Source organism: Vulpes lagopus, chromosome 4 (genome assembly GCF_018345385.1).
Source record: "Vulpes lagopus strain Blue_001 chromosome 4, ASM1834538v1, whole genome shotgun sequence".
NCBI classification, from domain to species: Eukaryota; Metazoa; Chordata; class Mammalia; order Carnivora; family Canidae; genus Vulpes; species Vulpes lagopus.
The window spans coordinates 90,201,865-90,778,580 of record NC_054827.1 but is presented as its reverse complement, the minus strand read 5'-3'; the positions used below and the strand labels follow the sequence as shown (position 1 = coordinate 90,778,580).

The 576,716-nt window shown below is 41.7% G+C and overlaps 4 protein-coding genes, 1 non-coding gene and 3 pseudogenes across 6 annotated transcripts; 3 read left to right on the top strand and 5 right to left on the bottom strand.

The window, feature by feature from the left end:
* Positions 1-20,337: 20,337 nt before the first annotated feature.
* On the bottom strand, positions 20,338-58,087 carry POC5 (POC5 centriolar protein). 2 transcript variants are annotated; one of them, XM_041753483.1, is made up of 12 exons: positions 57,965-58,087; positions 54,745-54,840; positions 46,604-46,745; positions 44,061-44,147; positions 41,422-41,627; positions 39,861-40,037; positions 37,117-37,221; positions 35,338-35,517; positions 32,722-32,875; positions 30,294-30,571; positions 23,546-23,722; positions 20,338-20,909 (listed from the first exon to the last, which is right to left on the bottom strand). In XM_041753483.1, exons 2-12 carry the CDS (start codon positions 54,826-54,828, stop codon positions 20,766-20,768), a joined length of 1,734 nt encoding a protein of 577 aa, XP_041609417.1. In that variant the 5' UTR covers positions 54,829-54,840; positions 57,965-58,087; the 3' UTR covers positions 20,338-20,765. The 2 variants fall into 2 exon arrangements, with proteins under 2 accessions (XP_041609417.1, XP_041609418.1); XM_041753484.1 differs by having other exon boundaries at positions 44,061-44,144.
* On the bottom strand, positions 32,908-34,421 carry LOC121489980 (annotated as a pseudogene).
* On the bottom strand, positions 46,118-46,222 carry LOC121490333. Its single transcript, XR_005987638.1, has one exon. It is a non-coding gene; the product is annotated as a U6 spliceosomal RNA (small nuclear RNA).
* A 6,399-nt stretch (positions 58,088-64,486) lies between the features above and the next one.
* On the top strand, positions 64,487-65,580 carry LOC121488815 (annotated as a pseudogene).
* Positions 65,581-197,205: 131,625 nt separating this feature from the next.
* LOC121489614 (ribonucleoside-diphosphate reductase subunit M2-like) lies at positions 197,206-198,891 on the bottom strand. The gene has a single exon (XM_041752847.1). It carries the CDS (start codon positions 198,889-198,891, stop codon positions 197,713-197,715), a length of 1,179 nt encoding a protein of 392 aa, XP_041608781.1. The 3' UTR covers positions 197,206-197,712.
* Positions 198,892-335,839: 136,948 nt separating this feature from the next.
* SV2C (synaptic vesicle glycoprotein 2C) lies at positions 335,840-555,174 on the top strand. The gene is made up of 13 exons (XM_041753202.1): positions 335,840-335,946; positions 395,014-395,689; positions 446,069-446,249; positions 460,448-460,599; positions 519,309-519,442; positions 519,890-519,979; positions 523,270-523,380; positions 523,815-523,903; positions 527,719-527,877; positions 530,021-530,154; positions 532,303-532,506; positions 532,979-533,138; positions 549,130-555,174. Exons 2-13 carry the CDS (start codon positions 395,113-395,115, stop codon positions 549,311-549,313), a joined length of 2,175 nt encoding a protein of 724 aa, XP_041609136.1. The 5' UTR covers positions 335,840-335,946; positions 395,014-395,112; the 3' UTR covers positions 549,314-555,174.
* On the top strand, positions 375,182-376,984 carry LOC121488814 (annotated as a pseudogene).
* On the bottom strand, positions 408,851-410,667 carry LOC121489830 (eukaryotic translation initiation factor 4 gamma 2-like). The gene has a single exon (XM_041753203.1). It carries the CDS (start codon positions 410,650-410,652, stop codon positions 409,606-409,608), a length of 1,047 nt encoding a protein of 348 aa, XP_041609137.1. The 5' UTR covers positions 410,653-410,667; the 3' UTR covers positions 408,851-409,605.
* Positions 555,175-576,716: the final 21,542 nt, after the last annotated feature.

The following is a 576,716-nucleotide window of genomic DNA, read 5'->3' as shown; positions in this document are numbered from 1 at the left end:
TCTAAGCAGTCTTGGAAGCAAACTCCTCTATCAGTAAAGAAGGTTTGGGTGTGCATCTGTCACATGTACACTTATGATTTAATTAATACATCACAAAACATATACCAGAAATATACATTTTAAAAATTCAAGGTAAAAAATAAATATAAATAGTAGTTCTTGTATTTTTTCCACACTGAAATGATTATTTTGGAGATATAATTTTCTTTGTGGTCCTATGAATATATATTTTTATTGGCTGCTCAGAGTTCATTTGACTATTTTTCAGCTCTTGGACATTTATTTCCTTTATTTCATTTTTCTTTTCTTAGAAGTAATGCTGTCATGAACCTTTTGTATAAAAACTGTAGTCTGAATTCCTATTTCCTTTGGGTATATTCTTAGAAGTAGGATTGTTGGGTCAAAGGTATAAATGTGTTAGACTCCTGATATATTAAAGATGTGCATTTTTTCCTTCACATATTTTTGCTAATGCTTTTCCCACTGTGGTTTGCCATTTGGCATCTCTTTTCCTGGAAAACGAGAAGGCATATTATGAGGATAAATTCTTCTGTAACAGACGGCTGTCCCAGGGACTCAGGTAAAGCAGCCTGGAAACAGTTTTTCCGGCTCATTGGGATGAAAACATTGGTTCCATGTTTTTGCATTCCTCTTAACATGATTGTTCATATCTAATTAGCTACAAGTAAAACCTTCTGAACTTAACCTAATGCATTTGTTAAGCAGAATAATGCCCAAGGGGGGGAAATGGTTAGGGGATGGGAGGGAATTCTGCATTTCTTCCCAGTATTTTTAGGAAAGAGTATTCATGAGGAGGGAGAGATATTCACATATTGTATGATACCAGTTTTTTCTTTTTGTGTTTTGGCCTAAACTAAGCTCTAAGCTCTTACTTTGTCCTACTAGCATTTATCATAATGAGTTTCAGGAAACCTAATTACTGTTTTTATTACTGTTTGTTTTTTTTTTAAATGACACACATCAGCTTAAATCAGTTTTAAACATGAAAGCTGTACTTGGTACAAATGTGTACCATTTGTATCTGTGTATCTGTTTTTGTATATTTTATACTGCATTATGAGTATTTTGTGATTGTCTTGCTCACTAGGTTATTCCCTTCTTGTGGGCAGAGTTTGTACTATTCATCTTTTCAATCCCAATGCCTTTGCCCAACGGGCAATCAGAGTCTAATAAATGTTTACTGGATAAATTAATAAAGATTAGGAATATAAATGGTGGCTGGAAAGCCTGAAAGGAGGCAGCATGACAGGAGAGGTAAGGGTGCAGGCTTTGGAGCCAAACAGCTGAATTTGCATCCCAGCTTTGTCACTTTTCAGGTAAGCCTTAGCTTCCTTATCTGTAAAATGGGGTAATACTAATCCTGACCTCACAGAGTTGTGCATTTAACTATGCTATGGCATATAGTCTTGGCAATATAAGTTGGCATAGAGATGCTCAATAAATGCTATCCATTAAGGGTAATGCATAAAAGGTATAGAGAAAGTATGCTGTTTCTCAAGAAATTTCATTCTATGCCAAAGGACAATTCATTTAAATTTTTTGCCCTTTTTTTAGAACGGAGAAACACCGTTCTTTCTGGCTGTTAAAGGAGGCCATAAAGAGTGCAGCAAAGTGCTTCTGGCAGCAGGAAGTGATGTCAACATTCCAAATAAAGTATGTGGCCCATGGCGTGTTCGCTCACTTAGTGGAGGCAGATTCAGAATGTTCTTTGGGCAATCTAGTCCTGAACTGATCCACTCACTAACCTTTTGTAGGATTAATATTCATAATTTGCTTTATTTGAGGTAAGAATTAATGATTTACCTCTAAAATTCCCCTAAGTATCGTCTCCTTGAAAGCATTGCCCTTCTTCCTATTTATTGGGGAAGGAATAATTGAAAACAAGGGCAAAAGGATCAGATAGTTGTTATTACTTCTCACATATAGAGACATTCTCATTCTACCTTGTTTTCTCCCTAACAACCGTCCATGCCTGGCTTACACACAGTAAATGCTGAAAAAAAGCATTATTGTGTAAAAACCCAAGAGATCAGTCTGGGGCTTGAAGAAGACACGATGGTGTGTTCTAATAAATATAGAATGCTTTTGTGTTTAGACATGGTGCTAAGGTGTTTTATCCCTTATCTTCATTTCTTGAGGATGCATATTTAGAAAAGTTAAAGAACTCATTCAGGTTTATCCGACTAGTCAGTAGCAATGGTAAGGATTCAGACCATTGTGATGGTCTTGCCTTTCAGGTGCTTTTACTTTCTTTTTCTATTTTTCTGAATAATTTTACATTACTGTGAAAATACCAAAAAATGTGAATAGCACTAAAGGGTATATTCCAACTACATATCTTAATTTCACCTCCTCAGAACTAATGTGATTAATAGTTGATTTAATCTAACAGGAATTTTCCATGCATTTATATGGACAGTGTGAAGCACACACATGGGTAAGTACTGACACCACATAAATGGTAGTGGACCTGCTGGACTACATGGACCTGCTGCTCTACACCTTGGTGGGGTTTTTTGTTTGTTTTTTAAGTGCCAGTATATCTTAGAGCTTTCTCCATATCAGCACCATGTACAGGCAAACCTTAAAAGATATTGTGGATTTGGTTCCAGACCATTGTAAAGAGTATTGAAATAAAGTGAAATTAATTTTTTGGTTTCCCAGGGCATATAAAAGTTATGTTTACACTATACTGTGGTCTGTTAAGTATGCAATAGCATTATGCTCCCCCCCCCCAAAAAAAAAACAATGTACATACCTTAATTAAGAAATACTTTATTGCTGAAAAAGGCTAACCATCCTCTAAGCTTTCAGTAAGTCATAATCTTTTCACTGGCAGAGGGTCCAGCCTTGATGGTGGCTGCCGACTGGTCAGGATGATGGTTGCTGAAGGTTGAGGTGGTTGTCACAGTTTCTTAAAATGAGGCAGCAGTGAAGTTTGTTACCTTGACTCTTCCTTTTGTGAACCATTTCTCTGTAGTATGGATGCTGGTTGGCATTTTAACTCACAGTAGAACTTAATTAAAAATTGGAACCAGGGATGCCTGGGTGGCTCAGCGGTTGAGCGTCTGCCTTAGGCCCAGGGTGTGATCCTGGAGACCGGGGTTCGAGTCCCACGTCAGGCTCCCGCATGGAGCCTGCTTCTCCCTCTGCCTGTGTCTCTGCCTCTCTCTCTCTCTCTCTCTCATGAATAAATAAATAAAATATGTAAAAAAAAAATTGGAATCAGAGTCTTCTCAAACCCTGCCACTACTTTATCAACTAAATTTATTCAGTATTCAAAGTCCTTTGTTGTTTCAGTAATCTTTTCTTGTTTTGTTTTTTTTGTTTCAGTAATCTTTATAGCAGCTTCACCGGGAGTAGTTTCCATCTCAAGAAGCCACTTTCTTTGCTCATCTGTAAGAAGCAACTCCCCATCTCTTAGTTTTATCACAATATGGCAACTATTAAGTCCATTGTCAGGCTCCACTTCTCATTCTATTTCTCTTACTATTTCTACCACATCTGCAGTTACTTCCTCCACTTCCTCCACTTCCTCCATATATATATATGTGTGTGTGTGTGTGTGTAAGATCTGTGCAGTGCAATAAAGCAAATCAATAAAACAAGGTATGTCTGTAGAAACAATCCCTTTTCAAAAGGTACAAAGGTAAACACTAGGATCTGTAATAAAGTCTCAAACTGGTAATGTTTTATACTCTTGTATTCTGCTGATAGAAGTGTACATTTGTACAATGCTTTTGAAAAGCAATTTGTCCCTTTCCTTTCACCCAGGCTTGAAAAAATTCTGTTAAGGGAATACTCTTAAAAAGGGAAAAATAAAAAAATTTTTTAAAAAAAAGGGAAAAATCTACATGGATTAGGATAGATAATCAAGTTACTTCCAATAGCAAATACAACCTATCCGTGCCATGAATTCTAGGAGAAAGCCAAATAAAAGTTTGGTGTACCTTTTTCTTAAAAAAGAAAATTAAAATTAAAAATATTACTGATAAATACTAAATATACTACAATATAAAAATGTTCATGATAGAACAGTAATAGAAAAAAAACTATTTGTATGCACATCTTCACTGTCTAAAACTTATATATGCATGGACAAGATTGTGAGAGAGAGCAGAAAATAAAGATACTGGTGAGTTGATTCCCGCTGGAGTTGCAGCTTATTTATGCAGTAAATGAACACCACGTTAAGAATTCATGGGGCCCACGAAATACCCCGGTATAGAGAGCTGTGCTGGTTTTCAAGTGTTCACAGGTGCCTCCCTGCCCCCAGTCTACAGACAGCCTGGAGTTCCTGCAAAGCCTCCCTCATTTTCAGGGTCCTGCTGGGCTCAACTCCTTCGGCTAACTCCATTGTTCAATGCACCCTCCCCCCCTCCTGTACCATTCTCTTTAGGCTCCCGAGAGGTTTTGGTTCGTGATGACTTTCACATGCTCATAATCTCCCCACCCAACTAGGACTGCAGACACTGCGTTGTCCTTATCCTTACAGCCTCGGCCTCATCTAGGCAGCCTGGAAATTGTCCTGAGTCCATTTTCCAGCTTTTACATTTTCTTGAGTTTTCCCCTGCATTCCTTGCACACTTTCTGGATCAATAGCCTCAGCTCCCACTGATTGTTCATACCTGTCTCCGCCTAACCCGGTGAAGACCTGGGGGGAACAGGGAGTGTGCAACAAGAAGCCAGCAGTATGGACACGTTACTGTGGGGACGTGTTAGGCTTATTGTGCTCTTCCATCTGTAGGTGATTGCTGTATTTGATCTCAGAAATGCTTCACCTCTTGACAGTGATTAGTCTTTCTGCCTAGGAGACTGGTTTTGTGCCCCAACACGCACAAAGGGAAGGGGTAAAGGACTGGGCCATTTCTGGGAAGGTAATTGGAGATTATGGATTTAGCTGACAGCAGAGGCTTCCACCATTTGTGTTGGATGTTATGCTGTCCAGAGTTTGGGCAGTAGGTTTCCTTCAGGGTCATACTAAATGCTGCTGCTCTGGTGAAGACTTTTGTATGCCCAACAACTTATTTTTGAAGGCCTTGCCCTTACATCTTATCAAACATATTTAAATGCCCCAATATTAAAAAATTTTTTTTGCTGTAAATTATTTTTAAAGGTTTTTTATTAGTGCTTTGATAATCATTTGGCCATGATAAAGTCCCCTAATATATGATGAACTCTGGTTTCTTAGAACTCTGCGTATACTTGAGAATTTGAAAAGGCGAAAAAATTTAACCTATAAATTGTTTACAAATGTAATGAATATTTTATGACTATTACATTTAACAACCAATGAGATATGAATATGTCAATTAAACATTCACTTAAATTTCACGGTTTTCTTTTGGTATCTTGAAATCAATAATTTTTTTTGGTAAAGGTTTTTTCTTTTTTAAGATTTTATTTATTTATTCATGAGCGACACAGAGAGAAAGAGAGAGGCAGAGACACAGGCAGAGGGAGAAGCAGGCTCCATGCAGGGAGCCCGACCTGGGACTCGATCCCTGGTCTCCAAGATCACACCCTGGGCCTAAGGCAGACGCTCAACCGCTGAGCCACCAGGAGGGAACTGCCCTGGTAAAGGTTTTAAGCATTTCTTTGGCTCTTAAAAAATTCTGTAGCCCTACACATAGTGCCTATAATGCCTCTGGGTAAAATGCCAGAGTCCCACAGCTCTTCGTACTACTTCTTGGCTTTGGGTTCTTCACAAGCTTGTTTCTGATTCAGATTTTTCTCATTGGGGGCACTTGTTACCATTCTGATCTCAGTCCCAATGTCACCCTATCCCAGAGGATTTTCTTGATCACTCACCAGAAAGTAGCCATCCAGTTCTCCTGATTTACTTTGTGTTGTTGCACTTGGTACTAGCTGCTATTACTCTACTAACATCTAGTTCTAGTAAATGGATTTATTCTCAGTCTACAGATTTACTCATCTGTCTGCCAAGCTATAGGTCAACTGATGGTCACGTCTACTGCAGTGTAATATGGGAGATCTTGTTTACCATCATAGCTACCCGCTATCTAAAATAGTGCCTAGCACATAATAAGTGTTTAATTTTTGTGTTTGTGTGTGGAGTAACATGATAATTTATTACTGTATACATTTACTAGCTCATTTATCCTCCCAATATTACTATGGCTTGAGGAAAAGAGGTAGGAGGGTACAGTCAACAGAATAAAGCCCCCTCACTCCAAGGATGTCCACATCCTAATCCTTGGAACCTGTGGGTAAGTGATGCTACAGGGCAGACCAGGATTTAGCTTGCACACAGTATTCAGGTTGCTAATCATCTGAGCTTAAGATGAGATTGTCCTCAATTATCCAGTTGGACCCAATGTCATTACAAGGGTGTTTCAAAGTGGAAGAGGAAGGCAGGTGAGGAGGTCAGAATGATGCAAGGTGAGAAGGCCTTCGCGCACCCTTACTGGCCATGAGCCACAGGGTGTGAGCAGCTTCCACAACCCGGAAAGGTTAAAGTGGATTTTCCCAAGAGCCTCCAGAAAGGCCTTTATATTAGACGGGTGAGATGCATTTCAGACTTCAGACTTCTAGAATTGTAACATAATTCATGCGTATCATTTAAGCCTCTGAGCTTGTAGCAATTTGTTATTAGCCGCAATAAAGACTAATATAGGGAGTTACATCCTTTTGTACCCATGAAGACCAAGAAGCCTGTACTTGAGAGGCCACTTACCCAGGGTCATAGACATTTGGTAGCAGCTCAAGCTGGCGTCCGGGTGGTCGCGTGTACGGGTCCTGTCGGCCTCTTAGCGTTGCTCCCGGGCCTGCCCACTCCGTGCGTGGCTGGGACCGCCGCGAGCTGCGGTCGTTTGCGGCTCTGGGGCTTGGGCTCGGCTACGAGGGTCCCCTCCGGGTCTGTTAGGGGTCGCGGTTGGACGTCAGCCGGGACTTCGGTCATTTGAAAGCTCCAACGCGCTGGGTGTGCCTCGGGCCCGCCCGCCCGGGTTCACCGGCCGCGCAGAGGCGGCCTGGCCGGGGCGCTCTCCTCCAGACCCCGCTGGCCCCCCGGAGCGGAGGGCGCGGTGCGCACGGCCCGGAGAGGCGCGTCCTGCGGCGGGGATGGGGACGCGGCCCGCGGGGGGACTTGCGGGGTGCGGGGGGAGCCTCGGCCGGTCCGCCTCGTGCTTCTTAGGAACAGGAAACAGGGAGGTGCCTCGGGTTTGCCTGAGGCGTGTGTTACCCACGACTCTACTCTTACGGGAAGTAACCAGGAGGCCCTCAAAATACCCCCAAACGTGTTGGATTTTCTTTTCTAAATAGTCCTCCTCCGTCACCGCATTCGCTGCTGGGTGATGAGGCCCCCGCCCGCCTCCCGCGGCTCCGCGCAGCGTCTGGCGCGCGGCCCCCAGGATGGCCGCACGGACCCCGCCCCCGGGGCCGTGGCTCCGTCCGCCCGTCCGCCCGTCCGTCCGCCGCCGCCCCCGGGGCCGTGGCTCCGCCCGCCCGTCCGTCCGCCGCCGCCCCCGGGGCCGTGGCTCCGTCCGCCCGTCCGCCCGTCCGCCCGCCGCCGCCCCCGGGGCCGTGGCTCCGTCCGCCCGTCCGCCCGTCCGTCCGCCGCCGCCCCCGGGGCCGTGGCTCCGCCCGCCCGTCCGCCCGTCCGCCCGTCCGTCCGCCGCCGCCCCCGGGGCCGTGGCTCCGTCCGCCCGTCCGCCCGCCGCCGCCCCCGGGGCCGTGGCTCCGTCCGCCCGCCCATCCGCCCGCCGCCCCCGGGGCCGTGGCTCCGCCCGGGAAGCCGAGCACCGGGGGCTTCGACCCTGGTGCCGTGGGCTGGCCACGGGGGGGGGGGGCTCCCCACGGGCCCTGCGCGCGGAGTTCACGCGGGAGGAGCCCTTTCTGCTTTTGGAGACTGAGTCTAATTTTGAGAAATAAAACCCAAGGGATGAGTTTTAGAAAGTCATTAAAGTCCCTGAACTAAATGACTTCTTTGTGTTTTAAATGCCGAGGCCTGCCGCGACGGGCCCGCTGGGGTGCGCGGGTGCCCCCGCCGCGCGCGAGGGGTCCAGGGAGGGCCCACGCGGCTCCTCGGGCGGAGCGCTCGCTGCCCCTCCTCCGAGTCCTCCTGCTTTCCTCGGGAAGCGCCGCCCTCTCCACATCCCGCAAGTGCTTTGAACCACTCTCTTTTTCCTCCAGAGCTCTCTTCACAATTTGTATATTTATATTGTGACTTAAAAAAAATCAGTATCTCCTTACCCCACTCGTTTTGAAGATTCCTGAGAATGGGCCGTGTTTGCCACTGAATCCCCACCTCCTGAAAAGGGCCCGCCCCCAGCAGGTGTTCGGCGTCTAGTTCAGGAACACGTGAGGGGGACGGGTGGGACCCGACTGCTAGTGAGCAGGTTTGCTGCACGACCTCGGGGTGGAGACAACGGCGAACACCTGCGATGGGCCCGTACGAGCTCAGCAGGGCACGTCTGCCGAAGGAGCTGCCCTTGCTGTGAATGATGAAGTCAGAATCTTTTGGATTGGAAAATGTTTCTCGGGATCCCTGGGTGGCTCAGTGGGTTTAGCGCCTGCCTTCAGCCCGGGGCATGATCCTGGAAGTCCCAGGATCGAGTCCCACGTCAGGCTCCCTGCATGGAGCCTGTGTCTCTGCCTCTCTCTGTTTCTTTTTTTTTCTTTTTTTTTAATTTTTTTAATTTATTTATGATAGTCACAGAGAGAGAGAGAGAGAGAGAGAGAGGCAGAGACACAGGCAGAGGGAGAAGGCAGGCCCCATGCACCGGGAACCTGACGTGGGATTCGATCCGGGGTCTCCAGGATCGCGCCCTGGGCCAAAGGCAGGCGCCAAACCGCTGCGCCACCCAGGGATCCCTCTCTGTGTGTTTCTTATGAATAAATAAAATCTTTAAAAAAAAAAAAAAGAAAAGAAAATGTTTCTCTGCAGCAGAGGAGGCCCCTGTCGCCTTCGCCGTTGGCAGCGACCGCATCTCGGTGGGAAGCCCCTTGGGTGCCCAGCATCAGCTGAGCCGGGTACGTGGGAACTGGATGTACTCAGTGCACGATGGGATTAGGGGTGGTTCTGAACAAGTTCAAGTTGCCCTAAAAATTTCCAGGCGGAACGCACTCCCACTCGTACACACTGTTGTGCCCAAGATTGCGAATCCGAGAAACCACCGAGGAGCCGACACCTATGGAAACACACGAGGGTTTATTTACAAGCTCGAGCCTGGGTCCAAGTATACCCGACACAGCGGAGCAGGGACTTGGACCCCGAGACTAAGAGGTGTAGCAGCTTTATAGGGGCCAGTGGCCAATGGGATACACAGAAAGTTGCACAATCATGTCGGTCCACACGCAGGTGGCCAATTGAATTACATCTTACCCTATAGTATCCATTTCAGTGGCCTATTTGGTCAGAATTGGCACGCAGTTTGGCGCCAAAACTGCGGGCACAAAGCAGGGTTACATTGTTATGAGCCGATTTCCGATTAGGGTGTGCCCAGCGGGTGGGCAGCGCCTTAAGCAATAAGCAGGTCATGTGGGGGTCATACGGGAGGTGGCGGGTGTAGCACAAAATGGAATCAGTCCTGCTCTGCTTGTCCAGGGGTAGGGGATTTTTGTTAAATTTCCTGGGTCCCACACACATGCTGTTCAGACACACACCTGGGGCTCCGCTAGCGCATTGTTGACCCCCTCGCCTTGAGCAGGCCCAGCAGCTCCCATAGAGGAGCAGCGCTCCAGGGCCTACAGGGCCCTGCGCCCGGGGCCATGCCCTCAGCGTAACATGCAGTGGCTGGTGGCCCTTTGCGGCAGCAGGAAGCTTGGTTTCTCCACTGGAGACTGCACATGTGTCTTCCCTTTACCCAAAGGCAAGAGACCTCTTGGATCAAAAAAAAAAAAAAGAAAAGAATCGCCACGAATCCAATCCCCGACTGGAGTGAGGGCCCCGTGAAGGCAAACCGCGGGCGCGCTGGGGCGGGGGCGCGGGGATCACAGCCGGCTCCAGGCCAGGCCGGGGACAAGGGGGACACGCTGCTGCGGGAGCCCCCCAGAGCCTCTGCCGGACGGGCCCTGCGGCGCCCGCCCCACCCCGGGCCTCAGTTTCCACCCCCGGGGAGCCTGGCGCGCCTGGGCCCCCGCAGCCCCTCGGTGCCGGGGGATCGGAGACTCCTGCGGCCTCCCGGCCTCCACACTCGGAGCGCGGGGACACCCTGCGCTGGCGGACACGTGTGTGTCCGAGTGTTTTAACACCCCAGGTATTTCCTCATGGGCACAACCTTTGCTTCACGCCCAGAACTCACGGGATGATTTCATCACCAGACGCTGGATCCCCCGGGGAGATTGTAAGACCGCCCCCTGCTCACAGGGGTTCATAGGTGCCCACAGGGGCTCACAGGGGCTCACAGGTGCCCACAGGGGCTCACAGGGGCCCACAGGTACCCACACGTGCTCACAGGGGCCCACAGGTGCCCACAGGGGCTCACAGGTGCCCACAGGTACTCACAGGGGCCCACAGGGGCTCACAGTGGCCCACGGGTGCCCCCGGGTGCTGACAGATGCCCACAGGGGCTCACAGGTGCTCACAGGGCCCACAGGGGCTCACAGGGGCCCACAGGTGCTCACAGGGGCCCACAGGTGCTGTCAGGTGCCCACAGGGGCTCACAGGGGCCCACAGGTGCTGTCAGGTGCCCCCAGGTGCTCACAGGGCCCACAGGTGCTCACAGGGGCCAACAGGGGCTCATAGGGGCTCACAGGTGCGCACAGGTGCAGGCTCGCTCACCTCAGCTTCCTGGCGTCTTGCCGGCGCCCAGCTTGTAACCGAAGGAAAACATCAATAAGCTAAAAACGTACCTTTGTTTCTGATGGCCCCTGAGAAAGACACTCTTGTTGACATTTTTGTTCGTTCCCCACCCTCGAGGCTCCCGGCGCCCGGGTCGGTGGAATCTTAGGGCGGCGTGAGGTTTTGCAGGAGGCAGCGGTGGCTCCGGAGTCCTTGGGCCCGTGGCCCTCGCAGGCCAGCCCTGCTCCACGGGGACAGCGCCAGGCTCCTCGCGGCCGCTCCTGTGACCCTGGGCAAGTCGCCTCCTGTGTCTGGTTCAAGACTTGGTGGCTTGGGTCAGACCATAAACGACATATTTCTTTGAAACACTGTGGCCCTCTTGATAAGAAATTCTTACCCCGGAAAGGAATTTAACCATTTTCAATGTACAGTTCAGCAGCATTAAGTCCATCCCCATCACCCTGCAACCGTGGTCACCATTCATCTCCAGAACTTGTCCATCTTTCCAAACTCCAAGTGTGTACTCACGAGACACCAACTCCTCATTCTCCCCTCCCCGCAGCTCCTGGGAACCACCACTCTACTTCCTGTGTCTGTGGACCTGAGTACTCTGCTACCTCTATTAAAAATCATTTTTAATGGTTGCCGACTAAGCCAACATGTGAATATATCATGATTTCTTAAATTTTTATTTATTTATGATAGTCACACAGAGAGAGAGAGAGAGAGGCAGAGACATAGGCAGAGGGGGAAGCAGGCCCCATGCACCAGGAGCCCGACGTGGGATTTGATCCCAGGTCTACCAGGATCGCACCCTGGGTCAAAGGCAGGCGCCAGACTGCTGCGCCACCCAGGGATCCCTATCATGATTTATCAAATGAGTCTCTTTGTGAAGCATGTAACCTCTTTTCAGCTTTTCACTGTTAAAAATACCATTGCGGTGCATGTCCCCTGTACCTGTTCAAAAATGTGATCTTGGGGCACCTGGGTGGTTTAGTCAGTTAAGCACTCTGCCTGTGGCTCAGGCCATGATCCCAGGGTTGTGGATCAAGCCCCTCATCAAGCTCCCTACCCAGCGGAGGGAGCATGTTTCTCCCTCTCCCTCTGCCCCTCTCCCACCCATGTGCTCTCTCTTTTTCTCTCTCTCAAGAGAGAATGTGTGTGAATAAATAAAATATTTTTAAAAAACAAAATGAATTAAAAAAAAAGTGATCTTAGTCTATTTTCCCTTATGCTCATATGGGACACCTTGACTTTCCCTGTGTCTTTTTTTTTTTTTTTTTTTTTTATGATTGTCACACAGAGAGAGAGAGAGAGAGAGAGAGAGAGAGAGGCAGAGATATAGGCAGAGAGAGAAGCAGGCTCCATGCACCGGGAGCCCAATGTGGGATTTGATCCCGGGTCTCCAGGATCTCGCCCTGGGCCAAAGGCAGGCACCAAACCGCTGTGCCACCCAGGGATCCATCCCTGTGTCTTTTTATTATGCAAGTGTTGTCCCTTCCTTAATGTGCTTAGATTACATTTTTAAAAAGGATTTTATTTATTTATTCATGAGAGGCACACAGAGAGACAGGGACCCAGGCAGAGGGAGAAGCAGGCGCTCTGCTGGGAGCCCGAGGTAGGACTGGATCCCGGGGCTCGGGGGTCATGCCCTTGGCCGAAGGCAGACGCTCAACTGCTGACCCACCTGGGCGGCCCTAGATTTCATTTCTGAAATTTTTCATGGCACAGGCAGCAGACTCCTTTGCATGTTGCTGCTGGTCTTGGCAACGTGGAACTGGTGGAAATCTTGTGAAGGCAGGCTGTGACCTGAAGGTCGTTGATAAGGTCGGTTCGTGGGCTTCACTGTGTTGGGCTGAGCTGCAGCGAGGCACTCCCCGCGGGCTGTGAGCCTGGAGCAGGAGCCCTCGCGGGCCCCTTGGGAGATGGACACACGCTAGAGAAACCTCGGGTCCTGGCAGTCAGTAAAACATCCTGATTTTGACCGAGGTATGTAGGTATTTTACTCTAAATGATCAAATATGTATGTTTTTAAAGATTTTACATAGACATAGGCAGAGGGAGAGGCAGGCTCCATGCAGGGAGCCCGACGTGGGACCCATCCAAGGTCTCCAGGATCAGGCCTTGGGCCGAAGGCGGCACTAAACCACTGAGCCACCCGGGCTGCCCCTCAAATATGTATTTTTTTAAAATTAGAATTACTTCTTAATCTTTGGGAAAGATTATAAATTCACTTGATCCCAAAACTAAAAAACATAATCAGTAAAAGTTCTATAGTAAAAATGTCCCACCCACCTCTGACCCTATTTGTCCGGTTCCTACACTACTCTTGCCATGTGGATCTATTGTCATAAATTTCTCTGTTCTTTCCAGTTTCTTTACGCATAAACAAGCGAACATAAATATATTCTTATTACATTCCTTATAATTACTGCCCTGCATTTTGCTTTGTTTCCTTTAAGTATATAAAGTGGAAACTGTTCCATATTAGTTCAAGGAGTTTCCTCATTCTTTTTTATATGGTTGCAGGTGGGCTGTGGTATGGATCTATCCTCATTTGTTTAGTTCTCAGCCAGTAGGCGCTGAAATTGTTCCAAGGTTTTGCTATTGTGAACAGAGCTGCAGTGAACAAACATAAATGTGTCTAAGCTTGTTCTGACTTAAAAATTCTTCAATTGTAAAATAAACACAAAATTTATCATCTTAACCATTTTTAAGTGTACAGCCCGGTGGTTGTTAAGTCCCTTCACACTGTTATGCAACCAGTTTCCAGGACTTTTCCCGGCTTGCAAAACCGAGGCTCTGAAGGCCCCGGCTTCCCCCTCGGTGCGCAGCCCCTGGCGCCGTCCTGCAGGTCGGACCTTGGTGCCTGGCTGCTCTCACCGCCGCTTACCCGCGGGCAGCCGCATGGGGCCCACAGGGTCGTCCTGGCATCTGGGGGCGGGCCCTGGGTGCCTTGCACCTCTGCTCATTGCAGGCACCTGCTGCAGCGGGCCCGGCCCACCTGGGTGCCTTCCCGGGGGCGGGGGGCCCTGCCCGGGTGGCGGGCTCGGGGGCTGCAGCACAGCCCGGTTCTCGGCGACCCCCTGGTGCCACCGCGGCCCGCGCTCCGCGCCTGGTCCTGGGTCGGGCTCGCGCGCCTCACGTCGTGGGCTGGAGGCAGAGGAGGCTTTGCCGTCCTCCACGTGCGGGCCTTAACCGCACCATAGGCAGGGACGACCGCCCACCGCGGGCAGCCTGGGGCACCGGGATGCTAAGGCGGCGATGCCACCCATGGTGTCCCCACGGGGCCTACCCCTGCACCCCCGTCCTTGACCTCTGGCCCCGGGTGACGTCACCCACGGTCTCCCCGGGGGTACTCCCACCTGGCGCCCCTCCCCTCCCTGACCTCTGGCCCCGGTGACGTCACCCATGGTGTCCCCGCGGGGACTCCCCTCCCGCGCCCCCCCACCCCTGGCCCCGGTGACGTCACCCATGATCTTCCCGCGGGTACTCCCCCCCGGCCCCCCCTCCGGCCCTGTCGTGCCCTCCGCGTCCCAGTTCCCCCACGTGCTCTCCGACCTGCGTTGGCCTCCCCGCGGGTACGGAGCCCCCGGGCTGGTGCGAGCCGGGATCCGCGGGACCCCAGCCCCTCGCCGTCCGGGCCCCGGGCCTGGCACAGGCTCGCCCCGCCGTGTCGTCAAGAGGAAGCACCGTTTCTGCTCCCACGACCCCGATGCCAAGGGCGCGCGGCTGCGACCGTGGATCCACGTGCGGGTGGGACAAAGGGGCCCGGGCCTGGGGTCCGTGGGACGTTCCCCGAGGCCCGTCCTCTTGGCGCGAGGCCCCGAGGCCGCCTCCTCCCCTCGGGCGGGATCTGCGTCCCGGGAGGCCCCTCAGCTTCCACTCGGCGTCCTTGCATCCTGGCTGGGGGGGCCAGTAGGCTGGCGCCAGGATTCAGGTCCTGCATCCACTCGAGAAGCCCCGGTGCATATTTGGTGGAATTTATAATCGGGTTGGCGTGATGACAGCAACACTCACAATCCAAACACAATCCAGGGTACCGGTGCTGGCACTAAGGAACCAAGCCCCGTGGGCTTTTTTTTTTTTTTTTTTTTTTTAATGAGAGAGAGAGAGAGAGAGAGAGAGAGGCAGAGACACAGGCAGAGGGAGAAGCAGGCTCCATGCACCGGGAGCCCGACGTGGGACTCGATCCCAGGTCTCCAGGATGGAGCCCTGGGCCAAAGGCAGGCGCCAAACCGCTGCACCACCCAGGGATACCCCCGTGGGCTTTTTAAGCAGAGGAGTGACACGTCGATGGTGATGGTGAAGAATCAGCTTGGCAAGGGCAAGATCAGGAAAGGCCAGGATTCACCTACAGGTACATTCTTTATGGGGACGTTTTGCACTCCCTGAAACACCTGATTCTCTAACAGTCTGTCCACCAGGCTTTGTCCCCAGAGCTTGGGCCCTCCTTTTGTGGCACCCCCCTGCTCCCACACACCCTGGCTGAAAGTAGGAGCCTGGGGATCCCTGGGTGGCACAGCGGTTTGGCGCCTGCCTTTGGCCCAGGGCGCAATCCTGGAGACCTGGGATCGAATCCCACGTCGGGCTCCCGGTGCATGGAGCCTGCTTCTCCCTCTGCCTGTGTCTCTGCCTCTCTCTCTCTCTGTGTGACTATCATAAATAAATAAAAATTTAAAAAAAAATGAAAGTAGGAGCCTGTTCTGTTTGTAAATGTGAACCTCTGTTGCCAGAGACCCATCTCAGCACTTCCGCCCGACATCTCTCAGGGGTTAGGGATCCAGCGAGTATTTGCCCAGAGAAGAATCCTGGCCCTGGGATGCGAACTTCCATCAGAAACTGGAGGGGCGAGATGGCACACGTTCGCTGCTCGTAGTGTGGTTAATAGACAGCAGCAGCAGCAGCTGGGTGTGTATGAGAAGCGCAGATCCCAACCCCAGACTGAGTGGGACTCGCACTGGAACAGGATCCCCAGTTGAAACACGCATCTGCCGTGTGGGACACGGCACAGCGGGGCCGCTTGAGCCATGGAGGAGAGTTGCACACCTCAGCAGTTGTTCCCTGCTGTTGGGCAGGGACCCCTTGCTTGATGCCTTATCTGCGCCTCTGGTCTGTGTGAAGCACAGAAGGTGCATGGCACGTGCTGGAGGGAATCCAAACTCTGGTCACCCTAGAGAACTTCCAGGGAGGGGAACTGGAAGGGCTTTCATTCGCTGGGCTTCCTGTCCAACGGCCCTCAGAAGAGGAATGAATCACAACCACAGTCATACAGAAAATTCAGTTAGAATTAAGATCACAATAAAAGAGGCCTCAGCACGTGGTGTCTCACCTCTGACTGTATGTACTTGGCACAGGAAAGGGAGGTTTCCGTGAACACGGCCCAGGGCTCTGCTCATCTGGCTGCACGGGACCCTGATGACACCGGGCGCTCCAGCCAAGCTTCTGTATGAAGAGCTGGTCTGCGCACGTTTCCCAGAACTAGCCGGTGAGTTAGTTTCAAAATAGAAGCTCCTTCTCCCTCAAAATGGTGGGGAGACAGTGAGCAGAACAATACTGTCCATTAACAGCAACAGCCCAGTTTGGGGAGACCTACTGCTCCTGAAGAATATGCAGCTCCTGGGGAGGGATTATCAGTGGATGCTCCTCCAGGGAGGATTATCAGTAGATGCTCCTCTGGGCAGGGACTACCAGTAGATGCTCCTCTGGGCAGGGATTATCAGTAGATGCTCCTCTGGGATTATCAGTAGATGCTCCTCTGGGATTATCAGTAGATGCTCCTGGGGGAGGGATTATCAGTAGATGCTCCTCTGGGATTATCAGTAGATGCTCCTGGGGGAGGGATTATCAGTAGATGCTGATCCCGGGTGAGCCTCTGTGTTCTCGGCGTCACTCTCCTATTGGGCGTTTGACAAAGTGGAGGAGCATTTCTGTTGCTGTGTATTCGAGGCAGGGGGTGGAAGGGTTGTGTGGGGCGTGGGGAAGCAGAGAGCGCAGGAATCTTAAGGTTTTAGGAGAGTTTCCACAACTAAGCGTGGTCCTGCAGGTCCTGCTCACAATGCCGTTACCCCCTCTGGGGAAACCTGCCAGTCAGTGTATTCAAAAGCAGGATCTCTAGGTGAAGAGAAAAGAGCAGACAGGCTTTTACTCTGGCAGCTTGGGTTTCTAAGAACTGCTTGCCAAGGACTGCATCGCCAGGGAAGGTGCTTTCAAGACCTATCGATAGATTAGGGCTGGGGAACGCTCCTGTAAGGATGGCCATTCAAGCAGAGTGTAGGCACATCTGCTGTTGCCTGAATCACACTCCGCAAGACTCAGTGTCAGGCGTGGTAGGTACAGGGATGACGTCTCCTCCCATGACCTTGTCCTCGAGCACTGGGATTGTTCCCTCAACTTTAAATTTCCTGGTTTCTAGAAAAGAGGGAGAATTCTCAGGGGAGACTAAGTGGCAGTCCCCCGAAGTGGTGCAGGATGTGCTTGGGCGAAGACCATGGGCCTGGGCCTCAACGCCAGTGCTAGCCTCACTGGGCCGGTGCTCTACTTTACGAACTAGAAAATGGTCTACGTCGAAGGGTTGTTGTGGGATTACGTGAGTCATAGTACCTGGCATGTAGCAAGCGCTTAATAAATGTTACCTATTAATAATAAATGTTATCCTGTTTTTTCCAGAAAAGATCTGTCAATTCAAAAATGAAACGGACTCGAGGTCCAAGAAATGTGCAGTTTCATAAACGCATAAAGAAATTGTATTTGATTTTCCACTCTGCACTTTTACAATTCAGTTCATTAATGCCGTAAAATTCCAGTAGCAGGGTGGACTCCCAACTATGAAGATGGTGATGACGGAAGCTCTACCAGATGGAAAGACGGTATTAGTATTTGCCAATTACTGAAATGGAAGGTCAATTTTTTTTTGACTTACAGCCAATGGTATGATTTTTGCATTTCTGCCATTTTTTATAAGGTTTATTTTATTTTTCTATTTTTTAAAATTTATTTATGATAGTCACACAGAGAGAGAGAGAGAGAGAGAGGCAGAGACATAGGCAGAGGGAGAAGCAGGCTCCATGCACCGGGAGCCCGATGTGGGATTCGATTCCGGGTCTCCAGGATCGCACCCTGGGCCAAAGTCAGGCGCCAAACCACTGTGCCACCCAGGGATTCCTGCATTTCTGCCATTTGATGCAACATATGTGATAGCATAATCTAGGTTTTACACTGTTTGTTTTTTAAATGATGGTAGGGGCAGCATCCTAGGATATGAAAAAACCAAAGGATTTAGAATACATAGACATGGTTTTACTCATGGTTTTGCCACTATTAACTGTGAGCCTTTGGGCATACTAATATTCAAGCTCTCAGATCTTCAATTTCCTTCCTTACAGAGGAGTGTCTCTCCCACAGGAGCAGAGATGAAGGTTGAGTGCCTGGGAAATGCCTACTCTCATGTCCAGAGCCCAGAGTATTGAAATCATCCACTGTTCATTATTTCCCTCCAGTGAGAGAACTACCTTTAGAAATGGATAGTTACTCTTGGCTTTAAATAACACCTATAAGTAGTATATTGCTTAGACAAGACCAGAAGTGTATACCAATGTTGTTTCTTTTTAATCTCTTAGTTATGTAATTACATGTCATTTTTATTTTCTTTGTACTTTTTGGTACTTTCCAGGGTTTTTTTTTTGACAATCAGCATGCAGTATGTTTATAATCTGAGAAAGTTGTGAAATAAACATGATATCAAGTATCAATGTATATCAGTTTCTGTGCACCTATTCATTATAATTTAAGGCTCTCCATTCTCAAATTCTGACTCTAATTCTATAAAGCCAGAGATAAAAGTCTTGAGCAATAGGAGTCCAGTTATCCTATCATAAATTTAGTTTTACATCTCTGTCTCATGCTCATTGTAAATGGCCCCCTTACTTTTATGAATGTTTAAAATAAGTAGTATGTTCACACGAGTCCAAAAAGTTTTTAGAGGGAAGCCCGAGTGGCCCAGCGGTTGAGCGCCTGCCCTCGGCCCAGGGTGGGATCCTGGGGTCCCAGGATCGAGTCCCACATCAGGCTCCCTGTGTGGGGCCTGCTTCCCCCTCTGCCTGTGTCTCTGCCTCTCTTTCTGTGTCTCTCGTGAATAAAGAAATAGAATCTTAAAAAAAAGAAAACGTTTTTAAGAAAAGTATTCAGTGAAAAATCTAGTCCCCATCTGTTTTTCAATATGAATATGGCTGGTTTCCACTGACCATGCTACTTACTCCCTCTTCTAAAATCTGGGTAACCTCTTAATGCAGAAGCAAACAAACAGAATACATACTCTTCCTGTAGGAGTGTTTTAACTGTGGAGTTTAACTTAGGTTAACACTATTTGGTTCTGCCTTGGACAATATACTTAAAGCTTAAAAAGATGCTTATGGTACTCTTAATTACAATATTCATAATATGCCCTTTCGTTTGTCCATACAGTAATGGCTTAGATACTGAAAACCACTCCCAGTTGTCATCTAGGTTCCTCAAAAAGCAGAGCCTGAGATTAAAGTCTATGAGTAGCTCCTTTTTCAGGGGTGCAAATCCAAGGAAGCAAGAGTGAGTTGAGGAAGCAAGGAGAGCCCAGACCGGGGTAAAATACCAAACTGGCAACCATTTGGTATTAAGCATAACTGTTTATATGACTTTTAGAGGTACTCTATTCTGACAGATGCAATGGACACTTCAGGGCAGTTCATACAGGGAAGAAAGGAAGGACTGATCTGTTACCACAACTGGGTGTTAATTCTGGGCTGCGTAGGAGTAGGTGCCAAGTGGAGCCTACAGTCTCCTGTGCGTCTCAGAGTGCACGGCACAGTCATAGAGAAGAGTGTGGCTGTGGATGGGTAGCACAAGAAGTGCTGTTGGTTTGCGTTTGTTGAAACTGATGAGGAGCTGTTTGCCACAGTGGTAGCTGGGCAATTCAGAATAAGGATGTAATACGCTAATTCTCTCATTCTTTACTTCAGAAAAGCCTTAGTGTGCCCTCCAGAAAATGGGATGTCTATCTCACATTTATTCTCTGTTCTATTACAACAGAACACAGTAAGAAAAACTATTTCCTATAATAAAGTTAGAGCATAGATCATGTTCAAAGTCAAAGAGGCTTCTAATTAAGTCCATCCAGTTCTGCTAAAGATATGAAAATTGAGGCTCCGGACAAATCCTTTAGAATTTGTTTTTATGTAACCCAGAGTACTGGGTGAGATAGGAGGGGAAGGTAGATGTCACTGTTTCACAGATGGGATCCTATTATTCACGAAATTAAATGTCTGGCCCAAGATAACCCAGTCAGCTAGCAATAAAACCATGAGAAGCCTGGTCCTGCTTTCCTCAGTCACTTTTACCCAGATGGCTTCCTCCTATTGGCCAGCCTCTGAAAAGTCTCTGCCAGGCCCAGAAGGTTTGCTGAGTTGCCCAGTGCTATACCCACCCCCATTTAACATTAACATTATTCATAGGTCTCACCAATTCTCATTTTTAATTTTAACAGTCTTAGGAAAATGAAAACTAATATTAATATATTAATAATCACAAAGACTTTGTGATACAGTATCATCATAACTCTTTATTTTTAAAATAAAAATACCTTAATTAAATCTGTTTAAAATAATTTTTTTAGTAAAGTTCTCAAAATTTACTTAGTAACACTGGAAATGATTTAGCCTTTTGGAAATAACATTGAGAAAACAGGATTTATACACTTTTATGGTATACTCAGGGACAGGCTGAACTTACTAAACAAATTAAGTCGCTTTTTAAAAAAGTTTTACTTAATTGCTTAAATTAAAAAAATAACATTAAAATAAGCCTACATATAGTTACAAAGGATGGTATGACTTGAGTCTCTTGTAATTTTGAAAAGATGAACATGATGTATCCATGGTGTTCTAAGAATATGAAATTTTAAAAGCTAGAGACTTCAAATCCTTGGTAAAACCAGAAGAATTAAAAGATCTCAATGTGCATATTCATTTTAGTCAACCACTTTTATGGAGTGAATGCTTGTGAGAGACTGGGTGTGAGTTGACCTGGTTCCGAGGGACCGAGAAGCTGAGGTACTACTTTCAGGATGAATTGTCCGGGGATATTTTGCTGCAGCAGCTTGAGGAATGGTTTGCTGAAAAAGTTAAAAGTCTACTTTAACAATCCCGTAAGATTACACACATTAAGTGCCATTTCATTATATATAATTTAACCAAACAAACATTTGTTAAGCATCCAGTAGACAGAGGCAGTAAGCTAGGAAGGCAGCCATTAGAACAATTAAGCTGTGGTCCTTAATCCGTAAGTTAGACTCGTGCTCAATACTCAGTATAGAGCTACCTTGCAGAGGGTCACATAAGGAGCCGTGGGAGTCACTCCACAGAGAGGATTCCAGGGGAATCCTGAAATGTCCACAGAGGCCAAGTACAGAAAGGGACTTTATGGTGTCTGGAAGAAGGGTCAGCCCCAAGCCCTCCCTCCATTCTGGTCAGTTTTCTCCTCCCTGTATCTGTGAACACACGGGGTTCAACCTCAGGGAACAAGGGGGAAGCTCTGAGGAATCCTGCCTGGTCCTTGCTTCAAAGAAAGAGTACGTGTCTCCTACCTCAGCCTGGCTCACCTGGGAGCTGACTAAACCTTTTATGATCATACAAGCGAAGGTATTTCCAGCAGTCTGGTGCTCCTCAGCATGGATTACAACTTTCTATACAAATAACTGGATGCTGGGGACACACACTGAGAGGAGGATACCCATGCCACGTCAGAGCTCTGGGGAACATCTGGGACGTGAGCATCGAAGCCTCAGTCAGGGTACAACCGACTTCACCTACATATGTAATACGTGCAAGTACACTTACAGGTAACTGTACTTGTAACTGGATAAGCATTAGAGGTGGGGAGATCTTCCAACTAGTAAGAAACTAGTTGCCAACCACCTAATCCGACCCTGTTCAGAGAGCGATTTCTCCTTGGGGACCTGGGCTACAGGAAATGGAGAAACAGATTCACCCTACCACTGCTTTCATGATCTACAAAAATATGGCCGAGAATGAAGGAGCACAGGGAACAAGCAATTATCCAGCAGATGGGGCTAACGTGTCAGAAATCCATGGTTTGTTAGGAACAGCTGTTTCCAGTAGTTACAGCTCCCGATTCTGGGGATAGACGGAGAGTACAGAGGACTGCTCTAGCTGTCTGTCATACAGTCCCACTTAGGGAATAACGGAAGCAGTTGACGGCTGTCTTGTTCACAACCAGTTGCTGGAGAAGTGTTATAGACAATCAGCAAAGGGCAGCTGGGGAGGGAAGCCTCAGAGGAGTTGTCTTTTATTTCTTTGTTTTTTTTTCCTCGTAGAATACAAATTCCTATCATTACTACAAAAACAAAAGGCTGCCTAAATTAAAAGTAAGCATATATGTATGGTCTCTTTATGCCTTCATCATCTTACAAATGGATAGTCCCTTCTCTATACACATATGTGCTGACAAAAATAGAAATTAGCTCATTTCTTATTTCTGATAACTAATCTCACATATTCAAACATATGTCGAGAAGTCACCTAAGGACTTCAGAGTCTCTGCAACCTCTGAAGGCTGATACTCCTCCACCCTCCATATCCCCCATCTGGACTTGGTGCCTCTGTGTCCGTCTTCCACTTTCATTTCCTGTGGCCATTCTTTACCTGAGGCTAAGTTTAAACAATCTCTTCAGCTTCTCTTAATCATCTAGCAACCATCTAGTGCCCAGAAAGAAAAGGATGCAAAATCATTTCACATATATTTTTGCTAATATTTTGACACAGTAAGCAGACAGGAATGTTGTCTAACATTGAAAATTTATGTACGGAGCATTCTCTTTTAAAATCAATTCTTGTTTCTCTTTAAGGATGTGATCTTATAACTTTCAAAAAAAATCATTTTGAGAAAATTGTTGATTCATATGCATTGTTAAGAAATAATACAGCAGTATCCCATGTACCTTACTCTAGTAATTTTCAAGTTCAATATGCTTATGATGTTACAATTTATAAAATACCTTTTAAAAAAATATATATCTCATTCAATTTTTACATTATCTCATTTAATCCTGAATCCAGAAAATAACTGTAGGAGTGAAGTACTCTTAACATTCCCATTTTACGCAAGAGGAAATGGAAGCTCAAATCTTTTACTATATAAAAGTAATTCGTATATAATCACAAAGGCAGTAAATAGCAAAACTGAGGCATTAACTCAGGCTTTTTTATTTTTGCTTAAATTCCAGGCATTTTCTCTTATTTCACGTGAATTAATTACAACCTGAATTTCTTTTTTTCCGAACTACAAATATGCTGACAGTTGTACTGAAAAAAGAGGAAGAAGACTTAAAAAGAGCAAAAATTAAAGACTATAAAACTATAGGGAAGTGTTTCTTGTAATTAAATACCCGCTGCATGAGTAGCAGATAATGAGTAAACAGTTTTTGTCTCTTTAAATTAACGAGAAATCATGTATAGGTTTCTTTTGGTCACCAACATAGTGGATTACTTTTTGGGTTGATAATTTTTACACTGTTGAGAAGAAATATTTCTGAAATCAATTTCCTAAAAGAGCAAAGGTAGATTTAGAGCAGGTTTGGCAAAGGAGAAGTTTTATAAAGATGATCAGAGTAAAAGGCAGAATAAGAATCATCATAAATTTTCATCTTCTCCTCAACATGTAATTTGTTTATTAGTCTATGAACTCTGAGGAAAAAGATTTTTTGACAAACGTCATCAAATATGTACTTACCACGGTGACTGGATGATGTTTCTCCACAACAACTGAGCTCATGGGAGGAGAAACTCCCATTATAGCTAAGCCACTGCTAATTCTGTTTTTTGAGGCAAAATCACATCTCCCTGTGATCCGGGCTGTAATTGTTCTTCCAGCTTTCTGTTGTGCAGATGTCACAACTCTGGGCACATACTACAAAGCCAAAGAAATAACCAGATGGTAGAAAATCCATGGCAAAACATAGTACTGTTGCTTCTGTAACTTATGAGGAAAATACACAGGCATTAAAAACTAATTGTAGGGACACCTGGGTGGCTCAGTGGTTGGGCGTCTGCCTTTGGCCCAGGGCGTGACCCCGGGGTCCCGGGATCAAGTCCTGAATCGGGACTCGTCCCTGTGGGGCGCCTGCTTCTCCCTCTGCCTCTCTCTCTCTCTCTGTGTCTCTCATGAATAAATAAATAATATCTTTAAAAATAAAAATTAATTATATATTTAATCAACTTTAACACGGAAAAAAATAAATGAGACAAAAAGCCAGACATAGAACCAAGCACCCCAAAACACCCCCTTAATCTTGGGTGTACCCACCATTTTATAGACTTTTAAAAAACTCTTTATTTTGAAATAAATACAGATTCATAGTAAGTTGCAAAGATAATACAGAGAGGTCCTTTGTATTCCTCACCTGGTTTCCTGCCATGATTACATCTTACCTAAGTACAGAATTATGATGTCAAAGCCATCATGTGTACAATGCCTTGGCTAACAGATCTATGTCATTTGAACACATCTACATTCCTGTAACTATCACTGTAATCAAGACACGAACTATTCTAGCACCACAAAGGTCCCCCTCTTGTGACCCTTTAGAATCATATCCATTTCCCTTCCTCAACTGCCCCTAACCTTGGCAACCATTATGCTGTTTTATGAACGCTTTTGATCCTTATGTATAATTAATATTATACACATGCTTTTCATTAGACATGCTTGTGTGCTCTTTTTTCCTATTGCTTTGTTAATTTTTTTTTTTTTTAAGATTTTATTTATTCATGAGAGACACAGAGAGAGAGTCAGAGACGCAGGCAGAGGGAAAAGCAGGCTCCATGCAGGGAGCCCGGCGTGGGACTTGATCCCGGGTCTCCAGGATCACACCCTAGGCTGAAGGCAGCCACTGAGGCACCCGGGCTGCCCGTTAATATATTTTCTCATGAATACAGAGACCTCCTATAATTTTCAATGAGAGGTTTTAATACCAACAAAGTACAGTTTATCTAACTCAGTTCTTTTCCTATTATAGGAAACAAATTTTTGTAAATGAAGATTCCTTTTCTTTTGAAAGCTATTTCTGTAGAATATTTCGCAAAAATGAGATGACCGTATCAAAAGGTAATGTCAGCTTTTATAGCTTTTGTTACTGCTGGATAATATTCCAGAAAGGTTCTATCAGGAATAACATATATATTTGATTTAATTTGTGGTTTCTTATTAATGTTTCATACTTACAGTTCATTTTGTCAACTATCCATGTTCTTTAATTACTTGCCAGGAATGGGTATTGTTCTCAAAAATGTTCAATGGCTCCTAATGAATGTTTAAGGGCTCCGGAACAGATACTCATCTCATAGTATTTTTCCTATTTCGTTTTATTTGTTTTATTTTTCATGCACATAAATTTAAAAAATTATCGCTAATTTTGTCATTAATTTCTTCCATAATTGAATCAACCAGCCTGCTTTGGACAGCTGGGATAATTATACTCTTCTAACGTTTATTTATTTGGGTTTAATTTATTAAAACATTTACAATTTCAGTGTGACTTATGAATCTAATTTTCCCTCTAATCATAATTTTTCCAAAAGCATTATGAAATAGTGATCTTTGTCCATCTGAGGTATCATTGAGTTCTTTACATATCTGCATCTAGCTACAGATAGTCATCAGCTATATACTGAAGGATGATGATAATGGGTTCCATAAGAAATGTCTCTGGGAAAATTAAAATGATAGAATATTGATGTGTTGGGAGGACTCTAGGAAAACAGCGCTCAGTGAGGTTTTGTAAATCATTACAGAGTTTGGATTTGAGACTTAATTATAGTTGCACAGAAAATCAAGCAGAGACATAAAATAAAGGAATCAATTCCAAGAAAAAAAAAAGTTGTACCAGAAAGGAAATGTAAGCATAGTATACATTTGTAGCTTAGCTATATTTACATATCATAAATTTAACTTAATGCAAAGATGGAATATCTGTATCTAAATATGTAAAGTGGAGGAGCACCTGGGTGGCTCAATCGGTTAAATGTCTGACTCTTGATTTTGGCCCTGGTCATGATCTCAGGGTCACGAGATGGATTGCCATGTAGGGTTTTGTGCTGAGCGTAGGCCTGCTTAAGATTATCTCTCTCCCTCTCATCCTGCCCGTGAGCTCTCACTCACACACACACACAGTGGATGGGGGAGGGGAAGGAATCAGGTGGTATCAAAAGGCCAAATTCTTTCATCCATAACAGGAAACAGATAATGTCTGAAATTGATGCATGTGGAAATAATGATATGAGCATATTTAGGGAAAAAAGGTAAATAGAAAAAACAGCTAGTAGAATTTAAGGAAAGAGATTTGGAGGACTATTTCTCACTATAATACTTGTAGAAATTATTTGGTTATTTAAACTACATTTTTATGGATCTTATGAATTCAAGGAACCAAAATGCAGATCCTAAGATGTTTACAAATATATATTTGTAGACTGAATTCATGCTTCTGACCTTCGGGAAACTTTATTCTATTTCTTATTAAATATAAAGTATAAAAAAAGATTTTATGAACTGCCGAAGAGCCTTAAAAAACATTTTAAAATGTAAAATATAAAATTAATTGCTGGTAAGAGTATTTTTATGAAAAATTAAAAACTGAAGTACAATTGAGCTGGTAACCTTATTTCTGCCCAGTCACATTTAAGGGGTATAAACACTCCCAATCATAACAGCTGTTCTTACTTGGAGGATGAAGGAGTGAAAGAAAAACTAAGTAAGTTTTGACTAGGAGATGTGTGGAATAAGAAAATTTAGAGTAGCTGGGAAAATGCTCATGGCTGAAACCTTCACTCAGCCAGTTGAGAATTGCTTTAAAATGTCTTCAGGGGATCCCTGGGTGGTGCAGTGGTTTGGCACCTGCCTTTGGCCCAGGGCGCGATCTTGGAGACCCGGGATCGAATCCCACGTCGGGCTCCCTGCATGGAGCCTGCTTCTCCCTCTGCCTGTGTCTCCGCCTCTCTCTCTCTCCCTCTCTCTCTGTGACTATCATAAATAAATAAAATCTTAAAAAAAAATAAAATAAAATGCCTTCAGTAAGGGGCACCTGGGTGGTCAGTTAAGCCTCTGTCTTTGGCTGGGTCAAGATCCCAAGGTTCTGGGACGCAGCTCCACATGGGGCTCTCCACTCAGTGGGGAGTCTGCTTCTCCCTCTACCTCTGACCCTCCTCCCCCCCTCAGCTCTCTTTCTCTCTCATTCTGTCTCAAATAAATAAAATATTTTTTAAAATAAAATAAAATGCCTTCAGTAAGATGAAAATACATACTCCAGTAAAGGAAAAAAAAAAGACTTTAAAAAGAAACCTTTATATATTTCTCTGAATTAAATAGTTGTCTTAAATGGACTTGCATGTTTATCAAGTCCTCTTTTGGTTTTCAAATGGTATATTCTATCATCAGATTGCATTGCAAGTTTTGTTAGATTCTTGCTTTACTTGACAAAGACTGAAATGGGAAATTACAGAAAAATAATCCACTGAGTGTAGCTTGTATAAGAGAAGGCTTAATTACAACCTGTAAACCCATACTCAATTTGGCTCCACATTAAAAAGTAGCAAATTAATACACACTTTTGTTTGAGCATAAAATAATGTGTAAGATATACATAATTTTTAAAAATTTCCTGCTTTGCCTGACTTTTTAACTAAATGACCACTTACTGGTCCCAGTCATGTTGAATCTCATTAAATTTATCAGCTTAATTGACTTGGAAAAAATGCTATAAAAACGGAAATTCTAGCTTTTTATACCCTATCAATAAAAACAACAAAATCAAAAGGATTCAGAAAGAAAAGGGAAATGACATATTTTTAAAACTCAGTATTTGTATCTTAATATTTGACAGAGACAAAACCTGATTATTGGTTAAGAAACAGGGCACTGTGAGCAAACGGTCAAAAGTCTGAATACCAGTTCTATTACTTCTTATATCCACAGGCAAGTTACTCACTCCCTCTCTCTAAACCTCAGTTTCCATTTATAAAATGAGGAAAGCTGTCCTAGGTGCCTAATGATACCCTCTCACTTTCCATTCAGATGAACAGGAAAGTTAAGAGGGAATCTTTACTGAAGAGCTTAAAAATCCAACTCTCAATTGTTGAAGTGTCAAAAGAATAAAGTGTCACCTATTGTCCAACCTTGTGAACTGCAATGTATTTGCTTGTATAACTGCCTGATGTTTTCTTTGAAAAGTGCTTTCCTACCATGAAATTCTGGTATTTTATTTAACAGAGTGAGGGTATCTGCAGAAAGTAAATAATTTTACAGGCGAAGGGGTTATTTTACTAGGATTACTAGGATTATCTTATACTCCTTTCTCCAGTTGTTTCCCAGGCTCTGTGGTTTATTCTCTGTACACACCTCCTACTAAGTCTGGAAAAAGTTTTTTGAATGTTCATAGGAAGACTCTGTGATTAAAATGAAAAGAAAGATAAGCAGGCCTAGCTCAGAGATCTCTCCTTTCCCACTTCCAACACTCATGGTTTCACATTAGGTAACTTATCCAACTAATGTACTTGTTTTTAAAAAGAACCATAATAACAAAAGTAGGAAACAAGACACATTTGAGGTGAATCTGAATCTGAGTTCTGTAATTATATACGGAAGGAAGAACACCAGCATTACACTGACAGAGTGATTTACTTCTGATTTTCTTCTCCCCCTAACTGTAAAGGCTGTATTTATGGAACAAAAATTGAATGTGTATCTATTAATGAAGAAGGAAGGCTGGAAGGGCTCTCTATACAATATTGTATTTTTCAGGTTTCAAAGACTTCAAGATTATCTCAGATGATCAAATTGTTTCAAGAAATAACAAGTAGAGGGGATCCCTGGGTGGCTCAGCAGTTTAGCACCTGCCTTCGGCCCAGGGTGTGATCCTGGAGACCTGGGATTGGGTCCCACATTGGGCTCCCTGCACGGAGCCTGCTTCTCCCTCTGCCTGTATCTCTGCCTCTCTCTCCCTCTCTGTGTATCTCATGAATGAATGGACGAAATCTTAAAAAAAAAAAAAAAAAAAGAACAAGTAGGTGTAAGCATATTCATGCATTCTGTTCTTCTGTGCATGTTCAGGTTTATATATAAATGTACAGATGTACAAATGGTGTAGTCGTATTTGAAGGGAATTCTGAAAAATCTAGGTCTATGTATTTTATCTGAATATGCAACAAAAGACAAACCAGAAATTTAAACAAACACTCAGTGTTTACTTAAATGAGATCATCTGTATAGGATCACACTTGAAAATGTGTAATCATGAAAAATAAACACAGTTGAACATATGCAGAGTTGAATTTTAGTCTTATTTCAAAATCAAAAATTTCCCTTAACAGCTTTATTTTTTTAACCTCTTTGAATCAAGAGCAAAAATGATAAATAGTAGATCTCAACATATTTCTCCCTGAAGTTAGCTTTCAAAGGCAGAAATTCACGTGAGCTGGAACACCCAGGATGATCAGTTGTCTGGCTGACTCAGTGCCTTCCTTCGCTGCAGAGAGTGGTCCGGGGCAGTGGCACCTGGTGACGGTCAGCCAGGGAAACCGTAAGACACAGAACCCATTCCGCCATCCTCTGTCCTCTCAGTGGTTGGGGTTGGGGAGGAGAGGGACACAAGCAAATCCCAATCCTCACAGGAGCTTTATAAAACTACACGTGCCTTTGTGCCTAAGCCAAGCCAGAGCAGGGAAGGTTACAGTGTTGTTAAAAAACAGCCCTGCATAAGTGAGCCCGGTGGGTAAGTTTGGACTGAATCCTTACTCCCTTTGCTTGAGAACCACGGTTTGAAGAATACAGGATTAACAAGAAGCCCAGGAGTCAGAACCCTGACATGCTTTGTCTATAACTCTTCTAAATTAGCTTGATGAATTCCCCTTCAGGCAAGTTCTCACACAGATACTCCGTCCCCATTCAATCATTCTAGCTCTACGTATTTCTCTTGAAAGTAGCTCAGTGACTAGGAAAAACTACTCCCATCTTTATTCTAATGTTTTTCCAAATGAAAACCTAACCAAATCAAGATGGAGTAATTACAGAGTTGTGTTAATGATAGATCTGCATCCAGGAAAAGGGAAAGTTGTAATTGAATACAAAATGTACAAAAGAGCCATTAATCTTCTAAGCCCTTGAAAATACCCACTAGGGTTCCCTTAAAAATAAAAAAGTCCATCAACTCTTTCTCAAATTTATTTTTCCTGAATAGTTCTTGAAAAATGGGAAATGAGAAAGTTATTTCTGTTTAATTATCACTACTATATTTGAACTTTCAAATATTATTTTCATTTTAAGTTGTTTTAGCCACTTCACATATTAAATATTTTCTGTAGCTTGGTCTAAATATCATTAAGACTTTTCCTCCATTAGAAAATATATTCTAAGTTAAAAATACCCAATATACAAGCAAGGTTTGAGCCCCTTTCCCCACGAGAGCACCTGTATTAACTGTACTAACCATTTCTTCTGGTGCAGCAGTAGCTGTAGGTCCAGCGCCAAGAGCTGCAGAAACGGGAGGGTGAGTAGAGGAAGCGGAAGCAGGCCCAGCAGAAGAGATGGAAGCAGCAGAGGGAAAAGCAGCAGTGCTGGCTGCTCCCATGGCTGCTGGCGGTGGGGATGGCGGCAGTGCAACCACTGAGGGCATCGGAGGGGCCAGAGGATCCAAATGAGCAGAATGTTCTTTTCCTTGAATGCCAGGGCCATACTCTTCCTTTTTATTATTTGTGAAGTCTATCCCTACAAATTACAAATTCATCAAAATTCTTCCAAGCTAAAGTTAGTCTTATGTCCCCCAACAATGAAACTACATAATAGCTAAAATTTGGTTCTAAAGAAAATGTAGAAACTTGTCACGTACTGCATACAATGTTTAGCTAATATAGTTTGTCATTACTAACTGATTAACGTCCGCATTAACTATTAGAAACTTCAGACCATTTCCTTCAATATGTGAACACTAATGAAGAACTGCTTGTATGTAAAAGATAAAAATAAGTATCTATTCAGCTAGGATGTCAGCTGAGTAAAGTGTATTACCAAAAAAGTCATTATAATAATTTGGTCACATTAAGTCTAAGGATTTATGTTCTTTTACATAATTTCATACAACTGTCCTGATCCATGGTCTGGTATTTAGATCTGTAGAATTCTTTTCTGCTATCACTATACCCTCTCATTTCTATCTAATGCTCCTATTCAAACAAAAATCAATGTATTTTAAACTTGATTTTTCAGCAAACCATAATAAATCAGTATGTAACCCTAAAATTTTTACCTTTAACACTGTAAAATATAAAGCACAAAGTAAGGTATATTTGCATACTTAACTGACTTCAGTGACACACTATATAGTAACCTTCTCTCAAAAATGAACCTTACCCTTAGATCAGAGTGAGTAACACCGGCTTCTAGATGCTGGAGCAAAGGGTTTCTTCAATTTTTAGATTTGAAGATTTGAATTTAGATTTGAATTCTAAAACCCCCAGTTTTAGAATTTGGTTAAAATTCCCACTTAAGACTATACCTATGTGGCACCTGACACCAGGGTGAGGGTTTGGAGATTCAGTCACTGAAACGTTTCAGAATGTCTGAACAGAGGGTGTTATACAGCCCTACGTTCAAATGGTCTCTTCCCATTGGAAATTTGGGCTTCTGTGTAAGTCCTTCTCTCAGGCTACCTTTACATAAAACAGAGTAATAGTACCTCATTAACAAAGTTTAATGAGGGACTATTAACGCATAGATCCTTTGAAATCCTTTGATGAGAGGGACTAATTCAATATAAAGCAGTGTTGACAATTAAAAGACCATTTATTGGAGAAATCAAGCACTTCTTTGGGTATTAGCAGGATAAACTAGTCTGCTCTGAGATTCTAGGATTCTAAGTTTCTAACCTGCATGTGGACCACACACCATGGTTGCTTCAGACAAAAGTTCCTTGCCTTAACGGCTACCATCCACAACACACACAATTTAAATAATAATGTTTGAAGATGTTTTAAAATGAAGGTACAACAACCACAGAAGTTATTCACTGGATTGGAACGTTAATGGTGTTACAAAATGAAACCGACTCATTGATAACTGTGAGTCTCAAATATGATTTAATATGAGGATATACTGTAAAAAATGATCATGTATTTACATAAAATTGGCTGACTTAATATCATTACTATCATCTTACATATCAAAGTATTTTTTTGTCTTTTAAAGAGCTTCTGATTATATTTCACTGCATTTCCACAAGAACCCTCTGTGAAGCTGGTAGGAAAGATTTACATTGTCTTCTTTGTTCAGAGAAGAAAGCTAAAACCCAATAAGGAAAATAGGCCTTGGTGCACATTACTGGCAAAGATTCTAGCCATGTGCTAATAATCTAAGCCCTGCTGAAGAAACACCCACATAAACCACACAGATCCCAGCTAATACATGGACTTCTCTTCTTAAAATAAATTAATTTTAGTTGAGGCCTCTCTTAAATTGGAGACAAGCAATTTTTAAAATGGGAAGCCATGACTAGATAAATCTTTAATAAACAAAATAGCCCAAGGCACTTGGCAAATTAATTAATTAATTAATTTGTACTTGAAGGCATTGAAATTATTAGTTGAAAGAGCCTTAAAATGTTTTATATTCAAAACATCATTTTAACATTGAGCCTAAACACTTAAGAGAGTTTACTTGATCAAATCTAAGATACCATAAGTAACCAAAATGGAGTGACTTTTCATGGCAGAATTGAATTGGAGATGACACCATCAAGTAAGAACTGTACCTGGATAAGACACAGTCACTGCAGAAAATTAGTACCACAGACCATAATAATCACTGAAATCTCCTCAAATCCTTTTTGAAAGTAGGGAGAGAACCTTAAATAAAATACTAACCTGTATCACCTCTGTTTTGAAATATAGTCATGGCTTCGAGATTTAATGCACACACTCCCCTCATGAAGGCTTTCTTCATGGAATCTTCAAAATGCTCTTTTTCATGCTGCATTCTTTGGATCTCAGCTTTTGCATTTTCCAAAGCTCCAGATAACTAAATAAGGAGAATTTTTAAAAAGAAAAAGATATGGGACACAAGGAAGGATGTTAATTATTAAAAAAATAGATTTACCCTGTGATGTTATTATTTTAATAAAAGGCAGGCTGTGTTTTTATTTAGACTCACAGTTAACTGACTCAAAATGACTCCAAACACAATGAAAGCATTCTACTTCACTCCATTCTGAGTCCTAGGATGGCCCTGACTAAAAGGCATGCTGCTTGGAGCCCATTCACAAGTTTAGTTTCTCAGTGAGGGCAATCTGTGACTATGTGATTGGCCAAGTAGCTATTGAGCATGGTCTCAACATCACTGGGGATTATCTTGTGTACTTGGTTAGCCAGACTCATCAAGCAGCAGCATGAGATATTGTCAGTGGATGCCTTTCCCGACAGCACATCCTCTGTATACTGCAACGCTGTGCTTAGGACATCCTAGATGTGAACTGATGCCCGTCCTACCTGCTGCAAATTGCTTGACAGTCTGTACCCTTGGTTGGGGCTAAAACAGGTCTTCAGGATCAGGTCAACTCCAATGTGTTCAGTGTCATAATATGCATATTCCACTGTCAGAGGTGTGAACATCACCCCATGGTACTCCCAGGGACACCAATTAAAGTGCTGATGTAGGCCTTGGTGCTCATGTGGCCGTTCTGGAGGCTCCTGTCCACAGTGAGGTGAATAGGGACAGGGACTTTCCTGCCGTAGTACCCCTGGATCAGCACAGGGTACTCTATAATGTCATGGCCTGTCGGGTACCAGCACAGGATGAGCTCTTCTGGAGCCTTTAATTCATACATACTCTCAGCGAATTTAATGTCAACAGATACCTCATCTTTTGACCCCTTGTGAGGCACTGAAAAGCAGCTGTTAGTGATTTCCACTGAATGCTTGTCAGCGGTTCTCAGCAGGGTCCTAATAAGGGGCAGCACCCTCGTTGCATGGTGGCTGTCCATGATGGAGGCCAAAATGGCCCGAGTGCAGCCAGACCACACAGCTGCAGGGGGAAGGGATAGGCGAGGGGCAAGGATGCCTGGGAGAGCAGGAGTGGGGCCTAGACCAGAGTCACCGTCCTAGCAGCTTTGCCATGGGGTCTACAGATGAGGCTGGAGCCAGCACTGGAGCTGGAACCAGCGCCAGAGCGGGAGCTGAGGCCAGGGCTGGAGCTGGAGTGGTGGCAGGAGTATTTGCTGGTGCTGCTGGTGTGGCCATCTTGTCAAGCTGTGAAGTTATTTTTATGTGACATACTAAAAACACTTTACCTCTTCTGCTCTGTATCTCAGTTTATTTTAAAAGGTGAATCTTATTTCTACTGTCTCCATCAACAAACCGTTTTCATTCCTAACCATAAAATCAAGGTTCAAACAAGGGGAATTTCATACCAGTCCCACCAAAGGTTGCTGATGTGTTTTAATTATACAAACAGACATGTCATTTCTTAACATAAAACTTTTTTTTTTAATTTTTATTTATTTATGATAGTCACACACACACACACACACACACACAGAGACAGAGAGACAGGCAGAGACACAGGCAGAGGGAGAAGCAGGCTCCATGCACCGGGAGCCTGATGTGGGATTCAATCCCAGGTCTCCAGGATTGCACACCCCGGGCCAAAGGCAGGCGCCAAACCGCTGCGCCACCCAGGGATCCCAACATAAAACTTTTATAGAGAATATTAAAATACCGATCTCATCTCTTCAGAAAAAAAATACCTAAGTGCACTATTAACAGAATTTTTCTTCCTTTTTTAAAAAACTGTTATCCATAGAATTCAAAGTGCAGAGGGACATCAAGCACAACACTCTTTCCCATAGACCAAATAGAAGAGACTGCATTTCTTTTGCATGTCATTTTGAATTGCAAAAATTTGTACAGTAAATCTTATTTTTAGCGTTAAGAACTTAGTTCTATAATGGAAAAAGGTTTTTCTTTTAATATTTGGCTTCAAGAGACCTACTGCATTCTTCACTATGGTTTTTATTTCATTTTGGGTCTCAAATATTTTGCCTTGGAAACAATGTTTATTAATAAAAGTCAATGGGAAAATAATTTTAATTTATATGCAACTGCTTTATATCAACCTTATCAGAATATAATTTACTTAAATTAAACATAAGGATAAACATTTTTGTTTTGGGTCTTTACTTACAGCTCAATAAAAGCCAAATGAAGCAGCAAAGGAAAGCATGCTTTCTTAGAAACATAGGATTCTATAGGTGATTTACATTTCCAAGGGAAATGGATATGCTAGAGATCCAACAGAAGTATGGAGTTCAGAGAATTATGTCTGTGGGTCCAACTTACTAGCGTTCTTTGCCAGGAAGTCTTGTTTGAATCTGTAGGGCATTAAATGGAACTGGAAAAATGGGTTACTCTGCTGAACCATAACTAACGGGTTTTTATCTTTTTAATTTTTATTAAAAGAAAGTGAAAGTATGAGAAAAAGTTTACCACAGCAACTCTGGTTTCATAATCATTGGAAAGCTGGACACAAACTTCTTCCGCTCTTGCCTGACAAGCTCTTTCCACCACATCTTTCCACTGCTTCTGTACTATGGATCGCCAGCCCTTCCAGACTTTCTTCAGTAAAGTTCTCTGGAAGTACTGGTCAGCCAGTTTACCTTCGTAGACCTAAATGAAAGTAATACGCAACCTCAAAAACACAGTGGACTAGTAAATATATTGGCAGTGATGTTAAAAACCATAATGTAACACTGTGCTAAGCAGTGTATATATGTTATCATCTAATCCTGTGTAATCACATTATTCTCATCTGCAGACAGGAGGACAGGCTTAGAGAGGTTAAATAACCTGCCCAGGTCACACAAGTAGAAATGGAAAAGCCAGCCTTGTCTCACTTCAGAACCCAAGCTCTCATCCTTATATCATCCTACATGCCACCAATCAAGTTAGGAGTAAAAAAACAAAACAAAAACAAATGAAGGAAAACTAGTAACTTGCCCATTGGAGGTAGGAACGTATAGCACCTTTTACTTGAAGGCAGGTCTAGGCGAACAACAGAGAATGGCTGCAAGGCAGAGACGGTGGTGGCTGTGGCTTCAGGTGGCCACCACTAGAAGAAAGGCTAATTTAATTTACACACTTTGCCATCATATATAGCACCAAATAGATCCAAATAGAAACCTATGCCAGCCTTCTTTTATCAATGAACTTAAAGTCTTTGGAAAAAGTAGTTCCAATTTCAATTTTCTTAAATTTAAAAAGCTATTCAAAAAACTGATGGCAGCCGCAACTATTTCAACTAATATTTAAACATAATATATTCTCATTATTTCCCTTGGCAAATAACTTTCAAAATATGGCATGCTCATTTAAGTAATTCTTTTCAATATGATTAGCATAAATTAATCTACTGGGATTAATAAAAAAAAAAAAGAAAGCACTAGAAAGTATCCTTCAAAGAGAAATCCTATTCCATGATAGTAGTAGCCTTTTCCTTAAGTATTAATCTCTTAGAAGTAAACCCACAGAGCTCACTCCATGGCTCACATGAGCATCAAATAAAACACACACACACACACACACACACACATCCATTCTGTACACTCTTGAGTCTCCATACTTTGTATTCTTGTTGGATATACATGGATTCTCACTTTTCCACTTCTGATACAATTTATTCTTCTTAGTTCATATTTGCTCTGCTACACTGATTTAGCTCTGATTTAATTAAAATAAGATGTTCAAGTATAAATTATAAACAAACTAAAAATAATTTTTAAAAAGCTATACAGATATGGCTTTTTTGGTTCTCTGAGGCAAGTCTACAATAGACATTTACACAATTTTATAATATATCAATATAGTACTTCCTCTTTATGAAAAGGATATATTCAGGCATTTCTGAAGTAGCAACAAATAAGAAGTATATATGTTAAAGATTATAAATTCTTTCTCCACATCTGACATTAAATTTGTTGAAGGGGTTCCATGAAGAGGGCATCTGTAAGTCAGGTATGATCCTTACTAACTTTATTAAGTAAGAAACCATATAAATCAGTCTATAAAATATGAGGTTTTTTTCCCCCCAAAACTATACCAAAATCAAATTCCCTTGAAATAAGAGCAATATTAAATTATAAATTCATTTTGATTTATTAGAAAACAAATCTCCCTTTGACTTTAATGAGAGCGCTAAAATGTGATCCTAAACTCTTTTGAGTTCAGAAGTCTAATATCTATCAGTTATCATTTTGTTTTTATACTTACATCCTGTCTGGATTTAACATGGCCAATTCGCCAGTGGAAGAATGTTCTCATCAACTCTATCCTTTCCTTTTGTTTGCCTATGGCATGCGACAAGCTAGAAATCACCTGAAAACGGTAATTAACCCAATTATTGCGATGTTATAATAACAGTAATTGGTAAAGTAACTTGCTTAAACATCAAAAAATGCCCTAGAGAATTCCTATATGTCACTAGTCTATTCATCCAGTTAACCTCATTATTATCTGTAAAAAGACCAAAAAACTTGACCACATGAATGTACTATGTATCAATGAATAAAGGGGAACAAAAGAGAACAGTAAGAGAAATCTTCATTATGTATCATGGTAATCCTCAAAAAGTTCACATATATGAAAATTAATATGGTCATTGACATTTAATTCAAGAAAGATAACTACACATTTGAATATTTTGCTACGTATACAGAAAGTCTTTGTTCACTAGACTTAAGGGTAGGACCGGGTTTTATTTATTTATTTATTTTTTTTTAATTTTTATTTATTTATGATAGTCACACAGAGAGCGAGAGAGAGAGAGGCAGAGACACAGGCAGAGGGAGAAGCAGGCTCCATGCACCGGGAGCCCGATGTGGGATTCGATCCCAGGTCTCCAGGATCGCGCCCTGGGCCAAAGGCAGGCGCCAAACCGCTGCGCCACCCAGGGATCCCTAGGACTGGGTTTTAAACATCTTTCTGGTCTCTAAGTACCTTTGGTACCTTGGATTAGAAGTTGTTCAATAACTGTTTAAGGATTTTCTGGATTCAACAAACTCATTAAAGCAAACAATAGTTATCCTATAATATACTTTCTCAGGTCTTCTTGTTCTTTAAAAAAAAAAATTTACAAAGGTGTTTAAATCCTAAGATGGTTATCTTCCCTTAAAAAGAACTGAATAACTAAAATACATACTTTAAATTGGCCACCTTAAAACAAAATTTAGTAAATTGGGTATATTTACTTTACTTTTTTTTTTTTTTTAAAGATTTTTAAATTTATTTATTCATGAGAGACACAGGCAGAGAGAGAAGCAGGCTCCCTGCAGGGAGCCCAATGTGGAACTTGATCCTGGAACCCTGGGACCACACCCAAAGGCAGACACCCAACCACTGAGCCCCCCAGGCGTCCCTATTCTGGCTTTTCTTTAAATTATTGTCAAAAGTGGAAAAGGGCACACATTCTAAGACATTAGTAATATTCTATTTCTCGAGCTCTATGGTGGCACACAGCTGTTCATCTTATCCATTTTCAAAAATTGGACACATGTACACTATTTTGTGTGTGATACTTTGAAATTAAAAAAACATGCATTTAAAATATTTTAAAATCTTACAACAGAATTTTGACGGGTATAGAGAAAAATGACATTAGTATCTATTGCTTCAAAAAAGAGAACTATATAAAATGTTTGATTTTATAGGATACCCTGAACATTAAATGTGTGTGTGTGTATATATATATATATACATACATATATACACACACACACACACACACATATTTTTTTAAGATTTTATTTATTGACTTGACACAGAGAGAGCATAAGCAGGGAGAGCAGCAGACAGAGGCAGAGGGAGAAATGGACTCCTGATGCAGGGCTTATTCCTAGGACCCTGGGATCATGACCTGAGCTAAAGGCAGACATTCAACCGACTGAGCCACCCAGGCACTTCAATAAATATTTTAAAAAATATATTATCTTTATTTAGTTCATTAAAACAGTGAATGCTACATCAGCAGACAAGTAGCAGAGGTGTTACCTCTGAAAGGTACCATCCTCCGGGGTGGGGTTAGGGTAGGAAGCGGAAGCAGTAGATATATTGCCCATTCTGCTTTCTTGAAGGTGCTGTTGGGAGGCACAAAATTAGCACAGATCTGAACCTTACCCTCTCATTCTTAAGAGGCTAACAGAAAATGAAATAAAAAGTATTCTCTGTGTGGGGCTCCTGAGTGGCTCAGTCTGTTAAGCGTCTTGACTCTCAATTTCAGCTCAAGTCATGATCTCAGAGTGGTGACATCAAGCCCAGAGTTGGGCTCCTCACTGGGCATGGAGCCTGCTTGAGATTCTCTCTCCCTCTCTCTCTGCCCCTCCTCCCCTTCACCTGTGTGCATGCTCTCTCTCTCTCTCAAAAAACAAATGCTCTGTGTCTATAATAAAATTAAAAAGACTTCATCAATGAATAAAGACATATCACAGATAAAATATGAGATACTTAAAATGGCCCCTAAAAACACGGTTTAAAATGTGGGTAATGCTGTTCCATGATGTTCTCTTAAGAGCAGTTCAGGAAAAAAGACGGAAGGAAAAATTAAGTGTTCTGACATTTAGCATGCACTTTTATTTTTATTTTTTAATTTTTAAAAAATATTTTATTTATTTATTTGAGAGAAACTGAGCAAGAGAGAGAACATTCCAGGACCCCAGGATCATGACCTGAGCTGAGGGAAGATGCTTAACCAACTGGGCCACCCAGGTGCCTGTAGTATGCACCTTTAAAACTTCAAGCACATTGAAGCTGATGACAAAGATGAAATGACATGACCCTGGAATGTTTAATAGGACAAATATGTCTTATTTCTGTGCATCTACCTTTTTTTTTTCCAGTTTCTGAAGCAAACTTCCCTTTGTATCATGTATGACTTGAATACATTTAAGTATTACTTGGCATTTATTACCTAGCAAGATTTTTACTGCATCTCACTTAAAAAGAAATATAAAAGTGAAGACCTCATCTTTTCTCCCAATGGAGACTTCATAGGCTTTCTGCAGCTCCTTCAAGCTGTTGATCTGGTTGCACAGTTGTTTTAAATGTGCTGCGTGTTTTTCTTTCTCTTTTTTCATTTCCATTCTGTGCCAGTCAATAAAATTAAGTCTCCATTTGCTTAGTTCAGATATGATGTTTGTCTGAAAAATAAATACACCAGCAATTAAGCAGTTTAATATTGCTTCTTAAAATTACACTGAAATTAAGAAATATTAAAAATAATCAGAACAAGCAATCAACATTAAGAGCTATTTATAAAAACCACTAATGAGAACCTTTGTAAGTTTAACCGTCACGGCTCTTCTCAGTTCATATTTGCCATATTAGGGAAATGAATTTTTTTCTTATTTTAAGTTACTCTTTATGAAACCTGGTTGTCCTTTTAAAAAAAATTCAGGTCTCCTCCACCAGTAAACAGATACTTTATTTATTCAGGACTTTAATGTTCATATTAAGATGGAAAGAAGAAATGCAAGGGTTATGGCCTAGGCTCAGCCATAGGACAGGAAGTTATTTAGATAGAGGCAGACAATGGAAACCATGGGGATTGATGCTTTCCTCCCCCACATTATTTATCACAAAGGCCACCTTACAACAAACTGTTAAGTGTGGTCCCTTTTCACCCTACTAACTACCATAAGTGAAAATACCAAATCATCATGTTATCAAAGAAACTGGGTAACAATATGATTAACTGAACGTAGAACAAATTAGATGACTACTCCAATGGACTTACACCATGACTGGAAGCATGAAACCTGTTCCAATGGGAGAAATGGTAAAAATTATACTAAAATATTATTTCTAGAATTTATGGTTTCAAATAATAGAGAAATATAAATGCCACAGAACTCTCATTAGAGTAATTTCACTGTGAAGGTGAAATCAGTTTTCTCAAACTGTTTCTCAGAAACACTGTCATTTTCTCCATTATATATTAAATAGCAAAAAACCTCTGCCATTTCTATAATACTGTTTTATTTAGAGGCCAATAATATCACCAAAATAATCAGTTTTTATAGACTTCTCAGTTACACACTATGGTTGCTTTAATAAGCAGCTATAAAATGAATATATGTTGCTAAAACTGGATGCTGTGTTTCAGACAAAAAGAGACATGATATGGTAAGGGTTCGATAAGGGTCTCTGCTACACATAGGCTGAGTCTTTAAAAACATCTGAGAAATTCAGTGGAACTGCAGAACTATTCCAGCAACTGTTGAAAAGTATGCTATTCAAAGTATGGGTCCTGAACTAGCAGTGTCAGAGCTTGTTAGAAGTGCATAACTTCAGGCCCTGGTCAAGACCAACAAGGACAAGCTGTAGCTTAAGAGGATCCCCAGATGATTTGTATGGACATTACAGACTGAGAATTGTAGATTTAAAACACCGGACTAATCTTCTCAGGAAACTAAAGACTTTTTTCACAAAATCTTTTGATTCAAAGAAAAGAACAATAGATAGTGGGATCAAGAGCAAAACTGTTGTACTACATATTAAACTGTAATTGAATAAGCAGAATACCTTAAGTCCTGAACTCCAAAGATCAAGTACATTTTCCATCTTCTGAAGGTTTTCATCAGAAATAAGAAAATCGCTCACAACAATCTCATGGACGTCTGCATGACTAGAAATAGTCCCTGGTGAGGAAGAGTCACCTAAGAGGTTAGAACTGAAAAAATCCATGACTGGGTGTGAAGGCTTCCTTGGTGATGACACTGGTGATGACCCTGGAGAGGAGGGAAAGGTGTGGTGGTCAGGCTGGAGAAAAGATAACCCAAATGTAAGGAGTTCTAATAGAGGGTAAGATGTCAGTTACCTACAGAGGTGGAGCAAAATGCAGAGAAATGACCTTTTAGTGTACTTTTTAAAGATTTTAAAATTTTATTCATGAGAGACACACAGAGAAACAGAGACACAGGCAGAGGGAGAAGCAGGCTCCTGGCAGGGAGCCCGATATGGTACTCGATCCCTGGACCTGGGATCACAACCTGAGCCAAAGGCAGACACTCAACCACTGAGCCATCCAGGCATCCCGTTATAGTGTACTTTTAAATTAAACTGAGCACAGTCTGAAATTAATACTGTAATTTCAGTATTGTCACTGATTCAGGACTAACCAGCACAAGATGCCTCCTATACTCCCTCCCCCCAAAAAGGACCTCTATCCCAAACAAGGATACTTCATATATCCAGGTCCAGCCTGAGCTAAAGTTATTCTCATCTGCATCACCATATTAACATTTACTAAGTGATGGCTATGTTCCTGTAATAGTGTTTGAAAGATGAGCTCTTGGCAGTTTGGTGCCACCTTCAGTCCAGGGTGTGATCCTGGAGACCCGGGATGGAGTGGGACTCCCTGCATGGAGCCTGCTTCTCTCTCTGCCTCTCTCTCTCTCTGTGCCTCTCATGAATAAATAAATAAAATCTTAAAAAAAAAAAAAAAAAAAAAAAGAAAGATGAGCTCTCCTATTGCTCTCCTATTATATGCCGCTAAAAGAGTCAGGCATTACTATCTCCACTTTACTGATGAGGAAACAGGTGCAGAAAGAGGCAACTAACCAAGGTCCTGGTGGTTGTATATAGGTGATTATTACTTCATGTAAAACACTGGTATGGGTTTTAACACCAGCAAAATTCAACTCTATAAGTAGAAAGAGACTAGTAGTTTAGTTGTATCAGATAATCAGCTGTAAGGCAAACTGTTAGCCTTCAACATATAGGTGAAAATATATATACATCTCTCTCTATATATATCCATATATACATAATTCCCATCCTCTGCCCATAGACATGGTGGCATGGAGGTAGGGGTGAAAGCCAGAGCCAGAAAAACTGGCATCTACCTTTAAAAAGCACAAAGTAGGAAAGGTTACTATTCTATCACAGATGCACGTTGGAATTATAGACTGTTTATCATTTCTCACCTATTTTGCTTTTCTTAGGAGGGTCCTGATAACAAGATTAAAAGGCCCCCCTGTCTTCCTTAGTGAATGAGATGAGTCAAACAAAGGTAAAGCTACTACAGGAACTTAAAAGTAAGCCAAGAATGTTTTGCAAAAAGGATAATCATTCCCTAATATATATTTTTATATAAAAAATTTATCAACAAATGGTTCAGGCTAGTCAACTATGAGACACTACCTACGTATTCTGAAGAATAAACACAAAGAATAAAGTAGAGTGACAGAGTACATGAATGTTCTCTTTCACTAACAAGAGTTGCACTTGTGGAAAAGCAAGAGGCTCTGCTTTTTAAAAAATTTTTAAACATTTATTCACCTTTTACAAAATAGAATGACCTAAATGAAGTACTTGAAATATCCCCCGGGGAGTACAGTGCCCAAGCCTTTTATTTACAAGTGAGGAAATAAAGGATAGAGGCACTCTTTATGTGGTGGCTTAAATGGCCTGCCTATACGTCATATAACATCGAGTCACAAGGCAAGCAAAGTGTCCTATTTTAATTATTTCAATCAATCTATGTCAAAGAAAAAGTTTCAATCTGGTACTAGTTTGCTTTTATAATCTCTGTAACACAAGTTAGTCTCTCCTTTCAACAAAGAAAAAGCAAACTTCAGGCTGAACCCACCACCACTAGCAGTATTCAACCAAAACTTAATAATTTTGTCTGAGTTGCTTTTTACTGACTGTTTTCTATTTATAAAAAGGGTATATTAGTTTTATGCTATAATCAGTAATGACACACACCAATTTTCCTTTTAATGAATTTAAGCTAAAAATAAATATATCTGAAGAAAACCAAAAAATGATAGAACAAGTGATATAAAGATAGGACAAAAATCATTAAGTTGGTACACAAATGCCTGAATGTTGGGAAATAATGCCCTGGTTCTTAAAAACATTTAAATTGGCCAAGCTCTCTGACATTCCATTAATTCTTTTAAAGTATTTGCCTGCTAACCTAGCAGTTTTAAGAAAGGATGCCATACACTATAATACATTAACCTGTCTTAATTGTACTATTTTGGAATTTTATGAAATTACTTTAAATAAAATTAGTTAATAGATTAGCAACAGCAACATTAAAGAATCCTGCCAATAAATAATATGGTGAAATTATTCCTCTTATTACACAAATAACATTCACCAAACCATACAATGTTATATATTAATAAAAACAAAGTAAGGCAAAGGCATACCATCTGTCTTTGAATGACTTGAAATATTCAAATCACATCCTTTCCCAACTTCCATCCTTGTTTCTCTTACTACAGGGCTATTTCCTGCTGAAAAGAATTAAAAAAAATTTTTTTTATTAAACCAAACTACTCATATCAAAGGTCTAATGACACATAGCTAATTTAAGAAGGTAACAGTGTCTACAACTTTAGAGCAAGCAAAATACAACTGCTGGGGATACAGGGACACCAAGACAAAGAACAAGAAGAAAGAAAAAGTCTGAGACTAGAAAAAGTCTTACCGTATCACTAGTTAAGCTCAAATTGACCCACCAAACAGAGCTGAAAGAGAATGCAGCCTACTGCAGCATTTAGTCCACGCTAAGAGACTAAGTGGATGACTGGCATTAGAACTTAGGAGCTACGCTAACAACACTGGTTGTTTTCCAGGGGCCTGGGGCTTTTCACTAGCTGCAATCAAACTAAAGTGACACTGGTTCCCCCAGAACAGGGACTTAGTCAATACACGGCAGAAAGAAAACAGAGGAAAACTTCACTAGAATGGCTGTGCCGGAGGCTTACATATACTCTGCCAACTTCAAAATACACCCTGCTTATACCAAGTAACAGCAAATGGGATGATAAATGCATATATTCCAATTCACGCCTATGTGTGAATTGGGATATGTAAATTCACTGCCTGCTGTGTGCTTAAGATCTCAAACCCTTTGTGGAAAAGGCAGAGTATGAATGAATGAATACTAACTTGCATGCTAGAGAAGAACAAGGGTTTTATTTATTTTTTAAGATTTTATTTATTTATTCATGAGAGACCGAGAGAGAGAGAGAGAGAGAGAGAGAGAGAGGCAGAGACACAGGCAGAGGGAGAAGCAAGCTCCATGCAGGGAGCCTGACGTGGGACTCGATCCTGGGACCCCAGGATCCCACCCTGGGGTGAAGGCGGCGCTAAACCGCTGAGCCATCCAGGCTGCCCAGAACAAGGGTTTTTTTTTTTTTTTTTTAAATTTATTTATGATAGTCACAGAGAGAGAGAGAGAGGCAGAGACACAGGCGGAGGAAGAAGCAGGCTCCATGCACCGGAAGCCCGATGTGGGATTCGATCCCGGGTCTCCAGGATCGCGCCCTGGGCCAAAGGCAGGCACCAAACCACTGCGCCACCCAGGGATCCCTAGAACAAGGGTTTTAAATTCCAATTGATGTCCCTGAAAGGCTGGCAAGCCAGGGCAAGGAAAGGACTCCCACTTTGTGTCTCTGGGAATAACAATACAGTAGGACTGCAGCCAGTGGAAAAGGAAACAAGCTTTTGGTAGAGGCACAGAGGGTGAACACATGGATTGACTATTTACATATTTTATAAGACAGTTCGCAGCACTTTGGGTTTGCTCAGTAGGAACTACAGGCTGAGGTCAGGATCATGGTCAAGATCACTATGTAAAATGAATAAATCCCAGTGTCCTATCTCTTGAGGATCAACTAAAATTTAGGCAGAAAATATTCAGTGTTAGAATGTTTCAGTGGCATGTTCTGCCCTTGATCCACTGCAGTAGGTGGACAGACGAGCAATGAAAACTCCAGGTCTGCAGAGGGAGAGGAACCAAATATCGGGGCTGCAATTTCCCAGAAACCCAAGAGCCTGCTGACTCCGATTAGGCTGCATCATGTGCCTTCAAGAAGAGATCCTCAGAGTTATGCCTATTGTTGACAACCGCCCAGGGGACCTTTCTGTGCCCTTTTAAGTAATATTTACTTAGTGAGCTGTTTGGAATCTTGCACTTTAGTGAATAAGGAATGGATAGGTGGAAGGAGTTTTACCCTCCTTTCTCCAGCTTTCATTCATCTATCATATACATTCTGGTTTGTGTTAGCTTTCAGTACTGTCACTGACATAGTCCAAAATGGGTTCACCTTTGTGGTGATTTCAAACAGTCTTCCATACTCACAGAAATGCTACCAACCATGCCCCAGCAAAGGGCAGTTATCAACAATAGGCATAACTCTAAGGATCTCTCCTTAAGAGGTTTTTTTTTGTATATTTTTTTATGGGAGTTCGATTTGCCAAAAATATGGAACACTTCACGAATTTGCGTGTCATCCTTGCGCAGGGGCCATGCTAATCTCTGTATGGTTCCAATTTTAGTATATGTGCTGCCAAAGCCGAGCACAACTTAAAAAGTTCTGAGGGCTACCTATGGACCACCTTTAATTTGGGGCCTTGGGCATTTAGTTTCCAAGGTAATCCTGGTATCTAACGATTGGAACAAGCAGAGGTGCAGTATACTCCACTGAGGAATGTACAATGACTACTGTGTTGCTTTAATTATTATTTTTCATATAAGTAGCACTCAAACAAAATTCACATAAAAATCCAGCTGTCACGTAAGAGAGAGAAACATTGAAATGGAAAAAGTTCCTCCAGATGATAGTGATACACAGGACTGACTGAGAAGAATCACTGGCGAGACATTTTCACAATCATAGGTCAATAGCATTAATGAGCTCAGTAACATCTTAAATTAAGAGATATCTTTAAAAATATACATAACCTTGATTATGAAGAATATCATCAATTACAGTAGGAACCCTAACATCTGGTACCACTTCTCCCTTAGAATGACATGGCTGTGAAGCATCTGATTCAACGTTTGGAGTCACAATGGCATAACGAAGCAGTTCTTCATATTCTTCCTATGAGAAGCCAATAACAAAGAATATATTTATTATAACACATTCAGGCAAAGAACAACAAAGACACAGTTAAACATGTTCTCTACTTCAATTCTCAAAATAGCATTCCCATGTCATAAGCAATGTGTACTCCTTAAAAACAATAAAATCCAACAAATAAACCAATCCAAGTTTCTTCCAGTGATAGTACCTTAGTACACAAATTCCTTCGGCGTGTCTGTCAATTTAGCAGTGGTGACACCAATTACCTAGTGTAGTTGCCTGAAGCCAACCAACAGCTACAAGGCAGAAGAGCCCTCCCTCAACTGGCAGCTGCTTGCAGGCCGGCAGAGACACCATTAGCCACTTCTCTGCTTTTCTGAAACTTAGTTTGAAGATGTTGCTCCCAAAGACTCCACAATAGGATAGTCTAGGGATGAAAAGTAGTTTTGACTCTGCTTACTGACAGCCACCATCCAACAACAGCCACTCAGCAACAACTCTGGGTCTCTCTTCACAGTATGAAAAGAGTATAAGGGAAATACTGGAAGAAGACAAATATTGACGATAGAGAGACCATGAATGTAAACCTGTTTCACTCTATCTGCTAGCACCTTCATAGCACATGAGAAAGGAGTGATAAAAAAGGGATTACGAAGTGTAGACCTTACAGGAATTCCCCAGGCTTAAAAAAAAAAAAAAAAAAAGAATTTCCTTCCTAGCGCAAATACTTAGCTATTTCTTTAGCCAAATCAAAAAATGTTATTTGTGAAGTAAAAAAGTATACTGGAATTTAGTCTCTATTCACAAGGTATTGGTATGATGTAACAAATATTCCTCCTAAGAAGCAGTTACTTTAAAGAGTATTGCATGGACCCACAGAATGTCTTTGCATTAAAAAAATTGGGGGGAAGATTTTCAAGAATGTTAAATGTTATTATTCCATGGGATTATTCTGTGTTAGTTTTTCTCCATAAGAAGTTTAGTTCAGATACAGAACTATCTTCTCAATAGTCCTAATTGTCTTATTATCTGGATTCATCTTCAGTATGAAGATAACCGATGCTCAAAACTACCTCTTTGAAGGGTCATAGTCAAGACCTGCTGAAGCGAACTGAGTGAATTGTCGAAATCAATGAATTATCTTTGATAAAATCATTATATGGTATATGTATTGGAAATTAGCAATTTTTACTCTTTCCCTATGATTTTCTATGAGTAAGAATATTTAACTGCCCACCACACCCAAGTTTCCAGCCATGGTTGTATCACAGTTGGCTGAAGTGTCTTCATGTTTCCCAAAGGAAACCAGTTCCTCCCTGAGAGTGAGAAGCTGTGCAGCAGCAAATGACTTCAGATCATGTTACATGCTTATCATATTACAGAGTCCTAGCACTTATTTCAAGTTTGCATCTTCTGGGTGTTTCTTGTGTGATTTTTTTTTAAATTTTTATTTATTTATGATAGTCACACAGAGAGAGAGAGAGAGAGGCAGAGACACAGGCAGAGGGAGAAGCAGGCTCCATGCACCGGGAGCCCGACGTGGGATTCGATCCCGGGTCTCCAGGATCGCGCCCTGGGCCAAAGGCAGGCGCCAAACCGCTGCGCCACCCAGGGATTCCTCTTGTGTGATTTTTATATTACGAAAAGTTTGAAGAAGCAACCAATTTTGTTGGTGATTCCACACTGAATAAAAAATTTTCTATCAATTTTTTTTATGGTTTTGATCAGTTTATTTGAAGAGGAGATACATTTTTAAGAACCTACCAATTTTTTCTTTCTTTTAAAAGATTTTATTTATTTTTTTTCATGAGAGACACAGAGAGAGAGGCAGAGACACAGGCAGAGGGAAAAGAACAACAGGCAGGGAGCCCGATGTGGGACTTGATCCCAGGACCCTGGGATCATGCCCTGAGCCACAGGCAGACGTTCCCACTTAACCACCCAGGCATCCCAAAGAAAGCTACCAATTTTTCATAATGCACAGAGAAATTGAATCACTATGGTATACACCTGAAACTAATGTAACTCTGTGTGTCAACTATACTCAAAAAAACAAAAAAGCTACCATTTTCAACCATTTATGTTAAGAATCAGAATTTTCTTAATATCATGTAGCCCAAATAAAATACAGATGCAAAAAGGTCACTTAGGCTTATCAAACTATGCTGGTCTTCTATCATTCACCAATGTCAAATCTGCATTTATAAAGGCAGCCTCATTGTTTTTGCTACCTTTGTGAGAAGTAAATGTCACAAATTTAAATTTATAACATAAATCTACACAATTATATTTCTGCTTTAACCTTTTCCTATTGGAATTTGAAGCAAAATTGTTTGAAAACAGGGTTTATGCTGGAAGCTGTTTGAAAGCTGCTGGTCTTTAGGGTAATTAAATGTAAAAAAGTGACTTGGTTTTAGTTTCAGCCTTGATCTGCATATTTAATATAGATTACTTATATACAGTAAATTTAATTACAGCAAGCTCAAATTTTTACATGTCAAGGTTAATTGCAGAAGAGAAAGAGATACTCCAAAGTGAGAATCATTAGAAAGAAAACTTAATCATCAGATTTTGGGGCACCTGGGTGACTCAGCTGGTAAAGCATCCAATTCTTGGTTTCTGCTCAGGTCATGATCTTGGGATAGTGAGATCAAGCCTGAGTAGGACTCTGCTCACGGCAGTGTTTGCTTAAGATTTCCCTCTCCCTCTCCTTTTGCCCCTCCCCCACCCTCTCTAAAATAAATATTATTATTTTTTTACTCCATCTTTTTTTAAAATTTTTATTTATTTACTTATTTATGATAGTCACACAGAGAGAGAGAGAGAGAGAGAGAGAGAGAGAGAGGCAGAGACACAGGCAGAGGGAGAAGCAGGCTCCATGCACCAGGAGCCCGACGTGGGATTTGATCCCGGGTCTCCAGGATCGCGCCCTGGGCCAAAGGCAGGCGCTAAACCGCTGCGCCACCCAGGGATCCCTAAAATAAATATTAAAAAAAAGAACCTTTCATATGGCTATAGTCAACTCCTTAGATATATCCCCTTTATGATAATAAACACATGTCTGATTTTTATTTATTTTTTAAAAGACTTTATTCATGAGAGACAGAAAAAGAGAGAGAGAGAGAGAGAGAGAGAGGGCAGAGACACAGGCAGAGGGAGAAGCGGGTTCCATGTAGGGGGCCCGATGCGGGACTCGATCCCCGGACTCCAGGATCATGCCCTGGGCTGAAGGCGGCAGTAAACCTCTGAGCTACCCAGGGATCCCCCATGTCTGATTTTTAAACTTAAGTTTCCTGACAGAAAATAAAAGTATTTCACATTATGGTTATCACTGAGGTAGGAGGCTCTTATTAGAGAAAAAGTAACTTAGAATTTCAGATACATTTCATTTTTATGTTGACAAAAATAACTACAATTCTTTAAATTTAAATATTCTTAAATTTAAAAAATAAATTCCTGAATCATATCAGTTTTCCAGTTATTACAATAAAAGGAAATACCCAGAGAGTTTGATAAATTGAAGCCCTATACAAGATAATCCACTGGTTTCCATATACTCGAATGTATGAGTCAGTCCTAACAACATATATAAAATTTCAAGGGTAATACTCTCTATGACAGAAAAGGCTAACAGTCCAGCAGCATCTGTTTTCCCTTTATTCCTTTAAGTTTCTAAGACCTCAGGGTCTGACCTGGGCAAATGACCACCCAGCAACATTTCTCAACCTCCCTTTCACAGGTATGGCCAAGAGACCTAGTCTATGGAAATGGCGTGTACAACTTCAGGGCACATCCTTGGAAAGGAAGCTGCTTGCTCCTACTCGCTCTTTCCATGGGTTAGAGCCGGCAGTGAGCTAGCACCCAATGATGCGAACCTCGTCAACACCCTAGGGCATGGCACAGCCACAGGAGAGAAGAGCCAGAGTCTTCAGGTGACCTCAGGACTCCCTACCAGCTCTGACTTACAAGAGACTGTGTATCAGCTCACGCTTTTTTTTTTTTTTAGGATTTTATTTATTTAGTATATATATAGAGAGACAGAGAGAGAGAGAGAGAGAGAGAGGAGCACAAGCTGGTGGACCAGCAGGCAGAGGGAAAGGGAGAAGCAGGCTCCCTGCTGAGCAAGGAGCCCGATGCCCTGCAGGGCTTGATCCCAGGACCCTGAGATCATGACCTGAGCAGAAGGCAGACACTTAACTGACTGAACCACCCAGGCACAACTCACTCAAGCTTTTAAACATTTTACTTAACAATTTTTACTTGGTTCCTGTTAAAGTGGCCAAAATAATACCCTATTATACTTCCCAAACAGCCAAAATAAACTTTTGACTTCGACTAAGAACACATAAAAATGTGGCTGTTACAGATTGAATGTCAGTGTCCTCCTCAAATTCATATATTGATAACCGGAATCTCCAGAGCAGCTGTATTTGGAGATGGGGCCTCTATAGTAATTAAAGTTACCTAAGGTCACAAGGGTGGGGTGCTGATAAGTCAGGATTAGTGTCCTTTTAAGGAGCGCAGAGAATTCTCTATCTGCCCATGCACACGCACTGAGGAAAAGCCATGTTGAGGACTCAGTGAGAAGGCAGCTGTCTGCAGGCCAAGAGGAGAGAGCTCACCAGAAACAGACCCTGCCAGACCTTGCTTTGGTACATCCAGCATTCAGAACTATGAGAAAATAAATTTCAGTTGTTTAAGCCACCCAGGCTACAGTGTTTTGTTATGACAGCCCAAGCCAACTAATACAGTTGGCTATCTTGTACTTATATTTTGATGTCAATTAACTTTTTAATTGGTGACAATTACAACTATATTTAGCCAAATCAGCATTGCTCAATCAGACTTAATTTATTACAACTTCTAGCCTATAACGGGAGGGGAATTAGAAGTCAGTGGCTTTAACTTGTAGCCTCCCTAATCTGACTTCTGCTCTGGATCAGAAAAGGGGGGGATGTAAAAGAGCCAGACATGTATTACAAAGTCCCCACAACAAGCACTATGACTTAGAGCAGAGGTAAGTAGGTGTATATTAACAGCATTCTATGTACATATGTTAATTTATCTTAGGTAAGACTAAAATACTAGTTATTTAAACAATTATCATACTTTCATATATGTAGATACAGGCCAAATGGGCTATTTTAAATTTAAGGATCAAAATAAATAATATTGTGTTTCTTAATTATTAAAACTAACCTGTCTTCAGGTAAATAAGAATCCTGAACTAACAACCAGAACTTGTAATTTTGCTCCCCACCAACAACAGCTGGACTGGTGTGACCCTGAACTACAGGTGAACCCATACATACCATGTAAGGTCAGGGCAGCTGGCTGGCAGTTTGGAGTTGTGCTTGGAGGGAGTTACCAGTCGGTAAGCACCACGGATGCTGCCCATCCCTCAGCATTCATCAACGAAGTTTTAGGAATCATTCACACAACTGAGACAGTGAAGAAAACTCCCTTAGAAGGAGTACTGACTTGTAAGGGGCTCTTATATTAAATGTTTAGTTTTACATATTTGTTATCTATGTAAAAGCATATAGTTATTTTTAACATGTTTTAGTATTCATATTTTGAAATGTTTCCAGGAGGGATCCCTGGGTGGCGCAGCGGTTTGGCGCCTGCCTTTGGCCCAGGGCGCGATCCTGGAGACCCGGGATCGAATCCCACATCGGGTTCCCGGTGCATGGAGCCTGCTTCTCCCTCTGCCTGTGTCTCTGCCTCTCTCCCTCTCTCTCTGTGTGACTATCATAAATAAAGAAAAATTTAAAAAAAAAAGATTAAAAAAAAAAATGAAATGTTTCCAGGAATGGAAATACAGCCAAGTTTTCAACTGTCATCAAGAACCAATAGGGTCGTAAGCTGAGGGTTACTAATAAACAGAATCTCAGGTGGGCTGACATTCTAAACAGGTAAACAGTAACACAAAATTATTTCTGGCATGTTTCTCTCAAATTCTACTCTGGAGATTTATTTTTTTTGATATAAAGCTTTGTCTCCAGGCAAAATGACAACTTGAGATCTTACAAGGTGTTTACATTTTAATATTAAAAGGATCTGAACCCAACAATGACAATGTGTGGGGTTTTGATTCCCTCACCAGCAACAAGCTATTCTTAGGCACTAGCTGAGTATCCTGCAATTCAACTCAATTCTGACACTACTGGAGACAGCATCAGGTTCCACAAAGTAAAGGCTCAGTCCTCTAAGACTTCACCTCCCCCAGCCCAAAACTCAGACACCAGGACCAAGTCCAAGTTACCCCCTGAGCTTATGACTAACCAGCTACACAGACTGGAGGTTCCAAAAATCCCTCTCCCCAGGTCTGATGAATTTGCTAGAGCAGTTCACAGAACTCAGAGAAACATTTTCCTTACCAGATCACCATTTTGTAATAGAAGGATGCAAGAGACACAGGACAAGGTATAGGGTAGAGGGGAAGAGCTTCCATGCCCTCTCCTGAAAGCCAGTCACCCAGCACCTCTATACAGCCACCAAGCTGGAAGCTCTCGGAACCCTCTCCCACTGGGTGTTTACAGAGGCTTCATGACACAGGCAAGCCTGATTAAATCATTGACTCCTGGTGGCAGAACTCAATCTCCAGCCCCTCTCCCCTTCCAGGAGCTCAGGGTGGGTGGGATAAAAAGTTCCAACCTTCTAAACCTGTGGCTAGCTCTTTAGCAACCAGCCCCAATCCTTAGGTGGGGTCCAAAAGCCACCTTGCTAGCATAACAAACACATTTATCACTCTCATTATTTAGGAAATTTCAAAGGCTTTTGAAACCATGTACACAAAATGGGGATGAAGATCGAAATATATTTCTTATTATAAATTGCAATATCACAAGTATAAATTAATCAGTTCTCTCCTGAAGCAAGTTTGAAAAAGGCCGAGATAAAAAATGCAGGAAAGCCCTGCTGCCTTCAAAGACGGCACAAGGTAGAAGTACATCCAAAGCTAGAGCAAGGAAGAAACATCTATGTCACAATTCCACACTATCTTTATCCTAGTAAATATTCACAGTATTTCCCCAATAGCTTCCCAATTTCTAAATCTGTAATTTCAATTAAAGGAAAACATATGTTTCATAAAATATCTTCCTAAAGTTTTTCTCGTATTATACACTTTCAAAAACTTACTCTATTTAGGCATAAACATACTGTCCAGCTTTTCCCCATCTTAAGTGGTACAATTCTAAAACTCAAGACATACCATGTCAGACTCTCTCATTTAAAAACTACTCTAGAAATCTGAATCCATATTTCTGATAATAAAACATGTAGCAATAAAAGAAATTTAAAACAGTTCATGTAAAAACCACACCATCTATCTGTCACCGTCCAGGTCCTGGGCAACAGAATGTGCTGAACGTTGTAGCAACAGGGACTAGAATCTAGAGTAGAACTTTAGGGAATCTAGGGCCCCAGAACAGAGTATTAATTTGCATTAAAGTGAAAGCAAAAAAAAAAAAAAAAAGTGAAAGCAACATTCAGCAGCGATGGCTACAATGAGAAAATCTCAAGGAAAAAAATGTTTCTTGGGATTTCCAGCTTCACTTGTTATGCTGTTTGAAGCTTTTGCACAGAGTATTTGAAGAGCTCATGACTGTTTTCTGAAAGGTTCAAACAATGTAAGGCATGTATGTCCCAAAGTTTGTGCAATAATTCTCGAAGTTTGATTTTATTATAATTTGACCTACATCATACGCTATAAACAAAACGTAATTATAAAATGTACGTGGTGCGAATAAGTGAAAAATGTATTTCTAGTTTTCCCTCATATTGTCACTTGTTTAAAATAAATCACAACAGGGATGCCTGGGTGACTCAGTGGTTGAGCGTCTGCCTTCGGCTCAGGTTGTGACCCCAGGATCCAGGATCCAGTCTCACATCGGGTTCCCTGCAGGGAGCCTGCTTCTCCCTCTGCCTGGGTCTCTGCCTCATGAATAAATAAATAAAATCGTTAAAAACCAAAATAAAATAAATCATGACAAACTAAGACATGTCTTCCTACCTGAAGATCTGAAGAGACAGAACTGCGCTGGTCAGAGTCTTTCTGCATAACGGGAAGTGAGCACTTCTCTTCATCTGATGACATTCTGCACAAACACTATAAAGCAATAGAAACTCACTTCAGTTTTCTTCCCTTGATATTTAAACATTTTAGTTTTCTATATACATACATCCTAACCTGTAAACAATAATCCTGTTAAAATCTTTCAACATATTGAGCACCCACCGACAAAATAAGCAGGCAAGGAAGGAAATAGTAAAAGACTCAATTCTCAGCATCAGTGAGTTTTTAATGTAGTCAAGGAGATGACACAAATATATGAAACGTTAAAGAGAAATGGAAGCCCCTCAGATACATCCACAATGGGGTCTGTTGAGAATAGACTGTGACCAATGTTCCTCAGCAATGTGTAGCAACCTGTATCCTGTTCGCTGTCCTATGATACTAAGGACATTTTTTTTTTTTTTTTTTTTTTTGGTTTTCTCTTTGAAAGTTTATTGTTATTAAAAAAAACAACCCTATACTTTTTACATTTTACATTCACCTCTCAGAACATTTAATGATACCAGTTAATGATGATATATAAAAAGCCCACCAGCTGCTTGAAATGGCTGCAAATTTTTACCATGTACTGGTATTAAAGTGGTTTGAACTCTTTGGAAAAATTGGTGTAACATTAAGTACCGAGATTTCAAATTCCCAGATTAGAAGATTTTTAAGTCAGGAGGAAATTTAGTAAAAATTCAAGGCCTTAAAAGGAAATGTTAATAGAAAAACAAAAACAAAAATACTGTAAAAAATAGGATTTCCCCCCACTCCCAAGTTAGGTTAAGAAAAAAAAAAAATGCAACCAACCCCAACCCATCCCCAATATTTCTCTTAGAAAAGTCACCCAATCCTGAACACAGGGTCTCACACACAAATACAAGTAGCTAAGATACTGAACCCAGAGAGAATGAACAATGTAGGCAAATTCTCTGCTTAAGGAAACTTACCATTTGGGAATATTATTTTAAGAAAAGCAAGACTATACAGAATGAAAGATTCTTATACACCATAGAAAAATTGTTAAAAGTCTTAACCAAAAAAATAAAACAAGTACTTTTAATAACAAGTAAATAAATTTAAAGGGCAAGTAGTAGGGAGCCCGGGAGGCTCAGTTGGGCATCTGATTTTTGATTTTGGCCCAGGTCATGATCTCATGTCCTGGGACTAAGCCCCATGTGGGCTCTGCGCTCAGTGTAGAGTCTGCTAGAGATTCTCTCTCTCTCCCCCCTTCTTTCTGCCCCTCCCGCTATTTGTTTGCACACACATGCACTCACTCTTTTAAATAAATAAATCTTAAAAAAAAAAAAAAAAGGACAAGTAGTGACTATTCAAATTCCCTGAACAGGAGTTACATGTAAAACAGTGGTGAGGAATTAAGATGAAGTTCTGTCCTCACAAACTTTAGAATCTGCAGAGATAGCCAGACACACATAGAATATGAATGACAAAATGGAAAAAAAAAAAAAGCTAGTAGACCCAAAAACAACAGCAGTACAAAGCAGGGAGTAAGGAGTAACTATTTTTCATGGGGTGGGATTATGAGGGTGAAGAAATGGGAACGGAGTCAGAGAATGTTTTAATTAAGAAGATGAACCCGGTATTGAGATCTGAAAGAGAGAGAGATGTAAGGACACGCTAGGCATTAGAGCAGCAGAAGCAAAGACACAGAGGGGCATGTGTGCCAGCCAGAAACATAAGTAGTTTGCATGGCTGAAGCAAAGGGTGCAAAGCGAGGCTTGGCTAAGGATGCAACAGGCAAGGTAAAGAGCTGCTAGAGTATGGAAGATCATTGCGTCATGTCAAAAAATGTGGGCTTCCCTCTAGAGAAGTTATTGAAATGTTTCAAAGTCATGACATGCTCAGCCTCTTCTTGTAAAGCCTCCAGGTTTCTAGCTTGGGCAATCAGATGGATAGTAGTGCCACTCACCAAGGTGAGAATCGGATAGTAGTGCCACTCACCAAGGTGAGAATCGTAGGAAGATAAGCAGGTTGGGAGGGCAGACAATGGGTTCAAAATCAGACCAGCTGGGTGTGAGGCATTGCAGTAAAGCTGTGGATACACTCTTTACAGTGCACAACAAGGACTGTGTCCACGAAGTGAATGCTGCTTTCTGGAGTTAAGGAATGAGGGAGCTCTTCTGCCCTGGAGGGACAGTAAGAGGAATCAGCAGCATAATGGGAAGTGCTGAAAAAGGGAGGGGGAAAAGATCACCCAAGAAGAGGAGTGTGAGAAAGAGTTCTTATTCTGAGGTCCATTCACCCAAATTATATGCAGTATTTTTAGTATAAATGCACATGTGTATTTATCTAGTAAGAGGATCCTCAGCTTCTAATGTGTTCAGAGGGGCCTATAGCCCTCATCAAGTTAAAGGCCTACTACTGTAATGAGATTAATAACTAGAAACACACGCACAGAAAAAACAAAACAAAACTAGAAACAGTAACATTTAAAGGCAAAGACAGGAAAGGAAGTCAGGGGAAGCTCGGATGGTTCAGCGGTTTAGCGCAGCCTTGGGCCCAGGGCGTGATCCCAGAGTCCCGGGATCGAGTCCCGCGTCGGGCTCCCTGCGTGGAGCCTGCCTGGGTCTCTGCCTTTCTCGCTCTTTCATGAATAAATAAAATATTTGAAAGAAAAGCAGAGTGGTAGAATTATCAGAAAGAAAAGCATCATAAAAACTTGGGGAAGGGCGAGGTTAGGGTCCAACCTCGCCGTTCCCCAAGTTTTTATGAAGAAAGATGAAAACTGGGGTCTCCTGAACATGGCAGGAAGGAAGTAGCTGACGTCTATCTAAGTAATTTCGGCGGAAGATGAAGCAGGTGTCCATCACAGCAGCCTGAAACATAAACGAGACCAGGACATCGAGGTGGAAAGCGCAGAGCACGGAGGTCAGGCCCCGGCGCGGGACGCGTCCGCCCCCCGCCCCGCGCGTCCGCCGCATCCAGGGGACCAGGCGTGGGTGGGGCGGGGAGGGCGCGCGGGGAGCTCCACTGGCCCTGGCCGGGTCACACTCTGAAGAAAGCGTCGGCCACGGGGGCCTCTCCCCTGCGTCTTCACGGGCCGGAACCGCCCCCCCCGCCGCCCCGCCACCGCCGGCTCCGCGGCGTAGGAGCCCCGGCGCAAACACACGCAGGCCGCGGCACCCCCCAGCCCCGCACGGCCTCCGCCACCCACCGACGCGGCTCTCCGCGAAGCCGGACGCTCCCCTCCGCGTCTCGTCCCGCGGCGCCGCCGCCACAGCAGCCGAGCAGCGGCTCCCGGCAGCAGCCCGACAGTTGCAGCCGCGGGAGGAACAAAGGACGGCGCTGTTCATTGGCCCCGAGCTTCAGCAACCTGCCGCTTGATTGGCCGCAGCCTCGGGGGCGGGGCCCCGGCCGCCGGGGACGCACCGGGCGGGGCGGGGTTCTGGAGGGAGAGCCCCGCCCCCGGCGCCGGCCGCAGCAGGGGGCAGGGCCGTGGACCGGGGAGGACCCGCGGGGGCGGGGTGTCTGGAGGGAGAGCCCGGTCCCCGGCGCCGGCCGCAGCAGGGGGCGGGGCCCTAGGCCGACGAGGACCCGCGGGGGCGGGGTGTCTGGAGGGAGAGCCCCGCCCCCGGCGCCGGCGGCAGCAGGGGGCGGGGCCGTGGGCCTATGAGGACCCACCGGGCGGGGCGGGGCCGAAGGAGAGCCCCACCCCCCGGCGCCGGCCGCAGCAGGGGGCGGGGCCCTGGGCCGACGAGGACCCGCGGGGGCGGGGTGTCTGGAGGGAGAGCCCCGCCCCCGGCGCTGGCGGCTGCAGGGGGCGGGGCCCTGGGGGAGCTCCGCCCGCGCCCGGGAGCTGAGCCGCGGGCTCTCTCCGGTCGGCCCCGGGCCCCGCTGGGTGAGAGGGCGCCCAGCTGCGCTGATGACCTCCGATGACCCCCAAAGCCCGTGCTGGCCCTTGTGCACGAGAATCCTCTTGTCCGTAATGCCCTGCCACAGGATCGTTGGAGGTGCTTTTTAAAAGTACGGGTTCCTGACACCCACCCCTCTGCTTAATTCCTTCCGTCTTAGCGCCAGGGAATCAGAATTTTTTTTTTTTTTTTTTTTATTTATGATAGTCACAGAGAGAGAGAGAGAGGCAGAGACATAGGCAGAGAGAGAAGCAGGCTCCATGCACCGGGAGCCCGATGTGGGATTCGATCCCGGGTCTCCAGGATCGCGCCCCGGGCCAAAGGCAGGCGCCAAACCGCCGTGCCACCCAGGGATCCCCCAGGGAATCAGAATTTTTAACGAGGACTACCAGTGATTCTGGTGGAAGAGTCAGCGAACCACACTGTAAGAAACTGCTGGACGGCGTGTTACTAATGACCTCAGGTCAGGCCCTTCTGGCGAAGTGACTATGAACCTTAGAATAATCGGGTCATAATTGTATCCTGGCTCTACCAGCTATTCGCTGCCACCTTGGGTAATGCTGCCCACATTAGGATCCAGGTTGCAAAGGGGGAGCCCCGTCTGGGGACCAAGTAATGAGCTCTGGCTGTTCTCAGGCTCCCTTTGTTACGGGAGGATGAGGTGTCTGCGTTTTGTTTGTTTCTGTAGATAGAAATGGCATAACCTGGGCCCGTCTACCTTCCCGTTGGCAGAGCCAGACTTCTACTTGTACAAACAATGAAGTCAGAAGAGCCAGCAGTTTCTTTGGCATGAGCTATGCTTGTGTTCCTCTCCCCCGCCCTCTCCCGTGGTTATCATAAATAGAACAAATTCCTACTAATGTATATGAATTCATACCTGGTTGAAATATGTTTTTGAATTGAAATGCAACTAATGACTCCATACACTGTAATTTTTACTGATGGACTTCCCCCTTTCTCTCCTGCCTCTTGGCTCCATGTTGCTCTTTTCTGTCTTCTCTGTCCTGGGGGGGTAGATTTTCATAGAAAAACATTGGGTAGGTCATCTCCATTCTTCTGTGAGGGCACAGAGAGAAAGAGACCAAACCTAATCTGGATATCAGGAATTTAAAACGGATTCTTTTTCCAAGATTCTGAGAGAAGGGGAGAGGGGAAGAGATGGAGAAAGAGAGAATCAAACACCTGCAAATTCATAATTAAATTGCCAGCTTGAACCTTCATAATTATTCATTCAACAAATAATAATCTAACATTCATCAGATGTAAAACATTTTGTTGGTGCTAGGAATAGAGTGGTGAACAAAATAGACACAGTCTGCCCTCTTGGGAAAAAGGACACATCAAAGAGAAACAAAAAACCCCACACATGTGAATAAAAAATTATGAATTATGTTTGAAGAGAAGGGATAGCAGGAAATGCCTGACTGAGAAAGTTCATTTAAGCTGAGACCTGAAGATGAACACGTAAAGAACTTATTTTATCTAATAAACACACATATGTTACTATGTTCTGGGCATTATATTCATTAACTCATTTAATTCTCAGATTATCTCTATGATATAGATGCTGTACCCATCCTTGTTTTAAAGATATGAAAACTGAAGCTCACAGAGTTTATGTGGCTTGCCTAGGATCACACAGCCAATAAGAACAGAACTGGTGTTCAAATGGAGGCAGTCCAGACTCCAAGTCCATGTTCTTATCATTCAGTATGCTCTGTTGGGAACTGCATGTCAGTTATGTATTGGATGGTGTCCTCCAAAAAACGATATTTAAGTCCTAATCCCTTGTACTTGTGAATATGATCTTACTTGAAAATAGGGTCTTTGCAAATATAATCGAGTTAAAATGAGGTCATTTTGGATTGGAGTAGGGCCTATCTAAAACTAGTGTCCTTTTGGAGAGAGAGATATAGGGAAGAAGATGAAGGCATTACAGAGAGTCAGACAGAAAAGTTCAGTTTTATTTTTTTATTTAAAGATTTTATTTTATTTATTCGTGAGAGACACAGAGCGAGAGAGAGAGGCAGAGACACAGGCAGAGGAGAAGCAGGCTCCATGCAGGGAGCCCGACGTGGGACTCCATCCTGGGTCTCCAGGATCATGCCCTGGGCTGCAGGAGGCGCTAAACCGCCGCACCACTGGGGCTGTCCAAAAGTTCAGTTTTAAATATGCTATTTGGAATGCCTAGAGATAGCCCAGTGCACTGTCCTTTAGGCCATTTGACATACATGTCTAGAGCCCAGAAAAGAGATCTGGACTCATAAAAAAAAAATGGGTATGCTTTGGATATAGATCTGTGGAGGACTCCAAAAAGGCTCCAGTTCTTCATATCTCCCATATCAATGTCCTTTGCCATGCCCTCTCATTAATGGCCAATGGGATTTAACAAACGTGGTGGAGGCAGAGGCTTTAAAGGCACTTGTGTGATTGACTTGGCTTATTCTTGCCCTCTTTTTTGATCATGGGGACATGCCTAGACTAGCCAGTTGGAAGATGAAAGACATGTGTATTAGACTTGAGGTGCCTTGTCATCCTGGTGGAGGCCATCCCAGATCAGTCTGTAGCCTACTGACATTCAGACAGGGGTGAAAGTCCAATAAAAAATGGTAAGACCATCAGGTAAACTTCTAGAGTCATGAGCTCAGTGAATGTTGATTGTCTAAAGCCACTGTGTTTTGGGTGGTTTGTTATGTAGATTAACTCGTAAGAGAGAACTGATAAGATGCAATTTAAAGCTAAGGAACTAGATGAGACAGCCCTGGGGGAAGCAGGGGTTGGGGAGAGTAGGCAGAGTAGAGAAGAGGGTTCAGAACCAAACCCTGGAGTCAGCTACTGGTTAAGGGCTGGTATCCTTACATGTCAATGGAGAAGCAGCAAAAGAGACTGAGAAGGAGAGGCCAGAGAAATGGGAGGAGAACCTGGAGAGGCTTCAGTAAAATGCTAGTGAAGTGGCTAATGAGTTTAATGATATGGAGGCCTTTCCGGGCCTTTAGGTGCCCTAAATTCTGAACCTCTGCTCTAATAATCTTTCATCTTCTTTTAATCATCACTGTTTTAGATTTGGCTGTTGGTGAATTTGGCTTGGATTGTTTCTATAGTTGCATGTCTTCATTTCTTCTTTCTACAACTCACGCTTCATAATGCTGACAAATCATCTTCTTAAAATAACATTGCATTGCATAACTTCTCCCTCAAAAACCTTCCATGGTGTTATATAGCATTCAAAGCTCTCCTAAATGCAGAAGATCTAGGCTGGAATCTTTAAATTGTCCATGTGCTAGGTATACAACTTCAGGGAAGTTCTGTATCTTTTATGAACATAAGCCACATCTTTTTAAAGTTGAGAAAATAATAGAACCTACCAAAACTAAATCTAAATCTGAACCTGAATCAACCCATCTATCTACCTATGAAAATTATCCCTTTTGAAGCTGGGGAGATGTCAGCCTAGTTAGATTATGTGTCCCAGTCTACTTTGCAGTTTAGTGAGGCAATTGAATATGTGTGGAAGTGGAATGTACCATTCCCTGAACTAGTTTTTAAGACTTTAGGTATGTTTTTTCTGAGCCTTTTCTTTCCCCACTGTGTTGAATGATCATGTGAAATAGAACTCCTTTGCCAGTTCTGTAATATTAAAAAAAAGTTTTTTTCCCCTTAAATACTTGTTTTTGGGGGTCAGTCTGTTACAGCCATCACTAATATAATTTCTAGGTGTGTATAGATGGATACGACACTGTTGGGAGGCAATGTATATGAAAGTATTTTTTAAATTTTTTAAAGTGAGGTAAAATAGCATAGGGTTTGGAGTCATAAAATCTGGTGTTTAACTTTTTTCCAGAAGTTAGCATCAAGTTTTATGTCTCTCTAAGGACCCCATGGGAACATTTACTATCAGTGGTGGCAAGAGTTGAAACCCGTGTCATTTTTGCTAGACCTGGGTTAGGGGATTGATTTGAAACTTGTTTCTTTTTCAGGTCATCTGTGACTCATCTTAAAACGTCTCCTGGGATCCCTGGGTGGCTCAGAGGTTTGGCGCCTGCTTGTGGCCCAGGGGGTGATCCTGGAGTCCCGGGATTGAGTCCCACATCTGGCTCCCTGCAGGGAGCCTGCTTCTCCCTCTGCCTACATCTCTGCCTCTCTCTCTCTGTGTCTCTCATGAGTAAATAAATAAAATCTTTTAAATAAAATAAATAAATAAATAAATAAATAAATAAATAAATAAATAAATATTAAGAAAAGGTCTCTTCACTCTATTTGTTTAGCTGGGACTTTAAGGGAAAGATCCTCAATCTGGGAATCTAACACAAATGACTTGTCCTAGGGTAGCAACCGTAATTTAGTCTATCACTGTGATTTTATGGAGGAGTAAATTAGATCTAGAGGAAAATAGATTTACTTTTCTTGAGTTGCACATCTGAAGAGAGAGAGAGAGAGAGAGAGAGAGAGAGAGAGAGAGAGAGAGAGGCATGTCCAGAGGAAGGGAAAGGAATAGCGGTGGAGATGGGGAGATTTGAGTCAGAGCCCTTGCCAGGGCCTCTGTCTGGGTAGAGGCTGCCATAATCTTATCTATCTTTCCACCAGACTGCCAGACTCAGATTTTCTTCCTTTCTTTTTCATCTCATCTACTCCTCAATTCAAATGTACCTAAGGCTGGACTTTGTTTCTCCAGGTCATAGGTGGTTGACATAATAATAATTTAATCTATACAGAGAGAGGAACCAGCCTCCAGAGTGCTCCTCTCCCTGTGAGTTATGAACACTGGCCTTCTGGAAACAATGTTTTGGTTTTTCTGAATCAGATAAATGACTTGATGGTGAGATTTGAGTTCCAGCAGGAAGGTGCGCAAAGAACACGGTAGATTATTTTTGGGTAAGAGGCTCACAGTGTGTGTCCCCAAATAGAACTTCTGTAGCTGAATTCATAGAACACATTTACCTGAGGCAGAGCAAAGGGAGAAAGAAAGACTGTCACTTAGCCAAGACACAGGGTGGTAGCAGGCACTACGAGCGCTGTGGTCTACAGATGTGGCACCACGGCAGTGCTGTGCAGGGGCAAGTATTTGCTGTGGAGTAAGAGCTTGTTCAGGATATTTTGATTCCCTGGATTCCACAGTTATATTTTGTTACCCAGCACTCCCTGGCTCTTTTATAGTAGAGGGGGGTTAATTTCTTGGCTTCCTCATCAGCCTTCTGTTCTTCCTAATTATAAGGACTCATCCGGGACCCTCTCCATTAGCATCCTCCAGCCATGTAAAATCTTCTTCACCTTTCATGTTTCTTTCTTTGGATAAAGCCATCTAAGTCTAGCTGTGAGAGGCAGGATTAATTAGTTTTTCAGAGAATAAGTTAGTGAGTCCCACTGATGTTTTGAATACTACACAGATGCTGTATTCTTGGGTCTTTAGGGTTTCTGAGATGGGTTTGCAGATCAGGGTAATTCAGCCCAGTGATGAGAACCTGTGCAATTGGAGGTTAGGGAAGCATATGCAAAACCGACCAGAAGCCACTGCACTTATCAGCAAATTTCATATGATTGTTTGGTAAAAGCTCCACAGGTCTACACAGGTCACCTCTCTCAGGACTCTGCAACCAAATGAGCCAACTGTGGGCCCCTTGCAATCAAGAGTTTACAGCTACAGGAGCCCCGGAGACAGAGGCTGGGCCCAGCGAGGAGCAGCAGCACTCAGGCTCCTGCTCCCACAGAACTCACAGGAAGAGTTCTCTCATAAAGACGTTTGTAGTCAGAACTTTATGCTGCATTTTTATTCAGGAAAGAAGCAGGAACAAAAGAGTGTCATTTCCTAGGAATCCAGCACTGGAGAAATGAGGAAAATTCTTCCAAGGCTGGTCTTCCATGCAGAATTGAGGAAACTATTCTGTTCAGCTGATGCAGTATGGTTTGAGGTTGATAGCACAATCATCAGAGAAGATGGAATTGATGAGCTAGCCAAATTGTATGGAGTTGAGGATACTATGTCAGAGATGACATGGCAAGCCATGGGTGGGGCATGCATTTCACGGATGCCCTCACAGAGCACTCAACTCTGATCCAGCCTGCCAGGGATCAGGTGCCATGGCTGATAGTAGCGCACCCCACCTGACCCCGGCATAAAGGAGCTAGTAAGTCGCCTGCAATAGGTTTTCCTATTATCCGGTGACTTTAGGAACATTGTAGAGCATGTTGCTTCAAAACTCAATATCCAGGGCACCTGGGTGGCTCAGTCAATTGACTGCCTCTGGCTCAGGTCATGATCCTAGGAGTCCTGGGATTGAGCCCCTGAGTCAGGCTCCCAGCTCAGGAGGGAGTCTGCTTCTCCCTCTCCCTCTGCCCCCGCCCCTGCTTATGCTCTCTGTCTCTCTCTCTCCATCTCAAATAAATAAATAATCTAAAAAAGATTTTATTTATTTATTCATGAGAGACACACAGAGAGAGGCAGAGACAGAGGCAGAGGGAGAAGCAGGCTCCCTGCAGGGAGCCTGATGTGGGACTTGATTCCAGGACTCCAGGATCACACTCTGAGCTGAAGGCAGACAGACGCTCAACCACTGAACCACTCAGGCATCCCAAGTAAATAATTTTTTTTTTTTAAAAAGCTCAATATCCCATTAACCAATGTACTGGCCAGTAAGCTGAAATTCTACTTTGATGGTAAATATGCAGGTTTTAATGAGATGCAGCCAATAGCCAAATCTGGTGGGAAAGAAGAGTTTTTAAATTTGTGAAGGAAAAATTTCATTTTAAGAAAATGGTCATGGTTAGAGATGGAGCCATAGACATGGAAGCCTGTCTTCCTGCTGGTGTTTCCATTGAGTTTGTAGGAAATGTGATCACACGACTAAAAGACAACTCGGAATGGTACAACTCGGAATGGTATATCACTGATTTTGTAGAGCTTTTGGGAGAATTCACAAAATAATATCAATTTTCATGTAGTTCATAACAACTTCAGGTTAATTTTTAAAAAATATTTTATTTATTTATTCACGAGAGAAAGAGATAGAGGCAGAGACACAGGCAGAGGGGGAAGAAGGCTCCATGCAGGGAACCCGATGTGGGACTCAATCCCAGGACTCCAGGATCATTCGCTGGGCTGAAGGCAGAAGCTTAACCGCTGAGCCACCCAGGCGTCCCAGGTTAATTTTTTAAAGTTAGAATTTGAGGGGTGCCTGACTGAGTCAGTTGGTAGCACGTGCAATTCTTGATCTCAGGATCATGAATTTAAGCCCTATGTTGGGTGTGGAACCTACTTAAAATAAATTTTTTTTAAAGTTATAGTTTGATACTATTTGCTTACAATTGTCTATTACAACGAAATGTATAGATTTGGTACTGTTTATCTGTACTTCCAAGTAAACTATGGAAAATTGCTTTTTTTTAAACTGTGGTTCCAATTTTATTATGATGATTAATTACTTGGAGAGTTTTATAATCTGAATTCTTTGTGTGTTCTCCTAGCTATATTTTCTTTAAAGCCTTTTAAAAGTATATGGAAAAAATAAATAAAATAAAATAAAAGTAGATGGTAAATTGTACACCTTCACTATTGGAAATATAGGTTAGGCAGGTTTTTGTGAACATTGCTTTTCCTTTTGGTAGGTAAATAAAAGCTTGTCCATGTATCAGAAAAAAAAAAAACCTATGCAATTCTAAATTATGGCTCTTCCCTTCTACCCTCCCTTCCCTTCTTTTTTTATTCCCTCTGTTTTCAATGGAGGGAAGGACAGAGAAGCTAGATCCAGCAACTGAAAGCAGATTTGAAATGTTATGGTAGGTAGAACTTGTTTCATCTCATTGATAGTACCATTTGTATGGATTTTTTTTCTGTTCCAGTTTGTGAGAGGTGATGCCAATCATTCCGCCTCCCATCTACAAACACATTCCAAAGTTCAGTTGTAAGTGTATTGTTTGTAAGTTGAAATGCATCTTTCTACAGAAAATTGAAGATACTGTAACTCCAAGATTAGCTCAGTTATGATTTTCTAATGGGGCTGAAACGTTGTTCACAAGCAATAAAATAAAGTAGAAAACAATACTGTTGCAATACTAGAGAGCTGGATAAGGAGGACAAATAATAGTGAATGAAAAAATTTTTTTACTGTGTTTATCTTGAATGCTGATGAGAAGGACAAAGGGTGGCATGATTGTGAAAGCAGGGCCATGCGGTGTACCCAAGAGGGGGCGAGTCGAAAGCATATTGAACACGGGACTCAATGGGGTGATGGCAGATGAGGAGACACTCAAAGCTAGTGTGAACCCCTTCTATTTTCCCGCTCTCAGATACCACGGGGGGCTGCCAAGCTCCCAGCCCCTTGTGAGCATGTGTGCCTGCTGACTTCACACAAGTTTATGGTGTAAGAGGAAATGTTAGTCTCACCTTATACAGTCTGTGTCTGCATCTTCATGGGTCTCCCATTTCCAAATCTGTTGAAAGATAGGTGAAAGGAGGTTGGGAGTCCCAGATCGTAGCCTCCATCGTGTTGCTTACCCCTCCGGGTCAGTCTTCAGTCTGATATTAGTTCCCATTATATACCCCCCTCCAATCCCTCAGGTCTTCTGAGTCCCTAGCCTGCATCAAAGTCACCTGAATCATTTACCAAAAACATGGATTGCTGGCTCCACCTTCAGCAGTTCTGACTAAGTACTCTTGGGGTTGAACCCAAGACTCTGCATTTCCAACAAGTGCCCTGCTGACTCTGGGGCTCTGTCCTGGGCCATACTTTGCCCCAGGTCAGTCCAGGTCCTCCGCTGGGAGCAGCATCTGTTGGGCCCCAGGCGTCAGCCTTCTCCACCCGCGTCACAATCGGACCTCTCTTAGGGTCTGCGCAGGCCCCTCCTAACTTCCTACGTGGTGCTCTGGAGGTTGAAGTCCATTCCTTTCCTAGGTCCCGAAGATACCTTTCCAGACTGAGGACTATGGAGCCCTGTTCAAGAGGAGACCTCTGGGGTTCTGGAGCTTGGGGGTCTCCTCTCTTCAACTCAGTTCCTCTGTTCTTCTCAGTTGCCTCTGAAGAGAGTTGCCTCTCTTCAACTCAGTTCCTCTGTTCTTCTCAGTTGCCTGCCACATATTCACCCCCAGCAGATCCACTCGCTGAAAACCCCCTAAGTAGCACCAGGTCCTGATCTGTCCTCTTGGCAAGTGGGTGTCTGATCCTGAGAGCCAGTTTGTGTCGCCTCCAATAGCTTTTAGCAGACATCTGGTCCCTGCCTCAGAGCTGCCATCGTTGAAGCTGTGAAGCGACTTCTGGGGACCCAGTGCCACAGCCTTGGCTCCCTGACCTGTAAGTTTGGATTCTTCTCATGTACTATCTCATCACTCACTATCTCATGGTGACCTTTATCCTCGGGAAACATATATTTTGCTATTAGTTTGTTACAAAATTCTGTGTCGTTAAATCATGGGACCAGGACTACATTCCCAATAAATTTAGTTTGATAATATACAGGAAATTGTGATGATTTTTCAGATTTTTTTTTTCAGTTTGAAGCTCATGCAGCCTTGGAGTAAAGCCAAAGTCTCTATAATATTTCCTTTGTTTGGTCCCTAACAACCTATCTTAAAACAAGCCTTCCCCCTGACTGCTTCCTGGTGAATCATAGGGGCTAGTTCATGCACAGTCACAGAGTGTCTTCTCAGGTCCCCAGGAAATGCCCCCTTCCCTAAGTGACCTGCTGCCAGGACCTCAAATAGCCCCAGAGACCCTGCTGATCCTGCCTAAGGTGTCTTCACCTCCCACACCCACCAAGATGGCTCTGCTCTCTCAGTCAGCTGCCAAAGGCATATTGCTGGCCACTCTGCCCTGTCAAAAATTAATGTCTCTGCTGAATGTATCGGCACCTATTGTTAGCAGATTGCTAGTGTTATGCACTGTTGATAGAGACATCGATGATAGAGCCTTGACCTGACAAAAATGTCACGGCACCAATAGGCTCTCTAAGAATGTGGGAAGGATCCCTTTATCTTTTGTCTTCTGTGTTTTTCCTGGGTTCCAAAGTAGTGCTTCTGGTGGTGCCAGTGACTAGAGAGGATTTAGTGAGAAGGACCTTCCGGCAGAGGTGGCCAGCTGTCTACCGGAATTCCATTATGTAGAATTAGTACCAAGAAGCAGCTGCCTGAGATTTTAAAAGTTTTTGAGACTCCCACCCCACCTGTGCATTCAGTGGAATCATGGAATGAGTTCACCACAGTTTCACATTCACAACTTCACAGAGCTGATGTGTATCATTTCCAGGCCAAGGAGTTTAAGGAGTAGATGTAACTCCCTTTCCTTTCTTTCTCCTTCAGCTGACTCTAAGACCCAAGGGAATGTCAGAATGTAGGATGGAAGGAACTAGAACACCTTGGACTCCTCTATAAGCAAAAATACATTCTCTGTACACTTAAAAATGATTAAAATGGTCAATTGTTAATAATAGTTTGCCACAATTTAAAAACTACATTTCTACTATTCTAAATTACTAAAAATTTGAGGCTTATGTGTACAGGAGCTAATGTTACCCTAATTAATTCTCATCTAAGTTCATTCTCATTTAGAGCTCCATTTCCCAGAAACTTATTTCAGGCCACACACAGGGTGCAGTAGAAGCAACACTCAAAATTCCTTTTTTCTTTTCACATTGGCCCTTTGTCCTTGACAAGTCTTTCTGTGGACTACTTTAATACTCCTTTAAAGACCTTTCTAGAAACAGACTCTAGTTATTATAGAGTAATAGTTAAGCTCACAGACCCCAAACACAATTTTGTTGGGTTTGAACATCACCTCTGCCCTTTACTAGCTGTGTGACCTTCGGCAAATTACTTTTAACCTCTGTGTGTGTCACTTGTGTTAACTGCAAAATCATCGGGCAATAATATTACTTATCTAGACATCCTTGTGAGGATTCCATGAGTCAAAAGATGTAGAGTACACATATCTGGCTGAAGAACAACACATCACTGTTACATTATTGATGATATTCATAGCCCTTTTAGTCACACATGTGTGAATCTTGGATAAACAATTTTAATTTGAATTGAGCTTCTTTCTACAAAATAGTAAAATGCCACATTAATAGAGATGTGATTTCCACTCTGAGAGGAAGGGCATGTCCTTACATTTTGCGGTGCTAAACTCAAAAGTACTTGAGTTATGTATCAAGCAATGTGCGAGGCCACTTCACATATTTTGCTCCTAATTGTATCAAAATTCTGCATAATTAAATCATTAGATCGGAAATACATTCACAATAGTTGGGTGGTATGTGGGGAATTGTGATAAAATGTTAACCATTATTATAGGTACAATACTGTATTATGTATTTACCTGTAAGGTATAAGAATTAATTTTTAGAATGTTATTTGCCCTTTAGAGTTTTTATTAACAAGAAAAAAAGCAAATATATAAAACCAAGTCAATTAAAAGTTATTTATCTTCTGGAAACACCAGAAAAGAATGACTTTAAAAAGTGAGTTTTTGCAAATCTCAAGTGTCATCTTTATCCACTAAGATAAATAAGATACATAATCCTGATACTATATAAAGCAAGCTCTATCATAAACCCTCTAAAAAATATGTAGATTCTAATAATTTGAAAAAAATAAAGGTTTTTTTTTAAGTTATGGGTTGATAGAATTACGTATTTAAAAAGAACTTTGTGTTGGTTATCATTTAACTTACGTGAGTCATTCTTTTCCCAGGATGTGTGGGTCGGTATTTGAAACATTTTAATGAAAATTTAAATGTCATTGGTTTATTTTCTATGACATTGTACACTCATCAAATGTGTCTAAACACATAGAATTCTAAGAACATATGCCAAAACATGTTCTTCTGCAAAATCAAATTTAAATAAGATTGCAAAATACCATGATAACCCTATATAGACTATAATTCAAATAATTGAAATCACAACTGAAGATGCTGACAGAAACATACACAGTATAAAAGCATTAAGTTTACTATGAGAATAATGAGGAGATGTAATCGATTTGGTCAATTTCTAAGAATCAAGTCACATAGATTACCCACATTTCTTTAAAAAGAGCTTTAAAAGTGAACAGATATAAATTCACTATGACCAGTGAATATATGATATATATTTATATAATGTAAATATGTAATCTAAATTATTTTAAAGTATAGGGCAGCCCGGGTGGCTCAGCGGTTTAGCACCTGCCTTCAGCCCAGGGCCTGATTCTGAAGACCTGGGATCGAGTCCCACACCAAGCTCCCTGCATGGAGCCTGCTTCTCCCTCTGCCTGTGTCTCTGCCTCTCTCTCTCTCTCATGAATAAATAAATAAAATATTAAAAAAATAAATTATTTTAAATTATAAATAATCCAGTCTTAATAAAAGTATGGAAAATATATGGGAGGGTTTTTATTTTATTTTTTTTTTTGAGGCAAAAGGGATTTGAAGAAAATTCGATGGAAATATTGCTATCCAACACTGTCATTTAGAAATTACTTTTCAAGGAAAAAAAGTTTAATTGTATTGCTAATTAAATATCTTTCACCCTCCTAATAATAAAATTCTAATCATAGGTGGCTGTGAATACTTTAAATTTTCTCTTGTACACTTTGCTGATGAAAAATAATAAGATTTTATTCATGTATTTATTTATTTATTAGCAAGTGCAGGCGTGCACGAGAGTGTACAAGAGCTGGGGGAGGAGCAAAGACAGAGAATCTCAAGCTGACTGTGTATTGGTGCGGTGGGGGTCTGTATCTCGACCCTGAGATCATGATCTGAACCCAAACCAAAAGTCGTTGCTTAACTGACTGGGCCACCCAGATGCCCCAAGACTCCTTTTTTTAAATTAGAGGTTTTATTATTTTATTATTTTTGGCATGTATTTTTTCCTCTTCCTCAGTTCCCTATTGCAGCCCATAAAATCCCAAATCTTATTCAAAGCCTATATAAAATACTACTTCCCCTAAGAAGCCCAGTTTTTCTTTTTCTTTTTCTTTTCTTTTTTTTTTTTGATTTTATTTCTTTTGATGTCTTCCCACCTCATGATCTCCATCTGCTTAACTCACATTGCATAATTCTGTGTATCTGCGGTATATCGCTGGGTCCTCTGGGCAGATTGTGCCTTCTTCCTTTTTGTGTCACCTGGGGGACCAAGCACAGGCCTATGTGCAGTGGGCCCTAAATAAATACTTGCTGAATTAAAAATGCTAAGTAATTATGGTTTTTCCAGTACTCTGTACAATAATTTGTGTTTGCTGTTGTTCCAAACCTCGGTTCACTTACGTAGGTCTGCAAATGCCTTCCGAACAAAGCTCAGCCTGCAGCATGACTCAGCAACGCAGTCTGTGTAGCTTCTACAGAATGAAAGGAAGATTCCTTCAGCCACACCAGGGGGCAGTGTGATACACATCTGCATGGCCATCAAGGCTCCTAAGCGAGGAAAAAGGATGCAGTGCTTCTGCAAAGAAAACATTTAGAAAATAATACAAAAGGGGTAATGAACTTAATTTTCTGTACTTTAATCAGACATCCCAAGATTGCCATGCTGTATATCACTGCTGCTGACAGGGAAAAGTGGAAAAAAGTTTTATTATTTGTGTTGTCAACAGGTACACAGAGAGAAATAGACGTGTATCTCGACAGACAGGAGTCCATCTTTGCACTTATATAAAGGTATAGGAAAAAAAAGGTATAGAAGTGATCATTTTGAAAGTAAATGTTGTTATATTATTGTGTAAATATGAGAATAGCTATAAAAGGCACAATTATTATTTGCAATTCAAATGGTCAGAGCATCTTACTTATCAATTAAGAGATTAATCTGATTCTCAATACATGCATTTTTTGAGTTACAAGATGGATGAATTTAGGAGCAAGTGACTGATTTGTGCAAATTTTTTTTCCATGCTTACAAATAGCATTTTTGCCTCAAAGTTGGGATTTCATCTGAAGTCCCACTGCATCTGACATATGTAGAATGAGGGACGATTGCATTATACTGCTCCCAGTGCCGTGCCGTCGTCTTCTGTGCAGTAGCACACTCCGTGCTTGTTAGGTATCATCACTTCCACATTTCAGTTGATGAGTATTTACTGGAACTGTAGGATAAAGGAAGCACTCACTAACAAAGGCAAATGTCTCCTTTAGGGCTTATTGTGGACATTTGTCATTGTGGGCATTTCTGATTGCCCAGCACCCTTTGAACACTTTTCTAATGTTTGCAAAACATCCTGTTTTATGATTCCCCGCCCCGGGGTTGAAACTGAAAACTGGCTTTCATCAATTCCCTCGCAGCAAGGGTACAGGTGTGTGGCCTAGGTTCCACCAATCAGTTGCCCTTGCATGTGGCTGACTGGGAAGTGGGCAATGGGAGGAAGGAGGCATGCGGAATCTGTTATTTGGCAAGTACAGCAACAAAAGTGTTGGGCTCTTTGGGGCGTCACTGTCAGAATTTCTGGTATCCACTCCTGAGCAGCACTCAGCACGATCTGGGCCCCATCTCCGCAAGTGGTGGTGGAGGGGCTGACCGATGACAGCAGGGGCGTTTGAGCTGTAGTGGCTTCTGCGGAGTGTTGGACATTGTTCTGGATGCTCAGCGTCCGAGCCTGGTCTTAGCTTCTGGGAACTACTTGCTGACCTTTAATTAATTCTTTTTCCTCTTCAGCCAGCCAAGGTAGCTTTTGCTGTTTGCCATTTAAAACTTTGACAGAAACAAACAATGAAAGGACATACTTTTTTTTAGACATAAATTTTGGAATAACATGTAAAAAAATGTCTCCTATTATGAATCTGGGGAAATGTTCTTATGAAAACAAGAAAGGAAGAAAGAATATAATACAATACTTATATCCTGGACCTGATTACAGATCCAATAAATGAGATAAAGCAGGGACACCTGGGTGACTCAGTGGATGAGTGTCTGCCTTTGGCTCAGGGCATGATCCTGGGGTCCTGGGATCGAGTTCCTCATCAGGTTCTCTGCAGGGATCCTGCTTTTCGCTCTGCCTATGTCTCTGCCTCTCTCTGTGTCTCTCATGAATAAATAAATAAAATATTTTAAAAAAATGAGATAAAGCAACTGCAACTGAGTGAAAATAAAGTCATTTTAATATTCATATCTTTAAGTACCTGCTTTCTATAAATAGGGGAGAGAAAATTTTAATGTTTAGAAATAGGATTATATCATGTCAGGAAACACTTAAATTTGATATCAAAGAGTAATTGAGCAAAGTACCAATCTTTTAGAAAAGCTGAATAGAAAACTGTTGTTTTTGTTTGATTAGTATCCCATTTTCCTTCAAGTTACAGAATCCTTCTTTATTCCTGGGAACCCTTGAGAGGATAAGAAATAATTCTTGAGAAGAGTGGGGCAAAAGGTTATAGCATGATAAAATTTTTGGTATCCCTGGGTGGCGCGGCAGTTTGGCGCCTGCCTTTGGCCCAGGGCGCGATCCTGGAGATCCAAGATCGAATCCCACATCGGGCTCCCGGTGCGTGGAGCCTGCTTCTCCCTCTGCCTATGTCTCTGCCTCTCTCTCTCTCTCTCTGTGACTATCATAATTAAAAAAAAAAAAACATGATAAAATTTTTATAACTTATCCCCAATTTATGAACCAGGAAGTGTGCTCTCACCAGATACTGAATTGATCAACACTTTGATCTTAGACTTCCAGCCTCCAGAACTGTTAGAAATAAATGTTTATTGTTTAAATCACCCCGTTTATGGTGCTTTGTTGTAGTATCCCCAATGGACTAAACATTCCCCCAATCTTCACCTCAACAAAACGCCGGTCTGATTTTTAAAAAATTACTATAGATGACTTTTAACTTATTCTGGAAATTCAAATAAGTGGTATCAGAGTATGTACCCTCGTCCTGGCCACTTTCACCCAGGGTTATGTTTGTGAAATTCATCCATGTTATTTTGTTTATCAGTATAATTTGTCCCCCCCCCCTTTTTTTTTTACTGAGTGCCACTGCATTTATTCACCTGTGGGTGGACATTTGGGCTGTTTCCAGTTTGAGGTGTTATTAATGTTCATATATATGTCTTTTTATGGACACGTTTTTGTTCTCTTGGGTAAATACCTAAGACTGTAGTTGCTGCTATGCATTAATTATTTTTACATATTGTTGGATTTGATTTGCTAATATTTTATTTAGGGCTTTCATGTCTCTATTCATAAGGCCAAGGGAAGTCGCCATAACTATCATTCAAAGAAGGAAACATTTAGTCCTTTACTGGGAGGTTGACAAAATACAAACCCTTTGGCTCCTTACTTGTGTCAGAGCCATTGGAGCATCAGTCCCTTAATCCTAAGCAAAGGTCAATGGAACCAGAATACATATGAACCCGATGGAATCATCCATTACAACAGGAAGAAAGGTATGAGAAATGAATAATATGGCCATGGCAATAAGGAGTCATGCTGAAATTCAGGTGCAGCAAGACTCCATTCTCATAACTCTAAGTAAACTTGCTCTGCACTCCTTCCAATCTCTCGCTTTTGGGAGTTGATGTACATATATTCTTAGGAAACCAATCCACAAGTCAATAATCTTATGATGGAAAGATAGAGACTCCCCAGAGGGGAGCTGTACATTTTTGGGGGGCTACTGATATAATTTAAAATGTCATCATGAGGCCGACTGTTTTTAGTTGTGGTGGTGTCACTACTGTACTACTGCATCCGAAGGTGGGTTCAGAAAAAGTACAGTTGCTCTGAATCCATGGAGTTACAGTTATCAACATCAGATCCAATGTCCTCTTTCTTAAGTGTGGATTGTCTTGGGAGTGTTGCTGCTTTAAAAACTGTCAGATTCCTAAAAAGTAAATATTTTTTTATGAAAGTGAAGATTTACAACGAATTTACTGCAACTTCTCTTTCCTATATACTTTAAAAATATCTGACTGAATCTTTGGCATGTACTGAAGCAATCAGTAGGTTTTTAAGAACCTTATTGTTCCAAGATGTTTCATCACAAAATTAGGAATTATGTAAAGATAATTGAGGTAAAAGACGAACATATTGTTCTCCTGACTCATTTCAGTTCTTCTGACTCATTTCAGTCCTTCCCTGACAATGAATTTTCATGAGCTGCTTGGACTATTAAGGTAAATTGATATTTTAAAGTCTGTGATTACTTGTGACAGGAGTACAACACTGGTATGCTTTTGTTTACATATTTATATTTATATGGAATATCTATGACCCAATTGTGAGTAAAATACCTCCGTTTTTAAATTGCTCATTTAGTATAATACTTGCCAAACATCACTTGAACAAATACTTAATATATGTGAAACACAAGTGCTATAAGACTTGCCTTTAAAATATTTAATTAAGATGGGACGCCTAGCTGGCTCAGCAGTTGAGTGTCTACCTTTTGCTCAGGTCGTGACCTGGGAGTCCTGGGATCCAGTTCCATGTCGGGCTCCCTGCGTGGAGCCTGCTTCTCCCTCTGCCTGTGTCTCTGCCTCTCTCTCTCTCTGTGTCTCATGTATGAATAAGTAAAATCTTTAAAAAAAATTTAATTAAGAAATGGGGGGAAGCATCTTAGATATAATATAAATAGCTTATATGACTTTGTGGGGAAAGATCTATTAGAGGAATTTTTCTGGATTCCTTTGAGAGCTGCCTTTTTCCTTTAACCAAGTAAATAATATTCTTTCAAAATGTATTGCTTGACTTCCTGCCATCTTAGGCAGAACAAATAGAATATGATCTGCACCTTCTATAGATGATAATTAATGTATGTCAGTTCACCAAGGGGTGTTGCTCCGCGGTATTAGAGTGCAGACACCAAAGGAAGAGATCAGAAAATGAAGCAGTGCAGCAGTTTGGGGCCATGTAGTAAATGATGGGGCCCTCTAGTAAATGCTTCCTGTCTCCTCTTGTTCCCCTCTCTCATACCTGTTGACTTCTAATCTATTCATTTCAACGCAGGAAGATTGAGAGTTGATACAAGAAACCAGATAACTTTAGCTATTCCCTCACTAACTTTATTTTCTATTCTTTTTACATTGTTGTTTTGGAGGGAGGGGGGGCCTAAATGCTGTCACGCAGTTATCAAGTGTATATATATGTATATATATGTATACATATATTTTTAAAGATTTTATTTATTCATGAGAGATACACAGAGAGAGGCAGAAACATAGGCCGAGGGAGAAGCACACTCCCTGCAGGGACCCTGATGTGGGACTTGATCCTAGGGGCCCGGGGTCATGACCTGAGCTGAAGGCAGATGCTCAACCACTGAGTCACTCAGGTGCCCTCAAGTGCATATTATTCATAGACCTTTTCCTCTCTTTTTTATGCCATAGGTCTTCCAGTTTGGTCAAAGAGTGACTGCTGGAAACATGGCACCTTACTGGACTAAGGTATGTGTGCTGTACAAGCTTTCAGTTTGTAAGGTAAGTATGTTCTGGGGATCTAATGTACAGCATGGTGACTGTAGTTAATAATACTGTTTTATGTATTTAAGATTTGCTACAAGATCTTAAGTGTACTCACTGCATGCACACACGCACTGTATGCACACACACATATGCACACACACAGACAAATGGTAATCCTGCGAGGTGATGGATGTATTAACCACTTAGATTGTGGTGATCATTTCACATATGTGTGTGTGTGTGTGTGTATGTATATATGTAATCACGTTGTACACCTTAAATATATACAATTCTTATTTGTCAATTATAATAAAGCTGGGAGGAAAAAAGTCCTTTGTACTAAAGTATAAAGAAAGCATTGGATGGCCCTCTCAAGACATGGCTTTAAAAATTTTTTTTTCTGTTTCTGTCTTTTCTGGGACAAAGATTCGGATAAGAGAAGTTCATCTGACAGGTGAAGGACACATGGGCAGTGAAGGCACAGACTCTGTGCCTCCGTGGGCAGCTGGCCCAGCGCAGGCTGGAGTACACCAGGGCCACTGGGAGCACCAGGCCCACCCGGAGCATCGCCACCACCGGGAGCATGGGTCCCACTGGGAGCATCGGACCCACTGGGAGAACCGAGCCCACCGGGAGCACCGGGCCCACCGGGAGCACCGAGCCCACCCGTAGAATTGAGCCCACCTGGAGCAGTGCCAGCACCAGGAGCACCGGGCCCACTGGGAGCACTGCCAGCACTGGGAGCACTGAGCCCACCGGGACCATCAGGCCCACCGGGAGCAGCGCCAGCACCAGGAGCAGCGCCAGCACCAGGAGCAGCGCCAGCACCGGGAGCACCTCCAGCACTGGGAGCACCGGGCCCACCGGGAGCACCTCCAGCACCGGGAGGACCGAGCCCACCGGGAGCAGCGCCAGCACTGGGAGCACCGGGAGCACCGGAGCGCCATTCCGCCTCAGGAGCCCGCCTCTCCCTCAGCCTGTGCCTCTGCCTCTCCGGGTCTCTCATGAATAAATACATAAAATCTAAAAAAAAAAAAATTCATTTGAGTGGAAACCAACAGGAATGTGGCAGGGCCAAGCGAAAATGGTCAGAGCGCTTTGCCACAGGCGGGAGCCGGGGAGAGACTTACAGCCTAAAGCCTAGTTGACTGTGACTGGTGGAACTGAGCTTTCAATTTTGTGACCTTCAGGCATTTATAAACTTAGATTTTGGCTTGCTTAGGAAGGCTGCCGCAGCGTTGGAGCCGCCTGTCTCAGGGCCTCCTTGTTTCATGAATCCAACAGGCTTCTTGTCTTGAAGCGGCCATGGGGAGGGGGTAAAGGTGCGGCACCTCGGTGTCCCCTGCAGCTAGACACCTGGACACAGAGGGGCCCCTGTGGCTTGTAGACTGGCATTTTGAGAACAAATTGGCAACCTAAAGAAAGAGGTAAATTGAAGGAAGCTCAAATTATCTGACATTGAGTTTATTCTGCAGCAGAGGAATTGCAATTTGAAAATATGAACTTACAGCAAGCTGTAGGTGCACCCCTTGAGGCTTTGCAGGTTTGTATTTATGGGCAAGGAGTACGAAGAAGGGGAGTCCAGCCAAGAAGCTCATTAGCTTGAAGATAGGCAGAGATTCTTGATGGATGTTCATTGCTCAGGAGTATGTTTCCGTCTTTTATAAATCAGGCATTTATGGGAAATCAGTCTCTCAGTTCTTCCAACAGCACAGGCATGAGATTCTCCATTTCATATCCTCCAGTTCCATCTTATGTTGGAATCCTTTCATAAAATCAAGATACTGTTGTGAGTTTCCCTTATACTAGTATCTAGAAACACTGGTCTGTAATGTTTCTGGAGGAAAAACTAAATTCCTATTAAGCAGATCCACATTGCCTGTCTTTTCTGATGGACTTCCTGAATGACTTATCCAGTGAATTGTCTAACGCAGCCCTCTACTTTTATAATAATTTAACTACTGCCAATTTGAATTTATTCTGTCTTGAATAGTCCGCTGTGGTGAGATGAGTGAGAGTGATTGATTTTCTAGTGTCGGTTTACTCTAATCCCTCAAATCAGACAGTTTTTAAAATTACAGAGTAATGATTCTGAAAAAGATTATGTCAAGCACTGCTTACTTATGGAAATTTTATCCTGTCTGTGTAAGATGCTCAGCGACGGGAGCAGGGAGTACAAATGAACAGGGATTCTGTATATGGCAGGAGAAAGCTCTTTTTATTGGCTGGCATTTTTTTGTGTGTGGATCCATTTCTCCTCAAATCCATTTGTCCCTAGAGGTATGTCTATAATGGAGTCTCACACATCTGCATACCCTTACAGGGTTGGCACACGTGCTAATTTTACGTGTCAACTTGACTGAGCCAAGGGGTGCCCAGATGGAACGTTAAACCTCTAAGTGTGTCTGTGAGGGTGTTTCTGGATGAGATGAGCATTTGAAAGCATACATCCAAGTGGATTGCCCTCCCCAGCATGGGTGGCCCTCATCCAATCCATTGAGGGCCTCAGGGAACAAAAATCAGAGCAAAAGAGAACTCATTCCTATCTTGGCTTCTTGCTTGAGCCAGGACATCAGTGTTCTGCCCCTGGACTGGGATTTACACTATCAACTCCTGTGGTTCTTAGGTCTGTGAGCTCAGACTGGAACACTACCACCAGCTTTCTTGGGTCTTCGCTTACAGGCAGCAGGTCATGGGACTTCTCAGCGCCCATAGTCATGTGAGCTAATTTATCATCATGAATCTGTAGTATCTCTGTGGTTATATTTCTCTGGAGAACCCTGATGAAGGCAGCATGTGACCAGGGCTGAGCCAATCTTAGTTTACTATCTGGTTGAGCACACAGAGGTAGAAACATGATCCAGCCATGGCCAACCTGTGTGTGTGTTTGTGTGTGTCTGTCTGTGTTGGGGGGGGGGGGAGAAAGAGAGAGGTAGGGGGAGAGGAAGTGGGAGAGAGAGAGAGAGAGAGAGAGCGCGGGAAGGAGAGAGATTGATTAAAGATGCTGGAAGAATGAAATTCTCTTTCTGCCTCATTTGCTAATCTGATAAGAGACCAGGCATGATTGTGACAATGCAGCCAAGTAGAGACAGGTAGTGGAGACAAAAAGTCTTAGAGACTTTAGTCCCTAGATCTGGCTGTGCTTGAGCTCAACATCAGGGCCTCTGTTTTTCTGTGAGCTAATTCCTCTTCCTTTTTTCCCTCTTTCTCTTTTGTTTAGTTTAACTTAGATTTCTAGCACCTACAGTAGAAAGAGTTCTGACTAAAACACATACTGAGAACTGGCAAGAAATTGAAGATGAAAATGAGAAAATGTACCAGGAAATTTTTTTTTGAGAAATTAGCTTGACGATTAAAAATATCCTTAAATACGATAAAAACTGATTTAAGGGCAGCCCCAGTGGCCCAGCAGTTTAGCGCCTGCCTTCAGCCTAGGATGTGATCCTGGAGACCCGGGATCAAGTCCCATGTCGTGCTCCCTGCATGGGGCCTGCTTCTCCCTCTGCCTGTGTCTCTGCCTCTCTCTTTCTCTGTGTCTCTCATGAATAAATAAAATCTTTTTAAAAAACTGATTTGGTATCAATTAATAAGATGTTTTTCTTGAAACCAGAAGATGTGCGAAATTATGTTTTCACTGGCTGTTGTATTACAACACTCCTGAGAAAGAGTGCTAATATTTATGTTTACTTGCAGAAAATTACTCCTGAATATTTTTGTTTTCTGGCATCCAGTTTCAATATGTTTGTGAAAGCTGGTGAATAAATACGTATATTCCTTTATAGTTTTAGTTCCAATGTGGAACTTTATTTCTAGGGTTAAGGGATTACAATGTGAAGTGAATCCCAAGCACAAAAAACATTTCTTGATGTGCAATATTTATGCTCTCCAGCAAATCAAATAGTACTCATAATTCTTTTGAGAAGTTGTCAGAAAGCCATGAGATTTCAGGTGATGTCTGCTTTGGAAACCTCAAAGGTTCATTATAGGGTGGTCAATCTTGTGGCAAATCCCTTTCTCTCCTGAGAAGACCTCTCGCTGCCACCGAGCCATGATCTCAGCTATAGTTGCCTTACCTTTAAAGTGACTCATAGGGGCAGCCTGGGTGGTTCAGGGATTTAGCACCACCTTCAGCCCACGTCCTGATACTGGAGACCTGGGATCAAGACCCACATCGGACTCCCTACATGAGGCCTGCTTCTCCCTCTGCCTGTGTCTCTGACTGTCTCTCTCCCTGTGTCTCTCATGAATAAATAAATAAAATCTTTTTTAAAAAAGTGACTCATAGTTGTACAGCAAAAATGAATAATCTATAGAGGGGTAGTGGGCTGGAGCCTCTCAGTGCAGATGTTCAGAGTTCCGCCCGTAACTATCCATGGAGGCACCTAGGTTGTAAATATGAGGACGGTTGCACAACGATTGACACAAATCATCTGTTCTCAAACTTTGTTTTCAGGACCCCTTAAAGATTGTTGAAAAACTTTTTTGTTTATGTGGGTTACATCTATTTATATTTACAGTATTTTTTTGTTTATGTGGGTTACATCTATTTATATTTACAGTATTACAAGTTAAATCAGGAAAATCTAAGTAGTGGGAAGCTTAAAAGCACATGGTGCAGGATATGAATTTCCAGTATTCTAATTTATATTGAAAGATTAGAGTTTGTAATTGACAGCAATTACTGTGTTCTTTCCCTTAAAGTAACTAGAATGTGAAGTGAAAATGTCCACCAATATGCAAATCCAAATAACCATACAAATAACCATACCAAGCCAGTATCTTTTTAAGACAACCTGGTGTTCTATCAAAAAGTGTCTAGTTCAGCTCACAACTTAAATACTCTCACACAGGTTGTTTTCCTTGAACAAGCCAATGCACTTTGGTATGCAGCAGAAGCACTTTATGAGGACCTCCTGTTTCAGAACATAGAATATTAAACAGGAGTATACTTAAGGGTTGAGAACTAACACTTTTTCCGTGCTTTATCCAGTGCATTCTTATGCAAAACTGGCTTTTCTTTTCTTTTCTTTTCTTTTCTTTTCTTTTCTTTTCTTTTCTTTTCTTTTCTTTTTTCTTTTTTTCTTTTCTTTTCTTTTCTTTTCTTTTCTTTTCTTTTCTTTTCTTTTCTTTTCTTAACTGCAAGCACAGGGCAACGAAGAACAGTAAATGACAATGAGAATAGTTCGGTGCCACTGCTTTGGTCAGTGCCAGCAGTTTTAGCCACGTTGTTTTTGCACCATCAGCACAAGTGACAATACAATGGAAAATGCAATTATCACCTCAATGTCATCATGAAAATCATTTTGACTTCTGGGTTCCTGGGAGGGAATTGGGAACCCCAAGGCATGGCAGAGCATACTTTGAGGATCACTGATTTAAGAAGTGCCATCATTCTGTCATTCAAAGAAAGCCTTATAAGTACCTGCTTATTGCCAGGCACTTCTGGACATGTGGGATGTGTCAGTTATTGTTATTGTCTAGCAGGGTGGGGCCAGACAGTATGACAATAGATGTGATGAATAGGTGAACTGGGAGATGCATGAGGACATGGTAAGTGCTGTGGAAACAGAAGTATGGCGAGGTAAGGGCGATCGGGAGTGTTCGAGGTGACGAGCAGCAAGTGGAAATTTTAGATTGATCTGGGAAGACTTAATTGCAAAGGTGATATGGAAGCAAAGTCTTGTCTTTTTATATTTTAATTCCAATTTAGTTAATAGTGTTATATTAGTTTTAGGTATACAATGTAGTGATTCAACACATATATAACCTGGTTTTCACACAAGTGCACCCCTTAATACCCATCAGCTATTTTCTGCATGCCCCACATACCTCCCCTCTGCTAACCACGAGCTTGTTCTCTATAGTTAAGAGTCTGTTTCTTGGTTTCTCTCTCTCTTTTTTCCCTTCTGTTCTTTTGTTTCTTAAATTCCACAGGTGAGTAAAATCCTATGGTATTTGTCTTTGACTAACTTATTTCACCAGGTTATACTCTCTAGCTCCATCCTTGTTGCAAATGGCAAGATTTCATTCTAAAAAAAGATTTTATTTATTTATTCATGAGAGACACACACAGAGAGAGGCAGAGACCCAGGCAGAGGGAGAACCAGGCTCCATGCAGGGAGCCCGACGCAGGACTCGATTCTGAGACTCCAGGATCACGCCCTGGGCCGAAGGCAGATGCTGAACTGCTGAGCCACCCGGGCTGCCCCTTCATTCTTTTTCATATCTGAATAATATTCCATTATATATGTATATCACTTGCTTCTTTATTTATCGATCAGTGGACACGGGCTGCTTCCATAGTTTATTATTGTAGATAATGCTGCTATAAACATAGGGAGACATGCATCCCTTTGAATTAGTGTTTTGTATTCTGTGGGTAAATAGCCAGCAGAGTGAGTACTGGATTGTTCTATTTTAAACATACTGTTTTCCACATTGACTGCACCAGTTTATATTCCCACCAATAATGTAAGAGGTTCCCCTTTCTCCACATCTTTACTAACACTTGTTTCTTGTTTTTGATGTTAGCCATTCTGATGAGTGTGAGGTGATATCTCATTATAGTTTTGATTTGCATTTCCATGATGATGAGTGATGTCGTGCATCTTTTCATGTGTCTCTTTGCCATCTGTATGTTTTCTTTGGAGTCATGTCTGTTCATGTCTTCTGAGCATTTTTAATTGGATTATTTGGCTTTTTTGGGTGTTGAGTTTTCAAAGTTCTTTATGTATTTTAGATACTAACCCTTTATTGGATGTATCATTTGCAAATATTTTCTCCCATTCTGTAGGTTGCCTTTTAGTTTTGTTGATGGCTTTCTTCCACTGTCTAGAAGTTTTTTATTTAGATATAGTCAAATTGTTTATTTTTTACTTTTGTTTCCCTGGTTTCAGGAGATATATCTAGAAAAATATTGCTATGGCCTATGTCAGAGGCATTACTGCTTGTGCTATCTTCTAGGATTTTTATGGTTTCAGGTCTCACATTTAGGTCTTTATTTTGAGTTTATTTTTGTATATGGTGTGAGAAAGAGGTCCAGTTTCATTCTTTTGCAGGTATCTGACTGGTTTTCCCAACATCTTTTTTTGAGGAAACTGTCTTTTCCCCATTGGATATCCTTTCCTGCTTTGCTGAAGATTAATCAACCATGTAATTGTGGGTTTATTTCTGGATTTTCTATTCTGTTCTATTGACATATGTGTGTTTTTTATGCCAGTATCATACTGTTTTGATCACTACAGCTTTGTAACGTAACTTTAAGTCTGGAATTGTGATACCCCTGGCTTGGCTTTGCTTTCTTTCTTTCTTTCTTTCTTTCTTTCTTTCTTTCTTTCTTTCTTTCTTTCTTTCTTTCTTCTTTCTTTCTTCTTTCTTTTTTTCTTTTCTTTTCTTTCTTTCTTTCTTTTTTTTTTATTAACTTTTATTGGTGTTCAATTTACCAACATACAGATTACTTATTTATTTATTCATAGACACACACACACACACACAGAGGAGGCAGAGTGGCTTTGCTTTTCTTCTTCAAAATTACTTTTGCTATTTGAGGTCTTTGGTAGTTTCACACAAATTTTAAGATTGTTTGCTCCAGTTCTAGGAAAAATGCTATTGGTATTTTGATAGAGATTACATTAAATCTATAGATTGCTGTGGGTAGTATAGACATTTTAACAATATTTGTTCTTCTAAGCTATGAGCATGGAATGTCTTTCTATTTCTTTGTGTTGTCTTACATTTCTTTCATCAGTGTTTTATAGTTTTCAGAGTATAGGTCTTTCACCTCTCTGATTAGGTTTATTCCTAGGTATCTTATTATTTTGGGTGCAATTGTAAATGGGATTGTTTTCTCAATTTCTCTTTTTGCTGCTTCATAATTAGTGTATAGAAGTGCAACAGATTTCTGTATGTTGATTTTGTATCCTGTGATGTTACTAAATTCATTTATCAATTCTAGTAGTTTTTTTTGGTGGAGTCTTTTAGGTTTTCTATGTATACTATCATGTCATCTAGAAATAGTGAAAGTGGACATCCTTGTCTTATTCTTGACCTTATAGGAAAAGCTCACAGTTTTCCCCCATTGATTATGAATGTTTGCTGTAGGTTTTTCACATATAGCCTTGATTATGTTGAGGTATGTTCCCTCTAAACCTAATTTGTTGAGGGCTTTTTATCATGAGTGGATGTTGTGCTCTGTCAAATGCTTTTGTATCTATTGAAATGATCATGTGGTTTCTATCCTTTCTTATAGGTGTGATGTATCACAGTGATTGATTTGCAGACATTGAACTAAACTTACAAGCCAGGAATAAATTCCTCTTGATCATGGTGAATGATTTTTTTAATGTATTGTTGGATTCGACTTGCTAGTATTTTGTTGAGGATTTTTGCATGTATGCTCATCAGAGATATTGGCCTGTAGTTCTCTCTTTTTTTGTGGTGTCTTTATCTGGTTTTGGTATCAGGATGATACTGGCCTCATGCAATGAATTTGGAAGTTTTCCTTTGAAGGTAAGTCTTAAAGGAGACAGGGAGTTAGCTGTCTGATTATCTGACAGAGGAGCATTTCAAACAAGGGAACAACCATATAAAATGGGAATACGCCTGGCATGGTCAAAATAGCACAAGGAAGGAGCCAGTGAGGAGGGAGTGGAGAGGTTGAATGGTAAAGTTTGAGACATGTGGTCAGAGAAAGAAGGAAGGGAGCAGATCATATAGAGAAATGGCAACCACTGAAGAAATTGTAGCAGAAGAGGGACCTGCTTTAAGCTTTAAAAATATCATTTTTGTTGCTGTAATGAGGATAGGCTATACAGAAGGAAAGAAAATGGAGATTAATTAAGAGACTTGTGCAGTGGGACACCTGGGTGGCTCAGTGGTTGAGCGTCTGCCTTCGGCTCAGGTCATGATCCCGGGTTCTGGGATCGAGTCCCACATCGGGCTCCTGCAGGGAGCCTGCTTCTCCCTCTCCCTGTGTCTCTCATGAATGAATGGATAAAATCTTAAAAAAAAAAAAGAAAAAAAGAGAGACTTATGTGGTAATCTGATGAAAGATAACAGTGTGTTGGGCCAGATGTTCAACAGTCAAGAAGAAAGAATCGGTAGAACTTGGTTTTGATACAGAGTGTAAGAGAGAAGTCAAGGTGACTTCAAAATTTTTGGTTTGAGTAACTAAAAAGATAGTATATTCATATACAAAAATTAACTCAAAATTTGCCATAGATCTAAGTATAAAATTATAAAACTTTTGGAAGAAAACATAGAAGAAAATCTTCATGACCCTTGGGTAGGCAAAGTTCTTAAACATGACACCAGAAGCATGATTCACAAAATAAAAGTTTATACATTGGAATTCATTAGAATTAAAAATTTTGCTGCATGAAAAGACCATTCAGAAAATGAAAATAAAGTGACAATATGGGGAAAATTATTCGCAAATTACATATCCCAAAAGGATGTATATGCATGTGTATACACACATACTCTCTCTCTCTCTCCTTAAATCAGGAAGAAAACAAACAAATTTGAAAATGAGAAGAAGATTTCAACAGATAATCCTGCAAAAAATGACAAAAAAGTACACGGAAATAAGCTTGACATTATTAGCCATTAGAGAAATGCAAATTAAAGCCACTGTAAGATACTACAGTGTGTGTGTTAGAATGCCTAAGGTAAAAAATACAGGCAATAGTAAGTGCTGATAAGGATGTGAAGAACTGGATCTCATTGTTGGCAGGAATGTAAAATGGCATGGCTACTCTGGAAACCAGTTTGGCAGTTTCTTTTTTGTTTTATTTTTGTTTCTAAATTTAAATTCGATTAATTCACATATGATGTATTATTAGTTTCAGAGGTAGAGGTCAGTAAGAGTGAGATTCCTCACTCTTATATAATACTGAGTGCCCATTACATCACAAGCCCTCCTTGGTGTCCATCACCCAGTTACCCCATCCCCCCTTGCCCCCACCAGGGACCCTCAGTTTGTTTCCTATGATTAAGAGTCTCTCATGGTTTGTCTCCTTCTCTGATTTCATCTTGTTTTATTTTTACCTCCCTTCCCCTATGATCCTATTTTGTTTCTCAAATTCTACATGTGAGTGAAATCCTATGATAATTGTCTTTCTCTGATTGACTTATTTTGCTTAGCCTAATACCCTCTAGTTCTATTCCCATCTTTGCAAATGGCAAGATTTCATTTTTTTTGTTGGGTGAGGAGTATTCCATTGTATATATACATACCACCTCTTCTTTATCCATTCATCTATCGATGGACATCTGGCCTCTTTCCATAGTTTGGCTATTGTGAATACAGCTGCTATAAACATTGGGGTGCAGAAAAAAGTTTGGCAGTTTCTTGTAAAGTTAAGTATCCACTTACCATTTAACCTAGTAATCCCACAATTAGATATGTATCCTACAGAAATGAAAATTTATATTCAGTGAAAACCTGTAGATGAATATCCGTAACAATTTTATTTGTAATAGGCAAAATTTAGAAATAATCCAAATGTCCTTCAACAAGTGAATGGATAAATAAACTGTAGTATTTCTATATAACTGAGTACTGCTCAGAAAAAAAAAGGACTACATGCAACAACTTGGATGGATGTGTCAGGTGTATTATATTCTGCTAAGTGAAAAAAGCACATCACAAAAGGTTACATATCATATGATTCCGGTTATATAACATTCTTGGTATGATAAAATTATAGCATTGGGGAACACATCTGTGGGTGCCAGGGGTTAGGGTTGGAGTAAGGAGGATGTGACTATTGATAGGTAGCCTGAGGGAACTTATTTGGGGTAATAATGGAACAGTTCTTTTTTTAAAAAATTTTTTATTGGAGTTCAATTTGCCAACATATAGCATAACACCTAGTGCTCATCCTGTCAAGTGCCCCGCTCAGTGCCTGTCACCCAGTCACCCCCACCCCCCGCCCACCTCCCCTTCCATCACCCCTTGTTTGTTTCCCAGAATTAGGAGTCTCTCATGTTCTGTCTCCCTTTCTGATATTTCCCACTCATTTTTTCTTCTTTTCCCTTTATTCCCTTTCACTATTTTTTATATTCCCCAAATGAATGAGACCATATAAAGTTTGTCCTTCTCCGATTGACTTAATTCACTCAGCATAATACCCTCCAGTTCCATCCACGTCGAAGCAAATGGTGGGTATTTGTCGTTTCTAATGGCTAATATCCCATTGTATACACAGACCACAGCTTCTTTATCCATCATGTGTCGATGGGCACCGAGGCTCCTTCCACAGTTTGGCTGTTGTGGACATTGTTGCTATAAACATCGGGGTGCAGGTGTCCCACGGTTTCACTGCATCTGTATCTTTGGGGTAAATCTCCAGCAGTGCAATTGCTGGGTCGTAGGGCAGGCCTATTTTTAACTCTTTGAGGAACCTCCACACAGTTTTCCAGAATGGCTGCACCAGTTCACATTCCCACCAACAGTGTAAGAGGGTTCCCCTTTCTCCACATCTTCTCCAACATTGGTTGTTTCCTGCCTTGTTAATTTTCCCCATTCTCACTGGTGTGAGGTGGGATCTCATGGTGGTTTTGATTTGTATTTCCCTGATGGCAGGTAATGCGGAGCATTTTCTCATGTGCTTGTTGGCCATGTCTATGTTTTCCTTTGTGAGATTTCTGTTCATGTCTTTTGCCCATTCATGATTGGATTGTTTGTTTCTTTGGTGTTGAGTTTAATAAGTTCTTTATAGAACTTGGTCTTTTTTTTTAAGATTTTATTTATTTATTCATGAGAGACATAGAGAGAGAGGCAGAGACACAGGCAAGGAGAAGTGGGCTCCATGCAGGGAGCTCGATGTGGGACTCGATCGCTGGACTCTAGGATCACACCCTGAGCTGAAGGCAGATGCTCAACCACTGAGCCACCCAGGCGTCCCTGGAACAACAGTTCTATGTACATTGTATCTACTGCTGGTTACAAAAATCTAAACATGTGATAATATTTCATAGAGTTATATACCAAAGTGAAAAAGAGCAAATGTTGGGGCTCCTGGGTGGCTCAGTTGATTAAGTGCCTGGCTTTGGCTCAAGTCATGATTTTGAGGTCATGGGATTGAGCTCCTTTCTAGGCTCCTTGAACCTTGAACAATTCTTGGCTCCTTTCTAGGCTCCTTGAAACACCTTGAACAATTCTTGGCTCAGAGGGAAGTCTGCTTGAGATTCTCTTTCTCCTTCTACCCCTCCCAACCACCCCCATAAATAAATAAATAAATAAATAAATAAATAAATAAATAAATAAATAAATATTTTTAAAGTGTGTGTAAAAACTAGTGAAATCCAAGTAAGGTCTATATTTATTTAATAGTATTATACCAATCATAATTATCTGCTTGTTGTAATTGTAGTATGGTTATATAAGATGTTAGTTTGTGGGGAATCTGGGAAAGGGTTCTCAGGAACTCTATAGTATTTTTGCCGATTCTCTGTGAGTCTAAAATTACTTCAAAATGAAGAGAAAAAAGATAGCATTTCCATTAACTGGGAATGAAAGAGGCTGCATATAGAGCAGATTTTAGAGGAGATGGGTTCAATTTTGGATATCCTAAATTGGAGATGTCTATTTTATATGATTATGTGTACAAATCTGGATTTGGGAGAAGAATCTGAATGAGATACACACTTGGGAAAGTGTATATCATTTAAGACCAAGAGATTGGATAAACTCATCTAGGCAGGAATATAAATCAAAAAGGGAAAGCAGAATCAGGATGGAGCCTTGCGGTACTCCACTATCAGACAACTGGAGAAAATAGAAGTCCAAGAAGGTCATAGTTTCAAGTTGTTTTATTGAAAACTCTTTGGTGCATGTGCTTGTTTGCGTGTGTGTATGTATGTGTGTGTGTGTGTGTGTGTGTGAGTGTATGTGTTTGTGTGTTTGTGGCTTGACAGAATTCTGTTCCAAGTAGGCAGTTTTACTGATAGGTTCGAACCTCTTTCAGTTATTATGGCCTTTTTCTCTGTTCTTCTGTACTTCATCAATTTCATTAAAATTTTAGCCTGTATTGGTAGGAATGCCCCTCCCTTCCTGTCGCATATTGAACTCTGGTCAATGATTTTGCAACCTGTTCTCTGAATGCCTGCTACCTCAGGGATAGTATATGGTAATCTCAATGCTTTGTGAAAAATGAGCATTAGTCCCATTAAAAGATGATGGAGCATCTGTTGTGAGACTACTTTCCTTAATGAGGAAGTAAAGACAAAACCTGATTCACATTTAGGAGAAATTTTCTCGTTATCTTCTTATTTTGTTTTCCTGATATCATGGCTCATTTATCGTCAGTCTCTGCTCTTGCCATTTTTGTCTTTGAGCAAATATTTTATCTCCTTTGTCAGTATCTCCCATTATTACTATTAAAAATTAATTCACTTAGTTAACTGTAGCTTCATGTTTAGGCAAATCACTGTAATTACTTTATATTTTTAGGAATGCAGCCTTGCTTATAAGGAAATTCTAATCTCTAATACATATGTTAGGAAACAAGAAAGGATGAAAACTAATAATCTAAACATCCATCTCAGCAAGTTGGAAGAATAGCAAACTAAACCCCCAAAAAGGAAAAAGGAAGATACAATCAAGTTAAAGGCAGAAATTAATGGAACAGAACAAACATATAGTAGAAAGGATCAACTCTCATTGATTCTGTCCCAGAAAGATTGACCAAAAAAGAGAGAAGTACAAATTACCAATATTGGGAATTAAAAATAGGATGCCACTTTAGATCCTATAGACATTAAAATATATGAGAATATTATAAAAATTCATTCCAGTGAATTAATAAATAAGTGAAATAATTTAAGTCCTAGTAAACATAATTTACCAAACTGACATCTATTTCTAACATAAATAGAAAATCTAAACAATTCTTTTACAAATTGCTTATTCATACTCTGCCCATATTTCTTTTTTTTTAAAGATGTTATTTATTTATTCATGAGAGACACAGAGACACAGAGACACAACACAGGCAGAGGGAGAAGCAGGCTCCCTGCGAGGAACCTGGTGTGGGACTCGATCCTGGGACCCTGGGATCAAGACCTGAGCCAAAGGCAGATGCTCAACGACTGAGCCACCCAGGTGCCCTCTGCTCAAATTTCTATTGAGATTTTTGTCTTTTTAAAACATTGATTGATGGAACTTCTTTAAATATAAATACATTAACTCTTTGTCATACACATTGCACATATTTCCCCCTGTGTTTTTATTTTCACATTTTATTCATGAAATACAGAAATTTGTATTATAAGTTAAATCTGTTGAACTTTTTCATTATATTTATTTTGCTTTTATGCTCACTCTATTGCTATATGGTTTCTTCTAGTTTATTTAAATTAATTCTTTAAAACTTGTGGAACTTAGTCTAGTATGTGACCTGAAGCAGGGGCTCATTTTTTTCTCTTAAACCAGTCAATCTTCTTAGCATCATTTGAAATGTAATAATTGATTTTTCTACTGGTTTGCAATGCTTCCTTGACCAAATATTAAAAATTTGTGTATGCTAGGGTTTGTTTGTTTTTAAATGTCTCTATTCATTCTTCTTTGGCATTAATTACTCTTTGAAATTTTTGTCTTTCCCTTCACACCTTCTTTCAGAAGAAATTTAGAATAATTTTGTCCCGTTAAATATTCCATGCAATTTATGTAGGTATTTTGTTAAACATAAAATGCTCTAGGGGTGAAACCTAGATATTTTATTTTATTTAACTTATTTTTTAAAAAATATTATTTATTTATTTACTTACTTGAGAGAGAGCGCGCGCGAGAACAAGCAGGGGGAGTGGCAGGCAGAGGGAGAGGGAGAAGTAAATTTCCTGCTGAGCAGAGAGCCCAATGTGGGATGTTGGACTCAATCCCAAGACCCTGGGATCATGACCTGAGCCAAAGGCAGACTCTTAACCGACTGAGCCACCCAGGTGTCCTGAGACCTAGACATTTTAATAGATATATCAAAGTGTTTAAAGGATATATTTTATACTCTGACATACATTATCTGTAAAATGGGGATAACAATACTTGATAGATTGGTTGGAGAGATGAAATAAAATGAAAATAAGATACAAAACACCTTGAACAATTCTTGGCATATAGTAGGTGATAATTAACTAAAATAACTAAAATTAGTAATTCCTATTATTCTATGCCTCTTAATAAATGATGCTTTTTTTTTTAACTGCAGCACTTTATTTTCCTCACATGATGACACGTTGCTGGGGCCTAATGTTCTCACATGACAGTAGAAAACCAAAATTTGTTGTCATCTCTTAAAGAATTGAGAGTTGTGTACAAAAACCTTACATAAATTCAAAGGATGAATAAATTTACAGTTGTAAATGCAAACTGTCTTCCAACTCAAGGCAATTAGCCATCATCCACAGTGTTCTAGCAGGTAAATGATGCCTTTTATTACCACTAGTAGTATTGGTGTTTCCTTTGTTATATGTAGAATGTCTCTCCTTTTATGTAAATCTTATATCTTTCACCAAAATTCTGATCTTTTTTTGTATCAATCACACTTTTTTAGGTTAGTTTTATTCTTAGGTATTCTATGGTTTGTATTGTTGTTTTGCACAACTTGGTTTTCTCCGATTACATCTTTTTGGTATTGATGCTTTATAGATGACTTTGAAAGTATATATTCATCTTATTTAAATTTATCTGATTTTTTTTTGCCAAAATTTGAAAAAAAGTAAGAGCTTTTCAGTTGATTCTCATATGGGCTACAAATAATGGTGTTTTTGTGTCCTTACTTCCAGTAATTAAAGTGCCACTTCTACTTTCAATTTCTTTCCTTTTTAATTGGGTTCAACAGAAGAATGATAGTAGTAGATTTTCTTATTTCAATCTTTATTTCAAATGAGAATGCCTCTAGTTTCTCACTGTAAGTTATTTTGTTGGCTGTTAATTTAGAGTAGATACTTGTAATGTTGAGAAAGCGTCCTCTTGCCAGTGTACCAGGTATGACTCTCAGGCCACAAACTCAGATGAAGAGCAACTCAAATAAATCTGTATTTGGGGGCTTCATTCTGCCAGATGGCAAGACCCTAAGCTCAGTTAGCTAGTGTTGCTCCTCTCCTTTCCCAAGAGGCTTCCATTGTGTCAGGGTGCACACAGTGGGACCTGGTGGGGGGCAGCGGGAAAGCATCTTACCCTGTGCCTCCTCTGGTCTTTTCCTCCATTTCTCTCTCCTCCCACAGTCAGCTTTGAGGCCAGGATACTAGGAGCTAGGCCATGAGGAAGAGCAAAGGTTGGGGAATTCCCTCCATTTTCTCTCTCAGAGATGTGGCAAAAGCAAGGAGTGTTCAGAGAAGTTCTGCTTGCCTTGAGCTCCCTGGTCTTCCCTTGACAGCTTGTCCTCCTATTGTAATTTCCACAACTTAGCAGCCATGAAGTGAAGCCAAAAGTGAGGTGCAGAATGTGGAGTGGTGGGAATGAGAAGGCAGATGGGCAGCAGTGGGAATGCAGGAACAAAAGGAGAGAGAAAGATGGAATGAAGGAAAGTTCCAGTAGCAAGTAGAAAGAATAGGTCTGGATCAGCATAAGTTGGCTGCTCCTACATATACGCAAATTTGCCAGCTGTTTCTAGTGAAGGACTTTCTGAATTTTAATTAGAAATAATGAAAAAGACAGTAGGCATAACCCATAAAACGTCCCTTTTCCAATTTTTTAAAAAAGATTTTGTGTATTCATGAGAGACACACACAGAGAGAGAGAGGCAGAGACACAGGCAGAGGGAGAAGCAGGCTCCACACAGGGAGCCCGACGTGGGGGTCTCCAGGATCAGGCCCTGGGCTGAAGGTGGCGCTAAACCACTGAGCCACCCAGGCTGCCCTCCAATATTTTGAAATACAAATACACACACGTTTTCAGTTTTGTATCTAGGTATGTATAAAGCTTTTACAAAGGGCAGAAAATTGAGGTAATAAAAAATGAAAATGCAAAGAACAAGATTTTGACTTATAGTTTGATTTTGGTACAACATAGCTTGAGAGACCAGAGATGAATTTTTTTTTTTTTTTTTTTTTTTTTTTGCCACAGTGTGTTTAACAAGAGAATTTTTTTTATTTCCTTGGGAAAAAAGGTCTACTCTACATTTTTTCCATTATTCTAAGAATGCAGTAGGCAGGGCAGCCAGTGGCGGGTAACTGTGATCTGTCCTGCAGCCTTCTTTCTCCAGATCACAGGTTGCCAGTTAGTCCTTAAGCTGCCTCTTTGTGCTGTTATTTTTTTCTCCGTATCTGATTCATTCTGAGTCATGGGGAGCACAGTCTTCTTGCAGCGAGGTGCACTGCGGAGAGGGCTGGCCTGCTTGTTCTGCACCATTAAATGCCTGCTTTAGGCTTCCTGTCAGAGATGGTTGGGAGAGTTACAACACAGGGAAAAGACCATGGGAGCGCCAGGCTTCTGCCTGGGAGGACTTGAATTAAGAGAAATGGGAAGAACAAAGAGTTTTCTGGGGTTTTCCTAGGAAAAAAAAGGACTAATGTGCTTGAGGGGCATCCATGTCTCTCTGTGTGTCATGCTTCTCCAGCAACCAAGGTACCATGTCACTAAGAGCATGCTCTCCTGAAGAAAGAGTCCATTTGAGCAGGTCCAGCTCCAGTTGCAGGTTGAGGTGGGGAAGTCACCCCAGTGGCAGGACAGCAGTACCCAGTGTCAAATCTCCTTGGTCATTAGTCTTCCCCAAATGCATTTACTTGTGACCTCTCAGTGAGGACTTAAGATACCATCCCAGCCGCACTGAAGGGACATGACTTTCTGGGATGCAAGAGGCTTCTGTTCATTAAGAATCTGCTGAAGCGGAGCATAGCTTGAAAAAATGTAATCTGAACAAAAGTGGCTCTGTACTCAATGAGAGTTTCTGCCAAGGAGGTAGGACAAAGGCTTATTCCTTGAGGATATTAAAAGCCACAGTAAAATGCAAGGGTGGTACACTTCTCCCTTTTCCTCTTTTCTGCACTTGATACAATTATTTTTATGTTACATTTAAAGCTTGGAGACCATGAATCAAAACCTCATTCTTTGACCTCTCTTTTGTCTCAAAACATGAAAATCCAATTGATTTGCTGTAGCAGTGGTACTTCCATTCACCAGAGACAAGAACCATACACCAATAAAATGAGAGACACATAGAAAAATTCATAGAAAAAAATTCATAGAAAAATTCATAGAAAAGTGCAATTGATTGCATTAGTGGCAAGCAATAGGAAAAAAATGTATTAGTAGTTTAGGAACCATTCTGAGCATGATTGTCTGGGTGGTTTGTACGAAGAAGAAATACTCCTACAGGACGTACATGGGGGACAACCATCTTTTCATTGACACGAGAACTTTTACTTGAGAGTCCTATGGTTATAAGTTATAAAAAAGCAAATTTGCCTCTGAAACAGCACAGCTTGCAGTAAAATTCATTTTCAGCACTTCTGAATTCAGCTCACAGAGTCTTCTTGAAGGCTTTAAGGAGGTTCAAGCTGTTCTCAAACAGTCATCACCATCCATTACACTTTGTTCCCAGTTGCATGTGATACCGTAGTTGTGAAAGAAAATTTAAAATACATGCTGGCTTTACATATGGAAAGATTATAGTTTTGCTTGTTCAAAGCATTCTCAAATATGCCATCTAGAATCTAGTATGAACAACCCAGGGCAAAGATAACATTTAGAAAGAGAGTATCAAATTAATATTCCTTTCATGCTAAAAAAAATATCTTAGGAGAAAAACACTTCTCAGGTTTGTGGCTTGGTTTACATGTGGGAAACAGAAAATTCAAGCCAATAATTTAAGCCCCAAAGGTTTACTGCAGATGCCTATGTCACTGAAGCAAAAGCATTTACCTTTTGAAAAATTAAAAAAAATTTAAGTTATCCCTTATTAGAGATTATATTGATTCCATTTACTTTTTTGATTTTCCATTTCTAATTAATGCTAACGGTATCATATAATATTTTAAGTTATGTTTGAATACAATTATTCTCTTTTTGGGTGTTGCAGATTATGGAGAAAGATCTATTTTTGAAATGATAACACTAACTTTCATACTAGTTTATCCCTTCTAACTTTAGGAAAAACTCCACATTTTCTTCCAAGAACTGGAACTTTCTAGTCATTTAGTCTTCTTTGAGATCCCTTTTTTTTCCTTCTCTGTGTAGTTGTTACGTCCTACCAACTGTTCTCTTGTAAAGCTATTCTCCATAACATCTCAGAATTTTATGTCTCTTTTAAAAAAGATTTTATTTATTTATTCATGAGAGACAGAGAGAGAGAGAGAGAGAGAAGAGAGAGAGAGGCAGAGACACAGGCAGAGGGAGAAGCAGGCTCCTCGAAGGGAGCTCGATGTGGGACTCACTCCCCGGAGCTGGGACCACACTCTGAGCCGAAGGCAGACATTCCAACCACTGAGCCACCCAGGCATCCCAAAATTTTATGTTTTTGAAGGAGGTTCTTGGAGTCCAGTTTTTTCAAAACTTTTAAAGTAGCATAAACTTTTCTGCAAATGATATCATAAGCCCTCAAACCACTACTACTATTGCTACTACTATAGCAGCTGATTTGGCTGAAGCAAGAATGGATGGGAGGGTCACATTTCTCTGTTTGGTCCATTCTTCCCAGCTTGATGTTGCCTTCAGAGATGCTTTATTTAATCCCAAGGGATCCTTAGAGTGGAAGAAACAAAGGTTCAGCGATTAAGTGGATTGTCCAAGATCATTAAGCCTGTTAGTGTAGAGCTCAGTCTAGGAGTCAAGTTAAGGTTTAGTGCCCTTTGGTTCCATTATTCCTGTCATCACTGTTCCTACCTGACACCTGCCGTAGTTTCTTTTTCTTTTTTTTTAAGATTATTTATTTATTAATTTAAGAGAGAGAGAGAGAATGCAAGTGAGGCCAAGTGGTGGGGATGGACAGAGGGAGGGGGACAAGCAAGCTCTCTGCTGAGTAGAGAGCCCAACGTGGGGCTTGATCCCAGGTCCGTAAGATCATGATCTGAGGCAAAGGCAGATGCCTAACCCACTGAGCTACCCAGGTGCCCCTACAACCTGCCTTATTGCAATATGTTCTTCATAGTCTTTGATCTCTCCTATTTTACTTCTCCATTTCCATAAGCTATTTTGTATTCTTTATATCTTTCCTTTGTGCTACAGCCTCCTGTGGCTCTCCATTACCTATAAAATCAAGGCTTAGTCTTTATGGGGTCCCTTCAGACTCTTTATTATCTGAGTTTTTTTCTTTCACTCTTCCCCAATTCAAAGCCACTGTGCTACTCTGGTTGGCTTCTTTTCTGATCCTTAAATCACTTCTAAGTCTTTCCTTATATTCTTTCTTCTATCTGGAATGCTGTCCTTCAAGACAAGATCCTTGAAACCTGTTCTGACTATACCAGTTGGGTTTTCCCTTTTGTTTTTCAAGGACTGTATTCTGTATCATTTTATTTGCCTTTTAAATTTCACACGGGTAAGAATATGTACTGTTTCATCAGTAAAAATGTAAGTTTCCTAGGACATAGACCATACTGACACCATACTGTGTGAAAGCCAGCTATATTTTGTGAGTGAATTAAATTGGACTGGGGTCATGAAAATCTAATGCTGCTCTTAATCCACACAGGGTTCCCCTGCAACATTTTGCATGAAGCTGATGATGGTTACTCCAGTTGACTCTTATCCATTTCCTTTCCTGCCATAAAAAACTATATCTAAGATTTTCTATTTGGTCACATTATGTAACTATGCCATCAGCCTAATAATCAAACAATTCTAATTGAATATAAACGGATGTCAATAATAATAATTTGTGAGTGTTTTATTACAAATACCTAACTCTATAAGTTTCCAATATATGTCTTTAAACTTGCATAGTATAATAAATATAATTCCTTTTTAGATTAATAAACATCACACCAAAAGCCATCTTTGCTCCTAGAGTAGACGCTGTCCATATATGTCTCTCATATCCAGCTGACAGACTTAGGCAGGACTCCATGCCTTATCTGTCTGTATATCTACAATTGGAATTCAGATGGCAGGGTTTTTTGAAATGAAAAATGGAGTCAGAATTGTTTAGTTATTGGTTTGACAAAGAGGGATAATTTTGCTAATTAGGTTATACAATGTGGTCTTTTTTTCCAATATACTTTTACTAATAATTTTTAAATAAAGAATGAAAGCTACAGAGTTAACTCAATTTATTGAAAGTGTGTTAACAATAGTGAGTATCTTAGTTTTCCCAACCTGTTGTAAGTATATCAGGCCAAAGAAGATACCTCTAAATGAAAGAGTAAGAGGTGTAATTAATAGTTATTTGATCAGGCTTGGCAAAGTCTTTTTATATATTCCCAGAAAGTGAGAAATTGATATCTTTAGTGATGGGTAAGAAATCTCTTCCCAATTCAAGATGATTTCCATTCCTTTGCTTTCCACAAATTTGAGGAAGATATAATTGAGTTGTCAGCTGATGGATCACAAAAATAGTATTTGAAAATATGCCTTTGAGTGGTTTTGGCATGTAAAGTGGAAGATGTTAAAAGAGTTGAATGACATTTTATAGCAAAATCGGCTCTAATACCATCTATTTATATGTTTGAATAAAGATTCTCAGAGGTCCCAAAAAACATATTAGTGTTGGTACTGAACCCAGTCTCATTATAGCAATTAATAATTATCCAGGTGGAGGAGGGGCAAGATGGCGGAGGAGTAGGGTCCCCAAGTCACCTGTCCCCACCAAATTACCTAGATAACCTTCAAATCATCCTGAAAATCTACGAATTCGGCCTGAGATTTAAAGAGAGAACAGCTGGAATGCTACAGTGAGAAGAGTTCGCGCGCTTCTATCAAGGTAGGAAGACGGGGAAAAAGAAATAAAGAAACAAAAGGCCTCCAAGGGGAGGGGCCCCGCGAGGAGCCGGGCTAAGGTCGGGGCGAGTGTCCCCAGGACAGAAGAGCCCCGTCCCGGAGGAGCAGGAGCTGCACCAACCTTCCCCGCGGAAAGGGGCTCGCAGGGAGTTGGAGCAGGAGCCCAGGAGGGGGGTGCCCTCAGGCTCCCTGGGACAGTAACAGAGGAACTGCGCCCCGGGAGAGTGTGCCGAGCTCCCTAAAGGGCTGCAGCGCGCACGGCTGGACCTGGGAGGAGCTTGGAGGGGCTCGGGCGGCAGCTACGCGGAGAGGGGGCTGCGGGCCGGGAGCGCGAATCCAAAGCGCAGGCGCCGGAGCACAGGGCGCCGGGACACTGCCCAGGATCCGGCCTCCCCCCGGTACAGGCAGAGCCCAGGAGGGCCCAGGACAGCAAGGACGCTCCTGCCCCGAGCTAAGCAGATCAGCGGCCCCGCCCCGGAGCATCCAAGCCCCTGCAGACTGAGAGCTCCGTAGTTACTGCGGGAGCTGACTTCAGGGCTCCAGAGCTGGCCGCCGCCACTGGGGTTGTTCCTCCAGGGGCCTCACAGGATAAATTACCCCCACTGAGCCTCAGAGTGGCCTCACAGGATAAACAGATGAATATTACTCACTGAGCCCTGCACCAGGCAGGGGGCAGAGCAGCTCCCCCAAGTGCTAACACCTGAAAATCAGCACAACAGGCCCCTCCCCCAGAAGACCAGCTAGACAGACCAGTTCCAGAGGAAGTCAAGGGACTTAAAGTATACAGAATCAGAAGATACTCCCCCGTGTTTTTTTGTTTTGTTTTTGTTTTTTGCTTTTTGATTTCTGTTTGCTTCCCCCACCCTTTTTTTCCTTTCTTTCTTTTTCTTTCTCTTTTTTCTTTTTTTCTTCCTTTTTTCTTTTTTCTTTTTCTCTTTTATTTCCTTCTTTCTCTCCTCTCTTTTTCTCCTTTTCCCAATACAACTTGTTTTTGGCCACTCTGCACTGAGCAAAAGGACTAGAAGGAAAACCTCACCTCAAAAGAAAGAATCAGAAACAGTCCTCTCTCCCACAGACTTACAAAATCTGGATTACAATTCAATGTCAGAAAGCCAATTCAGCAGCACTATTATAAAGCTGCTGGTGGCTCTAGACAAAAGCATAAAGGACTCAAGAGACTTCATGACTGCAGAATTTAGATCTAATCAGGAAGAAATTAAAAATCAATTGAATGAGATGCAATCCAAACTAAAAGTCCTAACGACGAGGGTTAACGAGGTGGAAGAATGAGTGAGTGACATAGAAGACAAGTTGATGGCAAAGAGGGAAACTGAGGAAAAAAGAGACAAACAATTAAAAGACCATGAAGATAGATCAAGGGAAATAAACGACAACCAAGGGAAAAACCTATGTTTAATTGGGGTTCCCGAGGGCGCCGAAAGGGACAGAGGGCCAGAATATGTATTTGAACAAATGATAGCTGAAGCTTTTCTAATCTGGGAAGGGAAACAGGCATTCAGATCCAGGAGATAGACAGATCCCCCCCTAAAATCACTAAAAACCATTCAACACCTCAACATTTAATAGTTAAGCTTGCAAATTCCGAAGATAAAGAAAATATCCTTAAAGCAGCAAGAGACAAGAAATCCCTGACTTTTATGGGGAGGAGTATTAGGGTAACAGCAGACCTCTCCACAGAGACCTGGCAGGCCAGAAAGGGCTGGCAGGATATATTCAGGGTCCTAAATGAGAAGAACATGCAGCCAAGAATACTCTATCCAGCAAGGCTCTCATTCAAACTGGAAGGAGAGATAAAGAGCTTTCAAGACAGGCAGGAACTGAAAGAATATGTGACCTCCAAACCAGCTCTGCAAGAAATTTTAAGAGGGACTCTTAAAATTCCCCTTTAAGAAGAAGTCCAGTGGAACAATCCACAAAAACAGGTACTGAATAGGTATCATGATGACACTAAACTCATATCTGTCAATAGTAACTCTGAACGTGAATGGGCTTAATGACCCCATGAAAAGGTGCAGGGTTTCAGATTGGATAAAAAAGCAGGACCCATCTATTTTCTGTCTACAGGAGATGCATTTTAGATCTAAGGACACCTACAGCCTGAAAATAAAAGGTTGGAGAACCATTTACCATTCAAATGGTCCTCAAAAGAAAGCAGGGGTAGCCATCCTTATATCAGATAAACTAAAATTTACCCCAAAGACTGTAGCGAGAGATGAAGAGGGACACTATATCATACGTAAAGGATCTACCCAACAAGAGGACTTAACAATCCTCAATATATATGCCCCGAATGTGGGAGCTGCCAAATATATCAATCAATTAATAACCAAAGTGAAGAAATACTTAGACAATAATACACTTATACTTGGTGACTTCAATCTAGCACTTTCTACACTCTATAGGTCTTCTAAGCACAACATCTCCAAAGAAACGAGAGCTTCAAATGATACACTGGACCAGATGGATTTCACAGATATCTACAGAACTTTACATCCAAACTCAACTGAATACACATTCTTCTCAAGTGCACATGGAACTTTCTCCAGAATAGACCACATACTGGGTCACAAATCAGGTCTGAACCGATACCAAAAGATTGGGATCATCCCCTGCATATTCTCGGACCATAATGCCTTGAAATTAGAACTAAATCACAACAAGAAGTTTGGAAGGACTTCAAACACGTGGAGGGTAAGGACCATCCTGCTAAAAGGCGAAAGGGTCAACCAGGAAACTAAGGAAGCGTTAAAAAGATTCATGGAAACTAATGAGAATGAAGATACAACCATTCAAAATCTTTGGGATGCAGCAAAAGCAGTCCTGAGGGGGAAATACATCGCAATACAAGCATCCATTCAAAAACTGGAAAGAACTCAAATACAAAAGCTAACCTTACACCTAAAGAAACTAGAGAAAAAACAGCAAATAGATCCTACACCCAGCAGAAGAAGAGAGTTAATTAAGATTCGAGCAGAACTCAACAAAATTGAAACCAGAAGAACTTTGGAACACATCAACAAAACCAGGAGTTGGTTCTTTGAAAGAATTAATAAGATAGATAAACCATTAGCCAGCCTTATTAAAAAGAAGAGAGAGAAGGCTCAAATTAATAAAATCCTGAATGAGAAAGGAGAGATCACTACCAACACCAAGGAAATACAAACGATTTTAAAAACATATTATGAACAGCTATATGCCAATAAATTAGGCAATCTAGAAGAAAAGGACGCATTCCTGGAAAGCCACAAACTACCAAAACTGGAACAGGAAGAAATAGAAACCCTGAGCAGGCCAATAACCAGGGAAGAAATTGAAGCAGTCATCAAAAACCTCCCAAGACACAAAAGTACAGGGCTAGATGGCTTCCCAGGGGAATTCTATCAAACGTTTAAAGAGGAAACCATACCTATTCTACTAAAGCTGGTTGGAAAGATAGAAAGAGATGGAGTACCTCCAAATTCGTTCTATGAGGCCAGCATCCCCTTAATTCCAAAACCAGACAAAGACCCCACCAAAAAGGAGAGTTACAGACCAATATCCCTGATGAACAGGGATGCAAAACTTCTCAACAAGATACTAGCCAATAGGATCCAACAGTATATGAAGAAAATTATTCACCATGACCAAGTAGGATTTATCCCCGGGACACAAGGCTGGTTCAATACTCGGAAAACAATCAATGTGATTCATCATATCAGCAATAGAAAAACCAAGAACCATATGATACTCTCATTAGATGCAGAGAAAGCATTTGACAAAATACAGCATCCATTCCTGATCAAAACTTTCAGAGTGTAGGGGTAGAGGGAACTTTCCTCGACATCTTAAAAGCCATCTACGAAAAGCCCACAGCAAATATCATTCTCAATGGGGAAGCACTGGGAGCCTTTCCCCTAAGATCAGGAACAAGACAGGGATGTCCACTCTCACCACTGCTATTCAACATAGTACTGAAAGTCCTAGCCTCAGCAATCAGACAACAAAATGACATTAAAGGCATTCAAATTGGCAAAGAAGAAGTCAAACTCTCCCTCTTTGCCGATGACATGATACTCTACATAGAAAACCCAAAAGCCTCCACCCCAAGATTGCTAGAACTCATACAGCAATTTGGTAGCGTAGCAGGATACAAAATTAATGCCCGGAAATCAGTGGCATTTCTATACACTAACAATGAGACTGAAGAAAGAGAAATTAAGGAGCCAATCCCATTTACAATTGCACCCAAAAGCAGAAGATGCCTAGGAACAAACCTAACCAAAGAGGTAAAGGATCTATACCCTAAAAACTATAGAACACTTCTGAAAGAAATAGAGGAAGACACAAAGAGATGGAAAAATATTCCATGCTCATGGATTGGCAGAATTAATATTGTGAAAATGTCAATGTTACCCAGGGCAACTTACACGTTTAATGCAATCCCTATCAAAATACCATGTACTTTCTTCAGAGAGTTAGAACATATTATTTTAAGATTTGTGTGGAATCAGAAAAGACCCCTAAGAGCCAGGGGAATTTTAAAAGAGAAAACCATAGCTGGGGGCATCACAATGCCAGATTTCCGGTTGTACTACAAAGTTGTGGTCATCAAGACAGTGTGGTACTGGCACAAAAACAGACACATAGATCAATGGAACAGAATAGAGAACCCAGAAGTGGACCCTGAACTTTATGGGCAACAATATTTGATAAAGGAGGAAAGACTATCCATTGGAAGAAAGACAGTCTCTTTCAATAAATGGTGTTGGGAAAATTGGACATCCCCATGCAGAAGAATGAAACTAGACCCCTCTCTTGCACCATACACAAAGATAAAGTCAAAGTGGATGAAAGATCTAAATGTGAGACAAGAGTCCATCAAAATCCTAGAGGAGATCACAGGCAATACCCTTTTTGAACTCAGCCACAGTAACTTCTTGCAAGATACATCCACGAAGGCAAAAGAAACAAAAGCAAAAATGAACTATTGGGACTTCATCAAGATAAGAAACTTGTGCACAGCAAAGGATACAGTCAACAAAACTAAAAGACAACCTACAGAATGGGAGAAGATATTTGCAAATGACCTATCAGATAAAGGGCTAGTATCCAAGATCTGTAAAGAACTTATTAAACTCAACACCAAAGAAAGAAACAACCCAATCATGAAATGGGCAAAAGACATGAAGAGAAATCTCACAGAGGAAGACATAGACATGGCCAACACGCACATGAGAAAATGCTCAAACCACAATGAGATTCCACCTCACACCAGTGAGAATGGGGAAAATTAACAAGGCAGGAAATCACAAATGCTGGAGAGGATGCGGAGAAAAGGCATCTTACACTGTTGGTGGGAATGTGAACTGGTGCAGCCACACTGGAAAACTGTATGGAGGTTCCTCAACGAGTTAAAAATAGACCTGCCCTACGACCCAGCAATTGCACTGTTGGGGATTTACCCCAAGATACATATGCAGTGAAACGCGGGGACCCCTGCACCCCGATGTTTCTAGCAGCAATGTCCACAATAGCCAAACTGTGGAAGGAGCCTCGGTGTCTATCGAAAGATGAATGGATAAAGAAGATGTGGTCTATGTATACAAGGGTATATTCCTCAGCCATTAGAAATGACAAATACCCACCATTTGCTTCAATGTGGATGGAACTGGTGAGTATTATGCTGAGTAAGTCAATCGGAGAAGGACAAACTTTATATGTTCTCATTCATCTGGGGAATATAAATAATAGTGAAAGGGAATATGAGGGAAGGGAGAAGTGTGTGGGAAATATCAGAAAGGGAGACAGAACATAAAGACATAAAGACTCCTAACTCTGGGAAACGAACTAGGGGTGGTGGAAGGGAAGGAGGGCTTGGGGTGGGGGTGAGTGGGTGACGGGCACTGAGGGGGGCACTTGACGGGATGAGCACTGGGTGTTATTCTGTATGTTGGCAAATTGAACACCAATAAAAAATAAATTTATTATAAAAAAATTATCCAGGAAAACATGAAATGAAAATCCTCTTCCATTCCATTAACAAAAGAATTCCCAATTTTAATATGTCTAAAATTTACAACGTATTTATATTGATGTTAATAAAGTATATATTAATAATAATTATAGTAAAAACTTAATCGAGAAGAAAAATTTTTACTTCAAAGAATGAAATGACATCAGTAAAGAATTTTCAAGTTTAAAAATATTTTCCTTGAAAATATTCTGTGGGGAAGGTGGAATGGAAAAACGGCTTCATGGAGAAAAAAAGAATGATATAAAGTTTCTAAGTCTTGAAGATTAGCTTGTTCATATATATATTTTTCAATGAATGGTATTGGGTATCAATCAATAGCTTTGGTATTTTCTTTGGGTACACTATTCCATTATTTTAAGATGTCAATATTTTATAATATACCTGAAATAAAATCCTTTATAACTGCTTAAATTTAAAATAAAAGAATTTAGATGTGACTTAACAGCATGTTCATTAACAATATGTTAATTAACAGTATGTGAATAGGTAGGTACATAGTTTCCCAAATTATTTAATTACAGGGATACATAAGCAGAATCTTGGGAACCCCTTTGACCAAGAAGTACAGTCTCTGTAGCCTTGTTTGGTGCCTCCCACTCATTTACTTCCTGCTTCTAACATATACTGATCCTTATTCAGTTCTCTGAATGCTCCTCATGGCTTCCTGCCTAGGGCCTTTTCCCCCTTTCCTATCCTCTCAGGGGCACCAATCTGCCCCAAGTACTAGCTCAACCACCCTTAACTGGATGATGTCCACTTGGTCCATCTGAACCAAGCTTCAGCGGTAGGCCTTAGAGAAGTATTCTCTAAGATTACCAAAGTTAGGTTCTCTAGAAACTCCCCTAACCCCGTAACGCCTTGATCTTTTTCTTTTTCACAATTAAGATTTTAAAATCCATGTGAATCCAATAAAAGCAGGGACTGACTCTGTCTTACTGCTGTGTTCCAAGAGAGTCCAACACAAAAGTACTTTTTTTTAAAAAAAGATTTTATTATTTGTTTATTCATGAGAGACACAGAGAGAGAGAGAGAGGCAGAGACACAGGCAAAGGGAGAAGGAGGCTCCCTGCAGGGGAACCTGATGTGAGACTTGATCCCAGGAACCCGGGATCATGACCTGAGCCAAAGGTAGACACTCAACTACTGAGCACCCAGGCATCTCACAGAAGTAGTGTTAATGAAAAAATTATTCACAAGCCTTGTTAAAGATGTTGAGGCGACTTGGTTCAGTACTACTGCAGTAGGCGTAGAGACCACTTTGACCGAATTTTGCAGTGGGGGAGAGGGTTGGATTTAATTTTGAATACCCCACGGGCAAGTGGGAATTTATAGCCGAGGAATAGGGTGGGAGTCGGTGGATGGAAAACTACTTAGAGGAAACTCAGGGATCAGGGTTTTTTTTTGCTAAACCAACCTAACAGTATTCTTACTGAAGATAGGCCAGGGTGATGGGACATGAGATATTGAGAATGAGAGGTTCTGGTTAAACTGACTAAGCAGGGTACTTGCTAAGACTGGATTTTACAAGGAAGTGTACAAATGGATCTAGGAGAAAGTTCAGGAGCCTGAGTCATGTTTGGTCAAGTAAAGACTTTGTCAGTGGGTGTATAGAAGTAATTCAGTATTTGTTAAATAGATGAATAAACAACACAATGTATCTTTAATAGCTGTATGTGGCCACAGATATTTTTGTAGAGTATTGTTATTAATTTAAAAAGGAAAGAGGGCAGCCCGGGTGACTCAGCGGTTTGGCGCCCCCTTCAGCCCAGGGCCTGATCCTGGAGACCCGGGATCGAGTCCCACATCGGGCTCCCTGCATGGAGCCTGCTTCTCCCTCTGCCTGTGTCTCTGCCTCTCTCTGTGTGTCTCTCATGAATAAATAAAAAAAATAAAATCTTAAAAAAATAAAAAAATAAAAATAAAAAATAAAAAGGAAAGATTTCTTTGTTGATGAAAGATCTCAAGGAAACCTTACAAATAGTTCCATGGATCCAATAAGATTATGTATAAGAAAGACTTTGGAGGCGTTAAAGTCAATATCCAATGTTGACTATTTTGTATAAACTCTCAGCATCAAGTGATTTCTCTGGGAAACAGTCACCAAGATGGGCTTAGATATACAGGAGATTTGTTGAGGAAAATGCCTGTGAAAGTTATAGGGGAGAGAGAGTGGAAGGAGGTGGGGAGAGCTGCAGCCTGTGAGGCAAGTCTACTACCTGAAGGAGAGGCGGAAGGACAGAGGATTTGGTAGGGAGTCTCAGGCTGTGGTGTAGTTCTAAGAATGTGTCAGCCAGATCAGTAGAGTTCTCCAGCCCAAGTCATCTGTTACAGGAGTCAAAGCCACATGATGGCCTGCACTAGTATCCCTGCCATGCACGGTCAAGTCTTGGGGCAGTCTGGAGGAAGCATGGTCTTAGTGCATACATGATGATGGATCCAGAGGGCTACAGCTGGCGCTTTTGGTCCATTCTGCTCCTGCCAACAGGAGATCTGAGTGATGAATTCTCGTGGCCACCACACACAGAAATTTGGAGGAACATCATTTGCGGTATCATATTCTAATGACCTGATACTTATCTATCGGGTCATTCTACACAGGGCTGGGGGCAGCAGGGCTTATAGTCTCTGATTTCCAGTCTGTAAAGGTAGGCCTTTAGCAAACAGTCTTCCATTGTTGGAAAAGCTCTCTGTGTTAACCATTTCCTAATTTTATAACAGTGGGAATTCCAAGGAACAGAAATAGAGCAGCTGCTAAGTGTTACCTGGCAGTAAGTTCCTCTCTGGAGATGTATGGAGACACAGGGCATAACATCTTAGCACTCAGAAAAGGCCAGAGAAGACCAGCTCCTGTGTTCTCCTCAAGGATTCATCTGTCCCCAGTAGTTATAACTGAGCTATCATTTCCATTTGCCTCTAGAGGAATTTTGTTAATGGTTCTGCTACAGTCTGTCGTTGTTGTCACCCTTGAAGTACCAATTTTGGTGATGCCATGGTATGCCATGGTGATGCCACATGGGTCAATTTGCGCTCTGCATGAGACTTCATAGACCTTGATATTAGACCCAGCTCTGTAGTCACTTCTGGAGATATATAATTATAAATCAGTCATGTAGAGCAGTAATAACTAATCACATGAAGGCCTAATATTAAAATACTATTGAGGGCTAAAAAACTTTCAAATTTGTGCTGTCTCTTTTATCTGACATTCTCTCCTTAGGGCAGCCTGATTTTGAGTGGCTACATAATTGCATGGTAGTTTGCTGGGTTTTCCTTTTTTCTTTCCTCTCTCCTGATTTTTTATATCAAACTTTTTGAAGCCCTTTATGAAGTAGAATACTGGTTAAGAAAAGCAAAAATATACATTTTCCATATATGGTAACCACCTATTTTCATTATCAAAGGAATAAAAGGGTCTCTGGTTAGGACAGGATCAGAAAAATGAGTAGAGGGGTTCAAAAGGAAACAAAAATGAAAAATACACACATACATACATATATAAAATCCATCGAAAGATGAGTGGATCAAGAAGCTGTGGTCTCTGTATACAGTGGAGTATTCCTCAGCCATCAGAAAGGACGAACACCCACCATTTGCTTCGATGCGGATGGAAATGGAGGGTATTATGCTGAGTGAAGTAAGTCAATCGGAGAAGGACAAACACTATATCTTTTCATTCATTCGGGGAATATAAAAAATAGTGAAAGGGATTAGAGGGGAAAGGAGGGAAACGAACGAGGGGCTGTGAAAAGGGAGGTGGGCGGGGGGTTGGGGTGACTGGGTGACGGGCACTGAGGAAGGCACTTGATGGGATGAGCACTGGGTGTTATGCTATATGTTGGCAAATCAAGCTCCAATAAAAATATACAAAAAATATGTAAATCCCCATAGTACCTTGCGCTTAAAAAAACAACAACACAGGATCAGAAACTTCTGATTTCTCTTTTGTTTTAGGAGTTGTCATGGTAATAGGGGGTGGAAAGAATTATGAGAGAACTAGAACCAATTATAGTATTTGAGGCTTATAAAAATCCACGTGAACATTTATTTCACTTGGGTATTGACTGATCCCTATTATGTGAAGGATGCCATCTTTCTAAAAAAGTTTCCTTCTAGCACCCACCCAGGCCTTCCAGGACTTCAGAGATTGTGGTTGATGGAGAATAGTTCTTGTATCTATAACACTTTTTGGGTTCCCCCCTGCAACATTTGGCATGAACAATAAAAACTGTAATATCTGGAGTTGTCTGAGGCTGCTTAATGGTGTCAGGCAGGAATTGGAGAAGCTTAAATGGTAAGTCCCTTTTCAGCATGCAGAAAGAACCTGTGCTTTGGAGACTAGGAGGCGCAGGCTTCTCCTCTCTGGATGGGGGGCCGTGCTGGGGTCAGGGTGGGGCACAGACCCCTCTGAGGCCCTTTTGACTTGTAGTCCTGCAACCCTGCCCTGCCTGAGCTTTGGTATAAAGCAGGTGTGAACCTGGGCCCCATGGTCTCCTGGGGCACAGGCCTGGCTCTTGGCAGGTGGCTGAGGACAGCATCGCGGTAGGGGGCTGGGCCGGACACCCAACCGTGACCAAAACCCGCTTCTGTCCCACACAGCCCCTCTGCTTCCTGTCCTCTGCCTCCCCATCTTCCTCTCTGAAGGCCACAGCCTTTCCTCTGGGCCGGCTAAGGTATAAGGGAAGCAGGAGGCCTAGAGAGGGCAAGGCGCTAGCCTCGGGGCCCGCAGCATGCCCCTGACTACCATTCAGGGCTTTCTGGACACTGCCTGCCAGCCTGGGCCACCTGCCTATGCCCTAAGGTCAGTTGGCTGGGGTGAGGGGTGGCCCCTTGGCAGCTCCTATGCCCTTCATTTGCTGGGGTTGAGTTTTGCATCCTAATTTCTGTATCGTCCTTGAGTGTTAGAACTATAATTTATTCATTTTTCTCTATGTCTGTGCCAAGAAGCCCAGGCTCTGGGCCTGCCTTCTTACCCAGGAGGCCTTGCAAGCCTGCGTGCTTGTGGGAATACCTTGTACGTGAGCTTACAGGTACTGATAAAGAGGCTCTATTTAGAGAGAGAGAGAGAGAGAGAGAGAGAGAGAGAACACATGCTAATCATCACAGCCACATTAATACTGCAGAGCTGACCAGAGGGAAGCAAAACCTTTCATGCTAATCAGTAGTGATGGTTTAATCCTCAGTGACTATGCATCAACAAGTGCATGGGCCAAGAGCGAGGGCTGTCTATGACCAGAGACAAGAGGCTGTAAAGAAACATCATAGCACAGTGGAGAAAGGGGAATGAGGCATGAGGACAATGGGACTCAATATCCTAGATATTGGTTCCTACTCACTCTAGTTAAGACAGCTCCTAAACAGTGCTCTACAGGACACCAGTTCTATGGGATGTTGAGATAGGACATACCAAAAAGAGGATTCCATGGTCAAATAAATTAGGGAAGTGCTACCTACCGTATTTTCTGAGGTTGAAATGTGTAATGTACATTAGTTATATGAAGTTATATGAAGTAAACATTCTAACTTTATTTAAACCCACTGTTTAAGCCTTTTCGAACATATATCCTAATTTTTATTTGCTCTTTTAGATATATATTATTAGCATTTCAAGGCAAGTGTGTCCTGTTGAATACAGTATGGAAATCCTGTGTTAATGGTTATTAGTTAAAGTGTGGAGCAGTGAGAATTAGATATCAGAACCCAGTAAATGGCCTTTCACGTTCTGGCATATGTGCCCAATGCTCATTGTGCATCAGGACTGTCTGGTGGAATTTGGGAAAAGAAATGCCCGTTCTACATTTCACCTGTAAGAAATCTGAATCCAGGTGATAGGGCCTTAGCATCTGTATTTAAAAAATGTTTTCCAGGTAATTCTTTTGAGCCAGCCTAACACTGTTCTATGGATTTAGAAACCATTAAATGACAGAGTTTGGGTTCTATGGATTTAGAAACCATTAAATGACAGAGTTTGGGTTCAGTTATTCCAATAAAGCTTTTGTTGCCCCTGTCAAGTCCAGGCTATATAATCCATGTAGGTAGTGTCATGTAAACTGAATATAGCCTACCTGTTGTATATTAGAGTCAAAATTCTGGAGCCCAAAGTGGACAAAATGAGGTAATTTTTTACCTTCTACAATTCTGCTTTAACAAACCTAATTTTTGTCTAAATGTGTTGTCATTTATTTTTAACTTGAAAAAAAAGTGTTATTTGAAAAAGTGTTATTTGAAGGGATTGAGTGAAGGGTTGATGAAGACAGGATAGCATAAAAAACAACCTTATAAGTGTTTAGTATGGGAGGATTTCAGCTAGGGAAGTATGGGCCAAGCTGCCCTGTTAGTATTTCAGTAGGAACAACTCTCGTTATTGAACGTGGAGTGGCAAGTAAGTCTAGAGAAACCAGGCATCCTTTAGAGGGAAATCTATTCCTACAGTCAGCTCCTGAGCATCCTCTGTAGAAGTCTGTATCATTCTCACAGTTTGGCTTGACCATTTACTTAAAGGTAGTGAAGCATGAGTGCTGATGGTTCTGATAGATTCCTTAAACTTAGAGAAGGTACAGTTCCATGGTCAAAAGCGACTGTGTCTAATAACTGTGTTGTTGCCAGTAATGATTCAGAGTAGTGATAGCTACAGTAGAGCAGGATCGGTACATTAAGAAAAATTCTAGTGAAATAAGAAATCTAGAACATTTCTGCAGTATGAACTCATTTTATCATCAAAATAATCTGAAAATTATGATTAAATATCATTTTGGTCTACTATATTGGAGAGTAATTCACATTGGTAGGCTATTCAGAGTAACCTCCAATGTAATATTTTTTTCCTTATGATCTTGTATATATGAGAATTCATTCCAAGATAACAAACCTAGATTAGAAGACCTTGAACACTATTAGATGAGAATTTTGCTTCTGAAGCAGAAATTGTAGAAGAGGAATGCAATACTTTAAAAAGTGCTTCTGAAACTTTAGTGTATGTAGTAATCACCTGGGATCTTCTTAAAATTCAGAGTCAGGCTGAGGAGGGGAGAGTTGGGGCCTGACATTGGGCATTTCCAGCAAGCTTCTGGGTGATCCGTTGCTTTCTGGACCACAGTGGTTTTCAGAAGGCTTTCCTCTTCAGGGGCATGTTTTATGATTTAGCTATCAGGTTGGTAATACATGGTATGAATTTGTGACAATATATATGTTAATCACTTTATTATGTGTGGAGACAGGGTGGACACAGGAATAATTAAATTTATATTGAGTTATTATACATTAATTTTGTTGTTACTGATGGTATAAAAGAAATTACTTTCTCTCTGTGTCTCTCGTGAATAAATCAATAAAAAATCTTAAAAAAAAAAAAAAGGGCGGCGGGCAGCCCGGATGGCTGGGCGTTTTAGCGCCGCCTTCTGCCCAGGATGTGATCCTGGGGACCCAGGATTGAGTCCCGCCTCGGGCTCCCTGCATGGAGCCTGCTTCTCCCTCTGCCTGTCTCTCTCTCTCTCTCTCTCTCTCTCTCTCTCTCTGTGCGTCTCATGAATAAATAAAGTCTTTAAAAAAAAAAAGAAATTAGTCCTATCAGACACATTCCAGATTTTTTTTCACAGTTTGCCTTTTTTCTTTGATTTTATTTAATGTCTTTATCCAGATACACATTTTAAGTTTGTATTGCCTTCTGGATTCTGTGTCATGTTTGGAAGGGCTTTCAATCCAAAATTCTACAAATATTCACCCATATTTTCTTTCAATACTTCCGTGGTTTCATCTTCTACTTTTATTAAAATTACATTTTTAGCAAATTTACTAAGTATGATGCATGTTTTAATTGTGGATATGGTAGTTTTAATTATTACTTTTTTTCCAGATTTTCCCCAAATATCTTATATCTCTATTTTTAGGTTGTTTGTTAAGTTTTCCCATTTCCCCACAAAGTATAATTTTTTGTTATTTTTAAATTGCTGTCACATTGAATTTGTAAATTCAATAGGGAGAATTGACCTCTTTATAAGTGTGAATTCCTATCTAAGAACAAAGTGTGTCTTTTTGTTTAAACAGTCTTCTTTTTTTTGTCTCTGAGTTGAGTTGAAAAATGTCCTCATTCAGGACTTTAGCGTAGTTTTTGCGGTTTGTTCCAAGGCATTTATTTTTTTATTAATATTCAAACAGGAATTAATGTTTATAAAGCACTTATGATTATTACAAATATTATTTGTACCTACGCACCCTATAGATCCTCTTTTTTCTAATTTTTTTTTCAGTTGATTCTCTTAGGTTTTCAAAATATATAATGATATAATCTTTAGGTAATAATATTGGTGGCATCTTTATTTTATTCTTGAATTTCTTTTTTTAAGATTTTATTTATTTATTCATAGAGATGCAGAGAGAGAGAGAAGTAGCAGAGACACAGGCAGAGGGAGAAGCAGGCCCCATGCAGGGAGCCTGACGTGGGACTGGATCCAGGGTCTCCAGGATCACGCCCTGGGCTGCAGGCGGCGCTAAACCGCTGCGCCACCAGGGCTGCCCTATTCTTGAAAATTTTAAAGAAGATTTTATTTATTTATTCATGAGAGACCCAGAGAGAGAGGCAGAGACACAGAAAGAGGAGGAAGCAGTCTCTGTGCAGGGAGCTCAATGCGGGACTTGAACCCAGGACCCCAGGATCACACCCTGGGCCGGAGGCAGATGCTCAACTGCTGAGCCACCCAGGCGTCCCTTATTCTTAAATTTCCTAGGAAGGTTTCTATCTTTTACCATTAAGCATGAAGGTGAATGTTGGTGGTTTATATTAATATCTATTTCACTTAAGATTTGTTTCTTTTTTTTTTTTTTTAACCAAGAAGAAACACTGAGCTTTATGAAACACTTGCTTTTCTCTTTATAATTTTTTGGGGTGCAGCCCGGGTGGCTCAGCAGTTTAGCGCCTGCCTTTGGCCCAGGGCCTGATCCTGGAGTCCCATGATCCAGTCCCACATCGGGCTCCCTGCATGGAGCCTGCTTCTCCTTCTGTCTGTGTCTCCGCCTCTCTGTGTGTCTCTTGTGAATAAATAAAATCTTTAAAAATAAAAAATAAAAAAAATAAAAAATTTGAGAATATTATTCTATTCCTTTTAGGAAAGTCTTCTTTGGGATCTCTTTGTTAGTATATTTTGCAGAGTGATAGTTCCTTAATTTTGTCCTCTGTGTCAATGACATCAAGTCACATGTTGGCTCTCCTTTGTTTTTCTCTTATGCCTATTATCCTTATGTCACTTTTGTCTCTCTCTTTTGTCTCTTCATCGCATGATTTTTCCCAAGGCTCTCTTACAGATAACTAACTTGATTCTCTCCTATTTTGATTGTGTTTCTTTTTACATTTAGCTTATGGCTAGATCCTTAATATTTTTCCTGAGATGTACAAGTTTATTCAAAAAGTTAAATTCTACTGTCTTTATTTCCTTTAATTTCTTCAGGTGTGGAGAATACCTTTAAGGGAAGGAAAGATTTGTTGTCCTGAAATTTGTTGTGTCTTGGGGTCTATCTTCTCTCCAAGTGAATTATGTATCTATTTTTTATGCTATATTCAGTTTCGTTCTTTGTTCTTCTTTTTCCTCCTTACTTTATGTACTATTATGAATAATTAAAGAATAATAAGTATTCATAAGTCATGTAAGGAAAATAAAAATAGAGATCTCAATCATCCCTTGTATCAGGTGGGAATTTGTGTATCGCTGCACCTAACCCAACTGGACTATATTTGGCTTAAACAAATAAGGACTTCACATTTTAAACCTAGAGAAGTCTAGAAATAGGCAGTTTGGGAAAGTAAGTGATGCTTCCTCCCTGTCTTCATAGCTACAGGTTGTGCAATTTTTAAACTTTATTATCACCTCCGTATTGCAAGATGACTGCGTCTACTCTAGGACCACTTTGGAATTCCAGGTATAAATAAGGGAAAAGGCAAAAGACCTTGCTGCCTAAGTGGCTCCCTTTATAGTATGTTCTTCAGAGCTGTGCACAGTGACTTGTGCTTTCATCTCATTGGCTAGAACTCTTGTCACCTAGACACTTCCAACTTTGAGGAAGACTTGGGAATGTAGTTTATCCGCTGGGCACATTGCCATCCCATTCAAAACAAGAATATTGTTGCTAGGAAAGGAGAATGGCTATCAGCAGACACCCAGCAGCCCCTGCCACTTTCCTATTCTTAGAAGTCTGCTGACAGTGATGAAACCAATATCATCTCCTTTTCTTCTTGTTCAGTGTAATACCAGTGTATGTTCGCACTCTCCAATTCATATCATCGTCCATTTGGGTAAAGACCAATTCTTACACAAATGTGGGACCTGAAGATTACGACCCTCCCAATAAGAATGAAAGTATCTGTTATCTTTCTGTGTGGAAATATTTGGGAAAAAACTAAGCTTTTTAAATTTTTCAAATTTTACCCAGTGACATTCTAACACACCTCTGTTGTTCTACTTAATGTGCACGAGTTGGTGATTGTAAATCTGATAGACGTGAGAGAGGGACAAAGGAAATGGGAATAACAAACTTTTATCGAGGATGCATACCAGCACTTCATTGTTAAATAGTACTGGTCACAACTTTACTGTATAATGCTTTGACCATAGGATATGGTTGAAAGATAAAGTAAATGTATACATGACGTTAAAGCAGTAATGTGAATAGGTTTGTTGCCAGTACTGACTGAGTAGCATGCACTAATATTTGGGAAAATGCTATGTTATTTTCCTACATAGACATCCCTTGGGAACATATGATTTTCTCACTCTAAGGATTTTTGTCTTGAAAGACACTTTAGCAGAGAGCCATTATAGACTTAAAATGTAGTAATAATGCTATTTTGTCTATTTTAAAAAGATATTTTCAAAGAATGACTTTTACAGGTTGGTTTAGGTTTTTGTAGGTCCTGAAGATTAAACAGATTCTTAGGCCTTCTTTAAGAAAAGAATACAAAATAGGTACAGACATGGAAATTAATTTAAAATGAGAGAAGATAATCAAATAATAAATTTAAAAATCTGACAAATAGGAGCAGCTGGGTGGCTCAGTCAATTGAGGGTCTGACTCTTGATTTTGGCTCAGGTTGTGATCTCAGGGTTGTGGGATTAAGCCCTGTGTCAGGCTCCTGAGCACAGTCTACTTTGTCTCTCTCCTTCTGCTCCTCCTCCCACTCTCTCTTTCTATCTCTTAAAAAAAAAAAAAAGAAAAAAGAAAAGACAAAAAGCTGACAAATATACAAGTATAAAAATCCAGAAAAGTAACATAATATTAATTAAAATACTAATTGCTTGACTTACGTTTCTAATACTTTTTAACTCCTACTGTTTTGTTTTTTTGGCTGTATAATCTTTGATCATACTCTTCATATGATAATGGTTTTGTAGTATATTTTAAGAGAGAATTTAATCTTTCCTCTAATGTAATTAATCAACATTTATTTCATAATAGTTTAGAAAAGTTTTACTACTCACTGGTAATGTCATGTAATAATTAGGGTTCTTGTTGAACTCTGGAAAAATCTCTGTTAAGTTTCTTTTTTATATGAGTGATAAAATTGCAGGACATTTAAAATTTTCTATGTAGTAACTATTCTTATGTACTTTTTAAAATAATGACATTCATATACCAGGACATCATGGATTGTCCTCATTATGTTGGCACATCATGAGTTTTGTTATGTGGCAAGAGAGAAATTCCATTTTGACTAAGCATTGACGAAAGATCTTTTACCTATTTTATGTCTGACGTTGAAAGTATTGTCCACAGACTAGCTTCTGGCTCCTTACATATCACATTGTTGTATCACTACCCACAAAATTGCCATGCTGAGCACCACAGGACGCATTCCCATCTCAGTAGGACCCCTACCTTTGTACCACTGTGTCCTAACACTGAGCTGATAGGGTGGAGTTTTGCTGGATGCTCCCTGCAGCGGGATGGCTGCCCAGAGCTTGTCTCTGTAGGAAGTGTCTCTGTGAATCACATCTTTATGCCAACTCAGATGAAATGTATCCCCCGAGCAAAATCAGACTTACCTGGATCTCCAAATGCCCGTGGCCACTCTGATATCACACAATATGATCAGAGGCACGGAGAATGAAAGGTGAGTTGGAAAGAGTCAGCCGTCTTAACCAACTGCACTGGAAGGATCTTACTTTGGCAAATCTTACAAATTTGCTGAAAGAGTAGCTATAAGACTTCTTCCCTTCTCTGGAAAGTTGTTTGCACACGTCATGTTTATTAGCAAGGCCCCTGGGGTCAGTACCCATGATGAAAATGGAAGAGAGCAGGGCTGAGCCGAAAGAGAAGGTGAGCTGCCCCTGGTGACTTTGCGACCTCTGGGGCTAGCATGGCCTTTCCAAGATGTCCAGTTTTTCATTTTAATTATTTTTGAATAAAGTACTCACATGGAAAAAAAATCAAAATAATCAAAAAGAGCAGCCATAGGCAATCCATTCTCCTACCCTTGACTCTCAGCCTCCAGCTACTTCCTCCAGAGTTAACCTATGCTACTAGTTGTGTATGTGTGCTTCCAGAGGTACCGTAACCATATAAAATCACATCCATGTTTCTATTTATTTTCTCTTCCTTTTATACAAATGGCAGCATACTCTATGCAAAATTCTTGTTTTTCTTTTAAACTTTTAGATTTAACAGAAGAGTTGCAAAAAACTTCCCGTTATGTTAACATTTTATATAACAATAATTAATTAGAACTTGCTAAATTTCTAAATACACTAGGTCAAATTTATAGGGCAAATAAGAGAAGCAACAAGGCTTGGGATAAGGAAGATGTAATTAAATAAAGCATCTAAGAAAAAGGTCTCTTATATTCTCAGACATTCCCATTCCATCAAGTCTATTAAAAAAAAAAAGTGGAGGCAGAGTTAACATTACTGATGGTTAGATTTTATGTGAACAACTATACATATGAATATGAAGCATATTTTGTCATGATTTTGCAGTGCTACCGTTAAAAAACAAAACTCAATTGCATAAATTTGAAGATCAAAGTAGCTTTATTCAATGATTAATGAATTGGGCAGGATCCCATCTAACAAGTAGAAAAGAGCCCCAACGAGCTGTTTAAAATGGAAGACTTTTATAGGCAGAAAGAGGGATAAGACAAGGAAAGAGTTTCTTGTTTCAGACAAGGTCACTTGCCTTTAGGGGAATGCTTGGGTCTAATCAGTCAGATTACCTCACTAGTGCTAACCAGGTAGTTTCTGGATACCTCACTTTACTCTGTAGTTTGGAATTTATATTGCAAATATTCCCAGTCTTCGTATCTGGAATGTTCTTAAAAGACATCTCGCCTCTCTGTCCACTATCATCAGAACTGTCACCAGCCCATCCCATGTCTCTCACTTCCACCTCTCATGCTTTACAAAGATGGTTATTTGCTCTTTAACTGTCTTGGATGGTTAACTTCCAGTTCTTCTGAGTTGCAGCTGAGGTGAGTCTCTCCCTCACCAAAGACTATTTCATTCAACCAGCATCTAGTGGAGTACTTGAAATGGAGTAGATGTTCAAAAAATTTATTTTATTCCTACTTTTACTGATGACTGATACTTCAGCCAACATCACATATCTCCATCCAGATTTCAGCTTGTTTCCTCAGGATGCATACCTAGATATAACTAACTGAGTTATGTATACTTAAGATTCTAAATATATATATATATAATAAAATGTATACATATTACAAAAATGGTATATACATATATATTGCAAATTGCTTTCTAGAAATTAGAACAATTTCTACTCACTCTTTTGATGTGATCTTTTTGCATCCTGACAAGGAAGCAATTAAATTTGGGGATTACTGTTTTCAGGCTTCCTAAATTCTACACCTTTCTTTGGAATTGATTGAAAATGTATTTTCATTCCCTTTTTATTTTTGTCTGTTGCTGGCTTATTTAAAAAAATCTCATTTCAGTGATCAGGCATTTTATTTTCATACAATTATTTATTATCTTACAGTTTTCTTATTCAGTATCACATGATCTGTGTTCTGAAAGGCAATATATTATTTTTTGCCAAAACCACAAATGATTCCCCTAAAGGTTTTTTCAGTGCCTCAAATTGAGCTGTCATCTAGTTCACTGATCCAACAAAAGAGTGATAATACATTTTATATAAATAATTTAGGAGGATTCCTCATGCCAAAACAAAAAGTACCTTTAAAAATAAACCAATATTGGGGAACCCTCTTGCACTGTTGGTGGGAATGTGAACTGGTGCAGCCACTCTGGAAAACTGTGTGGAGGTTCCTCAAAGAGTTAAAAATAGACCTGCCCTACGACCCAGCGATTGCACTGCTCGGGGTTTACCCCAAAGATACAGATGCAGTGAAACGCCGGGACACCCGCACCCCGATGTTTATAACAGCAATGTCCACAATAGCCAGACTGTGGAAGGAGCCTCGGTGTCCATCGAAAGATGATGGATAAAGAAGCTGTGATCTATGTATACAGTGGAATATTACTCAGCCATCAGAAAAGATGAGCACCCACTATTTGCTTCGACGTGGATGGAACTGGAGGGTATTATGCTGAATGAAGTGCGTCAGTCAGAGAAGGACAAACATTATATGGTCTCATTTATTTGGGAGATATAAAAATTACTGAAAGGGAATAAAGGGAAAGGAGAGAAAATATCAGTGAGGGTGACAGCACATGAGAGACTCCTAACTCTGGGAAATGAACAAGGGGAGGTGGGTAGGGGGTTGGGGTGACTGGGTGATGCGCACTGAGGGGGGCACTTGGCGGGATGAGCACTGGGTGTTATGCTATATGTTGGCAAATTGAACTCCAATAAAAAATTAAAAAAAATAAAAATAAACCAATATTAACAGTAATAAGTCAGAAAAAATATTACAGCAAATCCACAAATGATATTTCACATTTATCTTAGGCTTTATGTGTGAAAGCCATACCATATATTACAAGGAGTAAACTTTATTTTAATATCAGGTTCTTAATTCCCAATATTATATAGCAGTTGAGGGGACACAGTAAGTGAATAAGTGTTCTTTTACAGAAAATATGGCAAAAAACAATCGCCAAACAGATAAATGAAATTTTCCTCAACTGGCTAGTAAATTAATAGTACAAATTAGAATTTGAATATAGGTCTACTCAGATATGTCGAGAGGTCCAGAGATGCTGCCTTCTATGTGGTAAGCCCTCTTTCCTCACCCACTTGCCCTCCCTTTTCCCTGTCACACCTCATAGTGGTGCCCCTCTGGCTGATGGCTGCCATGCTTTGCATGGCATAGCTGACCCCTCACTGCCTCAGGAGAAAGGACAGATTTTTTTTTCTCCTTGTAGAGATGGTATTCAACTCTGATCAAACCATGGTGGCTTAAATGGATACAGATCTGTTTTTGTCACAAGACAAATTCAGAGGTGTGTAGCCTTGACTCCTTTTGTGCCACCATTCTTAGCCTGTAGGTTTATCGTCATGTTTGCCAATGGCTGCTTGCACCCCCAGATCATGTCCACAGTCTGGGCAGGAACAAGGCAGATGGGGAACAGTTGGCACTAGCTGATCATTACTTATGTAATTTTGGCCAGGCTTTGTCAAATGGCCTTATTTGATTGCTACTGAGTCTGGGGAATTTACATGTATATATTTATGTTATATATATACATGGTGGTTGGGTCCGCCAAACTGTGCTGAATTCTCAACTTCTTATCTATTTTATTGCATGGACAGGACAGGCCTTTCCCCTAAGTTCCCCAAAGTATGGTAGAGATCAGGCTATAACTTTTGAAAAATAGCTTATTTCAAATGGTTTAAGACTCCAAAGAAGCTGCAAAAATAGTAACATAGTTACTATACTTTATCCAGCTTCCCAAAATGATAATACCTTATATAAGCATAGTGTATCACCATAACCAGAAAATTGATGCTGGTACGATACCATTAACTCAGGTACAGACCATATTTGAATTTTACCAGTTTTATATGTGCTTTTTCTCTTTTTGTTGAATAGTTCTATGATATTTTATTGCATGTCTAGATTTGAGTAACCATTACCACAATAGGGATACAGGACTGTTTCATCACCACAAAGAAGCCCCCTTGTGCTACCCCTGAAGAGTCACACTCTTCCTAAACAGCTACTTCCCTGTTCTCTATCACTATAAGTTTTTTACTTGGAGAATATTATGTAAATGGAATAATAGAATATGTTGTCGTTTGAGATTGCCCTTTTTTTTTCATGTAACATATTGTCCATGAGATCCATCCAAATTTTGATTGTAGCAAAAGTTCATTCCTTCTCTGAGTATACTTCTGCTGGAAGGATATACCACATTTGTATGTTTGTTTATCCATTTACTCCATGTAGAACATTTGACTTGCTTCCAGGTTTTGATTATTGCAAATCGGGCTACTACAAACATTCATGTGGAGTTTTTTGTGAATGTAAGTTTTCATTTGTCTAGGATAAGTTCCAGGAATGCTTTTGCTGGGTTACATGTTAAAAGTATGTTTAACATTGAAAGAAATAGCCAAGCTATTTTCCAAAGGGTGTATACCATTTTTCATTCCTGTTGTTCATAATAGCCAAAAGGTTGAGACAGTTCAACCCAAATATTCACCAGTTGATGAATGGATAGCCAAAATATGGTATATCCATACTATGGAATGCGATTTGGCTATTAAAAGAAATGAAATACTGATACAAGATAATCATAGGATAAATTTAAAAATATTATGCTAAATTAAATGAGCCAGACACAAAAGACCACATTACATATGATTTTGTTTATATGAAATGTCTAGGAAAATCTAGAGAGGACAAATTGATTAGTAGGAGAAAGGGACTGGTTGCTAATTAGGCATAAAGTTTGAATTTCAGGTGAGAAAAATCTAAAAATCTGCAGTGACAGATGTACAAATTTATAAATATGTTAAAACCCATAGAATTGTACACTTAAAATAAGTGAATTTTATGGTATATAAGTTATGAATTCAGTAATGCTATTAACATTTACATGAAAATGTAAAATACTTAGAAGAGACCAAAGATCTTTTATAAACAAGAGTAAATTTAGAGGACTAGCACTATACTTAAGACATTATAGGGATCCCTGGGTGGCGCAGCGGTTTAGCGCCTGCCTTTGGCCCAGGGCACGATCCTGGAGTCCCGGGATCGAGTCCCACGTCAGGCTCCCGGTGCATGGAGCCTGCTTCTCCCTCTGCCTGTGTCTCTGCCTCTCTCTCTCTCTCTGTGTGACTATCATAAAAAAAAAAAAGACATTATAAATATGTAGTAATCAACACAGTGTGGTATTGACATACAGATAAATATATCAGTGGAATCAAATGGTAAGTTCAGAAACAGATGCACACATATACTGACACCTGATTTTTGTGACAATGGTGCACAGACAATTCTGTGAAGAAAGTATAATCTTTTCAGAAAATGGGGCTGGAGTAATTAGATATTCATATATAAAGAAGTGAACTTGAAACCTCATACAAAAGTTACTTAAATCATAGACCGAAGTGTAAAACTTTTATAAAACTTTTGAAATAAAGCATAAGAGAAAATCTTTGTGCTCTTGAGCTGAGCAAAGATTTCTTAAATATGACACTAAAACATGATTCATAAATTAAAATATTGGTAAATTGGGGAGTGCCTCAGTCGGTTAAGCAGCTGCCTGAGCTCAGGTCATGATTTCAAGGTCCTGGGATTGAGCCCTGCATTGGGAGCCTCACTTGGCGGGAAGACTGCTTTTCCCTCTCTCTTTGCCCCTCCCCCTGCTTGTGCTCTCTCTCTCAAATAAATAAAATCTTAAAAGAATAAAATAAAATATTGATAAGTTGGAATGCATCCTTAAAACCTTCTGCTTTTGAAAGACACCGTTAAGATAATGAAAAAGTGAGCTACATATAGCAAGAAACATGTTACAAATCATGTATCTGATAAAGAACTCTAGAACTCTCTATGTATCTAGAATATATAAAGAACTCTAAATCTCAATGAATCAACTTTTGAATTTAAAAAATGAGCAAACAATTTGAACAAACATTTCACCAAAGACCTATGGATGGCAAGTAAGTACATGAAAATATGCTCAACATCATTAGGGAAATGGAAATTAAATCCACAAGGAGATACAACTCTATATCTTATAGAATAGCTAAAAGGAAAAGACTGACCATACCAAGTATTGATGAGAATATGACAAGAACTCTCATACACTATTTATGGGTGTGTTAAATGGAACAATCACTTTGGAAAATGGTTTGGCAGTTTCTGAAAAATTTAAACATATTCTCACCATGTGATCCAGCCATTCCATTCCTAGATATTTACCCAAGTGAAATGAAAACATTTTTTCCATACAATGACTTGAACACAAAAGTTGATATCAGTTTAGTAGTAGTTGAGAGCTAGAAACATCCTAAATGCTTATCAACAGGTGAATGAATAAACAAAATGTGATGTATCCATGCAATGACATACTATCAGCAATTAAAAAGGAATGAACTAGGAAATCATGTGGCAACACAGATTAATCTCAAATTAGTAATGATGGGTAAAATAAACCAGACAGAAAAGGGTATATACAATGTAATTGCATTTATATAAAAGTTAGAAAAATGTAAATTATTCTATAGCGACAGAAAGCAAAATAGTGGTTGCCTGGTGTTATAGGGTGTAGGGTGGGGCAATTTAGTTGTGGGAGAGAGATTACAAAGGGACACATGGAAACTTTTTGAAGTAATGAATATGTTTACCATCTTGAAGCTAGGTTTACTTATTTGTGGGTGAGATTCTAATTGACCAACAGTGAGGAATAATACCCGCTATTTTCTCACCACTGAGAGTGCTCACAACAACAACAACAAAAATTGTATTAAATATATTTGTGCTACTCTTTTCTCCAGGGATTTGACAGTCTAAATAATTGATCAATTTGTATTCTACTTGGGAACGCCTGGGTGGCTTAGCAGTTGAGCCTCTGCCTTTGGCTCAGAGTGTGATCCTGGGGTCCTGGGATCGAGTCCCACATTGGGTTCCCTGCATGGAGCCTGCTTCGCCCTCTGCCTGTGTCTCTGCCTCTTTCTCTGTATCTCATGAATAAATAAATAAATTCTTTTTAAAAAATGTATTCTACTTTATTTTATAATCGCATTGTAGCTTCTGAATAAGGAAAGGAAAAGATTGCTTTATGGCTCACAAAAAAAAAAAAAAATCAAAACATTGATGTGCCATCAACATGTGTAACAAATGAATCACTGAGCTCCTGGCTAGGAGTTTGGATGTGTTTCTTTGGTTGTGGAATGCTAGGAAGTCATTGATGAGGACTAGATGATCATGAAATGGAAGAGGCCAAAGTCTTACTATTTAGTGTTGATTCTAATGATTAATTCTGGATAAAGCATTTTACCTTTTTGATATCAGTATCTTTTCATCAATAAAACATAAATTTCAAGACTGTCTCTAGCTTTCTGATTAAGAATTTCTTGACAGGGTTATACTTGAAATATTCTAAGGACTTAATTCAAAAAGATGGATTCATATGGCTTGGGAATACATGAAACTGCTAACAGTGGAGGTATCATAAATGATCTTTATCTTCCAGGTGTCTAGGTGGCTCAGTGGTTGAGCATCTGCCTTTGGCTCAGGACGTGATCCCAGGGTCTCGGGATGAAGTCTCACATCAGGCTCCCTGCTAGGAGCCTGCTTCTCCCTCTGCCTGTGTCTCTGCCTCTCTCTGTGTGTCTCTCATGGATAAATAAAATCTTTAAAAAAAATCTTTATTTTCTGTAATTCTTAAAATTCTACTGTAAATAGGTATTAATATTATAATTAGTAAAATTAAAAAAATAATTAGGAAAATTAATACATATAATTTAGCTGAGAAAAATGGATCCAAACCTCCTTGGATAGGCTACTTAACAGAAAAGGCTACTTAACAGATAGGCTACTTAACAGAAAAGAGTACAACGTGACTACCCGCCTGTCCTGATGCCCTCCCCTCTTCCCTTTTCTATGCTTTCCCTTTCCCCACATGCCCACCTTTATTTTGCTAGTGTGCTGAAGGCTGGCGCAGTCACGTTCTTAGCTATGGTAGGCAGAAAAATGGCTCTAGTGGAGATCCAGTTCCCAATCCCTGGAACCCATGAATGTTAGACTTTGCAGATGAAATTAAGGATTTTGAGATGGAGAGACTGTCCCAGATTATCCAGTGGGCTCTAATGTAATCACAGGTGTTCTCATAAAAGGAGGGGGCAGAGAGAGATTTGACCTCAAAAGGAGGCAGTAATGAGCAGACTAAAGCAAGATGCTACTCTGCTGTCTTTGAAGATGGAGAGGAAGGACCATGAACAAAGGAATGCAAAGGCATGCAGCTCTAGAAGCTAGAGAGGGCAAGGAAGGGCTTCTACCCTAGACCCTCTGGAGGAAGAGTGCCCTCCAATATGTTGATTTCAGCCCAGTGGAATTGATTTCAGACTTCTGACCTCCAGAACTGTAAAGCTCTATCTATGAGAATAAGTGTATGTTGCTTTGAACCCCCAGTTTATGAAGATTTGTTATGGGAACTGCAGGAAGTGAATCCCCTGGTCATATCCTGAACAAGCCATAGTGGGATCTTGGAGTCAGCAGGCCCTCAGGTCCTCTGTTGTAACAGGAGCACCCAAACACAACAAAAGCTTTCTCTTGCCAATAAAGATTAAGCTTCATGGTTTAACAGTGACTTAAAGACTTGCAACTACCTGGAAAGGAATGACACAGATGAAGGCGACTGAAGACTCCAGCCTGCTGTAATGTGAGCTGGGTACCTGTGATCCCATGCTCCTCTGCTGTGTGTTAATGTTGATCCTGGCCTAGTTTGTATGGCCTAGATAAATGTGCCGTTACAGACTAATCTGCTCTAGTTGGCAGGTTGGCAAGTATGGAGAGGTTATTAGTTCTGGGATAGTCTTCTCTAGACTATCCTAGTCTTCTTTAGAATGTCTCATTTCCTGTCAAATATTTGTTATGCTTCTCTCTCCATGCAAGACATAGGTCCATCTCTGCGCCCTTACTCACTAAGCCAGCACTGGGTCTCCGAATGCCTCTCAATACGCAGCTCCCAGTGGCTACTGCTGAATAAGGGACATGGCTCAAGCAGTGTTCTGTCCTAGTCCTAAGGGTGTGCCAGGCCTGAGAACACTGGTGACAACTCTAAGCAGACTGTATTTCTCCCACCAGACTGAGGGCCGAAATGACCTGATTTGATTTATAACTGTTTCTTTCCTTTTAAGAAATATTAATTAATAATCTCTTCTATGAATCATGAATAGCATCCATGGAAAATCATCTCAATTATGAGAAATCTCCAACTGTGAGGGCTCATTAATTGTTCTGAACTCATCAGAGAAAGAGGTGTTATAGAGATTAAAAAAAAAGATTTTTAGCTGTTTTTCTTTTAAAGTTACAAAATCTTTAATATTTGTTCTCTTTGTTGGTTAGTTTTTGCATGTTGGATATCAAATATCATTCTGTGCTGCTCTGTCTTCAGCACTTTGCTTTCAATTTCAGGTCACATCAGACAGCAATTTGGTTTTTACCTAAGGTGTCCAGGGTCCTGCTTGTGCCTCTGGATGGTCTTGAGCTCAGCTTTGCATTTTCCATCCGATTGCATCACTATCATCATTGATATTCAAGGCAATAGAATATTCATTACCTCTTCTAGGTCCCCAAGAGGCCAGTGAACAAACTCTTTGGATCTTTCTGACTGCCATAAGCCACTCTCTCTTCTTGAGATTTGAGCTTGGCAAAAGTAGCTTTTGTTCACTAGTAGGAAAGACAATTTATGAGCTAGGCCTTTAGCATATGGTCTAGCTGAGAGGGAGCAGAGTTAGCTTAACTGAATCTCTATATAATATATTTTGTACATTTTGGGGGTTCATAAGTAGTTTAAATATAAGTGTTTTTTGTCACAAGCTATGAGATGGAAATCTGAAATGTAAGCAAGCTTTATAAATTTGGAATTGATTTACTGTAAGTGGTATACTCCTAGAGGTCACCAAAGATGCTCATTTGGTTGGACAACTTTTCCTTGTGCCTACTGTTTGTATCGTCATAGCTACTATTCCAGAAAGCTGTTTAGAGTCATCCTGAGAAGTGTAGGGATCCAATAATTAAAGCTTACAGAAAAGAGAAGCTGAAATCCCAGTTTTAAGAGGAAAAAATTCTTGACAGGTTGACTGCTAGTGTTGAGGTCCCTTCTATTATTGTTCTTAAAGACCCACATTTTAGGTTGGCAGGAAAAGTGAACACACATAGTTCTGGGAGGAACACGCAAAACTAAGTGGCCATCAGTTGGTCTACTAGAAATATCTCTGAATATTTTGTTCTTGTTTTTGTTTTTTCATTTTTTTTAGGGAGAGAGAGAGAGAGAGAGAGAGAGTGTGTGTGTGTGTGTGTGTGTGTGTGTGTGTGTGTGTGCATGAGCACAGGTGGAGGTGGAGGGCAGAGGGAGAGAGAATCCTAAGCAGGCTCCATGCCCAGTGCAAAGCCCAACCTGGGGCTTGACCTAAGACCTGATATTGTGACTTGAGCCAAATTCTCTAAATTTTTCTAAAGGAATTATCACCTATTCTGCATATTCATCTAAACAAACTATGGTATATCCTATAAATTGCTAAATGGAAGCAGCTTACTTTTCTCAACAGGAAAAGAGAATCTCTTAACTCTCTAGTAACACAATTGTCTCTCTATAGTGTCTGGTTGAAGCCCATTGCCATTAGGTATTATTTTATTTCCTGCTCCAGGTTGCTGCCATTCCAAAGCATGGATCTTAACCTGTGGCATTGTTCTATGGGCTTTTGGATACGTGAAAATCAACACAGTTCTGAAAATCCCACCCTTCTTGAAGTTCATTCGTAAATCTCTATTTGTATAAATAACTTCTAGTCATTTCTGCTTTGCTGGTAAAGGGGACTATTTCTGATAAATTTCCATCTGCCCTTAAACTTCCTTCAGATTTTCTAGGCTGCATGGGGAAACTTTCATTGGCTGAAGGTTTCTTTCCTCTTCTTTGTTCATCCTTGTTTGTCCTCCTCCACCATTACTAGCTATGCTAAGGAGATGACCAATATTGAAGACTAGATTGAACAATTCTGGCGGCCATCACTTTGGGGAGTGTGAGGACCACTCTGTTCAGAGGAAAGAAGTGGATCCTTCAAATGAAGGACTGAAAGATATATTTCCGCATCACATGTAAAGCCATGGACTGGGGTCCTGAGTGTTTATACACTGAGAATAGTAGTGATTATGCTGGTAATGCTTACTGTCTTAGGTCATATTTCTCCAGATGGAGATTTATGTGTATGACAGTTTTTTAGGAAGAGCTCTTAGAAATATTACCTGTAAGGGAGTGAGGGAGGCAGGATGAGGCAGAGGAAAAAATTATAATAAAATGCATCACAACAGTCAGTTCTACTGATTCTACTTATGGCTCAGGAGCTGGGATGACCCTTCCCTTCAGAGATGTCCTGAATTGGGGCAAGGGTGCTTGGCATTAATAGTCATTATGTGCTGGTTGATTCCAGTGACACCCTATGAGAAGAGTATTATTATTGTTATTCCCATTTAACCTCTGGCAAATCAGGGCCTAGTGAAATTAAGAAATGGCTAGTATGTAGCAGACAGATTTTGAACCAAGGGCTCAGGTAAAGGGCTTGTAATTATAACAGGTCTCTGCTTGTCTTGCGTTTAGTCTCCTAGAGATAATCACTTAGTCTTTTTAGTTCCCGAACTTCCTTATATTTAAAAAGGTGTCATTAATGGTGCACCCCCCCCCCCCCATTGATAAAATGTCAGGACGTATGGGAGTAAGTCTGGATTTCTTTGCTTAGTTTTCCCAGTAGCCTTTTACAGTTAGCAGTTGGCATGGTGCTATGGCTAGAATTTGTTTGCTGTGCAGAGAAGTAAAAGAATTATACTTTTCTCTTCCCTTAAATGTAAGCACTGTCTCCACACAATTATAAAAGTTCATGGTTCACCTCTAATAAGGCATGAACCATGGAAACCAAATGTCTCCCTAATTCCCATGACAGAACTATTCTATATCAGTGAGATCCTCTATAATTGAAGGCTAACTTGTTCTTGCCATTAAATAAATTTGTTACTGGAACTCTCATGTACTGCTGGTAAGAATGCAAAATGGTACAGCCACTTTGGAAGACAGTTTGGCCGTTTTCTTACAAAGCTAAACATAGTTTTACCATATGATCAGAAATTTCACTCTTATGTATTTAAACAAATGAGTTGAAAACTTATGTCTATACAGAATCCTGCTCATGAATGTTTATAACAGCTTTATTCATAATCTCCAAAAGCTGTGTGCGACTAAAATGTTCTTCTATAGGTGAATGGATAGACTGTGGTACATTCATACAATGCAATATAATTCAATGATGAAAAGAAATGAGCTATTAAACCATAAAAAGACATGGAAGAAACTTAAGTGTATATTGCCAAGTGAAAGAAGCCAATCTGAAAAGGCTATATATTGTATGATTCCGACCATATGACATTTTGGAAAGACAAAATTGTATACAGAGAGTATCAATGGTTGCCAGGGATTTGAGGGAAGAGTGAGGGAAGAAGAATAGGGGAAGTGCAGGAGATTTTAAGGTGCTGAAACTATTTTTTAGGATACTAGAATAGTAGATACATAACATTATGCATTTGTCTAAACACATAAAAATTTACAGAATGAGTAAACCATAATGTATGAGATTTAAAAAGAATTATTTAGGGGGTCAGGGAATTCACGCATGGAATGGAGACTATGATAAGAGAATCCAGATGTATCATACTTATTTTAAACAATCTCACTCAAGTGGGTAGATCTAAGCAACTTTGGAGGGGAGAAGTTTATAAGACTAAAGGCAAAGGAAACTATATATAAGCACTGTATCCTAGTTGATAAAGGTGTGCCTCCTGGGGGTGCAGGTTAACATTTCTTTCTTTCTTTTTTTTTTAAGAAAGAAAGAGATAGAGAGGAAGGGTTGAGGAAGGGGCAGAGGAGAGGGGAAGAGAGAATCTCAAGCAGGCTCCACAACCAGGGCGGAGCTCAATGTGGGTCGCCATCTCACAACCCTGATATCTTTTTTAAAATTTAAATTCAATTAATTAACATATAATGTATTATTAATTTCAGAGGGAGAGGTCAGTGATTCATTAGTCTTATATGATTCCCAGTGCTCATTACATCACATGCCCTCCTTAATGTCCATCACTCAGTTACCCCATCCCCCCACCTCTTCCCCTCCAGCAACCCTCAGTTTGTTTCCCATGATTAAGAGTCTCTTATGGTTTGTCTTCCTCTCTGATTTCATCTTGTTTTATTTTTCCCTCTTTTCCCCATGACCCTATTTTGTTTCTTAAATTCCACATATGAGTGAAATTCTATGATAATTGTCTTTCTCTGATTGACTTATTTTACTTAGCCTAACATCCTCTAGTTCTATCCATATCATTGCAAATACAATCCTGAGATCTTTACCTGAGCTGAAATCAAGAGTTGGATGCTGAACCAAATGGGCCATCCAGGTGCCCAGGGTTCATGTTAACAATTCTGATACTGCTGTATATATATCCTGGAATTGAACAACTAAATATCTCCTATGCAGAAGAATTGCAAATAATTTAAAGGAGGGGGAAGTATAACTCCTCACTCCTTAAGTGTGGGCTCTGCATGGTGACTTCCTTCCAAAGAGCCTAGTATAGAAAGAGGAAGGAGAGAAGAGTAGAGAAAAGTAACTTTCCAGTGGAGAAACCTGACAAACACTACTTCAAGAAGATGATCAGGGTAAACCTCAGGGGCCCCAAATTATATTGATAGTATATAACTGCTTCTTTTAGAACTAGGACTTGGCTTCCAACAGTGTGCTTCTCATTAGCATCATCAGATTTACATTTCACAATTAGAATCAAAGGTGATATATGAATACTTATATCACTGTCTCAAAACTCTCGTTAGAGAGTCTTTTTCTACTTTAATATACCAGAACACCATTACACTGGCATTTTTCATGTGTAAGACACCATACACTCATAAGATAGGTTATAGGGGAACTTTCTGAGCAGTGTGGTAAATCCTTCCAGTAGCAGCTGTCACCAAAATGATGCACTGAATCTACTTCCAAAATCTCAGCCTATCTATTATTTCCTGTGTCTTGACTACAGCATCTCTTGACCAAGACAATGCTATTGTTCAAAAACTGTGCGCCCCAGTTCCCTGATATGGAATTCAGGGCAGACAGTCATTCAATGGGCAGTTGTTGAATTCAAAGTATAGAGATCTTCTTGGTGATAAAAAAGTCAGACAGTTGGTATGTCATATAAAATAGCAGAGAACACCAGCTCTTCACTGGCAAATGTGAAAAGGCTGGAGATGCATGCATGGCAGGCTACTCAAGTGTTCCAAATGATAACCCATGAGAAAAATGTGAAGGTTCCACTCTCATAGGAAGCATCTTTTACCACTTTACCAAATTTGATGTTTATCATGGCCCAACAAAAAGTCATAGCCGGACTGTCATTAACAAGTGCAGTGGAACAAACAAACTGAACAAATCCTCTACCTCTGCCAGTTCTCAGGGAAATCACATAATTAGAGACAATTCTGATGTGGCAAAATTTATCATCGGTTAATGTAGGATGCTCTCTCATGTAACAAGCAGGATCAAATCTTCTCATAATAAGGCTCTGATGTTTTTTGGTATAAAAAAACATCAAAATTATGCTATGGATTTGCCATGTGGATTTGAGGGTGCAAGTTAATCCTTACAGTGACAAGATGTGTTTAATGTTTTAGATCTTCTAAGAAAGAATGTGGTAAAAAAAAAAAAAAAGAAAGAAAGAATGTGGTAGGTAGACCCCAGAGTAGAAGATTCCTTCCACCCCTCAGTGTGCCCTTTCTCAGCCTAGAGCACGTTCCCCTCGGAGGAGCCATGGAAGTGGATTCCTGCATTCAGAATGTTCAGATGCCTCCTACTAATATAAGAAAATCTATGTTATGTTCAACCAAGAACATGTTAGTTATTGTATCCATCTTTAAGTTCACGCTTTCTGGGTGAAATCTGTTGCTCTTCTAGTTCTATTGTGATTCTGCCTCTGATGTTCTAAGGTCTGAAACTTGATTCTTGTTTTCTTACTGTATATGTAGGAAAGTCATCTATATTGACATGTGACTCTTCGCATTACTATAGGAATATGCTAAGATTTATTCATTTTTTCCATGTTTTAGTTGAAGAACATTTGAATTTTTCCTTTTTGAGCAATTATGAATAATACGATGGTAAACATTCTGTGTGTGTCTCTTTGGTCACATGTACAAGAGTTTTTCAAGGGGACGTACCTAGGAGACGAGTAGCTGAGTCGAAGTATGTGCGTCCCTAACTTTTTCTATTGTTAAATTGCCTCCCACTTTAATTCCTATCAACTGTGCGTGAGAGTTTTATTTCCTGACCTCCTCAATACTTGTTATTGGAGATGAGGAATTTTGCTTATCTAATGCGAGTGATATGGTACCACATTATATTTCTTGTTTTCCTCCTTCTGTTGTCAACTTTTTTGTAGTAGATATTGTTATTAACCCAATATTATTGAAGGGGGATCAAAGACTTAGAAAAATATATTCACAACTTCACAGCTAGTAGGGGGTAGGAAGTTAGAAACTATCCTGGAGCCATCATTTTAGCTTATGCTTCACTGTTATAATACAGACACCATGTAGGGAGTCATATTTTTCTCTTCATTCCATACTCTCCCAGCAGCCTGCCCACCCTCTGAACTTTTTTCCTTTTTATCTTTTTATCCTTTTTCTGTTTCCCTTCTCCCATCTTTTCTTTTCCTTCTCTTTCTCCCTTCTTCCTTCCTTCCTTCCATCTCTCTAGGTTATCCTTCATTGCTACTCACAAAACTGAGAAAATAAAATGGATGTGCATAACAAAATCTTGACAGATTAACTGATTTTTCTTTACAGTATGTGTGAGGGAATTACCAACCCACACATATCAAGGTTGAAAGGCAAAGAAACAAAGCTGAATGTGTTTGTGTGTATGTAATTTGGAGATAACTGTTAGCAAAAACTCTCTGGAGCAACTGCTTCTGATACACACCACTTGCCTCTTATAATTAGAACAAAATTTAAGTTTCCTTAGGAACTGAAATTATGTAGCAAATGTATAATTAGCAGTAAAATATTGAATGGAGAATTGCCCACCCTTTCATTCCTGCATCAATTTCTCTGTTAAATTTCTTTGGCATATTTTATTTTTAGCTAAAAAAGAATAACCATCTAAGCAGGTAATGTGAGGGATATGATTGTTGAATAAAATACAAGCTCAAGATAGTCTAAATCTTGCAATTGGAAGAGCAATGAAGCAAATTGGACTCAGTCACCAAAGCACAAAGTTCAGCACATTTCCAGGCCTCAGGGTTTGTTAGAAAGAAGATACAAAAAGTTAAATCAGTGTTCTTATACAGATGGTAAAGTTCTCACCCCATTGTGTTACTCTTTTTCTTATCTAAATAGCAAGTTTGTCCTCCGTGCCTACACAGGCCTTATGCATCTGTAGGATATTTTGCTTTCTGTGAAGCTGTTCAGTTTATGTAGTTGCCACCATAATAGAGAGAAAGATCCTTGACAACTGGGCACATGACTTGTTCATCTTTGACTCCTCATAGAGATTAGCACCCTGTCTTACACATAGGAGGTATACAATACATGATCTACTGATGAATTCAGTTAAGGTAATAGATGGCCTGCTTTCTAATTCTGATCCTATCTGTGAAGAACAGTATTGAATACATGATGAGCTATTACAGTTGCAATGAATCCCATCATCTCCAAAGCTACAGATTCTGGAAAACAACTATGTTAGTAGAAAAGTTAAAGTGTCCTAAGTGACATATAAGGAGTGAGGTTTTGATATGGGTTAGCAGATCATCAATAGGAACGATTCCATTTCCAGAGGTGCACATGAATACATGAAGATGAGGACTTATCCTTGAATAGGTAGATTTAATTTTGTACAAAATTTATTTCCTTTGAATTAAGACTTATAGGAGTTTTGTGGGTGAGGGATTAAAAAGAATAATCTAAAGTTTTTTCTGAAGTAAAGCATGCAAGAATTCAAGAAAAAATTTCTGAAAAGGTAGTGAGGAGTGAGACTTGCCATGTGAAGATTAGAACGTAGACACTACTATAGTTTTAAAAAACACAGTGTCACTGGGCAGGAATGGATCGAATTTGTTTATCCATTTACCTATGGACAGACATTTAGGTTGTTTCAATTTTTCATCTAATATGAATGGAGCTTCTGTGAACATTTGTGTACAATTACTTGCATGGACAAAAGGTTGGGAGTGGAATTGCTGGATCTTATGGTAAGGGTGGTTTAATCTCATAAGAGATTGTCACATTGTTTTCCAAAGTGTATGATTCTGCATCCTACCAGCAGAAAATGGATTTTTAGTTGTTCCAGGTTCTTGCCAAACTTGGTATTGTTGATATATTTTTAATTTTAATTTAATTAGCCAATATAAATTACATAATTAGTTTCAGATGTAGTGTTCAATAATTTATCAGTTGTAACACCCAGTGCTCATCACATCATGTGCCCTCCTTAATGTCCATCACCCAATTACCTCATACTCCCATCCCCCTCCCCTCTAGGAGCCCTCAGTTTGTTTCCTATAGTTAAGAGTCTCATGGTTTTTCTCCCTCTCTGATGACTTCCCATTCAGTTTCCCTCCCTTATCCTATGATCCTCTGCACTATTTTTTTACATTCCACATATGAGTGAAACCATATGATAATTGTCTTTAATTGACTTATTTGACTCAGTATAATATCTCCAGTTTCATCCACGTTGATGTAAATGGTAGTAGGTATTCATCCTTTCTGATGGCTGAGTAATATTCCATTGTATATATAATCACATCTTCTTTATCCATCATCTGTCAAAGGACATCGAGGCTCCTTCCACAGTTTGGCTATTGTGGACATTGCTGCTAGAAACATCAGGGAGCAGGTGTCCTGGCGTTCCATTGCATCTGTATCTTCGGGGTAAATCCCCAGCAGTGCAATTGCTGGGTCATAGGGTAGCTCTATTTCTAACTCTTTGAGGAACCTCCACACAGTTTTCCAGAGTGGCTGCACCAGTTCACATTCCCACCAACAGTGCAAGAGGGTTCCCCTTTGTCCACACCCTCACCAACATTTGTTGTTTCCTGTCCTGTTAATTTTCACCAATCTCACTGGTGTGAGGTGGGATCTCATTGTGGTTTTGATTTCCCTGGTGGCCAGTGATGTGGAGCATTTTTTCACGTGTCTGTTGGCCATGTGTAGGTCTTCTTTGGAGAAATGTCTGTTCATGTCTTCTGCCCATTTCTTGACTGGATTATTTGTTTCTTGGGTGTTGAGTTCAATAAGTTCCTTATAGATCTTGGATAAGCCCTTTATCTGATGTGTCATTTGCAAAGATCTTTTCCTATTCTGAGGTTGTTTTTTAGTTTTGTTGACTGTTCCTTTTCTGTGCAGAAGTTTTTATTTTGATTAAGTCCCAATAGTTCATTTTTGCTTTTGTTTTCCTTGCCTTTGGAGACATGTCTAGCAAGAAGTTGCTGCAGCTGAGGTCGAAAAAGTTGCTGCCTATGTTTTCCTCTAGGATTTTGATGAATTCCTGTCTCACATTTAGGTCTTGTCAATATTTTAAATTTTAACTGTTCTAGTAGGGGTACAGCAAATCTCAATGTAGTTTTATTTTTATTTTATTTTTTTAAAAGATTTTATTTATTTATGAGAGACATACACAGAGAGAGAGAGGCAGAGACACAGGCAGAGGGAGAAGCAGGCTCCATGCAGCGAGCTTGACATGGGACTCCATCCTGGAACTCCAGGATCATGGCCTGGGCTGAAGGTGGTGCTAAACCGCTGAGCCACCAGAGCTGCCCTCAACGTAGTTTTAGTTTGTGTTTCCCTTATGACTAATAATGTTGAGCATATTTTCTTTTCATGTGCTTATTGGCCAATTTTTACTTGGGTTCTTTGTCTTCTTATAACTGAGTTGAAGAGCTCTTTATTATTTTGGATACAAATGCTTTGTCAGCTGTGCATTATATTAGGGTTCTCCAGATAAACAGAACCAATAGATCATATATATAAGAGAAGATTTGTTACAGGAATTGGCTCACATAGTTTGGAGGCTGAGAAGTCTCTAGATCTCCCATATTCAAGACAGAGAACCAGGAAAGCTGGTAGGGTAAATCCAAATCTGAAGGAGTGAGAATCAAGACTGATGGCTTAAATCCCTATCTGAGTCCAAAAACCTAAGAACCAGGAGTTCTGATAAATGTTTCAACTCAAGTGGAGAGAAAGCAGACTAAATTCTCCTTTGTCTTTTTGTTCTTTTGGGCCCCTAAAAGGATTGGGTGATGCCCACTCACTTTGGGGTCCTCTACGAGTTCACCAATTCAAATGCTAATATTTTCTGGAAACATCCTCAGAGACACACCCAGAAATAATCTTTTATCAGCTATCTGGGCATCCCTTAGCCCAATTAAGTTGACACGAAATTAATGATCATATATATTGCAAATATTTTCTCGCAGCCTGTTCTCACAACAAACCTGTTGTTTTGTTTTCTTAATGGTGTCTTTAGAAAAACAGGAGTTTTTGATTTGATGAAGTCCTTTTTTTTCTTTAATAGTTCATTATTTTTCTGTCCTACTTAAAAATTTCTGCTAACATCAAGAGTGTAAAGATTTTCTTGTATGTTTTTCTTCTAGGAGTTTTATAACTTTTACTTTTATGTTTAAGTCTTGTCTAGTACAAGATCTATAGCTATACATTTCCCTTTAAGCTTTGTTTTAGCCTTATCCTACAAGTTCTGATATATTGTATTACTACTTGGTTTGAAATACTACTACTATAATACTAATACTACAAAGTAAGTACTACTTACTTTGTAAGTGCTTCTTTGACCTATGTATTACTAAGAAATATGTTGTTTAATCTTCAAATATTTGGGCATCTTCCTTATACTTTTCTGTTACTGATTTAACATTAAATTAATTATTAAATATTAATTTAATTTCCATGGGTTGGAGAACATACTTTATATGATTTCAGCCCTTTTGAGATTATTATCTTAGGGCCCAGTAAATAGTCTATTTTGTTGAACTGAATGTGTTTGAGAAATAATATTTTCTGGGTGGTATTGATGAAGTTTTGGAATATTCTTTTTCTGGGTGGTATTGATGAAGTTTTGGAATATAGGTGAGGTTTGGTGGAGTGAGGTCCAGAGCTGACAACCAAGAAAGAATTCTTAAGATGTCATTGGTGCAAAATGGTGGTTTTATTAAAGCCCGGGGACAGGCACTGTGGGCAAGGAGAGCTGCTGCCCTGAGCCTGGGAGGGGAGGCTGATTATATCCCTGGGAGTGGGAAGGGGTTTGAGGATAACATCCTCTCTAAGGAGTTTTGGAAGCCAGGTTTCCAGGACCTGGAGGGGCAGCTATTGTTGGGAAAAGGTCACTTACTACCATGTAATGAGACCTGAGTCATGAGACCCTACAGATCTGTATCCGTGGGCCACGTGCTTGGGGATGATTGCCAGCAAGTATCTTGGGGGGTAGAGATAAAGGAAATCTCTAAAGGAATTTTTATACGTTAAAGTTACAGGCTCCTGGGGGTCGGGCTAAGATTGCCTTTTCCCCTTAGCAAAGTCTGAACATCAAGGCACTTGAGTCCGTAGAGGAATGTCCCTCTGCCAGGTTCAAGGACTTGTCAATGTGCCACCCTGGGCTGTGCTTTGTCCTCAGCTAGCCCTGTGTTCCCCATCAGTATATTCTATATTTCTCAGTTAGGTCAAGTTGATTGTGTTTTTAGAGTCTTCATCTGTACTGATTATTTTGTATACCTGCTTTGTCAATTACTGAAAGAAAATCATTGAATTCTCCACTTGTATTTGTATATTTGTCTATTTTTCCTTAATCTCCATTATAAGGTACAAATACTAACAACGTTTCAGGGACCCAATTTCCAATGTATGGAGGGGTTGATTTCCCCCACCACATCCAATAATTCTCTACATTACACTAAGTATACCATAATTTGATTCAATTCTGACACTGTCCACCTGGAAATAGCTTCAGATTCCACAGATTAAGAGTTTAGTTTCACAAAACTGCTCCCAACCCCGAACCCACAGCTTCAGATGCCAATCACAAGTCTAGACTGTTAACCTGTGTTTCTGACTAATCAGCTACAGATTGGAAGTTCCAATGACTCTCTTCAACTCAGGATGCCAGTGCAGGTCTGGGTTGTTACCTGTACTTTTGACCAACTAGTTATTGAAGGGAAGCAGAATTTACTACCCCAAAATAAGCTTCTTTGGCATAAGGAGAATTTTGAGCTGGTTATTTTAAAGAAACATCAGACACAGGAAAAGTTCTGAAAACCGAGTAGTAGTTTACCCATTTGTAAGAAGAATGTACATTTATAGAGGAAATCTCCATATGTAAGGATGTTTCTTTCCCTCTCTGTACCAGGAAGAGGATGACTGAACTTCTAAAGCTCATCAAAGGAGAAGGCCATGACTTAAATCTGCATAACAACCATGCCCTTGTTTACTGTGCTTTTCCTGGTAACCTTCCATTACTGGACTTCCCCCCAACCTCCAACATCTTTCTTTTGTTTTTAGCCTAAAATCGTTTATGAGGTGATGGTTTGGGCTATTTCTGAAGTTACTTGGTTTTCCAGTATCCGCCTTGTATACAAGAGAAATATATGTTACTAAAGTTCTGTTTGTTTTTTCGCTGTAAATCTGTCTTTTATTATTAGGGAAAGGGAGCAGGTCTCAGCCAAGGACTTGGAAGGATAGAGGAAAAGTTATATTACTACCCATATACATTTTAAATCAGAGGTTCCCATGACCCACTCCCTGGGTTTGATTAACTTGCTAGTATGGTTTACAGAACTCAAGAAACCTATTTACTTACTAGGTTACCAGTTTATTACAAAGAATATTAAAGGATACAAATCAACAGCCAGGTGAAGAGATGACTTTTGGAAAGCACCTAAGAAGGGGGGCTGGTTGCCAGGGGAACCAATCATGAATAGAAGGTTGGAATTTTCAGTCCCACTCCCAGATTTCCAGGGAGAAGGGTCATAAGTTGAATCAGTCTCCAAAGACCAATGATTTAATCAATCATGTCCATGTAATGCAACCTCCATAAAAAGCCAAAAGGGGGGGGGGGCTGTTTACTGAGCTTCCAAGTTCAGAAACCAGAACCCTTCTATGTGCCATATTACCAGGCCCCAGACTCCATGGGAACAGAAGCTCCTTTGTTTGGGACCTTGCTCTACGTATCTCTTCACCTGGTTGTTGATTTGTATCCTTTAATATTCTTTATAATAAACTGGTAATCTAGTAAGTAAATAGGTTTCCTGAGTTCTGTAAGCCATACTAGCAAGTTAATCAAATATACCATATTTTGGGTATTCAGCTGTCAATGTTTATTTGGGTTGCTTCCACCTTTTGGCTATTATAAATAATGCCACTGTGACTAAGGGTATACAAATATCTCTTTGAGACCCTGCTTTCAATTCTTTTGGACCTATATCTGGAAGTGTAATTGCTGGCTTATATAGTATTTCTATTTTTAGTTTTTAAGGAACCACCATACTGTTTTTCATAGTGGCTGCATCATTTTACATTCTCACCAATCATGCATACACATGATTAATTTCTCCACATCCTTACCTACCCTTATTATTTGCTATAGCTGTTATTATTGTTTTTTATAGTGGCCTTTTCCCCAATGATTAATTATGTCAATCATCTTTTTATATGATTGTTGGCCATTTGTATATCTTCTTTGGAGAAAGAAGACCTTTGACTATTTTTAAATTATTTGTTTTCTGTTGTTGAATTTTAAGGAATTCTTTATATATTCTGGAAATTAATCCCTTATTAGATATATGATTTGCAATTATTTTTCTCCCATTCCTTTTCATTTTGTTAATTGTACCCTTTGATGTTAAGTTTTTTTTTTTTTTAAAAAAAGTCTTTTGGTTTGTTGATTTTTCCTTCTTTTAATAGACTTATTATTTTATGGATGTAGTATTTTCTATTATCTGATTAATATTTTAATTACAAGATTTTGCTTTGTTTTGTTTATTTCTTCTCTTTGCCTTTTCTCTTTCTTACCAGAGTTCCTTTTGTTTGTGACTCTTTTTATTGGTTTCCGTGTTAGGGTTTTCCTCACATATCTGGTAATTAGTGATTTCCCACTAATATTTAAGATTGAGATCCTAAAGTACTGAATAGAAATTCTATGTGCTTGTTGAACTGAGTACTCCAAGTTGTGTGATTTGGTGGGGAATCTAGCCCATCTTCTAAGGAGAACCTCAAATATCAATATTTATAAGTTTATTTTCTTAGGTTAGTTTCTTCAAAGAGGACCTCTCCCTCTTCCTATCTGGGGTAATAGAGAACTAGTGACAGTTTTGTGGGAGCTCAGTATGGGTTAGGGTTCGGTCTGTATAGTTCCCTTTTTTCAGCAAATCACCCCATCCCTGCACTCAGTTATGACTGGTCTTGCCCAGGTCATAGTCTCTTGATCAATTTTCTGATCTTCTGATTTCTGGTCTTCTGTTCATCTTCCTGCCTTGTCTGAATTGACTGGTGAATGCTTTGGGCAAAGGTGTCCTTTTAAAGATTTTCAACCAATTTTCTTGCTTCAGTTCAACCTAAACTGTGGACTCAGAGATATCTGGTTCATCTAATTCCTGAGAATTGCCAAAGTTCTGTAATTTACCAAGTTTTTAGACATAATTAAGTACTTCTTATTGGATGTCCTATTACAGATTTAGGTTTCATCTTTCTCTAGCCAATTAGGCTAATTCTCATTTATTGTTCTTCAATTTCCAGAATTTGTTGACATCTCTTATATGCTATAATTAGCTCCTGGTGTGTGTGTGTGTGTGTGTGTGTGTGTGTGTGTGTCTAGTTTTTAATTCCTTTTCCTCTCATTTTAGTGTGATTTCAGAGGTAATGGGGGAGAAAAACACGATTATTTTCAATCCACTAAGTTTACCCCATGAATTTATGTGTATTGTATTTTAAATTGAGAGAAAAAACCCGTGAAATAAAAAAGAAATGGTTAACAGTTAAAATTAGGCAAATTAATTTATTAGGTAGTTAATTTAACTTAAAAATAAAATATTTTATTGTTAATAGTAAGCTAATGAAGAAAAATAGAAATAGTGAATTGCTTAAGTTATTAGATATTCAGTTTTTCTCTTCTGTGGCTATTTTTGTCACAGACTATAAAAAGGGAACACATGATTTATGAGATTACAGTAATAAAAAATCTTACAATACTAAAATGAAATGCAGAATATAAATTTGTAAATATTTCTTGATCACAAATATGTAAATCTAGAATTTCAGGATTAACAATGGCTCTTTATTTTGCTTCTACTCTCAATTATAAATTGTGATTATAAATGTTACTTGCTTTTCTTTCATTGTGCTTAGAGTGTTTTAATGGCTACCATTGGTCATTTTGAGTCCATGAAAGGAGAACAGACTAGAAAAAAACGCTACATAACATTGTAAACTCTGGACTTTGAGACAGGCAAGCAACTTTAAAGCATTTCTTTGATAATTTTTCTGGATTCTGTAACTGATCATGACTTTAGATTGCCTTCCTAGTATCAGAAGGTTAGCATATTTAAACTTGTAAGCATGTCAGTTAGACCATGTTGGGAGTAGCACGTCTAGAACTGAGTATGTGGGAAGAAGGGTGTTTCCTCTCCCTTATAAATTTTGTTTAAATAGTATTAAATACCAGTGAAGGAAACTTCAAGAAATGTCCAACAGATGGGATCAATAGGATGCAGAAGGTACGACATAAAGAGGAAGAAGGATCCTGAGTGCCAGGAGGGAAAGGGTGTGGTGCTCTGAGTCAGCTAGACATCCCCACCCCTAGCTCTTAACAAAAGAGTGGCTATGGATGCATTTATGATCCCACCAACCTGGGCATAGCTAATTAGAATAGGAATTAGCTTTGGTCCAGAGCTAAACTATCATGTTTTAAGAGGCAAATTCTTTGAAACTCCTCTTTTTGAAAGATGAGGTGTAAATCCCCCCTACTTTTTGCATCTAAGCTGGACTTTGTGACCAGTTAACCAATAAGAGTATGGTGGAAATACCATGTGACTTAGAAAGCTAAATCTTAAAAGGCAATGTATTTTTCACCTGGTTTACTGAGAGAGTCACACTGGAGCTTTGAACTATCATGAAAGAATTTTATCACCTCAAGACTACCATGCTGCAATGAAGCCCAAACTAGCCCCTAGCACACAGAGAGGCCTTGAAACCTCAGAACCAACAGAGGAGCCTGGCCAGCTGCCAGTTGTTTCAGCCCTCTGGTCTACTAACTCCAGCCTTCCTCTGATGCAACTACACTGAAGACTTGAGCCACAATTCTTCAGCTGAGTACTTGTCAAATTCTTGACCCCCAGAAACAGGAGAGAAAAGAAAAGAATTTGTTGTTTTAGGCCACTGACATGTATTGTTAATGGACACAGCTATAGATAACTGACTTACAGTACCAAATATTTTCCAATTATCAATTGCTAAATCACAAACCATCCCAAAACTCAGTGGTACACAGCAAGCATTTTATTGTGCTCATAGGTGATATGGATCAAGAATTCAGACTGGGCACAGAAAGGATGGCTTGTCACTGCTCCATGATATCTGACGCATCAGCCAGACAGACTCAAAAGCTATGAGTGTTTGAATGGCTGGGGAGTGGTATTATCTGGAGGCAGATTTACTTACATGTATGCCTGGTGGTTGATGTTGGCTGGTCACTAGTACCTCAGCTGGAGCTGTCACAATACCTGCCTGGCCCTCTATGTGGCCTAGGACTTCTTCATAGCACCATAGCCAGATTCCAAGAGCAAAATGCTAGTTTCTAAAGGCCAGGTCCTGGATCTGGGCGGTGTCCCTTCTGTGTTCATATAAGCCACATCGAAGGGGAGAACACATAGACCTCCATCTGTGGGTGAGCCTCATGTCCAAGAATTTTGTATAATCCAACCCATAGGCTAGATAGTGGTCTATAACATGATTTGGCTCAAACTGATAAACTAACTGGATTAATTATTTTCCCTTTCTCCAAAATTTAAAGTAATGCAAAGGAATTATCTAATTAGAAATGAGAGGTAGAGAGGCACCTGGATAGCTAAGTTGTTGGGCTCTGCTCAGGGCATGACCTCAGGGTCCTGGGATCCAGTTCCGCATCAGGCTCCTCACAGGGCACCTGCTTCTCCCTCTGCCTGTGTCTCTGCCTCTCTCTCTATCTCTCATGAATAAATAAATAAAAGTTAAAAAAAAAGTTACAGGTAGGGAAGAAAGAATCCCATGCTGTATTTGGACAAGGCCATATGCTAACCGAGCTTACGAAGAAGCAGAAACTATGAGAAAAGAAAAAAATCTATTGAGCAGAGACAATGAAGAGGGCAGGAGAAATGAAATAAAAAAAGACTCGTGCAGCCCTGGAGAGGGACCGTGATAAGGCAGGGGGCCTCTGAAATGTGCAATTACAGTTCATTTGTTGGTTTTAACATTGGTCTTTTCTTTCTTAGGCAGCTTGTGAGGTCACACTCAATACAGTGTTCTCTATGGCAATAAGATGTAGTGAAACAAATGGGGCTGGGAAACTAGTTTCTCCTTTCCTCAGAATGTTTACTGATATGGTGGTGATAGTGAAAGCCACCATTAGAGAGAAATAACTGCGTAAAATGGTTGTTGCTGAGTAGTAAGAAAGAGCCACTCTGTGCCCTCTGAACTTGAGCATTTTAGGCTAGGAAGAGATGTGGGAAGTGGGCACAAGAAAATACTTTATTATTTCTATAGATGTATTATTTTACAATGTATTTTGAAATGGAAATGGAAAACTTAGAGATATGGTTTTATCCAACCATAGGAATTATTTTTGCAAACAGGGAATGAACAGAATGTCAAAATACATTCATTTAATAGATCTTCCTTGAAATGCTAGATACTTAATATTATCTGGTATATTGGTCTTACGTTTAGTAAATTCAGTGGCATGCTCTTCTAAAAGAAATATTTTGTTACTCAAGAAATAAGGTATTTTCCTGATACTCTTAAAATAGGGGCATTTGGATTTCATCTTACTGCTACATACTGATCTTCTCATTTAAAGCATAGTTAGGCAGTCATTAAGGTACCACTATCAAAACAGCATTGACTCCAGGAATATCATTACCTTATTAGAGGAAATAAAGAATTCTAAGTTGTGAATAATACTAATATATGTCTCTTTCTTATAGAGCTGTCCTACCAAAGACTTACTTAAGACTCTGCCAATAGAGTAGAATATTTTGAGCTCTTTTTGCTGTGACAGGATATGATGTGTAGTCGGGTCAAAGTAGGGTTGTAACTGCTGACAAAGGTCATTCTTTGAAAAACTTCTGGGCTCTTTACACATTTTTACCATGACACACTAACATTTAATCCTTATTGTAGTTATTTAACCTAATCATTGTGCCAAAGATATAATTGATCTTTCTCCTGTAGGAGGAACATAGAATAACAATGCCCCAATTTTGTATGTCTCTGTTCCATAATGACAGGCTGTCATTTTCTATAATTTACCAGAGATGATGAACAATGTGTGTAGGCTGAATGTAGTTGCTTAGTAACCACCTTTTAAAATTTTCTTAACTGTAATTGCTTCTCTGCTAGGGAAACACTGATCCAGCTAATTTACATTGAACCACTTTCTGAGCAACTCCACATATTAAACACCTCTGTGCTTTTTATTTCAAATTATTTGCCTTTTAAAATCTGTTAAGGTAACCACCTTTGTTATGATCATTATTTGTTTTTGAACAAAGTGAGGCTTTCAAATAATTATTTGTCCATTGTCATTTCCTCCACTGTTTTTTTTTTTGTGTGTGTGGTTTTCTTTGGTATCTCTTATTGTTTTTATAGAGTTGAGGATACTTTAAAAAATCATGAAAATCCCCAGTTTCACTCTGAAAGATTCTAGATTTTTTCAGATACCACCAATCTGGTTTTCTTTAATGATGTTTCAGAATTTGCACCATATGTGTGTTCTCTTGGCTTCTATTCCTGATCTACTTCTTGCTGTTTATTGAACATCTATGTTGCTATAAGAAAATGTGGAATCTGTGCAGATACCTAGCACATAAATTTGCTTTTTATAACATAAAAATATGTTTACCCATATACATTGACTTGAAGAATGAAATGATTAAAAGCTCTAATTCTGTTAAATCACTGTTGTTAGTCCTACAGGATAATATTTCAGATCCTTAATTACTGCACTATTCCCAGTCTGCCTTCTATAGCTGTCTATCTTTCCAGGAGGCAAATGCTCCTGGATTGATACAGAAATAATTCACAGCATGAACAAAGTTGACTCACTCTTTGATTCTAAGTTTGAGTTGAAGATGAGATAGAAGAGACTAGAAAGAATTTGAGGAACTGAAAGAATATCTTTATATTTCTGTCCCTAGTCTTCAAACTTTGTAAATCACACCTAAGCTAGAGGAGAGGAGAGAGTTTGGAGAGAAAACAAAGGAAATTAGAATCAACGTAGTGACTTTATTCTTTGCAGTCCATTCATGGATGTGTCTTCACCCTCTTAAATCTACCTTATGTCTCAGGATCCCAGAGAGGAAACTCTCTGACCTGGAACAACTGTCAGCCTCCAAGAGATACTCCCTGCTGCAGGCTCGCTTAGCAAAATGGGAGAATGGTACTGATGGAAACGAGTGGGCCAGCGACCCATGGATCCTGAGATCCAGTTAGGGAGCCCAGTGTGGGGACACAGAAATTAGGTAAGAGTGAGAGTTGATAGGCTGCTTGGGAGGAAGTCACCTAGCATTGTTGAGAAGACCTTCACCAAAAGAATGCTGCTTGTACTTCCTGCAGGGATGAGAAAGAGTGCAAAACTGGACCCAGATGACTGGCAGTACAGGGGACAGAGGAGGAGTTGGCAGCCAAGAGCTTTGAGCTCTGCTTGGGGAAGCACTAAATACCTTGAACTAAGAGGCCAGACAAGTTATACCCCCAACAGACACCAGCAGAGACATGACCTCAGAGAAGCAACACATAGCTTACCAGTGCTGTAAGGCTCACATATACTTCTCTGGCACTCAGTTACTACCCCATGGGCAATGATGGAAGACAGAACAACCCTCCCCCCACCCCGCCCGGGGATGAAAGAAGGCTTCATGGGGGCAGAACTTCTACCTTATCACTTCTGTATCCATAGTGTTTGGCACACAGTAGGTGTCAAATAAATAGTTGTTGAATGAATAAATTAGGGCAGAGCTCTAGGAAGGTAGCTGGCAATATTAAAGCAGATTCTACCCATAGAGTAAGTCCCAAGTGAAAGGGAAATACTTAGATCTCAGCAGGGTGAATGGAAGTGCAGGTGGTTGTAAATGACAAGTTTCAGGAGGGCAGATTTTCAGTAGAATGAGGGAAACAGAACACATCCATATTCACATGCACCCTTATGTTTACAATAGAAAAGGAACAGAAATCCATGGTCTATAGACAAAAGAATCTTGAGCTATAAAAGCATATACTCTTATGGACTACTGGTTGTGCTTTCTAACAGTGTGTGTTTGTGCAAAAGTACATGTGTGTCTGTTTCTAGTATGTCTTTCTGAATGTCTGCAGAATATTTGGACCAGATTTTTCAGTCTTACCGGATCATTTTGAATCTATTTATATCTATATCATTTATCTATCTATCATCTATCATCTATTTATCTATCATATGCAAACTAAGTATTTCTATCTGAAAAATGTAAACAGAATTTAACTACATTGCAAGTTCATTACTGATGATTAAAAGGATTTTTAAGAGCTTGTAAAGATGAAGACATTTTAGATTTTCATTTGACATTTTAAGACTACTGTTGGTTTTTAGAATACAATTAACCTTTAGACCTGGCTCATTTATAAAATGGGTAACAGACTTGACCTTGGGATAAGAGCAAAATCTTTATGGATAATTGGATTAGGACATAGTATACCTTCATTCTTTTTTCTTTTTTAAATTAAAAAAAACCTTTAAAAACTCACATTTGTAGTTTTTATTATTTTTATCATACCTGCTGAGAGTGGTGGGTAATGGTTTTCTTTCTTTTTTTTTTTTAAGATTTTATTTATTTATTCATGAGAGACACAGAGAGAGAGAGGCAGAGACACAGGCAGAGGGACAAGCAGTCGCCATGCAGGGATCCCGATGGGGGACTCAACCCTGGGACTCCGGGATCACACCCCGAGTCAAAGGCAGATGCTTAATTGCTGGGCCACCCAGGCATCCCAGGTAATGGTTTTCTAAAGGAAGACATTTTATGTTTCTAATGATTAAAGATTTAATGTCCTCGACATAGTAAATGATACTGTTTAATTCTGTTTTCCTTGAAAATTCTCATCATTTGATTTCCATAATCTTTGGCATAAGGAATACCCTACATACAAAATAGTTTGTCCAAATATTATGACATTATCATCAAGCCATAAATAAATGTTCTTTTATTTACGAGAAAAATGAAAAGGTTAATCCTTGTGTTCTTTTGAAAGTAATTATTTGAATATGTCATCATTTAATAATGTAGAATGACTGTTTCATGCTTCCTATAAAGATATTTCTCTTAGACCAGCAGTAATGAAGAGTTGACTGGAAGAAGCTAATTATAGATTCCGGCTTGAGCAGGCAGGCACTGGTCCAGTGATTCCCAGACTTTCTTATCATAAAAATCACCTGAAGAATTTGTCATACATTCTATTCCCTGGAATCTGTGAATGAGACTTTATGTGGAAAAAGGGTTTTTGCAGGTGTAACTAAGGATCTCCAGACAAGGTTATTCTGGATTATCTGAGTAGGCCCTAAGTCCAAAAATAAGTGTCCTCTGAAAGAGAAAAGACACAGAGGGAAGACAGCTATGTGAAGGCAGAAATTGGAGTTTGCAGTCATAAACTAAGGAAGACATGGAGCCACTAGAAGCTTGAGGTGGCAAAGAATGATTCTTCCCTAGAGACTTCCAAGACTTCCACCTTTATTTCTCACTTCTGGTCCCTAGAACTGTGTGAGCGAATACTTTTTGCTTGATGTAAATCATTTAGTTATTGGTAAATTGTTACAGCAACCCTAGAAAACTAGTGTAGGTGTGGACAAAGAACTTGAATTTCCTACAAGCTGTTGCTGTTGGGAAGTAGACCATGATTTGAATGGTCCTGATTTAATAGATGCTGCAAGTTTAGATGGAAAAGAAGTCAAGTCCAGGGTGTTCCATAAATCAGTTGAATACAATAAATTTAGATAATCAAACTGCCCAGGGTATCTGAAAATGAGCAAGAGTGAAACTTAGTTTGCACTTCCTTTTCCCTTTGTTATTTCCTGCTGCATGTGTGTTCTGTGCTCCCAGGCCCTGTTAACTCCTGGTTATCCTCAAATCTCAGTTTAAACTTTGTTTCCTGTAGGACGTCTGGGTGCCTCAGTGGTTGAACGTCTGCCTTCGGCTCAGGTTGTGATCCCTGGGTCCTGGGATGGAGTCCCACGTCGGGCTCCCTGCACGGAGCCTGCTTCTCCCTCTGCCTGTCTCTCTGTGTCTCTCATGAATAAATAAATAAAATCTTTTTAAAAAATAAACTTTGTTTCCTGGATAGGAACCTCTGGATGAAGTTAGCCTTTATTGTGTAACACCCCGGTAGCACTCTGTACTTCTGTGTAGGCAGCGCTGGTCACCATTGTAATGATTGCTTCAATGTCTGTCTTTCTGAAACATTGTAAAATTTTAAGGATAGAGGCCATAACAGTTTTACAGCTCTAACCCCAGTTCCTGACACAGAGTTTAACATGCAGTAGGTGTTCCATAAACATTTCTATGAGTGGAAGGTGAGCCCTGCCCTAAGATAGAATTAGAGGTTCAGAGATAACTACTCTAAAAGGAATGTTGACTGTTTCTCCACTGACTGCAGATTTTTATGAAGCAGATTCAGTAGATAAGATGTTAAAAGTGGATCAACAAATAATTATTAAGTATTTCTGTGCAGAATGATTTATTGCATTAGATGCTCTGAATCAAGTATATATATATTTTATAAATATATTCAGGCCCTGTCAGCTCCAATTGATTGACATGATCATTCTTTGTCCTCTGAGGCAAGGTTTCTGTCAATATGTATTATATACATGCCAAGAAAAAAAAGATAATACTGTCTGGAAAGTACTCATGTCTAAATTCATGTCTATCTAAATCCAAGAGGCCATATTCTTCTCATAAGACTGCATTTTAAAAAATGCAATAACTTTTTTGGGTAAATAAATAAAATAACTTGTATGGGTAGTTCTACTTCAGGCTGGAATGAGAAAACGGAATGTTGTGATTTACAAAAAGTATGTATTTGGTCATCTGAACAAACATATTATTTGGTCTTGGCCCCATGGTTCCTGGCTCACAGGTTCCAAAATCCTTGGAATTTCCTGAGTGATACGAGCAACAGGAACATTATTTTTGGTCATAATATTTGGTCTCTTGTCCTCAGTTTCTGAAATCACTTCAGAGCTGGGAAGGGCAAATGAGTGTCTTGTTATTCATAAGAAGCCTCTTCCACCACAACTGGGTTTATGTTAATGAGGTGACTTTTGGAAAGTACCTAAGCATGGGGGCAGTCGCCAGAGGAACTAACTGTATGATTAGAGTGTGGAACTTTCATTTGTTTCCTTGCCCTGTCTTCCGGGAGGAGAGAGGCACAGGAAGTTGACTTCAATCACCCATGGCCAATGATTTAATCAAGCATTAAATCACCTATGTAATGAGGCCTCCATAAAAGCCTAAAAGGATGGGCTTTGGAGAACTTCCAGTTTGGCGAATACCTGGAGATTTGGGAGAGTGGTGTGCTGGGGAGGGTATGGAAGCTCTCTGTCCTTTCCTTATACTATGCTTTATGAAATTCTTCCATCTGGCTGTTCCTGGGCTATATCCTTTTATAATAAAAATCAGTTAAATAAAATGGTCCTTGAGGTCTGTGAATCAGTCTAACCAACTAATTGAACCCAAGGAGGCAGTCATTGGAATCTCCTATTATAGCCGCTATGGTCCAGGGGACAACCTCGACTGGTCATTGGTATCTCAAAAGAGGGCAGTCTTGTTGGACTGAGTCTGGGTGCTGTCTCGGGGAATCTAATGTCACAATTGAATTGTAGGATGCCCAGCTGGCTTCTCTTCCTTCCAGTTCTAAGAGGAGTGCATTTAACCTTTTACCACTACATACGAAATTAGCGTCACATTGGAAAATACAATGTATTTTAGTAATGCAGTCATCTTGCTGTTCAAAGCTATAAAGTAGCAAATTGTATAAGCTCCCAAGATCCATTTAGTCTAGTATATAATTCTATTCTATAGTCAATAATATTTCTGCAAATATCAAATGTATTGGTTCGGTTTTTTTTAATATTTTATTTTTATTTATTAATGAGAGACACACAGAGAGAGACAGAGAGAGAGAGAGAGCAGCAGAGACACAGGCAGAGGGAGAAGCAGGCTCCATGCAGGGAGCTCGACGTGGGACTCGATCCCTGGTCTCCAGGATCACACCCCAGGCTGAAGGCGGTGCTAAACCGCTGAACCACCCGGGCTGCCTAAGCCACCTTAGGGTGGCTGCCCTCCTTTTGGTTTTTTAAGCAAAACTCTACTATCGGGTGAATTGTCATCAATCTGAAATTGTATTTGTTTAATGGGAAATAGCAATTTCCTGACTGAGTACGTTTAAGTAAGGATATGTGATTCACTCTTGTGTCACTAAAGTTCTTATTTATCAGGATGATATCCAGATTAAGTAATTAGAATTTGTCATTCTGTGTCTTTTGTCTCTTCATCCATGAAGGCACTGGTATTCTAAAAGTCTCTCTGATGTCTTTAGGAGAAAAATGAACAATTCTTTGAACTACACCTGTGACATTCATAAATTCTCTTAAGAGCAGGGTCCGAATCATCTTTAATTACTTGCCATCTCTTATAGAACTTGTGTATATTTTGCATTTGCTATATCATAAATAAATTCCCATTACTTGAGGCAGCATAATAATTTCTGCTAATGCTATTAACATATCTAAAATTAGAATAAGAATAAATTGTTAACTTCAGACTCTTTCCTTGGCTTGACAAGGAATTTAGTGCGCTTTACATTCCTCAGCCCCAAGCAACCCCCTCATACTTTTGTTGAAGATTTATTTATTTATTTGAGAGAAAGAGAGAGAGATCTCAAGGGGACTCCACGGAGTGAGCACGGAGCACACAACATAATGAATTGATATATGTATATATTGCAAGACGATCACCACAATACTTTTAGTTAACATTAGCTACCACACAGTTGCAATTTTTTTCTTGTGTTGAGAACTTTTAAGATCTGCTCTCTTGGGGATCCCTGGGTGGCGCAGCGGTTTAGCACCTGCCTTTGGCCCAGGGCGCGATCCTGGAGACCCGGGATCGAATCCCATGTCGGGCTCCCGGTGCATGGAGCCTGCTTCTCCCTCTGCCTGTGTCTCTGCCTGTCTCTCTCTCTCTCACTCTGTGACTATCATAAATAAATAAAAATTTTAAAAAAAAATTAAAAAAAAAAAAAAGATCTGCTCTCTTAGCGACTTTCAGATATACAAGATAATTAACTAGAGTCATCATGCTGTATATTACATCCAGAACTTAGTTATTTTATAACTGGCAATTTGTACCTTTTGACCCCCTTCACCCACTTTGCCCACCCCCTCCCCCACCTCTGGCAACCACCAATCTGCTGTCTGTATCTATAAGTTCAGCTTTTTTAAAAAATTAAGTTTCCACATATAAGTGAGATCATACAGTACTTGTCTTTCTCTGTCTGGTTTATTTCACTTAGCATAGTGCCCTCCAGGTCTATCCATGTTGTGGCAAATTGCAGGAGTTCCTTCTTTTTTATGGTTAAATGATATGCTGTTGCATTTTAAATGTGAGAGATGTGTATAGATTTCTCTCTCCCACACGCTTTCTTTATCCTTCCATCTGTTGATGGACACTTAGGTTGTTTCCGTGTCTTGACCATTGTAAACAATTCTGCAATGAACACAGGGGGTGCAGACGCCTTTCCAACACAGTAATTTCATTTCCTTCGGATAAATACCCAGAAGTGGAATTGCTGGATCACAATTTTTACTCTTTATGATAATGGCACAGTGCAGTACTTGGCTCTAGGAATCATGGAAGAGGGAGGGAAACAGTGCTAGTGTGCACTCGGACCATCTGTCAGCTGCTGTGGATTCTAAAATATTTAGTATTTCAGTCAATGGTCAGGGCAGACTGGGACCTTTCTCAAATATTTAGAGCTAGAGAGAATGTTGCCAGGGTGTTCTGGTAAATGTTTAACAACCAGATCTCTGAACGAAAAAGAAAAACTGATTTATAGTGTCTGCCATTTTCTTTCTTTTTTAAAAAGATTTTATTTATTTATTTGGCATTGAGAGAGAGAGAGAGCACAAGTAGGCAGAGCAGCAGGCAGTGGGAGAGGGAGGAGCAGGCTCCAGTGGGAGCCACTGAGCTGGGAGCCCGGGGCAGGGCTCAATCCTAGGACACTGGGATCATGACCTGAGCCAAAGGCAGACAGATGCTTAACCGAGCCACCCAGGAGCCCTACATTCGCCACTTTCTGAGGTCTAGATCCTCCCACTGTGGCTGATTTCAAGCTACCAGTGTTATGTTACTCAACTTGGGGTCGCAGTAGCATATCATATAGCATTTCCAACATGGAAACAACCAATAGAATCTCAAGGGCATAGGTAAAAGGAAATTGTAGCAAAATTAGGAAGGTACGGAGTTTTGAATATTTATTAGTTTTGTTTTTAGTACTGGAATGAAGAGGTAAGATCTTATTATTTGCAAATAATCTGATTATGCAGAACATTTAAGAGGTTTTTTAAACAATATTTTATTTAAGTTCAATTTGCCAACATATAGCCAACATATAGCCAACACCCAGCGCTCATCCTGTCAAGTGCCCCCCTCGGGGCCCTTCACCCAGTCACCCCACCCCCCCTGCCTCCCCTTCTGCAACCCTTTGTTTATTTCCCAGAGTTAAAGAGGTTTTGGGGGCCATTTTCCTTCACTTGTGGCTTTTTCATTTGTTCTTTTTACTTTCAGCTGCTCTGGTTCAGAGGGTTTTTATGCAACGTTTTGGTTTCACATTTTGGGGTTTGCTCAACTAGTTGGTTCTGATTTACTTTGTGACATTTATATCTGACATATTTCTAAAGGCTAACATTCTGAGAGTGAAATGATAGCTCATTACTAAACAAGACTTTGTGCCCAAACATCATTGTGAGCATATTAAACATCACTCCTTCCTACTGTTTTCCATAACCCCAAACTGTGTTTTCCTGATGATTTATCCTGCTATATCATTTGCTTACTAAAGAATCTTTAAAACATATCAAGTTTTCAATTCCCAACAAGTGACAAATTTAAATTTGGATATATCCAACTTTTTGCTCGTTATATAAAGAAAGAAGTTTATAATTAGTCCTAACCAATGTAACCTTGAATTTCCCTTTATTTTAGTTCATGTAAAATAATTTTAACATGATATTCTGTACCTCCCATTTACAGTTTCTTGCTTTATGAAAGGTAAGAGAAACAATATAGCAAATATAGTCTGTTTAATAACCTATGTTTAATAACCTATCAGATACAACTTATCTGATACCAAAAGAAAATAAAGACAAAAAAGTCTCTTCTATGAAAATTGATCCTGATTTTCTTTACCTACAGTCTCTGCCTTTTTTAGAAATAATACAAAACTAAGTTTGTTTGTTTTTTTTAACTGAGGTATAGTTGACACAATGGTATATTAGTGTTAGGTGTACTACACAGTGATTTGACAGGTCTATATGTTATGCTGTGCTCACCATAGATGCAGCCACCATCTGTCACCATATAACACTATTACAATACCATTAACTATATTCTCTGTGCTGTGCCTTTTATCTCCGTATCTTATTCATTGTATCTCCCACTCTCCTTCACCCATTTTATCTGGCCCCTCATCCTCCTCCTCCCTGGTAACCATATTTGTTCTCTGTATTTATGAGTTTGTTTCTGTTTTTTTGTGTGTGTTTGTTTATTCATTTGTTTCTCAGATCTTACATGTAACTGAAATCAAATGGTATTTGTCCTTCTCTAGCTTACTTCTAGCTTACTATTAAATAAGTATTTAATACCCTCTACATCCAAAAACTAAGGTTTTAATGACCTCTGTGATTTTCCAACCCACTGTTCGTTCAGTGCCATTCATTTATTTACAAATAGTACCTAATATGTGGCAGGCTCTAAGCACCTTCAGTGAAATCATCTCAGCTGAGGGGCAGATACAAGGCTTGATAGTTAGGATCCAAATCCCTAAGGACATGAAAATTGCCAGCCAAGGCAGATCTGTTCCATCAACTTCCCTGGCTAGGAAAACCTGGGACCTTGAAACATGGATTAGGACTGAGGACACCTGGGTGGATGTCCCTGGGGAATTTGGCTCTGTGGTCTCCCCTGAAATCTCAGAGCTTCAGGGGCAGCACATCCCTTCCTGTTGGGAGCTGTGCTTCCTCATGCAAGGGGATCCTGTTGGAGACCCTTTCAGCATGGCAGCAAGTGCTTTCCTCCCATTTCCTCTGCTGGACCAAGCAGTCCTCCCATTTCCTCTGCTGGCTACCAGGCTGACAAGTAGGTTAAATCCCAGCAGATCCCAGCCAGAGGCTTGCTGGGTCTGTTAAGGAGGAAAGAAATAACACTGTGAAGGGTCAGAGTAGGAGCATGTATTAGCAGGGCCCAGGGAAGTGCTCCTAGGAGTGATGAGGTTGCAGCCAATTCATAAAACATTTGAATATGAAAGATTTTAGAGACTAGATTTCCTGCCTTGCCACTTATGAGAGCATTAAAACAAAATCCAAACCAAAACAAACAGGAGAGTAATACGACAGATTTGTTCCCTCAAATGAGTACTTTGGCTACTGTGTGTGAGGTGGGTCAGAGGGAGACAGGACTGGAAGGAAGGAGTCCCTGTGTTAAACAGTGCTAGGACCAGACTTCAAAAACATAGCTGCTTGTTTCAAGAAATACTTGTTGCTGGAAGAGTAGATAGTGAACTAACTAAAACAGTTTGCTCATCAAGACTCATTTAAAAACCTTCTCACTGTCCCTACCCATCTAGAGCTATTATGTCATGAGCTGAGAGTTGAGAAGGGAATGGAGGCGAGGATGCACAGTCCTGGTGGTGGCAAAGTCAAAGGGAAGTCCAAGTGGGAGACATGACACCATCCTCTCGTCCCCGAGGACCCGCCCACATGGTTCCTTCCTACCTGCCTCTATGGCCATCTCTCCTGCCAGCACTCTCCTGAGAAGCTTCCTCTGGTTCCCTCGCATGAATTCCAAAGTACAGGCGTTGCTTGCGAGATTCATATCACAATCATGAGTTTTCCTTTTTTACTTAATCTGAAACAATTTTTTATTAAAACAATAAAACCTGAAAACGAGCAACCAAGAGAGCAAGTAATTGTTTTGCAAGTTTTAATTAGAAAGAAATGTCAAGTACATCTAGGTAAGTACCTCCTTAATTCTTCTCATTTCTTTGGTGACTTTATTCTTGGACCACTTTCATAATTTTTAAGAAATTCAGCCTGAATTCAGTCATTGAGTCAAAATCAGAGGACTTGTGTATTTTTAGTACCTGGTGGTGACCTTTTGTCTCAGTCAGAAGGAGTAGGTTGTACCTGCTAATGCCGGGGTGGGGTGGGGGGCACTAAATTTCTATCTCTGGCAAGTAAATTAGAAAGGTCCGTGAGGTTCCTGCTATACCCTTTCTCCGAGTTTCTCTGCATTATTGCTCTTAATTAAGAAAAGAGAACGAAAGAAAGAACAGCTTGTGAAGTTCTCTATACTAAGAGTAGAAAAAGTCCATGGTTAGTTTCCTTAAGAAGCTGGTTTTCTCTGTGTTCCTAGAGAAAAGTGATGTGGCTCTCTTTCCATTGGCATTGGTACCTCCCAAGTGCTGGCTGGAAGGGGAATGAGGAATTCCTGGATAAGAAGCTAAGGGAGCCCGGCCCAGAAGTCTGCCACTGCCCTAGAAGTCCACTTAATTGAGTGTAAAATAGTCAAACAGAAATATCAGAAACCGAGGCGGAGCATGTGAAGGAGAGGCCACAACCTGCCCTTCTGCAAGTGATGGTAGAGGTGGACTCAAGGGAAGGGGGCCTAGTATGAATCAAGGCTCTCCACCGGCAGACCGCGAAGTCAGGGGCTGAGTTCTTGGCAGGTCTTCTTTCCCATTCCTCACTTAGGAGGATTTGTGGTGGGATGGATGGTCTGGCCCAGGCTAGCAAAGTGAGGGCATGTCTCACTCACTTAGTGGGGCCAGGGCTGCTTTTGCTCCCAGCTTATAGTAAATACAGAGAGTCTCATCTGGCTCCTCAAGAAGATGAGCATGCCAAACAAAATTCAAGGCATTGATGCAGCTAATTCCTGGCTGCCCAACAAACACAGAAGCTCAGCTCCAGCCTGTGGACTGTTTTTCCTGCTGTGTCCACTCGGCTTTAGTGACCCAGGCCATTCAGTATTTATACTCTGAATGGAAAATTACGGCAGAGCCAAAGCTTTCATTTCACTTTTTTTTATCTATATCTGAAAGATTTGAACTAACATCCAAATCATCTTTGACAGAAACCATGTCAATTCCCAGAATTGAACAAGCGCAAATGCCTCATTAAATAAGCAAACAGGCAAAATATATCAGGCATATGAAAAAGCATTGCTGTTTAAAAGGAGGAGGCTATGCTGAAGAACCAGAGGTGGTGTCTTCTTATGAGCTACAATTACTATTCAAAATAGAGAGGAAACTCTCAAGTTTTTAATCTGTGATCTTAACAGGATAGAGAAGAGGTTATCAAGTCTGTAGAAATAAGCAGGTGGGGGCTGTCTGGCTGGCTCAGTTGGAAGAGGATGTAACTCTTGATTTTAGGGTCATAAGTTCAAGCCCCACATTGGGTTCAGAGATTACAAAAATAAACAAATAAAATTAAAAAAAATAAGATGGTTGTGAAGAACAGTCTGAGTTTAGAAAAGAGAGCATAGAAGAAAAATAATTGATTGCCATATTTTAAGACCTAAATGAAGATCAGATTTGCTGTTGTAGAACTTTCAATCAATGAAGTACATAATAGTTCCTAGAGTTAATCCAGGTTTCAGAGACAAGGAATAAAGACATGAAAACAATATGAAAAAAATTTAAAAGATAAGTAATGAAGGACCAAGTAAGAAGATTTAATATACTTATAATAGAACTTCTAGGCGCGCCTGGGAGGCCCAGTCAGTTGAGCATCCAACTCTTGATTTCAGCTCAGGGCATCTCAGGGTTGTGAGAGTGAACTCCATGTCGGGCTCTGCGCTGGGCACTGAGCCTGCTTAAGATTCCCTCTCTCTGGGATCCCTGGGTGGCGCAGCGGTTTGGCGCCTGCCTTTGGCCCAGGGCTTGATCCTGGAGACCTGGGATCGAATCCCACGTCGTGCTCCCAGTGCATGGAGCCTGCTTCTCCCTCTGCCTGTGTCTCTGCCTCTCTCTCTCTCTCTCTGTGACTATCATAAAAAAAAAAAAAAGATTCCCTCTCTCCCTCTCTGCCCTTCTCCCCTCTCTAACAACATCAAAAAGAATTATAGAATAAGGGACCAGAGTGGATGTAGGGAAAGAAATAATCAGGAAATAAAGAGGTCAGAAGATTTTCTGGACCTGAACAAATCAAATATTAAATGTCTTCAGATTAAAAGGGGTCAATAAATTCTGGTAAAATTAAACAAAATTGCTTAGACATATGCTGACAAGTATTTTGACTTGCAAAGATTTTTTAAAAATGTGTACATATTCAAACATTTAAGAAAAGCTTATAGAGAAAATGTACTAAACAACTGGCTACTTAGAAAAATGATTACATTATATTCCCACTTTATAACTTAGCCATGAAACAAATTCCAGATAGTTTAAATATTTAAATTTGAAAATAAAGTCATTAAAAAATTAGAAAGATATAAATGAATATATGATACAGCTCTAAGTAAGGCCTTTTAAAGCCCAGCATCAAGTCAGAAACCAGAGGAGAGCATTGATAGCTTTAGTTACCTAAGAATTAAAACTATCCATATATCAAAATTATTATGTACAAAATATGAAAGCAAATGAAAACAAAATATGTCATGGTCTATGTAACAAAAGCTAAAGAACTGGCCTAAATGAGGTTCCAATAGTAAATATTTGTTGAATATATGAATCAGTAAGTGAAAACCAAAAGCCCTCTTCTGAAACAGTAAGGCACAAAACCCTGATGGAAACACAGACAAAGGCCATGAATGGGGAGTTCATAAAAGAAATATAAATGCTTAACATACATATAAAAATTCAGGTTCATTAGTGTAAAGTCAGTCTAATTAAAATGTTACCATTTGTAAACTAATTCAACTGCAAATATTAGAAATAATCATAATATTTTAATCCCACAGAATCACACATTCTCATACCCCATGTAACAATGTAAGTTGCATACTCTTTCTGGATATCAATTTGCAAATATGGAAATATTATTTACATAATCTGGCAATGTCCAATGAAAGTCTCAAAATATTTGTATCCTTGGAAACAGCCATTTCACTTGCAGAATTTTATCCTAAGGAAAAAATTAGAAGACTACGAAATGAAACCAACTACGTATGTAACACACCATTACAAACTGTTTTTGAAGAATAGTTAATGGAAGTGAGGAAACAGTCTAAACTTGAGTAGGAAAGCAAGTGAAAACGCTACCTATAGCTGGTAACGCAACAGTACCTAACTTCCGTGATGCGCTTGCTATATCCCAAGTATCATGCTTAGTATTTTACATGAAACATCTCCTTGTGCTTCAGTGGGTGTAAGTTCTAATATTATACCCATTTTGCAGATGAGGAAGCTGTAGTTTAGAGACGTGAGGTTTAGAGACTTCTGTTTGAGAATCCATGTAACCACTATATTATAAACTCACTTTAATTTTTTTAATGCATCAATATTATATGGAAAAAGATTAGTAAAACATTCCTTAAAACGTTACTAGTGGGCAGCTCGGGTGGCTCAGCGGTTTACCGCCACCTTCAGCCCAGGGCGTGATCCTGGAGACCCGGGATCCAGTGCTGCATCCGGCTCCCTGCATGGAGCCTGCTTCTCCCCCTGCCTGTCTCTCTCTCTCTCTCTCTCTCTCTCTCTCTCTGTGTGTGTGTGTGTGTGTGTCTCTCGTGAATAAATAAAATCTTTAAAAAAAAATGTTACTAGTGAAATAGTAATTTTTAATTCCTCCTTTTATATACTTTTCTATTTCTTCCAATTAGTATGTATTGGTATTAATATCAGAGGGAAAACTTCAACAGCTTTAAAACCCCCATATTAACTGAACTCAGGCCCTAAACCACCTCCCAGGACCCACTCTTTACCCAGTTTTTAACATTTACTTTATTTAGATGTTCTTCAATGGGAATTCATGTCCATCATGGTAGTCTTGACACAATATATCAGATCATTAAGAAGCTTTTGCACCTAAACATAAACTACCCTGGCCATACATACACTATAGATGTTAAATGAGTGAGGCCAGAGAGCAGAGTTCAGATTTCCCCTTAAACATAATAGCATTTATTTCCCTTGGGTCAATAATTTATTTATAATTATTATTCAATAATCAATTATAAATTAGTTATTTTCTCAGTAAAGTGAAGAGAAAAACAGCTTTTCCTTTGTTTGCAATGCAGATTAAATGAGTTAATATATATAAAGCACAGTGACTGGCCCATGGTAAGTACTACATAGTGTTAGCTATTATTTTTATTAGTATACTTATTAAACCTTGGAAGTGGGCAGCCTGGGTGGCTCAGCAGTTTAGTGTCACCTAGGGCCCAGGGTGTGATCCTGGAGACCCGGGATCGAGTCCCACGTCGGGCTCCCTGCATGGAGCCTGCTTCTCCCTCTGCCTGTGTCTCTGCCTCTCTCTCTCTCTCTGTCTCTTATGAATAAATGAATAAAATAAATAAATAAATCTTGGAAGTAAGTGGTGTATTTTAGAAAGGCTTTCAAGAAACAGTTCTTTTAGGTCTCTTGCTGGTTTACCCTGTTAACTGGGGAATGGAATTAATTGGAGCAGTCCATTGTCTGAATGTCTTACCCAGTGGCATTTTCACAAGGGTGTCACTTCCTAGTCAGCCTGATAATTGAAGAATATGCAAGAAATTAAAAATTTTAATTAATAAAGAAGTTAATAGACACTGGGGTTCAACAAAAGTGAATTTGGGTCCTATTAAACTCTAGAAAGATAAACCTCAGTCTTAGGTGGGGAGGCAGTGCTTGAGGAGGGCAAACTGAAAAATAACACCATGAATCAATCACATTCCCCAGGTGTGAGCACAAGTTTTGAGAAACACCAAAGGGGACCACGTGAATAGACTATTTGATTGGCTTTGCAGTAGCACTAATAAATGCTTGACTTCTGCCAGCGAGGTAATTTAGGAATGATAAGTGGAAGCTGCCAACAATGCCATTTTACTTGATTGCAACATAATTGCGTTTATGTCATTGATATCAAACTGTGCATAATTAGAGACTATTTTAACTCTGATAACAAATAATACACTTTGTTTTTACATAGCTAGATAATATCCTACAGAAGCAATATCCTTATGTCATAGAATAATGGCTTAATATGCCTATTATGGAAAGACTTGCTTTTTCTGACTCTTGAGGTATTGTTCAGAGACAAGGCTGATGGCTTGATTATTTTTATTTCACAATGTAAAACTGGGTTGATATGTGCCTGTTGACTGTGTTACAAACTTATCTAAATGATGAACTTAAAACATAGTATATAGAATTCAACAGCATGCTTCATTCTAGTATGCAGACAGCCTTGGATCTTCACAGCATCGTGAGTGTCAATAGTAAGGGAAACCTTTGTGACATTTAAGACACTAAATAATACTTGAAATTGAAGGCAACAAAAGCCAGTTGACAATAAAATAAAGGCTATTTTGAGTAGCTGTAATTCATTCATGACTCAACATCTGAAAATTTTACATAACTGGTTTATCCTAGAGCTTCGACACATATACGAAATTTAGTGCTTATTGATCCAAAGTGCAGTTTGTGGTGGCTGAACAAATTCTAGAGATTACCAAGTAAAGCCTGCCATCCCCTCCTGTCTCAATTCCAGCACCATTGAGATTTTAGGCCACATAATTCTTTGTCATGTGTGGAGGTTGTCCTGTGACTTGCAGTTTGCTTAGCAGCATCCCTGGCCTCTACCCATTAGGTGACACCACAAGTTGTGACCACCAGGAATGTCTCCAGACATTGCTGCAACTCCTCGGTGCAAAATTGCCCCCAGCTGGGAGCACCGTTCAAGAGCGGTACAGCCAACCACACACGCGGTGCTTGAATTCCCACCTCAGCATCCCCAGTAAGTGTTTCTCTAGACTATTTGAAATCATCCAGGGAACTGAGTAGGTCCTGACAGAGCCCCTTGTTCTTTCTCCCTGTGAGCTGAAATCTCTCCCATTGCCTCCTCACGGCCGGTGCAAAATCCTCTGCTCCGTCCATACAAGAGCCATTTATATGTTCAAAGACAACTCTGATAATCTGAAAGGTTCTGTTCAGCTCTAAGGCCCCATCATGATTCTTTGGAATTATCCAAACTCTTTTTCAAGTAGATGGTGGCTATGTGGTATAGTTATAGGGTCCTGAGCACCACACTGTCCAAAACACTTCCCACGCCTGGCTGTCTGATGCCTGGGTCCTACAGCTAGAGCTAAAGTCCACTGATGAAAGTCCAACAGGAAATGGAGTTGGAACCTTCCTGGGAAGTGAACATACTCAGCCTTATTAGGAATTTATACTAATAGTATAACTTATATAGAAAATAGGAAATTCAGCGACAACAATCCCACAACACATGCACACATGCACGCAAGCACAGATGGAATTATCATCACTATTTAGAATTTAATGGAATTTTTTCACTCTGCTTTATTTATCTGACCTCTTAGCCTGACACGATCTTATACCATTCAGATGATGGATACCCTCAGCCCCTACACATACCACCACGATCACCACTACCTTTGTGGCAAACATACAGAATTCTCTTCTGGACTCCCTAGGATTATTTTTGAGCTGTCCTAGCTCCAAATCCTGCCCCAACAAATCCTGAATTACTTTATTATTTGTCTAAACTTACTTAAACTTTCCTGAGATATAACACAGTTACAGGAAATGTGCAGCATGATGATTTTTACAAAGTGAAAACAACAGAACCTTACATACCCTGGAAATCTCTCTCAGGCTTTCTTTTAGTTACTGTAGTCTGAGGGTAACCACTATTGTAACTTCTAAGAGCATAGATTAGTTGTGTCTGTTTTTGAACTTTATGTGAATGGTATCCTACAGTACGTGCTCTGGTCTGGCTGACTTCTTTCACAAAACAATTTGCTTATGAAATTCTTTTGTGTGTATGTTAAATGCATTCATTCTCATAGACTGCAGATTGTTCTTTATTCATCGTGCTGTTGATGGGCATTTAGGTTGTTTTCAGCCTGGGGCTACGCGAACATCACCGTGTGTCTGCTAGTGAATGCATGCATGCAGTCGTACTGCGTGTCTACTTAGAGAATGACCGTCAGGTCCTAGAGTATGGCTGTGTTCAACCCCAATAGATGCTGCCAAACGGTTTTCCTAAGTGTTGATTCCAATTTATGCTCACACCAGCAGTGCATGTCAATTTTTAAAAAAGATTTTATTGATTTATTTGACAGAGAGAGAACATAAACAGCAGAGCGGCAGGCAGTAGGAGGAGAAGCAAGCTCCCCACTGAACAGGGAGCCTGATGTGGGGCTTCATCCCAAGACCCTGGGATCATGACCTGAGCTGAAGGCAGGTGCTTAACCCACTGAGCCACCCAGGCCCCTGAAAGTCAATTTTTATAAATATAGCCATACTTGTGGATATGTGGTATGATATCTCATTGTGGTGTTAATTTACATTTCCCTTATGAGTAGTGAGGTTGAGTACCTTATTGTCCGTTTATTGACTATTTGAAAATCCTCTTTTGTAACGTGCTATTCAACTTTTTTGTTCATTTTTTTATTGGATTGTCTGTCTCCTTATTAATTTTTAGGATTTTTAAAAAGATATTTTAGATTTAAGTCCTTCACAGGATTTATGTATTGCAAATATTTTCTCCTATTTTGTGGTTTATCTTCTCCCGGTCTTAATGTTATATTTGGATAAGCAGAAGTCTTAACTTTAGTGTAGTCTCATCTTTCCTTGGGTTAAAGTTTAAGAAATCTTTGTTTTCCTTGAAGTTATTGAGATATACTTCTAAGTTATCTTCTGAAAGCTTTGTTCTTTTCATGTTTAAGTTGACAATCCACCTGGAACTGATTTTTGCCTATGGTGTGAGGTAGGAATCAAGGTCGTTTTTTTTTTATGGGACTATCCAAATGACCCAGAACCATTTATGAAAAAGGTTATCATTTCCCCAGTGTACTGCAATAGAACCTTTGCCATAATCAAGTAGTTGTGAATATGTGTGAATCCTGAGTACTTAATTCTGTCCCCCAAATTTCAGTCTACTTTTGCCTTTCTGGATTTAGTTTCTGTACTGTTTTCACAGTACTTGATTACTTGACTCTTAGCTTTCTTTAACAGAATCTGACCAACCTAGCTTTTTCACACCCCCCACATCCTTGCTTCAGGATAGATTTATCATGCTGAATGCCAAGCACATAGTAGGTTCTCAGTACATTTGTTACACAATTGATATTTTCTACTCATTCTTACTCTCTTCTTCCTTTTTTTTTTTTTTTCTTGTTTTACCTTGATTATAGATCTGGAGAAACCAACTGAAGGAAGCACAGAAGCAAAACATTCCAGATAGCAAATGAGCCCCCTTCATTATTACATAACCAAGGAGGAGAAAGTTGGCTGGTTTAGTGATAGTTGCTTTCTTTGAAACTCTAGATTTAAGGAAGTGGGTAGGAGAGCTGGTTTAATTTCAGAGTGTTGCCAGCAGACTCTCACTCCTCCAACATGCCAGCTGCTCCCTGGAGTGGGCATACGCTGTTTCTGAACATTGGAAGAACTTAGTCACTAATTCTAAAGTTGAAATCCACCCAATATTTGAATGAAGGCTAATACCTGTTTTCTATTTTAGGAGAATAAACATGTGTACACACACACGCGCGTGCGTGTGTATCTGTGCGTCTGCATGTGTGGATATAAAACAGAATGTGCCTTAAATATAAGCAATTATGATTTATGGTACTTAGCCTCCTCAACAGTAGTCATCATAGTAATTACAAGACAAAACAATAACAACAATAGTAAGTGGTGCTGTCAAGAGAATCTTCTTGCCTTTCTGCTAAAGTGTTTAAAATAAGCACGCATTATATGTCTCCTTACTACATAAAAACAACTTAAGACTGTCCCATTGCCATTCCTTCCTTTCTAAATAAACTGTACCTTCTAAAAACTGTACCTAATAACCTAGAAATTCTATTATCTAATATAGATACTAGTGATGTTGCTGATGCTGATATGCTAATAGAATTTGACATATTTTGGAGAAATGGCCAGGGACTCTAAGTTATTTATTTATTTATTTATTTATTTATTTATTATTTTTTTAAAGATTTTATTTATTTATTAGAGACACAGAGAGACAGAGAGAGAGAGAAAGAGAGGCAGAGACACAGGCAGAGGGAGAAGCAGGCTCCATGCAGGGAGCCCGACGTGGGACTCGATCCGGGGTCTCCAGGATCAGGCCCTGGACTGAAGGCTCCGCCAAACCGCCGAGCCACCAGGGCTGCCCTAAGTTTTTTATTTATATTACTTCATCTTACCTTTACAGTAGTGTATGAGGCAGTTAATATTATTTCCTACTTTTTACCCTTTTTACCCTCTTCCTACTTCCTCTGGAGTCACAGGTTAGCAAGTTGTGGAGTCAGGGCTCAGGTAAGGGCCTGCAGATTGCAGGAGTGGTTGGTTGTCAGGCCAACGCACCCTACAGCCATCAGTCATGTCCTTGCACACTGCTCTGGCAGAGGCATCCGCAGGTGGTGAGTGTCCTCTGCTCCCTGACCAGAGCGTGGGTGAATGCGGCTGCGGGAGTGCTCTGGACAAACAGCGCTGGGCCTGCCAGCCTTGCTTCTGGTTCCAGCTAGGTAGCACATTGTAGGAATTCTGACTCACTGCCTTGGGCTGCAGAATTTCTCTTGTTTTTTGCAAGGCATTCTCAACAGAGGCTTTCAGACAAGCTGTATTTATAATAATGTCTGCTCAGTGGTAAGGAAAGCTGAATTTCCCATTTGGATAACTCTGGTTGTCTGTGACAAGTTTTTCATTGTTGGACCAAGAAAAGTTAAAACTTAAATGTCACTTGGTCCCTTCCTTCCCATCTGTCTGCTTTTTCTTTCTTTCTTTCTTTCTTTCTTTCTTTCTTTCTTTCTTTCTTTCTTTCTTTCTTTCTTTCTTTCTTTCTTCCTTTCTTTCTTTCTTTCTTTCTTTCTTTCTTCTTTCTTTCTTTCTTTCTTTCTTTCTTCTTTCTTTCTTTCTTCTTTCTTTCTTTCTTTCTTTCTTTCTTTCTTTCTTTCTTTCTTTCTTTCTTCCTTTCTTTCTTCCTTCCTTTCTTTCTTTCTTTCTTTAAGTTTGGCTGCCATATTATCTGGAGCAAGGCCTAAAATGACTTTGTAGAATCCTTTCTGGCCTATAATCGTAGGAATTAATGTCAGCTTTTTGAAGACTGCTGAATCAGTAAAGGAAGTAATACTCCTTTTTTGTTTTTTTGGTTTTTTTCTTTGCTACCATTCCCTACCATGGTCCTTGTCACCATTCTTCCTGCCCTCTTACTCTTTTTTAAGCAACAGTCATGCCAGAAACACCAGTTTTCTGTTTTCATTTAAACATCAGCATGGGCTGTGTCCTCCACCCATCACACCTCAGTCTTCTTAGGCTATGCTTCTAAGGACCCTCTCCCTTGCCTTCCGCAGTGCTCTCTCTCATACCAGAGATTGGGTCTTTGAGTTCTATAACATTCTTTATACATAATATTTTTATTTTTTATGAAAATCTAATTTTTTTTAAACAGATGAAGGCCCCAAACTCTTTTTCACAAAGATAATTCATGATTAAGAGTCATTTTCATAAGGCTTGAGGTTCATAAACCAGTGTTCCTCAAATCTGAATCCCTGGAATCCCAACAGTCCACAGACATGCTCTTAGAGGATGGCAGACCGATCGGGGAGTATTTGGGTTTCCTGATGGAGATCTGCCTTGAGGTCTGCCTTGTCTCCTGTGGCACCTGCTCCTTGCTCTGTTGCGGTCTCTCTGATGATCCCGTCCTTTGCTTGTGCCCCCTCTTTCCTACAGCCTCTCCCTTCTCCTCCTGCCTTAGTCACTTTGAGTCCTCTTCCATTCCATGTGTCCTTTTCGTTTTCTGGCTCTGCCCTTCCTTCAGTTTTCTCTGCTGCCCAACCTTTCCCCTCTACTCCTGGCAGTTCCGCTTCTGTGGCTTTGAGGGTATTATTTGGCAGGAAATGCAAGAGCAGAGAAAGTCGCCTGAGCCAACAAGCGGTCTGGGTAATACAGTAGTTAAAAAAACTTTTCTTTTGGGGACACTGCACCGGAATTACACTGTAGGAACTAGAGCTCAATGTTCGTGATTCTAAATTAAATGGAAATACTTTTTTTTTCAAGATTTTATTTATTCCTGAGAGACACACAGAGAGAGAAGCAGACTCCCCACTGAGCAGGGAGCCCCAGGCGGGGCTCAATCCCGGGACCCTGTGATCATGACCTGAGCTGAAGGCAGATGCTTGACCGAGTGAGCCCCCCAGGTGCTCCTACAAAGGAAATACTTCAAATGAGTAGATCACCGTATGAAGATGAGGATTATTGCTAATGGGCTGCTGTATAAGGGGGTCACAGGATTTCTGTAGTCATACTATTTATTTGCTTAGTGAATCTTTTTGAAAAAAAAATAAAAGGTTGGATATGTGGATTATCTTATCATAAGCTCTGTAAGGTCCATCCATGTTGTTGTAAATGGCAAGATTGCAAGATCCCTTGCAAATGGCAAGATCCCTTTTTATGGCTGAGTATGGATGTATATTATATATCCATTATATACGTGTCACATCCTCTTTATCCATTCATCTACAGATGGACTCTTAGGCTGCTTCTATATCTTTGCTATTGTAAATAATGCTGCAATAAACATAGAAGTATGTATATCTTTTTGAACTAGTCCTTTTGTTTCCTTTGGGTAATTACCCAGTAGTGGAATTACTGGATCATCTGGTATTTTTATTTTGAATTTTTTTGGAGAATTTCCATACTGTTTTCCTTTGCAGCTGCACCAATTTACATTCTCACCAATAGTGCAAGAGGGCTCCCCTTTCTCCACATCCTCCACATTCTTGTCTTCTTGATACTAGCCATTCTGACAGGTGTGAGGTGATATCTCACTGTGGTTGTGATTTGCATTTTCCTGATGATGAGTGACGTTGAGCATCTTTTCCTGTGTCTGTTGGCCATCTGATTGTCTTCTTTGAAGAGATGTCTATTCAGATCCTCTGCCTCTTTTTTCCTGGGATTATTTATTTTTGGGGGTGTGGAGTTGTATGAATTCTTTATATATTTTGGATATTAACCCCTCATCAGATATGTCATTTGCAAATACCTTCTCTCATTTGTTAAGCTGCCTTTTTGTTTTGTAGATGATTTCCTTTGTTATACAAAGGATTTTTATTTTAGTGTAGTCCAAATAGTTTATTTTTGCTTTTGTATTTCTTGCCCGAGGAGACATATTTGGGAAAATGTTGCTATGGCAAATGTTAAAGAAATTACCGCCTATGTTTTCTTCTAGAGTTTTATAGTTTCGGGGCTCATATTTAGGTCCTTAATCCATTTTGAGCTTATTTTTATGGATGGTGTTAAGAAAGTGGTCTGGTTTTATTATTTGGCATGTAGCTGTCTAGTTTTCCCAGCACCATTTGTTGAAAAGAATGTCTTTTCCCTGTTGTATATTCTTGCCTCCTTTGTCATAGATTAATTGTTGATGTAAATGTGGGTTTATTTCTTAGATTTCTATTCTGTTCTATTGATCTTTATGTCTCTCTTTGTGTCAGTACCATACTGTTTCATTACTCCAGCTTTGGAGAACTACTATTTTTCTTTATTCCTATTCTCATATGATTTTTAAAATTATATACCTATATAATTGACAAAAATAAAAATTTAGTTTAAAAAGACTATGGTAACTTCCAAATATATAGTTGAAAATGAAAAGACCCACTATCTATGAAAATTATAGAGACCTTTATATGAATGCTGAAATTTTAACAGCTTCATGAGCATATATGCACATATGCATAGCACAGGCTAGGTTCCCCAAGAGCTGCCAGACAAACCTCCAAGGTTCTCTCATATTTCTACATATCTTCTATCACTTTGTTTTCTGAGCTATCTATTCGAGGATGTGTATATGACAGGCTTACAAATACAATATCTACTTCCAAGACAGAAGGCAGATTTGTTTCCTGACCAGTATAATAAATATAATAAACATAGTGTCTTCCTCTGGGGTAAAGGGTAGGCAGGTTTGGTAGTTGTCCCATTTAAAAGATTGGGGTTTCCTGTGGAAGGGGAGATGGGTGAAATAGGTGATGGGATAAAGAGCACACAACATATTGAGTCCTGTGTAACGTAAAGAGTTGATGAGTCACTATATTGCGTACTTGAAACTAATATAACACTGTGTGTTAACAACACTGGAATTAGATTTTAAAACTTCATAATAGAAAATATGGGGATTTCCTAAGCTTAGGATTCCTTAGCTGTGACATAAACCCACTGTGTGTTCTGTACCACCTGGTGGGATTTGTGGAGCAGGGGGATCATGGATTTTTTTTAAATTTTTTAAATTAATTAATTTATTTATGATAGTCAGAGAGAGAGAGAGAGAGAGAGGCAGAGACACAGGCAGAGGGAGAAGCAGGCTCCATGCACCGGGAGCCCGATGTGGGATTTGATCCCGGGTGTCCAGGATCGCGCCCTGGGCCAAAGGCAGGCGCTAAACCGCTGCGCCACCCAGGGATCCCCGGGATCATGGATTTGAAATAAAAAATGAGAGACAAGGGCTTAGGTATGATCTCAGCAATTTTTAGACACCACTTTTGAAATATCAGTGTGGATCTAACTTTAGAATATGGTGTCTATGGTGTCGTCATGCTGCAGCCAAAACAAATACCAAGAGCCTTATTTTCATTATATATAAATACCAATTCTCTGCTTAAGAGCATTCAATTAAAAAAATAGGAATAAACTTTTATTCTATCATCATTGAAAATACGATCTCATAAGTTGTGTTTGGCTATAGCAAATTCATTTCTGTTTATGTCAGCCCATTGTATAAATTTTAAGCCTGTCACAGAAGGCTCCGTTAACACTCAGAAGAGCTAAAGGGTCACTTTAGTACACTACAACCAGAGGATGGCATTGCTTTGGTCACAACCTTGGGATTCCAGTAAAAAATTCTACTCTAGGCATGGCTTACCTAAAGCTGAGCTCAGAGATTTCTTTGTTCCTTTTTAAAAATAAAACTTAGTTCAATTGCTTTTTTTTTTGTACTTGAAATAAAGTTCAAGCTCCTTACCATAACTTTCAAGGCACTGCCCCCTACTTCTTCCTGCCCCGCCCCTTAACCAACCTCATTTCGTGTCACATCCCTCCCTCATCATGAACTGCATTTGGCTACTAGGCTTTTCATTTCCCTGAGTAAGCACATTTCTTTCTCCTCTGGGTCTTCACATCTGCGGCTTCCTCAAGGTGGAAGGCCCTTCCTTCAGCTCTCACATGGCTGCCTCATTGTCATCCTTCAAATCTCGGCTTGACAGTTTAAATATCACCTCTTCCGGGTGGTCTTTTCTGTTGACTTCAGGGAAAGTGAGTCAAGCCCTATCTGTCTTGTCTTTCCTTATTACAGCAACCAGTATGTGAGCTTCAGAGGATCTACTGTAGCTTGTAATTGTTTTTCATCTGACTCTCCACTCTGTTGTGTACTCCATGGGTGTGGGGAACGTTTCTGTGTTTTGCCCTGTGCTACACTCCAAATCTTATATCTTACCTGGTGCATTACTTTGCTAGGGTTCCTGTAACAAAGTACTGGAGTACCACAAAATACTTTCATAACAAAAACTGGGTGGCTTAAAGACCAGAAGTTTATTTCCTCTGAGTGCTGGAAGCCTGAGACCAAAGTGTTGGTGGGATTGGTTTCTTCGAGGCTCTCTTTTTGGCTTGTGGATGACCATCTCCTCTCCTCTCTGTGTCTTCCCGTGGTCTTCCCTTTGTGCATATCTCTTCTTAATATCCTCTTCTTATAAACTCACCAGTCATATTGGATTCGTGCCCACCTCTTAAAGGCCTCGTTTTTTTGTTTTTTTTTTTAATTTTTTATTTATTTATGATAGTCACAGAGAGAGAGAGAGAGGCAGAGACACAGGCGGAGGGAGAAGCAGGCTCCATGCACCGGGAGCCTGATGTGGGATCGATCCCGGGTCTCCAGGATCGCGCCCTGGGCCAAAGGCAGGCGCCAAACCTCTGCGCCACCCAGGGATCCCTAAAGGCCTCGTTTTAACCATACTCATATCCTGAGGTATTAGTGGTTAGGACTTCAGCATATGACTTTTGGGGGACACAATTCAGCTTATAAAACACTGGCACATATGGTCACTGCACAAGTACACACTGAATGAATAAATGACTACCAATCACCAGAGTTCAAAGATTGTAAAACAGAAAGAACGCTTGGTGCTTATCTGAGTGTCCGGCTATAGAGAAGGTGGGTTAAGTGTTTGGATCGGCCAGTGGCATTTGTTTTCCTATAAGCTCCAAAGGTGCTTCTAATGTATAGTTTTGAGGACCATGGATCCATTCCAATCCCTCTGATTTTGAAGAAGAAAAAGGACTAGAAAATTTAGGGACTCGTCTAAGACCATATAATTAAGGAGTTACAGATTTAGTATGTAAACCAAAATGCCTGGCCTTCTATGTTCTTTTAATGCATTATCTTTAAAGAGAGCCACATTTTCCTGGCTAATGCTAAAATTATCCACAATTTCAACTTTAAATTATATACAAAAACGAAGTCAGCACTCAGGAAGTATGCCACCATTCCTTCCTTTGCCCAGGTCAATGTTTTGCAAAGTAGGTACACTTGTTCATTGGACGAGCAAGTGTTAGCGAACCTCCCCTCACATTGTAGCAAGTCTGCCTTATACATAGAGTCCAGTGATAGTCTATAGGAAGTGTGGCAGTCACCTTCATTCTCCTGGGCTATGCAGGGTGGGGAAGAGGGCTAGCCTTTGCTTTTGAGAGTATGTGGCAGCAGCCAAAAAACCTTCAGTGCTGATGCTCAACTGCATACAATCCCAAATGCCCACAATACTAATTTCTGTAATCTCCACCATTCTACCTCTGGTAGAAGAAAGAAAAAAAAAAAACAACAACAGCAAAAAGGGAGGGCATGATGACAATACCCGGATAAATATCACCAGGTCAGTCCCCTGCGTGGAGGAGGTTATGTGTGCTGTCCTCCAAACTGGGAATCTACAGAATTTGTACCTCCTTGTTTAGTCTCCTAGTGTGAGTCCCTGTGATATCTAATATGGAGAGCATAGGAATTGCCCTAAGTTAGAATGCCACTGGGCTTTAGGGTCTGCTCAGTCTGTGGGCCTATCATTGAAGTGGCTGAGAGCCTTGTATCAGTTATCAGTAGAGGTCAATGAGGATGAGGCAATGACTGACTCCTATCATGCCAAGAAAGCTTCTCCTACCATTTTGTTTCATGCTGGCCATGTGTAAATACTAAAGTCAAGACATTACTGAAATATTTTTTCCTTTTCTGAGCAACATCACTGTGTTGATGAGATGGGAGGCTGGTGGGAGATATCTCACCTTATTTGTTTTGTTTTTTTCCTTGGGCTAAGCTACATTAGATGGTGGACTGAATGTTTTGATTAGTTCTGATTCTGAGGTACTTATGCCAACCCTAAATTACAGAGTCCTAATTGTTTTCTGATATAAATCAGCAATTGGCATTGATTGTGATTAAAACCAGGGAGTCTGGGATTTTGCTTATTGATCAGATCTGAACACTCAGTGAACCTGTGGCTGCAGTAGAGAAACACAGAGATATTTAGGTCTCCTAATCCTTGCCCAACTACTATTACCTGCCATCTCAGATTTCTAAGGGAATCTGGAGTAGAACATTCTCCAGGTAAACACTCATACTTTAGTACTAGTGCTAGGAGATTTGCAAAATAGATAAAATGTTCACTTTGTTTCTAGGATTATTTCAGGAAAAGATTTAATTTATCATTATTTTGGTCCATCCAAGAACACTGATGCATAATCACTAATGTATAAGTAATTTTTAAGTTTAAAAAATACATTGAATCCACACTTTTAAAATTTTATATTTATCATCATTTAAAAAATTATTATCATTTTAAAATATCTTTGTTTCCTACAATATAATTTTGGTCTCACTTTTTTTTTGCATAATTCCTGATGAATAATCCACTTGTTGGAAACTTGAGTTATAACAGATGGTATGAAATAGAAATGTTACCTCTGTAATTTAAAATCCATTTTCTTTCATTCCAGTTTATTTTTGAGGTATCTATCTGCCTTGCAATCTCAGACTATGTAAATGTGTTTGTGACTTGGGAAAGAAATGTGCCACTGACTGGCATAATTGAATTGTAGAATAAATTTCCTTTCTTCTTTTTCATCTTTATTAGGGCTGTGTCTAGACTGTGAGCTCGCAACACCCATTTTGTATTGCAGGGATCTATCTGATGCCAGGAAGGACCAATAATAAGTCATAGGCCCAGACTGGCTTGAGCACCCTAGTCTATTAAAAACATTTTAGGACCAGATAAACCCTGACCTCCATAACTAAATGTGATCACCTGTTTCTTACTGCTTTACTTGTTTCCTAGATTCCTAAACTTTGGCCTGCATTCTCCATTGAGAACTTTTTTACTTGCATTTTGTGACATTTGGCTTTTTTGATTCATGAGACTTGTTTTTGGCCTTGTACTAGAACTCCTACATCCCTTACTTCAGAGGCTAAAGGGATCCATTTCCTCTTCACTTATTCCTGGTTTGGGCCCTGCTACATTTTATGTCATGTCAATTACTACCTTATTAATTGACCTGTTTGATGGGAAATTTTATTTATTTTTTAATTTGCTTTTATTGAAGTTCGATTTGCCAACATATAGTATAACACCCAGTGCTCATCCCATCAAGTACCCCCCTCAGTGCCCGTCACCCTGTCACCCGTTCCCCCCACCCACCTCCCCTTCCACCACCCCTTGTTCATTTCCCAGAGTTAGGAGTCTCTCATGGTTTGTGTCCCTCTCTAATTTTTCTCACTCAGTTCTTATCCTTTCCCTTACAATCCCGTTCACTATTTCTTATATTCCCTGCATGAGTGAAACCACATGATGATTGTCCTTCTCTGACTGACTTGCTTCACTCAGCATAATTACCCTCCAGTTCCATCCCAATGGGAAAATTTATAAAAGAGGCTACTCAGGTGGAATGGTGGTGAGCTATCTTGGGTAGCTGACATCTTACAGGGTTGAGTTCTGTAGACAACTGATTATTTTAAATCTACCCTGCAATGTAGTCCATCTTCCTTTTGTTCCATCCAAATAATATTTGTATTATTCTTAAATGTGCTGGTTTCTAATTGGCAGATCATATCTACTTCTATCCTGGGACATATAATGGTCTCCTTATGTGATTTAGGTAGAGTTAGATGTATAATATTTTCTTCTCTTCTAAAACAAGTCGGGAAAAAACTTGTACTTTCTTGTTGTATCTGGCAAGATAATTCTTCTCAGGGAGAGAATTGTTTAGAGAAATACCCAGATAAGCATGTCGGGTAGAAGGTGAGGCAGCAAAGGCCTAGGTGTCAGCTGATGACAGAACTAGAGGAAAGAGGGCAGACCCACATGAATGAGGAGAGAACTGTGTTTGTCATTTTCATGAGAGAAGAGGTGATGAAGAAGAGAAGGATTAAAGGATAGGTACCTGGTCTCTGAGGGGGGGAAGAAACAAAAGATAACTTAAAAAGAATTAAGGTAAGGTAAACATGAAAACTTGGGAGGGTAGGAATGACTAATAGTAATTTTAGATGATTTTTTTTGTCCCATCTGCAGTCTGCATCCCAGATATTAAAAAAAAAATTAAGAATGTATTGAGTAAGAATACATGGGTTTTTAAGCAGGTGAACTTATTCATGTTTAAGTTGATTATGTTGAGGTGCCAGATGAAGGAAAGGTTCCTGGGGTGGGGCAAAAGCACACCGGGGGGGGGGGGGGGTCTCAGATCCAATTGCCTTGGAGCAATATTGGAGTCTTGAAGGCTGGAGAGCTATATGAGATGAGGCAGTTTTACTCAGATCTCAAGGGGCTGAGGATTCCAACTGGTATTTATATTATCAGTTGGAATTATTATTATTATTAATGCCACTCATATGTGGCCTGGATATTGGATAAAAGTTTCAAGGTTCTGAGTAATAGCCTTTGGACCAAAAAGTCAAGAACCCATTGATCTATGGAAACTTTCAGTTGCCAGTTGTTTGGTATCAATTAAGGACACAGAAGATCTCCAGGGGAGACTCCTGAGGACTCATCTCTTCCTAGAAGGGGGAAAATTGGGCTCACTGCTTGTATCTCTCCTGATACTGTATTCTGTTCATTATGGAACATGTGCTATAACGATGGGATAGGAAAAGGGCACAGTGAGGATGGATCTTGGAAATCACTGGAAAAGAATGCAGAGGTTTAACTGAATCAGTCTGCTATTCAAACTCTAGATTCTGTGGGTTTGACCAGCTTCTAACAGTGAGCTTTAATTCAACAAATTTACTTCACACCTGCCATGTAAAAAACACAGTGGAAAGACTCTGGAAGTAAATAAGACAGAAGAGAGACATTCTTGCTGGAGAGACCAGAGACATCACGGAGGAGGAAAACAAGGATTTTGGATCCGTGAATGGCAACTAGGCTAGTTGAGTGTGGGAGATAAGAGAAATTGTGGGAGATAAGCCAGCAAGGGATGCAGAATTACCAACTTTAACTTTAGAATTCTATTTTCAGAGGTAAATTTTTGTTTACAACTCAGTTTCCTGCTTGTATTCTTCTTCAAAAGAGAGAAAGAGAGAGAAAAGCTGTGAATTAGCAGAGTGTTGTGGAGTAAAATCTCCTGGGGTGATTTGTTGAAGAGAGTTTATATAAGCACACATGTATTTTTTAAATTTTATTTATTTATTTTTAATTATTTTATTTTTAAAAGATTTTATTTATTTTAGACAGAGCACAAGCAGGGGGAGGGGCAGAGAAGGAGGGAGAGGGACAAGTAGACTCCTCACTGAGCACTTGAGCTCAACCTGGGGCTTGATCCCAGGACCCTGAGATCATGACCTGAGCTGAAATCAATAGTTGGATGCTTAACTCCCTGAGCCTCCCAGACACCTATGTATTTTTAAAAATTCAAAACAATTTTTAAATGGAGTATAATGGACATATAATATTATATTAGTTTCAGGTGTACTGCTTAGTAAGTTGACAATTATATATGCCACAGAATACTCAGCACAATAAGGGTAGTTATCATACAAAATTATTATAATATTATTGACTATATTACTTATGCTTTACTTTTCATCCTGTGACTTATTTATTTTATAGCTGGAAGTTCATACCTCTTAATCCCCTTCACTTCTTTCACCCATCCCCCTACCACCTTCCTGTCTGGTTCCACCACCAATTTGTTCTATACATTTACAAGTCTATTTCAATTTTGTTGTTGTTATTTTTTTATATGTTAGTTCATTTGTTTGTGTATTTTTATTTTTAGATTCCACATGTACGTTTTCTTTGCATTTGTCTTTCTCTGACTTATTTCACTTAGCATAATACCCTTTCGGTCTATTCATATTGTTGCAAATGGCAAGATATCACTCTTTTTATGGCTGAGTAATACTCCATTGTGTATATATATGGCACAACTTTATTCACCCATGGATGGATGCTTAGGTTGGTTCCATATCTTGGCTATTGTAAATAATGCTACTGTAAACATAGGGATGTGTATGTGTTTTTTTTTTAATTTTTTTAAATTTTTATTTATTTATGATAGTCACACAGAGAGAGAGAGAGAGAGAGAGAGGCAGAGACACAGGCAGAGGGAGAAGCAGGCTCCATGCACCGGGAGCCCGACGTGGGATTCGATCCCGGGTCTCCAGGATCATGCCCTGGGCCAAAGGCAGGCGCCAAACCGCTGCGCCACCCAGGGATCCCGTGTATGTGTTTTTGAATTAGTGTTTTTGTTTTGTTCAGATAGATATGTAGTGGCATTACTGGATCATATGGTATTTCTATTTTTAGTTTTTTTGTGGAATCTTCATACTATTTTCCACAGTGGCTGTGCCAATTTACATTCCCATGAACAGTGCAAGAGGGTTCCCTTTTCTCCACTTCCTTGCCAACACTTGCTATTTCTTGTCTTTTTGATTCGAGCCATTCTGACAGGTGTGAAGTGATAGCTCATTGTGGTTTTGATTTGCATTTCCCTGATGGTGAGTGATGTTGAGCATCTTTTCCTTTTCTGTTGGCCACCTATATGTCCAAAGACATATAGGGATTTTTTTAATGGGATTATTTGTTTTTTGGGGGTGTTGAGTGTATGAGTCTTTATATATTTTGCATGTTAATCCCATATTGAATATATCATTTGCAAATATCTTCTTCCATTCAGTAGGTTGCCTTTTTGTTTTGTTGATGGTTTCCTTTACTGTGCAAGTTAGGAGTTTAATGGTTTCAGGTCTTACCTTTAGGCCTTCAATCCATTTGGAGTTTATTTTTATGTATAATATAAGTAACTGGTCTAATTTCACTCTTTTGTATGTAACTGTCCAGTTTTTCCAGCATCTTTTATTGGAGAAACTGTCTTTTCCCCATTGTATATTCTTGTCTTCTTCATCATGGTTTAATTGACCGTGTAAACATGGATTTATTTCTGGACTCTCTTTTATTTTCCATTGATATATATATTTATTTTTGTGCCAGTATCATACCATTTTGATTACACACATGAATGTTTAATGCATGATTATACATTACAGTGCAAGACCAAATCTGTGTTTTTCACATTTTAAGGATGGATTTTTGATAGTTTTGATATAGTTTGATATTGTATGTTTTCAGAAGGTTAGGGAAAGATGGGTTCCCCCCCCCAATTCAGATGATTAAGTTCCTGCCTATAAAATATTTCTTTTGGCTATGGTATTTTGTTTGCTCAAAACAGGTCTTCAGAAGGCAAGGAGAGTATTGGTTCACTGTTGGGGCCCCTGGAGGTCATTCTGATCTGGATTACTTGAAATTAAGGATCTCAGAGTCTTCAGTCCTGAAAAGGAGAAACTGTGGGTAGGCTTAATTCAATGAAATACCCCAGCAAACTCTGAGCGTCTTATGACATCTTACTCTCTTGGTGCAAACTGAGTAGAACTGCCCTCTATCCAGAATGTCAAGGACAAAGTTGTCCTCTGTACATGTGAGCAGTAACATGGAACTTCAAACCCCAAAAAGTGATACATGTCTGCACATTTTAATCACTTGACTTTTTGTCTTCCTTCCAAGTTTGAGCCATCACTTCTACGACTTGGATCCTGAGAGAACATGGTTCCCATCTATCATCCTACCCCTAGGCAGACATAGTTACAGATAGAGCTAATGTCTATGATGTAAGAATCAATTTTAATAAATCTCTCTCTTAAAGTACTATTTATGGTCTGGCTATGATGAATAACTCTTTGTTACATAATGACAGTAGATCTTAGTGAGAATTATTATTCTTACAAATTCTTGAGTTGACTGGATCCTGATAGTAAATACAACATGAAGTTCACTTTTGCAAATGAAATTTTAGTCCTATTTCTTACTGGTAAGCAAGACTGATTGTAGATAATCCCATCACTTCAAATGATTATCAATAGCTGGAGGTAAGTATGCCCTGCTTCAAAATGTGTCCATGGAGTGCTGCTTTTAGCTTTAATTTAGGCTTTAGTCCTTCTGTATGATACTATAACCATGAAGAAACATGAATTCTTTTATATTAGAAAAACGTACTTTTGAATGTTCCAGGATTCTCTCATGTTGAGCATTTTTACCCTAAATTTGGCTATAAAACAAAGCAAAATGGCCTTCTACTTTTTCCTTTGCTTCCACCAGGAGCTTCTGGTAGTGATCATACGAGAACAAAGAATCTTAATATCTAATAACTTGCAAATGCCAAGCTTCTGGCTGGAGTCCTTGTCCTTATCATCTGGGGCAAATCATGTATTAATCAGTTTGATTAATACACACATTAAGAAATGAGTATCCATGTTGCCAAATAAACTAGAAAAAGAAATAAAAGCTCCTTTGGCCAGCTGCAGTGTTATTGCCTTAGATAGAATTTTAAATGGAAATCCAGATAGCTTTTGAAACTGTATAAAGAACATTTAGATCCTTGGGCTGAGGATGCTGATAAAATTTGAGGCAGAGTACGGAAGAGAGGGATAGTGGTCTCCAGACAGCCAATCCAACTTGTCTCCAGTCTCCTAGCTGACATTCTAAGGTGGCTATCTATGTTACTCAGTGAAGCTCAGAGTTCTTCAGGGTGTCCTGGATAAAGGTGATTATATGCCTACCTCCTTTATTTCTTTTCCTGATAATGCTTTGAAAACTGTAGAGCTCTATAATATAAGATACTGTTTTGTCAACTATAGTAGGTTGAATAGAGTTCCACAAATTCACATCGGTCTGGGACCTCAGCATGTGATCTTACTTGAAATTAGAGTCTTCAGAGATGTAATTAGTTAAGATAAGGTCGTAATGGATTAGGATGGGTGCTAAATCCAGTGACTGATATTCTTATGAGATGGGCACACAAGGAAGAAAGCCATATGAGGCAGAGGTTGGAGTGATGCAGCCTCATTCCAAGGTATGCCAAGGATTGCTGGCCACCACCAGAAGCTAGGTAAGAGGCAGGGAAAAGATTTTCCCTTGAAGCCTCCAGAAGGAACCAATCCTGCTGATGCCTTGGTTTCAGAGTCCTGGCATCTGGAACTGTATGAGAATAAATTTGCATTGTTTTAAGCTGTCCACTTTGTGGTAATTTGTTAAGGCAGCCCTAGGAAAATAACATACTATTCTCAGCCCCTTTTAGGATGATACCACTTTGTGTACAAGAAAACAGGAGAATACAAAAGTTGTACAAGATGCCCCCATGGATGTGCATAGGGTTTTTGTGTCTGTTTGATTTGACTGATGATGTGTCTTTTTGACCAGCTTACCTTCTTTGGTTAGAATAGGCACATGCGGCTCTGGAAGAGATACAGAGGTCATGCTTGGCTTCAGAGGAAATAATCACATATGGACAAATATGTCAGGAGTCTGCTTTAGTTGTAGGTAGCCTAAAACTCAAATCCAAATGAGATTTAAAATATGTCATTATGTTTCTCACCATCTGTTGGCTTCATTCTTTCCTGTTGTAAATGCTCTGGTCTGTGCAGGCTCTGGCCAGGTTCAAGGGCCAAGGTGGTGAGCTTCTGTGTTAAGATTGCCACACTTGATGACGCTTGCAGGCAAGTGGAGGAAGTAGATATAAACAAATACCCACATAAAACTGTGGTAAGTGCTATAAAGGAAAAGAGCCCTGACAGAGAGTAATGGGAATGACTTATCTTGGGTAGATGGGATACTTGTTATCTGGTGTTTGTGAGAGCAAAGGGCGATAACTATGCATTTGTGCAGTAATGTCAGTTAGTGGTTGTTGGTGTGGACCTGGGTTGGCCCTAAGATCCTCTTCAAACCACCATAGATTTTGAAAGGCAGGTTGTGGTTCATTTTTGTTTCTTTAATCTAATTCTGAGTAAGCAAGGAAAGAAAATAGATGAAGTAAAATATCTAAATTGTTCTAATTCAGTAGAAGTTTGCAGGAAGAGAAAACATTAAAAATGCCTTAAAGAGACCTAACCTAAGAACCGCTAGCATGGGCCTGCAGTGAGGTCTCTGAGCCCTGTTCCTGCACGTACAGCTCTGTCCCTGTTCATTCTCAACTCTTAGCAGGGCCATTGATGGGAAGGGTGGATTTAACTGTGTAATGCCCTTGGCTTCGACTAGAGAATGCCAATGTTAGTTGGGTGTGGATCAGAAAGGGAGCATGACTTTTTAAAAATAATAGCTTTGTGAGGTTTTTTCTTTCTTTCTTTTCTTTTTTTTTTTGTGTATACCATGCAATTCATCTGTTTAAAGTACACAGTTCAATGGTTTTTAGTATATTCATAGATATATGCAACTATAAGTTGACTGTAAGTTGCTTTTAAAGAATTTTCATCACCTCCAAAAGATTGCCCATTACCACTCTTTACCTCTTCTTCCAGCACTAGGCAATCTCTAACCTACTTTCTGTCCCTATAGATTTGCTTGTTCTGGACATTCCATACAGGTGGAATCATATAGCAGGTGGCCCTTTGTGCCTGGCTTCTTTCACTTAGCATGCTTTCAAAGTTCATCCACATTGTTGCATGTGTCAGAACCTCATTCCTTTTCATGGCTAAAATATATTTATTTCATAGTGTGGAGGTTCCACATTTTATTTATCTATTCATCATTTGACAGACATTTGGGTTGTTTCCAGCAGTGATTTTTATTAATTAGTTAGTTATATGTGCCATAAGAGCAAGGGTAGTGATGAATCCAAATCTGTCCCTTCGTTTTGTTACCTGTGAGTCCCTCTGGCTATAGGGTTGGGAAGAGAACTCTCACCTGACTAGTGACTCAGGGCTTGTTAGTGCATTTCAATTCTCAAGTGATTTTTCTTCCTCTCCTTCCGTGGATTATCTGGATTTGGTTATGCCAAGCACTAAGCCCTTTCTGCAATTCCCTCAGTTCCTGTTTTGTCCTCTCCTCCAACACTGTAGCTTTATCACTGCCAGTGGTTTAGATCTCACCAGCCGCTGACATACTTCAAGTGCTAGATAACCTCTCTAGCAGTGCAGAGATTTTCAGTATAATCTCATATAATAAACTCCCAGGAAGATGCCTCACCTTGTACTTAAAAGCTCCTTGACATTCAACAAGTCACTCAGTGTTAATGATTCTTATAGGCAGCATGCTTTACGATTTGCAAAAACACACTGACATATGATCCCATCTGATTCTCATTCCTGTGCTGAGAGATAAGAATGTGGCCTGTACTGTTCTCATTTGTCAGAGAAGCCCGAGGCAGCAGCAGCATTGACTCCAGAATCAAGTTTCCTGACCAATGCTCTCTTCCTCTTTCCTAAGGTCCCACAATGATTCCCCCAGTGCAACTCTGACTACAGCAAGATGTGACTGAATTGGCCTGTGAACGGCAACTTGTCCACATGTGTCAGTGTCCTGACCCTGCTCTCCCTGCTGCCTCAGCAGGAACCTTAAGAATTATCCTTCTTATTTGGAGGTAGCAGTGGCATATGTGTTCCTGTTTGCCTTTTCTCTGGTGCCACAGATGTAGTTATGTCACTTAGTCTAAAAGGGAGGTGAGCAGATCAGCGTGGTCTTGGTGACGAGCTAATTACCGTGGCTGAGCACACACACTTATTTCTGTGCACTGTGGGAGTGTGAGGACTGGGAAATGGTATGTCTGTGGGAGAGACAACAAGTGAGCTAAAGGCAGAGGAGGGAGGGTTGGCTCTTGGTGGGGTTTTGTTTGTTTCACATTATTGTGTGTGTGTGTGTGGGGGGGTGTTAAATGGTTCCTGATTTCAGTCCTTTTCCATTAAACTGCTGTTGGCACACTAGGAGAGCATGCATAGCCTGAATACATATTTTGACCTTAACTTTTCATTTCTTTTTTCCTCTAGGCCCAAGCTGCTGTTAAGTATGTTGTAGGATTTTCTCAGTGGTGTCTTGTTCATGAATAAATGTTAATTGTTCTTCTTCTGAAGTGAGGAAAAGTTGGGAACAACCTTTGTTGCCATCTTGGTGGTATGACTCTCCTAAATATGTAAACTAATTAATATGTCTCTTATTTCTTTCATTTATCTTTCTCAACTTTCCAAAACAACGGGTAAATTTGTATCTATTCCTCCATATGCCTCACAAAAGACATAAAATCACAAGAATCGTGCTACCACCACCACCACCACCACCAAGCAGCCAGAACACCAAGGAGTCTGGAGACCAGCCACAAATACAAGAATTGCCCCTGTTTGATCTAAGTGTGCTGTGCCCAGGAAACTCCACAACAGTAGGATTATGTCCCATTGTTTGTTGCTGCATTCCCAGATGGGTCCACCTAGCATGATGACTGTCAGACCAGATACTCCATAAATATTTGAGAAATGAATCAACCCATGTACTTAGTAGGCTTAACAAATATTTGGTTCTATCTTCTTTTTCTCATATTTAAAGTAATTTCATCTTCTTATGGAAATAGAAAAAAAACATATCCCTTGGCCATGAGAAATGTCAAAAAATATGAAACTATTAGAGCAAATGTAACCAGAATGTGGGATATGATCAGCTATGACTTCATTTTTGTTTTGACCTCACATCATTGCTTTAGAATTTATTCAGTGGGAGGGTCTCTATAAAAAAACTCTGGAAGACCCCAATTTTTTTCCTTTTCACGTTTAAGTAATAGCAAAGTAGAAGAAAGGAAACAAGCAGAAATAGGAATCTGTCTTAAAGTTTTCCACAGAAAATTTCTGCATAATTATTTCAGAATAAAGCCAATATACTATGCTTCATCTAAGTAGGTTTTGAGCTCTAATCTGAGATTATATTGCTCGAGGGGAAGATTGAGCCAGGTGGATTGGCTTAACTTTGAATTTGCCAAATTATTTTCCCTGTGGCAAAAGAGTACATTTGATTTAAGATATAGTGGAAGCCATGTAAGAATTCACAAAAGGCCTTGATCTGTGGCATAGTCACTCCAAACCTGGTTTTCCATGAGGCATGCTGCAACATAGGAATGGACCAGTGGGGGAGAAAAAAGTCAGGGGCTTGGGCCCAGATTAGTAATCTCTCCCAGCTTCCCAAATGATAGTGTCCTAAGAAACAGGAATAAAGTGGGTTTGGTGAGTGAAGCCCCCAGAATCTGATCTAGTGAGCAAGATATAAATCAGAAATCTCCAGAAATTGCCCATACTTGAAATCAGGTAGATAACAGTATCATTCTTCTGGATAACCCATTGCATTTTAGGGGAAAGATTTAACCTACACTGGACGGTGTAAATTAGAGCAAGGTAAGTCCCCCAGGGTTCTAGGCAGGTGAGCTTATAAAGGGCTTAAGTCTGGTAATGGAAGGTGGGAATATAACTAGAAAGCCTCGGAAGGATTTGGGATTAGGAAGACATGGGAGAAGTTTTGGGGTAGAAGGGAGCCGTGGTTCTTAAGGCTTGTGGAAACCCTAAGTTCACTACATGTAAATTGTATGTAGGATGCCAAGATTGATTCTAGACCTATCTTCAGATGGGAATGATCCCCCCGAACTTTCTGGGGACTTTCCAGGCTTTGGGATTGCAAGTAGGGTGTGTTGAAGCATAATTGGAGGAAACCAGAACTAGTGAACCATCCCTTTGCTCTGTATTTTAGAAATAGAGCTCTTATAAGTGCTAACTCTGAGCTGAACAGTTGCAAAAGATTCCTCTCAAAAAGCTAGAGTATTTGAATAGGACTTGTAGCCTATATACCATTGAAATACAAAACACAGGAGAAATCTTCTTACTCTTGTGATAAAGATTTATAGCATCTTTTGTTCTGATGAGATAACCGTTAGTGGGCTTCTGGATAGCTTCAGGATGGGTGCTGGTGACCAGAAAGACCAAGCTATACTTGGAACTCTCAGCTTGACTCCTGGGGACGGGAGAGGGATAGGGGAGTGAGTCAACAATGATCATGCCTATGTGATGAAGTCCCCACAAAAACCCCTATACTACAGGGTTCAGAGAACTTCCAGGATGGTGAACTAGGAGGTATTGGGAAGTAGAGTGCCCAGAGAGGGTATGGAAGCTACATACCCCTTCTCCGTACCATGCCCTATACATCTTGTCTACCTGACTGTTCTTGAGTTACAATCCTTGTATTAAAATTATTGAATCCATGAAGGGGGTTATGGGAGCCTCTGATTTTAGCCAGTTGGTTAGAAGTATAAAAGGCCCAATCTCTGAATTGGCATCTGAAGGAGGAGGGCAGTCTTGTGGGACTGAGCTTTTGACTTGTGCAGTCTGTACTAATTCTAGGTACTTAGTATGAGAATAAATTAAATTATAGGACAATTAATTGGTGTCTGCATAAAATTAGAGAATTGCTTGGTGTAGAAAAGCTACACATTTGGTTTCAGAAGTGTTGTGGGGAAGCTCAGGTGGCTCAGTGGTTTAGCGCCACCTTCAGCCCAGGGCCTGATCCTGGAGACCAGGGATCGAGTCCCATGTCGGGCTCCCTGCATGGAGCCTGCTTCTCCCTCTGCCTCTGTCTTTGCCTCTCTGTGTCTCTCATGAATAAATAAATAGAATCTTAAAAAAAAAAAGAAGTGTTGTGAATTGAGAAACAAGTTTTTCTTAACCTTCCAATGAAACTATTTGCACTTTTGTCCTTGTCTCAGCATCTACTAAAAAAATAGATTAAGGTTAAAATGGATTTTATTTTATTTTTTTTAATTAATTTTAAAATGGATTTTAAAAAGCCCCAGCAGACTCTTTTTACAGATATGCCTTACCGTCAACACACATACAAATAGAGAATTAAAACAAAAATAGATAATTTAGCTAAACAACTTCCAATTTATTTGTTTCTTATTCTAAATTCTTTCATTAACGTATACTTTTCAGTGCATAAACTTTTCATCTCCTTGGTTAAGTTTTTGTCTATGTATTTTATTTTTTGATGCTATTGTAAATGGGACTCTTTCTTAATTTCTTTTTTGTATAGCTTGTACTAGAAGGTAGCATGAGTATCTGATAGGCATGCATGACATTTTTATCTTCTGTGTCTAACTTCTGAAATGCTAAGGATCATACCCAGAGTGAAATGTATTTGGAATGCTATTAAGAAAGGAAAGAGGAGAGAAGTACATTAAAGGGTATTTGCTACAGAGTTGGCACTGAATCGGGCACTCTCCACATTTAATAATCTCATTGCAACCTCACATCCTTGAGAAGTAAAGACTACTTACTGCCTTTTCTACTGAACACACTACTACCAGAAGGCCAAGGAAGGTAGAGATTTTATCTTCCTTGCCCTAGTATCTAGTTCTTATCACAGAGCCTGGACATAATTCAAACCTAAAACAATATCTGGTGAATGAACAAGTGATTTTTAAAGTAGCTTGTGCTGGATCACAGAGCAAGGTCACAAGTTTACTTTCTCACAGTTCCCAGTCAACTAAACTTTGGAGTTGGTGAGATCCCATCTGGATATGAGAGCTAGTTGTAGAGAGTGTAATTTGTAGTAGTTATCTGTACAGCAGGGATCGAACCACGTCCTGCTACTCAAGGAAAAGTAACCTTCTATGGGTCACCCCACACAATACTATAAAACTTTGACACATAGAGTAAACCTAAACAAATTTCTTCTTGATGTCTCAAGAAATAAAAACAGGGGCTGTATACTCTTTTCCCGATGTTTAATGTAATTAATTTTTAGGCAGCTGAACAGAATATTAGTGGCATATTTATTGTTGTTTCAAAGACAATTTGCTCTGACTTTTTAATTAAGCAAATGTTACATTTGATGAAAGATGTAGGCTCTAGAGGGGAAAAGGCTGAGTTGGAGAAATAAGAGGAGAAACTTGCTCATCATAAAGCATTTCTAGAGCATGACACCCTTTGTGCCATTCGGTGTATTAGAAGGTGTAGGCTGTTCATTCTGAGTGGTTTTTCTCTACTTGTCACTTACCACTCATTCTTTTGCAGTTAACCCAAATTAATTGGCTCCTGAATCGTGGAATTTGGGGTACTCTTGCTGGATGGGAGGAGTGATAGATGCTTCAAGAGGAAGCAGATGTCAGAAAACAGGAGGGAGATGCCTGGGTGGCTCAGTGGTTAAGCGTCTGCCTTCAGCCCAGGGTGTGATCCTGGAGACCCAGGATCGAGTCCCGTGTCGGGGTTCCTGCAGGGAGCCTGCTTCTCTCTCTGCCTCTGTCTGTGTCTCTGCCTCCCTCTGTCTCTCTCATTAATAAATTCTTAAAAAAAAAAAAAAAAAGAAAAAGAAAACAGGAAGGAAAAAAGTTTGGTTACTCTTGAGTGGATACTGCAGGAAAAGGAACAGACACAGTTCCAAAATCCATTGTAACTGACACGTTTGTAACTGGAAACCAAATACACTTTTACAATGAATGTGTACAGTTTACAAGGTATTGGGTGTTAGAAGCAAATGTGAGATCTGATAGTCATTGCATAATGAGCTTATTTTGCCTACTTGATTCCAGGGAAGTGTCAAATTAGCAGAATCCATGATTTCTTGATTTGGTAATTTGTTTCTCTCATATCCAGCTGGGATCTCACAGACTCCAAAGCTTCGTTGAATGGTACAATAAATAAGAATGTAAGCTTGTGAGCCTAAGCCTTATCATGGAGTACTCTGTTTTGGATTGGTTCATTCTTTTCGCTCAACCTAAGAAAATAATACCAGTTAAGGGTTTGGCCTCATGATGATCCCAATTGAGGACAAAGCAGACTTGACTGCAGAGGAAAAAAATACATATTTTGGTTGTTCTTCTGGCCCGCCACCATCAGTGAGATCCAGATTTTCTATTTCTGCTCAATATAATGTTTCTCTACCTTATGCTTCTGTTTACTTGTTTGCTTCTTCTGCTTTGTGCTGAGAAGCAAAACCATTCACAGAGCTGACTACCACCGTAAGCATAACTTTATTATTTCAGGAGACTCTCTCCTAGGAAGATAAAAGTTGTAAACAACTTTATTGTTAACTGGAGTTAACTTCCTGAAAGATCCATCAACTCTTCAATAGAAGGCATCAAAAATCAGTTTGCACTCAAGACTCTTTGAACCCTTCCCTTCAAAATTTTCACCTAGCCATACACATCAATTCTAAAGTATTATATCATAATCCTGACTGACCCCACCTGAATTAAGCCACTCTTGCTCATCAAAAGGACCCACCATAAAGCAGACTTAAAAATTTCAATCAACATCCTGACTCTGCCATTTACTTTTTCTGATGTTACTAAGACTTTTGAGGTGGTATTCTCTCTCACTCAGTAGGTAAACCAAGTAGGTAAACAATAAACTCAAATTTCTTTTGTCAGCATGTTGTTTTGGTGATATTTTGAGGAGTCATCATTTAACTGTGACATTTGTGTACTGTTTTCTCTATATCTTTCTGATTCCCATTCCTTTACTCCTGCCAAATTCTATATTTTAAGCCCCAATTTACAAAAATGTAAGAGTTTTATAAGTTTTGATTAACTACTATCACCTCTGCTGGACAAAGCTGAAGTATAAGGCCTCTTTATGGACTGATGATTGGTTCAGGATTTTATTGCCTTTGGATCAAATCTCTCCCCTGGCCCACATAGTCAGATGGTAAAATATGTGGCACAACATATGGGCACACAGAAAGTTTAAGGAATCAACTTCAGACACATAAACAAACATCTATGGACAGTAAGATGTCTCCTTCTTTAGAAGAGAGCTGAGGACATAGCAGGCATTCAGAGTGGGCCTTGTAGAGCTACAGAAGAAGACAGCGTTATCTAGGAGCAGAGAACAAAGGTGTGGTACTCACATCATCGTCTAAAGATTGGCCACTTTTATCTGTTAACAGCAGTGGATCCAACCAGAAAAGATTAGAAGGTGCCAAATGTTTGAGGTTCCTCCAGCATTTTGTTTCATCAACTCATAGTGTCTATCATGTTTGTCTTAAAGATTGCTGTGAGGGTTCAATAAGGTAGTATGCAGGAGGTTATTTTTTTAAACCTCTAAGTAGAACAGTGTCAGGTGCCATTAATTATTTACGCATTCGCTTATGAAATAATCATCTAGTATTTACTATATGTCATAAATTATAGCAGGCTCCAGGCACACAAAGATAGTTGAGTTTTCTATCCCTTCAAAAAGCTCACAGTCTAGTGGAAGAAACAGAAATCATTGAAAAATAGAATGTATGTAATGATAAAGGAATGTATAAAGTTTTATAAAAATATAGATTAATAATAGATGTTTAAAATATCTGAACTTTCTAAATATTTTACTAAGCCCTATTTTGTCCTGTGAGATATGTATCATTTCCCCCACTCTTATAGATTAAATAACTGAAGGGCTAGATAATGTGGTCATGTAAATGATAGGTCTGGCACCCAAACCTAAATATTCTAACTCAAAGTCTAGTTGCGCCTCCCCCCCCCCCCCCCCCCGCCCCGTGTCAAGCTGCTTCACTTAGAATTGGAGAAGACTTGAATCAAGACTGGAAATTCAGGAGCTAATTAAAAAAAAAAAAAAGCATGTTTTGAAGAGTATTTAATGAAATAAACTGTCCATGATGTAGTATTAAATGAAAGAAAATGGGAAAAATGAGACACAAAGCACCTCAGAAAATGCAACTCCAGTATCATGAAAAATTATGACTATTTAATATGTTTTAATAGCCCTCACCTGCCTGTAGATACTAATGAGTTTACACCAATAGTAAAAACCTTTATTTACCCTAGCCCTACTTCTTTCTAGTATTATATAGAACTAATGCTCTTTATAAAACATGTTCTGAAATATATCTGGGAGTTCTGGAGGTGCAGGGTTCTTATATATGCTCATTAGCAAGGATAATCCCAGTGAGCACTGAGGCTAGAGCCCTGTACCAGGCTCATCACAGATGTACTTAAGCCATCTCTGAGCCCCAGAAACACTCCCTATCATAATCTCTAAAGGGGTCTTGAGGAAGAGGTTTCTGGGCCCCAGCGAGTCAGAGTATAATGAAATTGCTTTTATAGTTTTTATCCACAGCATCCCTCCACACCCTTATAGGGCTTAGAAACTAATTACATGGGAAAGTCCAGTACCTCATGTATGCTCCATGTAGAACCATCCATTTATCAAACAGCTAAGGGCTTTCTCACCAGATTGGGCTCATCATGGGCATTTCTTCAAGAGAGTTCCCTCCTGAAGCCTTCTCAATATTTATACAAATAAATTTCTGGAGGATAGCCCCTGAAGTTACAGAGATAAACCCCGGTTACATCTGAGTCACTCATGGACCCAAGTGCTCAAAATCTAGTTGTATTTCATTGATTAGCCCCAGAGGCCAGAATTATGGGGGTGGAGAGGGAGAGTTCCTCTTTATTATTTTCTATAGTAGGTATATTTAAAATATGAATTTTATAAACAGGAAAGATTTAAAGAAAAAAACACAACAGAGAGTAGACAATTTGAGAAGTTTATAGATTTTTGAAATAGGATGATTTATCATCCCCTGGGGTGATTTGAAATATGACCCTTCAAATGAACTGGATGACCTCTTCATCTTAGGCTTCTGTGAATCCCTTGGGTTTCATGGACTCTTTTCTTTCTTTGACTCATATCTAAGCCAAAGACAGTAGGACTCTATGAATTATTGAACATTGAAATTGTTGAAATACTGACATCAGGGATTCTTTGATTTTCAGATTATAATGGCTTCCATATCGGTCTCATCTAACTGTGTTTGATAGAAAATAGCAGTATTCACTTTAATCAAACTTATTTGTAATTTAGAAAAAGAATTATGAGCCAGGATAGCTTGACACAGATGTAAATTCTCCTCGCTGAACTTAGCCAAATTCATACTTGCTTCAAGGTTTGCAGCTATATAATAGAAGCTTCTTTCAGAGTTATTTTAGTAAATTTCAATAAAAAATTATCAAGTATAACAAAATATTCTTGGAAAGACAGGAGGGATTCATGGCATCTCACTTGACATTAAAAGAACTAATGAGCTTCGCTGCTAATAGAGAATTTTTGCTTTCTTATTTGCTTCAAAGAATGATACTCAATAATTCTTAAACACACATATTTTCCCCATTTTTGTTTTTCCTGCTGGGTGCCAGAGTTTTCTTGGCTAGTTGTGGACTCTACTGAATAGGTTGGCTCTACTTTTTATCCATATATTCTATGGATCTGGTGGCTCTGAATCCAAGGCACTTGAATAATGATGGGGACAAAATGTTCCTGAAAATATAAATATTGTATATAACCAGACATTGCCAACAAATAGAGAAAAGAAAGGCTGATGTGAGCCAGAGCAATGCATATAGGCTGTATTCCTGCCAAGTTGAATGTGTGCATAGCCAAAAGGGCCAAAATCCTTTGGTGAGCAATACTCACAGATGAGGAATAGGGCATAACGTTTTAATATATTAACTGTTTAATAAATCCTATTAGTAATTTCTTTTAATCCCTGTGGCTCTTCTCCCCTTTATACCAAACCAGAATCATCAGTTTACTCTGGGAAGGAGTATTACCAGAGAAAAAAATAATTCTCAGGTTTGAGTTTCAAAGTGGAAACTTCTAGGCTCCTTTACAGTTAGAAAACAGTTTTGAGGGGCGCCTGGGTGGCTCAGCGGTTGAGCATCTGCCTTTGGCTCAGGGAGTGATCCCAGGGTCCTGGGATCGAGTCCCGCATCAGGCTCCCGGTGGGGAGCCTGCTTCTCCTTCTGCCTATGTCTCTATGTCTCTCATGAATAAATAAATAAATAAAATCTTTTATAAAAAAAGAAACAAAAGTTTTGATTTCAAAAGGCTGAATTTTGAATATCAAAAGCTAAGATCCTGAAGGACTCAGTGCATGAAAGTTTTGCCATTAACGCATTAGATTGGAAGGAATGCATGTGGATGTCAGAGCATGTTTTTCCTGTTGGAGAGAAACTAAGGATCCTACAGTTTTGGGAGAGGAAAAGAGAATTCGAAGATAAGACAGTTCAACACCACTGAGTTTCTCTATGAGTCCTGTGCTTGAACTCCCAAGTGGAGCTGAAGCCAGGATTGAAGATCAGAGGTGTATGTGTGTTCCAAACTGTAATAGATTGGGTTTCTGACAACAGTAGGATGTGTGCTTTGCTTTCTGATTGAAGCCAGGCCAGGTGTCAAGCATCTAAAAATGCGGTAGCATCCAAAATGGTATGGGAGCAATAGAGTAGGGATGGGTGGATGGATGGACGAAGCATCCAGGCAGATGGTCTGAGAGAGCCCACAGAGCCCCTTTGGGCAGGCGTGAATAATGCTGCAAGGAATGTGGGAGTGTAGATATTTCTTCCAGATAGTGATTTCATTTTGTTAAGATATTTACCCAGAAGTAGAATTGCTGGATCATATGGTCATTCCACTATTTTTAAGTTTTTGAGAAATCTCCATACTGTTTCCCTTAATGGCTATACCAGTTTACATTTCCATCAGCAGTTCAAGGACTCCTTTTTTCCCCACATCCTCAGCAACTCTAGTTATCACTTGTCTCTTGGATCCTAATGGGTGTGAGGTGGTATCTTATTGTGGTCTTGATTTGCATTTCTTTGATGACCAGTGATGTTGAGCACCTTTTCATGTACCTATTGACAATTTTGTACCTGTCTTTGAAAAATGTTTATTCAGTTCCTTTGCCCATTTTTCATTTGGGTGATTTGTTCTTTTGCTATTCTGCTATATAAATATTTATATATTTTGGATATTAACCTTTTATTGGATATATGGTTTAAAATATTTTCTCTCATTCTGTATGTTGTCCTTTAATTAAAAATATTTAGGGGGGAGGATAGCTGGGTAGCTCAAGAGGTTTAGTGCCTGCCTTCAGCCCAGGCCGTGATCCTGGAGTCCCGGGATCAAGTCCCACATGGGGTTCCCTGCATGGAGCCTGCTTCTCTCTCTGCCTTGGTCTCTCTGTCTCTGTCTCTGTCTCTGTCTGTCTGTCTCTTTCTCTCTCTGTGTGTGTCTCTCATGAATAAATAAATAAAATCTTAAAAATTAAAAAAATAAATAAAAATAAAAAATAACTTTTAAAGGATGCCTGTGTGGCTCCGTGGTTGATCCTGGGTGTCCCAGGATCGAATGCCACATCTAGCTCCTTGCATGGAGCCTACTTCTCCCTCTATCTGTGTCTCTGTCTCGGTGTCTCTCATGAATAAATAAATAAATAAAATATTTTAAAAAATAAAAATAATTTTTTAAAAAAGATTATTTATTTACTTATTTGAGAGGGAGAGAATGAGAGAATTAGTGGGAGAGGGAGAAGCAGATTCTCCGCTAAGGAGTGAGCCTGACTCAGGGCTTCATCCTGGGACCCTGGGATCATGAGTTGAACTGAAGTCAGATGCTTAACCGACTGAGCCACCCAGGCACCCTTTCACACAAACACACACACACACACACACACACACACACACACACACACACACATATATATATATATATATGTTTTTTTTTCTCTGAAAAAGCCTTTTACTTTAATGTACACTCAATTGTTTGTTTTTGCTTTTTGTTGCCTATGCTTTTGGTGTTATATCCAAAAAATTGTTGCCAAGACCCATGTCAAGGGGCATTTTTCCCTGGGTTTTCTTCTAGGAGTTTTATGGTTTAAGGTCTTACATTTAAGTCTTTAATCTATTCGAGTTAATTTTTGTATGTGGTATAAGATAGAGACCCAGTTTCATTCTTTTGCAGGTGGATATTTAGTTTTCCCAACACCATTTATTAAAGAGATTATCCTTTCCTCATTGTGTGTCTTTGGTGCTCTTATCAAAGATTAGTTGATGAGTGGGTTTATTTCTGGGCTCTTGATTCTGTTCTATTGGTCCGTGTCGGTTTATATGCCAGTACAATACTGTCGTGATTACTAGAGCTTTGTATTGTAATGCAGTTTGAAATCTGGAAGTATGAGGCCTCCTGTTTTACTCTTCTTTCTCAGGGTTCCTTTGGTTCTTCAGGGTTTTTTATGGTTCCATATGAATTTTAGAATTGTTTTTTCTATTTCTGCGGAAAATTGCCATTGGAATTTTTTAAAAAAGATTTTATCCATTCATTCATGAGAGACAGAGAGAGAGACAGAGAGACAGAGACACAGGCAGAGGGAGAAGCAGGCTCTTTGCAGGGAGCCCGGAGCAGGGCTCCATCCCTGGGCCCGGGGTCACGCCCTGAGCTGAAGGCAGACGCTCAATCGCTAAGCCACTCAGGCGTCCCTGTCATTAGAATTGTGATAGGGGGATCCCTGGGTGGCGCAGCGGGTTTGGTGCCTGCCTTTGGCCCAGGGCGCGATCCTGGAGACCTGGGATCGAATCCTGCGTCGGGCTCCCGATGCATGGAGCCTGCTTCTCCCTCTGCCTATGTCTCTGCCTCTCTCTCTCTCTCTGTGTGACTATCATAAGTAAATAAAAATAAAAAAAAAAAAGAAAACCTTTAAAAAAAAAAGAATTGTGATAGGGATTGCATTGAATCTGCAGATCAATTTAGGTCATTTTAACAATAATTATTTTAACAGTAGAATTTTCACAATATTAATAATATCGACACTATTGTTATTAGCATTTTTAACAATATTCTTAACACAATCCATGAACATAAGATATTTTGCCATTTGTTTGCATCCTCCTCAATTTCTTGCATCAATGTTCTATAGTTTTCAGTACAAAGATCTTCACTTCCTTGATTAAATTTATTTCTAATATTTTATTTTTTTAATGCATTTGTGAACGGGATTGCTTTCTTAATTTCTGTTTCCAGTAGTTTGTTGTTAGTGTGTAGAAACACAACTGAGTTTTGTATAAAAATTTTGTACCCTGCAACTTTATTGAATTCATTTATTAGTCCTAGAAGTTTTTTTTGTTAGAATCTAGGGTTTTCTATGTATAAGATCAATGCATCCACAAACAGAGATGATTTTACTTCGTCCTTTCTCATTTGGATGCCTTGTATTTCTTTTTTCTTTTTTTTCCTAATTACTCTGGGTAGGACAGTATTGTGTTGAATATTGGGCATCCATTATCAAGGATGCCTACTCTGGGGATTCTCACTGCCTTTTCATTTTGTTGATTTCCTTTGCTGTTGAAGTACATTCCATCTATACCTAATTTGTTGGAAATTTTTATTATAAAAGGATGTTGAATATTTTCAAATGCTTTTACTGCATCTATTGAGATTATCATATAATTTTTATCCTTCATTCAGCTGATGTGGTGTATTATATTGATAGATTTGTATATATTGAACCATCCATGCATCCCAGAAATAAATCCCATTTGATCATGATGAATGATCCTTATTTTATTTTATTTTAATTCCTGTGTAGTTAACATACAGTATTATGTTAGTTTCAGGTGTACAATACGGTGATTCAGCAAGTTCTATATATACTCAGTGCTCAACAAGATAAGTGTACTTTTAGTCCTCTTCACCTATTTCACCCATCCCCCATCTACCTCCCATCTGATAACTATCAGTTTGTTCTCTATAGTTCAGAGTCTCTATCTTGGTTGTCTCTCTTTTTATTCTCTTTGCTTGTTTGCTTTATTTCTTAAATTCCACATATGAGTGAAATCATATGGTATTTGTCTTTCTCTGGCTGGCTTACTTAGCATTATACTCTCTATATCTATGCACACTGTTGCAAATGGTGAGATTTCATTCCTTTTTATGGCTATATATATGCCACTTCTTTATTCTTTATTCATTCATGTATCAGTGGACACTTGGGCTACTTGTATAATTTGACTATTGTAAATAATGCTGCAATAAACAGAAGTGCATATATCCTTTTGAATTAGTGTTCTAATATTCTTTAGGTAAATATCCAGTAGTGTGATAATTGGATCATATGGTAGTTCTATTTTTAATTTTTTTAGGAACTTCCATGTTGTTTTCTACATGATATATGATCCTTTTAATGAGCTGTTGAGTTTGGTTTGTTAATATTTTTTGAGGATTTTTGCATTTATGTTCATCAAGGATATTGATCCGTAATTTTCTTTCCTGTAGTATCCTTGTCTGACTTTGGTGTCAGACTGATGCTGGCTTCATAAAATGAGTTTGAAAGTGTTCCTTCCTGTTTAGTTTTCTTTAAAGGATTTTATTCATTTATTCATGAGACACAGAGAGAGAGAGAGAGGCAGAGACACAGGCAGAGGGAGAAGCAGCCCCGGGATCACGCCCTGGGCCAAAGGCAGCGCTAAACCACTGAGCCACTGAGGCATCCTCCCTCTTTAGTTTTCTGAACTTCTTTAAGAAGGATTGGTATTAATTCTTTAACTGGTAGAATTCACTGTGAAGCCATTGAATCCTTGGCTTTTTTTAATTGGGAAGTTTTTGATTATTAATTCAAAGTCTTTACTTTCATTATTGGTCTGTTCAGATTTTTTTCTTCATGATTCAGTCTTAGTAGGTTTTATGTTTCTAGGAATTTATCCATCTCTTCTAGGTTATCCAATTTGTTGATGTATATTGTTCATAGTGGTCTTTTAGGATAATTCGTACTTCTGTGGTATCGTTATAATGTTTCCCTTTTTATTTCTGATTTTATTTATTTGAGTCTTCCCTATTTTTTTTTTTGACATAAGAACAGCTCATTTAATCCCAGTGCAGTATTCAATTTTGAGACTGAAACGCTTGACTAAAACCTGCTTCCCTCTAAACGGCTTAGGAAACGGAATCGGAGTTGGCAAAAATTAATCTTCACGTTACACACCAACGGGGAGGCAGGATCTGAAAATCTGCTTCCGACTTCCGTCTGCACCCGACACGCGAGGCAAAAACGTTTATTCACTTTTGTGTTGCACAAGGTAAGAACCACATTATCTAGATTCACTTTAGGTAACAATAATTTAAAAGACAGCCACCGTTACAGAAAATTTTAAATTGACTATTTGACAATTTATACAATAAATGAAGAAAACTGACAAAAGAACAGGTCAGTGATCACCCAACACAAAAAGGTTAACAAATGTGGCCAAAGGATCAGTGCGTATCATCCACCACCTTCTCGTAACCTCCTGGCTGGGGTTTTTTTTTTTTTTTTTTTTTTTTTTTTTTTTTTTTTGATGGGGAGGGATAAAGCAGGGGTAACACAAAGGCAGGCTGATTCAAACTAATCCTATTAAGTATCTTATTTTATACTTCTTTCTAAAATTACTGTGTAAACAGAACATGTATTAATATAGCTCATGCAACTCTAGTTTTCTACTGCAGGTCAGGAATCCAACAAGGTAATGCTCAGATTGAGGCAAAAGCTGGAAGTAAGTGCCCTGAAGACTATCTGCTCCAATCATGAACTGCACTAACTGAGCAATTATTTCAAAATATGAACCAGATATAAAAGAACAAAAAAACAGAAAAAATATCTAATTGAAAAAACATGTAGTGGACACAAATGGATTAGGTCAACATTACCTACTTACAAATTAGACCAAATCAAAGAAAATGCTCAACTTTCCGGGGAGCCAATTTCAGTTCTGGTTGTGCCACTTAATTGGAGCAAGATCCTAAGTGGGTCAATTCGTGCAAGGATTGATTTCAAAATCAATTTACAATATTATCTCAGACCCTACAGCTAAGGATCTAAGGATCTTCTATAAGAACTCAAGGTGGGGGAAAATGTGATTTGAGAAATAAAAGGATGCTGCTCCTCGCACACCCCCAGGCGACCAGCAGTCAGCCTACATCACACTTCAAGCTCTAATGATTTAAGAATTAGAACCTCCTTTCCCCTCTTATTCCACAATACTTGACCTGGCCTCCAAAATAAAAAACACAACCTGCGTTTCTTCATGGCACCAAGTGGCTAATACCTAGGTATATGAAGGATTGACTTTAAAGTTGATTAAAGAGAACATCAATTCATTATAGAAAATTAACAGAAATAACATGCTTGATTCACACAGGTTTGACGGACTTTTTGGTTACCTAGTCAATTGCAAACTGGCTCCCATTAGTGGTCAATAGAATGCTCTGCATTTGGGCCAGAAACCAGATTAAGTTAAATCAAGCCTTTATTTCAACAGTACAAACTATGTTTATTTGTGTGTAAAGTGCCAGTTTTATATAAAAATCGGTACGTAAACTTAAAAATCTGCTTTGAAGCACAGAGGCTGACACCGCCCAAGGGCCTTAGAGTAACTGATTAATCGTGCTAGATCAGACTCACTTGAGTCCCCACACTTTTGAGACCTGACTGCCACCGAGAGCCACTGTGAAGTTAGTGGACAGCCAGCCTGCCCGCAAAAGCCAGACACGGCCAATATCTTTCATTAAGAATCCGAGTAGCTTTTTGTCTATGCTTCTTTCTGGGTGAGACGACTAGCATTAACTGATCAACAGGCTTGCTTATGAGGTAGCTACACAGTTTTAACAATACTATTAATGAACGTTATGGATGATTCATGGTGTAGCTGGTTTGATACACTTCAAGTAGCTGATTTTTTTTTTTTTTGGATGAGAAAGGGGAAAAAAAAATCAGCAAAGAGCACATCTTCATTCACTTAGAAGTCAGCATCCAAGGTAAAAGAATTCTCTGTTGGACTTGACATCACTCCCATCCTCTGATACTCGCCTACTCTCTTCTCAAAGAAGTTAGTCTTCCCTTCCAGTGAAATATTCTCCATAAAGTCAAATGGATTTTCTACTCTGAAAACCTTGCTAAAACCAAGCTCCAGCATAAGTCGGTCTGCCACGAATTCAATATACTGCTTCATTAACGTGCAATTCATCCCAATGAGCTTCACTGGCAAGGCCTCCGTGAGGAACTCCTGTTCTATCCTAACGGCATTGATAATTATTTCCTTCACCCTCTGCTCTGAAGGTTTGTGGACCAGGTGTTTGAACATCAGGCAGGCAAAGTCACAGTGTAAACCCTCATCTCTGCTAATAAGTTCATTGGAAAACGTGAGGCCAGGCATCAGGCCCCGTTTCTTGAGCCAGAATATCGACGCAAAAGAACCCGAAAAGAAGATTCCTTCCACGGCAGCAAAGGCCACAACCCGCTCTCCATAGGTAGCTTCTTTGTCCCCAATCCAACGCAAGGCCCAATCTGCCTTCTTCTTGACACAAGGCATCGTCTCGATGGCGTTGAAGAGAAATTCCCTTTCTTTGGAATCTTTAATATAAGTGTCAATGAGGAGACTATACATCTCAGAGTGGATGTTTTCCATGGCAATTTGGAAGCCATAGAAACAGCGGGCTTCGGTAATCTGAACTTCTTGGCTAAACCGCTCCACCAAGTTCTCATTTACTATGCCATCGCTCGCTGCAAAGAAAGCCAGAACATGGGATATAAAATATCTCTCCTCAGGCTTCAGGGATTCCCAGTGCTGAATGTCCTTGGAAAGATCCACCTCTTCGGCTGTGCAAAAGGAAGCCTCCGCTTTCTTATACATCTGCCAAATATCATGGTACTCGATAGGGAAGATGACAAAGCGGCGGGGGTTTTCTCTCAGCAGCGGTTCCTCCTCCGCGCTGGAGGCAAGTACCTTAGTTTTCGGCTCGCCGGGCTCCTGGAAGATCCTCCGGGCGGTCTTGCTGGCCAGCACGCGGGTGCCGAGGGCCGGGGGCGTGTTCTCCTTGTCCGCCAGGCTGAGCCCCTTGAGGGGCGAGAGCTGGAGCTGCTGCTGCTGCTGCTGGGGGTCCGCGATGCTGGCGAGCGGGACGCGGACGGAGAGCATGGCGGGGGCGGGGGCGGGGGCGCGCAGGTCCGGGGATCTTCCCTATTTTTTAATTAGTCTATCCAAAGATTTGTCAGTTTTGGTTTTCTTTTTTTTAAAAAAAAAAAGGCTCTTGGTCTCCAGGATCGCGCCCCGGGCCAAAGGCAGGCGCCAAACCGCTGCGCCACCCAGGGATCCCTTCCCGGTGCATGGAGCCTGCTTCTCCCTCTGCCTGTGTCTCTGCCTCTCTCTCTCTGTGTGTGTGACTATCATAAATAAATAAATAATTTAAAAAAAAATTTAAAAAAAAAAAAGGCTCTTGGTTTGACTCATCTTTTTTATTGCCTTTCCTGTCTCTATTTTATTTCCACTCTGATTTTTGTTATTTCTTTTTTTTTATTAGTATTTATTTATGATAGTCACAGAGAGAGAGAGAGAGGCAGAGACACAGGCAGAGGGAGAAGCAGGCTCCATGCACCGGGAGCCCGACGTGGGATTCGATCCCGAGTCTCCAGGATCGCGCCCTGGGCCAAAGGCAGGCGCTAAACCGCTGCGCCACCCAGGGATCCCTTTTCTTTTTTCTTAATGTAGGTTTTGTTGCTATAAACATCCTTTTAGAACCGATTTGTTGTATCACATAAGTTTTGTGTTTCCATTTTCTTTTGTCTCCAGATATTTTTTGGTTTTTCTTTTGTTTTTTTCTTTGACCCATTAGTTGTTCAGGAGTATGTTGTTTAATCTCTACGTATTTTGAATTTTCCAGTTTGCCATCTGTTGATTGATGTTTTTATACCATTGTAGTTGGAGGGGGTGCTTGATATGATTTCAATATTCTTAAATTTGTTAAGATTTATTTTGTGACCTACCATGATTTATCCTGGAATGTTCTCTGAGTGCTTAAGAAGAATGCCTGCTGTGCTGCTTTTAGATGGAATGTTCTGTGTGTGTGTATATATATATATATATGTAAACTCCATCTATTTTAATGTGTATTTTAAGTTCAGTACTTTGTTATTGATTTTCTGTCAGGACAATTTATTCATTGTAGAAAGTGCAGTATTGAAGTCTTCGACTTTTTTTCTATTGCTTTTTATTTCTCTCTTCAGATCTAATATGTTTAGGTGCTCAGATGTTAGATGTATAAATATTTACAATTGTTACATTCTCTCAACAAGTTGATCCCTTTATCATTGTAAATTGACCTTTTTTGTCTCTTGTTACATTTTTTAAAAGGTTTTATTTATTTATTCGTGAGACACACAGAGACAGAGGCAGAAACATAGGCAGAGGGAGAAGCAGGCTCCCCACAGGGAGCCAGATGCAGGACTCAATCCCAGGACCCTGGGGTCATGCCCTGAGCTGCTCAGCCACTGCACCTTCTTGTTACAGTTTTTGACTTAAAGTCTATTGTGTCTGATATAAATATAGCTAGCCCCACTTTTATTTGGCTTCTATTTTCATGGAGTAGCTTTGTCCATCCCTTCACTTTAAGCCTGCTTGTTTCCATAAAGCTGAAGTGAGTCTCTTATAGTTAGGCCTTTCTCTTAAATCTGTTTTACCACCTGTATCTTTTGATTGGATAATTTAATCCATCTACATTTAAAGTAAATACTGATGGGAAAGAAAATATTGATAGGAAAAATGACCTCTTATTAATTGCTTTCTGGCTACTTCATAGTTCCTTTGTTCCTTTCTTGCATTCTTCCTTTGCAAATTGACGATTTTCTGTAGTGATATGCTTTGACTCCCTTCTTTTACTCTTTTGTGTACCTACTGTAGGTTTTGCTGTATGGTTACCATGAGGCTTACATGATGCATCTCATAGTTATAACAATCTATTTTATTTTATTTTATTTATTTTATTTTATTTTATTTTAAAGATTTTATTTATTTATTCATGAGAGACACAGAGAGAGAGAGAGAGAGAAGCAGAGACACAGGCAGAGGGAGAAGCAGGCTCCATACAGGGAACTGGATGTGGGACTCGATTCCAGAACCCCAAGATCATGCCCTGGGCCAAAGGCAGGCGCCAAACCGCTGAGCCACCCAGGGATTCCCTAACAATCTATTTTAATCTGATAAAAACTTTATCTCATACAAAAACTCTACCCTTTTACTCTCCTCTATTTTGTTTCATAATTTACATCTTTTTATATTGTGTATCTATTAACAAATTTTTGTAGTTATATTTTTAAAAATATTTTTGTCTTTTAACCTTCATACTAAAGTTCAGTGATTAACTTACATTGTTAGAGTATTCTGAATTTGACTATATAATTGCCTTATCAGTGTGATTTATATTTTCATGTTTTTATATTACTAATTAGCATCTTCTCATTTCAGCTTGAAGAATTCCTTTCAGTATTTCTTGTAAGGCAGGTCTAGTGGTGGTGAACTCTCTCAGCTTTTGTTTGTCTGGGAAAGTCTTTATCTCTTCTTCATTTTTGAAGGACAACTTTACCAGTGAAAGTATTCTTCGTTGGAGTTTTTTTCTTTTAGCACTTTGAATATTTCATCTCACTCTCTCCTTGCCTGCACAATTTCTCTTGAGAAATTAAAGGGTTCACTGACATCCCTGGCCTAGTCCTGATCTAGCTGGATCCCATCCACCCACCCTGACAGTTGACTCTGTTAAGAATCCATCAGGGCCAGGGTTTAATGCCACACTGGTTTCTTCCCAGAGCACTTCAGCCTCTTGGCTTTGAATCTCTCTGCCCCTAACATGCACCTGCTCTTTCTCTGAGGGGATGCTGCTGGCTTGCTCAGTACTATCCACACTCCAAAGTCTTGATACCTCTTTCCTCTGGTACTCAGCCCAGGCCTCCTCCAGAGAAGACCCAGGAATGATTACCTAAGGTCAGGTGCGGGGAGCAGGGGCACTTACCTGGGGGAATCCTATGTGACCATAAAGCTTTCAGGAATAGCATTATGACAAATGTGAAAAGGGGATTAAGCTGCACCTATGGAATACATGAGCAATGATACATTATAAAGATGCTCTGAAACAGAAAATAGAAGAACTGGATCTTGTTCTGTAAAGGTAATGTTAACCACAAGAATTTATGAGAATTTACTATTTATGGCTAATTACCACTTGTACCAACATTTATGTATGTAGGTAACTTTTGTCCAGTTAATTTTGTTGTTTTATTGGGTTGCATCATAACACAAATAATAATGGTAATAATAACTTTTTATTTGCTGAGCTCCCTCTAAATGCCAATACCATTATATAAATGACTTTTTCTTAGTCTTATACTCTGTGTTCTTAGTCTTCAGTTATTCATTGAATATGGTCACTTATTTTTTAATTTTAAGAGAAACAAACTACATTTTATAAAATATTGCTTGGATCCTGAAGCCCTGGAGGTCCTGAGTATAGACTAATTGTATTTGTCATTGTCATTTATCAGAAATTTGCTGTCAAATTTGTATTGATCATACCAACAAAAGTAACTTTTTTTGTAGGAATTTCTCCAAATTTTTCTCAGCCTCTAGGAAAAAACAATGAAAGAAGTTTAATCAGAGCTAGTTCATAAGCATTTCCTCTTTTCTCCTCCTCTACCCCTAGTCTTTTCCCTCCTTTCTTCTCTCTCCTTCTCTCTGTCTCCCTACTAAGTCTGGCATTGGCCATTATAATAGTCACAGGTGTGGTGTGGGACATTTGGGAAGGAGGCCATCTATAAACACAAGCAGAAAGATTTCGCGCTTCTTCACATTATTCTGAGAAGAATAAATGGTACCAATTTTAAGTTTTATGATATTCTAGAAGGGCACATGTTCCTCTGTAGATATTCAGCAGTGGTACACTGGCAATTTAAGACTGAATTTAGCTCACTGGTTCTGTTAACAGAGGGAATCATCTGGAAGGTCTGTGTGACATGCTGTTTTCTGCATGGGTCAGGAATTTGTTCCACAGTGTACATGATGGCTCAAATATCAGACAATTCTGTGGAAGGTTTGTGATTCAGGGATTCCATTTCAGAATACAATTTTTGTTCACTGACCTTTATGAATAAGAAAGACACTGCAAATTGATGGTACCAAAGTTGGAAATTCATTGGCATGAGCACTGTTCTAAAAGCACATTTATAAAAAAAATAAATTAAAAAAATAAATAAATAAATAAAAATAAAAATAATAAAAATAATAAAAAAAATAAAAATAAAAAAAATAAAATAAAAGCACATTTAAAGCTTGATGGAGCTTTCAAGAAAATGTAAAAATGTGAACAGAGTTTACTTTCAAGAGAAAAACACATTTGAGAATAAAATGTTAAATATATTATGGGCCGTTTATATTAATTTGATGTCAGTTTCCTTTGGTGAAGAGTCACAATAACCAAATCCTTTTTATCATGTTCTATGAGATAGAATTCTAGTTTTAGGAATGACTGGCTAAGAGCACCACTTTGCAACTTTCCTTCCATCTCTAATCATTTCAAGGGCAGCGGGCACAGTGGAAAGGGTAAGGGATTCTAATTTATGCTCTGTCACAAATCTCCTATGTGATCATATGTCATTTAATTTAAATTGCTTTTATTCTCAGTCTTCTGATCTATTAAAATGAAATAGTTGGTTCATATATTCTCAAAAGGTTGCTTCTAACTCCAAATGTTGTGGTGCAAAGTGCCCTCATAACCACATATAGCTTTGTTCTTACTTCCGTAAACTGTAATTCATGGACTAATCTGGAGAGTTTTGTTTCAAAGAAGATGCTGGGTTTTTCAAAGATGTGGTTTTTATCACGTATTTCAGGACTAATCCGTTGTGGGTCCATTATGTTGATGTCAAATGGAAAGCTGAGGCTGCTTTAAGTATAATTTGTTGTTGAAAGAAAGCAAATTCAAAACAATGTCCCCAAATAGTCAAATTCTCTGTAATATCTTACAAAAGCCACTTAGCTGAAATGTATGTTTTGAAGAAAATTGGGTTCTTTTGCATAACCTTTAATTTTGCACATTTTCTTCCATATTGTGTCAGTGGATTTTGTATTGACAGAAGAATTTAATTCTGTCATTTTTTTTTTCTAAGTTTAAACTGAATGTGGCTTTCCAGGTTTCTTTATTTTTTTCAAGGTAAATTGGAAAAAATCTTCGAATGCTAACTTTTCCTTTTTTAGTTAACACATTGCTGCTGCTTAACACTTCCTTTTCCCAGGGCAGTGCTTGAATCAATCCCTTACAGATGAGTTTTTGAAAGGAATCCTAGCTTCAGGATATGATAACCTCCTAGGCCTCTGGGGAACCAAGCTCCATCTGGGAATGCTTGATATGCTCCCTTCTCATTCACCTAAGCCCTCACCAATTCCTTTCTTTCCTTCTTTAGTACATCCTGAATGGACCATACAATTCTCTTTATCTACGTTGCTTCCATCCTGGTCCCAGCCTTCATCATCTCTCACTTGGACAACAACCTCCTGACTTGTCTCTCTTATTTCCAAGCATATACCTTCTGGTCCAGTCTCCATTTAGCAGCTATATTGGCCATGAATGTAAAATCATGCCACTAACCTTGCTCCCATCCTTTGGAGGCTTCCTTTTGCATAGAAGTAAAATTTCGACTTTGAAGACTGTGGCTGTGGTAGACACTGTGGTGTCCTGCCCAGATTCCCCTTCAGGGAAGAATTTGTTGCCCTGGATTTCTGGCAATGCTGTTGGTAGATGCCTTCAACTGTCAGCCTTTAAGAATGGCTTCAGCTTCCTGAAGCTGCATTGCTCAAGGTCCTGCCCTTCCTGGGGTGGTCCATAGCCAATGACAGGGCCTGGAAGGGGTACAAAGGCTCGGCTGTCTTGACCCAGCTCTGGACTCCTGAGGGACCATTTTGACTCCTCCACATGGGATTAGCTGCAACTGTCATTTGGGCTTTAATCTCAGTTCCTTTCATGCTTTGCTCAATCTTGCTTACTTTCTTCCCCTCTTCTGCAGGTGTTGATCCAAAGGAAACTCTTTAATAAATATCCTGCAAACTAAACTCCACCTCAAGTGCAAGAATGGCCTATAATGCCCTGTATTATCTGATCCTTGCCTACTTCTCTAACTTTATCTATGGTACTAGTAGATACCCTGGCACACCACTCTCCAACCTACTTTCAGTTATTAGATTGTTCGTTTCTACTTAGGGTCTTTGTACCTGAAGTTTTCTTTTCAAGGAAGCTCTTCCAACTGTGTCTAATTCTTGCTTATCTGTTCTCAACCTGAATGTCGCCCCCCACAGAGAAGCCTTCCCTAGCCCTTCCCCCACCATCGCCACTAACCTAACAGTGTAAATTAGATTATTTCTCCTATTCTTAGAGTATTTTGTTATTTTCATCCATAGAATTATTTACAATGTGTGGTTATATATTCACTTGTCTGTTTATCAGTTTCTACCCACTGTATCCCTAGCACTTAACTTAATATTTGGCCCCTCGTAGATGCTCCATAATAATGACTGAATGAGTGGATGTTCTGGAGGATGCTAAGGGAAAGCCTGAATATCTCTAGCACTGTGGCCACTTCTCAAGATCACTACTCAGGGAACTAGACTGCCTTAAATACTAGGTAGGGCTACCCAGGGTAGGACCAACACCATCAATGGCCAATTGCCCAGCTGAATGTGTGATATAGGTAAGTATCTAGTGGGGAGCATGTAGTGGGGAGCCCTCTGGGCTCCTGGCCAACTGTTGCCACACTTGTCTCCTCTTATTGTCCTGTCTCTGTAACCTCCTTGCTTCTACAGCAGTTTGCTCCAGTTTTCTATGATCCTTTTATGCTTTATAGTCTCACTTTGCTTACCCTACCTTTGCTCACACCACTGTATCCAGCCCCAGTAAAAGCACCTCATTTCCCTGTACTTCATAGCCCTTTGGGGAGACCCTCTCATCAGAGTGTATATACATTCTACCTGTAAAATACAGGATCACTACGCATTCAATTCCCATTCAATCCCAACTGTTTTCTGGAGTAACTACTATTATTATCTCTATTTGCTAATGGACTAGATTGATGAAAGTGATTCACTCAAGACATTGGGATTCAAGTCCAAGTGGTCTGATTGTAGGGCCAATCCATACTCAGAATCCTCCACTACGTGACACCTGGATGGCTTAGTGGTTGAGCATCTGCCTTTGGCTCAGGATGTGATCCTGGGGTCCTGGGATTGAGTCCCGCGTCGGGCTCCCTGCATGGAGCCTGCTTCTCCCTCTGCCTGTGTCTCTGCCCCTCTCCTTGTGTCTCTCATGGATACATAAATAAAAATCATTTTAAAAAATCCTCCACTGCATTAGACTATAATTGTGTAACTGACTCTGTTGAGACCAAAGGGCCTTGCTTTATTTTCTGGTAAACTGTTTTTAATTATGCTTTGTTTTCTTTCTTTCTTTCTTTGTTTTAAAACAGAGAAATTTTGAAAAAGGAAATTAGAGGAAACTGTCTTAGAAAAATCAGTCTCATTGTGTTAGTATCTTGCTAATTTTGCTTTTGAGTCCTACTCTAGGGTGGGCAGGAGGGTCCATGGTCTTTTTGGGGCCATTTGCAATTACATACTCTGCTCTACAAGGGTGGAGAAGGTCAGGGAAGAGGCAGTGAGCACACTTTGGTTCTGATACAATGGACAGGAGCACAGTGAGCAAAACAACTATTTTTTATTTTTGCATTTTAAATTATCCTGGGTTCTTTCTCTTGTGAAGTAACTTTTGTTACACTATAGAAAAACAGCAGAAGCTTATAAAATATTGATACATAGAAATGTTACCAAGGTATTTAACTACATAGTGAATTTACTTATAAGAAATGTCCACAGGGGGGGATCCCTGGGTGGCGCAGCGGTTTGGCGCTTGTCTTTGGCCCAGGGCGCGATCCTGGAGACCCGGGATCGAATCCCACGTCAGGCTCCCGGTGCATGGAGCCTGCTTCTCCCTCTGCCTGTGTCTCTGCCTCTCTCTCTCTCTCTGTGACTTGAGTGACTTTTGATTTTAACTCAAGTCATGATTTCAGGGTCATGATCTTAGGGTCATGCAATCACATCCCATGTTGGGCTCTGGGCTTAGTGTGGAGTCTGCTTAAGATTCTCTCTCTCTCTCTCTCTGCCCCTCACTCCCCACCCTCAAATACATACATACATACATACATACATACCTACATACATATATACTTAACAAAAGAAATGTCCATAGGTATGTTATTTTTTTAATATACTGTAATAGTTTATATAATGATTTTTCTCAGACATGGTTGAAATTTCATATTTAATTTCCTGATATGAAACCATGTATTTTAAATTACATACTCAAAAGTAAATTAAATAAAACTTTAAAACTTCATTATATATTTACTCTTTGAATTATAAGAATTAAAACAACAGAAAGTGAACTTTTTTCACCCACCAGATTGGTAAAAATTTTACCAATTTTAAAATCTAAAGAGAGGTAATGTTTAATGTCTGGTATTGGTATGAGGTTAGAGGAAATGTGTTTGTTCTCTTACTGGGGTAGGAGAGGAATTTGTCTGAAAGTTGTTTCAGCAATTCCATTTCTCGGAATATACCCAGAAATACTCAGCCATGAGCTTAGAAATTGATGTACAAATCATTGCACCATAATTTTTTAAAAAGATTTTATTTATTTATTCAAGAAACAGAGAGAGAAAGGCAGAGACACAGGCAGAGGGAGAAGCAGGCTCCATGCAGGGAGCCCGACGTGGGACTAGACCCCGGGACCCCAGGATTAGGCCCTGGGCTGAAGGCGACGCTAAACTGCTGAGCCACCCAGGCTGCCCGCACCATGATTTTAAAGTGCAAAACTAGGAACAACCATCAGTAAGGAAAGAATTTAAGACTTATAAATGATTGTGAAAGCAAGTAACAAAAGAGTAAATATAGTGTTATTTTGCTTAGGTTAAAAAATAAATGGCGTTTATGTGTAGAGGCATATGAAAGAGCAGAAACATTGTTGTTAGTGTTTACCTCTGGGGAGGGGATGGGATTGGCCAGTAGGGTGAGGAAGTAGAGGAATTGTCACATTCTACAGTGTTTCTATACATTTCTCTATCATTTAGATTTCTGTATACTGATTATCCATACGTGAATTGCCTTTCTAGCTTTATAACAGAAGTAAACAATTCTTACTGTGAATCTGCAAATTCCTGTTTAGACTAATGTTTAGATTAAAATTATGACTTTTATATGCAGTGCATGTGGCATCTGAACTATGCTACATTATTGGGATACTGTTGCAATGGGACCTTAGGGTATAGTTTGTTACAAGGAACAGAAACCCATTTAAAAAACATACACAGAATGAAGGGAGTTAATTGAAAAAATGTAGGAGGATGTTAGGAAACTTATACAATCTAGAATTAAGGGAATGGGGAAGTTCAGAAGCTTCTCTCTCCATTTCTGTTTCCAGAACTCCAAGGTCTCTTACCTCTATTTCTCTTTGCACATCTGTAGTTTTCCTCTGCAGACTTTCTGCCTCTGTTGTTAGTTTTTAGTCATCCTTGGAGCCACCATTTTAGAAGCCTACCACCATTTCAGGCTGAGGAAATTTTGGAGATATGCACTTTGAATAACGACTTTGATTCTATCAGTTTACTCCATCTGACAGTTTATTTTAGAATTTGGGGATTAATTGCCAATTATTAATAGTGTTTAAAAGTTCAAACATGTATAGTCACTGGTTTTGGTTCAGGTCCTGCTACTAAAGTACAGCCAACTTTTTATATAAAAGGGCCTAGTTAGGGGCACTGGGTGGCTCCATGGTTGAGCACCTGCCTTCTGCTCAGGTCATGATCCTGGGGTCCCAGGATCGAGTCCCACATCAGGCTCCCCGCAGGGAGCCTGCTTCTCCCTCTGCCTGTGTCTCTGCCTCTCTCTCTCTCTCTCTCTCTCTAGACAACATTGAAAGCACAAAGGATACAAAGTATCTCCATGTCGCTCATGAATAAATAAATAAAATATTTTAAAAATATAAAAAGGCTTATTTAGTCAGAAATTTGTGGGCAGTGGCATATGGAGTGGAGCCAGGCAAAGCTAAAAAAATGTGCTATTTTGGCAAAGCTTGAGTTCATATGGCTAAAGGCAAACATATGTTGTGAGCAAAGAAAAGGGCTTACTGCTACTGACTAGTCTTAGTGTCCAATGATTATTTGCTCCTCATTTTGCTCTACCTTTACTAATTTACAAGAAGGAAAGTTGACGACTCACACTCCTGTTGATCCTCAATGGAACATAGTCTTTAAGGCAAGCCTATTAGGGCAGAGGTTTATGAGGGAAACTAACTGCCAGTTGGACAGTGTGACCTGAACCTAGCGATTACGCTTCCTCAACACAGGCAGTCCTCACTTTGCACAACAGTGGGGGGACCGAAAAATGAGTAGGCTGAAAGATTTTAGTAGTCAATGCAAAAATCATGACTGTTCTGTGAGCTTCTTAAAATTTTGTCAAAACATTAAAAACGCTCTTCCTGTGACATTTGTATAGGGAGATGAGAAAAGATAGTGAAACAAATATGTAATTAGTGCACTATAATTTATTACATCACAAACATTGAGAATTAAAGTGCTTTCTTTGTAAAAAAGTTATTAAATGCAGTTCAAAGAATAATTGCCTTCTTATCATAATGCATTTGATATGGAGCAAGCATCTTTTCTATGCCTTGGTGATTGTCATATCTTCTCTCGATTTGTATTGCTTCCCAACTTTGTATCCTTTGTGCTTTCAATGTTGTAGAATATTTCTGAGAGTTCATTTAAGGTAGTGTTTTGCCCATGTCACTTCCTCTGGGATACCTTCAGCCTTTTTGTCATAATCATTTTCATCATTTATGTTAATAAGTTCACCCTCACGAAGTTCCTGTGCTTGCACATCTAGTGTCTCAGACGGTGGCATTGTTGACATTCCCAAGGTCAACTCTTTTTTCTATAACACCATGTGTGTTTTATATGAATTTCACCTCTAGTACTATCACTTTTTTTTTTTTTTGCATTTTCACCTTGTTGGCCAGTTTCTTTTTCACTTTTTTGCATTTTTAAAAAGATTTTATTTATTTATTTAGTTGAGAGACAGAGCACAAGAGCACATAAGCAGGGGCGGGGAGCAGAGGGAGAGGGAGAAGTAGACTTTCCGCTGAGCAGGGAGCCTGATATGGAGCTCGATCCCAGGACCCCAGGACCCCAACCTGAGCTGAAGGCAGATGCCAAACCAACTGAACCACCCAGGCATCCCTCACTGACTCTTTTTTTTTATAAACTGTCATGTGGATTTATCATTGGGAGACAAAGAAGCAACACAACAATAGGCTTTGCTGCATATGAACTGAATAACTCATATGTCGACTTACTTCAAAGTCCACAGACAAGACATTGAAGGAGATGTGATTGATCTCTGATCCTGAGGTCCATCTATTATTTACATAGTGATTTGTGAGCTGAAGGGCTAATAACCAAGTATGTACTTTCTACAGTTGGTCACAGTTAATATACAGTAACAACTGAAATTTAAACTTGTTGTTCTGACACTGATGTTGTCTAACTAAACTGTGGAAACTGAAATTGTGCGTATTGGTACCGTGTAAGGAAAGAACTGCCTGTATTTCTCGACAGAAATGCTATGTGTGTTCACCAAAACACAGGCACAAAAATGTTCATAGTGGTACCATTCATAATATTGCTAAATTGGAAACTATCCAAATGCCCACCAGAGGTAGAATGGGTAAGTAAATTATGGCTTAGTCATAAAATGGAATACTTTATAGCAATGGGATTGAACAAATACAACTACATGAAATAACAGGGGTGAATTTCACAAAATGCCAAACAACAATAATTCCAAATATCAAAGATTATGTTGATATGATTCCATTTATATAAAGTTCAAAAACAGGCAAAACTAATCTATGGGATCAAATATAAACCTTTGGCAGAGGTAGTGTCTGGAAGGGAGTGTAGTGTGGGCTTTGAGATGCTGGTAATGGTAATGTTCTGTTTCTTTTTTTTTTTTTTTAAGATTTTATTTATTCATGAGAGATACAGAGAGAGAGAGAGAGAGGCAGAGACACAGGCAGAGAGAGAGAAGCAGGCTCCCTGCAGGAATCCCGAAGTGGGACTCAATCCTGGGTCTCCAGGATCACGCCCTGGGCCGAAGGCAGGCACCAAACTGCTGAGCCACCCAGGTGTCCCTGTTCTGTTTCTTAATCCAGGGTACTGGTTCCACAGATATTTTGCTTTGCGATAATTCAATAACCTGCATACTTCTGATCAGTGCCTTGTTTTATATGCATGTTATAGTTCAATAAAACTTATACCCAAAATGTAAAACATTTCTTCATTTCTTACAATAACTCACAGATCAAAATCTGTAATAAATTTACTCTTTTAATGTAAATTATTATGGATTCTGTGAGCTCCCCAGAGCAACCTCAACAGTACTCCTTATTTACTGGAAGTTATCACTTACTTTCTTGATTTTGAGGAAAAATAATGGAATTATAACACCAATGATGAAATGGTTCATAACTATGGGGAGGGGCAAGAGAATATGTTGTATGTACTCCTAGCATTTATCACCAGGCTATCATCAAAAAGAAAAGCTAAGAGGGCTTCCAGAGCATGAAGTGCAGAAGCATGCTTCCAGGTCCTTCCCAACTACTCTCAGGGTCAGCAGCCTCTCTACCAAATTCCCCAGCCTGAGCCCATCTCAACTGTTGAGCTTTGACACTACAGGCTTGTATATCCAGTGGACTTGAGCTAACTCCTCAAAATGGCATGGTCAAGGTTTTAAGGCAACTGCTTAGAAAATGGGCTTCTAGAGAAGTGAATGGGTCTATTGAATTCCAAACCCTTCAAGTCTTGAATAATTAATTAATTCAATAATAATTTTGTCCATTTACCAGTAACTATTGGGGTGGCTCTACACTAGCTTTTCCCATTCTTTATTTTCTCTTTCTTTTTTCCTTAGGCTAAAAAACAAACAATCAAAAAACAACAACCTATAGCCAACATTACTTTCGAGTAATTTAAAGAGCCAATTGTCCTGTAAGATCTGCTTCAAAGATCAGCAGACCTCTGACCACTGTCCTCATCTCCTATTCTGCAGAGGGAGTTACGTTCAACTTTTTAAAACTAATCCCTTTGATATTTCCTGCCGTATCTCTAAGCCACATGCTTATATGGCTACCTCCTTTCTTATGGCATTTGACGTGGTGTTCGTTGCCATAGCGTCTTGCTATATTGGGCCACTATGACAGAGTGCCACAGACTGAGCGGCTCAAACAACAGACATTTATTTCTCACAGTTCTGGAAATTGTGAAATCCAAGATCAAGGGACCTACCAGTTCAGTTCCTGGTGGAGACCCTCTTCCCATTCAGAGAGCCACCTTCTTGCTCTCTCTTCAGCAATCTCATCATGAAGACCCCACCCATATGACCTAATCCAACCTGAGTCACCTCTCAAAGCCCCCATCTTCAAATACCATAACATGAAGTGTAAAGCTTCAACATACGAATTTGCAGGGAGGAGCACAATTTCACTCCATTCCAGACATTATCTCTTGCCTTACAACTGGAAAAAAAAATGAAGATGTCTTCTTGTTTCCTCAACCTCACAACATAGTCACACCTCCCATCCCCTCATCTCCAGATATAATTGTACAGTGACTTTATCTAGTATGTCATTTAAACAAGAACCTACAAGTATCATGCTACTTAAAATAACAGTTGAGTCCCAAATCTCTTCCTTCCAACTGGACCTCTGTCCTGCTCCGGTGATCTCATATAGCGTGTACCATGTCTGTTCAGGTCTGTATGCTTTAGTCATCTGACTCTTCTACTTGGAATGTCTTTCTTCCTCTTCTTCCCCTGGATTCCTTCTTTTTTTTTTTTTTTTTTTTGAGTCTTCCACCTTTCTTTTTTTAAGATTTTATTTTTATTTATTTATTCATGACAGACAAGAGAGAGGGAAAGAGGTAGAGACACAGGCAGAGGGAGAAGCAGGCTCCACATAAGGATCCCGATGCAGGACTCGACCCAAGGACTCCAGGATCACACCCTGAGCCGAAGGCAGAAGCTCAACCACTGAGCCACCCAGGCTTCCCGAGTCTTCCATCTTTTACTTCAAGTCTGAGTTCAGCCCCATCTCTTCTAGCAAACCTTCCCTTGCCCCCCTGCCTTTCTTCCACCCAAGGTATCCAGATTGGGAATAGAACTTTAGTCTTGCAATTATCATCCCCTGTTGAAATTCTGTGTGAGAGCATCTCCACCTCAAGACTGTACCTCCCTGAAGAGAGAAACCTTGCTTTTTCGTCAGTGTGATCCTTCGGACCAGCACTATGCTTAGTACATAAGAGGTGTGCCACACGTGTTTATTTAACAAACACAGAGTGATATTTGGTGCTTTCATTCACTTGTGCCTTCAGGTTTTGCTTTTCTTACTATCTGATATCTTTGTTTTAATGGGACTAAAATTATTTCCTACCAATTAATGATCCCCTTTGTTCCCAACAAAATTTGCTGACCAAGCACAATTTGCAAAAATTGTCTTGTAGACAACAGTCTCTGTCACACTTGACTTACTTCTTAATGGATGTGTTTCTTACTTCAGAGTGTGACTGCCCTTCTGCTTGTTTGACTTGCCTTGTACCCAATCAATATGAGAGTTAGAGAAAAGGACAAATGATCCTCTTACAGCACTCCTTCATGATGAGACAACAAAATTGGAAGATTTAATAACTGACTGAATTTACATTGTGAGAGAGGCTTAATATTTTGTTACTTTATAAATGAGTGGATGACCCTTAGGTCATAAGAATCTATTTTTAGATATAATTTTATGTTTATGTTATCACTTCCCTAAGATCGTCCAGCTTCTTTTTTAATTAGCTCATTATAATCTTTCCTTCTTACTTACTTCCTTCTATTCTTTTATAGACTTTATCTTCTATTTATTTTTTTTCAAATTTTTTGGTATTTTTTTTATTGGAGTTTGATTTGCCAACATATAGTGTAACTACCCAGTGCTCATCCCATCAAGTGCCCCCCTCAGTGCCCATCACCCAGTTACCCCATCCCCCCGCCCATCTCCCCTTCTACTACCCCTTGTTTCCCAAAGTTAGAAATCTCTCATGGTTTGTCTCCCTCTCTGATTTTTCCCACTCATTTTCCCTCCTTTCCCTTTAATCCCTTTCACTATCTTTTATATTCCCCGTATGAGTGAAACCATATAATGTTTGTCCTTCTTTGATTGACTTACTTCACTCAGCATGATACCCTCCAGGTCCATCCACGTCGAAGCAAATGGTCAGAATTCGTCATTTCTAATGGCTGAGTAATACCTGCATCCCAATGTTTATAGCAGCAATGTCTACAGTAGCCAAACTGTGGAAGGAGTCTTGGTGTCCATCAAAAGATGAATAGATAAAGAAAATGTGGTCTATGTATACAATGGAATATTAGACTTCATCTTTTAGAGCAGTTTTAGGTTCACATCAAAATTGGGGGAAAGATACAGAGATTTCCCACATATTGCCTAGCCCACAAATAATGCAAGGCTTCCCTTATTATTAACATTCTCTACTATAGTGGTACATTTGTTACAGTTGAAACAAAATGCACTTTTGGTTATTCTTTTAAAAAGAAAGTTGTGTGATCTCCATTTGCCTTCTCCCTTAGCCACAAGGTTTGAATTTAAGTGTGATGGCCAGAGCTGCAGCAGCCACAATCTTTCAGTCTTAAGAGTGAAGCTATGTGCTGAGAATGGCCAAGCAATTCTCATGTGGGGTCGCCAACATTATGGAGCAGTTTCATGAGCCGAGGCTGCTTATCTCAATCAGTTATGTAACAGAGAAAAAAAATGCTATCTTGTTCAAGCTGTTGTTACCTTGGCCTTTTCTACAGCTGTTCCTAAACCTACATCCTAGCAGATACACAGTATGCATAAAATCTTACCACTCACAATTTATTCCAAGAGACTATAGCCTAATATCATCTAGATTTTCTTCTTAAAGCTCAACTACTTTTGAGAGAGAAGACATATTAAAGTGTTTTGGCCAGAAACTTCTTGACATGATTTAACTTATCAAATTTTTTTTATTCTCAGGTTGCCTGGGTGGCTCAGATAAGCATCTGCCTTCAGCTCAAGTCATGATCCCAGGGTCCTGGAATTGAGCCCCACGTCCCATGTCAGATTCCTAGCTCAGTGGGGAACCTGCTTTTCCCTCTTCCTCTGCCTGTACTTGTTCTCTCTCTCAAATAAATTAATAAAGTCTTTTAAAAACTTATTTTTTGCTCTCTGTTTTCAGGGTTCTGGATTAAAGGACGATTCTGTTGTTAATATTGGCATTATGTTATTCAAATAAGAAACCTGAGTTGGGGTAGATGATTTGGCTACATCTGCACAGGGCTGAGTCTGGAGGTGCCTATTAGCACAGCTCCAGCATTCTCTACATGAGCAAAACCATATATTAGCGTGAAAGCTAGTAAAGAATGAGGTCCTTCAGGAGCAAGGTCTAGCTAACAATTCATGAGGCCGTCGATAAAGAAGTCTAGAGTTCATGGTACTACTTGAGAAATAAAATAATTTAAATAGTTTTCAATTGGCAACTGGCTTTTAAGTGAGTACAACTGTTGATAGGCATTATTTTTATGGGATCTTACTCCCAAATGGCAAGAATATTTTCTTTCCAATAGATTTGGCCATGGGACTTAAAACAGTCATGTCATAAGAATAGATTTTTTTCCTGCTTTTCTGCATCTCCCTTTCCTCTTCCTTTTTGCAGGATGCAATATTCTTTCCTCTTGTTCCTCTACCCATATTTTAGATCTTTGATGAACCACTCCATCTGTAATGGATATGCCAAATTCCGAAATGTGAGCAACAAGGAGGTAGATGATTGACCTTGGATAAAACACTTCTCCTCTCTTGATTTCAGTTTTATTGTCCTGAATCTTTTTTTTTTATTTTTATTTATTTATGATAGTCACACACACACACACACACACACACACACACACACACACAGAGGCAGAGACATAGGCAGAGAGAGGAGCAGGCTCCATGCACCGGGAGCCCGACGTGGGACTCGATCCCGTGTCTCCAGGATCGCGCCCTGGGCCAAAGGCAGGCGCTAAACCGCTGCGCTACCCAGGGATCCCTGTCCTGAATCTTTAAATAGTCTTTTTCCCAACAGCACATTCAGGGCTTCATCTTTTTGTTAACGACTCATTTGGAGGTGCCGGTACTCATTCTGATACGTAATAAATACGTCCTCCATACCCCTTGTTATGGGCACCCTCAGCCTCTTCATATGCTCTAACAAGAGAACTTTGTATTGTTGCCAAAAGGTCTGTGGATATGGGAGAATTAGCTTCTTTGAACAGAAGTGTATCAGTGTTTTTATACATTAACAACAACAAAAAAAAGGTGGAGGACCTGAATTGTTGCAAAAAAAAAAAAAAGAAAAGAAAAAAGAAAAGAAAAGAAAGAAAGAAAGAAAGAAGAAAGAAAGAAAGAAAAAGAAAATCTGAATGTTGACTAAGAACTTGGAAAAACTGCTTATCTACTTATTCTAATGGTTTGCCTACATCTGCCTTTGTGGCTTTATGAGTGTAGTATGGCTTAGTTTATGTTGTCCTTTAGGCCTACGGGCAAATATTCTGGGAAAATGGTATTTATTTATCACGTCATTAGTAATTTCCTCATTGATATATGTATTTATATATATCAATAATATATGCATATTGATCACTCTATCTTTCCATCTATCTTAAGAGAACAAATAAATTGCTCCTTGTTGATTGGATGAAGAAGTGGTTATCATTTACCAAGTCATTAGTAATTTCTTCATTGATATATATATATATATATATATATATATATATATATTCATAGATACAGATAGCTTATGTATATTGATCACTCTATCTGTATAATCTATATATCTACCTATCTATCTTAGCAGAACATCTAAATTCCTCCTTATTGATTGGATATAGAAGTGGTTATTACTGAAATTCCTGGCCAAGGTGGAGTCTATAGACTATGATCTATCTCTTTACCAATCACAACTAAAACTCTAGGCAACAGACTTAAGGACTCCGAAAAGTAAGCAATAATATGGAAAATGGACACTGAAGTCAGAATTTGATTAACAGCATGTAAAAGGAGTTTCTTTGTTTTTGTTTTTTTTTTTTCCTTTGACTCCTGGATTTGAACTGGGGGTAGGCTGACATGTACAATTTGGTAACAAGTGGCAACAGAAAAACACTGGGAGAAATCATTTATTCAGAAGACAGGAAACGGGATGCCTGATTCCCAGACTGTTCAAAAAACTTTTTTTCCTCCTTCTGGTTCTGACTCAGGGCTAGCCTCAGACATAGCATTGCACTGCCCTCACTGCAATGAAGCCACTTTTCACCCCAAGAGAAGACAGAGTTCTGGGCTAAAGGAACTGAGAGAAGAGGCCCCTGTTTTCCAAAGAGTGTGAGGGAATCCCTTTATTTTTCTATGCTGTTTTCCTCTTTCCTTTATTCTGAAAACAGGACCAGTTATATGGAACTGTACAAGGCACAAAAGGCTAGTGCCCCATCTTTCTAGTCAAAGGAACTGGAGAAAATGGGTCACTTGAGCCAGAGTATGGGAGAAATACCTGAAAGGAAAGATTGAATATGAGGATCCCTTAATTCTCTGCACAAACCAACATTATATCCAGGCTCACCTCCAACTTTAGCATATGTAGTTGGCACATATGTTTGTAGTTTGGCACAAATAAACAACAAAGATTTCAAAAAATAAACCACCATATAAAAAAGCTGACCAGGGGGGCAGCCCCTGGAGCCCTGGGATCGAGTCCCACGTTAGGCTCCCTGTATGGAGCCTGCTTCTCCCTCTGCCTGTGTCTCTGTCTCAGGATCAGTCCCACATCTGCAGAGCAGGGAGTCAGTTTCTCCCTCTGACCCTCCCTTGATCATGCTCTTGCTCTCTCTCAAATAAATAAAATCTTAAAAAAAAATCAATAACTGAAATATATCTGGAAAATCATTAGATATTTGAAAATTAAATAAAAGATTTCTGAATAATTAATAGATCAAAGAAGATGTCACAGGGGAAATTAGAGTGTATTTTTAATAAAGTGAAGAGGAAAATAGAACACACCAAAATTTATGGGAGGTAAGGCAATGCTTAGAGGGAAAAATTATAGCATTGAATGCTTATGTTAAAAAAAAGGAAAGACATCAAGGAAAAGCCTTAGTAACAATTTAAGCTTTCATGTCAAAAAGCTAGAAAAAAAAAACATACAGAAAAATGGAAATGAAGAAGAGAAATAAAATTTACAGGCAGTGACATCGATGAAACTAAAAACTTGTTCATTGTAAAGATTAAAAACATTAATAAACTTCCATCTAAATTGATGAAGAAAAAAGAGAGAAGACACATATTACAAAAATCAGCAATGAAAGAGGAGGTATCGGGATCCCTGGGTGGCGCAGCGGTTTGGCGCCTGCCTTTGGCCCAGGCGATCCTGGAGACCCAGGATCGAATCCCACATCGGGCTCCCGGTGCATGGAGCCTGCTTCTCCCTCTGCCTGTGTCTCTGCCTCTATCTCTCTCTCTCTCTCTCTCTCTGTGACTATCATAAATAAATAAAAATTAAAAAAAAAAAAAGAGGAGGTATCACTACAGATGCTATAGATATGGAAAGAATATGAGGTGGAAGTATTGGTTTCATGTTTTTGCATATGGAAAGCCATATTTGTTAAAAAGAAATCATCAATTTTCCATTGAATTGCCTGTGCCTCTTTGTTAAAGAGCAATTAGTTATATTTACGTGTGTTAATTTTGAACTCCCTAGTCAATTCCATAGATCTATATCCTTTCAATATTTCCATGGTATCTTGATTACTATAGCTTCATAGTAAGTCTTGAAATCAGTTTTCTGAATCTTCCAATTTTGTTCTCCTTTTTTGGAATTGTTTTAACTATTCCAGGCCCTTTGCATTACCATATAAAATACAATAAAGTATTACACAGTAATAAAAATGAATGAACTACAGATACACCTAATGAAATAGATGAATCTCAAATGTATTAGCTTAAGTGGAACAGGATAGATTCAAAAGGTTAAATGTTTAGGACATGTGGGTGGCTCAGGGTTGGACAACTGCCTTCAGCTCAGGTTGTGATCCTGGGGTCCGGGATCCAGCCCTGCATCAGGCTCCTGCGAAGAGCCTGCTTCTCCCTCTGCCTATGTCTCTGCCTCTCTCTCTCTCTCTCTCTCTCTCTCTCTTTCTGTGTGTGTGTGTGTGTGTCTCTCATGAATAAATGAATAAATCTCTTTTTTAAAAAGGGTTAATGTTTTATGATTCCATTTATATGACATTTTGGAAAATCAAAACTGTAGAAACAGAGATCAGATTGGTGGTTGCCGGGATGAGGGTTTGACTACAAAGGGACAGCCTGAAGGAATCTTGGGTGGGAGGTGGGTGTTGATGGAACTGTTCTTTATATTAATTGTGCTCATAGGTCGTATTCTATCCAATTGTGAGAATTGAAGGAACTGTATAATAAAAGGAGAGAAATTTATTGTATTTTAATTAAATATAAAATTTAAAAACTACTGTTTATTACTGATCTTTTATTTTTGCATATGTTGCTCAAGATTGAAAAACCCAAGTGTGAAAATCTATTTGGCTGGATCTGGCATGGTTGGTGGCCGTGCCTTAATTTTCATAGGTGGAGAGACGCAGTCTTATATAGCTCTGGACTTCTTTAATCAGACTCCCATGAGGTTTTGTACAATTGGAATTTTCCCAAAATAGGGAGAATTGGAGGTGCCAGTGAGAGTAAAGATAAATGTCCATTAGAACATCTTAATCAGGGGCTCCTGGGTGGCTCAGTCAGTTAAGTGGCCTTCTCTTGATTTCTGCTTAGGTCATGATCTCAGAGTTCTGGGATCAAGCCCCACATGGGGCTCTGTACTCAGTGGGAATCCTGCTTGTTCCTCTCCCTCTACTCCTCCCCCTACTCATACCCTTTCTCTCTCTCTTATTAAAATCAATCAATCAATCAATCAATCTTTAAAAAAAGAATATCTGAATTATACACAGAATGAGGATCAGGAATTGTGTCTGGTTCCAACTACCTTAATCCCTCTGGGAATGGTATTGAGGAAGAGTGAAGGTCCCAAATTTTGTCTTTGAAGGTTGTTCGAAGTTTTGTCTTTGGAGTTATCACTCATTTCATTTTCTTTCTTTCTTTCTTTCTTTCTTTCTTTCTTTCTTTCTTTCTTTCTTTCTCTTTCTTTCTTTCTCTTTTTTTTTTAAATCTCACTTTGCTTTATTTTCTTTGCAGTTGCAATTTAGAACCCAGTCCCTATTATCTATTTCCTCATGCCCTGTCTTGGAAAACTCCATTCCTTTCCACATTAGAGAGGCTTCATAGTCCTAAAACTTTTCTTGTGTTCTAAAAAGTCTGGTGCCTAAGTCTCTGAATACTGAAATATTTCTTATACTCATGCTTTGCTGCATATGAAGATGGGAGGGGCAGATGAGGACATGTGCTTTGGTCTGTAGAGTGTCCTAATCCCTAGTTCCACCAGTAGCAACCACACCTCATTTCCTTTTCAGTTACCCGAGGGCAAAGTGTACCTTATTGCAACAAATATAATTTTTCTTTTCTAGTGACAAAAAAAATCTTTCTCACATGAGAAAGATATAGCCTCTTATTAACACTTTTTTGAGAACTTCTTACAAAATAATCACCCTAGGCATTATAGGGCTAAGTAACACTTGTTTCTGCCTATGTCTTGCTTTTGTTAAAAGGACCCCAAATTAGGTTCTTTATGTTTTCCAAATATTTATCAAGGGTGGGTGATCTTATTCCACCCCATAAAATGTCAGTAAAAACTATTAATTAACATAACTTGCACATTTATATAATGGTCAGTTACAGAAGCATATTTTTATAGGCACACAATCAGGAATTTCTTTTTCAAGCAGCCTTCCCAGAGGCTGTTAGGTTAAATGGCTTTATCCTGTACTTTCACAGCAGCCTTCATACACATCTGTTTCATCACTTACTGTATTATATCGGGTTCTCTCTGTGTGTTTCATCTTCCACACTAGATTGGAAGCACATGTATCATGTTCATGAGTTTTCAAAGTGTGTTCAATAAGCTGCTACTAGGTATTATGCTTTAAAATGGTTTTGTAGATACATATGATTGGAAATGATTATTAAACAGGTTTATTTACTGCAGAATCTCTCAGAAATGCTCATATATTTAAAAATGCTCACATATTCAAAAATGTTTATCGAGTACCCATTATGCCAAGCACCATCCTGGACTGTCCAATTTTACTGGCAGACATAAAAACAAGACATTGTTCTCGTAGAGCTTACATCCTGGTGGGGAAACAGATATGAGGTAAATAAACAGAGATATGATGTGTTAAGTGGTGATAGTGTTGTGAGGATAAACATAGCAGGTTGAGAAAATAGAGAGTGATAGTCTGGGGTAAGGAGGTCGGGGTGGAGGTGGTAATTATATAGGATGGTGATCAGGGAAACCTTCTTTAATAACATGACATTTGTGTAGAAACTTGGAAGATGTGAGGAGGTGAGCCACACAGATAGCTGGAGAAGGAATATTTAAGGGAAGAATAAATATATAAAAGCTGATATGAGTATGCCTGGTGTGGCCCAGACATGACAAAGAAGCTGGAGTGAATTAATCTTGGAGGAAAGTGATAGGAAAGGAGATAAAAGAGATGGGGTAGAGATAGGAGGAGGGCTGAGCAGAAAAACAGACCATATATAGTAGATCATGTGGAGGTCAACTTTGGAACCTTGGCTTTTATGTTGAGTTAGATACCAACAGATTGTTGGTGCGTGGGCAGAGGAGTGACATAACTTGGGCTGTTGACAGTAGACTGAAGGGAAGAAGAGCAAAAGTAGAGGAACAAGTTAGGAAGTTGGTGTAGCAATTTAGAAGCCAGTTAGTGATGGCTTGAACTAAGTGATAATGATGGAGATGGCGAGAGGGTGACAAATTTATGTTTCATTAGACCCAGCAGGATTTCCTGATGGGTTGGATATGGGTCTAAGAGAGAGGGGGTAGTCAATGATGAGTCCAAGATTTTATTTAACTCAAGCAACTGGAAGAATAATGTTTCCATTTATGAGATGGGGAGAACTGGGGGAGGTGAGGATTGTGGGAGAAAAGCCTGAGTCTTGAAGCCTCCTGGGCTTTGGGGCACCATTGATGTGTTTATGTGCATTGTGAATATCTAAGAGGGAATATAGTAGGCTGTACTTCCTAAATTTATTCCATTATAGAACCTGTGCTTTATCTTATGGATCTGGTGTTTCATGGCACATACCTTGGAAATAAACATAATTGAACTGAATTAAGCCAGAAGATGGTATAAAGAGAACACAGCTGAGGAATATGCCATGACCAGTGAGTTTAATAATTACTGATGTTCAAATATGCTATGATCTTCAGAAAGACCCGGCATGGAGGGGAAGAATTAGAAAGTTATTCCCCACTTTCATAAATTATAAAATGGTAAATATTATAAAGTAATATCACTGGGATGCCTGAGTGGCTCAAGACTGAACATCTGCCTTCAGCTCAGGGCGTGGTCCTGGAGTCCTGGGATTGAGTCTCACATCAGGCTCTCCTCGAGGAGCCTGCTTCTCCCTCTGCCTGTGTCTCTGCCTCTCTCTCTGTATCTTTCATGAAGAAATAAATAAAATCTTGAAAAAAAAGTAATATAACTAAGTTTTAGCACAGATATGAGAACTTCTACATTCAAAAGAATGCTACCTCTTTTGAAGTAGTCCCTTCAAATGGCTAAATACCTTTTCTAATGATATTACAATTGGCTAAAATATATTTGTAAATCACACTTGGACTATCCTTCATGGACATAGCTCTTTGAGAATCCTTAGAGATGGCAAAACATTTTCTGAGATTGGATTTTAATTTCTAAAACTGCCAAAAGTCATTCAGAGTCAAGCCAGATATAGATGGATGAATAAATTGAGAACTATTTTACTGTTAGATGTGAGTTTGGTCTGTAAGATTGAATTTCCCAATGGCTTTGAGAGACATTTTGAAGGAATTCAAAAATATTTTTTGAACAATTGTAATATCCCTGGAATAATTACATTTCTTCCATGGCATCTGCCTTCATTTAGATATATAAGCTTTGCTGTTGAAATCTCTACATTATAGTCACATGCTCAAAGTCAAATGAATGATTTTAATTAACTTAAAAATGAGGAAAAATGGTAAAGAGATGAAATTGTATTCCCACATGCTGATTCTCTTCACCCTTCCGCTCTATTTTACCCTTTCTGTTCTTGGTCTGTGTTTTTTGTTTTTGTGTGTGTGTGTGTGTTTTTAATTTTTATTTATTAATGAGAGATACAGAGAGAGAGAGAGAGAGAGAGAGGCAGAGACACAGGCAGAGGGAGAAGCAGGCTCCATGTAGGGAGCCCAACGTGGGACTCGACCCCGGGTCTCCAGGATCAGGCCCTGGGCGGAAGTCGGCGCTAAACCCCTGAGCCACCGGGGGGACCCCAGGTCTACAGTTTTGTACACAGAAATGCCACAGGACATTAAAACGGTCTTGACTGTTGTATATTGGGTATCAGCTAGTTCTGATAGTCTAGATGAGAAAAAGAAAGGGATAGGATTCTTGTCGGTGAGGGTAGAAAAAACGAGTTTGTCTCCAAGATCTATTTTAGACTAAGAAATTAATACACCAAATGGGCCTGGCCTGATGCCTGATGTTTACTCTTTTTCAATTGGGTGCAAATACGTCTGTGAATTTTTGGTGGCAAGCCAGCTGCTCTATACTCATTCTGGTTGATTAAAATGCTCTCAGTAGAGATTCTGTGCAGAATTGATCACTCTGCTTTTGCCTACTGGAAAATGGGAGCTGCCATAGCTTCTTAAGCTGAATGAAAAAATTATTCCGTTTCAGCAAAGCTCTCTTAAATCCAATGTTTCCAAAGTTTTCAAGGTTGAAGAGGCTTTCTGGGTTCTAACTCATGCCACAGAACCCCAACCTATGCTTCATGGGGAATGTTTTGGCCAAACCAGGAAGTAACAAGGTAGATTCCAGTTAAATACTCCTGGAGATCTACTGGATCATCTAGAGATGCTTCACATGCACAAGAAAAAAAAAATTGACTCTACATATAGCTCCATCCAGAAGAAGACGATGATTTGTGACGACGTATTCTGGATATGGTTATGAATTTGCCTTCCCTGATCACTGTGCTTCTGCCAATAGCAATATTTGTGAACTTACAAAAATCTTTATTCATCATTATGGTATCCCACGTGACATTTCTTTTCACCAAGGAACTCATTTTACAGCACAGGAAGTAAGGGCACAGAAAAGGTTAATTGTTACCTAATTATTATTAGATAATCATTATTATCTAATGACGGAGAGTGAACAGCCTGAACAATGACTGATGGCACTTGATGTCCAAATGGCTCTGCTCTTTTGTGACTCAAGTGGGACAAGTCTGAGTTGTGTTTTCATTCCATTTTCCAGATTTCTTGTTCTCTTCCCCACCATGGACTTGCTCCCCCCTCAAGCAAGGAAATCTTTGCAAGTGATTGGTGAGCAGTAGTAGAATTAATGAGGAATCATACTCATATAGCCCAAAGAACTCACAAGTCTTTATTATAACCTAAGGGATTTTATAAGTATAGCAGTGAAAATAGAATAAAGATTGATATCCCTACTTGCTTTAAGTGAGACTCGAGTAGAGAAAAATGAAATAACCCAGACCAAGATAATTCATCTGACATTGTTGAACTTGAATCGCTTCACTTCCTCTGACTTCTAATACACTCATTTCCCACATTTGTCATTTCCTTTCCTTCCCTGTCTTCCTTGACCCCTCCCTTCCCACTTCCCTCCTTCACTTTCTGATTTCTCCTTCATCTACCCTTAAATAGAGATTCCTCAAAGTTTTATCTCCAGCTTTCCCCAAACTGATTGATTACTTTCACTGTCATGGTTTCAAACATCTCTTGTAATAAAACCTCCCAAATTTTCAGACCTTTTAAAAAAGATTTTTAAATTATTCATTTGAAAGAGAGTATGTGTGTGAGCGAGAGCACAAGCAGGGCAGAGGGGCAGAGGGAGAGGGAGAAGCAGGCTCCCGCTGATCAGGGAGCCCAGAGGCTCAATCCCAGGACTGCAGATCATGGCCTGAGTTGAAGGCAGCTGCTTAACCAACTGAGCTACCCAGGCGCCCCTCCAGATTTCTTATCAAAACTCACTTTAAAAATAATGAAAGGGATTATAGGGGAAAAGAGGGGAACTGAGTGGGAAAAATTAGAGAGGGAGACAAACCATGAAAGACTCCTAACTCTGGGAAATGAACGAGGGGTAGTGGAAGGGGAGGTGGGTGGTTATGGGGTGACTGGGTGACGGGCACTGAGGGGACACTTGACAGGATGAGCACCGGGTGTTATGCTATACGTTGGCAAATCAAACTCCAACAACAAAAATATACAAACAAACAAAGCTCACTCTCCCTCCTAAGGTCTAATACTTCTAGGTGTATCTCTTTGTATATCACAGAGGCACCTCAAACTCAATGTATCAAATATATTTATATTATGTCCTATAAAACCTGTTTCTTTCCATGGTTCACTATCTCAGCCTCATCATAGGTGGTGGGTGCTTCAGTGCCCCCCACCCTCCATATCTCTCAACCTTACTCTTTCTTATGGGCTTAAACCAACATCAGACTTCCAGTATCTGCATCTTTGTGCTTGGGTATTTTATCCAGAAACCTGGTGTTTCCCTCATGAGCTACCAGGCTAGAAATGACGGAGAGTGAACAGCCTGAACAATGACTGATAGCACTTGATGACCAAATGGCTCTGCTCTTTTGTTACTCAAGTGGGACAAATCTGAGTTGTGTTTTCATTCCATTTTCCAGATTTCTTGTTCCCTTCCCTACCATGGACTACGCTCCAATCTCTTATGATGGAGGTTGTTTCACAATGCACTCTTTCTTGGCTACCTTTTCTTCTTTGTATCACCTCCCTAGTCCCACATCAGTGTTCCCTGAATCTCCAAATAAGTGATTTGCCTTTTAAAATTGAGATATAATTGACATATATCTTTATTAGTTATATATGGCATTTCCCCAGAACCCTAGACATGTAATAGTTTCAGATGTACAACATAATGATTCAATATGTATATATTATGAAGTGATCACCACAGTAAGTCTAGCTAACATCCATCAGCACACATAGTTACACATTTTTTTCTTATGATGAGAACTTTTAATATCTCTCTTAGTAACTTTCAAATATATAGTTCAGTATTATTAACCATGTAGTACAATTTTTTGCTTTTGAATCCATATCTCTGTGTCTGCTTCTGGGAAAATTCAAAGCAAGACCCTTGATGCCAAAATCCTAAGGAGCAGATTCCCAGAATGGAGCTTATTAATTGGTCACTCACTGGACAATAAAGAACTAACTGCTGGACATACATGTGAGCTGGCAAATAGCCTTGGCACACTAAAACATAAAAAACACCAAGATTGCCACTGGCAGTGAGCTGGGAAAAGATACAGTCAAAAGAGAGGATGCACTGCCTTATGCATTCTAGCATTTGAAAGGTATGGAGCAATATTATTTATAAGGACTGTGGAGTTACATTGGTTGTTGTTAAGTGCTACTGATGTGCTAAAAGAAAAAACAAAAACAAAAGGCTAAGTTGTTGAGCCACCAATTCAGGACAAGGTATGAAAGCAGAAATGCAAGGTTTAAAAAGCCTCTCGATATGTAGCTATTAATCTGGTGATTATCTTTTCCTCAATCTGTAATGGAAGGAAGGAATGGAGAGCATTAAGGATTCAGACCATACCCTCAGGGCCATGTTGACTCTTCTGCTCTCTGTTGTATATAGATCCAAAGGTTCTTGGATCATCTGGACATTCCATGTAACATCACACTGGTTCATCATGCTGTTGATATCACATTAATTAAATCTGAGAAGCAGAATATGGCAAGTATTCTGGTTACCCTGATAAAACATATGTCTTTGCAGATCTACCCTTCAAAGATTTAGGGGTTTATCCTATTAATGAAGTTTCGAAGGGTCCAACAAAAGGAAGTATACCTAGGCATCCCCTCCAAACTAAAAGGCAAGCCATTATACTTTGAACATCCTATCCAAATCACTGTATCTTACACAGCTCTTGGTAGGCCTCTTTGATTTGGGAATTAGGACGTCCTCTCTTGGGAGGTCTGCTCCAACCCATTTGTCTGCCTTGGAAGCCTACCAATATGGAGTAAGTCCCAAAGAAGGAGAGACTCTGCTATAGTTGAAATTGCTTCTTGAGTACATTCCTTGGTGCTACCAGTATCCTTGGTGCATTGGGGGTACAGTGTGGAGTCTCTGTGAAGCCCCAACAGGTTATTAGTAGTCTAGATTCTTAGGGTTCTGGAAACAGTGTCATGCCATCTGTAGCTGGCATGACAATTAGTCATCATTCCAAAATAAGCTACCAGAATGCCACTGAGCCCTTGTAGAAACTAAGTAAGTACATGATCTTGATCAAGTAACTATATGATCAGAAATGCCTAGCATGAACTGGGCATTGCCAGGGCCACCAAGGCATAAGGTCAAGTGGACTCAATAGAAATCTGTCATATAATGAAGTGAAACATTCAGGATTGTTCTGAGTAATTAGCAGACCCCCAAACCACATACTTTTTTTTTACATCAATGACTTTTCCTGACTCCTGTGCCAAACTAAGGGGCCATCTAATCAATCACTTATGGTAAAACAAGTAGTGGGTCACTTAGCTGGTGGGAAGCATTTCACATCCTGGACTCTGAGTCCAGAATCAGGATTCTCAAACACAGCATTGCCTTCCTTGTTCACTCTCCGCCATTAACTGAAAAACACCAATGTACAACCTGCATAACTTGTTAATGACTCATGGATACTCTGTGAAGTGGTTTGAGAAACACTGAGAATATCTAGGTGGTATACTTTTAAAAATTCAGAAAATTTGTTTTTTAAAAACCAACAGTAGCTTCTGAATTCAGACCTTAACCCATGTACCCAGCGCACTGAACAAGAGTCCTTGAATAGCATATAGTCATAAAACAATTTTATTCTTTTGCTTAAACCCACATGGTGGGCTGGTTCCTTCTTTACACAATTTCTGGTAGACCCACTTGCACATAGATAATGAATCTTCCGGTTACGCTTGGTCACACACACATACATACATGCATACAAAGCAGTTTAATCTCAGGAATTTGAAAATCCACTCGTGTGTAATAATTAGAACTCTAAACTCAAATAGAAGGTAAATCTCTTTTTCTCCCAGTTTGGTCCAATTTCCTTGCAATTGGAAAGGCAGCTGAGATGGTTTATATCCGTGCTTTGAAATTATCCTTCCCCAGTTCCTGTGCTAGAGTTTTCAAGGAGGGTCGGGGGAGACAAGGGCTTCTTTCCTGGGACTGTTGTGATCTGAGGTGACACTCTCTGGGTTTGGTGAGTGTCAAAGCTGACTCTCCATGGGCTTGGTAGATCTTCAGGACTGACTCTTTTGCAATGCATATGTGGGTTCTTTGGAGACACCTCATACCTGGCAATTTTTATCTGAAGCTCTGCAAATGTGAGGGAACTGAGCTCTCTCCAAACTGGTCACCCCACCTCTTCAACCCTCAGACTCCTGTGCCTGCTGGTTTCCTCGGGCTTCCTCCCTGCCTCTAGCAGGGAGCTCTCTTGGGTATGGTTCTCTTAAGGCAGTCTCCAAGTGGACTATAATCTGGTTCTTAGAAAACTTTCTTGCATCCTTTGCTCTGACAGACTCTGGGAATGCAGACCATTTCCACTTTGGCCACTTGTCCTTCCCATTCAGGTGAGCCATTTCCAGTCACTGCTTCTGGCCTTGGAGGTTTCTCAGGTGTAGATTTCCACTGACTTCCTAGGCCCTGGTCCTCACAGTTCTTTTTGAAGCTTCTGTCATCCTCTCCTCTAGAGGTGGAGTGTTCACAACATACCAGCACTTCTCCCCAAGGACATCTTGTCCCTGAACTTTTCACCCTTAAGCTTTCAATACTCTTGAAGTGCACATTGGAATGAAAGTTTCAGAACATTTCCTTTGCAGAGGTGAGCTGACAACAGTTCACTTTGGCAAATATGGGCCCATTTCTACCTACTTTTTTGTTCCCCACCTTTTGAGACCTCACATGAAAATTGTGACAAAGCGGTCCTTTATCAGTATTACTTTTTTTTTTTTAAAGATTTTTTAATTTATTTATCCATGAGCGACACAGAGAGAGAGAGGGAGGCAGAGACACAGGCAGAGGGAGAAGCAGGCTCCATGCAGGGAGCCCGATGTGGGACTCCATCCCGGGTCTCTAGGATCACAACCTGGGCTGAAGGCGGTGCTAAACCACTGAGCCACCCCGGTGGCCCTCAGTATTGCTTTGTATTCATTCACACTGATATTCTTTCACCAGTTGTTTATTAAACACCTGCTCTTTGTGCCATGGTAGCTATTAGTGATACAAGGGTCAGGAAGACAGGGTTTCTGATCCACAGAAGTTCAGAATTATGAACAAATTATGCCTTGAATATAGACAGGGAAGGATCTCTTTCCTAAGTTTCTAGAATTTGGCAGGGCAGAGCTGTCTGAAGAGGGGACCTGCGCTCTGTGCATGCCATCTGCCCAGAGTATCCCCTTTAGAGCTACTGTCCTTTGTCCTGTGCTCTTTCTTAGGACATCCCACATACAATCTGGAGGCAACCAACTGTCTCAGCACTTACCCTGTTTAACGTCTCATGTGCTGTTAAGTTGTTAGAACTGATAATTCCTGTCTACTTAATGCAGTAGTTTTCAATTCTTTTCACCTTTGAGGATAGAGAGCATGACAATAGTACTATAAACCGCTCCCTGAGTGATGCTGCAATGGAGCTAGGATCCGTGCTTGTTAATGAAACACACATTCTTTTAATCAAACTGCTGCTCAAGGAATTTAATCTAGCGTCTATGATCATTGGGAGAAATATCAATTATGTAAACCCAAAGAGATGGTATAATAGGCATTTCAGACAATATTACATCATTGCTACTTCGTGCGTTGCAACTTCGTACACCACTGCTTACGTCCTCACTCTTTATATATCTTCCGTCAGTCCAAAGATAGAAATACCTGATTCTGCAAATGTCCTTCTTTCCTATAGAGGGAAGAAGAAATATAAGACCAGTCCTATTCACAAAGAAATGAGAAATTGCACTAAAAATCAATACTCTTTTTAAAGACCTGCAGGATCATTATTGCTTTCTCAGACAAAATTAGCAGTCATGCTTCTACATTGCATTTTTTTTTTGCAGAGTGAATTTGCTGAAAGGACTTATGGTGAAAAATTATATTCAAGCTTAAAGTATGAAGCTTGCTTAAGAAGGGCTTCATGGGATTATAGAGTCTTTGCTAGCATGCACACCAATAATTTTAATTTCTCCTGATGCTATTTTCATATGACCTTGAAGGTCAATCAAGTAACAAACTCAGAACTCATGAGTGCTTTCTGCAACCATGTTTAGTCAAGTACCTGATGCTGTTTATTGCTCTGCTCTTTTATGGCTTTTTATAATGTTTCTCTTATTTGTTGCTCTGTTATTTATTGTGTTTATGTGTATAAATATCTCATGCATGCTTACATACATTCATTTACTTATTCCTCAAACATTTATGGAATGTTTGTATTTGAGATGCAGGAAGAGAAGGCACTTGTTCATGTCCTTCCTTGTGCTCTGACATCACTTTGCACTCATTCCCATCATAGCTGCATCCACTGAGCTATCCAAGTGGGTTGATTTGAATCCTAGGGACTCTTTTCTTGTGCCTCTTCGAAGGTTTGCTTCTAATATTTGTGGCCCAGGGCAAGAATACAAATGAAAGCCTATACTCGATGCATCTAAATATTTAAAGGTTATATATTGAGCAGTCACACCTTTAAATTAAATATACTGTCTCCTCTTGCCTTGTATATATATCTACATAATAGTTAAATTGAAAAACTGCATGTAAAGCCATGGTTTCCATATGACTGAAAGACAACTGATATCAAAGATGACTTGGTTTAATTATTTTTTGCATATCCCTGCAAAAAATTATATATATATAGTATTCTATTAAATTTATTTTTCTTGCCTTCATTTTAGCACAGTCATTGAATATATTTAGTCAGAATTTATAGATAATTTGTGTTCTATTGAAGGGAATGATCTAAAGGAATAAAAATTGAGGGTAAATGTATACAAATGTAAAGTCTAACTTGAATTTTTAAAAATGTAAATTAAGATAAGTTTGAAATAGAAATAAATTATGTTTTTCAAATTTTGAATACGTTTACATATTCATATTCATTACATTCATTCATTACATTCATCACAAAATATGATTAATAAATATAAATATTTAAAATTAATTTTAAAATCTGAAGTTTAATTTGTTTTGAAATTTTAGATATATATATAACATTAAATATCTTAAATAAACCATTTGCAATTTTAGTTTTCAAGATCCATCTAGTAGCCCATATCCAATATAAAAAATTAGTTTACATTTCCATATACATTATATTTAGTCCCACAGAAATGCTAATTTGAAAGCAATATAAATTGTTTGATATTACAAAATACTTCTTGACTCCCATATTCAACTGTTGTAAATATTATGCTAATTAAGAAGGTTGTAAATATTATGCTAATTAAGAAGGTAGGGGAGTGCAGCTAATGGCAGTTCTTTTGCTGTCAGGCTCTCAGTAAATTTCCTCTTTCACTTCTTGTTTTCAGCCCCCTTTTTATTCTTAATCTTCGTATCTACTGAATCGAAGGCTGGAGCTTCCTTGGGTATCTTCCTCCATCAAAACCCCCACAAGACTATCCATGGATAAAGCTTTCTCCACCATATTCTGCCAATCAGTCCACTTTCTTTCAGAAATTTGTTGGGATCTATAATCCATTCATTGCTCTCCTCTTAGTCTTATTACTATTTATTACTTCCTTTTTTATTCTTTCATTATCATCTTAAGTGGATTTTGGGGTGGGAAAGGGGTTAATAAATACGTGGATTCAGTGGCATAACAGCAATTTTTATAACTAGTTAAAAGAAAAAAGATAGTAGAAAAAGTATTTAAAAATCTTTATCATCCCAATAAAACCCAAAATCACAATACTCACTAGTGAGCCCAATATCATACATAAATAAAAACTCTTCTTTTTTATATTTAAGGTGACAATATTAGAGGGATATGTGCAGAGACCTGTGTTCCTATACAGATCATGAATATGCAGACACTTGTTCCTGCTTATGATCAGGAGCATACTCACTGTGAGAAGAGCAGTTCAGGGGAAGGACACTATTGGTGGCTATGAGACTGGAACTCACTGTCCACCTAATGATCACACTAATCACCTTGGCCTCAGAGACACTAGACTCTCACAAACTGAACTCATTTGCTCATTAAGCAAATACTTGAGCTTTTCAAGTGCTGGACAGAGCATTATGGAGTAAGGATGTGGAGCAAGGATTCCTCTCCTCTCGAAATCAATTTTTTTCTATTTTTTATTATGGTAAAATACACATAAGATTTCTATCTGAACCATTTTTAAGTGTACAGTTCAGTGGTGTTAAGCATATTCATATTGTTGTGCTACTATCACCTAGCATCTCTAGATGCAACTAGGGTTGCTACCATGTTTTCGTTATTGTGAATAATACTGATATGAACACTATGTACAAATATCTTATTGAGATGCTACTTTCAGTTCCTTTCACCCAGAAGTGAAATTGCTGGATCACATGGTAATTCTGCTTTAATTTTTTTGAGAAACGGCTCTATGGTTTTCCATAATGACTGTACCATTTTACATTCCTAACAAGGGTATAAACAGGTTCTAATTTCTCTACATCTTTGCCAACATTTGTAATTTTCTGTTTTTGTTCTTGTTTTTATTTAATTGAACCGTCCTTACATCCCTGGAATAAATCCCATTTGATCACAATGAATTTTTTTTTTAATGTTGGTTTGCTAATTTTTTGTTGGGATTTTTGCATCTGTGTTCATCAGGGATATTGGCCTCTGGTTTTCTTTTTGTTGTTGCGTCTTTATCTGGTTTTGATATCAGGGTAATGTAGGCCTCATAGAATGAATTTGGAAACTATCCTTTCTCTCCTATTTTTTGGAATGGTTTGAGAGGGATAGGTATTAACTCTTTTTTAAATGTTTGGTAGAGTAAGCCTGTGAAGCCATCTGGTCCTGGATTTTTGTTTGTTGGACTTTTTTGATTACTGATTTAATTTCCAACTGCTTTTTATCAGTTGGTTCAAATTTTCTATTTCTTCCTGATTCAGTTTTTGCTCTTATTTTGATAGCAGTTGCCCTACTGGATGTAAGATGGTCTTCTTGATATATTTTTACACATTTATTCTAGACTGACTTCTTGGTTTCTCCCCACTCCTCTATTGTTGCTAGGGATACAGGAAGAGCAAATACTTGAGCTTTTCAAGTGCTGGAAAATTATCTCCAATTTTCCAGAGAAACAAGAAAAATCAATTACCTGGCATAGTTTTACTTGACTGTCAAAAATGCTCACATGTAAAGGCAAAAGATTAGCATTCCCATATTAAATCCTTTCCAGCTTGTCAGCTTCATAGAGCAGTTTTAAAAAAAGGGGCTAGCACTGTCGCTGCATTGAGATTCTGAACACAACGGGCAGCTACGATAGCAAAGACCCTGTTTCAGCTACTCTCAGTCTGACTTGCTGGGGCCAAGTATTTTTGACACTATTGATTATCCGCCTTCAAGACAAATTGAGGGGGAAATTAGAGTAAAGAAGGCAGCTTTCCCAGTCTATAACTAATTAACTGAACTACCTGAGTTTTATATGATCCAGTGCTAAGTGCCCTCTGGGTTAAGTTATGACTTAGACTTGTGCTTAGACTTTCTCTTGAATATCTCATTACATCTAATACATTTGTCTGAGGTGAAAGAAACAAGTAAACTAAGGTTCCACGTGGGGAATCATGCTTTCACCAGTCAAAAAATGAAGATGGCCATACTCAAAAGATTTGTTTTTGCTATCCTACTACATTAGATGGTGGATGGAAAAAGCATACAGTCCAAAGACCCGGGTGTAGCGCCTGGGCTTTGATATTTCCCAAGATCTCATTGTCTGCACGTTTCTGAAACTCTTTAGGAAATAAATGTATGTATTTCACAGTTAACATGATTATTAAGGAACAAATGAGTAAGGTGTTTATATTATGATTCACTTAATTTTTTAAAGAAAATATCCTTTTTGGTGAGCCTCTGATTACTCAAGTGACCAAAAAGATCATGTTTCTTCAAATAAACCCATTCTTTGATGCTCCTTTCCTCATATGATAGAACATTCTTTTATTCAGAAATTACTAATGGCACACCAGCTAGTGCTAGGAACTGTTCTGGATCCTTGAAATACATAATAAACAAAGATCTCTACCCTGTAGGATCTCTGTAGCAGGAGGAAAATGACAACAAGCAATAGAAACAATAAGTAAAGTACTTAGCACATTAGAATGTCCCAAGTGCAAGGGAAAAAATTAAAAAGTCAGGGTAAGAAGCATCAGGAGGATAGACATGAGAACATGGGTGGTTGAAAGTTTAAATCAGGTAGCAGAGTAGGCATCACTGAAATGAAAGTTGATCATGGTCCTAAAGGAGGCGACCAAGTTAACCATGAGATTCTTGGAGAAGGAGTATTCCAGGAAGAGAAAACTGTTGTTGGTACAAAGGCAGAGACCTTTACATTTTAGAGATGAGGAAACTGAGATCCAGGAGGTTAGGACACTTGCCCTGGTTCACATAGTTAAAGAATGTCATAACTGGGATGCAAAGACAGTTTGTCTGGCTTCATAATTAGTGTTCTAATCTCTTTACTGTGCCATCTTGTGGGTTTATAATAAGTATCTGTTGAATGAATGAATGAATGAATGAATGAATGAATGAATGAATTACACTAGTTACAAATGACCTCTACTGATGGTTTAGTAAATGGAGTGTAGGAAGATAGGACGTAGAGTGGATTAATCATGAGGACAGATAATCTTTGTTATTTTTTAAGGGGTTTACCATGGAGACGGGGCCTTATGAAAGATGTCATTTTACTATTGTGTGCCTAGAAGCAAATACATCTGGGCAACACAACTCCATGGAGATCTGGGTTTCCTACTCCAGCAAACTCTGCAGTTAAAGTGCTTTGTCCCTGGCATAACTGGCTTAGAGGCAAAAAGAAGAAATGGGGTGTACACCACTAATGCTTCCAGAAACATTTCCTTACTACTTATCCCATTTCACTCCACCCTTCCATTCTAGATGAGTGCGACAGAGATACACACATGGCCTGGAATGAAGGAGGACAAAGTGGGTAACAGGCTGAGGAGTAATGAAACTGAAAACAGTGAATTCAAGAGCAATGTGTTTGCTGATTATAATGGAAACATAAAAAACATAGAAAATGGATGTTTGACTTTGAGTCCATTTTGCAAATGATTCTTCAGCCTATGTTAAATCAACTGCCAGACTCTTGAATCTCTTTATTGTCTAGAAATGTGCTAGTTTGAATGCTGAGCTTTCAGTGGGGTTGGTGTAAAAGTACTTGAGTGAGTTGAATCCTGGGACTTATACTGAGTTGACTCTTTAGGAGATAAATCCAAAAGTTTAACGAAAGTAATGGAAACATAAACTCCCTTATCTATAAAGACTATATTGGATTACCGCATTGATGAGCCTTTATAGATCACTTCTTGAGGGCTGAGAATAGGCAAATAGGATACATAATAAAACAGCTATGATCTCCATCTTAAAGATGTGGATTATATGGCAGCCCCAGTGGCTCAGTGGTTTAATGCCACCTGTGGCCTGGGGTGTGATCCTGGAGACCCTGGATCGAGTCCCACATCAGGCTCCCTGCATGGAGCCTGCTTCTTCCTCTGCCTGTGATTCTGCCTCTCTCTCCTCTGTGTCTTTAATGAATAAATAAATAAAATCTTAAAAAAAAGATGTGCATTACAGGTCTATTCCCTTCACTATGCTGACTGGGAGGCATGTAATATATACATGTATATTGTTTTATTGAAGTATAGTTGACACAAAATGTTACATTAGTTTCTGGTGTACAGCATAGTGGCTTGAGAAGTCTGTACCTTATGCTATGCTCAGCAAAAGTATAGGTACCATTTGTCACCATGCAACACTATTATAATACCCCTTGGTCCACCCATATTGTTGCAAATGGCAAAATCTTATTTTTATCATAGAGCAATATTCCTTCCTTTCTATATGTAATATTATATAATAATTATATATCACGTCTTTTTTTTCCATTCATCTATTGATAGACACTTGGGGGTACTTCCATATTTTGGCTATTGAAAATAGTGCTGCAATAAACATAGGGGTGCATATATCAATTTGAATTAGTGTTTTTGTTCTTTGGGGGTAAATACCCAGTAGTATTTATTGTTTGATTGCTGTGGCTAGGACTTCCACTACTATGTTGTATGAGAGTGCATATCCTTGTAGGTCCTGATTTTAGAGGAAAAGCTCTTAGTTTTTCACTAATGCATGTGATGTTAGTTGTAGGTTTTTCATGCAGGGCCTTCATTATATTGACGTATGTTCCCTCGACACCCACTTTGTTGAGAGTTTCTATTATGAACAGATGTTGAATTTTGTCAGATGCTTTTTCTGCATCTACTGAGATGATCATATGATTTTTACCCTTCATTTTGTTAAAGTGCTGTATCACACTAATTGATTTGTAGATATATCAAAACATCCTTACATGCCTGGAATAAATCCCACTTAATTGTGATGAATGATCCTTTTAATGTATTGTTGAATTCAGTGTGTGATACCACTCCCACCATCCCAACATGCTATCATTGTTCTTGTAAATCAGGTAAAAGAATCCAAAGAAAGAGAACTAGATCTCTGAGCATGGATGGGGATGTCATTTATGGTCAAGTGAGAAGAGTGGTTATTCCATTTGATGACAACCTTAGATAAGGACTTCAGCCAAGCATACATCTTTGAAGAAAAAAATGAAAGTAGCTTGGAAGCCTCTAACTTGCTTTACTAACATTTCCCCTAGTAGGCCACTCTTCAGGACAATAACAGTCAAATCATCATCATCAATGGCATCATCATCATCATTACCATGTCACTCACTGTATATTTATGCAGCTCCAGACACTATAGAAGACATTTCTCATGACCCTACAAAGCATGAAAGTTAAAAATAAAGGTAGCTTGACAGACTCCAACTTGCTTTACTAACATTTTCCCTAATAGGTCACTCTTCAGGACTGTATCAGTCCAGTCATCATCATCATGGTCCTCACTGAGTGCTTATTTTTGCCACACAACAGAGGACAATCCTCATAACTATATCTATTTATTAACTTGTGTATCTATGTATCTATCTGACATCCATATCACAAATCTATATAAGATACCCCTCTATATAAGGCACTACTATTATTGCCATTTCATAGATGAAAAGAGAGAGGCTTCTAAGAAACTTGCCAAAGTCACACAGCAGAAAAACAACAGAGGCAGGAATTCAAGCCATATAGCATGTCCCTAGGCCTCCTGCTCTTGACAACTGTGGCATCCTGCTGACTCCTATAAACTGATAGGATGTCCATTGTCACTTCATCACTTTCAACAACTTTCCTAATAGTCATTCTACTACAAAGCATGCAGGCCCTGACCCAGGTGCTTTAGTGGTGGAGCCCCTAAAGAGAAAACCACAGCACTTCCACAGTACTGTAGGGTTGGTGATTTTCAAATACAGATATGTTGTTGGAGCTTTGCTAGAACATAAAGTCAGGTAAGATTGCAAAAGTGTGCCCAGTGAGGCACTATCTGTGTGCATTTCAGTGGCTTAGAATTGATTGAATGATGTGGTCAGTGACTGCTACTCTTTAGGTCAATTTGATGTCTGCCTAAAATTAAAGGAAAGAGTGGACTTGCGAATTCAGCAACATCAGCTATATGTTTACAGACATACTTTATTTCCAATACATGTAGGGATATATATAAAACTTAGAGGCTGCTTAAGACTATTCTTAGCTTTTTCCTGCATCTCATGTTGAATACAATAATTTTGTGCACTGGGTATGAATCTCTTAAATATTCTCAGGCTCCATATAGCAGGATAGATGGTTCATAGAGGGATTAGCATCCTGAAAACTCTCCCTGTGGTTCTAAGAACTGGCAGTAGAAAGGACAATCTGGCTTCTAGGAGGAAAGCCTGTTTTAATTATGCTTTATATGCAGAACCTTGGGATGCACACATCACAGACACTATAAAATAGAGAATTGGATTGATTGGTGAGGTTCCAGGAAAAGCCTCAGAGCACAGCTGTCTTTACGCGGTGACACAACAAACTCAGAAGAGTCGAGAGCCTCCGGCAGCATCAGTCTCTCCATTCCTTACAGCCCTGCATTAAACTGTCCTGCCTGATAGACAAAGAAGGGAGAAGCTTAAATTGTGCTTCCCTGTTCTTCTAGAAGGGCTTTATATCAGTATCTGTAATCTCAAGTCATTAACTTTAAATCAACAAACACTGCAAAAGAGCTAGGATGCAAATATACTTACTGAAACAGTGCAGGAATAAGAGAGCAATGGCTCACTTGAAGAGCACATTTGAATGGCAGGTATAGCGTAATTGAGAATTTATGCAAAGAGGAAAATAGAATTGATATTTGTTTAATATTGACTTGCTTAAAAGCAGTGGATCAATGCCAAGTTGCTCTTCCTCTCTCTAATACTGTTTTTTCTTTATAGTTGTTTTGGATTTTTTCCTCTCTCTCTTGAAGGAAGAATGGCTAATCACAAAATAGGAAATGTGAAGACCATCTACTGAATACAGAGAAAGACCTATAGTTGTTGCATGCCTTACAGCCAGCAAGATAAAAAAAAATGGTTTTTAATCTCTTTATCAGCTGCTGTTAATTCATAATTTTCTCTGTAATGAGATTGGAATGAGCTGTGCAGGGAGGAGGCTGCCTGCATGACAATACCACGCTTTCAGATAGATTCTAATCTCAGTAGTTAGATTTATTTCTTCTTCTTAGGAGCTTCCGAAAGAGAACACACAACAAAACATCCCAAGCAATTGGAACAACACCATCCGTTTTTTTTGTTTTTTTTTTTTAACTTAAAATCCATTCCCAGATCCCCTTCAATGGGCATTTCTTAATGTTTGAGATAAAATTCAGTAAGTTCTTTAGGGAATAAAATTATCCTGTCTAGGAACTTAAATAAGAAAAACCATCCAGTCAATAGATACCTAGAAACTATTTGATAAAAATTCGAAATATGTTTCCAATTTAAAACTTTAGAAATAGGATACTTTTTTAATTTGGCAAAGCAACTCTTTGTCAAAACAGCAGCTATGTTGCACTCAGTGGAGAAACACGAGAAGCATTTCCATTAATTTCAGAAACAAGTCAAGGATGCTGGCTGGAAGTCATTATCATTTAACCTGATCACAGCAAATCTGAGCAAGGTAATAAAAAGGAAACAGCAGTGATAGGAATGGGTATTGGAATGCAGAAGGAAATTATTTATAGTCTAAACATACTTTGCATAAATAACAAATAGAGATTACTTACCAAACCTAAGAAAATCTACCAAAGTTATTGGAGGCTCTAGTCAATGTCTTCTGTTCTGTCATAGAGCAGCCTACTCAGAAAACAGAACCATCAAAAATGAACTCTCCTGCCAACACCCCTATCAACACACGCACAGCCCGCATGCCTGTTAAAACTGGTGTACTGCCCTTGCTTTTACCCATCATGGCCATTCCCTTCACTTGTGCACTAGCTCTTATCCTTCTCACCGAGTTAGGAACATCACTCTTGTACTTAACCCCTCTCTCTAACATTATCAGATTCACCCTCTAGTGGATCATTGCCATTAGCATTCAAATCTTCCATCTTAAAAAGCCATCCCTTGGTTTGACGGCTACTGCCCTACTGCTTTGCTCCTCTTTGTAGCAAAACTCCCTATAAGAATTTTCCTTACCCACCTTTCACACTTCTTAGCCTCCCATTACTTCTTGAACCCATGTCTATCAAACTTTTGCCCCCTACTTCTTCATTGAAATACCTCTTGCTGAGATCACCAGAGCCCCCATGTTGCTATGATGCAAGGTCAGTTCTTAGTCCTCTTCTGACTCCATCTGTCAACAGCATCAGACTCAGCTACTTTTTCCTCTTGAATTGATTTCTTCATTTAGGCTTTGTGACACCATTTCTCTTGATTTTTCCTCCTGCCCCATTGGCTGTACACTTAGCTCTTTTTGCCTGGATATTCCTCACTTCCTATCCTCTAAATATTGGAGTGTCTCAGTTCTATGAAAGAGAACTGAGGTGAGGAGGGTAGGTAAGTCCAGCCAATAATTGGTTTATGCGATTATGAGGGCTGGCGAGGCAAACTCAAAATTCATAGGACAAGCTAGTAGAAAGGCAGGCTGGGACTCTTGGGCTTGAAGTGAAGTTGGAATCTACAGGTAGGATTTTTTCTTCAGGGAAGCTTTAGTTCTACTCTTCAGGCTTTTCAAAATATTGAATCAGGCCCACCCAAATTATATAGGATAGTCTTCCTTCCTTGAAGTAAATTGATTATATACAAAATACCTTCACAGCAACACCTAGATTAGCATTTGATTAACTGGAGACTATAATCTAGATAAGTTGACACATAAAAGTGACCATCACACTCACACTCATTCTCTCTTTAAGTGACAGAACTGACACATAAACCTAAGTCAACCAAACCCCAAAGCCAGTGCCCACTTCAGGATATCATCTTATCTGATACTCCAACAGGAACCTGCCTCTTAAAATTGTCATCACTTAAAGTCCTCATTGTTACCAGGACTATGTAAATATAATTTGCTTAATCATTTTTCAGAAATGGGGAAAGGTATTTTTGCACTGGGTGGAGGTTAGACAAGAGTGCATCTCAGCCATGAAATTCAATAGTCTTTTGGTTTGGTGATACTGAAATTTGCTTAGTAGAGATCCTTAGGGAGCCCATAAAGAAGATAGAGAATGATTTATAAAGGCAATAGTGAAATAGGTACATTTATAGTACTGATAGTACTGATAAGTTTTTTTTTTGTTTTGTTTTTTTTTTTTTTTTTTTAGTACTGATAAGTTTATTGTTAGGTTTGGAAATACTATTTTTACAACACTATTTTTTTTTAAATTTTTATTTATTTATGATAGTCACAGAGAGAGAGAGAGAGAGGCAGAGACATAGGCAGAGGGAGAAGCAGGCTCCATGCACCGGGAGCCTGATGTGGGATTCGATCCCGGGTCTCCAGGATCGCGCCCTGGGCCAAAGGCAAGCGCCAAACCACTGCACCACCCAGGGATCCCTTTACAACACTATTTAAAGTATGAATCTGAAGAATCTCAGAATAAAGGGCTTATTAAGTAAATGAAAATTTGAGTCTGTCCTGTTTGTATCTCTACTTATCACTCTTGGTGAATTCATTCTAAATTAAAGAAGTTTTATAATATATGACATTTAAATAAGTAATTCTAATATTTTATTTACTGAAGCCAGTTGTGGTGTGCTGAATAATGGCATCCAAAAGATGTTCAGATACTCAATTCTTGGAACCTATGAATGTTATCTGGCAAAGAAACTTAGCATATGTGATCACTCTAGGCTCTCGAGGACAGAGTCTCCTGGGTCACCCAGGTGAACCCAGTGAAATCACAGCAGTCCTTTACAAGGTACCCAAGGGGAGGCAGTGTGATGATGTCAGTAGAGGCCTCGGTGGTGGAATTTGGGGGTAGAAGAAGAGGTCATGAGCCAAGAAACACAGGCAGCCTTTAGAGGGTGAAGAAGGCAAAGGGACCAGGTTGTCCCCTCAGTACCTTCAGAAGGAATCAGCCCTGCCCACAGCTTGCTGTTAGCCCTGTGAAACTGAATTTGGACTTTCAACCTTCAGAGCTGTGTGGAAGTAAATTTGTGTTGTTTTAAAGACACTAAGTTTGTGGTAATTTGTTAGGGCATTAATGGGAAACCAATTTATAAGTAGAGAAAGTGTTTGCTGGCTAATTGTTCTTAGCTTAACGACAGTTAAAGACAATTCTTTAATGGCAGGTGACAAATATTTTTGGTTAGCTTACACAGGTATAACCTCTTTCTCCCTAGCTGGAGATGGCCTTTGTTGGGAGGCCATTCTCTGTGAGCCTCTTGCATTTCTCCTATGTCCAAGTTTGTGTTGGAACTTGACTTGAAGAACTTGACTTTAAGGATATTTGTATAGTGAAGATTCTTGGTGAAGAGAGATAGTGTCTACTCTGAGGTACAGGGTAGAGTGATAAAGATAAGGTTCTTCTCTGGGGCATAGGTTGGGCATGTTTGCCAAACATTCCTTTCAAAGTTGGGGCCTTACTAAGCTCAGGGTCTCTCACTTGCGACACAAACCTGCCTTGTTCTCAACATTAACCTGGACCTGTAGGACTGGAGGGGTGGAAACAAGGGCAATCATGCCAACATCAAGTTCACGTTGTCGGCTGTGCTGTGTGTGATCAAATCCTTTGTCTCTGATCCAGGAGCCTTAGACCTTCTGCAGACTAATTGGTTAGCTTTCAAGTAAGGTTAAAATCTGTTCTCCCAGTTCTTGAAGGCCTCTCAGCACGAGGTAGCCATGTAGCATAGCTTTGGCTTGTGGGATGTAAGGACAAGTCTGCTGAGCATGCATCTGAAGATGCTTTCTTGAGTATCCCATCAGTCTCCTCCTTCCTTCTACCTATCATTCAGTTTTGATGCTTGAAGATGCACCATCTACCTTGTAACCACAAGGTCAAAAGCCAAAACATTAAACACAATAGAGCAAAAAATTAGAGTCTGGATGCCTGATGAAATCTTTGAACAGGAAAACCAACCATGGCTGCCTACTTCTAGATTTTTATGTGAGGAAAAGAAACTTCTGTTTGTTCTCGTGTTGAGCAGACATTGTGCTACTTGCAGCTGATGTTCTCGTGTTGAGCAGACACTGTGCTACTTGCAGCTGATTAAAAGTGAAAGATTTAGTTCTAAGAGAAATATTTTATTAGGGCTGCATTCACTTTTCCTTAAAGAAATAGTTTTGTTTTTTAAGGGATCAAAGTAATTTTTTTTTTTGAAAAATTCAAACAATATTGACAAGCATAAAAACTGACCACTGTTGCAACCCCACTACCAGAGATTATCACTAATTCGGTCTTGGTGAGACTACTTTCTTTATTAGACTGCTCAGAATGGGTTGGATCTGGGTTTAGGGTGCTTTTTAGAATCTTAACCCCATCACTTATTAGCTATGACCTCAGGCAAGTCATTTAATACTCCACGCATCAGATTTCTTTTTCTTTCTCTTTCTCTTTCTTTCTTTCTTTCTTTCTTTCTTTCTTTCTTTCTTTCTTTTTCTTTTTCTTTCTTTTTCTCTTTTTCTTTCTTTCTTTCTTTCTTTCTTTCTTTCTTTCTTTCTTTCTTTCTTTTTTAAAGATTTTATTTATTTATTCATGAGAGACACAGGCAGAGGGAGAAGCAGGCTCCGTGAGGGAACCCTGACATGCGACTCGATCCCGGGTCTCCAGTATCAGGCCCTGGGCTGAAGGCAGCACTAAGCCACTGAGCCACCCAGGCTGCCCCCAGATTTCTGATTTGTAAAATTAATATAACAAAAGTACCTACCTTTTGAGAACTACTAGATAATGTATATAAGATACTCAGAATAACGCTTTACACAGAATAAGCACACACAAAATGTAGTACAGACTTTTATCTGTGAATTCATGTGATGGATATATGTATATACACACAGGCACACACATATTTCAATCAAGTTAGAACCTTACTCTTGAGAAAGGACATTTTCAACTTTGAATGTTTGTGCATCCTGCTTCTGGGCTCCCAAGTATACCTAAACATTTACCGAGGTCAAAATGACTCAGCAAAACCTCAGAGCATGGTCTCTATTTCTGTACCGAGCAAACACTGTATAGCTCCTTCATTAAAAAAATAAAATAAGGAGCATTCCAAACATAAAGGTAAATAAAAAGGAAAAAAAAAACTGGTTCCTATAAGATTGAAGTCCTGCAGCCTTGCACATACTAAAAACTGAGTAATATCTGTAACTTTCTGGAGTGTCCTATATCATGATCATTTGGAACTCTTTATATATATATATATATATAAGATATATATATATGTGTGTGTATATATATATATATATATATATATATATATATATATAACATAGATAACCCTACACCAAATGTTTCTTCTCGGAGCACTCTCTACTCTGTGAAGATTGTCTATCCCAGGCAGCTATCCTAACTTGGGCTTCCTTTCTCTTTAAAATTTTAAAGGGTTTTATTTATTTATTTACTTATTTTTTACGATAGTCACGCAGAGAGAGAGAGAGGCAGAGACACAGGCAGAGGGAGAAGCAGGCTCCATGCACCGGGAGCCCGACGTGGGATTCGATCCTGGATCTCCAGGATCGCGCCCTGGGCCAAAGGCAGGCGCCAAACCGCTGCACCACCCAGGGATCCCTCTCTTTAAAACTTTAAAAAAGGTTTGTTCATTTTTTTTTTGTCTACATCGTACATGCCATATTGTCACTTTTTTCCAATTTAACATTATTTTGGAGATATATTTCCATGCTAATAAGTACAAACCAATATAAATCAATCACTTAAAGTGGTTGTCTGGTATTTCAATATAACAAACGCCTTTTCACTTATTCTAGCAGTCTTTCATTAATGAGAAATTGTCTTTGCTTTAAAGATTCCACTTACTCTAAACAGTCCTATATTGAACATCTTTATATGTCACTTTGCATATATGCCTTACTATTTCCTTAGAATTCTTTCTTAGAAGTTCTCAGGAGCTCAACTGATATGAAGAGACAGCTGAGCTGTCAAGTGTTGAAGTTAATTAAGGCAACAATGAGCCAAATTTTAAAGTTACAGTCAGGTTTTTACTCTTTTTCTGCAATAGTTTAAGTCAAAAACTAAAGCTGGAGGAGGCGTTGACTCACCATCTTCAGCTTTTCCCACAGAACCTGTGCTGGCTGAGGGTCTGCAGAGCAGTGCAGACATGGGCTTTGTCTCACTGTTAAGGGAGCCCTGAACAAAAGCCTCCAGCGCTTCTGTAGACTCTGGGATTGTAGGGATGGGAGAAGGACGGTCAAGAGTGGAAAAGTAGTGGGTACTAAGCCAGGGTGGGAGAAAGTGTCTTCCAGGTTTCCCCTTTCCCCGTGAGGAAGTCCTGCAAAGGCGCCTGGAGAGACCTCCACCCAGGCCTCAGAGACAGGGAGGCCTAGGGATGCAAGCACAAGGCACAGAATGTAAGTACGCATTTTGACCTGGTGGCACCTGGGATCTAGACCCCATCTCCCTCGGACAGCGAGTCACAGCTTTGCGCTGAGTCTAGCGTGGGGAGGGGCGGCCACCCTCCCCATGGGGACTGTCAGGGAAAGCCTTTGTTATCGCCCGGGGTTGGGCTTGAAAAATCACACAGAGGTTTGTTTTTTTATAAAGATTGTATTTACTTATTCCAGACAGACACACACACACAGAGGCAGAGGCGCGGGCAGAGGGAGCAGCAGGCTCCCCGCAGGGCCCTGACATGGGACTCACCCGGGGCCTGGGCAGCCCTGCGCCGAGCGAGGGCGGCGCTCCCCGCCGAGCCCCGGCAGCCCTCGCACCGGCTCGTAGGCCGGCCCGGCTTCTCCCGCACGCACGCAGGCCCCCCGCCCCGCCTCCCGCACGCAGGGCCCAACGCCTCCCGCACGCAGGGCCCAACGCCTCCCGCACGCAGCGCCCCCCGCCTCCCGCACGCAGGGCCCAACGCCTCCTGCACGCAGCGCCCCCCGCCTCCTGCACGCAGCGCCCCCCGCGTCCCGCACGCAGGGCCCAACGCCTCCCGCACGCAGGGCCCAACGCCTCCCGCACGCAGCGCCCCCCGCCTCCCGCACGCAGGGCCCAACGCCTCCCGCACGCAGCGCCCCCCGCCTCCCACACGCAGGGTCCGGCGCCTCCCGCGCAGGGTCAAACACACAGTCACCCTCGGAAACGTGAAGCTCGGTGCTCCTGCCCCGACATCACCCACAGCGAGAGCTGTTGTTCTCTTCAATCTGGGACTCTGGGACAGTCCTATAGTTAAACGCGGTTTCTCGTTGAGTCGCTGTCGTCTACTGATTACCGGGGAGTCGGAACTCCTTCGCGTTCTCTGGGGCTAGGTCCTTGTTCTAATTATTAGAGCTTTAGTTCTGGTAGAACAGGACCTGTACCAACCACTATTCTTGTTTTGCAGCTTTTTTTCTCTCTTCTCATGTGTTTATTTTTCTAGATAAATTTTAATAAAGCTTCTCTTTCCCTTAAATTTCTATTGGGATTTCAATTGGGTTTGTTATATCACTAGAAGAATTTGTGAAGAAGGGGCTGACATCTTCATAACATTGAGCTTTCCTAGCCAGGTCATGGTCTATATGTCTATTGGTTTGGGCTAGTTTTTAATGATACAGGAGCGTAAATAATTTCCTTGGTTAAGGAAGAACAATAAGATAGTTGACATAGTCTTACTATTTTGCCTAAGTGAAAGTAGACAATATCAGGACCATAAAAACCATAAAAAATGACATATCTCTGTATACACACACACACACACACACACACACACATTCCCCTTTCTGCATGGTTTTGATAAACATAAATTTCTGCTATCATGGTTTACGTAATAGTAGGAGTCTCCCACAACACAGTTCAGATTTTAGTTACCATAGTGTATTAACTATGAGTAATAGCATCAAGTGCAAATTGACTGCTAGCTTTTCAGTCTACAAATCACTATGAGAATAAGAGATCAGTAAACTAATCAGTGGCCAGTTCTTCGTTATCTGCCCACGCCTGGTCGCTGCATGTCCAACCACACTCGGCAGAGAACCTAGTGGTGCTCCCTCTTAATCGCCCAGCAATACATGCCTGGGAGGCTTCGTGACAGGGGATCCCTGAAAGAGGGCATTGGCCAATAGGGATGGAAGGGCCGCAAAAGACCAGAAGAGGCAATGCTGCAGGTGCAGTCAGGGCTGCAGGGAAATGGAGCGCCGGAGGAAATCAGCGCGGTGGGAACGTGGCCCAGCTGCCCTTCAGGAGACGCAGGTCGGCAGCCAGGGCAACAAATCACACTTCCATGAACTTCAAGTGGTTGTGACAAACTGGATCAACAGGTCTCAGAGGGAGTGGCACTGACAAAAACCTCTTGCTAAAGGAACTCGTGGAGGCATTTCAGGACATTGAAAACACACAGGATGGAATATTGAGAGCTGATCCAAACTTAAAGATTAAGGTGACCTGCCAGGCCTTGGAGAGATGCTTGCTCGAGTCGTAAATCATATGACAAGAAGAAAGTGATCACTGTTTAAGTTGCTCTAGAGGAATAGGGAAATGGAATACATTCAGTTCTTAATGTTTCTAACGCTTTTCATCAAAATGTAGGAAATTTTGCCACTTTTCTATTTCTCTGTGCATGTATTATGAAAAGCAAGAGCCTTTTTTAAAAAAGATTTATTCATTTATTTTATTGGGAGAAAGAGCATGCAGCAGGGGGAAGGGCAAAAGGAGAGGGAGAAAGAGAGAGACAGAAGCACGCTCCCTGCTGAGTGGAGCCCCATGCAGGGCTGGGCTCCATCCCATGACCCTGAGATCAGGCCCTGAGCTGAAAAAAAGAGCTGAACACTTAACTGACTGAGCACCAGGTGCCCCTATGAACAGTAAGAGCTTTTAACGCTTGGGTAATATATGTGGAAGAACAGCTTTCTCCTACTATGTAGGGAAAAACCCAGTTCTCCCCATCTAAGTTTCTTCCCTATGTGTTTTCTTTACTACTCACATAAAACACTTCAGTTTTTGGTGCTTCTGGTCACCAAACAGGTGGGGGTTTTTCTCCACACCAAGCAATTCTCAGTGCCACCAACTAGGTGTCCTGCAGCTCAACTCAACTCTAACACTGTTTACCTGGACACAGTGTCAGATCCCACAGGCTAAGGGCTAAGTCCCACAAGACTCCCCCACCCCCCACACACATACCACACTTCTGATGCCAGTCACAAGCCCAGGTTATGTTTCTGGCCAGCTGGCTATGGATCTCAGATTGCAACGACCTCCTCTTTGGGTTCAATTAATTTGCTAGAGCAGCTAACAAAACTTCGGGACACGTTATATTTACCAGTTGATTAAAGTTTATGATAAGGGATACAGATGAACAGTCAGATAAAGAGCTACGTAGAGCAAGGCCTAGGAGGGTCCCAAGTGAGGGAGCTTCTGTCCCCGTGGAGTTAGGGCGTATCACTGTCCCATTGTGGGTATGTACACCAACCTGGAAGCCCTTGGAATCTCGTACTATTTGAGTTTTATGGAGGCTTGCTCATCTAGGCATAGCCAGTTATTAAGTTAGCTTCTAACCCTTCTCCTGTCTCTGAAGGTTAGGGAATGGGGCTGAAAATTCCAAACTTCCAATCATGGCTTGGTCTTTCTGGTGACCAGTCCCCACCCAGAAACCCACCCAGAGTTGACTCAGTGGAACAAAACGTGCTCTTAGCACTCTTAGCACTTAGGAGTTTACAAGCGTTTTAGGAGCCCTGTGTCAGGGATGAGTCAAAGGCCAAATATTAGAAAAAAAGATACAGCTAGTGCTTTTATCACTTAGGAAATTATAAGGATTTCAGCAGTTCTGTGCCAGGAACAGGGAGGCAGAGACCAATATATATTTCCTGTTATACCACTGATAGCAATTTGTGAAGATCAGAGAGCAACTGTAATTTTTTCCATTAAGATCATTTTGCATGGTTTCATCCTGCACAGTCATTCTCTATGATCATGCACTGCCATGGAAAGTGAGCACAATCTGTACTAAGGAAAACAGAAGGCAGAGTGGGCAATAGTAAGTTGAGTGAAAATCCCCCAGCTCAGGGCAGATGGCAGGAAAAGGAAAGGCTGTTCACCCTGCTAAGAAAATAATACCCATGAGACTGGCACTGGCATAGAGGATGGATGTGTTACTACAGAGTTATGTGGGGACACTTCCCCCTCAAGAAGTTCCTTCCAGAAATGAAAATCACTATGACAAAGAGCTATCTGCACCACCATGTTCATTGCAGCCTTATTTACAACAGCCAGACATGGAAACAACCTACCTGTTCATCCACAGATGAATGGATAAAGAAAAGGAGTATTTATATAATGGAGTAGTAAAAAGAAGGTAAAAAGAAGGCAATCCAACCATTTGTAACAACATGAACGGACCTTGAGGGCATTATGCTAAGTGAAGTAAGCCAGCCACAGAATGACAAATACCGTAGGGTCTCACTTATATGTGCAGCCTAAAAAACAAACAAACAAACAAACAAACAAATAAACACAGAGCAAAACTGAACTCCCACTCATAAATACAGAGAACAGATTGTGACACCCAAGGCAGACGGTAGAGGAGATGGAGGAAGGTGGTCAAAAGGTACAAACTTCCAGTTGTAAGGTAAATAAATACTAGGAGTATAATATACAACATGGTGACTGTAGTGAACACTGCCGCATATGTGAAATTCACTAAGAAGTATAAATCCTAAAAGTTCTCATCATTAGGTAATTTTTCCCTTTTGTATGTATATGAGATGATGGATGTTATCTAAATTTATTGTGGAAATTATTTCACAGTGTATGTAAGTCCACTCATTATGTTGTACACCTCAAACTTGTACAGCATTGTCTGTCAATTACATCACAATAAATGTGAAAGAAAAAAAAACAGAACATTCTTCCCAATGAGTTTATTTAAATACAGTGCTTCTCTAAAGCTTTTGTTTATAAGAGTAGAAGGAATTTCTGGCCCTGATTGCCTGAGCGCAGTCCTTGCTTCCTTTCCTTCAGGAGTCAAGACTGTCCAGGTCAAAAATGTCTACTGTCTTAGTTGCGGTGTCAGGGAGGGTGATAGCTCTTATTCTAGTTCTTTCATATGAAGTCATCCTGGCCACTTAATCTTCCAGTGCCCTGACACAATGAAACCCTCTCAGCCTGATAGGTTCAAGCACATCTTTCCTGGGCTGGTAGCCAGGAATGAATTGATGTGCAGGCTTGAAAGGAGAAGGAAAGCACAAAGAATTTTTCAAGCTAAGGAAGAAAGCAGAGAAAGAAAGAAATACAGTTTCTGTCAATGGCCTTAAGTGAGGATTTTGCCTTAAAATCCCAATGATGCTCTACAACGCTGTGAGTGATTTATAAGGCCAGCAAGGACTGGCTGTGCTTAATGGGGTCATTGGATTTTAATACCTCAGATGGGACTGCTGCTATTTTTGGCCCAATAAACGAGTCTGCAGTGGTACACATGAGCACATTTTAAAAAGTAAATCACGTTTGTACTGTGATCAATTTAGAGGGAGAGAGTCCAAAGAAGAAAGCAGGACAGTGAGATGTGAGATGTAATCTTAGATGAAATGTTTAACATTCCCTCATCTCTGGGGTACAGGTACACAAAAGACAGAGGCATCTGTATTTATAGATGGTCTGACTTCAGCTCTGAGATGTAATTTAAGTAATTCAAAGACCTGTCTCATTATATATACGTCCTTGCTAAGTTCCTGGACTTCTTCCTGCCTTTATCTCGACCTCTTAAGTCTTTATGGATCTACCTTTGCTTAGCAGTATGACCTTGAGCGAAGTATCTTTTCCAGCCTCACCCTCTTCACCTGTAAAGCAAGAGGATAGAAAGAGAAATCTACAGTGTCTTTCAGTTCGATAGCTTTGCGACTCTCTAAAGCTCTTCATGAGAAATAATTTTAATTGGAGGGACAGTTTCTGTTAATAAATTAATTTTTAAATATTAATTAAACCCAGCCTTAGTCTACAGAGGATTTGAGGTGACTTTCTGTCACTTTATTTCTCTGGCTTGCATATATGGGGAAGTTCCTTTTCTTCCCAGCCCCGCACATGGTTACCTTCAACTAAACTAAGGCATAGTCTGTGGTTTCAGAGGTTTTCAAGCAATATTTTGTTTTATTTATTTATTTATTTATTTATTTATTTATTTATTTATTTATTTATTTTTAAAGATTTTATTTATTTATTCATGAGAGACACAGAGAGAGGCAGACACCTAGGCAGAGGGTGAAGTAGGCTCCCTGCAGAGAGCCCGATGTGGGACTCTATCCTAGGCCCCTGGGATTATGACCTGATCCAAAGGCAGATGCTTAACCACTAAGCCCCCCAGGTACCCCTCAAGCAATATTTTATAGTACTTCTTAGACTGATTGGCAACACAGATTAGCACATTACTTTAGGCTATTAAGATTTCCCTATAAAAATGAATGATATTAAAAATATGACATTATTCATACAATAGACAGTTAGAAATGCTATAAAGTAGTTTTGTAACAAAATATGAAGAAATAGGGCAGCGGGGGTGGCTCAGTGGTTTAACACTGCCTTCGGCCCAGGGCCTGATCCTGGAGTTCCGGGACTGAGTCCCCATCAGGCTCCCTGCATAGAGCCTGCTTTTCCCTCTGCCTGCGTCTCTCTCTCTCTCTCTCTCTCTCTCTCTCTCTCTCTCTCCATTTCTCATGAACAAATAAATAAAATCTTTTTTAAAAATGTGAAGAAATATACACACTTAGATACAATTTTATCTTTGTGCTCATTTTAAGAACATAAAGCACTGCCTATCTATCCTTTATTTTGATCTCTGATGTAGGTAAAAAACAAGTTTTGACCCATTGTAAATATCTTCTTATAATGAAAGTGAATTGATTACCTTCATAGCTTATATCTGGCTCAAACACCTAGAGGCTTTAAGAACACCTGACATTATAAGCTCATTCAGGATTTCCAAATTCTTATAAAATAATGACAAGACTCCTAAGTCCTGATTTTCCATACCACTTCCAGAAAGCATGTATGTCACAAGGAGAATAAATGCAATAATCTGTAATTCAAGTCTACAGCTATATGAGGTGACAAAAAATAATACAGTGTTCTTCAATTAATATGTAGTGGAGAAATGAAAACACAGCACAGCTAACCGGTGAGCTATGCCGAAGCAGTGAGTCGGGCAGAGACTAGCAGTAGAGGAATGAGGTCCACTCCTTCCAAAAGGATGTCTTCTAGTGAGTGGAGAAATACTAAGAACAATGTATGGCATCATGCCAGCACCTTTCATGTGTTTGCCTTGCATTTTATGCCCCCTGAAGTCATGAAAGGAGGGTACTCAACATCAGCTATGAGGCATCTTTGCTGTAAATGTTTGACCTCAATTGAATTCCAGGAAAGAGAAGAATCCAGAACACAGGATATTCTACAGACAACTGACCTGTGCTCTAAAGAGGACTCAACATCAGGAAGAACCAAGGGAAGTAGAAAGATGGTTTCAGATTAGGGGGATAATGAGACATAATAACCAAACACAGTATGGAATACTACCTGCACCTTGGATGGGTACGCAGTTACACAGGCCCCTTAGCCCACGGGAGGGGAATTGCAGTACAACTGCATGTTGTGTGATGTTACTGAATGAATGTTGGTTTTTCAGATGTGGTAATGGTGATGTGGTTGCGTAGGAGAAAGTGCTTGTTCATGAGAGATGCACATTGGAGAATTTAGGGGTGAACTGTGCTGAGGTCTGGAGTTTACTTTCAGATAGTTTGACCGAAGGGGAGTGCTTCTACATGCATGGAGGGGTGAGGTGGGTGTGATGAGGTCCTAGCAGCTGGTGGGCCTAGCAAGGGATATACTGTGGTCACCCGCTTTCTGTGGGCGTAAATTTTTCCAAAAGAAAAAGAAAAATTTGGGCAGCTTTGTTTAAGCCTTTAAGACATTTAGTTACGTCCTGCACACTTTTGGTGATGTTTCCCAGAGACCTCTCCCTCTGTGTGTTTTTATCCTCCCCATGGCACACAGAGAAGAGAAAGACAAGGGGAGCTCCTATAGCCTGCAAGTTCCCAGATGACACCATACAACTGTTAGGTCTATCTGGAGTTTCTTTGGCCTGCTGTTTCTCAAAGTGTGGGAGTCTGCATTACACCGGGCCTGCCCCAGACCTGCTGGAGCTCTAGAGGTGGGCTTTGAGAATCAGATTTTAGCAGATTTCCTGTGATTCTTTTGCACTCTTAAGTTTTCAGCCTTGACCTAGCATCTGACTCTACCCTTATCACCACCAAACCCATCCCAATGGCCATTTAGTATGAACAGCACTTAGAATTGAAAATTATTTTTAGCAGGCTATGTTAGAATTTGAAAAATAAGACATTCAGAAAGCAATAGACAGCACATCCAAAGAGGTGGTACTTTTTGATACCGTTTCATGCACTGCTCTTCCCCAGATGTGCACTGTGGCCTCTGACACAGATCTCTGACTCAAATATATTTATTTTTTAAATATTTTTTTCTTTATTTATTTATGATAGTCACACACAGAGAGAGAGAGAGAGGCAGAGACACAGGCAGAGGGAGAAGCAGGCTCCATGCGCCGGGAGCCCGAGGTGGGATTCGACCCCGGGTCTCCAGGATCGCACCCTGGGCCAAAGGCAGGCACCAAACCACTGCGCCACCCAGGGATCCCTGACTCAAATATATTTAATTCCTAAAAGAATCACAGCTTCCTTCTCTTTCTCTACCTACTATCATTCCCGCAATACAATACAATTATTCAGAACATTGACTGTCATGTTTAAATAGAACAACGGCTTTCTTAACACTGAGTTAAGATTTTAAGTTAACAAGGAAGAGGACATATTAACCTTATACCATCCACTGCAATTTGACAAAACTAGTGCCTAGAGGAGATAAGAGAAGGGACTGTTAAGCTTTGATGGGGGTTGAGAATGGACAGGCAGAAAGAACCTAGTGGAAGTGGAGAATTATGTCTGAGCTTGGTGGCACACTAAAGTTGGACCCTCATCAGCTGGGGCCATGAGAGGGTCCAGCGTTTTGAAAGAGGCCACGCTGGGACGCCTGAGTGGCTCAGCGGTGGAGTGTCTGCCTCCGGCTCAGGGGGTGGCCCCGGGATCCAGGATCAAGTCCCACATCAGGTTTCCCACAGGGAACCTGCTTCTCCCTCTGCCTGTGTCTCTGCCTCTCTCTCTCTCTTTCTCTGTGTGTGTGTCTCTCATGAATAAATACATAAAATCTTAAAAAGAAAAAATGAAAGAGTGCAGCACTTTGAGAGAGCTAAGAGGGAGGAAGGAGTGCCAAGAATGGGCCAGAGGGTCGTGTCCTGGGAAAATTTTGTACAGAATTTTGGCAAGGAATTTGAACAAACAAAAAACCCCCCACCTCTTTTCCAGTTCAGAAATGGTTCCTGTAAAAAAGAAAAGTTTTTAATACTCTAGCTCCAAGAAATTGTGTCCATAAAGACAAGGTCTTGGTTACGGACCATGGTTGTGGCTACTGAAATGTCACCCTTAGCCATTTCACTAGAATTCCTCCTGATGCAGTTCCTCTTGAGCCTCTTAGAAGAGAGCACTGCTCTCCCAACCCAATCAGGAGATTTGGGATTGAAAACTGAACAAAGAGCTAATCAAAGGTACAATACCATTTCCATAATTTCTGCTGTTCACTTAGGATAGGTGAGTTCCACTGGGAAGAAGAAGGGGAGGGAGTGACAATGGATGTGGGGTGTCTCTAGGGGTTAACAAAAGCTCTACAGTTGATTGTGGTGCTGGCTGCACAATCCTGTAAATATACTAAAAAACCAATCAGTTGTACCCTTTAAATGGGCAAATTGTATGGTATATAAATTATATCTTGGGCACCTGGGTGGCTTAGTGGTTGAGCATCTGCCTTTGCCTCAGATCATGATCCCAGGGTTCTGGGATAGATTCCCACACTTACTATTTTTTTAAAGAATACAATGTATTTCAAGAGCTATTGGATTGAAGTGAGTGGGATTGTTCATATACTATTATTATAATAATTGAATTTTCAGAAACAGAAATTCATAGGCAACCATGACTGCTAGCCTATATCCCATGCTGCTAGTTAATGTTTTAGAGAACTTAAAACCCTCTATGTTTGTTTGTTTGTGCTTGTAGGACTGGGAGAGTAATGTCTTCTGTCTAAGCCTATCACCCAAACACTTTAGGGCTTAGAGGGTGAGAGAAGGAGTTAGAACAACAACAGAATGTCACTATCAAGTATGAACCTATTGGCCTTGCAAGCCTCAGAAATTGGAGCATGTAGTAAGCAAACCTTAGTGAAAAGTGGGGGCCAGCTGGGGTATGAGGTCTGGGCAGCTGGGTCAGTATGTTCCATTTCTCAGGGCTGTGGGTGTAGAGGTGAAAGAACTGTGGGATGCCTTGGGAGAAAGCAAAGCAAAAATCGAGCAGAGTATTTAAGCGAGTTGCCCATCAGAAAAGGCCAGACCAAGAGAGAGAATTAAATGGCTCTCAAGAGAAACTACATGAGACAAGAGGGTTGAATTAGAATTGGAGGTGGGGCTAAAAGGCCATCTCAGTGGACCCATGGAGTACTGTAGGCTCCTACAGGTGGGATGAAGAGGGACAAAGAGGGGGAAGGAACTGTTAATGGCACTGCTACTCCTTGTTCCATCTCAACTCTTATGAGGGCTGGATCAAAGAATTACAGAATCTGGTAGTTCCATCCACCAACCAAGCAGTCAGCAAAACCTCTAAGGATAAGAGTGTTTATGTTTAAGGACCTCCAGAGTGGTTGCCAGGTCCATTGCAAAACTATCCTTACTACCAAAAAGTTGTGCCTTGCATCAAAATGCACAGTTGCTGCAAGGAGAACCCATTTCATACCTTGGCCGCTTATTGGCTGGGCATCAACCCGCAGCTGGTGAATGTGCGGGAAGCCATAGGCTCTCTAAGGGTTAGCCTCCTCATTTATAAAATTGGCATAATGATTGGGGCTGCCTTACAGGGTCATTATGAAGATTGAATGAGCCGGCATTTATAAAGCACACAGATTAGTCTTGGCACCGGGGGTGCATTGCTTTCAGCATCACAATCAGTCTTGCTGTTAGTGTTTGTCTTGCTCTTAGTACTATTAAGGCACATGTCCTGTGCTAATCAAAAAAGGCTCCTGTCTGACAAATAACGGTATCTGGAAGTTTCTTAATAATGCTGGTAATCAAGAAATGTAGTTATTGGCTTATTGACTGCTCACTGCGTGATAAGCCTTCTGGTGTGTTTTGTTTAGGTGATCTCTTTTTATCTGCAGGATGACCCTGTGAATAAAAAGAACCTCATTTTACACATTAGAGAATAAGCTTGGAAAATTAAGTGACTTGCTCAAGATCTCCCAACTAGGAAGTTTGGAAGTGGAACTTGAATCTAGTTCTCTGTAACTCCAATGCCTCTTCTTAGAGTGACAGCAACCACAGGGGCATGAGGTCAGTGTTTTGGTCTCACAGTAACATTGACAGCACCTTGTTAGGGCCTGAATAGTACAACCTAAATCTCAAGGTTAGGGCTGTACCAGTAATTCCTTCACTTTCCTTATAATCTGTCATAGGGTCTATAGGTTCGCCCTTAATGACTTCCAAAATCTTCTGGAAGCCTTTTGTTTTTGGTGTGTACTGGCCTTTATATTAACAAATTCTCCAAGCCAGTAGGTTTTTAAATAGTGTGGGGTTTTCTGAAGTGACCTGGGGCTGACACAGCCTCAGAGGAGGAGAAGACCAAGTAGGTGCCCTTTCCAGTCACACACCCTGTCCACTCCACTCTGAGTTGTTTCACTTTCATCTGCTTTGTACTTTAGGGTTCCACATAAGAAGATATCTTTGAAGGGAAAAACATGTTCTGCTGCTAAAAATATAAATGTTTGAAAACCAGAGCCTTAAAATAGTTTGGTAATACCTGTATTTATTTGTCTGAAAACAGATTGTTCAAACATTTTCTTTTTTAAGACTTCAGGAATAATTGTCTTGTTTCTGCTATATATACCCTTCATGGTTTCCTAGATTTGTAGTAATTTCTGCATTAGGCATGTTGATTCTTTCCAGACTAATATGCTTTCCCTCTAATAATACAATGTACTTCTATGAGGGCTCCTTACCCAGCCTTGGCTGGTCATGCATCCCATCCCATAGGCAAACTGACTCATCCGGGAATCGATATGTGGCTAAAACAACAAATTGGAATCTTTTCCTAGATCAGTATCCAAAGCAGTACTGGAAAATGAAATTATGCAGGAATGAGCAAAGCAGAGAATGGAGGAGAAAATCAGAATCCTGACGAAAAAATTGTTTGAGCTCCTGGATCCAGTTGGACCTGAAACCATGTTCATATCTGGATTCTCCCATTTTAATGAGCCAAGACTTCACCTCTTTCCTGGGTGTCTTCCAAGATTAATCCAGTTGATCTTGGTTGCTTGTATGTCTCTCTCTCTGTCATTTAAGGCTTTGCACGTTACTTGTTTGTGCACACTGAGAGTGCTATTATAAAAAAGTGTCCTTAAGTTATTCCAATTGTACACCTCATCTGTTTCCTCAACCAGGAAGCAAGCTCCTCAAGCAAGGAAGGGGCCATTGTCTCAACATTTGTAGCCTCTGAGTGAGTTTTAATGATTGAGCATTTGACTTTTCCAGAGGGTAGTAGTGCTTTTTGTTTAGGGAAATCTGAACATTTTGCCTTTTTCTTTTTAAATATATATAGAGAGACAGAGAATGCATGCAGGTGAGGGAGAGGGGAAGGGCAAAGGGAGAGGGAGGGAAAATCCTAAGCAGGCTCCATGTTCAGTGTAGAGCCCAACATGGAGCTTGATCTCACTACTCTGAGATCATGACCTGAGCCAAAATCAAGAGTCAGATGCTTACCTGACTGGGCCACCCAGGCCCTCCATTGCCTTTTAATAATACAAACAATGACAACCAGCCTTCGAAACCTCTGCCCAGTGGCCAGCTTCATGGACACATGTTGTAACCATGTCCTCAGTTCTGATCCTTACCATTTGCCTTCACATATGTACTGTTTCCATGATCTATTTTTGTCCACCAGGTCCTTTAACCTGCTTTCAGTGTGAGATGCTATATAAGAGATGAAATATTTTTGTCTTTTAGTTCCAGTGTAGTTAACGTACAGTCTTATATTAATTTCAGGTGTACAGTATAGTGATTCAACAATTCTATACATTACTCAGTGCCCATCATGATAAGTGTACTCTTTATCTTCACCTATTTCACCCATCCACTTCCTCTCTAGTAACCATCAGTTTTTTCTGTATAGTTAAGAGTCTGTTTTTTGGTTTGTATTTTTCCTTTGTTCATTTGTTTTGTTTCTTAAATTCCACCTATGAATGAAATCATACAGTATTTGTCTTTCCCTGACTTCCTTCACTTAGGATTATGCTCTCTAGATCTATCCATATTATTGCAAATGGCAAGATCTCATTCTTTCTTATGGCTGATGAATATTCCATTGTATATATACCACATGTTCTTTATCCATTCTTCCATCAGTGGACAACTGGACTGCTTCCATAATTTGGCTGTTGTAAATAATGTTGCAATAAGCATAGGGATGCATATATCATGTTTTCATATTCTGGAGGTAAATATCTAGTAGTGGAATTACTGGATCATATGGTAATTCTATTTTAAATTTTTTGACAAACCTCCATAGTGTTTTTCACAGTGGCCACACCAGTTTGTATTCCCAACAGTGCACAAGAGTTCCTTTATCTTTACAACCTTGCCAATATTTGTTGTTTCTTGTGTTTTTGATTCTAGGAATCCTGACAGGTGTGAAGTGATATCTCCTTGTGATTTTGATTTGCATTTCTCTGCATGATTAGTGATGGTGAGCATCTTTTCATGTGTCTGTTGGCCGACTCTATGTCTTTAGAGGAATGTCTGTTAATGTCTTCTGGCCATTTTTTAGCTGGATTATTTGTTTTTTGGTGTTGAGCTCTATAAATTCTTCATATGTTTTGTATGTCAACACTTTGTCACTATGCCATTTGCAAATATCTTCTGTCATTCAGAAGGTTGTCTCTTAGTTTTGTTTAATGTTTCCTTTGTTGTGCAAAAGATTTTTATTTTGACATAGTCCCAATAGTTTATTTTTGCTTTTGTTTTCCTTCTTCAGGAGACCTATCAAAAAAGGTTGCTATGAGCAAAGTCAGAGAAATTACTGCCTGACCTGTCTTTTAGGATTTTTATGGTTTTAGGTTTCACATTTAGGTCCTGAATCCATTTTGAGTTTATTTTTGTATATGATGTAACAAACTGTTCAGTTTCCTACTTTTGTGTGTAGCTGTTCAGTTTTCCCAATATGATTTGTTGAAGGGATTGTCTCTTTCTCATTACATACTCTTGTCTGTTTTGTCAAAGATTAATAGACCATATAATCATGAGTTTATTTCTGAGCTTTCTATTCTGTCCTTTTGATCACTGTGTCTGTTTTTATGCCACTACCATACCGTTTTGATTATTACAGCTTTGTAGTATAACTTGAAATCTGGGATTGTGATATCTCCGGCTTTGTTTTTCTCTTTCAAGATTACTTTGGCTATTCAAATCTAGTTCCCTACAAATTTTAGGATTGTTTGTCCTAGTTCTGTGAAAAATACTGTTGGTATTTTGATAGGGATCACATCAAATCTGTACGTAGATTGCTTTGGGTAGTAAAGACATTTTATCAATATTTGTTCTTCTAATCTATGAGCATGGAATGTCTTTCTATTTGTTTATGTTTGTTTTCAATTTCTTTCATCAGTGTTGTAGTTTCCATAATTCAGATCTTTCACTTCCTTGGTTAAGTTTATTCCCTAGGTATTTTATGATTTTTTGTATAATTGTAAATGGGATTATTTTCTTAATTTCTTTTTCTGCTCCTTCATTATTAGTATATACAAATAAAACAGATGTCTTTACATTAATTTTGTGTCCTATAAACTTGCTGAATTCATTTTTCAGTTCTAGTAGTTTTTTGGTAGAGTCTTTGGGTTTTCTGTATATAGTATCATGTCATCTACAACAGTGAAAGGTTTACTCCTTCCTTACCAATTTTGATGCCTTTTATTTATTTTTCTTGTCTGATTATTATGGCTAGGACTTGTACTATGTTGAATAAAAGTGGTAAGATTTGACATCCTTGTCTTGTTCCTGATCTTAGGGGGAAAGCTCAATTTTTCACTACTGAGTATGATGTAAACTGTGGGTTTTTCATATATGTTTCTGTTTATTGTGTTGAGGTATGTTCCCTCTAAACCTACTCTGTTGAGAGTTTTTATCATGAATGGATGCTGTACTTTTTCAAATGCTATTTCTGCATCTATTGAAATGATCATATGGTTTTTATCCTTTCTCTTGTGGATGTGATGTATCACATCTATTGATTGCAAATATTGAATCACCCTTGCATCCTAGGAATAAATTCCAGTAGATTGTGGTGAATGATTTTTTAAAATGTATTATTAAGTTTGAGTTGCTAGTATTTTTTTTTTGAGGATTTTTGCATCTATGTTCATCAGAGATATTGGCCTATACTTCTCTTTTCTCTCTCTCTCTCTCTCTCTCTCTCTCTCTCTCTCTCTTTTTGGTAGCATCTTTATCTGGTTTTGGTATCATTTAATTCTGGACTCATAGAATGAACTTGGAAGCTTTCTTTCCTCTTCTATTTTTTTTTTTTTTTTGGAATAGTTTGAGAAAAGGCATTAACTTTTAAAATGTTTGGTAGAATTTACCTGTGAAGCCATCTGGACCTGGACTTTTGTTTACTGAGAGTGTTTTGATTATTGATTCAATTTCATTGCTATGTCAAATTTTCTATTTCTTCTTGCTTCAGTTTTGGAAGGTTATATGTTTCTAGGAGTTTATCCATTTCTGGGTTTTCCAGTTTGTTGGCATATATTTTTCATAACATTCTCTCATAATCCTTTGGTTTTCTATGGCATCAGTTATTTCTCCTCTTTCATTTCTGATTCTGTTTGGGTTTTCTGCCTCTTTCTTTCTCTCTCCCTCTCTCTTTTTTTTTTTTTTTTTTGGTTTCCACTTCATTTATTTCTGTTCTAATCTTTATTGTTTTCTTCCTTCTATTGGTTTAGGGGTTTTGTTTATTTGTTTTTTTCTAGTTCATTTTGATGTAAGGTGAGATTTTTCAAGATTGTTTTTCTTGCAGTAGGCCTGTATTGTTATAAATTTCCCTCTGTAATTCATTTTTGCTGTGTTCCAAAGATTTTGGACTGTCATGTTTCATTTCTATTTGTCTCTATGTACTTTTTTTATTTCTTCTTTGATTTCTTGGTTGACCTATTCATTATTTCATGCATGTTATTTAATTTCCATGTATTTGTGCTCTTTCCAGATTTTTTCTTCTGGTTGGTTTCTAGTTTCATTGCATTGTGAGCAGAAAAGTACACAGTATAGCTTCAATCTTTTTAAATTTGTTGAGACTTGTTTTGTGGCCTAATATATGATCTATTCTGGAGAATATTCCACATCCACTTGAAAGCAATGTATATTATGCTGTTTTTGGATAGAAATTTCTGGATATATCTGTTAGATCCATATGGTCCAATGCGTCATTCAAGAAAATGCCTATGTTCTTAATTGATTTTCTGCTTAGATGATCTATCCTTTGTTAAAAATGGGATATAAAGTCCCCTATTGTGATTGTGTTACTATTGATTGCTTCCTTTATATTTCTTATTAGCTGTTTTATGTATTTGGGTGTATAAATATTTGCAATTGTTATATCCTCTTGTTGGATTGTTCCCTTTATGATTAGGTATGTCCTTCTTTGTTTCTTGTTACAATTTTTGTTTTAAAGTCTATTTTATCTTATATAAATATTGTTGCCTCAGTTTTCTTTTCATTTCCATTTGCACAATCTTGCAAATCACTTTCAATCTGTATGTGTCTTTAGGTCTGAAATGAGTGTCTTGTAGGCAAGATGGATCTTGCTTTTTAATCTGTTCCATCACCTATATCTTCTGATTGGAGTGTTTAACCCATTTATATTCAAAATAATTATTAATAGATATGTACTTACTGCCATTGTATTACTTGCTTTGTGGGTTTTCTTTGTTGTTGTTCTCTGTTTCTTTCTTCTCTTCCTCTTTACCTCATGATTTGTTGGCTTATTTAGTGATATACTTGAATTCCTTTCCCTTGACTTTTTGCATATCTATTACTGATTTTTGATTTGTGGTTTACATTAGGTTTATACATAAGATCTTATGCATATAGCAGTCTATATTAAGTTGATGGTCACCTAAATTGTTTTTTTGTTGTTGTTTTCTGATAGTCACTTGAGTTTGAACCTATTCTTTACTCCTCTCCTTCCCGCCATGTTTTAAGTATATAGTATCATACTTTATATCCTTTTATTTTGTGAATCCCTTGACTGATTTTTATAGATAGACTTATTTTTGCTGCTTTTATGCTTCCTACTTTTCTTATTTTTACTTAGGTCTTTCCTTTCCACTCAAAGAGTCCCCTTTAATATGTCTGATACAGCTGGTTTAGTAGTCATGAATTCTTTTAACTTTTGTTCATCTGGGAAGCTATTTATCTCTCCTTCTCTTTTGAATGATGGCCTTGCTGGATAGAGTATTCTAGGCTCCAGATTTCTTCCTTTCAACACTTTGCATGTATCATGTCACTTACTTCTGGCCTACAAAGTTTCTGCCAAAAAAATCAGCTGATAACCTTATAAGATTTCCCTGGTTTGTGACTTTTTTTCGTTTTTCTTGCTGCTTTTAAAATACTGTCATTTTTTGTGATTTTAATTACTACTTGTCTTGGTGTGGATCTCCTTGGCTTGATTTTGTTGGTGGATCCCTTTGCTTCCTGGATCTGGATTTCTATTTCCTTCCCCAGATTCAGGAAGTTTTCAGATATTATTTCTTCAAATAAATTTTCTGCTCCTTTTTCTCCCTCTTCTTCTAGGATCCCTATAATGCAAATGTTGCATTTGATGGAGTCACTGAGTTTTGTAACTTTATTTTTATTATTCATTATTGTTTTTCTCTCACTTGTTCAGCCTGATTGCTTTCCATTACTCTGTCCAGCAGGTCACTAGTATGTTATTCTGTTTCCTCTGGTCTACTATTTGTCCCATTTTGTGTATTTTTAATTTCAGTTGAATTCTTCCTCTCTGACTGGTTCTCTTTTATGTTTTCTATCCCTTTGTTGAGGGTCTCACTGAGGCCCTCCACTTCTTTCAAGTCCAGTGAGTATCTTTATAACCAGTAGTTTAAATTCCCTCCTTTTGATTTGGCTCTCTTGCTGTGATTTTGTCCTCTACTTTCCTTGGGACATATTCTTCTGTCTCATCATTTTGTCTAACTCTCTGTGTTTGTTTCTTTGTGTTAGAAAAGCCAATTATGTCCCCTGCTTTTGCAAGTAGTGGCCTTATGAAGAAGAGGTCCTGTAGTATCCAGCAGTGCAATGTCCCTTGTTCACCAGAGCCTGGCACTTCAGGGCTGTGTTTGCCCTATGGTTGTGGCTGAGCTGCTTTTGCCTTCAGTCCAGCTATCTGCTGGCTCTCTTTGCCTTTTGTGAGTAAGGTTTGGTCCCTGTGTTGTTAGTGAGCCAGGCTAGAGCCACCTTGGGCTTGAGTTAAGTCAGCCCAGGCATCTGCCAAAGATGCAGTAGCATAAAACTACAGGGCACTTTCCCTGTGGGATTTTTATTGGTTAATGGGGCCTACAATCAAAACACATGTCTCTCCCCACCCCAGTGCTAGGGCTGCAGTCAGATTGGTGTGAATGGTTATCTTCCCCTCTCCCAGGGCTGGAAATACTTTGTAGTGGTGCTGGCCCCTGATAAGGCTGCTTGCATGCCACCAGGCTCGTAGCACTGCTTTGGCTTGACTGTGGCCAATGGCATATTGGAGTGGACCTGCAGCTGCCCAGACAGGCCAGCCTGGCTGGAGGGGGAGTGTCTTCAGGAGAATGTGGGGGCAGGGCACACAGTTGGCAAGCTAAGAGAAGAGAGTTGGCACTCTGCTGGGTCCTGGAGGTGTCTAGGCTGGAGGGTGGGGAGAGAAAGGTGCCCGCCAGCTGCCTGCCAGCTCCCTTGTTCCTGGAGAAGTCTTTCAAAGTTCCCTGCCCCTCCATCACAGGTTCTGCGATTAGTAACCAAATCTCCCTCTTGTATACTGCAGGCAGTTTTCAAAATGCTTTTTCTATGCTGTATCTCTGCAGACTTCTTTGTTGTGCTGTATCTTTAAAGGTGAAGACTCAGTTTCTTCTCACTAACACCCCCCCCCCAACTCTCCCAGAGCTGAGCTCACTGATTTTTAAAGTTCCAGGTGTTAATCCCCACCAATTGTAGGAACTCACAGAATTAGGCCCCTCTGGTTCTTGAAGCCAAATGTTTTCCCCATACAGGTACCTCAAGCCTGAGGTGCCCAGTAAGAGGATGTTTTTCTCTCCCCTCTCCACAACTGTCCCTCCAGTGGACAGCTCTCCAAGTCCCTCTTGGTGGCCTCTTCTGTATATGTAGCCATGGACAGCATGTTCTGCCAATCTTTTGGGTCATTTTCGAGATTATTGATACTGACATGGGTGTTTTCCAGTTCTGTTGGTGGGCGGAGGCAAGCCTAAGACTTTCCCACACTGCCATCTTCCCCTCAGAATGGCTTTTGATTAAGTAATATACTTTCTTATACAATGTACAATATGAAACTGTTGATACTGTTGTTTTAGAATTGTGCATTTTCACATTTGGGAACATCTCTGATAATAGCACTCATTATCACAACTCTTCAGTAGTGAAAAGTAAGGCTCCACCCCTTGCCCTGGCATTAGGATTGCGATCTGACCCCCATCTGCCTTCCTCACTTCAGTCTCCTAATTGCTTATTCACTGGTTTTAAGAACTGGGAGTAGGGGTCACTTCCCTGGAAAGGGGCCAAATCACATCTCTGGCCTGAGGCTATAACTTAACAAAGCACACCTAGAACCCTTTATGCATGTAACTGCATGGAGATCACCGCTCTGCACTCCAGTCAAACTCTGTGACTGTTTCTCCTGTGATATTCCCCAGTTTCCAAATCTTCTGTAATTCTAGTCTCTGTGTTTGGAGTTTCTCAATTGTTACTAACCAAGTACTACTTTCTTTCTTTCTTTCTTTCTTTCTTTCTTTCTTTCTTTCTTTCTTTTCTTTCTTTCTTTCTTTCTTCCTTTCTTCCTTCCTTCCTTCCTTCCTTCCTTCCTTCCTTCTTCTTTCTTTCTTTCTTTCTTTCTTTCTTTCTTTCTTTCTTCTTTCTTTCTTTCTTCTTTCTTTCTTTCTTTCTTTCTTTCTTTCTTCTTTCTTTCTTTCTTTCAAGATTTTATTTATTCATGAAAGACACACAGAAAGAGACAGAGACACAGGCAGAAGGAAAAGCAGGCTCCATGCAGGGAGCCCGATGTGGGACTCAATCCCGGAACTCCAGGAATATGCTCTGGGCCCAAGGCAGGCACTAAACCATCGAGCCTCCCAGGCAGCCCAGTACTACCCTTTCTTATGTCATTTCTTCTTTGAAGCATTTCATTTCTTCTTTGAAGCATTTCTAATACTCCTCATCATCAACAGCAACACATATATGTCACTTACTGTGTGTGTGTGTGTGTGTGTGTATATATATGTATATATATATATATATATATATATATATATATATATATACTTACTCAATTCTCACAATAACCCTACAAGTTAATTGCTATTAGTATTCCCATTTCACAAATGAGAAAATCAAGGTACAGCAAGGTTAACTAATTTTCCCAGGGCTGCACAGCCAGTAAGTGGCAGAGAAAGGATTTGAATTTAAGCTACTTGGCTCTAGAGTCTGTGTTCTAATTTCCTATGATTACTTGAACTTCTCATGGCTCTTCTTATACACTTATATTGTCATTATCTGTGTATTCCTTCCCTTTGCTAATCTGTAAGTTCCTTGAGGATAAGGTGTAGTGAAATGTGCATAGCATTTGAAAGCAGACAGAATGAGCTTAAACATGTGATGTATGGAAATTAACTGTAATGGCACAAAGCATAAGTATTAAGAACAGTAATGTTTTGCTTTCCTTACCTTTTGTTGGCAAAAAGATTCTGTTAAGACACGTTCATTGTTCACTTCAATGTGGAATCTAAAAAATCAAACTCATAGAAACAGATTAAATTGGTCGCTGCCAGAAGCAGAGGATGGAGTGTGGAGATTGGGTGAAGGTCGTCAAAGGTACAAACTTCTAGGTATAACACAAATATGTTCTGGGGTTGTAACGTGTAATGATGACTATAGTTCACAGTGCTATATTGTATATTTGAAAGTTGCTAAGAGAGTGGGTCTGAAGAGTTCTTATCACAATAAAACTTGGAACTATGCGAAGTGACTGATGTGAACTAAACACTGTGGTAATCATTTTATAATATATACATATATCAAATCATAGTACACATCTTAAACTTATACAATGTCATATGTCAATTATATCTCAATAAAAAAAACTGAGGAGAAAGTTACAAAAAAAAAAAAAAAAAGACTGCTGTTTCATGGGATATGGGGACAGGGAACCTGCCTGGTCCAGGCCAGTGAAGGAACCTCACCAGTGGCAAAAAGGTTATCCTTTCTATTTGCTTCTTTTCAGGAAGGTTTAGGCAATCTTCTTGATTCTGGATTCTAGCAGGTTCAAGAGCTGTATGAATTTTCCCTACAGCAATAATGAAGAGAAACTGTCTTCTCTTAATCATATTCTTTTTAAAACAATATATTTTATTTATTTATTTGAGAGAAGATAGCCAGTGGGGGAGGAACAGAGGAAGAAGTAGACTCCCCACTGAGCAGGGAGCCTGATGTGGGGCTCAATCCCAGGACTCCAGGATCATGACCTGAGCCCAAGGCAGACGCTTAACCAACTGAGCCACTCAGGTATGTCTTGGTCATATTTTTACAGAATGATTAAATGGCTTCATTTTCTTCTTCTTCTTCTTCTTCTTCTTCTTCTTCTTCTTCTTCTTCTTCTTCTTCTTCTTCTTCTTCTTCTTCTTCTTCTTCTTCTTCTTCTTCTTCTTCTTCTTCTTCTTCTTCTTCTTCTTCTTCTTCTTCTTTTTTAAAGAAAGCAGACATCTGAACTCGAATGTTCCCTTAGGGCGAAGTTGTAAAGACAATAGAGACTTCCAAGGTGAGCCCTGACTGTCTCAGCAGGGAAACCTGTGAAATTCAGACAGGCTGCATCCTATATAGCTGGTGTGGGACATTACTTTGTGTTGACCTGGCCTGTTGGCTCAGAAACTGTTCAAGGAGCGTTAGAAGCCTCTGAGGATACTGAAATATTTTTAACCTCTATCTACAGAGCCAAACGAATTCCAGGAATAACACACAAAACTGAATTGGAGACCATTCTCTCAACCAGCCTAATGACTCACCGTTCCCAGCTCAAAACTTTGGAGTCATCATGGACTCTTCTATTGCACCCCATGTCCACACCATAGGAAGTCATGCTGGCTCTACCATCAATAGATGTCTAGATCTGAGTACCCTTCACCTCCTTCGCTGTTTTCACTCTGGTCCAAACCTCCATTATCTTCTACCTGAACTATTGTAGAGCCTCCTGTGAGACTCCCTTCTCCCATCTTTGTCCTCATGCAAGTTGAAGATCAGAATATGCCACCCTAAAGCATGCCACTTTGGGAGGACTACTCGAAGCTAAAGGCATTGGAGATTCAACAGATGCAGAAAGAAGTCTTCCTGGAACTTTCCTTATCTGACTAAAAGAAAAGCAGAGACTCCTGAAAGAGGACTGCCCTCAATGCCCTCTCCTGGGGATGTTTTATGACCACGTAGAAGGTGGAAAATGGGCACCCAGATGGACCTGTACAAACAAACCTTGCTAAGATAGCCCTTACCTCCCATCTCTACCATATACTACCTTCCCACAGTTTGCAACCCTGAAAAGCCTAAATAACCTTTCCCTTTGTCTTGTTATGTCTCTATGGCATATTGATCTTTGTTAAAAATGGTACATTAACTCTTAGGCTCAGCCACTTCTTTGAGTCTTCACCTTTTTCCTGTGTCTCCTAAAAATTAATATCAAGGAAAATTTGTATGCTTTTTGTCTCTTAATCTGTCTTTTGTCAGTAAAATTTGTAGGGCCAGAACCATTGAACTAAAAAAAGAGTAGAGTAGAGGAAAAAGATTTTTTTTGCTCCCCTACACAGGCCATTCTCCAGCCAGAGTGATCCTTTTAAAACTTAATTCAAATCATGTCATGTCTTTAGTCAAAACTCTGCAGTGACTCCCTATCTCACTCTGAGTGAAAGCCAACATCCTTAGGGCGGCCCATAGGCCCCATAGGATCTGGTGCCCAGACCTACCTGGCCTCCCCTCTACAACTCCTCTGTTTACCCCTTCTACCACACTAGACTCTGTGCTATTATTCAAACAGGTTTTCCACGGAAGCTTCCTTCTGCTTAGAATGTTCTTCCCCTAGAGATCTCCATGGTGCACAATCTCACCTCCTTCATATCTTTTTTCAGATGTCACCAACACAATGAGGCCCACCCTGTCCCTGCTACTAAGACGCATTCCACTCCCTGGCACTCCCAACAGCCTTGCTTTTTCTATGGGATTTATCATTTTCTAATACATTATCAAATATACTAATATATTTTTCTTATTGACTGTCTTCTCCCACTGGATTATGAACTCTACCAAGGCAGGGGTTTGATTCTGTTTTGTTTCGGTTTGTATTGCTGTATCTCTAGTACCTAGAACAGTGCCTGTTATAGAGTAGATCAGTACAGATTTGTTGAAGAGACTGTTGTTCCCTCAGAAGGGATCAATTTGCAACCAAGCCTAGAGAGTGAGTGAGTTGAATCAGGCAGTCCCCAAGGTCTTCTCAGGGCTCAGAGTTCATGATCAGTGGGATCTCATCTGTGGGCTTGATCACACTTCATGCCTGCTTCTCAGGATCAGTGACCACCATATGCTCATCATTCAGGGGAAAGATGGCTGAAATATGGTATTGCTTGTAAAGTGCAGCAATTTTCTTAAAATTGGTTAATTGTGAGCATTAGAAATCTTAGAAAATTTCAGACATCATTGTGATGGGAGTTTATAGAAGAGCCTTCATGTAGAAAGAAAAATGAAATCCTAAATTCCTTTCAAAGAAATCATCTTTCTCCTCCCTCTTTTGATTTTTAAACCCTTTAATATTATGTTCGACTTCCTAGGGAAAAAATGGGAAATTAAACAAGTCAAAACAAGTGGTCAGTTTCAGTCATTTTGATGACATTGAGATTATTTGGGGGCTCTTTCTAATACTAAAATAGGATAAAAAATTAGAAGTTTCAGCTTCAATGTATTTTCTTTGGCATCAAATAGTTTCCCTTTCCTCGCTAGAGGGGAAGAATATCCCTAGGCAGTATATCTCAAGTCTGCGAAGGTCTGGGATAGGAGTTGAAAATGTCTCTTTTGGGGCATTTAACAGCCACACTGTGTAATGAAATTTAGGAATAGGTTGGAGGGGATTGTAAAGACATGGCCCAATTTAGTCTGGATAGCTAATCTTATAAAGCATATTTTACTGATGGAATCATCAACACCTTGTGTTATGTCTGACCCTAAAGCAAAGTAGAAACACATTTCCATCCTATAGGAGAACTGCCTGTTTTCAAAGAGCCAGCTCCTGAAGGCAGGTAAAAATAGAGCCATCCTTTCATACCCACCAAGATGGCAGCCTGTGTGGGTGGAAGGTGCATTGTTAGTTGATGGCATGCGCATAGATAAAGTAACTATTTGTTAAGAGGAAAAAGAAAGCAGAGAGATACTGACAAAAAAATCCAGGGGTTCCATGGAAATGCACTTTTACTGCTTCTATTTCTCAAACTGACTTGACAGGGCTTAGCTAGAATTTGAGGAAATAGAAACCACGGCTCCGCCCCCGACCCAGGGGACTAGAGAAAAACAAAGCAAGCCATTTTGACAGTACCACATAGGATCTCTAAGGTTCTGAGACTCAAGCTTCTGTATGTTTTATGCTGAATTTTAAACTGTATTTATAATAATAACTTAGAAATAATGGCCATAATTTGTCTGTTGCTTGCTTGCTAAAGGCCAGGCAGGAAGCTAACCATCTATCTCCTTTAGCCGTCAAAATGACTAATGTAACAGGTAGTATTTCCATTCTAGAGATGAAAGCCTCCTATCTGTTAAGGTTTAGAGCGGTTAGGTTATTTGCCTGAGGTTATATAATAGAACTAAGCTTGAGGGCAGATCTACTTACCTCTGAAATTCATGATTTTAAACATCATGCCATACTGCCTAACACATTGCTTCACAACCTTTTCAGATCCAATCCCTTCGTAGCAGATAATTTAGATGTTCCTTTATTATCCTAAAATCAAATGTATAGGTATCACTACTGGCTACTTTATAATTTTGAAAAACACCCAGCCAGGAAGGGGGACCCTAGCCCATCAAGTTCCTGACCTGGCTGGGCCCTAGACTAGAAGGCAGAGGTAAATGAGTCCCTGTCCCTACCTCCAGTCCCTCCCTCACCAGCCTCACCCAGTGGTGGGATTTTTAAGAGGATTTTAACTAGTTGTGGGGAGGGAAGAGAAGGAAGGACAGGGGTAGAGGGCATGGCATGAGGACCTCCTACCCCCTTGGCCCTCTCCCCTCCTACAGGCCTACACTCCTTCAACCCCTCCTCCCCTCCTGTGTCCCTTGTAAATAGAACCAGACCGACCTGTCTACTCCTCTTCTTTCCCTGCAACCGCTCCCCCCTGCCCCCCATGTAAATAGATTGTTATAATTTTTTTCTTAAAAAAATGTCAATTCAAAAAAAAAAAAGTCAATTCACACCGTCCAACCTAGCCTGTCTCCATTCTACAGCTGTGTCCCCTCTCCTGTCCTCTGCCCCTGAAGTCTCCTCCCTCCTCTCCCCACCCTGGAGGGCTGAGGGGGTTGGAGCGGGGAGCTCCTGATGTCTTGGTTTCCACAGTAAGGTTTGCCTGGGTACAGACCTCCATTCAATAAATTATTGGCATGAAAAAAAAAGTTACTCTTCAGGTGTCCCACTCCATCTTTCCTCACATCCAGTAAACTGAGGCAGATGAAGCAAGCATACTCATGTTCTCCTGAGACTGAGGATGGACGCTCGTGAAACACACACGCACACACACACATACACACTTGCCCTTTATCAGCTTAGGCCATTCTGGCTGATTGATTAACTGACTAAAGGTATATTCACCCCAATATAAGTTACCAGATGTAATAACTTATACTCCAGAGTCATTGATTACCTTAATGTCTACATCTGCTGCAGTCCATCTAATTGGTGTGGAAATTTGCTTTTTAAAAAGTCTAAAAGTAATAGATAAGTACAAGATAGACTTGTAAACATAATGTAGTTATAATACTAGCTAAGGGTCGAGGGAGCACCACTTCCATTCCATTCCTTTCTGTTCTTGGATATCCTAGACTACATAGTTATTGCTCCTCAAATATTGTGTGTGATTCACTGTCATTTTTCAGCCTTTCTTTTAGCTAAAACTGGGCTGTGTGACTAATTTTGCCTAAGGCTGGGAGCAGAAATGATGTACGTCACTTCTAGTATGAGTCTTGAACAACAGCTGTGAGTTCTACATTCTCTCTCCTCTGCCGCAGCAGAGAAGGAAGCTGAGTATTCTAGATGGCTCGGCTACAAGGTGGCAGATGGAGCCTCCAAACCTGAGTGACAATGCAGCGGAGTCCCCAACCCACATTGCACATTTAGCATGAGCAAAGAAGAAAGTAGACAAAAATAAAACCTACTGAAATTTGCGATTTCGGTTTTAACTTCCTGGGCCACCATGCCTGATATATGCACTTTGTTAATAATTAGAATAAGTAAGAAGGAGCTAGTGTCCTGGATTCCTTCTTCCCTACTGTACTTTCGTTCCTACTGCACATTGCCTATCCTTCATATGATCTATGCTTTTGAGTCATGTTCTATGGAGAAATGTTAAAATTGACAGTAAATTTGATTTGAAATATCATCTTAAAGAAATATGTTTTATATTTATGGACTAATTATTAGTTTTACAAAGCATCTTAATTTATGCCATTTATTATTGGCTTTGATGGAAGGGGAAGGTACAATTCGTTTTTAAGAGGTTATTAATGTTTAATAGCCTGTCTTGAGAAAGGCTACAACATTTTCAAGTAATTTACCTTATGGCAAAATTATTCAAATGTCTTCAAACTCAAAATTTTTTCAGTGACTTTATTTATTTTTTTACACTTGTTTTTATTGGAGTTTGATTTTCCAACATATAACACCCAGTGCTCATCCCATCAAGTGCCCCCTTCAGTGCCTGTCACCCAGTCACTGCATCCCCCCACCCATCTCCCCTTCCACTACCTCCCAGAGGTAGGAATCTCTCATGTTCCATCACCCTCACTGATATTTCCCACTCAGTTCCCCTCCTTTCACCTATAATTCCTTTCACTATTTTTTATATTCCCCGTATGAGTGAAACCATGTAATGATGATTGTCCTTCACCGATTGACTTACTTCGCTCAGCATAATACCCTCCAGTTCCATCCACGTTGAAGCAAATGGTGAGTGTCCGTCCTTTCTGATGGTTGAGGAATATTCCACTGTATACATAGGCCACAGCTTCCTTATCCATCATCTGTCGATGGACACCGAGGCTCCTTCCACAGTTTGGCTATTGTGGACATTGCTGCTATAAACATCGGGGTGCAGGTGTCCCGGAGTTTCACTGCATCTGTATCTTTGGGGTAAATCCCCAGCAGTGCAATTGCTGGGTCGTAGGGCAGATCTATTTTTAACTCTTCAAGGAACCTCCACACAGTTTTCCAGAGTGGCTGCACCAGGTCACATTCCCACCAACAGTGCAAGAGGGTTCCCCTTTCTCCACATCCTCTCCAATACTTGATGTTTCCTGTCTTGTTATTTTTCACCTTTCTCACTGGTGTGAGGTGGGATCTCATTGTGGTTTTGTTTGTATTTCCCTGATGGCAAGTGATGCGGAGTATTTTCTCATGTGCTCGGTGGCCATGTGTAGGTCTTCTTTGGTGAAATTTCTGTTCATCTGTTCTGCCCATTTCAGATTGGATTGTTTGTTTCCTGGGTGTTGAGTTTAATAAGTTCTTCATAGATCTTGGGTACTAGCCCTTTATCTGATGTGTCATTTGCAAAGATCTTCTCCCATTCTGTAGGTTGGCTTTTAGTTTTGTTGACTGTTTCTTTTGCTGTGCAGAAGCTTTTTATTTTGATTAAATCCCAATAATTCATTTTTGCTTTTGTTTCTCTTGCCTTCATAGATGTATCTTGCAAGATGTTGCTGTGGCCAAGTTCTAAAAGGGTGTTACCTGTGTTCTCCTCTAGAATTTTGATGGATTCTTGTCTCACATTTAGATCTTTCATCCATTTTGAGTTTATCTTTGCGTCTGGTGTAAGAGAATGGTCTAGTTTCATTCTCCTGCATGTGGTGGTGCAATTTTCCCAGCACCATTTGTTGAATATTAGTTGACTATAGAGTTGAGGGCTCATTTCTGGATTCTCTATTCTGTTCCATTGATCTATGTGTTTGTTTTGTGCCAGTACCATACCATCTTGATGATCACGGCTTCGTAATATAGCTTGAATCTGGCATTGTGATGCCCCCAGCTCTGGTTTTCTTTTTCAATATTCCCCTGGCTATTCGGGGTCTTTTCTGATTCCACACAAATCTTAAGATGATTTGTTCCAACTCTCTGAAGAAAGTCCATGGTATTTTGATAGGGATTGCATTGAACGTGTAAATTGCCCTGGGTAACATTGACATTTTCACAATATTAATTCTTCCAATCCATGAGCATGGAATATTTTTCCATCTCTTTGTGTCTTCCTCAATTTCTTTCAGAAGTGGTCTGTAGTTTTTTGGGTATAGATCCTTTACCTCTTTGGTTAGGTTTATTCCTAGGTATCTTATGCTTTTGGGTGCAATTGTCAATGGGATTGACTCCTTAATTTCTCTTTCTTCAATCTCATTGTTAGTGTAGAGAAATGCCACTGATTTCTGGCCATTGATTTTGTATCCTGCCACACTGCCAAATTGCTGTATGAGTTCTAGCAATCTTGGGGTGGCTTTTGGGTTTTCTATGTAGAGTATCATGTCATCTGTGAAGAGGGAGAATTTGACTTCTTCTTTGCCAATTTGAATGCCTCTATTTCTTTTTGTTGCCTGATTGCTGAGGCTAGGACTTCTAGTATTATGGTGAATAGAGTGGTGAGAGTGGACATCCCTGTCTTGTTCCTGATCTTAGGGGAAAGGCTCTCAGTGTTTCCCCATCGAGAATGATATTGGCTGTGGGCTTTTCGTAGATGGCTTTTAAGATGCTGAGGAATGTTCCCTCTATCCCTACACTCTGAAGAGTTTTGATCAGGAATGGATGCTGTATTTTGTTAAATGCTTTCTCTGCATCTATTGAGGAGATCATATGGTTCCTGTTTTTTCTCTCGTTGATGTGCTCTATCATGTTGATTGCTTTACAAGTGTTGAACCAACCTTGCATCCCAGGGATAAATCCTACTTGGTCATGATGAATAATCTTCTTAATGTTGTTGGATCCTATTGGCTAGTATCTTGTTGAAAATTTTTGCATCTGTGTTCATCAGGGATATTATTCTATAATTTTCCTTTTTGGGGTCTTTGTCTGCTTTTGGAATCAAGGTAATGCTGGCCTCATAAAATGAGTTTGGAAGTACTCCATCCCTTTCTGTCCTTCAGAACAGCTTTAGAAGAATAGGTATTATTTCTTCTTTAAACGTTTGGTAGAATTCCCCTGGGAAGCCATCTGGCCCTGGACTTTTGTGTCTTGGGAGGTTTTGATGACTGCTTCAATTGCCTCCCTGGTTATCAGCCTGTTCAGGTTTTCTATTTTTTCCTGTTCCAGTTTTGGTAATTTGTGGTCTTCCAGAAATGCATCCATTTCTTCTAGATTTCCTAATTTGTTGGCATATAGCTGCTCATAATATGCTTTTAAATCGTTTGTATTTCCTTGGTTTTGGTTGTGATCTCTCCTCTTTCGTTTGTGAGTTTTTAAATTTGTGTCTTTTCTCTTTTGTTTTTAATAAGACTGTATAGGGGGTTATTTATCTCATTAATTTTTTCAAAGAGCCAGCTCCTGGTTTTGCTGATCTGTCCTACAGTTCTTCTGGTCTCTATTTCATTGGGTTCTGCTTAAATTTTTATTGTCTCTCTTCTTCTGCTTGGTGTAGGCTTTACTTGCTGTTCTTTCTCCAGTTCCTTTAGATGCAAGGTTAGCTTGTGTATTTGAGTCTTTTCCAATTTTTTGAGGGAGGCTTGTACTGTGATGTATTTTCCTCTTACGGCTTTTGCTGTATCCCAAAGATTTTGAACGGTTGTGTCTTAATTTTCATTAGTTTCCATGGATCTTTTCAATTCTTCTCTACCTTCCTGGTTGGCCCATTCATCTTTTAGCAGGATGCTCTTTAACCTCCACGTGTTTGAGTTTCTTCCAAATTTCTTCTTGCGACTGAGTTAGTTTCAATGTATTATGGTCTGAAAATATGCAGGGGACAATCCCAATCTTTTGGTATCAGTTAAGACCTTATTTGTGACCCAATATGTGGTCTATTCTGGAGAAAGTTCCATGTGCACTTGAGAAGAATGTGTATTCAATTGCATTGGGATGGAAAGTTCTGTAATATCTGTGAAATCCATCTGGTCCAATGTATCATTTAAGGCCTTTGTTTCTTTGGAGATATTGTGCGGAAGATCTGTCATTTGCAGACAGTGCAGTTTTGAAGTCTCCCAGTATAAGTGTATTATTATCTAAGTATGTCTTTATTTTGGCTATTAACTGACTGATATACTTGGCAGCTCCCACATTAGGGGCATAAATATTCATGATTGTAAGGTCCTCTTGGATACATCCTTTAAATATGATATAGTGTCCCTCTTCATCTCTTACTACAGTCTTTGGGATCAACTTTAATTTATCTGATATGAGGATTACTACCCCTGCTTTCTTTTGAGGACCATTTGAATGGTAAATGGTTCTCCAACCTTTCATTTTCAGGCTGGAGGTGTCCTTGGGTCTAAAATGAGTCTCTTGTAGACAGCAAATAAATGGGTCTTGCTTTTTTATTCAGTCCAATACCCTGGGTCTTTTTATAGGATCATTTAGCCCATTCATGTCCAGAGTTACTATTGAAAGATATGGATTTAATGTCATCGTAATACCTATTCATTCCCTGTTTTTGTGGATTATGTCTTTGGACTTTCTCATTCTTTATGGGGTCCCCCTTAATATTTCTTGCAGAGCTGGTTTGGTGGTCACATATTCTTTCAGTTTCTGCCTATCTTGGAAGCTCTTTATCTCTCCTTCCATTCTGAATGAGAACTTTGCTGGATAGAGTATTCTTGGCTGCATTTTCTTCTCATTTAGGACCCGGAATATATCCTGCCAGCCCTTTCTGGCCTGCCAGGTCTCCGTGGAGAGGGCTGCTGTTAGTCTAATATTTCTCCCCATGTAAGTTAGGGATCTCTTCTCTCTTGCTGCTTTAAGTATTTTCTCTTTATCTTTGGAATTTGCAAGTTTCACAATTGATTTTTGGGGGGATCTCTATCTCCTGGATCTGAATGCCTGTTTCCCTCCCAAGTTAGGGAAGTTCTCAGCTATGATTTGTTCAAATATGCTTTCTGGTCCTCTGTCCCTCTCGGCACCCTCTGGAACCCCAATCAAACATAGATTTTTCCTTCTGAGGCTGTCATTTATTTGCCTTAGCCTTTCCTCATAAGCTCTTAATTGTTTTTCTCTTTTCTCCTCAGCTTCCTTCGTTGCCATCAACTTGTCTTCTATGTCACTCACTCTCTCTTCCACCTCATTAACCTTAGCAGTTAGAGCATCCAGTTTGGATTGCATCTCATTAAACCTATTTTTAATTTCGACCTGATTAGATCTCAAATCTGCAGTAACAAAGTCTCTAGCTTCCTTTATGCTTTTTTCCAGAACCACCAATAGCTTTATAATTATACTTCTGAATTGGCTTTCTGACATCGAATTGAAATCCAAATTCTGTAACTCTGTGGCAGAGAGTACTGTTTCTGGTTCTTTCTTTTGTGGTGAATTCTTCCTTCTAATCATTTCATCCAGTGCAGAGTGGCTCTGTGAGTGGGCTGAGTCAAGAATATCAACCACTGGCCTAAGTAAATTCCACCCTAGATGATTCTGAGGAGTGTTCAGAGTCCAGAAAATAAATGAAAAAAGAAGAACAGAAAAAAATAAAACAACCACTAAAGTGAAAAACAAATTTTAAAACAAAGTACTAAAAATAAAAAACCAAAATCCAAAATCAAAAAAGAAGAAAAAAGAAAAACAAAAAAATAGTAAAGAAAAAGGAAAAAGAGAGAGAGAAAAAAAGAGGGGATTGGTGGTGGTGAGGAAGTGGTAGTGGAGGGAGAATGTAGTGTACCTGAGAGGCCCTGGAGGGTGATCCTCTTGGTTCTGAGTGTATTAAGTTCTGTATGTTAGAAGATCCTCAGTCCCAAATTTCTATAAACCAGCAATACTTGTAGAGAGCCCCAACAGCGACCACCAAAACATAAACAAGGTAAAAGAGGGGGGCTGAATAGGAATGAAGGGAAAATATAATCTCACAGAATGGACCGGCAGGGTGTTCCACTTGGTTCGGGGTGCAGCTTGGTCATGTTTTAGAAGGTATGAACTTCTGCCATTGTAGAACAAAACGACGCAGGGAAAAGAAAGAAAACAAAACAAAACAACCATGTCTCATATATCTCCCAAAATTAAATTGAGTACGTTGAAAGGAATCTAAAAGTGGAAAATATATCTAGGACCTATAATTGTAGAAATATGGAAGTCAAAAAGGAAGAAATTTAAAAATGAAAAGGTGGTAAAATATTGTAGTTAAGGTGGGAAAAGAGAAAGAATACTGGAAATTTTTAGTCTGATATAAAAATGAGTTGTAACGGAAAAAGGGGAAAAATTTTTAAAAAGAGGGGGACCCTCTAGTTCTATATACTATCAATCCCTGGACTTCCCCTGGAGCTCTCCAGGGCTGCTTGGTGGAGAACTTGCTCTTCCCCTGTCCTTGCAGCTGGTCTGGGGGAGGGGCTGCTGTACTGATGCTCAGGTGTGTGCACCTGGGGGAGCTGCCCTGCCCACTGCCGGTGCCGGGCTCAGTGGGAGCTGTTGACCCCCTGAGGCCTCTGTCTCCTGGTGGCCCCCCCTCCCAGGCAGATGGTGACACCAGGAAGAGCAACAGTGGCTGCGGCCAGCTCTCCAGCCCTGGGGTCAGCTCCCCCAGTAACCACCGCAGCTCCCAGTCCACACTGGCCTGGGTGCTCCTGGGCTGCGGGGGTGCTGATCTGCACAGCCTGGGGGCGTCGGGAGGGTCCTCACGGTCCTGTGCCCTCCCCCCGCCGCCTCCCCCTGGGGCGCCCTGAAGTGGGAGGGTCCTTGCCATCCGGTGCCCTACTCCCTCTCCCTTCTCCCGGGGGCCCCGGTGGTAGGAAGGTCCTCGCTGTCCTGAGCCCTCCCCTTTCCCCCTACCCCACCTCCCCCCGGGGGTGTGGGGGCCGCGCAGGATCCCGGCTGTGTCCCCAGCGCCCTGGGATCCGCGGCCTGTGCTGCAGGACCCGCTCCCAGGCCGCCTCTCCGTGGGGATCAGGGCTCAGCCACCTCCTCCCGGAGGCCCCCCGACCCACCGGCTGCTCCCCAACGTCCCCACTGAGCCCTTCTCTCTGGAGTGCAGGGCCGGCCTCCCTGCACGTCGCAGGTGGGAGCGGCAGGTGGCCCGGGGTGGGAGGACCCCGCTCGGCGCCAGCTTAAGCAGTATCTCTTCAGTGACTTTAATAAGCAATTTTACACGTAAACTACAGAATATACCATAAAACTATGAATATAGTTGTTTTTATGTGAGATCATTTTTATTTCCTTTTGGAGGTAGTTTTTTCTGTGATGCTTAAAGCAGTGTGACCCGATGGAAAGAACATGAGCTTTGGAGTCCATATTAAATAGACGTTAGGAAGAAATAAGTGAATTTTCTTTTTTAAGAGGATTTATTTATTTATTTTAGAATGAAAGAGAGAGCATGAGCAGGAGGGTCAGAGGAAGAGGGAGACAGCCTCCAGGAGACTCTCTACACTCAGCATGGAGCCTGGTGCCAGGCCTGATCTCATGACCCTGAGATCACGACTTGAGCTGAAACCAAGAGTGGCCCCTCACCTGATTGCACTCCCCAGACCCCCCTAATTTATTATATACCTGAAGAGTCCATGGGTTCTTTGGGTTCAGGGATGTCTGGATTTAGATACTTAAAGGACATCATTAAGACCAGTGTCTCCATCTCTCATCTCTGCTTTCTCCTCCGTCCAATGCCCTGTTAGTAGGCCCTCTCCTCTCGGTAGTAACAGGTTACCAGCCATTGTGCCTTCAAATTCCCAGGGCAACAGAAAAGAGAAAAAAATTCCTTTTTATTTTCTCCTGGAAAAGCCATATATTTCTCTCTGATAGGCTATGGCCATGTCATATGACGCCTCTGGCCCGCGTGCCCTGGAGGTCATGGCTGACTTGGTCAGTGTGCCTGGGTCTCTCCAGCCCCGGAGCCACGGAGTCGGCCCAGCTACAAGAGGCACGAATGCTAGACCTGCAGTCACGTCGGAGTTTACAGCCTCTCGGCACGTCACCATCTCACTGACTTTGGGTAAATTATTTATCCTTTCTGATCCTGAGGTTTTCCATCCGTACCCTGGGATAAGTGGTGGAGAATGCTGGCTGTCCAGTGGCCTTGCAATGATGTACTGGACAGAACGATGCCAAATCCCTTATGCACTGGGACGGCAGAGGGGACACAAGAAATGGCAGCCTGAATTCAGTTCTCTTGATATTAAATAACTACAGGAAATATTGCACTGTTACGATTGCCAGTGTTGGGGAAAACCTTTAGGGCCTGGCTTTCTTCCTGCCTTGACTCTGCACACTTACAGGGAATCTCCTTGCTCTTTCCGTCCCCGAGGCGATGGATGTCACTGACATTACTAACGTGCACACCTGCATTAACTGCGTCAGAGCAGCTGTGTTTATTATCATAATTCACCAACCTTTCCACAGTAATTTCTCGCTCATTATTGAGAGGTGGAGAATTCTGTTTTACTTGATTATAAATATACCTCTATAATTTCATCATGAAAAAATTAACTTGACATTAAACCCTCCAGAGCATTCACTGTCTTTCTCTGGCTCCGTTGGCCTCCAGCTTTATCTTCAGCATTGTCTTGTTTTTCTACTGAATGTATAATTTGAGACCTAACCAGAAACTGCCATTCCACTGGGCCTGATAGTTTATTAATAATAATGAGCTAATTTTTATAAAGTTATCCCTATCACTGAGTTTTTTAAAATAGGATTTTAGTAGTTCCTCTTTAATCTTCAAAGTGTAGATTAGAGTTTCTTCTGAAACTTCATAGCTATCCAATGCAAAAACATTTAACTATATCCAACTACAGCCATTAATTTTTTTAAAAGATTTTATTTATTTATTTATTTATTTATTTATTTATTTATTTATTTATTTAAGGGAGAAAGAGCACCAGTTGGGGTCGTTGGGGAGAGGGAGAAGCAGACTCCCTGCTGAGTGCAGAGCCTGAGGTAGGGCTCCATCCCAGGAATCGGATGATGCCCAATTCAGGTGCTTAACGTATTGGTCACCCAGGAGATACAATAACCATTCATTTTTAGGGACCTGAGCCCAATTCATGGTGCTTAACGTATTGGTCACCCAGGAGATACAATAACCATTCATTTTTAGGGACCTGAGCCCAATTCAGATGCTTAACGTATTGGTCACCCAGGAGATACAATAACCATTCATTTTTAGGGACTTGCTTCCATCTCATCCTGCTGGGGTGGATAAGAGAACAAGGGTAAAACTACAGTCTGCCTCCCTCCTATTTCCTCACAGCTAAGCTTCAAGATGTGATTCAGGTGCCAGTCGGCTGCACTCATGATTTGGGATATGGCAGTGAAGAGGATGCTACATTTCTGCTGCTTCTGATGGCAAGCTCAGGTTGGAGGGCTCATGGTCCTGGTTTCCAGTTAGAAGGTCATTGGGTTTGGGGAGGTAGGGCATGAGGCATCCATTTTTCTCATGTGCATGGTCATGGTGGCAGCCTCACAATTTTAGATTGCCATCTGATTGTGTCAGTGACAGCATTGCTCTGGAGCTGGTGGCTATCTGATTGTAGGAGAGACAGCAGATCTTGGGGGGCCCTATTGTATTGGGTGATTTGAAGAATTGTCCCTGAAAACTCATCCATGAGTCTCTTTAACCATCTCAAGGATTCTGAAGCCACTTAATAGATTGTAGTAAATTCCATCTTGCTTAAACTAGTAACAGAGGATATGTTCTCTGCAACTTAACTCTCAAATTTTATTAAAAATTTATCTTCAGTTCTCTTGTTCCTTCAGCTATCAAATTGCAGCTTGAGATAGGAATTGATATAGCTCTTTCTTAAAGAGTAAGAAAAATTTCTTTTATATAACTATAATCACAAGTTCCCTTCTAATTTCAAAATTTCTGATCTTTGTAGACTTCTCTCTCTCTTTTTAAAGATTTTATTTATTTGAGAGCGAGTGAGAATCAGAGTATGAGCACACACAGAGGGAGAGGGAGGAGAGAAGCAGACTCCCTGCTGAGCAGGAGCCTAATGTGGGGCTTGATTCCAGTACCCTGGGATCATGACCTAAGCTGAAAGCAGATGCTTAACTGACTGAGCCACCTAGGGGCCCCTCTCTGTAGACTTCTTAATGATAATGTGAATGTATAGGAGTTTTAAAGGAAAAAAAATAGATCAGTATATTTGTGAAAAGGTGTTTGTGAAATGGCATTAATTAGAGGTGATCATATCAGGTACTACTAAGATATTTGAATAAGATATTGAATTTTTAAGTCCAAATTCTACAATATTTAAATCATAAAGAATGAATCTATCATTTTTCAGTGCAATAGTTGACTTTCCAAAAATGTGTCAATGGCAATAATGTGTCTAAAATTGGCAATTTTAATGATGTAACTAAACACGGCAAAGGTCAGAAGGAGGAAGTTCAGGAAAGGTTGTTGAAGAAATATATTGATATGTATGTTTTTGCAAAAGCTCTGGGTATTAGTTCAAAGGAGAAATCCTATTTGTACATCAACCCTAAGAAGCTTTAAAACTGATAAATGATGCCCCAAAGACCAGACTAAGCTCCACACAGAAACTGGAGAGATAAAACTAATGCCATCCAATGTGTAGTCCCGTGTTGATCGTTCACCCTGAAATAGGAAAAGATTGAGGATTCTGAGCACTCTTCAGAATTTCTCATCTATAGCAAAGATCCTTTCTCGTGTGGTATTAGGGGGTGTCATTTGATTATGCTCTCACCCACTTGTGGGGAATTTCTCCCAATTTCCATGAGGCTAAAGAGACTAATAGAAAAGGAGAAAAGCAATTACCATTAGACAAAATCTAGTCACTAGCTGCCGACACTGTGTCAGCTCTGTAATGAGAGGAAGAGAGAGAAACGGGATGAGGTTCTAGAAGCCAGGAAGAGAAGTAAATGCAGCAGTTCACAGACCATTATGTGATCTTGCGGGAAATTCAGTAGACATGTGAGAATCAGAAAAATAAGAAGATGCCCTCCTTTCAAGAAGATAATAGTAAAAGCGTGATGGGGCAGTAGCTAAAGCACTGTGTTATGTAAATTTGAGCGTGTTCCTTCAGGGAGAAGAAGCAGTGAAGAAAGGGATAATAGACATACAAGTGCAATGAGGATGAAAAATATTTCTATGAGAGTATTACTCTCTTTTTTTTTTCACTCAACCTTCAGTGTCAAATGTGGGTGCGACCTGCTTCTTGTCCCTACTACTGACACATATCTGGACATTGTTATATAGGTTGGGCAAATTGGGTAGGAAAACTCAAGAAACTGTGGTGAGGGATTGTGTTTTGTATGCATGAATGAGAGAAAAAAGAGGGAGAAGAGAAGAAAACCATACAAATGGGGAAAACTAAAAGAATATTGGTAAAGAGCAGAGGGGAAAAGAGAAAGTTTAAAACACAGTATATAAAAAAAAAAATAAAAAAAAATATAAAAAAAAAAATAAAAAAAAATAAAACACAGTATAGTGTGGGGGAAAGGAAGAGGGATTTCAAGAAAGATTGCCATGGATTGTATGTCCTTGCAAATTCTTTGATGGATACAAGTAAAGAGTAGAATTACTGCAAGCTTTTAGCGAAGGACTCTAGGACAGAGAATGTATGAGCCATGTCACTGAACTAAGTCTCTGGTAGTGTTCTAGTTACTAATGCAGTAAAATAGCCCAAAACTTAGTGGTATATGATAGTCAAAAATCTACTAAGGCTTTGTGGAAACTGTACTGCTGAAAAAACTATGAACTTCGAACAAAAAAAACTTTGACTATTGCAGTTTTAAAACAACTTTGAGTCTCTAAGCTTGTACTAGCTTGAAATGGGCTATATGGCTTTCTAGAAGGGTATCATCCTTGATGCCTATTTCAGACGTGGCCATGGAAGATGATAGACAAGAAAGAACTTCCTAACGGGAAGATCCGGGGACAGTGAAGAATCATAGGTATAGGAGTGCTGATGATACTGACTTCACCTTTAGCCACGCATCTTACCCGTTTTCACTGGATGACCTCTTGGGGCTCCATGTTCCAGGCCCCTTGGAGATTAACACTGTGCCTTAGAAATGTCTGCCAAGGCTGGCTTAGGGGGAGGTTTGCTCTGGCCTTCCATGAATCTATTAGAAATAACATGGTCTTACCCCCACCCCAACCCCACCAACACACAGGTGGTACCATAGGCTCTAATTAAAGATTAGCTGTCAGGTGCATGCAAACCTGTTGATCTCACTAAAATGCCCTTCTGTGCATTCCCTTGTTCGATAAAATCTGTAGACAAAGGTCTGGACTTTGCAGACCTTTGAGAACAGCTTTGAGTTGCTGTGGATTATCCTGTACCAGATGTCCCCTTAATAAGTTACCCTGAGTAACTCGTATACTGGATGGAGTAGCCTGCTTTGTTCTCTTATCTCCAAATGTCTTCTCAGTTGGCAGGGATGCCTTACTGTTCCTCCCCTACCTTCTAACAGTGGGCAAGGGAGATCCTTCCAGAATGTAGAATCTGAGTCAAATCAAGGGGAATAACCTAAGTCACAAGATATCTCACAGATATATGCAGGATTTTATCATTGCTGTGGACCACAGACCACTGCATGTTTTCCACTCTTTTCTTTTCTGGATAGGAATTTTATTACAATTACTCTGTCCCTGATCAACTATTATATTTTGGTGAAGGGGAAATGGAGTGGCAGAAAGTCAGTCTTTTTAATTCAAAGGCAACCACTAACCAGAAAAACTAATATTGGACTGGAAAGTGAGCAAGAAATAAAATTTTAATGCATCAGGCCACTAGAATTTTAGGATTTATTTGTTCAGCAGCTAATGTTAATTTAATTAATATAATGAGTATGGTAGACACATGAAGAAATCATTGATCTGTCTCTGTGATTGGTTTGGCTTTCCACCTAATGGTCCAAGGCCAAAAAAAGACAGCAGTGTCTTTATATTTATATAAAATGAATATGAAGATTAATTAGATTTATTTGTTTGCAAGCTTTATTTCCCCCTGTAAACAATAATGCAACTTACGTCAAATTGTTAAATTCTTAAATTCCTATATTAACATGATATACTCAATGACTTAATTTGTTCTATTTTGTGAAACTTGAGTATGTGAATCATATGAGCTTAAAGCAACATTTCTAAGCACAAAATGAAGAAAATGTTTGATCATAACAAATGAATGTTCATTCTAGAAACAAATCTCATTTTGTTATTAGTAGCATCCTTTCTATTCAATTACCATGATACAGATTGATTTTTATCAATCCTTTTAGCTCCCTTCCTGGAAACTCTAATGTCCCATCTTTGGGCTGTTGCACATTTATCTACTTTTCCCAGTGCCTAACCAGACGCCTTACATATAATAAGAGCCTAATTTATATTTTGGAAACTGAACTGATTTTGAAAAATAGGAAATTATAGGTGATATGGGACAAGAAATAGGAAAATAGAGGTAATAACAATTTTATTGTTTTCCTGGAAAAGTCATTTTAAAATTGAAAAGACATTTTTGCTGATGATTCATTTGAGACTTCTCTTCCATTTCATCCCATTAATTCCCTGGACGTTTTTAGTTTCATAATTTAGTATTTACAAGTGCATGGATATTGAATAATGATGAAAGCTTTTAACTGGCCTTTTACTATATTAAGATCTTGTAGGTGAATAAAAGTTATTTGATTTTAAAAATAAACATCATCATTAAAATCACTGAAAATACTAATACCACATTTTGTCTTCTTAGGCCATTTTGGGATCTTTTCTAGTCCTCATTCCTCAGAGCAGCCATTAACAATACCATTGAACAGAACAGGAAGCCAAGGTTCAAATGATTTATTCCATGCCATTTTGCAGCCGCAGCAAGGTGAGGCTGAGAGATTGAGGCTCACTAGGGCAGTGCTCCTCTGCCTCCTCCTCTCCCCGGAGCCGCCTGATGCCTGACAGCTGCATTAACTCACCGGGGTCTTTTAGTGCAGTGAAAGATGATTTGCATTTCTCAGCAGGTCTGGTGCATCAACAGCTGCCCTTTTGGCCTTAAAATTTGAAAGTACCTTGCAAGTACCTGCCTTCCTGTGAGCGGCAGGTGCTGGAAGAACAGAGCAGGACACATGTCTGCATTACAAGGCCCAGCCTCCCACCCACATGCTCGGTATATTCTTTCAGCTAAGCCGTCTCCCATATTACAACAGATTGAGTCACCACTGTGGAGTGTTTTCACTATGCCCCGTGCGAGGACTATCCCATAACAATTCCTCTGTCTCTCCTTCACACAAGCTAAAATACCGTCTTCTGCCAAGAAGCTTCATCTTGCCTCAAAGGGCAATCATGAAGTGACTGACCATGGCAAGGCCATTGCTGTAGACTCAGTGTTTGGGTCCTTCCTGGTTGCCAGTGTTGAAGCTCTAATCCCCAGGGTGGTGGTGGTATTCGGAGGTGGGGCTACTGAAAGGAAGTTACAGGTTAGAATGAGGTCATGGGGCGAAGCCCCTATGGTGGCTTTGGTGCCCTAGGAAGGGACGGAGGGCCTAGAGCTCGTTCTGCCTTGCGAGGACCGAATGAGAATCTGTAACCAGCCTTCTGTTAGCATTGTTCCCAGCGTTTAGGCTGCTGTGTTTGTCCACCAAGAGTATTATCCTGTAAAATAAGGTGATTGGGAGGGCCTCCATGGCAAGAGATACTGGGTAAGGCATTTAAATAGAAGGCAGCTCCCTCTTTTCTAAAGGATAATTTTGGAGGGAAAACTGAAAAGCTTTTGAAATTTTCAGATTCTTGGTGTTTGATGAAAGAAATCTGGACTACGGCCAGGAAATAAAAACATTTCAAAAGCATCCCGTCTGATTCTGATCAGCCATCTGAAACCGAAGTATAGCACTCATGTTTCTCTGGTGCTCCCACTGTTACCAGTTTGGTATAAATAACTTCCAGGCTTTACACCATGCTAATGGGAATACATAGATAATTGTTTGGAGTTGTTTGATAATATTTTTAAAAAACATAATATGATAAATTAGTCTTTTTATTTAACTTAATATTTTCTCAGGGACTCACCTTCAGCATATTTACACACACACACACACGTTTCTTAGTAGTAGCATTATTGATATTTGGGTCAGATAATTTTTTGTTTGGGGTGGCTATCCTGTGCATTGTAAGATGCTAAGTGAGCTCCTTGGCCTCTACCCACTAGATGTCAACAGTATGCAGCCTCCCGTTGTGACAATAAAAAATATCCCCAGATATTGCCCAAAGCCCTTTGGGGAACAAAATCATTCCTGGATGAAAACCAGTAATATGGACTAGTGTGTTCAACCATTCCTCCATCAATGGCAATTCAGGTTATTTTCTGGCATGTGTCTTCTCCCACTTGGCAATACAAATCCCCATACAGGTGTTTTAAACAACATTGTTTATGTTTCTATAATAGGGTAGATTCCCGCAAACGAGATTACTGGCAAAGTTGATAGGCATTGTTAAATTACTTTCCTGGTTGCCTGCAGCAATTCACATTCCCACTCCAGTGTCTGCAAGTGTCCCTCTACCCTCCCCAGCACTGGATATTGCCCATTTTTTGTTTAATTTCTTATTTGCTGGTCAGACGCATAAAAACATGGTGCCCCAATGTTGCTTTGACTTTCCTGGCCACTTGTGAGCACGTTGTCACTTACTTGGTAATCTTTTGCTCTTCGTGTTCCATGAAACCTTTCAAGGACTTGGACTATTTTTATGGATTATCTGTGTTTTTTTTTTTTTTATATTCACCAATTTGTTGGAGTTCTTTATTAAGGATAGTAGTTCTTTTCCATAAATCCCAGAATTGGTTTGTTTAGTTGGCATTTTTTTCCATTTCCCATTTAATGTAAGTAAAATAAAAGGTGGAAGTGCCTTGCTCAAAATAACACCTCCAGTTCAAGGTAGAGCAGAGACAGTATAGGGATCTCCACCCGGGGTTTTCCCCTTACCCCTTACCCGAGTTGTTCTCAGGGAGCTCCTCTTCCCACTCTACACTTGTCCCTCCCCACTCTGTCTGTGCATGTTTACAACTAGTAGAATCAATTTGAAAACACAGGGCAGCCAAAGTATAATAAAATATCATAACACAGAAACAGCCCACGTGCCCTCAGTGCATAATAATTTTCCTAGGTTGCCCTTCTGTAGTTGTCCAAACACCTAAGCAGCATCCGGGGAGAGACTGCTCCCCCTGGCACGTGGGCAGGGTGCGAGAGCTGGAGCAGATGGCTGTGGGCATTCCTGGCTGGGAACTCCGCCAGCAAACTCTCGGGAAGGAGGCACATGGACAGTCTGAGCAAGACAGCCGAGAGACTAATATGTTGGATGGCATAATGCCTTTTCACAAACTGCCAGGCTGTTTCTCCATGGCAGATGGGAGCAAGGCTTTTAGAAGCTCTGTTTACCACCTTAAGCATCATTTCATAGTGAAATCCATTTCCTGTAAGAGAATGAATGTATTAGGAAAACACTCCCTAAAATACTATCACATCTGGTAAAATTCTGTGTTTTTGAAAACCAAACAGCCAAATCTTTATTCTCTGTTTTGAGGCACTGAGCCTGTTCATTTCTACAGGCATTATTTGCAACACTGTTGAGTACATCCTTACAGCTGGCTACCCGGAGAGATGCAGTACAGTGACCCAGAGTTCGTGTGTTTAATGACACTTTGGGAAAAATGGAAGTCAGATGGCCCATCTGCTGTCTCACTCCACTGGGCTTCCAGGTGGCTTTGGGGAAGCCAATCAGAACATTAATGCTTGTTCATGCCTGACTGTTAAAAATGTGTCGATACAAAAATGTATTCATTTTTGGTTGGTTATTACCAACTTTGGGAAATTTTAGTGAGAAGTGCTTCTTAGAAATTTGTGTGGATGATCAAGGCAGTGATTTCCAACCAGGATAGTGGGAGGTGGGTGAAGAAGGAATTTTAAAACCATACCTGTTGCCTGGGATTCCGATACATCCTTTTGTAAGGCATCCCACCCTCTCATCCCCACCACCCCCATATAAAGTGACAATTAGGTAAGCCCGTTATGGCTGGGAATGATGAGGAACCTCAGGTGAATGGGCATGGAAAAAGATTGGTAATAATCTAAAAATTGATCTAAAAATTCAAAGATATTTCATCTAGATGTGGTCTATGTATACAATGGAATATGACTCAGCCATTAGAAACGACAAATACGCACCATTTGCTTCGACATGGATGGACCTGGAGGGTATTATGCTGAGTGAAATAAAATCAGAAAAATGAATAAATAAATAAATAAATCAGAAAAGGACAAACATTATATGGTCTAATTCATTTGGGGAATATAAAAAATAGTGAAAGGGAATAAAGGGAAAGGAGAGAAAATGAGTGAAAATATCAGTGAGGATGACAAAAAATGAGAGACACCTAACTCTGGGAAACAAACAAGGGGTAGTGGAAGGGGAGGTGGGCGGGGGGGTTGGGGTGACTGGGTGATGGGCACTGAGAGGGGCACTTGGGATGAGCACTGAGTGTTATGCTTAATGTTGGCAAATTGAACTCCATTAAAAAAAAATAGATATTTCTTCCAATAGGAATCAGCCTAGCAAATTCTCTCTCTCTCATACACATGCACACACACCAGTGCTACTATTAAAAGAGGTTGTAGGTGGTACTGTGCTAGGAGCAGTGAAGTGTACAAATGATTTTTTCCCATGTACATTTGTTTAAGATTTTATTTATTTATTTGAGAGAAAGAGAGAGAAATAGCACCCGAGCGAGGGTGAGCGGCAGAGGGAGAGGAAGAAGCACACTCCTCGCTGAGCAGGGAGCCGATCCCAGGACCCTGAGATCATGATCCGATCAGAAGGCAGACACTTAACCGACTGAGCCACCAGGCGCTCCTCTATGTACATTTAGACAACCTCCAGCCACAAACATTAATTAGCCCCACATGGTATCATCCCCATGCAAATAATTACTGAGGCTGTGTTAGGTGGGAGATTGTGTGCTAACGTGCTCCCTGTGCTCTAGAGGCTTACAGTCTAGTGGAGGCACTTAGCCAAGGACACAAAGAATGACAAGAGGAAGCAAACTCTGCAGCTGTATACAGAGTTTGGAATACACAAATACTGGCTAAACTGTGACAAAGAAAATATTCTTAAAGACAGCTGAATCTGAAAGAGTTGAAGAGCAATGATTGGCAGAAAAGTGAAACAAGATGGTGAAGCGATAGCAGTGCACAGATGCCTGCAGATGGGAAGGCGGGCCTGGATGCATGCCCTGGAGCCGGGGCTGGCCTTGAGGATGCGGCTGTAACAAGTACACGGGGAGGAGGAAGGTTGGTCTTGGGCCTGCCAAGGATGAAACTGCACCCAAGGCTGTTCGCAGAGAGTGGGGGCCCTGGACAATGTCCCCTCAATGATAAAAAGCAATTCACATTCCACCAAGGCAGAGAAAAAGATAAAGAATTATGTCTTTTTCCAGGGCTTTCAAAGGAGAAAAAAGTTCCTCTGAGAAACCAAAACATTAATTTTGTGTCTCAAAAAACAAAACCTCTTTCTAGGTAGATAAACCCTCTGTGGCCCTCAACAGAATCAAAGCAAAAACTACAAAATGGAAAAACTTTCACAATTTAAATTTGACTCATAAAGAACAACAACAACAACAACAAAAACCCAGAAAGTGAGCTCATAAGCCAAAACTGCAAACTACACAAAATAATGACCCATCAAAAGTGAGAGTCAGCGGAACAACAGATTGGAGGATTATACCCCTCAGGATCTTGGGATGAAGAAAATTTGGAAGGAGACCAGCTCAGAGAAGGGAGATGTGAGGCAAAATATTGGGATGACCAGGGAAGAGCTGAGCACAGAGAAGGGGTGGCCTTGACGGGCAGAGTCAGAAAAGGCAGCATTTTTTCCCATGAGAGACACAAGTGAAAGCTGGAAAACTTAGGGCATTTTAATGATGGTAATTAAGAGACGAGGTAGGATGAAGGTGGTTAGATTTAGCAAACAAGAATGTAGGACCCCCACTTGACTTTAATGTTAGGTGACATTTTCCTAGTACAAGTATATCCCATGAAATATTTGGGATTTACTTATACCAAACATTCTGTGCTTATCTGAGATCCAAACCTAACTACGTGTTGGGCCTATTAACCTGGTGGCCTAGCTAAGTGCCCTGACAAATTTCCGCTAAGAGTGAGGATCCAGGCTCAGTTAGTTAAGTGTCTGCCTCGGGCTCAGGTCAGGATCTTGGGGTCTTCGAGTGAGCCTCATATTGTGCTCCCTGCTCAGCGGAGAGCCTGTTTCTCGCAGTCCCCCTGCCCCCCGCCCCACCCCCACTCATGCTCACTGCCTTCTCAAGTAAATCAATAAATCTTTTAAAAAAGAGAGAGAGAGAGAAAGTTAGGATTCAGCTATTTGAGTTCTATTTGAGGTGTCACTCGTCTAGAACCTAAGGAAAGAACCCATCAATTGCAGCCATGGAAGAATACAAGAAGGGATAACACCAGAATGGTGACTTGTCCTGCCCAACTGGGGAAGCAGATAAGCTTGCCTAAACGCAGATCAAGAATGGAAACTCTAGGGGATCCCTGGGTGGCTCAGCGGTTTGGCGCCTGCCTTTGGTCCAGGGCGCGATCCTGGAGTCCCGCGATCGAGTCCCGCATCGGGCTCCCAGCATGGAGTCCGCTTCTCCCTCTGCCTGTGTCTCTGCCTCTCTCTCTCTCTCTCTCTCTCATAAATAAATAAATAAATCTTTAAAAAAAAAATGGAAACTCTAGGGAAGAGACAGGGACCGGGAAAGGCCATTTAATTCTGGAGATGGGGAAGATGAGGGTAACCTTAGAGAGATTCATCAGTGGACTACGGCAGGTAGGAAATTGAGTTAGAGGAGCTTCAAGAGTAAGAGAGGGAAAGGGGTGGGGGTAAGAGTCTAAGTAATGTATTTATTCTGAAAGCTTAACATGAAGAAGATAAATAATGATATCTATGAGAGACTGGAGCTGTTCATAGAAACAGCAGGAAGCCCTACAGAGGGGCTGATGGAGGTGGTGGGGTGGCAGGACCGCTGAGACGGGAGGTGGCCCCAGAGCTCGGTGGCTGCAGGGCACAGGCGGGCAGGCACTTCTGCTGGAGGCAGCCGCCCAGACACTGACATTCAGCCCCGCTTTAAAAAAAGATTTGGGATCCCTGGGGGGCTCAGCGGTTTAGCGCCGCCTTCCGCCCAGGGTGTGATCCTGGGGTCCCCGGATCGAGTCCCACGTCGGGCTCCCTGCATGGAGCCTGCTGCTCCCTGTCTGTGTCTCTGCCTCTCTCTCTGTGTCTCTCATGAATAAATAAGTAAAATCTTAAAAAAAAAAAAAAAAAAAGATGTCAGTGAGACGTGACTACAGTAACCTGAACCTATACAAAGCTTACATTTGATACATTGCAACATGTCACACCTGTGACCATCACCGTGAGATAAAGAAGAACCATTCTGTCGTCCCCCAGAGTTTTGTGGTGCCCCTTTGTAATCACTCCCTCCCGCCTCTATCTGTACTACCCCTCCCCAGGCAACCCCTGATCTCCTTTTTATCTTTGTAGATTGGTTCGTATTTTTAAAATTTTGTATAAATGGAATTATATGATATTTACACCTTTTTCTAACCTGGCTTATTTCACTCAAAATAACTTAGGTTTATATACATTATCATGTTTACCCATAGTCCATTCCTTTTATTGCTGGGTGCTGTTGCGTTACATGGGTGTGCTGAAGTTTGGTTATTCGTTCAGCTGTTGATGGACATGTGTGTTGTTTCCAGCATTTGGCTTTTACACAAAAAACTGCGATACGCATTCATGTACGAGTCTTTGCACGACACATACTTTCATTTCCCTAGATAAATATGAAAGAGGGGAATGACTAGATCATATGCTAAGTGTTTAACTTTTTAAAAAACTACCAACCACAAACAGACACATGGAAAGATGCTCAACATCACTCATTATCAGGGAAATGCAAATCGAAACCACAGTGAGACACCACCTTACACCGGTCAGAAGGGCTACAATCAAAAGGACAAGAAATAACAAGTGTTGGCGAGGGTGCAGAGGAAAAGGAGCCCCTGCCACCCTTGGGAAATAAATGTCTTTATTAAAGTCTTCTTAAATCTTCTGCTCTTAGAAGAAACTGAGTTCTTTGCTTTCCTATTGAGTTTTGAAAATTCTTTGTGTATTCTAGATACACATCCTTTATGAAATATATGATTGTAAAATATTTTTTTGCCAGTTTTCTCATTTGCTTTTTCATTCTCTTGACAGTACATTTAGAAGCCTAAGTACTGAATTTTGAGGAAAATCACTTTATCAAATTCTTCTTTTATGAATCATATTTTTGGTGTCATATCTAAGAAATCTTTGACCCAAGGTCACAAAAGATTTCTTGTGTTTAAGAATATTTATGACTTTAGGTTTTACATTTAGGTCTATGACCCATTTTGTGTTATTTGTTATACATGGTGTAAGATATGGGTTCAAGTTCATTTTTTTGCTTACAGATATTCAATTGTTCAGATTTTCTAGGCAATTTTTTCTCCGCTGATTTGCTTTTATGTCTTTTTCGAAAATGTTTTCCATATTTGGGCAACTCTATTTCTGGACTCTATTCACCGTCTTAAATACTGTGGCTTTATAATAAGTCTTATAGTCAAGTAGTGTTAGTTCTCACACTTTGGATTATACAAAATAAATACATAGATACTCTTTATGATCATGTCCTCAATGATAAAGGCGGTTTACTTCTTTTCTAATTTGAGTGATTTTTATTTCTTTATTTTATTTATTTTTCATTCACTGGCTAGAGCCTTTATTCAGTACACTGTCAAATAGAAGTGGTGAGAATTGACTTGTTCCTGATCTTGGGGGGAAATATTCATTGACTATGGTGTTAGCTGTAGGTTTTTCATAGAGGTCTTTCACATGGAGTTGAACAAGTTCCTTTCTAATCTTAGCTTGCTGAAAGTTATTTTCCTGAATACATATTGAATTTTTTTAATGATTTTGTTTGTGTGAATTGACATAATCAAATGGTTTTGATTTTAGTTTGTTAACATGGTGAATTTTGGTAATTGATTTTTCTTTTCCTTTTGTTTTTTTTTCAGAGAGAGGGAGCATGCCTGTGTGTATGTGAATGGGAGGGGGGTATGGGGGTGAGGCGGGGCAGAGGGACAGAGAGAATCTTAAGCAGGCTCCATACCTAATGTGGAGCTCCATCTCACCACCCTGAGATCACGACCTGAACTGAAATCAAGAGTTGGATGTTTAACCAAGCACCCAGGTGCCCCAACATTGATTGATTTTTAAATGATAAACCCACCTTGCATTTCTAAGAAAAACTATACTTGGTCATAATAACCATTCTTTTTGATATATTACTGCATAATTTCATTTATATCATCTGTAGCTCTACTTTATGAGCACATGTGACACAATTATAGGAACTCTTTTCATTTCCTTGTCTACTCATTATCATATCTGCGTCAGTGAGTATTCTCAAACTTTGCTCGGGATGCAGCTAAGTGCTTAGAAACCGTTTGATGCTTGTTGGAGGCTGCTTTTAAGACTTGTTAGGTGGGAGTAGTCCAGTGCTCATCCAGGGTGAATTATTCTTCAATACTGAGGAAAGATCCTCTGTGTATCCGACCCTCCCTCCCATGAGGCTTTCCAGCTGACTACTGGGAACAGGCATTGTTCCATGTCAGTGTGAGCCTCAGGGGCTTTTACCTGTAATCCTCCCAGAGGGTTCTTTCCTTGGCCTCTGGTGGTTTCTCACATGCAGGTGGTGATCAGTGCACAGCTCAATACTTGAGGAAATTCCTTTGCAGAGCTATGCAGTTTCTCTGTGAGGCCTGCTCCTGTCTGGAACTCTTTCCTGCCCAGGGTAGCCACCTCGGCCTCCCTGAGCTCTGAAACCTCAATGCCAGAAGTCTGCCAGCATCACGTGCAGTTCCCTTCCCTGCATCACAGCTTAGAAACTCTCCAGGAAGCAAGCTGGAGGCAGGGTGCTCACCACATTTGTCTTTATCTCCCAGGATCACTGCCCTTCATTGCCTGATGTTCCCTGTCTTGAAACATTTTTTTGTCTTCTATTTTTTCTGTGTTTTTGTTGTTGTTTCAGAAGGGAAGGTAAATCCAATTCCTGTCACGCCATCTTGGCTGTAAGTGGAAGTCCACAACATTTTTTTTTAAAGAAGGTGAATTGTCTATTAAATATCATCTGAGGTCGGAGGGGCAAGATGGCGGAAGAGTAGGGTCCCCAAGTCACCTGTCCCCACCAACTTACCTAGATGACCTTCAAATCATCCTGAAAATCTACGAATTCCGCCTGAGATTTAAAGAGAGAACAGCTGGAATGCTACAGTGAGAAGAGTTTGCACTTCTATCAAGGTAGGAAGACGGGAAAAAGAAATAAAGAAACAAAAGGCCTCCAAGGGGGAGGGGCCCCGCGAGGAGCCGGGCTAAGGCTGGGGCGAGTGTCCCCAGGACAGGAGAGCCCCGTCCCGGAGAAGCAGGAGCTGCACCAACCTTCCCGGGCAGAAAGGCGCTTGCAGGGAGTTAGAGCAGGACCTAGGACGGCGGGGATGCCCTCGGGCTCCCTGGGACACTAACAGACACCTGCGGTGTGCGCAGGAGAGTGCGCCGAGCTCCCTAAGGGCTGCAGCGTGCACACATTGACCCGGGAGCAGCTCGGAGGGGCTCGGGCGGCGGCTCCGCGGAGGGGGCTGCGCGACCGGGAGCGTGAATCCAACAGCGCAGGCCCGGGAGCGCTGGGCGCTGAGATCCGGCCTCCCCCTGGGACAGGCAGAGGCCGGGAGGGCCCAGGACAGCAAGGACTCTCCGGCCCCGAGCTGAGCAGATCAGTGGCCCCGCCCCGGAGCATCCAGGCCCTGCAGACGGAGAGCTCTGGAGTTACTGCGGGGGCTGAATCCAGGGCTCTAGAGCTGCCGCAGCCACTGGGGTTGTTCCTCCAGGGGCCTCACGGGCTAAACAACCCCCACTGAGCCCGGCACCAGGCAGGGGGCAGAGCAGCTCCCCCAAGTGCTAACAATGAAAATCAGCACAACAGGCCCCTCCCCCAGAAGACCAGCGAGATGGACCAGTTCCAGGGGAAGTCAAGGGACTTAAAGTATACAGAATCAGAAGATACTCCCACGTGGGTTTTTTTTTTTTCTTTTTGATTTCTGATTGCTTCCCCCACCCCCTTTTTTTTCACCTTTCTTTCTTTTTCTTTCTCTTTTTCTTCTCTTTTTTCCTTTTTTCCTCCTTTTTTCTTTTTTCATTTTCTCTTTTCATTCCTTCTCTCTCTCTCTTTTTCTCCTTTTTTTCACCTTTCTTTCTTTTTCTTTCTCTTTTTCTTCTCTTTTTTCCTTTTTTTCTTCCTTTTTTCTTTTTTCATTTTCTCTTTTCTTTCCTTCTCTCTCTCTCTTTTTCTCCTTTTCCCAATACAGCTTGCTTTTGGCCACTCTGCACTGAGCAAAATGACTAGAAGGAAAACCTCACCTCAAAAGAAAGAATCAGAAACAGTCCTCTCTCCCACAGAGTTACAAAATCTGGATTACAATTCAATGTCAGAAAGCCAATTCAGAAGCACTATTATACAGCTACCCGTGGCTCTAGAAAAAAGCATAAAGGACTCAAGAGACTTCATGACTGCAGAATTTAGATCCAATCAGGCAGAAATTAAAAATCAATTGAATGAGATGCAATCCAAGCTAGAAGTCCTAACAACGAGGGTTAATGAGGTGGAAGAACCAGTGAGTGACATAGAAGACAAGCTAATGGCAAAGAGGGAAACTGAGGAAAAAAGAGACAATTAAAAGACCATGAAGACAAATTAAGGGAAATAAACGACAGCCTGAGGAAGAAAAACCTACGTTTAATTGGGGTTCCCGAGGATGCCGAAAGGGACAGAGGGCCAGAATATGTATTTGAACAAATCCTAGATGAAAACTTTCCTAATCTGGGAAGGGAAACAGGCATTCAGATCCAGGGAATAGAGAGATCCCCCCCCTAAAATCAATAAAAACCGTTCAACACCTCGACATTTAATAGTGAAGCTTGCAAATTCTAAAGATAAAGAAAAGATCCTTAAAGCAGCAAGAGACAAAAAATCCCTGACTTTTATGGGGAGGAGTATTAGGGTAACAAGAGACAGGTCTCCACAGAGACCTGGCAGGCCAGAAAGGGCTGGCAGGATATATTCAGGGTCCTAAATGAGAAGAACATGCAACCAAGAATACTTTATCCAGCAAGGCTCTCATTCAAAATGGAAGGAGAGATAAAGAGCTTCCAAGACAGGCAGGAACTGAAAGAATATGTGACCTCCAAACCAGCTCTGCAAGAAATTTTAAGGGGGACTCTTAAAATTCCCCTTTAAGAAGAAGTTCAGTGGAACAATCCACAAAAACAAGGAATGAATAGATATCATGATGACACTAAACTCTCATATCTGTCAATAGTAACTCGGAACATGAACGGGCTTAATGACCCCATCAAAAGGCGCAGGGTTTCAGACTGGATAAAAAAGCAGGACCCATCTATTTGCTGTCTACAAGAGACTCATTTTAGACAGAAGGACACCTACAACCTGAAAATAAAAGGTTGGAGAACAATTTACCATTTAAATGGTCCTCAAAAGAAAGCAGGGGTAGCCATCCTCATATCATATAAATTAAAATTTACCCCAAAGACTATAGTGAGAGATGAAGAGGGACACTATCTCATACTCAAAGGATCTACCCAACAAGAGGACTTAACAATCCTCAATATATATGCCCCGAATGTGGGAGCTGCCAAATATTTAAACCAATTAATAACCAAAGTGAGGAAATACTTAGATAATAATACACTTATACTTGGTGACTTCAATCAAGCTCTTTCTACCCTCGGTAGGTCTTCTAAGCACAACATCTCCAAAGAAATGAGAGCTTTAAATGATACACTGGACCAGATGGATTTCACAGATATCTACAGAACTTTACATCCAAACTCAACTGAATACACATTCTTCTCAAGTGCACATGGAACTTTCTCCAGAATAGACCACATACTGGGTCACAAATCGGGTCTGAACCGATACCAAAAGATTGGGCTAGTCCCCTGTATATTCTCAGACCATAATGCCTTGAAATTAGAACTAAATCACAATAAGAAGTTTGGAAGGACCTCAAACACGTGGAGGTTAAGGACCATCCTGCTAAAAGATGAAAGGGTCAACCAGGAAATTAAGGAAGAATTAAAAAGATTCATGGAAACTAATGAGAATGAAGATACAACCATTCAAAATGTTTGGGATGCAGCAAAAGCAGTCCTGAGGGGGAAATACATCGCAATACAAGCATCCATTCAAAAACTGGAAAGAACTCAAATACAAAAGCTCACCTTACACATAAAGGAGCTAGAGAAAAAACAGCAAATGGACCCCATGCCCAGCAGAATAAGAGAGTTAATTAAAATTTGAGCAGAACTCAATGAAATCGAGACCAAAAGAACTGTGGAACAGATCAACAGAACCAGGAGTTGGTTCTCTGAAAGAATTAATAAGATAGATAAACCATTAGCCAACCTTATTAAAGAGAAGAGAGAGAAGGCTCAAATTAATAAAATCATGAATGAGAAAGGAGAGATCACTACCAACACCAAGGAAATACAAACGATTTTAAAAACATATTATGAACAGCTGTACGCCAATAAATTAGGAAATCTAGAAGAAATGGATGCATTGCTGGAAAGCCACAAACTACCAAAACTGGAGCAGGAAGAAATAGAAAACCTGAACAGGCCAATAACCAGGGAGGAAATTGAAGCAGTCATCAAAAACCTCCCAAGACACAAGAGTCCAGGGCCAGATGGCTTCCCAGGGGAATTCTATCAAACGTTTAAAGAAGAAATCATACCTATTCTGCTAAAGCTGTTTGGAAAGATAGAAAGAGATGGAGTACTTCCAAATTCGTTCTATGAGGCCAGCATCACCTTAATTCCGAAAACAGACAAAGACTCCACCAAAAAGGAGAATTACAGACGAATATCCCTGATGAACATGGATGCAAAAAGTCTCTTTTTTTTTAAATTTTTTTTGTTGCAAAAATTCTCAACAAGATACTAGCCAATAGGATCCAACAACACATTAAGAAAATTATTCACCATGACCAAGTACGATTTATCCCTGGGACACAAGGCTGGTTCAACACTCGTAAAACCATCAATGTGACTCATCATATCAGCAAGAGAAAAACCAAGAACCATATGATACTCTCATTAGATGCAGAGAAAGCATTTGACAAAATACAGCATCCATTCCTGATCAAAACCCTTCAGAGTGTTGGGATAGAGGGAACTTTCCTTGACATCTTAAAAGCCATTTACGAAAAGCCCACAGCAAATATCATTCTCAATGGGGAAGCACTGGGAGCCTTTCCCCTAAGATCAGGAACAAGACAGGGATGTCCACTCTCACCACTCTATTCACCATAATACTAGAAGTCCTCGCCTCAGCAATCAGACAACAAAAAGACATTAAAGGCATTCAAATTGGCAAAGAAGAAGTCAAACTCTCCCTCTTCGCCGATGACATGATACTCTGCATAGAAAACCCAAAAGCCTCCACCCCAAGATTGCTAGAACTCATACAGCAATTTGGTAGCGTGGCAGGATACAAAATCAATGTCCAGATATCAATGGCATTTCTATACGCTAACAATGAGACTGAAGAAAGAGAAATTAAGGAGTCAATCCCATTTACAATTGTACCCAAAAGCATAAGATACCTAGGAATAAACCTAACCAAAGAGGTAAAAGATCTATACCCTAAACACTACAGAACACTTCTGAAAGAAATTGAGGAAGACACAAAGAGATGGAAAAATATTCCATGCTCATGGATTGGCAGAATTAATATTGTGAAAATGTCAATGTTACCCATGGCAATTTACACGTTTAATGCAATCCCTATCAAAATACCATGGACTTTCTTCAGAGAGTTGGAACAAATTATGTTAAGATTTGTGTGGAATCAGAAAAGACTCCGAATAGCCAGGGGAATTTTAAAAAAGCAAACCATAGCTGGGGGCATCACAATGCCAGATTTCAGGTTGTACTACAAAGCTGTGGTCATCAAGACAGTGTGGTACTGGCACAAAAACAGACACATAGATCAATGGAACAGAATAGAGAACCCAGAAGTGGACCCTGAAATGTATGGTCAACTAATATTCGATAAAGGAGGAAAGACTATCCATTGGAAGAAAGACAGTCTCTTCAATAAATGGTGTTGGGAAAATTGGACATCCACATGCAGAAGAATGAAACTAGACCACTCTCTTGCACCATACACAAAGATAAACTCAACATGGATGAGAGATCTAAATGTGAGACAAGATTCCATCAAAATCATAGAAGAGAACACAGGCAATACCCTTTTTGAACTTGGCCACAGTAACTTCTTGTAAGATACATCCACGAATGCAAAAGAAACAAAAGCAAAAATGAACTATTGGGACTTTATCAAGATCAGAAGCTTTTGCACAGCAAAGGATACAGTCAACAAAACTAAAAGACAACCTATAGAATGGGAGAAGATATTTGCAAATGACATATCAGATAAAGGGCTAGTTTCCAAGATCTATGACGGGCACTGAGGCGGACACTTGACGGCATGAGCACTGGGTGTTTTTCTGTATGTTGGTAAATTGAACACCAATAAAAATTAATTAAAAAAAAAAAAGAACTTCTTAAACTCAACAGCAAAGAAACAAACAATCCAATCATGAAATGGGCAAAAGACATGAAGAGAAATCTCACAGAGGAAGACATAGACATGGCCAACATGCACATGAGAAAATGCTCTGCATCACTTGCCATCAGGGAAATACAAATCAAAACCACAATGAGATACCACCTCACACCAGTGAGAATGGGGAAAATTAACAAGGCAGGAAACAACAAATGTTGGAGAGGATGTGGAGAAAAGGGAACCCTCTTACACTGTTGGTGGGAATGTGAACTGGTGCAGCCACTCTGGAAAACTGTGTGGAGGTTCCTCAAAGAGTTAAAAATAGACCTGCCCTACGACCCAGCAATTGCACTGTTGGGGATTTACCCCAAAGATTCAGATGCAATGAAACTCCGGGACACCTGCACCCCGATGTTTCTAGCAGCAATGTCCACAATAGCCAAACTGTGGAAGGAGCCTCGGTGTCCATCGAAAGATGAATGGATAAAGAAGATGTGGTTTATGTATACAATGGAATATTACTCAGCCATTAGAAATGACAAATACCCACCATTTGCTTCAACGTGGATGGAACTGGAGGGTATTATGCTGAGTGAAGTAAGTCAATCGGAGAAGGACAAACAGTGTATGTTCTCATTCATTTGGGGAATATGAATAATAGTGAAAGGGAATATAAGGGAAGGGAGAAGAAATGTGTGGGAAATATCAGAAAGGGAGACAGATCACGAAGACTCCTAACCCTGGGAAATGAACTAGGGTTGGTGGAAGGGGAGGAGGGCGGGGGGTGGTGGGGGTGGGGGTGAATGGGTGACGGGCACTGAGGGGGACACTGGACGGGATGAGCACAGGTGTTATTCTGTATGTTGGTAAATTGAACACCAATAAATAATTAATTTATTAAAAAAATATCATCTAAACTATTGGTTATTTGGGCAATGTAGAGATAACCCAAAAACAGCTTGGCAATACATCTTTATTTGTGAAATCATGTCGTAGAGTAACCATATCATGTTGTTGGGGCCTTCTTTGTTCACATGGAATCAGGAGTTGTTTACATGTAGCATCTAATTATCAAGGCCCACACATTTATGTTTCAGCTCCACCTCTGAATATAGATGCACATTTTTCTGCACAGTAGTTTGGAGGATATGGGTTTTTGTAAAGCTTCTAGATGATTCTAATGATTGGCTGGCTAAATGAAACAGCATAGCACAAATCAGAGATTCTCACCATAAGCACTACTGACTTTTTAGGTTATAGATTATTTTTGTTTTGGCTGGGGAGAGCACTGTTCCATTCACTGTAGGATGTATGGTAGCTTCCTGGTCTCTACCCAGTAGATGCCACACCCCCATCCCCAAACAGGACAACCAAAAATGTTTCCAGAAATAGCCAACAATCCCTGGGGGGCAATATTGCCTCCAGTTGAGAAACACTAGAGCAAATTAAATCCAGACCTTAAACTACTGGAAAACATAAACTGTATTTTATTTATTTCTATATTCTTAGCACTCAGGTAAATGCATTCAGTAAATGCCTGTGGAGTGAACAAATGAGTGAATGAATGAATGTTATCAGTCCCTGTCTTATAGAACAAGTATTCTCAAATCTCATTGTTCTTGTTAAAAAGCAGATGTTCCAATTACACTTCCAGAGGGTCATTCGGTGCGTGGGGTGGGGCATAGGAATTTGCATTTTAACTCACATCATAGTGATTTCCCAACCAGAATCTGAGGGACCCCTGACTCTAAGTACAGTGCTAAAAGTATTTATTAGAGGGAAATAAATCCCACACTATTTCCCTGTAATTGTGATGCCAATTCCAAAGCCTCGGGCCATTTTTTTCCACCCTACTCAATAAGCATATGTAATTTCAGGGATAGGTAGACAAATATTTGGCCTTTCCACAGGTCTCAGAAGACTTTGCTTTAAAAATATTCTGCTTACCCTGTAACAATCCATTACAATGCCACTTACCATGTGATGTTTATTTTGAGATAAAAATCTGGAAGTCAGTTTAGAATTCAACCCGACATCTTTTAATGAACAAGTCCATCAACCAGAGTCTTAATCAGAGCAAATTCTTGAATGGGTTCAGTCTCTGTATCTGTCACTTCTGTTCAGAATCTGACCAGAGCCCTTCAGTTCTAGAGACCCATTTTGATTCAGGAGACCTCAGCCCCAGTTCTATGGTGATTATATCATTGGGTTGATGGGTCGGGGAAAGTACCTGAAAGGTAAGAATTCTAATGATTATCCGTTTCTTTTTAAAATTCAAGTGAATTCTAGGACATCTGGGTGGCTCAGCAGTTGAGTGGCTGCATTTGGCTCAGGTTCAGGGTGTGACACTGGGGTCCTGGGATTGAGTCCCACGTCAGGCTCCCCACAGGGAGCCTGCTTCTCCCTCTGCTGTGTCTCTGCCTCTGTCTCTGTGTCTCTCATGAATAAATAAATAAATCTTTTAAAAAATTTCAAGTGAATTCCAACCAACTGAAAAAGGACTTTATTTCTTTTCTTTTTTTTTAAGATTTTATTTATTCATGAAAGACACAGAGAGAGAGAGGCAGAGACATAGGCAGAGGGAGAAGCAGGCTCCATGCAGGGAGCCCGACGTGGGACTCGATCCCAGGACCCCAGGATCAGGCCCTGGGCCAAAGGCAGCGCTAAACCCCTGGGCCACCCGGGCTGCCCAGACTTTATTTCTTAATACATATGACTGTCAAGGGACCCTGTATAGGAAAGAATATGTATATATTTTGGTTTTGTTTAATAATTTTCCAGCAAGACAGACTGCTTTGGTCAGAGGCTTGGTTTCCTTTATTCCTGTAAAGTTCTTTTTGGAAAAATTTGCATCTTCCTTATCTAAGGAGTAGGATTGTTTGCCCATCCCCCCAAGAGCTTTCAGAGAACAAAGGGGCCTTGGAGCACTTCACAGACTCGCTGGTTGCAGAGCATTCTAGAGGTAAAGGATCAAGGATTCAAAGAGGTAGCTGTCATCTGGGCATTGTTACCTTAGCAATGAAAGGGACCCACTGGATTAAGTACCGCTGATGTGCCCAAATATGACGTAATATGCATTCTTGATACATGTATGGCTCAGAGCCATCACTTTACACAATTCTAGGAGGCACCTTGCATGCGGTTAGCGCATTGGCTCTCTTGGGGCGGTCTAGCTTAGATCTGCGCCTCCTTCTGGAGTGGCAAGAGCTGCTGGACCTTTGGCTGGCCTTTCCATGGGTGTTATTCAAAATCCTCCACAATACTGAACATGATAATATAAATTAATTAATAAATCAAACATTTAAAAAATTCTCTTGTATTCTCTAATTCATCTAAACAATATATAACTGCTCACTATGCAATTTTGCAAATTATTCTTTGAACTATTCTAATATTTTTGAAATGATTTGTTGAATTGTGAATATTGCCAGTGTGGTCTTCCATGTGACCTGTCACAGGCTAAGTGATACCCCTGAGCTACCATTGGTGAAAGGATTGCATCAAACTCTTCTGATACCTTTGCTGTTGGATTGCTCATCTTTCGGTGCCTGCGTCTGGGGCTGTCTTGCAGGCATGGTGCACATTGCCCACTCATCACTGCTAGGTTCACACTTGATGCCTGTGCTTTCCACACAATGTGGACTCAGAGAAACTGTATCTCGGATACTGCCAACAATGGCACCCCACTTCCCATGTCACCAAAACCCCTGCCTGGGCTGCCACCCCAGTAGTGCTGGCAGGCTCTGGGGCAACAGACAAGCCCTCATCGTCCCCCACTGCCACTGTCACCTTGATCTGCTCTGTGCCACCAGGGCTACTACTGGGCCCTGTGACTTGATTCTGCAGCTGGGCAGTGTCATTGGGTGAATCACAGTTTCGGGAAGTATGAAACTGCACTTCTCTTTCACAGTGCTGAATCCTCTGCGTCTGCTGATCGAATAGCAGTTACATTCCAAAGTTGTCCAATCCATCAAAGCCGTCCTGAGATGTGAATGATGTGAATATACTCAATGTCTCTGTTGTTACTTAGGTCACTCTGTAGCAGCCGGCCTGTTTGTTAGCAGTCAGAGTGACATTCTATGTCAATCGGCTTGAGTTAATGTGTTGACATTAGAAATTATATTATTTAAAAAAAGGAATTATATTATTAATTATATCTGCTGCTCAGTTCAGCTGCTGTTAGATTCTTTACAGCCAGGCATAGAAGTTCTTTGGTAGTTTAGCATCTTACCCAGGCCTTTTCCCAACTCTTTGTTTCTCACCCTCCTAGAAGCTGACTTGCTGCCCTGGGTTCCCTGAGGTAGTGAGTATGTGTACTCTGTCCTCATAGCCCAGCCTGAGTAAGAAAGAAATTAGCTTATTTATCAGTTCATTAGACCCAAAGCAAATCTAGTGAAATGAGAAGTCTCTAAATAGATCTGTTGCCGGTTTTAAGCAACAGAGCCTTTTAAAGTCTTTCCTTTGGGATGAGATGGACTATAAGTACATATTATTAAGTTACATAATTAGTTATGAATATTTAATAAATTCAGCTATTTTATTATTAACTATTGCATAGAAGAAAATAATGTGATTTCTCTAGGGGCAGGGACCATATCTTATTATTTATTCTTCTTCGTGCGCTGTGTATAAGACCTGATATACTAATTGTGCAAGCCAGGTGTTTGAATGAATGGAGGAATAATAAATAAATAAAAGGCTCTTCATCACCCTGGATATAGGGGGCTTGAGGGCTATGGGAACCTTTTAGTATATGAAGGAAGACTATTTCCAATATACTCTGAACCAGTGGCCAAAAGTTGGATGGAGTGAAATCCTTTTATATTTCACCTAATTCTTGGATAGCTTGTGAAATATCTGTGAGAAGATTAAAGCTTTCTGCAAGGCAGCTCAGACTACATCTGTCATCTCCCCTTTGTGTTAATGAAGAAGTCTGTAACAGCTCAGAGGAATCCCATAATTGAGTCAATATGCAGCTTTGCTTTGTAAACGCTCAGATAAGCACATGAGAAACTTCAATTAGGTTTCTTCTTTTGCAGAAGAAACAGTAGCAGAGCTCAAGATTGTGTATGAAGCTTCATTTTTCAAGGGTTCATATTTCAGTATTTCTAAAGTGATAATGGCTATTTATTATTATTATATTATTATTATTAATAATTATTATCATCATCATCATAACTTGCTTTACACAGGGCTAGGAATTCAGGCCAGCAGAATAAATAGCCACACCCTGGAGAAAGAAATGAGACTGATGGGGCCCTAAATCTACTGCCCAGGTGTGGTCAGTATGGGCTCCTGCCTCGTCCTTCATTTCCTGATTAGCCTTCAACGATGGTGACTGGTTGTTGCCTGTGACATGGCTCACTTCTGGAGTCCTGGAGGGACTCACATCTCTTCTGTGGGGAGGTGGACCCTCCTGGAGCTGACCAAGCAGGAAAACCAGAGGTCCTCTCATTTGCCTGCAATCTATGACCTTTCCTTGAGTAAGTTCCAGTGCATGGAATAGAAACATTATAACTGGTAGGGATCTTAGCTGGTCCAATGCCCTCCTTGTACAGATAAGCAAGCGTCTCATGTCAGTGATTAGAAGTATAGCCAGTCTCCTGCCAGGTCATGTGGGTATTTGCCTATTCTTCTATAGACTTTTAGAACTTAAAAGAAACTGAGAAAGAGAGAAAGGGTATCATTACCTAACTTATTGCTACCAAAATTCACGCTACATATGCCCATAAAAGTTATTAATAGTGATGGCATCTTTTATACAAAAAAACAGCATAATAAAATGAGTATGTGTATACTTAGTTTATTTACTTGTAATAAGCTGTATACATCTACCTTCTTGTAAAAAGAACCTAGCATTTAACACTAACGTAAAATACATATTCAATCAAATAGTTAAAAATAAAGGCGAAACTGAGCTTAGTAGCATATTGACTAAGAAACACATGAGATAATTGAATCAGGAAACTAGAACAAGGTAATTACTATGAATGTTATGTTTAACTCTGAGATTCTTAGCAGCCAATATAAAAAGGAAAAATAATGGGTTAAAAAGTCAATTGTTTACAGGAATCATCCTAGTTCTTCCAAGTAAGACAAACTGTTTTCTGGTACTGAATTATGAAACACATCTGTTGCATGGGATTTTCTTCAAAGGATACTGAATAGTGCAACAGAAAAATACCTTTGACATTATCAAGTAGAATATGCAGAAATGGTATTCATGTGCAAACTTATTCACTTGCATCAAATTAAGATATTAAATTCTATGAAGGGCGGCCTGGGTGGCCCAGTGGTTTAGTGCCGCCTTCAGCCTGGGGTGTGATCCTGGGGACCAGGGATCGAGTCCCACGTCGGGCTCCTTGCATGGAGCCTGCTTCTCCCTCTGCCTGTCTCTCTCTCTCTCTCTGTGTCTGTCATGAATAAATAAATAAAATCTTTAAAAAAAATTTTTAAATAAATTCTATGAAGACTTTTTTTGAATTACATTTGTACGCTGATAAAGGGAGTTGGCACTAAGAAAGCACCCCTAGAGATAAAGAATGGTGTGATCCAGAGGTAACATTTTAAATTCTGGATGTTTCTTTCAAAGTGAATGGCATGAGTATGCACTTTTGCACACCTTAAGTGTGGAAGCCGTCTCCCTCAGTGCACGGTAAGTTGGAGGGGTAGGAGAGGTGTGGTGGAAACAGCAGAGTCCTTACTCAGAGTCTGTAGCCTTGCAGTGCTGGCTACCTTGAAAGGTTGCAGAGATTATCCTGAATGCTGCTGTTCTTGACATGTTTTCAAATTGAGAAACTAGGGATACAACGCAGTTAGAAATCATCTGCTTTGGGACGGAAGCGAAGTTACAGCAGTATAGCCTACAACATAGGCAGCACTCTACTTGTCTCCAGGCACGTAGCCAAGAACTGCCATCATCAGGCCTGGGGAACTGGAGTGTGTGGTACTGTCAGACAAAGCATCCAGAAAGTCCAGCTAGATGGGAGGAGCAGGGTGGGGAAATCAGGTGTAGTCACATCCTCTTCAAGCTTGTACCAGAGTCAGGATTTATAGGCCCTCTCCTGAGGCCTCTACTGAGGGTCTTGGGCAAGAATATAAATAGAGGGTCACAGTCTATACGTCTAAATATTTAACGCTATAAACAGCTGACTGATGGTAGATAAGATATACATCATCCTGCTACCTTTATAAGGTCAGGTTCAAATTTAGAATCTCCAATTCTGTGAGTTCTCCTCCAGGCCCTGGTCAGAACCCTTCTCTTCCTCATCTGGCTTTATCTCTCATTGCAAAGGGCCTCATGTATGTGCATATGGACGCTCTAGCTTGTACATCACACTACTTCAAGATGCCCTTAAGTGGCTTGTAAAACAGCAGCTTCTTAGGCCACCCCTCAGCCCTACGGACGCACAAAGCAGTGCCAGAGTTCACCCTAGGAAGGAAAGACCCAGATGAGATGGCTGTGGAGACCCTGAAAGTAAGCTCAGGACATCTGAGCAGGGAATTCTGGGATCCCAGATGTATAGAGAGGGGGAATGGGTTTCAGGTGGGTACATTCTCTGGTCGGGCTAACTCCTCATCTCATGAAGAGGGGCATATTCACAACAAGCCCTCTCATCTTGGCTTAAAGGTGGGGGTGAACAGTTAAGCACTAGCTGTAAGGACAATCTGGATGGAATACTTGTCACCGACACCTGCCTCCTGACTCCACCGAGCACCAGAGTTGATTTAGTTGATCCCGTTCTCTGATGTAAATGTTGTCCGCCATCAGTGCTTTATACAAGTTCTTCCTAAAGCTGTATCATTAGTCAAAGCAGTTTCTGCTTTGACGTTTCCAGATAGAGGAGGGTCTAGGGTTCTCCCACATGAGAACTCCCCCAATCTAGAGAGTTCCCCGGCTCTGCCTTCTTGCCCAGGGCTGCTCCTCAGCCCAAGTGTATTCAGGCTGCGAGCCTGTGTCTCCCTCTCCCTCAGCCTGTGTGCATTCAGGTCCTCTGCCCATTTTTAAAATCAGATTATTATTATTTTTTTTTTATGTCAAGTTGTATAAGTTCCTTATATATTTTGGATATTAACCCTTTATCAGGGATACCATTTGCTGGGTTGCCTTTTTTTTTTTTTTTTATGATAGTCACAGAGAGAGAGAGAGAGAGAGAGAGAGGCAGAGACACAGGCAGAAGGAGAAGCAGGCTCCATGCACCGGGAGCCCGATGTGGGATTCGATCCTGGGTCTCCAGGATCGCGCCCTGGGCCAAAGGCAGGCGCCGAACCGCTGCGCCACCCAGGGATCCCTGGGTTGCCTTTTTGTTTTGATGATTGTTTCCTTTGCTGTGCAAAATCTTTTGATTGTGGTGTCATCCCAATAGTTTATTCTTGCTTTTGTTTCCTTTGCCTCAGGAGACATATCCAAAAATGTTGTTATGGTCTATGGCATGAATTATTGCCTATATTTTCTTCTAGGAGTTCTTTGGTTTCAGGTCTCACCTTAGGTTTTTAATCCACTTTGAGTTTGTTTCTGTATATGTGTGAGAAAATGGTCCAGTTTCATTCTTTTGCATGTGGCTGTCCAGTTTTCCCAACACCATTTATTGATGAGACTGTCTTTTCCCTATTCTGTGTTCTTGTCTCCTTTGTCATAGATTAATTGACCAGATAAGCATGGGATTATTTCTTATCTATCTATTCTATTCCATTGATTGATGTGTCTGTTTTTGTGTCAGTGCCATACTGTTTTGACTACTACAGCTTTGTAGTGTATCTTGAAATCTAGGAATGTGATACCTCCAGTTTGGTTCTTCTTTTTCAGACTTGCTTTGGCCATTTGAGTCTTTTGTGGTTCCATACAAATTTTAGGATTATTTATTCCAGTTCTGTGAAAAATGTTGTTGGTATTTTGGTAGGGATTGCATTAGATATGTAAATTGCTTTGGGCAGTATGGACATTTGAACAATATTTGTTCCTCCTATCCATCAGCTTAGAATATCTCTTTGTGTTGTCTTCAATTTCTTTCTTCAATGTTTTATAGTTTTCAGAGTACAAGTCTTTTACCTCTTTGGTTAAGTTTATTCCTATGTATTTTATTCTTTTTGTTTGTTTATTTTTTTTTATTTATTTTTTAATTTACGATAGTCACACAGAGAGAGAGAGAGAGGCAGAGACATAGGCAGAGGGAGAAGCAGGCTCCATGCACTGGGAGCCCGACGTGGGATTCGATCCCGGGTCTCCAGGATCGCGCCCTGGGCCAAAGGCAGGCGCCAAACCGCTGCGCCACCCAGGGATCCCGTATTTTATTCTTTTTGATGTAATTATAAATGGAATTGTTTTCTTAATTTCTCTTTCTGCTATTTCATTTTTAATATATAAAATGCAACTGATTTCTATGTATTAATTTTGTATCCTACAAGTTCACTGAATTAATTTATTACTTCTAATAGTTTTTCCTTCAGCTTATGTTTGCACAGGCTTCTCTGTCCCATCTTGTGACTGTGTGACATATACTTCACCCATTCATGGCATTGCCTGGTTCTTTCCACAGTGCTGCTCACATGGTCTTGTTGCCCTGGATGTTATGGCAGTCTTAACTCCAAAGCAGTCCCTTGGACTCACTTCAAGTCACTCTTCTTAATAACACCCGAAAGATTTCTTTCTCTTGGAATTTTACAATGATAACACCTGAATGAATTGAGAATATGAGGTTTCAAACAGACCTGAGTTCAAAACCGATCTAGTACTTACTAGCTTTGAAAACTTTGCAAATTCCCTAAGCTTCAATTTCCTCATTTAAAAAATGAAGAAGATAGATTTACCTTGTAGATTTGCTGTAAGAATTGGAGGAACTAATGTATGTGAAATATTAAGCCTGTGCCTGATACATGGTAAATATTTCATAAATGTCAAGATCCTCCCCCTCAAAAGTATTCCTAAGGGCATCATTTCCTACAGAATCTATAGAGGCTCCTTCTAAGTGTAGGTTCTCAGTTTAGCATTCAGGGCCTTTTGGCAGTTGTCTCTGTCCTCATCTCTTTCTGTCCCTGATATGACTTTCCTATTCCTGCCAAGTAAATTTCCATACATCCCACAAGTGAGTCATACATTCTGGCCTCCATGGCTCTTCTCCTGTCATTACAACTGCATTGCATTTAGCCCCTGAATAGCTCTTGGCATTGGACCTCCTCTTTACAATCTTAGGTCTCAATTTATGTCAAAGCCTAGTTTTGTATTAACTTCTTCCAGAAAATCAATGCTACTCTTTTGTTTGCACTCTCCTTTACTACATGTGGTAGATTATTTCTCACCATACCTGTGACTGACCTCTCTGATCCAATACCCTGGGATGGGATAGAGTCTGTTACTCCTGCCCTTGAAACTGGGTGGGCTCAGTGACTTCTTTGACCAATGAGATGTTGCCAGATGTAGTTTCCAGTATTTCTGACCCCAGGCCTTAGGAATATTGGCAGCTTCCATAGCTTACCTTAGAATGTTCACTCTGGGTAAGACAAATCATGTTGTTGGAAACCTGTCACCTTGAGACTTCCATGCAATAAGGAAGCCTAAACTAGTTATGTGGAAGGTCCACTTGGAGACAGATACCCACACAGCCCCCAGCTGTTTTGGCCATTTACAGTAGCCAGCCTCCAAGAGGAACCCTACCTGCCAGTGTTTATATTCTTGTGTAGTCTTCCTATATTGTACTAAGGCTGGTCTGTTTGGCCAATAACGTATGGCAAGAAGAACTTGGCATGTCACTTTGGAGAGTAAGATTTTAAAAATTGCAAGGCTCCATAGCTGTTATGGAGCTCAATTAAGTTAGAAAAATCACTCAAAGCTAGCAAGTGAAGGAACCCAGATTGAGGTTTGATTGCAGGATTTCAAAGCCCAGATAATTAACAACAACCACTCTACCATCTACTTCTAGAATTCAGGAGAGCCTAGAATATACTTCTTTCTGCTTTGTAACAGTCTTCAAACCCCATCCCACTCTCGTACATAAGCCAATGCATATTTCATATTCTTTTTTTAAAGATTTTATTTATTTATTCATGACAGATACAGAGAAAGAGAGAGGCAGAGACACAGGCAGAGGGAGAAGCAGGCTCCATGCAGGGAGCCTGATGCAGGACTCGATCCCAGGTCCCCAGGATCACACCCTGGGCCAAAGGCAGGTGCTAAACTGCTGAGCCACACAGGGAATGGCTAAATGAAGCAGCATTAGATTAATTTTACTGTAAAACTTCATTTAGTGTTAGCCAAAATACCACAGAGTATAGTCACTTTAGTTATTTATTTTTATACTTTCCAGTACATTGTCCAAGCATTTTGTTTCATTTCTTTATATATATGTTCAGGCCATTTTACTTCTTCTGTAGTATTAAATGAGCAAACAAAGAATAAGAAGGGTTCATTTAAGAACACTAAGCAGTTCCCTCTTCTGACATTGATTTTTATGTCTTCTCCTCTCACATTTCTATACTGATATGTACTGAGTGGGTTGTGTGCAATCTTAAGCCAAACAACACGTAATCTATTATGATCCAGAATGCTGCTTAGGCTAAGATGTTGATACTCTTTTGTGCTGTAAATGTCAAGGCTTTTTTACCCTTTATTGTTTAAATGTACTTTATGTTGTTTCTACCTGTGAGTGATAATTCTATGGTAGCTTGCTGTTGACTTCTCAATAGGCTTATCCTGTTTACAAAGCACTGTGTCATGTTCTGTGGAGGCTAGAAGAAGCTGCATGGAAGAGGATCCCTGCCCTCAAAAAACTTAAACCAAGAGATGGATAATAAATCTACCAGGCTTCCTGGGTGGGACAGTAGGGGTATTGAGGAGAAATTCATTCATTCCCCAAATATTTTTGGAGTATTTACAGTGTTGCGGGCATTTATTTTAGGCATTTGGAATTCATCACTGAACAAAACCAACAATGAGTGTATAGAGCTTATGCTGTGATAGGTGATACAAGCTAGCAGAGACAAAAAGAGCAGGGTGAGGGGAAACGGAGCATCTTCTTTTGGATTTCTTCTATATCCCAGATATGTTACAGATGCTCTTGATCATCAAGATAACCCAGTCCTGGAAAAATAAGAAAATCTGAACTCAGAGAAATTAGGAAACTTTGATCTTAATAATCCAAAGGTCACCATACCACTATACTATGTTATCTCCCTTTAGAAATGCTAACATAGTTCAATGGAAGAAAATGAGAAAGCAGTAAATTCTGAAGGACTTTGCAGAAGGCTTCAGGGAGGAGGTAGCATTTGAGATGGATCTTAAAAGATAAGCAGAAAGAAGAGGGGAGAAGATGATCATTGAGGGAACCCCGAATACATGAGAATATATCTATTTCAGTTGGCTATTTAGCTCAAATCCATGTGACTGAAGGTTTTTGCTATCTCAAATATAAAACTCAAAAGGTTTTCCTACTAAATGAAAACGTGTTTTCTAAAAGCCAACTTGCACTCAGCATTCGAATAAAATGCAAAGACCAAAAAAAAGGTCTCTCATAATAAGGAAGGAAGCTGCCAAGTCAACATGTTAAAAAAACAAAAACAAAAACAAAAATAAACAAACAAAACATAAACCAAATCTGTGGCTTTGAGTCAGAAAGACCTTTCCAGAAGAGGCAGCCAGACCCCCGGCTCCCCCAGTGGTACTATCTCAGATGGCCTCTTGCTAGCTTAAGTCCTCAGAATCTTGGAAAGGTCTGAATGTGACCGTCCTTGTTCATTCATTTTATGTTGCAGTGCTCTGCCAGTGGCTTTTCCCATTACAGAAATTGGGGCTATTTTTTTTGCAGGACATATTTATTAACGGTAATGCTTTGGCTCTCTTCCATCTTCTAAACTGAGTGCTTATATGCATTCCACTGAAGGATGTGAACTGAATTTTTTCCAATATCTGACTCATGTTCTTCTTAAATCTGATGGAGTTTTTTCCTAATGTTTCTGATAATGGTTTTCTTTGTGTGGATTTTTTTCTTTGTATTTTTGATTGAAGTGTAATATACATATAGAGAAGTACAAAAATCTTGATTGTACAGCTGGATGAATTCTCACAAGGTAAACACATCCGAGTAGCCAGTATCCAGGTTAAGAAACAAAACCTCCCCAGCAGCCCGGAAGACCTCTCATGTCTTCTATCCTCCATCACTATCCTCCAAGGGTAACCACAATCTGACTTCTAATAATAGTGATTAATTTTAACTGATTTGAACTTTACATAATTATAAATAGAATCCTGTAGTATATACTTTTTCTTGTCGGGCTGCTTTTACCTGTGAGATTCATCCATGTGATTGCTCTAAGGCATATAGAGAGAGTATCTCTACAGCATATCCATAGAGTGAACAGACTACCTTGTGTCCATCCATTCTGCTGTTGATGGCGTATCGATTATTCACAATGTGGGACCAACACATTTAGTTGATCGCTGTAAAAACAATTTATGGGACTTGCATGTGATTGATAAGAAAAAAAGAGTTATGCTTATTATATATGTTGATAGGTATGCTATCTTTGCAAGCAAAATTCTAACTTAAAAAGATTGTAGTAGAGATCAAGTTCCTTGAAAGTAAGGTGTGTATCTCAGTCCCTGGTGTATTCCCAGAGCTGGTTTCATGTTGGAATCAGATAGCGGAGGGGACAAACATTTGTTTAACATATAAATGACCTTTATAAATAGGCAAATTCTATCTTTAGGTAAGAAGACTACCACCTAAGAGACCATCTTACTAATTGGTGAGCTATGTCAATGTGGGTATTCCATCAAGGGCTGAATGATTGTTAGCAGGACTACCATAAAAGAATTTCTGTAGTGGGTGGGAGGCAGGTAGGACTAGATAACCTTAATTCTAAGTTGCTAGGATTCTATTTAACATTTGGTAATTACACAAATAATGTCACTCTGGGTGAAAGTCAGGAAGAACAAGGGGAAACAAATTGTTTTATTTTTTGTTTGGGGGTTATTGGTTTGGGGGGATTGTCTTTGTTTTCTGGTTGTTTGTTTGTGTGTGTGTGTTTTTCTGTATTAGATACTTTCCCAGGAGTACCAGAGGAAGCTGGTGTTTCAATAAGTAGCAGCTTTCACTATACATTTATTTTGCTTAATTTTCGTGTTTATTTTGTAACAAAGGCCTCAATAGTCATGTTACATGGCTTTAGTGGTATTATTGCTTTTACTCAAGGCAGAACAGCTTTTTTAGGCAAAACAGGACATCATACCATAAAGAGCAGAAACTCAGGAACAGACAGCTCGTGTTGAATTCTGGCTAATTCCACCATTTATGAACTGTGTAACCTTGAGTCATTTATCTAAACTTTGGTTTCCTTGTCTGCAAAATGTGGCCAGTAATGGTATCAAACTCATTGAGTCATCATCATAGGAATTAATATCTGTAAGGCATTGAAATAGTGCCTGACACATAGTAAGCAATCGATTAGTATTTGCTTTGTTTGTAAGAACCATCACTCATATCGTAGACATTGGTTAAATGCTACCCAACTTATTCAGTTAATATTCATTAAATTGTTTAGAGTTGATGACATGCTGTAAGTGTTATTTCTTTGGTCTTAACACAGGGCAAAGATGTGATTTCCCTTTTCTTCCATGATTAAATACATGGACCTTTGAAGCTAGAGATTCGAGAGAAGGAGTACGTACATCTAGCAGGCAGACTTCATTCACAAGCAGAAGAGAAACTGTAGAAAACTCCTGGGGATCTCCACAGTGAGAGGCTTGGAGTCCCACATGAAATAGAGTTCACCCCTGAGGACTAGAGAAGACTAAAATTTGCATAAATAAGGCAGTGTTCCTTCACTTGTTTGTTCATTAGCCATTCACCCATTTCTATACTCTTCTTTCTTTTCCCTATAAAGGAATTACCACCTTAGTATTCCTCCCCTAGTTCCTGATCAAAACCTTCCAGGGCATTTAAAACTCTGGCATTTAAATCTGTTTATGGGAAGCCTGGGTGGCTCAGCGGTTGGGCACCTTGCCTTCAGCTGCGGGCCTGATCTGGAGTCCCGGATCAAGTCCCACATCAAGTCCCACATTGGGCTCCCTACAGGGAGCCTGCTTCTCCCTCTGTCTGTGTCTCTGCATCTCTCTGTGTGTCTCTCATGAATAAATAAATAAAATCTTTTTTAAAAAAAAATTATTAAATAAATAATTTTGTTTGTATGAAAACCCTATTCTCATCGATGGCTTTTTATTTATATACGCTAGAACTAAAGCATCAAAAAAAGTGATCTCTAATAATTCAGAATTGTACCAAGTAGTAAATCCAAGATGAATCATAAGTTTAGAAAAAGTGATTTTCTTCCTGCTTATCAAATTTTGATAAGGTACTTCTGTAAGGAAAAGCCACTGAGAAGAAAGCATCTATACTTCCCTGCTACTTCTCTGGATTAAAAACAATAATAAACAAGCCAGATCACAAAGTGAAATGTAAATACGTTTTCTACCTGCAAATTTCTACCTTAAAATGTTTGTAGTTTTAAAAATTAAAAGCATAATCAACACAAAGATAAATTAAACAATGGAAATTTGCAGCAACTATAACAAAGTATAAGTTTTTATAAAATAATCTCACAAATCATTGAGAAAAAAATGTAGAAATGTTAAAAACAAAAAATCTATAAAAATCTAGGCCTCATACAAAAAGACAAATGAAATATATCGAAATAGCACATAAACAGTTGTTTCTGGGTGGTGGGACTATGTGCAAGATTTTCTTCCTTTTGATTTATCCACAGTTGTATACATCATCCACACAATCTGTAATAAGGATGTTTATTATATTGGAAAAATTTTTGGTAATGGAAAATATAAACAAATGAGGAAAAGAAAATATGGGAACTTTCATTTTATTTTCCCAGCAGAATAGAACAATTTGTTTTCTCTGAAAGGTGGCCACCCGTTCTGTTTGTGGAGTGTAGATGCTAAATCCGGTGTCCTGCCAGCCAAGGCTTTCTCCTTGCTATGGCATCTTGGCTTGCAAGATCAAGTCTTATAGCCATTTGAGGCACATTAAAAACTAAAAGGAAACCCCAAACATTTAGTGCTTGATTTTTTTGGAAATTTAATCTTCTTTCAGTTAAATCTGAGAAATTTTTAAAATTATTTTTTTTAAAACATTAAATCCAATTTTAATTGTATTACTGATTAAGTACCTTGTGATTTTTGAGATCACCATGCTTGTGAAAGCTTTAAACATATTCAGGGACTGTGAGCATAAGTAATACTCTCCTCCTTTCTCGTTTGTTGTGTCCTTACCAAGGACAGACTATCACCGAAAGGTAGATAAAGAACGTACTGCAGTGTTCAAGCTTCTAAATGGCTAGTGACTCGCTTGCAGAAGGTTTCAGGCTGACCTCTATGGCATGATGGACTCCGTGTGCCATCAAAACCTCCTAAGATTCTGAAGCCCTGGTTCCATGGCTTCCAGGGACTTGGGACCTCATATTAGGAAGAATATATATCTGTTGTGTTTTATCCTTGTGAGCCCATGTGATGGCCAGGACGCTGGTCGGGTCAAGTGTCACCTGCATCTAGCACATCGTGCTGCTGATGTCTTGGACACTAAGTAGAGTTCCAAACGAGGCTGGTCTTTACCTCAAGAGGGTCCTTACTAAAGCTCAGTCCCTACAGTTTCTCCCATTTGCAGTCTTTTTTCCGATAGAGTCCAATTCTAAAGTAGCTATTACTTTAAAAGAAAATATAAGAAATAAATTTTGGCTTGTGTAATAATGCTTATTAACCTCTCTTGGAGGGTTTGTATTATTATAATTATTATACATAACATAATGCTATACTATTATAGTATTATATATTAATATCATACTGAACTATTATAATCGTGTTTAATATTATGAGAATTTTAAATATTAGTCCCAGAAAAGGAAAACATTTCAATGGAATTTCGGACATTGTTATTAACTAATGGGGGAAAGATTTTAGGAGTCTGGACTTCCCACATATTCCATATCCTACTCTAGTGATTATAAGGCTGGCTTAGGCTGAAGGCTGTAGCTGTACAAGATAACTTAATTCCTAATTTTTCAACATGGGCCAAAAAAACAAAGGAACACTAAAAAATTTCAGATAACTACTGTGGATTCTAAAATCTCTAACAAGCATCCATGCCTGAAGAAAGCTGACCTTTTTTTGTTTCAGGTGTCATTTGTCTTTTCAGCTCAACACTTCAGGTCATGAGTATATGTCACATTGTTCAAAAAACTTCCTGATTGACAGAAGCTCTGTGAAACAATGTCAGTCTCTAGAATTGAAATGAGAAAAATATAGCTTTAGTCTGGACTGTACCAGCCATCAGATCAAAATAGCAGATATTTTGATTCTGTGGTTCAGAGGTCACATACCATTCAGCCCTCAGTTATGGACTGGGAGAAAGTTAATGACTGGTGTGTGATGGTTGGTCTCTTCCTATCTGGGTTCTTCTAGTCAAAGACCAAGTGTGACATTTTCATTATCCAAAATCATTTTGCAGGAAATAATTTTATAAAGCTTTCTCTTTTATAATACAAAAAGAAATGGTTTCTATCTCCAGTTCTGGTCCAGAATTATCATTTTAGCAAACATCTACAGAGTATTTTGTTTTGTTTTGTAATATGTCTTAGGCAATTCAGTTGTGTTTCTTTAATATTCATTCTCTGTCAATTTTGAGAGATGCTTCAAGAAGGCAGTCTGTTATGGAAACATTACCTGGATGCTGTGGATCCAACTTTATAACTCTGGCAAGTCAAAATTTCTGAGCTTCAATTTCCCTTGTCCACAAAAAGAAGATCCCACCATCTGTCCTACAAATCTCATAAGGTGTGGTGAGGATCAAATGTAATAATACAAGTTAAGGTACTGTAGAAATAGAAACTGTTAATAATAATTAATTATAAAAAAAAGTTGAAGGAATTTTTTTAAAGATTTTATTTATTTATTCATGAGAAACACACACAGAGAGAGAGAGAGAGAGAGAAGCAGACACAGGCAGAGGGAGAAGCAGACTCCATGCAGGGAGCCCGATGTGGGACTCGATCCCGGGTCTCCAGGATCAAGCCCTGGGCTGAAGGGAAGGCTAAACCGCTGAGCCACCTGGGCTGCCCGAAGGAATATTTATATAAATTTATCTTTGTAGTATGACCAGAGCTGCAGTCCTTCACTCATATGCTAAATATAGTAGGTTTCAATTTTGGTTCTGCTGCTAACTAGACATGTGACCTTGAACAAGCTATTTAACCTCTCAGACTCAGTTTCTTCCCCTGTAGTGCCTATTACTTAGGGTTTTTATAAGTATTATGGACTATAATGATGTCAAGTATAGAGCAATGTGTGTGACTGACTGCAATTACTATTATCACTCATCTGGGTTAAATAAAGTCTCACCAACTAGTTTAATAATTTTAATCACAGTCGACAGCCATTTTGGAAAATTATGGTAAACAAAAGTGTTTTTTTAAAACAGAGTTAATGTTCATGAGTAATTTGAATTATTCAGGAATTATTTTTGCTGTATCCTTTATTTGACTCGAGAAGTATTTATAAGGAGTGTTTAATGTCATATCTTTATTTTAGAGAGAACATTTCTTTTAGGTATGACTCAAGTTTGTTCCACACAAAAGTACCATTGCAATGTGTTTGATTTTTTTCTCTTGTGTGCATTTATTTGATAAATCTCCTATGAGTCAGGCATTATGTCTGGATTAATGCCAGAAATGCAGATGCAGACTAGAAACTGGCTATGGTAGGAGGGAAGGTATCAAGGAGAGTCCTGAAACTGTCTCTTTGCCTAAGCTTCTTCAGTTGATGTGACTATGAATAACTCAGGTGTAGTGTGGGTTGGAGGTGGGAATTATGCCCCGTTTGTTCCCAAGGCAGCCCATTTTAGGTCTTTGACCTCTCCAGGGGTTCCCAAACCTCCCCTCCCCCACATCATTCCAAGCTCTGCAACACTTGGGTAGTCTACTGCCAGGACGACTCCAGCCTGTCTCCTGTCCGGTCCCACCTACACACCTAAAGTCAGTCCAGAACCAAGTCAGGCTTATTTGTTCCAACCATCACGGCTGATTAAATTTTCATTTCTATGGAGCAGCAGCTTAGAGTGAAGAGAAATAAATGTTGGCAAAGACGCACTTTAAAGTGCTCATTAGAATATAGACACAGACTGGGAACTTCCTAAGAACTGACGGAGAATATTCCAAGTACTGAACATTCTATTTTTTCATTATTGCAAAATTAAATTTAGAACAGAATAAATTGGGAGATGATTTGCCTCATAATGCGCATGTGACTAGAAGTTGAAATTTGAAATTAGTATTACAAAGCAAATCTAATCAGTTAAAAATACAAGTAAGAATACTTCAAGATAACTTCAGAATGCTAAGATTAGTACATGTAGATTTTGTAAAACTCTACTATAATATTCTTTTATAGTAGTCTACCATGATCTTGTGCATCTATTAAAATTTGAAAGCCTGAGTATGAATGTATTAAACCATCTCCAAAGTTTTCTAAGTGATCATACTGACATCGGGTAAAGAATGGAATGTTGGGCTTCACTGTTTTTTATTATTAACCATGTATTTTTCTATTGTTTCTATTACCAGACATAAATAACTAAAATCAATTCTCCATATTATTTTCTAATGATTTCTCAAAGTCTAGATCTGTTATATTTATTTCAGCAAGGAACCTAGTTTGGTTCAGGAGATAGTCCTGTAGGAAACACGGCAATAAAACACTGCCTACTGCCCACCTCAAGTTGTATTCTGGGTAAGAGTTACATCTAAATGTGTGGAATAATAGACCAGCCCTTGTCCTTCCTATACTTTAATTTTGGGGATAGAGAATCACATATGATCATTCTTATCAGTTGATAGGTACTGACGCCCTGCCATATGCAGAATTATATAAGATACAGACATAGAAACCCCCCCCCCAAACTGTATGTTACTGTGTTCATTCCCTTCAAACTTTATTTCTAAAATGGGTATTTTGAAATAAATGTACATCAAGAGAATTGCAAAAAGGGTAAAGTAATCTACAGAATGATATTCATGTCAAGTGTAAGGCAAAGATGTTATTTTCCTTACTGGGAGCTGTGTACATTTTGGTTCATTTTTTTACTGTTTAATATACAAAATCAGGAAGGGATATTTAACTGAAATAGTTCAAATGTTCCTGAGTTTTCTTTATCCTTGAGGCTAGCAGCTTAGTGGTCTCTGAAATATTTATAAAAACTGCTGTCATCATTGTCTAATAAAAGCTGGTTTTTAATTAGATACAATTTTTAGGATATGCAAAAAGAGGAGGGAGTGAGAGATCTGATGGATAGTTATGTGAATTTAGGTATTGGGATTTTATTGTACCCGAGGGAAAAAAGCTACATAATTTTCCTATGTTTGATTTCTATTATTTCTTTATAGTTCTTTACTCTGGTGAATTGGCAAAAAATACTGAGAAGTAGAAAAAGCTTTTTATTTAGGACCATGTCATATCAATTTGAAGATAAAAGTATCAACAGTAACATTATATTTCCTACCATGGCAGTCAAGTCATTGGAGTTTCTTTTAATCAAACCTTAATAAGCCAGAGGCCTAGGTGGCTCAGTGGTTGAGCTCTGCCTTTGGCTTAGGTCTTCAGCTCATGGATCTCGGGCTCCTGCATCGGGCTCCCTGGAGGGAGCCCGCCTCTCCCTCTGCCTATCTCTGCCTCTATCTGTATCTCTCATAAATAAATAAAATCTTTAGAAAAAAATAAAAAATAAACTCTAATATGCTCTTACAGAGGTACAGAGACCAAAACAATATCTCTTTTGAATTGGGTGGACTTTTTTGGCCACAAAGCAGACACGCAGATGGACACACTCAGACCCTGGACATAAAATGGAGCAAGACCATGCCTTCTGCAGGGCTCCTCCCAGGGTTCAGAAGCCTTTCTTGAAATAGAATCTTGCTGAAAACAAAAACAACAGACACGCATACACACAAATCAACAATATGTGCATTACACCTATTATGTAAGCATCTGTTTCTTCCTGGAGTGAATCCCTTGGTTTAAGGATCTCTGCTTTAGTTTTGCACATTGCATGTCATTTTCTCCATCATCATCCCCCAAAGTCTATATCCAGTGCTCCTCTTCGTGGGATATTTTCTAGGTCCCACTCAGATCAAATCTGGAGGAAAGTTTTCCTACCAATGAGGAGTTTACAATTCACATCTCAAGGAAGCCCCCGCCCCCATCCCTCTCTTCTTTACCCTGATCCCTCATGGTAGAAACCCAGTTTATATTTTGGCAAGAACTGGATCAAGATGGTCGGAGAGTTGAGAACAACCCTTCCTTAACATTTCCTTCCTTAAATACCAATGTTCTGAAAACATCAGAATGCTATTTCATTGTTAATATTTTCCTGTTGTTAAAGTGATTTTAAGATGAAACTCAACAAAACTCTGAGAATGACATACATATGAATAATCAAAGGAACAACATTGAAAGCTATTTTCACCTCTTCGTTTTTCTCATGTTAGATCTAAAAGAAACTTAAAAAGGAAAACAAACCTTGTAATTTATTACTATCTTTGATATGCAACAGATTGGTTTTGATGTTCATTGATCTAATATAATGACAAACTTTAAACTTCACTGGAAGCAAAGTTCTCTGAATGCTTTGATCCCCCAGAATTATTGCATAGAATAAAAAAAAGATCTCAAGGAAGAACAAAATACTGATCTGAATATTCAGTCTATATAGCTTTAGAAAAATGAAAACATTTATGGATTTTAAAATATCCCTTGCCTAGTAAAATTTTCTCAGAATACATTACCTAACAGCAACCTGTGGCTAAAAATAGTGAATGGAATATTGTTTTTTAACAAATAGAGTGTTGAAGTGTCCTGCATCAAAACTCTAGTCCAGAGGAACAAACATCTGTCAGAAATCTTAAGAATCAAAGACTTATATGGAACATTTGTCCTATGAGTTTGTCTCATTTGTCCCATGAGTTCCCCACCCATGGAAATTGACAGGTATAGAGTTGGGTATACAAAACACAATCCTTCACATCTGTTTAATAAGCCATCTGTCTTCTATGAACTTTACAATTTATTCTTTCTGACTACAAAGAAATATCTCTTACTTTTTAAATGAAAAGTACAGAAAAATACAAAATAATTTGAAATTTTTAAATATTTCTTTCATGTGATTCTATTAGACATAGAGTACCTGCAGTTGAGATCAAACTGTATATACAATATTATATAATGTGTTTTTTCTTACTATAATGTAATGATTTCTCTGTGTGCATGTTGTTCTCTATGTACACAAGGTACACCACAGTGTGCTAAGCCAGTCTTCTGTCATTAGATATTTAGGTTGTTTATTGTTTATAAATAATACTGCATTGAACAGCTTTGTGGGTAAAGTTTCTGTTTTTTAGAGTTCCACTTTAGGAAAGAGTCTGAGAAGGGATTACTGCATCAAATAGTAGGGGGCAGCCACGGTGGCTCAGCAGTTTAGCGCTGCCTCCAGCCCAGGGCCTGATCCTGGAGACCCGGAATCGAGCCCCACGTCCGGCTCCCTGCAGGGAGCCTGCTTCTCCCTCTGCCTGTGTCTCTGCCTGCCTCTCTCTCTCTCTCTCTGTGTGTCTCTAATAAATAAATAAAATCTTTAAAAAAAATAGTAGGAATGGTGTCAGAGTTTTTGTCATGTACTGAATATTCCTTCCTTACTGCCCCCACCTCAAATAAATAAAATAAAATCTTTTTTAAAAGGAAAGAAAGTAATTACTTGCAATAAGTTACAAGAAAGACTGAGAGCCTTACTACACAAAACTCTCTTACGAATTATCAAGGAAAAAATAGGCCTCAGGAAATAAATGGGCAAGGGAAATAAATCAGAAACTGCCAAAGTGGAACTACAAATAGTTGATAAATATTCAATAAAATACTATTTAAGCAACAATATATATTCATCACTACCAGAAGATTCTTAAGTGAAAACTATTTGTATTTAAATTTTTTAAAAAAATTTATTTTAGAGAGAGAGTTGTGTGAGCAAGAGGGCGAAGCAGAGGGAGAAAGACTCTCAAGCACACTTGTCACTGAATGCAGAGCCCAAGGCAGGACTCTATGTCACAATCCTGAGATAATGACGTGAGACAAAACCAAGAGTTGGTTGTTTACTGACTGAGCCTCTCAGGTGCCGCTTAAGTGAAAACTGTTTAATAATTAACTTGGTCACATTTATTTTCTTTAAGAATTTAAAGCAATTTAAAAATACAATTAATGACATAAACATTTTTAAGGTAAGAAAATAAAATCAAAGCCAAAATAAGTTCAAAGAATAAGCCTTCTAAAAAAACTACTGACACTAAATCAAAACAGATACTTCTGCACAGCAAAGGAAACAATCAACAAAACTATAAGGCAACCTATGGAATGGGAGAAAGTATTTGCAATGTGTCTTTTGATAAAGGATTAGTATACAAAATATATAAAGAACTTATATAACTCACAAAAAACCCACAAATGAACATTTCTCTGAAGAAGGTATCCAGATGGCCAACAGACAAATGAAAAGATGCTTAATCAACATCACTCATCATCAGGGAAACACAAAACAAAGCCACAATGAGATATCACCTCACTGGTGTCAGAATGACTAAAATTAAAAACAAGAAACAAGCGTTAGTGAGGATGTGGAGAAAAAGGAATTCTCTTGCACTTTTGGTGGGAATGCAAACTGGTGCAACCACTATGGATAACAGTATGGAGATTCTTCAAAAAATTAAAAATAGAAATACAATATAATGCCACTACTGGGATTAGAGGGGCAGAGGAAGAGAGAGAAAGGAGACTCCAATGAGCAGGGAGCCTGATGTGGGACTCAATCCCAGGACCCTGAGATCATGACCTGAGCAGAAGGCAGTCACTGAACCAACTGAGCCACCTAGGTGCCCCACTGATTTTCTTTCTGATTTTGTATCATTTTTTAACTTCATTATTTTCTTTTTATTTATTTGAGAGAAAGAGTGAGAGAGCACGAGCAGTGAGAGAGGGAGAGGGAGAAGCAGGCTCCTCCCTGCTGAGCAGGGAGCCCCATGTGGGACTTAATCCCGGGACCATGTGATCATGACTAGAGCCAAAGGCAGATGCTTAACTGACTGAGCCACGCAGGTAGGTGCCCCCATTTTTAACTTTAAAAAATTCCCTTGTTATTTCATCAGAGTCTCTACAATAGGCTTTAGAACCACGCAGTCCGCAAACTGATGGATAGTAGAATTGATAATAGTAGTATTATTTGTAATTTCTTTAAAACCACTTAAGGCCCATATTAGTCATCTGTGATACTCCATTGGCTTTACAAACTATTCTATGCCAGTGCCAAACTGAATTAATTATTGTACCTTATTATGTTTAGAGAAGGGGTACTTATTGTCCTTTTACCAAAACTACCTAAGCAATCCTTACCTTTTTATTTTTCTGGGTACACTTACAATTATTTTGATAACATCCCCCCAAATTTCTTCAGCATTATGTATTTTATTAAATCTGTAAATTGACTTTGGAAGAATAGATAACCTTATAATATTCAGCTTTCCATCTAAGAATGTATCTGCCTGTATTCAACTTATCTTTTAAGTATTTTAGCAAAACTTTATGATTTTATTCATATAGTTTCCACAATTCTCTGGCTAAGTTCATACTTGTGTATTTTATATCTCCTCTTGCTTTTGTGAATAGGATCTTTTGTCATTATTCTTTACAGTGATTGATGTCAATGTATAGAGTAGCTATGGCTCTATATTTAGCCATTTTTCTTAATTGTTTTCTTTCTGTTTATACATATAAAGCCTTAACTACATATAATAATAGTTCCTTCTACTTTTTTCCTGTGATTATTTCTCAAATATTTGGTTCATGTTTTTATTCCGTTAGCCAATGCTTGTAAAGCCAAGGTAAGTGATGCTGATGATAATGGGCCTCTTTATTTCATTCCTGATTTTAATGGGATCCCCTCAAGTGTTTCCCCAATAATAATATGGCTGTTGGCTTGATATAAATGCATTTTTGAACATCCATTTTCCTATACCTAGATTTCTAATGAGTCAAGAGTGAGTGTGAAATTTTAAGGATTAACATTTCAACATATATTGGGATACAGTTGTTGGACTTACTTATGTGACTGTATGATTATTATTAAAACATTTCTTAATACTAAACTATGCTTTCATCCTGATAAAACTAATGAGATGATGGTATACTCTTTTTCTTTTCATTGTGTCAAACTCAACTTGCTGGCATTTTATTCAAGATGTTTGCATTTGTATTTGGGATTGGGATTGGTCTTTAGTTTTCCTTCTTTTTGTATTACTGCACTGAGGTTTTTATATCATGGTTTTCTATCTTCATAATTAATTAGATAACTTCCAGAGTTTTATTACCCTTCAAAATAGTTAACATAGTAGCAATTATACGATCTAAAAAGATTGAAAAATAATAGTTTCTATTTATTTATATCCTGAAACACTCCAAGGAGAATGTTTCCCAAACCCTATGTAAGGGGATAAAGTATAACTAGGACAAAATAAAGCATTTGTAGAGATACTGATACTAAAAATGGAAAGAAAAATTCCCTTGAGATTACTTACAGGCTATGCTGCATGATCTAGTCACCAAAGCCCTCACTACCACCCCACACTAATGAGGCTGTTTTTTTTTTTAATAATAATATCCTAATATGAAAGCTGAAGGCATAATATCAAAGTATAATTAATAAAACTGGCAATGTGAAAAATAAAGGAAAACCATCTCAGGTATGTAGCAATCTCCCACATGATCTGCCACAGGTGTAACATTCAGAGTACCAAATGGATGTATTGCCTGTTCTTTGGGGCCTTCATCAATACTGTTTAAGTAACAACTGAGCTTTTTTTAAGGAATGAGCAGTAGAATGTTTGAAGTTATAATCACTCGCCACCAAGAATCTAGGGTACAGATTTTCGGTATAGACGCCATGGCTTTGAGCCTCAACAGCAGAGGAGTGGCACTGCCATCTTCTTGCAGGCCGCCTACCCGACCGTAGCTACTCTGTGGGTCTGAGCAGTGCCCCTCATTGCTGCGTCCACACACGGGATCTTCTGTGCTCCTGAGAACCTGTAGAATGACTTTTGCCTCAAATGGCCTTCCACCTTGCACTCTCCCTTCCATTCAAGCCCTTGACACCTCTATTTGTCATTCAGCTGTGCCCTGAATTGAATATCGCTTTGCTTTGTCTTGCCCAGAACCACTCCACCCTTCCTCGGGGAGCCACGCCCTACCCTCCTGTTGCTAGGTGGCCCTTTCTCACAATCTCTGTGGTCCTGGTGGGTGTGTGCATCAGGGTGCCCTTCGCCTACTCCTCCACTTGTGTGCCCCAGCTGGGGCCATTCAGACTCTCTTGAGAATCCCAGGTTAGTCACACAAGGGTTAAAGGCAGAGGCAGCTGAATCATTCCAAAGACAGAGCCCTAAAAGAGGCTTCTCAGAGTTCAGCAATCTCCTGGCTCCTGTCTTTCCAGGCCTGGTCTTCAGTTCTTCCTGTGGTTCTGACTGACTCACTTTTCTTCCAGTCTCTCACTCTTTTTGGCCTAAGTTAGTGTCAGATTTATTTTCTGTTGTTTGCAGACTCTGCACTGTACAGGCCTTATAACTGGATTGAAGCTCTGTGTAGCCCCTTTGGATTGTTCTCCCAGTTGTACTGTCTGCTGGCTTGTCACCTTGGCTACATTCCTGGAATCTGTCTGTTAGGTCACACTCCATGCTCTGCAGCTTGGAATCCAGGCCTGCCCCACATCTAAGACCATCCCAGGCCCCTAAGGGCCCCAGCCCGTGCCTTTCATCCTGGCAAAGGAGACCAGGCACAGCACCCTGAGTTTCTGGGGGATTTCACCAACCTGAACTTTTTTTTTTTTAACTATTTATTTGGCAGAAGGTGGAGGGGGCAGGAGCAGGGCAGAGAGAGAAGCGGGCTCCCTGCTGAGGAGAGAGCCTGATGTGGGGCTCCATCTCAGGACTTTGCCTTCCTGACCTGAGCCGAAGGCAGATGCTTAACCGACAGCACCCTGCCAACCCAAACCCCTATCACATCTCTGCTGTCCACTTGCCTGTGTTCTAAGCAGAGTTTTGCCAACTTGCTACCCTTGCTCTAAGGATCTTCAGCAAGCGACTTGTTTATATGCAGATGTTTTCAGGTAAATGGAGGAGGAGACAACTGTGCCTCTGGCCTGCTCTACCAGGAGAGTGTCTACTGGCCCTAGGACCAAGGCCCTCTGCAAGAACACATGTAGCAACTTGTGATGGTGGCACTTCAATATTATTTTTCCTGCTGAGAATCCTTTTGTTCTCTGCAAATAAGAATATGGAGCCCTGCCTTCTCTGGGACTCTGAGGTCTCCGCATGACAACCTCGAAGACCACTGTCTGTACCCACTGATCTTTGAGCTGGGTGTTCCAGGGGGTCTGAATCTTGTCTTCTTCTGGAAAGGTGCACGTATGGTGGCTGTTGAATTTCTATTTTGCCAAAGTGACATTAGGCCAGTGTGTTAAGTTGCAGCCATCCTCTGGTGTCTTACAAACTCTGTGTTCTGTGACTCTTAGCCTAACCTATCAGGATGGTATACTAAGGAAATCTCTTCACTGAGCATTCTGAGAACCAATGATCTATGATATCGTCTACCCATTTCTGTGCGTTTTCTGCGTTGCCTCTAGGAAAACCTAAGGAAATGTGTTTTGGGGATCTCTTTAATGGAAATTCTGGGCAACTTCTGTTCTTTGAAGGGGTCTCTGAACCTACATTTCCAGAAAGCCTTTAGAAATTAGTTCTTCTTTTGGAAACAGGACTTTTGTGGCATTAAGGTGACCTTTGAGGTGTTGAGTCAGAGAGACAAGATGAAACCCACCATACTTTTAAGGGACCCCTAGTAACCTGATTCTGCCTCTTGTGGGATGAATGAAAAGGAGGTGGGAAGAAGGAAAGAAGCTTCTTCCTCAGCAGGTCAGAAAGCAGACAATTGCCTCACAGCCCCAAACACTGAACTTTTGGTAACCTATGGCTTAGTCCTCACGCCCAAATGAGACTTCCTACTCCCTCCCTGGGAATTCATAATAGCCTGGGATGAGCTTGAGTTTTCATCAGTAGTAGAGGTGGGAATCCACCTAAGCCTCACCTAATCCACCTGGCCCCATTATCAAAGAACCCTTCATTCTGGGCTGCCACTCCACACAGAAATGAGCTTAAGTTTTAGTAAGGGAGATATAGTGTCCATATAAGATGCATCATTATGCAGAAAATGGTTACTACAGCACCCAGAGAACTCTTCTTGGGACTGTATATATATAACATATAGCTTTAGTCTAAGTGTAAAGCAAGAGAAAACATGAATTAGACTTCTAAGACTAAATGTTTCCATTTTAACATTCATGGTGTTGCTACCTCTTCTTTAAAAAAAAAAAAAAGACTTTATTTATTCATGAGACACAGAGACACAGACAGACATAAGCAGAGGGAGAAGCAGGCTCCCTGCGGGGATTCTGATGTGGGACTCTATCCCAGGATCCTGGGATCACGACCTGAGCCAATTGAAGGCAGACGTTCAATCGCTGAGCCATCCAAGTGCCCCATGTTGCTACCTCTTGAAAAAAAAAAGCAATTTGTGACCCAAAAGTTGGTCAGGACCAATATGTATGGATCATGCTAAAAATAGAAGTAAACCTAACTTTCCGAGAGCTAACTACATGATAGTTAGATCATATGGGGAAATCAGCATGTCTATTATTAAAATAGAAAGTTGAGTGTTAGAACACGAATTTGGCACAGGAAGATCATGCAAGAAAAATTCTGAACATGAGAACAATAATTCTCCATTGAATAGGAAAACGATTTAATAGAATTTAATGTATTAACAAACCTGTAGTAGATTGTGAAAAAGGAAAATCCAGGCGGTGATAATATGAGAGACCCAATGGGAATATTCATATTTGAGCTATAAATCATTTAGATATAAATGATCCATAATACTTATTACAGAGCTTGGAGCAGCAACAGAAGTCACTGAAAGAAAAAGAGCAGGAAACATTTCAAAGAGATTACTTTTGCCACAAAGTAGGTGTGTGTGTGTGTGTCTGTCTGCTTTAATCTAAATTAAAACTGTAGGAATGCTGGAGGTTTCTCAAGATGTTGTACTATTACCCCTCCAAAGAAGGATTGCAAAATTTGAAGCTCCACATCCCTCATACAGAAACATTCTTGATAAGTCTCATTTTGGAAAGAGGAGTTCAAGAAGGAACGTAGAACATTAATTAAACGTTTGACTAATTATTCAAAATATATATAGCACCTCTCAAATGGAAAGCATTGTTAGAAGTCTATGGGCTTTCAAAGGCTATGGTGCTTCCGGAAATGAGGCAGGACACTGTATAACCAAGCTGATAAGTGATAAGGCCATATACAAAGTAGAACCTAAAAGCTATCAAGAGTATGGAGCTGATTATGTCTGGCTTTGCACAATGGTTGTCTCAGTTTGGGTTTAGGGTTTGATTACATGTGGCTTACTAGAGAATTGATCATGTGAGGTACAGTAAGCAGGTGAGGAAGCGAGATAAGGAAGGGAGGAAAGTCAGTAGTTTGTTGACTAAAAAATTGGTCACCACTATGGCCAAATGGGCACTATCCTATCGAAAACCCTCTGAGAGACTGTATAGAATGTTCTCAGAATTGTCCCTCCGTGGGGCAGTACCTACCAACTGCCATCCTTCACTGACAGTTCCCCGGGCCCACTATGCAAGCACCGGGAGGGGATGGCTGAGGTCAGAGAACGGCCAAGTCATCCCATCCCGGCCACCTGGTGATTCGATGCTTCCCCTGTGCCCAAGTCTCTCCGAGACAGAAGAGCAGGCCGAGACATTTACCCTTTACTGAGAGACCCGACCCGGTCATCGAGAGACTGGAGCAAGTGAGACGCCTACCCACAGCCGTGCTTTCTCCCGGGCATCTCTAAACTAATGGCTGGGCACCACATGTCGAGTGAGGTGGCTCCAGTTTGCTCTGCCACCATTCAGGTGTTGGGTGCTCCTCTTCCCGGAACTGAGACCTCAGGAACACAGCGCCCCTTCTGCGTCTTATCAGTAGTCACACGCACGGAGGTTAGACATTGTCTGGATGACAAATCTACTTTCTTCTAGATACCCAGACACAGGGAACAATCTATATAGAGAGGTATGATTATGGGCCCGCAGAGTACACCCAGGGTGCAGCCCTGAACAGATTCATTTTCTTTAATTCATCTCTCTCCTTAGCAGGAAAGTTTTCCAGACATGAAATTCTGCTTCTTTTTTGCCAACGAGTGTCTCTTGTGGATATTTCTGCTCCCTTCCCCATCTCTGCCCGAGCACAGACTCCCAAGTGACATGTTACCTTTCCCTCTGAGCCCCCAGTGGAAGCTAGAGACCTCGTCAGATTCTTGTTTCCTGACCCTGTCTGGTGCAGCTTCTTCCCTGGCAGTTTGAGCAGAAGGATTCTTCCAGAATCTGAGTTTTCATTGAGCTTCTTCTTTTTTTTTAATTTTTTCATTTTCAGCCTTCCATCTGGACCCTAAAAGCTTTCCTTTTGCTTACTAAGATCCTGAAGCCATTCTGGCTTTAAGAAAATATTTGCCAAACACCTTCTATGATTTCAGGACCAACAGATGAAGACATCCTTCTTGTTTTCTCAGCGGAAATGAACTCAACACACAGCTCGGTTTAAATCAGTAGACATTTGTGGAGAATCTACTATGTACCAGATACTCTTTTTAGAGTTTGTGGATAATGTACGTGTAAGAATGTGTTCAGCTGTGAGTAAAAGAAGTCTACCCAGAAGCTAGAAAGAAAGGCATACACTTCTATCTTATAATTGTTTTTTCATAGATCTTAAAAGACCCTGCCAGGGAATAAAGGAGATTGATAGCATGATGTCTGGCACCAAGGGAAGGGACTGATAATTCACAACCCTGCAGTCACAGAAGTTCCAAAAAGGACATTATTTGGACATAGCAAATACTCCTCCAAATACTCCACCTCCCTCAGGGCATATGAGATTGAATTAAACTTAATTCACTATTTCTTGAGTATAATTATTATTATTCAGTAATTATTATTACTGATAATAATGATTATTGACATTAAGGCTTTAAACTCTAAACAAAATGTAATCAATCTAGTTAGGAGTTCGATTTGGTACTGCAATGACATGAATTTCAAGCCCTTCTGTAAAATATGAAGAAATGTGCTCTTAGCATTCTGTGTAAAATAATTTTGTTAAATATATGGCACAATAAAAAAAAAGATTGATCCCTAAATAAAATCAAGGTTCTTTAAGGAGGGAGGAAGGTGTGTTATATGTGTGTGGAAGTTGGATTTGATGTTGGTAAGACAACCAGTAGAGTTGGATAGGTTGATTTGGTACCTTTTCAAATATGGTTGGTTATTCCTTATAGTTTCCTATCACCTGCAAATATTTATAAACTTGTCTCTAGTTTTCTTCAAGTAAAGAAAGAATCGTGACTAGTAATTCCAACACCTGAAGTTTTTTTCTTGAGGACGGACTGATGTTTCTTCTGTTATATCTGCTGACTCTTCTTCATGGTGTCATCCTTCCTCGTGTGTTTAGTTGTTTTGTGTGCTTCATTTTCTAGATTTCATTAAAAGCTTACTTGAGGGAATATTTTTTGAAGTCTAGGATATAGGAGAGCTCTTCCAGAAAGTATTTTCTTCTGCCAGAGTACTGGGAAATTACCAGCCCAAAGTTAAACTGAATTCATAGTTTCAGGGAAATTTGGGGCTGCAAACACAGCCACCAAAGGGGGACTTAAAATGTTTTAATAAGGCATTCTAAAGTCCAGGTACAGAACCCTTCTTGCTTAGGACTAAGGGTAGTACTGGTTGCAATGAAATCTTCATGTGCATTAAATTTGTGAGGATTAAGGTAGGGTTACTGTTTAGGAAGTGACCTTGAATTAGGAGCTAAAATTGTCGGGAAAGGCGCAGGGTGCTGTGGAGGTCTGAGCATAGCAGCAACAGTATAAATTAACCCAAAGAAGTAAGATCCAAAGCTATAGGTTTTAGTGAGAAGCAATGAACAATGTCCTGGAAGCAGCACCGAGGAACAAGACACTACCTTCTTATCTCCTGACAGAGTGATACAAGAGCTGGAGAGGGAAAAACCAGCCATCATTTGCCAGGGGTGTGGAAGCAGCCTCTCTAGGGAGAGAATCAGGCTTCCATTAGAGCAGGAAGTGAAGGGAACCTTCGGAGATGAGACTGAAGACATAGGGCATTTTGCTAATGGTGGAATGTGCCTTCCAGAAGGCCAAAACAGAAGGCTTCAGGAGCTGGATAGGGAGAAAGGGACATGTAGGATGTGTTCAGTCTTATGAGTGTTAAAATGCAAGAGATAAATGCGCTTGAGATTCCCCAGCTGCTTGTGGTAACCCACATAAATAGGCGTTAAGGGCTTCATGAGATTAATGTTGACTGACTCAAGATATAGAGTGTTGGGGAGGCTGTGAGCATTAGGGGTGAGAAGGGTGTCTGCCTCCTTATTAACCCTTGATCATGAAGGTGAGGAAAACTGGAGCTGTGTAGCCTTGGTCCAAGTGTATGAGGCTCACTTGAGGTCTCTGTTCTGGAAGTCAGCTGCCAGCACTCAGAGGCACAAACTTAGGGAAACCTCACTCTGGCTACTGGAAGGGGTGGGGCATTAGCATTTAATCTACGCCCACTATGTGCTAGGCTGTGCTCTTGTGTATGTTATCAAATGCAATCACTACAGCATCTGTACTTAGCAGATGTGAAGACACATCTTTGATGCTCGGTAGGTGTGTTTAATGGCTTATTTTCCAACCATGCTCAGCAGATTCTGCACTGTGGAATAGAATTCCAGATTGGTAGGAGGGTAGTGACGTCAGAGCTCTAGGATTTTGTGGGAACAGTGCAGGTTTCCCCTTTACCCTCCATCAGCTCCTATAAGACAAGTGTTTTTAGGACCCTAAAATGAGAGCGGTTTTGGTGGGCAGGCTGAAAAATCTATGTGTCCCATCATCATGACAAAATATTTGTTGTCCTCCAAAGGTACAGCCTTAAAATACCCTCCTCCAACACAAGCCGGTCTTAAATCAGACGTTTCTCAAAAATACACAATCGGGAATTTTCCTGTAGGAGCTGTTATCTTCAAGTGCATCAAGACATGGAAACTTGGCAGCTAGAAAAATTTATATACTTTTTAAAGTATCTTCCATGGAAAGTATCTTCCAAGGAAATGACTGAAGCAAAAGAGAGCATAGCACAGGGCACATTGATCATTTGTGGTTTTCCGAACTTCTCTTGTTGGAGAAATAATCCATTGTCACGTGACATTTGGAGGGAAGGTTCTCAGGAGGGTGTCTGTCCATTTGGGAACGCAGTGGATCACCGGCATATTCTGCAGCTGAGAGCACAAAGTTTCATATGTAATATGCAGGCAATGTGGATAAGATTTATGATTTTTTTTTAATTTCCCAATTTCATTTCCAATGCTAGATTTGTAGGCATTCCTATGGGATATATTTTCCTTCTCAATGTAACAGCATAATAACTTTAGCCTAAATAATTATTCAATTTAAATAATTTGCTTATGCAGAGGGGTCGATGAAATGCAAATAAGCATGTTCCCTAATTTTCATGTTCCCTGACCACCTTAGGGCACCACATATGGTTGCAAACTGCAAAGCCTTTCATCGAAACAAGCCCCAAGCAGGTTTTCAAAGGCCGATGTAGTAAAGCAGGTGTAGGTTCAACAGGACGGGGGGGGGGGGGGGGGGGGGGGGGGGGATCATAATTTAGAGTTCTGGAGTGCCTGAAATGGCGACAAGGGGAAATTACAGGCAAGGACTGTTTCTATCTTCCTCTCTCCACAGTTATCCCGCAGAGTGACACAGAGCAAGCCAGGGAGCTCACGTTCCGACACCGCGCGGAACCGAACCGCCTCCTTCCCGACCCGCTTCTCTGGGCGGGAGGCCGCCTGGGCGGCCCGTAGCTCTTCGCCGCCGCGCAATAAAGTCGTATTTCCATCTACACGCTGGTCCGTTCACCCATCCAGGCGTATTTACACGGACAGGGCACACCGGCCGAAAAGCTGTGCGCGTGTGCCTGTGCGCGGCCCCCGCTGCCCCGCGCCCCCGCGCTGCGCTGGGTCGGCTTCGGGTCCCCACGGCGGGAGCGCGTCTCGGGGCGACACCTGCCGCCCGGCCGCCCCGGCCCCGCCGCGCGGGCGCCTCGGAGCGACCTGGGGACGCCGGCTCCTCGCGGCACCCGGGTGGCAGCACGCGGGGGTGGGGCGGCGCCGAGAGCCCGCTTCCCCCAGCCGCCTCCTGCACTGGGGGAGCTCAGCCGGGGCCTCGAGGGGGGAGACAAAATTACGGAGCCTCCCTCCCCTTTTTAGATATTCAGTAGTTCCCCCTAAAAGAGCCACCTGCTCTGTCCGCCTGTGGATGCGCTGTCTGGGCGCACCTGGCCCTAGGGAGCCCTCAGACGCCCAGCAAAGTTTGCTCCCCACGTGTCCACTCGACTCGTCTGCCAGTGTGGACCCGGGGTGGGGGGGCTGGTCAGCTCGGCGGCCAGGTGCGCCGCGGAGCCCGCTGGCGTCAACGGGTCGGCCCGGGCCCGGAGGGGGCAAACCTGGGTGCCCGGCGCCCGCGAGGTCAGCGCGCAGGACTCCGGGTGGTGTCGCGGGGCCACGCTGGGGCGCCGCCCCCGGGCGCACGCAGAGTTACAGCTAGGGACCAGTTAAGGAACCCCCCGCTGAGTCCTCCGAGGGTCCTGGCCACTGGTGGGGTCCCCAGTCCCCCCCCGCGGCCCCCACTCCGGGCCCGTCGGCCAGTCCCGCCAGGCGCCCCCGGGCCCGTCGGCCCGCCCCCCGCCCCCCACCCCCCACGCTCCCCCGTCCCCGCCCCCGCCCCCACGCCCCCCGGGCCCGCCCCCCGCCCCCCACGCCACCCCGGGCCCGCCCCCCGCCCCCATGCCCCCCGGGCCCGCCCCCCGCCCCCCACGCCACCCCGGGCCCGCCCCCCGTCCCCCCCGGCCCCGCCCCCCGCCCCCATGCCCCCCCGGCCCCGCCCCTCGCCCCCATGCCCCCCGGCCCCGCCCCCCGCCCCCCCCGGCCCCGCCCCTCGCCCCCCCCGCCCCCATGCCCCCCCGGGCCCGTCGGCCCGCCCCCCGCCCCCATGCCCCCCCCACCGCGCCGCGCCCCGACTCCCGCCCCGCGGCGGCCGGCACTGCAGCACGGCGGGGGTGGGGCGGGGGCGGGAGCGGGAGCGGGCGGGGGGGGCCGCGGCGCGCCCGCCCGAGCACTTTCCCGCCCCTCCCTTCGCCGCTGACACGCTCGGCGGAGTCGCCAGTCCGCGCGCTGCCGGCGAGGGGGGCGGACGGAGGCGGCCCGGGGAGCGAGCGGGGCCGGGATCCCGGCGGCGGGAGCGGTGAGTGGGGCCCGCGGCGGCCGTGCGGGGCGGGGAGCCGGGCGCCCGGCGGGAACTTCCGCAGCCTCGTGGAGCGCACGTTCGCCCGCGTGCCCCGAGGAGGCGGCTGCAGGCGCCTGGCGGGGCCCGCGGGCGCTTGCTGGGGCGGGACTGGGAGGTCGGGGTGAAGCAGAGCGGGGCCCGGGGGCCCTCCCGGGTGCTCGGCGGCCGCGGTCGCTCGGGAGCCGGGGCCGGAGTCCCTTCGAGCCGCTCCAGCCCCGCCGGGCGTGCGACCGGCGTCCGCGCCGCAGCTGCGGGCTCAGCTCCCGGGCTGGATCCCGCTGCGGGCGCGCGGCCGGCGGGGAGCAGAGGCGGGCGGCCCCGCGCCCAGCCAGCCCGACCGACACCCGGGGTCAGGGGCCGTCGCGCGTCCGCGGGGCCGCGTCCGGGGTGTGCGCGGCCGGGGCCGGGGCCGGGAGCGGGGGCGGAGCACCGGGAGTCCCGCGGCCGGGCTGCCCCGGGGCCCGCGCCTCCCTCCCGCCGAGCGCCCCCGCGTCCCTCGGGGCCGTCGGCCGCTCCCGCTCCGCCCGGGCTCTGCGGCTGGGCCCTGCGGCTCGCGGCCGTCCTGCGGGATGCGCAGCGCGCTGACGGACTTGGGCAGCGGCGCCCCCGGCAGGCGCACAGCCCCGGCACCTGGGGCGCCCGCGGGCGGCGCGGGGGGGAGTCACGGGGGGCGGCGGCGGGAGGGGCGCTCGCGTCACCGCTGCGTGGGCCCGAGTGCGGGGCGGGGCGGGGCGGGGCGGCGGGGGTCGGGGCGCGCGTGCGTCAGGGGCTGCGGGTGGCGGGGAGGCCGGGGGCGGCCGCGCGGTGCTCCGCGGGGAGGGGTCCGGGGGAAGCCCGGGGGGGGCCCGGGGCGGGCCGGGGGGGTCCGGGGGCGGCCGCGCGGTGCTCCGCGGGGAGGGGTCCGGGGGGGGCCGGGGCCGGGGGCCCGGGGGAGGGCCGGGGGAGTCCGGGGGCGGGGGGCCCGGGTCGGCCGGGGGGTCCGGGCGGCCGCGCGGGTCTGGGGAGGGGTCCGGGGAAGCCCGGGGGGGCCCGAGCAAGGCCGGGGGTCCGGGGGGCCGCGGGGGGGGGGAGGGGTCCGGGGGAGGCCGCGAGGGGGGGGGTCCGGGGGTGGCCGCGAGGTGCTCCGCGGGGAGGGGTCCGGGGGAAGCCCGGGGGGGGCCCTGGGGCAGGCCGGGGGGGGTCCGGGAGGGCGGCCGCCGGGTGCTCTGGGGGGGGTCCGGGAAGGCCGTGGGGGGCCCGAGGGGAGGCCGGGGGTCCGGGGGAAGCCCGGGGGGGGGTCCGGGGGAGGCCGCGAGGTGCTCCGCGGGGGGGGCCCGGGGGAGGCCGGGGGGTCCGGGGGAAGCCCGGGGGAGGCCGCGCGGTGCCCCGGGGGGGATCCGGGGGAAGCCCGGGGTGGGGTCCGGGGCGGCCGCGCGGTGCTCCGGGGGGGTCCGGGGGAAGCCCGGGGGTGGGTCCGGGGGCGGCCGCGCGGCGCTCCGCAGTGCGCAGTAGCGGGGCGCAGGGCGCCGCGGCGGCCTCGGCCGCGCCCCCTCCTGAGCACCTGGCTGGCGGCTCCAGCCGAATTCCCGGTCTTATCCCGGAGCAGAGCCTGCGTGGGTCTCCCGGGCCGCCAGTCCTCTCGGCACGTCCCGAAGGGCCTCGCGCCCGGGACCCGTCTGCCGTGAAAGCTGCGGGGCTGGGGTCCCCGAGACTCGGCGGGGCGCCCCTTCCTCGCCAGGAGGCCCGCCCGGGGCGGCCAGGTGGGGCGGCCAGGTGGGCCTGCGGAGCCGGCGCTGCACGCCTCTCTTCTGCCACGAAATGTGTGCTGAGAGCGCTTCCCGGTAGAAAATAAAAGCCCAATCCACGCGTTAGTTTTTGGAAGGAACCCCGCCTTCTGGAAGCCTCCGGGCATAGACTTCTCCACTGGCTTTGCTGAATGAGTCCAAAGCTGCATGATGTGTGGCGGAAGGATTGGAAGGGGGAGGTGGAGGGAAGGCAGGAAGGCCAGAGGGAAGGCAGTCATGGGAGAGCCCAGAGACAAAGATTCTACCCCCCCCCCCCCCCCCACGGCATTAGTGACTTGCCCTCTCGGATTCATTCCCCACATTTGACAAATGTGGAAAAGAGCTCAGACGAGCTTTTATTACAAAGTTTTTTTAAAAAAATTTTTATTGGAGTTCGATTTGCCAACATATAGCATAACACCCAGTGCTCATCCCGCCAAGTGCCCTCCCTCAGTGCCCATCACCCAGTCACCCCCAGCCCCCGCCCACCTCTCCTTCCACCACCCCTTGTTCGTGTCCCAGAGTTAGGAGTCTCTCATGTTTACAAAGTTGTTTTGAGGACAAAAGATGATGGTCTCAGCTTTGTGCCTACAAATTCTCTATGAATGGAAAAGATTATGAAACACAGTCCCTTTAAGGGAAAAAGAAAACAGTTTTACCTTTTAAAAAATTCTGGAGACATTCACCAGTGCTGTTCCTTTAATGAAATTTAGCCTTCAATGTCAGCAAATGCAGACAATAGACTTTTCCTAACAGCCTTATATAGAATCAGATGCCATTAAGCTGCTGTCTGGAGAAGGGGGGTGGGGTGGGCCGGGGAAGCTCTGGATTACATCTGAGTGTTTTTGGTCATGTAGTAGAGAAAGCAAATTCATTTTTCATGACCTGATGACAGTCAAAGTTGCTTCTCTGGTGCGAGCAGCAGCCTAGCCTCAGAGCTTTTAGGTAAAAATTTTTCTCATTATTAACCCAGTCATATTCCTTAAGTGTGGAGGGTGCCTCAGAAAACAGGGTGCAGTTTCCAGCCTTAAGGAGAGTACCACAAAGGGTATCATAATGTGCCAGATATCACGGGACCACGAGTCCTAGAAAACCCATTTCCTACAATTAGGGATATTATCTCTTACCATAATGTAAACTTGTTGATGATATACTTCATGAATAAAAACATGAGATTTGTCAAACTGCCTTGCTACCGCTCAGCGTCGCTCCTCCTACACGGTGGCAGGTAGTCTATGAATGGTTAAAGTTAGGACACCCTTTGAATCCTGTGCGGCTGTCTCAGGGGACAGCCTACCCTGCAGCCGTGCTGCTTCTCCGTGTTGCGGTGCCTTTTGTCTGACCCACGGTTCACAACAGTATATCCTTGTGCACGCTTAACACGAACTCATCTAGGTCAGGTCTGCAGTAAACCTAAGAGAGACAGCCCCCTGTCTGTGTGTGGTTTTGGCACAACATTGCCAAATTGCCTTTGCTTTTGCTTTGCTTTTTCAATTCTGCCCTATGGAGCAACCAGTGTAAATGTTGCGGTGAATTGATTTTGGAGCTCCTTTCTTTATTTGACACAGCTGAAAGAACAGTGGGAGGTCAAGTTACTATTTTAATTCTTGCTGGAAATATGGTCCTAGTGGTGTATAAAGGCACCACTTATTTTTATCACAAACACCCCTTGTAATTAGGGACAGTTGGTACTAGTTGCATGTCATCATGGGTTCCCCTGGTGGGAAGAATTGAACCAGATGAAATAAAGGGAGGGCAATGGACTGGATGGTTTGGTACCTTCTGGTTCTAATATTCGTTCGCTCCATGAAATACAGAAATATATGATAAGCTATATTTAATTTTATTTTTTAAAATTATAATTCCAGTATAGTTCATATACAAGGTATATTAGCTTTAGGTGTACAATATAGTGATTCAACAGTTCCATACGTTACTCAGTCTCCTCATGATAAGTGTGCTCTTTGTCTCCATCACCTTTCACTCACCTTCCACCCGCCTGTCCTCTGGTAACCACTAGTTTGTTCTAGACAAACTAGACTCTGTAAATTCAAACTAAACTCTGTAAATTCAAGAGTCCACTTTTTGTCTCTTTTTTTCTTTATTAGTTTTGTTTTTTTTTTCGTTGTGTTTCTTAAATTCCACGTATGAGTGAAATCATATGATATTTATCTTTCTCTGACTGACTTAACTTAGCATTATATACTCTAGATCCACCCACGTTGTTGCAGATGGCAAGATTTTATTCTTTTTATGGCTGCGTAATATTCCATTGTATATATACTACATCTTCTTTATTCATTGATGGGTTATATTTTAAATTTGAACTTTGCTGATAGGTAGAATATAAGAAGTGTTTTTTATTAACTCATTCTGTAATTATACATGGAACTATGGGCTCTGTTTTTGTAGAATAATAGATCTGTTAGATTTTGTATTATGCCATTATGATTATGGATTGAAACATTTTTAAAAGACCAAATTTGAAAAATAATAATCTCAGTTTGCTAATCTCAGTTAAAATAGATATGCAGATGAATTTAACATGACTATTTTATTTTATAAGTTGTCATTTTTAAAATATTTTACTTACTTATTCATGAGAGACACAGAGAGAGGGGCAGAGACACAGGCAGAAGGAGAAGCAGGGTCCCTGTGGGGAGCCCTATGCAGGACTCAGTCCCAGGACCCCGGGATCACACCCTGAGCTGAAGGCGGACGCTCAGCCACTGAGCCACCCAGGCGTCCCTTATAAGATGTTATTTTTAAGTAATCTCTATATCCAATGTGGGGCTCAGACTTACAACCCCAAGATCAAGAGTTGCATGGTCTACTGACTGAGCCAGACGGGTGCCTCAACCTGACAAATTTTAAATGCTTTCTGTTGAGCACCCAGTATACACCATGGCTGTTACATCATTTCCTGTGCCCAGTATGTACTGCAAATGATTAAGGCTGGAAACTAAGAACTACATTAATGGGCTTCAGTCTTCTCATAGCACTTGGGCCTTCTTATAACACAAGAGCACAGTGAGATTTATGACTAATTAGATAAAGTGATTTTTCTTGTTTTTTGTTACTCTTTGAAAATATTATGAATTAGACTCTTAGTATAGCCGAATTCTTGGATGGTTCTTAGTTGTCCTGTGTATCATACTTTCCTGGGGAGCTTATTCAAATAGAGATGTCCAAGCTTCACGCTAGGTATTCTAAATGAGTAGTTCCATGGGTGAGCCCAGAATATGCTGTTTATCAAGCTCTGCCAAGTAAGTTATATGTCATCATTAGTGGTCTACACTTGCAAGAGTACTTGAACTAGCACTTGAAGCATGACAGGGACCCAGAACACATGAGCTCTCTAGGCTTTGTTGCTCTCTTCACTATTTATTGAGTCTCTACTTGAAGCTCTCAGAGAAGTCATCTTCCAACTGGCAAGACAGACATAACGACGACTAAGTTCTGTGGTAGGAGTCAGGGGGCCGAGTGAGTGAGATGGGTGGTTGGAAAGAACCCTGTGGAGACAGTTACGGAGATGGTATCACAGAAGGAAGGGCATAGGCAGAAGGAGCAGCATTTACAACACGTTGCTCTGGCAGCAGAAAGGCTGGAAACCTTAGCATGGCCTTCAGAGCTCTGAATGGTCTGGCCCCTGCTCACTTCTGTATCTTCACTTTGTTTAACCTCCAAACCGTTCCCATCCTAGCAACCTTCAAACATCAGCCCTGTCCTGCTACAGCAACCTCATCACCTGCTTCACCCTACCTCCACCGTATTAACTCCCGATGCTCTTTGTCCTTCGCTCATCTTCCCTTTCTGGGGCAGCTTCCCAACCCTCTGGGGTGAAAATTCTTTCTTTTCTCACAGTGTTCTTTTCTTTATAAACGAGGCTGTTGGAGAAAAATGGGATACTCCATAAACTTGAATTCAGGTTAATAAAACATTTCATAATCTACGTATGTCTCATATATTACATGGGACATACTTATATTAAAATGTTATTTGTTGTTTGTATGAAATTTAAATTTATCCAGGCATCCTGTATTTTCATTTGCTGAATGTGGAAACTCTGTTTTTAAAGCTCATTTTACCATTTTTTTAAAAAGTAAGATTGTTTCATTTCTATCTTTCTATCCTGACTGAACTAATACTCCAAGAGGCCAAGGACAGAATTAGAGATAGGTTGTTGTTTTCTCTTGCTCTTTATCCCTAGTGCCTAAAACAGTACTTGGAGCATAGTAAGAGCTCAGTAAATTTCATCAGATGGATGAGCTGTTTGAGAAAAATGGTGTAATCATGGGCAAGTTTCTTAATCTCTTAGAGTCTTAATTTCTTCATCTGTAGAAAGATGATTTTTATATCTACTTTTAAGATTATCTGTAAAGGGTAAATAAAGAAAACATAAAGTTCCTAACGTGTTGCTTTGCAGGCACTGTACTATAAAATATGTCTTTTCTCTTTAATCAGTATTTGTTTTGTAACATGAAGGGATTCCTTCCTTAATATAAGACACCCTGCTTCCTTTTCATTATAATGCAGTCCTGTAAGTAGTCAAATGTTTCCTGAATATTTGCCAAATGCAAGGTACTCTGGAGATTGAGCTGTGCAGTTACAGAGGTCCTGTTCTCAAGGAACACCAATCTGTGGGATGATAACACTGAGGGCTGGTTCATGGGCCTTCGACCCATGAACCTCACCGGTCCTGATGTTTAGAAGAAAGACCTTGTGTTTGGTTTATGCCCTGCCCTCACATCTTGACATTTTTTGAGCAAAGGGGCCCCACATTTTCCTTTTGTCAGTTATTGGCTAATCCTGGGAACCTATGCATGTTTGTACATAGCGTGTGCATGTAGCTTATTATAGTCTTTATAATGACCCTAGGACTTTCATTACTCAGAGAACTTGTGACTTTCCCATTACATGGCTTATAATTGACTGAACCAAGATCAATGTCTTTTCCAGTATACCATGACGGCCTACACCTGATTACAGCCATCCAGTGTGGTCTAGATCGGGAGCTTTGAAAGAACTAGGGTTAGTTCTCCTACTCTTGGGCCATTTCCATGGACCTTCCCTCCCTGTCACTGCTCCTGGGATTGCTGAGAGACTGCAGCTTTGAAGTTCTTTGTAGGAACACCAGGAACACTAGTGATGTATTTTAGACTCTGTGCCAGTATTCTGGTTTTTAAATCTGCAGATCCACACAAGATAGTGATCTCGGGGGGGTTGCAATTTTTCTAGCAGAAATATCTGCAATGTTTGTTCTTTGCTTTAAGTTACCCAGCTGAGTCATGCAGCATAGGAACCTCTGCAGCAGGGAACAGCCATGCATTTTGGCTGTGGGTAGAGAAGGTGACCCACTTTGTCATTTCAAGCTCTGACTAGCTTGCTTTGAAATCTACTCATTTTAATATTACTCTTTAGTAATGCTAAGTATGCCATTTTTTCTTTTTAAAAAATCTTTGTGCTTATGTGTGTTTGCATTTAAGAAGTGACATTCCAATAATTCCATTGGGGCTTTCTCATATTTGCCTTCATGCTATTATTATTTTCAACATGTGACAGCATGCTCCAGTTAATGCACACTAAACACATTATAAGCTGTATTGAACACAAAAGTAATTTAAGTATCCAGTATTATTTTTTGAAGTACCCCACTAAGTTGGCAGCCAGGGTTTCCTGTTGGCCACATATGCAGACCCAGAATGGTGTCCACAGTCATTTCCGAGGTTCTGTTCCTACCTCAATTGTGGATTCCCAGTCCGCTGCTAAGATTCTTCACTATTTCTTTGAGCTTGCAGGGATAATTCCTGTGGTCCTTGCCTCTACTTCCCTGCAGCAGCATCCCACAGTGTTTTAGAGCATGCTTCCCATTGCCCAGAATGCCCTGGGCTCCACTATTGTAGAACCTCCCTGTGCTACTGTGTGCTCTTACTGTCCCTAAAGAGTTTAGGGGATGTATGAATGTTTGGGGCTGGTGAGAATCACTTCAAGCGACACAACATCCTGTATTCACAATCATTTGTCCCTTCCGACTCTAGCCCATTATCTTAACACCATAAATAGGGACTCTCAGATTGTCTTCTGCTTGGACTGAGCTCTTCACTGGGAGATTTCTTGGTCTCTCCCTTCCAGACATGCTCAGAAGGATCAGAATATTAAGATAAATCAGGAGAATTTTGCACAGGATGTTCTGTGCATGTTATTTGTGGTAGCAAAAAATTAAAAATAATCTAAATGTCCATCAGAGGGTGATCAGATCAATTATGGCTTATCTAAATAATGAAATACTACACATTGTATATACTGACATGGAAATATCTTGAAGGTAAGTTATTAATTAAAAATACGACATTTATTGACCAGAATATGTCATATGTCTCTATTAAAAAATTAAATTACATTAAAAAGTCTGGAAGGACAAAGACCAAACTATTATCCTTTGAGGATAAGATGGAGAGGACCTGACACTATTTACCTTACATATTTCTGAATTATTTGAGTTTTCAACAATAATTGCATACTACTTTTATAATTAAGGCATTAGTAAATTTGGTAAAAATCAATTTCAAGTTGCCCATGTGATGATGTTTCTCAATGTGTGTAGATATTAATGTTTTAGTGGCTAAAATGCCATGCCAGTTTTTCCCATGGCTATTTTTTTAGCTCACAGCTTTGGTGGAAGGTAATTGAGGTTGTAAGAACATAAATTATTGTGGTGCTCAATAAAGCTGTTTTCATTTTGAATGAAAAAGAAAGGAACTCACCTATAAACATCCAGTACAGCGGACCCTGAGAAGAACTGTGCATTGCTGACTTAGGTTGTTAAAGTCCAGGATCTCTTCTCCATCTCCCATCTCTGTTCTCAATAAATCTTATATGTCTAGTGGCTGTCAAAAGCCTGTATTGCTACTCAGAATGTTTTGCTTTTAGGGACGTTTTTCATCCTATGGCTGTGGACTTGAGATTGGAGATGGACAATTTTTATCTTCTCTTGCATGGGTCTGGAATGTTCTCCCTCCCAACACTCATCCTCTCCCCCACTCTCAGCATATGCTCACTCAGGGGAAAGGCCCCTACCTGCCTGTCAAACCCCAGCTTAAAACCTCACACCCCACCACAGCAGAATTTGGGCTCCTTTCTTTGTTTCCCCTAGCCCCCTTGCAGCCACCACCATCATAGTGCTTCTCACACTTTGATGTTGTGGCTCTCTACACGTTTCCCCACTAGATTCTGAGTCCCTTGAGCCTTAAGGGGAAGAGGCCAAGTCACTGAGATCTTTATAACTCCCAAGTGCTGAACACATCAGGGCTGAACATGTTAAAAATTTATTAAGCCTTTTTCATGGAAGTATAATATACAGAGATAAAAAGTGTACATGTTAAAAAAGGTGTAGCTGAGTTGATTTTCACAAAATGAACACATCTCTTTAACCAACACCCAGACCATGACAGGGATTCTAGTGTTCTAGAAGCACTTTTTGTGTGTCTGCTAGTCGTAGCCTCCTTCTGGAGGTGCCTAACAGTTCTCCTTGTCCTGCTCAGATGCCTATTTTTTTCATGCCCAGTGTCTGGGAAACTGCTTGTCAGAGCCTCCTCACTGTTGATGGTCAGAGCATCATGACCATTCCCAGACAGGCTGGCCAAACTCTCAGTCCACACGATGCCAGGAGGAGAAAACAGTCCCCCACTCTTCTGGGTTCCACTTATGACTTGAGTCTAAGTCCCTCATGAGCAATTCTGTCATTTGACCTCCACTTTTATCAGATTGGATAAGTTTCCTCGTTTCTGATTGGCTAAAATTTTTTATGAATGTGTATAGAATTTCAACCAATGCTCTTAAGTCTCTATTTCATCACAAAATAATTTATTTTTAATAAAGGCCAAGAATTTTATTTCTTCCTATGTCAATTTTAGTAAGCTGTGTTTTTTTTAAAAAAGAAATTTGTCAATTTTAATCCAGGTTGTCAAATATAATGCATAGTTATTTAAGATCACTGGTTTTTATTTTGTGAACTCTGTGATTCTTGTATTTAATTGTATTTTCTTCATTGCTTTGGATACTTAGTTTAGTCAATTTTTTATATAGAGTCTAGAAACTTCAGAGTCGGGATCCCTGGGTGGCTCAGCAGTTTGGACCAGAGCCTGATCCTGGAGACCCGGGATCAATTCCCACATCAGGCTCCCTGCATGGAACCTGCTTCTCCCTCTGCCTGTGTCTCTGCCCCCCCCCCCCTCTCTCTGTGTGTCTCTCATGAATAAATAAATAAAATCTTAAAAAAAAGAGAAACTTCAAAGTCATGTGGCATTATCTGTAGATCATTTAAAAATGTATATGAATTATTTAAAATGTATTCCTATCTCATTAGAATGTGGAATCATTGCCTCTGGTTATTTGCAAACTTTAAAACTCATTATTTCTTTTATTTACCATTAAACCAGCCCTCGAAATATCAGAACATTAGTAACTAGATAGAATGACATATATTTAGTTACTTTTACAAACATCTGTATGATAGGCAGGTTTATAGAGGATTCCAGTTTCTTTGAAAGCAAGTGTCGATAAAAATGAATTACTCATGGGCTTACTGTGGATCTACTGGTTATTTAATGTATATGTGTTTGTAATCTGAACAGATAAATGAACCATGATTTGAATTTTGATGACAAGGGTTTTTTTTTAATAATAAATTTATTTTTTTATTGGTGTTCAATTTGCCAACATACAGAATAACACCCAGTGCTCATCCCGTCAAGTACCCCAAGTGCCCATCACCCGTTCACCCCCACCCCTCGCCCTCCTCCCCTTCCACCACCCCTAGTTCGTTTCCCAGGGTTAGGAGTCTTTATGTTCTGTCTCCCTTTCTGATATTTCCTACCCATTTCTTCTCCCTTCCCTTCTGTTCCCTTTCACTATTATTTATATTCCCCAAATGAATGAGAACATACAATGTTTGTCCTTCTCCGATTGACTCATTTCACTCAGCATAATACCCTCCAGTTCCATCCACGTTGAAGCAAATGGTGGGTATTTGTCATTTCTAATGGCTGAGGAATATTCCATTGTATACATAGACCACATCTTTATCCGTTCATCTTTCGATGGACACCGAGGCTCCTTCCACAGTTTGGCTATTGTGGACATTGCTGCTAGAAACATCGGGGTGCAGGTGTCCCGCCGTTTCATTGCATCTGTATCTTTGGGGTAAATCTCCAACAGTGCAATTGCTGGGTCGTAGGGCAGCTCTATTTTTAACTCTTTGAGGACCCTCCACACAGTTTTCCAGAGTGGCTGCACCATTTCACATTCCCACCAACAGTGTAAAAGGGTTCCCCTTTCTCCGCATCCTCTCCAATATTTGTGGTTTCCTGCCTTGTTAATTTTCCCCATTCTCACTGGTGTGAGGTGGGATCTCATTGTGGTTTTGATTTGTATTTCCCTGATGGCAAGTGATGCAGAGCATTTTCTCATGTGCTTGTTGACCATGTCTATGTCTTCCTCTGTGATATTTCTCTTCATGTCTTTTGCCCATTTCATGATTGGATTGTTTGTTTCTTTGCTGTTGAGTTTAAGAAGTTCTTTATAGATCTTGGAAACTAGCCCTTTATCTGATACGTCATTTGCAAATATCTTCTCCCATTCTGTAGATTGTCTTTTAGTTTTGTTGACTGTATCCTTTGCTGTGCAAAAGCTTCTTATCTTGATGAAGTCCCAATAGTTCATTTTTGCTTTTGTTTCTTTTGCCTTCATGGATGTATCTTGCAAGAAGTTACTGTGGCCGAGTTCAAAAAGGGTGTTGCCTGTGTCCTCCTCTAGGATTTTGATGGAATCTTGTCTCACATTTAGATCTTTCATCCATTTTGAGTTTATCTTTGTGTATGGTGAAAGAGGGTGGTCTAGTTTCCTTCTTCTGCATGTGGATGTCCAATTTTTCCAGCACCATTTACTGAAGAGACTGTCTTTCTTCCAGTGGATAGTCTTTCCTCCTTTGTCAAATATTAGTTGACCATAAAGTTGAGGGCCCACTTCTGGATTCTCTATTCTGTTCCATTGATCTATGTGTCTGTTTTTGTGCCAGGACCACACTGGATGACAGGGGTTTTATTTTGTGAAAACCTGTGAACCTTATTCAAGTCTTATTATATCTTTGCCTGTCTTTACATGGATCCGTCAGACTATGGCAGACGTTGCAGATTCCATCCTTTAAGGTGGTTGTGGAGGAGCAAGCTCATGAAATACACACTGTCATGGTTTGTTGGAGAGCTTCTCTATACCCCAGCAACTCATACAGCTAGTGACTTAGCATTGTTTGTTTTATAGTGCTGTTTAACTTCTAACTTCTCCCTAGATCCCACCCATTCCTTCTTTTTCATAATATCCATCCATTCCCTGTCCAATGTCATGAATTTCTTTTTTTTTATGTATGATAGTCACACAGAGAGAGAGAGAGGCAGAGACACAGGCAGAGGGAGAAGCAGGCTCCATGCACCGGGAGCCCGACGTGGGATTCGATCCCGGGTCTCCAGGATCGCGCCCTGGGCCAAAGGCAGGCGCTAAACCGCTGCGCCACCCAGGGATCCCTGTCATGAATTTCTTACTGATTTTTCTATTCTCCCTTTAACCATACTTGCCTATGTTATGCTGGGAGGGAAAAAAAAAGAAAATCTCATTCGATACATCAGACGTTTATTGCTACATCGTGGTGCCTAACTGGCTACTCCAAAAGTTAGTAACCTAAAGCAATTTCTTTTTGCCCATGCATCTGTGGATTGGAAGACTAATTTACATTGAGCTTTGCTAGATTTTCTCCAAATTACAGGTTAGATTCAGGTCTTTAGTCCTACTTGGAATAATTGGCTACCCAGTTCATATATTTTGCATGGAGATGATAGAAATACAAGAATAGTGGATGGACACTCAAAGCCCCGTGCATGTCATTTCAGCCCATGTTCCGAAGACATATAATACATAGGACAGTTCCACATAACAAAGCATTGTCTCACACACTGCATAATTTACCCATGTCCTATCAGACATCCATTCAAGTGAAAATTTCATTTCTAATAATTTAAGTCTAGAACTACTTCTGTTAAATACAAGTATTTTTGCATAATTTTCATATGTAACATATTTTCCTTGAAGGAAACAACTTATAAATAAATCAAGGGAAGACTGTACTTTGTTTTTTTAAAAATCTTACCAAGTGTTGCTCATCATTTCCAACAGGCATGTCACCAGTGGTAACACACGCTAGTTATGATGTTTAAATTGCTAATAAGTACTGTTTGCCTCTATGGGTGTTTGTTACATTCATGCTGATTGTACATTTAGAAACAAGGGTTTCATGTCTTCATTTTGTATTTTAGAATTGTTATACCAGAATATTTACATATTTAAAAACGTATTTTATTATTTCTTCTGGTTCTCCTTTTCCTCCGTTAGGGCATTATATAGGTATTCTAAGTTTATCTGCAGATGGGTTATTTTATCTATGAAAATTATTTGACAAGACACTGAAAAATGGATGTTATTACTAGGTGTTGTTGGATTCCTCTAAATTCTCTACTTTTAGTACCACGGGTAGTAAGCTGATTTATCTTTGGGGATGTGAGGGGGCAAGCTGTAACACAGGGAGGGCTCTTCCATTTTGTCATTGTCTCTGAAAGGAGCATAATCTTTCTGTGAAGATTGCCACAGTACTCTCTCTCTAGCAGTAGTTGCAAAGGGGGTAGTGTATGAGCTGGACTGACTTACAGAAATGGTGTGTCTGTAGGAAATAGACAAGCCTTTATCGTAATTCTACTTCCAGGGCTCACCCAAAACACAAGCAGTGTGGAAACTTGGGCAGTGACATGCTGCTCTAATCTTGATTAGTGATGGCTAAGGACAGGGCAAGTGTAGAGGACTGAAGAAACAGATATTTTCAAAGATGAATGCTCTAATAACTAGGGGAGATGCCCAGTAAAAGTCTGGTGGTTTCTTTCTAATCCTTCTTTTTGAATAACAATTTCTTGTTATTCTTTGAGGTCATTGCTAGACAATGTTCCCTAGGGATTCCCCTCCCCGTCTTCTGTGTATGAGAGTGGGAGCCATCTGACTTGCTTCCACAAGAGACTGACAAAACAGAGAATGAAAGGTCGATGACTTGTCTTGGTCTGTGGTTCAAGGATAAGAATATTTTTCTTATCAACAGAAACTGATGTAAGGGTAATTCAAAAGGAATACACCAGAAGACATTGAAGGAGTGACCCAGGAGTGAATAATGCATCCAATTTGTGTGCCTTTTAATCCAAAGTTGAAGTATTGATAAGGGCATCACTCTTTATCTGTGGTGTGCAGAGGACATTTATTGGGGCAGAGCTGCAAACATCCATTACTGTGAACCTGAATATGTAATGATTGTGCCTGCCTTTTGGGATACAGGTGTATGTGCACAAGAAGGCTTGATTATATTCAAAGTCAGTGAATTAAAAAAAAAAAAAAACACCCACCAAACCCATAAAGGTTAATATCTACTTCCCAGCAAGCCTGAGGAGAAAAGCCAGTGATTAATATAATTGATTGTGAGACAGGAATACAGGCCATCTTAAACTTCCAGCTTTATTTAACATCAGGGGAATGATATGATTCTCCTTTAAGGATGAGATCAGTGAAACCTAGTGGTCGTGGAAGATTTGGAGGCATTTAAACTCTACCTATATTATATACCGACGGGACCTGAGCCAAAGTCAGAGGGATATTATGCAGTAGACAACTAATTCATTTACTCTCAACTTTTGACCTTATGCACACCCTTATTATTACCATATTACTTAGTTGTTATGTTGATTACCACATCAGACATTTGGTGTAACGTCATATTGCATTTAATAAAGCATCTAAAAAATAATTAAGCTCCTAAATAGGATAGAAAGTAAGAGTTCATGCTATGTCCAATTGTTGGCTTAGAAAGTTTTTTCACTCAGTAAAAGATTTTGAAATGGGGTAACTCAAAATTTAAAAAATCATATGATTAACTATCTTTGCCTAAAATTAAAGTGCAATAAAGTGTGACTGAGCTCTTGGGACTCCCAGAGCTTTTGAAGTTAGTTCTGTACCTCTTCCTCACCATATTAGTGCTTTCCTTTGCTGGTATGTGTGTGTTGGGCTATTGTGTGTGTGTGTGTGTGTGTGTGTGTGTGTGTGTGTGTGTGTGTCTTGTCTTCCTTTCCTCTGCTGGTAGCAATGGGTTGTGATATCTTCACTCAGGAAACAGTGATGATGTTAAATTCTTCTCAGGGTCTTCTGATTGCATTCTGCTTCTCTGCTTGGAGGAGTTTCCTCCTTCCCTTGAAGGATAACTAACCATTGATTTTGGGTCTGGCTGACATAGGTCAACACAAAATACCTTCATAACAGTTTCCACTGTCCCTGACTGACAGCGTTGGGAATCAGGATGCCTAGCTTCTCAGTGTAACAACTTCTCAAGTGAGCCACTGCATGTGTTCTCAGCCTGAAGGCCGTTTGGATTTATAGTCATGAGGATTCAGCCTACCTTCTGGTAATGATGAAGGAATTTATGATGATCTTGTCTAATATCAGATTTTCCTTCTTTTCGCCAAGCCGAATTTTTAATGCAAAATTCCAAATTTAATTCTAAGGACTAACATGCATCTGTGTCTGTATATTCCTCAGGACTATCAATTCTTGTATCAGAAGAGATGAAATTAGGAGTGGATGGTCACATGTGAATTTTCACCCTTAGTTGAATTTTGTAAATATGTCAAAAGCCTCTAACATGTACAGCCCTGTCAGGGAAATGGCCAAAATATTTTATGTGTAAATTGCTCAGAGACTATGATGTTGATGAACTATAAAATTAGCAAATATTTGTTAACTTTATTAAGTATTAGGATTATAAGAAAAGGAGGTACTTTAGATGAATCATGGCATGTATTACTTGGTCCTGACTCATGTAAAGCCACCTTTTAACTTAGCTGAGGTTCAAGGTTGGCTGCTCATTTACCTCTTTGTTTATTAGTTCAAAAGTTACAGGTATGGTAAATGAAAAAATACAGCTGCAGAGTACGTGATGAAAACTAGCATCCAAATGGCAGTTAATCCAATATAGCACCATTATTGCCCTAAATGGACACTGTTTCCTATGAAAGCATAAAAGGTAACAGAATTTATCTTAAGGATTTAAAGATTCAGTGCACAACATGGTGTCTACCTTTTCCTTTCTTCTTAACAGGACACAGGAGAAAATAGACTTGACTAGATAATTGAAATATTTTTTAAGAACAAAATCAAAATTTCAGTTCAATTTCAGTTCACAAATTGATTGTCTCCTTTGGCTATGTTCATTAGGAAAAATGAGATTGGTAGGATTCAGCCTGTGATCTCGAGCACACAGACCTGTGAGGGAAGGCTCAGATGAATTATATAAATATTGTCCAACAGAGAGTGGGCGTGTGGTATATGCACTCCAAAACTGCAGTGGTTTGAAGGTGGCAATGGGACATTTGCTTGAGGCAGGTCTTCTGGATTCTCAGCACTATTGACATTTGGGCCAGATAATTCTTTGTTGTAGGGGGCTGGGCTGTGCATCATAGGGTAGTTAATGGCATCCCTGACTGATACCCACTAGATGCCAGTAGTATTTTCCCCTCCAGTAATCACCTCCAAAAATGTCTCCAAATATTGCCAAATGTCTCCAAGGTAGTAGAGAACATGCAAGTTCACCCCCAGCTGAGAACCACTGATTTAAGGTGTAAAGAGAAATTTCAAAAGCAATCATTTTTTAGGTGAACCTTACATTGCAGATGGGATTTTTTCAGGCAGGCAGGGAGATGTAGGGTATTTGAGGTGGAGCATACGGGGGCAGTTGGGAAATGCAAGTTATCTTGTAGATGGGGTAAGAAGTGGTGTGAGCTCTGGGACTTGGCAGGGGTGGGAGATTGAGCTGCTGCAGTGGATGGGAGTCCTTGAAGGTCAGATGTGGCGGTTTGAGCTCAGTTTGAGCAAGGAGAGGAATTTGAAATCAAGTGTGCAATGGCTATGCGTAGGGAGAGCCTTGAAGTAAAGATACCAGTTAGGAGTGGCTAATTTGAGTTACTTCACATAGACGGCCCCCTGGTTTTCACTCATTCTGTGAAGTACTTAGCCCACACATATTTATTGTGCCTCTGTTAAGCACTAAGCACTGCTCCAGCTGCTGGAGAGAGAACCGAGAACAAGACAGGTAAAGTCCCTATTTTCATGGAGAGTACATTCTAGGGGCGGGGGAGACAAACAATAAACATATAAAATGAAACTATCAAAATAATTTTAAAATAGGGCTTGAGGGGCACCTGCGTGGCTCAGTTAGTTAAGCATCTGACTCCTGATTTTGATCTCAGAATCTTGAGATTGAGCCTCGCATCCAGCTCCACAATCAGTGGAGTCTGCTTGAGATTCTCTTCCTCCCTCTCCCTCTGCCCCTCCCCCTGCTCATGCATGCATGCACTCTTTCTAAAATAAATAATAAATAAAATCTTGAAAAAAAATAAAACAGTATTTAAACTCCAAGACAGTAAACCAGTTATGTGATCTTTACTGACTAGAGAGGTTGCTAATATTAATGATATTATTTAGTGAGCTTAATTAGTGAACTTATTGTAATTAACTAAGACATTGAAACAATTTTGTTGCAATAAAATTGCATGTACATCAACATTTTTTTAGAAATCTCATCACTTGGTAGCCAAAAATGGAGAGGTAAAATAGATTGTATTTCTTCCCTTTTGACATATAGAAGTATTTGTTATGAAGAATATTTCTTTGTAAAATTATTCATTGGAAAGAGGTTTTACTTGTATGGCTACTTGGGACATTTGGACAATTCCTTTTATTTTATTTTATTTTATTTTTAAAAAATATTTTATTTATTCATTCATGATAGACATAGAGAGAGAGAGAGAGAGGCAGAGACATTGGCAGAGGGAGAAGCAGGCTCCATGCAGGGAGCCTAATGCGGGACTCAATCCCGGGACTCCAGGATCACGCCCTGGGCCAAAGGCAGGCACTGAACGGCTGAACCACCCAGGGATCCCTGGACAATTCCTTTTAAAACAGTGGCACCGATTACAAGAGAAGAAGAACAAAGGCATCTAACATGTGCTGGGTTCCTAACACAGGCCAGCTGTTCTTCTGGGCACCTGTTCTTAGTTTTTATCACATCTGAGTCCAGGCCACCATCATCTCTCGCAACAGCCTTTACCAGGGCCTTTGACCTTCAGTTTTGTCCCTTTTCAATACACTATAGGTTTGTTAAACAAAAAGACTGTGTCTATTTTCATTGTTAAAAATCAGCAATGGCTCCACGTTGCCTTACGATCCAGGATCAATTCCTAACTAGGGCCACAGAGAATTTCTTCAGGTCCTTGATGGGACCGTGCTCTCTTCTTGCCTCCTCTGAGCCTTTCTGCCTGCCTGGAGGCTCTCCCCTTCATTCTTCACTCCACAGCTCACCTAGTTAACTCCCATTCATTCTTCAGAATTTACCTAACAGTGATTTCCTTAGGGGAGTCCTACCTGATTTTCCCAGGTCCAATTTAGACACCATTGCAGTATGCAAGTGATACACTTTCTTCTTGTACAGTGGTAACACTGGTTACTCTGTTTCATGAATGCTCACTTCTCTGTCTGGATTCTTGAAGGTTTGCCCTCATGGGCTCAGCAGGTGACACAGGGCCTAGCATAATCACGAAATATTTGTGGGGTGAATCAGTAGGCAATAATGCATTTTAGAAATTAAAAATCTGGTGCAGAAAGAGCCTGCATTGCTTGCTCAAGGTCACAGAACTATAAATAGTGGATCTGTACCTGTGGGGCTTCAAAACCTAGGTTCTCTCTATACACCAAGGGAATCTGTGTATTCTGCGGAGCTCTGTAAGAGCATTAGAGAGACTTGACTTAGTTTCCATGTAGCCTTGCTGAGAGGCGTTCAATAAATACTCATTATTTATCCAACAGGAAACAAGACCCTGACTTTAGCATTCTCTTTCATTAATGTACCTCTGTGATGATCACCAGCCTTGAATCATCAAGGCTCGAGTCCTCTCTGTTCATAGTGAATGAAGCCTTAGCATTTGAAAGATCTAGATTTTGTTTTTCACTTGCTTGCTTCATTAATATTCCATTAGACCCTTATACAAGCTTTTGGTACGCTTCACTGCCTTCCTCCACCCCCATTCTATTATAATGTCAGTCTGCAAATCCATATAGGGATAAATAAAAAGCTATGCAGTAAGTAATAATGCATAATTGAAATTGTTAAAATATTCAGTATGTTTTTTAATGGATTTCTAAAATTACAATACCTTTTATTCATTATTTACCATTCATTTAGTCCTCATGTGTTTTTTGTAGTCACTAAAATGCAAAGTAGTTATATAGAGGAATTTTGTCCTATTATTTACCTGCATTCCTAATTTTTTTTTTGAGAGAGAGGGACAGAGACAGAGAGACAGACACACACAGAGAGAAAATGCATGAACAGGAGTGTGAGTGGGGTGGGGAAGAGGAACAGAGGAAGGAGGAGAGAAAATCTCAAGCAGGTTCCATGCCCAGCACAGAGCCTGACCTGAGGCTTGATCTCACGACCCTGAGATGAAATCAAAAGTGGGATGCTTAACTGAGTGAGCCACCCAGGTACCCCACCTGCATTCCAAAATTTAAGCTCATTCCTAATTTTATGACTTGTAATAAATAGCAACATGGTTTTTTTGCACATATAGAAATTTAAAGGACAATTATGAAACAAAATGTTTCAAATAGTATAATGCTGAAACTCTTTAAAAATATTAATGGCCCTTCACAATGGGTGTATATTGATTGTATCAAAGAAATCTAAAGTTTTTTTTTCCTTCATGTCTTGGGCTTTTAATATTATCAGTTATGGCCAGTGTCCTTGGGTTTGCATGCCAGTCTCTGGTGTATAATCTTCACTGGGAAGATGCATGCTCTTATACTAACTACCTATATTAAGTTGGATTTGTAGACGTAATAATAATGGCAAATATTTGTTATTGCCTGGGTTCTGCTTGTTACAGTACCTAGGCTATTTTCATACACTGTCTCATTTACTCTTCACAATTCTTAAATTAGTACAATTAAGTTTTAATGTGTTTCCTGATGAATTTTATTAAACATTTAAGGAAGACATAGGGATCCCTGGGTGGCGCAGTGGTTTGGCGCTTGCCTTTGGCCCAGGGCACGATCCCCGGAGACCCGGGATCGAATCCCACATCAGGCTCCCAGTGCATGGAGCCTGCTTCTCCCTCTGCCTATGTCTCTGCCTCTCTCTCTCTCTCTCTCTCTCTCTGTGTGACTATCATAAATAAATAAAAATTATTAAAAAAAATAAAATAAGGAAGACATAATACTGATTCTACATAAGCTCTTTCAGAATATAGCAAAGATGGATACACCCCTTCCAACTCATTTCATGAGAGCATAATTACCCTACTCCTAAAACTAGACAAAGATGTTACAAGAAAAGACCCTCAACCAATACCTGTCATGAACATATATGAAAATATCTTCAACACAATACTAGCAAATTGAATAAAAAAAATTTATAAAAGCCATAATACATAATAACCAACTTTATCCTGGGAATGCAAAGCTGTTTCAACATTTGCAAATCAATAAATGTAATGTATCCTATCAGTAATCTAACAGATACAGAAAATCCATATTATAAAATTTAGCACTTACTTTTGATTTTTTACACACTCTCAGCAGTCAGAATAAAAGAGAACTTCTTATAAAGAGCATCTCCAAAAACCTTATAGCTAAAATAATATTTAATGTTGAATAGTTTAATGCTTTCCCCTTAATACTGGGAACTAAGCAAGGATTTCTACTTTAACCATTCCTATTCAAAATTATTTTAGAAACCATGTCCAATGTAATAAAGCAAGAAAAAAAGTGAAAGTCTTCCATATTGAAAAGAAAAAACAGAACTGTCTTTATTAACGGATTACATAGTCACATAGTTGGAAAGTCCCAAAGAATCCACACAAAAATTTGCTAAAACTAATATACAAAAGTCAAATTCTTATGTGCTAGCAATAAATAGTTGGAATTCAAATTTTAAAAATAACCAATTTCAATAGCACACAAAAAGAAATACTTATAAATCTAGCAAAATGTACAATATTTTATTTTGAAACCTATAAAGCACTGATGAAGGAAGTTAAAAAAATCTAAATAAATGGAGAGCTATCCTGTGTTCATAGATTGGAATGCTCAGTATTATAATGATATCAGTTTCCCTCAAACTAATTTGTGAATTCAGTGCATCCTGATCAAAATCCCAGCTGATTTAAATATATATGTGTGTGTATTAAATATATATGTGTGTGTATATATATATATATGAATCAACAAGCTGACTCTTAAATGTTTATGAAAAGACAAGGAACTAGGTTAGCCAGAACTCTGAAAAAGAAAAGCTGGAGGATTCACATTTACTTTATTTCAAAATTGACTCTAAAGCTACAGGAATCAAAACAAAGTCGTATTGGCAAGAAGATAAACATATAGAAGATGGAAAAGAATAAATATTCTAGAAATAGACCTATATATATATGGCCGATTGATTTTTGGAAAATGTTCAGAGGCAACTCAATGGAGAAAGAACAGTCTTTTTCACAAATGGTACGCAGATCTTTGGATATCCGAATGCAAAAACAAAACAAATAAAAACAAAACAGCTCCCCCAAAACCAAAAAATTCTTGATCCATATCTTTACACTGTATGCAAAAATTAACTTCAAATGAATCCTAGAAGTAATTGTAAAACATAATACTATAAATCTCCTGGAAGAAAATATAAGAGAAAATACTTGTGAAAAGATTTCTTAAATATGAAATCAAAAGAATGTTCCCTAAAAGAAAAACTTGACAAATTGTACCTTGTTAAAATTAAGACCTCGTGATTAGACACCAGTAAGAAAGTGAAAATCAAGCCAAAAACTGGGAGCAAGTATTTACAAAATTCTTATTCAATAAGGGACTTGAGTGCATAATATATGAATAAGTCTCAAAACTCACAAAGTAGAAAACAACCCAGTAACAAATGGACAAGATATTTGAATAGACACTTCATCAAAGAAAGTATATGAATGACAAATGAGCAGAAGAAAAGATATTCAACATAATTCCTTGTTAGGGCAATGGAAATTAAAGCTACAAGTGTGTTTGTTGTCCATTTCACTCATGTAGATGGGAATCTATTGTATAGTGGGTTCATTTATGGGAGATTAAAACAGGAATGGACTGAAGATTACTCCCACTAGAGTAGTAAAATAAAAAACACACTGACAATGCCAAATGCTGACAAAGATATGGAATACTGGAACTACATTGCTGATGGAAATGCAAAATGGTACTTTGGAAGGCACTTTGGCAGTTTCTTATAAAGTTTAACATCTATTCATCATTGATCTTGATCCTAGATATTTACCCAAGTGAAATGAAAACCCATGTTTACACAAAAACCTGTATGCGAATGTTTCTGTGGGCCTTATTCATATCTCCAAAAGTTGAAAGCATCCCAATGTCTTCCACCTGGTGAATGAATAAACAAATTGTGGTTCATTTATATAGTGGAATTATACTCAATAATAAAAAAGGAACAAACTACTGATAAACGCAACAAGGATTAATTTTAAATGCATTATGCTAAGTGAAAGCAGCCAGATATAGAAACTACATACTGTATGGTTATATTTCCATGACATCTGGAAATAGCAAAAAAAAAAAAAAAAAAGTGTTGCTGGGCCTACAGTCAGGGGAAGGGTTGATGGCAGATGGGCCTGGGGAATTTTGGGAGTGGGAGAAATTGTTCTGCATCCTGACTGTGATGTGTTGTTGATGTTTGCCAAACTTGCAGAATTACACACCAAAAAGGGTGAATTAGACTGGATGCAAGTTAAACCTTAACAAAAGATTTTAAAAGAATTCAATGTGTTGCCTCTCCAGGTTACTTTTCCACATCATCTAGACTTGTTTCTGACTTGGTTTCCCTGCCTTGGCAACCCCTACACTTGTCTTCAGTAACTGGCTCTTCTTCAGCTCCCCCCATTGGTCTCTGAATGGGCTCTAGCTCCTAGTAATTGACTCTGGCTCCACTAGGCGCTGTCCTCCTCTGATCAAATGGGCAGAATTGACTTCCCCAGAGCCAAACACTAGCAAACCCGATGTTTTGATCTCATTATACTCTGCACCAGAGCCAGTGAACGGCAGTTTCTTACATTTTTCTTGTTTACCTACAACAGGGTAGATGCCGTCCACCTTTCTTCTTGCATTTGTTTGCTTCCACAGGCTCACCCTTGCCACTGAATGATGATGTCTAGTTTTCTTGTTCTTTCTCTAGGTTTTTATTGTACACAGTGTGCCCATTGTCCATTTGGGGCATGCAGATGGAAAGTTTATTGAGTGGTGTTTTCAATCATGGGAGACTAAAGTTGTGATTCTCTGAACAGTTCTGGTACTTGGAAGTCATGGTGCTCTTTCTGCAACGCTGTAAATATATTGATATATTAAGCTTAAGATAAATAAACATGTAGGTTTGTTCTAAGTCAGGCCCTATACCGGATTCTAGTAATGATAAACTGTATTAAATACTAGTGGTATAAGAAAAAAAGTAATAAAAAGTTAAAATGAGAAGATTACGACCACTCCTTTTTTTCTTCTGTGACATGAAAAACCATTGCCTTGCTGTTTTAGTAGTGGAATGTTTCCATCCGCTATGAAACCACTGTTTCATAGGAGCAGAATTTGGTGATTAGTGAAGCCTGAAAACCATATATATATTCTTACAACTGAATCTTCTTTTGGGAAAGCAGATTATGATTAGAGCCAGACTTTTTTAGGTAAAAAAAGTTATTAAAAGGTGGTGGGGTACTAACAATAACTATTCCAGGATATCAGGTATAAACTAAAACCATTCCAGGAACATAGGCTATATGATGATCCTAGTTACATGGCACAGGTAGGATATACAGATATTCAGTAATCATTCATATTCACTCTTAAAAATGTGTAAGCAGTTCATCCATTTTTCTTCATGAATTGCATGGCACGCTGCTATGAGCATACTTGGCCGTAATTCCTAGTCAACATCTATAATTTTGCTCTTTTTTTCCTGTTCAAGCTCTAACAGTGCAAATGAATATGAGTTGATACTTCTCAAGTATTTTACTGTGCATGTAAATCACCTCAGGATTCTGTTAAACTGCAAATTCTGGTTCGGTTGGTCTGGGGTGGGACCTGAGCTTCTGCATTTCTAGCAAGTTCCCAAGTAATGCCAATACCAGTCTTTGAAAAGCAAGGCTCAAGAGGAAACCTTTGAAAGTCACTGGCCAGTTTGGGAACTTGGATTGTTGGTAACACAAAGCACCTGATTGTTCATATGGCAATGACATATGGCTAGACAAGTACTGATGCACTAAAATAGATATCTGTTGATTTGTAATAATTATATGTTTTGATCCAACAAAAAAGAGTGAGAAAAAATTCACTCTACATTTCTTGATATCTATGCATCCAAGGTCAGGTAAGACCATTCACTGTTTCTCTTTAGTGTAAGAAAGCTTGCAGCAAATAGTTATATTCACACACACACACACACACACACACGAAAGGAAGAAAGAATGAATGGGTTATTTTGTGAGGTTTCTCTTAGAGTAATTCTGTTTATTTATTTATTTTTAAAGATTTATTTATTTATTCATAGAGAGATACAAAGAGAGAGGCAGAGACACAGGAAGAGGGAGAAGCAGGCTCCATGCAGGGAGCCGGATGTGGGACTCAATCCTAGAACCCCAGGATCATGCCCTGAGCCAAAGGCAGATGCTCAACCACTAAAACCAGGGCGTCCCATCTCTTAGAGTAATTTAAAAAAAATTTTTTATGATAGTCACAGAGAGAGAGAGAGAGAGAGAGAGGCAGAGACATAGGCAGAGGGAGAAGCAGGCCCCATGCACCGAGCCCGACGTGGGACTCGAGCCCTGGGGCAAAGGCAGGCGCCAAACCGCTGCGCCACCCAGGGATCCCTCTTAGAGTAATTTTAAAGAAAATGTTTTTCTGCTTCAGATATTAAATGAGAATATTAGTTCTAGTATAACTTGTTGCAGGTTGATAACTATGACCAAATGAAAATTGTGACTTTAAACACACACAGACACACATACTGACAGAGACACAAACAGACACAGACAGACACACACACATACACCCTAGAACAACAGAAATATGTTCTACAGGAATTCTAGTTAGATCAAACTTCCCCACATCTTCTGCATTTAGCACAGTGTAGAGGAAGTTCTGCTGGATGGTTTTGGAATCTGAAAAATGAATCACAAATGTAACAAGTCAAATTGCTGAACATACAGAAACCCCACACAGAGAAGTGAGGACTGTGCTAAATTACATTAATGACCTGTCCTACACTGAATTATTATGCGCATTCTTCATATTGTTATCCCCCTTTTATCAGTTTTAGACACATGCAGTTATATGCTAAGTGCTTCCTGGTTCTGTTTTACTATGACTTTAGGCATACTAACTAGTTAATTCCTAAGAAAGAAGAAAAGGTAGTGATGTCAAATAAATAACAAGTAACAGTGAAAGACAATTGAATCATTTTCTTGTAAATGTGACTTTCAGTGTCTTAGTTTCCTATCAGTTTATACATTTGCTCAGCCCTGCCACTTTTCCATTAAAATGCAAACCCTTTTATAGAAGACAAAAGGAGTGATTTAGATATTGAAGTAAAATCTTTAAATTCCACAATCAAAATTCACGGTAATTGCACGTCTAGTAGTTAGGTAAAACAAGTCAAAGGCTGACAGCCTTTTTTTTTTTTTTTTAAGATTTTATTTATTTATTCATGAGAGACACAGAGAGAGAGAGAGAGAGAGGCAGAGACACAGGCAGAGGGAGAAGCAGGCTCCATGCAGGGAGCCCGACACGGGACTCGATCCCGGGTCTTCAGGATCACGCCCTGGACTGAAGGCGGCACTAAACCGCTGAGCCACCTGGGCTCCCCGGCTGATAAGTTTTTAAAGATCTTTTATGACAGATTTTTAATTAATAGATGAAAACAATAGACCAAAGCTGTTAAAATACTAGCCTAACTATAAACTAGTTAGTGACAAAGGTAGTCTTGAAATCCAAGTTTCTTCATTCCTAGTTCAATATTGTTTTTATATTGTTTCCTCATTGTTTATATTTTACATTGCATATTTTTAAAATTTTCAGAACATCAGTAAGTTTTATAAATTTTAATTTAAAGAAGAGCAGAAAATATTTTCATAATAATCAGTGAGGTACTAAGAATGCAACTAGATCTCCAAAACGTGCATTGAATTTGCTCCAGATTTACTAAAACAATTTCTTTTTTTTTCTGAGTATAACATAACTCAATAATTATATACATTACAAAATGCTCACCATAGTAAGTGTAGTTACCATCTGTTACCTTACGAACTTCTTACTAGATTATTCAGTATATTCCCTGTGCTGTACTTCTCTCATCTTTGTGATTTATTTATTGTATAAATGGAAGTTTGTAGCTTTTAATCCCCTTCACCTATTTCACTCATCCCTTCTCCCCCCTTTCCCTTAGGTAACCACCAGTTTGTTCTCTGTATTCATGAATCTGTTTCTGTTTGCTTGTTCATTTGTACTGTTTTTTAGATTCCACATTTAAGTGAAATTACATGGTATTTGTCTTTCTCTGACTTCTTTTATTTAGCGTAATACTCTGTAGGTTCATCTATATTTTTGTGAATGTCAAAATTTCTTTCTTTTTAGGCTGAGTAATATTTCATTGTGTGTGTGTAACCTTATCTATTCATCGATTGATGGGCATGCACGCTCTTCCATATCTTGCCTATTGTAAATAATGCTGCAATAAACATAAGGGTACATATATCTTCAAATTAATGTTTTCATTTTCTTTGGATAAATATCCAGAAATGGAATTACTGGGTCACATGGTATTTCTATTTTTAATTTTTTGAGGAACCTGCATGCTGTTTTTCATAGTGGCTGCATCAATTGACATTCCCACCAGCAGTGCATGAGGGCTCCCTTCTCTTTACATCCTCAATGACACTTGTTATTTCTTGTCTTTTTGATACTAGCCATTCTGACAAAATTGTTTCTTTCTACTACTTTGACCAGGTCTGTCACCCTCCAAAGAAATAGACTAGGGGAATGTTGACACCTGCTTTCAATCGTCCATGGACTTTTTATTACAGAAGTAGAGGAAAGAGGAAAGGAGCTGAATTTTCATTTTATTGTAGATCTGTTGCCTAATTTTCCTTGACAGGCCCTGTATGCAGTCTATGGACAACTCTAGGGATATGTTCATTTCCAAGGTGACTTTAACTCGTGTGAAAATGTTGAAATACAACTTGGCAGAGGGGAGTGACACGGTATATGGTGGCTGTGGGTAGCGCTGTGAACCTTTTGTAGATGACGGCCTGTACATGATGTATATATCACTGTTCTAATTATATTGGTCATAGTTGGCTCAACCCTGTTGAAAAGGAGCTGGCCAAAGTGCTGAAAAGCCTGGCTGGTCCAACAGAAAGCTCTTGAATAGCACTTCTTGAACTTATTTGATCATGGAGCAATTAAAGCTAAATCCAGTGGACAATGATCAATTCTCATATTTTTAGTTCCCTGTCAGCAACTTTTTGACATGATTGATCATTAGCTCCTTGTGGTAATTGCTAAGATAACTGTCTCTCAGCTCCAAGATTACTTTTCTATATTCTGCTTATATTGATATTGATGGGACTACAAACTAGATTTCTGAGATGGTTCCATGTTAGGTTCTGCCAATGGGAGGTGCTAGAGGGAGACTGAGAGTCTGGTGGAGGAAGAATGGGCTTGCTCCTCCTGAGTCACTTCCTATTGGCTTTCTGTCCACGTGTGGTTCTCATGAGTGTCATGACTTAAACATCTTCACTCCAGAAGTGACCATTCCCTTCTGTTGCCACATATTATTACAGTTGGCAGTTGTTTCAATACTTGCAGGACCTGCCTATACTGGATCGAATAGTGTCCCTTTAAAATTCATGTCTTGCCAGAACCTTAGTATGTGACCTTATTTGAAAATACAGTTTTTGCAGATGTAATTAGTTGAGATGAGGTTTTACTGGATTGGCCCTAAACCCAATGACTGCTTTCTTTATAAGGAGACCATGTGAAGATAGAGCCTGGGATCAGAATAATGTGTCTTGAGGGCCAAGGAATGCCAAGGATTCCTGGCAACAACCAGAAATTAGGAGAGAGGCATGGAATAGATCCCCTTCAGAGCCTTCATGGGGAGCATGGCCCAGCTGACCCCTTAATTTCAGGCTTCAAGTCTCCAGACTGTAAGAGGATGAATTTCTGTTGTCTTAAGCCACCAGGTTTGTGGTAATTTATATGGCAGCCCTGGGAAACCAATACACTGCCTCATCATAGCATCCTCAGAGACCTAATACCAAGTGGCTGACAGCATCTTATTAGGAAAATGTTCCCAGACCCACAAAGTCCCTCCTTTGAACTCAGAAACACCAGCACCAGTTGAGCAGCACCTGCTTATCTGGAGTCTGAGCTCAGCTCAGTGGGGCCCTGCCTCTAAGCTTATTTGAGAATTGAAACACCATTCCTTTGGTCCCCCAGACCTAGAGGTCATAGTTTTTTTCTTGCAATTCCTTATAGTTCTATTTTCCCCTTTTATTACCTGGTTAACAATTTCATACTTGATAAATATTTATCAAGAATTCAAGAATTTAGGGGGGAGGGGCAAGATGGCGGAGGAGTAGGGTCTCCAGGTCACCTGTCCTCAACAAATTACCTAGAAAACCATCCAATCATCCTGAAAACCTACGAATTCGGCCTGAGATTTAAAGAGAGACCAGCTGGAACGCTACAGTGAGAAGAGTTCGCGCTTCTATCAGGTAGGAAGACGGGGAAAAAGAAATAAAGACACAAAAGGCCTCCAAGGGGGAGGGGCCCCGCGAGGAGCCGGGCTGAGGCCGGGGCGAGTGTCCCCAGGACAGGAGAGCCCCGTCCCGGAGGAGCAGGAGCTGCACCAACCTTCCCCGCGGAAAGGGGCTCCCCGGGAATTGGAGCAGGATCCCCAGAAAGGCGGGGACGCCCTCGGGCTCCCTGGGACAGTAACAGAGGAACTGCGCCCCGGAGAGTGCGCCGAGCTCCCTAAGGGCTGCAGCGCTCGGCGGGACCCGGAGCAGCTCGGAGGGGCTCGGACGGCGGCTCCGCGGAGGGGGCTGCGGGGCTCCGGGAACAGCTCAGCGGCGGCGGCTCGGGCGGAGGAAGAAGCTCCGCGCGGAGGGGGCGGCGCGGCTCCGGGAACAGCTCGGAGGGGCTCGGGCGGCGGCTCCGCGGAGGGGGCTGCGCGGCTCCGGGAACAGCTCAGCGGCGGCGGCTCGCGCAGAGGAAGAAGCTCCGCGCGGAGGGGGCTGCGCGGCTCCGGGAACAGCTCGGAGAGGCTCGGGCGGCGGCTCCGCGGAGGGGGCTGCACCGCCGGGAGCGCGAATCCAACAGCGCAGGCCCCGGAGCACAGGGCGCCGGGACACAGCCCAGGATCCGGCCTCCCCCGGGACAGGCAGAGGCCGGGAGGGCCCAGGACAGCAAGGACGCTCCTGCCTGGAACTGAGCAGATCAGCGGCCCCGCCCCGGAGCCCCCAGGCCCTGCAGAAGGAGAGCCCCGGAGCTACTGCGGGGGCTGGATCCAGGGTCCCAGAGCTGCCCCCGCCACTGTGGCTTCCTCCCGGGGCCTCACGGGGTCAACAACCCCCACCGAGCCCTGCACCAGGCAGGGGCAGAGCAGCTCCCCCAAGTGCCAACACCTGAGAATCAGCACAGCAGGCCCCTCCCCCAGAAGACCAGCGAGACGGACCAGTTCCAAGGGAAGTCAAGGGACTTAAACTACACAGAATCGGAAGATACTCCCCCGTGGTTTTTTTTGTTTTTTGTTTTTTTGTTTTTGTTTTTGTTTTTTTTTGTTTTTTTTTTTTTGTTTTGTTTTGTGCTTTTTTTTCTCTCTTTCTTCTTGATTTCTGATTGCTTCCCCCACCCCCCCTTTTTTCTTTTTTCTCCTTTCTTTCTTTTTCTTTCTTTTTCTTCTCTTTTTCCCCTATTTTTTTCTTCTTTCTCTTTTTTCTTTTTCTCTTTTCTTTCCTTCTCTCTCTTTTTCTCCTTTTCCCAATACAACTTGTTTTTGGCCACTCTGCACTGAGCAAAATGACTAGAAGGAAAACCCCTCAAAAAAAAGAATCAGAAACAGCCCACTCTCCCACAGAGTTACAAAATATGGATTACAATTCAATGTCAGAAAGCCAATTCAGAAGCACTATTTTACAGCTACTGGTGGCTCTAGAAAAAACCATAAAGGACTCAAGAGACTTCATGACTGCAGAATTTAGATCTAATCAGGCAGAAATTAAAAATCAATTAAATGAGATGCAATCCAAGCTAGAAGTCCTAACGACGAGGCTTGACGAGGTGGAAGAACGAGTGAGTGACATAGAAGACAAGTTGATGGCAAAGAGGGAAACTGAGGAAAAAAGAGACAGGCAATTAAAAGACCATGAGGATAGATTAAGGGAAATAAATGACAGCCTGAGGAAGAAAAACCTACGTTTAATTGGGGTTCCCGAGGGCGCGGAAAGGGACAGAGGGCCAGAATATGTATTTGAACAAATCCTAGCTGAAAACTTTCCGAATCTGGGAAGGGAAACAGGCATTCAGATCCAGGAAATAGAGAGATCCCCCCCTAAAATCAACAAAAACCGTTCAACACCTCGACATTTAATAGTGAAGCTTGCAAATTCCAAAGATAAGGAGAAGATCCTTAAAGCAGCAAGAGAAAAAAAGTCCCTGACTTTTATGGGGAGGAATATTAGGGTAACAGCAGACCTCTCCACAGAGACCTGGCAGGCCAGAAAGGGCTGGCAGGATATATTCAGGGTCCTAAATGAAAAGAACATGCAACCAAGAATACTTTACCCCGCAAGGCTTTCATTCAAAATGGAAGGAGAGATAAAGAGCTTCCAAGACAGGCAGGAACTGAAAGAATATGTAACCTCCAAACCAGCTCTGCAAGAAATTTTAAGGGGGACTCTTAAAATTCCCCTTTAAGAAGAAGTTCAGTGGAACAATCCACAAAAACAAGGACTGAATAGATATGATGACACTAAACTCATATCTATCAATAGTAACTCTGAATGTGAACGGGCTTAATGACCCCATCAAAAGGCGCAGGGTTTCAGACTGGATAAAAAAGCAGGACCCATCTATTTGCTGTCTACAAGAGACTCATTTTAGACAGAAGGACACCTACAACCTGAAAATAAAAGGTTGGAGAACCATTTACCATTCAAATGGTCCTCAAAAGAAAGCAGGGGTTGCCATCCTTATATCAGATAAATTAAAATTTACCCCGAAGACTATAGTGAGAGATGAAGAGGGACACTATCTCATACTCAAAGGATCTATCCAACAAGAGGACTTAACAATCCTCAATATATATGCCCCGAATGTGGGAGCTGCCAAATATTTAAACCAATTAATAACCAAACTCAAGAAATACCTTGATAATAATACACTTATACTTGGTGACTTCAATCTAGCTCTTTCTACCCTGGATAGGTCTTCTAAGCACAATATCTCCAAAGAAACGAGAGCTTTAAATGATACACTGGACCAGATGGATTTCACAGATATCTACAGAACTTTACATCCAAACTCAACTGAATACACATTCTTCTCAAGTGCACATGGAACTTTCTCCAGAATAGACCACATACTGGGTCACAAATCGGGTCTGAACCGATACCAAAAGATCGGGATAGTCCCCTGTATATTCTCAGACCATAATGCCTTGAAATTAGAACTTAATCACAACAAGAAATATGGAAGGACCACAAACACGTGGAGGTTAAGGACCATCCTGCTAAAAGATGAAAAGGTCAACCAGGAAATTAAGGAAGAATTAAAAAGATTCATGGAAACTAATGAAAATGAAGATACAACCGTTCAAAATCTTTGGGATGCAGCAAAAGCAGTCCTGAGGGGGAAATACATCGCAATACAAGCATACATTCAAAAACTGGAAAGATCTCAAATTCAAAAGCTCACCTTACACATAAAGGAACTAGAGAAAAAGCAACAAATAGACCCCACCCCCAGCAGAAGAAGAGAGTTAATTAAAATTCGAGCAGAACTCAATGATATCGAGACCAAAAGAACTGTGGAACAGATCAACAGAACCAGGAGTTGGTTCTTTGAAAGAATTAATAAGATAGATAAACCATTAGCCAACCTTATTAAAAAGAAGAGAGAGAAGACTCAAATTAATAAAATCATGAATGAGAAAGGGGACATCACTACCAACACCAAGGAAATACAAACGATTTTAAAAACATATTATGAACAGCTGTATGCCAATAAATTAGGAAATCTAGAAGAAATGGACGCATTCCTGGAAAGCCACAAACTACCAAAACTGGAGCAGGAAGAAATAGAAAACCTGAACAGGCCAATAACCAGGGAGGAAATTGAAGCAGTCATCAAAAACCTCCCAAGACACAAGAGTCCAGGGCCAGATGGCTTCCCAGGGGAATTCTATCAAACGTTTAAAGAAGAAATCATACCTATTCTACTAAAGCTGTTTGGAAAGATAGAAAGAGATGGAGTACTTCCAAATTCGTTCTATGAGGCCAGCATCACCTTAATTCCGAAACCAGACAAAGACCCCACCAAAAAGGAGAATTACAGACCAATATCCCTGATGAACATGGATGCAAAAATTCTCAACAAGATACTAGCCAATAGGATCCAACAACACATTAAGAAAATTATTCACCATGACCAAGTAGGATTTATCCCTGGGACACAAGGCTGGTTCAACACTCGTAAAACCATCAATGTGATTCATCATATCAGCAAGAGAAAAACCAAGAACCATATGATACTCTCATTAGATGCAGAGAAAGCATTTGACAAAATACAGCATCCATTCCTGATCAAAACCCTTCAGAGTATTGGGATAGAGGGAACTTTCCTCGACATCTTAAAAGCCATCTACGAAAAGCCCACAGCAAATATCATTCTCAATGGGGAAGCACTGGGAGCCTTTCCCCTAAGATCAGGAACAAGACAGGGATGTCCACTCTCACCACTGCTGTTCAACATAGTTCTGGAAGTCCTCGCCTCAGCAATCAGACAACAAAAAGACATTAAAGGCATTCAAATTGGCAAAGAAGAAGTCAAACTCTCCCTCTTCGCCGATGACATGATACTCTACATAGAAAACCCAAAAGCCTCCACCCCCAGATTGCTAGAACTCATACAGCAATTTGGTAGCGTGGCAGGATACAAAATCAATGCCCAGAAATCAATGGCATTTCTATACACTAATAATGAGACTGAAGAAAGAGAAATTAAGGAGTCAATCCCATTTACAATTGCACCCAAAAGCATAAGATACCTAGGAATAAACCTAACCAAAGAGGTAAAAGATCTATACCCTAAAAACTATAGAACACTTCTGAAAGAAATTGAGGAAGACACAAAGAGATGGAAAAATATTCCATGCTCATGGATTGGCAGAATTAATATTGTAAAAATGTCAATGTTACCCAGGGCAATTTATACGTTTAATGCAATCCCTATCAAAATACCATGGACTTTCTTCAGAGAGTTAGAACAAATTATTTTAAGATTTGTGTGGAATCAGAAAAGACCCCGAATAGCCAGGGGAATTTTAAAAAAGAAAACCTTAGCTGGGGGCATCACAATGCCAGATTTCAGGTTATATTACAAAGCTGTGGTCATCAAGACAGTGTGGTACTGGCACAAAAACAGACACATAGATCAATGGAACAGAATAGAGAACCCAGAAGTGGACCCTGAAATGTACGGCCATCTAATATTCGATAAAGGAGGAAAGACTATCCATTGGAAGAAAGACAGTCTCTTCAATAAATGGTGCTGGGAAAATTGGACATCCACATGCAGAAGAATGAAACTGGACCACTCTCTTTCACCATACACAAAGATAAACTCAAAATGGATGAGAGATCTAAATGTGAGACAAGATTCCATCAAAATCCTAGAGGAGAACACAGGCAACACCCTTTTTGAACTTGGCCACAGTAACTTCTTGCAAGATACATCCACGAAGGCAAAAGAAACAAAAGCAAAAATGAACTATTGGGACTTCATCAAGATAAGAAGCTTTTGCACAGCAAAGGATACAGTCAACAAAACTAAAAGACAACCTACAGAATGGGAGAAGATATTTGCAAATGACATATCAGATAAAGGGCTAGTTTCCAAAATCTATAAAGAACTTATTAAACTCAACACCAAAGAAACAAACAATCCAATCATGAAATGGGCAAAAGACATGAAGAGAAATCTCACAGAGGAAGACATGGACATGGCCAACATGCACATGAGAAAATGCTCTGCATCACTTGCCATCAGGGAAATACAAATCAAAACCACAATGAGATACCACCTCACACCAGTGAGAATGGGGAAAATTAACAAGGCAGGAAACAACAAATGTTGGAGAGGATGCGGAGAAAAGGGAACCCTCTTACACTGTTGGTGGGAATGTGAACTGGTGCAGCCACTCTGGAAAACTGTGTGGAGGTTCCTCAAAGAGTTAAAAATAGACCTGCCCTACGACCCAGCAATTGCACTGTTGGGGATTTACCCCAAAGAGTCAGATGCAATGAAACGTCGGGACACCTGCACCCCGATGTTTCTATCAGCAATGGCCACAATAGCCAAACTGTGGAAGGAGCCTCGGTGTCCATCGAAAGATGAATGGATAAAGAAGATGTGGTTTATGTATACAATGGAATATTACTCAGCAATTAGAAACGACAAATACCCACCATTTGCTTCAACGTGGATGGAACTGGAGGGTATTATGCTGAGTGAAATAAGTCAATCGGAGAAGGACAAACAGTGTATGTTCTCATTCATTTGGGGAATATGAATAATAGTGAAAGGGAATATAAAGGAAGGGAAAAGAAATGTTGGGAAATATCAGGAAGGGAGACAGAACATAAAGACTCCTAACTCGGGGAAACGAACTAGGGGTGGTGGAAGGGGAGGAGGGCGGGTGTTGGAGGGGAATGGGTGACGGGCACTGAGGTGGACACTTGACGGGATGAGCACTGGGTGTTTTTCTGTATGTTGGTAAATTAAACACCAATAAAAGTTAATTAAAAAAAAATAAATAAAAAGCAGATAATATATTAAAAAAAAAAAAAAAAAAAGAATTCAAGAATTTATCAAGAATTCAATTGAATTCTCTCAATTGAGTCTCCTCACTGGTTCTTGACTGACACATACCTCCCTGAAACTCTCCTCATTAAATCTCAGTGAAATCACTGTCTTGGGCCCCTCCTGCTTCTCCATCTACTCTACTAGTTTATCCTCTTTTCTCCAACCTCTTAACCTTTCAGTTATCCAGAGTTCAATCCCCCCTCCCTTCTCTCCACTCTTCTTTATTCTCTTCTCTGCCTACATTAAGTCCCTTGGTGATCTCATACATGCTTATTACTTAAAAATCTCCTGTACTGTTGACTTTCAAATGTATATAACTTTGACTGAGACCTCTGGCCCCGTACTTCAACTACATACTCAGCATCTCTATTGGATGTCTAATCAGTAGCTAAAATTTAATGTGTCCAAAACCTGAACTCTTGATCCCCCGCTACCCAAACTTGCTGCTTCTGCACCCACCCCCATTGCAGTTGATTAAAAAAAAAATCCATCCTTCCCATTCCTCTCTGCCCTCTCACACTCCACATCAGGAAGTCTTTGTGCCTCCACTTGCAAGTCATATCTGGAATCTGATCATTTCTCACCACCTCTACTGCTGCCCCCAACCCCTGTCTGAACCTCCTGATTTACTAAAGTAGTTTCCTGCCTGGTATCTGGTTCTATTCTGGTTCTCTAGGATCTATCCCAGCAAGGCAGCCAGAAAAAATATCTTAAACTGAAGTCAGATCATGTCCCTTCTCTGCTCAGATCCCTGCGCAGTTCCTCTCATACTCAGAGTAAGGCTGAAGTCCTTACTAATGTCCATGAGGCTTTACATCAACTGATCCTTGTTACACTTCTGAGTTTATCTTCCACTTTTCCCTATTACCACTCTATTACAACCATTCTGGCCTCCTTGTTTGTTGTTCCTTGAATATGCCAAGAATGATCTTGACTTAGGGATTGAGTTCTGTCTAAATAGCAAGTGGACTTCTGTGCCAACCCATTATTTGATGGCAGCATTTCATAAACTATGTTCAGTGGAATAGAGGTTGAAGGAATATTAATAGGTGTTGTTGTATATTAAACATGCAGAATTCACAAAAGCAACAAGGCCTCATTACTCTCAAGCTGTTGGAATTAGGCAAAAAGTTTGTAATCTTCACATTTTGCAACACTCTGTTGCTCTCAAGTTAGAGTACTTTGAAACATTAATTATTCCATTTTTGGATCACTTACTGATTTTCATAAGAAACCTACTGTTATAAGTGTTTATTTTTCCTTTGGATTATTTGGTCATCTTTGGCAGTATTAATTCCTTTATGTATTCATTTTTCTGAACTACTTTAACTCAAGTGTTTAGCTCATTTCTTGAGCATCTATTAGTGATCTGCAAATACATTCATGCTTTTAACATACAAAAGATATTTATTTTAAGCCTTTCGGCTATGTGTCAGCCACTATTCTAGGCACCCAAGATGCAACAATGACAAGTAAGATCCCTGCCTTGTGGAGTTTTCATGCTAGCAGGGGGAGAAAGACAATAAATTATAAACATACTAAAATAAATAACCTAGTTTATTAGAAGATAATCTATGCCATGAAAGATAAATAGTAAGGCAAAGAGGATAGAGAATGGGAAAGGGATGGGCTGTACTAATAATTAGGGAATTCAGGTTAGGCTTCATTGAGATAAGATTGGGGCAATGACTTAAAGGAGAGGAGAGTCATCCAAGAGGATATATGGAGAAAGAATGTTTGGGGCAGCAGACAGAACTCAATCCCTAAGTCAAGATCATTCTTATGGTAGCCCTCTTTATGGACCGCATTATAGAACAGAAGTCAATTTATTATTTTATTTTCATATTATTGTTTACTTTCATGTCTTTTAGTACTTTTTCAAAAGCAAGAATTTTTAAAGATGCTTTCCTAATGCTAAAAAAAAATCCTTAAGCAAATAACACCTCAAGCACTCAGTTTTCAGTAACATTTTCATTCACTACTATGGCAGTTAAGAATTGATTACATAAAATGTGTGAGGAGTATTTGAAAATCCATAAAGGAAGCAATTTTATCAAAAGAATGAATTTTTACAGTGTTTTGTTAAGATCAGCCATTTAAAAATAATGTTTAATTCTTGAAAAACATAAAATATCTGCAGATCCCTTTAAACTTTACATCATGTGCAAAAAAATGCATTCTCAGGAAAGGTCATGCACATTTAGCCTACACAACACAGTAGGCAAGTGTTGAAGATATTTGGTTTTCAAGATACTTTTTTGGAGGTATTTTTGTCTACATTGAATGTAGAAAGCCTTTTTATAAATTAAAGAGCCAGTGACCCATGATCAACAGAGGGCAGGGTACTGACAGAAGATTATGTGATGTGAAAGCAGCTTAAGGATTTTTTTTTAGCATTAGGAAAGCATCTTTAAAAATTCTTGCTTTTGAAAAAGTACTAAAAGACATGAAAGTAAACAATAATATGAAAATAATAAGTTGACTTCTGTTCTATAATGCGGTCCATAAAGAGGGCTACCATGAGAATGAGGTCCTCTATGTTGGTACAAAGAGGGATATAAAGAGAGGGATTGAGGCAAAAGAATTGAAAAGAGACGCACGGAAGGGCAATGAAAGGAATATGAGAACAGAGAGTGTGGTTCAGACACTAAGCTTATCGGAAATGAAAGAGATGGGCAACATTTGCAGAACTTGCTCTAAAGACTTATTTTCATTTCTTTAATTTTACATGATTTTTTTTAAAGCACAGGGGCACCTGAGTGGCTCACTTAGTTGAGCATTGGGCTCTTGCTTTTGGTTCAGGTCATGATCTCTGGGCCCTGGTATTGAGCCCCATGTCGGCTTGTGCTCAGAGGGGAGTCTGCTTAAGGATACCCTCTCTTCCTCTCCTTCTGCCCCCTCCATGCTCGCTCTCTTTCTCTCTCTCTCTCTCTCTCAAATAAATAAATATTGCAAAAAAAAATTTAAGCACAAGTGTCCTTGAAATTCTCTTTTTCACCATATTAGAGGGAAAAACCTTTCTGCTCTGGAAGAATGCTATATCTATATCCTGTAGAGTAAAAAAGGTTTCTTTTCATTGGATAACCTTAAAATCATTTAACTTTTTGGGCATAAAAGGCATATTTTGATTTTAAGCTGAAGCTTTAAATCATCTGTTGGTACCTGACCTAGGGATCAAATAGAAATAAAATGTGGGTTGAGTATTCCATCTTAAAGCAAACAGAGAAAATTTGTTACCTGGGGGAATTGAAGTGAAAAAAATTCATTTGGTTGTCTGTCATTTTGTAGACAGAGAAGAGGTTGACTAACTAATGAGCTATGTGTTTGTGTTGGCTTCTTGTTTTCACCATTGTCCTGTTGACTTTAGAGACAAAGCAATTAACCCTAGGAAATTAATAGACCTCGAATCTATCAATTAGGGGTGTGTGTGTGTGTGTGTGTGTGTGTGGAGTTCTTAGGATTTTCTATATCTAATATATAGGAAACAAATACAATGGTTTGTGCCTAGATATTTCAAGACAGGATGTCTATTTTCCATAGAAATAGAATAATAATTAGAAGTTATAGCTTATTACTGACTATTCTTCTGGGAAACCACTGCCCACAGCATTTTAAACCACCTAACATCTGTAAATGGTGTCTCCAAGTACCAAATAGTGAAGCATTTTCTAACGTGCACACCATAAAAGACCTTCTTTTATGTTTCTCGAGATCCTTCAACAGAGAATGCTGTTGAACAGAAAGCAGCTGTGTGAGCATGTCAGTGCAGCCGGAAGGGCCAGTGGGGAGCAGAGGAGGACATCAGGGGCATGGAGTATCCCTGATAGGCCCTTTCGGAGGCAGCAGGAAGTGGGGCATGGAAGTCTGTGGCAGCGCAGCTTGCATAGGAATACACAAGGGTAGAATTTCTGTGTTTGCACGCCAAGTGAGTAGGCAGGCTGCCTTTCAAGTCAAGGCATGATCCCAAAGGATCTATTAATCTAACTCAGCAGACCTTCAAGGTTTGTGAAGTTAACATTTGGGACTGGACAATAAAAAGCAGTCCTGCAAGCCTCTAAATTGTAGTAACCATGCTGGTGGATCAGAGAGCTGCGAGGCTGTCGTGCAGAAGTGCCCTCTGGGGGTGTGAGCAGCGTGGCAGCCCGCTGGTACTGATGCTGGTAAGGAGCTCCATTGATCTCCATTTGCCTCTTAATATGCATTGGGTGGAGAAATAGAAACCGAGTTCTGGAATTTGGGATGGGCTGAAGCACACTGGAAAGCAGGCACAGTGTTGCCCGCTGCCATAAAGATGCTAAGACCATGAGTGTTTGGAGTTCAGCCCCACTGGGCAGCTGAAAGAGAACAGACTTCCTCAGTTTCGCATGAGTTGGGACTGGCCTTCTGTGACTCTGGGCCATCCCGACACATCAGTCTCCATTTCTTTGTCTACGAAATCTGCTCTAAGTACAAGGGAGGACCCTAGGAGGTCACGTGTGTGAAATGACTTTCAAACGTTAACGTCCTCTACAGGGGACCTGGCAGGACGCCATCCCGCACGCAGGGGATGGAATCCCGCCTGTGTTGCGATTTCTGTATTCCGTACCAAGAGAGGAAACAAGCACCGAGGGAGGGACAAAGAGAACAGATAAACCTTATTGATTCCATCGACATTTAGAAAACCTTTTAGGATCTTTTAAGTCATTGGGGCCAGGTGACGTCCAGAGTCAAGATGGCGGCGCGCAGCGGCCCCGGAAACGCCGCTTCCGGCCGCGGCTCGGTGGAGCCCCTGCGGGCCTGCGGGCGCTGCTTCCCGGATGAAGAGGTGTGCGGTCTACCGGCGGGATCCAGGCAGGGCTGCAGACACGCCTCATATGCAGACTCATGAAATGGATTGAATACAGGTGGTCCTACGGTGGGGGGTGCTTTAACCAAGATTAAGAATGAAATTGACGCTACCTTGACCTTCCGAAGATCACGCAGAGGAGGCATCTGTGGCTCCTGTGCCATGGACACCAACGGAGGCAACACGCTGCTTGCACCCGCAGGACCCACACCAACCTCAGCAAAGTCTCCAAAATCTACCCTCTGCCGCATGTGCATGTGATAAAGGATCTCATTCCTGACTTGAGCAACTTCTATGCTCAGCACAAATCCATTGAACCTTTATTTATTTATTTATTTATTTATTTATTTATTTATTTATTTATTTAAATTTTTAAAAAAATTTTTTAATTTTTATTTATTTATGATAGTCACACACACACAGAGAGAGAGGCAGAGACATAGGCAGAGGGAGAAGCGGGTGCCATGCACTGGGAGCCCGACGTTATAAAAATATTTTTATTTATTTATGATAGTCACACAGAGAGAGAGAGATAGAGGCAGAGACACAGGCAGAGGGAGAAGCAGGCTCCATGCACTGGGAACCCGACGTGGGATTCGATCCCAGGTCTCCAGGATGGCGCCCTGGGCCAAAGGCAGGCACCAAACCGCTGCGCCACCCAGGGATCCCCCTTGGGCCTTATTTGAAGAAGAAGGATGAATCCCAGGAGAGCAAGCGGCAGCATCTCAGACCGCAGAAACTGGACGGGCTGTGCGAGTGCAGCCTCTGTGCTTGCTGCAGCCCCAGCGCCCAGCTACTGGCGGATGGAGACCCACACCTGGGACCTGCGGCTCTCAGCTCTCGCGCAGGCCCGTCGCTGGGTGACCGACCCCAGAGACGACTTCACCGAGCAGCGCCTGGCCAAGCTGCAGGGCCCGTTCTCTCTGTACCGCTGCCACACCATCATGAACTGCACAAGGACCTGCCCCAAGGGGCTGAATCCAGGCAAAGCTATTGCTGAAATCAAGAAAATTCTTCCACCTATAAGGGGAAGAAAGCGTCAGTGTGATGCTGAGCGTGAAGTAGCCGGCTCGGCTGGACACACTTTACATCCAACTGGAGTCCCTTCATAGGCCTTGATTTTCCATGAGCACAGCATGTATAATAAACATTTTAAGAAATAAATAAATGTTATTCTACTTTATTAACAGCAACAACAACAAAATCATTAGGACCAAAAGCTCAATTTATAATATAAAACCATTTCAGCCAGGAGGAACATAATCCACTTTACTGCGTTGTTTTTTGTAGTTATCGTCGTTTGTCCTTGTAGACATGATGAGCTAGTCATCAAAGCCCAGATGTCCCAAATACTCTGTTAAAGCCCAAGACATTGGTCATTTCATAATGGGTCTTTCAAAATCTGGTTCAGATTGCTTCACTGGCATTGCTTCAAAATAGAATCAGCTCCAAGGGAGAGCCCACCCTCGCCCTGTGGACCTTTATGCCTTCTAGCAGGCTAGAGAAATGGACCCCTTCCCTTCTCCTCCTGCCCTGGCTCCGTATGCACACGCCATGCCCCACTGTGTATTCTAGCTAATTGTCATGAGGGTGGAGTCCCACCAGAGCGTGACTTCCGAAGGAGCAGGCTGCTCTTCCACTCGGCTCCTACCACCCGTTCTCCCACTGCTTAGCTTCTGCAGGCCATAGGCACTCAGAAATGTGGACTAGATTGAATGGTACCATGGTCCAGGAGTTAATTTTTTAAATGGTCCTTTGAATGACAAGTTCTTTCACTATTTTTTATTTTCCTAGACCTTTCTTAAAGAATCACATGTGATTTCCTTAGGACTATAGCAGAGGTAATTATTAATGATGAATACTTAAAATTACTACATGCAAATTATATGAAAGAGATGGAGAGAGGGTAAAGTAAGGCACATTTCCAATAAGGAAATGTATTTTGTCCTCCTTCCTCTACCCTGAATATTTCCAGCGAGTATTTCCATATGAAGAGTGGCCTGCGGGGCTGTTACAGATTCCATTCTGCTGATGGAGACAAGACAGAGGGGGCGTCTTTCTGCAGACCGAACTGGCCAGGACAGGAACAGGTGACTACTCAGTGGCAGCATCAAACTAATTTGCCTCCCCAAAATTAGACCAAGAAACATCAGAATTAATTTGCTTTTCTGGGATCATACTGAGAGGCAGTGGTGTTCATCCTACTCCCGTATTGGAGGAATTGCATTGATCACAAGAGAAGGCCTCTGTCTTTCTTGAGGGAACTTTCTCTTGTGGCCACACCAGGAAAATGTTTTCACCCCTGTTGCATCTCACTCCTGGTGAGGATACCCTAATACGTGTCCTGAGAATGCTTGTCACGTAAGATATTTTGGGCTGTAGGGTCAGATAAGTATGGGTGATGTTGTTTTTTCCCCTTAATGGAGGAAAGATGCACACAAAACATGGGTAGTATGTCAAAGGCCCTGAGAAGGCCTGTAAAAGGAGTAACAACAATCAAAAGATTCAGTTTTGCTTAATTTAGTGTTCCATTCAGGCATTTGTTTTACAGATAATTTTAGAAAGTATAAGACATTCTTTAGAAAGTACTGGGAATTTAGCCAAGAACCAAATACGAGTTCCTTTTCTCATGGAGTTTACAGTTTCTGGGGATAATCAAATGATAAACAAGTAAAAAATATATATAACATGTTATCAGATAATGGAAGATGATAATAAAAACAGCATAGAATCAGAACGTGATGATGTGGGGGCACTGTTTTAGATAGTGCGATCTAGGGCTCTGCGTAGAGGTGGCATTTGTGAAGGAACCAAAAGGAAGTAAGGGAGGGCTGTCAGTTACGAGGAAGGGAGGAGAGCATTCTAAGCAGAGAGAATAGCAAGTGCAAAAGCCCTGAGGCAAAAGAGTACTGGCATGTTTTAGTAGACTGGGGTGGAATGAGGGAGTGTGGTGGAAGATGAGAGAAGAGAGGACATGGGCCAGGCGCTATAGGGACAGAGGGGCTGGGGAGAAGCCCCTGAGTGATATTATCTGCCCTATCTTTGGAAAGGATTACTCTGCCTGCTGTTTGGAGAAGAGCCTGTAAGGTAGAGGTAGAACTGGGAAGACCACTGCAATGTCCAGGTGATACAAGATGGTGACTTGGACCACGTGGTGAGCAATGGAGATCGTGAGAAAGTGACAGCTGTATTCCCATCTTAATCATCCATGAACTTTCTTTTTGATGAACACTCATTGATATCTCTTGGAGTGCCTTTTAGAATACACTGCTGTATGTAATCAGGTGTGATCATGTATTTCTGTCAAGTCGTGAAAGTGCATTTATACCCTCCTCCTTGGTGCTAATCTGTAGCGGATGACAATGTCAGAGAGGTGACACACCCAAAAGCTAATGGAAGAAATTGAACAATTTAACTTCAGCACGTATGGTCAAGTTTGAGTTTGACTATTGGCTCTGGTGGTGTGACAGTTATAGAAGCCATTGGAAATCCATTCGTGTTATTGCTTTTGTTTATTTTGTTCTGATGCTGGCACAGTTGTGCCAAAGGCTCTCGTGCACTACGTGTTTATTTATTTTTATTTCAGTGTGTACTGAGTTCCTGCTCTGGCCTTAATAAGCTAATTCCTTAGTCTGTGAATGCTTTACTTGTCTACCTTTTGCCAGGTCAAGTCAGTTTAGATCCCAGTCTATCTCAGATTATCATAATAACATGTGCCAGTACATAGCTTTTATTACATTATAAGATAATTATCTGATTAGTGCTTGGACGCTCCACTGAATGGAAAATTTCTTGATGGCGAGGACCTGTGCCTTGAATTTCTGTATGCACAGAGTCTAGGGAGAGTCCTACTATTAAGTAGGTAAAAATAGCTGTTAGTTGAATGAGTGTCCAAGATTACCTTGGGGACTAAGGATATGAGATGAACTCAAACCCAGTCTCTTCCTTTAAAGAACTACTAGTCTGGATGGATGAAATCTGACATCCTCATGACTTGCTTTAGGCCCAGATCTGTTCTCATATATTGGTGGAATATTCAATAGTACACTTGGGAGGTTTTAAACCAAGAAGTCCCTCTTGTCCCCCAGTATTTAACTTATCAACCCAATTACTGAGCCTGGAATTCCACAATTTCCATGTTTCCTTGAACTAAAGAGTTAAGAGAGATCTCAGGGAAGGGAGGAATACTTTAGGAACTCCTTGGCCGTCCGTCTATGTATATGCCTGTGTGAATCATTGAGCAGCTCCTTTCCATAATGGCAGTAAAGGAGGAAAGTTTTGTTGGAAAAAAAAGGGGGGAGGGCACCCATTCTTCCATGGCTGCCTTGATTACACAGAATTATCCTGTAGTAAGAGAGCCCTAGACTCGTAACTGTAGAGAACACACCGATGGTCACCAGAGGGGAGGCAGGCGGGGGGATGGGTGAGATAGGTGATGGAGATTCAGGAATGCACTTGTGATGAGCACTGGGTGACGTATGGAAGTGTTGTGTTGGGTCCCTATATCATCCACTTGAAACCAAATACAACACTGTATGGTAACTAACTGGCATTTAGATAAAAACAAAGCAAAACTTAAAAAGAAAAAAAATAATTAGTTGGGGGAAAAAAAACCCTTTTGTAGCAGCAGGTGGAACACTGAATCAATGAACACTCCGTTCTTTTGCTTTGCGAGTCACACTTTGAGCCACGAAAACACTGGTCTCCAAGCTGCCCCTACATTTACCCACAGCACCAGTGGAAGCATTGAGGAAGTCTCTGGGGCCTGCCTCGTAGAGGCCACAAGCAAAGGGAACAATGAGAAGAGCATCCCTGGGGGTGATGCTCTGGGGGTTTTATCACGTGCTCAGAGGTGCTGAAGTAAACAAAGGCAGCTGCTTTTGTAGCCATTGCCCTAGGCAGTTCGTGCAGGGAAATATTTACATAGTAGAACATGGACAAAGCAAAAAGAGAAAGTAAGCCATTTGCAGACATTAAGGGGAGAAGAGTGCAAGCCTGGGGGAGCCTGCTTCTTTCCCCGGTTGACATCAAGGGAGTTACCTGAGGTCCAGGAGAAAGTGTGTTTCTGTTATCCGCGTAACGTGCAACATGAATGAGGCAGGTTTGATAAACCTGGCTCTGCCTTTAAATTGCATTAAAACTGCCTAACTCTGGGAAACGAACTAGGGGTGGTGGAAGGGGAGGAGGGCGGGGGGTGGGGGTGACTGGGTGACGGGCACTGAGGGGGGCACTTGACGGGATGAGCACCGGGTGTTATTCTGTATGTTGGCAAATTGAACACCAATAAAAATAAATTTATTATTTAAAAAAAAAAACTGTGAGTATGCTAATCACATTGCCTGACTAGCTCAGAAAAGACAAGCAGCTGACTAGACATCCGCTGGGAGCCTTCCTTGCAGCCAGACCTCAGGGTTTCGTATCGCAGCAACAGCCTCCCCGAAGAGCGCCGTGCTTCCTGCCTCCCATTCTGGCTCTGGCGAGGGAAGCGCACCACCAACCTATGTCTAATGATCATTTTTCCTTTCAAAGATGGAAATTGCCAGCACTATCGCTGCTGGACTGTGAATCATACTTATAAATGACATCCCTTTACACATCTTTAAGTTCACTGGCACTTACTGAGGAGGCACCAAGTGTTGTCTTTGATGTTCTTTTATGTAATCCTCTGGACAGGGCTTTTATTTCCCATTTTACAAATAATGTAATTGAGAACTGAAGACTGTAAATGATTTGCCTAGTGTCGCAAAGCTAACATGTGGCAAAAAGCAGGATTGGAAGCCTGGTGCATGTCTGACTTATAAACGGGACTGCTGTTTATGTCTAATCATTTAGGTCATTTTAATATGTTGAGGACACCTGTTTGCTCAAGGGATGTTGTGAAGTTTCTGTACCAATGAAGGAATAATGAGGTGTTTATTTCCCTGAGATAGTGTGTGCATCACGTGACTCTTTTAGTGTTCTCTATTTGCGTGTAAGTAATTGCCCGACACCAAGTATTTGGCTCCTTAGCCAATTTTTAAATATGCAGGATGTGACTATCTAAGTTATAAATTGCCTACGTCCTCCTCTTCTTTCTCTTCTGATCCCAGTGATGGGCAAGCAGAGGAAAGGGAAACGTCTTATTTTGTAGTAGCTCTGATGTGAGATTGAGTGAATACGGAGAAGACGGGTAACTGATCACAGGTTCTTGGTAAGTGCCTATTTGGTACATTGGAGGGTTAGATTTTTCTCTTGATTGCTCTGTGTGTTCTGAGGAACTTTTCTTCCAACTGTCCTCCTCCTTCTTCAAAACCTGTCTTTAAAAACATTTAATAAATGCTGCTTTTATTTTGAAGCTGTCCTATTCATTATCAGATGATTATAGTCAGAACAAAGATGGGAACATGTGTGAAAAGCAGGGCTTAATAAGATACAGTCAAAGCAAAGAAAGCATTTCCAATGTTTACATAAATAGGGTTTTATGAAGCCCTATTCTTCATTCTTTTAGATCTCCTACCTTAAACCCATCCCACTTAGAGTAAAACCAAAGCCCTTATGTGGCTCCAGAGTCCTTGATGATCTGTCCCCAGTCAGTTCCCTTATCACCCCCCCCCCGCCCCCACTACTCAGTTCCCTGGCCTCCTTGCCTCTCTCCACCTGAGGCCCTTTTCTTGCTGCTCCATGTGTCTGGAAAGCTCTGAGCCCCTGGAGAGCAGTATGGCTTATGCCCTGGCCTTAATCAGGCTTCTCTCCAATTTTCCTCTGTTCAGAGGCTCTCACCCAGGCCACTCCTCTTAGAATAATAGCCCCTCCTGCACACTCTAACCCTACCCTGTGCAATAGGCTAGCTACCAGCTAGGTGTGGTTATTTAGATTAAAATTTTGCCTTCATTTTATTAGATAGCACAGATCTAGAACTAGTCCATCATCACAGAGAGTTCTGTGGGACAGTGCTGCTCCAACCTCCCACCCTGCTTTATTTGTAGCACTTACCATTACATGAAATTATATATTTATTTGTTTTGTTCCCTGCCCCATCACTAGGAAGAAAGATCCCTACCGCCAGGGACTTTGTGTATTTTGTTCTGTCTCTTATTTTCAGCTCCTACATGAGTGTCTGGCATATAGTAGGTGCTTAACAAATACTTCTTGAATGAATGATTGGATATTTTGGGGGAATCTTAATCCCAGAGGAGATGAGAAGAATTGTTGAGGGAAGTTGCTCTTCCTTCCACTCGTCCCAGCCTTTGAAAGTTTTTTTGTCAACCCATGTGCTTCTGGGAAGGAATTCAGTTCCTGGCTTTGTTTCTCTTCAAGTTTCCTCCTTTACATGATTCATAAGCACTAGTGAAAGGAGCAGAACTGACCGCATTCACCCTGAGTGGTTATCACCACATCCCCAGATGGTCCCTTTCCAATCTGGCAGGCTCTGTTTGATGCCAAGGAGACTCATCTACCAGAATGTCTTTGGTCATTTGGGGGAAGAGAATATCTCACTCTTATTTAAGAGTAGGAATTGGGGCAGCCCGGGTGGCTCAGTGATTTAGCACCTGCCTTCGGCCCAGGGTGTAATCCTGGAGTCCTGGGATCGAGTCTCACGTCGGGCTCCCTGCATGGAGCCTGCTTCTCCCTCTCCACAGAGCCTGTGTCTCTGCCTCTCTCTCTCTCTCTCTCGAATAAATAAATAAAATCTTAAAATAAAAAGAGTACGAATTGTGTACCACAGATTTGTAGATGATTATGTCCAATAACACAGATTGTTTTGTTGCTCCTTAGGCATCTGGTTTCCCCAAATGGTGACAGCAATGTGGTAACTACTTAGGGACAGGAATCCAGGATACTGTACTCTTTCTTGGCTCCACTGAAAACACTGAGTCGACTTGCCAGTTCTTCTGCAATGCTCCTCCTTTTAACACTGGACCAGAGATGGGCCCAGGTACATAAAAAGTTCTAGAGAGGACAACTGAACTAGAACTGTCAGGATGGTTCGGAGGTTTCCCTTTCTGAAGTCTCTATAAGCAAGTTCGCCCCAGCACTTAGAGCTCATCTGCTCTGCTCCATGACTGAAATTCAGTGAGTTCCCTTCCCACAAAGGCCAATGTTTTACTGTGAGAGAGAGCACACTTCCTGGCCCACTGAATGGATCTGATGGACACTAAACTTTGTGGCCAGAATATATGAGAAATATCTGAGAAACAAATATATGAGAAATAACATATATATGAAAAAACAGAATATGTGAGAAATATCTGAGAAACAAATAGACAAATACACAAATGAATAAAAAAATTTAAAATATATATATTGGACAGCTCCGGTGGTGCAGCGGTTTAGTGCCGCCTGCAGCCCGGGGTGTGATCCTGGAGACCCAGGATCGAGTCCCACGTCGGGCTTCCTGCAGGGAGCCTGCTTCTCCCTCTGCCTGTGTCTCTGCCTCTCTCTCTTCGCTCTCTCTGAATGAATAAATAAATAAATCTTTAAAAAAATAAAATAAATAAAAAATATATATTTGTGTGTATGCATCCTGTTCATTAAATAACTGACACAGTATGAAAAAGATATCTAAACTTCACTGAATTACATAAAAGAAGACTTGAATAAATATAAAGATATATTTTTGGACAGGATGACTATTTTAAGACTTTTAGTTCTCCTGAAATTGATTTGCAAACTTATTACAATTCTAGTTAAAATTCTAATAAAAATTTTCTTGGAAAATGACTAAGCAATTCTTTAAGTTCATTTACAAGACAAATTAGATGAGGTGCAAATAAATATTTGCAAAGGATGAGTTCTGAGGGGTACATATACTGATAGACATTAAATTTATAACAAAGTGATAAAAATTAAAGCCAAATGGTATGAGAGCAAGAGGAGGTAAACATTATCAATGTAGCAGAATTCAAAACTGAAGAGAGACTAATATACTTAGGAATTTTTGTCTCATAAAAGAAGCATTTTAATAAATGTTTCTGGGACATTTGTTTATTCATTTTTAAAAATCTCTTCCTTGTACAATATAACAAAATAAATTCCAGAACTAAACATTAAACAATGAAATTAAAATGAATTAGAACAAATGTAGACGAATATTTTGGAACTTCAGGAGGGCCTTAATAAACTACTGAAGGCAAAAAACATGAAAGAAGAAGAACATTTTAAACAGTCTATAAAAATAGTTAATAAAAAAAGAGAAAAAAATAGTTAATAGCTTTATATGGCAAAAACATCATAGATGAGGCCATCTGAGAAAAGTATTTACATCAATGACAAAAGAGTTTATATATAAATAGTTGTTAAAATTCAATAAGAAACAGATCCTGTATTCTTTTCTTGGGGGTACTTAACAAATTATCACATTGGGTGGCTTAAAACACAGAAACTTATTTTCTCACAGTTCAAGATGTTGCAGGGCTGCACTCTCTCCAAAGGGGAGAATCCCTTCTTATCACTTTCAGTTTCTGGTGATTCTGGGCATTCTTTAGTTGTGACTGCATAATCTATGCCTCAGTTTTCTCGTGGCTTTACCTCTATGTCTGTGTCTTCTCTCTTCTATTCTTCAAAGGACACTTACAGTTGGATTTAGGGCCCACCCAGATAATCCAGGATGATCTCATTTCAAGATCCTAAATTTAATTGCAATTACTCTTTTACAAAAAGGTCACATTCATGGGGCTTGGGGGTTGGGACATGGTTGTATCTTTTGGGGGTCACATTAAACCCACTGTATAAACCTCAATACAAAAATTGGCAAAAGAGGGATGTCTGGGTGGTTAGTGGTTGAGCATCTGCCTTTGGCTCAGGTTGTGATCCCAGGGTCCTGGGGTCGAGTCCCGCACTGGGCTTCCTGCAGGGAGCTGCTTCTCCCTCTGCCTATGTCTTTGCCTCTCTTTCAGTGTCTCTCATGAATACATAAATAAATCTTCTAAAAAATGGGCATAAGATCAAAGATTTCACAAAGAAAAAATGCTCAATTTCACTGGTAACCACATGTAACTTAAAATGATAAAACACCATTTTTCTGTAATTTGGCAGAAATCTCAACTAATTTTCAATATAGGTGGGAACACAAGGAAATAGGGGCTCTCCCTCATGCTTCTGGAAGTTACAAATTGCCACAGCCTTTCTGAAGGACAGTGTGATATTATATGTAAAAATCATTAGAACTAGGTTCTTGCTTGACCTCTTGAATTTTCAGTAAGATCTACCACGAGGGTGTGCCTCACCACATTATTAATAATACTGAAATAGTAGAAATAACCTAAATGTCCAATGACAGAAAACAGGTTAAATGAATTATGGTATATTATAAATGAAAGTGCTGGAAGAATATTTAAAAGTATGGGAAAATTTAAATATAAAATGTATGATTATAGCAGGTTATGAAAGTGCCATCCTATGGGTCAAGAGGGTAGATTGAGCATATGCTAAGCCCTGTTTCATATACATGGATTATATATCAAAATATATAAAAATATTATTTTGGTAATAAATAGCTGACCTCAAAAGAAAGAAAAAGAAATTGTTGGGTCCCAGAAATGGAAAGTGCGGACGTAGTAGTGTGTGGGAGATGACACTGTGCCTTTGAGTTGTGACCAGGACATGGCCAGCAGGTAAGCTGCATGTCAGGCGCACACTGCCCATCCCCACCGGAAAGAAAAACTAGTTCAGACTTTTGTGAACCCTTTGGAGCTTAAACAGGGGCAAACCCTGCTGTAAAAAAAAAAACTGTAAAGGAAAACCTCTACAACTCCAAATTCAAGCAAGAGAGGATTTCTTTAAAGCCATAATTCTGAATTTTGCCTGGCCTCAATGACCATTTTTCACTCTTAAAATTATCAAAAACAAAATAACTTTCATTTTAATTGGTTATATCTATTGATACGTATTACCATTTTAGAAACTAAATCTGAGGAACTTAATTTTAAGACACAGGGAATTTCAAATACACATTTCATTAACTCTTAGATCAATGATGTCACCACACATGTAGCCTCTGGAAAATGCCACTGTACGCTCATGAAAAAAATGAGAGTGAAAACCTCACATAACATTTTTTCTATTATGAAAATTATTTTGACTTCACAGATTCTTGGACTGGTTGTTGGGGTTTGCTGGTGAACCCTAGAACACTCTTCAAGAACCACTGCTATAGAAGATATGCTCGTAGCCAAGAATTACTAAACCTATAGTGAAGGCCTTTACTATTTGAGATAGTCTACTAACCCAGTGAAAGGGAAAATTCACACTCAAAGACTTAGAGATAATAGAATAGTCTGAGAAAGGCTTTAAATCCAAACGTACAGCATGATCTAAAGGAGTAATATGCAGAAGCATCTGCATAGCCTAGAGATTGGAATTAGAATTGGTAAAATAGGGATCTCTGTGTGGTAGAGATAATTATGGTCTTTATTTTATCCATTGTAACTTTCTGAATTTTCTAATTATTTCTTAAGGATGTTTAGTTTTATAATCAGAGAGAATATTGCTATACATACAGAATATTGCTCTCTTTGACTCACTTGAGAATAGTGTTCTATCAAGAGGCCTAAGACTTTCAGAAAAGTTCTATGTGTAATCAGTTTTGTTATTTTAAGAAGGCCTTTAGACTTGACTTCACTGATACGAAGTTTGTAGAGATTTCAACAATTGCTGAGCCCTGGTTACCCTGGTTTAGGAGAGTTGTTCTTCATAGAGCAAATTAATTGTGCCAAAATTGCATTAAAAGAATGTTAATATACTTAAATTCAAAATTTCCAGGCTCTCTAAATGACTTACTACTTAAAAATATGCAGATATGCTAAAAACTCTTTATTTTTGTAGCAAATATCTCATAAGAGATTACATTTTATAAACTTAATTTCAATTTTTGATAGACCTGAAGTATTATATTTCATTTTTAAAAAGGTTTTATTTATTCATGAGAGACACACACACACAGAGAGGCAAGACACAGGCAGAGCGAGAAGCAGGCTCCATGCAGGAAGCCCAATGTGGGACCCGATCCTGGGACTCCCGGATCATGCCCTGGGCCGAAGGCAGATGCCAAACTGCTGAGCCACCCAGGCATCCCTATATTTCATTTTTAAAATATTATTTTAATGTAGAATATCTGCCTTTCATTCTGCTTCTCTCAATTAATTCTTATTAGTGAGTCTTATGGTATTTTTTAGTAGACATGTCAAAGTTTGAAAGGATCTTGACATTTATTTTAATATAGGACTGCTCGTTAGTGTCCTGTTGAGAGTGGGGACATTTTTTGTTAGGAAAGTTTGGGAAATGGTTGGATAACACATTTAAACAAAGGTTTTTACAAAAAGCTTGAACTGTGACACTTCTAGAGAAGGACCTATATAGCATAAACCTCACAAATTTATTTGACTATAGAACTTTTTTCCACTCAGAGCACCTGGAGGACCACACATTACAGACTGCACTTTGGGGAAATGCCGATCAAGCAAGTCCTTCATGAAGAATGGGGCAATCAGATGGTTGGCCCCCTTACAGTGCTTATGTCTTCCCCTCCCTTCCAAAAGCTACTTTTCAGAATGCTGTCTCACTGCAAACATGCATTTCTGCATTTTCACTCCAATCACCTTCAAATGGTGTCTATTGTACAAGACTAGGCTATATGAAGTAGCAGGTGTAGACATTCTTATGTAGTAGTTAGAGCTCCTATGAGGCCATGCCCATTGTTTCATCTTTCTCCACCAAAGTCCAGAGCTCAGATATGCTAATCTCTTTTGTTGACAGTTAATATAAGGTTCAGAAGTTTCAAACCAGTGCTGAATAAGCATTTCAATCAATGTTTTCTGCCAGAATAAGCATCTTCATAATCTAGCTGGTGTTCTGCACCTTATCTGTTGAACTATGTTCTTTTAATAACCACCAGAGCATTTCATTCAATGTGAATTATACCTCAATGAAATTAATTTTAAGCCTTTAAAAAAAATGGTCTTAGACAGTGAAACAGCCTTAATAAAGAGGTATCTAGTTGTTTACAGTCAGCTCTACTTGCAATGTGGGTGGTGAATACTGAGTATTGCTTTTCTTTTTTATATGAATCATAGACTAAAGTGTATGTTAGTTTGGACTAATGCATTATAGAGTCCCTCAAATATTTCTGGACTTTGCAAATTTTAATGTTCATGTCATTGTCTTTTTTATTTTAATGAAGCTCTATTTTGTGGCATTACTATAATGTCATCACAAATAATTAGTTTTATGTTCTAGTGGATAAGAGATAGAAAGTGATAAGGCTCTCATTGGGGTGGCTGGCATGCTCTATTACAGTCCTGACCAAATTGTATAGCATCGACTTAGGGTGATGTGCTATTCCCTGCTTCCCAATGTCCGCTGTTCCCCAGGAGAGCCAGATATGGGAAAAACACTTGCAGCGGCTTGCTTTCCCACCTAGGCACATACCCTCACTCCTCCCTAGGAAGGAAGGAGCAATTTCTCTGGCAAATTGGGGAAAGATCTTGGCCTGCCAGCCTCAGCCCCATGGAGGTGCTTGCCCAGATCTGCTACTCCGGCAGCATGGAAAGCTCCCTGTACAGCCTTCCCTCCAGGAAGAAGTCCTACGTGCCACCCAGTTCCAGGACTGGGAAGAGGTGTGGCATCAGGAATGAAGTGCGGGCAGAACTCTGCATCAGCTCTAACTGATCACCATTTATCTCCTCTGCTGAATGTCTCCTTTAGATCCAAACTTAAGAGGGAAAGGTGTTTGTTAGATAATGAGCCTCTCTCCCCAAACCCAACATGCTAGAGGTCTGCAAGTACTTTTGAGGGTGTCTATCATCTAGATGTGGGAGGAGGGGCTGTCTTCTGCCCCAGCCTTGCAATTTCCAATCTCTGTTGCCCTCATGGGCTCCCATTTCTACTAGGAGCTGGTAGTTGTAGCATAAGTGATTGGGCTTTGGAGTAGGCTTAGGAAGGTGTGGATTCTTACTGGGCGCGTTTTGCTTTTCCCACCCAGAAAATGGAAATTTAAAAAGCATATTACTGCTGTCAAGATTCTTGTTGTGTGATAATACCTCTGAAGTGCCTAGCACAGGGCCAATGGGGAAGCTATTATTATTGCTGTCATTACTCTGTGTGTGCACAGTGGCTTCAGAGCTGCATAAACAGTTATTCAATTGATGAACTCACCAGCATCCAGAAGATTCCAGAACATATTGGTGAGGAGGACCTATCCCATATCTTTTGATAATGGTGGTGATGAGAGGTAAAGCAGAAGGGAAGACTGGAGGTTTGGAGACAGCATGGGGACATGAGAGAAACATTTGTGTGTGTGTTGGGGAGGGTTATGTGTGATGGGAACATGTATAGGATGGCTTTGATGTAGTGTGTGGTGTTAGTGAATATATACTGTGTGGCATGAATCATCAAAGAGAAAAAAAAGAGCTGAACTCTCTCTTGCCAGAATAACTCTCATTTATGTGTATAAATCATTATTTGTGAAAAATGATTATCACACACATGCAAATAGAGCTGATTTGTGCATATCATTAAGTATATCAGATAAACTGTGCTGTAAATATTATTTGGTTGTAACAGCCCCTTCTATAAATATAGGTTTTAATCAGCTGTGGGTCCTACTGTCTAGCATGATTAGCAGGGCATCTAAACAAGTAATTATTAAACCCTTATTGAAGGGGATACGGTTAATGCTCTGCCTAGATACTCTTGCATCCCCTTCATTGTCTCTGCTCTCCTCTCCTGGCTCCAGGGTGCATCTGCCTCCACTAACCAGCACCTGTTCCCCTCCAGAGGACCGTCCTTGGGCCTCTAGAGCTGCCTTGCTTTTTGGTGTAGGGAGCTGGAAGTGTCTGGAGCCCAACCTCACCTTGGTGGCCCTTAGGTAACGATGGGGGTAGGAGTGTGAAAGCCTTGCACCTTTGCCTTGAGTAGGAATAACTCTGAGGGGAGGCTGAAGCTCGCCGCCCCCCACCCCTGGACCCTGCCTAAGACTACAGTCCTGCCTCAATTGTCCTTTACCGCAGCCCTTAACAGATGATTTGCCCCTGATTCCTTATCACAGATTCTGCTTCTGGGGAACCTGAATCAAAGTCACTTATTATATGTCAAATGTTCTCCTGGATACAGTGTAAATACTGCTTATTGATCCCCACAACACTTTAAGGTGATTATATCATTATCCTTATTTCATTGAGAAATATACTGTCTTAAGGAGAGCGGACAGTGGCAATTCACTGGAGGTGGTTGGAGGTTCATTGCTTTGCCTTCTTTCCTGTCCTTCTTGCCCACTGACATCTTATTTAGTATGACTACAGGATTATCTTTTGAGGTACAGCTACCATGTTGGGATGGTTTATCTGAGCAAACAAGACCATATTTTGGAATTATCTATTTAAAGCCCATCACCAATGAAGATATCACAATAATTCACCTTGTTTCGGGACTTATAAATGACAATGTAACCAAGAGGCTATAAAACATTCTTTTGCATAGGAAAAACAAGCTATCCTAATGACCAGGAGAATGCTTCTGCATTTACTAAGACCTTAGCAAGAGCACTGGGTAAAGCCCATAAGGGTAAGGGGCAAGCCTTTGGGGTCAGACACATCTGGCTGGAGTCTCAGCATCTCTGCTGACAAGCATTGTGACCCTGGGCCAGTTATTTAATCTCATTAAACCTTAATCTTCCCACATGTAAAATGGAGACTATAATACCTATTTTGGATAATTGAAATAAGGATTAAATAAAAGAATTAAAAATGTGTATTAAGTTCTTGGCACAATGTCTGGCATAGAGTACACATGAAATCAAACCTTTGGCTTTTTAGATTTTATTTATTTATTTATTTGAGAGAGAGAGAGAGCAAGGGCAGGGAGAAGGGCAGAGGGAGAAGTAGGCTCCCCACTGAGCAGGGAACCCGACTTGGGGCTCCATCCCAGGACCCCAGGATCATGACCCATGCCAAAGGCAGACGCTTAACTGACTGAGCCACCCAGGCGCCGCAGATCCTGTCTTTTCAGCAGGGATGCCTGTGCTCCCACACCATTTTACCAGTCTGTTGTCCTGATGGCACGGTTTCCCAAGCTGGATCCTGTGAAGTATTAAAGTCTTTACCAGAGGACTTTCGCTGCCTTTAATATGCAAAGTTGAGACAAATAATTCAACATTTCCAAAGTGACTCGGCTGTAAAACCCTTTATTTCATGGAGCACTTATTCATACTTCAGTGAACCACCCAGGCGCCCCTCAAACCATTTTTTATTAAAATGATGTCCGGCACATATTATGTGGTGTAACTCAGTGATTCAGCCAGAAACAGAAGTACATCATTTGCAGACCTTGATGGTGCAATAATACGCAGCTGCTCACGGACCTCCTCATAGGCCGTGTGTGGTAGGCAGGCCACATCTTGAAAACTCTGCATTAATGCAGACTTGACCTTCTGACATAGATGCCGATATACCATTTTCCATTTACCGGAGAGAGGAATGCCATAGACAACTGTGCCCCCTGAATAATCTGCCCACTAGCCCGCTGCCTTGCACATTTCCCAAGATTGCTTAGGAAAGACAATACAGACTTGTTCTCTTGTTCAACATTTAATTTTGGGATCGATGAAAATTCACATGTAGTAGTTAGAAATAATACAGATCCCCTATACCAGTTTCCCCCAGTGGCAACATCTATCAACATCTGATTTTAAACATATTTTTTGAGTAAGTATTCATACCTTCCCTGACATAGGCAAAAACACTGAAAAATCTTCTTTGTTTTAGGGAGAATGCAAGCCACAAGACCCAGTCTCTTTTGTCAAGAATCTGAAAATCAACTGGAGTCTTGATTTTTGGCACCAGGAACTTTGAGTCACAAAGGAAAACTTATATATACACATCCTTTATTTTGCCTCAGAAATAAAACTAAAGACTTTTACATGCATATTTTTTTTCCAAAACCATAATGTTTGATTGCGAAGTTCTTTTTTCTTTTTTTCATTGCTCACATGACTAGATTGCATAGAAGATGAGAATTACCGATCTTGCAGTCAGAGCCGGGCCATTCGAGGCAGCGAGCATGTTTCCTGACCGAGAGGTGGTGGCTTCCACACAAGGACCTTTAGGGGGGGTTCTTAGAGCATGTGGTAAAAATATTGGGGGCTGGGAACAAAAGCAGAAAAGCCAAATACAGTCAATTTCTTTACCAGTTTCAAAAAGCAGCTATTGCAGAAACTTCCAGGCACTGACAAGCTCAGTGGCCACGGTAGCACCCCCGGGAGCCAGGCTCGTGCCCTGCCTGCCCCGCGCCCCCCTGCCCTGCCCTGCCTGCCCCCTTCCGCCCCCCTTGTTCGTTTCCCAGGGTGAGGGGTCTCTCATGTGCGGTCCCCCTCACCGATATTTCCCGCTCATTTCCTCTCCTTTCCCCTTTATTGTGTGAAGTGTTTCCAAGTTGCTTCTCATTTTTAAAGTGGGAAACGTCTCTGGGTCCCCACATCGTTTATCCTCCTTCCACCTCCTTCGCTCTTCTTTCCTGCTCCTCCTCGAGTCCTTGAGCCTCCATCCTCCACCTCTTTTACAACTGCCTTCCCGTCTTTTCTTACCCAGCTCATGGATCCTCCCATCTCTCCCTCCCCCTGCCTCTCCAAAAAAGGAGAGCAAGCACAAAAACCCTCCATTGAGACATTTGGCAAAAAGCCTTGTAATCATATGTTTATTTTAATTTCATTTTGTCGTCTTCCAAAACAGGCCTGTGCAGAACCACGTTTCTGTTTGCCTCCTAAGCATGTGAAGTTATTCAGGGGTAACGATACACAGTCCATTTGTAAACAAACATCTTTTTGTCTTTTTTTGCTGTTTGTGTGTGTGTGTGTGTGTGTGTGTGTGTATGTGTGTGATATCTGAATGAGCAATTTAAGTGTATGTTTGTATAGCTACTTACCAAGTATTTTATACTGGGTTACAAAAAGGAGGAGGTATAGGTGGTTATCTTGTAACTCATGGTTTTCAACGCTGCAACAGAGTGGAGCTTGGGGAGTAAATGAGGGAGGAGTACACTCTCTCATCTTTATGTCATCTGTCTACAATGGTGGGCCGCCAGAGGAGACAGCTCAGTGGACAGGTGAAAGATCACTTGCCATGAATTCAGCCCAAATGTGAGCCAAGACCCAGGGTGCTCTTGGTGAGAAGGAAACCCAGATGTTAGGTCATGGGAGACCCATGACTCTGATACAGCAGTTCAGATGGAGTGGCAGCAGGACAAGGGGCGTATGTGTGTCCGGGGAGGAAGAAGTTAGAGATAAAGCCTAGAGTGCATACAGGGTAGGGTTGGGAAGGGACACGGACTATGGCTTACTTGTCCCTGTTGGCCTGGGAGTGACTTCTGAAAGGACAGATCCTGACCAGACAAACTGTATGTTCTAATTCCATGTTTTTCAAAGGTATCTGTGAAATCATTTGATGAACTCTGCCCATTTTCTACCAATATGATGGTTACATTAGGGAGAAATGCCCAATTGCAGTTTTGGGTGCCATGTGAGTCTTTGTTATTTTTTGGAAGAAGATATAATGAAAGTAGAAGGGCAATACATTTTACACACACACACACACACACACACACACACACATACACACACACGATTCAATAGCATCATGTATAGAGCCTGCCTGCCTGCTATTTTGTTTTTTTCCTTTCAATATTAGGAAATAAGGTCAGACAGGATTCTCCTCATATTCTGGTTTTGCCTTTGCAGTGTGTGCATATGTCTCTGAGCAATACTATTTTTCTCAATCAGAATGTGTTAGATGTACTTTTAGAGGTGTCAGATGTCCTGTTTTACTCTCAGGGGAATGTCTGTATATTCTATGCAAAGATCCCAGGGGACAGAGTTCCTTAAACACCAAATAATAATAATAACAAAAGTAAAACCCATAAATACTCCGAGTGCTGATCACACCTGAGCAAAGAACCAGCATCTGATGTGCATGTGGACAGTAAGATTAAAGAAAGGAAAAGCTAATTCTGTGTCTTAGTCTGAGGGGGCAGTGAAAGGAGACCGAGAAATAGATGATGAAAAAGACAAGCAAGGAATAATAAATATCTTGTGTGGTTTTTCTTCTTTCGCAGTTCTGTTTTGACCCCAAAGTGGATGATGCAGTCAGGGCTGAACCACTAATCAGAGTCTGAAAATTTCCCATCTTCGTGTTGGCCATCGGTTGAGATAAGATGGAAGATTCTTACAAGGATAGGACTTCACTGATGAAGGGTGCCAAGGACATTGCCCGAGAGGTGAAGAAACAAACAGTGAAGAAGGTGAATCAGGCCGTGGACCGGGCCCAGGATGAATACACACAGAGGTCCTACAGTCGGTTCCAAGATGAAGAAGACGATGATGCTTACCCACCAGGAGAGACCTATGATGGGGAGGCTAATGATGATGAAGGCTCCAGTGAAGCTACTGAGGGTCATGATGAAGATGATGAAATCTATGAGGGGGAGTATCAGGGCATCCCCAGCATGAACCAAGGGAAGGACAGCATTGTGTCAGTGGGGCAGCCCAAAGGGGATGTGCACAAGGATCGGCAGGAGCTGGAGTCAGAGAGGAAAGCTGAGGAGGAGGAGCTAGCCCAGCAGTATGAGCTAATAATCCAAGAGTGTGGTCACGGGCGTTTCCAGTGGGCCCTTTTCTTTGTCCTGGGCATGGCCCTTATGGCGGATGGTGTGGAGGTGTTTGTTGTTGGCTTCGTGTTGCCCAGCGCTGAGACAGACCTGTGCATTCCAAATTCAGGATCCGGATGGCTAGGTGAGTGCACCATGTCCATGAGACAGATTCTGAACCCGGATTATTTGTGAGCATAGTCGACAACTAGAATAAATACATTTCATCTAGAATGCTATGTTAGTTAATATCTAACACCATATTTTCTCTATCATCTGTCCATCAATCAATCAACTTCCATCTTTATGCATTTCAAAGTGTTAGAGTAATATATTTTAACCTACATTATAAGTGTTTCATTGGTTTCTCCTTTATTAACTTCCAAAGATACGCCATTAGAAGTAAATAAAGCTATTACATGAAAGCCCATTTGAGTACTTTTCTAAGTATAAAGGTTAATTCTATAAAACGGACAGATGTGATTTCAAATTTTATGTGTAATACTATGATTTGAATGCTTTGAGGACCCTGCTAATTTTAATTTTTTTGTATAATCTATGTGTATGTTTGCTTGTTTATTTCTTCAGTTAGTCTTATTCATAGAATTTTCTCTAGATGACTTTTTCTGTTTTTCAAAGTTCATGCCTTTGTGCCTACAGTGGAAAAGCTTCCTCATATGATTTAAAAATCTCTTTCAAGTGATATTAATACCTAAATTATATGTATAAAAATAATATGACCTCTCTATAAAATATCTAGATAGCAGATCTGATTTTTGTTTTAAAGTTACCATGGGGCATCTGGGTGTCTCAATCAGTTAAGCATCTGACACTTGATTTTGGCTTAGGTCATGATCTTGGGGTTGTGAGATTGAGCCCCACATCAGGCTCTGTGCTGGACATGGAACCTGCTTGGGATTCTCTCCTTCTCTCTTCCTCTGCCCCTCCCCTTGCTCATGTTCCCACATACTCTCTAAAATAAATAGGTAAATAAACAAATAAAAATGCAACAAAAATAAAGTTACCATGCACTCAAGGTTCATGTTATTACAAAGTCTCAGTTAACATTCCCACTTACTTCCCTTGTGGGAGGGAAAATTAGAAGGCCAAGAAGCATGCATACAGCTACATATTGCTAACAACTTAAGAGTCCACCTCAAACATTTGGCATATTAAGTCATGAGGACTTTCAAACTCCTTTGCTAATAAGCACATCTCAGAGAACATGTTCATGTGCATAAGAAATCTTTATGTGTCTCAGAGTCTGCGAGAGAGAGTAGAAATATTCGGTATCTATATTTCCAAGGGACTTCATTAAACTAAGTTTGAAAAACAAAAGTAGGCGGACAGCCTAGGTGGCTCAGCAGGTTAGCACCGCCTTTAGCTCAGGGTGTGATCCTGGAGACCCGGGATCAAGTCCCATGTCAGGCTCCCTGCATGGAGCCTGCTCCTCCCTCTGCCTGTGTCTCTGCCTCTCTCTCTCTCTCTCTGTCTCTCTGTGTGTGTGTGTGTGTGTGTGTGTCTCATGAATAAATAAATAAAATCTTTAAAAGAAAAACAAAAGGCAACTTTTTTTGTGGAAACCTAGTAACTTTATTGAGTAATGTTATAATCATGGATGCTAATGACGGGATGAGCACTGGGTATTATTCTGTATGTTGGCAAATTGAACACCAATAAAAACTAAATTTATTTAAAAAAAAAGTTTTCTGTGTTGAAAAAAAGTAAATACCATTTTTAATACTAAATTTATTTTTTATTGGTGTTCAATTTGTCAACATACAGAATAACACCCAGTGCTCATCCCGTCAAGTGCCCCCCTCAGTGCCCCCCATTCACCCCCACCCCCCGCCCTCCTCCCCTTCCACCACCTCTAGTTCATTTCCCAGAGTTATTTCCTACCCATTTCTTCTCCCTTCCCTTCTATTCTCTTTCACTATTATTTATATTCCCCAAATAAATGAGAACATATAATGTTTGTCCTTCTCTGATAATACCATTTTTAAAAAATATTTTATTTTTAAATATTTTTCCTTTTTTATTTACATATTTTTAACTTTTAAAATATTTTTTAAATGTCTATTTATTTATTTATTTATTTATTTATTTATTTATTTGAGAGAGAGAGAGAGAGAGCACGCAGCAGGGAGTGGAGGCAGGGGAGAGGGAGGGAGACAATCTCAAGCAGACTCCCCACTGAGTGTAGAGCCTGGTATAAGGCTCAGTCTCACCACCCTGATCATGACCTGAGCTGAAATCAGGAGTCAGACTCTTAACCAACTGAGTCACCCAGGTGCCCCCAAATCCCATTTTCATAACCTGCTCTCTGTGACATTGCAAGAGAGATAATCATGAATGAGAAAAAATTTCACATCTTACTCCTTTAACACTTGTTTCTTTATATGACTTCCTCCTAGCATCTATTTTTTTAAAATCACAACTCAAAGAGATAGATCCGTGGAAGCAGACTGTGAGGGAGAGCAGGTGGGAATGGGACATATTTTGCCTGCTTTGGTGGTAAACTCATCTGTGTGTTCAGCCATCAAAATGCAAAACAGGATTCTGAGGAAGGTCCTTCTTCACTCTTCAGATTGATCATTTCAATGCATCGGTTGTGTATCTAGCTCTGTATTTTATCTTTGTTTTCTTTTCTTTTGGTGAGCAGATATATCTACTGTAAGCCTGGGCATGAAAGATTTTGCAAAAGGAATACATCAGCAGAACACTTTACGAAGATAGATCCTTAGAAATACATCCACACACATATTTAATAATTGAAAACTTAATTTTAGGGTAGAAATCTTTTCAAGTTGTGATCCTAGCTTTTATACTGGAAACATTTCAGGAAAATCTAAGCTAAGCTTGCCCTTGTGCCTTTATCTTTTCGGTGGTGAATGGAACCACAGTATTACCCATGGTACCCTGGTCTATTCCAGAAACCCGTAAATGCTGATGATGTTACACACCCCAAGGTAGCATTCAGAAGTGTAGGTAATGCTGTAGAACAATCGGAGCACAGATATTTTCATCTTTTCATAAGTGTTGACTGTTTTAGCGAATTAAAAATGTGTCCCCAAGAGTGTGTGGTTTCACTCAATGTTTTGAGTCCTCAGCAGAAGCATCTTAATGGTTTCATAACTGTGCCTTCCAGAGTTGCATTTCAATTATTTTGCCATCGTAATTTCACTTAGAATTTCATTCTAATGGAGTTTTTTTAGACAAGCATTTAAATTGTGTTGCTATTTTCATTTCATTGAATAATAGCTTTGTAATATAATTACCACACTGAGTCACAGCAGCAGGATCAAAATGCAAGAAAGATGCATGACCCATGTTTGATGGTACTTTGGGGATATACAGTTGCAAAATAATTTCTCTTTTGCTACTGGGCACTGTGTCATTTTCTCAAGGAAGACTGGGAACAAAAAATATGAACCAATTTATGTCTCAATTATTTGGGAGGTAGATATCTCTTGGCATTTGCTAGGAGGTTGACTTAAAGGTACTTAAGAGCATCCTGTGTGTGCATGTGTCTATGTTGTATGTCTGTGTGTATATATAACATTGTAATAGGCTTGGAAAAAGTTAGAGTAAATATTTAATTATTTAGCAAGCTGCTCTTTGAAGGAATAAGTTCAGTCACTTTAAGATAATCCATGCTTTATTGCCGAAGTCTATTTATTGAGCACACTTATTATGTGCAAAGCACAGTATTACCACAAGGGATAATTGGACAAATAAGGGCCAGCTTTCTACATCCAAAGAAGTTATAGTCTGGTATGGAGAAATCGCAAATGTCTGCATGTTAGTGCATGCATGGTATATACTATATACTGCATGGTATAAAGAAGCAAGTATCAGGGCAGCCCCGGTGGCGCAGCGGTTTAGCGCCGCCTACAGCCCAGGGCATGATCCTGGAGACCTGGGATCGAGTCCCACGTCAGGCTCTCTGCATGGTGCCTGCTTCTCCCTCTGCCTGTGTCTCTGCCTCTCTCTCTAGCTGTGTCCCTTTGAATAAATAAATAAAATCTTAAAAAAAAAAAAAGCAAGTATCAATAGCTGGAGGAGAGGCGTAAAGAGAGAGACTTGAGGCTGAGAGATCACATAAGGGGCTAGGACCTCAGAAAGGCGGTGAGGAAAGGGCAAGGATTTGAGAGCTGTTCCAGAGGTAGAGTCAGCAGAAATTGGTTCTCAATTAATTTGGATGGTGAAACAAGTGGATAGTTGATGAAGAGAAGACGAATCATCAAATTAAGTAATGCAGAGGACAGATTTTTAACATGAGGAAGAAGGATGAAGAGTTTATTTTAGACTTTTCACTATGAGATCCTTGGGGGGAGGTGTCCGAAGAGCCCCATAGGCTACTGTTCATTTGGGTTGAAGCACGGTTGGTTTGTGAGCAATCTCATTTAAGATGACACTGCCAGTGACCTTAACCAGGGGGAGGGTGGGGTTCTGCAGAATGCTGTTTATGGGGGTGGCTTTGAGGAGGACTGAGAAAGAGAAGCCAGAGCAAGAGGAGCAGCCAGGAGAGTGAGTAGACCTGGAAGTTTCTGGGAAAGGAAGAGATGTGTAACTGTCTTAGGTGCTGTCAAGACTTGCAGGAAAGGATGCAGAGGGTGCTCGATTCAGGCACTTAAAAAGTTCTCGGCTATGCAAACGGCTCTTTCGATGAACACAGTGAGGAGGGCTAGGTGAATAAAAGGTTCAATACCTGAAGACAACCCACAGTATTAAACAGCATATGTGGAGTATCAGTGATTCAGCTGCCACTCTGGTGTTCCAATAGATTCTGTGTTGGACTAAGTGGTGTTTATGCAGTGGCTTCACGTGTGGGGCGTAGCCCAAGGCCTACGAGGGAGATTGAGATGAGTAAGGATTGGTTCCTGTTATCAAGGGAAATCATGGAATTTCCCAGCTGTTGGTGTCTTAGTGATTTAGGGAGACCCTGTCATCTTAAAAGTGAGGGGAGGAGCTCTGTGAGTGTGGGTGACTTGCCTGGTCCAGGACTGAGTACTAAGAGAGGCAGACTGTGGAACACACATCCCATGTTCCTTTCCAGTTCTCTAACATTTTCATTTAAAGTCCTGTTGATTGAGTATACTTCTAGGAGAATACAATAATGTCAATTATTGGCAGAAATATATCTGGTATCTCAAGGGATGGTCTAAAATCATTTTTTGTTCATGGACGCCACAGTATAACCACCAGTCGGCATTAGATCTTTTTCTTCCTTTTCCAAAACCCTAATAGAAGGTATTGTCTGATTTTGTTTTTTGTTTTATGTTTTTTTGTATATATAGACAGCACATAATGGCAACAGTCACAAATAAGGAATATAATTTTCTCTGAAAATTAGCATGTGAAATGAGCCCGTAGTACAAAGTCATCTTAAAGAGGCAGAGTAGTAGAAGTAAAAATAGAGGGAATGTAAGCCCCATGGGACCATGGGTTTTGTTCTGTATTGTTAACCACCGTCTTCCCCATACGCACATCAGTTCCAGTACATAATAGAACCTAACAAATATTTGAGATGACAGTCTCTGAGATCATTAACACTTTCAGACCTCATTGAAGATACTGATATATCTAAAGTAAGCATGTGTTATTTTGAATGATACTTCATTAGCTGTGGAGGCCGATCAGGAGGGAGTCATAGATGCAGATGTTGGAGTGCCCTTCTAAATGTTGTCAGGGTTGGTATGCCCTGACCTAAAAATTTTAACCTATGTGTTTTTGGGACCATGTGTATCCCTATTATAAGGAAGGCTACATCAGCCTGGAGTCTGTGAAGACATGAATCCTGCAGCAAAGACCTTTCCTTCTAATTCCATACACCAAAGCACTTTAAAGATTTCAGACTCAGCTTTCTTTAGAGTTTGCCCATCGGGAATGTGCTTGCCAAACGATTCCAGTCTTCTTGGCAATTATGGGGTGTTTTTTTTGTTTTAATTACTAATTGTCTGCTCTGGTTTTTTTTTTCCATCTATCTTGGCAAGGTTGACTACTTGGGATCTACTCAGAGAGATGGATTTGATCAGGGTGTGCTGATAGGTCCAGTTTCAGAACATGTAGGACCCAGGTCCAGATCAGGACTGGGTGAAGTAGCTACCACCAAGAAGGTCTATCTGGGTAGTCTCTTGGGTTTTTCAGAGAAATGTCCTAGCAGTACGTATTAGTTTTCCTTTAGAACATCTACAGTATTAGCTGGTAGATTGGCACATTGGGCAAAAACAGAGGTAGACCATGAACAACACCAAGGCATTAAGAATATATTCGTACAGGGATGCCTGGGTGGCTCAGCAGTTGAGGTCTGCCTTTGGCTCAGAGTGTGATCCCAGGATTCGGGAATTGAGTCCTGTGCTGGGCTCCCTGCAGGGAGTCTGCTTCTCCTTCTGCCTCTCTCTCTCTGTGTGTCTCTCATGAATAAATAAATAAAATCTTTTTTAAAAAGGAAGACTATATTTGTACATATGAATGGAATTTTACTTGACTTCTTTTTCATTTTTGGAAACTCTTGAAAGTTTCAAAAAGATTTGTAAATAATTCTAGAATAAATATAAATTTTTCTGAGTTTAGGGTATATTTTTGACTAGAAATAGAACAATGATTTTTTATTTTACTTAATACTTGGCTATCAACTGTATCAAGTCAGACTGTCTGGCATTCATATATCTTCTCTTGACAATTACGATGTTCACGCAACAAAAATTTAGTGAGCACTTACTATGTGACAAGCATGATTTTAGACTCTAGGAATACAATGGTAAATAAAACAAACGAATCTCTAGTAGACCCAAAGCATGTCTTTTAACCTTTCTTTCTATAGTTTCTACCTAGGTGGTGGAATTCCTTGGAACACACGGAATTTCTCTCTCTCTCTCTCTCTCTCTCTCTCTCTCTCTCTTACTTTGTTGCACTTATAAAAAAGGTGATTTCCTTGAAGGCTGAGCTGGATGGATATGACCTGAATCATTTCTAATTTGTCTTTCTCCATTCCTCCATATGCTCCCTTATTCTTTTAGGCATTAACAAAAGAAGCTATATTCTTTTGAGATTTCTAGATCCTTTATCTTTAGCTGTCTGTATTTAAAAAACAAAACAAGCTTCAAGTTTCTGAGATATCTTTTGCTTTAGTCCTATTGACTGCTGATTGCCACTAAACTACAGGCGGAGTATAGAAACTGGCTCACTGTACATTGAACCAGGCCTTTCATTCAGTGTGAGTCACCCACTCCCAGTGCTGCCAGGTAGACCAGTATGTCCAGGCTGATAACAAAGTGATGCAATCTTAGCTTTATTCTAAGTTTTGATCTTTTAGCATCTGGGTGTACCTTATATATTTTTTTCATTTTTATTGGAAAATAATTGGCATGCATCACTGTATAATTTTAAGGTATACAGCATGATGGTTTGATTTACATATACTGTGAAATGATTACCACACTGGGTTCAGCTAATGTACATCTTCTCATAGATACAATAAAAAGGAAAGAGAAAAAAAAGGCAAAGATTTTTTTCCTCATCATGAGAACTCTCAGAAATAAGAACCCTCTTAGCCATCTCCCCACTATAGTTGACTCTTGAACAACATGGGGATTAGGGGCACAACCCTCTACATAGTCAGAATTCCCCCTGTAAGTTTTCACTCCCCAAAAACTTAACTACTAATAGCCTGTTGTTGATAGGAAGCCCTACTGGTAACATAAACAGTCTATTGACACATAATTTGTATATTACATGTATTATATACCATATTCTTATAATAAGGTAAGCTAGAGAAAAGAAACTCATAAGAAAGAGAAAATACATTTACTATACTGTATTTATCAAAGCAAATCTGTGTATAAGCCACATGGTTTGAATCCGTATAGTTCAAACCTGTGTTGCTCAGGGGTCATCTGTATAGGTGTTGTCTATAATTGTCATTTTGTACATTACATCTAGTACTTACTTACAGCTGGAGATTTGCACCATTTGACTACCGTCCTCCATTTCTCCCTAGATCACCCTCTCTCCCCTCTGCCTCTGGTAACCACAGGTTTGGTCTCTTTTTCTATGAATTTTTTTTGGCTTTTGGATATTTGTTTTTGTTGTTTTACATTCCACATAAGTGAGATCATACAGTGTTTCTCTTTCACCATCTGTCTTATTTCACTTAGCATAACGCCTTCAAGGTCCAAACATGTTGTTGCAAATGGTAGGATTTCCTTGTTTTTTTAAATGGCTGAGTAATATTCCAGTGTATGCACATGTGTGCGCATTTGTGTACACACATGCATGCATGTCCCATAATTTTTTTTCCTTTCACCCATCAATAAACATTTAGATTGTTTCCATGTCTTGGCTATTGAAATAATGCTGCTATGAACATGGGAGTATAGGTATCTTTTCAATTAGAACTTTTGTTTCCTTTGGATATATTCCCAGAAGTGGAATTGCTAGATCATATGGTAGTACTATTTTTTTATTTTATGAGAATCCTTCGTGCTATTTTTCCCAGGGGTTTATCCATTTATAATGCTACCAACAGTGCACAAAGGTTCCCTTTTCTCTACATGCATGCCAGAACTTGTTATCTCTTGTCTTCTTGGTGATGGCCATTCTGACGGGGGTGAGGTAATAGCTTATTGTGGCTTTAATTTGCATTTCCATAATGATTACTGATGTTGAGTATCTTTTCATATCCATGTTGGCTTTTCATGTCTCTCTTTTGGAGAAATGTCTATTTGGCTCCTTTGCTCATTTTTAAATTGGGTTGTTTTTTGCTATTGAGTTGTGTAAGTTCTTTAAATATTTTGAATATTAACCCCTTATCAGATATATCATTTACCAATATTGTTTTTGCAGTCCATAGGTATTCTTTTCACTTTATTGTTGGCTTCTTTTGCAGTCCAAAAACTTTTGTAGTTTGATCTAATCCCACTTGTTTATTTTTTTATTTTGTTGCTTGTGCTTTAGGTGTCATATCCCAAAACTCACTACCAAAAGCCATGTTGAGGAGCTTTTATTCATATTTCTTCTAGAGTTTCATGGTTTCAGGTCTTACATTTAAGTCTTTAATCTATTTTGAGTTCATTTTCATGAGTGTTAAAAGTTATGGGTATAGTTTTATGATTTTACATGTAAATATCCAATTATCCCAACACCGTTTATTAAGAAGACTCTCTTTTCTCCATTGAGTATTCTTTGCTCCCTTGTCAAATATTAGTTGGTCATATATGCTTGAGTTTATTTCTGGGCTTTTGATTCTCTTCCATCAGTTTGTCTTTTTTTATGCCAATACCATACCGTTTTTGATGACTAAAGCTGTAGAGTATACCTTGAAATCAGGGAATGTGATGCCTCCTTCTTTGTTCTCCTTTCTCATTATTTATTTGGCTATTCAGGGTCTTTTGTGGTTTCACATGAATTTAAGGAGTATTTTTCTTACTTCTGTAAACGTGTTCTAAATTTTTAAAATGAAGGGCTTTGTGCTCTAAAAGTGTAGGCTGCAGATTTCAGTATCAGCAGCTGTGTACCCTGTCTAATCTCTTTGTCATTGACATCTGCCTTGGTGTCTTGAAGGAGGTTTGATACCCACTCTGTGTGTGTGTGTGTGTGTGTGTCTGTGTGTGTGTGTCTGTGTGTGCACGCCCTCTGGTTCTGTTTAGCCTCTAAACTGTCAGAGTGATTCTAATTGGAATTAAAAAGTTATTGGCTTCTAGAGAACATCCTGTCCACCAACACTAGCAAAATCTTATTTGGATTCATTATTGCCCAAATTGGAAAAGAAGACTCAATAATTTGTTGCCATTATATTCCTGGGTCTTATTTCCTCTGGTCATTCATATTCTCCTGAGAGAAGTGAAGTTTCTTAACATCCTTGTGGAGCTGGCCCAAAAAAAGAAAAGATTCCTCCATCCAGAGAGTCTGGGATCCGTTTTCACAGGATAGGAGTAAACAGAAACTCCATGCAGCATTCCTGAAACTTGCCAATAAGCAGTATTCTGGGATGATGGGAGTGTGAGAGTAAATGCCTTTCTGTTACCTGGAGGCTCTTTGGGGATTTTCCCACAATACAGCTTTGAATCTGAAGACTCATCCTTGCATCCTGACTCCCTATATCTTTACATCCTAGAATACTCCTGAATGAGGATTCTAATTCCATTGGTGGACCTGGCCTTAGGTATCCTGATTCAGTCTGGAACTCTCCCTGAAGTCACTGTAGAACTTGCTGATCTGTTGTTAGTTTAGAGAATTTGTTAATTGCAGGTTGGTTTAAATAAGGCAATCTGAAGTGTTAATCACCTAATAACTACAAATAATTTGGGTTTGTAGATTTGAATTCCAAACTTGAAGATGTAATCTTTCCCTTTCATGGGAAATATAACCTCTCATATTCTCACATAATAAGAGTTTTTATAGGACCTAAGCTTCCTGCAGAATGCTCCAGAGAGTAGGAAATGGTTTGATTACATTCATCTTGAAGAGTTAATCTGATAAATTACTGAAGTAAGTATTCCCAACCCACATCTTTGCAAAATGACATTCCTATCTTAAACTTAGAAATTTCTGATTGGCCTTTTTAAGGTTGTGAGAGAAAAAGTAAAAGAGGTCCTTGGGTATAGTTCTTATCTTCAATTTCAAAATTGAGATCTCTTATCAAATATAAAATGATAAGGACACAAGGAGTTTTTCTAATTAAAAATTTTTAATGTAAGTAATTTGCTTAAAAAGTGAATATGATAATCTTTAAACTATTTTCACATCTCTCTATTATCTAAATGCTGAAAATGATAAATTTTGTTATGTGTGTTTTGCTACATTAAAAATGCAATCTTCCAATGCATATTAGAAATGAACAAATATTTCTAAATGTTGGAATATTGCGTATTTTTTTAAGATTTTATTTATTTGACAGAGAGAGAGAGACAGACAACACAAGCAGGGGGAGGGGCAGAGGGAGAGGGAGAAAACAACTCTCTACTGAACAGGGAATCTGATGTGGGGCTCAATCCCAGGACTCTGGGTTCATGACCTGAGCTGAAGGCAGACACTTAATCGCCTGAGCCACAAAGGTGCCCAAAGAATATTGCTTATTTTTGCCATTAATTTTATTTTTTGAAAAGCCTGGAAACAGAGAAGCTGACAGCTGAGAAACTGCTTAACATCCTAGTACAAACACTTTGCGTAGCCAGCTTACACTGTGGGGCTGCTATGTACAGTTGTGCAAGTTGTAACCTGCACAAAGGCACCTGACTGCTGCTGGAATTCAGCCCTCCTTCTACTCACCAAGCCATTCACCCTGGCTTGAGGCAGCTTCCACCTGCCTATAGAAAAAGGCGACTTTTGCAAGTTCTTCTACTCCAAGGAGGCTCTTTTTTGTTATTCATTCACCTAGGTGAGCACCTTTCCCCAGTTAACACAGAGGAGCCTACTGTGCCAAGAGGCTCCATTACTTGGGGGTCTAGGCCAGGTAGTGGGGAGCCTGAGGAGATTCAAAAGGAGGAAGGAGGTAAGAAACCAAGGTCTTACCCTTCCAAGAACATATGGCAGATTTGGATTATTCAGAAGAGGGGAAAGATGAAAGGAAAAGCATAACTGAGGTCCAAATATAATTCAGTAAATATTCACCTAAGCAGTTACAGTTGTTGGGTGCTAAGTGTAGTCAAATGGGGTTTATTTTCATACATTGTGTGCCTAGTCTCACCAGCTTAAAATACTTCCAAAATGTTGAGAAGTGAGAGACTTTGTGTTTGTAAATGCACTACATTCTAATGACCTGGAACAACAGAAGCGGAGAGAGCAGATCGGGGACACCAGGTCTATGAAAAGTGCTTTCAGCAGAGGACTCCAATCCCTCTCCCAGCCAGGGGCAGGCATGTATTTATTGCCTAGAAATTGCTGAGTTTTGTTTTGGGGGGAAAAAATGGCATAATTTCCACCAATCAGAGATTTCATTGTCTTAAGTTTCTGGCTTTAATCATTCCAAAATCTGACATGAGGATACTTCTCTCTAAGGAATAGGGTGAAAACCCCTTTTACTGTCAGACAGTATGATTGAGTCCCTTCCACCTGGGGCTTCCGTTGGGCTGGTGGACGCTTGGGTTCTGTAGAGCCACCATCTAGCTCCGTGTGCTGAGCTGAGTGAGAGAGCAGAAGCCTCCTCTCCTGTCCTTTGGAGGCAGGCTGGTGCCTGGGTGGAGATGAGAGAAGCCTTGAGGCTCAGAGCCCTAAGACAAGGCAAGCTTTTCAGATTTGCCCTGATCTTGGTCATAGCTGAGGCTTCCTGCCAACGCTACCTATGTGTCTGGCACCTCAAGGGCAGGAGGTACAGCCAAAGCTAAAATTAGCAGAGAGGGCATATTAAAGAAGTGCCGCGGATGGAAGATCCCCAGGCAGAGGTCAGGATGGGGTGCCCTTGGTGATGGGGAATGGAGCATGTGAAGGACTTCATACTTTGTCCACTTTATCTACCTATCTCACAGTCTTTTGTTCACCCTGCCTCTTCTAGTAACTTTGCACCATTGTCCTTAGTAAATGACTTCAATAGAATTAACATTAAAAAAAGAAAAGAAAAGAGAAGACCTTGCTTTAGGACAATGGACTCTGCTAGTTATGCCTCTGGGGAGGGAATTCTCAACCAAACAGAAGGCCTCCTATCCTGCACTGTGGCTAGGCCGGGGCTGGGTGGAGTGGTCAGCATGCATCTGTGCCATCAGGGCAGCCAAGCAACAACAGAGAAAGTTGGGATGGGGGAGGAAGGAGAGAATCTTCTTTCCTGACACCCAGGGAAGAGCTCAAGGAGAGCAGGATGGAGCCACACCACCTGGGACTTCCATAGGGCAAACTGTCTTGGAGTTGCTAGGATGCACTCTGCATCCACATAGCACCCTTGGTTCGTGCCTGGGATTCTCACAGAGCACAGTGAATTTAGCCCACATGTAGGTAGAAGGAAAAGCGAGGATGAGACAGGCCATACCCTCTGCTGCTGTCCCAGCTCAGCCCTCCCCGAGTGACACAGAAGTGGCTGTGATGGAGTGCTCAGGGCCCTTTGTTTAACTGCCTTGTGTCAGGGCTGGGGCCTAGGGAAGGCCCATGGAGCCCCCTGAGTGCTGCCTGCAGGACAGATGTTCCTTCCCACTTGTCTTCTCTCCTGGACAAGTTGCATAGCTGCAAGTTAGGAATGTGGTACAACATTTGGCAGTCAACTTATTTTAATAAATTCAACAATAATTATCCTGTGTTGTAGCTCTCTACCTTCTTTGACTTTGACCACTGGCCTTTTACGTTCCCTTACTCAACTCCTAAAAAAAAAAAAAAAATCACAATGTTTATTGATAGATACAAGTATATAAAATCAGGGCATGAACATGACTTGATAAATTAAGTAGACTTAATTTCAATACTATAATAAGAGGGACCAATTCAAATTCTCACCATTTGTTTCACACCCACAAAACCACTTCAAGGGCATTAACGATCTCTCAAAACTGATCAGTTTTGTGCAAGTAAACCATGTTTCTTTTAAAAAGACTTCTGCACTTGCCCAGGCTCAAGGATATTAAAATCTAGCACATAAAGCCCATTACTAGAGGTAGAAATACAGGCAATATACTATTACAGCAACAACCATCAATTACAGTTAAGAATTTTTCTGTAACAACCAAATGGATAATCAAATATTGCAACAACTCAAGTATTACTGAGCAAAGTGCATTTCTACAGTATTCAGTGTTGCTATTCAGTTTTCTAACTTAAAACAGCCTATGATAACTGGCAGCAAAGAAGGTCCTTGCAATAGACTGCCTCTGCTTGAGAACTTAGGATGTAATTATTGCATGCTGCTAATATACTATCTAAACATTAAAGATACTCCTAAAATATTTGATGGTAGACTATGATTAAGACATTACACTACAAAAAAACCTTATGCAGAAGGAAATCCTAACTGACGTGCTTCTGCTTTAAATATTGTGAAAACATTACAGCGGAATGAATTTTCGCAGTGGTTAGGTCAAATGCAGTTACGTCATAGCAACAATATGTTTTGCACAATTTAAGGCTTTGGCTGGTTCTTTAGTCAGCTTCTTCCTCCGACTCTTCTTCTTCAGCAGTTTCTAGCCAGGTTAGCCACTGATTCACCTGGAACAAAGCCTTGCCTTTCCCAGGAAACTCTTGGGTTATATCTTCTTTCCAAGCCAAGAAAGCTTCTTCTTCAATAATTTCCATGTCATAAAAGTGAACAAAAAAGCGGAGTAACATGCCTTTGGGGAAGTTGCTGTTATAGCAGTGCACCTGCAGAGCATACAGGGCACTCACTTGCAGATCAACGTGATCATGAAGGAATTTCTGCATTACTGGCTTGAAAGAAAGAAGCAGTTGTTTTTCCTGCTCTAACTGTTCTTTGGAAGGAGCAGAGGAAGAATCTGTCTCATCACTGGGTGGGTTTACTTCACTAGAAATATACTGTAAGAAGCTAGTCATTAAGATGTTCACAAATCCTTTATCTACATGAAGTTTGGGGGAGATGTTATCTTTAATCCATTTATATATGGTTTGAGGGGATGGATCCAACTTTATTTGTTTCAACAGTTCCTTCTCCAATTTGAGGAGTGGGAATAAGAAACTCAGTCCCTTTCCTTCCAAAATCTCCAACATGCGGTCCTTATTCTGATCAATTTCTGGAAGCATTTTCTGCATATTGACCTTGCTTTGTTGAAAAAGTTCTGTTAACCATTCTCGATCTTGTAATTTAGCTAATTGCTGAAGACAAAGTAAGAAGAGAGGAAAATGGGTGCCACTTTCCAGTGGTTGAGCTAGTTCTGAAATGCTCACCAGCTCTGAAATGATGGCACGAGCTGCAAACTGTGCTAAATATGATTTCACCAAGGGGATGTCAACCTCCAGTTTGGGGCACTGGTCCAATACATTCAGGAAAGCCTGCATGAAGTTGTCACTTGTGGCTATCCCTTCTTGTTTGAGCAAACTGATCAAAGAACTTGCTTTTTCTTTATCTTCATCACTTCTATCTAGTGACAGGATAATTACTTTGCTTAACATTTCAGGAAGAAAGTGTTTAGGAGCCCTCATTTCTCGTATGCCACTGACTGCTTCATTTTGCATTCCCACTATTCAGATATTCAGTCACAACAGTTTCAGTTAGTTTAAGCAGTTCTTCCTTTGATGGTGGTGGCTTTAGAGGCATAGCAGAGGATCAGGCTCTTAGAGGGGAAGTTAAAGGCGCTGCTTAACATTCAGTCAGGAAGAGAAGATGAGAATGTTTGGCATTGCTCTACCTAAGATAGGATGGTAATAAGGTGCTTTCAAGTAAGTGCTGGAGCACAGATTTCTTCTAGGAGACTTAGATAAGATTTCTGTTGTTCTTCAGAGAAATAAGCATTTTGGGAATAGTTTGCAGCATATGAATTACCAAAGATCAATACACAAAAGAAATTATATTCCTGATGTCTTTTGGTATTTAAATTTAGGTATTTGTAATGTTGAGAGAGAAGAGAAAAAGTTGTTTTAAGTAAAATCATTACCAAGAATACCTCCATCCTTGGGTGGGATTTGCATGAACCAAAGTGAGACGGGATTCCTGGGTGGCTCAGTGGTTGAGCATCTGCCTTTAGCTCAGGGTATGATCCCCGTCTGGGGATCTAGTCCCACATCGGGCTCCCTGCGAGGAGCCTGCTTCTCCCTCTCTCTATGTCTTTGCCTTCCTCTGTGTCTCTCATGAATAGATAAATAAAATCTTTAAAAAAAAATAAAGTGAGAATGAAATGTGTGGCCCCTTTTCTGCAAAGAGGCTGTGGCCAGATTAGCAGAGAGACCTGAAGTTAACCCAGTCTATATGGATATCATGTGCCTCCTGGAAGGAAAGAACCCATGGTGAGAGGCCAGGTTCGAGGCTACTGGGTAAGATTTTAGATGGGGGAGGTGGTTGGGTGCTCGAAGTTGTCTTCAGAGCTAGAGGGAGTTCACCTGTCTCCCGCGTTTGAGGAGATGCCAGGATGAGCAGTGAGCTCTGCACACAAACAAAAGTCTTCCCACAGTGGCTTCCCCTGCCCTGTTTCCTGAGTTTTCCCAGGAATCAGGGCCCTGATGGGGCTCCAGGTCTTAGTAGCAGCTGCTCCTGCAGGTAGCTTTCTTCCTGACAGATTCCAGACTATTTCTGGGCATGGAGTTTGCCATAATGGCCTCTCATATAAGAATAATCTAGACTGCTGAATTCTTGTTAAGCTTCTTGGAGGATATTTGAGAATGAAGGAAGGGATTTGGGTATGGATGAATTATGCTACTTAAAAGCCAGAGGGAACAAATAATATAACCTAGAATATTCTGTAGGCAGGTTTTTCAGTAAACTTGGAGTCAAGATAATCATTAGATTAAAATGTGTGACTTCACTATGTAACTTGTGTGAGAAGTGAGGTGTTTATTTTATGTAAATAAATAAAGTTTACCTCCTTATAAGTCAAAGCTCTTCTTATTTAAGCCAATTTCTTAAATGGAAATCAAAGGTGTTTTATATTATTTCTAAATTTATCTTATATTTTTTAAATGTGTCCTTATGGTTCAGGATATCGATCTTTATTCTTTATGTAATACTTTAGTTTTGCTTCACCCCTTTCTATCATCCCATCTCTGCTGCCACTTTGTCTCTAATTCATCCTCCTATGTTTCTGTGGATTAGGAAACTAGGTAACTAAGGTTGTTAAGAATTATTTGTTAAATAAAAGTAAATAGATAATGAGAAAGAACTGAGAATTATTAGGCAATTGCTTGACTTTATAAGTGAACCTTTGTACCCAATAAATGGGACGTCCACTAGCCAAGCTCAAGGTTATGGAAGAGTAGGCATTGGAAGGACATTGGAAGTTTGACTTTTGGTGTGTTACTATATATCTTTTTTTTTTCTTTCCAATTGCAAATAGCTCTTTGTAAATAAAGCTAGGGCTCAGCTGTGTACCAGGTATTCTGGTGAAAAGTCAGGTAGCTGGCTTAAGTTATTTTATGGGTGGAATTTAAATAAATGCTTTAAGAGTTTAGAACTAATGCAAAATAAACAAGTCTTTGAAATGTTAACTTCCCTATTCTTGGTGATTCTTGGTGATCACTGGCCATGGCTATGACCTCTTGATGCTCTGCATTCCTTCCCTAAATGGTTTTTGGTATGGAGACTTTTTCATATAGCAGCCTACTTGCCATTGCTCTTCAGATCATTCCTGAGGGAAGAGGGTGGAGGATTCAGGTCACATCACATCCCTGATCAAAATGTTTGCTGGTTAGTATTTAGATTGCCTGAAATTCCTGAGTATGGTGTCCAAAGCTCTCTTCATAACCTGGGCCTAATCTATTTTTCCTATCTTGTCTGCCACTCACTCCTCTCCCTCAAATATTCCAAAATCAGGATATATATAGAGTTACCAGATAAAATACAGGGTGCCTAGGTAAATTTGAATTAGAAATAAATAACAAGAAAATAATATTTTTATAAAAGTGTGTCTCGTGCAACATTTGGGATACACTTAAAATATGACTTGTTTATCTGAAATTCCAATTTAACTGGTCATCATTAGTTGCCAACTGGTCATCTGGCAACCCTACTGGTAATGGTGATAACATCAGGAGGGATTCCAGTTTGTTCTTTGCCTTTGTATGTCGGGCATCCCATCAGTCATTCAATTCACTACCTCATTTAATCACAATCACATCCAGTCTCAGACTTTGTGAATCAGTGCTGAGGAACAGCCTCTGGGAACTGTATATATGTTTTATAAGCATCCCGAATGCTTGTCGTTCAAAGGAAAGTTTTAGAAACACTATGATCTAGGCCACTGCTTCTCAGACACTGTATGCAGCCATCACCTAAGGATTCAGGTTTTGGTACAGCAGACCTGGGGTGGGCTCGAGGTTCATCACGCTACAGCGAGCTGGGATCACCCGGGAGGCTGAAGCCGGTGGTTATGAGCCACTGTGAGTAGCACTGTCTTCGGCCCCTACGCCCAGCCAGCCGCAGCAGCATCCTCAATATTCGTGATAGTGAAGGTTCTCGTGCTGCTGTGATTTTAGACAATGGGACGTGTGATAGTGTAAGTCGGAGCATTTTCCTTGTTCACCAATATACAGCAACATGCATTACAAAAGAACCTCATGAACCATTTTTGAGGAAAAATTATCTTTCCAAACAGTCCATCTCTTATTGAGAGCAGAGGGATGCACATGTTTTTCTCTCCACTGAAATGGCTACTGACTTCTTTACACTGGTCTTTCTCCTACACGGTGGGGGCGCATCACAGTCCCTAACCACACTTACAGCCAAGCCTCCCAGAAGGGGCCCCAAGTGTGCAGGGCATGATGTGACTCAGCTATGTGGAAACACAGTTTCTCAGTACCAGAACGGTGGCGGTAAAACTATAATATGAATCTTTCAGGTTTTTCCCACCTCCCATGTAACATGAAATTAAATGACTTTTCTTTTTTTTTTCCTTTTTTTTTTTTAATTTTTTTTTTTTTTTTTAAATTTATGATAGTCACAGAGAGAGAGAGAGGCAGAGACACAGGCGGAGGGAGAAGCAGGCTCCGTGCATCGGGAGCCCGATGTGGGATTCGATCCCGGGCCTCCAGGATCGCGCCCTGGGCCAAAGGCAGGCGCCAAACCGCTGTGCCACCCAGGGATCCCTAAATGACTTTTCTGAGTGTCGATTCGTTTTCTCTTCGGAACCTAGTTAAATCAGAATCATGAAAAGCACTACTGTGTCAAAAAAATGATTGAAAACTGGTAAGAGTTAGCCAGACTGCTCACGGGCACAAAGGAAGGGCCTGCAGTGGGCCTCAGTCCAGCCGTAAGCACAGCCCCAAGAAGGGGCACATTCCGGGTGTGAGCAGTGGTTGGCTTCTCAGCAGTCTCTGTTCGTGTAGTTATCCCCTCATTTTTCTAATTAATAGGTCAGAGATGCCTTTGTGGAATGTGACCTTTCAAAATTCAGCAGTTCTCACACGGAAGGACACCAGCACGGCTCCTCCAGCCATTCGTTCTTCAAATTCTTGCTGAATTTCTTTCCGTAGTCCCAGCTTACCCTCAGCACCAGCACAGAGCTTGGCTGGTACGTGGTGCCCAGGGAATTTTTGTTGAGATTGAGGTGCCAGCCAGACTCAGGAGACGCTGTCCAGGAGGGCATTTGGAAGTGGGTGCTGAGACTTCACGGAGAAGCCAGCCCGAGAGATGGGCATCGCAGGCGTCTTTGAACAGAGATGCAGAGCCCACGGGAGAGGATGCACGCTGAAGGGAACAGCCCGAGGGGGAGACAGGGCCAGCAACTGGTCTTCCGCAAATGCTTCTGCGTTGGAGGGGAAAAGTCATGAATAAATGATAGGAAAAGCCTCAGCTGCCTAGAAGCCAAGAGCCACAGGGGTCTCGGGAGGGAGTGCTACGGGTAGGGCAGTGGCAGACGGACAACAGTGGCCGTGGTCACGAGAAAACCATTCCAGAGGATGGAAAGGATGATGTCAGGTTAATCACTAAACTAAATTTTAATGTCTATTTTTAAAGAGAAGGAAAACAAATCAGTATTTAAAAATTGGTGCTATGGCACTGTGGTGTATTTGTTTTGGATAATACTTCTAGCAACATAATTATACCATAGATTGGAGCAGCTGAAAAAATATTAATCCTCTTTGGCAAGGGGAAATTGCACATTTGTAGCCATTATCTAGTGCTCCTGTATCATTATGTGCCAATAATCACATCCAGACCATATACAGGAGAGAAACTGGCAGACCTGGAAAGAAGTGCATTAGCTGCTGCGACCTCCTTTTATTTATTTTTCCAAAATCAGAACCGAGTCAGTCAGTTACCGGTACCTCTGGATTAAACAATAAAGTAAACTTTGTTGAAATGTTTGTATTTGTGTAGTCAAATAGAAACGATACAGGGTAGAGAACTGCCCAGGAGCGAGGCAGCCCTGGTTGACCACTCCCTCAGGGTGAGCGCCCACTCAGGGAGAGGGTCCCCACTACAACTACGGGGGACAACTTTGCCCCCTGGCTTTCTGCTGGATCGGTGAAGAAGCCTCCTGTCCCCCACCCCTCCCCACACTGGACACACCGCATTTATAGTGGATGGTGGCTCCTGCAGACTCCTATACGTCACATCACATGGTGTGTAGGATCCCTGATCATATTTTCCCAGAGTCACACAGTGACTCATTGTTCCCCAGAAATGTGATTTCCCTCTTCTGGGAGAAATAAATTCTTATAGGTATGACACAGAAATGTATCCTGGAGGGACCAGTGTGAAGCCAGGGGAGGTGAGGAAAGCCAAGGGGTCACCAGGTTCTTCCCAGTATGGGGGAGGTGCTTCCTCTAACCCCTGGGGGCCTCCTGAGCTGTTCCTGTTTGGTAGAGACCCCAGCACTTCCCCCAACTTGGATCCTGAAAAGAGTGTCCAAGAAGAGCCTCTTCCTAGGCTTCTTCATGTCACATGAACTGAGTCTGGAGGCCAAGCCTAATAAAATGTTAACCAGCCCCCCTCCTTCCTGAAATTACATCTGCCTTCGGCTCCTTGTGGAATCTCTCCTCTCTCCTACTACTCATTCTGCATTCTTATCTCTGCTCCCTAGAGGGTCTTCCCAAGACTCAGCCCTTGAGGCTTTGTTGTCTGTGTGTGTGTTGTGATTCAATTGCCTTTCTTTATGCGATCATCCGGCAAACACTTCCTTAGTGTCTTCTCTGCCCAGGGACCAAGACATGGTCCCTACTCTCAGGTGCTTACAGGCCAGAGAGGAAGACAGACTCCTGGCAGGTGAGAGCATCCAAATGTTATAGATGCTGTAACAGGGAGATCCAAAAGAGAGATCCAAAAGAGAGTGCAGATATCTCTTAGAAATACTGATTTCAGTTCTTTGGGGTATGTACCAAGAAATAGGACTCTGGATCATGTGTAGTTTTATTTTTGTTTTGTTTTGTTTTTGAGGAATTTCCATTATGTTTATCATAGTGACCATACCAAATACATTCCCATCAACAGGGTGTAAGGCTTCCCTTTTTCTCTACATCCTTACCAACATTTGTTATCTCTTGTTCTTTTGAGAATAGCCATCCTAACAAGTCTGAGACAATATCTCATTGTAGTTTTAATTTGTGCCACCTTCATAATTAGTAGTGTTAAACACAATTTCATGTACCTATTTGTATGTATTTTTGGGTAAATGTCTATTCAGGTATTTTGTGCATTTTTGAAATCTGCTTACTTAATTTTGTTTTTGTCTTTTTGCTACTGAGTTGGAGCTCCTTATATGTTTTGGATATGAACGCTTTATTAGATATATGATTTGCAAACATTTGAAAATATCTTGAAAGCAGCAAAACAACCCACCACTCATAAGGAAGAAGTCACTAAGGAAATAATTTTGAAATGTAGTAAGGAATCATTAAAAAAATTTAAATGCTATGTTAGAATTAGCTTAATGAAAAAGAAGGCAAGGAAGGTGGAATGGGGGAGACATGATATGTAAAAAACAAGAGTGGATGTAAATTCGACTGTATCAATGATATTAAATATTTATGAATTAAATAATCCAATCAAAAGGCAGAGATGGTGAGACTTGATAATAAAACAAGATCCATATTGGCAGCTGACTTTATATCAGAAACAGTGGAGGCCATAGACAATGGAATAATGTATTCAAAGAGCAGAAAGGAAAAAATAAAACCTATTAACCAAAAATCTTATATCCAGAAAAGCTATCTTTCAGAAATGAAAGCAAAATGATAGCCCTGGATAAACAAAACTGCACAGGGATTTATTGATAACAGGTTTGCTTTACAAGAAATACCAAAGGGAGTTCTTCAGGATGAAAACAAGTGACTTCACCCAGTAATTTGAATCCACATGAAAAAAAACAAAAAGCATTGTAAAATTTTAAGAAATAGAATAAATGGATGTATCTTCTCCCTTCTTCTGTAAACTGACTTAGAAAGCAATTGAATTCATATATATTCATATATACAAATTGCATATATGCAATTAAATATATATTTATAATAATGTTGAGCCTATAACTTATAGGAATATAACATGTTTGCCAATAGCACAAAAGATATACATGTAGCAAAACTGTACTGGGTTAAGAAAATAACTCCAGATGGTAACTCAAACTCACAGAAACAAACATTTTTTTACAGAATGAAATCTTTTTGTCAAAAACAAAACAAAACTCTTAAAATATTTGGTAGAATTCAGCAGTAAAGCCATCTGGGTCTGGGATTTTCCTTGTGAGTGGTTTTTTTTTATTACTAACTTAATATCTTTTGTTTTTTAGACTTCTTCATGGTGTCTTTTGTTTCTTGAGTCAGTTTTGATCACTTGGGCTAGAATTAGGTTTACATTAGCTTAATTCCTGTGAGGCAGAAATGTTACCCCTATACAGCTCTATTCCTTTCCCCATCTTGATATTTTTAAACATGTTACAAGTGTAAAAAAATCCAACATTACCTTTTTACAATTATTTATTATAGAATTTTATACTGGAGCTTCTAGCTAAGGTGGTTAAATTAGAAAAAGAAAAGGCATCCATATTGAAAGAGGAAGTAAACTATTTGTAGATGATATGACCTTGTATATAGAAAATCTTAAGGACTTCACTACAAATACTACTAAAACTAATAAGCAAACTTAGCAAATATATTAGTTTTTAAGAGCTATTGTAACAAAGTACCACAATTTGCGTGGCTTAAAATAATAGAAATATATTTTTGCACAGTAATGGAAGCTAGAAGTCCAAAATCAAAGTGTTGACAGTTCCTCTGAGACTCTGAGTAGTATTCTTCCTGGCTTCTGCTTATGTTCGTCGGCAGTCTTTAGTATTTCCTGGTTTGTCAATGCATCACTCCAATCTCTACCTTCATCATCACATGGCCATCTTTGTCCTGTGTGTCTGTCTCTTTTTTTTATAATGAGACTAATCATATGGGATCAAGGACCTATCCTTCTCCAGTATGATGTCACATTAACTCATTACATCTGCAATGCCCCTATTTCTAAAGAAGGTCACATTCTGAGGTATCAAGGGACTTCTGAATATCCTTTTTCCAATATATCTTTTTTTAGGAGGGAAGGGACACAATTCAATCTATAATAGCAAGGTTGCAGGATATAAAATTCATATACTAAAATTAATTTTATTTCTATACACTAGCTATGAACAATCTGAGAATGATAATTAAGAAAACAATTCCATTTATATAATTCAACCAAAAAGAATAAAATAGTTAGGAAAAAATTAAGTAAATGTAAAAGTTATACTCTAAGAACTAAAAAAAAAATGCTACAAAATGAAAGAAGACCTAAAAAATGGAAAGATATCCCATGTTCATAGATTTGAAGACACTATTGCTAAGATGGCAGTATTCTCAAATCTATTCTACAAATTCAGCAACAAAAACAATCCAGCTAGCTTCCCTATAGAAATTGGTGTACCAATTCTAGAATTTGTATGAATTTCCGGGGACCCAGTATAGACAATCTCAAAAAAGGACAAGTTAATTAATGAACTGTTATTTAAAATTTAGAAGGATTTACAATTTCAAAACTTACTACAAAGCATGACTGATCAAAACTGGTGATACTGGCATGAAGTTAGACATACATATCAGTGAAATAGAATTAGGAGTCCAAAAATAAACATATATCTATGGTTATTTGATTTTAACAAGTGTCCAAGACCATCCAATGTGGAAAGAATGGTCTTTTCAACACATGGTGCTGGGACAACTGGATAGCATGAAATAGAGCCTACCTCATGCCAAATGCAAAATTTAACACAAAATTGATCAAAGACTTAAATGTAAGAGGTATAATTATAAAACTCTTAGAAGAAAATGAAACCTTCATGACCTTTGTTTTGACAAAGATTCTTAGACATGAGACCAAAACACAAGCAACAAAAGAAAAAAATAAACAAATTAGACTATGAAAATTAAAAACATTTGTACTTCCAGGCACATCATGAAAATGAAAAAACAACTCATAAAATGGGAGAAAATATTTTAAATCATTTATGTGTTAAAGGAATTGTGTCACAATATGTAAAGAACTCTTACAACTCAGTAATGAAAAGACAACCCAATTAAGAAATGAACAAAGGATTTACATAGACATTTCTCCAAAGAAGATTTCCAAATGGCCAATAAGCACATGAAAGACTCTCAACATCATAAGTCATTAGGAAATCCACATCAAAACGAGATGAGATATCATTTAACACCCACTTAGGTTGGCTAAAAAAACTCAGATAATAAGTATTGACAAGGATTTGAGGAAATTGGAACCCTCATTACTAGGGGAGATTTTAAATGCAGACACTTTGGGGGCACCTGGGTGATTCAGTCAGCTAAGCGTCTTCCTTTGGCTCTGGTCATGATCCCAGGGTCCTGGGGATCAAGCCCCACATCAGGCTCCCTGCTTCTGCTTCTCCCTCTGCCTGCTACTCCTCCTGCTTGTGCCCTTTCTCTCTCTGTGTCAAATAAATAAATAAAAATTTTAAAAGAAGAAGAAAAAAAATGCAGACACTTTGGTAAAATGTTGCAATTCCTCACATAGTTAATAAATGTGATAAATAAATATCATATGATTCAGCAATTCTACTTTTAAGGTATATGCCCAAGAGAAGTGAAAACCAAAGTCTACATGAAAGCTTGTATATGAATGTTTATAGTAATGTTATTGATTATAAAAGGTGGAAACAACTCAAATATCTATAAACGAATGAATGAATAAATAAAATTTGTTGTATGCACATGATGGAGTATTATGTGATCATAAAAAGGAATGCAGTACTGTTACAAGCTACTATCTAGCTTGTACATCTAGCTAGATGAACCATGAAAATATTATGCTAAATGAATAAACCCATCACAAAGACCATATATTATAGCATTCCATTTATATAAAATGTCCAGAATAGGCAAATTTATAGGTACAGAAAGTAGATTATTTGTTGTTTAAGGCTAAAGAGGATTAGGGCAATAGCAAAAGACTACAAGGGTTTTTTGGTTTTTGTTTTTTTTTTTTTTTTTTGAGATGAAGACATATTCTAAAGTCAACTGTGGTGATGGTTAGTTATATAAACCTGTGAATGTACTAAAAACCATTGAGTGTTATACTTTAAATAGAAGAATTGAAGAATATGTAAATTATATCTCAATAAAGCTGTTTTTTAGAAAGAATAGACATGTAAGGTTGTTTGGCAAATTGGTTTGTCTTGTAAAGTTAGGTCAAGTATGTGTGCAGTGCCATTTTAAAGACTGTATAAAATGCAGGACCTAAACAAGGAAGTGGTGTGATCTCTTCACCTGGCTCTCCAGTTATAAATTAAAGTCTGTTACTCAGTTCTATTGGCTATAGCCTACATTTTCATGTCATTGATTATTTTACTTAAGCTCTTTGCAGTCTAGATGGATGCTCTTGGATAATTTGGTCTAGAAGGAAGAGAAAAGATCTTTTCAGAGTAATAAGCTCTATGAGCCAGTAGGTTAATAAGATTATAGCAACACTGAAGATATAAGAAAATCTCATTGACATGGCAATGGGAAGAGGCACCATCAGATAATGATATTTTTGAGGCCCTGCTGATCCTTTAGCCCTACTAATACTTTCTATCTTTTTTATCCAAAATGTTTAATGATGGTTTCCAAGGAAATGGCTATACATTGTATTATTGCTTTTATTTTCATATAGTGGCTTAGTGATTTTTTTTTTTTTTTAGCACCCATAGTACATACCTGCTATATTGAGCACATGAAAGGCAGGTACTTATTCATTAAGACCCTTGGGCTGGGAATCAGAGCCCACAGTTTCTTCAGTGTCAGGCCACTGATTGGTTTTGTCCAGACCAATCTGTGGAATGGGAGGATTGTATCAGAGGTTTCCCAAAAATCTTATCACCTCTGGCCTCCTAAGATGCTGAAATTCTATGAATGAAAAATTATCTCTTTGTATCTTAAGCAAAAGAAAGTTGATAAAAAAAATACTGCATATACATTACATGGCATCCTAGCAGATTTTTGGATAGCAGTGACATTTCTGGACAGTGAGCTGCTTATGTGGATTGAGCCTTGAAACCTTTCATGGGACACAAAGTGTGACTTGCTTGATCCTGTCTTTTTTTTTTTTTCTTTTTTTTTTTTTTGAGAGAGAGAGAGAGAGAGAGAGAGAAAGCAAGCATGAGCAGTGGGGAGGAACAGAGGGAGAGGGAGAGGGAGAAGCAGACCTCTTGCTGAGCATGGAGCCCAACACGGGGCTCAATCCCAGGACCCCAGGATCATGACCCGAGCCTAAGGCAGACACTTAACCTACTGAGCCACCGAGGTGCCCCTGATCGTGTCTCTTTTTTGAGGTGCCATGTTTTCTTTAAATACTCTAGTCTTAGTTAGAAGTTTTGAGAATTGTTTCACTGGCTTCTTTGATACTTCTCAGGAACTCCCGAATTGTCAGAGAATTGCCCCGTTCCTTTTTCAGATAGTCTCAAGATCATATTCCATGAAACAGCCATGTACACCAGGGGCTGCTGTTCGTGTCAAGAAGAAACTGCAGTCTGCACATTAGAATAAGAACCATATTGTAGAAAATAATTGCCAGAAGAAAAAACAACCAGATTTGTTGATGCGACACATTTAATTTGCAGGTCACCTCCGTTTTACATGCCCACTGTTTGAGTTGTGCCGGCTGGAGACATATCACAGGTTAAGTCATGTGATTTATCCAGTTTTCTTTTGTTTTTCGACACCAAGGCTTTTTAAACTTGACACTAAATTCCATATGATCTTTTTCACTAAGGATGCGATGGAAGTGAGTTATAGTTTTGGCTCTCTGCATGTCGTTTTTTGTCCTTTCTTGGGACATCCTGCAGCTGAGAATGGAAGTCACAACATTACTATTGAGGAGATATACATATTTATGAATCATTTCAAAGTTAGGTCACAATTTGTAAGAAGTTGCAAAAGTAGTACAAGTTCCTGTTTACCCTTCACCCAGTTTCCCTGAATATAACATTGTACAGAAGCTTAGTGTACTGGAAATTGATAGCGCTGTGATCCTGTTAACTCAAATACAGACCTCACTGAGACTTTAACTAGGCCTCCGGTTTTGTTTTGTTTTGTTTTTTACATCTGTTCTTTATTTTGTGTTTGTGTGGGGGTATAGTTGTAAGAAATTTTATCGCGTAGGTAGATTTGTGTGACCTCACCACACAATAGAGTCCAAGACTGTTTGTCACCCAAACTGCCTCATGCTACCCCATTCTAGTCAGTCACACCATCTCCCCTGCCCAAGTCCTGCAAACCCACGGATATGTTCTGTATCCCTATAGTTTCATCATTTTGAGAGTGTCATAGAAATGGAATCACAAAGTATGTCTTTCCTTTCTTTTTTTTTCCCACTCAGCATAATGCCCTTGACATCCATCACTGGTCATGTGTATTAATCACTTGTGCCTATTTATTGCTGAGTAGTAGGAGTCATACCTGTTGAGCTGGAGGGGGCGGTGTGTTTGGGTTTTTTAGGTCAAGACCAAAGTCAGGGGTACCTGGGTGGCTCAGTCAGTCGGGAGTCTGCTTTCAGTTCAGGTCATGATCCTGGGGTCCTGGGATTGAACCCCACATCAGGCAGGCTCCCTGCACATCAGGGAGCTTGCTTCTCCCTCTCATCCCTGCTCATGCTCTCTCTCATTATCGCTGTCTCTATCTTTCTCAAATAAATACATAATCTTTTTTAAAAGGATTGTATTTGTTTATTCATGAGAGACAGAGAGAGAGAGAGAGGCAGAGACGCAGAGGGAGAGCAGAGAGAGAAGCAGGCTCCATTCAGGGAGCCTGACATGGGACTCGATCCCGGGTCTCCAGGATCAGGCCCTGGGCTGAAGGCTGTGCTAAACCACTGAGCCACCTGGGATGCCCCTAAATACATAATTTTTAAAAAAAATTAAAAGACCAATCCAGTAGCTGAGTAGATTCAGGGACTGAAAGCCAGTGCAGTGAGGTTAAGGCCAGGTGAGAGGCAGCAGGACTGACCAGGGCAAAAGCTGGGACAGAATCAAGGTTTACAGTGAGAGGAATAAGGCCTTGCTGCCAAGCCCTGACCAGGAAAGTGATACCTGCTGCAGAGATGTGCCAAAATCAAATCACAGTCTAGAACCAGGGGTGGCCAGAAGGAAAGATTGGTGGGGGGCAGGGTGGGAGTGGGTAATAAATGCCCTCTCTCCTCCACCTGTCCTTGGCTAACCCAGGGCCTCATGGCCACTATTCTCCCCAAGTCTCCTGATTTGGTTTCTGCTCTGAAGTATCTTGTGTTAATATTATACCCAGAACAGAAATGAAGGTAAGGGGTAGGGTGCAAATACCCGCATGGGTTAGAGTTTGAGGCATTATTTTAAAATAAAGGAAATTTTTATCAGTTGACTTAGCACACAATAACACAGCAGAATTCCACACTCTTGCAGTGTGGAATCTGAGGTGTTCTGGCTCAAATTCCAAAACCTTGTAGAGGCAGGAAAGAGGAAAGAAGTAGAAACTGGGTTTCTTAACTCCAAGTTTATAATTAGAATCAACACACCCCTGTTCGAGCCATTAGATATCTTTGCTTAGTGCAGATCTGATAGTAAAGTAATGAAAGAAATGGGACTTGCAACAAATGAAAATAAAAGACACCTTTGTAGAAATCATCACTTGATATTATGGTAAATAAGTCCTGCAAGTATCTGTGAACTGGGGTCAAACCAATAGACAGCTGCTTGTATTGAATGCTGCCTTAGAAAGTGTTTCACTGAGGGGCGCCCATGTGGCTCAGTTGGTTAAGTGGCTGACTCTTGATTTCAGCTCCGGTCAAGATCTCAGGGTGCTGAGATGGAGCCCTGCGCTGGGCTCTGTGCTGGGTGCAGAGACTGCTTGGGATTCTCTCTCTGCCTCTCCCTCTGCCCCTTCCCCCTCTCTAAAAAAGAAAAAGAGAAAGAAAATGTTTCAATGAGTTATTTTCCCTTCACCTTCAAGTTTGGGGATGTGGCAGTATGTGTACCCGCTTGTATGTTCCTTCCACAAAATGATAGAAGTGATTTGGATTTTGTTGGCAAATGACAGAGCCCTTGTTTTAGGCATCCATAAACCTTACTTTTCTTTAACACCACGGGCCAAGTCTCATCCAGTGGAGCTCTTTTCCCACATAAATAGAATATAGGGTTCAAGGTCTAGTTTGCCAATGTAAAGGTTCTTCTAAAAGGAGATGATCAGGGATTGGGTTCATATCATAGGAAGTCTCTTCCTTACTTGCTATACATGATGCAGAATTATTACCTTGTGAGGAAGTCAAACCACATCGATTTTATTTGAATGAGCTGTACATCATAACATTTTGATTGTGTCCCATGCTTAGCCAACCCCTACATAATTCTGTAGTGACCTTCCCCTGTAAAGCTTGAGACATTTCACGTTTGATCCTCCTACAAAAAGGACAACAGACTAGGCTGTCAATAAATAGTGGTAATATTGACCTGACAGGTACCTGCTATTAATATGTGAACCTATACCTTCAGACGCCGGCAAATTTACTTTATTGAATTCTATTCCTGGTTCTGTTGCCAAACTGACTCTTGGACCACAGAAAGTTTTAGCTGTAAGTTTTCACTTGCAAAATTAGTGTTTGGCTTAATATCTCATGTCCCTTCTAGTTCTCTGTCCTCCTAGACTTTGTGTCTTGGTGGCCTTGAATGTGACTGATTAGTATGAGGAGAAAAGTTCCATGTCACCATGACTCTTTCAGAGTTGAATGTATGCATTGACATTATTTTTGTGAAGACAAAATAGGAAGACAGCATTAGTTTGTTTTACAAATGAGGAAATAGGATATATAGCTATAATAATAGCAGCAAATACTTCTCTAGGTTTTACTATGTGCCAGAGTCTTCTGAGCACTGTACTAGATTTAACTTGTTTTATCTTATTTAGTAACCCTATGAAGAGCCTCCTATTATTATCCCTATTTTACAAACAATGAAACTGATGCCCAGAGAAATTAGCTTGTCCAAGGTCACATGGCTAGTAAGTGTCAGAGTCTAGATAAAAGGCATGCAGTCCTTCCTGCTCCAGTGGAGTGGCTGAGGGTGAAGAATCTTCAGACACAAGCATTGGAATCAGAATCTGTATCAATTGAGTTATTCTTAAGTTTTTTTTAAAAATCACAACATAGGGGATCCCTGGGTGGCGCAGCGGTTTAGCGCCTGCCTTTGGCCCAGGGCGTGATCCTGGAGACCCGGGATCGTATCCCACGTCGGGCTCCCTGCATGGAGCCTGCTTCTCCCTCGCCTGTGTCTCTGCCTCTCTCTCTCTCTCTCTCTCTCTCTCTCTCTCTCTCTCTGTGTGACTATCATAAATTTAAAAAAAAATTTTTTTTAAGTCACTACATAGACGATGCACTTCACACCACTTTTTGGTCCTAAAAAGATACAGGGAAGATAAGAGCTCAGTGTGTAGGACAGAGGAATCTGCTTCTGTTTTGGGGACAGAATTCATGGGATCTAGACCCATTGTCTGTGTATGCCTATTATCTAGCCTCTGATTGCTTCCTCCTTGCAATGATAGGCAATCATTTGTAAGTCCTGGTTAGGACATTATTGGTGAAAGGGTCCCTAAGTTTCCTGCTTAAATGCATGTGTCCACATGTGCTTGGCCCTTTTGACCCTGTACATAAACTGGACTTCTGCACTAAAATCCCTGAGTCCAGAGGCACCTACTCCCAGGTCTGACCATCTTTGCTAGAGAGTTCCTGCCAATGCAGTCATTGCTGGCTCCCCCTGACCTCCAGGACTCTACATCCGTGGCCCTCTCTGATGCCCTCTGCTTTAGCTGACTCACCCCCTAGCATGCCCAGCTGTCAGATCCCTCCTGTCCACCAGAACTACTCACCCTGGATCTCACCCATACCTTGGATCTAGCTCAACAATGATAGGTAAAACTGTCTCACCACCTGTAATCACACTGGCCAAAAACAGAAGTAGGCACAAAAAAAGCAGGAAGTGTGAGATGATTCTATAAAATTTGGGGCATGTTCGTGTACGACAGATCCACAAACAGTAATTAAGTGAAAAAGTATTTACTAAACTCCTAATCTCATTTTGGCAATGCTATCACAGTAGGTAGTAGCACTCTCTGACCAAATGCCCTGGCGCCCTAGCGCCCCATCAGCAGGTCTCCCTAGGAAGCAACTGGCTCTATCTGTACTGCACACCACTGTTTTTGCTGTCATGATGCTTTTAGGTGAGTATATCTCCCCTTCCTTGGCAGCCCTCACCTTTTTCTCTTAAATTACATTCTAATAGGTGTGCATTGTAAAGTTCAGAGATCAAAGGTCCTCACAGATTTTCCCATAAAACATAAAACAATCTCCCTTTTGTGAAAATATGTAGGCTCTGGGAGTTTGGTAGTTCTGGAATGATGTTCCAGTGATGAATTTAATCTCAAAGAGAAAACCCCCTGCTATGCTCCTTTGTTGCTAAGACTACCCTAGGGACACCATTGCCTAATTTATTCTGATGTAACATTAATCTTGAGGAGATCCTTTGGTGCTAAGGTAGCTTTGGTGGGTACTCTAGCAAGCATCCCCCTATTTTTCACTATTCACTCTTTCACTATTTAAAGTATTGCTGGCTTCCCTGGGTTCCCACATCAGGTATTTCTACCAACTAGGCATGAAAAGAAACATAACAAAATAAAAGCATAAAACATTTTATTGGACAGAGTAGACGAAAAGTGAACAATTGTTCCATCCAATTTTGAATGTATGGGGGAGAATTTTGAATATATGTTAAAAATGAATTAATCCAGGAACATTGGATGGCTAGTTGTTGGTGAGATTCAGTTAGTGATTCCACATAGAAGTATTGTGATCCCAGAGCAACTGTGGAAACATCCTGGCTATCTCTCCGATTTACTGGTGTGACAGTACTGGCTAAGATCTCTGGTGTGACAGTACTGGCTAAGATCTCTGTGACCAGTGCACACTGTACTTTGCATTTAGACATGACATGATATTCAGAGAAACCTTCTTAGTTGTAGCTAAAAACTGTGGCAGGCGGTGAGAAACTAGGAATTAAAGGTATTACAAAGGCTTTAGTAGGTGTAGTTTATCTGAGGCTTGTCAGTTAAGATTTTGTTCCTAAAGCTGAGAGGACTACTGCATCAAAGAAGATAGAAGAAAAACTGATTGAATCCCTCAGTGCCAGCAGGGGCATCCATCCACTGTATCATACCATCACGCAGTTAGCAAAAGTTGGCGTAAATCCTGTGTCAATTGGAAGTTGCCAGTAGTAATGTTATTAGTTGGTTCCTTTACATGGAACCCGTTGATGAAGCTACTAGACAGGCTGATGCTGCTTGCAAAGCAGTCTTAGCACCAAGAGCACACAGCATTTGAGGGGTTTGAGAAAGGTGACACTAGGTGAACCTGCTTGCTGGGTAGGGATACAATTTGGCTGGCTACAAAAACCGTGCTGCTGGAATAGTGGTGCCAGCTTATGGAGAAATATCGTGATTGGTGGGAAAGAAGTCATTTTCCAAAAGAGAGTCAGAGATGTGTTCTAAGGGCTGGGTGGCTGTTGGAAATCAGCTACATAAGAAGAATGCTGGTCACCAAGCCCTTGCCCACAAAGACGTTGATGTGATAATCGGTCATCATTTCAACCCCATTTTATGAAAGAAATCTACCTGCCTCTGGTGTTTATGCTGGGAATGGGAGATAATAATGGAAGATAATTTCATAATGCATGTGTTCCATCAGGCCTGCCACGTGTGCCTCTAATGGAACAAGGAAGAGAAGAGAGAGATCCTGAATCCTGTGTGTGCCTACTGCTTCCCTTCCCCACTCCCTGACAGCGCCCCCAGAACAGAGGATGCTGGAGAGCAGGAATCAGCAACGTTTTTCTATGAAGGGCCAGATAACAAATACTTTAGGCTTCTTGGGCCACCTACGATCTGGTCTTCTTTATTATATTCTTCTTTATTATAATCCTTTTAAAACATAAAAACTATTCTTAACTCCACAAAAACATAATTTGTTGATCCCTTGTATAGACCTGTACACCCTTGGTTACTAGCTGAGAACATGTCTTCATATTTTGTGCCCTTTACCTGCATCCATGAGACAGGTGAGGAAGTTACCATCTCAGGCAAGGTAAAATCTCAGTTCCTGAGGGAAGCTAGAGGCAGAGCAACCGGAAGGGAAGGTTGTGTTGGGGCAAGAGATGATACAAGAGCAAACTCTACGTGGAATAGAGATGATCCAAATGACAAGATTATTTTCCACCCCAACTGACTTCATTTTTAAGTCCCCAAAGTTTTCCATTTTGTCCTTCACAGAATCAGAACTCTTCCTCCTTGCTGGGTGAAAGGAGGGGGAGTCTTTGGGCTCCCTCTAGAGGTGAGAGTTGGCCAACAACAGTAGGGTCCCTAAAACACAAACCAATCTCTAGCACTCTTGAAAAACAAAAGGAAATCTGGCCATGACTAGATTTTATTCACATGGCCTGGGGATTAGGTATAATTCAATTAAAAAAACAATTTACGGGCTTCCCTCAGGGAGCCTGCTTCTCCCTCTGCCTATGTCTCTGCCTCTCTCCCTGTGTCTCTATGAATAAATAAATTTTTAAAAATCTTTAAAAGACCATTTATCCTTTAAATTAGGAGGATATATATATATATATATGTATATATATATATGTAGTTAGATAGATATAGTTAGATATCATTTATGATTCCTAAAATATATATATATAATTTAGCATCATAACTATTATAGATAACTATGACTATCATTTATAACAAATATATAAATTTAGTTAAATATGTGCATATATAATATATATATTTAGTTACAAAGAAAAATTGATAGTGGATATAATTGTGAGTGCTTAGACATTATTGGCAGTCGACAACTGTTGAAGTGTAGAGAGACCATAGGATCTAACACCCACCGGTTAAATAGTGCTGACGTTCGGCCCACGGCCTTGACCGCCTCGTGCGTGCAGCTTGATTTGCTGATGGGATGAGCTTGGCCCTGGTCCTGAGTGTGCTGGACTTTAGAAAAATTATCTGTGATTCATCTTGAGATCGCTAAACAATTAACACAAGAGGTCTAGAAACCCACATAAAATCGATTATTCCCCAAAACTGAACTTGGAACTTTTGAAAGAAATCTAGCCGTCCAACTCTGAGGCTGCTGAAGCAGATGCTCCCGGGGCAGCCGGGGTGTGGCCCAAGGGGGACAGGGCTGACTCCGGCCGTCCCAAGGGCCTCGTCCTTTAGGACAACCACCTGCACGCAGGCCGCCCCTCCGTGCCCATCCTAAGTCGGGGTTTAACATGCTTAAATCAAGGTCAAATCGAGGCTGGGGTCTAGGTGCCCACCGATATGCCATATTGTGGGGCCTCCAGATGGCAGAGGGGGCCTGGGTGCAGAGAACAGTCCGGTGGCAAGTCTGGTGCAGGTCTCCCAGGGACAGCAGTGGCTCTGTCCCCGCGGGCGAGCTCCAGAGCACCCGCAAGTTAGGTCTCCTGGATCTTTTCTCCTGGAGCTAATGTACATACTATTGTGGGGAGAGAGAGCTCGCTGTGGGGTCATGACCCGATCTCCCATCCTAAACCAAACCACCCACAAAACCCCCTCTGCTTCAGTCCTGCTTGACATTTGCCTCAGTCCTCTCCCCCGACCCCCGCTTTAAAATTTACTCACTATAACAAAATAAAACTTCCAAAATCTTTCCTGGAAAAAGACTTGATAGGAGCCAGAAGGAGAACTTCCTAGCTTCATTTCTGGTCCCTGACTCACTATTCGTGGCTGGAAGTTGGGGTGGGGGGGAGGGTATTCCCTTAATAGATTTGCTTATTATGTTATTTTGAAATGATTTGCAGTAAGAAAAGAAATATTAATAATTAAACTATTTTGATCATCCTTAAAACTTTTTTTTTAAGGTTTTATTTATTCATTCATGAGGGTCAGAGAGAGAGAGAGAGAGAGGCAGAGACACAGGCAGAGGGAGAAGCAGGCTCCATGCAGGGAGCCGGACGCAGGACTCGAACCGGATCTCCAGGATCACGCCCTGAGCCGAAGGTGGACACTCAACCACTGAGCCCCCCAGGCGTTCTGATCTTCCTTAAAACTTAAAGTAGAAAACTGTTTTCCTTATAGTCTGGGTATCCTAGTGAAGAAATGTTTTTAGAAGTGTAGGGACTGTGCTATTCCAGGTATGTGTTACTGTGTAACAAACAACCAAAAACTTAGTGCTTTTAAACAATACCTATTTTATTATATCTAACATTTTAAATTATATCGTGTTTTATGGGTTAGGAATTGGATAGGGCCTGGCTGGGTGATCCTTCTGTTTTTCACGATGCCATCAGAGGTTAGTCGGTGGTGTTTAGTTGGCAGATGGATGGTTCTGGAGGGTCCGAGGTGGTTGATCCTTTGTCGGGGCCAAGCTGGACTGTAGAGGATAGAGCCAGCATGGTGTTCTCAGGGTAGTCAGACTTCTTGGGTGGCAGCTTGGGGATCCAAAAGCAAGTGTTCTAAGTGAGCAAGGGGGACACTGCATGGCCTTTTATGACCCAGTCTTAGAAATCAAATAGCATCACTTCTGTCATAGTCTGTTGGTCAGGTGGTTGCCCAGAATCCAGGAGAGGCAACGTAGGCTCCACCTCCTCATAGGAGGAGTATTGAAAGATTTGCAGCCACGTTGTATAAATCATCTTTACATGCATGAAGAGACAGTTTATGAGCCATGGTTTAGTACATTAATTTTCCTCTGTTAGCCCGTTTTCAGAGTGCAGGATTTCCAAAATATTGTTCCTACAATTTTAAGTTTTATACTAGTGACTCCCAGATTAGGGGATTTTAAAGTCCAATTTAAAAAACAATGAAGAGGATTGGCCACCTTTTTATTTTACTAAGGAAAATCATTTTGAAGTAATAATTGTGGAGGGAAGCGCAGGTGGCTCAGCGGTTTAGCACTGCCTTCGGCCCACGGCGTGATCCTGGAGACCCGGGATCGAGTCCTGCATCTGGCTCCCTGTATGGAGCCTGCTTCTCCCTTTGCCTGTGTCTCTGCCTCTCTCTCTCTCTCTCTCTCTTCTCTCTCTGTCTCTCGTGAATAAATAAATAAAATTCTTAAATATTTTAAATAATTGTGGAGTGCCTGGGTGGCACAGTCCGTTAAGTGGCTGACTCTTGGTTTCAGCTCAGGTCATGACCTCAGGTCTTTGAATTGAATCCTGCCTCTGGCTCCATACTCAGCAGGGAGTCTGCTTGATGATTTCTTTTCTCCCTCTGCCACTATCCCTGCTCTAACTAACTGCTAGCCTAACTGTTCATGCTAGACACAAATCATTTATAATCATACTAAGAATAATAAGACGCTAAATAACAGCTTCAGCTTCTCTTTCAAATAAATAAGTTTTTTTAAGATTTAATAAATCTTTAAAAATAGTAATAATAATTGCAACAAAACACACCACTCTTTATGCTCACTATCAATTCATAAACAAAAGGCAATTTCACATTAAAATACTAGGATTATTATCCTTAGAATAAAAGATCTTTACATTAAATAAATTTATCCTGACAAAATGGCATGTATTCTTTTTCTTGTTTGTTTTTTTTTTTTTTCATTTCACTATTGGCTGGTGGAAACTTTCTCACAAAGTGTGTTCTGTAGATGTACGCATTTGGGCATCACTCTTACAGACGAAAGGTCTCAACGATGCGATTTATCACACTTACTTGGGACACTCAAGATCTTGTGGTCAGGATTTCAGATGTACATTAGTTCCCTCATCTGCATAGCTGTAATATGACTGTACTAGAGTTTAGGTTAAACCTCCTGTGTGAAATTCATATCACACTAGCTAGGTTTTTTTTTTTTAAGATTTTCATTTATTCATGAGAGACAGAGAGAGAGAGAGAGATTGAGAGAGAGAGAGAGAAGCAGAGGCACAGGCAGAGGGAGAAACAGACTCCATGCAGGCAGCCTGATGTGGGCCTCGATCCCGAGACTCCAGGGTCACACCCTGGGCCGAAAGCAGGTGCTAAACTGCTGAGCCACCCAGGGATCCCCAGGTTTTATTGATTGTTTGAAATGTGCCTAGAACAACGTAGTCTGGTGTAGTTTCAGAATAAGCTGTCCACGATATGGTGCCTACCAGGGGTCAGATCACAAGTTGGTTGTAGAGCTAAAAAATGCATATGAAATGCTGACAAAGAATGCAAATCAGACTGTGGGTGAGAATATAGAGAGGTTGCTCATGAAAACCAGAGTAGTCTGCGTGTGCTCACAAAAAATGTAGAGGTGATGTTCAAGGAACAGGTTTTGGATGACAGGCAAGAGAATGCTTCTGAGAAGGTTCACTGGGTGAGGGTTCAAAGAAAAGAATGTCTTTAAGGAACATTGAGGCAGGGAACCCTGGGTGGTGCAGCGGTTTGGCGCCTGCCTTCCGCCTAGGGCGCGATCCTGGAGACCCGGGATCAAATCCCATGTCAGGCTCCGGGTGCATGGAGCCTGCTTCTCCCTCTGCCTGCGTCTCTGCCTCTCTCTCTCTCTCTCTCTCTCTCTCTCTGTGTGTGTGTGTGTGTGTGTGACTGTCATAAATAAATAAAAATTAAAAAAAAAAAAAAGAAACATTGAGGCATTTGGGACCAGGTCAATTTTTAGCATATCTTTCTTGGGTTCTAGATTACAAAACAAAATGAATTCAACATTGTTGTTTTGTTTTGGTTTTGAGCCATAATATAGGAATTGATTAAAGTTCCTGCTATTTTCTTACTCTCAAGGTGGTCCCATTTTTTCCTTCCACTACTAAGCAGATGGCTAACTGCTCATGCTAGACATAAAACATTCATAATCATACTAAGAATAATAAGCCGCTAAAGAACAGCTTCAGTCCTGTGGGTCAGTACCTGAATATTTGCGTGACCTTCTCTGAAATACCTAAATGTACTTCTGACAGTTTGCGATTGAGGAGCCCTTGTGTGGCATTTCATCGCTAATGACAAAATAAATCTCAAGTGTCAGGAAGTACTGCCCTGGGTTCACCTTGGCTTGGCCAGCAGTAATGGATTAGGACCAACATCCTTTTAGTGCAAGGCCGATCCTGGTATTTATTCACTCACTGCTCTGGGATGACAAGGTAAGTGTCTGCCTATTTGGGGAAACAAAAGGTCCCCAAATGGAGCATCCCAGATGGATTACTGAATTCTCTCTTTAGACATTTACTGGAATCTACTATGATCTAGTCTAGTTTTCAGTATGATATCTTGCCCCTAAACTTAAAACGAACAAATGAACAAACAAAACACCCATCAGCAACAAAGAAACTTCCACGTAGTTTTCCGAAAAGGGTCTCGAAGGACGCGTGTGATCGTTTCCCAGGCAGGCTCCATCAACCCCGGTGTGATCTTGGAGTCTGTTTTCAGACGTCCTTTCCCACGCGCAGTGGCATCCCCGGCGTCTGGAGGTGGCCCGAGCTGAGCCGCAGGAGCCCTTCCCCGCCGCGCATTCCAGAGGCTCAAAGTGTCAAAAGGTTTCCATCCTGGGACGCAGCTCGGGATCAGGTTTCTGTTCTGACCTTCTCTCGTACTCCCTCCGTGGGATGTCCAGGCCTCGTGCACTGCGATCCTATCAAAGAGGCTTCTCTGGGGGAAAGAGCCTTTCATTGTTGAAGGCGGACTTGAGGAGATGAAGGCTGGTTTTGGCCCCGTTTCTGGAAGGGAGACCCGGGAGCGCCCTGCTGTTGCCCAGCAGCCCGGACTCCCGAGCCGCCGCCCCGCACCTGCCCCCGCGCTCGCCCCCGCGCCCGCCCAGCAGCCCGCCCCGAGGAGCCTGCCCCGCACCTGCCCCGCACCTGCCCCGCTCCTGCCCGGCTCCCGCCCCGCGTCTGCGGCGGCTCGTCCAGGCCTGCGCCCCCGCCCTCCTCCCCGCCTGCGGCGCTGCCCGCTTCCAGCCCCTCCGCTTGCCCTCGCCCTCGCTCGCGTGCCTGCGGCGGCTCAAGCGTCAACCCTACGCCTGTCCTCCCCTTCCTTCCTCCTCGCCGAGGACCCCGCCCTGGGCTGCCGCGCACCTGCTCGCTCACACCTGCGCGCACCTGCTCGCTCACACCTGCGCACACCTGTGCACACCCGCGCGCACCTGCTCGCTCACACCTGCGCACACCTGCGCACACCTGCGCCCGGCGCCGCGCGCTTGTCCTCAGCCAAGCTTGCAGGTCACCTTGGCCAAACCAGCCGGTCCTTTGCGGCTTCTGCAAAGAGTTTTATTAGGACACAGCCGTGCCCATTTGCTTATGTATTTTCTGCAGCTGCTTTCATGCTGCAACCGCGCAGTTGAACACTCGTGACGGAGCCTGTAGAGCCTGCAACGTCTACACTGCAGCCTTTCCTGCTGGGCCCTTTACAGAAGAGGGTTTGCAATCTTGCTGGAAATGTGCTGATCTTTTCGCATGACGGCTTTCATTGCCTTATTTCCCCGCTCAGAAACACATCAGCGGCTCTTATTGTCTATGCAAGTCCTTGAATTCGGAGGAGGGGGCCCCTGGGTGGCTCAGCGGCTGAGCGGCAGCCTTAGGCCCAGGGCGGCTGAGCGGCAGCCTTAGGCCCAGGGCGGGACCCCGGGGTTCAGGGATTGATTCCACCACAGGCCCCCCGCAGGGAGCCTGCTGCTCCCTCTGCCTGTGTCTCTGCCTCTCTCTCTCTCTCTCTCTCTCTCTCTCTCTCTCTCTGTCTCTCATGGATAAATAAATAAAATCTTTAAAAATAATAATAATTTGGAAGAGGGGCTTGTTATTTAAGGATTCTTATCTCACTTATCCTGCTTGTGTGTACTTCTCCACACCCCAACCCAGCTCCTCTAACCAGGTTCCATACCCTCGCTTGCCTGCCCAGCCTTCCCTGCCCTTTCCCACTCCAGACCCTTCCCCTTGTTGTTGTGTATGTCTAAGGGGTTGCCAAAGGCCATCCTGCCTCTCCTCTTGCTCATGTTCTCCTTTTTCTTTGGATGCTCAACTCAAGCCCTGCTCCTTTCCTGAAGTGTTCCTGAAGTTGAGCTATCCTGGTCATGGCCTTATTGGTTTGTGTGTGTCACCAGCACTGCCCCGTTTGGCCCTGCTTGCAGGTAGTGTAGTGAAGGCTACCGATGTGGACTTCCTCCACACCTGGTTAAGATGCCGACCTGTCAGGCCTACTCTGCTCTGTATTCCCTCTTTATGAATTTTCTTATGACCCATCCCATGCCAGTCTACTCTTCCTTGCCTCACCCTTCAGTTTACTATGGATTTTGCCCACTAAAAATACCTGCAGCCTTGTGAGCCTTCTCTAGGCCCTCTGCCAGTGTCGTAGATCAGATTGCCATCGTTCCTTCCCAGGCCTACTTCTCAACCATATTCCTGAAGCTGCTCTTTTTTCCTGTTGGTGGGAGCACAGATGTAAGGAAGCATTCACTCTTAGGGTCACACAAGTCCCGAGTCGACACCTGAGCATTAGTATTTCCTTCTATGTTGTACTCCAGGACCTTCAGGCTTCAGATGTCATACTCTGGGCTGGATCTTCCCCTCCATCCTTTCCCACTGCAGGCTGTCCTCCCTGCGGTTTCTGGAATGTTCTTTTCAGGCACCTATGATGGCCAGTCCGTTTTTCAGTTTCCCAAAGGTTAAAGGCTAACTCCTTGGACTTACTCCGAATTGTCTTCCATCCTGGGCTCTTCCCCTCTTTTCCCCAAGCATGAACTCTACATTCCATCCATCCTCAACTACCAGGAGTCCTCTTCTTATGCTGTGCTCTGACATACCCCCAGACCTTTTACCTGAGTCTCCTTCAATCTCTTGCAACTTTCCTCGCTTACTTGGAAAATTCTTACTCACTGGTCAGAACTCAGCACGATCTACCATTATTCTTTGGGAAGTTTTCCAGAATCCTGTTGGACTAATTAAGTCGCTCCTTCCTTTTTTCCCCTTAAGCATAATGTACTCACCTTAATTACAGCATGTGTTTCATTTAATGGTAATTAATTTTCTGAATGTTTTTAATCTCTCAGGAAACCAAAGGTTCAAAGCCCCAGCTTTATATTTGAATGTTTGGGAAGTTTTTCAAAGTACTGTTGCCTAAGCCCTACCCCAGAACCAGAATCTCTGGTGTGGCCTGAGCATCAGCATTCTTTTTCTTGAAGCTCCGCAGATGATTCTGATGTGCAGCTATTGTCTGACACCACTGCACTAGGCTGTGAGCTGCTCAAGAGTGAGGACCATTCCAGTGTCATATCTCTGGACCTCTCCTCTTCCCTTCCTCTGTCCTCATATCTCGAAAGATGCCTGGCTTACAGGAGAAACTCAGTGAAGAGTTGTGGGATTAGTGACCGCCTGTTCGTTGTTGACTCAGTGATTGGGATCTTTTTCTCTTTAAAAAAGATTTTATTTATTTATTCATGAGAGACACAGAGAGAGAGAGAGAGAGAGAGAGAGAAGCAGGCTCCCTGTAGAGAGCCCAATATAGGTAGGACTCCAGGATCACAACCTGAGCTGAAGGCAGATGCTCAACCACTGAACCACCCAGGCATCTCTAGTGATTAGGACTTTTTTTTAAAGATTTTATTCATTCATTCATTCATTCATTCATTCGTTCATGAGAGGCAGAGAGAGGCAGAGACACAGGCAGAGGGAGAAGCAGGCTCCATGCAAGGAGCCGGACATGGGACTCAATCCCGGGTCTCCAGGATCATGCCCTGGGCTGAGGGCGGCACTAAACCACTGAGCCACCTGGGCTGCCCGTGAATGGGATTTTTTTTGGGGGGGGGGGGGAGGGGGAGGATTTTTGAAACAAGGGATCACTTAGTTACCACTTCTGTCCCTCAGCACAGGCATAGAGTGGGGGAAGCTTCCAGAGAGAGAGGCCCCATTGCTGTGGAACTGATAGGTTCAGACATCATGGTGTACCATAAAATGACTTTCTGTAATTCTCTTCATTCCTAAGACCTGTATCCTTAATGCTTTGAACACCCAAGGGACTGTAATTGCCTTTTGGGGGGTTTCCAGAGCTATTCATGTAAAATATATTTGAAAATCTCTTCCCCTATCCGGTGGGCATGCTGCATACTAGCCATTTGAGGAAGGATATTAGAGAAGTCTGGGCCTCCTTATTAGGACTCTGCTGCTGCACTCGGCTCTCTGGGTTCCATGAGAGTGTCTTTGGGTCTTCAGAAGCTGTGTAGTGCCAGGGAGACTTAGGTGACAAGTGGTAAATGCTGCTTGATGCGGCGTTATCTGCCTATGCAAGCAATGGCATCCATCTCTGCCTGGATCAGAGGATTTAAATGTCAGACTTCCCAGATGTAAAAGTCAGAGATGTGCTATAGACTACATCTGATATTTACTGTTCTTTCTAGCAAAGGTGAGCTGACTTTTGTTGCAGATGTTCTCCATTGCAAATTAGAAAGATCTAAAAAAAAAATTAGAAAAATCTTTCTTAAAAAAAAAAAAAAGAAAAAAAGAAAAATCTTTCTTTTTCATTTGTACATATGCCCTATATATCATCACTTTTTTTCCTTGTGTTTGATTTTGAACCAATGCATTTGAACACACAATGGCCCTTCCCAGTAATTGGAAAAAGTAAAAGGTTGGTTAAGAGAATTTAATTAATTATTATTATTAATTAATTAATTTTATTAATTATTTACTAAGTATTTAAATTAATTAAATTTAAGTAATCATTATTTTTTTCATTTGAATAGTTTCAAATTGCAAAAAAAAAATAAGTCTTTGAGACTTAAAAAATTAGTTAACTCTTTCAGGACTGTTTTAGGTGGTATCTTTTCAGAACTTGAGCCCAGGGCGGCCAAAAGCTATAGTTAACTTTGTACAGCAGCCCAGAGCTCCTCTTTTTCTTCCTCTTATCTCTTTTCCATCATTTCCTTCCCTTCTTTTCTCTCCTTCCCTCACACTAATAGTAATATTAACATGTCAGTACTTTACACAAAAAGGAAAGGGAAACTGCTCAAAATCTCAAACAAAGGTTCACTCACTTTACTAGACTAGAGAAGATTTGTATGTGTCCTCCTCTTGAGATCACCATTCAGTGTTAGAGGCCATAGACACTTTCCCTTGAGTTGGTCTGGCCAGAGAGGATTCAAGGATTTTTCAGTGTAAGAAATATTAGGCCAAATCCTGTTCTATGAACATGCTCCTCTTTGGTAAGTGGTACTTTGTGGAAGATGGACTTCTGCACCAAAAAATTAGTGTATCAGTGAGTTTATGTCCAGAGCTGTTTTTCATCCAAAGTGTGGCACCCAGAAAAAAAAAAAAAGACTCTAAAACTTGTTCATAGCCTTCAGAAAAAGCCGGAATTATCTGCATAAGTATCCAAATAATAACAATCTGGAATCTTGCCCTTTCAAATGTATCGCTAGAGATCTTATCACTTGGGGGTATCTATGGCCCATCAGTCTTCCTTTCAGCATAGCTTTACATTTTTCTTTTTAATTGAAGTGCAGTTGACACACAATGTTACACTAGTTTCGGGTATACAGCATAGTGACTTGACAACTCTTTATATTTCTGCCCTGCTCACCACAAGTGTAGCTAACATACATCACTATACAGCACCATTACCGCACCACTGACTGTGTTCCCCGTGCTGTACCCTTCATCACCATGACTTACTCATTCCATAAGCAGAAGCCTGTGTCTTTGACTTCTCTACACCCATCTTGCCAGTCTCCCCACCTCCCTGCCCCTGGCAACCACCAGTTTGTTCTCTGTTTTATGGATCTGTTTCTGCTGCTTGTCTGTTTTATTTTGTTGATTCCACATATGAGTGAAATCATATGGTATTTGTCTTTCTCTGTTTCACTTATTTCACAGAGCATAATACCCTCTAGGTCTATCCATTTTGTTGCGAATGGTGTGATCTTATTCTTTTTATGGCTGCATAATAGACCTGTGTTTGTGTGTATCATATCTTCCTTATATATTTGTATATCAATGGACATGTAGTTTGCTTCTGTATCTTGGTTATTGTGAATAATGCTGCAATAAGCATAAGGGGTACATATATGAAATTAGTGCTTATTTTTATTTTTATTTGACTTAGACATTTGTTCTATCCTACTAAAATCCCATTATAAAGGGTGAATATGATCATGACCTTATGGAAATTATTTATCATTGAATTCAGAATACTGCCACAGAATGATTTTTGTAGGAATCCAATTTGTAAATAAATGGTGCAATGAATTATAGAGTAATGCATTAGCCATGGATAACTGAAGTGCTTAAGACAAATTGTAAAAACCTACTGGTTAAAATTTTCTATGAGAAAAATACTATATACACTTCTTAAAATTGTTCTGTTTAGCTTAAATGTGGTTTAAAACGGTGCTGGGGGGAAAGATGTGCCCCCTTATGTACTGTCAGAAAGAATCAGAAGCAGCTTATTAGCAAAGAAACAGAAATAGAAATGTGATATTCATCAGGGGAAATGAGAGTATGATTAAATAAATGGAATCAGCCCCCTTGTTAGAAAATACTTTAAGGAGAAAGTCACGCTTGAGGCCTCTTTTGGTCTCCTGAAAGACGGAGGGGCTGGGCTCCCCAGCGCGGCCTGAGCCCGACTGTAGTAGGAAGAGCAGAGCAAGCCTTAGGTTGGGTTCAACCTCCCAAGAGCCCAGCTGAATTAGAATCTTCATTCAACTCGTGAAAGGATTTGAGAGTCCTAGCCTCACCTCTGTCAACATCAGATATCTGCCTCTAGCTAGCCCTGAGGAGACAGGTCCTAGGGGAGGCACAGAGTTTCTGCTTGCCCTTTACACATCGGGAACTCATGTAGGGGAGATCTTTTTTGTTCTGTGTCTTTGGAATTAAAAATATTCCATAGACTGCATGTCCTTCCATCAAATATGTATTAGACAAATACAGACTTTAAGTAAAAAAAAATATGTATTAGAGAGATTAAGTGTTTTAGTGGAAAGCACACAGGACTAAAAGTGCTTTCAGATTCTAAGGTGCACACAGATCCGTGGGACTCTCGTTCAGATGCAGCTTCTGACTTCTGCAGGTGTGGCATGGAGCCTTCGCCTCCGAATTTCTAGCAGGTTTTCCCAGGGTGCTGGTACTTTTGTTCCAGAGGTCATAGTCTGAGGAGCAAAGATCTAGAAGACCTGATTTCAAGTACTAGTTTCTCACACCATCAGTTTTCTTGTCCCTGAAATAAGGGACTTGGGACTAACATACCTTTGAATTCTGAGCAGCAGCAGCAGCAGCAACAGCATGAGGAGTGGAGAGCCGGAGGCTGGTCTGTGTCAAGAACACATCCCTGCTCTGAGTTTTCCGGGAATCCCCTCAGCACACAGAGAAAACAAAATGGAAACATGGAAACAAGTCAGGAAATATAGTCTGTATTCGCAAATCCCTGAGTGTTTCCACCTTCGTTCACTCCGTGCCTTTGCTAACGTTCGAAGGTTTGGTTTTAATTAGGTCACATAATCAGCAAATGAATCTTCCCACTGTGCTGTTTGTCTCAAGTTATTGTGGAGGCCGAATCCTGGCCCTGGCATGCCCAGTAGGACAATCTAATCACCAGTAATACACAATCTAGGCTCGAAAGATTGTTGCCTTTAGATCTGAAATATAGTCTTAGCCAGCATAGAGGTGAAGATACTACTTGATACTACATTTTGTTTTGCTAAACCTACACTTGTGGCAGAATTCAATACCATCTTGAAATCTTTCTTATGCTTCAGAATCCTCTCAGCTATCCCCTTCTCAGTGAAACGTTCCCAGAGGCCATTGTCAGAATTACTAGCCACTTCTTGTCCTCCTGCTTCCACTGGAGGTCTCAGTGCCTGATGTCTCCCTCCCTGAATTATGAGCTCCTCAAGCCACCTTGATGGAATAGAAAGAGTTCAGGGACTTGGAACTGAGTCCCTGAGTGTGCACTTCAGTATTGTTCTTTCCTGGTCACGTGTCCCCAGGAGGCTACAGGCTTTGACCTGGATGCTCCACTCTGTAGTGGCCATAATCAGATGGCTTGTTGGGCGATTGTATGAATGGGTGTGTAACTACCTCCCTCTTCTTCTGCTAGGAGAAGGCATCAGATAAAGGCTTGCTAAGGTTTTCCTTCTGTAAGCTCAGGATCATGACTTATCAATCCTTGTATTTCCTCTGCAGGAAAAGTCAGGCAGAGTGGGTGCTCAGTAAACTCTTTACAATTGAATTTAATATTCTCTCTTTTAAAAGATTGAGCTATGTTTATTTTAGGCATATAAAAAAGTGCAAGATGGATAAATAAGTGTTTGGCTTTCCCCTAATAGCTGATAGTGTATGCTTTTCTGAAATATACGAAATGTATCTTGAAGTAATTAATTATTAAAGTTCTGACAGATTTATTTCTGGTTTGTTAAGTTTACAAATCCTAAACACAACAGGAGAAAAAAATAAATATTACACAGGAACAAAAAAAAACCGTTTTTAACAGGCAATTCCTAAAGGTTACCCATTTATCCTGGTTTACAGGTATAAATTTTCTGGAAGAATTAGAAAAATTGATAATAGCTACTTTTGGGAAGAAGGTCAAGTGCAGGGGAGAATGAGCCTTTTAGTTTCATTCCAAGTATTACCATGTGCTTTGAATTTTTGATCATGTAGGCATATTTGGATTTTAAATAGACATATATAAATATATAGAGACATACACACACATATATATGCACATGCATATACATATGTGTGTGTGTTAAGGATACCTGAAGGAATTGAAGGATGATCCATTTTTATTTTACTCTTTTATATATTAAAACCTCTAATGATGTGACGAGTACTGGGTGTTATATGCAACTGATGAATTATTTAACACTACATCGGAAACTAAGCACACACTATATGTTGGCTAATTGAATTTAAATTTAAAAAACACCTCTAATGAGTATTATTTTTGGCGGCTCAAGTACAAAGTGCTAATGGTAAATGGAGGTGATCTGCCCCTTGTCAAGTTACTGAGCCATCTCCATCACAGAAGTCAGGGGCAAGCTCAGCTCACTCAGCCTTTACCGAACGTTAAGAAATCCAAAGGTGGGCCTGTGTTTTCACACTACTGACATTTGGGAAAATCTAATGACCAGTTAGGAGTCCTTAAAGTGCTGGAATCATCACTTCATAAATCTATGGTCTGGCTTAGTGAAGATGAAGCTACAGGCGACTGCTCAGAATAAGGAGAAATGATAGGATATAGAGCCCTGTCCAGCAGGAGCATCATGCCTCCTACAACCAGAAACACAAAGGAGTTGCCCTCCTTTGGAACATAGCATGTTCTTTTTTTTTTTTTTTTTTTTTTTTTTGCCCTAGGGCAGAGGGAGGAGCAGAAGGAGAAGAAGGGAGAGAATCTTAAGCAGGCTCTATGCCCAGCCTGGGGCTCATCACGGGGCTTAAACTCACAATCCTGAGATCATGGCCTGAGCCGAAATCAAGTCGGATGCTCAACCAACTGAGCCATCCAGGCGCCTCCATAGATGTTCTTTTTGGCAAGATACTGAATTTTCATTTTTCCTTGGCATCACCAATGTATTCAGCATTGACCCCCTTACCTCCCACCAGTGGTCAGGAATGTGCCCATTTGGAATGTACGCTTGGGTAGAATGAAGCAGCATTTCCCCCTGGATCTCATCTATCGTATTCTCCTACCTTGGACTTAACTCTAATTTTGTGAGTTAAGGAGAAGACACCTCAGACATTTCAAAGGGTGCTTTCAGGTCTGGGTGGTACTTCCACATAGGCACCTGGACAAACTGAGATGTTTTCCTAGGAGGACAGCTGGACTTGTTGAGGAATTGTAACCGTGTTGCACAAAGAACTGCTGATGGGCCGAAATGTCACCACTCACTTCTCTGTGATCAGATCATTCACTTCTCTGCTAGTGAACTGGATTCCACAGTATTAACCTCAAAGGATTGTCATGAGGAGCAAATACCTTAATTCATGCAAACACTTAGAACTGGTAAGGGTTCAGCAATTGCTACTGGCTGGCTTTTGTACTTGGAGCTGAAGCTGCAAGAAAGACTCCCACATCTTTAGACTGCAGCGGCCACAGGCCCCTCCTAATCTATAGGAGCTCACCTTTTGGCTTTTAAAGTCATGGATATTATTATTTTGAAAAGCTGAGCTACTGATTATCCTGAGAGGCATGTGTAGCCAACTTGAGCCCCTGATGCTATAAATAAGAGAGTTGCTGCCTGTGCATTTCCCTGAGTGAATCTGTCTCCTTTGGGAATTCCTTTGCCTTGTGCTGATACATTATATATATATATATATTTAAAGATTTTATTTATTTATTCATCGAGATGCAGAGAGAGAGAGAGAGAGAGAGGCAGAGACACAGGCAGAGGGAGAAGCAGGCTCCATGCAGAGAGCCTGATGTGGGACTCGATCCAGGGTCTCCAGATCATGCCCTGGGCTGCAGGCGGCGCTAAACCGCTGCGCCACCGGGGCTGCCCTATATATATATTTATGATACATTATTTAAATTGTCTTGTAACCATACCCTGCCCTGGGCTTCATGATACGAGTCTTTTTTTTTTTTTTTTTTTTTGAGAAGGATGCTCTGTGTATGGTTAGCTCCGTGATACAGAGAAAAATATGTCATCCCCACCAAGGCAAAGGATATCCACTCCCCCTTTGCAGTACCCCAGTCCGAATAAAAATGCCTTCTGTTTTGTCTTATTGTACAACTGCTCCAACATTCGCCGTTCACTATAGCTGCCTGTATTCAGCTATATGCAAAGCAGTGTCCGTATGTCATTGATGTCAAGGTCATCAGACTTTGCCAGGTGTCTTCCTTCTAAGTCTCGTATTGATCCATTAGCTGTGTATTAAGCAAATGAATTCAGGGTGAGTGTTTAAATAGGATATTTCCCAAACTAATCTAAAGCAATAAATCAATGTTTTGTGTTTTTTTTTAAGATTTTATTTATTTATTCAAGACACACACACACACACACAGAAGCAGAGGTAGAGGGAAAAGCAGGCTCCCTGCAAGGAGCCCGATGTGAGACTTGATCCCGGGGCCCCAGGATCATTACCCTGCCCCCCCTCCACTGAAGGTGGCACCAAACCACTGGGCCATCAGGGCTGCCCTTGTGTTTTTTTTTTTTTTTAACTTGTTACTTAGATGCTGCTGAGTATCTTGACTGTGCCTTTGAAAAGGAACTATTCAAGTGCTGATTTAGGGAAGCAGGGAAAAGTAGGAATGGATGAGAGAGATGTAGTAGTAGCTTTGTAAAATGCCACATCCAGATATAACAGATTTTCATTTATTACTTATGTCATTTCCCCTAGACGTTGCATACTCTTTTCTTTCATCCCGAGACATTCTGTTCAGGGCTTCTGGGGGCCTGGTTTTTTAGAAGAAGCAAGTGAGGTAGAAAATTAGAAGACTTGTGGGACATCTGGGTGGCTCAGTCAATTAAGCATCCACCTCTCGATCTCAGTTCACGTCATGATCTCAGAGTCATGAGTTCAAGCCCCCATCCCCTGTCCTGTTGGATTCCATGCTGGGCATGGAGCCTACAAAAAAGAAAGAAGAAAGAGAGAAAGAGAAGGAAGGAAGGAAGGAAGGAAGGAAGGAAGGAAGGAAGGAAGGAAGGAAGGAAGGAAGGAGAAAAGAAAGAAAAGAAAAGAAAGAAAAGAAAAAAAAATACAAATGTGTACTCATAGTGACGCCAAGAGGGACATTGATCTAACTCTTGATTTTCCATTTTTTTGCACTATGAAAGTAAAGCCACCTATGATAAGTTAATAATTCCCAAACTGCAACAGCCATTTTTCTTCTCCTTAGGCTTCTTAAGTTTCTGACTCCAAGAGAAAGTTTTTCTTTATGAGCAGAGTTTGAGCCTATTTTAAGATTAACTCTTATGATCTCTAAACCCACCATCCCTAGCTTCCCTTTCCTTCCCAAGGAAGGGCCAGGGCTTTTAGAAGACACTAGAGAGAAAGAACCTGTGGAATCCTCTAGAGAGTCCCTAGGAATCCAGCCTTGGCCTAGTCATCTGCTATAGGCAGAGATTTGAAACAAGCTGGGGGATCTATTTTGACCAGGGAGCCCTTGACTCAGTCTCCCATCTTGTCACGTGGCCTTGTCATGTGCTAAGCTGGGCATTTGGACAGAAAGCAACATGCGCATGAGTCAAACTCCAGGATTGTCCTGTGTGGAGACTCCTTGTGCCTGCCCACTGTGTACCATTCTCATGAACCTAAAAAGAATGTCACTGTTTTGTCTTTTTGCCTTTATCATTGGTCATGACAGCTAAAGGTGACCCACGGAGCTTATTTTCCAACTTGAAAGGTGATTCGTGTATATTGAGGAATGTACTTTTTCCCCCATGCAAAATGCTGAAATGTATTTAGTCTCTTATTCATTTGTTCTTACATGTGTCATTTACTCCCAGTCTCTAATATGTTTCTTTATTTCCTGTGTGTTGCAGGCAGCATAGTGTACCTGGGGATGATGGCAGGGGCTTTCTTCTGGGGAGGACTGGCGGACAAAATAGGAAGAAAGCAGTCTCTTCTGATTTGCATGTCTATCAACGGATTCTTCGCCTTCCTCTCTTCATTTGTCCAAGGTTATGGGTTCTTTCTCTTCTGTCGTTTACTTTCTGGATTCGGGTAAGATTTTTTTCCTTCATATTTCACAGTAATGTGTTTATTCTTCATGACTGTCCATGTTCTCCACTCTAGAGGACCTCACTACTGAGAAATTACCTCTTAACACACTTCTTCCCCTACCTTCATGTTGGCCTTAGAAACTGCAATGCTGGCTCTTAGAGATATAATTATCCAGAAGATGGAACACACGTCTGTATTCTTGGGGCTGATTCTTGCAGTATTATACTTCTAGGAAATGGGTTTTATTTTAAGTGGAATCTTGTTTCTATGGCAGAAGGCATTCATAAATGTATTTTTCTTCTGAAAATTTAATTTAAGCAAGAAATAGCCCTAGTCCTACCTATTATGGGCTAGTAAAGGTTCAAACTATCCAAGCTTGCTCTTAAATCCAGGATGAGTGTGTCTCAAGAAATGTTATTTTATTGATCTATGTTAACAACATATTTAACTTGGTAGGAAACGTACTTCTTGAGATGTAATATGTTCTTTTTTGTAAGTTCCTGATTTTTGTTGAATTAACAGAAGTTGTGCCATTGGCCATGTAAATGGAATAGTACCATACTCCCCTCCCCCTTATCTACAGGGGATGTATTCCAAAACCCCCAGTTGATGCCTGAAACTGTAGATAGTACTGAGCCCTATATAAACTATGCTTTTTCCTATGCATACATACCTATGAAAAAGTTTGATTTATAAATTAGGCACAGTAAGATATCAACAATAACTAATAATAAAATAGGACAATTATAAAAATATACTGTAATGAAAGTTATGTGAGTACGGTCTCTCACAAAACATCCTACTGTACTGTACTCACTCCTTGTGATGATGGGTGATGATAAAATGCTTATGTGATGAGATGACATGAGATGAATGACATAGGCATAGTGACGTAGTGTTAGGTTATTACTGACCTTCTGATATTGACTTAGAAGGAGGATCATCTGCTTCTGGACCACAACTGACAGCAGAGAATTGAAACCACAGGTAGCTGAAACTCGGGAAAGCAGAACTGCAGAAAACAGAGGACTGCTGTATATAGCCAATGCTATAGTCATTGTCTGCAAAGAGCTTGAAGCACCTGTTACTATACTAAATGAATCCATCACTGAGGAAAATCCAATAGCTTAATTAGGAAAGTTCAAGATACTCTGCTTTGATAAGGAAAAAATTAGTAAAAATATAAAATTTGTGTTTGAGAACTTTCTTTTCATTAGAAATGTTCTTTCTGAGGTATCATGAGATGAATCTATAGGAATAATATAACATAAAAGTAAATAAATAAAGAAAGGAAAGGAAACAATCCTGGGTTATGAATTTGAGAAGCATATCAGGTGTGATTGCTGAAAGTGGTATTCACATAGCAAAACACAGTTTTGCCAGAAGAAAAGGTCAGAGAACTACAACATGCCTTCCTTAATTATATGTGGCAGTACTTTTTAAAAAATTTTTATTTATTTATGATAGTCAGAGAGAGAGAGAGAGGCAGAGGCATAGGCAGAGGGAGAAGCAGGCTCCATGCACTGGGAGCCCGACGTGGGATCCGATCCCGGGTCTCCAGGATCGCGTCCTGGGCCAAAGGCAGGCGCTAAACCGCTGCACCACCCAGGGATCCCTGTGGTAGTACTTTAAAATCAGAACTAAGGTTAAAGGGAATCTAAGACATCGTGGAGAAAGACTGTATAGTCTGATTACTTTAAGGGTACAAAGATTCCCGCATGCAAACTAATGGATCACTTTTATAATTCATTCAAAACATTTTTTGAGGGATGCCTGGGTGGCTCAGCTGTTGAGCGTCTGCCTTCGGCCCAGGGCCTGATCCCAGGATCTGGGATCGAGTCCTGCATCAGGCTCCCTGTGTGGAGCCTTCTTCTCCCTCTGCCTGTGTCTCTGCCTCTCTCTCTGTGTGTCTCTCATGAATAAATAAATAAAATCTTTAAAATATATATATATTTTGAAAACTTTATTTCATTTTATGCTACAAGATGTATGTGCATACTGAGATTGGTGGACTATCCACAGATTTTTTCTGATGTGCTTTCTCATCTTTTTATTATAGCCCTTCATATGGAATTCATATTCCACAAACAGTGGGCACTTGGCAAATATGTGACTGAGTCGCAGAAATCAGGAGCTTTTCTTAGAGTGGAGATATTCTAGTAGACCATTCCAATAAACCAGGAAGGTCAGAAACTTTGGGAAAATGTAAAAATACTTTTTACCTGGGGAAAAAAATGATCAAAATCAATCATTTGCTTCGTAATGAATGATGGAGAAAGGAAGCTTTCCCTTGGTGCTCAAAGGGCTGCGCGAGATTGGCAAAATACACTGGAGGTAATTTGGATCATGGATTCAAGTGGCTGCAGCAGACCTAATGCTGGGCAAATTGGGGTACCGGAGGAAGAACGTGTGTTGTTTGGGCCTCTTTGTTAAAGGACCTTCTCAGGGTCCACAGGATAAGACATTCTTGCCACCAGGAAAGGCCAAGGCTTCCTTTTGCTTTCTCTTACCTACGTAATACCACTAGCCTGTCAGGAAAAGGCTAACGGCCTGAGTTCTGAGCTTTCCTGTCCTTCCATTTACAATCTTATCAAGGAAATTTCAGTGATATCCACAGATTCAAAAGTACCTGACTGTGGTCAAATTCTTATGGCAGTTTTAATCGCCAGTTCTGGATTGTGATGTGGTCAACCCAATTGACTACAGAGAAAAGGGCCATTATGGTGGTTGCAGGATGCTCCGAACTAATGGACTGTCTGGAAGTTAATTCAAGGGCAGGACAGAAGTGGGGACTGCCTGGGCCTATTCATGATATCATCCTCCTCCCTGTTGCCGACAAATCATTCTTTAGCCTATACCTCAGTGATGCTGACTTCTAAATAACAGAATTTACCTGGCAAAGCACAGGCTGTTGTATTGCTAACTCAGCTAGGCTCCATAAATCGTGATAGCAGAGGTTAATGCGCTGTGCCTTTGCCAAGTTGGCACAGGATTGAGAGTCCAGAAATCCCAGTCCACCTTACCCTTGCCCTTTACTGGGGACCCTGGGAGAGTCATTCAGGCTTTCCAGGCTGATTCTTCTTTTGTTTTTTGTTTTGTTTTTATTTTTATTTATTTTTGTTTTATTTTATTTTAGCACAATATACTCTAGTTCTATCCATGTCATTTCAAATGGCAATATTTCCTTTTTCATGGCTGGGTAATACTCCATTGTATGTATATACCACATCTTCCTTATCCATTCATAAATAGATGGATATTTGGGCTATTTCCATAATTTGGCTGTTGTTGATGCTATAAACATTGGGGTGCATGTGTCCCTTTGAATCACTATTTTTGTATCCTTTGGGTAAATACCCAGTAGTGCAATTGCTGGGTCATAGGATAGCTCTATTTCTAACTTTTTGAGGAAGCTCCATACTATTTTCCAGAGTAGCTGCGCCAGTTTGCATTCCCATCAACAGTGTAAGACGGTTCCCCTTTCTCTGCACCCTCACCAACATCTGTTGTTTGATTTTAGCCATTCTGACTGGTGTAAGGTGGTATTTCATTGTGGTTTGGACTTGTATTTCCCTGATGATGGGTGATGTTGAGGATTTTTTCATGTGTCTGTTAGCCTGTTTCTTCTTTTGTGAGAAGAAATGAAGATTCCCTTGGCTTGGGGTGGGGCTGAATGGGATCCCTGGCGGCAAAACAACCAGATTTTTGTGGGATCCAGCTCCCGAGGGGGCCTGAGAAATGAAGTTATTAAGGAAAACAAAGTTATCTTTCTTTCTCCTCAGCTGAATTTGCAGGCCATGTCACCTGTACATAACATGTGAGCCACTACCTCCGTGATAGAGGGCTTTTCTCGAGTTCCATTTGGACACCCTGTCTCTGAATCTCTGCGTCATCTCAGTGAAGACTCCGCTTTCTCCAGAGATCTTGTTTTTTTCTGCTTTAGTTAGGAGCTCCATCTGATCGGGTTTTAAATTAAGTAAAACTAAATGACCAAGGAAATAAGGCTTCAGAGTGTTGGGGTTTTTCTGTCGCGGGCCTCTGGTGCTCAGAGCCATCAATGCTCCATGTGTTTCTTAGGAGTGTTGCTCTTGCTGTCTTTTCTGCTTCCGAGGTTCTTCTCTCAGAGACTTTGGAGTTTAGGGTCTCAGAGAGGCCCATCCTGAGACCTGCCCTCCCTGCAAATAGTTGCCTTTCATGTGTTTATTCCTTTCCTTCTCCAGATAGCAAATTCCAAGAGGCTGGGGTTTGTCAGCTCAAAGCAAGGCAGGTTTGGTACCGCAAAGAACACAAGTCCTGCCAGTGGTGGAGTTTGGCATTGGCCAGTTGATCGTGGTGTTGCCACAAGTGAAATAGGTAGTTTGCTAAAGTCTTATTGATCTGTAGAAGCAGAAAATTCTAGGTCAAGTGAATGAAAGTTTAACTTGAATCATAAAAAGTCATGAGGCCCATGAAAGAGTCACGGCACATCAGTGAATTCCCAGACCTGAGCTGGTTTGCAGACCCAGAACACTTCAAATGAAGGGGAGACTGGATCACTTGAAGAAAGACCCCAGTACACTACTGAGACTATATACCATTAATATTCCACTCAACCTTCCCCCAAGGGATTTATATCCTTTTACTAGGGTAGCAATGCTGAGGGGAAAGGAGTCAAACAGACTCTGGGGGGCTTACCAGGCACTGGCTCTGAACTGACACCAATTCCAGGAGACCCAAGATGTTACTGAGGTCCACCTGTGTAGGAGTTCATGGAGATTGGGTGATTATAGAGTTGTAGCTCACATCTATCTCAAAGTGGGTCCAATGGGCCCCTGAATCCATCCTGTGATTATTTCCCAGTTCCAGAATGCATAATTGGAGTAGATATGGTTACTGATAGACTCTTCATGTTCTACCAGTTTCACACGCTAGGAATTTTAGAGGAGGAAGAGAATTTCTGGGTCACAGGCAGAGCCTTCATTTTGCAGATTAAGGTTCAGTGATGGATCCAGGAAGACACAGCTAGGACGTAAGTCAAAACCAAGTCCTTTGAGCTAGCAACTCTCCATGCAAGTAAATTGCATTCTGAATCCAGGGTCAAGATGCCTTTGTGTCAGTTTTACTGCAAATGCCACAGGTTTCCAGCTGTTCTGTCTTGTTTCATTGCTGAAGCGTCCTTAGCAGCGCTGTGCCATATTCCTGTTTTCTGCATATAAGGGAGACTGTGAAGGAGGGCTTCATTTAGCCTGAGGTCTACCTGGGTTTATGGTTCCATTGCCTCTAAATGTGCTTTCCTCTTAATTTCCCACACCAAGCTATGAGTATATTTTGCTAGAAACATAAATATATCCAGCTGCCGTATTCTGTGGGACTTTAAATATTTATTCGGTAAATATTTTCTAAAGAATGATTTTCCAGCTGGAGACGACTGTGAGTGAGGAATAGGGCATTACCAAGTATTCATCTGTTTCTCACTTTCCTAAGTGAATCTCACACCAGAGAACAAACACTTCCCTCTCCTCTTGTGTTATAGAAAATTAGAAAGATGGGAAATGGAGTTGACACCACTGATTCATTTTCATTTGCCCCAGAATTAAATTGTTTCCAGTTACTGTTAATTATGGGAATGATAATGCTTCAGATGCTGGGCAATGTCAGAGATGGGAACTTCTCACCGAGGGCCTGGCACTGCTAAGCATAAAGGTCGGGGAAAAAAAAATATAACAGCAACAGAAATTAAAATGAAATTTCTATGTATCTAGGATATCATCGTGAACAAATTGTCATTTCTCCCTCTGCAGATGGAGTCTCACAAATGCATGCTTCATGGGTATTTGCCATATCCCTCTATTAACTGCATTATACCCAGAATGCCTAGGCTTTGCAGAAATGATCCCCGCTAACTGGAATTCTTCAGTGTTTTATATTTAGCATGCTTAGTCCCACAACATTTTTTATAAATAAGTATGCAAAAATATTATGTCTTTCTTTTTCCTAAGTAGGATCCATGCCCACTGTGGAACCTAATGTGGGGCTTGAACTCATGACTGTGAAATCAAGACCTGAGCTGAGATCAAAAGTCAGATGCTTGACTGACTGAGCCACCCAGGTGCCCCATTATGCTTTTTATGATAGAGGCACAGATTGATTAAGTGGTTTCCAAATGTTCAATTGACCCTCTGGTCTTCTGAGTTTTAGTCTAACTCTGAACTATAAGGTTCTCCCTTCAAAGTAATCTTTCTTGGGCAACTGGTGGCTCAGCAGTTGAGCATCTGCCTTTGGCTCGGGGTGTAATCCCAGGGTCCTGGGATTGAGTCTTACATCGGACTCCCTGCATGGAGCCTGCTTCTCTCTCTGCCTATGTGTCTGCATCTCTCTTTGCACCTCTTATGAATAAATAAATTAAAAATCTTAAAAAAAAAAACCAAAAACCCCAACAAAGTAGTCTTTCTCTTAGGATATGTTTTACTTCCTTATCATATTTGAAAAATGTAGAATCATTTCAAAATCTTCAAAACTTTAAAAATATGTTTTATCCAACACCTATATATGCTTGTCCTGAGAGATGCTAAGCACCTGATGATACTGACTCCTCTAAACCTCATGATGACCCTTTAAAGATAAAGCTATTCTTTATTCTACCTATTTAATAGATGAGGAAACTGAGGCACAGAGAGGTTAGATAACTGTTCAAGGTCACATAATAAGTTGTGTAGTCATACACAGACAGCCTGGTGCCAGAACCCATGCTCAGACCACCAGGCTGTGCTGTCTCAGATCCAATGAGAAGTATCTCTGATTTCACAGAGATTGATTTCAATGCCCAATACATGATAAGCACTAAAGGAACATTTTGAACAGATCAATTCAGGAAGCTTCTGACCCAGAGAATCAGGATGGAGAGGTCCTCAGTATGAAAGATGAGGCAACAGACTACATTATTTTTAATCCAGAAATAATCACAAACTCAAATTGTAAACAGTAGGTCATTGTTTCCTTAGGCCTGTATTGTCCAATAGGCAGCATGCAGCTACCAAGCACTTGAAATGTAGCCAGATTGACATGTCCTATAAGTGCAAAATACCTAACACTGGTTTCAAAGATTTAGCACATACAAAAGAGTGCAAAATACCTCATTGATAATTTGTATATTGATTACATGTTAACATGACAATATTTTAATATATTGAGTTCAATGAATATGTATTAAAACTAACATCACTTAGGTTTTTTTGCTGTGTCTTAGTATCTTTTCTAGAAAATTTAAAGTTATATATGTGGCTCACAGGGTACTTCTATTAGAAAGCACTATCCTAGACAATGCCTTTTATGAGATTTTTCCAACAGAAAGGTTGACCTTTGGGGCACCCTTTATTTCCCAGTATGCCCTTTGCCAAAGGTGCTGTTGATCCCCAGAGAGAAGTTACAAAGCAAAAGATCTTACAATGTATAATTGTGGAAAAATTAGCCATATGCACCCTTTAGAAAAGACTCTGTGAGCTCCTTACGGGCAAGAACTTCTGTTCTTCATGCCTGGACTTCCAGCAACTATGATGTGCCTCGCCCAGAGTTTGGCTGGAGAGGACGGGGATGGGAGCTAATAGATGACTAGGTAAATGGTGGGTTGGTGAAAGGGTGAGTGGGGGAATGGATGAGTACATACATACAGCACAAGGCTGGAGAAGTCTACGGGTTTTTGTCATCTTTTCTTGCAAACCATCTTAATCATCTCCATCTTTACTCATGACACCATTTAGATGCTGTGGGAATGCATTTTTCCAGCTCTCCCAAGAGCTCAATTAATTTTTTTTCAAGACAGCATTAGAATCCTGATCTGTGACTATGCTTTTTTCCTGTGGCATACTGTGCTGCTGTGGATACTATAGGTTTGGGGGCTTAGGGCACCAATCTGATTGCAAACAAGGGCTAGGGAAGTTGTATTGAAGCTCTTTTCTTAGAAACACAACTTTTACCCAAAGGTATATTTACATCTCAGTATTTTTTAAATAGTCAAGTTTCTACCAATTATTCTATCCATTGTTTATACAATATTGGAAAATAACAACTACCCATATCAAAGAATATGATTTTTTAATCTGTGGCTTCAGACAGTGGGAAACTAAAGCTACCCAAACAACACATCCTTTTAGCACTATCACTGGGTATAGGAGATTTGCATTCTTGATTTGATGATTGGTTCAGTTACCAGTAAGTGTTCTTCTGTTTCTGCCTTGAGTGCTCATCATGAACAAGTACCTTCTAATCAATACAGCAATCTCATTTTCTGTGCCAACCCAGCCCATTCAGAGACCATTAGATCTGTGGCCTTTTCTCTAAGCCTCTGTGATCGTGTTTGCTTCTCTGAAAAGGAAGTCACTGAAAAGTTCTTCTTTGGGACTGCTACTTAATTGTTTATTTCTAGGTCCAATTTAAAATGTAATGAATTGGTTCTGAATTGCTATGCAATTTGCCCAGCAGTTCATTGTCCTTGATTTTCTTTTTTGTTGATTCTGAGTGAGGACTAAAAGGATATGTTCATGCAACTTTTTTGTAATTGTGATTCCCAGTATAGACTACACCATTCAGTGTTCTTTTTATAAATCCATAATACCCATCTTAATAAAAGCTGTCAGAGTCAGCTCTGGGTAGACTTGGCCCTCTGCCTATTATCAGTATAGAACACGTGACTTTAAAACGCACATTCAACTTCCTCCTTAATTCTGTCCTCGCATAATGCCCCACTTCCCCATGGAAATGGGAGATGGAAGATTGATGTGAAAGACTGTTTGACAATCACATGGTGAAATAAGTTCAAATGAAAGTATTCTTTGTTACATGCTTACCGGGGAATTGTGGCAGAACAGAAATACTCAGGAGATTCCTCCTCAGGACAAGAAGTCATTAGACATTCCATAATTTCTTCTCTAAACTGTCATATTTCAAGCCATTTCAAGTACAATAATTCTTTCTGTCCACAGCCTCCCTCTTTCATTGCAGAACCCTGAACCCTTTCCTATCTTTGCCTCAATAGCCAGCATAAGTCAGTACAGTGAGGTACAGGGACAAACATAATCCACCAGAGCCACCACCTGAACTGGAGTAATGAGTAATATGAGAGGTGCCTGTGAAGTTTGTGCAGATGGTAATATTTGGCCTTCTCTTTCATCCTGCTATGCTAAACAGACCTAAACTTATGTGTCTCATGTTCCCAACAGAGAAAAATTTGTGTCTGTATAGCTGACACACCCTTTGCCTTGCACAATATCCCACTTGTGAATTTGCTTTAGATTACTGAGGCGGATAAATACGTTTCATGCTATTCAGCAGACAACTCATATTGAGTCATATGTAGACCTCTTGAGGTGGCCTGGTGTGTGTGTGCACGTGCACATGTGGGTGCACATACATGTAGAATGGGGCTGGAGAGTGGTCACAACTTATTCTACAGTGTGTTTTAATACATTTTTTAGTCTCTTTATATTTCTATAATTAAATTGTAAAAATGTCACATTAATATTACTGAAGAATGACTTCAACTTTGAGATTTCAGATATCTATGTTCTATTTCAGTCGTATCAATCCAGTCATTTTGAATCGGGCTGATCTTCTATCTATATAGTGTGGATTTTCAGTTATTATTCCCTCTTTGCCTCCTGTTACCAAATAAAACTAAGATTTGACCCTTTTTGACAGTTACTGAAATAGACAATATCTAATCCTGAGAAAAATTCTTTACAAATCACTCTGATCTGATTGCCTCATTTATGTAAATATTCCATCAAAAGTGAACTTGAGAAAATTTCAACAGTAGCTAACCGATCATTATAAAATGGACAATAAAAAGGTGTCCATGTTAACTGGATTCAGAGATGTATTACCTAACAGGTAATATAAAAGATAACCATTTCATGCCTTATGTTATGGATTTTTAGTATAAAACAAGTTATATTTTCCATATTAAGTCTCCATTATTAAGTTTCTCAACTTCAGCACTATTAATATTTTGGGATGGATATTCTTTGTTGTGAGGAGCTGTCTTGTGTATTTTAGGATTTTTAGCAGCATCCCCGGCCTCCACTTACTATATGCTAGTAGCACTTCCTGAGTTGTGACAGCTAAAAATGTACCCAGGCATTGCCAAATGTCTGTTGGGAGAGGAGAACACAACTGTGTTTAAGAGCCACTGATACGTGGGACTTTGAGAACTGCCATTCAAATATTTGTTATCATATCACTTCATGTATTCTCAGAAATTTTACCTTAATACAATAAAAGAAATAAGGAAACATGTCCCTTGCACAAAATAATGAACTATTGATGTAAAATAATAGTGACAAATTTTCTTTTTTTTTTTTACTTATAAAAATTGGGGGACAGTGTTTTCTTATCTTCGATACTTACAGGAACTAAATCATATTATAAGACATGAAAACTTACCTAAATTGTTATTGTTGTTGATAATTATAACATTTTGCAGCACTTTTCTGAAAGGTACCAAGATATTTTAGAAGTTCTTAGAGTGCCCAAAAGGATTGCATAGTTTCTTATGATCAAGGATTTCTCTCTCTCTCTTTTTTTTTTTTGTATATTTTTTATTGGAGTTTAATTTGCCAACATATGGTATAACCCCCAGTGCTCATCCTGTCAATTCCCCCCACCTTGGTGCCCGTCACCCAGTCAGCCCATCCTCCCCCACCCACCTCCCCTTCCACTACCGCTGTTCGTTTCCCAGTTAGGAGTCTCTCATGTTCTGTCTCCCTCTCTATTTCCCACTCATTTCCCTCCTTTCCCCTTTAATCCCTTTCACTATTTCTTATATTCCCTGAATGAATGAGACCATATCATGTTTGTCCTTCTCTGACTGACTTACTTCAGCATAATACCCTCCAGTTCTATCCACGTTGAAGCAAATGGTGGGTATTTGTCATTTCTAATGGGATTTCAATGAATTCTTTTCACCTGGGCACCTGGTCAAGAGGTGACCATGGGAACTCAGACATAAAGTAATTTCAAGAACTCTTTGGGGGCTCTTTTGCTATCAGAACTTCCATTCCAGTACCCACGACTTCTCTTATTACACTGATGCAGAACATAAGATGTATATTTTCATTTGCAGGAGACATTTAGGTCATTGGAACAAATTACCACAGGGGTACCTGAGTGGATCAGTCGATTAAGCCTTTGGCTCAGGTCATGATCTCAGGGTCCTGGGATGGAGCCCGCAGTCAGGGTCCCTGCTCTATGGGCAATCTGTTTCTCCCTCTGCCCCTCTTCCCACTCAGGTGCTCTCTCTGTTTCTCAAATAAATAAATAAAATCTTTAAATTTAAAAAAAAAAAGACCAACTTATTCCAGTACATTTGGAGTGGCACCTCCATCAGCAGAGAAATACAGCTCTTTTGAGGAACACTTAGTGGATGTCCAGTGGGCCAGGTAATGGGAATTCAGAGATAAATGGGATATAGTTCTCATGTTCAAGAAGCCTTCAGTCTAGTGTAAACAATGTTTAAGACCTCTGCTAGAGGATGAAACAAGTAATAGTCAATGTTATGGCATCTGTAATTTTTTTTTCGATTTAAAGTTCATCACAGTAACACAAGGAGTAATGTTTTCCCTAAAATGGATCATCAGCCCACAATAAGACATATGAATGCTTGCATTGTTTTGTAGGTCTCTGTTTCTGAACAGCTTTGAAAGGATTTGAATAGACTCCCCCACTCATTCTTCACTGATATTGGAGTTCTTTGCAGTTTGCTTTGCAAACAGATATTGTGAGACATCCATGCAAAAATAACCACCTTGTAAAAGAGGCATTGAATCAGAACCAGCTGGATTGCTTATATGCCCCTAAAAGTTGGTATTCTCTTATGCAACAATAATTTGTTTAAAGGCCAAGTCTATAGTCTTCCACCTGCCATTTTAGCCTCCCCAGAGTACATTTATCTCAGTTCCTAGTTGCCTGGCATATCTTTCATACTATTGTGCCTTCATGAAATGTATTATGGCTCTTACATAAGGAATGTCCAGAATCCTGACGAAACATTAATTAGGATGTGAAAAGTCATTAAAAACAGGGACTTTTTTTTCTGCATTTAGAAGTGAAGGCCTTGATTAGGGATCTGGGACTTTATGGTTCCGAGAAACAGATTCTTCACATCAAATGAAAAAAACAGTAACACAACTGATGTATGGCACGGCCATTTTATTTCCTATTAGAATTATGTGTTGTGATAAAACCACTTTAAATTTCTTCAGAACTTTGTTGAATTTTAAAATTCAGGTAGCTGTCCATGGTTTCTGGTCCTTGAGAAGCCAAGTGAAGAACTCTGTGAGTCTGATATGGTGTGCTATGGAGCCAGTTCTGACTGCCCATCACATGCATTTGTTTCTTGTGTGGGGCTTCTGCTTGATGAACTTGGACTGGTTGGCTGCCCCTAGTGTGATGGCACCAAATCAACATGTGCTGCATCTGAAATCACGTGGAGTCTAGGAATTTTAGGTAGAATTGCTACGTTCGTGGCACAGGGAAACAGATAATAGATGCTTCAAACCACTATTTTTTCAAGACTTTGAAAAGCAGTTTTTTTAAGCAGTTCCCCCAAGAAACACATTGCAATCCAATATACATTTACATACATATTTATTTATTTGTATATAAATGTATATATAGACACACATATCTACATATATGGATATGCATATGAACTCCTTACATTATAAATGTTAGTAAAGAAGACAAAAGTTTTATGAAATCATATTTATCCTTATGACTTGAGTTGTACTTATTTCCACCTCTATTTAATTTTTAAAATTCTGTTTATAGCTACTAGATGAATTTCATAGCCTGCAGATTAAAAAGCAATGGCCTAAAAAAAATAAAAATAAAAAAAGCAGTGGCCTCGGTGATCTGCACATATCTAGCAGTAAATAACATTGTATCACTTTAAGCAGGGGCAAATGCATGAGGTGGTGCTATATTTTGACCTATCATTTGATGCAAAATGACATTATGAATCCTGCAATTCGACTGGTACATCAAGTTTGCTACAGAAAAGGCCTTTCTCTAAATTTCATTTGCTAAGGTCACTGCCAATACTTCTTTATCATATTAAAGCCTCTGCGAAGCCAGTTATTGCTAACTGGATAAATACGTATTTTACTTCTTGATATGAAATGTCAGTAGCAATTTACCTTACAGAAATCTGAACATAAAGGAATTGGCACATATTTTTAAAACTGTATTGCAAAGTGTTTTCTCTGCAACTAGTTTATGTATATTGTACATTTTTCCAAAAAACATTTAAGAATTCATATACTGTTTGGAATGATAGTAAGTAATGTTTTCTCATACTATCCTACTTTTCGAGACAGTGGTTTTTAAGACTTGGGGATCAAGACCTATTTGAAATTTGGATGAGATCTATGGCCCAGCTCCCTAGAATGAACAAAATATTTATTCCATAGACCCTCACTGGAGAACCCTTAACCTGAATGAAAGTCACTGTTCATGTCATTTCTCCAGAACTCAGTCAACATCTCTTATAATTACCCTACTGGAAGGAGGCATCGTACTCCATTCTATCTGTATCAAAACCAGCAGCGCCTTATTTGATTCTACCAGTGTGCATACACATGTACTCATGAACCGATGAGATCTACTGGGTTGAGACCAGAACAGTTTAGGAAGCAACTCCGTTGGGCCTGTGTCCATCAACACAGCAGCCAGATTGGGCTGTAGGAACAGCTGCTGCAGGGTAGCAGAGAGGAAGCATAGCTGCGGACAGCCTCTCACAAGTGTTTAAAGCTCTTACCAAAGTCACCATGTCATGAGTAGGGCATACCATGGTATCTCTTCTTAAAAATGTGTAAAGTAAAATATTTACTAGATTGTGCCCAATGCTGTAATTTTTGCAAATACATAGAACATTCAACACTGAGCAGAAAACCCAACAGATTCTAAAGCAAGGTAAAACACTATAAACCACACGACTAGGGCACTACTGCCACCTTTTGGTAACATCACTTAATTGCAGGTTCTGGAGAGAAACTTGTATTAAACAGAGATTATAATATTAAAGTTATGAAATGATAGCGAATATACATCCCTTGATCTGCTGAGATAGAGGGCATGTGTTGTTAGAGCTTGCTTTTGTTCTGTCCTGTGCATCTCACATAGCTGTCCTGGCTTTGATTTCATGGGTTCTCTGTACCTCTTGGCAGGATCGGGGGAGCCATTCCCACTGTGTTCCCCTACTTTGCTGAAGTGCTGGCCCGAGAGAAGCGTGGTGAGCATCTGAGCTGGCTCTGCATGTTCTGGATGATTGGTGGCATCTACGCCTCTGCCATGGCCTGGGCCATCATCCCACATTACGGTAAGAGCCTGGCTTCACACGAGCCCGGCAGTCACCTTATTTTACTTCAGCCTCCATTCTATCCCCTTCCTGTTTGTAAATGCTGGTTTGAGAACAACACTGTCATAATCTAGTTTTTCCCTTTTGTCATATCTAGGTTTTCCCCCCTAGTACAGGAATCTGTATAAGGCAAGACTGTGCCAGTGGTCTTGTAGGAAATATTATTGCATTTTGCTGTTTTTAAAAAGTGATCACTTTCATTTGCTTTTTATGTGCTATCAACTCTGGGGTCCCCACCAAGATGGACGTGAAAGACACAGATCATAATCGGCATGTGAGGCAACATGACTTACTATTGTTTTGAGGACCATTATACACATCAGACACACACAAGAGCCTTGACTAGTCCCCTCTGGGTGCCGTCCAAAACTCGCCCCCACACCAGCCCCCCTCCTCTGGCGGCTCAGAATGGGATTAGAGCAGCAGGAAGCCTGTCTTGGCATGGGCCCTGTGTCTGCGGAACTGAGGAGGTGATTCTGCTGTCCTTGCTGCCAGGATCCCTCCTCGGTTTCTTCTATGACTTGTTGTTCCTGCCACCTCTGAACATTTAAAGGTCTCATGTTTCTGAGCAGGAAGTATTGTCCTGCTTAGAAGCCAGAAACTTCCAGTTGCTTTACCCACAAACAGTGAAATGCAGGGAGAGGTTCACAGAACCCAGACATCAAATTCGATATATAAGGGGAAGGGGAGAGAAGGTGGTGTGTGTGTGTGTGTGTGTGTGAGAGAGAGAGAGAGAGAGAGAGAGAGAGTGCAAACATGTTGAAGTTTACAAATTATGAATTCTGTGTAAATTAGAACCACATGTGGACTTCAAAAACTCACTCTTTGTTCAACCTAAAATCAAATTGAATGGTCGGGGTGAAAAATTAGATTTCAAAAATTCACTTTTGGATCACTTTTTTTTTTCTGCTTTTGGGTTAGAACAGCAAATTTACTATAAAGCCTAGTTTTGTTAGGAAACAACCTTCAGTGAATTTGACTCGTTGCTAAAATTAAAGACAAGACGTAGACTTTAGTATTTGAAGGCACTGTTACATGTTTTACCATACTGAGTTACAAAATTCTTGTTTGTCACACTCTCTTTTAATAAATCTAGAAAATGAGGTGCCTGGGTGGCTCAGTTGGTTAAGCATCTGACTCTGGGTTTCAGGTCAGGTCATGACTCAGAGTCCTGAGATCCAGCCTCTCCCACCCCTGACCCCCACCCTGTAGTTGGGCTCCCTGTTCAGCAAGGAGTCTGCTTCTTCCTCTCCCTCTACCCTTCCCCCCACTCGTGCACTCTCTCTCTCCCAAATAAATAAATCTATCTTTTAAAAAAAACGTAAAAGTTACTGCAAATCAAAATTGTATATAACAATAACAAGGAAGACATAAGGAATTGGTTACTTGGCCTAAAGGGCCAAGTTTCTTTGCCAAACACTTGAGTGGGACATGACAAGCTCAAGTGATGGGTTTTCCTTTTTTTAAGACTCTGGTCAGTTCAGGGCCGGAGATACCCTCACACAGGCAGTTACTCAGGCCCGCTGTAAGGCTGGTTTTGGGCCACCATCTGAGGAACTACAGGTGATTCTCCTGCTTTGTCTGGGCCCTAAGGACCTCAGCCACCCTCAGAACTTGCTCCTGCCCCCTGGGCTGGCTGTTTTGAATGGAAAGCTACTTAGCTTCTCAGGAACTCTGTAAGGAGACAAAAAGGAGAGATGCCGAGCCTGGGCAAAGTTCAGCTGTAGTCCGCGTTGCTCCTGGGACTGCCCTAGTCCAGATGCAACCTTTGTACACAGTAAAATCAGGAGCCCGTCCGGGCGGACGCGGTTGCAGTTGCTGCGGCCGCTGCAGGGCAGCCCGAGTTCCCCCAGGCCAGCCTCCTTGGCTCCTGGGGCTCGCCCTCTCCTTCCTGGTGCCCATCACATGTCAGAATTTCTCCTGCTGGTCTTCCTAAGCTCCTAAGTCGGATTGGCTTCTGCAGTCTGCACATTTCCACCAGGCTGGGTGTGATTGCTTTTGTTTTTGTTTTTGTTTTTCTTCACTAGGTATTTAGTTCCTCAGACTCCTGCTTCACACATCCCTACCCTCAAGCTGTGGCAGGCTCTGGATTTTGCCTCCGGACTTATCAACCGGTGGCTGACCCCCCCCCCCCCAAAAAAAAATGAGTGTAATTCCACCTCTAGTTCTCTCAAGCACACATAGGGTATCCTTTTTTACAGCAAAAAAGGCTGCCTCATCCATATGTCACTAGAAAGAGCTGAGGCTGTGAATCATAAACAGTACATAAAAAGTTACCAAAATACCAATAAGAGTATAACAGAATAAAGTGTGTCTGAGGCTGATATTAATTTATATGTTAAAGGAACCTTGAGGAATAATGACCTGGTTAAGAAATCAGTAAGGGAATATTAAAACCTTATGCCCATGCCTTATTGAAGGCTTTCCATGGCCAGAAATGTGGCAAAAGCAACAATTATTACAAACAAGCCTGTCTAGATATTAAAATCAATAAGGGGGGATTTTTAAATACCCTTGCCAAGTTCATTGTTATACTCTTGCAACTTGAAGAGTTTTAGTTATTTCAAAATAAAAGAAGTTAGTTTTAAAAATCCTCTCTTGAGGCTTCTAGGGGGTTATCATGTTTTGTATGTTCATGAGGGGGAGGGTGTTTTGAGGGTATTCATTTATAAAAATTCATTAAGCTGGATACTTAAAAATTGTGTATGTCGCTAAACAGAAGTTATACTTTTTAAATAAATAGTTTTTTTAAAAATCTTACCACTTCCCTTACCTCCTGAAAATACACATGCTTGGGGTCTGCCCCAGGTCAATCGAATCTGGTTATTTGGGTTGAGGACTCAGCATGGATTTTTTTTAAAGATTATTTATTTATTTACTTACTTACTTATTTACCTATTCATTCATTCATTCATTCATTCATTCGCAACACAGAGACACAGGCAGAGGGAGAAGCAGGCTCCATGCAGGGAGCCCAATGTGGGACTCGATCCCAGGACTCCAGGATCATGCCCTGAGTGGAAGGCAGACACTCAACCACTGAGCCACTCAGGCGACCTGCATGTTTTTAAAGCCATTTAAAGCTGGTTCTCTGCAGCAAGGTTTGAGACTCCAGTTTCCTACCTCTCCCAGGGGGGCGATCTGATCTGGGAAGCCCCTGGGACTTCATCGTGTATGTATAAGGAAGGCTGTAACTGGAAGCAAAGAGAAGAGTGAGCCTGGCTGCCATGGTTGACTTATTCAGTGGGGCTTTAGCTTTCCATATTGTTGGTTTCATCCTGGCTAAAGGACTTTCCTACTCATGTGGCTTAGAATCACTTAAAAAGTTATTTGACATCTTGCTATGTCTTCTTCTCAATGCCACATCTTTTTACTTTACTTAAGGTAGACGAGGGCTGTTAAGTCCATCCTCTTTCCGTGCAGTGAAAAGGTTTCTCTTTTCCTCTGAAATTCTGCATTGTATAAATGATGTCACAGCCCACTGACAACTGAGAGTCATGGGTCCTGGACCCCCATCCTGTTTCATTCAAGAGACCTCTGGGCAGGACAACCAGCACAGCCCGTGGAGTTTTCATCCAGCAGGGGAGGAATTGGGGAGCATTATGAAGCAACTCAGAGCCGGGTACTGACCCCTCTCACACCAGTAACAGGATTTGTGCTAGAGGGAAAGAATCCAAAACTGGCATCCACACTGCAAGCAAGTCAAATGGTAAGTGATGCAGAGAAGAGGGTGTTTGTGGCAATGCCTTTCTGCTTCTGTGGCACAGCAGTCAGTGCATGAAGCCTTGCGCCTAGTGCCGAGAGACTTGAATTCTGACTCCAGACAAGCTTCTTACACAAAGGAGATCATGAGGCATCACTAAGGGAGGGAAAGATCTGGAATGATTCTTACAGAATTAGGCAAAGCCAGGAAGGGAGTTTGGATGGCTGCCAGGACTCCTGAGTTAACCTGTGGGCTGTGGCCAGGGTTTGCTGATGGACGGGGATGGCCCAGCCTGCCCAGGCCTCGTTTCTGTGCTGGCCTCGGACCATGATGGCGCTTTACCTTCACAGACCATCACCAGCATCCGAAGGTGCCCAACATCACGCTACGTCGCCCTCTCTGACGAGGCCTTAGGAGGAGGCAGTTTGACTGTCCTCACCTTTCCTGCTGGCCACTGCTGCCACCTGCCCTGGGATCTGGGTGAGGGAGGAGACAGCGGGGAGGAGCGGCTTCCTTCAGCCTCCCTCCTCTCGAGCCCGGTGGCTGGCTGCCCGTAGCACTTCCCCTCAGGGCTGACAGCTGCCCTGGGGTCGCGGCGTCCACTCCCCTAAGCCCTCCAGTGCCATCCTGTCCTTCCAATTCGCACCGCCTCGTCCCAGCCCGTGGGACCCGCTCCCTGGCCTCCATCCCCCCCGCACACTGCCCGAGCGGGGGCACCCCAAAGCCCAGGCCCCCCCCGACCCCCTTCAACTTAAAAGCTCACATATTCCCGAAATTCCAACACCCAAGATGTCCTGCTCCCCTCTGTCCCGAGGTGTGCGACGCCGTACACAGGCCGGCCCAGGCCCAGCGGCTGGGGGTCCAAGAAGCAAGCAGAGCCGGTCCCTTCCAAAGCGCTGGGGCCAAGGAGGGGGGCAGTGAGTGCTGCTCTGCAGTCCCCGCCGCCCCAGTCTGGGTGGGAGCTTGGCCTAGTTTTCAGTCGCCTCCCACCCCATTTTCTGACCGGCATCATGGTGGGGCTTAAGTGTGACAGGCGTGTTGGAACACATGTCTGATTAGTGCTCAAAACATGGTAGCTCCACGTGCTGCAGGTTCCTCTGAGTCAGATACCCAGGCCCGTCAGCACAGCCCAGCGAGAGCTCAGAGCAACCGGGAAACAAGGAGAATGTCAGAAGGTAAACCTCATGAGAGGGTGAAGAGATCAGAGGAGTCAGAAGAAAGAAAAAACAGGAAAAATTTAAGATAATGAGAGAGATTCAAGGAAAAAAATAACACCGTAAAGCCTGGAACCCAATGAATCCACATCTTCCATTCATATATTTATTGGGTAAATTAAGAGTCGAAGGGCACATACTATACAAAGACCCACCTTAAGGGCTGCGGGGCCACTCTCACCAGGTAGGAAGAGCAAGAACCTGACTGCCCCAGCCTGCTGGCAGCACAACCCGCCAGCCCCGTGGGTCGCAGGGACAGCAGCAGAGCCATTTCTGTCCTGGCAGTAAGGTGTGGACATCAACACCAGCAGCGAGCAGAGTAGTTACTGGCGTGGGATTAGGTGTAAGACATGCCCTCGTTCCAAGCTGGCCCAGTTATGTGGGCTGTCTGGTTCTCAGTTTCCCTGTCTGTAAAACAGGCATGATACCTCATAGTCCTGCTGCACTGGAGGACTGTGCACAAAAGTGGTTACACAGTGCCTGATATACATGGCCATTAAGTGCAGTCTTTTCTTTCCACAGATGGGGCTGACACTGAGGTAAGGATAGGAAGAAGGAACTAGAATAATAAGACCTTACTCCCCTTTTCCTAACTATTTTCTCCCAGCTGTGTGCTTACCATTCAAAGGTTGTGGGGGTGAATAAGAAGGGGCAGGGTGCAGGAACAGAGCTTGCAAGGCATGCCAAGCATTCTGCGCCCACTCCAGGGTGTCAGGGGAGGGCTACAGTGACCGCTGGGTCCCACTTACCAGCCCAGCCAAGTGGCCTCAAACCCCGCCACCCACCTGTGTCATACTTCACCGAATGTCTCAGCACTGAAGACTTTGTGCTCAAGTATCTGAGTAAGACATTGCAAGGGGAATCAACTGGGGACATCAATGTACACCAGTATTATTTCTTAATTTGTCCATGTTAGGATCAATCTGACATTTGATTTCAACAAAATGACTCTTGGGCTCAGATTTCCTTCACTCTTCCCCAAGCATTAATAAGCTACATCAGCCCCCAAAATAATAATGACAAAGTCTTTCTTTATTTAAGGACTTAGGAAATGGATATGAGGCATGCTTCTAGTTTAAGTATGCAGCTATTTTTTTAGTGCATGTGTTTTATTGTTCATCAGTTTTGGAAGCCTCACGTTCTTAGGTGGAGCCACAAGCTCTCCCCCCCCCCCCCCCGCCCTCCTGCTGCTCCCTTCATGTTAAGTGCATCACCTGGGGAAACATGTTTGTCAGCTAGGGTGCATGTAGCTTCCCCACCTGCACCCACCTCATCCCCTGCCAGTTCTGCACAGATCTGGGAAGTGCTTTTCAGCATTCTCATTCTGATCTTCAAGGTGTGGAGGTATGCATGATGAACTCAGAGGAGCTACTTCTTCTCTTGTGCATGAAGCCAATTACCTTGGTGCTCAGGCCTTCCCACTTCCACTCCAGCTCCTCAGAAAGGGAGGGACATCAGTCACTTGTTGAGAGCTTTCTATGTCCAGACGTTGTGCCGGGCACATTGATCTTACACAGTCTAAAAATAGAGATATGACCTTTAAAAATATGGCAGTTTCCCTGCTCACATTTGTGCATGAAGAATGGCAAGTGTGTATGCTGCTGATGCTGTTGGGTGGCCCTGTAGCACTAGGCTTCTCATCCATCCCCTGGACAGCCAAGTGAAGCCTACACACATCCACTCAGAATAATGCTTTTAAATGCAGAAAATGAAATAAATGCAGGAAATGAAATAAGATTATAAATGAAACCAATTGTTAGCAAAACGTATTAGCATATTAAGTAACTACACCTAGTATCAGAGCTAATAGCAACCTTTATTTTTAAGTAGATATGGACATAGAAGTTGGAAGTCAACACATTCTTTCTCTTGAATCCTAGGAAACCATTGGATATGAGGTTCTCCCAGAATCCCACATTCTATTCCTTACTATCTATTAGCTAAGATTAGGGTTGACTGAGGGAAAAAAAAAATTAGGGATATAAGAGAAGAAAAAACTAATTAACAGAGACATGAACAAGGTACTAGCTTGTTTTATATTAAAAGAAGCCTGGATAGGGATCCCTGGGTGGCGCAGCGGTTTGGCGCCTGCCTTTGGCCCAGGGCATGATCCTGGAGACTCGGGATCGAGTCCCACATCGGGCTCCTGGTGCATGGAGCCTGCTTCTCCTTCTGCCTATGTCTCTGCCTCTCTCTCTCTCTCTGTGACTATCATAAATAAATAAAAATTTAAAAAAATTTAAAAAAAAAAGAAGCCTGGATGGGGGCTGTCCAATGCTGGAATGGTACTTCCACCCATCAAAAGCCCAATTGCTTTTATCTCAAAATTCCTTTTATCCACCATTCTTAGCACATTTCAACCAGTAGGTCCACGTTCTAGGCAGGACAAAGCAGGAAGGATATATAAGGGTGTACATGCGCTGCTGTTAAAAATCTCCCTGGAAGTCCCACACAAATCCACTTAAATCTCATTAGCCAGAACTTCAGCACATGACCATACCCTAGCTGCATGGGAGTCTTGGAAATTTTGTCTTCTATACCAAGCAGCAAAGAGAACACAGATCAGATAGAGTAGATATTGGGAGACAACTAGCCATCCCTGGGAAAATCTTTTAGAAATGTTCATGTGGTTCATAATCTAAAATTTAGTATGGTCCTAAGCCTGGTATTAGGTTTTGGATGCAAATAATGGAAAGCAATTCTAGCTTACTTAACCAGAACAAGCATTTATTAGAAGGCTATTAAGTGGCTCACAGAATGGTCATTTAAGGCTAGAGAACCAGGCTCAGGAAATGGCAGGAGCCAAGGGAATTCTACCTTAGATGGCTGGCATGACCTGTCAACGACCTCAAAATTTCAGCACCCAGACCCCAAAACCCCACACACAGTCTAAGAGAAATTAGCTTAAAGTACACAGCTTCAGTTTCTACTGCACCAAAGAGCTTTGATAGTGGTTTAATTGTTCTTCAAAGATGGTGGGGAGAGTTTTCTATGCAAGATACAATCCTCAGGGATGCCATCTGCTGTTAGAAAGTCATGATTATCAATGTGACATTATAGACCAGGTATCTTAAGGCCTTAATTAGGATAAGGCACTTAGCATACAATAATGTGTGCCAGGGAGGAGAATCTGGGTCCATATGAGGGTGAATAGAGTTTGGGCGAGTATAGACTTTACATGTCAGTTACAGAAAATAAGTTTCAACATTCTAGAGAGCCCTAGCCACTATGAATCCTCTGCAGCATTTCAGCAGACCAGACATCCTCATCTCAGATTATAGCTGGCTAGACCCCTGGGTCCTTCCCAAAGCAAATGTGAATCCCAGCCTAATCACCGAATTGGATCTTCCATGAATCCTGGGGAACTTGATCTCCAGTAGAGATAAAAGTACCTATTTTACAATAAATAAAACCAGAAAATTAGCTTCACTTACTATAGATAGAGATGCCTACTCCAAGAGCTATTGACATTAAGGCTTGCCTTAAGAACCAATTGTGAAAACAATTGATAGTATACAAAATTTATTTAACAAATTAATGGCAATACCAAATACTGATTAGAATGCAAAGAAACCACATGTCTCATACATTGCTGGCTGCAAAATACTTCAGCCATTCTGGAAAATAGTTTGGCAATTTCTTAAAAAAAAAAAAAAAAACTTAAATGCACCTAACATATGACCCACAATTGCACTCCTAGACACTTACCATCACCCAGAAAAATGAAAATTTATCTCTACACAAAAATTTACACATAACTGTTCATAACATCTATTTTGCAATAGCTCCAAACCAGAAACAACTAAAATGTCTTAGGATACCACAGAATGCTATTACTCATCAACAAAAGGAATTTGATACAACAGCTTGAATAGGCCTCAAGCACATTTTGCTGAGTGAAAAAGCCAATCTCAAAAGGTATATGTACATCGTATTCTGGAAATGACAAATATCAAACTGGAGAAAAACTTAATGGTTAGCAGAGGTTGGGGGATGAAGAGAAGGGGAGCAAGTGTGACTACAGTGAGCTAGCCCCTGGGAGATCTTTGAGTTGATAGAATGGTGTCTTTTTTTTTTTTAAGATTTTATTTATTTTTTCATGAGAGACACACAGAGAGGCAGAGACCCAGGCAGAGGGAGAAGCGGACTCCCTGAAGGGAGCCCGATGTGGGACTCAATCCCAGGACCCTGGGGTCACGCCCTGGGCGGAAAGCTGCGCTAAACTGCTGAGCCCCCTGGGCTGTCCGGTTTGTTTAAAGATTTTATTTATTCATGAGAGACTCAGAGAGAGAAAGAGAGAGAGAGAGAGGCAGAGACACAGGCAGAGGGAGACACAGGCCCCCTGAAGGGAGCCCGATGCGGGACTCCATCCTAGGACCCGGGGATCACCACCTGAGCTGAAGGCAGATGCTCAACCACTAAGCCAAGGTGCCCTGGAATAGTGTCTGTCTTGATTATGGAGGTGGTTGCATAAATCCGCATGTATGATGAAATGACATAGAACTGTACACACACATGATCACGCTGTCAGTTTTCTGCTTTTGATATATAGTTATTTAAGATCTACTCATTTCTAACCATTGAGAAAAACTGGATGAAGAGTACATGGGATCTCTGTGTATTATCTTGCAAGTGTCTGTGACCCTAGTTACTTCAAAATAAAAAGGAAAAAACAAAATTAGTAATGTCTTTTTTGAAAAGCATTTTTATATCTATCAGCTTATTTATTATAATTATGTTAGGAACAAAAGCAGCAGTAAGTATTATTCCCATGTTTTTTGAATGGTGAACCTGTTGCATGGAAAGTTTATCATTTCCCAAAGTGACAAAGAAAATAGATTAGAAATTAGAACCAGTCTTCTGATCCTCATTTCTTCAGAATGTCCTCCAGACATAACAAAGCTAAGAAACGCTCTCAAAGAGCAGTCCACAGGGTTGTTTGGGGCCAGAAAGGGAGACCTTGGTGGTCTCTGCAGTGTGCATATACAGCCCGTATGGCAACTACCGGTCCCCTCCCCTCTCTGAATAACGCTGTCACAGCCCTTTGGCAAGCATCACAAGACTTATGCCTCCATCCTTTGCCATAGAGAAAACCACTGAAACCCAGAATTCAGTCACTTAAAAACTACCTTGCTGGGGCATCCGGGTGGCTCCATGGTTGAGCGTCTGCCTTCAGCTTGGGTCATGATCCCAGGGTCCTGGGATTGAGTCCCGGGTCATGCTCCCCACAGGGAGCCTGCTTCTCCCTCTGCCTATGTCTCTGCCGGTCTCTTTGTGTCTCTCATGAATAAATAAATATTATCTTAAAAATAAAATTAAAACTACCTTGCTGAAAATGTCATAAAAGAAGAAGTTTTTACATCACATGCTTTATAGCCCACAACTTCATCAGTCTTTGTTTGGTATTTGGGTTCCTTTCAAAGACTACATTACATCTTCCCTCTCCCCGTCCCCCACAGCACGCGGCTTCACCGGCTGGTCTCCCTCCTCGGGGAACCTAACTGCAATGCCTCCCCACTATCCTTGCTTATGCAGAGAAATTCAGCTCTGCCCAGCTTCTAGCTCTAAACTTACATACCCCACCTGTGTAGGTCTGCTCGGGCTACCATAGCAAAATACCAGCAACTGGGTGGCTTAAACAACAGAAGTGTATTTTCTCACAGTTCTCAAGGTTGGGAAGTCTAAGATCAAGGCGGCAGTTGATTTGGTTTCTGATTGAGGGCTGTCTTCCTAGCCATCTTCTTGCTGTGTCATCAACGTGGCAAAGAAACAGAGATCTGTTTTTTCTTAAGTTTGATTAGGGCCCCATCTTTATGACCTCAATTACTTCCTAGAAACCTTATCTCCAGATATAGTCACATTGGGTATTAGAAATTTAACATACAAATTTTGGGGAGTCACAGTTCATTTCATAGCACCACTAACGGTGGTTTTAGCAAACGGAGGACCTTTTAGTCATCAGAAGCACACCTTTACCCACCTACGCTTTGAAGGCATTGAAAATTTAGAATTTTTTCTAATCATTTTCTTGTTAGACCCTACTGCAAACTTAACTCTGAAACATTGATCTTTTTTCTCTCTTAAATAAGGTCTTAGGATATATCCTTATGATTCCATAAGAACTGCCTATCTCATTTCTCTAAACATTTGTATATTCTGAATGAGACAAAATGCATGTGTGTGTGTGTGTGTGTGTGTGTGTGTGTGTTTCCTTGAAAAGAACTGTTCTGAAAATACCCTTGCTGGGCTGAATTCATCATTAACCTAATTAGAGCCTTTATCCAAAGCTTACAATTAGCATCATTACCAAGTCTTGATAACTAATTATAGTACTTCTAAATTAACCTTCACATGGAGGGACATAAAAATTGTAATCTTCTAAAATATTCCTTATTTGAAGATGTGACCACTCCCAGATTTCCACCACTAGTACTGAACTGGCTTAGAGGGCAAGAGATATTCAGTGTTGTGGAGAGATAGAGAAGGCTTCCCTGATATCTTAGGGTATAAGCTAGAGAACCTGGACATCACTTTTCTTCCATATGCATAGTGAGGTCCCCAAAAGGTGTGCTCCCTCCACTTGCCCAGATGGTTAGATGAAAGATTGTAGAGCTGCCCATCTGTTTCTGAACAAGTGCAGTATTCCTTTGTTTATAAGAAGTAAACCAAACTTTAATTTTTACATCAGAGGCATTGATGCCAAATGACCTGGAAGTTCCTATTCTCTAATAGGCTAAATTAGTATCTATATTTTACATAGCTGTGTCTGTCAAAATCGAGTTTGGATTTGCTCTTAACTGCTTTTAGAGGGTCCCAAGGCAATCCCCATGAAAGACCAAGAGTGTGGCATCTTAGCAAATGTGGCCATTCAGCGCAACTGGACCACACAGAGGATACCTATATAATTAATTCCATAAGATGCACAATTGATGCCTCGAATGGAGCCATAGAAAAAAGAATGATTGGGATCCCTGGGTGGCGCAGCGGTTGGGCGCCTGCCTTTGGCCCAGGGCACGATCCTGGAGACCCGGGATCGAATCCCACGTCAGGCTCCCGGTGCATGGAGCCTGCTTCTCCCTCTGCCTGTGTCTCTGCCTCTCTCTCTCTCTCTCTGTGTGTGTGACTATCATAAATAAATAAAAATTTAAAAAAAAAAAAAAGAAAAGAAAAAAGAATGATTAAATAGGACAGAATTTGAGGTTGACAGCATGGCGGGGGAATCTAATTATGCAAGTAAGTAATTCCTGAAGGGATCCCTCTCAAGTTTGGGAAGCGCTTCTTCTTTAGGAACTGCCGGATCTTTTATGTAACATTAGAACATATCTCCACTTGACGACAAGGAATTATATTGTCCACTGTTCCTCACTCTCATGCTCACCCCTCAGTGAGCTCTTTGGCTGTGCTGCTCATCACACTGTATAACTTATAAGACAAATGGCGGTCATGAAGCTTGAGCAGGATACCTGCAAAGAGGTTGGAAAATAGCCTGAGAACTGTGTGCAGGGAGGTGGCAGGGGCCAGGCTCTAATTTGGCAAAATTAAAGGAGGCAAAATATGGCAAAAGAAAATGTGGGCAGGGCAGAGTGGGCTGGTTACCATAGATGTGAATCAAATGAACTGTCCTATTAATAAGAAGATGCTCTTGCTGGTTGTGTGATTCAGTTATGAAGAGATGAGCTGTCTCAGCCATTTGTACATTCCTTTACCTAGTCTTTAAAACAACTGGAAGCATATCTTAATGAGGTGACTGGCAAGGGTTGGGAAATTGATTGAAGGTCATGGAACCAATATATTTTTTCTTAAGTCTAAATTATCCCACAAAGAAGTGGATCCTAGAAGTGGATCCTCAGTACGGCTAAATTAACAGATCGAGCCTTCATTTAAGTTACTTCATGAGATGTAACACTGCACTGTGGGTGTAGCAAACATTTAGGGGGCATCTACTCTGTGACTGGCCCTATGTTAGAAGCTAGAGAAGCTTCTAAGCTAAGTGGGAAACTTCTGGTCTTGGATAACAAAGAAGAACCTTGAAATCAAGCTTTGCTTCTCATCTTTCTTGTTTCGGTCAATGGGTTCAAAGCACCCCTTTCTCAGATTTTTGGGAGTTCAGCCTGCCTGGGCCACTTTGAATTCCATACGTTCTTTAACATACAGATGGTGTTACAATTTAGTTAGAGGGAACCCATCAGCCTGATGGGTTAGGTGGAAGGCTGGGGAAAACAGGCAAGAAGGGAAGATGGGTTGCGAAAAGTCAGAGTCCTGGTTTCATTTGAATCAACAGTTTAGGACTGAGGTGACCAATTTAAATATCACAGTGCCCAGGCAGGTGATGTGTAAGAATGAAGCGACCAGAAAGGGACCTGAAGCAAATGAAAGAGTCGATGTGGTCGGATAAGGGTCGGCAGCTACTGAGCTGCAACAGAGTTAGCTATGCAACTATTGCCATCTGGTGTGGCCAGATTTACTGGAAGAAAGCAGACTCCTGGATAGTTATAGGAAGTCTTTCCAATTTTTAATCTGTCATTTTTTAAAATTTATTTTTATAGAGGTATAATTTACATGCATGGTAGGCAGAATGATGGTCCCCAAAGATGTCCACATCCTAACCCTCAGAACCCATGAATGTAAGAGGTTCTATGGCAAAGGCTAATTAAGGTTGCAGATGAAATTAAGGTTGCTAATCAGCCGACCCTCAAATAGGAAGATTATCCTGCATTTTTCCAGTGGGCTCAATCTAATCACAAGGGCCTTTAAAAGCAGAAGATGGAGTGGGGGAAGAGAGAATCAGAGAAATCACAGTGTGGGCAGACTCAGTTTGGTTTACTTGCTTTAAAGATAGAGGAAGGGGGCCATGAGTCAAGGAATGTGGGAAGCTTCAGGAAGCTAGGCAAAGTAAGGAACCATTCCATAAAGAAGGAGTCTCCATTAAGAAGGCAGACCTGCTGAAACCTTGCTTCTCAGGCAGTGAGGTCCATTTCGGACTTCTGACCTGCAGGACTGCAAGATAATGCATTCATGTGGCATTTAAGACAATGAGTATGCAGTGATTTGTTACAGAACAATAGGAAATGAATCTAACATACAATAAAATTAATCCACTTTAGGTGATGAGAGTTGACAAAGGTTTACAGTTGTGTAACTACTACCTAAATAGAGATATAGAACACTCCCATCACCAGAAAGACCCCTTGTACTCCCTTGCAGTCTAGGTCCTCACACTGTCTCTGGTAAGCAATGATATGCTTTCTGTCTATAAAATTTCTTATGAATGAAATCATACAGCACATAATTTTTGTGTTTGGATTGTGCTTAAGCATATTGCCCTTGAGAGTCTTCCTTGTAGTTGGGTGTTTGGTGGTTCCTTCCTTGTTACTGAATGGTATATGGATGGCTCACAGCTGCTTCATCCGTGCCCCAGTTGATGGGCCTTTTGGTTGTTTACAGTTTGGCTATTGTGATCAATTATGTACATTTGAGTACAAGTCATTGTGTGAATGAAGTTTTTGTTTCTCTTGGGTGAATATCTGAGGGGAATTGCTGGACTCTTTTGGTAAGCGTATCTTTAAGTTGATGAGAAAATGCCAAGTTGTTTTCCTTTTTTTTTTTTAAAAGATTTTATTTATTTATTCAAAAGAGAGAGAGAAAGAGAGAGAGAAGCAGGCTCCATGCAGGGAGCCCAATGTGGGACTCGATCCCGGGACCCCAGGATCACACCCTGGACCAAAGGCAGACACTTAACCACTGAGCCACCCAGGTATCCCGCCAAGTTGTTTTCCTAACTGGCTTTATCACAATTACCTAGTCTTTTCAAACAGTCTTCAAAACATGGTGTGGACCAATCAACATGCTTTTAGGCCAGGTGCTAAATTTGGCACAAAAGGAGCCACTTTTAAGACAAAGGGAGCTAAACTGACCAGGAGGAGAGAAGACCAATAATCAGCATTTGCTGATGGATAAATGGTGCCTCTCTGGGAGCCAGAGTGGGAGGAAGATCTCCTCTTCAGGAGAAAGGCAGGTGGGACTCCTGGTCATCGAGTACCTACGGGGCAGCTGTGCCTGTTAACCGGAAGAAATGGGGCTGTGCGTTGGGGTGGAGTCCCAGTGACCAGAGAGAGCAGTAGCTTAGTTTTGGTCATGGGTTGGACGTGAGCTAGTGCCCCCAGAAGGGCAGGGCCTCAGCAGTGGTTGCTGAAAGGCAAAGGACCTTCTGATAACCCGGGGGAGGCAACATGACTGATCGATAGGTGTCCTCCTCCTACATGAAAATTGCCCTTGGTAGTTTATGAAGATTTTTCAGAAGCATCATCTCATAACCCAGATTAAAGTCAAGCTATGTGACAGCCTGTCCTGCACAGGAACTGGCTAGGCCCAAGACACCAGGCACGCAATGGGACCAGCTCTTTTCATGACCGTCTTCTCTCTGCTATGTGTGGTTTGTACTGAGGATGTCGCAGGCCAGTGGTAAAGTCTCCTCCTTGCAGTGGATAGAGGGGAGAGGACCACTGCAGAAGAGAAAGGAAAGACAGTAGAAGACCATTTCCCCCTTTCTGCCCCAGAGGTGGTACCCATGGAACCAAATGGGAGGAACCAGGACCCCGGCCATCACGGGAGCCTCACACACTCTTGATACCCCAGGCACAGCTCTGCTTTATTCCCAGAGCCATAATTTATAGGTTGAAGAAGAAATGATAAGTACCCTAAGCATTTTCTGGACTCTTTGAAGCCAGAGATCAAATCTTAGTCATCTTTATTATCTCCATGGTACCAGAACGCAGTGCCTGACGCAGACTGACTCACAGTGAGTGTTGTGTTGAACCGAATCACCAAATGACCTGGACAGGGATGTCAGACCCCGCCACACATCTGATCCAACATAACTGTTCCCAGTTCTAGTTAGTTTTATTTAAATAAGCTTGTGCTATGAGGTCATTTTTTTCCTTTGTGAATCAGCATTTTTAGGAGTGAGTTCCCATCCTGGTTGATGGTTGGGGCTGATGTGGCTTAAAAGGGAGCAATTGGCTGATTTCATCTTGGCTCACTTAGCTGAAGCCTCTGCAGGAGCAATGACTTAGAACAGCAGAGTTGGAAATAGCTCTCCATTGCCTGAGGTCCTGTCATTGCTGAGCCGCTGCTACTCTAATGTAAAGTGGTTCTCAAGCTTCCAGGTTGTTTGTTGGGGGTGGGGGACACCCTACTCTGTCCCTCCTTTTAACTTATGTTCTGTGACTCCCATTTGGACTCTAAAGCTCTGTCTCAGTGGCCTTTGCCGGCTGCCCGGGGGATCCACAACGTTGCATTTATTTACAGTGTCAGGCATTCATCAGGCACTGCGCCGTCAGGGACACTTGCCCTGCTACTAACTGTGCTCCAGTCAAATCAGTCCACTGGGGCACTTCCCAGAGAGAAGCCTGTGCGTGCAGTAATGGTTTGAAGAGCAGGGAGTGCCTGATGGAAGAGCGGCAGGGTGGAAGATGGGCAATGCTGACCTAAGAGTTTGTGGCTCCCAGCAGAGGAAACTCACAGTGGAGAGACTTTGGAAAATGAGAAATTGGACTGTCACACTAAGGAGAGCCATCTCGTTCTGCACCCCAGGAAGACATGGCAGGAGGGTGGAGAGCGTGGAAAAAACCCAGAACTGAGCGGCTAGAAAGTTAAGGCAGGAAAATTCTAAGTTTGCCCTCTAAATTTCCCCGGTTTTGTGTTAGAGGCTGAGATGACTGTCCAAGAGGAGGAATCAGGAGGAACTGAAGGTGGGGGAAGGAAGGAAACAGCCCCCACTCAGCCCCTAAAAAAAGTTTTGTGTCCGTATCTTCAGTATCATTTATTGAGCACTTACTGTGTACCATACGCCATTGAGAGCACGGAACATATACTAATTCTCTAATTTTTGCCACTATCCCATGAATAGGTACCAGTACTTTCTAGTTCTTACAAGTGAGGGAGCTGAGACCCAGAGAAGTTAAGTGACTTGTGCACATCACGCAGCTAGTAAAATGGAGGAATTGAGAATCATGCAGCATGCCTCCAGACCCCACACTTTTAGTGGCTTCACAGTATCACTTCCCATCCTACTGGGCTGACACCTAAGAAGCCTCTTGTACCCACTCAGACCGATGCCCACTTTTCCATCTGAGACTCCAAGTTCAGGGGCAATGCCCTTCTTCCTCCTCCAGGACAGGTATTGCAAATAGGTGGGTGTCTCCTAGCCAGGAGAGCAGGGAAGGTTCTAGAACCAATGCATGTATAAACTGGCTGAAAATAGAAACCCCACTGACACCTGCCTTGCCTACCTTCCACCCATATGTCTGCCCCATATTTTGGGAAGAGAAGGCAATTCAGCCATCCACAGGTCTCTGTACCCCATCCAACTTGGGAGAGCCACTTGTTACTTCAGATAGATGCAACATCTCCTCTGGATAGATGAGGTTTGTTCCTGGCCAGCGGATGGTAACCACACTTACTATGGTGAGCATTGCATATTGTATACAGTTGTCGAGAGACTATTTTGTGCTCCATGATATGTCAACTATATTTCAATAATAAATATTTCTTTAAAAACCCGCAATGGCTATGGGGATATTGGTTGATCACCAAGAGAGTGAGGAATGTTGATAAAAGGGGGAAATAAATATGCAAATGATTTGCACGATGCTGTTGATGGTGTGGTGGTTGGAGGGTAATTAATTCAACCCCCTGTACCTAAGGTTGAAAAAAATATCAAGAGCTTTATTGAAGTTTATTTAGTTAATCAATTAAAACATTTTTCTCAATGTAGGATAAGCAAGGAACAGAGCTAAAGTAGCACAGAGTCCTGGAGTAAGAATCCGGTGACGTCTTTTCTTAAACTCCCATGCCCTTCGGTTCCCCAAGCCTCAGTCCCCAACACATGTGCACTAGAAAATGTGTACTTCCTCTTAATTCCAACATGACATTCTGAGGTCCTGTGGCAAGTAATTTATAAAGGCTGAGGAATGGATAAGGAGATCTCTAAGGGAAATTTCTGTCCAGTGCAGGAATCTGCAGAATTAATTAACACCTGTGAATATAGTATAGTCAGAATTTTTGCCAAGGTTCCCAAACACCTGCCTTTAGTTCAGCTGTTTGTCTTCTGGTCGCAAATACAGAGGTGTTAATGTAGTGGCACTGTTGCAGCTCGCAGCTGATTTTCTTCTGTTCCTGGGAAGATTGTTAATGAAATCATTCTTATGTCACAACAGTGAAACTGCATTAATTCACAGTATGGAGGGACAAGTTTTATTAGGAAGGCTTCCATATGTATAATTCTTCTAAACAAATGCTGTTTTGTTTAAAGTATTGTGCATTGTTACAAGCCAGTATATAAATAGGTTTGTCAGTTTGATTTGTATGACATAACAGGTTAGTCAATAAATACTTAAATTTAATGGAAGCAGTAATTTGTTTTTTTTTTAATTTATTTATGATAGTCACACGGGGGCGGGGGGCAGAGACATAGGCAGAGGGAGAAGCAGGCTCCATGCACTGGGAGCCCGACGTGGGATTCGATCCCGGGTCTCCAGGATCGCGCCCTGGGCCAAAGGCAGGCGCTAAACCACTGCACCACCCAGGGATCCCTGGAACTAGTCATTTGAAGCACCTACTCTATTCTTCTAGAACTGCCTAGCTAGAGTAACTCAAAATGCATCTTTTTTGCCACCAACAAAATTAAGTGTATATATCAAAAATTCACAATAAGTGGTATAGTCACTATTATACCAGTCCATACATGTTTCTGAAGAAAATTATTCAAATTTTAAAGCACAATTCCAAATAACTCACCTATTTTATCAAACCCAGGACAGCATATTCAAGGTCTGCCTGCAGTGGTCTTATATGAAAGGTACACTACATTTTCAGAGGAAAAGTTATTTGGGGTTTTTAACTTCAAGAACCAAATACTTTGTGCCTGTGGTACTGTAATTTTCAAATTGGAGGGTTCCAAAGAGACAAGGCTTTATTATGATACATCATCTGGTTCCTCAGTAAAGCAGCGATTTGAGCAGCAAGTAGCAACCTCATTTCAGGCTTCTGTTTTCATTGGTTGCCTGCAGCATCACTGCCACCCCCCTCGGAAACAAGCGTCCCCTGGCACCTCTCTAAGAGCATTATAAATCATAGTTTCGTTTTAGGGAAAAGGTTATTGATTTGCTCATTTTTTCCCTTCTCCCTCTGGTTCAGACTCGAGTGGGAAATTGAAACTTCCTTTATGCAGTATGTTATAGCCAGTCCAAAGGGCAGCCTGGGCTTACCTGATTTGTAATGAAAGGTGGTAACAGTGAGCGATTTCACAAGGCGCATCCTGCAGTAGCTGTAATCAAGAGATAGAAGCTGAGGCAACTACACGTGCTGGCTAGACTTCATCAGAATTACTTACTGCGTTTCCTAAGACCAAGCTGTTTGATCAGTTGAGATGGAAGAACTAACATAGGTAAATGGCAAGACATTCATTTTTCATTTTTCACTTTGCTTTTAAGGCCAGCCAACATTCTCATTTTCCTGTGGTTATTAATCTGGCCTTTCAGGATCAAATCACCTAAGTGAGATTAATTTAGGTGATATTTTTCCACAAAAGGATCAGAAAAAGACAAAGGGAGATTTATACAAGGAGCAAAAAGAAAAAGTAAGAAAATGGTGATGAGACATTTTATGATACTTTAAAAGACACGAAGTCAAGGAATAAATGGGTATCCTTAGTAAAATGCAGAAATGCCATGAAGTGCTTGACGAGGCAAACAAGGCTTTGATAGATTTTTTTTCCTTTTAAGGATTTGTCTAAGATGTGGTCTACATGTTGGTATCGGGAGACGCAGCACGGCTTTCTGTGTGCAGGGCTGAGAGCATTTCTAAGTTGGGACGATTGTAATATATCAACCATATATGGAAGGGAAGATAGAAATTATAGAGAAAAATCATAAAAATCCCATCAGTATAAAATCTTATATATAAGCAGTACTACAGTGCTACTGTTTGAACATGGCAGAAACCCAGGACCTTAAAATCTTGTCCTTGAAGTGTCACTGAAGTGTCCTTGAAGTGTCATTGGAAACCTCAGACTATCAATTTCACATGGGATTTGCTTGGTGCAAAAGATGAGTAAAGATTAAAAAAATAAACATAAAATGTCATCTGGTGCACTTTCAAATCCAGAGAAAAACCTTGTTTTACAAAATCTGCATGTTTCTTTTGTACTTAGCATACAGATATATTTTGTATTATTTCACTAATTGTGTCTGCTATCAAGGACACTTCTGGCATCCAAATGATGAAAGTGGAGAAGAAACAATCGCTGATGTGAGCTATCTCCCCCAACCCCATCCTGTACAAAATTAAAGGATCTGTATATTTTAAAAGACAGAAAGATCTTAATCTAGAAATTGCATGCTGCAGAGTTGAGTGATAAGACCCACATTTTCCTACAGAGAAACAAATCCCTTGTCTCAGCTGAGCCGTTTTTTTTTTCTCTAGGATGAAAGTTTTTGTAGCAGATGTTCCACTCACCAAGTCAGCAGCAAGCCTAAAAACATTTACTATAACCTAGTAATCTAGTGTAGCACACAAAAGTCACTTCCTAGCTTTAGAATACATTTTCTTTTTTAGCTAATTTTTAAAAATCAAAGTAACATTTGTCTATTGTCCTAAAAATCAAACACCACTAAAAGAACTATTTTTTATTATATAGTCGTCCTGCTGCTCCCCACCCTCCATTCCTTCCCTTCAGAAGCAACTTCTTTCAACAATTAGAGTTGTTTACTCTGTATTCGGCTCATTTTTTCTGAGATATATAAATACACTGCTTTCCCCTTAATAAGTCTATTACACATTATCTGTTGACTAGCATGGAAAGTAAGAATTGGTGTTTTTATGCCTACCCCCAAATTCTTTTTCTCCTATGCTGTCAATATAGTAAATTCATAACGTTTGGTTAAATCAGTAATCAGAATTTATATCATTATGATTTCTGCAGAGCCAAGCAGTGTTCCAGATGATCTCCTTCTTATGTAACTTTTGCTTTTCCCAGAGTTAATAATTACATTGTAATTTGTCTGGCTTTCTATGTTTGAGGAAGTCTTTCTACATATACGACCTCTCGATATAGTATTCAACATAGTCAAGCATATTAGATGACCTTTCATTTCCATTACTTAATACTGAAGACCTTTCTCCTGGAATTCTTTGGTCATTGGTTTCTGGGGTCTGCTACATACTTGTCATCCTGGGACTTGCCTTCACAGCTCTCCTGAATGGATAGTTCCTACTTCTGGGACTCATAGACTTTTTGACTTACACCATCTTTTTTCTTTCTTTCTTTTCTTTATCTTCCTTCCTCCCTACCTTCCTTCCTTCCATCTGTCCATCTGTCCATCCACCCTTATCATACCAGGTACCAGATTGTCAGTACGGCTAGGAATAGAGTTCTTGGTTAAAAATCATTTTGGGGAACCCTGGGTGGCGCAGCGGTTTGGCGCCTGCCTTTGGCCCAGGGCGCGATCCTGGAGACCCGGGATCGAATCCCACGTCGGGCTCCTGGTGCATGGAGCCTGCTTCTCCCTCTGCCTGTGTCTCTGCCTCTCTCTCTCTCTCTGTGACTATCATAAATAAATAAAAATTTAAAAAAAAAAAGACAAAAAATAAAAATCATTTTGCCTTAGAATTTTTGAGGACATTCCTCCATCATCATCCGGCATCCAGTGTTGCTGATAAATCTGATGTCTTTCTGATTCCCTTTGCCCTAAATACAACCTGTATTTTCTGTCTGCAAGTTCTTTTCTTTATTCATGGTGTCATGGTCATAATATGTCTTCATTTATCTCTCTTTTTCACTTTTTCTCACTTTCCTAGGACTTACTGAGCCATTTCAATTTGAACGCTTATGTCCTTCAGTTTGGAGAAATTCTCTCATATAATTTTCCCCCCTGTGATTACTTTCCACCACTTTTTTTCTGTTTTGACATTCTAGAATGTCTGTATATTGGGTGTAGAATTACCTAGATTGATTGTCTAATATTTTGATTTCCTCTTTTGTTCATCTTTTTGTCCTTTTATTCTACTTTCTAGGCACTTTCTTCAACTCTACCTTCCAACCATTCTATTGAGTTTTCATGTCTTCTCTTAAAAAAAAAAAAAAAAAACAACCCTAAGAGTTCTGTGTTATTTGCCCTTTTCTATGCAACCTTTTCTTATTGCATGACTACATTATGTTCTCTTACATCTCTGAGGGCATTGGCTATGGGATTTGATGGGTTGGAGTAGGCAGTGTTTTTTTCCTTGCTTGTCTGTTTTTCTGAGTTTATTTCTTCTGTTTTGATATCTTTGATGTTGGAACTTTTCTTAAGTATCTGGAGATCTTTAGCTGTTTATATTTAAGAGTGAAGCACCAGAAATCTGACTGAAAATTTGGGGAGCAAGAGGAGCTTGTTGACAAAATGTGATGAGTGGAGGTGGCTTGGAGTAGCACTTCCTGGAAATGGGTAGTCTGTTTCATCAGAAGACCCCCTTACATGTTAGAATCTGTTTGCCTTTTTTCTTTAAGACTCTATTTTCTGCAGAGATGCTGTGGTAGCTCCACCACAGCATAAAAGTGTGGCATGTGTGGGGAGGAATATGCTCTTGTTTCTGTGCCAGCCAATGTATTTCCCGATCCTCTACCCCAAATTAAGAAATTAAGTGGCAATTGTGTGATGAATTCTGCCCAAAGCAGATGTATTTTGTTCCCTGGTGCGCATCCCCAGTACCCTTATATGACTGCAATGTATACAGTTGTGTAGACCTCACCAGTGTTCCATCAGGCACTTGCTAAGGGGCTTTCTGATTTTGGGGGCTCAGGGCTCTTTCCAAAGACCTCTAGACCCCGCACAGATTCAGCCATAAAATGCAAGGGAGTTTACTCCCAAGGGTCAACTCACAGCTTGTAGTTAAAAGGAGGTGGTGGGTAATTGCCTTAGCTTCACCTCTTATGGAGAGATCATTCTGGGATCATTCTGTGACACATTCTCCATGGTGCTTACAGAGCCCCAGTCAGCCTGTTGCCTCCAACAGAAACCACTTCAGTGGGGCATCCTTTATGCATTTCCCTCCTTCCCGCTCACTCTGCTTTTTCCTTCATACCTGTGTCCTGGGCTCACCTCTCAAAGTCTTTGTCTCAGGCTCTTTTCAGGTCACACCAAATTGTGACACTGCCTGTAAAAGTGTAGAAAGCTTTTGTGACATTCCATATATCCCAGAAAAGTAATATATGAATATAAAAGAACTTATTTTTTAAAGTATATTAATTCTACGCTACAAGTAGATGCTAAATAAATAATATACTGATTAAATATCTGTACTGCTTGTTGAAAATGCAGACTCTAGACCAACTCCCATTTGTGCTCTAATAAGGACCCCTGGAGATTTTGATATAGGTGGACCCTAGACCATACTTTAAGGAACACTGGCCTTGTGACTTCAAGTTGGACACACTTTTTTTTTTTAACTTATGGGGAAACAAAATGCTCTGAGGTTATACAGATAGTGGGTATGTAGCTGAAATTCAAATCCAGGTACTGTTCACTTGAAGTCACTCCCTGCACTGACCATCTGCAATACCTTGGACCATTTTGTTTGTTCAAGAAAATGAAGATAGTGACATCCACTCATTGGGTAATTAGTAAAATTAAATAAGATGACTCAAATAAAATGCTTGGTGCAGAGCAAGGCACCAGAGCAAGTGTTCAATAAATGGTAGCAATGTGTGTGTATGTGTGTGTGTGTGTGTGTGTGTGTGTGTGTAGGTATGTTTGCACTACAGAAAAGCACTGAATTGAAAACAATACATGTTTTTTTTAAACCATAATTAGCCTGTCAGCCACCTGCAAACGTCCAATGAAAGATCCACAGGGACTCCCGGGTCAGTTGTACAATCAATAACTACTAAAGGGTTCTTACTACGTGACATAGCTGAAAGTCTTCTTCTGACATTTCCTCAGCTGAGTCTAAGACTAGGAGCAAAGAGACAGCCCTGCGCGACACACTGTGGGTTCGCTGTTGACAAAAGAGTGTTGACACTGTTGACAAAAGAGTGACTTTTTAAAAAGATGGCTTTTTAGGGACACTTGGGTGGCTCAATGATTGAGCGTCTGCCTTCGGCTTAGGTCATGATCCTGGGATTCTGGGATTGAGTCCCATATCGGGCTCCCTGCATGGAGCCTGCTTCTCCCTCTGCCTGTGTCTCTGCCTCTCTCTCTCTCTGTGTCTCTCATGAATAAATAAATAAAATCTTGAAAAAAATAAGATGGCTTTTTAAAAGATGATTGTTTTCAACTTCTAGTAAGATACTCAGGAGAGTTCCATATTTCATTTGTCCTCATTTCCTATTGCATGTACCCTGAGATGTTCAATAAATTGCTATTGATCAGTGCCAAAGCCTCCTAACTGTCTGATTCCGCCTTAGTACTCTCCAGTGTATTCTCAGTAAGGGAACCAGAATGATCCTAAAAATGTAGGTCCATCCTGCCATTTCCTGCTTTCAGCCTGAGTGTCTTCCCATCACACTTGGAAGTCCGTGCCTTGGCCTCTCTGACCCTATGTTATTGGGTCTCCAGCTTACCTGATATCCTCATGCTCTCTCTCTGACTCATGGCACTCCAGCCACACTGGTCTTGCTCTGCTCAGTACATGCCAAACACGCTTCTTTCTCAGTGTCTTTGCATGAGTTGTCCCCATCTTCTGGGATGCTCTCCCCTCAGATAGGGACTGGCTTCTCACCACACTTAAGAGGTTTTCAGTTGAAAATAGATTCACACTCAAGTTGTTTGAGACATACTTAACAGTTTTCAAACAATGGAATCGAGCATCAGTGTCTATATATAAATTTATTAAAATTAAGTAGACTCCTAATTCACTTCCTCGGGCATTCTAGCCACTTTCAAGAGCCCAACAGCCACATGTGGCTATTGGTGCCACATTAGCCAGCATAGGTCTAGTGGGATAGGTAAGGCATATAAACATACCACATGGTCACACTCATGAACAGTTCATATAAAGAAGAGACACCAGGGCTGAACACTATCTTGGCACATCGTTTTCCTGATAAGGATATGTCATTCTCAGGACTTAATTGACATATCGACTTTTCCAGAAAGCCTTTCCTGATACTCTCTGGTGGAAATGGGCCCTTTCAGAGCACCCTAAATGCCCTCTGTCTTCAGTTTGTCATGCGTTGTTCTAACTGCTATCTTTATAGTTATATCTGCGTATTTCCCTTATTTGTAAATTCCACATGGCTAGGAAGCTGCCATTGTTGATTCTCCAGCACTTGGCCCTCAATACATATTTGTGGAGTGAATAAATTCATTATGAATGAATTAATTGAATAGCCAAAACCTAGAATAAAAGGAGGTTACAACTAACCCTGTTGACACAGAGATGCCGGGGTGTCACAGGGGAACAAGGATGGTGCGGTGATGGGGTAAAGACAGAAGCTTGGTTCATGCAGGATGCTGAGCCACTCGTGTCAAATGGATCTGAGTTGAGGAGAATGAGCTAGGAAAAGCCACCCAGATTTGGTAATCAGAGGATCATTTTTATGGGGGATCCACGAAATCATTTAAACCGACCTAAGTTCACAGATGTCCCTGATTTAAGAATGGTAGATTTTTTAAATGTTGTGAGTAGATTGGGTTCTAGGGCCATTGCCCAGTCTTGAATGTCAGGTCAGCTGTGCTCCTTCCACTTACTGCAGTCTCCAGTAATGGCAGCTGTTAAATCTGTATGCTAATGGAAATTGTGAGCAATTCATAGCAGGCTCGGAGTGCTACGTGATATATGGGCTTCTGATCTAAAGATACTTAAAAGATGGAATTATTGGAGCCAGGAAGAGAGATGTGATTAATCAGAGCAGACACTTTACTAAATGATCCCACTAAAACACTGCAGTGAAAAGCAGAAAAGAACTCTAGTTCCATCCATGAGGCAAGAAGGGTATGTGTGTGAATGTGTACACACAGGTGTTACAGGATGATTTTCCAGCTTGTAAGAGATTGGAGTTGAGGGATTTTTTTAAGGACGTATATTTATCTTTTAAGTTTTGTATCACCACTCACAGATGTAGAGCTTTGGACTCCTTGTTGGCATCACAAAAGCTCCTGGGTGTTTGGAGAATGGCTGCAAAAAACAACACAAAGAATTATTTATATTCTTACGGTTGCAGTGTGAGTCTAAGCCTTTCTATTTCCCTGAGGATTCCTTTACTTTTATTGCACTATAAGGGGCTGTGGTTCCCTTTGCCCATGTGGCGACACCAAGAAACCAGGATGCAGGTGAAAATATCTTAGTACTCATCTAAATAGAAAGATGACAATAACATAAGTAATTGTCTTGAATAATTGTTGATTTATTTTTTTAAGATTTTATTTATTTACTCATGAGACACACAGAGAGGCAGAGACACAGGCAGAGGGAAAAGCAGGCTCCATTCAGGGAGCCTGATGTGGGACCCGATCCCAGGACCCCAGGATCACGCCCTGGGCTGAAGGCAGGCGCTAAACCGCTGAGCCACCCAGGTGCTCCCAATTGTTGATTTATTAACATCAGAATTAAGTGAGTCTGGTTTGTCTTACCCATTGGACTGTCTTACTTATTGTTGAACCCTTGACTCCAACAGACACCTAGACATTTTTTTTCAGTCGCTACAGACTGTCAGAACAGCTGGTCAGGATCAGTCCTTTCAGGAGAAAAAGCTGTCTGACTCGTTGCTGAGACCATGCAGACATCTTCCGGGTGCATGCCCCACGAATCCTAGACAGTGACACCCCCGACCCACCCCTTCATCTGCTCCTTAACTGCAATTCTGGCAGGATGGAAAAACTTCTGGAATGTAGAAGGAGCACTGCTGGAAAACTCGAGGATGAAGAGGAGGGGAGCAAGGGAGTACTTTGAAGTACTTGGTAGGGACCCCAGATACCCAGCTAAGCAAGATGTAGTGATACTGCTCCCTTCCCACTGAGACTCCACATCCCCACTGTTGCCAAGCTTCCCAGCCCCAGTAAATACACATGGATGAACAAACAGTTCTATTTTCTGCTCTAATGCCACATCCTTGTACAAACAAAATGGCTTTAAGAATTGGATCCTGAGTTAGTGAAATACTGACAGATTTAGGACCCACGGATGATGGTAAGGGCAAAGGCAGCAGGGAGAGTCACCGGGAAGTCCTTGCTTTTCCTTTGAAGCTATCTAGCAAGGAAGTGATTTGAAATGATTTGCTGAGAGGTGTATCAGTGACCTCTGCTGAGTGGAATGGGAAGAACCAGACCTGAAGACTCATAAACTCAGAATCCCTAAGTGCTGCTGTCCCAGTTTCCTCACGGGGGAGGTGGGAGCCAAAGATGTTGCCACACCACGAAAAGAGAGTCGCTCATAGAGTGCAGAGTGACCTAGAATGCGCTGACACTGAGAGGAAGTGGCCAGTCTGGAACAGTGATTGTGCCTATGCCCTGCCGTGTGCAGTGGTTGTGACCCGAAAAATCTGCCGGTGTATGTTTTAATGGAGTAGTGTTATTCTGTGGGCATATGCTGATTATTTGTGTGCTCCTGTTCCCTCACCGCGTTCACTCCTTATCAGTTGGTGATTGTCACTCAAAACCAGCTTTCCTTTCACAGGTAAGGATGGAAGTGGATACGTGAACTGTGTGCAGGAAGCAGAAAAAAAATTACCTTTCTTGAGCACAGCTCATGTTTTCCTGTGAGGTGATTATTTATTATCTGTGTACTTATTTCAGATAATGAGGTATTCTGCTGGTAATGCCTAGTCCTTCTTCCATTTGCTGGGCACTGGCACATGGAAGTTGATCTTTAAAATTGCTCCATACCAAGGGGAGGACAGGAACAGCATCTAGGAGCTAGTTCTATTCTAACAATCTACGGAGAATAAAGTACATTTGAATTTTCAATTTGAGTTTGAGGTGTACAAAATTGTGGACCTGAAGTGTTTTTTCTTTTTTTATGGTAAAATTGAAAACTATTAAACTGCCCAAAGTTCCAACAAGGCCATTATCATTAGTTTGTAAAGATAAATTTGAAAGTCAAGGCACCTTGGTGGCTCAGTGGTTGAGAGTCTGCCTTCGGTTCAGGTCGTGATCCCAGGGACCAGGGATCAAGTCCAGTATCAGGCTCCCCAAAGGGATCCTGCTTCTTCCTCTGCCTGTGTCTCTGCCTGTCTCTGTGTCTCAAATGAATGAACGAATGAATGAATGATAAACAAACAAATAAATAAATAAATCTTTTGAAAAAGGAGCACCTTTAAAAAATAAAAATAAAAGTCAAAGACTACATGTCTGTTGGTACTTTATAAATAAGTAGATGATAAAGCAATAAATTCAAGGCAGGTCTCGGCCAGTCACTCCCCACCAGAGACAGGCAGAGACATTTGATGCCAGTTTATTACATGCCTGGAAGAAGAGAAGAAAGGCCCTCTTAAAGAGAGAAAATGGCCCAGACCTCTAGACTTCTGAAGACCAAGTTACATACATGCTGCATTGACCTTAAAAATGCAGCAGGACAGGTGATGGTCTTAAGAACACATCATTGAGTACTTTGGCCTTCCACATTCATATTCTACGGAGTGATCATCTGCAGTCATTCAGGAGCATAGCAGTGGTCTGCTAGGGCTGCCAGAACCAAATGCCACAGACCAGGTGGCTCAAGTAACACAAGGTACTTCCTCACAGTTCTGGAGTCTAAAGCCTGAGGTCAAGGTCTTGGAATGTTTGGTTTTTCCTGAGCACTCCTTCCTTGGCTTCCAGATGGCCTTCCTCTGTGTCCTCACACCATCATCCCTCTGTGTTTTCAGCATCCCAATCTCCTTTTCCCTGAAGGACACCAGTCCTATTGGATTAGGACATGCCTCAATGACTTCATTTTAACTCCATTACATCTTTAAAAGGCCCTGTATCTTAATACAGTCACATTCTAGGGCACTGGGTGTTGGGGCTTCAACATAGGAGTTTGTGGGGAACACACTTGAGCCCTGGGCAGTAAGTGTTGAATGGCTGAAATGAAGTATGAGCCCCAAGTCCCTGTGCTGAGAGGAAGGAGTAGGTGTTAGGAGAAAAAGTAAAGTAGTGCTGTGGCTGCAACTGGATCACTCAGAAAATAGCTGTCAGTTCTTTAAAATAGTTATACCATTATTAAACCTGAAGAAAAATAAAATTCTGGATCAGCTTTGAGGAGACAAGGAGATGGGACCTGGAGAGGCTCTCTTTGAGGGATGCAGGCAATCTCTAATATGACTTCCATTGTGCATATGACTCCAAGCTGAGGCAAGCAATTAACAGCTGTTCTGAGTTCATGAAACATTAGGTTGGAAGCCCCTATAGTGGGTTTTGTCTACTCTGGAGTCCTTTGTTATTTTTAATAACACACACAAACAGGAGAGGTCTATGCCAAATGCAAAACATTTATCAATTTTATGCTCCCCTCAAGTTAAAAAGAAAACATGGGAAATAAATTGAAAAGATGCATGATGCAGTCCCATTACCCATTAAATATTCAATGTTGGTTTTGAAAAATATTGTACCATTATAACTTAAAGCCAATTTGGGTAGCATTTGAATATGATCTGGGGCTTTTTTTTTTAACTGTCTTTTTAAAAAAGCAGCAGCTGCTTTTATTTGGTTGGAAAAGTGACTAATTTTATAAGTAATATCTTTAATGAAAATATACCGAAAAAAGATTCATCTGGCTATTAAGATGTCCATTTATACAGATTTCTTTTTGATGTGATAAGACAGTGTGACGAAGTTACTGCCTCACTCTGCTGTTACGACACTGATGACAGGTATGTCGCTGATGCGCACAGCTGTGTTTTTGTATGGTGTCTGTGGTAGCACCACGTTAGACCCAATCGGGGGCACTGCAGACACTTGGGGCATATAAATCTCTGCAGCCTCCACTCACTCAACCATACAGCAGCTCAATTTCTTTTGTCACAATCCTCACAATGAGATTTTTTTCAATGGCATCGGCTTAGTATTAACCCTCAGTGGGTTACTGTGGCATTTGCTACAGAACTGGAACCTTTTATTCTGAATTCCTGGTTTGTGGTGTGGTCTCTCCATTCTCTTTCAAAGTCACTTTCTCTGAAATGCAGAAATCAGCTGTGAAAACCATATGTTTGATGACTTTGATTCTGCTTATATATCCAAGTCTCAGAGATTCCCTTATGGTAAAGGAAAGTCAACAGATGCCTCATCTTTGTCTCATTTCCCATTCCATGTTATTATGGTTGTTATTTTGTTTCAGGTCCTGCTTTTCCAGAAATATTAAGAAAAATCCAAGCCTAACTAGTATTAAAAATAAAATGGTGGTACACCTGGGTGGCTCGGTCAGTTAAGCATCTGATACTTGATTTTGGCTCAAGTCCTGATCTCAGGGTGGTGGGATTGAGCCCCATATCAGCCTCTGTGCTGAGCAAGGAGCCTGCTTAATTCTCTCTCTGCCTCTCCCTCTGCCCCTCCCCTGCATGTTCTATCTCTAAAAAAATATAAAATTTATAAAAATGGCTAACATACTCTCATACTCTTTAACTTGATTTTTGTTTCTTACACATGCTGACAACAGAAACACTCCTTGTATTTTAAAAGTCCTATATCTTGTTTCCCCATTGGAAAAAACAACAACAACAACAACCAAAAAAAACCTATTCAGGGCTTTCTTTCCCCATCAAAAAAATTTAAAAGTAAAATAAAAGTCCTATATGAAAGTCAACCCAGGGAACCCTGGGTGGCGCAGCAGTTTAGCGCCTGCCTTTGGCCCAGGGCGTGATCCTGGAGACCCTGGATCGAATCCCACGTCGGGCTCCCAGTGCATGGAGCCTGCTTCTCCCTCTGCCTATGACTCTGTCTCTCTCTCTCTCTCTCTCTCTCTCTCTCTGTGTGTGTGTGTGTGTGTGTGACTATCATAAATAAATAAAAATTAAAAAAAAAAATTAAAAAAAATGAAAGTCAACCCATCTGAGATACTGTGAGTGAAAGCTTGCTTCTCTTCTTGAGTACACTGTGGTTTCAGAGTTGTTGCTGCTATTTTACTTTATTTTGTTTGTGTTAAATAAGCACCCTGCGGGAACAGCGGCCAAACCCCATTAGCATCAGTAGTTCTGAACTACCTCATTCAATTTGTTTTCTAGCTGCATTAAATATCCTGTATTGGGAGAAGGTTGCTATATGTCCACTTGTCCAGCCGCATTCTTCCTGTGTGAGCCATCCTGGATTGGGCCCCATCTGTGCGTGTGATTGAGGTTGTCTGACGGCAGACTTCCTTGGTCAGTGTTAGGAGCCTCAAGATAGATGGAGGAGGGCCCAGCTGTCCTGGCACAGCACTGAAATTGAACACAGTACTGTCAAGAGCAAAACGCAATTCTTTGTAGCCAGGTGGGCACAGCTACATGGGCCTTAAAACCCCATGGCTGTTTTTCTTCTGATTCTGCTTTTTTCTTTATAAAAGGAAAGCCAAAAGGACTTCCTGTCTTTGCCCACAAGAGAAGCAGCCATTAGCTTATGTATTTTGAGAGGTCTTAGGTTATGCTCTGAAAATCTTATTGACATCAATTCTCCTTTTCTGGTGGTCCTGGTGTTTACCTTGACCAATTGAGACATATGCATCACTTGTAAAATGAAAGAGCACTTCCCACCTCTGTGAAATTTGGTGGCATGTTGATACAGAACTAATTAACTCTAAATGCCTCCTCCTGTCTTCTCATGCCACCCATTATTCTGGGTCATCCAGTCTGGTTCTTCACACCTAAATCATCCTGAACAGCAGTGTTCTCAGACTTCGGCATGTAACAGAGTCACCTAGAGGGCTTATTAGACACAAGATGCTGGGCCCCCGCCCCAGAGTTTCTGATTCTGTGGGTCTGTGGAACTGGAGACTGTGCATCTCTAACAGGTTCTCAGATGATGCTCAGGCTGCTGGTTCAGAGACCACACTTTGAGAACTAGTGTTAACCAGTGTTGGAACTACCCTTGCTCCTGTTCATTATCATTCCAGGTTCAGGAGGCAGGTGTTTTGAACTTGTTAACAAGGTTTTCTTATTTCTGGGATTGATATCACTTGTCCTTGTACGTGTATCACTTGTACATGATCCCTGGTCCTAGTTTGTTAAACTTGAATCACTGGTATGAAAAATAGTAACGAAAACAGTATCTAACATTGACGTAGAATTTTATATCTTTACTAACATTATCTCATTCGGGCCTCCAGACAACCCCAAGGCTGCTAATAATAATTATTATTCTTGTTATTATTGAAAAGTGAGGTTCAGAAAGAGCAAGTGACTTCCTTAATGTCAGTGAGAGAGTAGAATTAGGACTGTTACCAAGCTAATTCCAGAGATTTTGATCTTTATAGTAGGATATGTGAATTCAGTGTCCAAGGAGGGCATAGCGCAGTAATAGTTTTTAAAAAGCTAATTTTAAGAAGTTCCACTTCCAGAAGCAGCCCTCCCTTAAGCTGATACCTGAGAACATACTCTTCTCCTACTCTTCAGGAGAGGTGTAGTGCTCAGCTGGTACCCTCATGATTCTGAATAAGGGGTAATTCAAAATGTTGGTATAGGAGGTCGAAAAATGACTCTACTGAGCAAGTAATAAATCCTTTTGCAGTCAAGTGGTTTCTAATTCTTTGCTTTACACAAGATTGAAGAAAGATCTAATCAAAGGAGCAGGTACATCATTAACAAAGTTTGATAAAAACTGGGAGACCTGAGAGTACCCAGAATTGAACCATGTTGCTGGAAGTCAGAATCCCTCCATTCACATTTACTTATTCACATGAAGAAGAATTAATGATAAACTCTCTCGTTGTAGCAATAAATAATATTCACCCATAAATACAGGAGCCATTTTGGCAGAAAAAAAAAAAAAACCCCTTCCATTTCATGTTATTGCAAGATACACTTCCAATAAAACTTTATTTCTGAATTTAAAAATTGTCAGATTTAGGGGTGCCTGGGTGGCTCAATGAGTTAAGTGTCTGATTCTTGGTTTCAACTTAGGTTGTGATCTCAGGGTCGTCAGGGTCTCTCTCTCCCCCCTCCCTCCTTTTGCCCCTACCCTCCTGCATTGCCCCGCCCCACCCCACCCTCTCTTTCTCTGTCTCTCTCAAATTAGCAAATCTTTTAAATAAATCAAACATGAAAACTATATTTGGTTATACTGATCAATTGTGTAATAATAGCTCAGTCAGTGTAATGTTCTTTATCATTTAAAAAGCTTGTGGTCAGGATAGTGCTTTGTATTTTAAATTTAGAACATGTGTTTGCAGAGAAGTGTAATGAGTTGGTCAGTCAAATCATAAATGCATGATTTATGCATAACTATATACTTAAATGAGGTCAGGACTCTGTGGGGTAAGTAAAATGGGATTTTCAGTTCAAGGAGAAAAGGAGATCATGTAAAATTCCCTTTTACTCAAGGACTTGATCCTGTGATGACCGTTCTAAATTGCTGTGGCATCGAGATTCCATTGGCTCCATTTTTAAGAGTGACATCTTGGTTTTATATAAGGTTTCCATTACTTACAATATGCCAGAAATTTTACCCATAGTAATAGATACATCCAGAGTTAAGATGAAAATGTAAATGTCAATTTAGAAATGTTGGTGGGAGGGGGGATGGTTTTTCAAAATTCTGTTGGCTCAAATGAGCATGATGTTTGGTTCCATGTCCAGCTCTGATTCTCTGACACAGAACCTGCTGCACACATCTGCAGAGAGATCAGTGTCTCTGGGACTGTTCTCTTCCTTTCCCGCCTCATCTCCCTTCACCCTCCCTGAAAATTTTACAGTTCTACAATGACGATTTCATCTCTGTGAAATGAATGTTTGTCATTCATTGAGTGATAACTGAGATTTATAATAAGAAATAGATATTTGGTCTTCCACTGGGTTCCTGGCACAGAGGTTCTGTAACCCTTAAAATGTCCTTGTTGGTGACAATAGTGTCTTTTGTTATGTTAATGAAGCGACTTGGAAAACACTTAAGGAAAGGGGCTGGTAGAGCTTTAGTAGAGCTAAACTAGTGAATAGATCTTTGAGCCCCCTGACCTCTGGGGAAGAAGGGGAAGGGATTGGAGATTGAGTTGAAACACCAAAGACTAATGATTTAACCAGTCGTGCCCTGTAATGTAGTCTTTATAAAAACCTGAAAGGATGTGGCTTGGAGAGCTTCTGATTGGTGAACACATGGAGATTCAGGCTCCCACAGCCTGCCCTATGCATCAACTCCACTGGGCTGTTCCTGAGTTGCATCCTTTACAATAAACACATAAGGATAGATTTTTATAGCTAGAAACAATGATAGTAAAAAACTGCTATCTGAGGGTAAAGAAAAATGATCAAAAGAATCCTAAGCAGGAGAGGTGAGTCAAAGTTCACTACCTTTCCAGGTCATACCAGACAAATGAGATACTCGGGGTTGATTTGTCTCTTCTTATAAGACCATTCCCTCACCCCAATGGATTTTATTTTGTCTACAGTTTTTAATGCTCACTGTCAGAAAATTCTCAACTAACCATAAATTTCAAGCTTTTCCCTGCTATTCTAGCCTATGGGAAGAGGAAAAACAGCTGTTTGATATAATGCTAATCATTCTTAATAGCATTACAGATTCTTCTTCAGTTCTGTGATATTCTATACTAATTCCTAAAAAGTCAAATTGACCAGAGGTTTTTTTCCCTAGTTACAAAAAAAAGAATTTTTTTGTTTTTTTGTTTTTGTTTTGTTTTTGTTTTTGTTTTTTTGCTCCCAGGAATACTCGGAATCACTAATACTTGACCTTTTAAGATATGTTTCTAGCTCAATCTTTTCTGTGCAGACAAGGATTTGTGGATGTATTCTGCTGTCCTGTGGTTACCATTATGTCAAGTGGTTTGAACACAGGATCAGTGGGGCTTGAGACTGTCTTCTCCCATGTGGTCTGTTTCTCCCATGCTGGGGCTCTGCCCTCTGGCCCTGCATGTCCGTGGTGCTCCTTTCCCTTGCCCCTGGTTTTAGAGTCCTGTCCTCATAACCGCCCTCCCAGACCCCCATTGCTTTCTTTACTGTCATCCCAGAGTTGCCGTGGGCCCAGGGTCCTAGCTTGGATCTCTGTGAAGCTAGGCATTCCTTTGCTGTCAGACTTTTCCTTTCCAAATCCAGATAGGTTGGTTTCAGAAGACCCTTAGGTCTGCCGCCCACACCGGTTAAGAGCAAACACCCGTGTCCAATGAAACGTGTCCTCGTGGGCTTGCCAGGCCACCCCAGTGCCACCACAGGGCCACCGCGGGACCCACTGCTCCTGGGCCTGGCTCCCCGAGTCCGCCTCGCCCCCACACCCGAGTCCTCTGGCTCGTGGGCCCCCTTTCCACTCTGGCTCCCATCTGGGCCCTTCCAGAAGAAAAGAGTGCTCGGGTTCTCTTGTAAACTTGGTACAAGAATTCTTAGGGTTTTTTCCCCCAAATGAAGGGCATAGAAATTTAAATAACGGCATAGGCAGGCAGTAGGTTGGAGGGTGCTTTAATGGGGTGTGTGGTGGAGGGGCTGGAGTCGGGGAGCCCACCCAGGTAAAGGCAGGGGGTCTAGAAAGAGTTTTGGGGGAAGATGGGGGCAGGGCGGCATTCCGATTAGGGCAAGGGTTACAGGTCTTGGTGAGCTAAGTTTGAGTAGGGAGTCAGGTGGTGTGGGCAGGAAGATGGGGGCAGGGCGGCGGTGCAGTCGGGCAAGGGTTCGGGGCTGGGGCCTGGGTGCTAAGGTGGGGCGGGCGGCGAGGCGGCCTTACTGGGGGGCTGCCGGCCTGGGGTCCCGTTTTGAGGTTCCCAGTCTCTCCAGCCCAACAATGAAATGCCCTATTAGGTCACTTTTCCTAATCCGTTTTTTTTTTTTAAGAAAAAACGCACACCCTAGGACACCTGGGTGGCTCGGTTGGTTAAGCCCCTGTGCTCAGCTCAGGTCAGGACCCCGGGGTCCTGGGGTCGAGACTCGCACAGGGTTCCCCGCCAGTTGGGCGCCTGCTTCTCCCTCTGCACCCCACCCCCCTCCTGTGCTCTCTTTCTTTCAAGCGAATAGATTATTTCTTAAAAAGAAAAAAAATCTCACAACTTTGACAAAAGGGGGCAGGTGCAGAACATGTCCCCGGGTGTTTTCACAAAACGGTGGGCAAAGATCTCCTCTTGAAACACGCGGGATCCTCCGCCCTCGCTTCAGGGGCCACGGCCCTGGGCCTGGGTCTCCGGGGCTGCTCCGCTGTGGCTCTTGCGCGCGTGGAGCTGGCAGGGCCGGGAGGCAGCGTCCGAGAGGGCAGCGGGGGCCGCGGGGGCCTCCACCCTGGGGCGGGGGGGGCCGGGGGGGCTGGTGGAGCCTGCACCCTTGGGCGGGGGAGCTGGTGGGGCCTGCACCCTGGGCGGGGGGGGAGCTGGTGGGGCCTGCACCCTGGGCGGGGGAGCTGGTGGGGGCCTGCACCCTGGGGCAGGGGGGCGGGGGGGCTGGTGGGGCCTGCACCCTGGGCCGGGGGGGGCGGGGGGGCTGGCGGGGGCTTGCACCCTGGGGCGGGGGGGCTGGTGGGGCCTGCACCCTGGGCCGGGGGGGGGGGGGGGCGGGGAGGCTGGCGGGAGACCCGGGCCTGAGCGCGGCCGGCGGATGGCGGATGGCGGATGGCGAGCGCCTGTGCCGGGTGCCCCGGGCGCGTGCCTTGGGGTCTGTGGGTTCGTGGCCGCCCTCCTTTCCTGCCAGATGCTTTTCTCGTGTTTGTCACTTCGGCAGGTTCGGCCTCTGGGGGTTCAGGAGGCGACTCGCGGGCAGACTGTGCTCCAGGGGAGGAGCGGCGGCTTCCACGGAAACTCATCTCCTCGCTGCATCTCTCCCGCTCCCAAGTCTTTTTTTAACGTACCCCCCCCCTTTTTAAAAATTTTTTAAAAGATTGTATGTATTTATTCATGAGAGGCAGAGACCCAGGCCGAGGGAGCAGCAGGCAGCACGCGGGGAGCCCGACGCAGCCTCGATCCCTGGACCCCGGGGTCACGCCCTGGGCCGCAGGCGGCGCTCCACTGCTGAGCCCCCCGGATCCCCCGATGTGCCTCCTTTTTAAAATGTCATTGTACGATCTTCTTGAGCCATCCATAAAACTAAGCAACCAGCCAGTTCTGCCCTCTCCTTGGCTCGCAGAAGGCATTGACCAAACAGACCTGACCAACAACTTTCTTCTCCTTAATGGGAATTTTAAGTCTCTAGATGGCACTTGAACTTTTCCTACCAGCCCACACCCAAACAAGAAGGATTTCTAAACTGCTACAGACCTTCTCCATCTTCCTTAATCTTCCACTGTGTCAAGCCTGCCTCCCATTTTGTCTAATGGGCAACGGCTGGACTTGCCTGCACACACCTCCAGGCGCCTGCACTGTTAGGAACCCACACAAGGGTCCCGCGCACCAGACTTCGAGAGCCCCTGGGTTAAGAGAAGAAATTCCTTGCTTTTCCTACGTGTTTAGGAATTTTGTTAATTAAAATATGATCTTATCCATTGATCTCACAATTATTGCTGCCTCTGGGGCTAAATATTATCTCTAGCTCAAGCAGGTGTGCGTGTGTGTGTGTGTGTGTGTGTGTGTGCGCGTAAGCAGGGTGGTTGTGAGGGGGTATAGTGGGAGGCAAAGAACTCATCCAGACACAAAATTCAGAACTACCTGTTTCTGTGCCTTGAATCCTTAGAAACTAATTCTGCTGCCTCCCGCTTTTGAGCGTGTGATGCTGAAGCAGATGCAGTTTCTATCTGATTCACCTGGATGACTGCAGAAGCCCCCGTCTGCCAGCGCGACCCTGGTCAGACGGTCACAGCCTCCAGAAACCTCCCTTCCGCGAGGAGGAATGGCCAAGCTTCCTTAGTTCTCTAGGGTCGGAAACTCACTCTTCAGGGGTTACCTTAAGTCCAGGAGAGCTTCAGTAGGGAACCTGAGCCCTGCCTGACCTTTGTCCCCTCTGCTGTGAAAAGCAAAAAGAATGTTGTCTGTTAAAAAGCAACCCGTTGAGATAGTGCTAAACCCAAAGTGATACAATTTGAATGCTTCCAAATCAGATTAGTTGATAAAGGATCTAGAGCTTTGCCTAGAGATTTGGTATATCACCAGTACTGCAATCTTGCTGTTGTCCTGAGATGGTTCTGGTTTAAATTGAGGTTATAATTTACATACAAAAGATGCAAGAGTCTTCAATGTAGATTTTGATCATTGTATCCACCCACATAAACACCACTGGATCAAGATAACACAACATTTCCATCTCCCCAGAAAGTTGCCTCCTGGCCTGCCTCTTGATGACCCAGCCTGGAGGCAACTACTGTTCTGATTTCTATCACCAAAAGTTAGTTCTTCCTGTTTTGATTTTAATATAAACACAATGTGGAACCTTCTGGCTTTTTCAGTCAACAATCCTGTTTTAAAAATACCTCCATGTTGTTGCAGGTATCAGCAGTTCATTGTTTCATTATGAAATAGTACCATTAGATAGGTACTCCACACTGTGCTCTTCCTTCTCAGGTCGGTAGACGTTTGGATTGCTTCCAGTTTTTTGTGGGATTTTATGCATGTGTGGAGGGAGAGGGGTCAATTTTAGTTATCTTAAAGGCTGCTTGCTGGTCTTTTTTTTTTTTTTCAAGCTTTTATGTATTTATTCATGAGAGACAGAGAGAGAGAGAGAGAGAGGCAGAGACACAGGCAGAGGGAGAACCGGGCTCCCCGTAGGGAGCTGGATGCAGGCCTCAATCCCAGAGCCAAAGGCAGATGCTCAAACCACTGAGCCACCCAGTGCCCCTTTGCTCATTCTTATACAAGTCTTTTGAGCAGTCAGTTCAGCTTAGGTTTTCATTTCTCTTGGATAAATACCCAGAAGTAGGGTTTCTGGGTCATATGATAGATGTGTGTTTAACTTTATAAGAAACTGCCACTTCCCAAAGTTGTACCATTATACACTCCCACCACCGATGTGTGAGAGTTCTGCTGTCCCCACATCCTTGCCAGCACGTGCATGGTGCGTGTGGGATGGATATCATTGTTTTAATTTGCATTTTTCTGAAGACTAATGATGTTGAACAATGGTAATTCAAAGTTAAGGCTGTTCTTTTTTTTAAATCTTCCCTTTTTTAACCTACAGTGTGGGATGTAGTAATGGCAATGGCCGACGGGCGCCTAAACTGAGTGTGTTATCTTGAGCACATCTGAGAGGCGGGTCCTGGTGGGCCTGTAAGGACTGTAACTACCTGGGGGAGGAGGAACCACCTGGGGGAGGAGGACACGGAGTAAAAAGAGACAAACCTGGCCCAGTGGCCCAGTCAAAGACACGGACATGTAGAGATGGTGCACCTTCTGTTCCCTTAGGGTTCAGCTCATCCTTTTTCAGTATGAGCACCCATGAGAGGGAACCTCAAGTAAACTATAAAAGATGTCCTTGAAGGAGTCATTTGGGCCTAATGGAGCTCAACCGAGGAAAAGGGGGATTTTGGCACTGGGTGAAGAAGCCTTTGGATCCAGGCCTATGAGTAATGAAGACAGGAGCAAGTCTAGCCACAGAGCATCTTTGGCACCACACAGCACTGATTGTAATCCCATCAGACTAATCCTTACAACAGCCCCATTATACAAAGAACCTGAGTCAAACAATTAAGCCAGTATTGCAGTTCCTCAAAAAACTAAGCACAGAATTATCATACAGTCCAGCAATCCCACATTTGGGTCTAAACCCAAATGAACTGAAGATAGGAACTTGAGAAATATTCGTAAACCAGTGCTCATGGTAGCTTTATTAACAATAGCCGAAAGATAGAAACAACTTGTACCACTGATGGATGAACAGATAAACAAATGTGCTATATACATACAATAGAATATTATTCAACCTCCAAAAGGAATGGAATTCTGACGTATGATATAACACGGACCGACCTTGAGGGCGTCAACGTAAGTGAAATAAACAAGATACGGGAGGACAAATACTGTGCGATTCCACTTAGACCAGGTACCTATGAAGTTCATAGAGAGAGTGAAATGGGAGTTGCCCGGGGCTGAGAGTGGAAGTGAGGAATGTGTGGTTACTGTTTGATGGGAATTGAACTTATGAGATGAAGAAAGTTCAGAGGATGGATGCTGATGATATTTGCACAATAATGTGTATGTGTCTAATGTCACCAAATTGTATATTAAAAATGGTTAAGGGGCTCGGTTGGAAAAGTGTGCTACTCTTGATCTCGGGTTTGTGAGCTCGAGCCCCACCTTGGGAATAGAGATTACTTAAAAATAAATCTTTAAAAAGATAAAGAAGGTAAAAATGTTAAATTTTTATGTTGTATATATTTTACCACAATGAAAATCCATAAGAAAACAATTAAGTAGCTTGCTCAAAGCCTTACAGCTAGTAACCACAGAATGAGGATTCCAATTTAAGTGATCTGATTCCCAACCTGAATTGTCCACCCCTTTTCAGAGATGCTTCAGAGTTGGGCAGTGGCAAACGTGAGGAGGGAATCCTAGGGCTGTGTTGGATATTGAAGCCCTATATATATCTGTCAGTAGATTCTCAAAAGACATTGAGGGATTCCTGGGTGGCTCAGGGGTTTAGCACCGCCTTCTGCCCAGGGCGTGATCCTGGAGTCCCGGGATCAAGTCCCATGTCGGGCTCCCTGCATGGAGCCTGCTTCTCCCTCTGCCTGTGTCTCTGCCTCTCTGAATGTGTGTGTGTGTGTGTGTGTGTGTGTGTGTGTGTGTGTCTCATGAATAAATAAATAAAATATTTTTTAAAAATATTCCCAAAAGACAGAAACAAAAGACATCACAGGGTGATGAGAGGGATAGCATTCATGAGTACATAGGAGATGTTCCCTGGTATCACCAGATATAGCGGCAGAGGAGCTAAACTGGTCTCAGTAACAGGTAGAGATAAGTGATTGATAAGATTACTGTAAACCAATTTTTAAAAATCTGGTGTAACAAATAATACTTTTGGAAACAAATCTTGACAAATGTGTGATTTATAAGAGGACATATATGTGAAATCCAAGTACAGTAAGATTTTTTTAATTACGTGGAGAACTCTACTTGGCATCCCTTTCTGGCTATGGAAGTGATATCAAAATCTAAAGTACCCTTTTGTTTATTCCTTTCTGCTTCACATGATTCAACAGATTAAATGTTCAGCCTCTGGAATATGGCAGAGAACATACTGTAAACAAATATGTGGAGCATGTGATAATACTGGACGAGGCAGGGCATGTAAATCACTGTAGGAATACCAGAGACAAAGCTGTTAATTCTGGGCAAGTCAGTTGCATCCACGGAAAGGTCTAGAGAGGTGATGTTGGAGTGGGCCCTGAAGTGTGGATAGGAATTTTGCAAGCAGATAACAAGGGTGGAAAGAGAGAGCCAGGCTCTTTCTCAAAGGATGTCTGTCACAGGTTGGTGCGAGCAAGAGAAGGTAATAGGGTGAGACTGGAGTTGGTTTTCTTTCTTTCTTTGTTTTTTTGTATACTTTTTTATTGAAGTTCGATTTGCCAATGCATAGTATAACACCCAGTGCTCATCCTGTCAGTGCTCCCCTCAGTGCCTGACACCCAGTCACCCCAACCCCCCACCCACCTCCCCTTCCACAACCCCTTGTTCGTTTCCCAGAGTTAGGAGTCTCTCATGGTTTGTCTCTCCCTCTGATGTTTCCCACTCAGTTCCCCTCCTTTCCCCTATAATCCTTTTCACTATTTCTTATATTCCCCATATGAGTGAAACCATATGATGATTGTCCTTCTCCGACTAACTTACTTCACTCATTACAATACCCTCCAGGTCCATCCACATGGAAGCAAATGGTGGGTGTTCGTCCTTTCTGATGGAGTTGGTTGTCTTATGAAGAACACCTGCACGAGAACCACCTGGGTACTGTTTTAGATGCAAGTTTTTGGGACCCACCCCCAGCCCTCCTAACTGTGGATTTTTCCAGTAGCAGAGGCTGGGAATGTGCGTTTTTCATACCATTCTCGGTGATTGCGTTGAACATAAAAGTCGACGGAGCGCTTCTCTGAGCCGAAGTGGGAGGCATGGTGAGGGGGGGGCGGGTGTGGAGCAGCCTGGGGCCAGGCTGAAGAAGCCCTTGTACTGTGGTCAGTGGTATTCGGCAGGTGGACAGAGGGCAAATAACTCAGGGACAGTGTCTGGAAAAAAAGGGAGAAGGAAGGAAACATGAATTAAGCCCTTCCTTGCTGCCGTGGTTTCACGGAGCCGTGGTCCAGGGTTGGGGTCCCGCACAGCAGGAGTGAGTGGAGGGGTGACCCGCAGGGGAGCAGAGGTGAGCTGTGGGGCTGGTGGGCCTGAGCGCCTGAAGCCCAGGCAGCAACTTAAGCACTTCTTTGCTTTTCTTACTGTATCCCACCTTTACCTGTTCATTCGGATGCGCTTAAAAGTGTGTAAAGAGGAAAATGACAACCCCTATAGATTGATTTTATAGCAAAAAGAGCTTATAACTTAACAAAAACTAACATAAAACAAAATGCCTTCATCAGGAATGAAATCTAAAGTCTTCTGGAAGTTGGCTTCCCAACATCTGTTTGAAAACAAGTTTCAAACTACCTTCGTTAGCTCTGTTAACTCTGAGTCCTGGTAACATAGACAAAAACAGTGACTATTTTACAGCCAGATCTCTTATCCTGGGCAATACTGGTATTTTTGGGCTGGATAGTTGTTTGGCAGTGGAGGAGCTGTCCTGTGCATTGTAAGATACTTAGCAGCATCTCCGGCCTCTGTCCCTCTAAATGCCAGTAGTAACTCCTCCTCCAAGATCTTGACAATCAAAACTGTTTCCAGATAGGGTCACCTGGGTGGCTCAGTTGGTTAAGCATCTTACTTTGGCTCATGTCATGATCCTAGGGTCTTGGGATCACTCCCTGCTCAGTGGAGAGTCTGCTTCTCCCTCTCCCTCTGCCCCCTACTCACGCTTGCTTTTTCTAGTATGCACTTGTGTGCTCTCTCTCTCTCTCTCTCTCCCTTTCTTTCATAAATAAATAAATAAATAAATAAATAAATAAATAAATAAATTATTTTAAAAAATGTCTTCAGACATTGCCAAATGTCTCCTGGGGTATAGTTACCAGAATTACCAAAAAAAAAATACAAGGTTCTTAGTTAACTGTCAGATAAACAACAAATAGATTTTTTTAGTATATCTCAAATATTGCATGGGCCATACTTATCCTAGAAATTTTTTAAAATCAAATTTAACTGGTGGCCTATTTACCCTGTAGGGGTAGAAGGAGTTTGAGCAACAGAATTGTTGATGTATTAAACACGATGACACGTGTGAGGTGCCCAGCAAATGGTGGTTATGCTGTAAATATTCTGGGAGTACACTATGGGCCATGAATCTGCTCCACCTATGTCCCTCTTGGTGACCACAGCTGGTACTCAGATCTTCCTGTCTTTTACCAAAACTGTACTCGGAGTGGGTACACTGTCATGAGCAGAAAGGGAGCTCACGTGTGAATCTCTGAGTACTGGGAACTAGCATCCCAGTGAAAGCTGATTTCATAGCCTCCTGTGCTGGAGCAGCCATCTGCTTGGACTCTGATGCTGTGTCACTGTGGGATCACTGACTTATTAGATCATTTCTCCTAAGCAGCAGCCAAAGAAGGTGATAGTGAATGAAAAACTGCTGCATTTGCCCCAGACTCAGTCACTCTGGGTTTGATTTTTCTGGCGCCATAGCCCTAGAAAACCATTCCATGGGATACACCAGGACCAATCATTTTCACAGTCGGTAGCAGCTAGGAGCCTCTTTCTGGTCCAAGATTAATGACCCAAGCAGGCAGCCTTTCCAGAGAGCAGAGGTGAAATTTAACTCTGAGTAGATGCCTGACATTTTGAACAAAAGGGTAAGGGCAAGTGAGGAGAAACAGCATTTGTATGTCTCCCACAGGGTTATAAATCAAGGATGGGCAAAAGTGAATTGGGTCTTTGCCAACAGTTGGACTGATCTGGCCTCCTATGTTCTGTTTTTAGACAATCTGAATGAAACATGCTTTAAAGACGGATTGTCAGAAGTGTCCCTTTGAGTTAAATACCAGCTTATTAATTCCTGAGAATTTTATTTTTTCTGAAGGAAATCTAGTTTGTGTGTGGGATTATTAAGTTTGTCCATGAGAAAATACATTCATTGCTATAGGAGGAAGCCCCCCTTTCCTATCTGGCAGTGGGTGAGATATATCATTGGAAGCTGGGGAAATGGGTCAAAGAGTATACATGCTTTGAGTTATAAGATGAATATGTTCTGGGAATCTAATGCATCTATAGTTCTCTGTGTATCATAGTGACTATGGCTAATAATCCTATATTGTATACTTGAAATTTGCTAAGAGGTTGATCTTATGAATTGCCTCCACAACCCACCCTGCACAAAAGGTAAGGTGATTGTATGTGTGATTTAACTTATTTGTGGTAATCATTTCACAAGGTACATATATCAAATCATCACAATGTACACTTAAAATATATACAATTTTTGTCAGTCATACCTTAAAAAGCTGGAAAACAAAAACAAGAATGGATCATCACTCTGGGCACCAAAAAGCAAGTTCCACCATATATCAAAAAACCACCAGGCATGTGCTCTTACCACAAGGACATTAAGTTAGAAATCAGTTATGAAAAGAAAACAAAAACAAAAAACCTCCTATATTTAGAAATTAGGAAATAGATATGTTTTTAGAAAGTCATTTAGGAATGTACTAGGCAAACTGATTACAAAGAAATCCAAGAATGGGTTCTTCATGGGTTGATTAAATAAACATCAGTGACTACTCTTTACCACATTTTATAATGAAGAGGAATAAGACATGGCCCCCAGCTTCAAGGAACAGACTTGCAGATAAATAATCACTCTCTCCTGTGGCTTTTCTGTTGGTCACTGTGCTAAGCACCACAGGAATTCACAAGATACCAAGAAAGCTCACTGGGAGAAGTGAATACCTTTTAGAGTGTCCCGACGAATTTACAGAGGACGTTTCCCTCTACTTGGTCAATAGAAGACTAAAGTCTAGGAGTTCTCCAAATTGACAAGGGAGTGGTGAAGATGCAAAAGTATTTGCAGGCAACAGGGTGGAAGGAGGGATCCATGAGGGATGAGGATGCAGACAGATGCAAGAGCCAGGTCTTGGAGGGCCTGTGGTCACAATGAGGAATCTGAGCTCTATCTGGGAGGGCCAACACAGAACCACTGGACAGGTTTTATGCCAGTGAGTGATATGATCTGATTTTTATTACAGAAAGATCTCTTGAAATATGTCAAAAACAGACTAGACTAGGCAAGTTGGAAGCTGGAGCTCTATTATATGGAGAAGGTATTAAAATTATTTAGCCAACAAGGCTGTGGTCAGTCAGAAGAGAGAAAAGCCAAAATGCTGGAGCCGGGTCCCTGAGGCCCACTGATAGGCTGGTCCTACCCCTGTGTTACTGGACCATGGAAAGGTCTGGAGTGCCAGAGCTCAGGGCAGTCCCCATGATGTACATACTCAGTACTTCAGCAGTGGGCACGGCCATCCAGATCCGTGCCGGCTGCAGATCAGCCCTAAGAGGGTGACCCAGGTGAGGGAATCAAGGGCCTCAACCAAAGTAGGGATGGAGAGAATGGGAGAGGTTTGGGCAAAATACAGAAAATAGAGTTCCATGTCTCAGTCATTGAGTGGACATAGAAGATGAGAGTAGAGGTTGACTGTCCCACTTCTGGTGTGGAAGGCTGGGAGGAAGGTTGAGTGCCTCCACTTGAGCCGGGAGCCTTTCAGGAAGCATCTGGTGTCAGTAAGCATAGGAACCTGCGACAACGTGAAATGAAGGTGGTTCTCTCAATGGCATTAAGTTGTATACAAGTGAACAAAGCTGGGATGCGGCTACTAGGGTGGGCCTCTCCAGAGCTGTTCTGCCATCCACTGCACTTGGAAGGGGCCGGGGATGTCCCCTTCCTTGAGGCACCGGCCTGGGACCTGGAGCTCCCAGATCATGTGGTTGCATGTATTTCCCAGCCCATTAGAATGGAATTTCTTTGACACAAATGACAAAGCTCTAAGGATCATTTTGGGCCTGAGTCATGAGCTAAGCAGCTGTTTCACTTGTCAAGTGTTAAATGATTTGTTCTGGATCAGAGACTGCAAGGCAAGAACTGGGGCTAGAAAAAAGCAGGTAGGCAGGTCAACAGTCACGACAAAGTAGGAGTGTAACCTTTGGCATCAGCGACAAAGACACTCAGGCTGACCTCTGCCGTCGTAACTCTGGAAATATTATGGCCCTCTCCTTACCCCCACCCTGGGGAAACACCTGTCCCCTCAGAATGGATTCCATTAGTATTTTTGTGCCACATCATCAAAAATCTCCAGGGAGTGGACAGAGAACTTTGGCTGATCTCAAGCAAGGTATTGCTGAGACCATGTGCAAAGAACAAAAAGAAATCCTGATCCTGATAAAATAGGGGCCATGACATTATCTGGAGCTCTGTATAGAAAAAAAATATTTTACTTATGCCAAATACAAAAATAAACTCAATATGGATTAAAGACCCAACTATGAGGCCTGAAACCATAAAAACGCCTAGAAGAAAACATAGGCAGTAATCTCTTTGTCATGGAGCATAGAAACATTTTTCTAGATGTGTCTCCTGAGGCAAGGGAAACAAAAATAAAAATAAACTACTGGGACTAGTACAAAATAAAAAAGTTTTGCACAGCAAAAGAAACTGCCAATAAAATGGAAAAAAAATGCAGCCTGCGAAATGGGAGAAGATATTTGCAAATGACATATCTAATCAGAAATCGATACCTAAAATATATAGAGAACTTAAACAGCTCAAAACTGAAAAAAGAACAACCAATTAAAAAATGGGCAGAGAACCCGAAAGACATTTTTCCAAAAAGGACATTGAGATGACCAACAGACACATGAAAAGACACTCAGCATTACTCAGCATCAGGGTAATGCAAATCACAGCCACGGTGAGACACCACTTCACACCTGTCAGATGGCTAGTATCAAGAAGACAAGAAATAACAGGTGATGGAGAGGATGTGGAGGAAAGGAACCCTTGTGTGCTGTTGGTGCATGTAGAAATGGTACCACCACTTGGAAAAAAATAAGGAGTTTCCTCAAAAAATTAAAAATAGAAATACCATACCCAGTAATTCCCCTATGGGGTAATTTACCAAAGAAAACAAAAACACAAAAAAAATAAATAAAAAAATAAAAAAAAAGAAAACAAAAACACAAATTCAGAAAGATATGTGTACCTTTGTATTTATTGAAGCATTATTTACAATAGCCAAGGAGACAATTCTAGTGTGCATCAACTGATGAATGGATAAAGAAATGTAGTATATGCATATGATGGAATATTACTAAGCCATAAAAAAGAATAAGATTGTTCCATTTGCAACAACATGTATGGGCCTAGAGGGCATTCTGCTAAGTACAATAAGTCTTGGAAATACAAATTCCACATGATTTCATGTATGTGTAATCTAACAAACCAAATTTAAAAAAAGACCCATATTTATGGGTCAGGGAACAAACTCATGGTTGCCAAAGGGGAGGGGAGTGCAGAGACGAGCAAAACAGTTGAAGAGGGAGATATAGGTTTCTAGTTATCAAATGAGTATGTCATGGGGATAAAAGGGACAGCACAGGGAATGTAGTGGATGGTGTTGTAATAATGTTATAAGGTGACTCATGGTAGCTACGCTTGAGGTAAGCACAGCATAATGAGCAGACTTGTCAAATCACAATGTTGTATACCTGAACCTAATGTATATAACATTGTGTGGTTACTATCTTCAGTTAAAAAATAACTAAAAAGTATTTTTAAGGACAGCTACTTTAAAAGCAAATTGACTGGGTCGCTCATACACAGTATAAGTATCATTATTTTGCCATGAGTCATAACCAACTTTTGGGCATTTGTGTCAAAACTAACTGCAGTTCACATGTTTATTTAGTTTTACTTTGTTAAGTTTTGAAAGTGTTCCATTTCTTTTTTTATTTTTTTTTTAACGATTTAATTCACTTGAGAGAGAGAGAGAGAGAGAGAGAGAGAGAAAGAGCACATGAGCAGGAAGGACAGAGGCAGAGGGAGAGGGAGGAGCAGACTCCCCACTGAGTAGGGAGTGTGACAAGGGACTCAATTCCAGGACCCTGAGATCATGATCTGAGCTGAAAAGGCAGATGGTTAACCAACTGAGCCACCCAAATGCCCCCAAAAGTGCCCCAAGTGCCCCCATTTCTTATCACAGATCTATGCTGCAGAGAGAATTTCTTATGGCTTCATCTGTTCCAGACACAAGATCTTAGAAACAGAGGAACTTAGCCCTAAAATGACCTTTAGAGTCTGTTAGTCCAGCTTTCTACCCAATGTAAGAATTCTGAGTACTTAGTTATGTTTGCTTTTCAGTTTCCTGAGCCTGGACATCAGCTTCTCTAAGAGTTTATATATTAATATAAACCTGCAAACATATTCAGTTGATTTTAAGTAAGTACTTATGTGAGTAAAATAGAGGGGGAAAGTCACTGTGTACCTAGGCAAGGAAAGTCACTGTATGCCTGTATATGCTATAAGATAATAAATATGAATATATAAAATGTGCATTTACAAAGTAATGAGCAGCCTTACATGCATTTATGATACTAGCTTCATTTGTATGTGGTCAAAATTTGCCAATTCAATAGACTACTATGGTATATAGTTACATAAAAATCTTTGATAAAATTTTAATAGACCTACATTATCATAATATTAATATTGTATTACTATCTGTCTACAAAAGAAAATCACAAAGCATCTTTGGTTAAAACAAAACACACACACACACACATTTTATGCTATTAGCTTTTTGCAAACCCTTAGGCTCCTTCTTTCTTGCAGTGGAACTTGGGAAACACTATGCTTGAATGAGTCACATACGCTTGCACCCAGAACTCTTTCTGGAAGAGTACTTTCATTTTGAAGCACTCACATATTTCATATTTTCATATTTGAAGCACTCACAGAAGGTACCCCAGAAAAATAACCTTCAAAAATAAGCTCATGAATTTCTCACTTTCAAAAGCTGCCAGGAACTTTGCTTCTTTGAAAGCATAGTGAGGGTGACAAGTCACATTCAGGAACCTGAGGCATACTGTGACCTCCTTCTGCTGTTGACCACTCTCTCGGTGCATTCCTAATAGTAGGAACAGAACTTAGAGACAGAAATAGAGAAACCAGGGATCCCTGGGTGGCGCAGTGGTTTAGTGCCTGCCTTTGGCTCAGGGCGCAATCCTGGAGACCTGGGATCGAATCCCACATCAGGCTCCCGGTGCATGGAGCCTGCTTCTCTCTCTGCCTCTCTCTCTCTCTCTCTCTGTGTGTGACTATCATAAATAAATAAATAATTAAAAAAAAAAAAAAGAAATAGAGAAACCAGCAGGAAAGATTAGCTTGTTACAGGGCCTGCTCTTAGAGACAGATGACTACTGCTGTTATTTGGACTTGGGCCCTTGGATCCTCTCCCTGGAGTGTATAATTCCAGTTGAGTTGACTCTCACTTTTTAAAGGCATGGTTATGTGCTCTGGGCAGATCTCTGCCAGTTTTTTTTAAGATGTATTTATTGGGAAAGAGAGAGAGAGAAAGAGAGAGAAAGAGGAGGCACACAGAGAGGCAGAGGGAGAGTGAGGGAGGCAGTCTCTCCACCGAGTGAGGAGCCCGACACAGGGCTCCATCTCACAACCCTGAGATCATGACCTGAGCCGAAATCAAGAGTTGGGTGCTTAACCAACTGAGCCACCCAGGTGCCCCCTGCCAGTTTTTAAAATTATGATTGCTTTGTGTACGGATGTTGGCAGTAGTATTACCTGATAGAGGATCAAATGCAACTGGCCTCTGCCCCAGGAATCCAAAACTAGAAGTTGACTAGAGTTGCCGATTTAAAGATCACAGGTCTGTGAATATTGTTGTCTTTGTGACCAGGAGACACTAGGGCAGTCGATGGCACTTTCTCATTGCTATCCATCAATGAGCACTAGTGTCAATGTTTAGATTCATTGCAATCAGAATGAACATTACTTTAGTTGAGAATGGTATGGATGCTGAATAGTGTCAAAATGATCATTCCCCTTTCCTTCTCCTTTCTTCACGTCAGACATAGTACTTTAGAAATATCAAAGGCTTAAAACTCTTGGAAAAGTTTTTTTGTCCTTTTTGAATAAAAAGTATTATAAGGTGATAAAATACTCAATAAACAAACAATGCCAAAAGTGAAAGTCTCCTGTTAGTACCCACTCCCGACCCTGAGTAGCCATTTAAAATAGTTTAGTGTATTCCTCCTCTCCCTTGTTTATAAGATTTAATATGTTTTATGTATATATAAAAATGAAAATGCACTGTTTGGAAAAGAACTTTTTAACTGAGCAGTGTAACTTGGACATTTTCCAAATCAGTTCAGAAAGATCCACCTCATTCTTTGCCTGTAGTTACATGGTGTGCTTTTGCATGGCTGTCCCATAGTTGATTTAAGTTTTCCCCTCGCCCTTGCTTCTTTTTTCTTTCTTTCTCTCTCTCTTTCTTCTTTTTTAACAGACGAGGAGGAGGTAAAAAATCTGTGCTCTCAGCAACAGGGACTGTCCAACTACATCTGGTTCTAAAGTCACAGATGACACTAGATACATGACAACCTGAGTTTCTAGCCAAGTGTTAATGTTTCATGGTGATTAGATAGTATTTATGTTGTAAACCAGTGACCTGTTGAGGGCATAAAATCTTATTTCTGTAGGAGTGAAATCAGAAATTCATCTGATCATTGTTCTCTTAAGTTCATTGCCACTTGAGAAAATGGATTTTGAGCTACTCTCCCAAAGAGAACTTTAGTTGTCTCTGTACCTTGTGAGTGAAGACCACTGACAAATAAATACAATTTACTTCTTAGCTTTTAAAAACTCATCACACATATATTTATTTGTTATTAATACTGATTTCTAATGTTTAAGAACATTGAATCTGTGCCTTATACCTAAAATCTGCCTTCTTACCAAAGACTGTGTCCTACTGGTATCACGTAACTGGCACCCAGATATACATCAGTAAAGTAGGTGCTCATTCACGAGCGCATCAGCAGCTAAGCCCAAGAAAGAACGTGAAAGCCAGCATTCTTCCTCCACGTGTGTCACATACTTCTGCCTTGGCACTCTGAAAGATTTCAGACAGTCATGCACCTGGGGTGCATGCCTTGGCACTCTGAAAGATTTCAGACAGGTGCACCTGGGGTGGCAGCTGGTTTCTGCAGTCTCAGAGCACATTAGCTTGAGGCTTGTAAATGGCCTTGATTATTATGCAAGACACATAATGCTCTTATTATCGCCACACAATTAGCGCTGTGCGGTAAAACTGCTTTCTGTAATACCCTAATTGAGGTCCTTTCTTGCATGGAATTTACATTATATGTAGATATGTAGATAATGCATGACATTTTAATGAGTATTTTTTAACAAAGTCCAAAGGACAATTAGAACCACCACCCACACAAGAAACACTTTTTTTTTTTAAAGACAAAAAAAGGTGTAGTGCCAACAGAGAGGGCTCATTCAAGACAATTCTGTTTTGTTTTGTTTTGTTTTTACTCATGAGAGACACACAGAGAGAGAGCAGAGACACAGGCAGAGGGAGAAGCAGACTCCCCATAGGGATCCCGATGTGGGACTCGATCCAGGACCCAGGGATTCACACCCTGAGCTGAAGACAGACGCTCAACCACCGAGCCACCCAGGTGCACCTAGACAATCCATTTTTCTAAGCACAGAGGAGTATCCGAATGCAACAACCCACTTTCCCAGTTGCATGTGGTGTGGTTTCATATTCTGGTCCTTCACTCCTATTGATGTCTCCCCACTTCCTGATATTTTGGTTTAGGTTTTGTATCATTCTCAAATTCAAATTTTTAAAAAGATTTTATTTCTTTATTCATGAGAGACTACACAGAGAGAGAAAGAGAGACACAGGCAGAGGGAGAAGCAGGCTCCCTGCGGGGAGCCCCATGTGGGACTGGACTGGTGGACCACTGAGCGACCCAGGCATCCCTCAAATTCAAATTTAAGCTATATTGAAATCCAAATGGAGAAGGGTCCCAGGAATTCATGGCTGAATAGTTAGAGTGGTCAGTATTTTACCACTGCATTCTTTTATTCATTTTGAATCCAGATAATGGTATTTCAGTTTAACAAAGTATCTGCAGGGCCATTTCTCAAGACTGTCACTGTGTCTATCCCTCATTCGGGCCACAGAATATCATCCATCAGTCTTTAAGCCTCCTCTCTGGGGGCATGTCCTAAAAGGGGAGTAGCATTGGTCTGCCCCCAAGGCCTGTCTTCCCTCTCTTCGGGTTAGATGTTTGCAATATTGAAGAAAAGAGTTAGGGACCAGGCATGGCACAGCCTGTCTTGGCAGCCTCATCTACTTCTTAAGTATTGATTTGAATTGTATCTCTAACTTGAATGTTAGAAATTTAAGAATTAGCTCTTTGTTCAGGACCCAAATCAAAAAAGAAATTTAGCTGGGGCTCTGGAGAAAATACTCTCTGGCAGATAGCTCAGCCTCTTCTGTACTCCGACCACACTCTTCATCACCTGTTCCAGAACATGTGGAACTGTTTATCGCGTCTGTGAACTACTCTGCTTTTCTTCTAGACTAGAACTCTTCAAGGGTAGAAAAGATGTCTTAGTAGCCTCCACATGGTGGGCATTATGACTGGCAGATACAGGCACTCAATGGAAATATGAATGAATAAACAAAGTAAATTAAGGTGATCACTAGGCAGTAGGGAAATGCAAATTAAAACCATGATGATGGGGCATCTGGGTGGCTCAGTCAAACATCTGCCTTTGACTTAGGTCGTGATCCCAGGGTCCTGGGATGGAGCTCCGCATCAGGCTTCCTGCTCTGTGGGGAGTCTCCTTCTCCCTCTGCTCCTCCTCCTGTTCATGCTCCTTTCCCCAGCCCCCCACAAATAAATACATAAAAATCTTTAAAAATAACACACAATGAAATACCACTGCACACCTATTAGAATGGTCAAAAAGGACACCTGGGTGGCTCAGTGGTTGAGCGTCTGCTTTCAGCTCAGGTCGTGATCCTGGAGTCCTGGGATTGAGTTCCACATCGGGCTCCCTGCATGGAGCCTGCTTCTCCCTCTGCCTGTGTCTCTGTCTCTCTCTGTGTGTCTCTCATGAATAAATAAATAAAATCTTAAAAAGAAAAAAGAATGGCCAAAAAAAAAAAAAAAAGCCCAAACTCACAAATAAGTGGCAGGAAGGATGTGAAGGAGCTAACACCCTCACACACAACTGGGGGAACCTAAAATGATACAGCCATTGTGGAAAATGGTTTGGCAGTTTCTTATCAAACTAAACATAAACTTACCCTATGACTCAACTAACCTACTCCTTGATATTTACCCAAGAAAAAAGGAAAACTTTGGGACACAAAAAAACCTGACTGAAATGTTCACAGCTACTTTATTGAAAATCACCTAAAACTGAAAACAATTGACCTGTCCTTCAGCTGGCAAGTGGGTGAACAAACTATGATTTATCCACCCAAGACAGTTATACTCAGTGGTGAAGAGACACTACTGATATGTGTGGTAATCTGCATGGATGCATTATGCTAAGGGTATAAAACTGGATTCAAAAAGCTGTGTACAATGTGATTCCATTTAGATGACACTCTGAAAAAGGCAAAACTATAGGGATAGGGAACAGACCAGTGGCTATCAGTGGTGAGGAAGGGTTGACTGCGGAAGAGGGGCAAGAAGGAATGTTTTGGGGTGGTAGAACTGGCCTGCCTCTCGATTATGATGGTGGCTACATGATTGTTCATTTATCAAATTCATAGAAATGGATAGGGACACCTGGGTGGCCCGGGAGTTGAGTGTCTGCTCAGGTGTGATCCTGGGGTCCAGGGATCAACTCCGCATTGGGCTCCCCACAGGGAGCCTGCTTCTTTCTCTGCCTGTGTCTCTGCCTCTCCCTCCGTGTCCCTCATGAATAAATAAATAAAATCTAAAACAAAACAAAACTGGAAAACTGAAAAGATAAGAAATTACTAACTTAATTTGAAAAAATAAATCAAGGTTGTTTAGCTGTTGGTGTGAATTGATAAAACATCAAAAGAAAAGTAGCCTTATTAGCCTGCAGTGATTTGTCATGTGCTCATATTCACACATGTGTAGTGAGCAGAAAAAGAGGAATCAAGGACGAGCAGCATGAATATCTGGATGGCTGGCAGTGTATCATTTGCTGAAACAGGAGCATTAAAGGAAAAACAAGAGTTTTATTTGGTTGCAGAGCAAGAAATCAAAAGTTCCATTTTGTTTTTGTTTTGTTTTTTGTAAGTTCCATTTTGGACACGATACTTTGAGATGCCCATTAGACACCCCTGTGAAGATGTAAACAGGCAGGTGGAGATGGGTTTCTGGAGCTCTAGAGAGAAAACAGGCCATGTTTCAGAGACAGTGGCATAGAGATGGTGCTTGAAGTCGTGGAAATACACGAGTCAGCCTAGAAAGAACCTGTGGCCAGAGAACAGAACCGACAACCACTAGTTAGGGTATTAGCTCCACCTTTGGGAGCTAGTCAGGGAGTCAACTAAGAAAACTGAAGGAGAGCCAATGAAGTGGGAAAGAAACTAGCACATGTAGTGATGAGGAAGACAATGGAAAAAGTTCTTCAAGGGAAGAGGATGATCAGCTGTATGGGAGGATTTAGACAGTTCAAGTAAGAGGACAGAGGAGTGCCTATTAGATTTGGCGAGACAGGGATCCCTGGGTGGCGCAACGGTTTGGCGCCTGCCTTTGGCCCAGGGCGCGATCCTGGAGACCCGGGATCGAATCCCACATCAGGCTCCCGGTGCATGGAGCCTGCTTCTTCCTCAGCCTGTGTCTCTGCCTCTCTCTCTCTCTCTCTCTGTGACTATCATAAATAAATTAAAAAAAAAAAAAAAAGAATGTTTAGATTTGGCGAGACAGATGACTGGCATAGCTTGTGTGGGCTTTGGGGGCAAGAAGTTTGGGGTGAGGAAGTGGAGATAGTTGCTATAGTCCATTCTTTGGAGAATGAGGACAGAGGAATAACAGTGCAACTGGAGAGGCATGTGGGGGTCAAGGTAGGGTTTTTTTTTCTTAAATGGGGAAGATGGGTGTGCTGATGAAATCACCCATGGAGTTCACCCATGAGAGAACACTATGAGGAGGCCGAAGAAAAGGGATAGATAATTACAGGAGTTCTGTCCTTGAAAGAGAGAAGGCTAGGCTCTAGAGCCACATGACAGGTTAGCCTTGGATTGGTTACAACAGAACAACTGCCAGTGCTCCTAAGGGGAAGGTAGAGGCGCAGGTGGGTGGGGAGATTCAGGAGTGAGGAGAGGACATGCATGGAGTTCCCTCTGTGTTGGTTTTCTCCAAGAAAACTGAAGGTGGGGGTCAAGTGCAAGGAGTAGATTAGACTGCTAGAGATTTGAAAAGAGCCAGAAAAAGAGTACAACGGGTTTTAGAGGCTGAAGAAAGGCATATTGCAAAAAATGGAGAGAGAAATGAGTGGATCACACACCCTTTATATAAAGCAAGGCCACAGTGCATGTGTACACACACACACACACACACACACACCCCAAGCAAGGGCCAAAAGACCGACCCCACAGTTAATGAAGTGGAGAAGGACGTGAACCACAGTGATTAGGCTAAACTCAGAGAGAAGAATCTACGCCAAAAAAAAAAAAAAAAAGGAAGAATCTACGCCTGAAGAAACTGCATTTTAAGCTGAGGAGAGGGGGGCTCTGGAGCAGCTGGCTCTACCCAGGATTAGATCCTACCCATAGTCCAGTTTCCTCTGTAGGCTGAAGACTACTCCATTGGAATCACATTGCAATCAGCCTCTTCCCCCACTGATGTGATGTTCAGGAGCAGTGTGAGTGAAGGGCAGTATTTCTACAACCAGTTGTCAAAAAGGAGAGTGAAGTCACGGCAGAGGCATCCCGAGAAGTCCAAGCAAAAGCAAGGGGTCTGAGCTTTCATAGAGAAGAGCTAAAATTCTTCAGTGTAATTGCTGTCAGTTGTGTAAGCAACAGAGCTGTAACTGCAAATGCCAGGTGCGTGACATTCTTAATGCTGATGTAAGAAAGCACCACACACTTACCAGTTTTAAACACCACAAGTCTATCATCCTAAAATTCTGGAGGTTGGCAGTCTAAATGAGGTGGCAGGGCTTCTGGAGGCCCCAGGGGAGAATACATGCCTTGCCTTTTCCAGCTTCTGCAAGCCACCTACATTCTTTGGCTTATGGCCCCTTCTACATCTGCAAAGCCAGCACTAGAGCACTTGCAGATCTCTCTCCAAGCTGACCTCTGACCTTCCTCATCGCATCTCCTTCTTTCTTTCTCCTATGAAAAGGCTCTTCTCCTCATGTGGGTCGGGCCCCGCCCTAGGACATAATCTCTCTACCTCAAGATCCTAACCTGAATCCCACTTGCAAGGTCCCTTTGACATGTCGGGTAACATAGTGACAGGTCTGGCACGGGGATAGAACCTCCTTGGGCAGGGAGGGAGCTCTGTTCTGGCGCAATTAGCCTCCTGCGCTATCCGCTACTGTCATGTAGTCCTGCGCCATAGCCTGATGTCGAGAGCACTGCATTCGCTTCACTCGGCCCTCGAAAGCTTTTCTCCATCCAATGTGTAAAGTGATAGGATCTAGAGCTTTGAAAAAAGATATTCTTTATAAGAAGATCTCAGATGAAATGTGAAGTGAACAAGGTATGTTTTTTTCTGTTCCATCATAGAAGTGTTTCTGTGTTTTGCATATTTGAGACTTTTGAACTTCTGCTACATAAAACCCTGAGGGTAGACGTCCTCTCCTAAGGTTTATGATTTAAACCTTTAGTTTAAATAGTTTACCACTCCATATGACCCGCGTGTATTAAATACGCAGGTAATGTTGATTGACCTAAGACTGATAGAGCATGTCATTGACGCTTATATCCTTTGTCCACACAGTCTGTGTTTATGAGTAAGTGTGCATAGACGTGAGGCTGGCTGTGGCATACGATTCTGCGGCCGATCCTGGTGAAGATTCTGATATGTAACTTCATCTTTGTGACCCTGAGGAAATCACCCTCAGAGTCTCACTTGGCTCCCATGTAAATAATAAGTACACTGCTCTCCTGGGATGGGATGTAAAATACCTGACTTCTGTTCACAAAAGGCCTTATAAATGCCAAGTATTGCCAGAAACTACAATTGTGCCTCATGTAATTCATCTATGTCTCTATAAATTTGCTCTCTGTTTTCAAATAGATGTGGTATCCTTCATTATTTGTCATTTAGAATGTTTGAATTTAGCTTTCAACCATTTTATATTCTTTCAAATATTGGCTCCCTTTTGGTTTTTAAGGAGATTTCTGTTTGTATCCCATTACACTTGTTTTTGCTATAGTAAAAACACTATTTGAAAATTTAAAATTCTCTTGATCTATTTTGTAACATGTGCAAATGGAGAGATACTACACTGCCATTTAATACTTGTACTGGTCAAGGTGCTGGCAGAAAACCACTCTCACAAGGGATCACTAAAGAGTCACATGGAAACAGTGAAAAGAAACCAATAGGGAAGGATACAGCACCTAGGAGCTACTAGCAGGAGAGCATCTTCTGCCCCAAAGGGCACCAGGAGGGAGGGCTTGCCAGAGCTGACAATAGCTATGGCTGTCAGAGCAGGTCCCGGCAGATGAGCACACCCACTGCCAAATCTGCACGCAGCCAAGGGAAGGGAGAACTCCGCTCCCACCCTCCCAGGCCCAGGGGAAGCCAATGGGCAAGGGAGCCAGGTGATTGCCCTCCATAGCAATCCATTTCCCGTCACTTCCAGGGTGGAGAGAAGGGGGGCAGGATCTAGAGGAGCAAACAGAACATGCCCCAGCACAGAGGTCTGTTGGAAAAAGCATTCCAAATTAATTTATCATGGCCTTTAGAATTCGATTGTATGGAAACACACATGTACCCCCATCCCTAAGTCCTGAGCCCTCCAGTTTCTTTCTCTCACCACTGCAGTCAGTGGTTGTAAAGTTGAGCTGGTCACTGTGGCTAATGCCTAGATTGGCTTGTTCTTCTGTGGGTATTAAGACTTAGCTAAGGGGGATCCCTGAGTGGCTCAGCAGTTTGGCGCCTGCCTTTGGCCCAGGGCACCATCCTAGAGTCCCAGGATCGAGTCCCACATCGGGCTCCCAGCATGGAGCCTGCTTCTCCCTCCTCCTGTGTCTCTGCCTCTCTCTCTCTCTCTTTGTATCTATCATAAATAAATAAATAATTAAATAAATAAACAAATAAATCTTTAAAAAAAAGCCTTAAAAATAAAAAAAGACTTAGCTAATACAGGGACTCCTGGATGGCTCAGTGGTTGAGTGTCTGCTCTTGGCTCAGGGCGTGATCCCATGGTCCTGGGATTGAGTCCTGCATCAGGCTCCTTGTGGAGAGCCTGTTTCTCCCTCTGCCTACGTCTCTGTGTCTCTCATGAATAAATAAATAAAATCTTTTTTAAGAAGACAGCTAATACACTTGCTGTGTAGACCCCCACAGTGATGGCAGAGAGGGGGTCCTCGCTTTCCTCGCAGGCCATCTGAGAGGCATTCTCCTTCATTCTTCCCTTCTTTCTTTTCTAGGATGGAGCTTCAGCATGGGGTCAGCTTACCAGTTTCACAGCTGGCGTGTGTTTGTGATAGTCTGTGCGCTCCCCTGTGTCTCCTCAGTGGTGGCCCTCACGTTCATGCCTGAAAGCCCACGGTTCTTGTTGGAGGTAACGTGGATTCAAGGGAGCCACACACATTGGAAAGAGTTCCCCGTTAATGCCAAGGAAATGTGTTGGCCTCTCTGAGAGATAACGTTTCCCCTTGCTACTAGGGAACCATGGGGTATTGGTTTCATGGAGACATGCTTTAAACGACTAGTGTGTGAAAAAGCTGCCTCATGTCCAAAAGCACTAATGTTCCTGCTCAAGCAACTTTTCACTCAATGAAGAGACTTTGTCTTACTTTTTTATACAAAAAATGTTAGCAGCCACAGATGCTCTTTCTTGTTATAGGCACATCCATTGAACTGCTAACGTACTTAAGGCTATCCAGTGGGATACCCCATTTGCACAATTATAGCCAATTTGATCTGACAACACAAGATGGATATTGGAAAATCAGGGATTGTAAGTGTTGTGCCTTTTAGCCCTTCACCATCTATTTGCATTTCTTAGGTTGGAAAACATGATGAAGCATGGATGATCCTTAAGTTAATTCATGACACAAACATGAGAGCACGGGGTCAGCCTGAGAAAGTCTTCTCGGTGAGTACCTGCTTCTCAGTGAATCTTCTATACCAGGGGCCAGGAAACCTTTTCTGAAAAGGCCAGATTATAAATTTTTCTCTCTGCACCAGCTACTCTCGTCTTTCAGTTCCTTTTATTTCTGCTGCACATGTTGTACTCACCGCCTCTGTATGTGCCGTTCACTCTGCATGGAATGTTCTTACATCCTCTAGTTACAAAGTTTATTCTCAATGGGGAAAGCCAATCTAAATTAATGAAAGTTAGATGGATGGAAGTTTTTGGAAGGAACAATGGCTTAAATGTTTTTACCTAGGCAGTCCTACAATTAGACTAATAAATGTTTTGTCTGAAATAGGTTTAGGCAGACCTACGGTAAGACATAGGGAGGCATAAAAAAGATCTTCAGTGTCTTATAAATAAAATCAACTATAGGTGTTAAAACATATTAAACAATCCACTGACATGTGATTTACTTATTTCATTTTTATTTAGGAGACAAATTTTTCATAATGTACATATAGACTTCAGTTTGGCCTTTATCTAAATTATCACACATTCTTCATTAGCAAAGTTTTTTGTGCAATGTATGGAAAAATGAATATCAGTAATGGATGGCCCTCCACTGAGGACCTGGAAGCCTTTGAATAGACCCTTCTTTTAAGCAGATGCTCATCAGAGGAAGAATTTTTTTAAGTGAAAGGATCATAAGGCTGGAGGAATCTTGAGGCATCATCCAAATACTCAATGTCACTCAACCCTTCTTAGCCAGATGAGGATAAACCCTATAACAAAGGGATTTTCTGAGAAAATGAGAGTCTCCAGGGCCTCACCATGCTATTCACCTGCTTTTTCTTCCAGAAGGTTTGAGTTACCAAATTCACATACAGTCATCCATGTTTTTTAGTAGATAAGGTGAGAACAGGAGGGAATACCCCCAAAATAATAGGTAACCTCAGAGTCATTTATTGGGTGACTTTCAAAGTCATTACATGATCCTGTCATGACAAATTTGTCTTTTTCCTTGTTATGCCTATAATACAACAAATCTGCATGCATTGTGCCAAAGCCTCCTTTTTAGACCCTTCTTCTTATGCCCTTACCTTAAATAATGTTTTCCACAACTCTATTTTTTTAGCTAATTCTCTTTTAACCTCTTATGCTTTCCTTAGCTGACTCCCATTCTCTATCTCCTAATGGACCATTCTTCTGAGCTCCAGACATACATGCTGAAGGGCTTTGTGGAAGTCCTTCTATGTCCTTTCAAATCTGAGTTTCCTTTTTTAAAAAAAATATTTTATGTATTTATTTGAGACAGAGAGAGTGAGAGAGAACAAGCAGGGGGAGCTGCAGAAGGAGAGGAAGAGGGAGAAGCAGGCAACCCCGCTGAGCAGGGAGCCCGACACAGGACTTGATCCCAGGACCCTGGGATCATGACCTGAGCCGAAGGCAGATGCCCAACCGACTGAGCCACCCAGGTGCCCCTCAAATCTTAGTTTCTAAGTCTGAACTTACCACCTTGAGTCTTCAAGCATCTTCTTTTTACTAAATTCTACCAGAAAATACCACCAAACTGGAAACCTTAAAACTACTCTATTTCTTTCTTCCCTTTATTCCCATAATATTCAAGAAATCACTCTGTCTTATTATTTGCATCCTAAATATCACTGCACATTGCTCTTTACTTTTGACCCTACTGCCAGTGATTTCTTTTGGCCCTCATCACTCACTGCCCTCTGCCCTTGAACTATTCTTCAAGAATCTCAAACTCTTTGTAGTTGGCCAATATTTTGTTTTCTCTCACAGCTCAGGATGTTTGCACATGGTATCTCTCACACTTAGAATGTCCTCCAAGTGGTTTACATACATGGCAAATAACATACTTCTCCATGAGCCCCAGCTCCAATTTAGTCCATGAAGGCTTCTCTCATTCCCAAGTCAACTTGGGTGTTCTGTAAAATACATCTCTCCCATCCAATATAGATCTCTATTAGAGATTTTTTTCTTTGTATGGTAATTGCTTAGAGGATGTGATATTTTATGTGTGCATCTCTGTAGTCTAGTGCTGGACCTAGTACCCAGGGGATGCTTGTGGATGAATAAACAAATATTGATGAATAGAAAAGAGGAAGCCTCCCAAAAGTAATATGTTGAGTGATAAGAACACCTCTGTGATTTAAAAAAAAATCTAGAGTATTACAAAATAATGCCTACATGGATTATTTTGAGCTGACTCTATTGGGAATCCCACACTTAACTCAGACATGATTTTCATTAAATACATGCCGCTTTGCTTACATAGCTAGGAACAGGCTACCGCTTACTTTGTATAATTTGGAAGTTGCTGAGAGTCCCCAAATCACCACTGTCAAAAAGACAACCTTGGTACCTGGATTTTCACAATAGAAGCGCTGTTTTGGATGTGGGCAGAGCACCAGAAAAAGGTGTTCAAAAGTTATCCCTGGCAGGGGTGACACTGGGGCAGATTTCTGTGTCCTCTCTCAAAAGCTAAGTAAACTTTGACTAACAGGAGAGGATGGGACAAGTCCACAAAAGGAACCATTCTTTTTTTTTTTCTCTCTCTCTCTTTTCAGGCTTCATTCTCTGTGTTGAAAGCATTGCCTCTGAGGTGCCTAGGTTCTTTTCCCAAGCAAAAGAGGCTCATTTAATTCCTAGATGCAGCTTTTCACAGTGAACTCCCATCATTTATTTCCCTTCTGTCACTGAGGAATCCATGTTAATGCTTGCAAAGCTCATTCCCTCGACTTTGCACCATGGTTGCCTGTGGGTTATTTGCTGACCAGCCACTGTGGGTTAGGCTACAGGAAAAGGAAGAAAGGGCCATAAAATATAAAGATAACTTTTAAGAACACAAGTTGCATGAGGAAGCTTTAAGAACTATGTCGAGGGACCAAATTCATCGAATCAGTCGGCTCCAAAGTAAAGTATGTACAATCACTTCGGTCCAAGCAAAATAATTCTTACTCCAGAAGCTAATCTCTCTGAATGTTTTATTGGCTAATGTGTGCCTTTATGGTCATGCTTCATAGAAGGGCATTTCAATTTCGTATTATTCCATCATTCCTGTTCTTCTCCCTTTGCTCCATGGTATTCTCTCCTATTCATTGCTCATGCAGTTCTTTTAAGTGATGTCGGGATCTGTATACTCATTCCCATGGTCTCATATAGGAATGGAATGATTATCAGATATCTGCTTACTTTTGTGGGAGTTGGGTTTTGCTCCCTTAAAAACAAACCCTAGGCCTTCAGAGAAGAGAACTCAGCACTGTGCACTGTGTTGCTCTTTACAGGTAAACAGAATCAAAACCCCAAAACAAATAGATGAACTGATTGAAATTGAGAGTGACACAGGAACATGGTACAGGAGATGTTTTGTTCGGATCCGCACAGAACTCTATGGAGTAAGTAACCAACCTGCCCTGACTGCCGGCCAACTTGTTGCATTTTAAGTTGGTCAGAGGCAGGGTTGATTGTCACAGTTCCCTGCTGTCCAGGACACCTGATTCCTGCACGAGGACCAGGTAAAAGGACCCCCCCCGGGAAGAGCGGCCTAGCCAAGACATTCCATCTTTGGGAAGGGAAGGTGCTAGGCGAGGGGTCTTGGCAGGGGCGGGGCACACTGAGGTTTTTGGCGACTCTGTCCATCGGCTTTCAGGAAGCTACAAAGTGAAACTTGCAGGATTTGGTTTCCAATAGCCTTCAGCCTTTACATTGTAAGTTCGAGTGAATCTGGCTGAAAGAAAACTCAGGGTTGTTTTTATAACTGGTGAAGGGGATTGGGGAGTGGGGTCACTGGATAGCCGCACAAGAAAACTAACTCTTCAATATTTCACAGATTTGGTTGACTTTCATGAGATGTTTCAACTACCCCGTCAGGGAAAATACGATAAAGCTTACAATTGTTTGGTTCACCCTGTCCTTCGGGTAAGTAATATTTAAGTTCTCGGGGAGTGAAATCTTTACATTTCCACCCAGTCACATGGCTTTCCTTTCATACACTGTTTGACGCTGTTAAGGTGTCAGGAAAGATTTTTTCTTCAGTTTAGGTTTGCTGACCATTATAGTTTTATAAGCAACTTACCTTAGTTCGTCATAACGCTGGGTGGTGAAACCCATAGTCCTTGGAAAGCCCCATGGGGCCTTGACCGTGGCCAACGGCTCCCTGCTCAGGCCACTGCCTTGGCACTGCCTCCAGACACTGTGTGGCTCATTTCCTCACCTCGTCGGAGGCTTTGCTCAGATGTCACCCTCTCAGGGTCACTGCCCTCAGCCCTCTCTGCCCCCTTCTCAGCCTTATGAGTCCCTCAGAGCACCTTCCACCTTCTTTATTCTGTAGAGAATAAAGCTGTGTCTCCCCCTCTGTGGGAGCTCTGTGAGAACAGGATTTTAAACTGTTTTGTTCACTGCTGTGTGCCCCTGGCACGTGGTAAGCACTCAATAAGGCGTTACTAAATGAATAAAACCACCATATATGTGGTGGTTTTCCTTTTCTAAGGAAAGAGGAGGTAGGAAGAACATATTGGGATTTTATTTGCTAACAGCTTTAGAATATTTGTGTCCAACTCTAGTTTGCGTAATTTACCATTTTTTTTCAAAGGGGCAGTTAGGTAATACCCTACACTTTCAGTTCAGTAGGCTCTTAATGCCCTAGTAGAGCCCAGCATCTACATTGCAGGTTCCATCTGGAAACATCCATAAATTAAAACGGGAGAGTGGTTAAAGATGCCTGATCTTCCACAGTGCCATGAGATGTAGTAAAGGGGAAGACCAGGAAAGTGTGGATCAGGAGACCTAATACCTCATTATGCTCTGTGACTTGGAGACGCTACCAAGTTCTCTGCCCTGATTTCTGACTTAAGGGGGTTGATTGAGAATATGTAAAGTAACTCCCACTCAAGCTCTAAAACATGCGTTAATCAGTGAAGGCAGAGAAGGCTGAAAATGAACATGTATTAGTGCCCACTACATGCTAAACACTCAGCTGGGTACAAAGATAAGCCACTCGGAAGTTCTCCCCTTGATGTGGAGACTTACCTCATAATACCTGGTTTGCTCACATTTCGTTATTTATTACTGACCACATTTTAAGCTTTATGGTTTCCTTGTAATATCCCTGAAATGTCAAACAGTGCCTAGCATTGGTCGCTATTCAGTAAGTGTTCACTGAATAAATGAAAAATTAGCTGAAACTCCTCCACGTCATTGATGTCCCAGGCTAGCGTGCTTCCCTCATGGTTGCCATTTTCAAAGATTGTTGTCCTCAGTATATGCGGAGAGAGAAGTGTGATAGACGTTGCATCCCTGAATCATTTCTGATTTAGTGGCCGCCATTTACACCCCCACAGTAGTTCATTCATGGTGTGTGAAAAGAAGGGGCTGGAGATGTATGGAATCCTGAGGCAGAGTTGTTTTAGAAATCCTGATGACAGTGACAATGATAAACACTGAATAGTCTTTTGAGCACTCACTATGTGCACTTTGCACTTTGCATCCTGTTTAACCAGAGTAAGGAAAGGGGGCATTGTCATCACTCTGGTATTAGAGGTGGGGCACCTCAAGCTGACATGAGTGCGTCTGAAGCATCACCTTAGGGTGCCTGGGTGGCTCAGTTGGTTAAGCGTCTGCCTTCCGCTCAGGTCATGATTCTGGTGTTCTGGGATTGAGCCCCCGGCTCCCTGATCAGCAGAGAGTCTGCTTCTCTCTCTCCCCCTCCCCACCCCACTTGTGTTCTCTCTCTCTCTCTCTCTCTCTCTCCTCACTCTCAAATAAATAAATAAATCTTAAAAAAGAAGAAAAATCACCCAAAGGACTCCATTGCCAGAATTTCTGATGCAGCCGTTCTGGGTAGCATCTGAGACTTTGCATTTGTAACAAGTTTCAGGTGATGCTGATGCTGCTGGTCTAAAGACCCTACTTTGGGAACCACCAACTTAGAGCAGTACTCTCTAATAGAAATAAAATGTGAGCTGCATATGTCATTTTAAATCTCCTAGCGGCCACACTAAAAAAAAAATAAAAGGAAACAGATGAAATTAATTTTAATAATGTATATTATTTAACTCATTATGTCCAAAATAGTGTAGTTTCAACATTTAATCAATATAAAAGTGATTATGACTTAATATTACATTCTTTTTTTTCTTAAGTCCCCAAATTTGGTATTTTAAACTTAGAGCACATGTCATTTGGACGAGCCACATTTCTTTTTTTTTTTTTTTTAAGTTTCTATTCAAATTCCAGTTAGTTAACATGCAATATAAAATTAGTTTCAGGTGTACAACATAGTGATCCCACACTTCTATACAATACCCGATGCTCATCACAACAAGCATGCTCCTTCATCCCCATCACCTATTTCACCTGTCCTCTGCCCCCTCCCCTCTGGCAACCATCAGTTTGTTCTCTATAGTTAAGGGTCTGTTTCTTAGTTCGTATCTTTCTCTGTTTTTTTGCTTTGCTCATTGGTTTTGTTTTTTAAATTCCATGCAAGTGAAATCATACAGTGTTTGTCTTTCTCTGACTGACTTATTTCACTTAGCATAATACACTCTAGCTCTATCCACATTGTTGCAAATGGCAAGATTTCATTCTTTTTTATGGCCAATATTCCATGTACGTGTGTGTATACACACACACACACACACACACACACCCATATCTTCTTTTCCATTCATCAGTCGATAGACACTTGGGCTGCTTCCACAGTTTAGCTATTATAGATAATGCTACTATAAATATCAGGGTGCATGTTTCCCTTTGAATTAGTACTTTTGTATTATGTGGGTAAATACTCCAATTGCTGGATCATAGGCATTATTTTTCCAAAAAAGACCTACAGATGGCCAACAGACACATGAAAATATACTGTCACTGATCATCAGGGAATGCAAATCAAAACTACAATGAGATATCACCTCAAAGCTGTTAGAATGGCTAAAATCAGCATAAGAAACAACAGATGTTGGTGAGGATATGGAGAAAGGGGAACCCTCCTACTCTTGGTAAGATTGCAAATTGGAGCAGCTATTGGTGAAAAACTACATAGAGGTTCCTCAAAAAGCTAAAAATAGAGCTACCCCATGATCCAGCGATTGCACTTGCCACATTTCACCTGCTCAGGAGCCACATGTGGTTACTACACAGCACAGCAGCACAACTGAGCTGTTGCCTGCTAGAAAAATACATTAGAGGGTAAGGCAGAAAGTGGAAATAACCTAGATTTTCAGACAATAACCTGAATAACGCTCTTCCCAGCCTTGAACCACTTGAGAAATGGGTCTCTGCCCTTGAGCTAAGAGTATCACAGTAGTGTAGGAACCAAGAAATATTCCCTATTAGTAAAGAGGTCATTCTTTAATGACACAGTTCTTGGACACCAGGAGTTTGTACCAGCAGACTAGGAGATGGGGTTCCTCAGGAAGCCTGGGTTAAAGAGAAAAACATCAGGACCAGGAAGCCTTGTGTTGAGAGAGAATGCAGGTCCCTTCCCAAAGGCGGAGTGCAGGAATCGCATACCTGGGGTTTCCCGGGCCATCTCTCCAGCGTGATTTTTGCAAACTTCAGCATGGGACAGAGGGGGCAGTACAAATTACTGTTGGGTGATTCCTAATATTGCAGGGAGCCAGTCAGAATCAGAAGTGTTTCTCCAGGAACTACTACCTCTCTGAAGATGTCAGGGGGGCAGTCACTGGCACCAGTGTGCTGGTACCTTTACGTACTCACATTTCTTTTCTTTGCAGGTACTATGGCTTATCTGTGTGGTTCCCTGATGTCATTAAACATCTGCAGTCGAATGTGTTGCCAATTCAAAAGATAGAGAGAGAGAAAATTTCAAACTTCAGTGTTAACTTTACAATGGCAAATCAGCTTCACCTTGGAGCGGAATACGAGAATGGCAGGTCCAGAAGCTTTGACATAACTTACTTTGCTGTGTGTTCTGAGAAATGTATTTCTTCTTAATCTTCATTGCATAGAAGCATGCACAGTTGTTTGGTTGTTTTGGTTGAGTCTGTACGTTAGTCATTCTCAAACTGAAACTGAACACTCCCAAATGGGCTTTAAAAGGGTATATGTGTATCAGTACTTGACTTAAAACCATTTCTGAAATAGCCATTTCACATTTGTTAAATAGTGGAATGGACTACTATGAAAAGAAAATTTAGAGAGACACTGGAGAGGCCACAGAAACAAGACATAGAAGAGAAGAGTGAGGAGTACGAGGAAAACAAGTTGGGTTATAGTGTTAGTTAATCCAGAGAAGAAATCCAAGTGTGATTTGATGCCTGCCTCCCTCCCCTGAAAGAGGGGACAGCTTTTCAGAAGCCCTTCCTTCTCCACTAGGCTGGTCAAGAATTGGCATCATGTTGTATCAGGAGGACTTGTCACCACAGAACAGGAATGATTCCCCAAAGTGCAGGGCTTTGAAAATATGAAATAAGTTAGCAAAGGACATTTTTGAAGATGGCATCTGGAATGCATCTTGACAAGGAGAGAGAATGGGCTCAGGAAGGCAGTCCGATACATTCTTTCAGGGCAGATAAGGGATAGACGAGGCCGTTTGTTTCTCTCAATTAGCTGTTGTCTGAACAAATAATGGCTGGTGTGATGGTTTGCATCATTCTTAGGAAATTGTCCCAGATGCAGAAATGGTAAAAGTAAAAATTTTTAAAAAATGAACAAAGTTCTCCAGGGGAAAACCACTTGGAAGGCTGAAAAAGAATTCTGTAGGATACTTTTGGTTTATATAACGAAAGGGAGAATTAGGAAGTAGAAGAAATTGTTTAAATTGGCAATCCCGAGAGGGGCCTAATCCTTATGCAAGCCACGTAGGATCACCATCCCTCTCCCACATGAAACACCAACCCAAGTCTGCACTTGTTTTTCCATGGAAACCTTAGAATCACGTGCTCTTGTAATTGCAGGGTAAAAATTTACTTCCTTTATTTTTTAAAGTATTGTTGCTCCATTAGAAATGCCTGAGCTATTTGTGCCTCTGACATATTTTAAATGATGCTTGTTAAAGTTCTAAGCTGATTATTCAGTCACCACTAGTAGCTGTTTTACATTAGCAATATAAAGATTAGTCATTTAAATAGTATCAGAATCTCGGTAAAACATGTATATTTATTTGGAAGGTGATTGAACTTTTATTGTTGATTATCGATCCATGTCTCCTGGAAGTCCTTCTCATACAAGCAGATCTGAGTTGTAGGCTCTTTTAAGGTGTTAGGATCATTGTGACTGTTACCATCCTCACCATCTAGAATCCCCCACCAGGCAGCACCCAAAAGGTTTCATCATTGTACATTGTACATTTTTCTAAAAATAAGCAGAGCTCTCTCATTGCTCTGCTTGGTTCAAGGAATACCTGTTGGCTGTAAGAAAATAAACGTTCATGGGAATGAGAGTGTCCTATGAGCTGCTTTCTTTCTGTGAGTCCGGAGTCAATCATTCCTCACATAAATGAAGCAGAATTCTCATGTTCTCTCTTCAGAATAACTGGGAATCTCTATATGAAAATGAAGAAACCTTGAGTTTTTAGCTTAGGAAACAGACTTTCATTAAAAGTGAACTTGGGAGGGGCAGCCCCGGTGGCCCAGCGATTTTAGCGCCCCCTTCGGCCCGGGAAGTGATCCTGGAGACCTGGGATGGAGTCCCACGTCGGGCTCCCTGCATGGAGCCTGCTTCTCCCTCTGCCTGGGTCTCTCTCTCTCTCAGTAGCCATCAGTCTCCAAACTCTCTACCTTCAATAGCATACTCTACAAAATCTGTTACCAACATTGCAAAAGCTAAGTGAAGTTACCATGATTGCCATCTCTTCTGCTGGAAAATAATATCAGTGAGCCAAGAGATAACCAAAGGACAGGCTGCATGAGGAAGAGTGAGGAAAGCTAAGAGCTTAGAAGATCCAGAGGCCCTGCTTGTCGGAGCCTCCATAGTAGGGCATCAGATCTCTAAACCTGTTTGACTTCGCTTCAAATCGTGATGGACACAGTCATTGATAAGAATTTGTGTGTGTGTGTGTGTGTGTGTTTTGGGCAGATTTCTAGGGATGAAGTTCAAATCGATAACTTTCAAAGATTCAGTTTTTAAGGCCTGTACCTTTGAGGATGTGACTTCAGTCAACACCTACTTCAAGAACTGCACATTTGTTAACACCATTTTTGACAACACAGGTAAGTGTGCTACTTAGCCCCGTTTGGGGCCTCTTCAAATGGCCCAGTTCTTGGCAGAAATGAGATACACCTGTGATAGTGGAGGCAGAGGCTTAGGGGGACCATGGAAATTAAAGGAATGGATTTCCGGGGATCCCGGGTGGCTCAGAGGTTTAGCGCCTGCCTTTGGCCCAGGGCGCAATCCTGGAGTCCCGGGATCGATTCCCACGTCGGGCTCCCAGCATGGAGCCTGCTTCTCCCTCCTCCGGTGTCTCTGCCTCTCTCTCTCTCTCTATGTCTATCATAAATAAATAAATAAATAAATAAATAAATAAATAAATAAATCTTAAACAAAAATTTTTTTAAAAAGGAATGGGTTTCCTTAATCAGATTGGATCATAGTTAAGCTTTTATTATTTGTCTCTGTTAGATTTAATGCAAATAGGACTTGCTGAAGTTTCAAGTTAAACACAAAATCCTTGGGGCGCCTAAGTGGCTCACTCGGTTGAGTGTCTGGCTCTTGATATTGGCTCAGATCATGATCCCAGGGTCTTAAGATCAAGCCTGGTGTCAGACTCCACACTGAGCATGGAGCCTGCTTAAGATTCTCTTTCTCTCCTTCTGCTCCACCCCCACCCACCCTGCTCACATGTGTGCACACTTTCTCTCTCTCTCTAAAAAAAAAGAAAAAGAAAAAATCCTTTGAGTAATTTTTTTTAAAGATTTTATTTATCTGAGAGAGAGAGCACACAGATGGGTGGAGCGGCAGAGGGAGAGGGAGAAATGGACTCCCCGCGAAACAAGGAGCCTGATCTTGTGTCTATCTATCTATCAAAGGCAGATACTTAAGTCACTGAGCCACCCAGCGCCCCTCCTTTGAGTCATTTTTGAAGAAAAAAATTACCCTGTAGTTTATTTTTGGGTTTTTTTTTTATCATCTTGGTTTCAAAATTTGATGTTCACTTAAGTGATCATGCCTGAACTGCAGTGAACAGAGATGGATAACATATGGCTATACTTACTGAGACAGTTTTTTAGTCCAATCCATGTGATGGAGTTTGGAAAACTTTCCAGGGGAAAAGAGGATTGGGGATGGGAGGAGGGGACAACTGATTGAGCATCTACTGTCCACTGGTTCCTACTCTCTGTCTTTAGACATTCATTATCTCATTTGGTGAGATAATAGTGGAGGCTTGAAAAAATTAAGTAATTTGGCCATGTTCTTAGACCTGGTAACAGCTAACATTTGAGCTAACATCAGTTTCATCTGATTGCAGAGCCCATGCTTTCCCACCTCTACCCTCTGGTGTGTCTGCCCTGAGTCCAAAATAACAGCCCAGCACTGGCAGGAGTATAGCGCTGCCTTGTTACCAGCCCTGCCTTCCTGGTGCTCAAATAGGAAGCAGCTCTCCCCAGCTCCAAATGACAGTGGCATTAGGTGTCTTCAGGTGTTTTTAAACAGTGCTGTCACTTTCTTCTAACCCATTCCGCCTCAGAAGACCAGCTTTTTAGGTAGATCTTGATCAGCATGGACAATAACAGCTTTGATTCCCACTACCTTTTAGCAGAGCCCACCATTCATCTGCAACCCCTCCTTGGATAGATCCAAGTTCAAGTCAAAAAAAAAAAAAAAATCAGCAGCGTATGCTAATGACCTTCTAATAAGGGCAAATCTTACTCCTTTGTGAATTCTTCTGCTTTGACCTCAACTTCTGCATTCAGCTTCAAGGGCCCAACGAAGTCCTGTTGCTTCTCTTTGCCTAAGAGTCCCATAAAATAGCAATGATGAGATTGATTCATGCGCATTTTGAAACATACTGTTTTTGTAATCCTAGTTTAGAAGCTAGGAGTACTCTAATGATAATACTTATGTAACATGATAATTAGAACAAAGTAACATTATAAAGGACTAAGCAAGTAATAGAATTAGCACTGGCCAAACATAAGAAATCAGAAGATAACTGGACTCTTTATTCCTTTATTCAACAAAGGTATCCTTCATTCAGCTACTGTGTAATGTGAGGTTCTAGACTAGCTCCGGTGCTTGGGCCAGGCCCTGAAGTCCTCAAAGAGCTTACAACACCATGATTCTTTCCTGAATTCTTGACAAGCTTTCTTATACTGGTGCACAACCATAACGAGCTTGATGAATGGTCTTTGTGTCCACAGATTTTGAGCCATATAAATTCATTGATAGCGAATTTCAAAACTGCTCATTTTATCACAACAAGACGGGATGCCAGATTACCTTTGATGATGACTATAGTGCCTACTGGATTTATTTTGTCAACTTCCTGGGGACCTTGGCAGTGTTGCCAGGGAACATTGTGTCTGCTCTGCTGATGGACAGAATTGGGCGCTTAACGATGCTAGGTATGTACTTGGTTTCATGTAAAATAAAAGAGCTGCCCTTGCGATTTACGGGGAGCCTGGTTCCCACTGTACCCCCTATGCCTTCAGGGATTTGCATCGCGCAGAGATGAGGAGAAATCCCTTAAGACCTTTCATTAGGGCTAAGTTTTAATGAAAATTATGTCTAATTACATTTCGTTGAGCAGCTTCCATGAGTTAACAGACTGAAGAACTAATTATGTGTGACTAATGTATATTTTTCCACTTAAGTAGCTGAGTAATTGGCAATATGCATTTCATGCTTGCTGTGTTTAGAAGGCAGTCGGAGAGGCAAGCCTTTATACAGGTGAGCCCACCTGTACCTGAGCTTTTGGAGTCCAGGCCACAGCTTCCCCTTGGGATTCAGTTTTGCTGAGAGATGTCAAAGACCCAAGGATCATTCTCTACTAAGACGATGGGAAACATTGCAGCCTTTTGTCTCTTTCACTGGCAGGTGGCTCCATGGTGCTTTCAGGGATCAGCTGCTTCTTCCTGTGGTTAGGCAGCAGTGAATCCATGATGGTAGGCGTGCTGTGTCTGTATAACGGATTGACTATCTCGGCCTGGAACTCTCTTGATGTGGTCACTGTGGAGCTGTACCCCACAGACCGGAGGTACGTTGAAGTGGGCCTCCGGGAAGAGGCACTCTAATCTTCATGGGACCACTGAAAACTCAGAAAAATAAGCCAAGCTGTCATTTCCAAAGAAAGTGAAAAATCTAAAAAAATACCTGGCTTATGAGGTTGTAGTTTTCACTCATACCTTTTAAAAAGGAAGTGTCAGGGCAGATAGTTGCTAGCAGGAATAAGTAATAAGGCAGTGGAACTTGTGAAGGAATTTTATTGTGTTCATGACTTGGTTTGTTGGATAACAACATGAGCAACCTATTGAAGTCATGAGATGGAGGACTTAAGAGCCTCTCTTGGACCACATTTTGAGCTGCTAATCAGTCCTCCGAGGGCTCTTACCTTCCTTTGCAAGTGTCTGCACAAGCTCTGTATTAAGCAACCACAGAGAGGTACCATATCTCTTGACCTTCCTGGTCTGTTGGAGGAAAATCCAACACATTTCCAGGTACAACAACAATAGCAAAGATTGCTATTAGAAGGAAATTCTGGGGGCACCTGGGTGGCTCAGTTGGTTAAGTGTCTGCTTTTATTTATTTTTTTTAAGATTATTTATTTATTTATTCATGAGAGACACACGCACACACAGAGGCAGAGACACAGGCAGAGGGAGAAGCAGGCTCCTTGCAGGGAGCCCAATGTGGGACTCGATCCCGGGTCTCCATGATCACGCCCTGGGCCGCAGGCAGGTGCTAAACCGCTGAGCCACCCGGGGATCCCTAAGTGTCTGCTTTTAGTTCGGATTATGATCCAGGGGTCCTGGAATTAAGCTCCAAGTCTGGCTGCCTGTACAGTGGGGGATCTGCTTCTCCCCATCCTTGCCCCTACCCCCAACTAATTTTCTCTCCCTTTCTCAAACTAAATAAATGAAATCTTAAAAAAAAAGAAGAAGAAAATTCTGCATTGGTCCCAAAGTGGGAACAAAAAAACTTTCCATCTTATATCAGAGAAAGGGCTAAAAGACAGTTTTTGGGTAGAGCTGGAGTAGCTGAATAATTAAAAGAATAGAAGCCCTGTTTTTCCATTTGACATGAGCAAAGACAAATGGCCTTTGCCTTCTTTTTTTTTCACATATGCTTTGTCACCATGGAAGTTCTCTCTGCTGGAGGATGGGGCCAGTATTTTCTAAACTTTGAAACAGAGGAGGGATTTTTCTAGGACTATGCAGAGACATATGGGATAATAATTTTCAACAACATCTATTACTGAGCTTATAGGAACATTATAGGAACTATATAACCTTCTCCTGTAGCACATTGCAAACTCTTGTGTATGTCTGCTTATCACGTGTTCTACTAGACTTTCAGCAACCTCCTATTGAATGTTAAGGTTCCAAAAGGAACCATATATTCCACATACAGCATCTCCTTCATTCATTCAATAAACATTAGTTCTCTGAGTGAGTTTCTGGTGTAGATGCTACAGGTCTTAGGATAAGGGTGCTGCCAGAAAAAAAAGAAACAAAGAAACAAAAAAACAAAGAAAAGATTAAGACTCTGCAGTATCCAGTGGGCATTCTTTTATCAAGCCTCCTTCCTGCAAACAGGGCCCAGATGTAAATTAAATTATAACTTTAAAATAAACCCCTTAATGTTAAAGCAAGGCTATGGCATAGCCGGACACCTTTTTGTTATACGTGTAAGGGTTTGATACTATTTTAGATGAATCAGCTGCTCATCCCTCTACCATAAGGGATGGAAGGATGAGTATTCTTCTATGGTAAAATCTAACTTAAAAAAACAACTTGGGGGATCCCTGGGTGGCGCAGCGGTTTAGCGCCTGCCTTTGGCCCAGGGCGCGATCCTGGAGATCCGGGATCGAATCCCACGTCGGGCTCCCGGTGCATGAAGCCTGCTTCTCCCTCTGCCTGTGTCTCTGCCTCTCTCTCTCTCTCTCTCTCTCTCTCTCTCTCTCTCTGTGACTATCATAAATAAATAAAAATTAAAAAAAAAATAAAAAGGATAAAAAAAAAAAAAAAAAACTTGGGAGGTTCCTCAGGTGAGAAACCTGGACCTGCTGTGATTCTATTGTTGGAATTTTACTAAATTTGATGGTAAAAAACAGAAATTGCTACTTGTGTTTGCTACTTGTGGTTGTCTTTGAAGCAGAGAACTACGCATGTGCAGATTTTCATAGGAGATAGGGCTGTGCAAGAGCAAGTGGGGCGGGCGGTGAAGTCTGGAAGAGCTGCAGTGAAGCCTGAGCCCCAGGGAAGCAGTGAGGAAGGAGAGTGCACTGCCCTGACCTCCGACCTCCGCAGCCTCAAGAAGCTTGGCAAGAAGGCTGTTGGGGGCAGGGGGGGCGGGGGGGGAGGGAAAGTGGCGACAGTGTCGGCTTCAGACACAGCCAGCCTGCGGTAGTGCTCCTGACATGTTCAGTCATCGGAGCAGCAGAACGTGGGGGTGCCTTTCAGGACATGGCAGCTGGGGCAGCCTTGTGGATGGCCACAACCTGTATTTTTACCACAGTCACACCCTTGTGTGTGGACATTCTCCTCCTTAGACAGATGTCATTACATAGCCTGCAGGAAGGCAGTTTCTTCAGTGATGGGGAGGTAACTTGTCCTCCAGGGCAGCACTGCCAGGGCCTTGGTGAATGACCCAGCACCACCTATGGTGTTTCAGACTAAAACTTCCTCTCCCATCTCTTCCATGTTCCTCAGGACCACATAACAGGGTTTCCATGGATCTCTGGCTCAGCTCGTAGAGGAAAACCCCAATGGTTCCGAGTGCAAGCATCCTATGGCGCCTCTTTTTCCATGAAAACAGGATAGAATACATCCTGACAAGAATTCTGACTAGAGGCTGTGATACTTTGTATTAAAACTTTAGCATTGCCAACTCCTTGCCCAGTTTCTAGAATCTGTCCTTAATGATCAGAATAAGACACTCTGATTCCAGGCCCTGAGCCAAAAAAAAAGTAGCTTCTGGAGCCATTTAACAGCCAACTCCTATCAAAATCTCCATCAGGGATACCACGGTAGCTCAGTTGGAGTGGAGTGTCCAAGTCTTGATCTGGGCTCAGGTCTTGATCTCAAGGTGGTGATCTCAAGCCCCACACTGGGTTCCATGCTGGGCATGGAGTCTAGTTAAAAATAAAAATCAAAAATCCCAATCAAAATGACTCTATTTGGGGAACATGATATAAGGTATAGTATAAGGGATGCCTGGGTGGCTCAGCTGTTTGAATGTCTGCCTTAGATTCAGGTCGTCCTGGGATCGAGTCCCGCATCGGTCTCCCCATAGGACACCTGCTTCTCCCTCTGCCTGTGTCTCTGCCTTTCTCTCTCTCTCTCTGTGTCTCTCATGAATAAATAAATAAAATATTTTTTAAAAGGGGGGTATAGTCTAAGTGCTACAACAGCTACAACACCTGAATTCCACGTTTGTCAAGCACGTTATAGATTTTACTTTTTTTTTTTTTTTTTAGATTTTACTTTTAATGTTCCTCCTTTGACTTTTACTAAGGGTTACATTTGCCTGTAGTGTGAAAACACCAGTAAGGACAGGATACCACCCATTACAGTGCACCCTTCCTTCTGTGCAGAGTCTGCTCTCCAACATGCAGGGAGCTCTAGCACCCCTTTCTGAGAAGCTGCTCTGTCTCTTCATTTCATGTGATAAAAATTGGTAATTATTCACATTTCATTCTCTATTATGTGAGGAGGAGGACTGTCTCTGCTAAATCTGCATGGTCCAGTTATTTGCTTTGTTCCTTCTCATTCTGATTTGCCCTCCTTTATTCCTACCTTATTAGTTTTGGGGTTTTTATAAGCTACCCTAAATCATTTCATAGAGAGGGAGGAAAATTCCAAACTAAAATTATACATATTTGTGGAATAGCACTTTTCTGTGCCTAAAAAAAAAAATGAAACAAAATGACAACCACAAGCTCTCTTTGTAATGGAAAGCCCTATTTTTCCCCCTCTGCACTCAATATTTTACTTCTGGCTACCAGATATGGGGAGTTTTCTTAATCTTCTATGATTCACAGCAAACACCAACTGGATGTCCTACAATCTAACTTAATTCTGACACCATCTACCTGGAGATAGTATCAGATCCCACAGGTTAAGGGCTCAGTTCCCACAAGTTCTCATGACCCCTTCCTTGGGTTTGATCATTTGACTGGCTCACAGAACTCAAGGGAACATTGACTTACATTTACCGATTTTTTTTATAAAAAGATGCAACTGAGGAAGAGCCAGATGGAAGAGATGTATCGGGTGAGGTATGAGGGAAGGGTGAGGAGCTTCCATGCTTCTCCGGCTATGTTACCTTACCAACACTTCCAGCGTTGGCCACCCTGGAAGCTCAACATCTTGTCATTCAAGACTTTTTATAGCCCACCCAGCCCACCCCTCCCACTGCTTCCCAGGTCCAACCTTCTAATTACTTGCTCCTGAAAGATCTACCTTCTTCTGAGGCTTTCTAGGAGCCCCACTCTAAGTTACCTCATTCACATAAATTCAGGCAGGATGAGACGGGTGCATGATAAATAACTGAAGTCATGCCTATCACGTTTTAGGAGCTAGGAACCTGGATAGAGACCACATATATTTCTTAGATCACACCTCTCCATGGTCTAAGTGTCACTGTAATTCTTTTATCCTCAAAATCTCAGCACCAAAGGTAAGCCTAACATAATTGCCTGATGACATTTCAGCTTTTCTCCCAGGTTAGAAAGATCATGGGCAGGAATGTCCCGTGATAATTTGAGAGACATAGAAGGCAGTAGAAGGACCCTCACAAACACATTTTTGCAGAGTCCTTATAAGATGCAGTTTGTTTATGGAGATGTAAGGGAATCCATTTTTTGGAATAGAAGCTTAGGGAAACATTTTTAATATGTTCTTTAATACTCTCTCACACCAAGTGTATGGTATCTTTTCCAACACTGATCAATTCTCCAATTCTCACACCACGTGGAGTTGGTATCAAATCCTACAAGTTAAAGGGCTCAGCCCCACAAAACCACCCCTATTTCATATGTGAGCTGCAAAGAGGGTGCCCAGCCACCTATCCAGGTTCCTAGAACTCACACTTCTGCCCAGCCAACTACAAATTTGTGAATTTCCACAACTCCGAGCAGGTTTGATAAGTGACTAGATAAAGAAGTATATAGGTTAAGGTGCAGAGGATTCCCAAGTGCATGAGCCTCTGTTTCCATGGAGTCAGTTAGGGCATACCACCCCCCTCCTAATGTGTGAATGTATTCATTAGTCTGGAAGCTCTCCAGATTTATGGAAGTTTCATTATATTGGCTTGATTGATGAAGCCTTCGTTAATGATAACTGAATTTTATCTCCAGCATCTCTCCTCTCCCTAGAAGTTGAGAGAGGGGTGGGGAGGTGAAAATTTCAACTCTCTATTCACGTGGCTGGCTATTACTAGAGACCAGCCCCCATCCAGAAGCTATCTAGTAGCTCTTCAAATTAAAACAGATGATATGTAGTTTTCTGTTATTTTGCAAAAAAGCTAAGCTTTTAGAGCATCTGGGTGGCTCAGTGGGTTGAGGATCTGCCTTCGGCTCAGGTCATGATCTCAGGACCTACGATCCTAAACTCCTAAGTCCTGGGTATTAGGATGGTAAGAGGTAGTAGGTCAGAGCAGACACAAAGGTAACTTTGATCTTCATGGAAATCCATTGGAGTGTTTGGGCAGAGTAGCGACATAGTCTCATGTATATTTAAAAGGAGAATTGGCTTCTGTGTTTAAAATATACTATAGATGATCTGAAGTGGAATCAGGGAAACCCATTAGGAGTGCACTGAAACAATCGTGGCCGGTGGACATGGTAAGAATGGTTAGATTCCACAAATATGTCGAAGACCAACAGGCATTGCTAAAATATCAGATGTGAGTATGAGGAGTAGGCGCATGGGAAGATACTCAGGATGACTTCAGGGTTTTTGACCAGAGCCTGTGAAAGCCTGAGATTGCTGTTGCTGTAGGGACGATTAAGGAAGGAGAAAGTTGAGAAAGAATCAGGAGCTCAATTTTGTTCCTGTTAAGTCTGAGATGCTATGATATATCCAGATGGAGATGTCAATTAGGCAGTTGCACATATGAGACCAGAGTTCAGGGAAGGGGCCTAGGTAGGAGGTAAAAATTTGAGCCCTTTAAGTGTCTAGATGAAATTTAAAGTCATGATGTGAGATGACACCATCAAAGGACGAGGTCTAGGTAGAGAAGAGGAGAGTTGTGAGGACTCAATCTAGAGACACGAGAGAATCCAGAGGTCCAGCTGATGGGAGAAATCAGGAAGGGAGACTGAACAGGAGCTCGGCGTGAGCTGTTGACACTTCTGTGTCCTCATGGCTCAGTGGACACTTTTACCCCTGCTTCGTGGAGCTCAGAGCAAGGAGCTCCCACCTTATAAATGATGAAACACAAGCTGTCCCTGAGCCAGCAGACCTATCTCCTAGGTAATTCGTCCAGCAATGTGCTCCGGCCTTTCTCTAGCCACTGGCCGCCTCCTTTCTTCCACCTTTACACACACACAGTTTTCGACGACCTCAGAAAGCATTTGAAAGTAAACCCCTGATTGTTCCCACCTGCTATTTATTCCCTGCTCATCCCGGGCAGCTGCTGCTGTCACCAGCACTGTGGGATGGCCCTTTACCTCCAGGAGCTAAACCCAAGCATATGCCCAGTTAACTAACCTAAGCCCCTCCCCCTGAGGACTGTTCCTGTTTACACAGAGGAGTTCCCCCATTCATTCCCCATGCTCGATCCTGAAAGTCTTTATTCTTGGATCTCTTACTGACCAGTTGTGTGGCCTCAGTGAGACCACTCAGCATAACTATGCCTCATTTGTTTGAGATACAAAATGAGGACATGCTCCATCTGTGGTTATGAATATAAAGACCTCACTTCATTTTTTTTTTTGAAGGTTTTGAGATGAAGTATTCTTTCATGCAACTATCTTTTCTAACCAATCTACATTCTGTGTCCCTTCACTCTACCTTATTTTTCTTTAGAGACCTTGTCACCGTATTATATGTGTCTATGTTTTATGTGACCCGAGTCATTTTGGCCATTCAGGCAATGTCAGACCTTTTGTGTCTCTGGCAGCTAGGAGTGAAGTGTGAGGCGCTGGGAAGTACATGTATCCTTCCCCCACCGCCTCTCTCCTAGGTGGTGTATTACAATGGCAGCAGATCCGACCAAATGTGCAGATGGGCACAGAAACAGTCAGACAGCCTGCTCTTGACTCCAGGGAAGTCCATCTCTCTCCCCTTGCATACTAACAGGACCTTATTGGAAAGAGCTATGGGAACATCATGATACAATGAGAGGAGGACCATCAGATTTGGGCTACTCACCTTGAGGTGTTGGGGTGCAGGACCAGTGGACTCTAGAATCTAGAGTTTCAGCCAAGGATACCATTCCACCAGTTTAAAGTTGGCTTGGAGGGTGCTTGTTCATCCATGGAGCTAAGGGCAGAACATTCCTTCCAATCAGCTGCACATCAACCGCTCATATCATCAATGAAAAACTACCTCTTTGTTCATTAACAAACTTTTCTCATGCAGATTTCTAAAATGATGTGTAAAGCCCTAAATAACTATCTCTGGCCTGTTGGTTCCTGATTAACATGTTTTACAGTCTAGAGTATAGAACAACTTCTTTTTGTATCGAAGTAGTTCTTTTTTTTTTTTTTTAAAGATTTTATTTATTTATTCATGATAGACATAGAGAGAGAGAGAGAGGCAGAGACACAGGCAGAGGGAGAAGCAGGCTCCATGCAGGGAGCCTGACATGGGACTCGATCCTGGGATTCCAGGATCGCGCCCTGGACCAAAGGCAGACACCAAACCGCTGAGCCACCCAGGGATCCCCAGTAGTTCTACTTTTTTGAAAAAAGATTTTATTTATTCAAGAGACAGTGAGCAAGAGAGAGAGCACATGAGCGGGGGCAGAGGCAGAGGGAGAAGCAGGCTCCCCGCTGAGCAGGGAGCCTGATGCGGGGTTCAATCCCAGGACCGCAATCATGACCTGAGCCAGAGGCAGGCACTTAACCAACTGAGCCACCCAGGCGCCCGTATACCAAAGTACTTTTAAAGTAATTACCACTTGGACCATATGATGATAGCATGTTAAGGTGTGTGTTTGTTTAGCATCTGTCACCCACCATGTGAGCTCCTTCAGGGCAGAACTTTGTTTTCCTTATTTATTATGTAGCTCTAGGTGAATGGGAGGAGGGTAAGATTTAATTTTTTAAATTGAGCTAGTTCTGGGCTATAGTTTTCCTTCTCATGTGGGATATAGCACCACACCCTCCCTCTGCCATCTAGGTAAGCTGGTTAGGCCTGTTGTGAGTGGGGGGGCATTCCTCTCCCCTCCTCTCTGGCTCCCTCTGAACCCCTTTCCACTTGAGCCATCCAGAGCCTGTGACCTCCCAGTGCATCAGCTGCCAGCAACCCTTGGCCACAGAGCACTGCCTACTGAAAACCCTCCTCCTCCTTCCTTGCCTCTCTCCATCAGTAGTTAGGAGGAGACCTGGCACTGCCAGAAAAAAAGCAGGTTACTTAGGTCAGTCCTTTAGCCTTTCTGGACCTTGGTTTTCTCATTTGAAAAATGGTGGTGAGGGACGCCTGGGTGGCTCAGCAGTCAAGCATCTGCCTTCGGTTCAGGTCGGGATCCCGGGGTCCTGGGATCAAGTCCTGCATCGGGCTCCCTGCAGGAAGCCTACTTCTCCCTCTGCCTATGTCTCTGCCTCTCTCTGTCTCATGAATAAATAAATAAAATCTTTTTTAAAAAACAGAGGTGAGTCAGGCTCTGTGCCGAGGATTTAGGTCACCTCAGTGACAATATCTAATTGTCACTCCAAGCCTACAAGAGTAAGGGGTCTTACTCTGTTTTCTAGAGAGGAAAACGAAGCACAGAGAGGGAAAGTAACTTGCCCTGGGTCACTGAGACTCAAACCGGCTCTGTGACTCTGCGGTGCTGCTCCCAGCACAGACACACCTGCCCCTCTTCTAGCAGGTCTGGGGTGGAGCTCTGGGAATTGGCTCCTAGGAAGCTCAGCTGGTAATTGGGATATACAGTTGTGCTCAGGAATCCTGGCCTTACATGAACTCCAAGTTGCCTCCCAGTGCTTGCTTTTGTAGCATTATCTACTCTGACCCAGGCACTCAACCTACTTCCTACCTAGCTTCATCAGATACAGGGTAAGCCACAAAGACTTCCGTAGTCATTGCCTGACCGTGACTATTTGCATAGTGACAGCACAAGCAATAGGAAGACCCTGGATGCGGATGGGGATGGGAGGGGGATGGAGGGCTGCTTTGGGCCCAGGGATCCTCTTGGCTCACAAACCATAGGTTGTTCTTCTCCACTTGTATGTAAGGCAAGCCCTGCTTGCAGTGGTATAGGATGCCATCTTCCCGAGTTAAGGAGGACACATACTACTTACTTGGACAAAGCAAACTTTCTCTTTCCTTGAAGATCAGAAAGCAATTGGATTCAGTTTTTTCCAGCTTACGAATATGAAATTGTACCTCTGAGAAAGCAAGATGATAGACTGACATCAGTAAACACACATGACCTGACTGATGCCCCTGAGGATGCCCTTGATAGAAATCTACCTCCAACGTATTTTGAAGATGTCAGGAAATTCCTTAGTTCCTTCTGCAAGTGTCCGTGTGTCCATGCGCCCGTCCTGAGGGTGGTCATGAATGAACGGAAAGACTCCACAGTCTTGCCCTAACAATTAGGCTGAATCCAGGCAGAAGAGCCTGGTGTTTCCTGATGAACAATCCAAATGAAGGAGATCTTATGTAGGACAGTGTTCACTGCAATACCTCATGTCTCCCCTGTTTGGAGAGCCCCTAATTATCCAAGGGTATGGTCACAGAAATAATGGCCATATGCCTCATCATTTTGTCTTAAAACATGAACATGGGATGGTCTTATTAATGATTGGGGGGAAGCAGAAGCAAAATTGTATGAATCCTGTGGTTTGTAATAATAGGGATGTGACTAGAAGCCCGCTAAAAGGAATTCAGAAATGAAAACCATTTTTTGGAGGGGTGGAGTGGATGTTTGCTTTTGTAAGTTGCTTTGGCATGTGATAGTAAATTCAAATCAATTAAAAAATGCAGTTATCTCTGGAAGAATCCAGGGTTCTCAGCCCTGGATACACCTTAGATTCACACAAGGCTTCAAAAAAAAAAAAAAAAAAAACAATGCCTGGGCTCCAGCAGAGCAATAAAGTCAGAATTTTTGTGAGTGTGGCCCTGGGCATCAGTATTGCCACCCCACTTCCTAGGAGCCCACAGTGTTATAGAAGTTCCCCTGGTGATAGTGGGCACCAGGCTTGAGCAGCCCTGAGTGAGGCTATGGTCATGCATGTCCATGTACCCTAGTTCAGCCAGATTGCTCTTCGGACCCCACACTGAAACAGCTGCATGAGCAAGTGGGACACTTGTTTGAGGACTGGGGTTAAGCGGTCATTTGGCACTCAAGAGGCCTTTGTGGGAGTGTCTAAGACACACTGGGTAGGGTACCATGGAGATAACTTAGATATGAGGATGTTTTGAGAGTCAGAGAGCACCTTTGTCCACATCCCATCCTTCACCTGGAGAGCTGAACTGCTTCCAGATGAACTCTATTCTCATCCACCCCCTCTGACAAGCCTTTCTTCAGGTCACCCATGCCCAACCTGAGATCCCCTCCACCCCCTTCTCTCCTGTAGGACCCTGTGGCTATATATATTAAATTCTTAGCAAGCTGTGCTCTCATGGTCTTTTTGCATCTGTCTTAATGCAAAAGGGGACTTTATCTTACTCATTTTGGGCTCCCTGGTGCTTAGGGTAGAGCTTGGCACGTCATGCTTAATGAATGATTATTAAATGAATACATGCATAGAAGAATGCATAGATTAGAACTATATTAAGAACCATTTTGCTTCTTGGATTAATATTCAGTGGGTTTCTAGTGCTCTCAGAAGAGCACTGTAGCCCAGTAGCTCAGATGGATTCAGTGGTGAAATAGCTTTTTTTACATAAGTCTGGGAAACTTGCCATCATTTGTAATGCTGTTTCCATGAGAAAAAAATGAAATTCATTTTGTGCTTTAAAGAGCCAGCTTCTGGATGAATCCCTAGATCATGATGCACAGTAGCCCCCCCTTATCTGAGGTTTCCCTTTATACAGTTTTGGTGATTCATGTCACCTCAGGTCTGGAGGCAGTTGAGCCTCCTGACACAGCACCAGAAGGTCAGTAGTAGCTTGACAGCATGTCACAGCACCTGCGTCACTCACCTCATGTCATCTCCTCGTATGGGCACCTCCTCATCTCACGTCATCATGGGAAGAATGAGTGAGTACAGAGTTGCCTGGCTGGCTCAGTCAGTGGAGCATGGAACTCTTAATCTCAGGGTCACGAGTTCAGGCCCCACAATGGGTGTAGAGATGACTTAAAATCTTAAAAAAAAAATAAAATTTAAAAAGGCAAATGAAAAAATAAATATATAAATAAAATTTAAAAAAAAAAAAAAAAAAAAAGGTGGGCAGCCCCCGTGTCACAGCGGTTTAGTGCCACCTGCAGCCTGGGATCGAGTCCCACGTCGGGCTCCCTGCATGGAGCCTGCTTCTCCCTCTGCCTGTGCCTCTGCTTCTCTCTTTCTCTCTCTCTCTCTCTCTCTCTCTCTCTCTCTGTCTCTATGAATAAATAAATAAAAAATCTTTAAAAAAAATTTTTAAATAAAAAGGAAAAAAAAGGCAAGTGAGCAAAGTGAGCACAGTATAGTAAGATATTTTGAGAGAGAGAGACCACAATCACCTAACTTTTATTATGGTGTATTGTTGTGATTGTTCTACTTTATTGTTCTAGTTATTGTTAATCTGTGCCTAATTCATAAATTAAGCTTTATCACAAATAAGTATGTATAGGAAAAAACAGAACAGGGTTTGGTATTATCTCTAGTTTCAGGCATCCACTAGGGGTCTTGGAACATCTCCCCTGTAGATGAGAGGGAGCTATGCTATCACTAATTTAAGGACTGTCTGTGCTTTGAAAAATGCACTTCGTTGAGTCCTTTTCTAACTTCTAGCAGCGATTTGACTGCTAGATAAGTTGTCCAGAAAAAGCTTTTTCCAGAAGTTTACATTAAGCAAAGAGAATGCTTACATTTTACCCCTTAACAGGTAAATTCCATGAACTGAATCTGGATCTACCCCATGTCAGGCCCTTTCAAAATGAGCATTTAGTTCATTTCCCTGATTTCGGCAGTCAGTGGGACGGATTCTTGAGTCAGCGTTCAAAGCAACAGCCAACAGTGGCAAGACGCCTACCATGTGCCGGGCCCTGCCCAAGTGCTACTATTATTCTGCATCCCTTACTTCTTCCCAGGAACCCCCTAAAACCCATGGCTGACCCTGCCCTGAAGGCTGACCCTCACTAAATAAGGTAGAGGCTGACGGTGAGGGCGACACTTTGCTCTCTCTATCTGGAATGATGCCGGCAGTGTCCTTTTCCCAGCCTCTAATCAAAGCTAGTAATGACATCCATGAGCTGGAACCCACTCCATTGGGAAGGCCCTGGGGAAGCTGCAGTCCAGCTGCAGTGAGGGGTGCTCTGGTGGCCACCCCCTCTCCCCCCAGGCGGCTGAGCCTGAGCACCACAGTAAGCCGGCTCTCCCAAGAGCAGCAGCAGGCTCAGACCAGGATACCCGGATTAACGGTGCAGGGCCACAGCCACCGTGAGGACCTGCTGTGATCCCAGGGTGCTGTTTGGGGAAAGAATCTCCATTTAAAAGATTTAAGTAGCAAGAATTGCAAACAAGGGATTCTGGCTGGAGAGGTAGGGGCGCAAGGAATGGAGTTTATAGGAAGATAATAGATCGTTTCATTCTTTCTCCGTGGTCCTTGCTGGTTAGGAGAAGGAACATCTTTGGTCTGAAAAAAAAATTCTGTAGTGGGGATCCCTGGGTGGCTCAGGGCGGGATGCTGGAGTCCCGGGATCGAGTCCCGGGATCAAGTCCCGCATTGGGCTCCCGGCATGGAGCCTGCTTCTCCCTCCTCCTGTGTCTCTGCCTCTCTCTCTCTCTCTCTCTCTCTCTCTCTCTCTCTCTCTCATAAATAAATAAATAAATATTAAAAAAAATTATGTAGCTTGTCCTGTGTTGAGGAGTCAGCTGGTCAAACTCTCTGAGCTCCCTACCCTCCAAAGACTTATGAGCATGAGGTGACGCGTACGTTGTGTGTCTGTAGAAGTCCATGGCTTTCCTTGAAGGAAGAGCAAGGAAATAAACGAACTGAAAGCTTATTTCCTTTATAAACAGATAACCAGCAAGGGCGAGATACCTTGATAATGGTTTTTGTAGCCCAGCTGTGTGTCCAGTGCATGGGAAATCATACCCTCTGTCTCGCAAGTATTAGAAGAAATAATTTACTTATCTAAGGAAAGAACAGTTTCATCTTCTCGAATGCCAGTGCTAATTTAAGGAGGCTGTATGCTTTATATCCATACGAGACTTTCATGTGAAGAACTGCCCCTGCTCTGTCAATGAAAATGGAGAGTCATACGATAGGAAAGATTTGATCATTTGTGGTTTTTTAGAAGCTTCCGACACCAGATGCTCCCAGTGCCTGTCTCTTCAGTGCTGTCCAGGAACCTTCGGTAGCTGTCCGTACCATAAGGAGAGAGTCACCTGTATTCTATACCTTGTTCAGAGTTACAGCTTGGGAAAATACAGTTATTTCAACCCAGCTGTAAACTCTCCTGGGGTCATTCTGCAGGTTCAGGGTGGAGAGACTTCTTCCTACAGGAAGAATGTTTTTCTCTTATCAGCAACATACTCACTAGCCAGTTTTCCCAGAACGATAGAGTTTATCTTACTACCATAAGATGTATTTGGTCATTTATGACCCTTGCTTCTAGAAACTAAAATGCAGTTTTAAAAAAGTGAAGGGCGTCAATCTGAGAGGCTACTACTCTAGAATTTCAGCTCTCTGACTTTCTGGAAAAGGGAAAATTAGAGACAGTAAAAAAGTGGTGGCATGAGGTTACTAGGGAAAGAGGAGGAATAAATAGGAGGAGCCCAGGGGATTTTAGGGCACTGAAACTTTACTCCATATGATCCTCTGATGGACACATGTCATTATCCATTGGTCAAAGCCCATGAAATACAAAACACACAATGAATGTGACATAAGCTATGGACGTAAGTTAATAGCAACGTACTAACATTGGTTCATCAGTTGTAAAGGTATGTACCATACTAAGATGTGAATAACAGGGGTGTGGAGTGAAGGGAGTACATGGGAACCCTCTTTGCTTTTCACTCATTTTTTTTTTTGAAAGCCTCAAACTGCTTGAGAAAATGTTAGTGAAAGAAAAAAGGAGTTCAGCCTCATGGCATCTCCACGGAGGTGGGGGAGGCAGTACATGATGTCATTGTACTTAAGTCCTCTGTGGTACCTGACATGTGGCCTCCAGCAATTTCATTTAAAAATAGTTATCAGGGGCGCCTGGGTGGCTCAGGGCATGATCCTGGAGTCCCGGGATTGAGTCCCGCGTCGGGCTCCCCACAGGGAGCTGCTGCTCCCTCTGCCTGTGTCTCTGCCTCTCTCTGTGTCTCTCAGGAATAAATAAATAAAATCTTAAAAAAAAAAAAGGAAATAATTATCAGTTATCAGCCTATTAAATCTTATCTTTCTGTGGTTGTTGCTATCAGCAGTCTCTTTATTTAAAAACAAACCAAAAAGAAGAAGCGTACAAAATTAGCTTGCTATCTTCTCAAGAAGTTCCTGTTTTTCTGTCAGAGATCCTGCTACACCCCTTCCACAGTCCACACAGTTGGTGATGTCACCACACTGCTCAGCCCTGCTTACTCAACTTCCCCAGTGTCCTGGTCAAAAAGAAAGTTGGTGTTTTGCTCCCTCCTCTGTTTTGACCCAAGAACTCACTGGCCCTGGACAAATTCACAGGCTTAGCTCCTACAGAAGCTGTCGTTCTCTCTGTGATGTGGGAAGGAGGGGCTGGTTAGATAATAACCACAATAAATGTCTCCGCTTTGTAGAAAATGTCACTAGGAACAGCTCCGATAGTGATGAGTAGTTCTTGTGACTGGCCGAAGGCAGGCCCACACTTACACATTTACAGATCAAAGAGATGTGTACTTGATGCTGCATTTTACAGCAAATAAAATACACTTCCCTCTGGAGGGAGGGGAAGTGCATCCAACAATTATCTTGCATTCAATTTGCCTTTAATACACAGGTGGGTCCAGTGACAGGAAACCGAACTGGCATAAAGGCAGAGAAGAGTCATATTGTGTCATGATGTCAGTGGTGTCAGGATGCTCTCATACAAAATCATTTCCTACCTAGAAGTGCACAGTCAAACCACATTCAAATGCCAGCAGAGTGAACAGGATCTTCTCTAGGGCTGTGATCTGCTCCTCTCCTGGGCATGATTCTCCACGTAGAACTCTGAGGAGGATGGAAGAAGGGCCAGGAGCTCATTCCTGGGCCCTCAGCCTGGCATTCAGTGTTTGCCTGGGGCCAAAACATGGGTGAAGAGAGCGTGGGGATCCACCTCTGTGGCACCAGAAAGATGAGGAATGCAAGCCAGTCATCCCTAATTTTCCCTGAAAATCCCATGGCTTTAGTTATTTAAAACCTCACACACTAAGCTATGAGGAAAGAGGGAGGGAAACAAAGTCTAAAGAAATACATGGTCCAATATTTTAATTTAACTCTGGAAGAGTGAAGAGACTTGTCTTCCCGAAATTTCCTCTTTCTTTCTGTTCATGATGAACTGGGACTGCTGGGAAGGGTAAGAATCAGTCGAGGTGATGAGAAATGCACGCGGGCTGAAGGACCGGTGCCCACAGCAGGGTCCCGGCCCCAGATGTGCTAACGAGCACGTCATTACTCGCCTTAATGATACACACCCAGGGCATTTTTGGCTCAGGTTGCATCTGGGCAGTCACTTGGTCAACCTCCTCTTGTGTCTTCCCCTTGCAGGGCGACTGGCTTCGGCTTCTTGAACGCCCTGTGCAAAGCAGCGGCCGTGCTCGGGAACTTGATATTCGGCTCCCTGGTCAGCTTCACCAAGTCGATCCCCATCCTGCTGGCGTCCACTGTGCTCGTGTGTGGAGGACTCGTGGGCTTGCGCCTGCCGGACACACGAACCCAGGTCCTGATGTAAGGGGAGCAAGCCGCCCGCAGGCGTCTGTCTCCTGCCCTGCTCGACACTCCGGACTGACCCAAGGCTTCAGACTTTTTCAGATCTCAAAAGGTGGAAAATACCAGAACACTAACTCTTGCTGCGACTAAGATGTAGATGCCAGGCACCCCCACCTTAGATGTGATTGCGGCATTTTCCCTGCATCCTCACCCCCGCTGGGCCGCTCAGGCTCCGGCTCCCCAGTCCGAGGAGCGGCTCTGCGGCGTCCTGCTGGGCCAGGCTTCCCACGGCTGTGCTCGCGGGGTGCTCTGGGGAGCTCCGGGGTGCTCTGGGGAGCTCCGGGGAGCTCGCGGGGTGCTCAGGGGTGCTCTTGGGGTGCTCTCGGGGTACTCCGGGGTGCTCCGGGATGCTCGCGGGGTGCTCAGGGGCGCCTGCTTCTGACCCAGGGGGGAAGTTACTGCATCTGTGCCGGGACGGGATTCTTTTTTTTTTTTCTTTGAAACAGAGTGATACTTCCTTTTTACTTAGAAAAGGACGCCCAGCAATCGTCGCCCTTACCGCAGGACCTTTCAGAGGCACCGGTGCGGCGGGGGGGCGCTCCCAGAGGCCTGACGGCGGAGGTGGCCCTGCCCACGAGAGAGACAGGCCGCGCGGGGCGGCGGGGGTCAGAGTGGACCGCGTGGCCGGACCTCTGCCGGCGCGGAGGGGCCGCGTGGTGTCCCGGCGGAGGCGCGCAGCCCGCGACATCGGGAACCCGGAGACCGCCCTTCGCCCCGCGCGCCCCGCGCGCCCCCGCCCGCCCCGCTGCCGCCCCCGTGGCCCTCCCCTCGGAGGATCGGCCGCTCACGCCGGGCGCTCGGGGGCTGCAGGCCGCAGGGGGCCCGCCCGGAGCCGCGCGGGGGGGCCCGGGGGGCCGCGAGGTGGGCGGAGCTCGGCGGGGGCGGGGGCGCGTCCTGCGCTCACCCAGACACCGGGGCCTCCCTGCGGGCCAGGCGCTGAGCAGCCCCGCAGACGTCCGGGTTACAACATTCCCGCCCTCCCCCCCGCGGCGCACCCCAGCTGCAGACCGCCCGCCATGCCCTGTGGCACGTTCCTTCCTGAACAGCCATTAATCGAGCAGCCCTTGAAGAGCCGGGTCTGTGCTCCGGCGGCCGGGGGCCGGCCGGCGGGAAGGGGGCGCTGCCCGGGTGGCCCCCGCGGGGCCGAGCCCCAGGAACCCCGCCCGCAAAGGCGGCGGGAGGTGGGAAGGGAAGGCCCGCGCAGCCTGGGGGAGAGCGCGAGCCCGCAGGAGCCAAGCAGCGGCCTCGGGCAGCGGCGCGGGCCCAGCGCCCCGACTGCGCATGCGCAGTCCCCTGCCCCGCCGCTTGGCGCCCCCAGGTCAGCTCCGGCCCCTGGTCCCCCGGGACTCCCCGGCCCGCGAGGCTGTTGGCCGGGAGCGCCTAGATGTCCCTGCGCACGGTAAACGTGTAGAACGAAGCAGGTCCCCAGCGGCAGGGCCCAGCCGCTGCGGTTTTCTTGGAGCCCGGCTGCAGCGGCGTGGAGGGCCGGGCCGGCGTCCTGAGCTCCCACGCGGCGCCCCCGCTAGAGGCGGGCCTCCCTCGGCCTCCCGGCCCCTGACCCACGCCTCCCAGGTGGCCCCGGGGCGAGCCAGGCTAATCCGGACAGCCCGGGCGCAGAGCCGCGGGCACCACCTTGTCCCGCCTTCACGCCAGTTCCTCTGCCTCCTTTGCATCATTCGCACCACCTTGATTTTCCCACAGTCCGCTTTGTCCCTCAGCTATGTGGCAGGTGTGTGCGGGTCTGTCCCCCTCAGCTGTGGCAGGTGTGTGCGGGCCTGTCCCCCTCAGCTGTGGCAGGTGTGTGCAGGCCTGGCCCCCTCAGCTATGTGGCAGGTGTGTGTGGGTCTGTCCCCCTCAGCTATGTGGCAGGTGTGTGCAGGCCTGTCCCCCTCAGCCATGTGGCAGGTGTGTGCGAGCCTGTCCCCCTCAGCCATGTGGCAGGTGTGTGCGGGCCTGTCCCCCTCAGCCATGTAGCAGGTGTGTGCGGGCCTGTCCCCCTCAGCCATGTGGCAGGTGTGTGCGGGTCTGTCCCCCTCAGCTGTGGCAGGTGTGTGCGGGCCTGTCCCCCTCAGCTATGTGGCAGGTGTGTGCGGGTCTGTCCCCCTCAGCCATGTGGCAGGTGTGTGCGGGTCTGTCCCCCTCAGCTGTGGCAGGTGTGTGCGGGCCTGTCCCCCTCAGCCATGTGGCAGGTGTGTGCGGGCCTGTCCCCCTCAGCCATGTAGCAGGTGTGTGCGGGTCTGTCCCCCTCAGCCATGTGGCAGGTGTGTGCGGGTCTGTCCCCCTCAGCTGTGGCAGGTGTGTGCGGGCCTGTCCCCCTCAGCCATGTGGCAGGTGTGTGCGAGCCTGTCCCCCTCAGCCATGTGGCAGGTGTGTGCGGGCCTGTCCCCCTCAGCCATGTAGCAGGTGTGTGCGGGTCTGTCCCCCTCAGCTATGTGGCAGGTGTGTGCGGGTCTGTCCCCCTCAGCTATGTGGCAGGTGTGTGCGGGTCTGTCCCCCTCAGCTATGTGGCAGGTGTGTGTGGGCCTGTACCCCGCGGCTATGTGGTAGGTGTGTGGGGGCCTGTCCCCCTCAGCCATGTGGCAGGTGTGGGCGGGCCTGTCCCGGTCAGCTATGTGGCAGGTGTGTGCTGGTCAATCCCCTTCAGCCATGTGGCAGGTGTGTGCGGCCCTGTCCCCTTCAGCTATGTGGCAGGTGTGGGCGGGTCTGTCCCCCTCAGCCATGTGGCAGATGTGGGTGGGCCTGTCCCTCAGCTATGTGGCATGTGGGCGGGCCTGTCCCTCAGCCATGTGGCAGGTGTGTGCAGGTCTGTCCCCCTCAGCTATGTGGCAGGTGTGGGTGGGGCTGTCCCCGTCAGCTATGTGGCAGGTGTGTGCCGGTCAATCCCCTTCAGCTATGTGGCAGGTGTGTGGGGGTCTGTCCCCCTCTGCTATGTGGCATGTGCGTGCGGGTCAGTCCCCCTCAGCCATGTGGCAGGTTGGGTGGGCCTGTCCCCCTCAGCTATGTGGCAGGTGTGGGCGGGTCTGTCCCCCTCAGCTATGTGGCAAGTGTGGGCTGGCCTGGCCCGGGCTCTGGTTTAGCTGGAGGAGGAGCTGCGCCTACACGGACACTCTGCTCTGCGATGTAGGGATGTAGCGGGGCCGCTGGCCCAGGACGCGCCGCCAGGTCTCACCGCCTCCACTGGTGAAGGAAAGTGAGGCTGTGGCCCAGACGTGAACTTTTTGCAGTCACCAAACCTGCAGAAACACAAGTTCTGTGACAGACAACAACAGAAAAGCGTCGGTGCTACAGCGCTCTGAACTGGCCTACGCGTTTCTGCCAAAGCACCTGTGTTCTGAGGAAAGCCTCCCCCGCAATCCGGATAAGTAGACAGAAGAAAACTTCCAACATCTCCTGGACATGTGCGTCCCTGTATGCCTCAGGTATGGAGGGCCGGTCCTGCGCGGAATGTTCCTTTGCCCCAAATGTGGAGCGTTCCCCATCAGCGGAGTGTCCCCAACCAGACACAGCAGTGCCGGGCTTTCCGGGCTCTTTCTCCATCAGTCCGCAGGCCGGAGGGTCCCAGGATTTTGAGTTACGAGGGTCGAGGGTCGGGTTCATGGACCTGCCTGGGCCTGTGCTGAAGGCCACAGGGCTGGGGGCGCAGAGGGGCGCAGAGCCTTCAGGGCCATGCATCCTGGCACAGTGCGGTCCAGGGCTGCGGGGTGCTGCCTGCCCGCCGAGTTAGCCCAGGTGCCACATCGAAGCCCCTTCCCTGGCACTGCAGAGCTGTTGTCCCGGATGTAAAGGTGGTGAGCAGCCTCGGGTGGGCAGCTCGGAGCCCCTCAGAGCGGGAGCATCCTGCCTGGAGGAGGAAGCGCTTGGATGTCTTGGCCCTTGTTAGAGGCTCTGCTCATGCTGGGAAGACGAGGGAAAGGAGGCGTCGGGCGCCTGGGGGAAGCGGGTCAGGTAAGGCTCAAGGAAGGAGGCGCAGCAGAGAGGCCCCTGCTTCGCAGAGGCGTTGGCTTTCGGCCTGTGGGTCCTGCCACCCTTGGAGGCAGGCCTGGGGCAGGCCGGGAGAAGCTGGGCACGTCTGTTCGAGCCCCTCAGAGCCAGTCAGCCCGACGCCCCCCCCTCCTCCCCGAGACCGTCCCGCTCCCCTTGGCAGCCAAGCCACCCAGGAAACAGGTTCAGGCAGTTAGTGGCAGGAGACTTTTAGGTTGCAGTTGAAAAGCAGTGTGTGCCTCTTGTAAAGTGTCTTGAAATAGCAAGGCCTCTGGGGCTGGGACCTGAGGGGAGCCAGTAGCCGTTGGGGTCCCTCTGCCGGCTACTGCAGGAGCCCCGGTTCCTTCTCCACCGCTGAGCCTGTCCGCCCCCACCCCCAGGCACTGCACCCCCACTTCTTTCTTCCCCATCAGGTCTTCTTCCTCCTGCCTCCAGCAGGTGCCCCGGGGCAGGAGCGAGCTTTCCAGGACCCAGGGGGGTGCGCTGTCGGAAGGGGGCGCAGGGGAGGAGGCGCAGGGGTCTGACCCCAGAGGTGCCCGGTGGCCCGGCCCGGCCTCGTACGCCCGAGAGCCAAGGGCCGCCGCTCAGGTGGGGGTGGGGGTGCAGGGAGAATGGAGCCCTTGGGCCCGCTCCCCTTGGGCCCACAGCAGCCTGCAGCCGGGGTGGGGGGTAGGGGGGCTGTCCGTGGGATGGGGGCGCTGAGAAACACCGCCACCACTGAAAACCCGTCGTGTATACTTGGAATTAAGTAACAAATCTGCAAAGCCCGTCCCGGTCGGGCCGGTTTACCGCAGCTCGTAGCAGGTGCCCTGCACAGAGGGCTTCTTTCCACCTTTATACCCACTCGGAGCAGGGTCCGCCGCGTGCAGAACCCGCTGCTTCCTCTGGGTACTGCTCCTTTGGAAATGGGACCATAAATTGGCTATTTTATGCTGTGCAAACCAAAATAAATTCATTTGAAGTTATGTGGCGTCTTCCCTCTAACCCCCAAGTCCGTGTCCAAGAAGGAAACCCCCTCCTTGCCTTTGACATTCACCAGGGCTGCCTGGCTAGACCCAGACAGATTTGCTTAATCTCACTTCCACCACTATTGTTAGACATTTATTGTACTGAATCTACGTCCTAAATCAGAAGAAAACAGAAATGTTCTTTCTTGATGCGTGCTTTTATAACATCTAAACTGTGGTCATGTATCTTCACTCTAATCTGGGAACATGTTGAATAGATCATGTGTCCTTGACTCACATCTAGACACTGTAAGTAAAGTCCTGAGAGAGTTTCTTTCTTTCAGGTAAACTTCCATTTTGGACACGTGCTAACCCACGATCCACTCTCCTCCGCACTAAGGTCTTGCCTGGGGTCCTGGCCTAGGTTTTGGCGTTTGGGTGTTTTGTTTTGTTCCGTCTTGTTCCTTTCCTGTTTTTGCTGCTCTGTAAGCCCTCCTGCTACGAATGTTCTAGTTACCCCAACTGTACTGTATGTATATATGTGCTGCATGTGTGAGCCCCAGTACATTCTGTTTCAGGTTTCTGGAGTTTCCATCTTCAGTACAGCTGGTCCTGTTGTGAACTCATGTTTCTGGTATGCTCCTCTGTGTCTGATTCCCAATTGCCAAAATGTTTGACCAAGTATGTTTTGACAAATGTCCCCAGACACTGGTGCGTATCCTGGTGAAAGGGCATGCTCTGTGTGGGACGACTCGTGTACAGCATAAATCTATCAGATGTGGAAGTGTGTATACATTTATATGCCAGATATCTAACATTCATGTAACAGCTGCAAAGATATTTAATGTACATCGGATTATTAATAAAAGAGCTTTTTTGCTCTGTTATATTCAAATAAAGATTGCCTTGTGACTGACTTCCCTTCCAAGCATGAATTGACCCTTTAAAAATAAGCACTTTCTTGTATATGCTTGGGCATAAAGAAACCTGTTTTCCTTGATTCAGGCTTATTTGAATTGTTTCCGTGGGCTGCTATCGTGGGTATTGAGGTATTGCTGATCTTACAGGAACACTCTCTGATCATTAGGCTGGACCATGGGGAAGAAAACGTTTGTGGGGGAGTTGGTGGCAGAGCACAAGCCTGGCTCCTTCCACCCTAGAACAGGAATAGCAAACAGATTTGTATCTAGCCTATCAACGCAGTTGTCTGGTAGCAGCTGCTTGGAATGTTAGTTTGAGAAGAATGGTGAGAAAGGTGCTATTTTGTAGTGTTGGCATCGAAGGCAGAAACACACACTGCCTGCCATGGATTTGCTAGTCCCAAAAGAATGCTTTTACTGCATCTAACCGAACGCCCAGCTTCAAGTATCCGTAGTAATAAAGGGAAGTGTTACTTCATGTAACAAAGGAGGCAGGACAGTTCCAAGGTTGGTTATGACATAGCTGGGCACTATCACTCATGACCTAGGCTCCTTTCACCTTTTACGTCTGCCATCCTCAGCACACTGGCTGTCATCCCCTCAGGGGTGTGAGAGAACCCCAGCAAGTCAGATCTTCACACAAAATCTAAACACCAGAAGGAAGAATATGCCCTTTTTATGACTCTTTTTAAAAAATTTTTAAAGATTTTATTTATGTGTGAGAGAATGGGCAGGGAGAGCAGCAGAGAGAGGGAGGAGCAGGGAGCCCGATGCGGAACTCGATCTCAGGATGCTGGTATCATGACCTGAGCTGAAGGCAGATGCTTAACCAACGGAACCACCCAGGTGCCCCTTTATGAGCCTTTTTAAGATCATGGAGAACATTCTCATAATCCTCCAGCAGACCTGCTCTTCTGTCTCATTGGCAGATTTTGCATCATTTGCCTATTCCTAAACCAATCCATTAGACCCCCCTACAAAGGGGAATCTAATTACCAAGTCTGGCTTAGACTACTCAACATTCCCCCCTCTAGAGAGTGCAGGCGTTCTCTCTCCCCTAAAACACATGGCCTCTGACTACCTGAATACATCTGAAGTTTAATGAGCAAGGAAAAACGAAGGTCGCCATTGAGGAGGCCAACGTCAGTGGGCCAGGAGTTCTAGAACTGTGCTAGCTAACACTGCTGCCATACTCAGCCACTTATAGTTACACTTCAAATAACTACAACTAAGGTAAGGATTCCGTTCCTCAGTCATACCTAGCCACATTTCAAGATGCTCACCTGGCACCTGTGGTAGGCTAGTGGCTGCCATATTGGACAACACAGGTACAGAACATTTCATCATCACCAAAAGTTCTTTTTTTTTATTTTTATTTTTATTTATGATAGTCACACACACACACACACAGAGAGAGAGAGAGAGAGAGAGAGAGAGGCAGAGACACAGAGGGAGAAGCAGTGGATTTTTTTTTTTTTTTTTTTTTTGTGCTGGTAATGTTTATTTATATCACATCAGCCACATTTAAGTCCTGGAGATTTGTATTTACATATAGCATCCAATACATTCCTGGGAGAATTTGCTTTTTCTTTTTTTTTTTCCCAAAAACAAAACAGGAGGCAATCAATATGACAGTTGGGTAGCCTAATGAACCTCATGCTTCTTTGGGGGCCTCATCCGGGATTTCAGAGTGAACTGTATCCAAAGGCTGCCAGTGGCAACTTATGAGAGAGTCGTAGAGTTCCTCACTTTTCACCATAAACTCCTTGTTTAGTTCCTCAATGTTCAAATGAAGATTTGGATCTTCAAGTGGGTCTTCATCTTGTTTCTCTGCCAGAGCTGTGCTTTCCTTTGCCAGTGCCAGTAATAATTATTTTGTGGAGCTATGCAAAAACCTGTAACCTGCACCTCCCGGTGCACCGGGAGCCCAACGTGGGATTCAATCCCGGGTCTCCAGGACCGAGCCCTGGGCCAAAGGCAGGTGCTAAACCGCTGCACCACCCAGGGATCCCCATCACCAAAAGTTCTATGGGATAGCACTACCCTGGAGGTTGTGCATTCACTTCCCCCTGCAGGCTGTTCCTTCTTCTGGGGCCTGCTCATACTTCTTCCAGGTTCTCTCCTCCAAGGCTAGATCCTCTTTCTGCTGTAGCAATTTTGTTCTCCCTTTTCCTAATCCCCACCAGAATGGAGACAGCCAGCCCATCACTGCATATTGATCATTTCCCTTTCTCCAGCCACCAGCCCACAGATTTAGAACCTATTGATTACTTAGTTACCATTTGCTGCCTTTTCCTTTCTTTCCTGTTTCATGGTAAGACTCTCCCATGAGGAAACAGAGGACTCCACAGGCTAAAAACCCCCTAATAGCATCAGAGATTATGGCAGGCATGGGAACTCACCAGAAGACACTGAGGGTGCAATGAGTTTGGCCAAGGATCATTGTGAGATCTGAGGAAGCATCCTCAAGCCTGGCCAGGACTGGTGGCTGCAAAGTCCCAAATGTGAAATTCCTAGCAATCAGTATGTTCAAACAATACAACGTGAACCTTGAAGGAATATCTTTTCCTGCACACTGATGTCTGAGATTACAAAGGTACTGGCTGGGGGATCCCTGGGTGGTGCAGCGGTTTAGCGCCTGCCTTTGGCCCAGGGCGCGATCCTGGAGACCCGGGATTGAATCCCACGTCGGGCTCCCAGGTGCATGGAGCCTGCTTCTCCCTCTGCCTGTATCTCTGCCTCTCTCTCTCTCTCTCTCTCTGTGACTATAATAAATTAATTAATTAATTAATTTAAAAAAAAAACACAAAGGTACTGGCTGCCGTAACAAAGTACCACAGACTGGCTCAGGCTTATTTTGTCACTATTCGGGAGGCTCAAAGTCCAATATCAAGATGTAAAAAGGGTCCATTTCTTCAGAGGCCTCCCTCTTCAGTTTTAGGTGGCCATATTCTCCTGTGTCGTCACATGGTCTCCTTGTGGCACATGTCTGTGTCTTAATCTCCTATTCCAGTAAGGGCTCCTTGGATCAGGACCCACCCTAATAACATTATTTTATGCTAATTACTTCTCTAGAGACTATTTCCTTATGCAGTCACATTCTGAGGTACTAGGGGTTAGGACTTTAACATGACTTTCAGGTGGACACGGTTCAACCCAGAACATTGCCCAAATACTATTTTATTGTGTACGTATATCATGTACAGAACTGTGCCATGTGTGTATTGCATACAGATTGTGATTGAATTTGCCTGTGGTCACGTGGGAGGAGTGGCAAGGGCTGGATCCCGTTCACTCTTGTGTTCCTTCAGGGTGGGACATAAAAGAGAGATATGGGAATGCTCCTTGGGCCCCGCACTCCTAAGCCAGAAACAGGTCAGGCTAGAGGCCCCCCCAAAGCAGGCCAGCCAGCACTCTTAGGACGGTGACTCTTGTCCTCCTCGGGCTCCCTGCTTACTAGGATTCCAAAGGAGACCGGCGCGTCTGTACAATAATTTTCTGTAATCCCGGGAAGGCGGTGCGGCAGTTCCGCCTCCACCAGGGCCTCTGAGCCGCGCAGCCCGTCTGGGGCCAGTCCTGGGGCGCGACCTCTGTGCCAGGGCCAGCGGGCGCTCCCAGAGTCACCGCCACAGCCGGGGCTGCCCAGGCCCTCTGTTGGGGGTGGGGGCGGGGGGCAGATGCATCGTCACCTCCTGTAATTTGCGGCCCAGACACTGGGCCTCAGTAATATTTCTCCAAATCCAAATGTAAAAATTAAGCTAAGAGCCTTAAGACATCTTCAAAAGTGCTATCCAAAGTGCCTTGTTTACAAGCAATATTTCTCACAATAGGATTGATTACTGGGTGCTTCTGTGTGTGGTAGTGGGGCTACAGGACAGAAGTCTCAAGAACCCTAAAGCTGCCCTTAATTGTTTCTAAAAACACTGAACTTTTATAGAAATTAATTTTAAGCTCACTGAAATATTCATGTCCAGGGTGGCGACGTGCAAACCACCAAGGAGCCCATAGGGGGAAGGCAGGCTCCAGCCCGGGCAGCTCCGGGAGCTAGGGGGCACCGCGAGCCCCAGCCCCACTCCCCGCGCCGGCCACCGCCCACCCCCAGCCCTGCCGGTGTGCTCACCGACCCAGGGCCACGCGCTGCTGGAGAGCGCAGCGGCTGCACCTGCTCACACCTGCTCACACCTGCTCACACCTGCATCCTTGCTCGGGAGCGGGCACCTTGGACTGAGATGTCCAAGGAAGTCTCCCCAGCAAATGCCATCTGGGATGGGGCTTTACAGAGGGCTGGTGCACCCACAAGGAGCTAGATGGCTTGCAAGTTGCCCCAACCCCTCTTCCCACCTCTGAAAACATGGGAGGCGGCCCACTGCAGACCGGGGCCTTCTCTGTGCTCTTGCACCCTGGCTCCAGGGTCCCAGAGGCCCCCATCTCCCTGTGAGGACACCGGTAGCTCTTCCTAAAGTGCAGAAAGCTTGGGCTTTTCCAGACCTCGAAGTCCCTCTTTTCAACCTACACGGAGAACTGGTGAAGCCTCCAATGTAGTGGGGAGCAAGATACCACTGTTGCTAAAAGCATGCATTTGAGCAGGGTCAGTTCCATGTTTTGGGGTTCCCCCTTAGGAAAATTATCACCAAAAAGATAACAACCAAGGGAACTACTTAGGATGAGAAAAGAAGCTCCCACAATTTATAAAATTTTAAAAGTTGACACATATCACAGACCAGGGCAAAATTCCCCCCAAATAATATACTATTACAATTAATCAACTGCCTGACACATGTTCTTTTTTTTCTTTCTGTATTATTTGGCTGCATACTCTTTGGTTACTCTTCATATGGTAACGTTTTGTGGTATCATTGTCTAGAGAGGGAACAGAAAGATAAAAATTAGTTTTGGTTACCAATAGTTTTTGGTTTTGTTTTAATTTCTTGTTTCTTCTCCATTTCCCACATACTTCCTGTGCTGAAGGCAGAGACCGCATTCGCATTTGCCATCCAGCCTCGGGCTCCGGCTGTTTAGTCACAAGGTCCCGCGAGTGGGCTGTGCAGGCCACAGGAATATCCCTGCAAGCCATACCTTCGGTGAGACAGCTTTCAGTACTTGACCATCACAAAAGTGATGGTGAGCTCCATCAGTGTAGCTCACCAAAGCCAAACCCAGCTCAACTTCCTCTCAGCCAGCTTTCCAAAATGCCCAGCTCCACCCAACACCAGGGCAACTTTGAGGAAGAGAAGATACAGTAGAAAGAAATAGTTTTAACTGACTAAGGAAATTATATGTTAATTTTGCAATTTTTTTCTTTAGTTTTGCAAATTTGTAAAGAACATATGACCATTTGAGTACACTGGTAGGGCCCTCCCTCCCTGTGCCCCGGAGGGACTGCGCAAATGGGGACCCCGGGGTTTATGCTTCAGTAGCTTTGTGGTAAGCACTCCCCTGAGTTTCAGAGTCACACAGATGTGGGTTTGAAGCCTGCCCTCAGCTTAGCAGCTGTGCGGGCCTGGAGGAAGCTCAAATCGGTCTTTCTGCGTGTTCATTTTTAGAACTCCACATTAGAAATGATGCTGGTTCGTATTTCATTGGGATTTTTAAGTATTGGGAAAATATGGTACAAAGCCTCGCAAAGCCCTTGACACAGCCCCAGGACCTGGCAGCCAACGGGCTAAGTGAGATGGACTCACATCGGCTCTTGGAGGAGGTCTAGGTCTGCCCCGGCTTCCCCCGAGGCTGTGGAGGTGCAGTGTGCTAACGGGCCGCGGCCCTTGCAGAGTCCAGGCCCACTAGGCCTCTGCAGGATGGGGCTCCACAGCCGCTGGGCTCTCTGGACCCTGCCGGCAGTTGGCAGTTCCCGGGGACCTGCCCAGCCCCCCAACTCAGCGGCGTTCCGCCCTGCCAGAGAGGCGGGCCCAGCTCCACAGGAGGGCCTCTGGCAGCCAGTGAGACAGGAGGAGGTGGTGGCACACACACCAGGATACTTCCCTGACTCAGTGGTCTGGAGTGGACAGTGTAGACCTGGCTCTCCTCAAGGGCTGCCTCTTCCCTGGCGACTGGGTCTTTGCCCTTCACCTGCTCCACGCACACAATATTGCCCAAGTCTTTCCCAAGCATAGCTGCTGTGAAGAGAACCCAGAGGGGTCTTACTTCTTTGGGACTAAAAAAATAAAAGACCAAAAAGCAACTGTTCCCAGTAGGCCAAGCTAACAAAACAATGGAGGAGGAAATGAACAATTTACAGGGAGGAAGAAGAGCCATGTTAAATGACCCCTGCACACAAGAAGGCACAATGAGAAGCCAATGGTGACAGGTGTCTGGAGCCTGACAGTGTGCAGGCCCCGCAGGTACCATCTGGAGGCGGTAATGGTGGCACAGCCCAGACAGGAGTGAGGAGCTTGGTCTCTAGACTCCGCTAAACCTGAATTCAAACCCTAACTTTTCCATTAGCAAGCCGTGTGTTCCAGGGCAGGTTGATTAACCTCTCTGAGCCTCAATTTCTTATCTGTAATAGTGGGATGTCACTCTTCAAAAGGACCGAATGATACAGTGCAAGTGCCTCGCACATTATCTTAATGTCTTTCGATGCACAGAAGTTCCTAATTTTAATCTACTCTAATTTGTCAACTTTTCCTTTAAAGGCTAGTACTTTGAGGATCATATAAAAAATCTTTGTCTACACCAGTGTCATGAAGACGTTCTCCTCACCTAGCTGCTTTATTGTTTTTTGTTTCACACTTAGTTCTACATTTAGCTGGAATTCATTTTGGGTGCATTCAGTATTGATCAGAAGACCAAAAGACACCATTAACAGAGTGAAAGGGCAAACTGCAGAATTAGAGAAGATGTCGGCACTTTGAATAACCAAAAAAGAACTTTTATCCAGAATAGATGAAGAATCACTTCTCAGCCTTTTGGCTAAGATCAAGGGCAGAATAGATGAAGAACTCCTACAAATCAATACAAAAAAGATAACTCAATAGAAAAGGAGCAAAGGCTTAAATGGAAACTTGACAAAAGATGTCCAGAAGAACATGGCCATCCAAATATATGAAAACGAGGGGTCCCTGGCTGGCTCAGTGGGTAGAGCATGTGACTCTTCTTGATGTTGGAGTTGTGAGTTCAAGCCCCATGTAGGGCATAGAGCTTATTTAAAAAAGAAAAGAAAAGAAAAGAAAAGAAAAGAAAAGAAAAGAAAAGAAAAGAAAAGAAAAGAAAAGAATCTCATGAGTCATCAGGGCAATGCAAATAAAACCATGTTATAACACCACTAAATGTCCACTCTCCCCAAAATGGCTAAAATATAGAAGACTGATAACACCAAGTGTTATCACAAGGACCTCTCATCAAGGAACTGCTGCTTACTGGTGGGAAGGTAAATTGGTATGACCATTTGGAAAGACATGCAAAGATACACCATGATGTTTGTAGCAACCAATGCCAAATATGGGACAGGCTGAGAAATACTGCCGTCGTATCCCCAAGTGCCTTGGACCATGACTTACATATGGTAGGCACACAATTAATATTTGCTAAATGAGGGATGCCTGGCATAGTCGGTTAGATGAACAGCTCTTGGTTCCTACTCAGGTCATGATCTCAGGGTCATGAGACTGGGCCCTACATCAGGCTCTGCCCTCAGAGTGGAATCCGCTTGAGACTCTCTCTCTCTCTCTCTCTCTGCCCCTTTCCATCCCCTGTGCTCCTTTCTCTCTCTTTAAAATAAATAAATGAATCTTTAAAAAAAATATTTTTAAATGTATGAATGAGCAATCTGAGGATACAATCCAAATCCTCAGCCTGCATACAAGGCTCTCTATGATCTTGTCCCTGCCTCCGTTGCCAGCCCCCTAGCCCCCCTACACCCAAGTGCATCCATCTTGCTGGCACACAGGTGCTGGTAGACACTGCCAAGACTTGCTCCTGTGCCCCTCCACCAGAAGGCCCTTCCACCTTGTTTGCCTTCTCATCTCAGGTTTCCCCAGAAATAGACTCTGGGAGAGAGATTCTCATGAAGGAAATGTATTGGTGAGTGCTTTGGGGAATGACCCCCATCTAGGAGTGAAGAAAACAGCACTGGGCAAAAGGCAAGTTAACTGTGACAGAACCACAGTAGAGGTCTCCACTGATCCCATACAGCCCTGCTTATGGGACAGCTTGCAGAATTGTCCCAAACTGAGGCAAGGGGGTAGGCCTTTGTACCCCCACCAACAACTAGTGGCATGAGGCCATCTGAGCAAGGGGATAACCTTGGGTGAAGCAGCTCCCTTTGACAAGAGGAAGGCCAGGGGAGGATTCAACTGTGAGCCCCATTGGCAGACAACATTCCAGGCAGCCGGGGAGTAAGTGCTTTAGTCTTAAAGCAGGATCTGGCTGTGCATTACAGTGAACACTGCACCTCCTCATTCCTCACAGGTAAGAAATGATCCAGTTGCAGCCTCACCTGCCCCAGGTAGCCTACCCTGACTTCCTTTATTGGCAGCTGAACTTCCATAATCTCCAGGGTTCACCTCCTTGTGGTAAAGGAGCCTATGTGTGTGTCTCCTCCAGCAGCCTAAAACTGGAGGGAGGAGCTATTTTCATTTACCTTTGTCTCCCTAACACACTTAACTTGATGCCTAGCTCAACCAGAGGCCATACACCTATAATTTGACTCTGTATAATAAAACTAAATCTACAGGTATCTCGATTTATCTTTTTTAAAGATTTTAATTATTTTGTAAGCAGGGGAGAGGGCCAGAGAGAGAGAGAGAGAGAAAGAAAGAGATTGAGAGAGACTCTCAAGAAGACACCTCACTGAGCATGGAGCCCCACGTGGGGCTCATCTCATGACACTGAGATCACCACCTGAGCCGGAATCAAGAGTCAGACGCTTAACTGACTGAGCCCCCCAGGCGGCCCCAGGTGTCTCTATTTCTAACTATAGACAGTGTAGCATACTGGTTAAGAGCATCGATGCTGGATCCAAGTTTTCTGGATCCATTTCCTGGCTTTGTCACTTCTAGCTGGATGACCTCAGATAAGTCGCTGAACTGCTCTGTGCCTGCATTTCATCAATAAAAACAGAAAAAATAGTAACTACCTCTCAGGATTGTTGAGTCAAGGTGCGGTGCCGAGAGCAGTGCCAGACACAGAGTAAGTTTGCAATAAATGTGAGCAATGATAGCCAAAGGCATGCATATTTTCAGCAATTCAGTTTAAGTTGTCAGAAAATGAATGAGTAGGAAAAAAAAAATCCATGCAAGTCTTGGCTCGCAACAAGAACTCCTAGAGGGATTTTTAGCCTTCATTTCACTTGCTGCCTATTTCCATTGTCACATACTGTGAAGCGGCGTACCACATACTCCAGAGCAGTAACTGCAGGTCGTCAGTTGAAGACTTTCTTTGGCTTGTGGGGGTGAGACAGCATTTCCAGGCCCAGGCAACGGAAATCGGCTGCACGTTGGTAAGGGCACTGCCACAGCCATCACTTCCCACTGACATCCAGACGCTGGGTTCCAGTTTTATGGAATGAAGGACACATGTCATCCTCTTTGTCTTGAGCTATTTTCTGAGCTGTTTGTTTAAAATGATGCAAGAATCAAACAGCCACAAATCTACATGTTCTGAGTGACTGCTTCCTCACCCGCCCTCCATGCTCGCAGCTCTTCTGGAAGGGCTGTACCTACCTGCCTGCTGGCCTTCACTCCAGAAGCAAAGGGAAGGGAAGGGCGAAGAAAGACTGGAGATATGGAAATCCGGGGGATTTTGCAAATGAGGAAAGTGAAAGAGTTACCCCTCCTTCTCCAGAGCAATGCTTTTCCTGAGGCCCAAGACAGTCTCGTGGTCCTGCTGAGACCCTAATGAACCCAGCAGCGGGTTTCGGGGCCTCATTTTTCCAGTGTGATAGCCTTCGTTCACGTTGGCACAAGAAATGACATCTGGATGAGCTGCAGAGGTCCAGAGACCCCAAACTTCCTATCTATCGTTGCAAGGTCATTAACCCACTAAAAGAAAAATAAATTCCAAGAAACGACTGTGCACCAGGAACCATGAAAGTCACCAGTAACAAATGGACAGGTGGGGTCCTGTTTTCAAGGAGGCTGCATGGTAATTGCGGGGGGCGGGGGACACTGGAAGATCAGTTCGGATGGAATTCGGGGCCAATACACGGAGCACAAGAGGGAGGGCCTGGGCCGCCTGGGGGCTGGGCAGGGAAGCCCTCTCCGAAGAGATGGCCGCCCCCTCAAGGGCAGGAGGCAGGGGGTATTGTCTGTGAGTGAGGGGGCTCCCCGCACCCAGAGGATCCAGGGTTGGGGGGGCTGCGGCTCGGAGGGAGGGGGATGCAACGGGGGGGGGGAGCGGGGGGGGGGGCGGGGGCTGCGGCTGCGGGGTCCTGCAGCTGCGGGGGTGCTGCGGGGTGCTGCGGGGGAGCTGCGGCTGCGGGGGGGGGGGGCTGCGGCTGCGGGGTGCTGCGGGGGGACTGCGGGGGGGTTGTGGGGGCTGTGGCTGCGGAAGGGGGGCTGCAGCTGTGGAAGGGGGGCTGCGGCTGCGGCGTGCTGCGGGGGGGCTGCGGCTGCAGGGGGGCTGCGGGGGCTGTGGCTGCGGAAGGGGGGCTGCGGCTGAGGGAGGCTGCGGGGGGCTGCGGCTGCGGTGGGGGGGCTGCGGCTGCGGGGGGTGCTGCGGGGGGTGCTGCGGCTGCGGTGGGGGTGCTGCGGCTGCGGAAGGGGGGCTGCGGCTGCGGGGGGGGGGGCTGCGGGGGGTCTGCGGCTGCCGCGGAGGGGGGCTGCGGCTGCGGCCCCGCTGGCCCCGGGGAGCGCACAGGGGCGGCCAGGCTTCCTGCACCAGCCCTGGGCTGCTCGCAGAGCGACCCCGCCAAGCAGAGCTCGGGCAGTGGGCTTTGTTCTGCGGCCTCCAGGTCCTCTCCACGTTGGTTACTGCGCGGGACCTGTGTTCGATGTGAGCAGTGCACATCGACTGTTTGCACCTGTTTTCTTCTTCCTTCCATTTTCTACCTGACACAGTCCCCCTCAGTCATCTGTTCCCAAGGGTCATTTTGACAGCTTAAGAGGAATCTATGTTGGAATTCGTTGTTTATTTCTGCTTGTTTCTATTACACTTCTGAGGATTAAGAGTATTTGAAGTTTGTGTGCTTTATATGAGGCCCTGCTCAGGACATGCTGGGGAAGTCATGCTTCCCCATGCTGCTCAGGACAAGCAGGCCCCCTGCTCACAGACTTTTCTTTTCTTCTCTTCTCTTTTCTTTTTTCTTTTCTTTTCTTTTCTTTTCTTCTTTTTTTCTTTCCTTTTTCTTTTCCTTCTCTTTTGCCTTGTGGAAATATTCCAGAGTGAAGCGACCAAGTCAACGGGTGTAAACAGTTTTACTAAATTTACTAGAGAGCCCTAAGGAAAGATGGAGCCAGTTTATGGCACTGGCCAATCCTGGGTACGTGTCTCTTTTCTTAGATCTACTTCTCATCTGGGCTTTATCAATACAAAGAAATAAAAGTGTTTCGAACCATTTGAAGGAATTCCTTCTTTTATAGAAAAAAATCTCAAAGCCTTCCTTTAAACCCGCTAGTGGTTATATGACCTTAATGTAACTTTAGCCTTGGTACTCCATAAACCAACACTCTGCACACCTGCCTCAGACCTTTGTCCTTACTTCCTCCTCTGAAATGCCTGACACAACACATGCCTTTTTTGTTTCTATAGATATTATCTGTGTCCCTCTTCTAGAATGTGCATTTCAAGAGAACAAGGACTTTGTTATATTTGCTTCTAAATTCCCAGGGCCTAGAAGATGCCTTATACATAGTAAATGTTCCCTAACTATTGCTGAATGAGTGAGGGAGTGAATGAAGTGCCTAATTACATCATCAGTCTTGGCATTCTCTAGAGTAAGAGCCAGAAACCTGTGTTAGGCTCACAGTGAATCAAAAAGTTTGCTGGTCACAAGTTCCTAACTATGGTGAAACTGAAGAGCCCTCTCACCCCAAAAATGTATAGTCACAGACCTTACTGTGTAACTCCTAAGGCTTCTGACTGGCTGAAGCTTAGTGGGTCCAGAAATCTTAACTGTAGAACTACTGCTCTACCTACTATAGCAGAGCCTGAAGGGTAGATGGGCGGCCCTACAAATCTAACTTGTTTTAGCTTGGCCCCGTAAAAGATTAACTGGTGCGAGGTTTTTTAAAGTTTTGAATTGGTTGCTCCATAATGAAAAACTGAAAATTTCATAGGAAGACCAATCAGTTCTCTTCAAAATTCAAAACACCTGGCAGCAGCAAAAAAAAAAAAGACCTGGCAGCTCTGGGCCCCCATTCCCAACTGCAGATAAGCAACCATGGCCCCAGGTCATGTCTGTCGCCATTGCTCCCCGTGCCTTCTCTGGTTTAGAAGCAGAGTGTTTAAGACCATTTATTATTGGGCCCAGACTCTTGTTTTCTTAAACCTGAGTTAAGGGGAAAGCAAAACAGACCTCTGCCCCTATTTTTCTTAAACCAGGTCCACTTCATGTATTTATGTTACAGGTCTAGACACTGTAGGAATTTAACTTGAGACCCCCTCATCTCACTCAACCATGAATCGTAAATTAAGGAAGCTAGGACCCAACACGGTTGAGAAACTTGGCCAAGATTCCATGGGGCCTGACTTGAATTCAGGTTTCCGAAATCAATGAACTATCTTTTCAACTAAGGTAAAGAGCCAAGAAACATATCATGTCATTAGAAACCATAGATTCCTGCAAATCTATCAGAATTGGCTAAGTTTTTCAAGATCATCTCTGTACACCCGCCAAATGCTCAGACATCCGAGCAATGCTTGAACTATTGAATTGAATGAGCAAATGAATGGATCCATTTTTGAATTATTGTTTAACCTGGAGAAAAATAGGATTCATTTAAAAGCTACCTTTTGCCAGCAACTGAGGATGTAGTTTCAAATCTGACCACTCATTTTTTTCTTTCTTTCTTTCTTTCTTTCTTTCTTTCTTTCTTTCTTTCTTTCTTTCTTTTTTTTTTTTTTTTTTTTTTAGATTTTTAAAATTTATTTATTCATGAGAGGCACAGAGAGAGAGAGAGGCAGAGGGAGAAGCAAGCTCCAACATGGGACTTGATCCCCAGACCCGGGATCACAACCTGAGCCAAAGGCAGACACTCAGCCACTGAGCCCCCCGGGTGCCCCTCTTTTTCTTTTGTTAAAGGAGATAGAAGTTTATTGAATATACTGCAAGGGAACGGCAGGCAGGACAGTGAAGGACCGACAGCCACAAGGGGGTGAGAGGGGCCCCAGGCACATGTGTGCCAGGGGTAAGCAGCCCTGGTCAGAGCCCGGCTTCGGGAGCCCGTTTGCACCGCCCCCCGCCCCGCCCCTTGCTGGACCATTGCCTCCAGGTGGCCTGTCCTTTCTCCCCTGCCCGACGGGCACCCGCGGCGGGACATTGGCCCGGGGCCTCCAGGATGCGACCGCGCGCGCCCGCTGCCTGAACTTGCGGCCCCTCGGGGCTCTGGGCGGTGGCGGCCCAGGGCTTCACGGCAGTGGGCGGGCGGCCCCTTTGGTGGAGTTCCTCGGTGGGGTGGCCAGGGTCCCGGAGCTCAGGGCGAGCGGCCCCCTCAGCGGGGCTGCGGTCCCTGCCGAATCGCACCGCACGGGCGCGGGGCTTGTCGGAGCCGCTGGGGCGCGGGCAGCTGGGCGCGAGGGCGGGGGGGGGGGGGGGGGAGGAGCCTCTGGGAGACCCAGACCTGCAGGCCGCAGCAGGCGGCCCCCGACACACAGGCCCGGGCGGGAAGGGACCCCTGAAGGGCGAGACCCGCACCTGTGCCTTCGGGCCGGGGCTTCGGACCCGCCGCAGGAGCGACTCGGCCCCGCGGAATCAGCTCCCTCCGAGGGAGACCCCGAGCTCCGGGACTGGAGTCGGCCCACGGGGGAGACCCCGAGCCCTGGAAACTGGAGTGGGCCCACGGGGCGCGGGGGGAAGGCCCAAGCCCCGGGGGCAGGTGTGGGGTGGGAGGTGAGGGGGTTGGGGCCAGGGGTTCCCCGGGACAACCACCGTGGTGGGCGCCGGGCTGGGAAGGGACTCCCCGGTAGAAGGGGGAGGTGGAGGTCTCCTGAGTCACTGGGGGGCAGCCGCAGGACAGCAGAGGAGACAATGTGCCCACCGCCTTTATTTTCGTGGAATCAATTCTATGGAGTGAAGACGGCTCTAGGCCGCGTGAGCCTGTGCACCGAGGGGTTAGCCACGGGCCTTCTAGAGGGCACAGATGCGCTGCGCTGCCCTGATAGCTCCTTGGAGTTGAGACACTAGGGCCCCTTTCCATTTCCCACAGCTTGAGTTTCAAGTCCTCAAAACTCCTGATTTGTCCTGATTCCAAGAGATAAGCGGCAGGTGACCTGAGCAGCTGGTGCTGGGAAGTGCTGCAGAGGTCTGGGTCCTTCTGATGCTTACCGGGGAAGGGGGGAGGCCCTGACTGTCCCGAAAATCTGCTCCCCTCTGTCGCCAGCTAAGTATTGCCTCTCTGTGGGAAATCATTCTGCATCCTGACAGTGGAGATGTTGTGCCCTAGAGTAATAAATGAGAGCCACTTGACCTTTTTAGGAAAGCCATTGTCATTATTATAACATAATTTTAAAAAGCATTTCCTCCTGAATATGTCATCGAAACCCTGGGGACACTAACTGCCACTTGCAGTGGCCCTTGTGTCCGTTTTCTTCTACTTGAGCAATTGATGACCTGCTTTTAGCTAGATACACAGCCACAGAGTAAATACCACATTGCCCAACACCCCTGGTAGACAGAAAGAGCCACGAGTCTAAGCTCTAGCCAGGGGCATGTAAGTACAGGTATCATGCACGATGTCCAGAAAGATCAGGCCGCGGAGAGTGTGGCACGAGTGTGGCACGACGGCTGGATCTCAAGCATCCATTTCACAGAAGCCAAACTGAGGATGGCAGGGCAGGAAGCCAGAAGGAGCTTGACTTCCTAGTGCTGATGGAATTCCCCGTGATTTTCGGCTAAATGCAATGCTAAGCATTAGCAACTAAGCATAAAGCCACTAAAGGTTTGTCCAGAAGACTGAAAACCATTTTAGTAAGTAGGCAGTTAATTATATTTAGTTATAGATCTGTGCATGAAATTTCTTTCACCATTTCCAATGAGATCCTCACTTCTGCCTTATGAGCAAGTACAAATGATGTTTCCCTTTCTTTACATAAAAATAAATGCTGAAAAACTTTTGTAGCAGTTTTTATGTTTTATTAATTTTTGAGGTATAATTGACAGGTAACATGTAAGTTTCAGGGATACAACATAATGATTTATTATTTGTGTATGGTGAAAAATGTGCACCATAATAAGTCCAGTTAACATCAGTCACCACACATAACAAAACTTTTTTTTGTGATAAGAACTTTCACGGTCTTCTCTCTCCGTGACTTTCAAATATGCAGTACAGTGTTGCTAGCTATAGTCACCCTGCTGTCTGCTCATTACATTCACATGACTTATTATTTTATAACTGGAGGTTTGTACCTTTTGACCTTTCTCATATATTTTGCCCCAGTCTGGCAACCACGGATCTGTTCTCAGTATCCATAGGCTCAAGGTTTTTCTTGGTTTTGTTTTTGTTTTATTTTAGAGTCCATGTATAAGTGAGATTATAGAGCATTTGCCTTTCTCTGTCTGACTCACTTCACTTAGCATAATACCCTCAAGTTCATCTATGTTTTCACAAATGGCAAGATTCCCTTTTCGTGACTGCATAATATTCCGCGTCTGTGTGTGTGTGTGTGTGTGTGTGTGTGCGCACGCGCACGTGTGTGTATCACATTTTCTTACCCATTCACCCACCAGTGGACACTTAGGTTGTTTCCATATCTTGGTTGTTGCTATTGCTGCAGCAAAGATGGGGGTGGGTGCATATATCTTTTTTGAGTGTTTTTGTTTTCTTTGGATAAATATCCAGAAGTACAGTTGCTAGATGATATATATATGATCTTATATGAATTTATATATATATAAGTTTTCTTTAGTGGCTGCACCAGTTTGCATTCCTACCAACAGTGCATAAAGATTCCCTTTTCTCCACATCCTTGCCAGCACTTGGTATTGCTTGCCTTTTAATAATTGTAACAGGTGTGAGCTGATATTTCATTGTGGTTTTGACCTGCACTTCCCTGATGATTAGTGATACTGAGCACCTTTACTTGTACCTGTTGACCCTTTGTACTCTTTACTTGGAAAAAATATCTATGTAGATCCTCTGCCCATTTTTTAATTGAATTGTTTGAGGGTTTTTTGCTATTGAGTGGTATGAGTTCTTTATATACGTGGCTATTAACCCCTTATAAGATATATGATGTGGAAATATTTTCCCAGTTTCCCCTGTTATAAGCTCCAGGAACACCTTATACTTCTTTCATAATATTCCTCATGTCTCTAATTATTTGCTTAATATGTATCTTTCCTGTTGACAAAAATTCAGTGAGGGCAGGCATTTCTGTGTTGTCACTCCTGTTTCCTCAATATCTAGTTTAACTCCTAACACTTAATGGAACTTAATAAATATTCATGGAATGAATGAGCTTTTGTTATCATGCTATCTGAACAGAATGTTTTTCATTTAAGAAAAAGGTATGTGGGTGCCTGCATAGCACAGTCCGTTGAGTGTCTGACTTTTGGTTTTGGCTCACGTCATGATCTCAGGGTCGTGGGGTCCTGAGAATCTCAAGTGTGCTTCAGATTCTCTCTCCCTCTGCCCCTCCAGCTGGTGCTCTGTCTCTCAAATAAATACATCTTTAAAAATGAAAAAACGAACCCCAATAATCTCAATTTATTTGAGCAGAATCCAAATAAAATGCTTTAGAGTTGTATTAGAAACTTTAGAAAAATTGGTCTAACATCTGGACTGGTGGGGAGATTTCCAGGTACATCCTTGGGAAGTGACTCGGGAGAGTAAAGGGCTGGCAGTCAGGCTGGGAGGGGCCGCCCCAGGTGAATCAGGTAACCAACAAGCAGGGGGCAGAGGTGACCTTCCTCCCCCTGTGCATGACCCAGCCTGGGCTCCCCACCTCCCCGCAGCCTTGCCTCAGAGCTGCCCCTTCAGGCCACGCTGGAACATCAAACATGGGATTTTGTTTGCTGACTTGGCTTAGTAACAAGGCCTCTCCCTGACCTTCTCCCTGCACGGTAATAAAGGGAAAGGACGAACTTAAAGTGGAATTGCACCGGTTTCCCAGACGGATCACTAGGCTTTACCGGGAACACCTCCCCTGAGCATCGCTGCCTGCAGTGGGGGAGGACGTCTACCCCAGCCCCACCTTTGGCACTTTTGCCTCAGGGCAGGTGGGCTCCCTACCGGTGTGAGAGCCAGCCTGGACTGGTCACTAGGAGCCCCTGCCAGGGCAAGAGGGGCCCTGGTACTGGAGCCCGTGTGGTCAGGTGCCTTCACTGAAAGATGCGGAGGGGCCGAAAGGTTCCTTAGCCAATGGCCAGCTGTTTTTAGGGTGTGCAGAGAACAAGGAGGAGCTTCGCGGCCTGCCCCGCAGGACATCATTCCGGATAGTAGAGCCCCTCACTTATGTCAGCCCCAGTTCCCAGAGTTGGTCTGTGGAAAGATCAGACCGGAGTTTCTTCTCCATTAGGTTGACTCAGCTTTTCCCTAACTCCACTTGCATTACCTCTTTCCCTGCTGACGCTCTCTACCCCCTCCTCTCCGCCTCTAGCTTCTGCTGGGGGGGGGGGGGCTTTGGTACCACCCTACTGTCATTTGTCCTGTGCATACCCCACTGACTCCCCAACAGTGGTGGCTCACGGGCTCAGCCTGTCACCCTAACAATGTCTCCGGGCCAACCAGTGCCTGAAGCCACGCACCCCGAGTGACACGGTAGAAACCATTCATGCGGGATCCCTGGGTGGCGCAGCGGTTTAGCACCTGCCTTTGGCTCAGGGCGCGATCCTGGAGACCCCGGATCGAGTCCCACGTCGGGCTGGTGCATGGAGCCTGCTTCTCCCTCTGCCTCTCTCTCTCTCTCTCTCTCTGACTATCGTAAATAAATAAAAAAAAAAAAAAAAAAAGAAAAGAAACCATTCATGCCTGGGTGTGGGCACCCCGGATGTGCCAGGCTGCATGTGGCCCGGAGAACATAGCTGTGAGACGGAAATAACGCAAGCTTCAGGAGCCATGGACCGTGCTTTCCACCGAGGTCAGAGGACTGATGAGAAACCAAGTAAAAAGTGAAACACGGGAGACGTGTTGGCTAATGTGAGGGGCAACCACGCCAGACCCAGGTTAGGGAGGGCCGGCAGCAGGGCCTGGAGGTGCGGGTCAAGCAAGGTGCCAGGCAGGTCCGCGCGAGAGTGACAGTGACGGGTGTGCAGGACACAGCAGGGGGGAAGCCAGTCAGGGCGGGAGCCTCTGAGGCTCTGGCGTGGTAGGCCTGAGGGGCTGGGGGAGACCCGCCACCCCCTCCTGGCTTCACGCTGGAGGAAGGCCGGTGGGACCGGAGCCGCGGGGCACCCAGGAGGGCACCAGAGGCCAGGCCGCGCGCCCCGATATGACCCAGCTGGTTCCGTGGGCCTTAACCTGAGCAGGGCAGAATGGGCCAAGGCCAGGGTCAGAGCGCAGGGCCGGGAGGGGCCCCGGGGCGGCTCCCCCCACCCCGCGGCTGTCGCTGCAGGCCCACGGAGGGCTCCTCTGGCTTCGCTGGCCCTCCAGGTCCGCCCTCGCCCGCCGCTGCCTCTGAGACCGCCGCTTCCTCCTCGGCCCCGCCCGCAGCCCGGCTCCTCCCCTCCTGCAGCCCCGGCCCTCCCCTCCCGGCAACCCCGCCCCTCCCCTCCTGCAGCCCCGCCCCTCCCGCTGTCCGGCACCTGCTCCCAGGCCTGTTCCCCTGCCATCGCGTGTCTGGCCCCGCAGCTGCGTCCCCCTCGACCTGTGAACGCTCCAGGACACCCCTCCAGCTTCTACTCCCTGCCAAGCGTTCAGTGGAACGCAACCTGTATTTACCGTCGGCAGCTGTGAGAGGAGGCCCCGCAGGCTCCCCCAGCGCCCCGGCCCCCCCCCCCAGCTCCCCCAGCGCCCCGGCGCCCCCCCCCCGAGCTCCCGAGGTCCAGCAGGGCCAGGCCCCGCGGGCTCCCCCAGCGCCCCTGCCCGCCCCCCGGCTCCCCAGCGCCCCGCCCCCCCAGCTCCCGAGGTCCAGCAGGGTCAGCCCCCACTCAGCTCCCCCAGCGCCCCAGCCCTCCGAGCTCCCCCAGCGCCCCGGCCCCCCCGGCCCCTCCCCGGCCCCGAGGTCCAGCAGGGTCAGGCCCACTGCTGTAATAAATCTGGCCGTCCAGGAAGCGGGGATTCTTTTTCTGACAAAACAGCGTGGAGCTGCCCCTCCGAGGGCTGTTTCACCTGAGACTCGGGGGGCAGGCGGGGGCTCGGCTGGAGGCTGCAGAGCGCCCCTTCCCAGGCCCGCCCAGCGCGCAGATTCAGGGCCGACGGGACCAAGCTCCGGCCGACGCCAAGCGGACGGAACCGAGGCGGGAGCGGTGGCTCCAGGGCGAAACGCCCCCTCCCCCCCGGGCCCGGAGGCGGAGGCAGTGCTGGTGCAGCGCGGCCACTCCCCGCGGAGCGTGCCGGGCGGCGGCAGGAGGCGCAATGGGGGGCGCCGCAGGGCCTGGGCCTGTCCCAGCCGCCCCGCTCCTCATCCATCCGATGAGAACCAAGCCAGGATGTAGGTGAGAAAGAAGGTCGCCGGGCGAATTCAGGGAAAACCAGCAGCAGTGAGCGGAGCCGAGGCCGGCACAGCGCGTGGCCAGGGCCGCGTGGGCTGCCAGGCGTGCCCCTAAAGGAGGAAAATGTTTTGTACTCTGAACCCCAGAGTCCTTCTTATCAGCTCCTGGTCACTCCCTGTGGCCTTGCCAGGTCACTTATCCACTCACCCCGTGTTTATTGAGCTTCCACCGAGCACCAGATACGGAGGGAAGAATCAGCACAGGTTGTCAAGGAGCAGGAGCCCTGCCTTAGCTGGGGGTGTGGACAAGTCAACAACTGTGGTGTGATGGCTGTAAGCACTGGGTCTAAGCAGGTAAGAGAGACCACAGGGGACGTCCTGGGCAGGTGACATCCAAATTGATCCTGGAAGGGTGAGGCAGGATTGGCTGGACTGAGTGGTGGCAGGGTAGGGAGAGGGGGAAAGGAGTCTGGACAGGTGAGCAGGATCGTACCACCAAAGGTCTGTGTCCCACAATACGGAGTTGAGTCTTTAACTTAGGAGTAACACAGAGGCACTGCAGCAGGTTAAACAGCAGAGTGGCAGGGTCAGCTTTGTGTCTGAGGAGATCACCGTGGCTGCTGTGTAGAGAACTAAGGACTAGGACGTAGGGGAGCTTGGTCAAACTAGAAGACCGGCACGCAGCGCACACAGCGCTGCGCTGGCGGTGGGGACGGTGGGGAGAATTGGAGGGATCTGAGGCATGATTACAGGGCACCCTCTGTAAGACTGAGCAATGACTTGGAAGAAAAGTGAAGGATCAAGAATGACGCCTAGGTTTCTGGTGGGGGCTGCCAGATGGATGCACGTCACTAACCACGGTGGTGACCACCAGAGAGGCAGGCTGCGGCTGGGGGGAGGGACGAAATGGGTCGGAGGCGACTTGGGGCAGGTGAGGCTGAGGGGAATGACTATTAAAGGCGGGCATGCCAGATCTTACTCACAGATGACTGTGAAAGCACCAGTACAAGAAAAGGTTAAGGACAAAGAAAGAAAGGGGCCAAGAGCCAATGGTGGGAAGGCTCTGGAAGAAACCAAAGGGCATACGAGTCAGAGGATGGTAGGAGGATGAACCCTAGTGAGGCCACCTTGGTTCTGGGGATGAAAGGAAGGGTGCAGCAGCACGTGTGCAGGTGCCTCGGGTCTTCCTCACCCCAAGGCCCGGAGTCCTGCCCTGCCTTCTCACATCTCCTGGCTTCTCGTGTTTTCCTTGATCTTCCTTGAGTTCTTTAGCCAGTTGGTGAATTAGCTCTTCCGCATAGAAGGACTGCTTTGAACAGAGAGTTGGCCTGGATGAGTGAGTCGGAGCTTCAGGCTTCCCATCCCCACTGGAGACAGAGCACCTGGAAGGGCAGCTGCGAGGTTCAGCTGAGAGGGTGTGTGAGCCACTCAGAGGGGCGCTCAGCACCCAGCACTGCGGGTGATGGGAGTCCTCTTTCTCGGATGTGTGCTGACTGACCCCGAGTGCACCTGCGTGCTCCAGGGGAGCTTCCAGAAGCAGCCTTTCTGTCTCAAGCCCTTTCAAAGCTGGAAGCTTTTTTTTTTTTTTTTTTTTTTTTTTTTTTTTTTTTAGCAGTCAACTAAATTCCTAAGCACAATTTTCTGTTCATTGGCAAAATCAAAGATAGTGAAGAAGCTGTGCAGTCTCATGGAGGGATTCCATAAGCTGACCAGCACTTCAAAAAAAATCCTGGTTCTGTCAATAACTGGAAACTCTGGGGTTTAGGGCCCTAGAACTGGTATTTTTAATATTGGTCTAATGAAAAGGGCAGAGTCTGCAGTAAGTAGAATT

Bases quoted from the DNA above. Each gene is read 5' to 3' on its own strand.
- POC5 (XM_041753483.1), bottom strand. From the start codon at position 54,828: ATGTCATCAGATGAAGAGAAGTGCTCACTTCCCGTTATGCAGAAAGAC. The intron at 37,222-39,860 runs GTCTTCACTTTT...TACCGTTTTCAG, and splicing joins CCATTGGGAGAAAAGATGAG to GTGATTTCTAGCTTGTCGCA. The intron at 30,572-32,721 runs GTTAGTATTTTA...TGTAATTTGTAG, and splicing joins TCAAAACAGAGGTGATACAG to GGATAGACTTCACAAATAAT.
- LOC121489614 (XM_041752847.1), bottom strand. From the start codon at position 198,891: ATGCTCTCCGTCCGCGTCCCGCTCGCCAGCATCGCGGACCCCCAGCAG.
- SV2C (XM_041753202.1), top strand. From the start codon at position 395,113: ATGGAAGATTCTTACAAGGATAGGACTTCACTGATGAAGGGTGCCAAG. The intron at 460,600-519,308 runs GTAAGAGCCTGG...TTTCTTTTCTAG, and splicing joins GGCCATCATCCCACATTACG to GATGGAGCTTCAGCATGGGG. The intron at 519,443-519,889 runs GTAACGTGGATT...TGCATTTCTTAG, and splicing joins GCCCACGGTTCTTGTTGGAG to GTTGGAAAACATGATGAAGC.
- LOC121489830 (XM_041753203.1), bottom strand. From the start codon at position 410,652: ATGCAAAATGAAGCAGTCAGTGGCATACGAGAAATGAGGGCTCCTAAA.